General features: G+C 38.0%; 1 protein-coding gene, 1 non-coding gene and 1 pseudogene across 7 annotated transcripts; 2 read left to right on the top strand and 1 right to left on the bottom strand.

The window, feature by feature from the left end:
• Positions 1 to 231,851: 231,851 nt before the first annotated feature.
• WDR72 (WD repeat domain 72) lies at positions 231,852 to 479,550 on the bottom strand. 6 transcript variants are annotated; one of them, XM_063794161.1, is made up of 21 exons: positions 476,277 to 476,381; positions 449,712 to 449,876; positions 439,497 to 439,603; positions 437,452 to 437,560; positions 433,295 to 433,373; positions 431,878 to 432,052; positions 431,119 to 431,195; positions 429,495 to 429,614; positions 428,055 to 428,200; positions 427,576 to 427,672; positions 422,685 to 422,832; positions 421,747 to 421,992; positions 418,890 to 419,110; positions 416,531 to 416,726; positions 382,338 to 382,534; positions 332,167 to 332,984; positions 330,411 to 330,502; positions 326,266 to 326,345; positions 313,736 to 313,931; positions 239,946 to 240,050; positions 234,373 to 234,460 (listed from the first exon to the last, which is right to left on the bottom strand). In XM_063794161.1, exons 4-21 carry the CDS (start codon positions 437,490 to 437,492, stop codon positions 234,405 to 234,407), a joined length of 3,090 nt encoding a protein of 1,029 aa, XP_063650231.1. In that variant the 5' UTR covers positions 437,493 to 437,560; positions 439,497 to 439,603; positions 449,712 to 449,876; positions 476,277 to 476,381; the 3' UTR covers positions 234,373 to 234,404. The 6 variants fall into 6 exon arrangements, with proteins under 6 accessions (XP_003314726.2, XP_063650231.1, XP_063650232.1 ...); XM_063794162.1 differs by having other exon boundaries at positions 421,765 to 421,992; positions 476,277 to 476,379; XM_003314678.5 differs by lacking the exons at positions 437,452 to 437,560; positions 476,277 to 476,381 and adding an exon at positions 479,323 to 479,550 and having other exon boundaries at positions 231,852 to 234,460.
• LOC112205724 (U2 spliceosomal RNA) lies at positions 368,739 to 368,884 on the top strand (annotated as a pseudogene).
• A 1,325-nt stretch (positions 479,551 to 480,875) lies between the features above and the next one.
• Positions 480,876 to 480,982, top strand: LOC112205812 (U6 spliceosomal RNA). Its single transcript, XR_002939895.1, has one exon. It is a non-coding gene; the product is annotated as a U6 spliceosomal RNA (small nuclear RNA).
• Positions 480,983 to 487,587: the final 6,605 nt, after the last annotated feature.

A 487,587-nucleotide genomic window follows, 5' to 3' on the forward strand; every position in this document is an offset into this window, starting at 1 on the left:
ATTAGCCTGCCTGACAATCACCAAAGTTAAAGAGAAAATGGTTCTACAGGAATTATTACACAGCACTGGTGGGAATCAGATATAGTATAACCATTTTGGAAAGCAGTTTGGCATTTTATACTGAAGCTGATTTGTACATGTAACTGAAAAATTCCACTTTTAGGTATATTCTCCAGATAAACTCTTATATTTACATACTAGGAGTCATGTGCACAAATCATACACATACATGTACACACACACAAACATGCATGCACAGCTTTGGGGAATCATTTACTATTTTATTCAACAATTGTCTATTGAGCATCTGCTGTGAATCGAGTTTATTCATAGTTTTTAAATTATAAAATGAACAAATTACAGCTTCTTCCATGAGGAATACACAATATGGTCAATAACATACATGAACAGTACTTGCAGTGCAGCGTGGCAAGTATTTTTACAAAATTATAAGCAAAGTGTTTCGAAAGCCTAGAAGAAGAAAAAAGCAATTGTAGAAGAGAGAACTTTTGAGCAGGGATTTGAATCAAGAAGCGAAGAAATACCTGAGACCCGTGCGGTGGTCCAAATTTCCATTGCAAAGGTAGAATTTGAACTTGGCTTGGAAAGCTGGCTAGGGCCAAGATGGCGGGAAGAAGGATGGGCATTACTCATTTGAGAAGTGGGGGCCAGGAAGGGATGCAGAGAAGGACAGAATCATGAAGCACAAACCTTAAGAGAGAAGAAGCTAGAAATAATGAGTAGTGATAGGACATGTTACATTAAGGAGACCATAGGCCTTGAGAAAGGACTTTTGACTTGATATGATAAAGGACAACATTTTAGGTTTCTGAGCAAAGGGCATAACATAAAGTTTTGTTTTCAGCCCTTTTCTGGTTGCTGGGTTTCCTTCAGAACATCTTCCTGCTCATGAGGTTGGCCAAGCTATGTAAGTGGGAGTCAATCGATAGTGTTTTATTTGGCCACCTGTGGGAGGGGGAATTATGACACGTGTCTTGATTCAGAGCTCAGTCTGGCTCTTTCCCCACAGGGTATGCTAGGTTTGGAGAAGGATTTGCCTAGTTCACAGAAGGCAGAACTGGGTAGAACAAGAACACCAGACGTTCAGGTCCTTGAAAAGAAGAGTCTTTAAACCCTCAAAAATGACCGACCATAAAACAGAGCAGATGAAGGAGAGGTGGAGGAGAACAAAGGCCGTCACTGTGGCAGTAGCTGGATGATAATAATTATAACACTCAACTAATACCTTATACTTGCAGAACACTTTTGGCGCTTTATCATTAAAAAAATGATTTCACGCTGGAGGGTCAATTTCACAGAAGCTGAACCTGATTTTGTTCTGAGATTTGGAATGAAAAGAGGAAAAAGAAGATTGGGTAGGCAATTGATGGAAGGCTTTTTTGAGAAGACAAAAGAGGCCTGATGATTAATTATGAAAGCATGGAGATGAGGAGGTGCCCCAAATTGTTAAGAACTAAACCAGGGCCATGTAATCTAATGAAATGCTCTTTTATTTCATTAAAGAAAGGCTCGCTAGGTCGGGGGTCACTGATTCTAGAACCAAGGAATTTTGGAACATTTGATATTCTCTTCCAAATTCCTCTTATGGCCCTACAATAATTTTTACACTTATATTTCAGTGCGTGTCCATAGAGTATATAGAGCATTGCATTTGCCTTTTAATTCCTTGGAGTATTTTATAAACCTGGGTAATGCAGTCCCGCTTAAAATTGAGAGTTATAGATGGTTTCATCTTTAGACTACGTCTTCGATGACCTCAATTACCGCATTAAAATATTGTAAGCAAATTAAGATTCAAATAGCATTTATTACACAAGATCAAGTTCACTTTATAAGTAATTTACATATTGTCACTGACTCTGTGCCAATTGCTTACAACTTTGACATTGTTTGTGGGAGAGTGCCCAACACTAATGCACAAGACTGAGACATAATTTATTATGAGACTCTTTCTCTGTGCTGTGGGATATTTAGGGAAGTCATGCAACATAACAGAAGTGAGTGCACCTAATCAGTGTGGCTGTTTAGATTATCTTAATTTAGGAAATGGCAATGCAGTAATAGTTCTACTGTTCAGCTTCTAGAACAGGAAAAGTTCAGTACCAAGATGAGTTCAGGGATTTAAGAAAGAAGGGAGGTGGATTTCTTGTTGATAATTCAAACTACTCTCTTAGATCACATTTTACCCCCATCCATCTTTTTAAATTTTGTCTTTCTGTGCAGTACTCCAGATAGCATAGTGAAGAGCAAAGGTATTGAGCAGGATTTTTGAGTTTAAGTCCTTGCTCTGCTACACTTTAGCTGTGTGACCTTGAGCAGCTTACTTAACCTCTCTGTGCCTCAATTTTCTCATATGTAAATGGGAATAGTCATACTCCTTACCTCATAGGGTTGTTGTGAGGATTAAATGAGTTAATAGAGCAGTGCCACACTTACAGTAAGTACCACAAAAGCCTTGGCTTTTTATTATTAGTCTTTTTGTTATGTGTTTCTATATCCCCTTTCACTTGGATTTCTATTACAGCACTAGCATTAGGTCATCATTTTTTTTCTTTTTTTAATATTTCAATTTTTATTGGTGAATAACATGCATACAGAAATATATGCACAAAGCATTAATGCAGAGCTCAATGAATTATTACAAGGCAAATACATTTGTGTAACCATGGCATAGGACCAGCCTTTTTCATGCACTTGACAACCACTTACTCTCTTCTTTCTCTCCAAAGGCAGCCACAATCTTAAGAGCTAATGTTGTAGAAAAACTTTATCTTTTTATACAAGTGTTTTACTACAGAACACTTAAAACCTATACAAAATAAACAAAGTAGTGTAATAGACATGACCCCCAGTCTCAACAACTATTAATCATTTGCCGTTTTTGTTTCATCTATATGTCAACCCATTCCTCACCACCCCCATTTTATTATTCTTTTAAGATATTTTTGTGAGATAAGATGTATATGCATTGAAATGTATAATTTTAACTGTAACTTTTTGATGAATCTATACACCCATGTAATCTTTTCTCCTTTTGAGAATAGAATTACCCCAATTAAAACTCATTAATGTGCATGTGAATCACTTGGAAATATTTAACATCCAGATTTTGATAAAATAGATCTGGGTTTTGCCTGAGAATTTGTATTTTGAACAAAGTACAGAACCATGGAGCACCTGGCAACTACAAGGTAGTTAAACTAAAAGAGTTTATCTAAAGTAAACAAAAGCTTATGAATAAAATGAAAGAAAATTGACCTCACGTGAAAGAGGAAATCAAAACACATGTGCAATATGCTATCTGTAGGAGCATTTGGTTAACAATGACATAAAACAGCCAAACAGTTTTATAATGATTTGAATCCAAAATTAGCAAAATCTCTTTAAGGTTTCCATGGAAATGCTTCTTTAGAATGAAAAATTTTAGTATTATGAGAAGGCTTTGGTTAAAAACAGCAAAGATTTGGAAGTAGATGTCTTATAAGTAAATAGCAGACCCCTTTTCACACCCATAGGTGGTTTTTACAGGCTTAACCAAAATTCAGTCATTTACACACCAAGTACAGATAATTTTCATATCTCTTTATTAAAATTATATTTTAATGCCCTTACAAAATTTAACTCATTTTTCTTATAAAATTAAGTAACAACATTTTTATATGACATTATAAGCTCCATGTATATTAAACTTGAACTGACATAATTTTATTAGGCAGTTTCTGTGTGTCTACCATCCATTATTCTTTGGGGTTCCACCATTTGCACAGTCACCATGGCTGAGAAACATAATGCTCGAGACACAGGATGTTCCCTGCATCTTTTCCTCTCTCGTAGCATCAGTTCATCAGTTAATCAAGTTATATGAGAGTGGAGGCTATGTATTCCCTAGGATAGAGGGTCTTATTCTTGGGCACTCTCATCAGAGGAAGTAGAGACCAGAAGGTCCTCTTAGGGGACACTTCCTGGCACCTGGGCCAAGCCCATTCAGGGGTGAGGGCTCTGATCAGCAGGTACAGGACTCTCAGGAGGGAGAGATGAGGCAGCCATTCTGAACCTGGAGTTCCACCATCCCTTGTCCCATCCCATCAAGACAGTTCTGAGGGGCTGCTCTGGAACATGTCTGGATGGTGGAGGTTGGGGCAGTGTGGGCTTTGATGGGACTCAGGTAAGGTCTGTGGAAGGGAGGCAGGAGGTCCATAATCAGCATATGGGATGGTGTCCTTGTGGGTTAGGTCCAAGTCCGTCTTCACTACAGAGGAAGCTGAAGAGTCTGGGTGGCTCCAGGTTGCATCTCTCACTCTCTTTGAAGGTGGGATCTGAAAGAAGCTAAGTCTCGGTATCTTTAGGAAATTTTGGAAAGTCTGCTTGATAATCTGGGAAGGCCTCTTGCCAGGTTCCTGAATGCTTGATTTGCTATCCTGACCACATATATGTTTGACAGGCAGAGAGCTGGGTTTGCATTCACACCAGTACAACAGTGAGGCAGAGGTCGAAGTGGCCAGGATGAGTGTCTTGGTGACAGGCTAGGGTACATCATGGGAGCAAACTTGAAGCCTCATTGCTTGGCAATGAGGGTTGAGTCCCGGCCCAAGTGCTTGGGTGCAGCATAAGGCCAATCAACAAATCCACCTCCCACCTCCTTTAGCTGTCCATAAGGTGAGAAGGAGCCCAGTTCATGTTTTGATGGGAGGCTCTGCCAGGTACATGGATCACACCTTGGGTTTCTTGACCGCTGGCTGACTTGTCAGAATAGATTCAGGACGAATCTATTCTTGGATGTGCGGACAGGCATTGCTCCTTCAGTTTTGCTGATGCTTCAATTCATGTCTCCTGGGAAGTTTCTGCAGTAGAATCTTACCGTGCAGCTCTCTTGACTGTTTATTGTAAAGGATATTGCAAAGGATATGAATGAAGACACGTGTAGAGCGAAGTATGGGAGAAAGGATGCAGAGCTTCTATGCCCTCCAGGCGAGTGCCGCCCTCCAGGAATTTCCATATGTTTGGCTTTCCAGAAGCACTTTTTAAAAAATTTAACATTCCTGTCAATCTTACTAATTTTAAGCTCTTTGATTCTGTCCCAGCACATATATTGTTCATTTTGGGAATGAGTACAATTCCCAAAATGAGTACAATTTTGGGATTGAGTAGACATTTAGTGCATGTAATTTTCAAAGGGGTTCTTTCTTTTTTTTTCAAATAGAGTTGGTAAAAGAAAGCTTTTGAAAATGATAGAACTCAGTGGTTTGGGGCCCTGAGAATTTCTGTCTTTTGCCCTCTGTCCTGTGACTGCCCCTTGGAGCATCTGGTAGTTGCTCTGGGGTTCTTCATTAAGAATTGTGGGCAAATCTGAAATGATTTCAGTCTTTCCTTGTGTAGACATGGCAGATGAGATAGTACTTCTTTCCTGTATATTCAAACCCTTGGGAGGATGCCTCTGAATATCTAAACTAAGAAATGACAAATGCCTTTTTTTTTTCCCCTACCGAAATTCTCATTATAGCAGATACAGTTACTCAAAAGCAGCAGTTCTTCAACTGTGTCCAAGGACTGGCATCATCAGTATCATCTGGGAGCTTGTTAGAAATGCTAATTCTTGGCCTCACCCTAGACCTAAGGAATCAAACACTACAGCGGTGGAGGCTACCTAGCACTTTGTTTCTTAACAAGCCTTCCAGGGTATTCTGTTTCATGTTGAAGTTTGAGTAACACAGCTCGAAAGGGTCAGCGTTTTCTAGCTGCAGATCATTAGTAGCAACCACTACTCCAGAAACAGTGAAGAAGGCTTAAGCAGCCGTCGTGGTTAAGACCAACCTCAACAAACCATCATGGAGTGAATGATTTGTGCCAGGCACAGTGGCAGGTGCTTTCAGATGTATTAGTTTATTTAGTTTCAACCACAATCTTTTAAAAAGATGGCATTAGCCAGGGTTGCAGGAGGAGGAAACTGAGGCATAAATCTTTACCCAAGGTCACTGAGCAGGTAAGTTACAGTACTGAGAATTGAACCCTGGTCTGGCTGATTCCCCAACTCATACTTCTACTATTCCACTTGTCCAAATCTCTAAAATGCTCACCTTTCTTCTTGGTGCTTGGCTTAAATGATTCTTATTTCAGATAAATATTTTTTCTCTGTTTTTCAGAATGCCATGTATTTGTGTATATTTGTACATAGGTGTTACAGCTAAATTCTGCACTTCGATAATGTTGATATCTATTTTGCTCTTTCATTTCAGCAAACATTTCTTGAGAACCTACTGTGTGCAAAGCATTGCAAACACACATACAGAAGTGCTCATGCTGGTCAAGATCATCCTTGGCCTCAAAGTACTCATTCATATAACTGGCTGGGATCCTAAACTGTTTGGAGAAAAATAGGTTAAAGTTAAATATATAAGGTTTAAGATACTAAGATAGTGAGAAACTTCTCCAAAGGCAATCATAATAGCTAATGTTGAGATTAATTAACATTGCTGACTAATTTTATATTAACTAGCTGCATTCAAGGTCAGAGGCAAGGGAAAAATGAGAGGCAAGTTTAGAATATAGAGTTTCATCCATATCTTTATAATACTATTCGTTCTCTCCACATGTATTAAGGCTTTGCTATGTGTCCTGTACTTTATAAGGTGCTGCATGTAATAAGAAAGAACTAGAAAACGGAGTCCCTGCTTTCAAGGAGCTAGCCAAAGGACTTTGTCCTTTGGCTTGCCTTGCTGTTATCAAGATCAATCACTTGTTTTAAAATAAAATGTTCTACTCTGCTTAAGGGTATTAGTGATCATCCTCACATAAAAATGATTTGATTTCTCACCAGCACCTTTGAATTTCACTTAATGTCCAGGGTTTCCAGTTCAGCTAACCTGTTTTTTATTTTTAATCAAATTTGTAGAAAAAGCATAAAGTCTTACCCTATGTAACAAATACTTGACTTTTATTCATTCTGCAAATTGATGAATGCTGTGGAGCGCAAAGATGAAAAAGAGAGTCCCCACACTCAATGAAATCAGTCAGGCATGCAAACACATTATTATAATGAGGAAAGATACATACTAATACAGGTATGTACAAATAATTAATGGTCATCAAGAGCAGAGCAATAGTTCTGCCTAGAAAATTTTTTCATGTGTGTGGTGGTAATTGAGAAGAATCTCAAAGAATGATTAGACATTTTCTGGGTAGACATAAGGGAAGGGAATTCTAAGCATGGGGAACAGCATTTACAAAGTTATGGACACATGAACAAGCATGACATATTAAGGAAATGATGGTTACAGCTTAGGTGTATTTAAGGAGAAGGAAAAGGAACTTAGGGGAAAGACATGTTTTGGGTAGTATGTTCAAGAACCTGAAGCCTATGTGATGGGCAATGAGGACCTACTGCAAAGTGTTAACGAAGGCCAGATAATCCTTGAGCAAGAGAATTAGAAATTCAGATCTATGCATCGAGAAGTTCTGTATGTCTGCAATGTGAAGAATGACTTGGATTATTATGGAGTTAGAGTAGATATTAAGGAAGAGAAAAATAAAGACTTGGAAGTAAACTTGACAGGACTTAGTAGTTGGATGTATAAGGTAAAGAATATTCAGCCTCTGAATGTACAAATCTGCCTTTTTTTGGTATTTGTTGGTCTGTGTTTTGTTTTGTCTTTATCTGTTAGAAGTTGATACTATTTGCACTAGTTGTGAGTGTGACTACAAAGACTAACTTGTGGTCAGTTGCCCCTTTTGAAGCAAGAATTTGCAAAGACTGTCTTTTGCTTTGGAGGTCCACTCTCCACATGAGTTTTGCAGAGTCTGTTTATAACTCAAACTTTGAGACTGACTCTATAATATTGCTGGAGTCATTATTTCCACATTGATTGATCATGAAGCAATCAATCAAACCCCAAATGATTAATCTAATTCTGAAGTGTTATTGCTCATACAACCTAACTGTTCAGCTACTGCCAGGGTTGAGACAAAAACAGCTCATATGCTCCAGATCAACTTAGTCGTTGATGACATTGAGATGTGGCACTAGACTGCAAACCATCCTTGACTCTCTGCTACCACACCCCTCCCCACACCATGAGGCTTCTCTTCTAATTTCCTGACACTCTCTACTGCTAACTCTCTTTTCACTTCTACCGCTATCTGTATATATGCCTGTATTATAAACTCCACGGAGGTATGATCTTTGTCATACTTCTCTTTATGTTATCAGGAAGGGCACAAATTGGCATATCAGAAGGAATTTAGGGTAAAGCTATAAATGCCCTCAAATGCACCTGTGACCTAATGTGGCTCAATTATCAACTCCTCCTGAAGTATAGTAGGTTCTATATCAGGAATTTTCTGCATCAGAAATATTTGCTGGATATAAGTTACTTGTATGCCATCAACATGAGAAACGTTGAAATGGGAGTTTGGAAACCTTTTCCATATCCCATTCTCACACTGACTAGCTTGGTGAGCTTGTGCAAATCATTTCCCTTTTCTGGGCCTCAGTTTCTTTATTGCATGTAGTGGGCCAAATGATCCTAATTTTTTTTTTTCAATTCTAACTCTGGAACTCTATGATGCTGTGAAAAACCAGTCTACAGATCCCCTAGTGGAACACTGTTCCTGGATGGATAATTTACAAAATCTTCAAATAAAACATCCCAATGATTTTCTTAAACTTTATTTTATAATTTTAAATAAGTGAAAAGTCTATGAATTTAATTAAGTAACATAAATAAACAGAATAAAAGATGACTGAAGAAGACACTAACATTCTGAGACAAGCTTTTTGTTTGATCCTGTTTTACCACACTGGGCTATGTTTCTCTTAAAGCAAGTGGTATGATGTATATTCTAGGACTGGGAATGTATATGGAAAATAATAAAGATTTGAGAAAAGGCAGAAAAAACAGCTATTTGAGGGTTGTGATGGGAAGGGGTAATCCTCAGCTTCTGAGAGTTCTTCCCAGTTTTGGGACAGGTGTAAGTTGAGGTTGCTTTGATGTTCTTGATATAAAGGGAGTATTTCTTTTACATTTTTGTTTTATTCTAAGTGAAACCCACTGGAAACTGGATGTTGGTAAATAACATGGTAAAAACATAGTTCAGGCCCTCAGATTATTCATAGTCTAAACAAGATAAAATAGAGTAAGAAGCAACCGTGATAGTAAGCACATAAAAACTAAAAATATTTTAAGGTTTGACTATATTTAAACATCATAATTTAATAGCATAATGCAAAGCAAAAAAAAAATAGCTTCTGACATACAATGTCTTCCTTTTCTTATTCAAATGATTGATTCAGGCTTTGGATTCCATAGTTAGAACTGAGTGTATGATCAAGAAGAGCAAAAGAGAAATGAGTGAAGTATAATGGGAAAGGCTCAGAACTAAGAAATAACACACATGGATGCTAATGTTGGCTCTACCACTAACTGAATGGCCTTGAGAAAGCCACGTCCCTTCTTCGAGTTTTAGTCTCCTTATATGTGCAGTGAGGAAATTGGGCTTGACCAGTGTTTCTCCATCTTCCAAATGTACCAACCTCTGTGGACATTTTCATAGAGCCCGGGGGTCCCTGGATCCCAGTTTGAGGAATACTGTCTTAAAGTATTGCTCAAGTAGTGCAGTGTGATTATATCAGCCCAAATGCTGATGTGAAACCCTGAGATTGCTGTCTGTTATACGGTGGTCAACGAGATGACTCAAAATTTGCTTATCTTAACTAGTCCATTCAACAAATTTCTACTCTGTGCGTCACTATTCTAGGCATTTTGGATATATCCAAATATATCATGGACAAGATCATTGCTCCAGTGGAGCTTATATTCTAGCATAGAGAAACAAAGTATAAACAATATAGATAATAAATAAGAAAACTAATTTTGGATACAAAATTCAAAACAGATTCACAGGGAATCAAGGACCCCTACAAATACATCTGTGGGTTGCAGCTTGAGAAACACCTGCCAGAATAGCCCTAGAGGTTTGTCACAGATTCAGTGACCTCCCCCCACCACGAGTCACCTTTTTCAGAGTGAGCAGCAAGCAGACAGCGTCTCCATCCAGGAGCCTAAATGAGCAGAAACTGTTTTAATGGAAGTTTCACCATACGCGAGTAGCAACACAGGATTTTTCTTGCTCTTGCTTTGGTTTGTGACTTACCCGGTTCCGAAGCAACATGGAGGTGTTTCTAGGCACAGGGCCAAAACTTCATTGCAGGGCTCTGAGAGAGCACAACTCTGGAGAAAAATCATTAAATTAGGCAAAGATCCAATAGACTTAAATTTTCTGTTTTTGATTGCTTGCTGTGAGGAACACTATGACATGATTTAAAACGATGATTTAATGTAGCAAGAGGAGAGGGACTCTAAAAACCAAATAGTGCAGTCATACAGTTCTAATAAAATTAGTCTATTATGTGCAAATTGATTGCTGGTGCTTAGATTTACATGATGTTTATGATATCAGAATATCTGACAAAAATTGATGTCAATATTTATGCTTCTATAAATTACTCACACAGCACTATTATGATGGCTTCTAATTAAAGTGGAACCAAACTAATTGACCTTTAAATCCAAAGGACTTTGTAACCCAAAACTCGTACATACTGGGATGGCAGATTGCATTTATAGGAGAATAAAGAGAGCTTTCGGGGAGTGTGATGTCTTACTATGAAAAAATAATTATACATTTTTCAAGAGCTGGTTCCACTAACAGACAGATTTTAGATTTGATTCAACCTGCGTTAAACTGCTGCTATGTAAGTTCATGGCAAAATGGGTCTGGAGCTTTAAACCTAGGGTGTTTGAATGATTTAATTTTTTTATTTTTGGCAAGAAATATTTGCTCTTTTGCTTTTGAAGGTCAAATGAGGTAACTGATCAAATCAAAGAATCTCTTTTTTGTTCGTTTTGTTTTAATCTTTTTATTTTGGAATAATTTTATATTTATTGAAAAGTTGTAGACTAGACTGTGTGCTCCTTGAGGGCAGGGATTATATTTTATTTATTTTTTGTAATCTCCTTTAACACCTGGCACAGGGTCTGATGTGAAGAGAGAGTGATAGGATTTTATTTGTTTTCTTGAAGAAGACAAGAAGGATAAAAGAGTGCAGGCTGAGTGTGGTGGCTCGCACCTGTAATTCAAGCACTTTACGAGACCAAGGCAGGCAGATCATGAAGTCAAGAGATTGAGACCATCCTGGCCAGAATGGTGAAACCCCCTTTCTACTAAAAAAAAACAAACAAAAATTAACTGGGCGTGCTGGCATGCACCTGTAGTCCCAGCTACTCGGGAAGATGAGGCAGGAGAATTGCTTGAACCCTGGAGGGGGAGGTCACAGTGAGCTGAGATGGCGCCACTGCACTCCAGCCTGGTGACACAGCGAGACTCCATCTAAAAAAAAAAAAAAAAAAAAAAAGCAAAGCACCTGGTATTTTATAACATAAGATGTTCCTTTGTTAGTCCTGACAAAGTTTGATCTTGGCTTTCCTTGTCCTGTTAGTAGCAAACCAATATGTTTTGACAAATTTGTTTATTTCAAGTAAATTCACATATTATACTTTGAATTCATATTTTTAGAAACACTTATAAAAATAATTAATTTGGGGGATTTAAGTAACAATAGAGGAAGAAACCTGATTGTTCGTCCAGGGTCAGAATATCAGGATTCTTGCTTTGTTTCTGGCACAAACTCGTTACATGTCCTTGAGCAAACTACCTCTGGTTGAGGATCTTGCTTCCTTAATTGTAAAAAAAGAAAGGTGAACTCTGTTCTTCAAGGTTCTTTCCCACTTGAAAGTGCTTTCTTTTCCTCTCTGTGCTCTCCTTGTTTAACACTGCAATTGCGAAGGGGTAAGGGTGATGAGATGCCGTTATTATGCTACTGTGTATTTTGATTAATGTATTTAACTAAAGATTTGTTACATATTTAAAGTTCATCAGTCATGGTTTTCACACTTGTGTGCATTTTCAGTGTTCAATTGCAAATCCTTCTCATCTTTGTACTGAAAAGATATTTCTATCTGCATTTCAGAGAGGGCTTTTCAGTTTTGTTATAAAACCTCATTACTTTTTTATTACAGACTTAGTGGAGCCTTCTCTGTTGAATTGAATCATATGATTCACTATTAGCTGGACATTTAATACTATATCGTCTTTATATTGTTCAGGATTCTTCTCAGTTCTTTTATTTGCACTTTGAAAATGTCTCAGGAGAAGAAATTGAAAGATGATAGTTCTTTCAAATAATTATTTCCTGTCCCAGGAAGATAGTGTTTTAAAGACAATTATTTAAACAAAATATACTACCATTTTCTAATTCTTTTTGATTTAAGCTCCCTACAATAGTGAATGAGAAGAATGAGTAATTAAGCGGTTTAGAAAACAATGTGGTTTTTGGCAAAATCAAAATATTTTTAAAAATCCTTTAAGATCATCAGTGCATACCACATGTTTTGTGAAGCTTTTGTAGAATCTCTGAGGTGTCCACCTCTCTTATTGTACTTATTCACATCTCTTCCACTACTCCTTACGGGAGTGCTCTGCCAATTACTAGACAGCCCATGTTTGTTGAATGAAATAAAAGGCCCCAAAACATCTATGCAATTATCTAACAAAACTCCCGGGAAGTAGATGTGACATGGCTAAACATTATTTTCAGGTTCAAGCTGCTTTTAGAAAGGTCTGTCTTTCCTGCATTAAAGTTTCTGTGCTATTAGAAGTCACTTCCCAATTTCGATGGCCTGGTTCCCTATTGCTGAGTAACAAACTACCCCTACAGTAGGTGGAAACAGTAATCATTCTATTTTGCTTATGATTTTCTGGGTGAGGAATTTAGGAAGGGCTCAATGGGGTGATTCATTTTTGGTCTAGTGGCATTAACCTGGACAGTAGCAGGACCATCCACTTCCAAAATGGCTTCATCACTTGCATGAAGTGGCACTGGTACCTCAGCACTCCTTGGTCTCTCTCTCTCTCTCTCTTCATGTGATGTGCCTTCCTTCAGGGCCTTTCCATGTGGCTTGGGCTTCTATAGCATGGCAGTCTCAAGAACTGGACTACTTACCTGACAGCTTACTTCCTCCAGAGTGATCACTCCAGGAAGAGCAGGGAGAAACTGCAAGGCTTCTTGTGACCTAGCCTCACAGAGTGTTACGTCCATACCATTTTATTAGCAAGTAGGTGGAGAACTTCTTGGTTCTTCTGGCATAGATTCTACCTCTCAAGGAAAGAATGGCATGGGCAGACAGGGAGGGATGGGATACATAGTGACTAACTAGAGACAAGCTACCACAGTAAGAAAAAAATTATATATATATATTTAGTTGAAAAGCCACAGAGATAATATAATTCAACTCCCCTTTTTCTATGGTCAGGCAATAGTCATCAAGCATCTATTGTTCATTTTGATCATTTGCTTTTTGTTTTTTCTCGTGTGTGTTCAAGACAACTAATAATTCTTTATTTTATTTAAATATGTCCTGTGGAGTTGAAGTCTTTTTGTGTCCATACTTCAATAGACAATAGGTTGAACCATATAAATTTGCCACTATTTTGCTTTTTTTGACGAACACAGTGGCATCTCCATGCATTCTACTTAATTGTTTCTGTATTCTCTATTGAGGTAATAAAATGCCCGGTGAATTTTGTAATGGTATGTGGTGACTTTTTTTTTTTTTTTGCGGGTAACGTTGACACATGTCCTCAAATCAATGGCTGTTCACATCCAGACTCATTTGGCAGAAACAATAAGTTTCCATGCCAATTCAGAAAGGGAGAGAGGTTCAGGAAGACAAAAGGGTTGAGAGAGACATTTTACAATATATCAAATATGAGTAATGATATCTCAGTTTGTACTTTAAAAAGCACTGGTGATACTTAATCTTTCAATAACACTTTATAGCTTACAAAGCATGTTCTCATTCATTATCTGATTTAATCCTCAAAATCTTAGAGGGAGATAATTTTATCCTCATTTTACTGTTTCTGAGTGATTGTGATTTACAAGGTCAGGCAGCTAGAAAGTAGAAGAGCTGGGACTTGAACCTGAATTAGCAATCTATATAACAGAAAAAAAATGCTGGCTAATTTGTGAATGAAAAAAAATCTTAATTTTGTAGAAGTGTATGATAGCCAGTAATTGAAGTTTACAGATCTAACAATTTCTAAAGATAATTATTGTCAAAAGTTGGCTCATATTTCTTTTAACTTATACTCAACATTCTCCACAATTATCTATTTTTTTTTAGTTTTTAAAATCAAATGTGTTAAATAGTCTGTGATTGTAAGTTTTATATACACACAACCACATATATGTATGTCTATACATATACCTACACATACACACATACATAGAGTTTTGAATTAGCAAAAGAGAAGAGTCCATTTTTAGGACCAGTGTTTCTGGCAAATGTAAGAATTGATTTGAAATTGAAATGCAATTGAAAATCTATATAGCCGTCTGTGAAGTATGGATTTTCAAAATAACTACTTTCCAAAATGCATATTAATATTCGAGAGAAGTGGAGAGAATCTTTTATTCTTAGAAGTCCTTGAAAGAGATCTACTTTAGGAATTATTTCCTCTCTTTGAATCTAGCAAAGACATCTTTTTAAATAAAATCACAGTTCACGGTAACATAGAGTATGTTATGTAGCTATTGTGGGCAAAGCAATCCTGGGACCCAGACTGAACAATTTGCTTCTTGCCTAGAAAAAGAGGCATTTGTAAACAGTGTGAAGAGCAGAGCCGAATTCCGATGGGGCTTTTCTGTTTGTCCTGTCAGTGGAGTCCCTCTTCACCTGATAAAGAAGATACTGCATTCTTCCTTGTTAGCAATTGAAGAAAAACCCCAATCCTCCTGCCCACTTCACATTTATGAAACGACTATTAGCCAGTTTCCTATTTGTTTGGGATGATGTAAATAGCAAATAATTCACAGCAACCCTTTCTTATAATGCAATTAACAGCATCGCAGATAAGAAGGATTAAAATTACACTGGATTTTTCTGTGTACAATGTCAGTAAGGATCGTACATCCTTAAGGAAATTTTAAAACAAACAAACAAACAAACAAAACAAAACAAAAAACCCTTTCACCCTCCTCTCTTGGTCTCAGAAATATGTTTACTGAAGGAAAATTTTATATTGGAAAATAATTTGTTCCTCTCCTTCCAAAATGGCTCATTCTTTCTTTGTAGCAAACAGATACTCTATTTCAAAATGATCGACATGTGTTGCTCAGTATTTCTTCTAAAACTGTTGGGGGAAATGCCTTTTATAAATCAGCATTTAAAGAAAAAGCATAGAATGTTCTTAGGTCAACAGTAAATGCATATCTATCCACTTAACGATTGTAATTTTGAGTGATCTGCTTAACCTTTGAAATTTTGAAAGCTCCTAATCCATTGTTCTATATGCTAATTTTTATGATGTACAGTTGTCCCTTGCTTTCCATGGGGAATTGGTGCCACGACCCTCTCTAACCCCCACAAATGCCAAAATCCATGGATACTCAAGTCTCTTAAATAAAATGGCATAGTATTTGCATATAACCTAAGGCACATCCTCTTGTACATTTTATATCATCTCTAGATTGCTTATAATACCTAATACAATGTAAATGCTATGTAAAGAGTTGTTATACTGTATTGTTTAGAGAATAATGATAAGAAAATAATCTGTATATGTTCACAGAGATGCAACCATCCTTTTTTTTTTTCAAATATTTTCAATTGGCAGTTGGTTGAATCCACAGATGTAAAACCATGGATATGGAGGACTGACTGTATATTCATTCTTAGGCAGAAAATATCTGTCATTGCGAATGTTCTTTTTTTAAAAAAGATACTCAACAGTGTCCTGGTTTCATAGGTGGCTAAAGCAAACTTAATCTGTGAGCCAGAATGCATTGGACATTGTTTCCAGTAGGTCAATAAAATGACAGATGGATTTCAGCCAAGTTGTAACGGAGGACACACATCCTCTGTTGAAATAGCTGAAAAGGCAAATTAATATTGAAGTGTGGAATACTGAATTGGACTGTCTTTCAGTGCACAGAAATAGACTATAGTAGATTATGAAAATGAGGCATGTGTACTTCAGGCAACTAAAACAGACTTGCTATGCAAACATGAGGTGGTAGATGAAGACTTGAATGTGATGGTTAGAAAAGTGATCATAGTTCAGCCTCCATAATACGCAGTAGAAGGTCACAGAGACACCTTAAATTTTAGGACCTGTGCAAAGACCATTATACACAGATGCTTACTGCTAGATTGGTAGCATGTCTCCGTGGTCCATTTTCCACATCTGCAACTCCATGCTAAAATCCTCTTTGTCATTTTTATTGCACTTTAAGTAGTATGAATTTTTATGGGGCATTTTCCAAAATAATTAGGTTAGGGGGGAAGTATCAGTCTCACTCAATAGTTAGTTATTGCAAGAGAAAATAAAGCACAACAAAATAACACAAAACTTTAAATATTGAGTCAAAATTTTCATAATTCCTATTGAGCACGGGAAAAAATGTTGAAATTCCTTTAATCTAACACTGAAAGTACTTCATGATCAGTATAATTTATTTCCTATAACATTTTTATAGATGAAATTCTGGGAAAAAATTACAACTTAAGTTTCACTCACTTTTAACTGAAGTTTAACATTTTCTTTGATTACAAATGTGGCACAATAGTATTAGCAATAATGTGTCTTTGTCACCAGTAGAAATTGCAGATATTTTCATATCACCTTACAGTTGTTGCAGATCTCTCAAAGTAGATTGTTCATAGCTCATTATTGCTTTGAACTTGTTTGTTATCAGACCCACACACATTATTATTATAATACAACACAAATTATATTTTTGAATATTTTGATAATGATTTTAGTAGATTTGCCTTCCTTTGCAAATCTACATATTTTATTTTATGCATTATAAGCAGATTTGAGAGGTGCTCCCCAGACGTCACCATATTGCCAAAGAGGTCCACAGCACAAGAAAAGTTAATAATCTCTACTTTAGAAAAGCTAACTTGAGGCTGGGCACGGTGGCTCGCGCCTGTAATCCCAGCACTTTGGGAGGCTGACACTGATGGATCACCTGAGGTCAGGAGTTTGAGACCAGCCTGTCCAACATGAAGAAACCCCTGCTAAAAATACAAAAAATTAGCCGGGTGTGGTGGCAGGTGCTTGTAATCCCGGCTACTTGTGGAACTGAGGTAGGAGAATTGCTTGAACCCGGGAGGCAGAGGTTGCAGTGAGCTGAGTTCACGCCACTGCACTCCAGCCTGGGCAATATAGAGAGACTCTGTCTCAAAAAAAAAAAAAAAAAAAAAAAAAAAAGCAAACGCTAACTTAAGGACCATCCGCAAACTGCTGTCATTCCATTCTAATCCCGGGCCTTTGCCGGACAAGCTGTTACTCCCAAGCTTCATCATCCTTGCATTTCAATACAGAGTCTGGATGTTACCACATCCTCTAGGTTGCCCCAGATTCCACTAGTCAGAATCTGCTCATCTTTCTTTATGTTCCCTCACAATGCGTTTCACATTTCTACATGTAGTTATTTCATATTTCATCCTGGCTTTTATTCTAATTAGTTGCTTCTTGCTATGTTTCTGCCTGTAGAGTATAAACTTCTTGGAGGCAGGAATATGGTCCTAATTAGTTATCATTTGATTATAAAATTTAAATCTCATTGTGATTGAAGAATATGTTTCCATACTGATACTTTGGAAGTTATTGAAGCTTGCTTTATGGCTGCTAAATGACCAAATTTTGTAAATGTTCTATTTATGCTTAGAGATGTGGTATAATGTGAAGCAGTTGGGTACAGTTGGGTACAGGCTTGTTAATCATGTGGTTCAAACCTGTATTCTTATGGGATTTTTTTTTACGGCTTGATATGTCATTTAATTACAGAGGTGTCTTAAAGGGTTTTGCTATGAGGAAGATGTATTAATTTCGTCTTTTACTTCTGTCATTTACATATACATATTTTAGATTCGTATTATTAGGTACAAATTTACATCGGTTTTAGCTTCCTTGTAAACTATGCCTTTAATCAATAGTCAATGATCATTTTATCTCTAGTAATGCTTTTTTTACAATAAATTTTTCTGATATGCATATAACTCAGATGTCAGCTGGATGAGAATTTTACTGGTATCTTTTTCCATTCCTTTCAATTTTTCTGTGCCATAGGTTTTGGACATGTCTCGTGAAAGTAACAATGCAGAATTTTGTATTTTAAAAAAATTCTAAAAATCTTTGTCTTTTACGGGAGACTATAGCCAATTTATACTATTTGCATTTGTGTTTATTGATATATTTTGATACATAATATTCTTTTATACTTTATCTTTGGTCTGCCCTTTGTAGACTTTAATTCCTCTTTTTCTTAAAGTTCGTCTGATTAAGTGAAGTATTTTCTTCCTCATTACATTTTTCTCTACTAATTTGAAAGTCTTAATTCTACTTATATTTTTTTGTCATTCTCTAGAAAGTTTAACATTTATTCTGAAAAGTCTAAATTTATTTATGTCTTTACCTTTGTCGCAAATAACATAAGGAATAAAAAAAGTTTAACCTCCTCCTCTCTTGACTATTTATTTGCTATCATTGTCTTTAATGAGACAATAATGAGCAAATAAATTGTTAAATATCTAAAAATTTAGTAACATGTTAATTTTGCCTTTAGAATTTCTTTTACTCACTTTTGTTGGTATAAATTCTCTCAGTTTTTGTTTATCTAAAAATGTTTTAAAATTTTTACTCCTTTCCGCTTTTAAATAGTTTTGCTGGGTGGACTAGTATAGACCGAATGAACTGAATTTGGACTTTTATTTTTACTTAACCAATTGTTAACATTTCATTTTTAGGTAATCTGACACTATTTCTTTTTCCCCAAGATGATTTTCATCTTTGATGTCCCGTAGTGTTATACACTGTGTCTAGGTGTGAATTTTAAAAAAATTTACTCTGCTTTGGATATATTGAGATTCCTAAATTTGAGGATTTGATGTTTTTCACTCTATTTGAAAAACTCTCAGTCATTATCTCATCGAAAACTTTCTTGCCCCTCTCATTCTCATTCTTGTCATTCTCTTTTTCTATGTCTTTTATTAGATATATATTAGACAATCTCTATCTTCCATGCTTTTTATTTTCTCTCTCATATTTTTCATCTCCCTCTTGTACTGAATTATATTCTATCTGGTAATTTATTTATATGTATCTTCCAGTTCATTATTTTTTTATTTAGCTGTGTCTAACACATTTTAAATTTCTGATTTTAGTTACTATACTTTTCACATTTAGAAATTCTGTTTTTTTAAAAAAATCTGCCTGATATATTTTATGTTTTCATTCTTTTGTTGTACTATTAGTTTTCTCTTTTATTTGTTCAAATATGTTAATCTTATTTTATATTCTGCTTTCATTAAACATAATATCTGCTTATTTACAGGTTTGATTTAATGGTATGTTGTTTCTGCATATTCCTTCTCATGATAGTTTATTTCCTTGTGTAGTTGGTTTTTTTTTTTGGAAAAAATTATGAGCTCATATTCCTTGGACTTTGTATTCCTTGGAGTTTCCTGTTGCTTCTGTAACAATCAGATACTTCGTGGCTTAAAACAACATAAATGTATTCTCTTATAGTTTTGAAAGTTGGAAGTCCAAAAAGGGTTTTAATGGACTTAAACCAAACTGTTAGCAAGGTGGCACTCCCTCTGGAGGTCTCAAAAATAGTTCCTTTGCCTTTTCCAGCTTCCAGAGCTGGACTTTTTTTTTGCTCTTCTTAACTTCCTGGTTTCTTTTTCCATTTTCAAGGCTAGAAGTGTAACATCTTCAAATTTCCTCCTACAATGTCTTCACATTACCTTCTGTCTGTGTCAAATATCCCTCGGTCTCCCTATTATTAGGACAATTGTGATTCTATTTAGGGCCGATACAGATAATCTAGGATAATTTTTCCATATTAAAGTTCTTTATTTAATCACAGCTGCAGTCTCTTTTGCTATTTAAGGTAACAATTACAGGTTCTGGGGGTTAGAACATGGACATCTTGAGGGGCCATTATTCAGGCTACATCATAGTCTTTATTCGTGGAAATTATTTGAGGTCTGGTTTTAAAGTTTTTCCTCCATAAAAAACTTGTACATCTCCCAGTTTTGCTGGCATTACCAATCCAGGACTAATTTAAACTAAAATGTTACATTTCTTTCGGTCTAGGTAGTTGGCGTGCATGAATGAAGCCTACAAGGAATTTTTTGTTTTTATTTTCAATTATCTAGAGCCAAGGCTAAGACAAGCATGTATTTCAACTATTTTCCTTTGTTGGGTGATTTTTTTTCCTATTTTTCCCAGTGACAGTATTATCCCTTGAATATCCTGGCTTTAGGTGAGTCTTCAATACAACTTCTTTCTTTACTTGGGCCCTAGGCTGTGTCTCCTGTTTCTGTAGAGGTGTATTAAAACTCTGCTTGTAGACAGCCAAAACTGACATATTTCTCCAGGGCAAATGCTGGTTCCATAACTTCCTCCTGTGGATTAGCACCTTCTCTATTTTCCTTCTGACTGCCAAGAAATTCTCTATCAGCATAGCAAATGCTTTACTTTAAAAATATTTTATTCAGTGTTTTTAATTGTGCCATATTAGCAGGGGATTCTTTGAATGTAGGTTGCAATAATGCCAGAAACAGAAATCAGGTACTAAAAGAGTGTCTAATTTTTCCTTTTCCCAGTGTAGAAAACAATGACATCCAAACTGTGACTAATAAAAGTTAAATAAAGACATAGCAGATTAGAGCTTGAAGGAATATTAAAGTTGAGTAGTTGTGACAGAGACTGCATGGCCCGCGAAGGCTGAAGTATTACCTGGCCTGTTACTGAAAAAGTTTGCTGAGCCCTTATGTAGAGAGTTGTTTTTGACCCCTCCATGAGGCCAGAACAGGGATGGTAACAAGTTCATCTTCAGAATCTCAGTTTGTCCTGGGGAGGGAGGGTGTCTTTCCTTTTGGTTATGGGGAACCACTTAGCCTTAAAAGTGCCTATGAACTTCACGAACTCAGGGCTTACCTACTATGTCTGTTTTCTCTACAACTACTGATGCAGCTAATGTGCAAATGGCAAGAACGTAGAATATCTTTTACTGAGACTATCTCCCTTTCTTTCTGTCAGATTAATTGGCTCATGAGTTGCTGAGCTGATAACTTATGGCTTCATGTTGGCTTGCAGATTTAATATGTTTGGAGGCAAACAAAGAGGCCTCTGGGGTGTCATCTTGTCACCACCGCCATTTAGCCACACAAATGTTGAAAAGCCACGTCAAGTCACTTCCCTCATCTACAGAAAGAAAGGTAAACTCAGTGACCTGCAAGTTCTCTTTATTTCAATGCTCTCTGATTATAAAGTCAGAACAAAAAGTGTTATCATTTTCCCAAGATATATTTCCTTACTTGCTCATGAAGATTACATGAGGAAACACATGTAAAGTCCTGAGAACAGGGCTTGGCACAAAATACGTGCTCAATGAATGTTAGCTATTACATTGTTGTTAATACTACCAAATGCCTCTTAGACCAGATTTAATCTTTTCTTTATGGATAGTAATCCCTCATGTTCACTGTTAAGAATTTGTTTAGTCATTGGCAGCTCTGGAAAGACATTCTGATCTGCATAAGACAGCATCCCAATGTTCTACATGCTTTCAGAGGGATTGATTAACCTCCCCACTGCTTCTGAGTGCATCACCAGCAGGTGAACCACAAGCCACAAAGCATTGAACAAAATCTGCATCTTCAAAAGAAAGAGAGGAATAAAGAAATAACTCTACAACCACAGGCTGGCTAGGTTTCCCTGATGATGCCTACACCCTGAATTGGGAGAAGATAGGGTTATTGTGATGGATATGTTATGACTGTGGCATGCTTATTGCAGAGGTAAAGATGATACATAACCACACTTGCTCTAGCTAGAATTCTGATGCCCGACTTGTGTTCTGTGTCAGTCAGGGTCCTAGAAGGAAATAATTAGCCCCAGATAGTTAAAATGAGAAAATATGAGTATAAGGAAGAGGCAAGGTTAAGGCAAAGTTAAGAAGACCATCAAGGGATGTTGATGCAGCCAGAGACTAGAAGTAGTGGAAACTGTTATTGCCACAAATTCTTTCTGTCTTCCAAATACTGAAGGGGTAAGGGGAGAAAAGAGTGTGATTGGGGCACTGAGAGACCTGGGGCCAAGGAGAAAGGGCTGCCTGGCAAGGGGGAGTCATGGACTGATGCAGCTAGTTTCAGAGAATTAGGAAAGCAGCAAGAATGAGATCCTCCATCTCTTGTGCCTCCCACCCTCTGATTTCTTATGGAGTCTCCCATTAGCTGAATTCAGTTGGAAAGTGGTAAAGTAGCTTTTATTGAGGACTATTCAAATAGGGATATGGACTAATGCAATGGGGTTTTGCAGTAGGGGAGTGAGAGAGGGCTCAACTCCAAATGCAACAAGAAAAATTGAGAATTCATAGCTAAGAGGGAGGGGCTATGGATGAAATATTACTAAGAAGAAACATCAAGTATGGGGGTGGTGATATGATTTAGCTCTGTGTCTCCACCCAAATCTCATGTCTAATTGTAATCCCCACGTGTTGGAGGAGGGGCCTGGTGGGAGGTGATTGAATCATGGGGGTGGACTTCCCCCTTGCTGTTCTCATGTTAGTGAATGAGTTCTCACGAGATTTGGCTGTTTGAAAGTGTGTAGCTTTTCCCTGTTCATGTTGTCTCTCTCCTGCCATCATGTGAAGACGTGCTGCTTCCCCTTCACCCTTCTGCTATGATTGTAAGTTTCCTGAGGCCTCCCCAGGCATGCCTCCTGTATAGTCTGTGGGACTATGAGCCAATTCAACTTCTTTTCTTTATAAATTACCCAGTCTCAGGTAGTTCCTTATAGCAATGTGAGAATAGACTAATGCAGAAGGATTCTGGCTAGTGTGGCCTAACAGGATTCTTGCTGAAGGCAGGCCAGGGTAATCAGACATCATCTGGGGCATGGTAGGGAATAAGGGATTTGGTCAGATATCAAGGGTATGGGATTCTGATTAAACTGACTTATCAGGATTCTTGCTAAACTGGCCCTTTGTGGGCATGTCCAAGAGTAGGGCCTTTCAGAGAAGACTATGTAGCATTTGGTCCAGGAGAGTCTGTGTCAGGTCCCAGTTCTGCCAAAAACATAAGTAACCTTAGGCAAGTCACAATAATGTTTGCCCAGTATGTCTCATTGAAGTTCAAAGATCAAATGGAATGATGGTTAAAAACAAGCTTCCAAAGCAATGTGGGAAGATATGCCCTGATACTAGTGTGGAAACCAACTGGGCTGTTTTTAGTAAGGAATTTGAGATTTGTGGTGCACAAGTGTTAACAGTGGACAGCTGGATGACAATACATAAAATAATGTGGCAGAGATTGCTGGTTATCCACCAGTTCCATTCTTCCCTTCTTCCATAGCATTTGAATCATAATTTGGCATCTGGCTTCCCAGAGACATTCCATTTCCTAGGCTTCCTTTCTGGGCGGGGCACTGTGAACAATTCTCTCTAATGGAAAGTGAGCAGAAGGGATGTGGGCTGCTTTCACCCTTGTCCTTCTTCATGTTTGCTCCCCCATTCTCTTCTCTTTTTCTCCCTGGAAGGGAGACCAGTAGGGTGAGCTAGAAGCTATCTATTGAGGATGGGAGAGCTACCGCCAGTCCTTGAATCAGAATCTCTCTCTGGAGCTGGGGATGATGGTCCACTTTTCCTTGAGGCACCTGGGCTGTATCAGAGAATTCTGAAAATGCTAGGGAAGCTTCCTTGAAAATGTGCAGATAGAAACAGCTAATGTGTTCATGTCAAAATATTCATAAACATTGGCTAACTATGTCACAATTCCCTCCATTAGTGTAGATTACCAATATTATTAATCAATATTTATTGTGTCTATTCTGTGCTGAATGCTGTTCTAGGCACCAAGGTAATAACCAGAACTTGCCTGTGAACAATTTCTCATCTTTAATCTTACCCAAGCACAAATTTTTTTCCCTCTCTCCACTCCTGTTCTTCTGGTGTAGTGCGGGGGATGAGGAAAGGTAGGGTTTCAAGTAATACATACGTAAAGTGGACCATCTAATTCCTAGGGCACCACATCAAATGTAAAGCACTAAAAGTAATATGATCTTTCTCAGTGCAGACTGGGGTCACCTATAAATATTATTTGCTTAAGTTTTCCAAAGGGCTTAAACAATAATATAAAACTTAGTTCTGTTTTTTGAATGTAGTTAGAGGAACATGCAATTTAGATTTTAAAAATCAATTCAAATTAGTCTTAATCTGAATTCACTTCAAGAGAAAGGCAATAGTCCAAGAGACAGTATAATGATTAAGAATCAATTTTTACTGTGTATTTTTTAAAAAAAAGTCTCATATATTTGGCATCTGAGACCAGCTCTATAACAAGGTTAAAAAAAAGTAAAACACCAGTAGATCATGGTGAAGCGGCTTCTGGCTATTCACTTAGGAAGCTTTGAGATTGGGGTTTTGTTTAGGATTTACTGCACAAGGCTAATGGTTGAAATGGAAGTCCACTGGTACAAACAGTAATCTTTGCCCAACTATCTAGGTACGCAAATTAATGAAGGAGCAAGGAGAGAAGATTCAAAAAATTGCTTGTGGTCTACAGTAAGGGTTGTTTGCTCAGAAGCACAGGTCTTGTTTGGGATGTCAGTTTAGATCGCCTCTTCAAACTTGACCTGAGACAATTTGGGTGACAGCATCTTGGCAGTCTTAGAGCTTTTTGTAAAGTGTAAGGTGCAATGCAATCATTCACATTGTGGCTATTCTATTTTACCCTTCCATGTCAGTTTGCTCATCTATCCCTCATTGCTCTTGATATCAATAGCTGGACCAATTTCTTCCAAGAGAAGAAGGCCCCACTCACATGCATGGCCGTTCCAGGACTGAAAGGGGAATATGCGAGTGTCTGTGTGGATGCGTGCATGTGCACTTCTGTCATGGGTCACAGGAATTAGCCATTGATGAAATGAAATATTAAGAATGAAATTACTAGCTACAATTATTGAGAGCCTACCATAAGGCAGGCACCATACAAGGCTTTTTGCATGTGTGATCTTTCATCCTCACAACTGCTCTTGGGGTTACATAGCGTTCCTGGCCTATAGGAAGAAATGGAGCTTGGAGAGGTTCAACAACTTGCCTAAGCTCAAATAGGTGGTGAGCAGCAGAGCTCAGATTCAAGGCTTGGGCACAAAAGCCCAAGCTCTTTCCATGTCACTGAGCCTCTGCTTGCAACAGCTGATGTGTCCCGACATTCTCTGTCTCCTACCAGGTAAGGAGGATATCTGAAAGTAAACTTGTGTTTCTCTAAGCTTTCTTTTGGGATAAAATACTTTTCAGAAATTGAAATAATTTTATTTTGGAAACCTGGGGTGGGGCTGGAACTCTCTCTGTGCAATAAAATTATAATGACAATAGTAGTAGTTACCATTTTTGAGAGATTATCATGTATTACCCTGTGAGGGAGTTAACTATTATCATCCCCATTTCAGTCCACCTCTGAACTGAATCACAGAAAAAATGAGAATTTTGCCCAAGGTCACGTGGATACTAGTGGCAGATCCAGCATGGCCAGCAAGACCATCTGCAGCCACAGCACACGTTGAGCAAGGGGTGGGGGGTCCTGAGGAGCTGAAGTGAACCCCAGCTCTGCAGGTGATCATCCACATTAGCGCAGCTCCACATTAATCTCCTGAGCCTCAGTTGGAGTCTCATCTGTAAAACAGGTGGTCTCTCTCTGACTTTCCCAGGGGATGGGGGAGTACAGAGATTTGCCAAAGCCAGAAGACAGATTCTTCTCCCCTTGCAAACTTGCTTTTGAGGGTAAGATTTGTTCTCCTGGAGCACTTTGGTCTGGAAATGCCCCTGAGTAAAACCCAAAAAAGGGGAAACCAGGAATTCTCTATTTTGGAATCACTCTAGATTTGAAGAAAGAAAAGAGCAAAAAGGATCCTCTTGTTTGCTTCTAGGTTTTGATGAGTCACACATGACTCAACAAACCTGGCACTCATATTTTCAGATCAGAGGTTTCATTGAGGATGGGAGTGGGGTGATTTTTCAAAATTAATTGGCTATTTTAAATTTACAAATAAACATTGTATGTTTATCTTGTACAACATCATGTTCTGAAATACTTAGAAACCATGAAATGGCAAAATCAAGCTAATGAACATATGCATTGGGGTGGGGGGTGGGGCGGTGCATTTTCCCAGAGCAACCACTAGTCTTGTATTTTGGAATCTGTTGTTCTCAAAGCTCCCCACTGGGATGGCTGAGTCAAAACAAGCAAGGACAAGACCATCTTTGCTTTCCGTGCGTCGACTCAGACTTTCAACCAACAAGATCCCCCTGAGTAGCTCCTAGCATGAGCATCTGAGAACGCTCAGGCAGCAGCTGCTCCAGGAACTCACCAGCACTGTTGTAAGCTATGCAGCTTGTGCCAGCTTTTTCTATCCCCAAATGAAAGACCCTCCTATGCCCACAAGGCAAGGAGGTGCAGGTGGCAAAGGACCTGGTGTTCTTTGTAGCTGCACCACTAGGGCCTGGTTCAGGGTCTGCCTCACAATGACAGCTTGTGAATGCTGCTAACTCACTCTGTGGCTTTGGATGCTTGACCTCTCAAAGACATTTTCCCTGCCTAAAAGGTGATCATTTCAAGTACGAAATGAGACCATTCTTATAAACAAGCTTTGTAAACTCCAAAGTATTATATGAATGTAAAGGAAGTAAAAAGAAAAAACACGTTTTTTATAATCACTTCTCAAATATACCCATACAGGCAAACTGGCCTGGCTCCCTGGCAGCAGGGTACAGCATCATGAGGGCTGAGAAGTCCTCCCTCATAGGGCATTTTTGAGGAGTGAATAATACACTGGAAAGTGTAGAGCACTGGTTAAAGAGGACTTTGTACTAGCAGCCCCATAACCCACACAAGCCCCATAATTTCTGCACTGGTTTCTAAACAATTCAAGAAATTTCCTCAGTCAGTGAACCTACTGTGGTTGTCACTTTCACTATTCAACAAATGTTTCCGTCTCCTGCTTTTGGGGCACATGAGATAATTGCATTTCTCTGCCCCTCCTCGAAGTTGAGGTGTCCTTGTGTGCTGGGAATTCTCTGGGCCCCTGAGGTACATTCCCACTCTTCTCCGCTGCCCCATACATGGGAGGCTGATCCTTATAGGCTGCATATTCAAGGCACTTTAAGGATTTTGTCACTGTATCAGGCCATTTTTACACTTCTATAAAGAAATATCTGAGACTGGGTAATTTATAAAAAACATTTAATAGGTTCATAATTTTGCAGACTGTACAGGAAGCATCGTGCTGGCACCTGCTCAGCTTCAGGGGAGGCCCCAGGAAACTTACAATCATGGTGGAAGGTGAAGGGGGAAGAAGCACATCACACGGCCAGAGCAGGAGCAAGAGAGCAAGAGGGGAGATGTCACATACTTTTAAACAACCAGATCTCCAGAGAACTCATTCACCATCATGAGAACAGTTCCAGGGGGATGGTGCTAAACGATTCATGAGAGATCTGCCCCCATGATCTAATCACCTCCCACCAGGCCCCACCTCCAACATCAGGGGTTATATTTCAATATGAAATTTGGATAGAGATACACATCCAAATTCTATCAGTCACCATCTAACCCAGATGTTAGAATGAGCTGTTTCCTCTTTCAAGATTCAGATGAAATTATCTTAGCCCCAGATTTATGAATTGTTTTGCTGTCCTGAATGGGCCATCATTATTTCATATCTTTGTCTCTGAGATATGGAAGTCATCCATTGCATTTATCTATGCCCACTCCACAATCCACAATCATAAGGAAGGCTTTTGGTTTATGTGTAACAGTCTTTACTGTTTGGAGGAGAACCAGACGGTTTACATCACTGATGGACAAGCAGTTTAGAATTGAATATCAGATATTCTTATACTGATTATTGTCCCTCTGTTCTTTCCACCAATTCAGACTTCAGTCCTTCATGAACTTGTACTTGTTCACACTTTTCTTTCCTTTGCTTCTCCTTCCAAAACCAGCTCTGGACCTCCCTCTGTGTAACCAATGATTTGTTAGCACCCCACTAGATGGTGGGGCTTATTCTCTGGGTCTCACTCCTTCTTCCTCTTCTACTTGTTTCCACAGTGGGCAGGAGCTGCACAGTTACATCCACATTGCATGGATTATGTCAGCTTACCCCCACACCTTTCTCTACAGCCCCATCCATCCCTAGTCACTTTCAGAATACAAAAGCAGGCACAGCCAATGTCAGATTTAAATACCTCCCACCCTCCACACACACCCTCCACACACACCCTCCGCACACACCCTCTGCATCCCAGTTTGCATTGCCTTTCTTTGCTTCTTCTCACCGTGGGTATGGAAAAGCTTTGAAGGCACTGACTAAGCAGAAAAAGGGGGCCCAGGAGGCCTGGCTGTAGTGAAGACCATAGGCCATTAGGGCTAAACCAGGGCAATTGCTGACCACAAAGGGGTTTGGGAACTAGACCCCACTTGATACCCAGCTGCTGTCAGCTGCTGGGCTAATTCTCTGAGAAGAAATACCTAGTGCTTCACGTAGGTATTCACAGCTTTGGAAGTTGTACATCTTGGCCATCTCTTCATTCTGTTCTGCAACAAAATACAAACTATCAAAACAAATTCCTCATCATTACTAGCAAATTAATACAAAGCATATGCCACACTTTGCTACCTCTGAATCTCTCCACTTTTCTGTCCTCCCCGCTGGTGCCATATTTCAGCACTCTGGCCAGGACCAGTATGCCTCCTGATGGGCCTGCCTGCCCTCTGCCTCTTCAGGTGCAATTGGGTCTACCTCTCCCTTGTGTTTTAGTTAAAAAAAAAAATACTTTCTTTGTGGACTTTAATAATAGAAGTAGTACTTGCTCACTGTAAAAAATACAGACAATAAATATTTAGAAAGAAAAAGTGGAAGTCCTCCAGACCCATTTCAATCACTCCCTAGAGATAGCCACAGTTAATAGTTATATTGTATCCTTTCATGCATGTTCCTATGTACATATAAACACATACAAAGATATAAATGCATGCACACATACACACACACATGCTCGCTTTGGTACATATTATTCTGCAACTTGATCTTCTTAACAATATATGGAGAGATTGCTCCATGTCGATACAAATCAGCCTACCCTCTATTTTCAAAGGCTGTGAAATAGTTCATTTATTTTATGAATTTACTCATATTTGTTTAGCCAGTCCTATTGATGAACATTTAAATGTTTCACATTTTTGTTGTTACAGACTATGTGCTTCAATGAATAGTCTTTTAGGTATATCTATGTATATGTTCAAACATTTTTAAATGCTTGCTGACCATTGCTTTTAGATCTATAGCAGTTAAAAAGGTAGTGGCTGAGGTGGGAGGATCGCCTGAGCCTAGGAGGTTGAAGGTGCAGTGAGCCGTGATTATGCCACTGCACTCCAGCCTGGGTGACAGAGTGAGACCCTGTCTCAAGAAAAAAATTTCTAAGCAATAAATATACAGCTTTTAAAAAATCAAATAGCACTGTTAGGTTTATGATGAAAAAGCAGTCTCTTGCTCTCCCATGCCACATCCTCAGTTTTGTCTCTTCACATGGAACTTCTTTCAATTCTGTTACCTGTAGTGTGATCTCATTTTTTTCCTGTACAATTTATTATTTTCTCTGGAATTGTTGTGTTATTTGTTCATTTTCTTGATTTTCCATGTATATTTCACTTTTTCACCCTAAACTTATCAATAGAAATAAAAATCTTTTTATACTTTCAAACTCTTTGGTCATATCAACATTTCTTTTTCTTTTTCTCTTGGAGATATCTTCTATAGATTTTTGTCCTGTCTTTTTTTTTTTTTTTTTTTTTGAGATGGAATCTTGCTCTGTCGCCTAGGCTGGAGTGCACTGGCATGATCTCAGCTCACTGCAACCTCCGCCTCCCGGGTTCTAGTGATTCTCCTACCTCAGCCTCCTGAGTAGCTGGGATTACAGATGCACGCCACCATGCCCAGCTAATTTTTGTATTTTTAGTAGAGACAGGGTTTTGTCATGTTGGCCAGGGTGGTCTTGAACTCCTGACCTTAGGTGATCCACCCACCTCGGCCTCCCCAAGTTCTGGGATTACAGGCGTGAGCCACTGTGCCCGGCCTTGTCCTGTCTTTCTAATCAGGAATCCTTTTTTTTCCCTTAGTATTGCCACATAATTGTCAGTTGTCATCTCGGAACTTCCATTCATATCAACCCGGGTATTCTCTTTGCCTCTCTCCTGTGTTGAATTTTCTGTTTCTTTAGTTTTATGTCTTTCTTTCTTCGTATTTACTGCCATACAAAGCACCTGGCACAATATCTTTACAGAACAGCAGTGTATGCACTCAAGTATTTGTTGACTGACAGAATGAATAAACGTGTAATTGAATTAACATCTTACTGCTAGGCTAGACCATTGGTTGAGCCTCCAACAAAATAGCATATCTGCATATTGGCTAAGAATTCTGTGAAATCTTCAGAGTGTAAACTTGAGACCCTGACAGCAATTAAGCACCTAGGTGTGAGCTGCATGGTCTGGCTTAGTGGTGGAATCCATGGCCGTGGAAATGTATAAAGCTAGCTGGCAAACGTATAAAGCTAGCTGGCTTTTGCAGAAAGTCAGCCTCCTGCCCTTGGCCTCATTAACTCACTGCTCCATCCAACAGAGCCAACTAGCCATAGGCAAGCAGCTCCTGAAATAGCCTGGTAAGCTGACCTGCATATCACAGCCCCTGGCTTTTGGCCCTAATGAGGATTGCTATTGTCCTTGAATTTAGCTCGATTCTTCTCAGCAGGCTGCCCTTTCAGGACGTGTCTTATCAGCAGTCACTGCCCCAACAAGGTGAGGAGGGTTTTCTCTTCTCATAATGACTCTCTATGTGTTTTGTCCCGACCAATTTACTACTGCAACCCACCTTCACTCAGTGGAGCTTTGCTCTAAGCTCCAAAGGTTAAGGTCAAGCTTTCTTCAAAAGTCTTTCTTCCAAAACCTTAAATCATTTATTTGTTTGCCTTCCACTGCACCTTTTCAAGCTCAGTCAGCATTACCCTTTCTTTGCCCACAGTTCAGAATTATAGGGACCTCAAAGAACACAGGTTGTTGATGCCTTCTATTCCTTCTTTGACTCAGATTTTTACCAGAGCCAGCAGCCCTAAGTAAAAGCCACTCTGTTCTGGCTGCCACTGTGTATTTCATATATTTCAGAATTCCTGGTTGTAATGTGGGGATGGCTGCTGTTTTCATGGGATTACACAGTCGTGGAAACTCTTCAGTGGGTGGGGAAAGTGAGAGGGACCTTTAATAAGGGGATGAAAGGGCAGGCGGGGAGGCAGGAAGCTGCTCAGAGTGGGGGCTGCTTGAGGTACTTTTCTCTGCCATTTTCCAGGGTGGGAGATTTTCCCCTTAAAAATAACATGGGCTCATCCTTATCCAAGACCTACTTTGTGCCGATTCTACACGTATATGACCTCACTGAATTTCTACTATTAACCCACAAGATGGGAAACTGGGGCTTCCGAAGTTGGCCTTGCCCAAGGTTGCATAACTAGTGATTGGCCCACCTAGGATTTAAATTCATGCCTATCTCCAAAGGCCATGCTTATTGTCAAACACAGCGGCAGGACAACCAGAGACAAGAGGAAAAAAAAGGAAGAGAGCTAGGTCCTTCGCGTCCTACAACATCCTACCTCCCTGTGGTGGAACCAGGGATGCAGCACTCAGACCTCCCTTCTGGCAAGGGCTGGCTGTTCAGTTTCTGTAATGGGGTAAGCAGACAGCTTCTACCCGCAGCTCCTTCAAGTCAGCCTCGGTGTCAAAATATGAACCTCAATGAGACACAAAGCCCAATATGAGACAGGTGCTAGGGCAACCAGTTGTCCTGCTTTGCCCAGGATGACAGGACGTACAGAATATGAGATCTTCAGTGCTAAAACAAGGAAAATCTGGCAACCCAGGAGAAGTTGGTCAATATATGACAACACTGATGGGCTATATTTACTTCACAACTTCCCACTGGGTTGGTAAGTCTTTGTCTGACCTCTTACCCTCACCACAGTCCTGTTTCTTCTCTGTCTTATCTTGTTTTTTTCCCCTCCCTTCCATAGGTATCAACCCCTGATAAATACCATGCACATTAGATTCCAACTTTTCCTTCCAAGACAACTCCTGAAAACGTCCACAACCATAGAACTTCAATGTCCTGGAAGAATGCAGAAGAACCCCAACAATCAAGAACCCTAGGCAGAAAGGGCTATGGTATGTGGGAGAGAATAAGGGCAGAGAATCTGACATTTTCACTCTCAGACACAGAGACTATTCAACTGTAAAAGTCAACTGGTACACAGAGCCACGCTGATGATATTTTGACTTGTTAACGGAGAGAAGAGGAAATAGATTACAGGTAACCACAGACACCCGGAAGAGTGCAAGGAGTGATGGGCAACACCAAGTTGTGCAAACATTTATGCAAATATTTTCTCTTTTCTTGGCAGGGATGTTTTTGTCACCTTCTGGCCTCAGCTGCCTGGCTAGGCTCTTCCTACCTAGGCTTTTCTTTGTGGCTGCAATTTGATGAGAATAATATATAACTGATGGAAGGGCTCTCTAGGTGCAGTTTTCTTAGATTAAATATGGATTTTGGTGAAGATGTGCTTTTTCAGTTAAAAAAAAAATCCTATTCCTAGAAATAAGCTTTGTCCTTAACTATAGGTCAGAGGTGATCCACCCCCTCTAGGAAAATCCAACTCCACATTTCAATGTGGTCCATATATGCCCATCCTACTCAGGTGTGCATCAAGATGGAGCACACCACTTTACCACTTCTTGAAGTTTCCAAGGGAGAATGGTTTGGGACAGGTGTTTGTACAGGAAGATAGAAGGTAGTTGGAGAGTCATCTTCTCTGATAGTCATAGTCCTCTCTATGTGACAGCTCTGCCACATCCACGTCGCATACTTCTTTACACTTCATCACACCTGTTCACACATAGGAGAATTGACGAATCAATTAACAGCATCCTGCTGGTGCTCACACATCACTTTGCATCAAATCAGCAATTCTTTTGACAGGGGCTGACGTTTACCATCCTTGTTGGAAACTTTCCAAGGCATGAATTAAAATACAACCAAACTTAACTATGAAATCATTGAGAGGATTGGTAAAGGCCACAAACATTTAAAGTTTCAAGTGGGAATGAAATCTGCTTGCTTATTTTAATGTGACATGATGTTGCACTGTGTGGAGTGCTAACTGCCACTTGCTAGGCATTTGGGTTTGGGAAAAAAGGATTCCCTCTGAATTGAGTTTCATTAGAAACTCATTAGAAAAATTATCCACATTAGAAAAATGTGGATAATATTCTATCACAATTTTTACCTGTAGGGTTGTTTAGGATCAAATGATATACTGTGTGTGAAAGCACTCTTGTCAAACAGCAAAGAGCCATGTCATACAATGTATTTTAGCATATTGCAATAATAATTAATAATAATAATACAAAACAGATAATCCAACAATAATAGATTGATGAAGAAACTCATTACAAAAACTGATGAATTTTTAAAAAACAGTAGTAATTGGCCATTATGGGTAGCACAGTCAGATAGAACTAAGTCTTAGGAAGATTTTTTTTGGTAGAGGATGTTTCTTACCTAGATTTCAGATACCAAAAGCTTGACTGAAATAGTTATGTAGGAACCTGTTCTTAAAGACTGATGGCATGCTAGTGCTTCAAAATCCTTAGAGGAGTTTTCTTTTAACCCTTTGATTATGAAAAATTTCAAACACTCAAAGATAAAAGTTTATAGTAAGCATCCATATACTCACCACCTAGATTTTGCCATTAATATTTTACTATAGTTTGTTGACCACATCCATCATATTTATCCGTTTTTTTTTTGTTTGTTTGTTTGTTTTTTGAGATGGAGTCATGCTCCGTTGCCCAGGCTGGAGTGCAATGGCATGATCTCGGCTCACTGCAAGCTCTGCCTCCAGGGTTCAAGCGATTCTCCTACCTCAGCCTCCTGAGTAGCTGGGATTACAGGTGCGCACCACAGCAGAGACGGGGTTTCACCATGTTCATCAGGCTGGTCTTGAACTCCTGACCTTGAGATCCGCCCGCCTTGGCCTCCCAAAGTGCTGGGATTACAGGTGTGAGCCATCGTGCCTGGCCCATTTATCTCTTTTTTATCCACCAATCCATCTTAATTTTTTATGCATTCCACAATAAGTTTCAGTAATCAGTATATTTCTTCCCAGAATAGAGAATCTAGAAATAGACCCATGTACATCTGAGAAAATGATGTGTGACAAAGGCACAAAGCCCTTTTTCATTTATTAGGTTGGTGCAAAAGTGAAAGTAGAGAAAGGAAACTTTTCAACAGTGATGCTGGAACATTGGATATCTATATGCAAAAAAAAAAGCACTTCAATCTATAGATTGAAGTAAATATTTTAAGTAAAAATATTAACTTAAAATGAACCATTGCCCAACATGTAAAACCTAAAACTAAAAATCTCCTAAAGGAAAACAGGAGAAAGTCTTTGTGAACTTGGGTTAAGCAAAGATTTCTTAAACATGACAACAAAAGCACCACCTGTAAAATAACAAATTGATAAATAGGACTTCATAAAAATCAAAAACTTCTGCTGTTTGAAAGACACCACTAGAGAATAAAAAGACAAGCCACAGATTTGAAATAAATTTGCAAGCCACATATATCATAAAGGACTTCTATTCAGGAAATAAAAAGAACTCTTAAAACTCAGCAATAAAATAACAAACAACACCCCCCAAAAAACAGGGCAAAAGATCTGAACAAATACCTCACCACAGAAGATGTATAGATGGCAAATAAGTATAAGAAAAGATGCTCGGCTGGACGCAGTGGCTCACGCCTGTAATCCCTGCACTTTGGGAGGCCGAGGTGGGCAGATCACAAGGTCAGGAGATTGAGACCATCCTGGCTAACACGGTGAAACCTGTCTCTACTAAAAATACAAAAAAAGTAGCCAGGTGTGGTGGTGGGCATGGTGGCAGGCACCTGTAGTCCCAGCTGCTAGGGAAGCTGAGGCAGGAGAATGGAGTGAACTCAGGAGGCAGAGCTTGCAGTAAGCCAAGATTGCGCCACTGCACTCCAGCCTGGGCGACAAAGCGAGACTCCATCTCAAAAAAAAAAAGAAAAAAAAAAAAAGAGAAAAGATGCTCAACTTTGTTTGTCATCAGGGAAATAGAAATTAAAACAACAATGAGATACTACTATATACCTAACAGAAAGGCTAAAGCCAAAAAAAAAAAACAGAAGAAAAAGAGAAAAAAAAGAAATCTGACCATCCCACGTACTGATGAGAATTTGGAACAATAAGGACTCTCGTTAATTGCTAGTGGGAATGCAAAATAGTATAGCCACTTTGGAAGACATGTGGCAGTTTCTTATAAAGTTAAACGCAGATTCATCATATGACCTAACAGTGTACTCCTAGGTATTTACCCAACTAAAGAAACTTATGTCCATACAAAAACTTGCACATGAATGTTTTTAGAAGATTTATCCATAATTGCCAAAAACTGAAAGTAACAAAGATATCCTTCAATAAGTGAATGGCTAAACAAATCATAGTATATCCATACAACAGAATGTTTTTTGATAATAAAAAGGAGTGAGCTATCACACAACATCGATGAATTCTATTAGGTTAGGTTGCTGCAAAGGTAATTGCAGTTTTGGCTATTACTTTTACTTTTGCACCAACTTGATAAATTCATTTTGCTAAGGTGGAAGAAGCCAGATTCAAAAGGTTACTGTATTAGTTGGGTTCTCCAGAGGAACAGAACCAATAGGATATAGGTATCCTGTATACGTATATGAGGAGATTTATTTTGGGAATTGGCACATATGATTATAGAGGTGGAGAATTCCTACAATATGCCATCTGCAAGCTGGAGAGCCAGGAAAGCCAGTGGTGTAATTCAGTTTGAGTCCAAAAGCCTGAAAACCAGGAAGGCCAATGGTGTAACTCCCATTCCCAGGCTAAAGGCTGGGGTGCAGGAGCGGGGCATTGGTATAAGTCCTCAAGTTCAAAGAGATATCCAAATGTAGGAGAAGATGAATGTCCCGGCTCAAGGAAAGAGTGTGAATTCACCCTTACTCTAAGTTTTTTATTTGTCTGAGTCCTCAATGGATTGGACGATGCCTGCTCACACTGCTAAGGGCAGATCTTCTTTACTTGGTCTACTGATTCAAATGCTAATGTCTTCCAGAAACACCTCACAGACATACCCAGAAATAATATTTTACCAGTTCTCTGAGCATCTCTTAGCCTAATGAAGTCAACACATGAACTCAACCATCACAGCTACATATTGTGTTATACCATTCATTTGACACTTTGGAAAAGGTCCAGAGAGGTTATGTAACTTGTTTGCAGTCACACAGCTAGTAAGTGTTGGAGTTGGGATTCAGTCCAGGAAGTCTGTCTCAAAATCCATTCATGTAATATTCACCATACTGCATCTACAGGAGAGGAGGAGAGGAGAGGAGGTGAAAGTAAGTTGGGTTATTGACAAGCCAGAGCCTGTGGGGCAGGAGAAAAATGCAGAAAATGCACCGTGATACTCAGTTCTGAGCACTGACAGGGAGCTATGGGGAAGGGGGGACCAAGGAAGCTGCCAGTCCATATTGGCAGGCAGCAGAGTGGAGAGGTGTGGCTTATTTTTAGCAAGAGAAGCCCAGCAGCAGCATAGACAGCCTGAGATATGCATAAGTTGCTCTTCAGAAACAAGACCTACATGTGGCTGGTGAAGTGACACACTGAAAAAATGGGTGTCTGAAAGCAAGAGGCCACTGGGCAAACTTCAGATTTTTAAGAGGCAGCTTCGCATCCATGAAAGAACAGCAATGCATTGCCAAGCAGAAGACATGAGCAAACTTGTCCTGGCATTCTCATGTAAAATCCTAAGACTTTCTAGAGACCTCTGAGATCTCTGAGGCCTGCCCTTAGTCTCACCAAGCCAAATGTGTGCTGCAAAGACCAGAGAGAATAAGAGCCACTAGTGTGTAGAATCCAAGTCACCCCATTGCCAATAAAATATCTCCCCCAGGTAGCCACACAAGAAGAGAAGCCTCCTCCTATATTCAATCATGCCTTAATTGAGTCTATCCTTTGCCTAAATTTGAGAGAATCATGCAAATAGATCCTTTATTTTGCTGCCTACTCTGGAGTTTCCTTGCCTGCCTTTTTCTCCCCACTAGGAAACTGACATGATAGTTGGGTTGTAGACCCAACTCTAACATTCTATCCCAAGAAGGAATTTCTGGGGTAGGGAAGGTTTCCCATCTATCAACATAAAGACTTACGCTGCTCCTGAATTAGGGATTGTGCAAGGCCCCATGGGGCAGGCATTTGCTCAGCTTTCCAACATCCTGCAATCACACCACAAAGGGGTCCCCGTTCTACCTGGTGGGTGGAGTTTTGAACACTTGGATGAACTACCGTAGTCTTTTCCCTTTTGTTCACCATTAACCTACTCATTCCTTAATACCTGTACTTTGCCTCTATAGAGCCAAAGGAAGAGATCTCCTCAAGGTCATTGGTGACCTCAGAATCCTTTGATCTCCCTTTAGTTCTTATGCTTTGTAGTGTCTATGCTATATTCAACATGGTTTCTCACCATCTCCTTCTTAAATCTGTCGTCTCCCCTGGCTTTCTTGATTCCATTTGGCTTGGGTTCTTCTCTTAACTCTTCAGCTGTGGCTGCTCTAGCTCCTTTGTGGACTTTTCCTTTCCATCATTGGGTCCTATGCACAAGGCTTAGTTCTCAACTTAGCATTGGATTCTACCATGAAGAGGGAAGCAAAGCAGAATACTTCAGGGAGGGTTTCTGGGGGTCTCGGACAGCTTAGAGAACTAGGGTAAGTACTTCCAAATCAGAATTATAGGAAGGAACATGCAGAATAATCTGGCCTCTGGCACAGTTTTACCTTTACTTGGAGGATTAGGCTTATTAAAGAGCAATTTTATTTTTGCTTATTTTTCAAAAAAAGGAAACTATACATTCTGACTTTGATATTTCAGTATCGTGGCTGAAATTGCTGATTTATCTTGTCTCAAGAACAGATCTGGCAGCTGAAGTTCTATGATGCATATTTTTGTAAATATAAATATATCATAGCTAAGCCTCTTTAAAGAACTGGTATCAAGGGACAGAAAAGGCTCCATTCTAATTGGGTGAGCATTTTACATGAAGTTATGTTTTAAGAGATGGCACTGCCCTATGGTAAATCTGAATCAACATAATAGCAAGGGCATGCTCTAACACTGTTCAGCTAGATAATAAAATATTCTATGTTTGGTTTAAGATACACCAGGGTGATTTTAAGCATCATTTTCTTCATGAATGCAGTTAATGTTAACTATTACAATCCCTCTCTGTCTCTCCAATGAGGTTTCCCATGGTTGCATTAAGAAGGAAAGCAAATGAAATTTGTGTTAAGACTCAATAACATTTTAATTCACCGAATTAAGGATTTCCCAATTAGAGGCAAAAGGCAGATCCAGGAAAAGAAATGTGTGAGTATTTACTTTCTGTTTAAAGACTTTTTGGATTAAAAGATATTGGAACAGATAATACCACAAAATTAGTTTTTGCTGTGATGGCAAGGTTACGACTTCTGCTGTTGCTAGGATATACCGCCCTATCACAGCTGATCTTGACGGTGAAAATTGGTGCCTTAATTTCCCAGTGGTCCGTGCTACTTCTGACTTCGGCCTCATTCTGGCTAATCACACTGTCATTCTCACTGCAGATTGCCTTTTGACATCTTCATCTGCAAAAGGATCCTGCAGCCAAGATTCAGTATGTGGAGTCAATTCAACATCTCTTCAGTAGTCAAGACCTCCTTACTAGTCTCTGGGACGTGGTGCTGATGGGGGAGGAAAGGAGCTTAGGAAGGATGTGTGTCACAGCTGGCAGAGAGGTTGGAAGGAAAACAATATTTCTCTTTGTGCACATGGGGCTATGACTGCAAGCTATATGCAAATGCAATTATGGAGAGGATCTTAATGTGCAAAGTTAAAGTCTGCAATAATTAGAGCCAGTGAGGTAAGGGGAAAAATCTATTACTTACATTTTTTAATCCAAGGAAGATAGAAAAATCAGGTGTATTGTGTTTGAAAATCTAGCTTTCATCAACCCCATATTTTATATCTGCAGCCAGTGACAAAGATTCTTTGCTTGATCAAACTTTAGTCAGGCTCCTGAACCTTCTCCTGGGCCCATCTGTGCATTTCCTTGTAAAATCCAGTTTTAGTAAGAACCCTGCTAAGTCACCTTAGCAAATACCTCCCACTCTCCATATCTGATCAGGTTTCTTAACCTCCAGTATCCCTCGGGTAATGTGTGATTACCTTGGACTGTCTTCAGCAAGAATTGTGATAGTTCAGTTTAGCCAGAATTCCCCCTGCCCCTGATATTTTCTCTTGGTAATTTTCTGTCCACTGACTTCTGCCCTGCTTCTTAGCCATAAATTCCCACTTGCCCATGCTGTATTCAGAGTTGTGGCTTATATCTCTCTCACACTGCAAAATTCTATTGCAGTTGTTCCTATACCTATATCGATGGTCCTGAATAAAGTCTTCCTTAATGTGCTTTAAAAGTATTACTGAATAAATTTTTTTTTTGAGATGGAGTTTTGCTCTTGTTGCCCAGGCTGGAGTGCAGTGGTGCAATCTCGGCTCACTGCAACCTCCGCCCCCTGGGTTTAAGATATTCTCCTGCCTCAACCTCCTGAGTAGCTGGGATTACAGGCGCGTGCCACTGCACCTGGCTAATTTTTTGTATTTTTAGTCGAGACAGGATTTCATCATGTTGGCCAGGCTGGTCTCAATCTCCTGACCTCAGGTGAGCCACCCGTCTTGGCTTCCAAAGTGCTGGGATTACAGGCATGAGCCACTGCGCCTGGCCTGCTGAATAATTTTTTATTATTCAGTGAATAATGTGTGAATAAATGTCCCCAGTATTTTCACTGGATATAAAAACAATAAGGATCACCATGAGAAAACCCAGGGAATTCCAGAGCTACAATCTGGCCAAAGGGTAAAATGCACAGACCTGAGTGAAGAACTCAAGCTTGAGTTTTAAGGGAGAGTTCTAATAAGATCTTAGAAGATCCCTCAAACGAAGAGCTTTAGACTTTATATATCTTTCCCCTAGGGTATTTGAATATTACTGTTATTGCTGGAAAGACCATTTCATTCCTTCTTAATATTGATATACTCTTTTATAAAGAGTTCTGGGAAATTACCTAGGTGGAATGAAAGAAAAATATGGCTCAACCCATTAACTCAACATGTGACCCTGAGCAAGTCACTTAACCTTTTTCAGGGCTTCTACAAAATGAGTGGATGAAGCTGTGGGTGTTCTAGGGTTCCATCCCAATCAAGAGTTATATGATCAACACATGAGATTTGAAGTGGTGATGTTTAGTATCTCCCCATATTGGCATGTCATATATATCATCTCCTTAGGACTAGGGAAGACTCACAGTTAAGGAAAAGTCTCCACCTCAAAGAAATTATAAATATACCAGTATGGGAGAACAGCTTCAGAGGGCTTTATGGGTTCTCAAAGAGTTGCCTATTTCCTCTCCTCAAACCTGTAGTATTTCAGTTTTCATGCAATACTAACAGAATTGACATTTTTGAGCACTTGCTATAGGCATTATATGAATTACTTTAATACACATTATCTTAGGTCATTATATTCTGTAAGGTAGGTATTGTTATCATTCCAATTGCACAGATGAGGAAACTAAAGTCCAGAGAAGCACAGTAGCTGTACAAGTGGACAGAGCTGATAAGAGGTAAAGTCTAGATTTGAACCCCAGTCTGTCTCACTGCTGGTCTGGGACTTTCCCCTTTATAGCACTGCCTCTTAATAGATGGCAAATGTACAACAGGTCTGATTTCAATAACTCCAAATGTTAAACAGATGTGTACATTTATTCTACAGAGGCCAGCAGTGAAAATATTCACTGTGATCATCTTGTTCTGTGTAATAGAGGGCTAATTTTCAATAACAAACCTCTCTGGAATGCTAATGAGTCATGCCTCCGGGATAGAGTGCACAAGGCAAGGGGCCCTGGCTGTGAATAGACCTCACCATGCAGTGGGTCCCTCCCAGCTACTTGTCCTCCTTCCTTATTGCCCTATTGATTGGCCTCTTTCATTTACAAAGAATGCAGCACTTGAAGAAGAAGATAAATGGCTGTGAGTGTCTGCCCTGATCCCCTTCCTTCCTTCCTGCTATTGACTGAAGAAACCTGAAGTACTGGGTTAGGGGGCCAGTGGGTAGACACGTCTTCCAATGCGCAAAAACTGGGAGTCCAAACCAACAAAGAAGCAAAAGCAAATCCAAGCCAGCCACTGACTTTTCCTTCCTTTGCCTGCAGTTGAGGAAACACCTCCTTATGGCCTTGTCCTTTTTATAGACTAGATGGATTTCTTAGTTATAGTTGAGGTAGACAGCTAAGATGCTTGTTCAACTTTCTTTTTAAAATTAGCGTATTGGGAAGTCCAAGAAAGTACTACAGGGCATATTCTTTTCTGAATGAAAGAAAATATTCTCCAAATCAGATTATCCCTTCATTTTTTATTAACCTTCTGTTTCTGAAATGTCTGTTGGGTCCTCAGAACTTATAAGGGGCTTGACCCCTTTCTTCCATAGGGCCCAGTCAGTGCAGCTTTAGCATGTGCGGCTCAGAGATCATTGTTAACTCATCTGTAATAACTCCCCAAATAGCATGCACAGTGTGCCGACGAGGGTTGGCATATAGCGAGAAGAGATCATTTTAGAAGATAATGAGAATTGGTCCCTTCACAAACAGCATGTGGGGCAGAAACAGCTGAGATCATTAAGGAAATTTCAGAAGAGGATGCACGCTAGCCCTCATCCCAGGTGGTCAATTCTCTTTCCTTTGTGTGTTGAGTTTGTCTTCGCTTTGGCACCGTGACTAAACAACCCACCCAAAATGAATCTGTTTTTCACTGACACAAATTTTGTAACCTAGATTCAGTCCTTTTGGCTCTGGCAAATTTCAAGAGCTGCTTCCAGCTAACCATGTGTTTCCACGGTCAGTGCAGTCAGGTGGACAGAATTCGTTTTTCCAGTACATCCCACCCGTGTGCGCTGCAGTTTTTAATCCATGAATCGCCACAGCACAAGTCCTTTAACTGTTTACAAGCCACACACTCAGAATAGATGTAAAAATCAGCATTGATTTTTACTTTAAGCTTAGAAAGGTTCACTTACTTTTTCTGTAGCGGATGCTGCCAATAATTGCACTTGTGGCAGAGCTGTGCCAAGTGTTCCGGATCAGCCAAGGCATCTGAAATAGGAGGAATCATCTGGGTTAGAAATTGCAGTTTATTTCTCCTCCCTTCAGTGTAGGCTTCAACATTTATCATTCACTTTGCTACACCTCCATAGTAATAATGTAAGAGTTACGTAGCGCAAGAGTTATTTCTGTACTTTTCTTTTAAAAATAATGATAGCAATGACCTCCTACGTAGCACTTTTCAGCAAATAATGTATACATTTACTTTAATATACAAAGAGACTACACAGAATTTTTAAACAACCCTGTGAGGTAGAATTATTCTCTTCTCTCTACTTACAGAAGAGAAAACTGAGGCTCAGAGAGGTTGAGTAATTTACACAAAATCACACAGCTAGTAAAGGGCAGACCTGAAACACAGGGCAGGCCATTTAATGTCAGAGTCAAGGCTCTTTCCATTATTCTATGCTGCCTTCTAATAACGCTTTCAAAGAGCAAGTTTTTGCCTCTAAAACCTAGTAATAGCCTTTTCAACATGCTGAAGTCCAAGTCAGAGGATCGGGGGCATATACCATCCAGGCCATATTCACAAAGAGTAGACAGCCACAGAGAAAGACAAAGCGTACAAATGGCTACTTTGAAGCCCAGCTATTAATATGGATTACTGCACAGCTGATGGCATCCGAGGAGAGCCACGTCAATTTAGCAACAAGCAGTGATGATCAGCGTGAGCTCTGCTGTCATCCATTCTGCACATGCCTAAAGGTGGGCAAACTTGCCATCTGAAAAATAGTGGGGTGCACAGCTTAGGTACCTCCCTGGTAGTGCACAAAAGCCTCTGATCTGGCCTTCTGCACAGTTGCAGAGTGTTCAGAAAGCTTGGAATGGCTCTTTGAGAGGGTCTGGACAAGGTTTGGATCATTTGGGAAGGAATGTGGCTTGCAGAATGGGCTCAGCAAGGGCTGGCCTCTCCTGGGGAGTCCTGCACCATTCCTGCACTCTCTATCCTCTGCCTCCCCATCCCCCACAGCTGCCACGGAGCTGACAATAAAAAACGATGCCCTAGGCTGTCCTGTTTTTATTATTAGTTATATGGCATCATAAATGTACATCGAGATGTTCAGTAAATGAAATTGTGCCAAACACCAAACAGGGCCACTGCCCCAAAGATCTTTTGGCTTTAGGGCAATGGCAGAACAATATAAGAGAAACAAAGGGGACTGAGAGCCAGATGAGGTGAGGTTTTAGTACTGTTTGACCTTTCAGAGGAGGAGGATCTGGCAGCCCAGGAAACTGAGAGGTACAGCATAGGAAATGCCTGACAGCTCAAATGGGCTTTGAGGCCAGCAGTTCAGGGTCCCAGGGATGGATAGGAGATGATTTTGGAAAGTCAAGGAAATTTGGCCCTTATGTTATTTAATAAGATAAATGCAAAAGGGTGGAGGTAGGTGAGACTATTTGCTCCTAATCATGAGCAATCTGACTTAGATAGTAGGGGCATAAGCAGAAGATTCGCCCTCTTTGTGTCCCTTTAGCTTCCACGTAGTATTAAATTGCACAGACTTCTCCAGCAGATGCAATGTGTAAATATAGGACAATCACTGGAAATTTATGAGGTTAAATACTGAGGAATTGCTGAGTAGTAAAATGAAGAGACATAAATTACAGGAAATGCTGCCCTTCGATGAATACATTATGCATAATAATGAAACCTTTAAAAGGCAATAGTAACCAAATATCAGAAGAGGGTCTAAAAGGAGAAAAGCCACACAAAGAACTGGGACTAGGACAGTCCAAAGACAGAGCTACTTTGTCACTATTAAGTAGTCATATCCGTTCTCTTAGATTTCTGTGGCTCTTAAGGGAGGACGGAGTGGAATACTTATTTGAAAGAGGTTATCTGGTGTGTAAAGAGTGTAGGGAGTATGGTCTGAAGAGCCACTGTGCTTCACGGCCCATGTAGCTTGGCTTTATGAACCTGTTATTCCATCTACAAAATGGTTTTAATAAACCCATTTCATGGAATTGTAAACATTGAAAAGTACAAAATGTGAAACACATAGCCCAGCATATAGGAATTTTTTTTAAAAAATGAGTTCCCTGTAAGACTGATACCAAATGTTAATAAAGGTTTAGCAAAATACAGATGAGAAAGATGGGTCTGGCTAGAGAGATTAGGAAGGATTTAGGCAGGGAAGCGTTTGAAAACTGGTTAGGTATTGATGAAGAGACGGGAAAAGTATGAATCAAGGCAAGGAAGAGAGAGAGGACAAGGAGTTTTCTGGAACTAAAAGGCAGGGGAAATAGATGACAGTAAGGAAAAGGATCTTGGGGCCCAAATCCTGTAGGGTCTTGACTGGAATGCCAAGTCATCTGGCCTTTTTTCTCTAGGCACTGGGCAGGCATCAGAGTTATAGGAACAGGGGGTCATATGGTCAGAGAGGTATTTATGGAAGATTATTCTGGCACAGTGCAAAACCATATTGGCATTGGGAAGGACTAGAAGCAGGGAAGCCAAATAGGGGACTGCAGCAGGGATATAGGGAAGGAAGCACGAATGAGAGTTGGAGCTAGGACAGAGGCAGAGGGGGTAGAAAAGAGGAGACAAATGTGGGACATGGAGGATGCTGATCTGGCAGCATTTGGCTATTAATGGATTATGGAATAATGGAAAGCAAGGAGTATAAGATGGCTCTGAAATTTGAAATCTAGGAGACCAAGGATCTGGTGATGTCATTAATAAAAATGAAGAGGATGGGAAGAAGATAAAAGAAAATTTTAGATCTATCAAGTCTGGGGTACCCATAGCATTTCCAAGAACTGTTGAAGAGGCCACTGGAAATGTAGTCCTGGGGCTTGAGCCTGAACTGGCACCCATGTCATTGACATCTCAGTCCTAGTTGAACCATGGCACTGAGTGGGACATCCGTTGGAGAGAGAATGGGGTGGGGATGAAAGAAAGTAGAAACAAGGGGAAGAGGGAACTAGGGCAAATGGCAGGAACTGTGTCTGCCTCAGGCAGGACAAGGAGAGAGCAAAGAAAGTAGAGACAGAGCATGACAGAGATGGAACAAGGAGGGTGTTTCCATGTGACAGCCAGCAGCAGCATCAAAACTTAGAGAAGGGCAGAGGTGGGTGCGAGCTGAGAAGGAACCACGGGACTCAGTGACTTTGATAACAAGTAGTTATTTCTTGCCCTTTCCCAAAACGTATTTGAAGATACTTAAAAGATTATAACACACATTAAGTAGGAGAACTGAAATAAACATTTTAAGAAGACAGCTCAATAATGAACTAGAAGGTGGCACTAGAAGTGAGTTAAGTGCTGCAGCTGAGCACTAGATTTAGCACTGAGTTTCTTGGCAGGTAGGAGATTTAGAAGTCACGGTATGCCTTTAAGGGTTGAGTTTCATCGGGGGTAAGAAACACACAACTTACACGACTTAGGATAGAAAGGGATGTAGGGTAGGGGGTGAGAAAGGAAGTGGAAGAGCAAGTCCAGACAAAACTTAAGAGTGGTTTTGTGGTGTAGAGAAGGAGAAAGGAGGACAATATCAGTGTCTGGGATAGGACGTAGATTGTAGTGACAAAGGTAGAAAAAGAATAAACAGATACACTGTGCCAAGCACATGAGATAGACAAAAACAGTTTCTCGTATACTCTTTCTATAAGAATATGCTCATTAAGAGGTATAGGAAATCAGAAAGACCAGTGTGAGAAAACGTTACACAGAAGACAGCCTCTCACTTAGACATAGGTCAAGATGTGGGGAAATAACATTTTGCTAGGAATGAGGGCTGGGGTACAGCCAGAGGAAAGGTGCTGATGTATGACAAAGCATGGTGCCTCTTGAGTGGCAAAGAGTCTGTTTCTTATAACACATTCAATGGTCTCCCTCTGGGGTTCCACTCAACACAAAGGTTTTCTAACTCCATGGATGATGAACAGTTGAGCAAAGACATTTCTCTGGTGCATCACTGGGAGAACTTGTCCAAGGTCCTGAAGATAGAGGATCCCAGCAACTATGACTTGAAAGTGAGGTGGCTGGGGAAATCCAGTGCAAGGGAAGTATTGGGGCTTCCCCCTAGTCAAGGTGTGCAAATTCTCTACAGGCCTTGGGCCTCCTTCTCTCCTCTCTCCCACAGTTTCGTGTCCATAGGCTTGAGGATTGGGGGACCCTGAGGGACATAAGAACACCTCCTCCCTGGGCTTCCAGCTCCATTTTCCTATTCCTTGAAGCCTTGTCTGGTGGTTTTAGGAATCTTTTATGAATCACAGAACAGTTTCAGCTTTTCTTCTGACTCCATATGACATGATCTAAAAGTACTGTCACCATTATTGTTATTTTTTTAAATTTGGAAATTAAATGATAAAAAAGAAGTGAAGTTATTCACATTTAATGTATCAGCAATAGCCATTTGTTGGAATATTTGAAAAGTCTTTGATGTTATTTTATTGGATGCTTTTGTTTAAATGTTTGAAACTCTGGTAAAATATTTTAAGGTGGAAATTCAAATAGTTACTGTTACATCTTTTTTTCAGTTGGAGCCCCTGATCATTTTATGGATGAGATTATTTGAGTTTGAGGTTCAAAGAGGTTAAGTGACTCACCTCACACTCAATGGTAGGGTCAGAAGTTGCCTCCAGGAACTTCTGACTTAAACATCTGTTTTCTTTCCACTATGTCACACTGACTCCTGTAGCAGAGACAGTCAGGGATGGAGCCATGAATTGGGCTGCTTCTCCCTTAAGTTCTCAGAATGGTTGACTGTGACTCTGAGCACCTGTGCTATGCTTATGTGGCAAATAAAGTGCATGTGTGCATCCCCGATGGGTATTTTTGCCACCCCCAAAAGTGTTATATAGAAATGGGGTTAGATTTGTTCCATAATTTCTAACAGGTAGACCTTGGACTAGTGGGACCAATTTTAGCTTAATATAAGAAAGAGCTTTCTAACAGAGTAGCCCATTGTATGTGAAAGTGCAAAGGAAGAATCACAAGTAGGGACATACAGTGTATCCAGAAATGAGGTAAATAATAATAGGTACTATTATACCCCCATCATACAGATGAGGAAATTGAGCTATGATACCATCAGGCAACTTGGCCAAGCTGGGGCTGAAATTTTTCCCAGTTTGGCCTAAATCTCCTTTCAGGCAAAGAAAGTAGGGCCAGTGAGAAGGGGCTAAGGTGCTGTTACGTATCACAGTTTATTTTTTCCCATTCCATACCTGAATTCTAATATACAAACAAAATTGTAGACTGGGATGCAGCGATGAATGAGCAAAGTCAACTTTGTCCTTTCTTTCTTTCTTTCTTTTTCTTTCTTTCTTTCCTTCCTTCCTTCCTTCCTTCCTTCCTTCCTTCCTTCCTTCCTTCCTTCTTTCTTTCTTTCTTTCTTTCTTTCTTTCTTTCTTTCTTTCTTTTTCTTTTCTTTCTTTTTCTTTCTTTTTTTTTTTTGAGACAGCATCTCCCCCTGTTGCCCAGGCTGGAGTGCAATGGCACCATCTCGACTCACTGCAACCTCCGCCTCCTGGATTCAAGCAATTCTCCTGCCTCAGCCTCCTGAGTAGCTGGGATTACAGGTGCCCGCCACCACACTTGGCTAAGTTTTTGTATTTTTAGTAGAGATGGGGTTTCACCCTATCTGGCTGGTCTCAAACTCCTGACCTCAGGTGATCCACCTGCCTTGGCTACCCAAAGTTCTGAGGTTACAGGCTTGAGCCACCGTGCCTGGCCTCTCTATTCTTTCATAGCAGTCCTTTCACCAAGACATTGCATGGAGTACCTCTGAATCACGACCCAACTAATTTGCCCGGCTGTTTCTTCACAATTATTCATTTATCTAATTATTCATCTCACAAGCATTTATTGAGCATCCCTCATTCTAAATATGATGCTAAACCCTGGAGATGCAGTGATGACTAGGACATGGTTTCTACCCTTGAAGGGCTTCCAGTTATCACAAGAAGTAGTTAGATAAGCCCACAAGAAATGATCACATTCAGACTATGATGAAATACCTTACGAGAGGCAGGCACAAGCAAAATGCTATGAGATTTGAAGATGGAAATAGGAAATAATTTTTAATGGAGGTGGAGGATCCGAAAAGACTTCATGAAAAAAAAAAATTGTGTTTTGAAAAAATGTACCAGATTTCGGGAGAGACAGGAAGAAATGATCTGAGCCATGGTCTTGATAAATAAACAAATGGCGTGCTGGGAAACTGACAGTAAAGGACATGTGAGTGGGAATTGAGGAAGGTAAGGTTGCAACGTCATGCTGGGTCTGAAATGTGAGCCATCTTGAATATTGTGGACATTTAACTTGACTTGGAGGATGAAAGGAGGTATCTTCAAGTGAGATCCCAAAGCCAGACAGATTTATAGACTTTTAAACAGCAAACAGATGCTAGACCTGACAGTCAGGAGGCCACCGTTCTGTGCAGTGGCTATTCACACATGCCTGGGAGTCAGCCAGACCCACTTGGAATCCTGACCCGTTCCCTGCTAGCTCTGCAGCAAGTTATTTTCTCTTTGGACCTCAATTTCCTTATCTGTAACATGGGAAAAATAACGTCTACTTTGTAAGTTTGTTGGGCGGATTTATACAGAAATGTCTTGGCAGATAATAAGCCCCCCATAAATGGTAGCAAAACCTGAATTAGGACTGGCTCACTGAATAATTGGGTCTCACCTGCTCATCAGCTTCTCTGGAGAACCTGTTAACTACCTTGTGCCGGGGTTTTTATCATCTCTCCCATGTTTGGTGTACTCTGAATAAAAACATCATCAGATTAGAAGATTTTGCTTCCTTTTTCCCGTGGCAAGCTCGAGGCTACTGGCATATTTCCCCTGTGATAGGTTTTCTCTGTGGGCTGCACCCATACCACACAGCCAGGATGATTACACAGGACTGACCTCAAGGCTTCGCCTGGGGACCAAAATGAACTCTAGGGGGAGGGGAAAAAGCAATTAACTGCTCTGTGTTTAAGACAAAAATAATGGTAAGAAAGCCATCTCAAGTGACTGTTCATGAATTGGCCTTAAGACACACTGACCAAGGTGTCATGCTTTCAAGAGAGAGACAGTGACACCTCTGAGGTTCATATCTTTTCCAGATTTGATGTGGCTCATAAATGCACAGCAGAGCCTATCACCTGTGCTTTCCTTCATATGCTGTGATTATGTGTTCAGTAAATTGCATCAAGACTGTAAAGACTTTGTTGTGAAATCAAGCAACATTAACTCATTAAGTCAATAATTCATGGACTCTTTTATCTAAAGTGGCAACATCACACCATCAATTCACAAAACAGCCACTTCTCTGAAGTGTATGTGATGATAATAATGGATTTTCTAACAATACCCTCTCAAAGCAAGGTCACTGTGCCCAGATGCTGTGGACATGCCGATCTGACCTAGGTCAGCAAAACAAGCTTTATTATTGAACCTAATTATGAACTATCAAGATAATGGTTTAGACTAAACTGTTTCCTAGGGGATTATTTAGAAACTAGTGAGCCATTTTAGTTTTAAATCTACTGTACTTGGCAGTACCTGTGATGATGCAGGAAATGTTTTTGCTACATAGAATGAACTACAATTGACACAAATATTTTGGAATCTTAGAAATAGTAGCAATATTGTACAATGTTATACTTGTACATAATTTTCAGATTGCTATCTGTTATATACAATCTTACTTACAAATACCTATGTAGGTATAGTTCCAATAATCAAAACTTACAATGAAGAAACCAATTCCAAGTGTTTATCATTTCTGTAATGTGACACACAGGGATACACGGTTTGCTGTAGCAGCTTTCGTGTCTTAACTTGGGAGCTCCTTGTAAAGATTTATATGTATTTATTTTTTCTAGAACAGGATCTTGTTCTGGCACCCAGGCTAGAGTGTAGTGGTGCTATCACTGCTCACTGCAGCCTCGAACTCTTGGGCTCAAGCGATCCTCCCACCTCAGCCTCCAGAGTAGCTGGGACTACAGGCACATGCCACCACCCCCAGCTAACTTTCATTTTTTGTAGAGGCAAGATCTCATTATGTTGCCTGGGCTGATCTCAAATTCCTGGCAGCAGGAAATCCTGCCTTGGCCTCCCAAAGCACTGGGATTACAGGCAGGATCCACCGTGCCTGGCCCAAGATGTTTATTTCTAATATTTATTGAGAGGTTTTCTCCTACCGTCAGATTGGTGATTAATGTATTTCATGGGCAGACTGTGCTTCCTGGTTGCCTGACACGAGGTAATGCAGCCATGCTGGCTGACCTGGTCATGAGTGTTCACAGTGAGAATGGGGCTCTGGGAGGAGGAGGAGCCAATGAACACAGTATTCCCTGGATTGTAAACTGCACTGAAGGTTTATAAAAACTTTTGGAGAAAACCTTGACTAAAGGTAAGCAGTGATTATAAGGTAAGCCACTATATCAGATATGTGAAACTGAGAAAAAATACATCTTAGAGTAATAAAATAATAAATGTTCTATTTGGCAAAATGCATAAAACTATGCATTTTGTATGAATGAAGAATTGCGTTTTCAGGTATAAAAATAATATGATGACCAATGAAACCATTGCTTGGAGATTTCAGCCCAGCATCTTCATCTCTTTGCCATGAGTAAAACATTTTGAGGTCATTCCAAGTCACCTTTGGTGACATGAAATCAGATATAGGAGAGGTATTTAAGCCTTCTTGCTTTTTTGGCATCTTAAATGCAAATCTCAAAAGTTACCTGAAAGTTTTCACATATTACTATGACTAAAAGCAGTATTAACTTACAGAGTTTCTGCTTTCTAATTTTTGCATGAAATTTTACAGTAATTTGCAATCATTATAGAATCTCTGAAACTAGAAGAGAGATAATTAGTGTGGTAGCTAATAATATGATCTCCGTAATACCATAGTGAGTTTGTATGCTGACTTTACTACTTTTTAGAAATGGACAACTTGCTTTAGCTTTTCTATAAAGGCTCAATACTCTCAACCCTAAAATGGTGAGAATTGTAGTCCCCTACATTATAGACTGTTTGGGAAGATAAAGTAACATAAAGTGCCTGCCAATTAGTAAGTGCTCACTGTATATAAATCATCATTCTTTAATATACATTGCCAGAAATTAGCATTAATAGGACTTTTTTCCTTTTGTTGTCTCCAAGTTTTTCTCTCTTTATCTAGATCAAAGACCAGGGTTTCTACTATGGTTATCCTTTCCTTTCAGTCTTACCAGCTTAAATTTTATGAAGCTGGACTTTGATTGGATTGCAATGATTTGTTTTTCCTTGTTCTTTCTTGTTTCTCTGTATTTCTAAGATCTTAAAACAATAACATGTTATTGAATCACTGAGTGGTAGTGTTAGAAAACAAAACTGTCTGTTTTCATGTGTATACATATACACACACAAATACACAGAGAAGGCCAAAATTTAGAACCATTTCAATAACAATGGTTCTGCAGACTTTTGTGGGTGTATTTGTTTGTTTTTTAAATATGTATTTTTTTGAGACAGGGTGTCATTCGGTTGCCCAGGCCGGAGGGCAGTGGTGCGATCTCGGCTCACTGCAGCCTCTAACTTTCAGGCTTAAGTGACCCTACCCTCTCAGCTTCCCAAGTAGCTGAGACTACAGGTGCACTACTATGCCCAGCTAATTTTGTTTTATTTTTTGCAGAGATGAAGTCTCGCTATGTTGTCCAGGCTGGCCTTGAACTCCTGGGCTAAGCAATCTTCCCACCGCAGTCTCCCCAAGTGCTGAGATTACAGGTATGAACCACTGTGCCCAGTCTCTTCAGAATTTGGTCAGTAAATCTGCCGAAAATAAATAGACTAAAAACTGATCAGTGTAAATATGTGGAAATAGACTTTGTTAAAATATTGCTTGCAGAGCATATGATTTTTTCCTATCACGTGATGCTTGTTTCCTCATTTCTTTTGATTTTTAAGTGTGACAGCAGTAAATTTGGTATAGGAAAGAAACGTTAATGGAACTTTCACAAGAACTTAAATAATGACTCCAGCTAAAGTCATCACCACTATTCAGGTCATAATGAAATGGTTTTACATAATCTGTACATTTACTATAGCTGTTACCAGCCACACAGTTAGTTAAATTATTATATTAAATGTGTTGAGAGAGGAAAAATCAAATTTAAGTGAAATTATCTCATTTACATTCTATTCTAATTCAAAAAGAATAAAATTAATGTCTGAAACTGTCAGTGACACTATGCCTTTCTATTTATAATGTAAAAGAATTTTGCTGTACTCTTTTAATTTCCTGTATCTGAGTTTTCAGGAATAATAAATAATACAAATAATAATTGCTATTGAAAAATGTCACACTGCTTAATTGTTTGGAATTCTTCATTTAACTTCACATAATTTTCTCATGACCTAATTCAAATAAAAGGACCTAAAATCAAGATAGAATTCTTCACTTATGGGCTTCCCCAGAATAAACTGATGTTTTTATGTTAAGGACTAATCAAACCCTCAGGAGTCCATCAGCAAATTCCAAAATAGTGCCCAGGTCATAATTAACAACTAGTTTGTCTTACAAGCAGTGGTCCTGGTGGGGGTGCAGGGTTTAATTAGCACCACTTCACTCGGAAGGCAGCTTCCAGGCTGCACTTAAGCAACTAATCTGCAACATCGCCCTTGGCTTTGGTGGCAGCTGCCCACATATAAGGGCTTCAGGATGGAGAAGATTAATTACTCAAACACGTAGTTCACAAGGGCCTAGGCCCCTGAAGCCTTGGTAACACGGCTGAGATTGATTGACTTGTGGTGGCTCTGGAGTGAAGTTTGGACTTGTGTAGTGCCAACATGAAAATAGCATAATGAGATGAAGCAAAAGAGAGTTTGAAACCACATTGACATAGAAGACTATGGGCCCCAAATCACAGCTTCCCTTATTGAGATTCACTCAGTTCTCAATTCTGGTGCTTCTGGCACTGAGTTTTTATTCTTCTATGATTTGCAAGTTACATCAGGAGTTCACATTTTTCATTGGCCAAAGTAGGCAGAGACTGGTTAGAATATTAATAAAAATAATCCCTTGTAATTGGTGCTTAAGCACACTGAGGAGGAATGCATAAACAAGTGAATGAACCATGAATGGATTAAATGCATAGAGTGCTTCACAATATGTTCTTACTTATACGATCTCAATTGAGCCTTTAAACCAGTGTGTTGGTATCAGTGTCTTCACTTTGCAGGTGAGAAACTGAGATTTCAACCAGTGAAATGAACTTGCTCAGACACATGTAGATTGGATGTAGCAAAGCCACAGCCAGAATGCAGAAATTCTAAGCACTAATCTGGTGCTCTTTCTACCCTACCAGGCCAGGAAGACTGGGCAGAGAAGATCTGGAGTAGGGGACAGCAAAGGAGATTAAGATCAAGAAAATTAAGAAAGGCAGAGGAAAATGAGATAAAGAAAAATGGCCAAAGTAAGTGGCTTATTATCCTGCTTGGGTCTGTACAGAATATCTAATGACAATGTATTAGGATGTATTTACCAAACACCAGGACATCCTGTAAATGTGTGGGTTTCCCTTCAGGGTGGTCACCCTGGGAGAGAAGCAGATCATGGTGGAACCTGTATTTCAGAGAAAGAAGGGAGCTAAATCAGATATGGGGGAGACTCAAAGTATGGTTCATCCTGGGGCAAATTCCTCTCCAGCTGTGAACCTGTGAAAGCAGACAAATTATGGGCTTCCAAATTACACTGGCAGGATAGGCATAGAAGAGACGTTGCCATTCCAAAAGGAAGAAATAGGAAAGAAGGAAGGAGTGATGGGTCCCAAGCAAGTCCAAAACCTTGCAAGGCAAATTCCATTAGATCATTAGTCTTGAGAATAATCCTCTTTGATTCAATGTTTTGCCCTCTAGGCCCACTGGGGTGGCAGTGCCACCCTTGTAGAGCTGTGCCCCCAACCTTGAGGCCCTCAGTGGAGTCATTCTGGCCCACTGAAACGAAGGGAAGACTAAAGTAGAACCAACCCTGTCCCCTGGGCTTGTGGCAGCCCTGATGATTTCAGAATCACGCTTAGGGTCATTCTTCCGTCTTATTGAAAGATAAGATATGTTATAGCCTGATAAGTTTATTCTGTCCTGTAGAATCTTAGAACTACAATAGCTTTACTACATTTGCTTCATTTTGTTGCATTACTGTCCCCTTCAATTTAAAGTGGCAGCATTTCTGCCATAACAGCCACACCCTTATTATCTTCCAAACACAATTTCTACATGGGAAAGCGTTCATTTGCTGGACACTTTCTAATTTTTTGCAATATAGACAGGCTGAGAATTTTCCAAATCTTTAAGTTCTGGTTCCTTTTTGCTTAATAATTTCTTCTTCATTCACCTCCTTTAGCAATTTACTATAACCAGTCAGGGGTACCCTGGCTGCACCTTAAACATTTTATTTAGAAGTATCCTCAGCTAAATGTACAATTTCATGCCTCATAAATTTCATCTTCCACAAAACAGCAGAACACAATTCAGGGAATTTCTTGTCCAGCTTATAAGAATGATCCCTTGTCCTCCAGTTTTCAATAACTTGTTCCTTATTGCCAACTGAGAACTCAGCAGAATGGCCTTTAACACCCATATTTCTACCAAGTCTGTGCATGGCAATCTAGACTTTTTCTAGTAAGCACCTCGAAACTCCTACTACTTCTACCATTACCCAGTCCCCAAACTGCTGCATCATCCATAGGTGTTTTTTACATGAATGACCCACTTTTTTGATACCGAAGTCTGTATCAGTCTGTTGAGGCTGTTATAAGAAAATACTATAGACTGGGTGGCTTAAACAACAGAAATTTATTTTCTCACAGTTCTGGAGGCTGGAATTCTGAAATCAGAGTGCCTGTATGACCAGTTTATGGTGTGGGCTCTCTTTCTGACTTGTCAATGGTCACCTTCTCGTTGGGTCTTCACATGACCTCTTTGTGTACACAGAAAGAAAGATCTCTTTGTTTTCCTCTTGTTAGAAGGCCCCCAATCCTATAAGATTAGGACCCAACCCTTATGACCTTATTTAACTGTAATTACCTCCTTATAGACTCTATCTTCATATGCAGTCATATGGGAGGTTAGGGGTTCAACGTGCAAATTTGTGGGAATACAATTCAGTCCATAGCAGTAGCCCCTACTCTCTGGAGGGAGCTGGCTGTGAAGACCATGACTTCCACTCTACTGTGACTTCAAAGGGACTGCTGAGCTGCTGGAGGGAGTCTCCATAGGAATGAGAGCCACTAAGGCATTTTGTCATTTTTATGATATAGCTAAAATAATTATTTCTGTGTTAGAGATATACATTGTCATCAGAATATTCCTGATCGGAAATATCATTTCTATGAAATGCTACTTCTCTTTATGCTTCAGTAGTCCTGTGAAGTATATATGATTTTTATTCCAACTTTATATGCAATAAAATAGAAGTTCAGAGAAGTTAAATTACTTGTCCAAGATCACACAGCTAATATGAGACAGGGTGATGGCATGATTAATCCTTTCGTTCAATAAATAAATACGTATGTAGTCCAGGCTCTATTTTAGGGGATAGAGTGGTGAACAAGACAAACAAAGCCCCTGCCCTTGTGGAGCTTACATTTCAAGCTTGTGTTTATAAACCTGGAGTTGTTTTCATGAGCCATAATTGCCTGAGTTCTAGGACTTCATTCCAGGGCATAAATTCCCTCTGATGTGTCTTTCTCCAGGCATGGTCTCTCTATCCTTCTTACCCCTGGAAGGAAGGCTTTCTTCTATCTGCATTCTTGGGATATGGGGAATGCTTCTATCCCTCCAGGAATGGTTTCTGACCAATGATTTAGCAACTGGCCGTGTAGCAGTGCTGAATATATAGATCAACACATTTACTCCTTACTATAATCTTCTGAGGCAGGCATTGCATTTTCTACTTGAGATATCTGAGTTGCCAAATACCTAGACCAAGTCACAGAGTCAGACTGACAACCAGTTATCTGTGACTTCTGAGCTGGGGCTTGACCATCACGCTCTGCAGTGTGGAACTGACACATCCCCAGACCTCTTTGCTCCCCAGCTGGCTTTGCTGAAGTGGTTTCCCTATGACTGACTTGCCTGTTGAGTTAGATGAGGAGCTGCAGTGTTCTACAAACTATTGCCAATGATTATTCTTTAAAGTAGTTTTGTGACATACAAGTTTTCTAAGTAATCTTCCAGTACAATGAAGATCTGGGTGTTTAATTTAAAAAAGCAGATTACACAATTTCCATGCAGCGGATAATTTGCATTGTCTTCTGTATTACACGTCTTGTTGACATAGAACTATGGGTTCCCTGAGCACATCATTTCCTTGGCAAGCAAGAAGATATTGAGCATAGGGTAATAGAGGGTCAAAGCAAATTTGTAGAGAATTTTATTATAACGATGTTCATTTGCTGGGCAAGAAAAATAAATTACTCATTTGGGGGCCAGTGAAAAATCTTTCAGTGACGTAGTTTATTGAAATGTTCTGGGTATTCGGTGACAATATTTCTTCAGTTCCTTTTCAAAGAATTATAATTGCAGGACAGAACAATATGCTTGCAAAAATTATAACTTTTCTTGAATGTTTTTCCTTTAATAGAATATGTGTTATTATGTAATTCAATTCCCCAAGGAATTTTGTGGAATTTTGCATAATGTGTACCATTTCAGGCAATAGCATCATGTATACCAATCTTGCTGAAGTATGCACAAGGATGCATGAAAGCAAAAGTTACATGACCTGTGTATATTTTAATTGGTTTTGTGTGTATGTAGGCATGAAGGGAACTAATGGCATCACCTAGTTATTTAACTCTCACTTGGTATGGATAAATAGATACATTTGAACCAATCATACTAATTGGATCTCTGATCTAGCTTACCTCATATGATCTGCCCTACCAGGTATACCATTTTGGTTTCCTACCTAGAAATAGGGGGAAAATCCACAAGAAACTTTTAGCACTTCTTTTATCAACAAGACAATTATCATTTTCTGACAACAGAGAAAAGTGAGATTTTTTTTTCTGTTGTTAAGAAAAACTACCTTTCAACCTTCTCCTCTTTTCATGTTAGTATTTTAACCATCACCTCTAGGTGTTTACATGATAAAGTCCCTAAAGGCATGGGATCTGTAGAAGGAAAAGGCTTGAGGGGTGTGAGACTATCAATCACAAGAAAGCAGAAATCAAACCTCCAAGCCAGAAGGTTTGAGAATGAGGTGAGCACATCTGTATAGCTGTGGCATCCATGCCTAGGTGCTCACCTGAACCTCTGCTCCCAAATATTGCCAGACAGAGGAGGCTTGAGAGGGATTTGCTGTGTTGTGTGTGCTTCCAGAACTTAACGAGTATTGCTTTCCACTCCTGGTACCCACCCAGTGTAGACTAAATAGTTGATTTGGATCTGGTACTTCTATAACAATAACAATGGTAGTACATATTGAGCACTCACTGTGTCTCAGTTACTTTACATGGATTGTGTCACTTGTTCCTCATAACAATCCTTCGAGGTAAATTCTTTTTTTTATTATTATTTTATTATAGTTTAAGTTCTGGGATACATGTGCAGAACGTGCAGGGTGTTACATAGGTATACACGTGCCTTGGTGGTTTGCTGCACCCATCAACCTGTCATCTACATTAGGTATTTCTCCTAATGCTATCCCTACCCTAGTTCCCCACCCCCTGAGAGGCCTTGATGTGTGATGTTCCCCACCCTGAGTTCTCATTGTTCAACTCCCACTTATGAGTGAGAACATGCAGTGTTTGGTTTTCTGTTCCTGTGTTAGCTTGCTGAGAATGATGGTTTCTAGCTTCATCCATGTCTCTGCAAAGAACATGAACTCATCATTTTTTGTGGCTGCATAGTATTCTGTGGTATATATGTGCCACATTTTCTTTATCCAGTCTATAATTGATGGACATTTGGGTTGGTTCCAAGCCTTTGCTATTGTGAACAGTGCTGCAATAAACATACATGTGCATGTGTCTTTATAGTAGAATGATTTATAATCCTTTGGGTATATACCCAGTAATGGGATTGCTGGGTCAAATGGTATTTCTGGTTCCAGATTCTTGAGGAATCGCCACACTGTCTTCCACTATGGTTGAACTAATTTAAACTCCCACCAACAGTGTAAAAGCATTCCTATTTCTCCACATCCTCTCCAGCATCTGTTGTTTCCTGACTTTTTAATGATTGTCATTCTAACTGGCATGAGATGGTATCTCATTGTGGTTTTGATTTGCATTTCTTTAATGACTAGTGGTAATGAGTTTTTTTCATGTTTGTTGGCTGCATAAATGTCTTCTTTTGAGAAGTGTCTGTTCATATCCTTTGCCCACTTTTTGATGGGGTTGTTTGTTTTTTTCTTGTAAATTTGTTTAAGTTCCTTTTAGATTCTGGATATTACCCTTTGTCAGATAGATAAATTGAAAAAACTGTCATCATATTTCTTTAGATAAAACTGAAGCACAGAAAGGTTAGTTTGCTCACTATCATACAAAGAGGAAATAATCAGCCCAGGATTCAAACCCAGACATACTAATGCATAAATCTGGACTTCTAACCACTCTACTACTCTATAGACCTACACAAGATCTTATCTGAATGAAGTTTTAAAATGTGACTTTAGGAACAAAGATGTTATTTGGAAGAAACTCAGAGCTGCCAAGGATAAACATTAATCAGGGTTTCCTAGATTATTTTGGTGAACAATTCTGTTAATAACAGCTTTGTAATGTAACTTGCATTCTGTGGTTCATGAATTTTGCATTGTATTCATTGTTAATCAATTCTTTCTCACTAGAAATTTATATTTATAGTTTTCTAATCACATGTGTAGCTCTATTTCTGTTCCTTGGTATATAAATTTACTGTTTACTTCTATTTACTTCTTTATTCAGTATATGTATATATACACACACACACACACATATAATTTAAATATGTATACTTCATATATTATATATGTATAAGCATATATGTATATATTTTGTACATGTATACCTTATATATATAGAAAGTATAGAGTCTGTATTATGTATGTATACTTTATGTATATATACTATATATAATAGTATGTATACTATATTTTCTCTCTATATAAAGTATACATATATACTTTTTATACAGTAAATAAAGTATACATATATACTACATATACTATACAATGTATGTATACTTTATGTATATGTACTATGCTTTCTCTATATATAAAGTATACATATATACTTTATATATGGTATACTGTATATAGTGTATATATAAAGTATACATATATACTTTAGTATATAAAAGTTGGGACTATACTATATATACTTTATATGTAGTATATATAAAGCTGGGACCATACTATATATACTTTAATATAGTATATATGCATACTTTATGTATAGAGAAAGCATAGTATGTGTATATATGTATACACACACATACACAAAGAGGTTTACAGATTCTGTCTGCATTTTCTTAACACTCCATCATGATATTTCTAGATCTTTACTGCCATAGCTGTAATACCCTGAGATCTTTTCCACTGTGGCTGTTTGATTATTTTTCTTCTCTGTTCTCTTTTGTTCTTTGAATTCAAGCTCTCAGTGCATAAAGTGCATAATGTCACTCTGTGTTCTTCTTTATTTTTTTATTATTATTATTTTTTTGAGATGGAGTCTCGCTCTGTTGCCCAGGCTGGAGTGCAGTGGCGTGATCTTGGCTCACTGCAAGCTCTGCCTCCCGGGTTCACGCCATTCTCCTGTCTCAGTCCTCAGCCCCCCGAGTAGCTGGGTCTACAGGCGCCCGCCACCACGCCCGGCTAATTTTTTGTATTTTTAGTAGAGACGGGATTTCACTGTGTTAGCCAGGATGGTCTCGATCTCTTGACCTCGTGATCCGCCCGCCTCAGCCTCCCAAAGTGCTGGAATTACAGGCGTGAGCCACTGCGCCCTGCCCAGGCAGACCTTTTTATGTGATCCTCTCTCAGGCTGAGTTGTCTGCTTATCTGCCCTCAAGGTTTCTCTTTTTCTGGCCACTTATCTTCTGAATCAATCAGCTAAGAATGTAATTGTTACAAGTATTAATAATAGAAAACCTAACTACCAAAAGCTTAAAAGACGGCTGAGGGTGTTTTTTCTCACTTCCACAAGTCTAGAAGTAGTAGTTGTTAGTATAAGTCTAGCAGTTCACTGATGTCAGGACAGATATTTGTGTTATTCTCTTGACTTTTCCTCATGGGCACAGTTAAACAGCTGTAGCTCTAACCATCACATCTGCATTCCAGGGAAGCAGAATTAGGAAGGACACAATACCAGCTGTATCTATCCTCCTTTAGTAGTAAAGCAAAGGGTTTATCTAAAACCTCCAGTCGATTTCTGCTTTTATTCTCACTGTCCGTGTCTGTGTCACACAGCATGTCCTAACTTCACAGCAATGGAGGCTGAAAAATGAGCAATTAGCTAGGCACATTCCTCGCTTAAACAATATTGGGCTTCTATTAACTAGAACAAAGGAGGCCTGGAGAATGGGCAAACGACTATGGTAGATTGCAAGTGGTTCCACCATATCTGTTCTTGCTTTCTACTATAGTAATAGAATATTAGCTGAGCAGATGGCTAACTAAAGTCTACATTTCCCAGACTTCCTTGCTGTTATATGTGGCCATGTGGCTACGTTCTGGCTGATGGCATTTGGGCAGATATGATGTGTATGTCTTTCAGGTCTTTCCCATAAAATGATCAGTTGTATATTTACCAAGCTTTTTGTCCTCTTCCAGTTAGCTGGGGAATAGCAAGAACTTAGGGAGCTGCCTTGGATCCAGTGTTGAGAATGGCAGAAATGACCACTAGCTTTGAAGGGCCTTCCCACCCTTGGACTATTACAGAGAGAGAAATAGATCATTCCTCATTTTTGGTGGGTCACAGTATTTTTAAGCTTTGTTATAGCAGCTTAGCTTGTCTCCTAACCATCACAGCAACTAATAATACCTGCCATCTCATCTACACCATATTTAGTCCATCACATGCCCTAAGAAACTCTGTCTGGCCACTGACCATGACACAGTGATCTCCCTGGTCATGCTGCTCACCATGGCTATGGTAGTGTAGCCAAATGCAGGCTTGGCTGCTCACTGCTTGCAAAACCAATAACGAGAATGAGGTGCAGTGGAAGGAAAGTGGTTTTATTTCAGAGCTAGTCATCGGGAAATGACCAAGGCTTGTGCCATAAAGAAACCGTTTCAGCTTTTTGGGTTGAGGGTATTGATTTAAAAAGGGGAGTTGTGTATGATGGGCATGCAGGAGCGATGAGGAGGTGCCAGTCTACATGACTTGTTCCAATGAGTATCCTGAGCTGTTGCCCCGTCTGGTGAATGGGCTGGCACTATCTCAGGTACAGCCGGGTTGTAAATTAACCAAAGCCTTGAAGATCTCCAGGTAGGGGAGAATCCCACAGTGGCTTGAATTGTTTCAATAGTTAGTGTCGGAACTTCTAAACAAACACATAATTAGATAAGGAAAACATTTTTCAAGGGGGTGCCTGGTAGAAAGAAAGTGAGCAAAGACTTGTATCTCATTACTAAAGGCAAGAAAAGAAATGGGCAGGAGAAAGAAAAAAAGCTTTTAAAAACAGAACACTCAGAGTAGCTTTGATTGTGCTAAACCCAGCAGATGACTAGATCTCTCTATTCTTATTTACTTTCAGGTTTCCCAGAGTCTGTTCAGTCTGGTCAGTATAAGAGAAGGGAAAATGTACTTTCTTGGTTTGGGGAAAGGAAAAACAGTGGCTAGGAGCCATTGCTTCCCCTCCCTAACCCAAGCCCAGGAAACAAAGAGTCAGTCCTTCTAAGAATTTTCCTTTTTCCCACTTTAAAAACTATCCCATTCTGAGAACAAAGAGATACAGAACAAAAGGTAGTGCTTCAAAAGCTACCAACTCGAGTCAAAGGGCTATCATCCTGATGGAAAAATCTTTTGACACTTGTAACCTTCAAACTCTTTCCTTCTGGTCATCTCAAGCCACTTTTGTCTTTCTTAGTCCCAAATTTTATTAGGCTTTATCTTTTGGTTTGATATTTGCTTTTTTCCCCTTTGAACTATACCAAACAGAATTTTAGGAGAAAATGATATGATTTGATATAAGTGAATGATGTAAATTTTAAAAATGTGATTTGCATCCACCTTTTCCATACCTACACTCTACAAAATTCATTTATGGGCAGTGTTGATCTTGTAAAACTGAGGAGTCAATAAACTTTGTCTCCTATCTTTTTATTTTCTTGCATTTTTTCTGCCCTTTCAAATTTCTCGCATCCCCTTTTATTCTACAAGATTTGCCATTTCATTTTGCTTCCTTGATCCCTCTTGCTATTGAAAACAGCTTCCTCAAAATTATCAAGGTCATCAAAAACAAGCAAATTCTGAGAAACTGTCACAGACCAGAGGAGGCTGAAGAGACACAATGACTAAATGTAAAATGGTACCTCGCATGGAATACAGAAAAGGGGCAATTAGGGTAAAACTATTAAAAGTCCAAATAACAGGTTGGATGTATGGATAGTAATGTACTGATGTTGATTTCTTAGTTGTGATAAATATATAACAGTAATGTGAGATGTTAAAAACATGGGGAACTGCGTGATGTTAAGAGAATTCTGTATTACCTTTGCAACACTTTTGTAAATCTAAAACTATGCTACTATGAACATTTTATTTAAAAATATATTAACTTTTTTTTAAACTAAAAAACATGTGTGTGGGGAAAGTACTTAGCAAATTCTTTCACAGTAGGACTTTGGGGGCCCAATGTGAAGCCATCTGTCATGCATTTCCCTAAGGCAGCATTCCCCCAAAGTGTAGCTCTCAGAATACAGTCCATTAGATGTTTTGTGATAAAATGTTCATTGGTAAAATGATTGGTAATACTATTCCTCCCTTAGAAATTCCTAATAAGTATATATAAAACATAGCACATAATATAAGTGCTAGACATATAGGAGCAGCTAAAGGGCTTTTGTATGACTTCCAGTGGAATATGAAGTATGGTGAAATCAAGAGACCTCTTTATCTAACATGGGGTTTTACACATATATTTGACCATGTGAACTTTTTTCTCAAATAATATATAACATCTTGTGGAAATTATGTTCTTCAAATACACCCCAGGAAAACTGGCCCAGAGAAAGCAATCCTTAGTTTAGACCCTTGACTAGTCAAGTTTAGGGATGGCATTAAACCTCTGGGGGCAAAAAGTTCATGGTTCTGCTCATGTGAGCCCACACACCATTCCACCTAGCCACAAATGTGATTCCTCAGAGAATGATCATCCTACAGGAAAATCACTAAGGTTTTATTATAGATACAAAGGATTCAAATTATACTTAGAAACACACAATGTCAGTCTCCTGACTCTGCTAATTGACTCCAACTTTAATGGTGCTAGGCTCATTATTCCCCTTTTAGCAGTGTCCGACCTCAGCATTTGGGAGCCTTTGAAACCATATGCATCTTGAATAGGTTGCAGTTTGATCATTTAAAGCAGGAAAGATCAATTGTCCAGGCTCTAGCTAGATGGGGCTGGCAAATCAGACTGCAGGATGGCTGATCCTCTTACTCCACGGCCTTCCAATTGATACCGATTGCTGCATCCACATCAATCACTCAGTGATCCACATCAATTAAAGCCGCTCAAAGGCATAGGGAGAAGTCGCTTTATCCAACTTCACTTCAGATATATAGGAGCAGCTAAAGGGGAAAAGGATTTTGTGTGACTTTCAACAGGATATGAAGTATGCTGATCTGTTGTCCATCGATACGTCAACTGCAAGGAGGATTCTAATGAGCCACCTTCTGGCTTTCAGGGAAAGCAGTAGATTTGTGCCGCTTGGTCTGTATTCTCCCACTTTTCCCCCCTGGGTTGCATTATAGTCAATCTGGGGTATCTTTGCAGGGGTAAGCCGGTGGCTACACCTAATTATACCTCATTTGACCATGAATTAGTTAATTAAGCAATATTTGATTTAAATAAATATTGATTAAGTACTTACTCTATGTCATGCACCATGCTATGATATATCATTGAACAAGATATGCTCTTTGCCCTCAAGGAACTCCCAGGTTGTTAAGAAAGGCAGACAAGAAAACAGGCAATTATAATACAACATGATATGAATTTTGATAAGGGAAGGTTCCAGGTGCTTTGGAAACATGAGGTTCTGAGGAGGAACTTGTATCCTGCCTTGGAAAGGGGAAGGCATAGAGGGGATTTCAGGGAAGGGTTAGCAGTGGGCTCTTAGGAAGGATACTGAGAGAGGTGGTATCTAAGCTAACAAAATGAAATGTGTTCTGTTCCATGACCGTGCTGATCATCAAAATATGGAGACATGCTATTTTACAATGAGGCCATCTGCTGAACCATGGACTTCTTACATAAAACAAAAGTTAAGCACCATGGGGGAGATGCTTTTATAATGTTTTGATGTCGAGTGGTCTTTAGTCTCTTTGGCAAACATTTGTACGTCATCTAGACCAAGAATCTCACATGTGTGAAACAAGTATTTTCAACATGCACAACTCTGGAGGTAACCAAAATATAACTTCACGTCTTTCTTTCTGCTATGCTTTAAATACATTTTATTTAATGTGAGTTACTTGTCTCTGCCCCCAAAAGAAACTGGAACGAGTTCCTGACTTTATGGCTCACTCTAAAGCAGCAGACTCAGAGTCTATTTAAATCACACAGTCTCAAATCAGAAAGCAGAATGTCCAAGAACATATAATAATAAAATCTCCAAATGCAAGTTACTGTCCCCTCTTCATGGGTGAGCCTTGGCCTGAATGCCCAAAGTGGACAAGGAAAGGGAAGGTCCTCCTCCCTGCCCACTTCTTTCTCAGCAATAGTCAGTGCTATTTTGCTCCCCGTGTGTAAGCATGAAGGAGTTAGAGGGAGAAGTATAGGGGTGGAGTGGCATGGGGGCAGCCACCAGCTAGGTGGCATCTCACTTTCTGGGCCAGGGAGATGGTTGAAGCTTATTCTCTCTTTGGAAATAGCAATGGCAGGCTCTTTGGAGGCCCCCTATTGACCCCCTTTCTCCCAGTCTCCTGACCCTGGTAGATACAGCTCTATTCCAGGCTGGTGGCGCCTTCCTAAGCCACTGTAAGTCTGGTGCTATTTTCTAGCCTTTTGTTGTTTTTGTTAAGGCCAACTTATCTTCCCTAGGTGACTCTTTGAGAGAGCTCTAGGTCACCCTAAATCTGCACCCCACTTGCCTTGCCCTGCGGAACTCAGGCAGAGCAGCCCCACCTTGATGCAATAGCACTCTTTGCTCTGCTTCGGCCCTGCCAACCTTTTTCAAATTCTCTGAATTTGGGGGTGGACGTCACACCCCAGATGACAGGCCCTCAGCTTTCTCAATGAAGTCCTCTTAAGAAGACTTTTCAAATTTCTTTACGTATTCCATGAAATTTTCTTCATTAGGTAAGAGAGGAAAGGACATGTGTGCACACACACACACGCGTGCACACACACACACATACACATACACACCACACACACACACAATCACTCAGATGGGGGTAGGGGAGATAGGTCTTGCAGCTCTGTTTTCTCTGAAGATAGGCCCCTCATAAAATTCTCCTCTCTCTCTCTCTCCCATGTCTCTCTTTCTCTTTTCACACTGTAACGTTCAAAAAAATCATTCATCTCTTGAGGAATCCTAGAGTCTCAAAACTGTTTTTTGAAATTTTGTTTAAAAATATGCATTTGAGATCTAACTTCACATCTAAGTGACACTGTGTCTAGATCGTGTTAAAAAAAATTAACCAGCTTGTCAAATGTATCTCCTGAATATGTCATTAACCTTTCTATTTGAATTCATTCCAGTTACTATGGCTATACTCTCGGCCTTAATCATAAGTGTCCTGGTCTTCCAGGCTACATCCCTGTCCTTCTCCAATTCATCCTCTTCCTAATGGCCAGAAGAGAGAGATCTACATAAGATGCAGATTTGTACCTGTTACTGCAATCCTTGTAACTTTTCGCTGATGTCCTAATAGCTAGAGGATTAATGCCCAAATTTCTTCTAGCAAACGCTTGCTCTTGCTTTTGCTTCTAGGTATCACTCTGGCCTCAACTCATCATCATCCTTTATACTCCAACAATACAAAATGAGATAAAGCACACCATGCATATGGTTGTTTCATACCTCCACGCCATTTCTGCCCCAAACATTCTTTTTCCTCTTTTCAATCAGTGATGCCTACAGTCATTTCTGCTCTTCCATGACATGTGTGTCCCTAAAAATCACTGTTCTATGCAAATAGGTACAATAACCCCCACAATGGGGTTAGAAGCACAGCATTCAAAAAATCTCTGATGCATATAAAAATAAGATAGGATCCTAACAAAACCAGTAGCATTGCTTGACATATGTTAAATGGTTCAGAAAAACACAAATGCTGCAACAAATATGTCACTTCACCTTGAAAAAGACTTTAAGCTTGCTGGTGGACATGGGCAGCAGAAGGGCTGCAGCCTAGGGGTGATTGTGAAGTGGCAGGAGAAAGGTTAGGTCAAATCACATGGAAAACTGCAGCACCTGGTGTGGGTGGGTGTGGCTCCTCACACCCCCAGGGAACTGGGGTAGCTGTCAGATATTTGTGGTGTGTGCATGTGCTGGTGTTATTATCCTTATGCAGCTCATTCCAGCAAGCAGCAGTTTTCTGCATTCACCACAGTGTTTCTTGTTTATAAGCAAATGCTAAATTGGTGTCATGCTCGAATTATTCCCTAATATATCAATCATGCTGGAACAAATTCATGTCTTTAAAGCAAGCCTTGTAGCAAAACTGACTATGCCTATCTTTCAAAAGATGGAGGAAGGACAGGAAATAAGCAAAATGAACTTGGAGCAAAATAAGCAAAGTGATCTTGGAGTGCCAGTCGGTAAAAAAGTGCTCAAAACAACACAAAACAGGAAAGGAACAGAAAAAAGGAAAAGGCCCACAATGATGAGGGCCTGTCACAGAGATATAGGAGCCAACTGAAAGAGCTCCCAATGGCCAAAGCTGGAACAATTTGAGCAATAAAATAAAGTAGTGTTGGATTAAAACTCAAAGTATAAAATAAATACCCATGAGTTCATACTAATATAAATAAGTGGTGGAATAAATAAAGAAGTGGGAGAGAAGAAACAATCCTACTATGCAGAAGAATTCTAAATAATTTGTGTAGGTATTCCTCCCTCAAGGAAAGGGAGCATCACTTTTTATTCCCCACTCCTTATGTGTGAGCTGTGCATAGTGAATTCCTTCCAAAGAGTGCAGCATGAAAAGCGGGGGGCGGGGTACTGGGGGGTCAGCTTTACAGTGAGAAACCTCACAGATAGTACCTCAACCAGGTGTTCAAGGTCAAGATTAACACAGAAATGAGTCATGTCAATTGTATGTATCCTTGATTCTATGTGATGAAAATGGCTTTTTGTTCTTGCGATAGTTTACTGAGAATGATGGTTTCCAATTTCATCCATGTCCCTACAAAGGACATGAACTCATCATTTTTTATGGCTGCATAGTATTCCATGGTGTATATGTGCCACATTTTCTTAATCCAGTCTATCATTGTTGGACATTTGGGTTGGTTCCAAGTCTTTGCTATTGTGAATAATGCCGCAATAAACATACGTGTGCATGTGTCTTTATAGCAGCATGATTTATAGTCATTTGGGTGTATACCCAGTAATGGGATGGCTGGGTCAAATGGCATTTCTAGTTCTAGATCCCTGAGGAATCGCCACACTGACTTCCACAATGGTTGAACTAGTTTACAGTCCTACCAACAGTGTAAAAGTGTTCCTATTTCTCCACATCCTCTCCAGCACCTGTTGTTTCCTGACTTTTTAATGATTGCCATTCTAACTGGTGTGAGATGATATCTCATAGTGGTTTTGATTTGCATTTCTCTGATGGCCAGTGATGATGAGCATTTTTTCATGTGTTTTTTTGCTGCATAAATGTCTTCTTTTGAGAAGTGTCTGTTCATGTCCCTCGCCCACTTTTTGATGGGGTTGTTCGTTTTTTTCTTGTAAATTTGTTTGAGTTCATTGTAGATTCTGGATATTAGCCCTTTGTCAGATGAGTAGGTTGTGAAAATTTTCTCCCATTTTGTAGGTTGCCTGTTCACTCTGATGGTAGTTTCTTTTCCTGTGCAGAAGCTCTTTAGTTTAATTAGATCCCATTTGTCAATTTTGGCTTTGGTTGCCATGGCTTTTGTTGTTTTGGACATGAAGTCCTTGCCCACGCCTATGTCCTGAATGGTAATGCCTAGGTTTTCTTCCAGGGTTTTTATGGTTTTAGGTCTAACGTTTAAATCTTTAATCCATCTTGAATTGATTTTTGTATAAGGTGTAAGGAAGGGATCCAGTTTCAGCTTTCTACATATGGCTAGCCAATTTTCCCAGCACCATTTATTAAATAGGGAATCCTTTCCCCACTGCTTGTTTTTCTCAGGTTTGTCAAAGATCAGATAGTTGTAGGTATGCGGCGTTATTTCTGAGGGCTCTGTTCTGTATTCTCACTCATAGGTGGGAAATGAACAATGAGATCACATGGACACAGGAAGGGGAATATCACACTATGGGGACTGTGGTGGGGAGGGGGGAGTGGGGAGGGATAGCAGTGGGAGATATACCTAATGCTGGATGATGAGTTAGTGGGTGCAGCGCACCAGCATGGCACATGTATACATATGTAACTAACCTGCACAATGTGCACATGTACCCTAAAACTTAAAGTATAATAAAAAATAAAAAATAAAAAAAAAAAAGAAAATGGCATTTTTACCTTTCTGCCCAAAACCCCTTAACCAAGCCCAATCAAATCATAAAGAAAACACCAGACAAATCCCAGTAAGAGACATTTTATGAAATACTTCATCAGTACACCTGAAAACTTTCGAGGCCATCAACAGTAAGAAAAGCCTGAGAAACTGTCAGATGCAAGAGGAGACTAAGGAGACGTGACAACTCCATGTAATGCTATCTTAGACAGGATCCTGGAATAGAGAACATTCAGTACAAACTAAGAAAACCTCAATAAATGGTGGACTTTGGTTACTGATCATGTATCAATATTATTTTATTAATTGTAACAAATATACCACATATTAGTATAAGATATTAATAATATGGGAAGTGGGTACAGGACATATGAGAACTCTCTGTATTATTGCTACTTTTTTTTTTCTACAAATCTAAAATTGTTCTAAAAAAAAATGTTTTTTGCTGGGCATGGTGGCTCATGCCTGTAATCCCAGCACTTTGGGAGGCCGAGGCGGGTGGATGATGAGGTCAGGAGTTGGAGACCAGCCTGGCCAACATGGTGAAACCCCATCTCTACTAAAGACATAAAAAATTAGCCTGGTGTGGTGGTGCGTGCCTGTAGTCCCAGCTACTCGGGAGGCTGAGGCAGGGGAATCACTTGAACCCAGGAGGCAGAGGTTGCAGTGAGCTGAGATCGCACCATTGCACTCCAGCCTGGGTGACAGGACAAGACTCCATCTCGAAAAAAAAAAAAAAAGAAAAAAAAGAAAAGTTTTTTACAGAGATGGTGGAGAAAGCAATGCATCTTCCACAAACTCTCTTCCCAGATCCCATCCAAACTAAGTCAGGTAGCTTCTGAGTTTGCAGATCACCTTTGTCTTGATCCTATTCTCTCATATATTCCATCATGGTTTAATCCTGTTCCTCCCTGATGAGATCATCAACTCCTTAAGGAAAGGAATCCGGCTATATTTATTTTTGTATCTCCAGTACTTGTCTCATGTTAGTTAATAACAGTGGCCAAATATGTATGTACGAAATGGAAACACACTGTCAAATAGTAGTCCATGTGTCTGCTTTGTGCAACTTCAATTTCCCTTGTCCGATATTAGTATGCCAAAGAGTTGGATATATGTTAAGTATGGCTGAATCCTATTTTTGACTCTTCAAAGTGCTTTCTTTAGTTGGGACCTAAGAGAAAAAAGATAGTAAGCGAATGAGTCATGTTTCCCTATCCTAAAACCTTCTGTCTGATTATTTTTTTCCCACTGAGCAGTGCGTTTCTGATTTTGACACTTTCATCTCCCTTTTCATGTGCATTGGCTTCTCTCTGTTCTAACAGAACGTCAATCTAACAAATCAAAGTGATTCTAAATAATCCATATGTCCAACATCTAAGTACTTCTTCCTTGAGCTGTTCTGCTCCATTTCCACTGTCTTTTACTTAGGTGAGCCTACAGACTGGGAGTTCTAGGAGGTGCTGTTCAAATGAGCACTTTAGTGTCTCCCTGGGCACAAGACTCTTCTGCTAGTTAATCTGTGTTGTTTATCCTCAAATCAAACTTCCCTCAAGACCTAATGAGCTGACCAGACTGCCTGATTGATGGGGGTCAGTGCTGATTCAAACATCCGCACTGACTTTCCCATCAAAAGCAGTTAATTTCATGAAGAAAATATTGGCAGTAGGACACTTTTAATTTTAGAACAGCTACCAAACCCAAAAAACTATAACAGGTAGCTCAAAAGACTGTTGTTCCTCTGTCATCTGACTGAATATTCAGAAACTTTATGGTGAGATTACCATTTTAAAACAGCAATTAATTTTACAGGGAAGTTATGTCTTTGTTGAATTTCATGTATATGAGAAATATCAAATCATAATGATGTTTACTTTTAAGTATGCATAAATAAATAATCTCCAACTCTCCTCAGAGGCTGACATGACACAGAGGACTCAAGCATAAGGTGAGAAGTTGGACTAAATGGTCTTTAAATTAGGTCCCTTCCAACAAGAGGAGACCTGATTCTAAGATTCTGCATAATCTATAGTCTAGATATCATATAGTATATGTACAGTCAGGGTTCTTTAGAAAAGCAGAACCAATAGGCCATATATATGTATATACGTATATATATATACATATATATACGTATATACATATATACATATATACATATATACATATATACATATATATACACATATATATACATATATACATATATATACATATATATACATATATACATATATATATACACACATATATATATATGTAAATAGAGAGAGAGAGAGGGAGAGAGAGATTTATTGTGGGAATTATGGGAATTATCTCATGAAATTATAGAGGCCAAGAAGTCCTGCAACATGCCATCTGCAAGCTGTAGAACTGGAAAAGCCGGTGGTGTACTTCAGTCCCAGTCTGAAGGGCTGAGAATCAGGGAGGCTGATGGTGTAACTCCCACTCCAAGGCTGAAGTCCTGAGAACTAGGGTGGGGGAAGTAAGGGGTTTGAAAGGTGAGGGTTGGGGCCATGGTGTAAGTCTAGTAGTCTGAAGGCTGCAGAAACAAGGGCTCTGATGTCCAAGGGCAGGAGAAGATGGATGTCCCAGCTCAAGAAGAGAGATCAAATTTCCCCTTCCTCTGCCTTTTTGAACTATTTGGGCCCGTGGTGGATTGGATGATGCCTATACACATTGGTGAAAGCAGATCTTCTTTACTCAGTCTATTGATTCAAATGTAAATCTCTTCTGGAAACACCCTCACAGGCACACCCCGAAATTATGTTTTGCCCACTGAGCATCCCTTAGTCCAGTCAAGGTGGCACATAAATAAAATTGAGCATCATGGTAGATCTGAGTTGAAATTTGAGGCAAGTTCAGGAAAAGGTAATATTTTGACATTGAAATTGGTGAAAATAGAGCACATAGATAAGAATGTCAGGGGTCAGCAGAGGTGACCTTTATTGGAAGACAATTTGTAGATGGGACCAGAAACCAGTGTGTATCCCATTCTATTGCCCAGAAACTTATAAAATAAATGTAAATGTGTCTTCTGGTCAATAGACAGGTGTGTTTTTAGGTAGACTATACTGTGAATAAACTAAAACAGCTTTAATTAACTGAGGATTCATTGACATTGAACAAGGCACTGTAGGGATAAGAACGTATAGAATGCCTTGATGCCATTTGATGATCCTTGCTCTGATTCCAAAATAAAGAAACAAACTTCAAGTTAATTATTCTGCAAGTAAGATACCCTAATACAGAAAATGGGAAACTATGGAGAACTGGCACAGGGTTTTGGCCACTGAGAAGCTGTCCTACATTAGAAGCAATTTTGGTTTATAAATTACATACTTGTGAGTTTGGTTAACACGAGTCAGACACTAAGATATGGTCATTCTTGGTGGAAGAGACTAGAACAAATTTTTGAACCTGAAAAGCTGAGGTGAGATCTTGGACTCATGTTGACCACATTAAAGGTATAGGCACATTGAAGCTCACCTTGGGGTGGTAAACTAACCTTACTCTTTAATGTCACTGTACAACATAATAATAGTAATAATAATGATAGCTTCATCTTCAGTAGTGTCATTAAGCCCAAAAAGTTATCTCTCTCCATTACATCTGTATTTGACTTTGGAATATATTAACATTCTGGGGAGTAGATTTTGTCATAGTTGAAACTTTTTTTATTTTATTTTTAATTTCTGTGGGTAGTCTATATACTCGTGAGGTACATGAGTTATTTTGATGTAGGTATACAATGCATAATAATCACATCAGAGTAAATGGTATATCCGTCACCTCAAGCATTTATCCTTTGTGTTACAAACAATCTAGTTATACGATTTTAGTTATTTTAAAATGTACAGTGAAATTAATTTTACGGCAGTAACCCTGTTGTGCTAGCAAATACTATATTATTCAGTCTTTCTAACTAGTTTTTGTATCCATTAACCCTCTTCACTTCCCCCCCAACCCCCCACTACCTTTCCCATCCTCTGGTAACCATCCTTCTACTCTATCTCCATGAGTTCAACTGCTTTAATTTTGAGCTCCCACATGTAAGTGAGGACCATGTGAAGTTTGTCATTCTGCCCTTGTCTTATTTCACTTAACCTAATGACCTCCAGTTCCATCCATATTTTTGCAAATGACTAGATCTCATTCTTTTTATGGCTTAAAAGTACTCCATTGTGTACATGTACAACATTTTATTTATTCATCTGTTGACAGACACTTAGGTTGCTTCCAAATCTTGGCTATTGTGAATCATGCTGCAATAACATGGGAGTACAGATATCTCTTTAATATCCTGATTTCCTTTATTTTGTTTATATACCCAGTAGTGGGATTGCTGGGTCATATGGTAGCTCTATTTTTAGTTTTTTGAGGAACGGTTAAACTGTTCTCTGTAGTGGTTGTAGTAATTTACATTCCCAATAAGAATGTATAAGGGTTTGCTTGTCTCCACATCCTCGCCAGCATTCGCTGTTGCCTGCCTTTTGGATAAAAGCCATTTTAACTTGGAGAGAAACATGGCTTAAATTTATAATGAAATTATTTTTCCATAATGACTATTATTCATTATTAATCAAAAGAGAACGAAGAAACAAGACAGGAAGTGATGGGATCAGGGGACATTGGATTGAAATAAAAATTAATCCCAGATAATTCACAAACCTGGTAACACTCAGAAAGAGGGCCAGTGAGTATATTCATTCGTCTATCTATCCATCATTGGTCTATCTATCTATCTATCTGTGTGTGTATCTTATTTCTTTTAGACTTCATGGACTTCAAATTATAGTTCAGAGATTCTGCTACATTAATTAAAAAAGCAGAAGATTCAAGAGGCAGATATCGTTTGGATAAAGGGAGGTACATGGCTTTTAGATCTGAGCCTGGGACTCTGATTTCCTAACCTCATGACAATGTTCAACATTCTACAGAGAAAAATAATAAATCCTAAACCTGTGTGACATCACACTTTCAGACAGTCTCTTTATCTTTCTGTGCCTACATCATTTATCAAGAAAGAGGCTCTCTGAGGAGTTGATGCAAGTTTTTTGTGATGATCTGGACACTGGTTCAGGAAAGAAAAAGAATTTCCTTGTTGATTCAATCAAGGATGGATGAGTCACTTTGAAATATGTTTGTCTCTTACCACTAGTCATTTTCTTCAAAGATCCCCACCATCAATAAGAATTATGACCTCTGAAATGCTTTTTCCTAATGAAAAAGTATTTTCATTTTGATAATGTAGCCTGTGATTAGTAAGACTCTTTAATTGACTTACTTTCTGGAGGTTTTAAAATTTTTCTCAGAGAGGAGCGTTTCATTCATCAGAATACAAGCAGAGGCTACCCTTCCTGTGTAGGTTCAAACAGTTAAGCCAGGCACCAAGGGCCTCCCTTTGTTGTTCTTTTGGGTAGAGCCTCCGTGGATGGCTGCCCTAAAAACTGCAAGGGAGGTTGTATTGCAGACTGCAGGCAATTATTATATTAGCTCCCAATCCCTGAGTATTTATTATGCTCCAGGCATTTTGTAAGTACTTCATATGTATTATCTACCTCAGTCCTCGCAGTAACCCTAAGAACATCATCCCCATTTTAGGGAGATGAAACTGGGTCTCAGAGAGGCTCAATGATTTGTCCAAAGCTTCATAGCTAACATTAGAGTCAAGATTTGAATGAAGGTTAATTAGAATCCAAAACATGTACTCTTAGCCAATACGCTGTACCTACTTCCAGTATAGTGCAAAGTGATCGCATTTAGAGACCTGGAAAATCTGTTCTGCTTCCCTAAGAATTTTCATTACTCAATCTTTGACCCTGCTCACTTCCCCTCTGGAGCTGAGCAAATCAGGAGGCTACAGTTTTCTAAAATTTGAACCCTTCCTAAAATACCAAGTGTGTCTTGGCAAAGACAAGTACCTAACAAGCAGGGGCTAGTGAATTACCATATTTCATCAAACTAAAATGCATTGATTGTGAGATGTATCATTAGTTTATATATGCTACGAAAAAGAAAAGGGATGCCAAATTAAATTGACACAGTGTTTTCCTATCACATAGATTTTTTATTTTAAACATCTTGGAAAAGCTTTGACTCCATGAAACAATTTTTATAGTTTATCATTCACATATATACATTAAAACATTTCCTTAAGTGAATATATTTCTAAAATTTCCTCAAATTTGGAGCCTCACTCTTGTGAGTTTCTTCCTTTCTCACAGTCAGCTCTGACTATGCTTTTCCATACAATATTATCCCCTGACATCAAGTGTGTGGAAGATGCAGAAGTTCTTGCAGAAATCCATAAATAAATGAAAAATCCTTTGTTTTGGCCTCCTAGGCTGGCTTTGCAGTCACGTAGAGGTAGCCTAGCTTTGGAAATGTTGCTAAACATGTCTGGTTTACCCTCTTTCTTACTCCTTTCCCACAATCATTTGGTTTCTCGAGGTTAAAAGAATGCATTGTTATTGACCCTTAGATTTTCTTCCAAGCCCGAAATGAGTTGGTAGACTAAGTAAGGCCAATTGTGCTCCCTGTGTGGATGGGTATCCTCTGATACCTTGAGGGGCTGAATACAGCAAAAGGTGGAGGCAGGTTGAATTCATTCTTGGCCTGACTGCTTGAGCTGGAACATCAGTCTTCTCTTCCCTCAGCACTCCTGGTTCTCAGGCCTTCAAACTCAGACTGGAATCTACACCATTGGCTCTCCTTGGAACTACACAAAAAGCTTTCCTGGGTCTCCAGCTTGCAGATGCAGGTTGTGGGACTTCTCAGCCTCCATAATCATGTAAGCCAATACTTTAAAACAAATCTTTCTCTCTCTGCACACACACACACACACACACACACACACACACACACCGTGGTTCTGTTTCTCTGAAGAATCCTAATACTCCCATTCTGCAAGTATAATTTTAGTGCTTTTATGTTCTTTCAAGCATGCAATCCAGTAGTTCTAAAACTTGAGTGTGTATCAGAATCACTTGGTGGGCTTGTTAAAACACAAACTGCTGAATCTGATCTTCTGCTTTGCTATGTCTGGGATTAGACCCGTGACTCTGTACTTTTAACAGATTCCTAGATGGTGCAGATGCTGCTGGTGGGGGAGAAGCACAAACCTTTAGGATCATTGGTATAAGCAATCTCAACCAAACCACTGCCAGGCTCCCAGCGCTTGCAAGACTTCACTGATTTTAAGAGGCAGTCAGAGATTTTAAAGTTTGAAAATAACACACAACTTTGAATTGGTGAAGTATGATAAATTCCATTTTCCTTTACCTTAAGCTATGGTATCATTTTCATTCCTTCTTTTTTTTAATTTTTTATTTATTTATTATTATTATACTTTAAGTTTTAGGGTACATGTGCACAATGTGCAGGTTAGTTACATATGTATACATGTACCATGCTGGTGTGCTGTACCCACTAACTCGTCATCTAGCATTAGGTATATCTCCCAATGCTATCCCTCCCCCTTCACCCCACCCCACAACAGTCCCCAGAGTGTGATGTTCCCCTTCCTGTGTCCATGTGTTCTCATCGTTCAATTCCCACCTATGAGTGAGAATATGCGGTGTTTGGTTTTTTGTTCTTGCGATAGTTTACTGAGAATGATGATTTCCAATTTCATCCATGTCCCTACAAAGGACATGAACTCATCATTTTTTTGGCTGCATAGTATTCCATGGTGTATATGTGCCACATTTTCTTAATCCAGTCTATCATTGTTGGACATTTGGGTTGGTTCCAAGTCTTTGCTATTGTGAATAATGCCGCAATAAACATACATGTGCATGTGTCTTTATAGCAGCATGATTTATAGTCCTTTGGGTATACACCCAGTAATGGATGGCTGGGTCAAATGGTATTTCTAGTTCTAGATCCCTGAGGAATCACCACACTGACTTCCACAATGGTTGAACTAGTTTACAGTCCCATTGTCACTTGACTTACATTTAATCTATTCATTCACTGATTTATAATAAGAATATTATTACTTGTTCCAAAGATGACTTAAAATGGTTTCTACAATTTTAGCTAAAGTTTCTATCTCCTATTATTTTAGGCAAGAAATGGTCTGTAAATATATGTATATGACTATGTATATATATATTATATATAAAATATATATTTTATATATATATATATATATATATCTCTGACTGACTATATGTACACACATAGAGGGACTTTCTCTATATATCAAACTCCTGCAGGCTGACATGCACTGCCTCTGATAGGGAACTCATTGCTTTGAGATACAGCCCTCTTGGCTCCTGATTTCTAGAATGTGCTTCTTTATATCACCTGAAGGAACAAGTAACCTACCAACATTATAAGATGATCTAACAAAGAGCCCCATGAGATACATGACCGCACCTCCACATCACATACACCTCTCATTCTGAGAACACCCATGAGAAATATTCCTATCTGGTCATAGCTGGGAACAGTTGTGTTTTTCCTAAGTAACTTTTTTGTGATCATTATGTGTAAATGTTTAATTGATCATGTTTCTCTTTTTGGCTTTATTCTCCAGTAGCTTAGACTCAAGTTTCTTGCCAGCTTTTAGCAACTAACTGGACTGTGCTCTCCCTCCACTCCTGGACCCCTGTGACCACTGAGATCTTGTCTCTCTGGCTTCTTTATTCCCAGGCCGGGCTACTCACCACTGTGAAGATGTCAGTTCCCTTGAGTGAGGCTGAGGCTTTCTCGCTGGGATTCACTCAATCAGTCAGAATCCTGGAAGAAAGCCTGAAGTCACTCTCTCCATCTGAGCCTGAGACCTTCTTAGAGTGCAATATTTACAAGCCATATATGCCTCCTGGGATGCCTGGGTTCCCTGCTGTCCACCAAAGGAGTAGTGGGTGCATTCTCTTGGCAACTTTGGGCTGGCTGCACCCACCATATTCCCATCCCTGAATGCCAGTTGGCTACCATGAACACAGGTCTTCCAGCCACTGGTTTTCCTCAGTACCTTCCATGTTTCTTCACCCAATCTTCCTCTGTCCCAATCTTTACAGTCTGACCTCGGGAACCTTGTTCTCTCATTAACAAGCTCCTATGACTTCTTCACTGAACATTTCTTTTACTTCCTTTCCCATAAAAAATCTTAGCTTCTCCTAGAAGAGTTCACTCCCCATTCAGCCTCTCAATGGGCAGTAGCTTTTTTCACACCCTAAGTGCCTCAAATCAGGAGGCAGGGCCAGCACTCTCCTGATAAAAATCCCTGCTCACTGATAAGTGTGTCATTCAGCTTAACCACTCTTTATACCTCCCCTTTACTATCACCTGCTGTCTTAGTCTGTTTGGGCTGCTGTAATAAAATACCATAAACTAGGTAGCTTACAGATCACAAATTTTTTTTCCCTCGCAGTTGCAGGCTGAGAAGTTCAAGATCAAGGCAGAGACAGATTCAGTGTCTGGTGAGGGCCCTCTTCCTGGTTTCCAGAAGGCTATGTTCTTACCATATTCTCAAATGGCAGGAAAAGAGAGAAGGAGAGCTCTCTGGGGTCTCTTTGACAAGGCATTAATCCCAATCATGAGGGCTTCACCCTCATGACCTAATTATCTCCCAAAGGCCCCACTTCTGATACCATCATATTGGGGGTTAGGATTTCAACATATGAATTTGGGGGCACACACTCAGTCCACAACAGCATCTCAGTGAAGGGCTTACTATATCCCACCTTTTCCTTCCTCTCTACACTCACAACCAGTTGATTAGAAGTTCTGTTAATTTGACCTTCCATTCTGTCTCTTACTTTACTTACTTTTCTCTATCCCCACTGCCATTATCCTAGCTTAGATCACCATCACCTATCTCCTGGATCACCCTACCCTCCACAGCCATCCATCTGGTTTTCTTACCTCCATCTTCCCCCATTTCCAATCCGGCCTGGCTTCTGAAAACTATAGATTAGGGTCTCAGGGCTTGCTTTTGAGTATTGTTTGTCAATTCCCCTGATATCACTGGCTTTGAGACCTCATAGTTTCCATTTATACAAGTGGGAATTGGAAGACTATAATCCCCCAGGAACATCAATTATGCTAATTGTAATAAAATTATAATACTTCCTTTCTGTAGAACTCTGGGCTTTAGAATGCATTGTCACATATATAATGAGTCCTCAAAGATGTTTTTCACTTGTATTTCATAAATCAGGGAACTGAGGCTCAGAGTACTTGAGTCATATTTAAGGTTCATGAAGTAGTAACTAATCAGGAATTTAAATTCCATTTCCCAAACCTATGCTCATTCCTATGCTCCAGGCTACATTAAAAATGCCAATGACTCAATTCTTAAATGGAGAAAACTGTCGCAGTCATCAGAAGCCTGTCCTGTACAAAGACGCCCATATGTCCGTTTAAATGAATGGAGTAGAGGAGCCTTTCTCAGATGGACTGGCCACTTAGATAAAGGTAATGAGAGCATTAATACAGTGACAGGTAGGAAGCTCCACACATGGGGAGGCCAGGGCATCCAGTTAGGCCTATCAAAACATTTAGAAAAAAAAAACACAATAGTGGTCATCCTTGCTTCTTAGCAATTTTTACTCATTTTTTTATTGTTAAAGGAAAAAATCGGCTGGGCTTATCTCATTTGTCCATTTGTTTGAGAGACAACTTGTTTTATTTTCAAAGTTACAATCGATAATCTTGAAAACAGAAACAATACTATAGTAACTGGCCAACACATTTTTTTATAGAGGTAAAGAAATCCAACGAATGCATTCAAAATTTAGTTCAGGAGCAGCGAGGAGTGATGTTTACTTGTCCCTTTGCTTGAGAGACCTGGGGTTTCTCCCACCACCCAGGGTGCATTATGCACCCAGGTGCATTATTATGAGTGGGAGGACCGTCTGTATTTAATTGAGGAAGGAATAGTAACCTATTGCCTGATCTGCTATTGGTGACATTTGCCCTGTTCACTAGGGAACAGCTCTTTAAAGGGTTTCAAGAAATAGCTACCAACAGCCTTAATTTAACAGCTGTGCTGAACTATTGTGGAACATCCAGATGTGGAGCTGTCTGTGGGAAATACAATCCATCCAAAGGAGGAGATAATGGTTCCCCTTATGGGCCCAGCCTTCCCGAGCTTTCGAGAACTTAGTGTCTACCCTGTCTTTGTTTAAGGCAGTTATCAGCCTAATTACTCATACGCAAGCCAACAGCTGTTTTCCCAGTTGAGAGTCATTTTATACTATATTGCCTCCTTTACACTTATTTGTCATATTAGGAAAAGTATTGAGAGGCAGAAGTGTTTGCAGCTGTACATTTAAAACATCTCATGTAGCACTAAAGTTTGATAATGAGATGAACTGAACTTCATTTCATTATAGTGACTTTTTCTTTCTCTTTTTTCTTCCTCACTTTAGCTGTCACCTTCACTATGGTGTCAGTCCTTGGGTTCTACTTATGGAGACTCATATTATTTTGCCAGAAAGCCTAAGAACGAGTTTAGCTATTAAAAGTAACTCTACTTCTGAAGTCATATTTTATTCCCCTGCAATAGTTTCAATACCAGGGCAAGTAAACAGTGATTAAACAAAAAATGGCGGCAATTATCTTTGCGGGCTTTGCTGTACACATAAAATCTCAAAGAAGGACTGAATTCTTTGACCAATTGAAATGATCCCCAAATTTGAAGAGAAGCCATTTATTTCCTGGTGTACTTTAGACTTCATCTTCAGAACTGCCGTTTTTATTAATTGTCCAATTCAGAATTCAAAGATAGTACTGTTCTGCTTAGGAATTCAAAGCAAACTCAAGAAGTAACTCAGCAAAATATGCATTGAATTTTGTGCCTAAAGTCACAAACGTTTTAAAGTGTTTTTTCTGCAGCCACATAGAAGACTGAAACTCTCATTCCAGAAAGGAAGCAAATTTTTAGAGATACTTCCTCATTTGCTGGTGTGGATCAGATTCACTCATACTTACTTAACAGCCATAACAGACCATAACATGATTACTCCAATCCACATTTACTTTCTACAAGTAAGTTGTTAGACTTACAAATAAGTTGTTAGTATCAATTATACTTCACTAAAGCTGAAAAATCAATGAAACACATGAAAAAGTGATTGCATAAAATTTTAGGGACTGTAAACTCAGGATTAAAAACTTCCATCATCTTCTCTTGTCTACGAATAAGTTGTTATTCTTGGGAGAAATAGAATAGCAAGATAAATGCAGCCATGGAATGGGGGGCAAGTGTAGAGACTCAGGGAGCCCGGAGATCTACATTCCAGTCCTACCTCTGCCATTTACTTCCAGGCGGTTCAGCTGGCCTTGGTTTCTCCATTTGCAAAATGAGGGGCTTGGACCAGATGAGCAATCAAATCCTACTGGCTCTAACATTCTACATTTCTGTGGGAGAAGAGCAATCCTATAAAAGCAGAGAAGGTGTACAACTTGAGCATTCCCTCAAACACAAAAGTTCATCCTCATGAAACAGGGAAAGCAAGTAACTGCAAACCCAGAGAGGTGACAGAGGCCTCGGGAAGGGGCCATTTTAGGAGACAGACAGCAGGACTCTAGGAAATTATCACTAACTTCAGAAAAGCAATGGAATTCTGGGGAAGAGATCCCATTGAAAGAGGCAGCACAGGCAGCTTGTGAGCAAGTCAGGGCCAAAGAAGCAGGAGGTCTGTGCAAGGGAAATATTGCCCCCTGCCCCTGCCCCCCGCCCCCACATCCACACACAGACATGCAGAGCAAGATTTTGGACAGGCTCTATTTTACATAGCTCAGGCTTAGAAATCAAACCTATTGTTCTCCCAGAACAGATTTATTTTTCTACCCTCAATAATTAGAAAAGCAGTTTGCTAGTCTATACTGTTTATTGCTTTACTTCCAATGTTCACGCTCCTTACAGCCTGAAATTATTAAATAGCACTTATGACTGGCAAGGAATCACACTCTGAGTTTCTAATTAGCACAGACAAGCCCTTGTTGGGCTAGAGGGGAAACATTTAATGAAGAATTACACAATAAGGTCCCATATTCGTACTAACCTGTTCTCTTCTATGGCGTGGCTCACTGGTGAATCATTTTCACCTGCTCATATCAAATCATGCACAATTATTTGTCCCAACCTCTCTTCCTCTACTTTTGCTGAAAGCTTATCCACAATGTTTTCTTGAAGATTTCTTCTCCACCTGTGTATATCCAGGAACATTTCTTAAATTTTTGTTTTTGAAACAGCAATGAGAGTTACCAGTTTTTTTTTTCTTTGTCAGGAGCTTTATGTACAAGTGATCATGCAAGTTTGTCCTTACAAAAGTCAGGATAAATTCAACAGTCAAATACTTGCTTCTATTGGATCTGTACAGCGAGGGAGGTGGTCAGCAGTCCTAGCTGCCTCTCTCATCCCTTCCTGAATTCCCTTTTTTTCCTCCCTGTGTTTTCTCTAGCCTCCCACCCCTCAAGTTTAATCTTCTGTTTCTTAAACAGGCACTTCACAAACACAGGTATCCATATGGCTAATTCACAAACAAAAATGGATCAATAATTAGAAAAATTAATTAGTAAATTACTATTATTAAGAAGTTATTAATTACTCCATTATTCACAAGAGAACTACAAACTAAAACCACAATGAAATAGCTGTATCACCCATTAGAATGGCCAAAATAAAAAGAATTGACAGTAACAAGGGTTACCACACTAGCAAGTTAATGGTGAAAAATGGAACCCTCATACACCACTGCTGGGGGGCAGTCCTCATACACTGCTGGAGAAGGTGTAAAGTGGTAAAAAATTACTTTGAAAAACTGGTAGTCTTCACTAATGTATATAAAAAATATTCATGGGAAACACCCATAACCCATGACCCAGAAATTTCTACCCCTGAATATATCACAGGTGAATATTTTCACCAAAATACATGTACAAGAATGTTGATTGCAGCTTTACTTATAACAGCACCCAAATGGAAGTAATGAAAGTAGTCATCAATAGTGGAAGAGATTTGTTAAAAGAGTGGATCTTAAGTATGCTCACCATACACACACACAAAAGATAACTATGTCAGGTTATATATATATATATATATATATATATATATATATATATATATATGTAAATAGCTTGGTTGTGCTCTTCATTTCACAATGTATATGTATATCAAAGTATCTCATTGTCACCTTTAACATATATAATTTTAATTTGTCAATTATACTTCATTAAAGCTAAAAAATCAATGAGACACGTGAAAACATGATTGCATAAAATTTTAGGGACTGTACACTCAAGATTAAAAACTTCTATCATCTTCTCTTGTACACTGTTAATAAGAATGCAAACTGGTAAAAAGCCAATGGAAGAAAATTTGGTATTATTTACTGAAATTATAAATGCACACATCCTGTGAAGCAGTATCTCTGCTTTTAGGAAGTTATCTTACAAATATATTTTTATATGGGGGAAATGATGTTTGTATAAAGATATTAACTACAGTATTTTTATTATAGAAAGATTAGAAACAGCTAAATGGTCATCAATAAGGGATTGCTCAAATAAATTTTAGTATGCTTATAAAAATATTAGAAGATAGAACATTTTGGTATATTCGTTAATGAAGTATTACACAGCAGTGAGAAAGAATTAATGTCAGCTACACACAGCAACATGAATGAAACTTGCAGACATAATGTTAAATGAAAGAAGCCAGAAACAAAAGAGTGCATACTGTTAATTCATGTCTAGGGAAAGATAAAACTAGTCTTTGGTGATATGCATTAGAATAGTGGTTTTATTTGTGGGAGGTTGGCTCTTAACGGCGAAAGAACACAAAGGGGACTTCTGCAGTGTTGGAAATATTCTCCATGTTGATCTGGGTTATGGTTACATGAGTGTATACATATGTAAAAATTCATCCATTTACACAATTAATCGTGGACTTTATTTATTGTCATATAATACACCAATAGTAGAGAAAAGCAAAAAAATTGATATGTCCCAGGCAGTGAATGCAGCAGACCCTGATCATTTTACTTGTATTATGTACCCAGCTGACATAACAGCAACTGTTTTTAATGTACTAGATGTTCCCTTCCAGTGACTCTACTACTTCTGATGTCTTATGGGTCTTGTTTGCAAGACCCATAAGACACTGCAAAGAACATCTAGAAAGAGCTGCTCTGTACGTTAAGTCATGCTTATAGCTTGAGTACGCAAATATAGGTACCTGAGAGTATCTTTCCGAATGATTCTACAGTAGGCTGGCTAGTTCCGCTTACACATGAAAGAACAATTACTAAAAGGAAGAACATTAGAGAGTGAGCATTATTCAATCAAATTAAATATTTACTGCTACATTAGATAGCACTGTAGGAGCTGAGGTGATTCAAAGATGAGCAGGACACATACAGTCCTGTTCTCAACATGCTTCTGCTTGTTGGTTGTGGCATGCAGGTATAGGTGGAGCTAAGTATCTTTAAGTAAGAGAAGGTAGGAGCTAAGAGAGAGGCATAAAATAGCGCAGGGACATAAATGAGAAAATGGGGAAGCCTTACTGGATGGGTAGCATTCTCTGAGCCATGAAGCTTGGTTAGAGATTTCACAGACTAAGTAGGAAAATGAAAAAGAAGAAGGACACATTGTTATGAAAGAAAAATAAAGCCAAGTTTGATAAGACAACTCTCCAGCCACTCTCAGTTTGAAAGTCCCCATCTCATGCAATGGCTCTTTTGTGCTGACAAGTATTCCAGTCTGAACCTAGTGACTGCCTTTTCATCAGAAGCATCTGACCTCACTGCTTCTCCTCCAGATGTTGATATATGAGAGTTTGTGGCACAGGCAGGGATGGGTGCTGTGTAATGTCACTTCAAGACCTACAACAGATTAGTGAAAGGAGACCTTTGAACATGGACCTCCAGCACCTCTGCAGTACTTACAAGCCCTAACTCTTCTGACTTGGAGATAACTTACCAAAAGGCCAAGCATGGGATTAATTTATTGCCAAACTGGTTTAAAAGTGAGATCAAAAACAGACTTTAGCATTTCTTTTTTCTAATTTACCATGAGGTTGAAGTCCATCGTTTGCAATAAGAAATCACTCGTATGGACAACTGGGGTGAGAATCTCACCCTGTGTTACATTTTATGGGCTCAAAATCATGAGAGTAAGTTTTTCACCTTATCTTATTTGACCAAAAAGACATTTGCTCTTCTATCCATCTCATAGCAAAGACTCTCAAATTTTTTATTTTCCTTTTTTCAAAAGAGATTATGAAATGTCACATAAATAGACTACCTCAAGTTACAGATTGGGTGATCGCTTAATTTATGCCCCAAACAGTGGTACTTTTTATAAAGTATTAGGTGTTCAGTTTGGATGAGATGTCAGGACATAGTCATAAAGTGAGACTTTCCTGAGCAAACCAGGATATATGGGTACTCTAATCATTATAGAGAGAAACACATTGAGGAAACAAAGTAAATTTTCAAACTGGGTTAAAATGAAAAGTACCATCATATTTGGAAAGCATCGCTGGGAATCATACTGTTAGGCATGGTACTTCTGCAATTATTGAAGAAGAGGGAGCAATTTTCATCATCCACATTATATTTCATTGAGGAGTTGGAATCTAATTTTCTATCCTTGGCATATTTTAGTATCCTTGTGACAATGAAATATAGGTGAAGCTTTGAAATTTTGATTTCTGGTGCTTTCCCTTCGCTCCCTGAAAGAGAGTTCTTATCAATTAACATGCCTCCCATTGCCATGAGGTCTGGTGGGAGGTGAAAAATGCAGCACATTACTCACATGGATTTTTCTAATACCAAATCCATCATTCAGATTACATTCAGATTATTGGAATTGTGAATGTTTGACTAAGTTTAATGTTATCTATTGTCATATCGTAACAATGTTTTCTATGCTTTATTTATGCTCTTCTTATTTTTTTAAAATTGTGCTTTTACTGTGGATGCCTCCACCAGCTCACAACACAAACTAGCTACTACACACATACACACACACACACACACACACACACACACATTGTTGGTTGTGGCAAGCAGGTGGATCACTATACATCCACAGTGATATGGACCTGAGCCCAGACTCCATAGATCATCTGACCTCCATAAGCCCCTACTTTAATAAGTATCCCATAGACTGGCATTTTGGGTCTCCAGGAATTAGTGTCACTCCAGAGCCATTGTCCAGTAATCCCCTTCCTCAATGCACAGTCACCCTGTTAAATGGCCGCAGCCCCCTTGCAGAAGACTGAAGGGCACAATGCACAGTATAAATTGGTGTAATAGGGCCTTTCTTCAAAGGGATCCAGCCTCCACCTTCATTCAAGGGTTTTGGGTTGCAAACTGTCCCAGTACTGGGAATGTACAACTCTCTATTGTGGTAATTCAAGTCTGACTTCCTGTTACCAAACCTAGAGCTTTTTCATTTACACCAATCAAGTAAGGCTTTAGTTGTCTCCTATCTCTTTCAGTTCTAGAGATATCATGATCAGCTACACAACACTAATCTCTGTGGGTCAAACTATTCTGATTGCTGTTTTGGCTCTGTTGCTCTTTCTACTAACCATGCTCACCATCATCTCCATAGTATCCAGAGATTCTAGTTTGATGGCAGCACTTCCTACTACCCTCTGAGCTACAGAGAATAGCACAACGAAACACTTTGGAAGATGCTGGGGCTTCTTTCATAAATGTAGTTCTCACAGGCTTGGTAAAGGGAGTATAGTCTGGAACTTCCCAGGGGGCATAGTGAGAGGGCAAGTGAAGTTCTTAGGTAATAAATACGCTTGAGCATTCCAATCTCCCTAAGACTTTGGGCACCTTCTAAACTCAATGACCCAAAGTCATACCATAAGAATCTAAATGAAGATGAGCAAAAAACCAAGGTAAGTAAAAGTAAGGAAATAAAAAATAATAAATATTTAAATGTAATAATAAATAATAAAATAACAAATATTTGAATAAATAATAAATAAAATTGGGAAGAAACAATTGAGAAATTTAACAAATGAGTAATATTTAACTGTAAAAATGAATGCAGACTATCATTACAGATGCTCGTTATCTTATAATAGTTATATCCAGATAAACCTAATGTAAATCAACTTATGGTAGCTTATCTAGATGTAAGTGTAATGAATGTGTATTGCTTTTGCAACATCGTAAAGTTAAACTAGCATCAGTTCAACCATCTAAGTTGGAACTGGCCGTATATACTACTATGGAACAATCTTTAGGATATAGTTATATGTAAAAGAAATCAAGGTAAAAATGTGTGTATACTATGCCACTATTTAAGGAAGAAGGGCTTACAAAAATACACATGCACTTTATTAAATTTATTTAAAAAACAATGGAAGGGCAAGCCATTAAACATGGGGAAAGAACAGAATAAGCTAGAATTGACAGGAATAGGGGGATTTTTCTTGAGGAATTTTACTTTAGAATCTGCTAAACTGTTTACATAAATATTAAAACATAACTAAGTTATAAGAAAAGTCTTTTAAAAGACCTTAAACTGGTTTCCATAATCATTTCTATTGATAGTTTCAGCTTTTTTAATTATCTGTTTTATATGGTATATATATTTGCTAAAACAAATGAGTAATTATCCGAGTGTCACTGAGAACTGTGGCTTTTGACATGGGATAAAGGAGATACATATGTAAGATCAGTGAGGTTAAGTAAAAGTACTGTATTCCTGAATTTGAATTAGAAGTATCAGTATGGATTTGTGATGATTCCAGCTTTATTAAAATATATGTATTTCTTAATGACTTCCACTAATGATAGATTCTCTTTCCAGGAACCAATCTTCTTATCAATAACAACTAGAAAAGTTAGACAAAATATTGAGAACATCCATTCAAAGAGAACACATCAGACAGCTTTCAAAGGTGCCAGGACTTAAGAAGAAAAAATTTCAGAGTAGGAAAGCCCACAAAGTGAAATATTCTACAGTATTGTGCCTTTTGAGGAATTTGCTGATTTTTAAGGGATTTGGGAGCGAGAGAAAAGCAGAGCAAAAAGTGATAGTTCGGTGGCTAGGAAGCTGAGATACAGTTTTTTCAGTATTGTGGTGCTGGGGAAACACAAATTGGAGGTCAGGGTGGGATAAGTAGGAAGAGTGCTGTTATTAATTCTAGACTTTCAGTTAAGAATCCTTAAAAAGCTATATTTTAGTATATTTTAGTAATAGACTGGCACACAGAAAAGAGCACGACCAAACTTCAAACAAGCTCTGTCAGTCCCACTCATGGAATAAGGCAATCTGTTCTTATTTACCAGCACTTTAAAAGTAAAAAGCTTCTCTGGGAAAAGATAACAGCAACCAGAGCTTTGTTATCACTATAATTTTGTATATGTCTGGTATTCAATAAAAAAATTAACAGGCATAGAAGAATACAGGATCAAATGACCAAAAAACGAAGAGAAAACAGAAGTAGATCAATAGGCAATAGAGATATCAGATAATTCAGACACCGACATTAAAGTAACTGTGATTCATAACTCAAGAAAAGAAATGACAAGATAGAGGAATTCTTCAAAGAGTTTGAACCTATTAAAAATGACAATTCTAGAATTAAAATATAATATATATAATTGTAGTAATATAATTGAAATTATGGACTGAATAGGTGGGTTTAACAGGAGATTAGACACAGAAGAAGACAGATTTGTAAAATCAGAAGGTAAATCAATATAAAATATCCATACTTAAGGACAAAGAGGGAAAAAATTTTAGTACAGAGAAACTAACAAGAGTATTAAGAAATGCCACAGTATCTATGTCTAACAAATGTATAATTGGAGCCTTAGAATGAGAGAAAAAAATGGTGCAGAAGCAATATTGGTAGACACACTAGCTATAAATTTTCAAAAAACTGAAAAACATCAATTCTCAGATTTAAGAAGCTCTACAAACTCCAAGCTGTTTAACAAGAAAAGCATACCAAAATAGACTTAATAGTTAAATTGCTAAAAAGCAATGAAAAGAAAAAAATAATTAAAGCTGACAGAGAAAAAGAAAATGTCATTACTTTCAAAGGAGCAACAATAAAACTGATACTTGACTTTTCAAAATAAATCATGGAAGCAAGAAAAAAGTTTATAGTTCTGAAGGTAACTGCCAACCTAAAATTATATAGCCAATGAAAATATCCTTCAAACGTAAATGTGAATAAAGATGTTTTTGCAAAACAAAAAATTGAGAGCATTTATCATTTTGAAAAAACACGCTTAAACTTTGTAAAAGTTTACTGCATAACATTATGTATCAATAACTCTAATTAAAAAGAAAAAGAAACTATTAAAGGGAATTCTTTTGGTAGAAGAAAAATGGTCCCAGAGGAAAACATGAATATATGGGAAAAACTGAAGAACACTAAAAAGGATAAACCTGTGGGTAAATCTAAATGAATACTGATTGTACAAAATAGTAATTTTAATATCTTATATGGATATTTAATATCTTATATGGATATATATATATCTTCTATGGTAACCACTATGAGCAGATTATAAAAACATAGAATAAGCTAACATTTTAAAATAAAATACTATTATATATTCTAACAGTTTGGAAATCTTTCATTATATTTATTCTTAGGTACCCTTTTTGTTGCTATTATAAATTATATATGTATATTGTTGCTAGTATATGAACATATAATTGTTTCATGTAGTAATTTATGTCTACCCAACTAGTTAAACTCTCTTCTTCATAATAACAATTTTTGTGGAATTTTTGGAGCTTCTATATTGGCAATTATATTATCTGTGCATAATGAGAGTTTTTTCTCTCTTGTTTTTATTTCCTATTTATTTCTCTTGTTTTATCATGTTTGCTAGGATCTCGAAGACAATGGTGAATGGAAGCAGGGTCTCTGGACATATGTCTTATTTCTGATATTCAAGAGAATTCTTAGGATAATATTTGTAGTTTTCTGTTAGTGAGGTTAACAGAGTTCCTTTGTATTTCTAATTTACTAAAAATAATTTTATCATGAATCTTATAAAATGTTTATGCATCTACTCAAATCATTTATTCTTACTTATCTATTAATATAGTGAATTACACTAATCGATTTTTCTAAAGTTAAACCAATCTTGAATTACTGAAACAAACTCAACTTGGTAATGATCTATTATATTTTTAATATATTGCTAAATTCCGTTTCCCAATATTTTGTTTTTGATTCTTGCATCTATGTTTTATAAATGAAATTGGCCTGTAACCATTCTCTCTTGTAATGTCCTTGACAAGTTTTGACATTAAGACTATATCATTTTCACAAAAGAAGATGAGGGGTTAATTTTCACTCTATTTTCTAATTTCTGGAGGCATTTGCATATAGCTGCAAGAATCTGTTTATTAAAAGTTTTTAAAGCTTATTTGTAATATGTTTTGGGCCTAGAGTTTGTTTAATGGGAATGTCAATATTAATTTTTTAAATTTCTTTTTCAGTACATTTTGTTAAGTATATTTTTCTAGAAGTGTTTTTTTGTGTTTTCAAATTGTACACATTTTAAATTTGTTGAAGTGAAGCTGTTTATTTTATTCTGGAATTCCTATTGAAGTTTTATCTTTGAAATCTTATTTTCTTGTGAAGATGAGATTCCTTGTTGGCTCACTTTGCCCACACAGATTTTTGTTTAGCCATCATCATGAATCTGCAGCACCTTCAAGTGTATTAGCTTTATATGGAATTTTAAGGTTTAGCTCCTACTTTGCACAAGTCTAAGTCTTTCATTTCATATACTATCATTTATTCCCAACTTCTAGGATTTGGTCAATGGCATTTCCCGTGAGGGTAATCCCTATGTCTCTGTTCTTAATGCTCTAGTTTGAACTGTCTTTTAGAAATTTCTCTTGCTTTGTAGTGAGCACCACGATGCATAAGTAAATGTGTTGTGCTTCATACGTCATCTGCGTTTATACATTTGCAGAGGAAAGGCTTTTCAAAATTTTCAGTCTAACATATTTCTAGAAGTTGAAGCCTTATCTGTTTTATATCAACCTTAGGTAAATCACATCACCTCTCTGAGCCTTACTTTCCTAATTTTTAAAATGGTATACCCATATCTATAACTTACTGATATGGTTCGGCTTTGTGTCCCCACCCAAATCTCATCTTGAATTGTAATCCCCACGTGTCAAGGGAGGGGCCTGGTGGGAGGTGATTGGATCTGGGTGTGGTTTCCCCCATGCTGTTCTCATGACAGTAAATGAGTTCTCATGAGATATGATGGTTTAAACGTGTTTGGCAGTTCCCCCCGACCCCATCTCTCTTTCTTTCTTGCTTCCATGTAAGATGCGCCTTGCCTCCCTGTTGCCTTCTGCCATGATTGTAAGTTTCCTGAGACCTCCCTGGCCATGTGAAACTGAGTCAATTAAACGTCTTTTCTTTGTAAATTATCCGGTCGCAGGTAGTTTTGTATAGCAGTGTGAAAATGGACTAATACACTTACCTCTTGAACTGGATGAAAGGATCAAATGAATGTCACATAGTGAGCATTGAATAAAGGCTAGTCCTATAGGGTTACCTATAATAAAAAAACTATATGTAGTTTTCCCACGTGGTTATATACAATCTCTTCCATGATGCCTTATTTCTAAGTTCTTAGGCTTTGGGTTCATATTTTCTCAGACTTTAGGTGAGAAATCTGGATTGATTTCTATAGGAGATCATGTTCCTTTTTAGTACACCCTGCAAAATGCAGGCATTCTGGTTCTCTAGCCTGAAAGTCTCTGTCCATGCATGTTGTCTGCTGAGTTCTCTCAAACATAGCCAGCAGTCTTTCACATAGCATTACGATTGAAAAGAGCATTTTAAAATCTTTTAGGCTAAAGGACTTTCTGCTTGAGTCTATGCTGAAGATGCACTATCCACCGTGGGGCAGCATCATGACAATTCTTACTTAATCTTCAGCATGCCTGTGAGATACACAGGGAAGTATTATTACCCCTACATTACAGATGTGAAAGTTGAGGTGCAGAAAAGTTAAATTGTGTATCTTGGGCCATTAGATTTGAAGAGCTTCACATTATTCTGACCCTTATTTTGTGGTTGAGACAGTATCTCCAGTCAAGTCAGGGCATTCCCTTTTCTCCTTCGGTTTCCAGCCCTATACTTTTGTCCTGCAACTATGATGGATTTGTAAAAAATTGGATGACTGCTAAGGAGAGGGATTTGGAGAGTAGATGAGATGTATGCAAATCTCTAAGTGCACAAATGATGATTGATAGAAGTTCTAATATGTGAATTAGCTGTAAAAGTATTTTTGTGATTCAATTTGGGTTGGACGCTCTAACCTTAGAGGGTCTAAGTAATGAGGCATTAACTTCACTGCTATTTCTTCAAACCACCACAAAACATAACTACATGTCAAAAAAATAATGAGATAATGATAGCTGTTTTATGGGTGGTATTTTTAATATCATTATTGCCATTGCAAACCCAAGCAAAATGAATATGATCATTTCAGCAAAATCCCTGGTGAGTAATAGTGTCCATTCAGAGGCAAAGCTCACATCTTAGAATGTCTGTCTGTCCATGGCTGTTTTAAAAGGGGCTTATGGCTGTGTAAGTTATGTTTCGCAGATTGAGGAGGGCTTTTCTGAGTTAAAATGTCTGATTTGGCCATTCAGGGTTAACTGGTAAATGAAAATGAAGCTGAAAAACTTGGTTTGAGGATCCAAAGTGTTCCTCTACCTTTTTCTCTAAGAGAGTTGTCAGCTCTGCCTATTATTTTATTATCTGTCTTGTTTGGCCTCATTTCTGGGTGCTCTCACTCTCTCTCTAGCCATATATAAACTTGTGACCTGATTTCACACTATCTTCCTAGTTCTGACCTTGAACTCCAATAGAATCTTGGTCCCAGTAAGAACTCCCTGAAACCTCCCATGAAAACCCTAGACAACAGGCTGCACAAACAGGACCCCAGCTCATCAACTTTGCTTTGGACAGGTGCACATAAGCTCCAACCTCCATCTGTTAGGGTAAGAGGAGCAGACTAGAAGGGTCCTTTTCTTCTCCCTGGCTTAGTATTTAACCAGTGCTTACTTTCTTCCTTCCCTCGTGCATGCGTGCTGCTATCAGAACTGCCCTTATCTCTCTGGTACACATGACTGATAATTCTACATGGTGGCTCTTAACCTTTTTAACCACCAAGGACCCTATTTATTATTTACTCTCCATAAATGTAATGTTTTGAGATTTTTCTCTACCAAGCTTTATTATTAATCCATTTTTAGATTTCTTCATTCATCAAATACATACACAAATGCCTATCAGGTTTTATCAGTACAAGATAACCGCACTTACCACACTGACTTGATGTCATCATTGCAGCCAAAAGCAAAGAAACTGAAATTATAGTCTGCTTTTGTAGCCTTATCAATATTTTCCATTCAGCTTTTTTATACTGGAATCTTTCCTCATAAGTTGCGACTACTGACTTGTTTCTCCTCTCAGAGGGAGTTCATGTGAACAGAAGAGAAAAGCTTCAAGCAAGAGAGAGAAAACTCAAAAGGGGAAAGATAGCAGTTGCTAGGGAAAGATCTCTTGGAACATTGGGAACTTCTTGGGCATCTAAAAGAATTTCTATAAAGCTGTAAAGTTAGACCTTCAATTAGCCTGTGAGCTAACAAAAAGCACCTAAGAAAAATCAAATAGGACAAATTTCATGATCACTGGACATTGTAAATGTTGCTAATCACATCTCTGACATGGTCACAGTTAATAGTGAGATGACAACCAGGTCAACAAGACAGTGATTAAAGAGGAGGATGGTAGTGAATTGGGGTTCTATTTTAATTGACAGGGGGCTGGGAGAGTAATGCATCAGGTGATTCTGTTATGCAACTAGGGTTGAATATCACTGCATATAATTGGTCTTTAGGCCACTGGTTCTCAAACGTTAATGTGCATCAGAATCACCTGGAGGGCTTGTTAAACTATAAATTATTGGGACCCTGTTCCAGAGTTTCTGACTCAGCAGGAGTGGGATAGGAGCTAATCTTGCCCTTCCAACAGGCTCTCTGGTAGTGTTAGTGCTGCTGGTCTAGGGGCTACATGTTGAGACCTAAGGTAGTTATTTACATGTCTATTTCCTACTAGACTGCAAGAGCCATGAAAGACAACTGGTCTTCTTCAATTAGTAGCGCAATGCCTGACACATACTGAACACTTAAAAGATGTCATTGTACTACAGTATATTCAATTTCAGTACTATATGAGTTTGGGGATCACAAATAGAAGTTCCAGAGCTCAATTCTTCCCATGATGGCCTCCACCTGAACTTTCTGGACATGCAAGGCTATTATAAGACCAGATCTTGGCCGGGCATGGTGGCTCACACCTGCAATCCCAGCACTTTGGGAGGCTAAGGTGGGTGGATCACCTGAGGTTGGGAGTTCAAGACCAGCCTGATCAACATGGAGAAACCCTGTCTCTACTAAAAATACAAAAAAGTTAGCTGGGCATGGTGGCTCATGCCTGTAATCCCAGCTACTCAGGAGGCTGAGGCAGGAGAATCACTTGAACCCAGGAGGCGGAGGTTGCGGTGAGCCAAGATTGTGCCGTTGCCCTTCTGCCTGGGCAACAAGACTGAAACTGCATCTCAAAAAAACAAAGAAACAAACAAACAAAAACAGATCTTGAGTTGTCATCATCCCCATCAAGGTTTTCAGGCTGAATTTCATTGTTCAAGAGACTCAGCCTGAAAACCGAACAGCTCAACTGTTTTCATCAACTGCACTGTACTCTCCGTTTTAAAGACATCAGATATATATCTATCAGCACTATTTTTTTTTTGCTAATCACTTATTGCAGGCAAATTATTTATATCTTGGATTTTTATTATTTAGTTGGACAATGAGGTTTTGGACAGGTGGATGGAAAAAATTTGTCCTGATTTTAAAAATAAATTACACAGCCTAACAGATACCATAAACATTCTTGCTTTCTTCTCTACTAGGTTCAATAAGCATGTTTTTAGGAGTTAACCAGAACCTTCCTCATTTAGCAAAGCATTACCGACCATGCAGTATCTGTGTTCAATCCATGAAGCATTAAGTCAGGGAATACATGGATAAGCAAGAGCCAGCCCTGGTCCCCCAGAGCCCACAGGTCGCCTAAGCTTGGTAGGGGCTGAAAGTGGTTTTCAATCACCTGTGCTGTTTAGAGCAGTGTGAGGGGAGGCCAGGAAAAAGGTGGGGCAACAGGTGGGGACAGAAGAGGTCCCACCATAGAAAGTAGACAGTTTTACTCCTCACTGAATGAATGCTTGTAAGGATGCTTTTAATAAAGAAAAATGAAAAGGGGGCTTCTTAGGATCCAAATGATGAGAAAGTCCCATTTAAGAAACACAAGGAACCAATATATTTCCTTCATAAAACTTAGCTGTTGTTTCGTGAGGCTGAAAAGTGAGACTCTGGGATCCTCGGGATTTTTGTTGGTTGGTCTGTGCCTGTATCCCCCAACCCTAAATACCACACAAACCACCCAACTTCCCTCCACATATATGCATCACACACCCATCGAGTTCCCTCCTGGAATTTTTTCAAGTGGATCCTTTGTTTGCTCTGCTGTGCACCCCAGTGTCAGTGTCACTTACTTACCTGCAGATATTAAGGAAAAGGAAGTAATTACAGTCTGGAAAAAGCACATTTATAGGCACTTTACATGTACATTCAAACCCTTCCCCCAGCAAGTCTTGCCTTTGGCTGCCTCTAGATAGGGAAGCCAGTTTAAAGCCATTGTGTGCGTGTGTGTGTGTGTTCAATTGTAGCTTCAGAATATACTTACACATTTAGAATCCTTTCTTAGCTTTGCCTTCTGTTAAAACAAACAACAATTGTGATACTCTGATCTTTAAATGTGGGGTATTACTTTTGAAAAAAGATTTATCAAGCCTCGCAAATAAAACTCCTTGGGTTTTTATGGCTTGCAAATGATACATTCTCTTGTAAAACAAGTTTTTTTTTTTTTTTCTAAAAAAAATACCCTCATTGATTTTTAGATGGGCTTGTGGTTAGGGTACACACATTGATTTCTATTCAGGAATACCTCTGGAGCTCTCTTTAGATGGGCCAGTGTGCTTGTCTTACTAATAGAGCTACGGTGAGATAATTTAAATCTAAACAGGATATTTTTACTTTATTATCGAGCATGTTTTAGATTATATTTTTCTGAATCATTCTTAATCTTAAATGAAAGGAAGATGTGCATTTCTGCTCTTTTCTTGATTTCCAAGCTGAATATTTTGCACGTCTTTTTCTTATCAGAAATTATATTCTATAAAAAGCACATCTTTTCCTTTCTTCACTGTGTCTGTGGAAATTTCCTATTTTTCTGCACATCTGTGTTATCTTTGTAGGTGCCTGATGAGGGGTTGACTTTCATCCTAAAAAGCATTTCATTTTAAAATAGTTATTTATTTACCCTCTGAACAGAAACATGGAAGAGCGATTCACGTAGCTTAAATGTTAATTCAATGCGAGAACAAGATGTGAGGAGAGACGGAAACACAAGACGAACAAAGACATTATCTCACGAATTTTGTTTGGAGCAGTGCAGTATAGAAGGATAATTGTATCTCTGTCCAAGGGTCGTTGTGAGCATTAAATTAATTAATATACATAAAGCAATTCTAAGAGTGCTGGACCCTGTGAGTGCTCAATCATTGTTAGCTGGCGTTACTCTTATCTGAAAAAATAAAAGAACTTAAAATAGCATTGACACCCACTATTTTGTGGGAGGAATCTGGTGAAGGATTATAAATACCTGATTTCAAGTTGATTTTAAATGCTCCACTCCCTTGCTTTTTAACCCTCCATTATTCTAGATAGAAGTCAATATATTTTTCCTGCTCAGTTGCTGTCCACATGGGAAACAAAACAGCCTCTCCCCCTCCCCACTGCCCACCCTATTAAGGAGACGGTGGCCTCTAAGGCAGACACAAAACAAATAATGATAATAAAAAAATCCTTTCTTGAGGCCATCCTTTCACAAGTCCGGGTTTGTTGTTGACTGGTCAGTAGTTCATCAGTCGGAGGGTCCTAGGTTTGGGGCTACATAAGCAACCCTCTCTCCAGCAGTATGACTCTCTGTTAATTGGAATGAGAAGTTAATCTCTCTCATACTGAACCCAGCTGAGTCTCTGAGAGCAATGATGTATTTAAAAGATCTCTGGCAGTCCAGGGCATGTGGCACTAACCGGATTTAGCTCATTAGCAAATCCGCAAGGCCCTGCTGACACTGCACCCAGAATAAAATACATGAGGCCAGCCCATACCCTGTGGGCACCTACAGCATGACTACATAATAAAAAAGCGTTTATTAATAATCTCATTGGTCACACAATACAAAGGAAGGCTACAAGAAGTCAAATGCTGTCATTTGTCGTGACTAGAAAGGCATAATTAAAATAAGTGCCATGTGATTAACCTCTGAAAAATTAATCTGGTATAAAAAAAAGGCACAAAAACAAGGAACATAGGCTCTTAAAGTGAATTTAATACAATAGGCAGCTGTTGTATGCACTTGGATCAAATTCCATGTGCTTGTGAAACGTTAACATCACTGACAGCAAAGAGCAATTAGCGAAGTTAGGAGGCAGGTTGTCTATTATTAAAGATAACAGCAGGGCACAGAGAGGCAGCATTCATAGTGGGAACAAGCATAGGGTTTTGGTGTCATCCATCTTGGGTTTGAGTTCAGATTCCTCTGCCTATTGCCTATGTGTCCTTGGGCAATTTTCTTAACCTTTTAGTAATTCAGTTTCTGGACCTATAAAATGGGGATATTACTGCATCTCATGCTATTCTTATAATAATTAAATAATACCATATATGTAAAGCTTTCAGCACAGAGTTAGGCATGTTGTAAGCACTCAAAAAATCTTAGGGATAATAAAAGTAGCTTAAGTCCTTAATATGAAAAAAATAACACTTTTGCTTGGCATGAACAACATGTTACATGCACCCTCAGTACTGCAGTTTATGATGGTTCAATGCTGGTCAATGGTGTTTTCCCTAGGGTCTTTCTGGCAGTGAGCTTATCTTCTGATTTAATGTCAAGGGTGGCACACTGGTAATCCTGAAAGAATGTTACAGGCTATGGCTGAACAAGTTTTATGAAGGCTAGAGATGAACATTTATACATTCTCCACCTGGTCTAGCCCCAGAATGCTCAATTCAAATGCCTACAGGGACCAGGTAACTGAACTGAGAGGGAGCCAGGGGGCTTCAGAGAATAGGAGGGCACTCACCCCCCACCCCCGCCATTGGAGGCAGCTGCCATTGACAGGAAGCCATAGTTGAGGTTTGCCCTGTGGAAATACAAATCCAATATTGCCAGGTATTGTGATTTTTACAAGGGATGCCAGAAATACTGATTTTCATGGGAAATGTCCTACTTTTAAGAACACTCCTGTGGCCACATTTAGCCTTTCCTTCACCCAGGATGGGGATTAGGGTGAGGTAAGTGAGGTGCTCATCTCAGGTGTAAAATTTAAGGGAGCACCAAACATTTAGCAATCAAAATAAATAATATCTTAATGCAATACTTTAAAATCAAAATTAAAGCAAAAACTTCATTTTGAAAAAAAATCAAAATCTTAAAATGAAGATGGAATCAGTATTAGCATTACTTTCTTTTGTCTCAGGCTCCAGTATGGCTCTACCCAGCGCTGCGTTCAGCCTCCAGTTTGCAACCTCTGATCTGGAACACACAGCAGCCACTCTACTGTCACAATGAACCAGCTTTGCATTGGATCAATTCAAGGCACAATCAGGATATGGCCTAAAATAAAATAGTTGGGTAAATTGTCAATTATTGTTAAGGATATACTAAACTCTATCTTTGTAGAATACAACTTTATTAACATCAACTAAGAAGGAATTAATTAAAAGTCAGACTTAATCTATTTGTAAATAAAAATGGGTGTTGCTTTCCAATACACAGCTATCCAGAAAACATAAGATTAACAAAATGATTTGTGCTGGATGATGATTTTTTATGAACAGAAAGGGAGAAGTTTATAAATTGGCAGTAGTGCAAGGTTTCTTTAGTTGGAAAACCTCTGGAAATCATGCAACATTATGAGTGTGTTCTGTTTCTCACCTTTTATTAGATTCTTGTAAGGGTCCGGGACCTGCAGAAGATCAGAAATTTCTGCAATGCAGCATCCAGAGGAGAAAATGGGCTTTGGAGCCAGCCATACCTGGGTCTGAATCCTTGATGAAGGACCTTGGATAAGTCAATTAATCTCTTCCTTAGTTTTCTTATCTATAAAATTGGACTACCTTACAGGCTTTTTGTAGAGACCAAAGTTGATGATACACTACGTTATCTCTTATTCTTGCTTTGGAACAGACACTTGGTATATGGCAGTTATTATTATTATGCAGCATATTCATTGCAAACCATCCCCTGCCAACATTTAAAAAAATATATGGTTATATTTAAATAACTTAAATATGTCATTTATTTATGCTATTAATTTGCTTAGTTCATCATTTCTTTTTTTTTCCTTTTATTATTATACTTTAAGTTTTAGGGTACATGTGCACATTGTGCAGGTTAGTTACATATGTATACATGTGCCATGCTGGTGCGCTGCACCCACTAACTCGTCATCTAGCATTCAGTATATCTCCCAATGCTATCCCTCCCCCCTCCCCCCACCCCACAACAGTCCCCAGAGTGTGATGTTCCCCTTCCTGTGCCCATGTGATCTCATTGTTCAATTCCCACCTATGAGTGAGAATATGCGGTGTTTGGTTTTTTGTTCTTGCGATAGTTTACTGAGAATGATGATTTCCAATTTCATCCATGTCCCTACAAAGGACATGAACTCATCATTTTTTATGGCTGCATAGTATTCCATGGTGTATATGTGCCACATTTTCTTAATCCAGTCTATCATTGTTGGACATTTGGGTTGGTTCCAAGTCTCTGCTATTGTGAATAGTGCTGCAATAAACATACGTGTGCATGTGTCTTTATAGCAGCATGATTTATAGTCCTTTGGGTATATACCCACTAATGGGATGGCTGGGTCAAATGGCATTTCTAGTTCTAGATCCCTGAGGAATCGCCACACTGACTTCCACAATGGTTGAACTAGTTTACAGTCCCACCAACAGTGTAAAAGTGTTCCTATTTCTCCACATCCTCTCCAGCACCTGTTGTTTCCTGACTTTTTAATGATTGCCATTCTAGCTGGTGTGAGATGGTGTCTCATTGTGGTTTTGATTTGCATTTCTCTGATGGCATTTTTTCATGTGTTTTTTGGCTGCATAAATGTCTTCTTTTGAGAAGTGTCTGTTCATGTCCTTCGCCCACTTTTTGATGGGGTTGTTTGCTTTTTTCTTGTAAATTTGTTTGAGTTCATTGTAGCTTCTGGATATTAGCCCTTTGTCAGATGAGTATGTTGCGAAAATTTTCTCCCATTTTGTAGGTTGCCTGTTCACTCTGATGGTAGTTTCTTTTGCTGTACAGAAGCTCTTTAGTTTAATTAGATCCCATTTGTCAATTTTGTCTTTTGTTGCCATTGCTTTTGGTGTTTTAGACATGAAGTCCTTGCCCATGCCTATGTCCTGAATGGTAATGCCTAGGTTTTCTTCTAGGGTTTTTATGATTTTAGGTCTAACGTTTAAGTCTTTAATCCATCTTGAATTAATTTTTGTATAAGGTGTAAGGAAGGGATCCAGTTTCAGCTTTCTACATATGGCTAGCCAGTTTTCCCAGCACCATTTATTAAATAGGGAATCCTTTCCCCATTGCTTGTTTTTCTCAGGTTTGTCAAGGATCAGATAGTTGTAGATATGCGGCATTACTTCTGAGGGCTCTGTTCTGTTCCATTGATCTATATCTCTGTTTCGGTACCAGTACCATGCTGTTTTGGTTACTGTAGCCTTGTAGTATAGTTGGAAGTCAGGTAGCGTGATGCCTCCAGCTTTGTTCTTTTGGCTTAGGATTGAGTTGGCGATGCGGGCTCTTTTTTGGTTCCATATGAACTTTAAAGTAGTTTTTTCCAATTCTGTGAAGAAAGGCATTGGTAGCTTGATGGGGATGGCATTGAATCTGTAAATTACCTTGGACAGTATGGCCATTTTCACGATATTGATTCTTCCTACCCATGAGCATGGAATGTTCTTCCATTTGTTTGTATCCTCTTTTATTTCCTTGAGCAGTGGTTTGTAGTTAAAAACAATACAAAACTTCTGTTTGGGTACAATTACCACAAGTCCTGAATTTAATGGGGCCCAAATTAGAAAAATTTAACTATATAACAAGGTTTCCTTTTAAAATTTCTTTTTAAACTAAAAAGAAACAAAACATAGCATTAAAGCAAAAAAAAAAAAAAAACTGCATAAATAAATGACTGCAGCCTTATTGCACATCTGCGAGGAGAATGACAATGATCAGTTAATAGTACAATACATGACCAGGGTGCTGTGAGATATGGTCCAGCAGAATTAGCAGTAGGGTTCAACTGTAGCAGCCAGGTTTTCCAGTGCAATCGTGTTCCCGATGTCCCTGTATATTGTGGATGTTTCTAAGTTGGGCAAAAGCATCGTAACTCAGTAGCTCTGGGTTCAAATCTTATTCCCACTACAAATCTGTAGAGTGACTCAGGGCAAGTTCAATTAACTTGTCTGAGCCTTGGTTTCACCCACTGTAAATTATTTCCCAGGGGGCTTTCTACTGGAGCCCTGTCATGTGCATGTAAGAAAAATGTGAAACTTGCATAGCTCTGCTATCCTCTGCAATACATCTTTATTTTATGTTCCTTTTCCTCCCAACTATTCTTCTAAGAAGCAGCTAGAATTTCTCTTTTAATGAGGAAGCCATTTTTTATCATCAATGAAAGTGTAAAAACTCTATCAGTTAGAACTGTATATTTATGGCAGGTTCATCTGATTGGAACTTACCTCTATTTCATTAATACAGAGAAATGTCCCCCTTTTCACTAATGAAATGCATCCATAATAGAGCTGTATTTTCAAAGGTATATTATCAGAAATAGCCATATGCAAAATGCCCTTCAGAGTGCACGCAAGTTCCTCACTAGCAGGCTCTCTGTTCTCTCTTGTATGCATCCTTGACATAAGTGAAAATTCCTATTTACTGGAGAAGGCAATGTTTCAATATAGAGAAAAACAATTTCCAATACTTCTCCATCTGAGAAAAATTTCTTGTATTAGTTTCTCACCTTGGTCCGTCCTAAGGGTGTCATAAAATATTTAATTAAAACACTCAATGCATATGCTAGTCTGTTCTTGCATTGTTATGGAGAAATATCTGAGATGAGTTAATTTATAAAGAAAAGACAATTAACTGGCTCATGGTTCTACAGACTGTGCAGGAAGCATGGTGCCAGCATCTGCTTCTGGTGAGGCCTCAGGAAACGTACAATCATGGCAGAAGGCAAAGAGGAGCCAGCATCTCACATGGTGAAAGCAGAAGCAAGAGAGAGAGGAGGGGGAAGCCCTAAACAACCAGATGTGACGTGAACTAACTTAGGAAGGAAGGACTCGCTCATCACCAAGGGGATGGTGCTAAAGCATTCAAGAGGGATCTGCTCTCATGATCTAATCACCTCCTGCCAGGTGCTACCTACAACATTGGGAATCACATTTCCACATGAGATTTGGAGAGGAAAAACATACAAACCACATCAGTGCCACAAATGACAATCTTGTTACACCTTGGAGAAGAGCAAAGGGTCTGTAAAAGCACTGGAAGCCAGTTCATTTTGAGGCTTCCTGGCCCCCACTGGCAGTGTTCTTTGCCATAAGCAAAACGGCAAAGAACTCTGCCATGTTACCAGGCCTGTGATTTGGAGGCATGCAAGGAAATGGTTTTTCAAATATCACACTGTCTGCTGAGGAAGACCCTTCCCTTCTTCCTCTTGGCCACATCTGCAAGAAGACTTTGCAGAGACAAACTGTAGAGTGTTAAAAAGAAACCACTGAGCAGATCATGTCCCTGGGGCTGCTGTCTTAGCTTTACAACATAGAGCCAGCCGGTTTAGCAAGGCAGCGCCAGACCATGAGCACTGAGGCAGAAGACTCCATGGGAGAAGTTGGTTTCTTCATCTTCCCTTCTCTTCTTTCTCTCCCTCTCTCTGTCCCTTCTTTCCTCTCTTCAACCTCCCTCTCCCCTTACTCCCTTACTTCGTTACCTTCTTTTTTCACCCATCTCTTATTTTATTCAAAAAACATTTATTTAGGATTCAATATTGCCAAGTATACCATTAGGCTCTGGGAATACAGAAGTGAAAGCCTGCAGGGAGCCTCCAGTTTAGTGACAACAGGTCTTCACGTACTAAACAGCCACAGCAATGGGATTCTCTATAAGGGGCACTTTGCTGGCTCCGAGGTGGAGGTAATCACATCTGCTTACACGGCTCAGGGAAGGAGGTGACTTTGAAGTGGCTTGTGAAGGAGCATTTATGGGCTTCCCAGGCTGATGTGGAGGAGAGGATATTAAAGATAGAGGAGGTGGTAGGACCACGGCATGGCAGCCTGGCAGCCTAGCAGCCTGCAGGTGGCGCTGTGCAGTTGGGCCACTCTAAGAGGGTGGTATAGGGGGAACCTGAGCATGGAAACAGGAGAGGTTAAAGCTGGACAGGTAAGCCAGAGGGAATGCTGGGGCCACATCAGGGAAGAGTACCCAAACAGATGGGACAGATGGGTTAGAGGCCTCACTATGGGTCATACTGTTCTTGGTGCTCAGGATACTGTCCATACTCTCATGAAGCTCATATTATTTGGTGAAAAGATAGACAATAAAGAAGTAAACAAATATTCTAATCTGTCAGATCCTGATACATGGTATTAAGGAACCAAAACAAAGAAATAACACTGAATAAAATAGAGGGCATCGGTGACACTCTCCTTCAGATGGAACAGGCAGGGAAGACTTCTCTAAGGAAGTGACGTGCAAAAGAATATATGCTTTTCAGATTAATTGCTTTTGAAGTGAGACCTAGACATACGTGCTTTTAAAAAGCATCCCGAGGTTCTGATGAGCAGGTGGGTGAAGTGGCCTTACCTGAGGCAGTGGGGTAAGAATGTTCACTGGAACATTCAGCATGGGGCAGGGTGACCTGGCTGGGTGCATGTCCTGGAGAGTTAGTACATAAAGAGGCATGCAGGAAGCTGCATGGGATGCAACTTGGAGGCTTTAGACTGGAGGCAGAGAGGCCGTTAGGAGACGGTGGTGGAGTACTGGCAGGTGGAATCACATCTGTGAGCTTCTGCCTGCAGAGTTGCAAAAGACTGGGAATGAACTGGCATCAAAGGAACTCACAAATTAGGAAGAAAAGATGTGAAGATAAGGACGACAACCGGCTGTGGCCACAAACTCTAAGCCAACCAGCCACGACCTTGGACAAGTTTCACAGAATTCCCTTACACGGGAGGTAGAATCCATTTTGGCTCTGCGTAAAGCTGCAATGGTCTAATACAAGTTCCACAAACATCTTCTGTAAAAGGCCAGATAGAAAATATTTTAGATTTCGCAGGTTACACAGTCTCTGTCACAACTGCTCAACACCACCATTGTAGCTCAAGAGCAACCATAGACAATATATCAGCAAGTCGGCATGACTGTGTTCCAAGAAGACTTTACTTACAAAAATAGGCAGCTGGCTGGTTTGGCTTATGGACGGTAGTTTGTCAACCCTCACTTTAATGTGTCAAGAGGTTCTTTAGATGGTGGCCCTAGGCTCTAATGGAAGGAAGCCAAGGAGTATCTACCTGGGTATGGATACACATTATACAAAATTTTACTTTCTTATTTTTACTAAGCAGCAAGTTTAGACTATTTGTTTCCAGCTCTGTGGGTCCTGGTTTTGTGCTTTGTTGGCTGGCAGAATTGTGGTAGGTTATATTCACACAGGACAATAGAGAAGTATGAGAGTCCCCCTGTGGGGATCAGAATGTCTGCCTTTAAAGTTCTGCCCCTTCCTATGTGGCTTTACCTCTCAGAGCCTCAGTTTCCTCTTTAATAAATAAAAAGTGTTGGACTAGATGAATTTCAAGGCCCTGCCTGGTACTAATATTCCAGTTCTCTGTGCTCTGTACATTTGCTAGACGGGTAGTGAAATTTGATGAATAGAGGCCCAAAGAGAAAAAGGGAAGAGGCAGAAGTCAACCAGATGAGACGTAATCTGGGTCTAGATGAGGGGTTTGGCAGTGTGGTTGGAGATGACAGCACACAGATGGTAGGGGTTCATCATATGATGTTAAGCACACTGTTAAAATTAAATGAATTAGCAAGAATGTCTACGTAAATGGCAATCAGATAGATGCGGCTACCGTGGGATAAGAAACAGTAGAAGATGATATTGAAATCTCAAGTCTGAAAGACAGAGGCCATTGCCATGTTCAGCTTGGATGAAGGGAGGGGAGTAGATACATGCAGACCCCCGAGTGGTAGCTTGGAAGTAAATTGTAAAGTCAGGGATGAAGGAGTCTGGCTGGGGATCTTTTAAATATGGCCACATTTACTACCTCAGGTTGGCCTCTACCACCCCCACCCAATTCCATCTTATGTATGGCTTTCAGATAAATAGTCTCCAACACATAGCTTTCACCCTGTGTTAGACAGCCCAGGAAACTGTGCCCCCATCACCTAACTCCTTGCAGCAGCATTCTAGATCGGTGATTATTTGGCCCACCTGAAATTTTAGGTCCTGTGCTTGCCTTAAATCTCTGCAAAGAAGGCTCTTGACGTTGCTGAGTGCTCGTCATTTTGCAATATAAGGCTAGAGATGTCTTCTTGGACACAGGGAGGGCTTCTAACATGCTGTAAGGCTAGCACTTCACCCCTCTTCCCACAGTTCTCCATCTCGTCCCTTGGTCTTAACCTTGGAAGTATTGGAAGCTTTCTTGGTCCTTCTTACCATTCCTCAGATAGAGTCAGACCAAACCAAAGTTAGGTCACATGTCCTGGTTTCAGATAACAGAGGTGTCAGGATGGCAAGCGCTACTATTTGTGAGACAACTCAGTGTGTTAAGGGAGAAGCAGGCTGGGTATGTGAAATGGGGACCTGATAGCCACAGGTTGGAGGCAGCCAGTGCATTGCCGTGTCTAGGTCTTCAGTGGGAAGCTCTGCCCTTGTTCTCCTAAGCCTGGTAAGTCTGGCTTTTCTAAACAGGCAGTCAGGCTTTTCTAGACAGGCAACCACAGACCCTCAGCAAGGCACCACACCAAACTCACTGCTTGTCCCAGACCATGAGAAACATTAACTTCCATGAGTCGAGACGAAAATGTCATAAAATATGTGCTTTGAAAACATTAAATGTGCTAAAATGTATACTAATAAAAACCTCTTTGAGCGCCTATTTAGTTCTTGGCAATGCAAAGAGAATATGAAAGAGTCCAAGCAATATAATAAAAATTTGGTTAAATGCTCTCATTATTTGGCACAAAATGATTTTAATTGAAACGTTTAGCAGCATTAAATGTTAACAACAACAAAAACATATCAGTTTGCATGTTTAGAATTTTCCACAGCATTAGCAGTTTTGTTTTGGGTTTTTTGTTTTGGTTTGTTTTTGCGTTGATGTATGATGAGGTTTTATTGTGAGGTCTTCATTGGATTGATGCATGCTGAGTTTTTTATTTTTTATTTATTGTACATAACATTTGCTATTTTAATCATTTTAAGTGTGTAGTTCACTGTGCATGAGACAGATATGTTTATCCCTTTTATGTTTTGTGCATTATCTTGCCTACGTTATCCTTGGTAATTTTTATTTATTTTGAATAGGTATTCAAAGATATTCAAATATTCAGATGTTTGAATGTCATAAAGATACCCATCATTAATTAAACTCCTAAAAGTGCACCAGTTACTGTGGTAAGTGTTCGATATGTCTCATCTCATTTATTCCTTACAGCATTCTGGTAAGGAAAACACCATTTACTTATCCCATTTTATAGATGAGGAAACTGAGGGTCAGAGAGGTTTCATTTTGCTGATTCAAAGTCACACTGCTACCAAGAGGAGATACCTGGAGGAAGTTGGTATGCTGAAGAATCTGCGTGTTAAAACAACAATATCCACTGACCCACTGGGCCTGTATGCCACAGACCAGTCCGCTTTGCTGAAGACACAGGCAATGCATATCCTAAATCTGTGCTTGTGCCTCTCAATTTGGCTGCTGTAAAAAAGCCTGAACAAATAGAACAGAGCCTGGCTGGATTTTACAATTTGTATTCTGTCTCCCCAAAGATGCTGAGGAACTGTCACAAACTCAATAAACCCAGTGATGAAATAGAACCATCCTTACTTATTCCAAAAATGGAAACATGCATTTCCTATTTGTATAGAAAGAGAGGTATGAGCATTCATTCATTATTGTGTGGCATTGCAGCTGGAACCCAGGCCGTGTAATGATACTGACCAAATGAAAATCCTGGCTCACATTCTTCTAGCTACTATTTAGCCTCTTGGGCCTCAATTTTCTAATCTGTACAATGGAGGTAAGGGTAGTATATAGCTCTTCAGATGACTGTGATGATTAACTTAACTGCTTGGTACACTGCTGAATTCGAAATAGTGACTAGTCATGTATTCAGCAAATATTTATTGAGTTTGTCCTGTATACCAGGCATAGGGCTGACTTGGCATAGATGATTAAAGTACAGTCTTAGTCCTTTGTACTTTCAAAAGGGTAGACATAGATGAACAACAAATTCTATTAAGGAAGCTATTATAATGGTGTCTATGAAGTGTCATGGAAGAACAAAGGAGAGGAGAGGGAGTAGGTGGGGACAGGGGGCAGAGAAGGCTTCAAAGGAGGTGGTGTCTTGCTCTTGGCTAATGGCTACTGCATTTCTATGCTAGGAAAAACAACCGTGCTGAATATTGTGTCCAATGTCTTTTATTCTCCTTAACTAAATTGTACACAAACAGAACTTTCCTCCAGAAAAAGAGAGTAAACAAAGCCTTTTGAAGACCAGGAACTGAGGTTAAACAGAATCCCCCCCGCATTTGGTGGTGTTCCTGTACTGCAGGGAACTCATGGTTCTCTTTGGGGCCTAGAGAGCGGTGGGCTATGAACTTCATCTGACATTCTGAGCTAGTTTCCTGTCAATATTCCCATTGAGTGGAAGCCATTGATCAACCAAGTGAAGCTGCTAAAAATGGATTCCAGCCTGGGAAAAATTCCCTGGGGAGGCTGTACATGTCCCGGCCTGGCCTGGCAAGGCTGGGTCCTTTGTGACTCAACTGGGTGAGAGCTGAGGGCTGTTCCACCAGTCAAAACCCCAGCCACAATAACCTGGCTCTCGGGTCTCAGATACCTAGCACCTACTGCAGGCTGAGGAGAGAGTGGAAGGAAGAAGCAGGTCCCCCTAGTGTGGACTGGGCTGAGATCGGGTCATCTGCTGAACTCAGCAGCCACACACACCCTAGCTAATTCCAGCGTCTCCAGAAGCATGAGCGTAATGAGGGGCTGGTGGTGGTCTTGCCGCGTCTCTGCCCTCCTTTCTTGCTTAGTGGCTCATCACACTTTGATGGAGATGAACAATGAGGGGAGGGGCTAGGGGGCCAGTGGGTTAGACAAAGAAGGAAACTGTGCCTTGGCCAGATCCACGCCAATTATGTCTGAATAAACGCATCCACAGTGCGAGCTAAAGAGGCTTCCTTCCCTCACCCCACTCCGTTTTATTTATTTTTATCTTGGTCTGGAAAGTTGGACACATTTCCTGTACCATCCTGGTACCCAGATGGCCTGTTTGAGTAAGCAGTGGGGAAGAAGGTCAATAATACATCAGCATGCAGAGTCTCCGCTAAGGTCAGTCCTGCATAAAATATGCCATGACAACCTGAGGGCAAGTTTAAAATGGTGCTCCACAGTGGGAGTGGGGGTGGGAGTGGTGGGGGGATGTACAGATGCTGCCTTTGAGCAATTGCTGCAAAAATGACTTCTGCCCCCCAACATCAACCCCCGCCCTGCAAAAGTGTAATGTACTGGGTTTGTATAGTGGGGACGTAGGAAAAGTTTTCTTCAACACAGAAGAGCTCAGGATCCAAAGGAAGAGGTTTTTAAGAGAGTCCATCTTTACATATAAATGCCTGTTGTGTTAGGGACTTTTTCAAAAAGAGTCAAATCCAATTGCCCCAAACAGGAACACAATGGCTGGCTACTGGAGTATCTCATATTCCAATCAATTGAATTTCTTTTTGTCTCCAGATATGTTTGAATAGGATTTGAGCACTGAGCTAGGCAGTACCTATGAATGTTTAGCTGTTTTACCATTCCTATTCTTAAGAGGCCTTTCTCAATTATATTTGGCTTATGCCCATTTAACTAATAAGGATAAACACAGATAAATATGCCTAGTGTCACTGGAAATTTTATAAAGGTTCTGCTTTTCTCATCCTTTTTTAAGATTGAGGGAAAACTCAGCAGCACCCTTTTAATGTAAAAATAGAAGAAAAGTCCATTTCAATTTGGGAATTTGTGAATAGTGACACAAATATTCTTGAAGATTGATCCAGTTTGAAGCATGTTGTGCATGGGTTTACTGTTCAACTTGCAAGTAATTTGTAAAGCCAGAGTCAGTCTTGACTATGAAACATTGTATCACTGTGATTGGAATCAATAGTTCTTGCACTGTCATTTGTCACATATTTACAAGCTTGAAAAATAGTTCATTTTGTCCTCATCCCATAACTCAAAAGATTGAATCAGAGCCCTGGAGGGATCTGCCAACAGGACACATTCATTACTGATCACCCGCCTTGCTGAGGCTATAATCACAACCACACCAAAAATAGAATATAAATAAAAATTAAAGCACTAGTCATTTGGTACACCCTTAAATATTTTCAGTTTCAAGTATTTAAAAGTCTGCTGGGAGACTTCAATCACCTTCATGACCTACCTCAGTGACCACAAAGAGAAAATTCACTGAAGCTGATTTTCCCATCATACTATTAAAACATTCAAAGGTATCATTTTTTTAAATGAAGAAAAATAAAAATCTATAGTTAATGGTCCAAAGACTTCATAAAGTATACTTCGTCCAGTCACCTCACATATAGTGCATAAATGACCTTCTATTCCCATGAAAGATTTGTAGAACACGTTTAAAGTAAATGCTTTCAATTTTAAGATAAAAGATTTATGAATGATAGAACTTGTGTCTATGAAATCGCTAATACCAACTCTCTAATATTTCACATGAAAATCTCCATAAAACGAAAAGGCTGCCCATAAAGTTGGACTACCCCTGCTGTCAGAGACAATCAGTAACGGAATTGCAAAGCGAATATTGAAACGGATGTGAGACGTGCATTTTGGGTTACAGTAACATGTTTTAAGTCCTCTCTATTCCACCGCTGTATTGATAAAGTATTAATGGTTAATGTGCTAGAGGCCAATTCAGTGTCTTTATATACATCTCCAGATATTAACAGATGACCACGTTGTTCATCAAATTTAGTTGCTAAAATAACCCCAAATCCTAGCTTGGTAGCTAGACTTTTTTCAAGCATTTTCCTTGCAGAATTCAACCTATGAGAGATCAATTCATTTATCAAGTCTCAGGCTGAGCCAAACTAAAAACTCCAAACTGTTCTCCAAGTGGTCAGTTGAGTGGCTCTGTATAGATTATGGCCTGAAATTCCTTTTTTCAGAACAAGGCTGAAACTAATGTCATGTAACAGTCATTGCCTCTCAAACAATCTCTTTAATTTGTACCTTTACATTTAGGTTCTATGACTACCATTTATTATATGAAGTGACCCCATTTCCTCTATCAACATCCTCACTGCGAATGGCTGAAATTTAATTAGAAGTCAGGCTGAGGTCGAGGACCTAATCTCTCTTTGTGCTTTGGAAAAGAGATGGGAAGGCAAACCTCATGAAGACAGAGACCTGAGATTGAATATATGAGCATTTAACAGAGTTCTTGATATCTGCTCATCAGCATATCTCCTTTTAGAAAGAGTAGGTGGTGAACGAGGAGATCTGCATCCCTCCCCCTGCAATGCGTTGGACTAGGGGTACCTCTAACCTAGAGATGCCCATCCATAAACTAGTCAGCGACCTAGGACTGTATGTCCCGTCTTGAAAAGATGAGCTGGCTCAATCAGATTTTCTTTCATAAATAGAATGAAAAGTTGCCAGTTGTGGGGGTGGGAGGTTGCTAGAGGTAAAAGCTTTTATAGGAATCTGTCTGGGGCAACAATTACTGGCTATGTGCAAGATAAGGCAGCTTATCATCAGAAAAAGAAGAAAGTGTAGCAACCAGGGAGGAGATGTTATAAGAGAAAGAGAGAAAAGCTGGTTGTGTGAGCAGCCCCAGCTCTGTGCCTTCCGGAAGCACAGTTGTACAGCTTTACTGAGTCCCATGAAACCTCTCTGAAAATGCATAAATCTCCCCTTTGTTTGGAAGTGGTTTGAGTGAACTTTTGCTTTTTGGAAACTCAAAAAACAGAATGAGACGTATTTAATGTTGTGTCCAAGTCAGAGCTAACCTCTCAAGTTTAGGGGACACTGTGCCATTCATCCCATGCATTACTGACATGGTTCTTTGAGGATCAATGTGTGCTGGAGGTTAGTTATGGTGCATATCTTTATAACTCTTAGCTCTAATAGAGAAAACAGGATATTCAAGCACAAACAGTAGAAAAATACCTGCAAAATGAATCAGTAGATGAGCGGAGATAGGCTAAGAATTATACTAATAACCTAAAAAAGTAATTGGAAGCCTCAAAGATTATACTGATAGAAATACCTTACTTATGTTTTGGGGACAGGCGTGTGGGAAGATGGCCAAAAGGAACATGCATTTTGGGCGGATTCTAGAAAAAGAAAACTTTGTCCTTTTGGGAAAAAAAGTATAAGGTAGAGTCAATAAAATATGGGTTTGAATTTTGACTCTGCCATGTACTGGCTGCGTGACCTTGAACAAGTTACTTGATGTCTGTGAGTCTTAATTATATTTGTGAAATTACAATAATTATAACTTTCCTTACAGACTAGTAAGGATTAAATAAGATAATTTGTGCAACAAGGGCATGGAATAAATGAATACTTTTGTCCTTTACTGAGACTGAAGGAAAGGGCTTAGTGTCTTCGTAATTGATGCTTGTTTTGCTGTCAAAAATCTATCAAGAAGCTGACCACATGTGCTACTTAAATAGTGTTTTTATAATACAAGGAAACTCAAAGAATTTTGTAAGAGTCCTCTCTGGCTGATTTCTGAGAGCTGATTTGGTGACAAATGTTAATACATCCATTTTCCTGGTGAGGAAGCAGTTTCTCGAGATAAATAAAACTCAAAACTCAAATAACAGTGTCATATTGGAAAATGAGACTATAGAGAATTTGAGGCAAAATGCCAGACTTCCTTAACTTTATTGGAAGGGCCTGTGATTGTTGCAATAACAACTGATAGACTATTTAATAGTGTGACTGTGAGATCTGATAAAGTATTTGTTCTTTTTGTTTTAGCAGTAAGTTCAAATGTTCAAGCAACAAACTTCCTATAAGGATATCCATAAATGGCCTTTATTATGCAACTTCAAAACTGTATTTGTGCTTATCTACTTAAAAAGGTATTAGGCTGTGATAATTAATAACACTGTAAGCTTATTATGTCCATTTCTGATATTAATCTATGAATGTGTTAATTCCTCATCTGCCACTCTTGGCAATTCATTTGTGAAGACAGGTGGAAGATAATTGCTGAATATGTATTTCTTTGTCCTCTGTATCCTAAATTTCATTGTCATGCTTCAAGATCCCAATTTCCCTTGACATTCATCTCTGTGCACAAGAAAACATTTTTATTAATAGTTGAAATAATATATATGAGGGGAGACTCATTATTTATTTTGCCTGCTGCCTTTCTAATTTTCTTCATTCTCCTTCTATAATCTGACTAACTTTTCCTGGTACAAGAAGTCATGGGGCATTAAGAAGAACAAATTCAAATAAATACAAACTAAAGAAGGAAATAAAGGAGGGCACTCAGCAATAACATATTTATTATTGCCAGATGTGTTTTGATTTGTGGCAGTTATGTGGAGAAACTTAAGAATACTTCCCCAAAGTATGAAGGCAATGTGACATTGTGAGGCATCAACATATAATAAATGGGGTCAGCTATGCATGGAGATAAGCAACCCTACAAAATAATTGGAAAAAAACTGAACGATAAAGAATTGAGTTTAGTCCAAGGAACTATGTTCATCTCAAGAAGGCCAAACCAGAATGTGATTGAATAAACAAAGGTAGAAAGAGATCAGCTGAGTGTTACTGGGTCTGAAGAAAAGAATGTGTGATTTGAATGAAGGTAGATCACCTGTCTGTACCTAAGAGAGGAGAACCCAGGAATGAAGATCTTGTAGAATGCTTTCAGCATGGTACCCTGGCCAGAGAATGCTCTGAATGGATTCTCCTTCTTAAATTCATTCACCAAAAGAGATTGAGACTTTCTCTGGACCATATAGTGTGCTAGGCCCGGAGTGAGTATGGGAGAAGATGGATGAGCTCCCTGACCAGTCCTTTTCCTTGGTTTGTATAAGTGAAGCCTTATTCTCCTGGGCATCTGATATTATCTAACATACCATTTGGTTTATGTTTTACTTTTTTGATTCTCTGTCTTCCCCCGCAGCATAATGCAAGTGTTGTGAAGATAGGGATTGTTATCCAGTGCTGTCAGTCTACCATTGTATGTCAAGGGTCTAGAACAGTATCTAGTATGCGGTAGGTACTCAGTAAATTTGGTGAATAAATGAATCAGAAGTAAACAAACAAGGAACCAAACCTGTACAAGAAAGAAAGCTACAAAGAAGAGAAAGAAAAAATTCATAGAACCTCCCTCTGCCCATACAAGCCACTTATGACTATGCTCATTTTGGTGGATATTCTTTCACTCACAAAAATTTACAAGTCTGTTATCCAACGCCTTCTATTTCACAAACAGCTTTTTTCTTTTTTACTTAACAATACATTGCATATCCATTCCATAATATAGCTTTATATTTATGGTTACATAGCCAACTATTGTTTGGCTTATACCATAAATTATTTAAGCAATTCTTATTGATAAACAGTTAAGTTGTTTGCATTGTTTTGTACTACAGACAGTGTTATGTTGAGCCCTTGTATACAAGTGTCTTTACATATGTATCTGATTTTATCTTGGGAATTAATTTTTAAAGATAAACTCACTAGGTTAAACAGTATGTACATTTATATTTTGATAAATATTTTCAAATCACCTCCAGGAGCAAACAATTTGTACTAACACCAGAGAAAGAAAAATATGCACTTCCTCCTACACCTACCGACTCTTAGCATTATCATTCTTTCTTACGTTTGCCAATATGATAAGGAAAAATTTGCATTTCATCATTGTCTTGATACATGTTTCTTTGATTTCTATTAAGGTTAGACATCATTGTAGGTACACATCAGTGATTTGTATTTTGTGTGTGTATATGTGAACTGCTTGTTCTTGTCTTTTGCTCATTTTTCTACTGTGGTGGAATAATATTTTTAAACATTTATTATGAAATCTACAGTTTCCCACATTGGCCCATATTGAAAAATTCAATATAGAAGGCATAAAAATGTAGAGTATTTATTCCCAGAAATGAAAATACACATTTACCCAGTAAAACAGCATTATATTAGTCATTTGATAGTAGCAGTATATTGTCCAAGAATTATTGCATTCTAACTTCACAATCTACTTCAGTTCAGCCTTTTATGTTTAGCACAATCTCCACGATTCTAAGACTTGATGGCAAGGTCATAGCAGCACTGAAACAGCAGGGAGATGACACCAGTGCTATTTGGAGTGAGATTAAATAGTTCCTGTAAATGGGAGCAGCTGGGATACCATTTCTTCAAGGATGCTGTACTCAAGACACTGAGCCATCACACTCCTGCATTCTGGATGTGCTTGGGAGTTTGAGTGTTGCCAGATATGTCTGTTGACTGCCAGGGAGGAAAAGGCTCAATCTCTCTCGAACTGCAGCTTTTTGCCAGTTTGGGAGCAGTGGCGGGGAAACTCATTTATGCTAGTCTCATGTGGCTCTGTGTCTGGTATAGATTGTTCAAATCTCTCGGTCCCACCAGAAAACCTATAAGCCTGATGCTAAGTTGTCTCCTGTGTGTCATTTTGGCTCATATGACTTTGCTCAGCCTGTCATCCTTCCTTTTCTGTCCTTAGAGGAACATATGAAAAGGCCCTCTTGAAGGACAAACACAATCCCTAAATATCCCAGCAACATCAAAACCCTGCCATAAAAAGCGTCATCCTTTATCCATATACCTCCTCTGCAACTAGAGTGAAAAGATGGGCAATAAACTATGCCTGGAAGCTCACAAGTTTCTATTTTATCAAAAACATAAGGGAAGAAAATTTTGGAACTGAAATTATCCTCCTTTTATCTCCTGCTACTGTATTTCTTCCCTTCCATGTGTGTCGCATCCATCCTAGGTCCAAAGTCCTGTTTCTAAATGGGCACTTGCCCCGCATCTGTACAGCAAACACTCCCTGGGATATGGCAGTAGAGGTTACTATCACCTTCTGGAAATGACAGGCATCCATTCCTCTAAACGCACATTTCCAGATATGACTAGATTTGTTTGTAGATTTTCCATACAGAAACTGACTTAAACACACTGAAAATCTTAAAATACTGACAACAGATGACTAACAGGATTTTTTTGGTGTCCTTAAGCAACTGGATCTGAGAAATGTTTTTAAAAATATGAGCCAAGGAGCTACATGTCACACAATTTTGTCCCAGAACTTAAAAAGCAAAGTAATGTTTGGTTGCACATTTTATCATATATGTATTAAAAGTACAGACGTATTAGGGTAAGTATTATAAATATAAGGTTTTTTCAAAATTAGTTATAAATTACAAAATTAGATATAAATTACAAAATATATGTAAGAGATAGATAATGGGATAAAAAGTACATATGTATTTATTTAATGTTTAATTTTTTTTAACAAGATAACAAAGCCAACACAAAAGTAGGCATCTCAAGTTCTTATTCTATGTGTCTAAGGTTTGTCTTCCCCAGTTTTGACTCTACATTCCCTGAGACAATAAAGCTTTTTTGGGTTTCACTTGTCATCATTTCAAGACCACAGAGGCATCTATTCCAAAGCTATTATTAAAATTGCTGAAGATGTCCTTTAGCATCCTCTTGCAGATTCAGAGAATCATTTCCCTTTCCGTAGACTCGTGTTCCTTATTTGGAAGCACTCAATAATAAACAAAGCAGGAAGTGGCCAGTGCAGGGCCCCTCTGAAATGGCTGAGCAGTATTCAATCTGGTGGCAAAAAAATAAATAAATAAATAAAATTATGCTGGTGATGAGACATCACTTACATCTATACTCAGGAAGCAGAGAAAGGCCATCCACTCTGGGACCTTATAACAAGGCACATATTAATGTCTCTTTCTGTCTAAAAGGAACGGCTAGCTCTGCTTAGTAAGCAGCCATGCAACAGGGAGGTGTGGGCTGAAGAACGCCATTCGCAGCTCCTACATGAAGGTTGGATGCCTTCATGGTGGCTAGGATAGGGGATGAGGCTCAAAACATTCTTCCTGAGACTCACAGCCAGTGTCTGTGACTTCCCTGTGTGTCTCTTTCATCTTAGGCCCAAATTCTGTCACTAAATGGGCACTTGCCCCGCATCTGTATAGCTAACATTCCCTGGGATACGGCAGGAGAGGTTACTCTCACCTTCTGGAAATGACAGGCATCCTTTCCTCTAAATGCACATTTCCATACATGACTAAATTTGTTTGTAGATTTTCCAAATAGAAACTGACTTAAACACACTGAAAATTTTAAAATACTGCTGGCAGAAGATGACTAATGGGATTTTTGTTTTTTTAATGCCCTTTCTTCATCTCTGTCGCTGGATGTGAGCTCACTCTCTCTCTCCTCTTCCCAAAATGTCCTCTTGCTGCTTCTCTGACACTTCTGGCCCAGTTTAAGTCTCCATCCTTCACAAAGCCCTCCCTGGAGGCAGCATGCTATTGAAAGAGTGTGGGATTTAGAGCCAGAGCGAACTGCCACATCGTAGATCTGTGGCCTCAGGCAAGTAACCCAAAGTCCTCAAACCTGTCTAGCAGGGGTAAGAATGACATCTACCTCTCAGAGTTATTGTACAGTTTATAAGGCAATATTGAATGGTCATTGTTTCAAATGATTCATGAGGACCTGGGTTCCTTGTACTAGTCTTTCTGTTTTTGTGTGTGCTTGGGTATTTCCACAATAAAAATCTTTTCATAAAATATATGGTCTATAAAGCACCTAGCACATAGTAGAGAATACCCTTCTCCCCTTACTTTCCCTCTGTACCAATTTTCACTCTCTTCCTCCTCCTCAGAGTGCATCTGGTATTCATTCCTGCCCTTCAGTTAAGTGTGTCACAGACAGGGAGTATTTGAAGGCTCACTGGGAGCCAACAACGTCTGCCTCCACCCTCAGCTACTTCTTGTTGAGGCTCCCAGGGGAGATCCAGCAATGTGAATGCCATCAGGCAAAGGAGGCCTTGTTTCTTGAGCCTCAAAGTCCAGACCCCAGGGTAGGGACCCCGTGAGCTCAGCCCCACTATAGGATCTATAGGGCTCCTTTGTCCAAGGTGAGAGACCCTGATTTTTTCTTTGGATCCATATCCTAATTTTGCATTTGTAGATACTTTGATTCTTGTAATGAGAAAAAGTAAATGGAAGGGAAAGAGGTAACATTTCCTCAGAGCCTAAGACAGAGCTAGTCTCACCTACTCACTCCAGGATGCCACAGAGATGTCGATGTCCCCTCTCCCTCAAAAGGGAAAGGTGCCTGGCTCTTATTAGGGACCAGGCCTCTTAAGGAAGAAGCCAGAAAATGGCAGAGCGTGGGAGCCACAAAGAGGAAAACAGAGAACTCTTCAAAAGGTTTAGTCTCCCCTTTCCTCACTCCTCTTCGTTATGGTCTAAGAAATTCTTGACACCCTCTTCCTGGGAAGAAGCAGAACACAAGCCGTGGGAGTGGGGTGGGGGGATGGAGGGGAGAAGAGGGAATTGGGGGTGTTGGATAGAGGCATGAATTCATTCCAGAAAAACTGAAACGTAGGGTAAAACCATAGATTTGCTTTCTGTCAGGAGGCAGGGAGGGAAGATACTGGGTAGGTTAAAAGGAGCAGTGATATAGAAACTGTGTTATTGTAATAAGGAGTGTGCCTCCATTTCTTGATGATTGACAGATAACCCTGTTTAAGCCTCACCCCTCTCTCTGCCCCTTCTGCTGCAGCCCTGGTATATTAGTCCATTCTCATGCTGCTAATAAAGACATACCTGAGACTGGGTAATTTACAAAGGAAAGAGGTTTAATTAACCCACAGTTTAGCATGTGTGGGGAGGCCTCAGGAAACCTACAATCATGGCGGAAGAGGAGGTGAACACATCCTTCTTCACATGGCGACAGCAAGAAGAATGAGAACCAAGTGAAGGGGGATGCCTCTTATAAAACCATCTGATCTCAGGAGAACTTACTCACTATCATGAGAACGGCTAGAGGGTAACCACTCCTGTGATTAAATTATCTCCCACCCATGAGACCTGGGATTATGGAAACTACAATTCAAGATGAGATGTGGGTGGGGACACAGCCAAACCATATATCTGGGAAGCTGATGAGAAAACCAGGGTGCTGCCTCCTTTGGCAATAGTGTAAGATTCAAACCATATAAGCCTCTGCCCTCAGGCAGAAGCTCTCACTCTGCCCCACATGCTAACCCTCCTAACAGCCCCAGGTCAGTCTCCTTTCCTGGCTCTTACAAGACATCCGAATACCAGTTTGGGAGGCCTTTCTGGCTCTTCCCAGAAAAACCTTGACGATGTAATAAGAAACTTTTTATACTCTGTTGGCGTGTGTGTAACATCATAAGTCTCAACATATGAACTAAATTTGGGATGAAGGTCCTGTTTCTAAAGAGTTACTTCCATAGGAATAAAAACGAGGAATGGGTAATATTAGCATTTATGATTTCTGAGCAATGAGATTATGAGATATTGATTTTTTCTTTTACATGTCAGTTTACTCTAATGCAAACGTCAGCAAACTTTTTCTGGAGAGTACCATATAGTATATGTTTTAGGCTTTCTGTGCTGTATGGTTTCAACAACTCAACACTCGACTCGGTGTGAAAGCAGCCAGAGAAAACACATAAACAAATGTATTTTATTTGTTTATTTGGAATAAAACAAATTTTATTCCAATAAAATTTTGTTTTAAAAATTAGACAAAGGGCTAGATTTGGCCTGCAGGTAACAGTTTGCCAACTCCTGATCTAATGTTTCTATATCAAAGTCTATTATTTGCACGATTAAGAAATATAAACGTTTATAATAGTTAAAAAAATTGGGACACGTAATCTTAATTAAGATTAAAACCTAATGGTTGGCTAACTAACACTAATGTTTGACTCTTTGGGGGATGATAAAAGGATATGATGAGAACTGTCTTTCTTCTTAGCTATGGTTTCCTATGTATGTCCTACTTACTTACAGAGGGGAAGTCTTTGAGTCCTAGATTGTCCTGCCCATCCACCATGAGATGTTGTGACATTGGCCCTCTGACCTTGCCAAAATTAATAACTGCTACAGTATCACAACTTGTAATCTAGAATAAGAGTGTGCATCCTAAAAAAATCAATTGATCCCAGCCCTCTAGTAGTCAGAGAATAAATCTGAATATCTTAGAGGAAGCTTCTGATAAATTCAATATGGTGTCACTGAATGACCATGACATGGTTTTCCTTTTCCTTAGATTTAGGTTTTCCTGATTTGTTTCTGCTCACAGGGCTGGGACCTTGTAGGAGAGTGAGATGGGCTGAGCAGCTCCAGAGGAGTCTACCCTTTGCCCAGTCACTCTGGGGAATTGTCACTGCAGTTTGTATTTCATCAAGGGAAAATGCCGACCAGACTTCCAAAATGCTGCTTTGGTCCAGGCCTCATTCACAGGCCCCTAGTCATCTCTTAAAGTGTGCTTCTCTAATCAGCTGGCTTGCTATGAAGGAAACACCAAGTGTGGCAGAAATTGTCTTCCTATTGGGAGAACAGTGGTAGAGCAGGTGCTTGAATGTGGGAATGTCAGAGCTCAGAGTGAAGGCAATTATTCTCCCCCATGTAGCTCAGCAGGGAAGAGAAATTAGCAAGGAAAAGGCAGGCAGCTGCTCTTCCCCGGGTGTCACAGCAGCTGTGATGAGAGGGCACCACACACACCTGGGCACACGCAGCCCGTGCTGGCCCCTGTAGGTCTCGTGGGCCAGTGCCCAGAATTCTGGCATGTGCTGCAGAGGCCTGTGCCACAAAGGATCTGGAAGGAGGATGATCACTTCTGGACTCTGTGCAGGGGCTGGAGGTGAAAGCAGTAGGATGATGCTTATGCATCTTCCCAAGTAGGGACACTTTTCCGAATCAAAATTAGTGCAGAGGAATAATATTCTCTCCCCGCCATCTCTAGATGCTCATCCATCCAGGCTCAATTTTTATCCAAATCAAGTGACAAATCTAATGGTGGCTATTCTACTTTCTATTAGATAATCCAAATGATGGGGAACCAAACCCACTAATCTGGTGAGAATGGAATGACTCACACCCAGCTTTCTCTCAGTGAGGGGCAGTCCCTTCAGATTTCTCAGGAGCATGCATTACCAACCCCAGCTGGACCCTGGTGATCAGGAAGGCTCCAGTTGTTCTTGGAGATTTCCTGTGTGAGGATTCCTGGTTCTTCTCTGCCCTTTGAACTGTGTAGCATGGAAGGGATTAAAGATTTTCACAGAGGCCTGAGAGAAGGAGCACTATATTGGCCTAGAGGAAATAGAAATTTCTCATGTAAGCACCTGTCATTTCTGTGTGGCTAGACAGTCTTATGCTGCATTTTAAATTTCCAGAATTCTTTTGTTTCAAGGTAAAAAATAAGCACTCCATTGGGGCCTACAAGTGTTCAATTCCTGTGTTAGTGACTATATTGGCTCAGCGCTGTAACAAACAAACCTCCAAGCCACAGTGGCTTATCACAATATATATACATTTTTCTCATGCATGTGGAAGTCCAATGCAGATGTTTCTGACTGGCAGGTGGCTTTCCTCCACATGGTCATTCAGGGACCCAGGCCCCTTCTACTTTGTGGCTCTTGCCTCTTTTGGAGCCACAGAGTCCTCTCCAGTTACTGAAAGACAGGGAACAAAGTAAGGAGAAGGCACATCTGCTTTTTATTCACTCAGACCCAGAGGGGACACAGATCACTTCTGGCTATGTTTCATTCATGAAAATTAGTTTGCATGGCCACACCTAGATGACAGGTGACTGTGACATGCAGTCCCTGGCTGGGCAGCCACTTCTCAGCAACAAACTGACACTATGAGGAGGGAACATGGATCTGGGGTGATCAGCTGGCTGTCAGCACACTCACAGCCCTTTCACACGCACCCCCAGAGCGGCCCGCTGATGCTGCCGCTCACATCCAGGATGACGGTGCCTGAGATACTGCTGCATTTTGCCCTGTCCTTCATTCTCACAGGTCATCAGGTAGCACTTTTGCTCATGCTTCATTCTAAGGTAAAGGCAGGTGAGGAGCTGGGGTGAATTCATAGTAGGAAGGCCGGCCTGACTGTTTTAACAGAAGTCAATAATGTCTCCTGTAGGGCTGGGCTTCCTTGGGGTCTGAGGACGTGAGAGGGCAGAGTTAATGGTCACCTGTGTGAGAGGTGCGGCTGCAAACCTGAGGGATGAGACTGTCTTGGGAGGCAGAGCAAGATGGCCTGTGAGTAGAACTCTTCTGAGACCACTGACGTTTCAGTTCCTTCACACCAAGCGTGAGTAATAAACATTTAAACAAACAAATCCATGGCTGGGCATGGTGGCTCACACCTGTAATCCCAGCACTTTGGCAGGCTAAGGCCAGCGGATTGCTTTGAGCTCAGGAGTTCCAGACCATCCTGGGCAACATGGCAAAACCCCGTCTCTATAAAATATAGAAAAATTAGCTGGGCGCTGGTGACACGTGCCTGTAGTCTCAGCTACACAGAAGGCTGAGGCTGCAGAATGGCTTGAGTCCGGGAAGTGGAGCTTGCAGTGAGCTGAGATTGTGCCACTGCACTACAGCCTGGGTGACAGAGTGAGACCATGTCTCCAAAAAAAGCAAAAAGAAACAAACCCCTGTAACAATCTCATTCCAGATTTGAATTTCACTACATATATTTTACAAAGCCCAGGCCAGCTGTGGAATTTCCAGTTCCTTCTGATCCATTTTAACACAATTCCTATAAGTTTATCTTTCACACTTTTCTTTTTCAAGGTCTGACCCAGGAAATTTACATTTCTAGGACATTAAAAAAAAAAAGACAACAACAACAACAAAAAACTGTTTCAAGTCTTTTTGGATCTATTCTCTCCTTGTTCCTCAGAAAATTCCCGTGGGCTAGAAAGTTCACAGAGCGTGAATGACACAGGGTATCCGATGTCACATGGCTGACTCAGAACAGCAGTAGGACCCAGATTCCCTAATGTCCCAAATGTTCCCAGTTGCCCTAAATGTCCTGACTCTCAGGATCTAAATTTAACTGGACCATGCTACCTTTCTCATCTCTCCCAATCCATCTCATCCAAGAAATTCCTGTTCAAAGGACCTTGTAAACACTGAGCAATGAACCATTTTGACATAATAAGAAATATATATTTGGTCTTCGTCTCCAGTTCCTTAAACAGAGCTTCTAAAACCCTTGGAATTTCTTGAGTGGCAGGAGGGATAGAAGCATCTTTTATTATTTGCAGCAATGAGCTTTCAACCATAACTGAGTTTATGCTAATGAAGTGATTCTTGGTGGGCCCTAGATAGCCTCAAGAAGGGGGCTGGTTGCCAGAGGAACCAACCATGTGATTAGAGGGTTGGAACTTTCAGTCCCATCCCCTGACTTCCTAGGAGGGGAGAGAGGCTGGAGATGGATTTTGATCAACTAGAAACTGCTCATAGTAAATAAAACGCTTTCCTGAGTTCTGTGAGCCATTCTAGTAAATTATTGAACCTGAGGACAAGGTTGATGGGAATCCCCCCAACTTTATAGCTGGTCCATCAGAAGTACAGTTGAACAAGACTTGCCGGTGGCATCTGACGTGAGAGTTGTCTTAGTGTTGCAGGACTGAGCCTTTGATTTGTGAGAGCTGCACTCACTTCAGGTAATTAGTGTCAGAATTGAATTGAATTGTAGGATACTCAGTTGGTGCCAGAGAGTTGAAGAATGTGTTGGTATGAGGAAGAAATTCACAAAAAACAAGACCAACCATCCACCAGTCTTCTTCTCTGTACTCTGCCTACAAACCCTTCAACAGCGATAGGTCAGAAACGTTTTCTTCAAACCTGTGTGATTAGAAATACAGCTTACCTGGGCAAATTTTCATCAATGTGGAAAAAGGATCTTCACACATCATCATACCCAGTCTCCAGCTCCAAAACCTTATAAGTCAAGATGCTTCAGCACCTCGTTATGGCTGATGGATGGGGCAGTGAGCACATGCTGCAGAGGACCATGTCCATTAGCAGAAAAGAATCCCTGTTCTTTAAAAATCACGCACGTCCAAAAGGTTAAGCTCATCTCCATGCTCTCTTTGGGGAAAGAGGACGGGTTTCCACTCCTAATGTGCTGCCTGAATGGACCTTGTTGTTCTGCTCCTCTAGACTCAGGAGGATGAGAGGCAGCAGAACAGAATGTGTGAGTGTGGACCCTGAAGCCCATTAATGCATGTTCAAAACTTGGTCTTGCACATAATAGCTGTGTGGTCTTGGAGAAAGTACCTTACTCTCTGTGCCTCAATTTCCTATCTGTAAAATGCAGGTGATAACCTGCTTTGTAGGTTATCATCTGCATTTTAAAATAGGATTAAACGTATTGGCAATATAAGACACCCTGAACTGTTCCTGCCACATAATTAGTACTGCAGAAGCTTTTGCTACTTTGTAATGCACATAATTTGCCAGGTCTGGCTTATCAATGAATGTTGGGAAATCAGCCAGACTGTCAGGAAACTCCTTCTCAGCCTTGCATGCTTTCTGAAATCCATATCCTTGGTTGGGCTCACCTAGCTTTAGTTCTCCCCAGGGAAACACAAATAACAGAGAGTAGAATCTGTGCTACCCAGTAACCTCTGCACCTGGTGAATGGCTGGCTTGCTCTACTCCTGCTGCTTTGGTTCTCCTATAATTTATTGTGCAAATCCAGGCAACATTTGAGAGTCCAATAGTATTAAACTGAGTGGGACACTCAACAGTATTCCTAAGTCTAAGTACTAAACTGAATGGGACTCTCTCCCAACAGTATTACTAAGTGCATGTCCTAGTTTGTCTAGGGCATTCCTAAGCTAGGAATTGTCACCCTAATTACTGCTGATTTGATGTGTGACTATTTGACTTGCTGCAGCCCCAAGGTAATAATTATAATATTTAATTCAACAACACCTCACAGTCTATCAGGTGCTTATATATGCTGTTGACTTCTTTCATCATACCTATGAAATAGATTTTATTATTTCCCCATCTTACAGATGAGGCAATGGAGGTATATTGATTTGCTAAAAGTATACAAATAGTAAACAGACACACTCTTTCTATTTTACCGTATTATGGTTGCCTCTATTCCCAGAGACCTCCCAGTTGCTGAAAACTTTCAACAACTTTGGACAATCATTTAACTGAACTGTCTGCTCCATGTGTTTTCAAGATTCCCTCATCTTGTCTCTGACCAGCGATAGATCCAGATTTTATATTCATTCATTAAACTAATTTTAAAAGTTATTTAAATAGATGTGTTTGTTATTTATCTTTTTCTAGGCCATAATATAGGGAAAATGATTTGGGGAGGAGAAAGTTTTAATTTGGCTCTACCGACCATTAGCTGTGGGATCTGGCTTAAGGCTTTTACATTCGTTATACCACGGTTCTCATGCCTGTATATGCTCCTGCAATTGTGAGCATTTCCTTATCTGTAAAATGGGAATAATAGCATTTATCTAGTTGTAAGAATTAAATGAGATGTTATAGGGACAGCACTTAGCAAATAGTAAGTGCTAAAAACAGCAATAAATGATGATTATTTTAATTACTACCCATAGACCCAGAAGAACCATTGATGAATTAATGCATGAACAAATAATCAGCAACCAAGAGGTCCTAAAAGAAAATGTTTCATACTCTTCTGTTTAAAAATGTATCCTACATTTGCATCAATATGCAAAGATATATATGCAGGGATGTTTATCTATTTGTAACTATTTATAAACACAGAAAACAAGATATCTTTGACTTTGGCTAATTGATGATGGTGTCTGTCATACTGAACTAGATGAACAGTCTCCTTACTTTGTGTGAATGGAAGCATTCTGTGTTTAGTGACCAGAAGCCTCATTGAATCACCACAATAGAGAGTTATGAACCTACCAAGCCCCAGACCTGAGCCAGAGGAAGAACCAGAGCCCTTGGAATGAAGTGGAGTTCGAGTCCCTTCAAGGAAGGATCTTGCTACACTGTCAAAAATGTACACTCCCTCCTAGATTCCTCTGGATGAAAGTCAGTGGGAACTAATGGCCACCACATACAGGACTGCTAATGGCCCAGACACTTCAGAAATAAAGATTTAGGTTACCCCACCAGCCAAGGAACGCCTCTAGGCAATATACTTGCAAAGGGTAAAGGAGTATGGAATGGGTAATAGAAGAAGTTAGTTATAAATACCACATATAATTATGTGACAAGTTGCAGAAATAAAGACTGTAATACTTATCAGCATTTCTTCCATATTTTGACCTAAATAATTTACATATATATCAGCCAATTCTGTCTTCCTCTTTCCCATTCCATAATGTAAGATGTGTTAATAGTTGTTAGACCTAAAGCTCAGTATGCAAATTGCGAGCTATCCAAAATGGAGTATGACTTAAAAACAAAAATCACATCAGCCCAATATGTGTAAAATGATGTTGTGTTGTCTTTTGTGGAGAGGGATAGTGTATTTTGATTGGATGGAGGATTGATGCATTATGTTTGTTGTAAATGAGATTTTACTTTTGTCTTTATTCGGAAGTTAAGTATGGTTAAAAGAAGTGCATATGGAAGCCATGTGACCTGGGTGGGTTGCGATGGCTTTGTATTTTGTCAACTTTGCTAAGCTGGAACTGTGTTTCCCAGAATTCCCTTTCCCGTATGACTCTTGACTGGGTTTGGCCACAAAAGATATTTGTATAAGACTTGGGAAATGGGAGTTAAGCACCAGCCTTTTCCTGCTCTGAAGGTGGCTGTGGGCACTGTGAGAGGGGATGCACATTGTTGCTGAGCTGCTGGCTTGCCTGTGAGAGTGAGGCAGCACCATCTCCCATTAGATCCTCTTCATCTTCCTGGGCCAGGTGTAAGTGCAGTCCCATGGCGGAAGGTGTCAGCTTTTGCAGGTCTCCTGCATCATCATGCTAAGAGTAATTGAGAGACAGTCATAGATTCCAATCTGCTATGGTCTCTCTAACTTCAAGTTTGGTTTTCTTTTCCAACAGTTTACACATCTGATGTAGAGTGGCTTCAGCCCAACATCAGGTTCAACAGCCTTGCAGGCACTTCTTCACCATATCCCACAATTGTGAAAAGTCTATTCCTATTAATGATCCTTTATTCTATACCACTGATAATGATTCTGCTTCTCTGATTAAATGCTCCCTAATACACTATGATTTCATTTTTTATTTAAAATCGTATTCTAGTTCATAGCATGATGGAACAAATTATGCTTTTCACAAGCTTTGGAGCTGGAAAAGACTTGAGATAATACCCAGTTGAATGGGTTTCAAACTCTCCTTCACTGTCTTCTAGGTTTTCCTGAGATTCTTCTGGGCTCAGAGGTGGGACTGGGGATCACAGCAGGTAAGACTCCTCCTCTCCGTTCAACCAGAGAAACCTCATGTTTACCTGTTTCATTTTGTGTTTCTGTTTAGCTTTCTTTTGCTGTAAAAGAGGAACCTTGTCTAACCCCCTTATTTCAGTTAAGGGACTTAAGGGACAAAGAGTCCCAAAGTTAACAGCTAACTGCTGAGTGAGCCGCAGTGAGATCTCAGGACTCCAGGTTTCCATCCAAGGATTCAGCCCATTCACCCACTGCACTAAAAGGCAATTGTGTTTGTTCTGCCAAGAGAACTCAGATTACAGCCCAAGGCCAGTGGGATGTGGGTAGATGGGCTTCAGAGCCAACCCTAAAGGGGCTTCCTAGGATGCTGCTCATTTTCTCCGAGATATGCAAGGGACACTTAAAACCCTTATTATTAGTCCTTCCAGGTCTCTGTAGCAGGACCTGAATGAAAAAGAAATAGAGCAACATTCAGGAGTTATTTATTTCCCTATTTAACTGAGGTAGTTTATTTTCTTTCTTAAAGAAGAGGCATCTTGTTCCCTTTAAATCCACTTAGACAAAAACTAGATGTTATTGACAGAAGGCCTGTGATATGCATCTCAGGTTTTATATGGGGATTTTCATTTTGTCACATCCAGTTTAAGCCACCAGCCTAATTTAATTACAATTAATGAATCACCATTTACCCTGAGGCAAAACCAGGTTTTCTTGCTGAAGAGGTGTTCAGTGCATAGCATTCAAATTCATGACCTAGACCTCAAATTAACGGGCTGTCCATTAAGAATGGATGAGTGGCTTTGAAGACTGCATTTATCGGTTGTCGACAGTGGTCTCTTGCAGTCCCCAGTGGTCCCTTTGGAAGAGACTATCAGAACAGGAAGACGCTGCAAGGGGAATGTCCAGGGCTACCTAGTGCCAAGTGGGGTTTCAGTAAAGAACAGCTTTGTGCTTGTGGGGATGGATTGTATGAAGTAATATTTAGTTTTGCCTGCCCTGGTTATGAGAAGAGGCTCTGTCTCAGCTGCAAGATTTTCCGTACCCAGAAAGAAATCAGCCTGCTGAGAAATTGGATCCTTCCCACAGTAGGGGAAACTTCCATCCTGTATCCAACCTCTAGGGTCTTATTGTTGGGAAAAAGCTAATGGGATATAAGAGACAGAGTGCATTGGATGACAAGGTCACCTTTTGTGATCAATGGAACCCTGGGAAACCGAAATTCTGGGCACAAAGACTTCCCTGACTTTTAAATTAAAACAAAAGGGTTTTAATTTATTCAGTAAGAATTTGATGAGCACCTACTTTGTGCCCAAATCTTGAGATATTTAGATAGCAATGCCAAGGAGTGTAGTATTAAGTGTAACTATGAGGGGTGCAGACACCCTTGGCCTGGGCTGGGAAGACGGTTCATCTTGTTGAGTTCTTCATCATGCCATGTTTACCAGAGTTGATTATTCAGCTGGTATCATTGACTGGCTTCTTGGCCCTTTCTTCCTTCCATTGCTCCCTTGGTCAAAGAGGTGCCATTCCATGATAGAAAAGGGACACTCCTAAGAAGAGGTTATGGGAGTTGTGCTTCCCTGCTGGAACTCCAATGGTGCAGGACTTAGGTTTTTAAGACACCTGCTTGGCACATCAGGGAAGTCTCTCAAGTGATGTAAGCTTGACCTCAAAAGGCGAGAAGGCCTGAGGGCAGGGAGGCATTCCTGGTACTGACTTCAGGAAGTACAAAGGCTGCAGCAGCAGGGCCCACAGAGAAGCAGGACACTGCTTTGCTTGGAGAGATAGGATCCTGTTGGCAGTGAGCAGGAATAATTGCTTGGCAAGCCTTCCCATTTGCAGTGTTCATCAAGTGTATGTGCAGCTGTGGTTGCTTTTAGTGCAGCACTGCTCTTCCACTGTCAGTCCTAAACTTGGTTGCCACACGTTTTGCCCTTTCCTCTCTGCTCAGTGTGGTGATGACTCCCCACAACTGTGTGCCCTTAAGTCTCCACTCATAGAGTCCACATTGGCCTTCCCCAGACTGATTCCCTGAGCTCTCATCATTCCTGATCCCTGGCCCGTCCTCACTTCTCCCAAGAAGTTTCAAATTAGATTGCAACATATTTATATTCTCTTCCAATATCTACCTCTGTTTCTCTCCTGCAATCAAATCCTGATTTGAACAATTTCCCTCTTCGGGGTGGCAAATTACCCTACTGCCTCTCTTTCAAATTATTTGTGGAAGTCCAAACTGGTGCTTGGTGCTCAAAAGTGGGAGTGATGAGCTGTATAGCTAGGGAGAAATGCAGTAACACTGTGAAATAAAATTCATGAAGATTTAGCTCAACCTCCTTGCAGAAACCCTCTTTTATTACCTCCAACCAGTCCCTCTTCTAACAGCCCATGGCATACATTATGAGCTAAGTCTGAATGTCATATTTTAACATTTGATACATACTCTTTCATTTAACAGGACAGAACAGGGCTTGCAAGATTATATGGAAGTTAATAACCTGGTTCTTGCCCTCAAAGAGCTTATGATCTTATTTGGGAGATGTCATCATCATCATCAGTGTCATCATCAATGCCACCACCACCACCCCCAAACACACACTCAATTATATAGCAAGATGATGATGCAAAAGTTGCTGCAGGACAAGATACCATAAATGCCAAATGAGCGCTCTCAGCTCTAAGTGTGGGATGAGCAGGGTGGAGTGAGAGTCTGCAGGCTGGGTGGTCAGGACACACTTTGCAAGAGTGATTGAAGCTTGTCCTAAGAGGAGAGTAAGAATTAGATACGATTCAAGTTTGCCATGATGTTACAACATCACATTCTCTACTTATCGAATGTGTGTCAAGGTTATCTCCTCAGCTAGACTTCAACTTTTTGAACATGGAAACCCTGTCTCAAGTTCTTTTTGAATCAACATCTTCTTGGGGTGTATGCCCTCTGGCACGCACTGAATTGATTCAAATTGAATTGAATTAAGTCACACCCTGAGGCATTTGTGCTGGGCTTGTCCACATAGGAGAGAATTTGAGGTCTGAGGTCAGCTCGAGTAAAATGCCATCTTTGGGCAGCAAAAGACACCCAGCCTCTCACAGGAAATGCAAACTTTCCTTTCTCTAAGCAGCTACAGCATGGTCAGAAATTGTCCCTTCTAGCCCACACCTATCTAGTAAGACCAAAAGGGTCTGTGCTAATTATTCTTACAATAAGTATTATCTGATTATCACTTTCCCAGAGATAGAATTGCCACGAAGCTTAAAGTGGATGGACTCTCACTTGTCTGGACAGCTTCTAAGACCTTCTACCTAATAATTTTAAGTTCCTCTTTTTAAAAGAGGGCCCTTCTATTTGTATTGGCTTCATTCCCCCTGCCCCCAAATTTGGATCTTTTCCTAAATGCTTTTTTCATGGAAACTTCATAATAGTATTACGAGGTAAATTCTACATAATTTAGACTTTATCAAGAGTCCTAGAGAGGTTAACTGACTTGCTCAAGGTCACACAGCAAGTTAATAAAGATACAACTTCTATAAATGAATTTCGAAGCAGAGATGAGATATTCTTATAAATTATCCAAGATTATACATTGGAGCCTTTTCATTTCTTCTCCAGACAGTGAATATGAGAACACACCACTGAGTAATATCATGTCCTTTCAAAGCTACCTTCTGCCTGTAAGGTAAGAAGCCTGGGGTTGCTGTCCTAAGTTAGCAGGGCTGGAGGCAGAGCAGACACCAAATGGAATCATGTGGCTATTTTGCTGATGCTTAAAATCTACTGCATTCTCCAAATCAAACTGCAGCATCAAAGCGTTGGAGAAACTGACTTAATTCAAAAACATGTCTAGGGCATCTAAACTTACTGTCTCTGAGTTTCACTTTGTTTTTTGTCTTTTTTGTTCCTGGGAAGTCAATTATGTCTCATGGGTTGGGACTTTGAACAGGAAAGTGGTGTGTCAGCGTGCAGTCATTTGTGAATACTTACTCGCCCACTCATCAAACACTTAGTGAGCATCTCCTTTCGGATATGCCCTGTGGATTCTGCATCCTGTCCCCCATGGGGACTTTGCTAGGGGCTGCCACACAGAGTCTCTTTAGGCAACTATATCTGTTTCCGCAAATCTTTAGGCCATCAGAGGGCCAGGAACAGGGGTGGAGGGACTCCTTGAGAAGGCCATGTGGTCAAGGCCTTTAAATGTAGATTTCTAACTTTATCTTAAAATAAGATTTTAGAGATATCGTAATATTGAGATTGAGCAAAGACATTTACAATCTATCTTGAAACATGTGTCCCGTTACCAGACCACGCAACCTATAGTGCAGTATGCATTAACCAACTTTTAAAAATAAATCTTTCTATTATTTTGTAAATAGCACCTTTACATATCATTGTAATCTTAGGGTGACAAAAGAGTTAATTTGTGAAAGGTAAATATTTGCAGTTTATCATGACTTATAACCCTATTCTGACATGTCATCATTGTGAAATGTCCTAAGAGCACAGGCCTCTATAGATCTCAAAGAAGTCCTGCCCTTAGAGTCTATTCATCAGAAATCCCTGCCTATCCCTCCAATTTCCTTCCATATCACACGTCTTTTGCTCACCCCATCCTCACTCTGGTCTCTGCGAAGTTCCTCTAATACAACACATTCTTTCTGGTCCCTGAGCTATTGCTGCTACTTCTGCCACCTGGGAGGCTTCTGTGGGCCTGGCTCTGTCTCAGCCTTCACATCGTGACTCACGTGTCACCTCCTTAGGGGCTTTTCCTTCACTTCTTGCCATGTCAGCTATTTTCCTACTTTGATCACTGTGATATTTAAAGAATTAATTGCATGAAACTCATTTATGGGGTTAGAATCCATCTTGGTTCAGGAAAACCTAGCTAAACTTGGGCTAACCCCTAATTGCTCCCTTCCTCTTCTTGTGCCCTTTGCCTCTCTGTTCCCAGGCTGGGGTGTGCAGTCAAGATTCTGCATTCTGTCCCCCAGTATCTCATAACCTAGATGTAAAGATGTAAGCTGCTTCTTCTCTGGTTGCCATCAAAAGAAAATCCGTTTGCCCGCAGATAGTTCCTATGTCTAGAACCTCATTAAAGATCTGAGCATCTCATGGAAGACAGAAGATGTCTAATGGCTCCCTGGTGCCACCCTATCATCTCTCTTCCTCCATTCCTGCCACTCGAGTTTACAGTTAATGTCTTCCCTTTTGTGGGGGCAGACGAGATGGCAAATGGTCCTGCCAACATTCAGGTTCATTTAGTTTATACAATATACCTCTGGCAGGCAGGCATGCTATTAACTTCCTCTTGAAAAAACACAGCACTGTCTCTAAAGGGTTTGTGATATGCAATCATCTCCACCTATTTCATGGTTAGCTAATGCCTGTCTCCCCCACTTGCAGGTAAGCTCCCGGAGAGTAGGCAGTGTGACAGTCTTGTTTACCACTAAACCTCTAGTTATTGTCAGACATAAAGCATGAGCACTCATTAAAATATTTGTTGAATGAGTGAATGGATGAAATTGTAATCCCTAAGGGTGAAAAACACGTAACATGAAAGACCATGCAATCAGCTGTTATGTTAGATGCTTTACACCTAGCACTTTATTTCTTAACAAATCTATGGCTTGGACAAATAACTCTACTGTTATCTCCATTTTACAGAGGAGAAAATTGAGGCCTAGTGATTTTTTTCTATAAATATTACATTATTTGTCTGTGCTAGAGCCAGCATTCAAACCCATGACTGTTTGACCTCATAGCTTGAGCCTTAACCACTTTGCTCTTTTGCTTCACTGTATTCTGGCATAGAAAACAACAACAACAACAGTAGTAATAATAATGACTATTCTTACTGAATACTATGCTCTTATTGCTGTGCTAACCACCTATAAAAATTATCTTGTTTATTTCTACCAAAAACCTGTGAAACAAGTACTACTGTCGTCTCTATCTTACATATGGGGAAACTGAAGCTTAGAGGGAATCAACTAACCACTCATGAGCTGTTTGGATAATGTTGAATACAAACCAAAATGTGGTCACACGAAATCCATATAACTTAGTTTTCGTTTGCCATATTTAAATTATAATGAACACAAATCTTTCTAATAATGTTAAGGGAAGCAATTTCACACCAGAAATTCCCTCAGAGGCTGGTGTCTCACAAATGAGAGCCCTTCTGTTTCTGGAGGCTTTCATGTTATTTCCAACAATTATTTTTCATTTCCCTCTGCTGAGCAAGCCAATAATTGGTGACTTCTCATCTGGTCACTTCCCTGGATGACAAATCACATTACTCTGAATTCCCCCATTGCTTTCTAACTCTCTCCAAGGCTGGTGGTCGAAAGCAACAAATGAAACTTTGATCACCTGTGTTCACAACAGGGAAACTGGGCTTCCAAAGGCCCCTGGTTGCCTGGTGACAAGGCCCCATGGCCTCTGAAGTCCTGTGCTGCCTGGAGCTGCTGCAGTGACTCAGATCAGGCAGGTACCGACCTTGAAGGTTTGGGGCTGTATTAGTTTTCTGTGGCTCTCAAAACAAATTGCCACAGACTTAGTAGCTTAAAGCAATAGAAGTTTGTTCTTTAAACCTGGTGCATGGTCATTCATGTTGTGTGTTATTCACCTTTGGAGATTAAATTTCATTCATTCATTCAACAAATATTTGAATGAATGCTTATGTTTTATGTCGGTTCTGGAGGCTAGAAGTCCAAAATCAAGGTGTTAGGAGGACTGTGCTCCCTCCGGAGGCTCTAGGGGAGAACCTGCCTTGCCTCTTTTGACTTCTGGCAGCTCCGTGTCTTCCTTGGTTTGTGACTGCATAACTCCAATCTCTGCCACTGTCTTCACGTGGCCTTCTCTTCCACCTTTTACAAGGACATTGGTTATTGGATTTCGAGCCCACCCGGTTAGTCCGGGATGATCTCATCTTGATATTCTTAATTATATTTACAAAGACTCTTTTTCTTTTCTTTTTTGGTGTTTTTTCTTTGTTTGTTTGTTTTTTGTTGTTGTTGATGGAGTCTCGCTTTGTCGCCCAGTCTGAGTGCAGTGGCGCTATCTCGGCTCACTGCAACCTCCGCCTCCCGGGTTCAAGCAATTCCTTGCCTCAGCCTCCCGAGTAGCTGGGATTACAGGTGCCTGCCACTACACCCAGCTAATTTTTGTATTTTTAGTAGACATGGGGTTTCACCATCTTGGCCAGGCTGGTCTTGAACCTCGTGATCCACCTGCCTCGGCCTCCCAAAGTGCTGGGATTACAGACGTGAGCCACCGCGCCCGGCCTTCTTTTTTTCTTTCTTTCTCTTTCTTTCTTTCTTTCTTTCTTTCTTTCTTTCTTTCTTTCTTTCTCCTTTCCTTCTCTCTCTCTTTCTTCCTTTCTTTCTTTCTTTTTTTTTTTTTTTTGACAGAGTCTCGCTCCTGTGGCCCAGGCTGGATACAGTGCAATGGTGCAATCTTGGCTCACTACAACCTCTGCCCTCCCAGGTTCAAGCGATTCTGCTGCCTCAGCCTCCCAAGTAGCTGGGATTACAGGTGCCTGCCACCATGCCTGGCTAATTTTTTGTATTTTTAGTGGAGACGGGGTTTCACCATTTTGGGCAGGCTGGTCTCGAACTCCTGACCTCAGGTGATCTGCCTGCCTTGGCCTCCCAAAATGGTGGGATTATAGGCATGAGCCACCATGTCCAGCCAAAGACTCCTTTTCTCTTTTTTTTTTTTTTTTTTTTTTTTGAGACAGAGTCTTGCTCTGTCGCCCAGCTGGAGTGCAGTGGTGCCATCTTGGCTCACTGCAAGCTCCACCTCCTGGGTTCACGCCATTCTCCTGCCTCAGCCTCCCGAGTAGCTGGGACTACAGGCGCTCGCCACCACGCCTGGCTAATTTTTTTGTATTTTTAGTAGAGACGGGGTTTCACCGTGTTAGCCAGGATGGTCTCGATCTTCTGACTTCGTGGTCCGCCCACCTCAGCCTCCCAAAGTGCTGGGATTACAGGTGTGAGCCACCGCGCCTGGCCCAAAGACTGTTTTTTTAAATAAGAATACATTCACAGGTACTGGAGTCAGGACTTGGACATATCTTTTTGGGGACCACCATTTGGCCCACCACAGTGTGCACTCAAAGTTCTCTCTGCTAACTCCAGCTTTTAGCATAGGAATGGCAGGAGGCTAAGGGATATTATTAAAGGTGCACAGATGCTGCTACAGTCTAAATGCTTGTGTTCTCCCAGAATCTATATGTTAAAACCTCATGCTGAAGGTGATGGTATTTGGAGGTGGGGAGTTTGGGAGGTGATTAGGCATGAGGTCAGGACATTCATGATTGGGATTAGAGCCTTTATAAAAAGAGATCCCAGGAAGTTATTATAGCTCTCCCTTTCCACCATGTGAAGACACAGTAAGAAGGTGCCCTCTATGAAACAGGAAATGGGACCTCACCAGACACTGAATCTGCAGGTGCCTTGATCTTGGACTTCCCAGTCTCCAGAACTGAGAAAAATAAATTTCTGTCACTTATCAGTTGCCTAGTTTATGGCATTTTGGTATAGCAGTTAAATGGACTAAGACAGATACCCAGCTTTTGAATAACTTGACTGATAACCTGGCTCTTACTTTATAGACAATTACTGAGCATATACTGTGCTAGGCACTGGGATTTCAGAGCTAACCAAAGCTCCAACCCTAATCTCCACATTCTCAGAATCTAATCAGACAGACTGACAAGGGCACAAATACTAATGATCCGGTGTGGCATGTTCTCTGAGAGAAGTATGTACAAAGATATTGTGTAATGTGTACAGTGAACACGTGAAGACAGCAGGGCAGGCAGTCCATATTCTCTTTCACTAGCAAGGAATCAGAAGCCTAGTGGGGCCGAATGGTCTAAGACCTCACAGCTTGAACTTTACAGAACTAAGACTTACACTCAGAGCTTCTGACAATCATTTAGATGCCATATGCTTCTGTCAGCTGAAAACAAAGAAAACAAAGAGTTTGTCCTCTCAGAGTGCAGATCCTCATGCTCTTGGTGACTTTCCTTTGAATTCTGGACACTTTTATTATACCTGTAGGGCAACTGGTAGGTAAAATTTACAGACTGGGAATAACCTACGTTTTTGCTTTGTGTATCATTGATCTTTTCTTTTCTTCTTTTTTTCTTTACCTCTTCCTTTTCTGTTTTTGAGTTAGGAAATGCTAGAGATGAAACCCCAAACTATCTCTTGACAAGATGTTTTCAAACAGCAATGCAATAGGAGAGCAAGATTCTAGGCCAAGAAACATGATAAAATTTAAATTCACTATAAGCGTGCTGCAAACTGACTTCCTTCTCAGCCCTTCTCACTTAGAAAACCTCCATGAAGCCTTTGAGGTGAGCCTTGCTTCAGGCTGCCCCTGTTCCCACCCTCACCTGTTTAAGTCCCTCTATCTGATGCTGAGGCCCATCTAAGTCTACTGTTAGTAAATCATCGTCCTTCTCTTGCTTCACGGCTGGGGATTTATGTCTCACATTTTCCTTCAATGTTGTGTTTTTAATGTTCGCTTTTTTGCTGGGTTTGACTCTGACACCTCTGTGAAAATCTCTGACAGGTGTCCTCTGATCTGGAAATCAGTTTTGTCGCAAAACTGGGGAATCTTCTCAGTTTGGTTTAGGAAAGTAGTAGGGGTCCTTTTCCATTTGCCTGAATTTTATCAAGGCTTTCCCAGTCGTAAAGTATTGGTAAAGTTTTTATTCATTCATATATTTATTCATCTGTTTCTGCTTTAATTCACTCCACAAAACTGTTGAATGTCCCAAGCACAGTGCTAGGTACTGAAACTGCTCACGTGAATCGTATATAGACATGGACCTCATGGAGAATTTGGTCTAGAACACTGTTTCTTCAAATGTGTTCCTCACAACCTAATCTTATAGGGGTTTCTTTAAAAAAATGCATTGGAAAGTGAAGCACTATGTATTAATTATCCCTTTTAAAGATTCTCATTGTACATTAGTTGTAAAGGTTTCAAAAAGTCTGATAGAAATATCTCTTTGTTTAAGCCAGTCTTTGCCAAATGTATTTAGCCAAGAGAGACCCCGTCCCACCCCCTTTTTTAGTAGTTCATATTAAAATCCTTCAGACTCAAGTTCTGGGGAAAAATTAAGAACATAGATACAGTGAATGATTTTCCTTTGAGACCCTTCCTGGGAGAGGGCCCCCAGGGATTCTGCATCTCTGGGCACTTTCTCCCTGTTCAATTGTGGATCCCAGCACTGGCCCGATGGAGCTTCATTTACTATCCCTATTCAAATAATATAACTGAATCATTAAAAAAATGATGTGGTGACCACAGGATTAGGCCTTTTCATGTAGTGGGCAGTGTGGCAACTGCCTTACATACATCATCTCCTTTGACCTTCAACCAGTCTTCTGAGATAGATTTTAGTATTTCCATTTTACAGGTGAGAAACCTAGAGATTACGGTGGTTAAGTAAATTTTCAAGGACACTCAACTAATAAATTGTGGAGACAAATACCGAACTCAGTCCTGTCTCATTCCAAAGCCCAAGCCCATTGTCATTAAGCCACGGTTTCCCAAAGTGAGCTACTTAAGCTGACTTTAATAGAATAATGAACATTTTAAACATATGTTCATTATAGTGAATATTAGAAACAAGTACACTTAACTTGTAATAAGACATTTTCTTTTGAAATAAAATTTGTTTCAGTAATAAAAATCAGTAGATTTAAATAATAATAATAATAAAGGTCTGTTGATACATGTATTAGTCCATTCTCATGATGCTAATAAGACATCCCCAAGACTGGGTAATTTATAAAAGAAAGAGGTTTAATTGACTCACAGTTCAGCATGGCTGGGGAGGCCTCAGGAAACTTATGATCACGGCAGAAGGGGAAGCAAACAAGTCCTTCTTCACATGGCAGCAGGAGAGGGAAGCATGAGAGCCAGGCAAAGGGAGAAATCCCTTATAAAACCATCAGATCTTGGGAGAACTTACTCACTGTAATAGTCTGTTCTCACGCTGTTAATAAGACATCCTCAAGACTGAGTAATTTATAAAGGAAAGAGGTTTGATCAACTCACAGTTCCACATGGCTGGGGAGGCCTCACAATCACGGCAGAAGGTGAAGGAAAACCAAAGGCACATCTTACATGGCAGCAGGCAAGAAGAACGATAGCCAAATGAAAGGGGAAACCCCTTATAAAAACATCAGATCTCATGAGACTTATTCACTACTATGAGAACAGTATGGGGGAACTGCCCCCACGATTCAGTTATCTTCCACTGGGTCCTTCCCACAATAGGGGGAATTATGGGAGCTACAATTCAAGATGAAATTTGGGTGGGGACACAGCCAAACCATATCAATACAACAAAGACTGTGAAGGTGATGCTACAAAATAAAGGGGAGAAAGAGGTGTTACTTGACTGAATGCATTTGGAAAAGGCTGCGTTAAACAAAGATAAATATTTTTATAGGCCAGACTTTTAAGTTGTGAACACATTTGAAGGAACAGTGTTCTATACCAAATTCTCCATGAGGCCAAAGTCTATGATACATATGATTCACTTCAGCAGTTTCAGAACCTAACACAGCACTTGGCAGAAGTTTGGGAAGCACTAACCTAAGTCTAATTTCTTCCTAATAGTCTTGTTCTTGCTGTTCCTGATATAATCTTAAGAGTCTACAGACCCAGGTCCTCTGCTGACTTCACTTCCGGGTAGTTCTCCTGGAGCTGGGGATGAAGGATGCTAAAGTCCATATTCATGGTTCCTCTCACATTGGGTTAAGGGCCCTTGGGAGTCCACAGATGAGGTCCCTCAGGGCCAGACAGTTCTCCTCACACTGTGGGGTAAGGGCCCCCAGGAGTCATAAAGACAAGCCCAGGGATTCCATAACATTTTCTTAATTTTGTATATTCATTTTCAATACAATACTTAAAAGTATTTTTGTGTATTATAAATTATTTCATTTATATTACAAATAAAAATCTGTCTTTTGCATTGGTAATTATCATTCAAAAGATTTTTTAATTGTTTTCATTTCTTTAGTCTCTCTTTAATTGATATTTCCCTTTATTAAACTTTAAAAGTGGAGACAATGTATAATGTACTATGTAGATATATTATTGTGAGTCATTATTCATTAAAATACAAAGATGGTAAGATATTTTTTTCTCCAAGGATGAAGATAAAGGAAAGAATAACTATAATATAAGTTCCCTTTAGGGGAGAACTTGAAGAGGTACAAAATGGTAAGAAAGTATAGGAGAGAGAGAAAACTCAAATAAGAGTCATTTGAAAAGCTCTGTTGAGTAGACACATTCCAACTTCTCTGTGATCTCTAAAGTGCAGTGTGAGGGAATTCCCTAGTGTAACCAATTTCAGTAGCGAGTAAAGAGGAACCTTGAGATTGGAGTCAGCTGAGGTTCCCAAGAGGTAAATTAGTTTACTTGAACCACGGTGAGCTCATTGAGATGGTCCAATCTGAGACATCCTGTGTTGTAGAGAGTCAGAACCCACAGGGGTTAAGATCATGGTGGAGGTTTTGAGAGGATACACACCCAGGAATGAGGGGATAACTCGACATTGAGTTTCAGACTTAACTATCTAACTGTCAAATTGACTCCTCTGTTGGGTATTAATAGGCATCCTTGTAGGAATGACAGCAGAAGGGCAGAAACCACCCACGTGAGGAAGCACAGTAAGTGTATTGGTCTAATTCTAGCCACAATAAAGGGGAAAGAGTTGATCATTTGTGTGACAAACTGCAGTGGAAGCCAGAAACAGATCTGGATGAAATGAGAGCCAGAGCCTAAATTAAAACGCTTACTGCTGAACTCCATAGCAGGAGGGAAACTCAAAGTCCAGGGTAGGCAGGAAAGCAGTTATTTGTGTATTCAAATAGCATAGCCTCTTTTTCATTAGTGCTTTGATTGTTCTAGCCTTTTCGTCTCTGGTCAAGGGGCTGTGACACACTTAGTGCCTGTTGAAGAACAACAGAAACAGATGCACAGCTGAAATATGGGCCAGCCCCTCTTTTTACATCACTTAGTAGCTACAGAGCAAAACTATAATTTAATAAAAGGACACTGGACTCTAGCTTGAGCTCTGACATAGTTTCATACGGGGATTCAGGTAGAGGTGTATTTGTGAGCTTCTGACACCTTCCAGAAGGTCAAATCACACAATTAAAATATTCTATTGCAAATGATGCATGGGTTTCAAAACTATTAATATATTTGCAAGACAAAACAAGGTTGCAAGTAATTACTTCTGTACTCTTTAATTTGTTGCATCCTACCTCCTCCTAAAAGCATTTACAGAAGCTTCCTTCTCTGCAGCTTGGCCCTCAGTCCTCTTCTCCATCTTCCCCACTTTTCTCCATAGGTGCTGCATTTACTTATTGCTCTAACTATCACCTATATGCCAATGACATCCACATTTGTATCTCTAGCCCAGACATTTCTACTATGCTCTAGACTTGTATGTTCAACAGCCTAGCTGATTTCTCCACTTGGATAGCCAGCAAACATTTCAACCTTTAAAATATGGTCGAATAGAATTCTTAACTTTCCCTCCCAAGCCTGGTTTGTTGTTCTGCCTTGAATCTTCTCATTTCCATGAATGGCACTACCATACACTCACCTCCTCAAGTTGAATACCTTTTTTCCTTTACTTATACATTGAATTTATCAGCAAATCCTGTCCAACTACAAAATATATCTCAAGTCTGTCCAATTTCTTTATTTTCACTGCCACCACACTTGTCCTAGACTGCACCATCTCGCATCTCTGGGTAACTACAGTGGCCTTCAACAATGACCTGCTTCTCGCTTTTGCTCCCCTTTGGTGCTTTCTCCATACAGCAGCCAGAGGGATCTTTTAAAACTGTAAGTCCATGTCACATTTAAAATCTTCCAGTGCCTCCCCATCTCATATAAGCCAGTAAGAAAAGGCTACATTCTACACGATCCCATATGATTCCAACTCTATGACAGGGGTCCTCAAGCCCTGAGCCAGGGACCGGTACCGGTCTGTGGCCTGTTAGGAACTGGGCCACACAGCAGAAGGTGAGTGGTGGATGAGCCAGCATTACCGCCTGAGCTCCACCTCCTGTCAGATCAGGGGCAGCATTAGATTCTCTTGGAGCATGAACCCTATTGTGAACTGTGCATTTGAGGGGTCTGGGTTGCATGTTCCTTATGAGAATCTAATGCTTGATGGTCTGAGGTGGAACAGTTTCATCCCCCCACACCCCCATCCATGGAAAAATTGTTTTCCACAAAACTGGCCCCTGGTGCCAAAAAGGTAGGCAAACCTGTGGAGACAGTAAAAAGATAAGTGGTTTCTAGGCATTAGGGAGAAGGGAAGGAGGGATGAATAGGCGGGACACAGAGGACTTTTTGGGCAGTGACTCTGTGTGATACCATAATTGTAGATATATGTCATCATACCGCTGTCAACATCCACAGAATGTGCAACACACAGAGTGAATCCTCATGTAAACAAACAACTTTCATTTAATCGTAATGTATGTATATTGGTTCATCAGTTGCAATGAATGCATGACATTAATGCAAGATGTTCATCACGGGGAGACTGTGTGTGGGGAGAGAGGGGGTATATGAGAGCTCTGTACTTTCTGTTCAATTTTTCTGTAAACTTAAAACTGCTCTAAAAATAAAGTGTGTTAAGTAGAAATCTGCCTTCCTAACCATGTCCTGAGAAACTCGAAGTGCTCTGACCTCTGGCTTCTTCTTTGACTTCCCCTGTCACCTGCTCTTGCTTGCTCATACTGACTGTTGGTATCTCACAGGCTCCATGCTCTTTTCCAGCTCAGGGCCTCGGCACTTACTGTGCCCTCTGCCTGGAACGTTCTGCCCCCAGATGCTTACCGAGCACCTCTCTCTTCCTGTGGCTCAGGTCTCTGTTTTGTGTCACCTCCACCCCGATGACCATTCACACCAGTGTCCCTTGCTGCCTGCCCTGCCACTGCCATTGCTTCATCCCGTCTTGCTGCCTTCTCAGCATGCATTATTGTTCAAAAGTATCTTGTTTATTTATCTTTGCTTCATCTCTGGCACAGATTCTGGCATATCATAGCTTCTTCATATGAGATGTTGAACTCGGGGCATTGGAAATAAAATAAAATTTTAGATATGATTTTTTGTAGGTAATCATGAAAATGGCACAGGTACATGTACTATTTATGTCTGTATTTCTGTCACATCAAATGACTCTGATCCACGTCACTGTGAGGGTAGAGACCAAACTGGTATCATCCATTCAGAATAAATCCCTGGTGTCCAGCATTACGCTTGGTGCATTATAGGTGTTCAGTAATTATCTGATGAAAGAATAAATGAAAAATAAATGAATGAAAGGCATACAAAACAATATTATCTCTTCTCACCCATGATTTCACTAAAGTCAGTTTTTAAATGTCAAATTTCAGAAAAGGTGAAGGCAACTTAGTTGTATTTTTAAACACTTATTTGATTCAATAGAAGCACACTCAAGACATTTTATAATTAATAGTACAGACACGTTTCTCTCCATTGTACCCCCACCCAGTCAGTCACCCAGTCTGGTAGATCTTGCCCCCTTAATGTATCTGTGCACAGCCCTCTACTTAAATCTCTGCCTTAGCTCAAATACTTAGGACTTCTGTCGGGATGATTGGTAGACACAAAGGTGCACTGGTGTGAAAACGGTAGCCTGCTTCCTTGTATAACTATGATACACATACACATGTTTCCTTATATAGAGACGTTCATTTCCAATATCTAGGACTAAGTGTGAGTGGCCTGGCACATATCCAAATGCCTCCTCATCCTGAGTAGTCTGACAGCATTCTGGGGATGGCAGCTATAGTGTATCCTGTCTCTTTTGACTTACGTAGTTCAATACCTATCTCTGTCCCTACCAGGTGCTTCTGCGGTAGGACAAAGCTTGGACCTGGGCATTTAGCAAAATTTCTTCCACTAACTTGGATTGATATGCTTCATTGATGTGCTTCATTGCTGTAAGAGAGTGAAAGACCATTCTCTCTTTTGACTACCATGCCACCAAAAGAGTATGAAAATGCCCATGAATTTAACTAATTTAGCCCTAGTTAGCCAATCAATGAATGCTTTTGAGTGTGTATTCACTCTCTTACTTGAATCTCTGTGCTTCAGCCTCTTGTTGTGGCCATAATCCCTCTAGGCCAGTTGCTGATTCAAAGGGCCAATCATCTTAGACGGTTCCACAGTAAAGACTTTAAGTTTTTCTACAAGACCAGACTGAAAGAGCTCTTTTCCAGCTGACTTGGTTTTATTAGCCACAATAACAGCCAGTCAATGAGCTATCTATGAACACGCATGCATGGTTGATCCAATTCAGTTGTTAAGGTGCCTGCAATAACATCAATCCCATTGATTGCTTTGCCATTAATGGCAATCAGCACTTATGATGACTGGCCAAAAAAAACCTATCTGATTAGGAAATTATCAATAGAATCATAATCATGCCTTATAGATATGTCCTAGTGGGTATTAGGGGACCTTTCCTTTCCTTAACTCCAAAAAATGAGTCTTCTTGATCAAATTATGATCAGAATTCGAATCTTGATTCAAATTATAATCAGAATTCGAATCTTGATTCGAATTATAATCAGAATTCGAATCTTGATTTGAATTATAGTCAGAAAATGGCACGTGTGATTTTCTGAAGGGGGAAGAGGGTGTTGTGACTTTAGTACCAACAATTCTTTTCTTAGTGAGCATATGTGACGCTCCTTCTTTGATCATAGCCAAAAGGGCTCTCCCTAGTTTTAATCCTTATAATTGCTGTGAACTCACTATAGTCACTTCATTCTTCACAGAGACCTGTTCTCCCAAATTCAGAGATGGTGGCAACGGCACTTGGGCTATTCCATAGTTTTAACAACTACACTAAATTGGACACACATAAGCTGATTAATGCAAGCTAATTGTCCACAATTTGTTTTTTCTTTATTTTGCTTCAAGTAGCAATTTTGTAGTTATCTGTCTGTTTAACCATCCATCCATCCATCTATTCATCCATCCATAAACACACACACACACACACACAGACACACACACATATATACACATAGGTATTCAAAATATCTGTGTGTTTTGTATTCTTTGTATTTATCTGGTTGCATTAATTAATTTCTTGTTTGAGTAGAAATGAGCAAATATGGTCCACTACCCAATCAGAGAGGCGGAAAGTATTTTATACCAGAAGTTCCAAAATATACTTCATATTATTTTTGGAAATAATATTTGGGAACTAAATTATACATTTTTTAAGAACAAAAGGGTTTCAAAATCTGAAATTACATTGCAACATCAAATTCACAGAAAAATATAGGAGAAAGCCATACAAAAAGCAATTTGTATGAAAAAGAAAATTTTTATATAATGAGAGTTACAGACTAAGTACAGAAAGCATGAAAATGAAAACGTGAAGTAAAAACATTTAAAAGCATTGAAGTACAAATACATAAATGATTTCCTTACTTGAAAAACAAAAACTAATGTATTACATCAGTAATATACATATTTTCAGATAATATATTTTTCCAATTTGGGTTTTGCGGTTATAGAGAATTTTAATCAGATTATGTAGAGTGAAGAAAGCAAAGGAGCCCATGTAAATTGTACTTAGTCTTTTTCATTAGAGGATGTGTCATTGACAAATCCAGGTTCAGAGCACAGCTATTCCCATCCCTGGTGGGCTCTGTGCATTTCTCTTGATCCTCTGCAAGGAAGATTATTTCTATATGAGGGTTTTGATTTCTGCTTAACTAGCAGAGGTGCAGGACTTCATTTCATTGACAGCTGTTCAAGTGTGCTTCATCTTTTGGCCAGGACTGAGAAACGTTTTTTAAAAATTCTTCCCTGTTGTATTTTCTAAGACTAGATTATATAGTATCAAGTAAACTCAACAAAACTGAAGAGCAACTGTGATGCCATGAACATAATCTGATCAAACTTAATGACTAAAATTACATGACAACTTCTTAATGAACCAGCTGAGTTAAAGTTGGCCACAGAGATGCAATTCAGATGCTTGATGAAATGCTAAACATCTTATGTCATTGTGGGGGTGACAAACACTGGTGCTGTCATCAGATAACATTTATATGGGGAAAAAATAACTCGTTTGACTAGACCCCTTTTTCTTTTGAAAAGTCAAATAACATTTAAGTGGCAACTGATATTTATAGTCTTCAGAATATAGAATGTTGGTTAAGTAAAAGAAGGGCTCCATTGTACTCTGTAATTGTGAATAGCAACAGGCTCTGGAACACTTAGGCAAAAATTAAGATGGCCATGCCATTGTTGCAATAGCTTTGCTTTTGCTCCAGCTAAAACCAACATCTGAACTCCTCTATCCTTTTATCTTCTTTCCATTTGGTCTTAAATTTTTGCTTACTGACTCCATGATCCTGGGCTTAACAATTTACTTCCTGTGGAACTCAGTTTTCTCATCTGGATAACAAAAATTTGAGGCTTGCTCAGTGAATGCTCTCTAATTTAAATAAATTTTTAAAGTAAACGTTACCCAACTTTGGTATCATATTTTAATTAACAACTTGCTTCATACATTCCTTATGCCTGTTTAGAAGACACCAGTGTTTTGTGTCTATAATAAGAAAATGCAGTGTCCCAGCAATGAAAATTAATAAATTGCTGTTACAAGTAATGGATCTCACAAACATAGTACTGCAAAAGAAACAGATCCAAAAGAATAAATATGGCATGATTCCATTCATATAAAATTGAAAAACAGGCAAAATTGATATACCATGGAAGAAATTTGATTAGTAGCTCCATTTGTTGGGGGAATTATGACTGGGAGGGATGCAAGAAGGGTTTCTGGGGTTCTGGTACAGTTCTGTTTCTTTATCTGGGTGGAGACTTTCATGAGCGTCCGTGTGAAGAGACCACCAAACAGGCTTTGTGTGAGCATCATGGCTGTTTATTTCACCTGGGTGCAGGCGGGCTGAGTCCGAAAAGAGAGTCAGCGAAGGGAGATAGGGGTGGGGCTGTTTTATAGCATTTAGGAAGGTAATGGAAAATTACAGTCAAAGGGGGTTGTTCTCTGGTGGGCGGGGGCGGGGGTCACAAAGGTGCTCAGTGGGGGACCTTCTGAGCCAGGAGAAGGAAATTCACAGGGTTAATCCCTCAGTTAAGGTGGGGCAGGAACAAATCACAATGGTGGAATGTCATCAGTTAAGGCGGGGCAGGGCTTTTTCACTTCTTTTGTGGATCTTCAGTTACTTCAGGCCATCTGGATGTATACATGCAAGTCACAGGGGATGCGATGGCTTGGCTTGGGCTCAGAGGCCTGACATTCCTGCCTTCTTAAAAAGAAAAATAAAACAAAATAGTGTTGAAGTCTTGGGGCGGCGAAAATTTTTGGGGGTGGTATGGAGAGAGAATGGGTGATGTTTCTCAGGGCTGCTTCAAGCGGGATTAGGGGCGGTGTGGGAACCTAGAGTGGGAGAGATTAAGCTGAAGAAAGATCTTGTGGTAAGGGGTGATATTGTGGGGTTGTTAGAAGAAACATTTGTCATATAGAATGATTGGTGATGGCCTGGATACGGTTTTGTTTGAATTGAAAAACTAAATGGAATAAGAGAAGGAGAAAAACAGGTATAAAAGGTCTTAAGAATTGGGAGGACCTAGGACATCTGATTAGAGAATGCCTAAGGAAATTCAGCATAGTCCTGCCAGCAAAGATTATTTATTTACTTCAAGAGTTTAGAGTGGCAGTTTGGGGATAGCACCAGGAGATATCAGCTGTGATGGCTTGGAGAAACAGTGTAAACCGGCAGTGTAAACAAGAGCAGGGCATGTATGAGTAGTTGAGAACGGCGAATAGGAGTATGACTAGACAAAAGATAGTAGGGATGACAAGTTTTTTTGGGGCACAGTCTAAGTTGGTCTGGTGTCTGGAATGAGACTGGGGCCTAATAAAAAGGAGCGTCTATACAGGAGCTTAAATGGGCTGTACCTTGGAGCATTCTGAGGACAGGCCTGAATTCTGAGAAGCAAAACTGGTAAAAGTATTGTCCAGTCCTTTTTACGTTGGTGGCTGAGCTTGGTGAGGTGTGTTTTTAAAAGACCTTTAGTCCGTTCCACTTTTCTTGAAGATGGAGGACCATAAAGGATATAAAGGTTTCACTGAATACTAAGAGCCTGAAAAACTGCTTGGCTGATTTGACTAATAAAGGCTGTTCTGTTATCAGACTGTATAGAGGTGGGAAGGCTAAACTGATGAATTATGTCTGACAGAATGGAAGAAATGACTGTGGTGGCCTTCTCAGACCCTATAGGAAAGGCCTCTACCTACCCAGTGAAAGTGTCTACCTAGACTAAGAAGTATTTTAGTTATTTGACTCGGCACATGTTGAGTAAAGCTAATTTGCCAGTCCTGGGTGGGGGCAAATCCTCGAGCTTGATGTGTAGGGAAGGGAGGGGGCCTGAATAATCCCTGAGGAGTAGTAGAATAGCAGATGGAACACTGAGAAGTTATTTCCTTGAGGATAGATTTCCATGATGGAAAGGAAATGAGAGGTTCTGAGAGGCGGGCTAGTGGCTTGTACTATAGCATAGCCTGCCTTTGCTGGTGTGTGGCGATTAGGCCTGGTGGAACTGCCATCAATAAATCAAGCGTGATCAGGGTGAGGAACAGAAAAGAAGGAAATATGGGGAAATGGGGTGAATATCAGGTGGATCAGAAAGATAAAGTCATGGGGGTCAGGTGTGGTATCAGGAATAATGTGGGAGGCCAGATTGAAGTCTGGGCCAGGAACAATGGTAATTGTGGGACTTAAAGAGTGAGTACAGCTGAAGGAGCTGGGGAGCTGAAAGTATATGCATCAGGTATGAGGAAGAAAATAGATTTTGGAAGTTATGAGAAATGTAGAGAGTGAGTTGAGCATAGTTTGTGATTTTTAGGGCCTCTAACAGTATTAAAGCAGCAGCAGCCGCTGCACGCAGACATGAGGGCTTGGCTAAAACAGTAAAGTCAAGTTGTTTGGACAGAAAGGCTACACGGTATGGTCCTGGCTCTTGTGTAAGAATTCTGACAGCACTAACCATGCCTAGGAAGGAAAGGAGTTGTTCTTTTGTAAGGGATTGAGGTTTGGGAGATTAATCGGACACGATCAGCAGGGAGAGCATGTGTGTTTTTATGAGAATTATGCCGAGATAGGTAACAGATGAGGATGAAATTTGGGCTTGACTGAAGTAATGGGGGCTGTCTGTGAAGCCTTGCGGCAGTACAGCCTAGGTAATTTGCTGAGCCTAATGGGTGTCAGGGTCAGTCTAAGTGAAGACAAAGAGAGGCTGGGATGAAGGGTGCAAAGGAATAGTAAAGAAAGCATGTTTGAGATCCAGAACAGAATAATGGGTAGTAGAGGGAGGTATTGAGGATAGGAGAGTATATGGGTTTGGCACCATGGGGTGGATAGACAAAACAATTTGGTTGATAAGGCGCAGATCCTGAACTAACTTGGAAGCCTTGTCTGGTTTTAGGACAGGTAAAATGGGGGAATGGTAAGGAGAGTTTATAGGTTTTAGAAGCCCAAGCTGTAGCAGGTGAGTGATAACAGGTTTTAATCCTTTTAAAGCTTGCTGTTGGATGGGATATTGGCGTTGAGCCAGGTAGGGGTGATTAGGTTTTAATGAGATGGTAAGTGGTGCGTGATTGGTCGCCAAGGAGGGAGTAGAGGTATCTTATACTTGTGGGTTAAGGTGGGGGAATACAGGAGGAGGAAGCAAAGGAGGCTTTTGGATTGGGAAGAAGGGCAGCAATGAGATGCGGCTATAGTCCAGGAATAGTCAGGGAAGCAGATAATTTGGTTAAAATATCTCAGCCTAATAAGGGAACTGGGCAGGTGGGGATAACTAAAAAAGAGTGCATAAAAGAGTATTGTCTAAGTTGGCACCAGAGTTGGGGAGTTTTAAGAGGTTTAGAAGCCTGGCTGTCAATACCCACAACAGTTATGGAGGCAAGGGAAACAGGCCCTTGAAAAGAAGGTAATGTGGAGTGGGTAGCCTCCGTATTGATTAAGAAGGGGACGGACTTACCCACCACTGTGAGAGTTACCTAAAGCTCGGCGTCCGTGATGGTCTACAGGGCTTCCGAGGCGATCAGGCAGCATCAGTCTTCAGCCACAAAGCAAAGAAGGAGTCAGTCAGAGAGCCTTGGGCCAGAGTTCCAGGGGCTCTGGGAGTGGCTGCCAGGTGAGTTGAACAGTCCGATTTCCAGTGTGGTCCCGCACAGATGGGACATGGCTTAGGAGGAATCCTGGGCTGCAGGCATTCCTTGGCCTGGTGGTCAGATTTCTGGCTCTTGTAGCAAGCTCCTGGGGGAGTTGGTTCTGGAGGAATGCCTGGCCGCTGCGGTTCGGGCATTTGGAAGTTCTTGTGTGCTGGAGATGTGGCTGGGGTTTGTCTCACAGTGGAGGCAAGGAATTGCAACTTTTTTTTTTATTATTGTACACCTTGAAGGTGAGGTTAATTAAGTCCTGTTGCGGGGTTTGAGGGCCAGATTCTAATTTTTGGAGTTTTATTTAATGTCGGGAGCAGATTGGGTAATAAAATGTATATTGAGAATAAGATGGCCTTTTGACCTTTTAGAGTCTAGGGCTGTAAAGCGTCTCAGGGTTGCTGCCAAATAAGCCATGAACTGGGCTGGGTTTTTATATTTGATAAAAAAAAAGAGCCTAAAAGCTTCTGATTTGGGATAAAGAAAAAGGAGCATTAACCTTGACTATGCCTTTGGCTCCAGCCACCTTTTTAAGAGTAAATTGCTGGGCAAGTGGGGGAGGGCTAGTCACGAACAAAACTGTAAGCCAGACCAGATGTGAGGAGGGGAGGCGATAAAAAGATTACAGGGTGGAGGAGCGGAGGCTGAGGAAGAATTGGGACCTAGCTTGGCCTGGCGAGGAAGGGAGAAGTCAGATGGGTCTGTAGAAAAGGAAGATTAAAAAGACTCAGCGACGCTTGGGGTTGGGACTGAGGGGACAGACGGGAGGGAAAGAAGGAAGATTTGGGATGAGTTGCACTGGGCACAGAGACTAGGAAGGGACTGATGTGTAAAAGAAAGCCTGAACGTCAGGCACCTCAGACCATTTGCCCATTTTATGACAAGAATTATTTAGATCTTGTAGGATGGAAAAATTGAAAGTGCCATTTTCCGGCTATTTGGAACTACTGTTGAGTTTGTATTGGGGTCGAGCGGCATTGCAGAAGAAAATAAGACGCTTAGATTTTAGGTCAGGTGAGAGTTGAAGAGGTTTTAAGTTTTTGAGAACACAGGCTATGGGAGAAGAAGGAGGAATGGAAGGTGGAAGCTTGCCTATAGTGAAGGAGGCAAGCCCAGAGAAAAGAGTAGAGACACGGTGAAGGGGTAGGGGTTTCTTGCCCTCCAGAAAAGCAGAGAAAGGGTTGGGGCATGGAAATAAGGAATTGGGGCACAGAGATAAGAGGTTAGGGTGTGGAAATAAGGGATTGGGTGTTCTTGCTCCCTAGAAAAGGGGGACTTGCCACTAAGGGTGAAGGAGAGGGGGTTGAGGGGTACTTGCCCCTCCCCCAGAAAAGCAGAGAAGGGGTAGAGACAAGGAGAGAAGCGGGACTTGTGGCTAAGGGTGAAGGACCAAGGCAGGTGTCCCTGCGTGGTCTGACACCTTTGAAACCTGGATTAATAATCAGAGAGGCTTCCCTGCAATGATTAAACACCAAGGGAAGGCTGCCTTCCCAGTCCGTGACCGGCGCCGGAGTTTTGGGTCCACGGATAAAACGTGTCTCCTTTGTCTCTACCAGAAAATGAAAGGAATTGAAATTAAGAGAAGGGAGAGATTGAAGTGTGGTGCCAAGATTGAGAGGAGAAAGAGGTTGAGGGATAGTGAGGGAAGCTGGAGAAGAGAGTAAAAAGAGGCCTCTTACCGGATTTGAAATTGGTGAGGTGTTTCTTGGGCTGGTCGGTCTGAGGACCTGAGGTCGTAGGTGGATCTTTCTCATGGAGCAAAGAGCAGGAGGACAGGGGATTTATCTCCCAAGGGAGGTCCCCCGATCCGAGTCACGGCACCAAATTTCATGCGCATCCATGGGAAGAGACCACCAAACAGGCTTTGTGTGAGCAACATGGCTGTTTATTTCACCTGGGTGCAGGTGGGCTGAGTCCGAAAAGAGAGTCAGCGAAGGGAGATAGGGGTGGGGCCGTTTTATAGCATTTAGGAAGGTAATGGAAAATTACAGTCAAAGGGGGTTGTTCTCTGGTGGGCGGGGGCGGGGGTCACAAAGGTGCTCAGTGGGGGACCTTCTGAGCCAGGAGAAGGAAATTCACAGGGTTAATCCCTCAGTTAAGGTGGGGCAGGAACAAATCACAATGGTGGAATGTCATCAGTTAAGGCAGGGCAGGGCCTTTTCACTTCTTTTGTGGATCTTCAGTTACTTCAGGCCATCTGGATGTATACATGCAAGTCACAGGGGATGCGATGGCTTGGCTTGGGCTCAGAGGCCTGACAGAGACCATGTGGTTTTTTTCACTTTGGGAAAATTTATCACACTATACACTTATGATCTGAATACTTTGCTGTATGGTTGTGTTTACTTAAAATGGACACATAAATAAAAGGTATGCTGGGCTGGATGCTCTCACAGGGAAAGGCAACACAGAATAACAATGTTATCTGTTGAGTGTTTACCATGTACCAGGCTCTGATAGAAGATTTGTGGATACATTATCTCATTTAATTCTCACAACGTTATTAGAATCCTCTTATTATCCCCAGTTTACTGATGAAAAAACTGTAATACAGTCAGCTAAATTAACTTTTCCAAGGTCCATGCAGGTAGTAAGTGATAGAGACAGGTCACAAAACACAGACTTTCGAATACACAGCACGTGCTCTCTACCACTGAGCTACAGAAAATGACGTGTTCTGTCTGGACTAGTGTGTCTGAGGGTGAGTTCTTTGTTTTCCTGGAGCCTCAGTGTCCTCTCTGCTTCTTTCAGCTCTCACATTATAGTTTAATCTGAATTGACTAACAGGTTCATGCATCTCTTTATTTCTCTTCCTCCCTGTGGCCTTCCCCTCAAAAAAGGACTCTTGTTATAGCCGAGTGAGATGTTAGCATACAAATAGAACTTTAGTCTGAAGTCCAATTGCAGAACCATTTTTTGTTCTTCCTTTCCAGATTGGTGGAGTACTACCTGTGCAGGGCTGTCTGAATCTGTTCTAGGGCTACCTTGCAGTTGCTATTGTTTAATACAATCCCATCAACCTTGAAGTCATCACTGGTGCAGGTCCCACCCATACAGGAGCTAGTTTCTCTAAAAGAGGCACTCCTGTGCTGCAGCCCTGCTCATTTGAATGAGATTTTACCTGGATAATGCAAAAGGCATTTTGAGGAATGCATCCCAGCATTTGAGGCAACTCCCAGCAGAACAACCTGCCATTTGTGATGCCTTCTTCAGGTTAAACATTTTAGATTAATCAATAAGTAAATGGCAAATAAATGGCATGAGCCCCATGTTCAATATAAATGAGATCAACTGAAGAAGCAGAAAAGGGCACTTTTGGCACCATCCAACACGACTTAGGAAGTGCTGCCTTCTCTGCCTACTTGGGGTGAATATCCAGAGATGTTTTAGAACGTCAGAGTGTCTGGCGCCTTTTATTTTAACACATGGATTTTATTTTGGGGTGCTATTGTCCTGAATCTCTGTCACCCAGTAGAAAGGTCATGACTCTGGCAAAACGTTCTCCTTCCTCCAATATAAATCGAAGCAACCAGCCCCAGAATAATACAGTGGCACAAAAATGCCGAGACCAGAGCAGGAGCATCGCTGCCTTGGAGAATTTGCCAACACTACCCCAAATATGCTTTTCATAAGGAATCCCATTTATTTCTCCCAATACTTTCTGCTAATTTACTTCAGTTACACTTTTCAGGTGTGTAATATCTCATTTTTGAGAAAAATATGTTGCAGCCAAAAGAGCTGACCTTGGTGCGTTTTCAGACTATCTGCTGTGTACCTGACAAATGAGGCACCAAGGCCCTTCCATATTCTGTTTGGGGGGCTATTGGCTGAGGAATCCTTGGTCATCCCACCTGCCTGGCATCTAGGATCATGATGAATTGTCTCCAACTCTAGCCTCAGATTGTTTTTTAACATTTAATTTAGTTTCTTCCTGTGCTTGGATGAACATGGCCATGTTATGGATTTCTGCTCTAATGTACACCAGCAGGCTGGAAGAACAAGCCTCAGCAAGCTGTGGAAATTAGAGAGACTGGATCAATAGGCAAGGTCACGACCCCCCAGCTCTGATTCTGTACACTGTCCTGAAATTCTCTCCCCTGGAAATCCTCCTGCTGCTTCGAATGTGAATCCGTGTGCATTCCCAGAGAGGAATTCATGTGAACAAGCCTACCCCAACCCCTCACATCTCAGAGAGCAACACCCATAATCACAAACACTAAAAAAATTTGTATAAACCACAACCTAGGAATATAAACATCTAGGCATTTGCTTTAGGTGCAGTTTGTGAACTCCATTGTTTAAAAGGCCCTTTCAGAGGGAGGAAAAATAGCTGAGGACAAAGAGACAGACGACCTGCCAATTCCAAAGTACACCTCTAAGAAATAATCCTGTGTCACACACACACCTCAAACAAAAGGATAGACTCTTCTGTCCCTATGTCTTGAAATTTTTATGAGACACAAAATTGGTAAAATCAACCTGATTTAAACTCTAAGAAATACCTCTGGGCTCAATAAGACAGATTAAGGAGAACACATTTGAAAATATTTTAAAAGACAGCAGGTGACTTTTAGATCTTGTCAATACGAAGAACCTACATTTCCAAACACAGAACAATATCCTTAACAAACCAGTTTTCTATCTGGAGATGTACAAGTTGATGTTGTTCAGAGTTATAATTTTCCTGGGTGGAAATAACTAATGCATCAAAACTTCAAACCCGCTAAAGCAAACCTGCTAGTGGTAATTTATCATGTTCACTAATCACTGGTTCCAAAATGACCTGACATCAAAATGATCAATTTAGGGGGGAAAAAAGGCATCTTAAAGATCTGTCTTTGGGAAGAAGGTTAAGGGTGTGCAAAAAAATGGGAGAAAATGAAAGGAGATTTGGGTCGAGGGGAGGAGGAGGAGGCCCCAAGAGCCCCTTTTCATCTGGAATCTGGGTGCCACCTTCATGTGTAAATCTGAAGCCACGTGGCCCAGGAAAGTGGGATTTCTTTTATTCGAAAAGTAAGTTCAGTATATGATAATCCACATCTTTATCTAAACCCCTTATTCAGGAACAACAGCGAAAGAACTTTCTAGAGTCCAGTATTTCTATGACATTTGATAGTTTTGCTCTATAATTTAGATCACTGGGCTATATTTGAGGATGTAGGGGGTGATTCTCTGTTGCATTTTTGACAAACCACTTAGCCAATCCCTTGTCTTTGTATTACTGCATATCAGAAATTTTAAGTGAAACAACATCACACTTTAAATCTCCAGATGGAAAATTGGTTTGTTAAGAATACTGCTTTGTGCTTGGAAGAAGGTTGTTACTGGCAAAGGATATTATTTGCAAGAATTCTGGGCTGGGCGTGATGGCTCATGCCTGTAATCCCAGCACTTTGGGAGGCTGAGGCGGGGTGGATCATGAGATCAGGAGCTCAAGACCAGCCTGGCCAATATGGTAAAACTCCATCTCTATAAAGATACAAAAAAAAAAAAAAAAAAAAAAATTAGCCGGGTGTGGTGGCTTGCACCTGTAATCCTAGCTACTCAGGAGGCTGAGGCAGGAGAATTGCTTGAGCCCCGGAGGTGGAGGTTGCAGTGAGCCAAGATCGCACCATTGCACTCCAGCCTGGGTGACAGGGCAAGACTCTGTCTGAAAAAAAAAAAAAAAAAAAAAAAAGAATTCTGGAAAGTTAGGGTGCTTTTTGGCAGCCCAGAAAGTAATTGCAAAGAAGAAGTGTAAATCTTGTGCTTTGACAGTACTTTATTTTGACAGGAAAATACACACACAACCCCCTATTTTGTTTGTAGGTACTGCAAGAATCACATTTGCTCTGGTCCTACAGAAATAGCCGCAGTGAAAGATCTAGATATGAACAGGGATTGGTGAGGATTGATGAGGGTGTGATTTAGAAGATATAAAAAGGCAAGTGATAAAGATTTTTCTCCTGCTGAGTGAAGGCTTTCAGTTTGGAAATACACCCCACTTTTGATCACAATGGCAAGTCACAATGAGTATCTGGATGCATAAATGGCTGTTCAGAATCATAAAGTCTAGAGCAGGAGCTAACCTATTATCCAGTGTTTTCCTCTAGATGAATAAGGTTATGATCTCAGTTTTTCAGCACCTAAGATCCTGAGACATTTACACACCCTGTCCAAGGCCTACCTACCAGGAATACACAATTGACTGGAGCTCTGCATTGCTGTCTATTGATACAGGGCTTTACCTTCATATAAGACTGTGTCCTCATTACAGGGTTCTCCTATAATACCGACCTCCAACCCCTGATGCAGGGCTCTATCCCTCATACAGAGTTTTACCACAATGAAGGGTTCTGCTCCAATACAGGGCTTTATTCTAATACAATAGGGCTCTGTTCCTACTGTGGGGGCTCTGATCTCCCATGCAGGAATTTATTTCTGCTCTTGTGATTTAATGTCGCATAACAAGTTGCCCCGAAAATTAGTGGCTTAAAACACTAACAGCATGTATTTGTTCATAAATTACAGTTTGGACTAAGCTTCAGGTAGATAGCTTATCTCTGCACCATGTGGCATCAGCAGGGGCATCTTGAATCATCTGGAGGCTGCTTTATTCACAGATCTGGTGGCTGATGCAAGACATTGGCTGAGGCCTCGGTTCCTCTCCGTAGGGGCCTCTCCATGTGTTCTCTCCACCTGGTGATTCAGACTTCCTCACAACATGATGGCAGGCTTTCTTGGAGTACAGCAAGCATCCCAAAAACGTCTAGCCTTGGAAGTCACATAGCATCCCTTTTGCCTTAATCTATCAGTCGATTCACAGGCCGCTGCCCAGATTCAAGGGGAGAGAACACAGACCTCACCTCTCAGTGGGAGGAGCCTCTATTTCACATTGTAGGATGAGCAAATGGAAAAGGAGATGTTGTTGCATTCAAGACAATACAATCTGCTATAATTTGCCTTCTGGCCACAGCAATTCAAATGCCTCCTATGTGCTAAAGATATTCATGCCCCTGCTTCAAGTCCTCAAGTCTCATTCCCCTGAACCATCAGCTTAAAGTCCAGCATCTCATCATCTAAATCAGGTCCTGATGACGTGGAGGACCCTTGGCTTCAGATCCTGGAGCACTGGTCTTTTTGATATGAAGCCCCGTGAACTAAATAGACAAGGATCCACATGGATAGATCATGTCTGCTCCACTTGGTATCAGATAGGGTAGCTCCCAGGCTGGGGGCTGGAAGCATCTGGAGTATCCCTTACTCGCACATCTATAGCTGGTGCTGGATCTTGGCTAGGAGCCCCAGTTTTTCTCTAGGTGGACCCTTCCATATGTTCTCTTTGTGTAGTAAATTTGGGCTTCCTTACAGCACACTGGCTGGCTTCCCTAGAACATACATTCTAAAGAGTGACCCAGCTGGACGCTGTGGTCTTTTTATGAACTGGCTTCAGAAGATACACAGCATCACTCTGCTGCACTCCATTGGTTAAAGGCTTCCTAAGCTCTGTCAAGATACAAGTGGAGAAGCCCTAAGCTTTACTCTCAATGAGAAAGTCTCAAAGTCACATTGTAAGAAGAGCAAGTGGGATGGAAAAATATTGTAGTCATTTAGGAAAATGTAATCTGCTAGAATGGGCTGCCTTGCAAAACAGTGAACTCCTTTCTACTGGGGTCATTCACAGTGAGGCTGAATGACTAGCAGTCAGGAATGCTGCAGAGGGGATTCCTAATATGAACAGAAATTTTGACTAAATGACTTCCGAGGTCTCTTGCATCTCTCAGATTCTATGAGGCTATAGAAAGGACAATGGAACCCAGGTACTCTGAAGATTTTAGGGAGCTAAATTGTATAGGCCTGTGGCATATAAGAAAAAGCCCAGGCAAAAAAGGACATATGGATAAATTGAAGGTGCTAAGGATGCAGCCCTAGGATAGCCTGTGTCTGAACACTATGACCTTGTCTGCTAACAAGAGCAGATGGCCATGACCCTGGACAGCTCAGGCTGGCAAGAAAGGTGGCAGCTCATATAGTTTATATTGACTTAAAACCAGAGTGAACCTGCTGCCCAAGAAGAAAAGGGGTTGTTTCCTCTGCTGAGCCAGAATGTAGACAGATACAAAAATCCATGAACTTTTGGGCCAATAAGAGGGAGGTGGGACTGTGTGCATGTGTGAGGGCTTTATAAGCCGCGAAGTGATGTGTCAATGTTGTTTATTGTGTCAGGACTTCCATTCATGTAGCAGAGACTTTTGTAAACAAAGCTGAACCCTCTCTTGTGCTCTGTCCCATACGTGGATTTCTTACATGTGGTCAAATCATCTTTCCATGAAGGGGCTTGTCTGTGTCCATTTCCTGTGAGACTCTTGCTTAACATTCTGAGTCAATCAATCAATTTGGTTACGATATTGGCCTCGGACCAGTGACAGGGGCTGTGTTGGTGGACACAGCCTCAGAGTGTGCCTCTCTAAACCTGCTGGCCATCTCTTACCATGTCTTCTTGTCATCAGTTTTTCAAAACCAGGCACTTTTTCTGCTGCCCTCCACCGGGCTGGCTTCCAACAGTACCTTGCTCTGGGGCAGAATTGTACTGGCAAATGCATAATTCAGTGGTTTGTACTTTGCATCTATTAACCATGGCACCAAATGCAGGAATGACACAATGGTGAGGCTTTTGCTTAGACAGTGTTTTTCCTGAGTGAAGCTTAACATTCAAACCAATTTATAATTCCTTTGCATAGTAGATAAGTATCATAATAGTCTTTTAATAGATGACTCGACGGAAACACATATATTATAAGGTCAATGTCACTGCAAATTATTACAAGAGGTACAATTCAAGGGTCCTAACTGTTCGTATCTAACATTTACTTCTAGATTATGCATAGTACATAGTAGGTTTTTAAAAATATCCATTGAGCTTTATTGTATTATCAATAGTCAATTAAATAAAATGCAGCTTCAAGGCTTTTTTTAAAACCAAAGACTGACTTAAGATAGACACATTCAACTGGTTTGAAAATCTCTAGCTGAAAAATAACCATTATGTTTCTACTAGATAAATGATGGCAGCCGGATTAAGTCTCAACTAACTAAATATCATATTTACTTGCCTTTATGCAAGTCTTGAAAGCAGAAATAGAGCTGTGGTGGTAACTTTTTATTTATTTTCCCTATCTTATACTTACATATCTTTCACAAAGTCCAAATATTCATAATTCTATTCATTCACAGAATGTCTAGGAGAATCTCTTAGTACAGATACTGTTATTCCTGTTTCAAAGACAGAAGTCAAAAGGTTAGAAGTGATTTATTTATTTTTGCTATGCTTTTTTTTTTTTAAGTTCCAGAATACATGTGCAGAACCTGTAGATTTGTTATATAGGTATACATGAGCCATGGTGGTTTGCTGCACCTATCTACCCATAACCTAGGTTTTAAGCCCCACATGCATTAGCTATTTGTCCTGATGCTCTCTCTTCCCTCACCCCCCCACCCCATGACAGGTCGCCATATGTGTTGTTGCCCTCCCTGTGTCCATGTGTTCTCATTGCTCAACTCCCACTTATGAGTGAGAACATGCAGTGTTTGGTTTTCTGTTCCTGTGTTAATTTGCTAAAGATGATGGTTTCCAGATTCATCTGTGTCCCCACAAAGGACATGATCTCATTCCTTTTTGTACCTGCATAGTATTCCATGGTGTATATGGACTACATTTTCTTTATCCAGTCTATCATTGATGGGCATTGGGTTGGTTCCATGTCTTTGCTATCATTAATAGTGCTGCAATGAACATACGTGTGCATGTATCTTTATAGTAGAATGACTTATATTTTGGTATATACCCAGTAATGGGATTGCTGGATCAAATGGTATTTCTGGTTCTAGATCCTTGAGGAATAGCCACACTGTCTTCCACAATGGTTGAACTAATTTATAGTCCCACCAACAGTGTAAAAGCGTTCCTGTTTCTCCACAGCCTCACCAGTGTCTGTTGTTTCTTGACATTTTAATAATCACCATTCTGACTGGCATGAGATGGTATCTCATTGTGGTTTTGGTTTGCATTTCTCTAATGATCAGTGATGTTGAGCTATTTTTCATATATTTGTTGGCCACATAAATGTCTTCTTTTGAAAAGTGTCTGTTCATATCCTTTGCCCACTTTTCGACGGAGTTGTTTTTTTCTTGTAATTTGTTTAAGTTGGTTATAAATTCTGGATATTAGACCTTTGTCAGATGGGTAGACTGCAAAAATTTTCTCCCATTCTGTAGGTTGCCTGTTAGCTCTGATGATAGTTTCTTTTGCTGTGCAGAAACTCTTTAGTTTAATTAGATCCCATTTGTCAATTTTAGCTTTTGTTGCAATTGCTTTTGGCGATTTCGTCATAAAATCTTTGCCCATGCCTATGTCCTGAATGTTATTGCCTAGGTTTTCCTCTAGGGTTTTTATGATTTGGGGAGTGATTTATTTTAAAATAGAGCATACATTCACCCATTCTCTGGTTCAATTTTCTTTCTATTGCATTGTGATATTAGCTAATAAATGATTCTCATTATAACAAATAATTAGCCAGTAAAATTATTATTATTATTTATTGAACAACAATTGTATTCTATGCCCTGTGCTAAGTACTTTACCTACATTATTTCATTTAATTCTCACAACCACTTTTGAAGGAGACACTATTACTACTGTCATTTGATAGATGAATCACCTTAGGCTTACAGAGCTTGAGTAACTTGTGTCAATGTGATAAAACCTTTTTTAAGAAAAAAAAAGATGGACTCTGAAACCATGCAAAAGTGCTTAACCACAATGCAGTACTGCTTCTTATGGCAGATATCATGGAGAAAGCTGAAGATGATGGGAAAGAGAATGGGTGAAAGAAATAGGTATGTATGGACATTATTTTTTTTCCAAAGTAACAATTTACATTTCAAAAATTATGATTTCACCATTGTATGAAAGCAACCCTTGCTCCTGTAAAATTAAAGCTTTCCCCTCCTCCCCATTGCATTGTTACAGACTGGTTGGTGTTCAAGTAGGAAGGAACGTGTTCTGGAGTGGATTTATATTTTATAAGATGGAATAGGCCATTTTCATGCCCCATTCACTCAGTACTGTTCTCTGTCTGTATCCTGGTAACACCTAAGTGTTTGTCCATTCAAGGATATCATCCAACTTGGGCAGGCCAACCTGTGTAAACCACACTTTCCAGCTGCCTGGTTATCATTACTAATGTATCAAAATCTTTCCTGGGAGCTTCTGTGCATCTTTCCACCCAGTGAACCATGATTTTCTTATTCAAAGTCTCATCTGCCCGGAAATCAGGCTTCTCAGTTAATATGACTGTTCTCCTCTGCCTTGTACTAGCCCTGCAGGCTTCACATCAGCCCTGCTCACTGATGCCAAAGACAGTTATGGGACTTGTGATTCAGAAAGTTTCCTTAATATCTCTTTCATGCTCATCTTCTTTAACAAGCAAAAATTGGGGGAAACATCAAATGAGACCAGGAACTTAACTCATTCTGACCCGGACATGTCAGATTATAAGTAAAATTTCTTGATCCAAATGTCAAATTGAGCAGAGCAAAACCAGGTTTCTGAGTTTCACCATTATGACACTCATCCCCCTGAACCTCCTAGCACAGCGCTAAGGATGGTATGATGAGTGATTTCCTAAGAGGCTAAATATTATATTGGAATCAACATTGCTGCTCGTTTGCACAACAAACCGATGGCCAAAATATCCTTCTACATTTCCTCTCAAGTTAAAACCATAACCTAGGTCTAGATGCTTCCATTTGTTTTCTTCTTTCTTATATTTAAAATTTGTCTCCTCTTCAAGCTATTAGGCTTTTTGACTAATGAGAAGACAGGCTGAAAATTCTCCTTGTAGCTCACCTAGACTGGAAGGTCCATGGCTTCTAACCACTTGCTTTATCATATGAACAGCTTTAAGAGTGTGGACTATGGGAAACTAATGCCACCATCTTCAAGAAAACTAAAGTTTTGTATTGCCTATGATCCTTAATTATGTGCCATAGCAATTTTCGTCAAGGTTTGTAATGACCTCCTTCTGGCTAAATCCAGTCATTTGGCCTTCAGTCTCTGTCTCCTCTCTTTGTAGCTCTTAATGCTGAAGACCATTCATTTGAATCTTTTGATGAAACTTTCCCCAATAAATAATTGATTCCCCCATGTTTCTCTCTCCTGGTTCTCCCCGATTTCTTCGATTCTTTTCCTTCATCTAGGTCCTCAGTCCTTGAATATCAGCTCTTATTTCTCCAAAATCTCACTATATGGGTATTTAGCCTGTCATGGGTTTCAATACTATCATTATAAGGATGACTTTCAATTCTAACTCACCAGCTCAGTCCTGTATCCCTTATTCTGCCTTTTTTAAAGGTTAGCATATACTAAATCTAACCCATCATTTTCCCCTGAAATACATTTTTCTGTTTTTTTAAGGCGTAAAGTATAGATGGATGTGGACTAATGTGGTAGCAGGCAAAACAAGGAGAAATTAATGTACTTGCAAGAACTTCTCAACGAATAAATACGGGATTTAATGGTTGGCAAGATGTAAGGGATGATTCAAAGATACACTGTCATTAGCCTAAGCAGGCTCCAGATCACTTCTGACTCCATTCTTTTTTCCTGCCTTATCCTCTTTCCCCAACTAGCCAAAGTGTTTTAACTGCTCTTATTTTTGTCCTCAAGGCCATCGTAGCTATAGACTAAATAAAGATTTGTTAAAAGAATGAATGAATGAGACGCATGAATCCCATTTTTACTGTTTTCTAAGGAGATTGATGTGACCTCCCAGTGGCTACTAGCAGCTTTGAATCTTCATTGTCTCAGTTCTCTCCTGATAACTTTTGAAGGCCTTTGTTCTTAACTGATTGGTAGTGAGAATCTAAAATCTGCATGACACTTTCATCCAGTCTGCATCAGAACTCTCCTGGAAGCACAATTATTCCAGGATGTGGTCAATTTTGCTGCCACTTCCAGCTATACTCTCTCTCCTACCAGGACATTTTGTTGCCCCTGTGGTAGGCAGAGTAATGATCCCCAAAAGATATTCATATCCTCATCCCATAGTCTGTGAATGTGCTAGATTATATGGCAAAAGGACTTCATGGATGTAAGTTAAAAGTGTTGAGATGGGAGACTATCCCAGATTAACCAGCTGGGGCCAATGTAGTAAGCACAGGTGTCTTTATAAAGGAAAGTGGGAGGCAAGAAGGTCAGAGAAGGAGATGTGATGATGGAAGCAGAATTTGGAGTGATGCATTGTCAGAAGGGGGCTACAAATCCCAAAATGAGGGCAGCCTCTAGAATCTGGAAAAGGCATGAAGCTGACTGTCCCCTAGAGCTTTCAGGAAAAAGATGCAGTCCTCTCAGCACATTGATGTTAGCCTCCTAAGTCCCAGTTTTGGACTTCTGACCTCTAGAACTGTAAGATAATAAATTTGTGCTGTTTTAAGCCTGTAGGTTTGTGGTGATTTGTTACAGCAGCTGTATGAATCTAAAAATCCCCTAAATCAACAATTTCTCACCCCTCATTGCCTAAAATTCACTCTCTTCATCAAGCTCCCCCTAGACTCTCACCCCTGGGCTGCTCTCTGCTCCCTCTGTTGCACTAAACTCCCACTGATCCTCTTCTCTCCAAAACTTCCCACTGAGCGTTCTAGGCTTTCTCTTAAGTTGCACACAAACTCCCCTGTGTTCTCAAACTCTCCACCAAATGCTTCTCCTAACTGCTGGCTTTAGCTGTAATATGCTCTTTCCTGAGAACACCTTGAATATCCTTGAAAGTCCCTCAAGAAGATGCCTTTATTTTTCTTACATCCCAAGTATCTGACTTATAAAAATGTACTGCTTCCAAAACATCACACTTCACCCCTTGTGGGTCCTTGTAGACCACTCATGATATGTGGCCATATCACTCTGGATTTCTTGTCACTCTCATAGCCTTATGGTAACTCCCCTCTTATTTATTGAGGATTTTAAACCTGGATCACTTAATTGGATCCCTGTACCAAGCTCTGCTGTCATATTGGGAGATTTGAGAATTCTTAAGAACGCTTTGTCCTAGTCATTGCATTTCTTGATCTCTTACACTGCAGTAACCTTTGCCTCCTCTCCACTCCAACCATTAATTCCCAAGGGCACACTCAGGGCTATTTTAACACTTAGAATTTCTCTACCTCTGAAAAATCCTACATTCAAATATTCTAGAAATGGTTGGGTTAAAACATTAAAGACAGAAATAACCAGATTGCATTGTCTAACTTCACCATATCCCATCTCAAAGGAAACACCTCTTCTTCCTTTCCTGATGCCCAGCTCAGTAAATGACAGTACCGCCCAAAAAATGTGCCCAAGGCAGAGACCTGGACACTGTCTTTAACCTTACCTCTGCCTCTCAATTTATCATCCAAACAATTGCTATGTCCTCCTGAGTTTACCTTCTAACTATCTGTAAAATCTGTCCATTTCTCTCCAGTCCCACCATTCCCAGATTAAATGATCTTTCCTCTGGATTACTGATGATCTCTAACTGTTCTGTCTCCAGTGAGTCCTCTCATACCCACCAAACCCAATTCTTATCAGGTTTGGGTTGATCATTAGAAAGACATGGTGATCGTGTTGCTTCTCTAATTAAAACCCTTCAAGAGTTTGTAACAAAGTTCATATTGACATATCCTTAATGACTGGCTGCTGCTTCCCCAGTAAGCTTCACCTGGCATACCTGCCATATGCTATCCCCTTTCCCTCACCACGCAAAACACAGAGCAGCCAAGGGAGTAGGAGGTTCAAGAGCACCACCTTCCACTGGTTATTGAAGGCATTATGTATTCATCCTCAAGTGGAAGCTGAAGCTGAATAGATGTGCATGATACTCTGAATGATTTTGAGATGTGGTCACCCATGCAAATCACATACTCACTGAACCAAATTCAGGACATTGCAGCAATCCCGAAAAATCCATTTGACCTCCCAAGTTACAGTTTAGTTGCAAATCTTTCTGTCCTGAAGACATAACCATGCTCTGCAATTTCTCAGATGCTGACCCTTAAGAGGTGCAATTCACAAGGAGGCTGATTCTATAGCAGCAAAGAGCAGCACTGCTATTCTAAGGATGGGTATTTTCAGTGTGGCATGGGGAATTTCCTGAACAAACACCCACATCTTCCTTGATATTCCAGCATGCGCTAATCCACTGTGTTTGCCAGAATAATTGCAAAGGGACTCAGTCATGTTCCAGGTTCAGCCTAGGCACACTCAGTATCCAACACAGGCTGGAGATGAAATAAGGAAACTCTTTGGGCATAGCTGTAAGGTCAACAAATTGGAAAAAGCCACAATTCACCCTTGGGAAGGATTAAATATGCCGACATCCTCCAAATTGATTTACCTAGATCAGACCACATGTTAATGAGGCAGGCAAGTTACTCTAATTCATCGTTACTATTCTAAATGCAGGGACCTTTTCACATTGAAAAGGCGGGGCAATGGATTCAAATGAGCATCACTCACTTACGGCTTGTCACTCACCCTTGCTAGGCCAAAGCCATTTATAATTGCTGTCATCTAAACTGCACTGAAATGAACTGGACGTTCAAAGAGCGCAGCTCCCAAGAAACAAAGTGAGTTTTCTTCCCCTATTACCTGCACTGCTTCATAAATGCTCTTAGCTGGCAAAATGTGAGCACTTAGATTTCTTCTGGGCACAGACATTTTTCTAAGTGCTTTAAAAATTTCTATTATTTGAAGGGTCTCCTTGAAAATGCCTCACTTTTCAAGACTGATTCTTCAGTGACACTGAAACACTATTTGTACCACAGGTATAAGAGCTACATTTCAACTTCATCCAAATTGTGAGTAGGAAAAGCAAGATATTTTCTGATGACGTTACACCTACCAATAAACTTTATTCATGTCAGAAGGTAAAGTTCATGCCTATATGAAAGTGAAATGTATCGGTGTGTTTATGTGATAACTCATCCACACAAAGTGATGTGGCATAATCATCTAACAAGCTACTTCTGTAGGTAAAGGAAAACATAAGTTAATGACCAAATAGTAAATACTTTAGGCTTTGTGGCCCATATGGTCTGTTGCAGCTACTCAACTCTGCCATTATTGTATCAAAGCAGCCATAGGCAATATGTAAATTAACGTGTGCAACTGTATTCCAATCAATTTTTGCTATGGACTGCACTGCAATTTGATTTTCATATAATTTTTACCTGTCACAAAACAATATTATTCTTTTGATTTTTTTTCTGTGATTTAAAAATGTTAAAAACATTTTTCACTGGCAGGGTCATACTGAAACAGGTGGCAGCAGGATTTGGCCCATTGCCCACAGTTTACTGACTCCTGCTTTAACCTGTACTTGTGAAAATAAGACATATAACCTCTTTGCTTACATTTCATTTTTGAGTACTTTATCAACATGAACTCATGAAGATCAGTGGAAACATGAAAACACAAAAAACAGCTGCTGCAGTGTGTAAATACTAGTAATTTCAGATTTTACTTTGGTAGAGTTAGAAGGAGACTATTCAAGAAGAAAAAAAAAGCAAGAAGCATCCAGACTATTTTCCTTAGATTGCTGTGTTTTTTCTTGTAATTTCAGTACTCTTGGAGTTAAATTTTTCCCAGGAGAATGTACTTCCAGATTCCTAATGGATTGTAACTTTTCCTTTCTAACAAATGAATATTCATTATTCATATTCATAAATAATCCTAACAAAATTACTTTTTCTAATTACAAAAGTTGTATTTGTTTATTTTAGACTACCTGAAAAATGTATAAGATCGCAGATTACTTTTAGCTCAGGGAAAATTACTATTTAAAAAGCAAGAGATCGTTTTATCTTCTCTCATGCATCTGTAGTTGCAACTGCAGTCATGATGTAAAAATATTTCCATTGGTGAATCAAATGTTAATAAAACACTCGGCTATTTGGCTAGAAAACTTGGTTTAACCTTGCGTGTGGATTCAGGGTGAATCAAAGGTCTCTAATTCTAAATATTTGTTGGTAAATGTTGCTCCATCAGCTACTTGGAAATCAGTTTCCATCAGATTGGGTAAAGCCTGCTAACTAAACAAAGCAGCAATTAGGCCTCAGAAAACAGCCTCTGTTTTTATTCTTCTTGTACTTAAACAAAGTCAGTTTGTCCCTGGCCTCAGTCCTCCTACCTCCTTCTTTGGTATGAAATGTCTTTGGCTTGCAAAGCAACATCTGTGAGGTTATCAATGCATTTTGTGGCAGGCTCCCTATGAACTGAAGGCCTGCACAGGTGTTCATTCTTTGAGAAGGCTCAATCCATGTGACTGTGGCTTTTTTTTTAGCACTCTTGCTTGTAGGCAGGTAAGCTCAAAGCAGCACCCTGTAGCTTCCGTTTAGTGGGAATATGAACACTTAGAGTGAAGCTGTGGACTTACATAGCTTTCTTAAAGCAAATTCAGCTCTTTAAAGAAAAATAACAACTATTCTTTGCCTTCAAACCTCTCTCCTCTGCCCCCAACCCACACCCCCAAATCAGACAGGCCAGATGTTTGTGAAAACTGCCGTTTCCACAGTCAAAAGTACAGCATTTACCATAGTTTTTATCAAAGATTTCAATTCCCCTTATCTTAAGGAAAATGACCCTTTTATTTTGTTGTGGACATAAAATTATGGCCCTGGGAAAATTGGAAGCATTTCTGTTGAGGGAAATCAATTTTCTCACTGCCATATATGATCAACATGTCACAGCCATCACCCAGATAATAATAGTAAAGTACAAGTAAAACGGCTGGTAATACTGGCTTTAAAGGTAGAAAAAGATAGAAGCAAGATAACACCCCCCATCCCCCCGCCCCCCCTTTAAAGCATGTTTGCAAAAAGAAGAAAAGGAAAGAAAAATCTCTAAGGGTTATTTTTGTTCTTTAATTTTCTTCCTTCCACCTCACTTTCTTCCCTTTGCTAGTGCTTTCTAGAGTGTAAGTATTTTATTTTCTTGTGTGGACTAATCGGCCAAAGCATTAATGAAACTGTAGCGATATGTGTTCTTCCTGGAAAAGAGTAAGCACTTTATGTGTAAACCACTCTGGCTCCTTTTCAATCACCCTGTTAATGGGTGGCTAATTGTCAAAAGATGTGACCAGACTGAGATGACCCAAGAGTGTGTTTAGGGGGGAGGCAACAGGGAAAGTACAGAAGCAGCTTCTTAATTTGGATCCTGCAAACAAAAGGAAACATCAGATCTGACCTCGCTGCTGGAGTGTTAATGGCTTTCTCCCCGTCTCCCCCCTGCCACTTAGCATCTTTTGTGCCCCACCCTGGGAAGCTTCCCGGCAGAAGTGTGCATTAGCAGAACTCTACAGTTACAAAATGCTGCTTACTACAGACAAGGGAAAAAAACCTTCAGAGTGATTAAATGTTTTTTGGACAAACACATCCATAGCCATAAAAGTGCCATTTTTATTTCAGGCAGGCCTTTCAGTGATGTCCCTGCTGGGGCCACCAGCACAAAGGAGTGTTGTACCTATAATGTCATGGGAGCCCTTGAAGGAAGATCTAAGCACTGTCTTTGTCTTTATAGGAAAGTTGGCCCCCACATGTAAATGTGCGAAACCAAAACTGCCTTTCATTTAGGCCAAGGTCATTACTGAGGAAACAGCAGACAGAATTTTGGCAGAATATCAAATATTTTCAATAATTCAACCATTTGAAAAAGAATACTGCTTGTTTCGGAATATAAATGAGAGTGAGTAGTAGAAATAAGAAATCCAAGCTAGGGACCAAAGAAAACTAAGCTAAGGACTCTCACAGATATGATAAATGGGCATGCACAAAGATGTTCATAGAAGTATTATTAAGAACTGGAAATAACCTATCTAGCAATAATGAATTTAAAAAGATAAACTGTGGCATATACATATTATGAAGCTATTAAAGACAATAGTTTTAGAAAAGAGAAATAAAACTAAAGATACAGAAAAAACCTTTGCAGATTTAAGTAAAATAATAATAATAAAGTTATAGCTAAGGAAAAATGCATTCTCAGGAAAATACACTAAAAAGAAATGCACCAGAATGTTATGGTTGTGATAGGACAGCAGTATTATGGGCGAAATATGTTTTCTCTTTTATTCCGATTGGTAGAGAATTGGATATTGTATTGATTTAGAAACAAACAAAAAGTAGGCAGAAATAAGCCCTAAGAAGCCCTTTTTGGTGCATGAGAACATCATTCAAAAAGAAGTTGTACAATTTCTCCCCAGATTTTTATTAGAACTTAACATCACAGTTCTCCAATATTTAGGTGGTAAATTGGGAATAAAAAGGCCCGGTGGGCTATTTCTAGCCCAAAGGAGGTACTCTGCTCCCAGCAGCAATGTCCCAGCGCCTTTTCCCACTCACCTTCAAAACATCGTGTGCCTGTTTGCTGCAATTTCCACAGAGAACGTGACATAAAATTTGGAGACTCTAGACAATGCCTGATGCTCAATGACATCAAAAACATCTGGACTCAAAGAGAAAAAATAGTTGATTTTTCTGCCTTTATTTTATAACTTTTCTTTCCTCCCAAAAACCTACTTTCTCTTGTACACTGGATATATGCATAGTTCATCTGCAGGTTTACTCCTAGTTAGTTTTCTCTTTTTTTGAAGACCAAGAGTTGTCCAAGGTATCCATATCCCAGCTCATAGTCCCAAACTGAAAGGTTATATCAGGTCAGGATGTAAGTCGCACATCAGGAAAATGTCACATCTGAATTGAGGAGACCTGGGTGGCTGTTGGCTCACTTAGCACTGTGGCTGGAGAGGCTCTCAGCCCTCTAGACAGCATCATGGACCATGTGTTAGAAATGATCAAACTCAGTGGCTTATTGGAGTGGAATGGTAGGAAGAGAGGTGTTCAAAGAACACTTCCTATCAGTTAGTAAAAGCACATCAATAAAAATAAATCAATGCCCACTTGTTTTCTAGGAATCTGCTTCATATTCAGCAAAGACTCCCATTATGCTGCATTTCTGATAGACTAGCATAGAAAAGATGTGGTTTCAGCTAGAATAAAGTATCTTGAATAAAAGCATTACTCTGTCATTGGAATCTTCCACTGTGAACCAAAATGTGAAGCAAAGATAAACTCAGATATAAAATTTAAAAATAAGTAATGAGTAAGAGATAACACATAATAGACATTTGTAAAAAAAAAATGAGCGATACAGAGGAATGGAAAAAATTCTGGAATAAAAGAAATAATTAGAAGCAAAACTTTGAGTTAGAATGTGGCTTTTGAAAGAAGGGGAAGACATTCCTTAATAAATGCCATAAATAAAAATGTTCTGTGGTTTATTAAGAAGTGGATTGTGAACAAACTGCATTGGGTTGGAGAACTTGAGTTTGATTCTTCACTTATTTATTGAACTGTGTTGCTTTGAGTAAGTTTTCCCCTCCTAGAGCCTTGACTTTAACAATAGTAAAATCAAATAATTGAACCAGGTCAGACACACAACCCACATGTCATTTCTGCCACTCTTGTAACAGACATTGCTAATCAATGGTGGCCCTTACCTGTGAAGCCTGGCTGAAGGCTCAGAATCCTTCATTTGACAGTGTTCCTGGCAGCCATTATTAAATGATAAGTTTTAGATGTAATGGATAAAACTTTTCCATTACAGTCCAAAATGAATTCCTAGGTTTCTGACCCACCATGACCCTAGAAGCTCTTTTCCAACCCTCAGTAGAACAGAATTAATATGTTTTCCATTAGCTTTGTGAACACCCAGCTCCAATGACACTCCATAGGCTCCAGATCAACTTTCCTCCAAATGTACACCCAAGAAGTTCTGTGTTTCAAGAGTTACTGTGCTGAAAGTACCAGCTTATCCAAATGCTGCTTCCTTTTTTAGTAGCCAATTTGTAGAAATGGAAGATAGCAAATGTTTCTTTGGCTGGCTTGAGACACCTGGCAATCTCCACCACAACCATCTATAAATCACAGTAAGAGGGCACGCATTATCAATTCTTTATTAATTTCATTAATTCATAATTTAGAGTTTTAGTAGTTGTCATACAATTATATATGTAATTTTATTTTCTTCCCAAATCCATAATAAAATAGAACAATACTGACCTCTTCTATAGATCCAACTGGCCTATGTTCCAGAATCCAACTGAACCGCTGCATTCTGTGATCAAACTATGAAAACACATGCCACATCCCTCCTCCGAAACCTGCAGTAGCTCCACTGTCCCATCGGCCCCAGACTCATTGCCTTGTGCTTTACAACCCATTATTCGTTGGATTTGTCACGTGCTCTCATGTCTCATTATTTATATTCACATTGTTACTCCGTTGGAGAGACCCGTTTGCTGTCTTTTCATCCCAGGTCCAGGACGAGGTTAAGGCAAGTGAGAAGACAAGGGTGGAAGTCAAAAGAGGCATACTCTAGAACCCTTTGTTACGTGTCTCCTTAAATGCTGTACCCTATGTGGCTCACTTGTCCTATACTGGCTTTGGCCATTCCTTGTACCATAAACTAAATGCAACAAAAACTTATTTGTACATATGATCTGATTGTATTCTCTTAGCTCTCATAAAAAAACAGTTATTATTTTTCCCATTTTATGGAATGAGAAAATCTAAAAATCTTGAGAAAAATTAAAAAGTTAGGGAGCATCAGTTAGAACTGAATATCAGCTCTTCTGAACCTGAGCAGAATTTCCAATCCATGAGTCTATAACTCTATTTTATGGGCTCTGTGGCAAGGCATGCCTTTTTCTTCCTCCAAAATCCAAATTTTAACTAAACTTTTCAGTTCTAATTGTTTGATTTATTCCAAGTTTTCCCCATATCCATGTATTACTCCTCATTTGTTTTATAAATGTTTATTATGTGTTATTATCTCTTACTTTTTCTTTCTTTTGGGGGGAGATTCTGTTTCCTTAACAGATGGGATACACATTGAGGTGAGATATACAATAAAAGAAATTTTATGTTGTTGTAAAGCCTGAACTTGTCAGTGAACTTTACGAAGGATTGGGAGGTTTGCATTGTAACCAACTTTTATAGATAAGGAAATTTAATGACAAGGAATAATGACAGCTGCATTTACTAGGGACTTCAGTGTTGTATGAACTAAGCTAAGCAGTTAGCATGCAACATCTCCATGAATTTCATAACAACGCAGTGAGGAAGTCATTATTATTCACACATTAAATATGAGAAAACTGAAGCTTTAGGAAATACAGAAAATTGCATAAGGTAATTGCAGCACTTGTAAATGTCAGGGCCGGAAATCAAACTCAGGTCCGACTCCAAAACACATGCCTTTGAGTGATTAGTCCAGAGGTGCAGAACTGGTGAAGGGTCAAGTTGGAACCTGGGCCTAATAATCCTGATTTCAATCTAGTTCCCTTTTTATTGTCCTAGTATATTCCCACTTTCACAAAATAGCCATTTAATAAGTGGTTTTAAGTGAGGTGAAATTATACTAAGAATAATTTTAGTCCATGTTTGCTCTAGCCATTTAGATGTCTCCTTACTTGGAATTAGAGCCTAAATAGAAATATTACCAACGTCCAAACCTGCTGCTTGGTAATAGAGTAGATATGGTATCTTTAGAGAGTGCAAATATGAAGAAGGCTTAGTAGAATGTGGTATTCATGTGTGTGCCTTGCATATTGGGAAGCATAACAAGGCTTGTGATAATTAAGTCCTGGTTGATCCCCAGGGGTCAAAGGGCAGTGGGTTTTAGGAGCAGTATAGCACAGGGATGGCAAATAAGCGTCATGGCTAATTTATCCCAGGCTTCTTTCGCATGGGGCTCTGCAGTGGCTTCTGATCCATTTCAGCACAGAACTCCAGGCAGCCACTGCCCACTGCCCAGGGCTGACTCTAGAGAAGAAAGCTATTCAGCATCCTCAGTAGAGTGAGAAGTGCATAGGTTATAGGTTTAGTTCCCAACCCTGGTGGTTCCACTTATTAGCTGAGCAGCCCTAGGCAAGTTACTTAACCTTACAGGTCTTCAGTTCAGTTGCATTATCATCATCCAGAAAATAATAATGTAGAAGATGCCAGTATCCCCCACCTTTTTTTTTTTACTGAGTCCTGAATTTAATCAGAATAATCCTGACATTTCACAGATTTTTTTTCTTTTAAAATATGTGATGCCATCAGTTCATGGGATTTGGAGTCAGCCATACAGACCTAGATTTGAGCTGCAATTCTGTCACTTAACTTTGTAACCAAGAATAAATTGCTTAACTGCTTTGTTCAGTCTCCTTATCTATGAAAAGAGAATAACATCACCTCTACCACAGTTATTGTAAGATTAAAAAAAAAAAAGCACATGACAAAGTACATAAGCTGTCATTTACTTGATAAATATTGTAATCATTCCTGCAAGGCAGGTCTCTAAGAGGCCCCTATGTCCATTCCGTTGGAAGGAGACATTTGGCCATGACACTGCACTTTGAGCTTGTCCTGTTTAGCACAGCCATTGTGCTAGCCGCTGTTTACTTAACTGATGAAGTTACCTGGTTTTTGTCCTTGGCTGCTTGCTAGCCCTTGTGCAATAGCTCCTGATTGGAGGCCGGATCCCTGCAGATCATGTAACCTGGTCACAGCAGAAGTGGTTTGTTCTCTCTGTCTCCCTTTTGTGCCCAGTGTTACAAACTGTCAAGTAGAAAGAAACTGAAGGGACTTGGGGGTCAGAGTTGGGGACTATCAGGACTCTTGTACTACCTGATCTTTTGCATCTTATTCAATAATTATTGATTACCTACCATAGGCCAGCTTCCTAGGGCACAAACATGACATGACCCCTGCCTCAGGGAGCTCAGAGCCTGGTGCTGCCATGAGAACAAGTTTTCACTTGTAAGAATAATTACTCAAAAACTAAGTTGGACATGCTAGAGATTTCTTGAAGAAATATATGTAGGTGTGTACATACCAAGTTCAAGGAAAATACAAATGTATTTCCTCAAAAGATGCCTTTGAACTTAAAGAGAATGCATCTTTTTAAAAAGTAAAGTAAGACTAAACAAGGACATATGTAGACTTTTGATATGTGTGTGTGCATAACTTTTATTAAATGTATATGAAAATTGAAAGTGAACACTTATCAAATATATATATGTATATATAAATAAATAAAATAACTAGAGTTTCAGAAACCTTCACAAACCAGACACACTCATGTAAGCAGTACATGGATTAAGAAACAAAACATTATGTGTACCTTCCAAATCCCTCCATCACACCTCTTGTAGTCACTGCCCGTTAGGGTGACCAACATCTTGTATTGTATTAGCATAAAATAAATTTATATTTTGTATAAATAGCATCATATAGTATGCAGATTTAAAACTATTTTCCTATCAAATTTCAGAGTATTTTTTGATGCTTTGTTCATTAAACTAAACCAGTGAAGGTTGCTCCACTGTGTAGCATATGCTCGAAGTGAAGGATTCTCAAGCTTGCGTAAAAATCGCTGACTCTTTCTGCACGGGACGATGCCTTTGTACCTGGATGTCCTGATCTTGGAGGTTACACTTCAGAATGTGAACTCATTCATTAGAAAATGCTTTATTTGATTGAAGGCCAGGTACTTGCTTCCCAGCAACACAGCTTAAGTAAATGCCCAACTCAGACAGTCAACATTACTGTCTCAAAAATCTTTCATTCTGACATATTATCACACATTTGTCATTAGGGAACTGCATACTCACATATGTCCATAAATATTTGGTCTTGGTAGACCCAGGTTGACCTGCTTGAGAAACAGCAGGAAAAAAATATCTTATCTCTGTCCTTGGACAACGTACAATTAAATGAAGGGAAAGTTTGAATGTGGCCTCTGAGGGACTTTGTTTCCCTGAAAACAAAATCATTTTGCTCTAGTCAATCAATAACTTTACATGGTAAATGCGAGTCTTAGGCTCAGAAAGAGGTTATCGGCCATAACATTTCTTAACACTTTCATAATGTTATCAGGAATTAAAAAGTAACATTTATCAAATATTTACAAGTTGCGTGGGACAGAGCACTGTGTAAACGTATGAATCTGATAATAGCCAAGCTGCGTTTTAAAACAGATGCAGAAACATCTCAAAAATGTTTGCTTTTCAGTGATGCATTCTCCATCATGTAAAAATTTAACTATTGAGATGCTCTGGTGACACGTGGAATGGGTCACACAAGGAGGAATGTATCTCATGTGAAAGGTCAATATCAACACAGATGAAAGAGATTGCATTAGGCAGGTTATGCCACTCAAGGAAGGACACACATTTTCTAAATGAACATTGAAAAAAAAACCTATTATATAATGGAAAATGTGAGACAAATATTATTTACTTCAGTTGATTACATATGAAAAGTGTGTACTAAGGCACACACAAAAGCAATAGTCCCTTCTTCTTGCTGTCAACTCCTTTCTCCTTTTGTTGTCAGTGGTGGCACTTCTCTAGGTTCTAAAGGGGCAGAAATTCATTTATCTTTCTTCCTCCACAGTCCCCTGGGCACTTTGCCTCTGTATAGGGCTTATACAGTCAAGAGCCCCCATAGCTACCTTCATCATAGTAGATCCTGTATTCTATTAATTAGAGGTCAAGAAAAAGAAAGATGAGGAGGAAGAGGGGGAGGGGGAAACATAAAGTGATAGGTGACAATCTTAAAGAAGAAAAAAGAAGAGTATTAGCTGAAAAAGGGAGCCACTCAGCCCTAACAATCTCCACATTTTCCCTTTATCTGATGAATTTAATGGTCCTAACCCTGCAATTTCCACATTTTCCCTTTATCTGGTGAATTAAATGGTCCAAGAGATGGCTGCTGAGTCCTAACCTGGCCTCTGCATGCTGCTATCTTCCCTGTCCCTCTCTTCTGGGCCACATGTGAGGGCCAGGTCTTAGTCAAAACTAGAAAGTGTCTAGTGTGGTCTGAGAGGCTTAGAACAATGGAATGGCACTTTCGAATAAAAAAAAAATGTTTTAAAGTAGATTCTGTTGGTAGGGCATTTTTTATTTGTTTCAACAGTTGAAAATGTGTGTGTGTGTATATATATATATGCTTGACAAAAATGTTTACTTTCAATTTTCATATACATTTAATAAAGGTTATTGCTAATTTCTTAGCCCTTTAATCTGAGAGCTGTATTTAATTTTACATTGATGTGGATGGCTGCTGCCAATTCAAGGCTGCAAGGGTAATTGGTAATAAGGCCCAGATGCTCTTACAGAAACAGAACAAAAAATATTTCCTCTTAAAACATAATATATACATGTTTTTTATTAACTATAAGAAGAGAAATTGTGGGGTAAACAGACCCAGACCTTAAATGTCGTAAGACATACAGGTGTATGCATTTTGTTTTCTTAATTTCAGCATTCTGATGTGTGTTAAATATTGCAAGTTGTAAAATGTATTTGTTTATTTTTATTATGACAAATTAATATAGACTATCATAAGCTTTTAAAATAAGGCTATACAATATAAGTCAGTTACTTTATTAAATTGTAGTGTTAATGGATGTTCGCCCTGTATAAATATGGGTGTGAAAAAGGAGAGTCCTATAACTAATTGACTCCCTGCCCCAGGCACCCAAACCTCTTTCTGCAACTCTGGATTTGTCCCTCCAGGATACTACTGCCAAAATGATCAACACAAGGTCCCAAAATAACAATTTATTCTGCCCAAAGGACGTTGTGCCCTCAGTCTCCTGGCCAGATGAATTGGCACAATTACATCCTTCTCTCTTGCTTTCCCCCTCAGGATATCCTAGGTGTCAGAGCTTTACATGTTGTGATGATTCAGAGAAAAAAATCTGCTAAGAGAGAAGGCAGTGCTACAAGCGTCTTCTTAGATTCTTAGGTCCAAACTGATGAAATGAAACGCAATTCCTCCGTTGGTCTGTTTCCTTCAAAACTTCACTGCCCCTCAGGCACATCCACAGATCAAGTAGAGGGCTAAATCCTTTCCTGACTCTTGACATAAATATATCGGCGTTAACCAACAATGACCCCAAATTGGCCAATTTCAAGTCTTCTCTTCCACCTGCCCCCTGTTCCCCCAGCAAGAATTAGTGACTTAAAGACCATGGTGCAAATGCCAGCTTAATCTACCGAACTGTATTTCTCTCTCTGAAGCAATCTGCTACAGAGGAAAATAGACATTCATTTCTGCTTCAGGAAATTAAACTGTTCAACATGGTTTCTTGATGATGACTTCTTATTTGTTTTACCTCTTTTGCCTTAAAACTCTATTCTCTCAGTACTTGCCTTTTCACAGAGCTGGTTTTCAGAAAACTTCTTTTTATTCATTTTTCTTTCTGACTCAGAGGCAGTGAGCTCTGTATGAACAAACCCTTTCATCAAGAAACCCCACAGCTAGCCCTGGGGATGTGCAGGAGCAGGTGTATATTTGCTTCAGAAGCTGTTCTCAGTGTAAATAAGCTCAAGGTGGGGCTCTTAGCAAAAGGCTGAGGAGGTGAAAGAGGAAGGTGGCTATTTATATAGACAGAACTCTGCATCCTGTCCCCTCTAAGGGACAGTGCCCATGGATGGGTTAGGATGAGAGACTCTAGCTCGCACACCAGGCACTTAACTAGGGCTTCTGACCATCAAAAGCCTCGTCCTGGGGAGTTACTCACCACTAGCATTGAACTGCCTTTTAAAAAGATAATGTGGTGTAAGGAGTGGAGAGGAAAAAAAGGCAGGGAAGATCTTTCCCAATGAAAAGGAAAAGAAGAAGCATTTACATAAGAACTCCTCAGTTGTTCTTTAAGACTAAAATCTTGCTCACAACATTTTGCAACAAAACATATGTTAAGGAAAATTTAAGGAAGGTCGTTCATTGGAGTAAGCTCCTGTAGTAGGCCCCAACAGAACAACCCAAAATGGAGTCACATGTGTCAAAGTTCCACAACACCAAACTGAAAACTAAATTGTTCACTTAAAAGATCTGACCTTCCCAGAAATCAGGAGATGATAGCCAAATTCCCAAACAGGCCAATTTTCCAAAAACAAAAAACAAAAACAACACAGTAGATTCATAGCACCCAATCAAAAGGAGCCCAGTCGACTTGAGCTGGCATGACAAAGAAGCCCCCTCTGCTTTCACCTATACAAGGAAAGTAACCTGAAGCAACCTGAGGTCAACTAATCCACTTTCTGTACTGTGCTGCTTCCTTGCTCCTGGTCAAGCTGCCTCACAAAAGCCAACTGTTCTGCCACATTCGATGGAACTCCTGTCTATTGCATACAATGAGTGATGCCTGGTTCATAAATTGCTAACAAAAGCCAATGTGATATTTAACAGGCAGTGTGTTGAAATTTTATTCTTAGAAACACAGAAATAGGCCATATCTACTCACTGTCCATTTCATCTGTGGGACACTTGACGTGAGGGACATAGCTTTGCACTGAAGTTTAAATATAAATGAGGACTAATTAGTTTGAAGAATCACCTTCATTTTTCCATTTGCTGATTTGTTCAGCCAATATTAATTATTGAGAGCCAACTGTATACCGGGTGTGGCAATAGGTACTGGGAACACAATAGTGAGCCAAACAAGGCATCTCTATCTCTCCTGGGACATAAGGAAAGATTCATTTATCAACTAATCACACAAATAAATATAAAATTACTAAGCCCTCCAACAAGAAAGGCATGGGACTAGGCAAATAAAAGCATTGTTTGGCCTAGTCAGGAAGATCAGAGGTCAAGAACACTTACCTGAGGAAGAGTTGCTTGAACTTGGATGTAAAGGGAGAATAGTACTTAAAACCAGATGGAGGAAGAACATTCGAGCAGCAAGAATACAATGGACAATGGCTCTGCAGGCAGGCATGGTGCACCTAACGAACTGAAGGTATGGCTGGATTGGAGAGAGCTAGGATGACTGGGAGTTAAGATGAGGCAGAAACAGACCATTAGGGACTGGGTCACAGAAGCCATCATTTAGACATGAGAAACTGTGGGCTTTGTCCTAAGAGCAATGGAAGACCACTGAAGAGTTTTACACAAGAGAATGACGTGATGTGATATGATATGATATGATATGATACAATATGATATGATATATGATGTGATCAGGTGGGATTTCTCTGGCTGCAGCATGTTGGTTATGGCAAGAACAGAAGAGTAGGCAAGCTATCAAGAGGCTGAAAGAGACCAGAGATAGAGGTTATTCCATACATTAATTAAATAAGCTTGATACATATGAGGTTAACCGGATCCTGGTTTTTGTCTGACACATCACATACTTTTTCTTAGTGGCGCTTATTTACCTTTTCCCTCTCCCTTCCTAATAGCCCTTTCCCTCCATTTATTTAATAGAGAATTTGATTTTGTCACTTGTAAGCCAAAATCACTTAGCCAACCTGTCTGAGAATCTTTATTTGTAAAAGGACTAATTATAATCTCCCAGCTCTCCTCATGGGGTTAGTTATCATGAATATAATCTGAAGTAATAGGTGCGAAAGTGCCTTGTACACTAGAATATATGAGATCAATGTAGGTTGGCATTACTGCAGTGTTTCTAATTATGCACAACGTTCACCTTCTCTGGAAGTTAAGAGAGTATTGATATGAATATTTTGGTAGAAAAAATTTCAGATGCTTTAATTAGGATACTCATCAAATCCCTAGCCAAGGCAATAATTAGTGCAGAAATAGAAGGGCAAAACAGGCAGAGATAAGAGGGAATTGGTTGACTGTGTAGCCACAGCTTCAGGTCTCTGATGCTATGAGAGTGCACTCCAATCCACTCACCATGGTAAAAAGCCATGTGCATCAGCAGCAGCTAGGACTTGTGCTCTCAGGATGTATACATTTATGATTGTGAGGAACTATAAAGACTCTAGGAACTGAGAGATGGTGCCATTGTTCCCCTTCCCCTTGGGGAACACTGTCAAGGGAAAAGCTTCTAGTCTCTCCGGAAAAGCAAACACAGCCAGAAAAACAAACAGCTGCACTTACCCTCCAACTCATTTGTGAAAGTACAGTCAGGATTTGATCAAACAAATGTATTTTTATAGGGAAGGGACTGCCTCAGGGATGGAGGGTAGGAAGCATCTTCTGACTGGAGAGAGAAGAACATGGAAATATATAAAACTCATAAAGGGCTTTCCATCCAAATTCTGTGGGAGACCAAGTTACTTCAGGGATCAGAGGCTCTCAGACACATTTTCTGCCCTCTTACCCCTTCCTTACCAAATCTTGACATACTATCTAATGACTTTGTGGGTGGAAAAGCCCTACTTATTTTCCAGAGTGGGGATAGGCAGTCAAGAGTTCATTTACACAAGGGTGTGGGGAGAAAAGCAGGACGTTTTCAAGAGCATTCTCTTCATCTGTAAGCATTGCTTCCACCACATCGAGAATCAGTCCTCACCTTATATCACTCCAGCAGGTGTCTTCTCTGGTCATTTCAAATGGTATTGGAAAAGTTCCCTCCAAACTGAAGGAGAGTGAATTCTAATGTGTGATAATTCTGTCTAGATAATCGCTATTCCCTCTCAGTCAGGTAGTACTCCCTGGAGAAATTTTGAGGAGGTACTCAATAAATCCAAACCACCCTTATAAGATGTTCCACTTTCAGTATGGAGAGGACTCTAAGAGTCTGAGATGGGAGAACCATGAGAATTTTACTTCCTATCTCTCAAAGAACCTTTGGGATTGTGTGTCTTAGTACTCTCTCTCTCACTCTGTGTGTGTGTGTGTGTGTGTGCATGTATGTGGTGCACAGTCACCTTTGTTAAGAGATGGCATTTATGAAGGGGAGCTAAGGAAACTTCCAGAAGTACAAGAAATAGCTGGAGCCAAAAAAAAAAAAAAAAAAAGGCAAGACTTGCAACAACAACAATAAAAATCCAGCCAGTTGTATGACTGGTACCTACATTCCTGAGCTGGTTGTAGAGGAAAAAGAAGACTGGAAAGATTGGGCATAGTCAAATTATAGAGGGGTTGGAAAGCCAGTCAGAAATGGTGGGAGGACTAATTATTCAACCATTGCAGAAACAGAGAGTGTGACTATGTGCTGGACATAGTTCTAGGTGCTTGGGATATATCCAAAAGAGATCAACATTTCTCTTATAAAATTTGTGGTCTAGGTATGACAACCCACTATTATCTGCCATTGGTGCTTAATGTTCATGAACTAATTTAATATTTAAAACAACCCCATGAGATAAGCGCTATTTTTAGACTGCTTTGACAGAATAGGAAATTTGAGGCATAGGGAGGAGAAACATATTGCCCAAGATCACACATTTGGTAAATGTCTAGAGTTGTTTTAACCACTGCATACCACTAGTTGAAAGAGCTGAAGGATGGGAATTTCAAGGAGTGTGTTTTGGTCAAGGGGAGTTAGTGAGGGGCAATTGTAAGACTGCAGAGAGCAGTCGTCTAAGTCAAATCAGGCTGCCATGACACAATACCATAGACTGGATGGCTTAAACAGCAAAGATTAATTTCTCACAGTCCAAAGTCAGGATGCCAGCATGGTTCGGTCTTGGTGAGGGCTGTCTTCCTGGTTTGCAGACAGCTGCCTTCTTGCTGTGTACTCATATGGCCTTTTTCAGGCACTTCTTATAAGGCCACTAATCCTATTGGATTAGGACCCCACCCTATGATCTCATTTAACCTTAGTTACCTTCCAATAGCTCTATCTGCAAATACAGTCACATTAGGGGTTAATTTCAATATATGAATTTTGGAGAGACGCAGTTTAGTCCATAGCACCAGGTGATATTAAGATTTTAAAAATTAGTGATTATCCATGCTTGCTACCTTCACGTATTTTTAAATGTAATCCTATCCAAAGCCTTAGGAGGCAGACAATAATCTATTTTACAGACTGTAGAACATGAAGTTGCAAGAATTTAAAGAAGGTTTTATAGTACTACTACATATGTTTATGACCCCTGAATTAAAACCCCAGGTCCATCTACTCTGTCCTGCACCACACTACCCCACTGCTGTTGCTGCCTCAGCCTTCATGCCTGACTGAGGCCTTTATGACCTTGGAGAAGGGCCCTTTCAGCCTGCAGAGGAATTGGCAGAACTTCTTGGGTGCTAGGAAACAACACCTACCTGGGGAATATAGTTGGGAGAAGAGATGTAGAGAAGGAAGATTTTGGTGGAGAATATATCTAAGTCAGTTTAAGAAAGATGATTTTTTAAAGTTTTCTTTTTAAAGACTTTTTCAAAAGAATCTTCAGGGGGAAAAATGGTAGAGAATTTCCTGGGGTAGACTCAGCCATTTGGGGAAATTAAAATGTGTTGTCAACATAGGGAAATCTGAACCTCCTTTCTTCATAGCTACCATTCATAGGCTCACTTTCTTAAAATGCCTTCATTCTCTCATTCATTTCTTCATGGTCTGCTGTGAGCATGGCTCTGTGTAGACACAGTGAGTGCTGAGGTGCTGAGGAAAATGTATTTGAAATTGCTGTGACAAGCTTCTGGAAAGTGTCATGAAAAAGGAGTCTGTGGTTAAAATTATGAGAATGCATGAGTTGAATGGTTCATTAATTTAAGTACACTTTCCTTTTTCCACCCCATTGACTTGGTCTTTTAGATAGAGCTGCACAGAGTTTGAATGCCTAGAAACTTGCCCCTCAGGTGACAAGAGGAAGTGAGCATGAGGAGCGTTCTCTCACTCAGATCTTGTGTACAGCAGCTTGGTGGGAAAGGTAAATCAAAGCCAGAGCTACATTCAACAGCTTATATTTGAACAAGTTAATGTGTTTTCTCTTAAACTCATAATAAGTAACACAGGAACATGGGTTTGATAACAGACATTGAGATATCTATGATTAGTGAGCTAATATTTGTCTGCTGAAACTCTAATGGCTCATCTTTGTGTTCCGACACTCTCAGATCCTACACTTAATTGAGTTGTTCTCTGCACTTGGAGAATCACATACATGACGTAATTTAATCTTCATAATGACATACTAAAGTGTGGCTATTTCCATGTTACAAATGAGGAAACTGGTGCTCAGAGAAATGAATGATGAATGGGTTCAGGCTCCAGTAAATGTATGGAGGACTATGCCTACATATGTTCATCATCTTCCCAGGGCTCAGCAAAGTACCCATTACACTACAGATGCTCAGTATTGCCTGTGAATTTACTAAAAGGTAACAGAGCCAGGTCTCAGACTCAGGTTTTTGGCTCTTTTGGCAGCACTTTTTTTAGCATATCGGGATGACTTCTTATTCAGTCATAATAGAGAATTATTTTCCTCCATTGGACACTAATACTGAAGCATTATATACACCTTTTGAAATATCCATTTGGATTTTTCTTTTTAATAACAGAAGATATATATGTTTACTGCATAAAAATAAGGTGTAAAATGGAACAAGAACAAATACAACAAATGTATTTAAATCATTTGAAATCAGGCCAACCAGAAATTCCTGCCTCTGTTCTGCAACATCCTTTGCTATAATAAAATTTATATTCTGTTTCCCCAAAAAAGGGATGCCCTTCCAATTCACCTTCCTGAGGCTCAATAAATACTCCTTCTTAGAGTCAAAAATAAGACAAGATCTCTCTTTATGATCATCCAACAGGATCCAATAAGGCCATTCTTTGAACTATGAACCATAAATACAGTGCTGGGGATGGCAAGTCTCCCAATTCATACATTTTAATCCAAGTGTTATTAGGTAAAAACAAGCATCAAGTTCAGCCTGTAAACAGAAACAAATTTTTCCATCAACCATATGTTCTTTAGTGGAAAGAACAAGTTTGTGTGATTTGATTCTAACCAGCAGTGTCACCTTTTAGTGCCTCAGTTAACTCACTGTAAAAGTGGAGGTGCTCACACAGATGGTGACTAGGGTTAATTCTAGTCTGAGAATGCTATGTCTCAGTCTAAGACGTTAAAAAAAAGGAACATGTATAAAAGAGAGAAATTCACTTGTCAGCTTCTTCCATGACTAGTGAGAATTGGAGGGGTGTGGGCTGGGTGTAGCTAGGTATGTAAACAACTCCCATTCTCATTGCTAGTTGCTTTATGAACACAATACCAGTTGCTTTCCAGATGCCAATCATTGCCTCATTGGCTTTGGAGGCTGACGGCATGCACTCCAAAGAAGTCTCCACCAAAATACAAAATCCCAGAGTGCTTCTCTCCTTAAAATCACGTCAAGCCCTGCCTTTGACTGATGGAAAAGAGAGTGTTCTGTTTTCCACTAAAGAACCTCAAGGAAACTAGAGGGTGAATTTCTGGTCACTGAAGATGAGAACCGGAGCTGTAATGGTCATTCTATCCCCCAGGTCCTGGCTGGTGACCTACCTGCAAGAACAGGCCATTTGGTTTTCCAAGGTCTCTTTTCTCCTACAAGATAGGACTTAGACATACTGCATTATAATTACTTGACCAAAATATATTCTTGTTCTCTGACTTCATTTGACAGAGTGATAGTTAAGAGATATTGGAGAAGAAGCTGCCCACTCCAGTAAAATCCATTGAGCACAGTAAAATAGTGGTCTACCACTTCCTTTGTTTTGCCATCAACTCTTGTCTCTCCATGGTTTTCTAAAGTCCCTGTGACATTGTGCTTAGCCTAAATGTGTCCCATGCCCCTCTTTCCTGATAGCAATGAATGGATTGTTCTTGAGGGAGTTCTTTGCCAAAGTTACTACCATCACCTTTACTCCACAAGAGCCTTAATTTATTAGTTATTCCTTTATAATTATTTTAAAGAGCTCTGGCTTGATTTTTGTGAGAAAGGTGGGTGAAGATTGGCAAATATTGAGGAGAGAGAAAGAGTAACATGATATTATCTTCTGTAGAGAAATGCGTTTTGGGTGTTAGGAACTGACAGGGGAAAAACACGCAGACATTCATGGCAAGAGACTTGATGAAAGCTTAGGGGACTAATCCTGACGCTCACTTTATTTTCTTTTTAATGGGATGTCAGTTCTGAAGAATAAACAGTCTTTCCTGAATCCAGAGTTATAAGCACTTATTTGTCTAGATAAAGTACAGAAAAGAAATATTGTGTGCTGCAGCCCATAAGTCATCTTCACGGCCTTTCAGGTAAACTACCAAGGATTTTTACTGTTCAACTCAGTGGAACACAAATTGGTAAACTGAGAGCTAACTGATCACGGCCATTGAAGCAGTCCAAAACTGACACCCAAAATTTCATCTTAATCTGAAATGCCAACATCAATTACCTACAAAAGTGCCACAGCAGGGGATACCCACAGAAAGGGCAATGTGCATCAGAGGCTTCAAGGAAGGCAACATTCCAGGGACTTATTCTCAATCATTCAAAGGGTTTTCCTTTTTTAAAATTTTACCTGCTATTAAAATTGAAAGCAGCAATTAAGGTAACTTTAAGTTCCAGAGTCCAGAAAATCTGAAGAATGATATTCAGAACCAAATGTATATATGGACATGAGTATATATTTTTGAGCTATTTCATCAGCATCATCTGGAAAGCAGAAACACACTTTGGCTAGACTGTTAGATGTTTCTAGACTCTGTTCCCATTAATTTCTTAATGAATTTTTTTTCTGTTTTAGTGACCATTATGTACCGAGCATTGTGTCCAAGGGCTAAGACCATAGAGATGATGCAGACAGTCTCTCCCCACATGAAGCTCAATGTCTAGTGGAAAGATAACATAAATTTAACTATGACACAGTAGACTAACGCCATGTTGTCAACTGGATTACAATCTCCATGTAACTGAATTCTTGATGAGTGTGTCCTCAACCCTGATTGTAGAAATGGGAAAAGGTTCTCGAACTCTGTGTCATCACCCAAATGCTCTACTTTCTCAAGGTTTTCCTCAGCCCCGCATACCCCTGACAATAGTAGAAATAGAGGCCCGTGTTCCATAGTCTAAGTCTTTAAAAATTATAAATCGAGCTAACAGAATGAGAAATAAATCATATTTCATCTCCATAGATTGACAAATAGAACTTAGTCTCCACCTGGAAGGCCAAGTTCAAAAGTTTTAGGAGTTCATGTGATGTCATGGAGTGAGTAGGCCCCAGCTCCTGGCTCCTTCCTTTTAGCCAATCCACCTTCCAGTCCCACTCTGGCTCCATCCTGCATTGTGAAGGGTCTCTGTGTTCACAGAACACTGAAGACTGGTCAGTCCTTCAGAGGATGGACTGGGGAAGAGCCCACACAGGCCCAGGGATCTGGCTCAGAGATGTTTCAGCAGGAAATTCTGTGGCCTTGATACCTATAGCGTGCTCTAGAAGGGGTGTGCTGTCTTCAAGTGAGTACAACTCCATGATCCCACCTGCCCATCTCTTCGTGTGCTGCGGTGCAGGCAGTGAAACACAAGAGCAGAGTCCTCTGCTGTGTGGTCCAGGACAGCAGCTTTGCTTGTGCAGGCATGAGAGAGGTACCCACTCTTTCCTTCCTGATCTTGCTTCCCTGAGGAAACTGCTCCCCAGAGCCCTCTCAGAAGGCACTTGTTTTCTATCTTGCACTTCTTGAGGATGGGCTGAGTGTCTTCCTTGCTCCTCATTGCCACTTCTAGAAAGTACCGTCCCTCGGCCATCTTCAAAGCTTAAGCCCTGGGTCTATATTCCCTGATGGTTCTCTTTGTGACTTCCATCTACAAGCCCATAGTCTACTTACCTTCATTTCTTAAGGACTTTTTAGCATCTGCATCACTGCCACTCCCTCCAACACACAATCTATATGAAATTTTTGGTGATGTCAATTTTCACCTCAGTGTTCCCTCTAAGTTCGTTAACCTCTTGTCTTTCAATAATCTTGTCTTTCACCTTACTTCAGTCACTCATTCTCATGGTTAAATCCTAGATTTGTTATTTCCAACAACTGCACCCCTTCATAATGTCTATTTCAAGCAGTTCCCTTACTTTTTCCAAGTAATTCTCTCTAAACTCTCATTCCCGCAGTTCTTCAACTACCTCACGACTTCCAATCCATTGATCCCATCACCCTTACTTTTACCCTGTCCTTTACCCATCTCATCTTGTTATTCCCTCCTTACCCAACTTAAATTCCATGGCCAATCCTTAATAATGTCTCTTACTGTCACCCCAATTTCCCTTGTTCAACTCTCCTTTTTTCATGCTCCCTTAGAAATCCCTAGCTCTGGTTAACTCCAATCTTCTTTTTACTTTGTGGCTGAATGCATAAAATTGAAAGTTTTGTGAAACACATTCACACTGCCTGATTTCACTTTCAATTCACAGCTTCTAACTTTATGTAGACCCTTGGTGCTGCCCACCAATTCTTCTACACTTTCCTTATACATTCTTTCTCTCCTACATGACAGCTTCATACCTTTTCTTCATTCTCAAAGCTTCCAGTCTTCTTCCCTGCACACTCTGATGTAACCTGGCTTCCTGTTTTAACTGAGGAGGCAGAAACAACCAGAATAGAGCTTTCACACATTACCCCTCCACATCTACCCGTGTGCTTGCGTTTGAATCCATATTCTTCATATTCTTGCCTGTTACTCTGTTTAAACTGTCTTTGTTTCTTGTTAAGGCAAAAATCCTCCACTCATGCGTGGCATCTTTTCCTCTCCTGCCTATACAAAGACCTCAATCCAACAATTACCCCAAATTATTCTATTTCAGCCAACCTATTGAATAATTCCCATCAGCAAATAAACATGCCATTTTTCTCATCTTAAAAACTAAAAAAAAATTACACTTTCTTGGTTTCTTGCCACAAACTCTCTCCACTGTTACATAGTTTTCCCACCGCCGTTTACTTGGTGCCTTTTTGTTTGTGTGTTTGTTTGTTTTGAGACGGAGTCTCGCTGTCTCCCAGGCTGGAGTGCAGTGGCGCGATCTCAGCTCACTGCAAGTTCCGCCTCCCGGGTTCACGCCATTCTCCTGCCTCAGCCTCCCGAGTAGCCACCACACCCGGCTAATTTTTTGTAATTTTAGTAGAGACGGGGTTTCATCGTATTAGCCAGGATGGTCTCGATCTCCTGACCTTGTGATCCGCCCACCTCGGCCTCCCAAAGTGCTGGGATTACAGGCGTGAGCCACCGCGCCCAGCCTACTTGATGCCTTTTATTCCTGTCCTCCCATTATTTCTTGCACATGCTCCATTCAAACTTTGACATAACTGCTTGAGTGTTACAGGACCACTTATGACCTCTATGTGGCCAAATCCAATGGTTAATTCTCTACCATATTATTGACCTATCAGGGGCTTTCACAGATTTTCTGCAAAGATGGCCACCAAGAATCCTTCTAATCCATAATACTTAACGTCACTCTTTCCATCAAAAGGCAAAGCATATTTCTCTGGTGGAGCTTGCAACATGCTTTGACCAATTAAATACATTGGAAGGGATGCTGTGACAATTGCCAACCTAGGAATGTGTTATCTCAGTCGCTCTCTCTCTTCCCCTCTCTCTTGCTCTCTTGCTCTCTTGCTCTCTCTGTTTGCCCTCTCAATAGATAGATAATCTTTGAAATGCCTGGTCCCTTGCACTTAATACGTTGCAGGGTATGCTCAATAAATAACTACTAATAAATCACAGATGGCAGAATTTTGAGGGGGCCTTGAATAAAAAATTAGAAATCAGGAGGAAAGAAAATGAGAGGAAAGCAAAGGCAGAGAGGCATTAAAATTCATGAAATGTTTGGGATGCCAAGTGGCTCTTTGCATGTCAAATATTAGGATGGGAAGAAAGCAATGATGAAGGTTGAGGCAGATTGTGAACAGTCATGCATTTTGTGTCATCTATTCAAGTTTAGATGTTATCCTCTATTGACTACAGCTTATGTAAGTATAGCTTCCAGATGGAAGTTTTTTATTTATTTATTTATTTATTTATTTTTTAATTATACTTTAAGTTTTAGGGTACATGTGCACAATGTGCAGGTTAGTTACATATGTATACGTGTGCCATGCTGGTGCGCTGCACCCACTAACTCGTCATCTAGCATTAGGTATATCTCCCAATGCTATCCCTCCCCCAACCCCACCACAGTCCCCAGAGTGTTATATTCCCCTTCCTGTGTCCATGTGATCTCATTGTTCAATTCCCACCTATGAGTGAGAATATGCGGTGTTTGGTTTTTTGTTCTTGCGATAGTTTACTGAGAATGATGATTTCCAATTTCATCCATGTCCCTACAAAGGACATGAACTCATCATTTTTTATGGCTGCATAGTATTCCATGGTGTATATGTGCCACATTTTCTTAATCTATTCTATCATTGTTGGACATTTGGGTTGGTTCCAAGTCTTTGCTATTGTGAATAATGTTCGAACTTTTAAGTGCAGGTCTTATGTTGTTTCATTGCTCCAGGACCTACAATGGCTCCTCCCTATTTTCCACCCCTTTTAGTCCTTATCTTTCCTTTCTGACTTTCTTTCCACAGTTTATTTACAACTCCCAATTTGTCACCTAGCCAGGAGATACTGTTCACTGGAGCATGTGTTCTTCCCATGCACTCTTTATTGGTGCTGTTCTCCCACTTCTAATATCCTTACTGTTCTCATCCCTTTATAAATTCGATGTACTTTTCAAGATCTTGCATTGCCCCTTGAGGGTTCAAGAATCATTTTGCAATCATTTTAGCCCACAGAATTTTCTCCATTTTCTAAATCCCTCTTTTATTATGGTTAATACAAAAATATGGTGTGACATTTGATTGTTGTCCATATATGTTATATGTGTTTAGTCCTAAAATCCAAGTATAGGATAAACTTCTTGAGGGAAAGATTTATGTCTTATGATACATTTCCACATTCTTTGCAGTTTTAATGTAGCTGGGAGGACAGTGGTTGTGAGCTAGTTATATAGGGCAAACCCAGGGCATCTACTGTCAAAGGTTGGGGTTGGGAAGGGCAGCACAGGAGGATTCTGCTGGTATCAGTGGTGCCAATGACTTATATACAGGAAAGTAGCTATTTTATTCTAAGATCTGTTCTAAATGTCCCCTTCTAAAAGGGCAGAGTATTGTCTTCCCTTACCTGCAGCATTCCATAGAGTAGCAAATATACAGAAACACAGCTCACAAAATGCAAAGGAGGAAACTAAAATTGTAACACTGGAACAACAGATGAATAAGGTTACTAGAGTGGGTATTTTTAAAAGCCCAGGTTTCTGTTCTGGTATCATAGATTGTGGAAGTAGAAACACCAGCAGTCAGAGCTGTGGAACAGCCAAAAATCAATTTAAAATCTGAGCCCAGCACAATTGCTAAGGAAAAGCTGTGAATTCTCTACAATTGATATGAAAAGCCAATGATAAGAGGAAGCTGTGAGCACAGTTCAGCGTGGCATGAAACAAAATCAAAGGACACAGAGCAGGCACACAATGTGAAACCTTAATAACAAAAGAAAATTTAAACTAGATTCCCCAGTCTTTTACTGATAAGAGTTGAAAAGCTAATACCAGAATTATACTGTCCATCATAATATTATAATAGATATAATTACAATGGAGATTCTTTTCTTGAGCAAAACACATATTGCTCAAGTTTGAATAATGCTGGTATACTGGAAAACATTTTGAACCGAAGGTCAGGAAACTTGACCTTGGACCTACTCATGCCTATTGCTATCTGCTCATTTATTCTTTCATGTATTCATTCAATCATTCCAACAAAATGTTTAGATGTTGTTGGAATGATTGAATGAATACGTAAGTGAGCTTAAGCAAATGTCTCAGACTTCTGGAATTCAGATTACTCATTTGTAAAATAGAGATAATAATCCTTATACTGGCAACCTTATAAGGTCTACAAAGAATCTGATGAGATAGTGTGAAAAGCAATTAAACTACAAATACAACTGACATAAGTTTGTTCAACTTATTTAAATCTGGCCCAAGTAATGTAGTAATTATCTTGGCACTACATCTGCAGAAAGCATCTTTTGATCTTCTAAGCCACTATTGAAACTATGAACAGTGCTCAATCATCTATTCTATGTGATTTCAGCACACTCCATATGTGGTTCAATGTTACTTGAAAACTGTCAAATATTGATTGGGATTCATCTGATTCCATTGATCTTTTTACTCATCTAAATAGAAATATCAGATTCAAAATTTATCACATGGAAAAAAATGAAGAAGAAGAAAAAGAAAAAGCTTCTGTTGCTCGTAAACATATCCAGATGGTGGTAGAGAAGGCTGTGGTGGACTGCTTTTTTGTGCAGATACTACCTCTGTCTTCCAGAAAGCCCCGTCTTCTCTATTTGTGTCCAGGTGGATTCAAGTACACCTTTCCCAGGTGCCAACATTCAACATGCTTTATAAGGATGCCTACCAGTTCTTTCCCTTTCTGTAAAAGGGCCTGTTTTTAAGAAAACATTGCTTGGCAGTTGTGAACTCAATGGTTAGAATAGCCAGCATATAAGCACAAGTATATTTCTAGCCCAAAGATGGAAGAAGATAGGTTCTCTTACTTCTTCACTCTTTGGTGGTTTCTCAAAGAATGGGAGAATTCAGATGGTTAACCATCTTTCCTTCTTTGTTTGGCTTAGTTTTTCATCAGTGACCAATCTCCTTCCTGCATGTAAATGGGCTATTTTGGAGGCAGAAAAAAATTCCATAATTATGTGGAATAATTTTTAACCCCATTACAGTAAGTCTTCTACATCCTACCATCAATAGGTTCTTGGAAACTGCAACTTTTAAGTGAAACAATGTATAAGAAAACCAACTTTATTTCTCATCAATGTTATAACAAAAGGATGTTATTTGAGGACTTGTTCTGGGTCATTTTGCTTAAAGTCACAGTTTCTAACAGTCTGTCAATGTCGAGTGAGGACTTACTGTACTGTTTTTAGTGTATACATAAAGTCAAAGAAACATACCTCTCTCAGGACCTGGACAAAGTAATGGCCAGAAATATCATCACATAAATAAAGGAGTTCTCCCCTGATCCAATGCTCTCCCCTCACATGTGACATGCTTGTCTGTACTGAGCTTTAGAGTTTATGGAACATTGTCTCTGGAACACTCTCATTTCATAATCACAATAACTATGTGAGGTCTGTTATCCCCAGTTTATATGGGATAATTCCAAAGGATGAATTGATTCTCAGGGGCTCAGTCAGTTGTATTGGAATTCAGGTGTTTTGACTCCCAGGACTTTGCTGGTGACTTTCCAAACGATCTCGTATGGCCAGGAAGGTGAACCTAGCACTGGGTGATAGACATATTGCCACCTTGGTGCTCTATGTGAGTCATCTTATCACCAATTTCATTTATGGAAATTCATGAAAAAATTCCGAAATTTCACAACTTATTTATTACTGTCCTTATCATGTGGGTACTTTGTCTATCTTGACAGGGTGGACTGCATATCTTGACATATTGTGAAACTTCTTCTAAGTTCTCTTAACCCATCATATGAAAAACCATACCTTCCCAATCCCTGGGCATATAACAATGTGATGGGGCTGTTCTACAAGGAGTGCACTCTGAGTTCCAGTTGATAGAAATACAGTGTTTGGAATGTAGAAGAGGACGGTGCTAGTCTATGCTGGTTAGATCACACCTCAAACACAACTTTTACTTCAGGACATTGATAAAATAAAATAGTGTCTGTGTTCAGAGGATTGTGTCTCCACCATTAGGAACTAGGGATTTGGGCTTAGGGAGAATATGATTGCTGCCTTCACATTGGGAAAGGCTGTCAGAGGGAAGACAGATTAGACTCACTGTTTGCTGCCCTCCAGAGCCAAACTAGGGTCAGTGGGTGGAAGCTACAGGGAGGTGGACTGGGACTCTGTGGAAAGCAGAGCTTTCCACATTATGAGATCAGTTCATGCTGGAGTGAGCTGCCCCGGGAGGTAGGAAACTCCCAGGTACCAGAAATGTGCAAGCAAAGACTGAGCCACGCTTTGGCAGAGCTGTCACTGCAAGAATTCAAGCACCAGAAGGAGACAGAAGGAAATAATGTCTCAGATCCCTTTTATTCCAGATGTTCTCAAAATGTTCTCCCAAAATTCATGGCAGAACAACCTGCCTAGAGGCGTCTCTTATTTTTAGATCTTTTAAACCAGCTTACTTAAACACCTCCACCGACAAGAAAACAGGAATTTGTTGTTTGGGGATATTTCTTTGGGTTTGTTCTCAATTTTTTTTATTTCCTCCCTTTTAAGAGGAAAAAGTGTATTCCACAGTGGAAATGTAGATATCCTCAAATTGCTTGTAAACTCCTTAAATTTAAGGGAAGTTTTCCATTTTTCTTTTTATAGAAAACAGTATCACCCTGGTGGGGGATATTGGGAAAGATTATGAATGTGTCGGGGTAGAAAGTATATGAGAAATCTCTGTACCTTCCACTCAATTGTACTGCGAACCTAAAACTGCTCTTAAAAAAAAAAGTCTACCAAACAAACAAACATAGTTTGTGCAAAAGGACCTTGACCCTGCCACATTTCTGAGAAGGGGATTGCGCTGCTTTTTCATGAGTTTTTCTGATATTTTTTATCAGCAGGCAAGAAATGGTATATCAAACTTCATAACTGAACTGAGTGTAACACAGGAAATGCTTTCGAAGATATGAACAGGGTTTAGGAAAATAAATTGTGCAGAACCCAGGGTCTCATAGTAGTGGATGCAATTACCACCCTATTCCTGAAGAAGTAAAGGAAGGAGCGGTTTTCAAGATCCACTGAGGGTCCTTGTATGGAAAGGAGGACTGTCTGGAGTGGGGTCATTGGTAGAGGAACCCAGCCAGCCCACTATGATCTTGCAGGGAAGGAACTGAGGAAAACGTTTCTTCATTTTCCTCCCAGCCTCTGTCACTTACTAGCACCTCCTATGGGCAGAGTCAACTGGAAGCCAGCAGGCAAGGGCACCTATTGGTGCTGTCCACATGCCCTGGCACACACAGAGCATGGGATAGGGTGGAGAGTAAATATGGAGAGGCAAGTGGAAAGTATCCAGCACTGTCCTTTCCCATAGCACAAATCCAGGTACCCATTTATTATCTGTTATACCTGTAGCCTGGAATGGACCTCTCTGCAGAGTCTCTGTAATTGACTAAGTCTTGTAGTTGATTCTAAAATAGGATTAAAAGCAGTCATTGTTTTCAAAGAAGTTTTATCTTCTGATTATAGAAACCAAAAAAAAAATATCAACAATAAATATTTTCATGGCAATCATATTTGGGTCCATTTGAGAAAGGGTTTTATAACGGAAGATTTTCTGATACTCCTGTTTCCCAAAAAGCTTTACCAGAATTGAATGGCTCCTTCTCCCAAAGAAGCCACAAGCTTCTTATTGTCTCTTTCTCCCACAGCCATGTTGTATTGTCTTTCATGTGAAATCTGTGCTATACTTTCTAATTTTATTATAAATGCTCATATTTGATAAAACATTGCATTGCTTTTAAAATAAAAACATTTCATTTTATTAGATAGGATTGCATGTAAGGAAGACAGTTTCAGTATTGGTGGCAGAGCCTATAACAAGTTGCCAATAGAAAATGCGTACTCTCTTTATGGGATGTGAAATACCACAGTGTTGGGGCAATCAATGTGGCTATGCCTGCATATAGGGGGATGGGCTCAATGGGTATCCCAGATTCGGTGTACATATTTCCTCCTCCTCACCCAGAGGAATTATCAGAAAACTAGTGAGTCTGGCATTTAAACATAAATTCTTCTGTAATTTGGTGCTCTTCAATGGAGGTTTTCAGAGCTCAATTTCAGTTTCATCTCAAAGTGGAATTTCAGAGTTACTTGACAATAACAGGTTTGCTCTTGAAAAATGAAAATGGAAAGTGAAGTCTGGATTCCCCCAGCCCCACCCCCATCCCTTTTACCCTGCTGAGGACTTTCAGCCTCTTCCAGAGTAAAGAACATGCTCAGCATTGATGGAAACGCAGTGAGCTACCTTGTGGAAACGCTTTAGTGCAGTTAAATGTTTACTGTAGCAGAAATGTCCAAATCACCCAGAGAAATTCACAGCACTAAAAGCATTAAAGCTTGCATACTCTTGTGGATTCATATATTCAACCTTCTGAAAGATCTAACATGCATTTGAACTCAAATGCAATATATACAAATAGGCCATGAGGTAGTCTCATATTTTGAACCTGGATTTTCTCGCACTGCATATAGGAGGGTTTTCTTTTTCATCCATCTGGCTAGAGGATCTGGATAAGATAATCAGAAACAGACAATGCATGGTGGCTGATGCCTATAATCCCAGCACTTTGGGAGGCCGAGGCAGGCGGATCACCTGAGGTCAGGAGTTTGAGACCAGCCTGGCCAATATGGAGAAACCCTATCTCTACTAAAAATACAAAAATTAGCCAGGCGTGGTGGCGGGTGCCTGTAATCCCAGCTACTTTGGAGGCTGAGGCAGGAGAATCGCTTGAACCCAGGAAATGGAGGTTGCAGTGAGTTGAAATTATGCCACTGCACTCCAGCCTGGGTGACAGAACAAGACTCCGTCCCCCCCACCCCCCCAAAAAAGATAATCAGAAACAAAAGTGTATTGTGATATTCCAAAAAAACTATCTAGATAATCTCTTAAAAAGAAATTTCATAAGTCCTTGACTTTGGGGACTAGGTTGGAAGACATTGGTAGAGCTGGGGACTATTTAGATTCTGATGGGGTAAGTAGAGATATTATGGATTTCTAAAGTGTAAAAGCTGTTTGTAGCTAATAAAAATCTAACTAAAAATCAAATCTTCTGTTTAATACTTTGGAATTCAATGTCATTTAAGTTAGTAGAATTCTTTAAAAAAAATGAAGATAAAAGGTGAAACCAATAAAAATATAATTCGTTGCCAGGAATTAGATAGACAGGTAGTAGAATATTTATTATTTTATGGTCTTAGTTTAAACAAATGGTTTTTCAGATAGCACTTCTCAATTACTCTATGCTAGTTACATTTTAAGGCTAGAAAAAGATTCAGTTTAGATCATAATATATGAACCTCTTGTGATTTACTTTTTGATAAATATTGCCCAGTGAAATTTTTTTTCAGATGCAACATATTGGCTTTTTGCAGAAAATACTCGAAGCAGATGCCTTTCCTAAGTAAAGCTGAAATATGTACAAATTTATCAAAAGGACATTCTCAGTTCAAATAATGAAAAGCTACCCATTGGTCAAATAATTGAAGGTTGGGCAGAGGGAGAATCCAGAATATATTGCACGTTACACCAGTCCTTGCACAAATATATCTTGGGAGACAGCCTGCTCGGTTCTTTTGCAATAGAGTTGGTCTGGAAAGTGACATAAAACCTTCACTATATCATGTGCATTTTGTACACTTTACAGTGTTTTGGTAATAAAAATATGGAAAGGGTTTGTCAGTGTGAAAATGACAAATGATTACATATAAATTTTTTCTTATGTTTCAGGTGGGAATAGAAGGCAGAGGAATTGTGTGCAACGGTCACACTTTTCTTAAATTCTTGTTACCATTTAACCAATAAGATCAGTAATTACCCTGTTGGGTCTCTGTTTGTCCAAAGCTGTCCCTCAGTGGAAGAAAAAATAAAAACCATAATATAGGTAGCAATTTGTAAGGAACAGGAAGCAGTTTCTGTGTTTAGGCCAATGGTAAAATGCAGCTCCTTTCAGAATCTTACAGAAGTACACAGGGCAGGGATTGGATAATCACTGGACATTCTTAGTTCCCAGGGTCATATTTCTCACATGGATGGCCCTGGGCAAAACGCAAAAACCTCATTATATGTCATGGCGTTCACTGCTTTAAAATTCCTCAGTAGTACTCCATCATTTGAATATGATATCCTTATCATTCTGAGTGGCATGCAAGACACTTCATAGCCTGGCCCTTGCTCTGTCTCTCCAGTCTCATATCCTGACACCCACATGTCCGCCAATCACCATAGGTGTATCACCATCAATTACTGTAGCTCCTAAGTGAACTATGTCCCCAAGTCTTCCTTCCTTTCTTTAACTCATTCATTACATATTTCCTGGGTACCTGCTACGTGCCAGATAAGACCAAATGATGAGCAAGTCAACATGATCCAAAGGCTTGTGCAATTTATGGCCTGGTGGGGCTAACAAAGAAAAATAACAACCCCCATCTCTGCCAAAACAAAAAATAAACATGAATAAAATAATTACAAATTGTGACAGCTGCTTGGACGGAAAAAACTGGAGTGTTTACATAGAGACTATCAGGGAGGAGAGGAAGGTGGTGACATTCAGGGGGTACCAGGTGAAAATCCATGGCAAAGACTTCCAGACAGAGGAAACAGCATGTGCAAGTCCTAATGTGAAAAGGGCTTTTTCAGGCTCACAGAATTGAATAAAGGCTAATGCAGCTGGAGTGTGGTAGGTGTGGGGGACACAGTACTAGGTGAGGATGAAGCGAGAGCCAGGCATCAGATCATGCAGGGCCTTGTAGCTCATAGCAAGGGGCTTTATTCCAAGTGCAATAGAAGTCATGGGTTGGATTTGAGCAAAGGGGTAATGTGATTTAATTTACATTTTTAAACAATTGCTCTGGCTGCTGTATGATAAATGAATCAACAGAAAATAGGGGGAGCCTTTATTTAGAAGGCTATTCTGGAAGACAAGAAAAGGGATGATAGTGGATGGATTCAAGAGATATATGGAAGTGGAATTAACAATGCAATTGAGGTTTCGTCTTTCTGACTAATTCCTACTTCCTTGAAGGCTCAGTCCAAGCATCACCTCCCCTACAAAGCTATTTTGAAGGCCCCCCGGTCCTCAAAGGGTTGGAGGCTCTCTTCTGTTTTCTAAGCAGCCTGTACCAGGCCTCCACACGTGACACACCATAATATTGACTTGCTTGTCTGCCTTCTATAAGACTGTGAACTTTGTTAGCACAGAGACTATGTCTCGTCCTTGTCTGCATCTCCAGCCTGAGCACAGAGCCGGTGCATAAGAGGAGCTCAATGGCTGGCAGGCGCATGGGTGAATTGTGCCCTCTGGCCTGCTGGAGAGCTCTTCACATGACACGAACCCCTGAGTGGGAGCCAGACCCAGGCTTTGGGATTGATTCTGATATTGAAAGACCTGTGGAAGAGCTACTGCATACCAAGGACACCTATGTCCGTGAAAAGTGACCAAGAAATCTCAGACAGGAAGGCAAATTGATTTTTCCAAGCCATTTCAGAGGAAGGAGTTCTTGACTGAGGTGGACTCTCTTGCAAGTACTTCGAGTTCCATTTCTAACTCTGCTGCGACAATTACATTTCAGAAACACTTGCTTGGAACGTACAGCTCAGCAGACACTGTCATTTTTGACAAGGGTTTGCATTTATCAGTTGTGTTTCTGGGAGCTGTTGGACAGAAATCATAACCAACCTGTCACTACAGCCTCCCATTACCTTCAAACAGATTCCTTTTAATTCACCTCCATGTAGATTTAAGCGTCTAACAAGCATCAGGTGCCTGGCTGTTGGAGTAGGGATGAATGTCAGGATATTTATAAAGGGTCTCTGTTCCTGAGAACCCACAGTTCTCTAAACAACTAAATAAGCACTTGTAATTGAGGATAGATATATGTATATGTATTTATACATGTATAGTCATGCACCAGTCAACAAACGACCACATATATGATGGTGGCCCCATAAGATTATAACGGAGCTGAAAAATCTCCATTACCTAATGATGTAGTTGTCATAACATCTTAGTGCAACATATTACATTTTATGTATTTAGGTACACAGATACTTACCACTGTGTTACAACTGCCTACAGTATTCAGTACAGTGACATGCTGTACAGGTTTGTAGCCTGGAGCAATAGTACACCATTATAGCGTAGGTGTTTTGTGGGCTATACTACCTAGGTTTGTTGATGTTTGCACAGTGACAAAATTGTCTAACACTGCATTTCTCAGAATGCATCCTTGTTGTTAAGCAATGTGTGACTGTATATGTGTGTGTGTATATATGTGTGTGTGTGTGTATAACGCTATGTATGTATACACACACACACACACCTGGTGGGAGAAAAAAATAATGGGATAATTTATTCATTCTTCTGGGAGCAAGAAAAAAGTGTGTATTTGGTCAGGGAGAAGCTTAACTTGACTCGGGTTAGTAGGAGTTTGTTATCAGTCTCTCTCTGTTAACTTCCCAGAGGCAGGAAAGCCCAAGGTTTAAGGTCTTTAGCACCAGAGCTAGATAGCCTGGGTTCAAATCTTCTAGTTATTTAACTACTCTTCACTTCAGTTTACTCAACTGTAAAATGGGATAATAATAAAGCATATCACAGAGTGTTGCAGTGAGAATTAAATACGTTAGTACCTATGCGCATGGAAAGGTCATTCCAGAGGGAATAGTATGCACAGAGGTGATGGATGTCCCTGGAATGTCAAAGAAGAGCAAACCTCTGGTGTGAACAAAATACAGGGTGTGTTTGCATAGGAAGATTAGAGGGGTGATTGGAAACACAGTTTGTGGCCCAGGTCCTGAAGGGTTTTGTAAGTCATACTAAGAAATTGGATTCTAGGCCATAGGCAATGAGAACTATCAATGATTTCAAACAAGGGAATGGTATGATCAAGTCTATGTTTTAGAACAATCCTTCTAGAATAAATAGAAAGTTTGGACCAGAGGAAGAAAGAAATGAGAGGCAGAGTCCAACCAGATGGTTACAGCAATAATCCATGTCAAATGATTTAAAATCTGGAATAGGATGGTAGTAATTGGGAAGGCTAAGCTGCTAAATTTAAGGTTTTCCAAACATTTTGATTATGAGACTCTTCCTTCCTTATATAATTTCCAAAAATTCTTCAGGACTCAGTTTGGGAAATGCTGGCTCAAAATTTACTCATTTTGTGGATGTTTTGTTTCCTTACAGCCTTCTGCATCTTAGATTATTCCTGTAACCTAGCAGGAATCGTGATCACAAATGAAGGAACTTGTAAATTATCTGATGATGGACAGTTTGACAGATCAATAAGTGAGCCAGTCTTCCATAGAAACCAAGCTTATTCTGAAATCTCTGGATTTTCATATCAGCCAGCCTTCTGCCATAATGCTCTCTTCTCTTGGCTGCTCAAGAAATTTTGTGGGGAGAGTAGTGTGATAAAAGTTGTATTTGAAGAATATTAATCTGTTGTCACTCATTTTAGATTGGAGGGAGAAAAACATAGTGCTCTGGAGGCTTAGCATTTCTTTTCATTGCATTTTATGCAGTTCTTTCTGAAGACAAAAAGAATAATAAATCCTTAGACTGTGCCAGGCATAAATCTAAGTGCTACACACACACACACACACACACACACACACACACACACACAATTTAATCTTTACAATAACCTTATAAAGCAGACACTGTTGTTAGCCCTATTTTGTAAATGAGCAAACTGAGCTACAGAAAAAGCCAAAGTCACATAGCTAACAAAGAGTAAAACCAGGAGAGTAAATAGCAGTAGCTGGGTTTAATAAATGTGGAATGAACGTGTGGGTGAAAGCGTTGAGGAGTTAACAGAATGAATTCTGATAAGAGACTGTGATAAGAGTTAGAAAAGTGAGAAGAAATTACACATTTAGGTTAAGGACAACATCAGGAGTCAAAATGGGAAAGGAGTCCTCTCGTTAACCTGGACAGTATTCCAAAGAAATTACTCTTCAAATGAGAGAGTTTGAAGTAGAGGTAGTAAAGCAAGTGAAATTTACTCAAAATTACAGAAAATATGGCACATTGGGAAAGTTAACACATTTCTCTGCTGTTAAGATCAAGCCCCTGTATTATTATCTGCTCTTATAAGTGGCGTTTGAAACAGATGCCATTTCAACTGCAAGGAGTTTACTGAGTGAGGCCCAAGAAATGTTTTCAATTTGCTGGATGTTGTGACTTTGAGAATAGGAATGGCATCTGTATATGTAGAAAGGGTGCAGAATGTGTGGTGCCAAAGCCTCAGTGACACAGTTCTAAACAAGACATCAGCCCGTATCTGAGTCTATCGGTACGCACTTACCTAGCTTCTAGGTACCTAGCCCTCTGTGTTAGGTGCTAATGCCTAAATACCATTAATCAAAAATAGTACTAGAGCATATGCTAGTGCTAAGTATTAGGAACCCAAAATGAATAAAATATAATCTCTAATCTCAAAGATCTTCTAATCAAGTTGGAGGAAACTAACATAAACTTAACTTATACCCAGTATAGGATGATGATAATATGTGAATTGTGTGATAAAAACCAACATAAATTTGTTTTACAAATGTACAAAATAAGATTAAGAATGACTCAATAGGGATTTAGGACCGGGGGAGGAATTTTAGGTGGCTGTAGATAGATAGGTAAACAGTAGATGATGAGGAGACAAGCATTTCAAAAAGGAGGGGAAGCAACAGTACCAAATGCTGATAAAAAATCTGGGACACCGTGAAACAAACAAACAAAAAAGACTTTGAGTTTCCCCACTTAAAAAAGATTGTACTGACCTGGATTTATGAAACTAATTACCCACAGCATATAATGATAATTACAAATGTATTTCTTCTGAAAGCAGAGTCTACTCTTCGCTCTTCATGATTTAACTCCCCTAGTCTTACTACTTTGGGATTCTTTGGTCTTCTGAGTTTTAGAAACCTCTTAGGCTTCCGGTTCTTTTATTCCCAAGGTTGGCATCAAGAAGCATTCTCAGTCATTTGTTCAGACAACACAGAGACTCTGCCTCCTTACTAGCTTAGAATTCTGGCCCTCTCTGACCTGTCTTTGACCTCAAATAAGGAAGGTGCCAGTGTCTATCCAATTAGGTTCATCCCTGTGCTAAAGAGGTAGGCCCGGGCCAGCATCGTCTTTGCGCTGTATTTTTATCTGAGTACATAGCTCATGTATCGCAGCAGGCAAGCTGGTGCTGACATACAGCACACCCTGATTGCCATCAGTCTGCTCCCAGAATCATCTACCCAACCATCACAAGATATCACTTTGGGGCTGACATCTTTGGGGCCAAGTCCCAGCCAGGAGATGTATGTCACCCAGGGATGACAGTCTGATCAAAATGCATGATGGATAGGGCATAACCATCATCCCATCACTCATGAGCAAGGAGGCAAAAATTGTCAAGTTAGTAGTGTCAAGAGTGGGGAAGGTAATTTCTGACAGGTGATTAATGCCAAGGAGCCAGCAATCATCCAGGTACTGCCGAGAGAAATGGGCAGTTATATATATATATATTTTTCTATGACAGTGCCTCTCTTCCCCCAGTCTTGACCTCTGGTTTTACAATATGTTACATAAAATCTTCACAGATGACTTTTTCTTCACCAAATTCTAAATATTTTTGCCCGCAAATTCTAAAGCCTATATTACATACACTCTGTACACACACATTCACACAAAATGTAATTCTAACGAGATCCCATAGTCCCATCATCTTTTGCAAAACAACGGAAATAATCCCCAGTTAATGTTACTCTGATAGGTCAGTCTGTCTGGAGCCAAATCTGGGCTATAATGATGACCTAGAGCAAATGATTGTATCTCTGTGTTTAAGCTTCCTCGTCTGTGAAATGAGATTGTTTTGAGGATTAAAGGAGGATCTCACCTTTGTGGTTTACAGTCAATGCTTAACAAGTGTTTGTTAGGTAATATTATTATTGTACTTCTGCTATGCTTGTTACATATGAGGGAAAATTTTCAAAACTGCAAAGATTTTGTGTAACAAAGGACAGTGGGAGGAGGCAGATATGATGAGCTAGAGCAAAGGATACTTGGACACTTGAATGGGCCTGGGTCCTTTGCGTTGGAACATGGAGCAAAATAATAGCAGGAAGCAGGGAGCCAAAGCCACCCTTAAAACTGCTGGAAGCTGGTCCTCCTTTTTACGCAGGCCCATGTAGAGACCCCATTAGCTTATTCAGTTCATGGAGGACTTAGCAGAGGCAACAGAAATCCTGAAGGATGACCACAGGACTCGTTTGTGTGGCCCACAGTCATGTGTAGACTCCCAGTGAAAACGTGTGGATATTCTGAGCATGCAGCACCCGGCAGGCAGCAGTGTGTCTCAGAATTCTGGCTTTCTCTGACCTGTCTTGGCTTTAGGCAAGAGATAGAAGTCACATTGGTTATTTCAACAGAGAGAATTGAATACAAAGAATCGTTAACTTTGCTTTGAAGAATTAAAAAGGCAAGAAAGAAATCCAAGGTACTACAGAAGTAGCAACCAAGTCCCTGTGGACTTGGGAACAAGGGGAAGCAGAGGTTACAATTATTCAAACTTAGGCCTCTGGGGTGGAGCACCCCTCAGCTGGTGCTGAGATTTTTGACTAGGTGTGATGTGGCTGCTTTTCAAATGTTGGAAAAATTGATGGCAAATGGGATTCAGCTGCTGCTTCTAGACGAACACTTACTGGGGTGAAGAAATGAGGCTGGGGTGCTGCTGACAAGAGACAGTAAGGAGCAAGTCCCTTCTCCATCCCAGAGCCTCACAGGCTCTGTCTGGTGCATCTTATTGGATGCATTTTACAAGGGCCTGTGGCCAAGCAGTAACAAAGTTTACATGGTCTCAGCTCCTGGCTCATACAAAGCAGGATATAGAAGGCTGGGTGTGGAACTGAGAGGAAGCAGCTGAATTGAATCTACTCCTTCACCTCCCCAATAAACGCTGACTACCTACTGTGTGTCAAACATTGAAGGCTAAGAAGCACTACTTTGTCCTCTAGGGACTCAGGGAAGGAGAAGGAGAGTAAAGGAAACAGAAAGTGTGACTTGGACTGTGACTGAGAAATATAGAACCTAAAGTAGAGCACCTCATTCAGCCCGAGGAGGAAGGATGGATGGGGAGAGAACAGCCCAGAGCTGGAAGTTAAAAATGAGTGGGGACTGTAATCCCAGCACTTTGGGAGGCCGAGGCGGGCGGATCACAAGGTCAGGAGATCGAGATCATCCTGGCTAACACGGTGAAACCCCTTCTCTACTAAAAATACCAAAAAAATTAGCCGGGCGGGGTGGCGGGCGCCTATAGTCCCAGCTACTCGGGAGGCTGACGCAGGAGAATGGCATGACCCTGGAAGGCAGAGCTTGCAGTGAGCCGAGATTGCGCCACTGCACTCCAGCCTGTGCGACAGAGCGAGACTCTGTCTCAAAAAAAAAAAAAAAAAAAAAAAAAGAATAGGGCCAGGCGCAGTGGCTCACGCCCGTAATCCCAGCACTTTGGGAGGCCGAGGCAGGCGGATCACTTGAGGTCAGGAGTTTGAGACCAGCCTGGGCAACATGGTGAAACCCCGTCTCTACAAATACAAAAGTTAGCCTGGCGTGGTGGTGCGTTCCTATAGTCCCAGCTACTCGGGAGACTCAGGCAGGAGAATCGCTTGAATGCAGGAGGCGGAGGTTGCAGTGAGCCAAGATCATGCCACTGCACTCCAGACTGGGCGACAGACCCAGACTCCATCTCGAAAAAAAAAAGAGTAGGGATCCGCTATCAGGGGTGTCCAAGGGAGAGAACATAGTCATGGGTTCTTAGTTTCTGTTTCTGGTTGGGCCGGTAAAGCCCCTTCCTCATCCCTCTTTTCTTCTTATCACTAGAGACAGAAACTAAAAGCCATGGCTTTAGGCTGCTAAAAGCCTAAAACAAAACAAAACAGAACAATAACAACAACAATAAGATAAGGCAGATTATCTTGACATGGACAAGTTTGCACTAGATGAAGGAGGAGAGGAAAGTCTGTAGATCCTGATACACCGAACAAGTCAGGAGGAGCCTTATATGCCAAATATGGAATTGGGATTTTTCTCCGGAAGGCAATGAGAAAATACCAAGAATTTTAACCTGACATAATCAGATTCGTGTTTTGATAAAAACATTTTGAACATGGTTAGAATGGCATCTGAATGGCCATTGGGAAAACACTGCTATAGGCTAGAATTGTTAAATTTAGTTTGCGTAATTAATATATGTACAAAAGAAAGATAATAATAAAAAGTAGACAGTGAGAAATCTCACTCTCCTGCCTCCTAGCAATAACCATTTTTATTTTCTTCATGCTTTCCTTGTTGCTTTATTTCAACACAAGTAAATATGAGCATTTATTTTTATTTTCCACCCCTTTTTGCACAGTCTTTTCTTATTTGAAACAATGCTAGAGGAAAGAGGCTCCAAAGTGGGATTTCCGGGTCAATGGATAAATGCTTCAGTAATCTTGGTAGATGTTTCCAGATTTGGTGGCTATTTTTTTCTTTTTAGATGTTGTACCATTTTGTACACACACCAGCGTTATGGGTCAGTGCCGCTACCCACAGCCTGGCCAACAAAGCATGCTGTAAAAACTTTGGGATTTTTTTGCCGCTCGATAGTTGAGAAAATGGAATGTCAATGTAGTCTTTAATTATGAGTGAAATTGTGCTTTTGTTTCAGGTATTTAAGGGCCATTTACATTTCATTTTCTTTGGTCTATTAATGTTTTTAAAGCGTTTTTCTATTCGGTTGTTCCTCATTTATTTTCTTATTCCTAAGACTCAAATATTTTTTCCCAGTTAGTTGTACCTTTTTGAAGGTTTTGGTTTTTGTTTCGTTTGCCATATGAGTCATAGTTTTATACTGTCAGGTTATTAAACAATTCATACACGTTTTCTATAAATACATTTCTAATTTCATTTTTACATTTAAAACTTTGATGCATTTGGAGTTTGTACTGGTATAAATACAATGTTTCCCTTTCCAAATGGCTATCCAGTGATCCTAACACCTTTTATTAAAATGTCGATCTTTACCTCACCGGTTTAATGTTTCACTATTATCATATTATATGTCATTATTAATTATTATATTATAAATTTTATATTATCATATTATAAATTTCCCTATATATTTGGGTTTCCTTTAGGAAATGTGTTTATTAATCTGTTTATCTATTCCTGAGTCAATAAGTTTTACTTATCCATGCTTTATATAATATTTTAATATCAAATGTTAATTGTACTACTAATTACTATTCTTTTTTTAAGAATTTCAGGTATGACTTGTTCTCAGCGAACCAATTTCTTCTGTAAGGTTTAGCGTCATAAATGCCAAAATGTCTCTTTTACATATTTTTCTGAAATGGTTTACATATTACCCTAGTTTTTGAATAGAAATTATTATATAATATATATATTTCATAATGACTCAGAGTCTTTATTATGAACATTAACTCACAATTTATTAAACAAAATAAAACTTTCAGACATAAAGGTCTATTTGACTCTATGTTAAGTGGCCCCAGATTGCAAATTTGCAGAAGCTGTGTACAGCTCTATCTCCTCCCTTGCTCCTGGTTGCTATTAGGAGACCTGCCCGGAGCCTCTCTGCCCTCTTCTAACTGCGATCTAAGTGGATGGCTAAAGAATTCTCTGATGAAGAAAGTTGACGAGCTCCTGAGTGCTCATTCATACATACCCTGTTTGGGTTCTAGCTCTGTAGCAACTCAACAAACCCTGACCTGTCTTTATCTTCTCTTTAGATAGATTTATCAGGACAATCATTGTATCTGTCCAGATTTGGGTACCTTTATGCTACATTGATGATGTCTCTCTTTCCTGAATTTCCTTCTTTTCAGGTTCCAGTTTACGAATTCAGGTGCCATTCAGGTTGTACTTACTAACCTGTTGCCACCACCAGCACTGTATCCCATCCCACTGTATACCTGACTCTAATCTCCCTAAATACTAAGACCTGTATCAGCTCATAGCAGAGGCTCAATATTTCCTACATTTGAACAGTTTTATGGAATATAAATATGAAAACTAACTATAATCAAACCTGCTGAGTCTGACTACCAATTGTTCCAGATGCACAAAAGTGGGTAAGAAGTCTCAAGACAGGGATATTTAGAAGTGTCTCAGTCCTGCTGTCTCAGACAGTTAGTTGGAATGACCCTTCCTCTTCTATGTGCATTGTAACTGCACTTAGGAACTTCCTTTACATTTACCCAATATCCCTGTATTATTACTAGGGTTCAGGGCCCTGTCTACAAAAGGCCTTCAAAAGGGGTCACTTTAACTTCTGCCAACACTCCTCACCCTGGCTGGTTCCTTGTCTCTTCTGCAATTTTCTTTGCTGCAGTTTCATAAAACACAATCCACTGACGCTGTCTCCTCCCTGTGCATTTACTCCTTTCCAGCTTAGACACCACCATGTTCCCTTTGGCTCTCAGCTGTTTCTTTGGGGCTGCCTGCCCTCCCAAGACCAGACACTTGGCTCCCAGTCCTCTCACAGTCTCTTTACCTACTATCTGCCCCATGGGAGACTGATTGTACTGTTATGTCTTTCTCTTTCTCACTCTCTATATCATAAAAGAGTTATTTACTTGAATAGGAGGCCCATTGCCCCAGGAGACAGACCAGACATCCTTTCTATGGTACTTCAAGTTTTCTCATTTTTCGTTTAGTAAAACAGCAGGATCCTGAGGCTGGTTTTTAAACATGTTACTCTCCAGATGAGTTTCTTTGGCCTTAGTGGCCTCTGTTTGGACTGCTTTTCTTTATTTTCTTTTATTATCTCTTCAATGACAGAGTTGCAAGTATCACTAAATTGTACTTTCCCACAGCAATGCCCTGGTTTCTGTGTCTAATGCCTCAATAATAATGGGCTTCAATACTTGATCACCAACAGTACCAAGGGTTTTCCTGGATCCCATATTCTCTTCTCAAATTCTAGGCTTCACATTTGCTCCAGACTTCGCTTTAGAGACATAGCTTGCTTTTTGATTCTCAGGTAACCTAATAGCAATTAAATCAGTTTAGCTGATTCAAAACTGATTTTGATTGATAGATGACGGATGGGTGGATAGATGACAGATAGATAGCCAGACAGATAGATAAGTTTCTCTAAATTAGGGTTTCTCAACATTAGAACTATTGATATTTTGGACGGGATAACTATTTGTTGTGAGAGGTTGTTCTGTTTATTGCAGGATGTTTAAGAGCATCTCTGGCTCCTCTCTACCTACTAGAGAGTAGTATTTGCCCTATCAAGTTAGACAGCTGAAAATGTCTTCAGGTATTGCCATATGTTACCGGGTGGCAAAATCACTCCCACTTAAGAATCACTGCTCTAAATCCATTAGACTCCCAGTTATTAGTAAATAATCATGACAAAATCGTTAATATCTTTAAAGCTAATGTAATTAAGTGAATACTGTAGGCCAGGCCCTTTGGAAAGTACTTTTATACATAAACTTGTTCCAAGCTTAAAACAAGTCTATGAATTAAGTATGAGGAAAAAAGGATTTTAAAGTCACAAAGCTAGCAAATGGTGGAGCTCTTTTGTTTAAACCATTAATCAATTCCAAAGCTCGTGCTGTTTACAATTATCTTATACATTTTACACCTTGTCTTCTATGACATAGCTATTTCTATCGATATGGACATTTGGCTTAGAAGATGAAGGGTTTTTTTTTTTTTAATCATTTTTTCAAGTTCATGAGTACTGAGAGTGAGCATGGTGCTTTGCCCATAGTAGACATCGAGGAACGTTTGTTGAACTGAGTACTTTTTAATTTGTTCTGAAAATGAAACATTCCTATTGTTGTGCTTTGCACACAGTAGGTTCTTAATAACTATTTTCCAAATGAATATACTATAATCCAGAAAAAACAGATGGCTCACCCTCTATTTGTTTTCTGTATTCTTCTGAACTTTTATAATGGGGGGTAGGGGAGTGATGGGATTCATCTTTAGATAGTATTTGTATTCCTTTTTATCTGTTGACTTTGACCATTCTGAATATTTTTCTTGTATTTATTATTTTCTTTCCAATCCAGTCTTGATCAACAATCATAACCAGAGTAATGTTGCATTACTCGGCACCATATTCTGTGGAAGTAGAGCCATATTACAGATACTATTTAATTTATCCTCTAATTCTTTAGTGAGGAGAGTAGGGGATATTATTTTTTCCTTTTAGTAGACAGGGTTAATTGGAGACATCAAATAACTGACACACCCAAAGATTATTAAATCAAATCCTTGACTCCTAATCCATAGAATTGCCATTACTAAAGTAAACTTCTCTGTTAAGAAACAATAGAACTCCACTCTCAAACCCCTCCCACCATCCAATTTAATCAATGAACACAGACTGTTTCCTATAGACATACCCTGTGGAAGTGGAGGAAAGCACATTTATTTTGTGCCTGTGTGATCCTGACTACTCTGCCCGTCACTTTAAATTTAAGTTTGTAAGCCTACTCGGAAGTAGGTATTAAATGTATCTCCATTTTTAAATATGGGGCTTAAAAATTTTAAGAAACCTGCCCCAAATCTACAGCTAGAAAGTAGCAGTACCAGGTATTAAAAATGGCTGTGGTTTCAAAGGAAATTCTACTGTTGCTATTTTTAATTTAACTCACACAAACTGATATGGTTTGGGTGTGTCCCCACCCAAATCTCACCTTGAATTGTAGCTCCCATAATTTCCATGTGTCATGGGAGGGACACAGTGGGAGATAATTGAATCATGGGAGCAGGTCTTTGCTATGCTGTTCTTATGATAAAGACTAAGTCTCACAAGATCTGATGGTTTTATAAAGGTGAGTTTCCCTGTACACACTCTCTTGCCTGCTGCCATATAAGACATGACTTTGCTCTCCACCATGATTGTGAGGTCTCTGCAGCCATGTGGAACTATGAGTCAATTAAACCTCTTTCTTTGATAAATTACCCAGGCTTGGGTATGTCTTTATTAGCAATGTGAGAACAGACTAATACACAAACCCTTCTCTAAATAAAAAGCAGTCAAAATAAATCAGTGCTTAAATAAGATTTCTCAATTCCCCACTGTTGTTTAAGAACCAGCCCTCCCATTGAAGCACAAAGAGAGGTAGGAGAGTTTATCTTTAGGGTCCACATGTTGAACCTAGGAAAGGAGAGCATAAACTAAGCAGGCTCGGGAGGGCTATAAGATGGACACATACTTCCTCTTGCCTTCTCCCCAAGAATACCAAGAATTGTGGACTGTTACAACCCTGTATGGAAGGGTTGCCACCTTGAACTCCAGAGGCTGTTATACTTTTTAGTGGAGAAGTGATCCCAGGAGGCTGCACATGGTGCTTTGGGATTCTTAGAGATGAAAAGTACTATATACATGTCAGATATTATTACACAGCACTTATAAAAAATGTTTCCACTTATTGGTGTGGACTCACTGTTGAACAGTTTAGAGTTGATAGTTATTGCTAGTAATAGCAGTATAAATGGCCCTTTTTGCTGTACTTTGCTCCATATTTTACTGTTTTTTTTTTTTTCCTCTACAATCCAGGGTGGCCTAGAACAAGAGGGAAAAAATATTTGCTGACAAGGTTTAAAAATAGAAAAATGACTGCTTTTTTATTGTGGTCAAGATCAACAGCAAGGGAGGAATTTACATGAGTGTATCATAAACAAATTTAGGCTACAGGAAGTTTTTAAAAAATTATAAGAATATGATATTTTTACTTTTAAAATTCATATTATAATGTAAATGCTACCATCTTTTTACAGTGTGACCTTTGTAATTGGAAACATGCACCTTTTTTTTAGCAGATAATGCCATAATAGGAGGCTGGTATGTTTTTAATCTAACTTTAAACTCTTTAAAGACAATTGTCTGGTCCCTGAATTATTTGGTTTGGTCAATTGTGCTAACCACCAATGCCCATTGGCCCTCCTATTTATTCTTCTGGCTTCTGTAGGAAGCCACTTGAGAGACATGCCCATCACCTTATCTTCATGTCATTGAATTCTTCACAATCAACTCCTGCTCAGCCAAGCAAATAGTGCTACCTCAAGCAGCAAAATATCCCTATTCTTCTCACTTTGGTTTGGCTACAGCCTGGATTTTTTGCTCTAATGTTATGAAAACCTCAATATAGCAAAGAAATGAGATTTTCCTCTCTTCTCTGAGACTTGACAAAAGCTATTCTTCCTGCTCGTATATACTGGCCACCACTTTTCAATTACAAACTACTGTCATCTACATAAGCTTATATAATTCTCAAAATTTCTTGAATTAAACATGATTTCTACTTTTCAGAGAGGGAAACTGAATTCTGAGAGGTTAAATACAATGCCCCAAGTATACATAACCATTACATCAAGTCAGAACTTGATTTCAAATTCAGGCCTCTTGATTTCAAATTCTAGGAGCTTTCCTTTATGTGAGGAGTTGGAACACTTTCACACTGTCTGTAAAGAACTAGATAGTAAATATTTTCAGCTTTGCAGCCCATAGGGTTTCTGTTGCAACTACTCAACTCTGCCCTTCAGAGAGAAAGCAGTCATAAACAATATGTAAACAAATGTCTGTGTTCTGATAAAACTTTATTTAAAAACCAGGCAGCTGCTGGGTTACAGTTTGCCAGCCTCTGCTGTATATGGCGCTTTCTCTGTAACTCTATTCCATTTGGGATTTAGTTATGGACTCCCTCTTCTCGCTAAATTTTTACATAGTTTATTTACAAAGATTAGAAAGGAAGAGAAAATAACTCTATGCGGCCCCCTAACCTAAGCTACTAGCTGACAACATTTTCCAGTATAATAGTCAATTTACGGAGCAGAAATAGTACTGGACTTAGAGTAAAAAACTTGGATTTGAAATTGGGATCTATACATTAATAACTTCAGAGCTGTGTGAATTTGAGGACACCACTAACTTCTCTGAGACCCAGGCTAATGGAGAAATGATTTGAAAAGTTATTTCATGGGTGCTTATAAGGATGAAATGTGGTGTATGTGGCAGTGATGAAATCAGTACCTGCTACAGAGTAGGCTCTTATTTTAGCCAGTTCAGGCTCCTATAAAAAACATCATAAACCGGTTATTTTATAAACATCAGAAATTTATTTCCTACAGTTCTGAAGGCTGGAAAGTCCAAGATCAAGGCATCAGCCTATTCAGTGTCTGGTGAGGTCCTGCTTCCTGGTTCATAGATGGCAAAAGAGCTCTGTGGGGTTTCTTTTATAAAGGGACTAATGTCATTAATGGTGTATCTGCCCCCATAATCTAATAATCTTTCAAAGGCCCAACCTCCAAATACACTCACAATGGGGATCAGGTTTCAACATATGAGTTTTGGGGGACACAAACATTTAGTCTCTAATAGTCTTCAATAAAAGACTATTGAATCTCTGTATTAACATAATGGGAGCTTTCTGTTTTAAGATTCCACGGTTTAGATAAAGAAATATGAAGATGATATTGGTTAGGTCATTTCATGTATGTTTGTGAAGTCATTAGTTTATTAAATCCAAATAGAATTAGGGGCAAATAAAAGATTGCTGTTTATAGAGTTTGGTGGTTATATATTACTATATTCCCACTACACATGGTGTTTCAGCTATTGATTTTAATCAGAGGTGTGGTAGCCTTTGTGGTTGTTTTTTTCCAGCTTTCATTCTACTCTGAGATAATTAATCTAAGAGAATCCTGTAATCCTATTTGTCTTGCCAGTGATTGGTTTAAGGATAAGCAGAACTCCATTTCTGGTCATTAAGATAAAAGAAGGATTCTACTGTTGAGGGCTTCTGGAAAAAGTTTTCTCTCTCTTAAGAAAAAGGCATGTAAAGAGACTGCTCTTTTCTTCTTCCATACATCCTTCTTGCTGGAGGTTTTTTTCCAGGATAGAAACAGCCATCTTGCAACCAGGAAGGGGCCAACTGAGGGCAAAGCTGACACACAGAGGATGGCAGAGCAGGATGGAAAGAACTGGAACTTTTGATGACCCTATTGAGATTCTGAAGCAACCAACATGGGAATCTTGTTATGTTAGGTGTCAAGATCATCCAAGGTATTGTTTAAGCCCATTTGATTGGATATTTGATTTTTTCCCATCCTAACAGGATTGTTGTCTTTATTCTCCCACTCTGATTAACTGAATGATTTCCAGAGAATCATCTAACTTTGCTAATTTTTAGTATTTCTATTCATATAATGAGGGAGCCAGATAGAAAAATTAAACCTTAAATATATTTCCCTCTTTTAATAATCTGTAGACTTATGATAATGCACAGAAATGTCTTTTTAATTCTTTTTCACAACACGTTTTAGTCTAGATCTGTTCTGTACAATATGTTAGCTATTAGCCACATGTAGCTAGTCCATGTTGAGTTGTTCTATAAGTGGAAAATATGTACAGGGTTTTGAAGACTTAGCATGCACAAAGGTAGTGTAAAATATCTCATGAATCATTTTTATATTGCTTATATATTGAAATGATAAAGTTTTGGTTACATAGGGTAAAGTAAAATATATTATTAAATTGATTTCACCTATTTTTAAAAACTTTTTAATGTGACTATTAGAAGATTTATAATTGCATTTGTGTTCACATTACTATATTTTAGTTGGGTAGTACTGGTCTAGGTTGTACTGTGTGTACTACAGCTCAGCAAAAGCACTCTCACAGAGGTCAAACTAGATTGAATCTTAACAAATAATTTATTAATACAAAAACCTACAGAATTTGCTCCTACACCTTATTTCAAGGACAAGAGATAACTATTCTTTCTTTTATTGCAATTAATCTTCTCATTCTAGCAAAAGAAGTTTGTGAAATCTCAACCTAGGAGCAGGTTGAATATGGCATTTGGCATAAGTAGAATAGAAACCTGAAAGAAAATTCTCTTAAATGTTGAAATACTGAGAAACTGCAGGTAGATGCAAGTTTGTCTTATCTTCTCATCAGTGGGAGACATTCAGGTTCTGATCATGAGGATGCTCTCTCAGTACAAAGAAACAAATGGTGGAGGAGCAGTTTCCAGGGAATGTGCACCTACAGCAAGCTCTGTTCAGGTCAGGCACTGTCAACTTTGTGTCCTGGTGCCCATCATGCTCAGACCACTGACGTGGCTTCAGGATCTACCTTCCCCTTTTTGGCCTATACCATGTAGTAGATGACCACCTACTCAGCCTTACACACAATGTCTATGAATATAAGCAGCTGCAGGCTGCTGACTTTCTACTTAGCTACTGAATTTCCACATTTTGTACTTTTACTCTAGATCAGGATTTAGCAAACTATAGCCTAAAGGTCAAATCTGGTGCATCACTTGGGCCTGGAAGCCTAATATATTTACTGTCTGGACCTTTGTAGAGAAAGCTTGCTGACCTGTGTTCTAGATATCTTTAAATGAAAATGACAGGGGGAGAGAGAGAGAGGAGAAGAAGAGAGAGAGAGAGACAGAGAGAGAGAGAGAGGCAGAGAGAGAGAGAGAAGCAAGAGAGAAAGAAAGAAAAAGAAAAGAAAAGGAAAAGAAAAGAAAGGAAGGAAGGAAAAGAAAGAAAGAGACAGAATCGATTTTATGAGCAAAGAAGATACAACCAGGTTACTAGAGAGTACTAGATAGTTAGCTGCTACTGTATTTAAGTTCATGCTTAAGACAATGTGCTATAGAACTTTTCACCTCACCCTGGACCAGACCAGTGCCAGAATAGGGTTACAGTTGGTATCCCTGATATCATTCAAGACTTAAATAGCAACTTACTTATCTCAGTAACTCTGTATCTTTTATTGGTTGATTTAAGTTTTATACTTTTTATTTACTTCTTTTTTCTTTTTTAAAGATATCTTTGTTTTTTAACTGCTTGAATTGAAGGACTACTTTATTTACTTTATTTTAAAAATTACTTCATGTTATTAACAGTACAATTTTGACTGCATTTTGCAAGTTTTTATATATAGTATTTTGCTGTCACTTTCTAAATATGCTATGCTGCAGCTCTAAATTTTTCTTTGACCCAAAAATTATTTATGAGAGTGTTTTAATATTGCCGAATAGATTAGATAATTTACAAACTTACCAATTGCTTATAAACATGGTATATGCTTTTCAAACACCTACCTTTTTAATCATATAATCTTTCTCCATTAAGTTACTAATGTGATTAATATATTTCAATGGGAAAAATCCTTACATTCCTGTTAGATTTAATTTACATTTACTTATTTATTAATTAATTTACATTTAACAAGTTCCTATATTGGACTTAACGTATTCCAGACACTGTTGTTGTTTTTTTTTGCTTGAGAATATTTGCATAGTTCTAAACATTTGATAAATATAAACTCAACACATATTTCATTTAGAATTTTTGCCTCAATATAAATAATTGAGTTTGCTTTGAAGTGGCAAGTATATGTTATATATGCATGTGCTATTGTTATTAGGCTCAGTAACAACACTATTGAAGATGTAGAGAATTAATGAGAAAGTTTTTGTTTTTGTATTTAAATTGCACACAACTTAGCTGCTTCTGGAAGTTTCTGTACAATTCTGGAAGGGTTGGTAGAATTCTAGACAGTTTGGTAGACTTGGTGTTTTATGAAGAGGAACTATTTTTCTGGTAACTTTTAAGAATTGTTCTTGCCTGGGCAACATAGTGCGACCCCATCTCTAAAACAAACAAAACGCACACAAATTAGCTGGGCATGGGGGGCAGATGCCTGTAGTCCCAGCCACTTAGGAGACAGGCAGGGGGATCACTTGAGCCTGGGAGGTTGAGGCTGCAGTGAGCCATGATCATACCACTGCACTCTAGCCTAGGTGACAGTGAGACTCCATCTCCAAAAAAAAAAAAAGAAAGAAAGAAAATATTGTTCTATGATTATTTGCTTATTCAAGTTTTTATTTCTTCTTCAGTTAACTATAAATACTTACATTTTATTTTCTATAAAACTATCAAATTATAAGTAGATTTACACACACACCCAAACACATACACATAGACACAAAGATTCTGATAGAAATTCACTGAAATTTGTTAAGGATAATTAATATCTTTATAATTTTGATTTGTCCCATCCAGCAATGTGGCATGCATTTCTCATCATTTTTTCATTCATCTTTTACATTATTTAGTAACATTTTACAGGTTTCTGTCAAATAGCTTACAAACACGCGGTATTAAGTTGTATTTATCCTAGTTTCCTTGTAAGCGTTAGTAATGTGAATGAGGTCTTTTTTTTTCAGTTTTCTGGTTGGTTATTCTCAATGTACAGGAAAGCTGTTGTTTTGTTTTTTTTACCTTACATTTGGCCATATTATCACACTTTGATTTCAGTTCGTTCTCTTGGAATTGACTTGTATAATTTCTAGATTTTGTTAAGGTGTTCTTCCTTTTCAATATTTATAGTCCTTTGTTATTTTGTTCTTTCGCATTTGCTGGAACTCCAGAATCATTTGGAGGAATGATAGTGACAGCTGACCACAGCCTATTTGTTTCTGGTTTAAATTGGATGCCTTGAGTGTGTGTGTGTTAGTTTGTTCTCACGCTGCTAATGAAAACATACCTGAGACTGGATAATTTGTAAAGAAAAAGAGGTTTAATGGATTCACAGTTCCACATGGCTGGTGAGGCCTCACAATCACAGTGGAAGGCAAAGGAGGAGCAAAACCACGTCTTACATGGCGGCAGGCAAGAGAGTGTGTGCAGGGGACCTGCCCTTCATAAAACCATCAGATCTTGTAAGACTTATTCACTATCACGAGAAGAGCACAGGAAACACCCAGCGCCATGATTCAATTACCTCCCACTGGGTCCATCCCATGACAAGTGGGGATTACGGGAGCTACAATTCAAGATGAGATTTGAGTGGGGACACAGCCAAACAACATCACTGTTGTTAGGATGAAATTTGCTATATATTTCTAAGTTTTATTTATTTATATTGAGAAATTATTGTTCTTTCTGGTTAATTAAAAGGTTTTGTTCTTTATTGTTGTTATATTTGCTGTTATAGTTTTAAAATTTTATATCAGGAATGGCTGTTGGATTTTATTAAGTGCTTTCTGTCATCTATATTAAGAGCAGTCACTTGGTTTCTGTTTTCTAAATTATTAGCGAGGAAAATAATTTCCCTGTCTCATTAATGTTATGGAATTCTCACTATGTGCTGTTTGGGTAAGAAAGAATCTAGCCCTTTCTAATGTTGCAGTCTTGAGAATTCCTTCTTCTTTGGGAAGCCTCCATCTTTGCTCTTAGGGCCTTCAAATTGTTAGATAAGGCTCACTCACATTATGGATAGTAATCAACTTTACTCAAAGTCTATTGATTTAAATGTTAGTCACATTTTTTTGTTATCATTTCAATAGTTTTTGGGGAACAGGTGGTGTTTTGTTACATGGATAAGTTATTTAGTGGTGATTTCTGAGATTTTTGGTGCATTCATCACCCAAGCAGTGTATACTGCACCTAATGTGAAGTCTTTTACCCCTCATCCCCCTCCCAGACTTCCCCCAAGTCCCCAGAGAACATTACGTCATTCTTATGCTTTTGCATCCTCATAGCTCAGCTCCCATTTATAAGTGAGAACATATGATGTTTAGTTTTCCATTCCTGAGTTACTTAACTTAGAATAATGGTCTCCAACTCCATCCAGGTTGCTGTGAATGCCATAATTTCGTTTCATTCCTTTTTATGGCTAAGTAGTAATCCATGGAGATTATATATATATCTCCATATATATATCTCTCTCTCCATATGTATAATCTCCATGGATTTATATATATATATATGTATATATCTCCATGGGTATATATATATATATATAACTTTTTCTTTATCCACATGTTGGTTGATGGGCATTTAGGCTGGTTCCATAAGTTCACAATTGCAAATTGTGCTGCTATAAATATGTGTGTGCAAGTGTCTTTTTAATATAATGACTTCTTTTCCTCTGGGTAGATATCCAGTAGTGGGATTGCTGGATCAAATGGCAGTTCTATTTTTCATTCTTTAAGGAATCTCCACACTGTTTCCACAGTGGTTGTACTAGTTTGTATTCCCACCAGCAGTGTAAAAGTGTTCCTTTTTTCACCACATCCATGCTAACATCTATTATTTTTTGATTTTTAATTATGCCCATTCTTGCAGGAGTAAGGTGGTATTGAATTGTGATTTTGATTTGCATTTCCCTGATCATTAATGATGTTGAGCATTTTTTCATATGTTTGTTGGCCATTTGTATATCTTTTTTTGAGTATTGGCTATTCATGTCCTTAGCCCACTTTTTGATGAGATTTGTTTTTTTCTTGCTGATTTGTTTGAGTTCCTTGTAGATTCAGGATATTAGTTCTTGGTCAGATGCATGGTTTGTGAAGATTTTTCACCTGTTTTGTGGGTTGTCTGTTTATTCTGCTGATTATTTATTTTGCTGTGCAGAAGCTTCTTAGTTTCATTAAGTCCCATCTATTTATCTTCATTTTTGTTGCATTTGCTTTTGGATTCTTGGTCATGAAGGTTTTGCCTAAGCCAATGTCTAGAAGGGTTTTTTCAATGTTATCTTCTAGGATCTTTATGATTTCAGGCCTTAGATTTAAGTCTTTGATCCATCTTGAGTTGATTTTTGCATAAGGTGAGAGATGAGGATCCAGTTTCATTCTTTTACATGTAGCTTGCCAATTATCCCAGTACCATTTGTTAAATAAGGTGTCATTTTCCACTTTGTGTTTTTGTTTGCTTTGTCAAAGATCAGTTGGCTGTAAGTATTTGGCTTTATTTCCGGGTTCTCTATTCTGTTCCATTGGTATACGTGCCTGTTTTTATACCAGTACCATGCTGTTTTTCAGTGACTATAGCCTTGTTAGCACAGTTTGAAGTTGGATAAGGTGATGCCTCCAGATTTGTTCCTTTTGTTTAGTCTTGCTTTGGCTATGTGGGCTCTTTTTTAGCTCCCCATGAATTTTAGGATTTTTTTTTCTAGTTATTTGAAGAATGATGATGGTATTTTAATGGGAATTGCATTGAATTTATAGATTGTTTTTGGTAGTATGATCATTTTTACAATATTGATTCTACCTATCCATGAGCATGGATTGTGTTTCCATTTGTCTGTGTCGTCTATGATTTCTTTCAGCGGTGTTTTGTAGTTTTCCTTGTAGAGATCTTTCACCTCTTTGGTTAGGTATATTCCTAAGTATTTTTTTTTGCAGCTGTTTTAAAAGGGGTTGAGTTATTGATTTGATTCTCAGTTTGGTCACTTTTGGTGTATAGCAGTGTTACTGATTTGTGCACATAGATTTTGTATACTGAAACTTTACTGAATTCACTTATCAGGTCTAGGAGCTTTTTGGATGAGTCTTTAGGGTTTTCTAGGTATACAGTCATATCATTGGTGAACAGCAACAGTCTTACTTCCTCTTTACCAATTTGGATGCCCTTTATTTCTTTCTCTTGTCTGATTACTCTGGCTAGAACTTTAACTACTACGTTGAATAGATGTGGTGAAAGTGGGCAGCCTTGTATTGTTCCATTTCTCAGGGGAAATACTTTCAACTTTTCCCTGTTCAGTATAGTGTTGGCTATGGGTTTGTCATAAATGGCTTTTATTACCTTAAGGTATGTCCGTTCTATCCCTTAATCAAATTTTTAAAATATCTTCACAGCAACCTCTAGACTGGTGTTTGACCAAACAACTTGGCACCATAGCCTAGCTGAGTTGACATATAAAGTTACCATTGCAACTGACATACTCATTTTTTTCTACTCTAGAATATATTTGCATTCAGTAGATGAAAACATTTAATGTTGTTATGCTTATCAAACATTTGACTTGTATTACTCCCTGTAGTTTCTTATATCTTTTGCCTTCCCCCATTATTGTCAGCAGCATTTAGTGTCTCAGGGGAGCTAGAACAAGATACACAAGCAAAGAAATCACCTTTGGGTTTCAATTAGAGTTTTTCATTTTAAAATCTATAATACTAGGGTATGCTATTTATGTCACAAACAACAAATCTTAGAAAAAAGACAAAGCAGGCTGCCTTGTTACAGAAGAGGTAAATATTACATAGGGAAAGCAAAAAGAAGAAGAAAAATAACTTTGTCTTTAGGAATCCATGCAGGTGGATTACTGAAAAGCAATTCTGTATCTCACCCGAAGTCTATTTCCTAGTTAGGTGTGGGGTGTGGAATAGAAACCAGAGATAGAGTTCAGAATCCAAGAGCAGTGGTGAGCTCTATTTGGGGTTTTGAGGGGGAAGTCAAGACAGTTGCAAGGCCCACAGAATGTTTCTGCATCTATCATGACACAAAAGTGGTTCAGCAACCCAAATGCCTATCAATGATAGACTGGATAAAGAAAATGTGGCACATATATACCATGGAATACCATGCAGCCATAAAAAAGAATGAGTTCATGTCCTTTGCAGGAACATGGATGAAGCTGGAAGCCATCATCCTCAGCAAACTAACACAGGAACAGAAAGCCAAACACTGCATGTTCTCACTCAAAAGTGGGAGTTGAACAATGAGAACACATGGCATAGCGAGGGGAACGTCACACACGGGGGCCTGTTGCAGGGTGCGGGGCATGGGGAGGGAGAGCATTAGGATAAATACCTAATGTATGCGGGGCTTAAAACCTAGATGACGGGTTGATAGGTGCAGCAAACCACCATGGCACATGTATATCTGTGTAACAAACCTGCACGTTCAGCAAATGTATCCCAGAACTTAAAAATAAATAAATAAAGATAAATAAATAAATAATAAATTGGTTCAGTAGGCATGTCTGAGATAGCCATGTTCCATCTCTGTGAAGAGCAGGAGATTCCATTTTTTTTCTGTCCATCTCAGTGGAGCTTGGAGGGAATGGGGAGCAAGCTAGATCAGAGATGAATGTAAGTGAGGAAGCAGCGGAGACATATAACCAAAGATGACCACAGATGAGTGAAGACCAGATACAAATGAGGCAGAACATTTCCCTCTCTGGACTCTAATGTACCTGTGTATAATATTGTCTATCCATCTAGCACAGACATACTGATGACTGATTATCCTCAAAGACCCGCACCCTTATGTTACTGGACTAACATATATCACTGTGTTCCTAGGAAAGCCCTGATTTATGCCAGTTGCCTCAAGCCTAATTGTTAAACAGCAGTACTTCTCACTCTAGAAAGTGTCATGGTTTGCACTAAAAACTCTATCGTGACTTCACTAAGGTCTCAGAACTGAGATGCAACACAGGAGGAAAGCGTTGAATCAGTTGGTTAAGATTTTTCTACCTGGAAAAATAAGAAGTTAAATCTAAAATGGAAATTAAATTCATTAATATAGAAAATAAGTATGTTTTTGGTACTCCTGATAGTGTGTGCTGACATTTCAAATCTTTCCTAATTTAAAAAGCACTCAAACCTCAGAAGTTTACACACTCAAGTCCATCTCACTAAGATTACTTCAATATAATAGGATATATAAAGTTTTAATATTTTATGTACTTAATTTGTCCCTCAACTTTTTAGAGTGCCTTTATTCTATCAGCAAATATAGTATTCACTAATTTATTATTATAATATGGTGGAGAGCAAGGGATGCTTTACAAAAGGCTTCACAAGCCCTGCTAAGGGAATTTGGATGGTGTTCAAGGAAGTCAAATAATAGGTTTGTGTTGTAGAGTTGGCTTGAGCAGCAGTGTGGAGGATGGACTGGAGGCAGTCAGGAGGCCGCTGCTGCAGTGCAGATGGGAAATGAGTCTGAACTGAGGATGTAACCAGGGGGAGGCCAAGAGGACAGACTCAAGAGCCATTTAGGAAATCAAATAAAAAGTATTTGGAAACAAATTTTATGCTGGGAGTGAGGAAAGAAGAGATTTGTTGAGTCAGAGAATGAGTTCAGTGTGGAACACGGGGCTGAGGTTCCTGGGGGATGATCAGGAGAAGATGGTGGTTATGCAGGTGAATATGTGAGCTTGGAGCTTGAGGTGAAGCTGTGCATGAGGGGGTCTGTGCTTTGGAAGCATCTGGTTTTAAGAAAACAGGAGGCATTGAAACAAGAGGAAAAAATATAGTGATTACTATACTTTCTTTTAATCTTACAGTAAATGTAAAAATTGCCAAAATGAGCTTTATATTGAAGTCAGGCTAGAGGACAGTATTCTGAAATAAATAAAACTCAATATAACACTTTATGAACTTTTTCATTGGAATTTATGTTGGAATTTACTTTACACCAGTGTTTTTTCAACTGGGTGCAATTTTGTCCCTCCAGGAGACATTTGACAGTGTCTGGAGACATTTTTCTGCTTGTCCTAACAGTAGGGGGCAGGCAGTTACTGGCATGTAGTGGTGGAGGCCAAGGATGCTGCTAAATATCCTGCAACTTAAAGGACAGTCCCCACCAAACTAAGGACTCCCTGGCCCAAGATGTCAATAGTGCTGAGGTTGAGAAACCCCTGCCTTAGACAATCGAGCTTAGACAATTTTAGAAAAAGAGTTCAAATCATCCTTAAATTGTTTTCCTGATCAAGAAACACCAGAGAAGGACTTTTGCTGTAATGCATCAAAGAACCTTGATATTCTGGCTGGGAAGTCCATTCCATTAGCCTTTCAACTCAAAAGGATGTTTCCCTGGTTAAGAGCCCTTATGTGCATAGGAGTACTCTGTGACCGCACAACATTGAGGGCTCCAAGAATGTATGGTATATTCACTCAGGGAACCCCACAATGTAGGCTAGCAATCAATGCAAAGATAACAAGTTCAATACCATGGGAATAGATGGGAATGTACATACCACCAAAGACATCTAAAACATGAAGCTTGAAAATGGCCATTAAATCTGACTATTGCATTGTTAAATATGAGGACAGAAAGATGTGAGTGGTCAGCAATATAACATAATGGTGAAGGCCACACGTTGCTGAATCTGACATTGCAAGACTCCTGGTCCATGTGATTTGGTGCCTAGCTGGTAGAGAGTGTTATCAATGGAGCAAAAGAACACCTAGATCCAGCCCACTGTTTCCAAAGTGACCCTCCACTAAGGGCTTCCAGGAAATTGATACAAATACATTGATAGTATTAATGCCAGGAATATAACACCTATAGGTTTTTTAATCAAATCAATAATTTGTTGATCAATATTTGTTAAAAGTGATGACATTGATTCTACTGGTTTCTGTCATAATGAATGAGAGTAGATGAAACGGATTCATGATTTTTAAAATGCAGTCCTAATACCCCTTATGAAAAACTGGGAACCATAGATAAGAAAGGCAGTTATAAAAGACTGAATGATTCCAAAGAGTCAGAAAGCAAAGGCTGCATGCTTAGAAACTATGCTGTAATGTTTAATTCCTTTTCCCACTGTTTACTAGCTGTGTGGTCTTCAGCAAATTACTCAACCTGTCTGTGTTTCTGTTTCCTTTTATACCTAATAAGGATAAAATCTATCCTATAAAATAGCTGTGAAGATTAAGAAACTATATGTAAAGTACTAGGCACAGCACAGCCATAAAATGTTCAGTAAATGTTAGCTGTTAGAAGAGTATGTATTTAACAAACACAAATGTATATGAACGCAAAATTTAAATGAATTTTAAAAGATAAACTACAAGATGAGAAAAAATTTCACAGCTCCAGTGTTCTACTTTGGAGCTACTTTTGTATACTATTATGCTTTTCTTCTGACAACACTTTGGAATAACTTTTTGAGAGGCAAAGAAGTAGGTGGCCTTCTAGGTCCCTAGATAGCTATGCAGGCATAGAATATTTTTCACCAATATTTTTAGCTGATATCCAAAAGTGACCTTCTGAACAGCCAGATACTCAATATTATATTCAGCTGTTTAATGTTTCATCATCCCACTCATTAATCACACATAACACTCATTAATCAAGTTACAAAGGAGGATCATTACCAACCGGGGCCATAGTGCAGGAAAATTCCTGCCTGCAAGCCACATCAGTAGGCTTTGCATTACTCCAAAGACCGGGTAGTGGCCAACTGGGGTAGAACAGCATCAACTGGGTGACATTTCTGTGGAGTTCAGAGGAACCGTAAGACCTGGGTAGTTTCTTAAGTTACAGCCCTAAACAATCAGAGAAATGCAACTACAGGGCCATACACAAAGAAGGCTAATAGAGATGAAATACTAAAAGATTACAGATAACTCTTTTTTGTAAATAAATTAAATATGCCGACATTTGCTATAACAAAATTTGTAAAGTGGGAATTTACCCATTATTTCAGATGAATTAAAGTTCCTAATTTTAGTGCTTTTTTAAAAATTATATTTATAGCATGATCTCGGCTCACTGCAGCCTCTGCCTTCTGGGTTCAAGAAATTTTCCTGCCTCAGCCTCCCGACTAGCTGGGGTTACAGGTGCCTGCCACCATGCCCGGCTAATATTTTGTATTTTTAATAGAGACAGAGTTTTGCCATGTTGGCCAGGTTGGTCTCAAATTCCTGGCCTCAGGTGATCCACCTGCCTCAGCCTCCCAAAGTGCTGGGATTATAGGCGTGAGCCACCGTGCCCGGCCCACGTTATTGATTTATAGAGAATAAGGATGTAGCTTTCCTTTCTCCCATCCATTCCCTTCACACAATTCCCTCATCCTCCTGATAGTTTCATTATATCTTTTTGTTAGAGTAATAATTATTTGGTAATAATTAGTACTAGAATTACTACAGTTGGGTCATGTAATACACTATGATTACATTTCTTCTATTTCTCCTTTTTATTCATTTAGTTTTCTGTCATATACAATACTTCACTACTTCATGACCCAAGCCCATTGACAGAACTCTAACATTACTCTCAGTAGAGTCAGACTTACTGAGTAATCTCTCAGTTCCGTTGTTGTCCTGGAGACGTCCCTATGGGAATCCTCTACTTTCTGCTAAAATCTAGACCAGCTGCTTTCTAGGCTTGAGCACAGCAGTAGACATGCCATCTGCTTTCCCTGTCCTCTGTGGACATTTCTTCATTCCCATGTTGCATATGCTAAACTTTTCTGGTTTACTCCATTTTGTAGGTGGATCATATCCTCCAGCAATTTCATGAGAAAGGGTGCATGGAAGAAATAGATTGCCTAAGTGTAATTCTAGTAAGGTGATGGTTTTCATCAGGATATTTAAGTCATTGCCACATTTTCTTCTGGCACCCAGAATTGCAATTAAGAGCTCTAATGCCATACTGATTCCTAATTATTTGTATTGAGCAAAAGTTATCCTTCCTTTTCTAATGTTGAGAACATTTCTTTTGCTCTAATATTCTGAAGTTTCACTAAAATGTACCTTGATATGGGTCACTTTTATGAATTTTGCTGAGCACACCATAGGTTCTTTCAATCTGAAATTTGGTTTCATCAGTTCTGGAAAGTTTGCTTGATTTTGTTTTACATAATTTTCTTCCCCCTGATTTCTCTGTTTATTCTTTGTAGAGCTCTCATTAATATTATTTTTCACACAAGACCCCCTCTAATTGAATTAGTCTTAAAATTTTCTACTGCCTCTCCTAATTTTTCCACTTTGTGAGACATTTCTTCAATTGTAATTTTTTTTTGAAACGGAGTCTTGCTCATTGCCCAGGCTGGAGTGCAATGGTGCAATCTCTGCCTCCCAGGTTCAAGCGATTCTCCTGCCTCACCCCCCTGAGCAGCTGGGATTACAGGCATGTGCCACCACACTCGGCTAATTTTATATTTTTAGTAGAGACGGGGGTTTCACCACGTTGGCCAGGCTGGTCTCGTACTCCTGACCTCAGGTGATCCACCTGCTTTGGCCTCCCAAAGTGCTGGGATTACAGGCATGAGCCACCGCGCCTGGCCCTCAATTGTATTTTTTAAACTCTTTTTGGAAAAAAATGCTAGCCTTGGAATGTGTGTGTGTGTTTTGTTTACTGTGGAATTCTCAATGGCTAGAACAGTGCCTAGTACATTAGAAACGAAAAAAAAAAAATGTTGGACTGAAAAAGTAAATGCTATCACATATATTTAACTTTTGGAATGTCTTCTTTCATGCTGTAAAACCAAAACTACCCATTAAACAATCACTCTCCATTCTTCCCTCCCTCCTGTCCTGGCAACCACCATTCTACTTTCTGTCTCTATGATTTGACTGCTCTATGTTCCTCATAGAAGTAGAATCATACAGTATGTGTGTTTTTTGTAACTGGCGTATTCCACTTAGCATAATATTCTCAACGTTCATCCATATTGTAGCATGTGTCTGAATTTCCTTCCTGTTTAATGATGAGTACTGTTTCATCGTATGACTACAGCACATTTTGTCTATCTATTCATCCATCAATAGACACTTGGGTTGCCTCCACCTTTTGGCTATTATAAATAGTGCTGCTATGAACAACGACATAAAATATCTTTTTGAGATCCTACTTTCAGTTATTTTGGATATATACCCAGAAATGGAATTACTGGATGATACATTTTACATTCCCACCAACTAGTACACAATAGTTCCATTTTTTCCACCTCCTTACCATTTTTTCCGCCTCAATAGTGGCCCATCCTAGTGGGTAGGAGATGGTATCTCATTGTGGTTTTAATTTGCATTTCCCTGGTGATTAGTGATATTGAGCATCTTTTCATGTGTTTATTGGCCTCAGGCTTGCTGTTTTTTCATAAAAGAATCATCTGTCTTTTCTTCAGGGCTAATAAGAGCAGTTACCAGCATTTTTGGAACAAAGCAGACGGAAGCTGGGGTAAGTGTGTGGCCATCAGTGTACAGATTTTCACCCATCCCTCCTCTTTCAGGATGATGCACCTGCTCTTGGCTGGCCTAGTGTCCCTAAGTCCAGAATCCTCTTGTTCAACCTGTTCAGAGAGGGAACATCTAGGTGTCCGCTGGGTAAGGGGAAGAGTAACTGCTTGTATGCCAAATGGGAATGGGATTCAAGGAAGTTAACTGTTTCTTTCAAACAATTTTCCTGTTTCAGCCACACTTGTACCCCCACTTTTAGAGGTCACAGTTGACCCATTTCCTAAACCTTTAAGGAGCTCTGCAATACCAGCAGGCTCATTTCTTGGCATTGTCCCCTATGGCATTTGTCTGCTTTCAGTTTTTAAATTTTTGCTGTTATTATTTCTTTTCTTCTTCTCTATTTTTCTCCTGGGTTTATGTTTTTTGTCCCATCATCTCAATGAGGCTTCAGGAGAGCATGGAGATGAATGTCTTTAATTTACCATTTTAATTGAAAATCCCCATAGTTATTTTATTATTATTATTCCTAATAGTATTTTTATTTTCACTTAAAGATAGGAGGAAAGAAGAGGACAGAAGCAGAGACAGAGTTCTAATGAGACATTTCACCAAGATTTATGAAGGTAAGAATAGGGATGGTCTTCCCTTTCCAGGTACATTCTGTTGGTATTTGATGCCCCGACGACACAGTCAGGTCTCCGTTTTAACTCTTCATTGATTAATATTTTCTGCTCAGTTTATCCATTTTCAGATTCTTGTCTGGTGAGAAAACATTGTGAATACAAACCATTCTCAGTGCAAAGGTAGAATCTGACATACATATTTGCTTTACAGAAAACCTTTCAGCAATGCATTGACTTTCTGTTTTAGGACACCTCTTTAGAAGTACTTAGGTGTTTTGGATTGGTTTCTTTCTTTCTTCTTTCTTTTTCTTTCTCTCTCTCTCTCCCTCTCTCTTTCCTTCCTTCCTTCGTTCCTTCCTTCCTTCTTTTTTTCAGAGTCTCACTTTGTTACCCAGGCTGGAGTGCAGTGGTGCGATCTCATTGCAATCTCCGCCTCCGGGGTTCAAGTGATTCTTGTGCCTCAGCCTCTGGAGTAGCTGGGATTACAGGTGTGCACCACTGCACCCAGCTAATTTTTGTATTTTTAGTAGAGACAGGGTTTCACCATTTTGGCCAGTCTGGTCCCGAACTCCTGGCCTCAAGTGATCCACCCTCCTCGGCCTCCCAGAGTGCTGGGATTACACGTGTGAGCCACTGCACCCGGCCCTGGTTTGGTTTCTTTCATCACACTCACCTAAGGCTACAGAAATATCCTTTGTAGTGTCATTTGATTGTATACATACTGGCAGAAGTCAAGAGGGAAGCTACTTGTTTTTTTGTACAACCCTGATGGACTATGGCCTATCCTACTCTGACATAAAACATTGGCAGAAGATTATCTTCTGGGACCCAGAAAAATACCTACTTGCTATTTATTATTACCCACTGTGCTGAGGAAAGCCCTGACATCTAAAGAAATTACCAAAAACTCTGAAAGTAATCCTTGATTTTGGGAATGCTCAAAACTCAATTAACATGAAACATTTTAAAAGCATAAACTTTTATGCAAATAACCAATTTAGCTTGTTTATGCCAAACTGCTTTATCCAGTCTGCGTAAAAAGCCTGCTTAAGCACTGGAATGCCATTATGGTTGGGCATAATTAAGATTCTAACCAGGTATTTTTTGTATGTATAGTAATTTCAGTATTTGTAATACTATATTAAATAATACATGTGTATGATGCTTGCAAAATTGGAATTATTAGACTCAATGTATATATGAGGAAACTGAGGTTCAGAATATTATACGAAAGTTCTTTCTAATCTCAAACAGCAAGTAAGAAAGTGAAGAAGCTGGGACACAATATCAGTTCTCTGACTCCATATTCAATGCATGGGTCTATTTCTCAAAAGATTTGTACTGAACTACATAGATGCGGGAAGAAAGATCAAGGATGTAGAAGGACACAAGAAATGAGGGGGAATATAAACTAAGATGTAAGACAGTAGATGCAGAAACCTCTCTTCACCTTCCCCAAACCACTTAATGGCCTCTTCCTAGCCTGGAAATGTAACTGCTGTCTGTTTCACCTGGGCCTGGAATTGTGTATGTTTGCTTGGTGTTTTCGACATGTTGACTGACCCTATGTAACAAGAGCACTCTGAAGATGTTTGCAGAAAGGCTGCCTGTATTTGCTATAACATGTACTAGTTCTAGGAAAACACCAGGAATTGAGGAAAAGCCTATTGCCCATCAGTTTCCAGTATTAATGAAAAACAAACTTATTTCTCTAAGGGGGTTGGGGGACATCCTGGTTTCATTTCCACCCAGGCACAGGAGTAAACAGCTTTCTCAAGGCAGTGACCCTCATCCACACAATGGCAACACTCTCAGCTTTAACCCACATGTCTTGTGTCCAGGTCTTCCGCCTTCACTCTCAGGCACCCTGAGCCTCTCTGCTCTTACAGAGCCCTCATTTGATTTGCACACAGAACCGAGTTGAATGCACTCACTTCTAGTTAGGACAATCAGAGAACATGGCTGCATTTTGAAGACTAAGAGAAAACTCTCAACATATACTCAATCCTCTGAATTCTTAGATGTTTACAAAGAAAAAGGGGACAGCCTTGTATTATTTTCCCAAAAAACATAGGTGATAGGAGACTAAAGCAGATTTCTTCCTTTTTCTTAAGAGAACGGCTTTAGTCTGAGAAAGGGTAAAGAAGTAACATCCCAGTAAATAAAAAAAAACAGCAACCTACTACTACGAACATGTATGAGAGCAGACTATGACTTCTGTATTAAGGGGAATGATGAATGTTTTCACATTATGGGAACCATTTTAAGCACAACCTTAAAATAGTGCTTTAGAGATAGGTGAAGACATCGAGTAATTTGTCTCTACACTTTAAACCTTTTCTCTCCCACAAGGATTTTTTAGTAAGAATATGTTTGTACTAGAGCTAAGAGAATGTGAAAGAAAATTTCTAGCCTTGAGTGTTGCTGCCACCTACATGGCGGGAAGACTACAAACAAAATCTAACACCTTTCAGACAGGCATCAGCTGCAGTATGCTTTCCATGAAAATGTACTTTAGAAATCCCCAAATTTGTTTATTTACTTCACTATCCTGAAGGCATGTTAGTATTTGTTAGTTTCGCCTCATTTTCTATCTCAAATTCTTGCAGACATTGGAGTAAATGGTTTTCCTTAGACTGGTGTGAATACACTGATTATTTGAAATAGAAGCCGATTCAAAGAATTCTTCCTTATTATAAAAAAATCCCAAGTGCAACTTGATCCCCATAGTTATGTCTTAGGGAAAGGATGAAGGTTCTTAATCTCACTGTACTAGAGGTCCTCCCTCTTTCCTACCCTAGCAGATTCTAAAATACAAAAAAAAAAAAAAGGAAAATGAAATGAAACATTGTTTCCTCAATTGATTATATAGTGACTATAAATTGATGCTAACGGGGATAACATAGATGTCACAATTCTTTTGATATAGATCAGAGAGGTTATTTCTGATAGGAAATGTAGTTGACAGTACAGAATTAACCAGAAACCTCTTTAAAAGCCTAAAGGAAACCTGTGATATGTCAAGAACATCACGGGCTGTCTTTTTATCTTGGAAGGCATCATCCAAGGCCACGATGCTGTTACTGAGGCTGTGTGAAAACACCTTCTCCCTAGAAAATATACATGCAAGATCGAAAACCTGATTGATGACTTTACAGATAATTGCAATTAAAATGATTGCTAAGTGAATAAATGATGAGTTTTGGAAGCATGTGCCAACTAATTATTCCTATTACACAATGTTATGAATATTGGCGTTTTTCTGGCATGCACTTTGTAGATTTAGGCATAGTGTACTATGGACTAAATATGGACTAATTATCTTTAGTGTTAAAAGCTTTGTATCCTTGAATAAAAATCATTGCTATTTTTCCAATAGCAGGATGCTGAAGACAAAAAAAAATGACCCTGAAATTGATGTTAGGAAAATATGCTCTGTGCAATGAAAAATAGGCATTTGGAGGAACAATGTCAACGGAAGAATAAAATATGCTCCCGCTTCACCTCCACCCTTGAACTCCTCCTGGTTTTGTCCCTGCCAAGAGGGGAACCATTCACGTGGTCTCTTGACTGGCCTCCCCACACCCCTTGTGGGGCTGGAGGCGGAGGCTGGGGTGCTGGTCTGAACTACTCTGTGTGAGAAGCCTTGCATATAACGGGTGCCTAATTTCCCCCAGTATACCTCTAGAAGTAGGCCATTTCGGATATCTTCATTGGTTTATGGTTTTAGTTTTCACATAGTATTACAATAACTATTATTTCTTACCATTCATCTCATTATAATCATGCTTGTAATGATGCAATTGTCACAGTCCATTTACCTGCAGTGTGCTTTCTGGGGTAAAGGTGAATTTATCTTAGACTTAACAAGCAGAATCCAACAGTAGGTGCTGGCAAAACACAACAAAACAAACAAAAAACAGTAATCAAGATAAATATATTTTAATACAATATTTATAAAAATTAAATTACTGCAAAAACTCCATAACATCAACATTTTACATAAAGATGGTATCTGAGAAGGTCAAGATGAAGGTGAAAAGAGTAAAGGAGTTGTACTAGGACAGGCCTCCCATTAGACACATGCTGTCTTCCAGGGGTCCCAAATTGGATGGGTGTTTCCAGTGGCATGCTCTTACAGACAGACCTGTTAATTTCCAGTTTACCTTCTCCTACCTGCCATCTGTAGGCTCCTTCTTGAGCAAACTACAATGCGAGGTGATCTGGGGACTATTGTACATGAAGCCATGCAGCTTTGTCTGAAAGATACCTACTCAAGTAAGTTTTAATTTTGCAACTCTTTTGGTTAAGCTAATTTTTTAAAATTACAAAAAACACTAAGTATTATGCAAATGTTTACAAAGCAATGACTTTCTTAGGAAATTAAACACAACTTTTGGCACTTTACATATAAGACAACATTTTGTGGAGAATAAAGGAGTCTATAACACCGCTTTTATATAACTGAGCAATCAAAATGTATGAATATAAAATTTAAAAAATTGAATGAGTCCACTCTGTGAAAATAAGGCTTTAAAATCAATTGGAATTAATGTAACCTGAACTTTCATTTTAAACATATGGCATAAAATTTAATTTTAAAATACTCAATTATTATAATGTGCCCTCTAAGGATGGAAGAGAAATAGTATCTTTTCTAAAGTGTTCATTATAATAATTATGAAAGGATTTTAAAAATACAGAACACTGGAAAAAATGTATAAGAAATAAAAGTCACCAACTGCTATCATCTAAAGATAGAATATTAATATTTAACAAACTGTATTCTACCATTTTTCTAATACCATCATGTTCAAAGCAGCCTTAATTTAGTTTCTAAAATAGTAACAGAATGTTTGATACCTGGGGCTACTTTTTAACTGTGTGTTTCTAACATTATACATTTTTCCTTATATTTGAAGTGTTTAATAGTGCTCACATTGCTTTCTAGCACCTCTGGATGAGCCCTGTGAGAAAGCTCTCCAACACAGGGGAGAGAATGAGGCTCTGACAAGCACAGCAAGCACACACGGCCTGGACACACTGCCGAGGAGCCTCTGCTTTTAACCCTCCAGGCTTTTCCAGGTACTTTTTCTTGCAATATACAATGGAGCCAATGTGAAACTCAACAGCAAGTCAAAGAATCAAGGCTTGCAAATGAAAATATGATATTCCTTTGGGGGATATGCCATATATATATATATATATATATACACACACACACATATATGTGTATATATATGTATGTATGCACACACACACATATATACATTCATAAATATCACCAAGATGATTACCAAAAAAGAAACACAAGACAAAATTTTTAAATAAATTTTTTATTACAATGACAGGAAGACTCTGGATACAAACACATTTGCTAATATAATCGCTCCACTGGTTACCTAGGGCTAGACGTACAAAAGGACACCCATATCTCATCAGGAGAAAGACAATTTTGAGTTTCTGGGTGTAGTACCAAGTGGTTATGATCACCACGTACGTGGTCTATCCAGTTAACTGTGTGGCAATTTGCTATTTCAAGTCGTCTCAAAACAGAAATTACTGAAATATGTGGAACACCAGTCAATATAAAGAATTCATTTTTAAACAGACTAGTGAATTTGTGTTATAAACACATGCGTATGGATATTAGGAGAGCATTGCTTGAATATCTCTAAAACTATTTTTAGGAATTAAAAGCTTTCATAGTTAATGGTATGATATTGGCCTTCAGAATTCATATTGATAAAAGCAAACATTAGTCATTTAACAGGAATGTTTAAATTTTAGAGATTCTAACATGCGATGCCGAAAAATCCTAACATTTCCATTTAGTAATGTCAGGGTTGTGCCAGTTCTAATTTCCCATAGCTAGTAACATCAGAAAATATTTATCAGAGAGAGATTCAGTATTGGTTTCATTAGACCTGATAAATGCTAAGTATGGCAACTATTGAAACCTATTGTTATTCTTGTTTCTAAAAGGGAATAATAATAGGATGTAGCTATAAAAATAATGAAGCTTATTTTTCATAAACATATCGTAACCTGAGCGTCCAAATAGGTTTTAACAATTAAAAATGCCTCATTTGAGAGGACATACACTTATTTGATATTGCCATCCTTCAAAATGCTTTTGGGAGTCCTTATAATGTCCTTGACAACTGGTATACAACAAGCAAGAAAATATAATCCATCGCCTAACTTGCTACCTTCCTTTATTTTGAAACTTGTTTGAAGTGGCTTTTGACTGTTTCTAAAGGAGGGGGAATATATTTATCAGTTTTCAAAGGATAATAATTTTCCATGATTATTCATATTAACGCTATGTTAGTTTCTAAAGTTCAACTCAAATGTAATTAATTTCAAGCAGTAAAATCATATTTTAGGAAACAAACAATGCACACTTTAATCTACTTTAAGGGAGTCACACTCATTTGACATCTTTATCCTGGTATGTTTATTCAGATCATCATTAATTATAAGTTCCTTAAGGGTGCAGCCCATGTCATTTCAATTACACAGTTCTCTTTTCTAATTTCCCCATCTCCTGTCTACTGCATCCCAGCATAAGACCTGAGGCTGGTCCCATGCTCAGAAATGTTTCTTTAATTGAAGTGACTTGAACTTCTCTGTTAGATACATACATAGATATAGCTATATATCATATATTTAATGCTTTATATCCCTTTTTCAATTATATAGTTCTCTTTTCTAATTTCCCCCTCTCCTGTCCACTGCATCCCACCATAGGACCTGAGGCTGCTCCTATGCTCAGAGATATGTTTCTTCAATTGAAGTGACTTGAACTTCCCTATTAGATACATAGATAGATAGATATAGCTATATATCACACATTTAATACTTTATATCCTTTTTTCTATGGATTAGGCAATATTTATATACATAAGATATGTAGATTAATAATTTTGATGATTTTCTGTAAATTGAGGAACTGTACAATATAAATCATAGTAAATAGATCACCAAAGGCTTTAATAGAAGAGCACTTTATGTCTATTCCTATTTATGCTGTTTGTTTGATATATTTCAGTTTTAGAATTCCTGCTAGTCAAGCTTCTTTCTGGGAAAAGACCTACAAGAGTTTATACTTAATAAGGATCAATTGTGATATGCTGTAAGTTGATTCCCCTTCCCTAGTTCACATCTATATGGCCAACAAGATCAACCTTGAGCTAAAGACATTAGCCTCAATGTCATTAGAAGTTCAAATTAACTCAACTCAACAGTACAAGGTTGGTCACTGTTACACTTTGTATCACTTATTTGGGCTAATTGATAACTAAATGGAACTGGGTATTTGTTGACAACATTTCATGCTTAGGGATGAGATTTACTGCAGTAATTGATCCGAATTAAAGCATATCCACTAAAACAAAATATCCTAACCAGACAAATCAAAGTTGGTAAAATTTTAGATTAAATACCTTGAAGCAATATTAAATTCATAAGTATTGTGTACTACATTGGGTTTAACATTGTTTATCATATAATTCAGGGACTAAAAGGATAGGAGAAAATTTAAAGCAGTATTAAATTTGTGTCTGTGGACTGGCATTCCCTGTTGGAAATATTAACAGAAAAAGTAAGAAACAGGAATAGAGAATGATCTAGGCAATATTTTTCTAAAATTAGATGAATATGAATATTTTCAATCAATCAGTATGTATTGCATTTTAATCAGCATGTATTAAAATCACTTTAATACATGTTGGCTAAAGTATTAGCAAATCCACTACAGCCTAATAACTTGACCAATAACAACAATGCTTTTATACAGTAATAAAAAAATGGCATCTTTTGGAGTTCTTAGTTTGTCCAAATTCAGCTCCTACTGATGAGATTCCATTTAAGACACCTTGCAGGGGCAGACCTTTGCTATCCATGAATGATGCCTTGGCTCACCTAGGAAAAAAGCAGATATCTTGGGTTATATGGTGAAATCTAAAAAGAGAAAAAAGAGAAAGACCAAGAGGAGGGGAGGGAGAGAGGAAATGAAGAATAGATACAGAAAGGAAGAAGGGAGAGAATGAGGAAAAAAAGAAAGAAAGGAAGAAAGGTATTGCTTATAATTTCTACATGTCTTTTCCATCCTAAAATAAGACAAGTTAATATAATAAAAATATACTTGTCTTATAAAGTAGGTAAATACACTTTAATTGCACACATTATTAATAGCTTGGGGATTTTTTTTTAACTGCCAAGGAAGATGGAAGTTTTCTATAAGAAAAATTTAGTTTGAAATTAGTAAATTTCCATAAATTTCAAACAGCTTAATTGTTCTTAGAAAAATCCACAACTGCAGTTTTAGGGTCAAAATTTATTAGTTGAAATACTGTTTGAGTTAGAGAATCAAACAAGTATTTATTTCTCAGATTACTGGGATGATTGCCTTTGTAGGCCAAAAAAAGCCACTCATTTAAAATCAAATTGACTACCAAACTAATTGGAACATTGTTCCTTAATAACTATTTTAAAACACATTTATATTAATGACATGTCTATGAATAGTAACTTTCACTCCTACTGGCAAAAACTATGCTACTGGCAAAAACTATGGTTTAGTTAAACCAGTACTGTATACTAACTGTGTGTGTGTGTGTGTATTAATGTATAATTTTGCATTCTTTAAAAATTATGTTGATGCTTGAATTTTGCTTTTGGGTAAATGTTAAGAATGTCATATTGTTAAAAACAACTCGAAGAAAGTGCTTATATCTTCCTACTGGAATTGCTCTTAATTCTTCTAGATTTTTTTTAGCACTAACCATAAGAAGTGTGTTCTCAATGGCCATGATTGATCAGCTGCTCACACATTCCACATTTTTTCTGCTTCATGCATCATCATCAGCCATCTCCAACACTCCAGTCCTGAATCTGTCCTACTTTCTGTTACCTGATTTTTGCTGGTGATTCATGAGCCAGAATAGAAAAAGAAAAAAAAAAAACTCCACCTTGGCTTTTCACAATATAGTATCCCCTGGAAACTCTGTGAGAAATCTAGTTTTGGTCATCAGACTCATGCAAATGTAATATTGATTGACAATGATGTATATAGATCTACACAGATAACCTGCCTTATAAAAACCACAAAAATGTTCTATTAATGGCAGAATGCATACTGATTATAAACTACTTCAGAATGATGTGGAAACACTTACGTAAATGCATTTTGTTGGACTTCTAATTCTCGCTTGTCACTATTATTTTCAGCTGAAGCTACTTTGGAGTGCACTGTTTCTAGTGCACTAAAAAGAAAAATTATTAATTTTCCAAGCCAATATGGTGACAAAGGCTTAAGGTTTCTCATCAACACTGTCATAAAAATTGTGAATGCCACACTAAATTTTCTATCATCGAATGAGTTTAAAGATGAGGAGCTAGAAATCCTTAAAAAATTATTCTGAAGAATGAAAAACAAGCTTTAATCACTGTAAAAGAAACACTAAGAAGTTAACCAGCAAAAGGCTCCACTGAACTATTTTTGTGATAACATCTTTCAGATTCAGAAGCAACCAGGCCTTAAAGAGCCAAAGAAAGAAAGCCTAATGGCCCTAAAAAATCTCAAAAGAGGGAGCTGAAAGTGCATGATACTGTCTCAGTGCTTCTATTACTAGACATCAAAGTTATTCCCACATGTTTCAGGAAGGTATAAATGCCAGTGAAGGAGCAAGTAGACTTCACAGAGTCTAAGCTGGAAACTTCAATCTGGGATTCACCTGTGAGTCAAAACTCTTGGCTAATGAATTATTCCGAAGAAAAGACACTGCTCAGAGACACTTTTCCCTATCAGACAAGACCTCCAGGTTCACTAGCAGGGTCAAAGTAATAGGAATGCTCTGGTCTAAAGGTGCTTTGCCTACCTTAATGGACTCCAGGCACTCACCTGGGTATACAGCTTGAACCCATAAAGAGATCACAATGGCATGATGAATAAGGTAGAGTGCTCTAGAGACGAGGTGAACAACCACTCCACAAGCCATCTAAATTGTGACCTATATGCAGACTGCAGCCCATTTACAAATGGGTCATCCTAGTCAATTCAGTGCTGGAGAAGGAGTGATGCCAATATAAAAATAAACAATCCACATACTGAGTTCAAGCCCATTGTATTCAGAGGAATACACGAAGTGGTTATTTCTATTTTATATAAATTCAAGCAACTTGGCTTTGTTAATGACATTTTAAAACTCTATCAACATCTAAATATCAACTTCACTTTTTCCAAAAACTTTTTCTGCGCTTCAATGTCCCTTTTGCTTTCTGCCTATGAAAATACGTTCGTATTCACAATATAAAACCAGAAGAGTTTAAAGTAAAATGATGTTTACAAGGTTTGCAAAGAAGAGAGTTTATGTGGAATGAACAATATACAAAGCAATATACTTGAACTGTGCTTGCATGGAAAATACTTTTTTTCATTTTCTATATGCTGTTCAAACAACTGAGCTATTCATTAAAATGATGTAATAATTATATTAGTCATTTAGCATTGCATAGATAAAACCATGTAAGTTCAATATCCATTAAAGTTAGAAGATTGACCACATTCAGCTTTGTAACTGGGGGATTTTGCAGGTACATAAAAATGTTAAAAGGAATTTTAAATGAGTGAAAACGTTCCAGTTGAAAATGGTAAGAATGTGCATTCAGAATTAAATGCACTCTTTTCCATACAATGACTAAGGAATACACTAATGCAATTGTAAGTTTAGCTACTGAAGCACCTCTTCTGGTTCGAGGACATTTTTCCCAAATCTCACCACCTAAAAACCCCAAATTTGTTTCTTCTTCTGACTGAGGTAGTTAATATTTTCCAGAGAAACACCACTCACATGTGGTAAATAGAGGTAACTGAACCACTAGAGTAATGCTTATGGTTTTGGAACCCCTACATTTTGAAAGACTTGATATTTTGAAGTTAATGTTTGGGCTTTGAAAAGTGAAAAGTCATATTTTTATAGTTCAAGAACGTCCCTCTCTGCCACCAAATTCACACGAGAAACATAAAACTTATTTTCCTCCATGTTCAATTTTAAGAATTTTGCCCATCGAATACTCATGCTTCAAGGAAACACACTCTCTCATCAAAATCTTTCTTACTAAACAAGCACCTCTGTCAGAAGTGTCTTAATTTCTTATCACAGAATTTTATCCACACAAGGAGCAATAAATAATTCATGTCACTGCCTCTTTGTTGTGTGTCCCTGAACTGCACGCACAGAGCTGGAAGGCTGACAGCTGTGTCAGGACAAGCACCAAAGATCTGACATGACAAGTGACTAACAAGTTTCTTTCAGTTCACAGCGAAAGAAGACAATGGCCCAAAGTGCAGAAAGAAATCCTAAAACAAAATAAAACTGCTTCTTTCTTTTTAGCTAAGTGTTTGCTATGAGCTTATTTCCAACCCACAAGCCCTGGTCATTTTATAGGACTGCCCAGCCCCCTTTATTCCTCACACTGGCTTGGCCATTTACTCCTGGCCACGGATCAATATGAGCAATTCTTGGAGAAATACGATGTCTCCATGACAACCAAGCCACAAATTCTCAGTGGAAGGCAGTGAGACCAGTAGTGAACTCTCCAGAGGTTTCTAGGCCTATAAGGCAAGATGTCTTAAAATGCAGGAAGGGACAGAGGAAAAAGCCAGAGTAATTCATTCTTTCTTTATTACCAGCATAATGATGTCCGATGTATAGAACGGTACTCACTTTTTGAGTTAAGATTCTTTATCAGCACCTATATTTTCTAATCTTTCCTTCTTGATAAACACGTTTGTGTGTATCAATCAGATAGAGAATGTTATATTTGAATCTCGCTCCCATTCCATTCATATTAAGGGATGATGGAAATTTATTCTACTTTTGAAATGATATAAAGCTGATCTATTCTTATCAAAAACAATGGACATTTAGGTAAAAACTTGATTCACAGATTTACCTGTCTGACAAAATGAGTAATAGAAAACTGTATTAAGACACTTTTAAAACCTAATAAAAATTTGGCAACATTAGTCAAAACTAAAAGTAATGGATAAATACTTTTTATTATAGAAATTTAACACTATCATTTATTTACCCTCTCCCTTTTAGAGTGAGACTCATCTACATTTTTCTTTTGGCTATTATGGCAAGGGGCGGGGTTAATTTGCTCATTAAACATTTCTGTCATTGCTAAAGATGGCATTTCTCAGTTCCATGAGATCTGAAAGCAGAAGTGTGGTTGAGAACAGGCACACGGCAGCAGTCCATCTTCAGAGGAATCTTGGTGGAGTGAAGAGGACTGATATACAATGCCATCGCCACTGCGCCTACTGGGGTTCCGAGATGACTTAGGGGACCTGACATAGATTGCAGGCTGCACCTTTCACTGAAAATTAAATCTCAGTAACTCTCCTTGGGGAAGGATCAGGGGACTGTTTGCAGCTGCCCCCTGTCAACGAAGGCTACAAGATTTGGAAATCTCTTAACTAAGCTGACAGGCCACAGAGAGGATGAATCAAAAATATGATACATGGATCAGTACACAAAGATGTGAGAGGGTAGAGGGTACACAGGAGCCAGATAAAACAGGAATCACAAATATTAAGTGGAGGAGATATTTAACTCTTTCATTCATGATAATAAGGTACCTTCTAGCACCTTATAACTTTGTATTTATCCAGGAATGTTCATTCAACTTTTACAAGATTTTTTGATTCTAATTAATTAGTTAAGGCTAGGCGTGCTTCAAAATGAAACAAAAATAGAAACAGAAATCCTTGTATAAGTGTTTCTAGCTGTATCCTTCTAGTACATTTCTCTTTTATTTCTATAAAGGATATATACAAATATGTAACTTTGACAAAGAAAAGCTTTTATTGCATGAGAGAAGGGTTACTATTTTCTAGACTTTATTTTCCCTAAACATTTGACAGTATTCATTACCATCATGCTAAAATCCTGTCATCCCAGTTACAGTCCTGTTTGTTTCTAGAAAGGTAAATAGAATTGTAATGATGACAGTTTCTCTTTTCACCCCCGTCTGTCCACTTCCGCTCCCCTCTTGTTAGATTCCATTATTTGAAATATTTAAAATGTTGCCATTTCTCTATAGTTTCCAATCTCTGGCTCTATTAACCATTTAGCCTAAAATTGATGATAATGAACTAATAGTGTCAGCTTCCCTTCTCAGTCATAAAGCCTTTGTACTTCCTCCAACTGAATTCTTGATGAAAGAGGAAAAGATAACAGCTCCACACTGTGACCCCTGGAGGTGACCATTAATTTGACAGTGCAGCTGCTAAGAGAAAACAGCATTACAATGTCCTCTCCCCTCACCCCCTTCCAAGGACCCCAAAGCTGTGTCAAATTTATCATTTTATACTTGACTATTTTTAAATGGCTTTCACCTGGACTCTCAGACGCTTCCAAGGCACATCTGTCAGGCATGTCCTCCACGTCTTGGAAGTTTGCCGAGTTTGAGTTGCTGTCATGCTTGACCGGACTGACTGGAGCTATTAAGAGAGAGAGAGAGAGAGAGAGAGAGACAGAAGAGAGAGGATGAAAAAGTAGTAGCAAACACCATTAAAACATTTCCTTTCAGTTCCACAGATATTTTCAGGGACACACTATGTAAACACAAATAATAAATTGAAATAAAATGTATCCTCTAAGTATTTATTGGCAGACATGTAATTAGTTGAAAAATCTATAGATGTGACTTTATCTTAGAAGAAAAATAAGTTCACGGCATCAGCTTAAAAGCTACAAAGTAACAAAGTGATCTCTTCGAAGTAGAAATCGTATTTTTAATGCATAAATCTAAAACAATATAGTCAATTAACGGCAATAGAACACAGAGAGAAGAACATCAGGCTAGTCAATTAGAAAGACCAGCTCTGTACTGGTGGCAATGTTTCCTCTCACTGCACTAATCACAGCTAATGAACATTTTGTGTGCATTTTGGCTCTCTTTCATTAAATTAAAAACGATGGTACCAAACACCAAAAAAACTAATACTATAAAAAGTAAATTTTAAAATGTAGCATGAATATACACTGAAAGTTATAATAAGAAGGGCTGTTGTTTCAAATGGTAGGTCTCCAGACAACCTATCATGAGATATTGTAGAATTATGACCAGAAATGGAAACTAGTACAGAAGTCTAAAATTTTCTATAAACCCATGGTACCCACTAATTCTGTTTGAGAAACAGACTGAAGTTTCCACTTTTTCCACAAGTTGTAATACTTGCTCTATGTTGTCTCCAGGAAGTAACATATTTCCATATTACATTTGTTCTAGAAAATATTTGTCAGAAAAAGTGGGCCTTGTCTTCATGAAGAAGCTCAGTGAAAAAATAAAGCAAAACAAGCCTGCAATAGCATAAATTAGGTCACAATTAAGCCAAATGTTCTAAATATATGGATACTGTTGAGTACAATGGAATTTTATTTATTACAAGTTGCTGCAGTAAACACGACTACTGATTTGATAACACATGCAATGTATTTATAAACCATAAATGCAATAAACAAAATATATATTTACAAATCATACATAAGATATGTTTGTTGGCACAGGGGAGTGGGCCTAGACACTGTTTCTAAACCTCTGTTACCAGACAAGAAAGCAATGCAGAGGCTGAGACTGTGCTACTTCACACATTTGGTACGTGACACAACGGTGTCCCACCCAAGGTCTAGGCAGCATTAGTAGTGTTCAGACCTGGCACACTCCTCCACTTATTTTAATGGAGTGTGCATAGCACTGATGTTTGTAACCTGAAGACCACATGGACAAACTTTACAGAAGACTAGTAACATGATTCTGGTTTAAATATTCCTTCTAGATTGTTTCACCAACTCTCTCAGGACACAGATATGACTTCAATGTTCTATCAAAGTGCCAGCATAGTTAGAATTTACTACTTTTCTAAAACCTTTTTTGGGAACAAAATAAAAGCATGAAATTGCTATTTTCAATAATAAATCTGATCTTTTCATTTTCATCCATATGTTTCTGTGGACTTCATATGCAACAGTGTCTAGGCCATAGAAGGTATTCTTGAAGGATCTGTGAAATGAATGAATGAACACATGAATGATGCAGAGGTACCATGCTAAATGTCCTTCTGATCCAAGAGGATATGTGCTTTCAATTATCTTTTCAATGGATCTGTTCAATTTCCTTGTTAGGCCAACTTGAGACCAAGGATGCATGTTTGCAAAATGGTGATGTGGGTTAGTTTGTGACACGGAAGGAGAGGATGTGTGGCCTAAGTAGTTATTGATGTAGCTGAGTTTAATTTTCTTAATTTTCTTCAGTTTAGGTCATACTTACAGATTATTTTTGAATCCATAGATTTTTTGTGAAATGTTTAAGTGGTATAGTTAAATGTATCAGTTTCATTCAGAATACTATTATGTTGGTCAAGATTTCCTGGCCTACTTTAATGATTTTTATCTCTATATATCTTACTTGATAATTTTCTGACATATTTACATTGGTATTTATAAAAGGAAATCATATAGCTAAATCTATTACTAAAAGCCAATGAGGTGGCACCTCTATTGATTTAGGCAAATGCGTTGCACTTGCCATCCAACACACTATTCTTTCATAATTTAAAAAATTCCTCCATTCATTCATTTATTCATTCCTTCAAAAAATATTTATCAAGCACCAAATAAATATTCAGAAGATACTGTTCTAAACCAGGGACCTCACAGAGGAAGAGGACATGGTATTAGACAAAGTACATGTCTGCAACCATTCTTTGTGGCAATAAAGTGGTCCCAGAATGAACTGATATCCCAAACCCCTCAAAAAGGCCAGAAAGTTAGCTGTAGTTTTAGCTGCATGATCTTCATTAAACTCACACTAGTAGGTACCATGCTACTACTTTGCTTCCACCTCTGATTTTGGAGGGTGTGACTTGTGTGGGGGAGGGGAAATAAAGATGGTTATTCTTCAGATATTGAACTTGGTTACAGATTAGTTTCCAAATTTAAAATGATACAAGATTTGTCATTTTTACTGGATAGTTCCTAGGGCATCCAATTAAATTTACTGTAGAAGAAATAGCTACATTCTGCCAGTTGGGAATAGAAGGCACTGGAGAGGTTAATTACTGCCATTCTACTTTTTCTTTGTTTGTTTGATAGGCTAATCCTTGCAATTGTTCTTTTGGGTGTTTCCTGTGATGTTTCATCACTGAACTCTGACATGATGTGTGACCAAGGCTTCTCTAATGAATCACTTCAATAATGATGAATCAACAAATATTGCTCTAGTGTTTATTAGGGGTAGAGCTCTGTGCTGGACTGTGAGGGGTAAAGACATGAAGGCACTTTTAATGTGCCCTCATACAACTTGTGCTCTAATTGAAGTATGATGAAAAGTAACTAGTAGGAACACTGGAGAAGACATTCTAAGAGGGACATGGTTTTTAGTAGTGCAGAGGAGAATTCCTCTACAATAGAGTAGTCTGAAGGTAAAATTTGAATTAGACCTCCTTGGGTAGAAATGTGGAAAACCCAAAGGGAGCTCATTCAAGGAAAAAGAAAAGGGTGTGAACCTAGGCATGACCAAAGATACACATTAGCCTAGTGCCACAGATATATTTGTTAAAGCTGCTGTCTACTTTGGTATGTATTTTTAATGAATTCTCTTTACATGTCTCTTTGAGCTTTTTCTAAATTGCTGCTGTTAGCTAATTCTTCTCACCTGTGAAAGTTAGCTATAGACAGGTTTTTCCTTGCTTTAGATAGTCAATAATTTGATCTTTACTGATGGTGGGCCCATTTATCACAGTAAGTTGTCCTTTTACTATACATATTGACTTTTATTTATCAATACCAAAGTCCATTTGTAGCTCATCACTAAAGTTCTTGGATATTTTCAGTAGTTTTTGAAGGTGCATTTCAGAGCTTGGCAGAGAGATACTTTTGACATCAATATAATGCAAATGGTTGCTAGACTTATCTTTAGCTTAAAATCAACTGTTTATTTCCTCTGTAATGGATTCTGAAATAGTCCACATTTGGAGGTAAGGGGCAAAAAAGGCAAACTCTTCTTAACAGTTCTGCCACTGAAAGATGTAAGGCTATTCCATTTACTCATCACATGCCTCAAAATATTGACGACTGAAGGGCCAGTGTTCTAAATATCTTTGCAATATCTTTGGTAGCTAGAGAAGAGAGGAATCTATGAACTTCGTATGGATGTGTTTCACTATGGTGCATTTAACTATTAATGTAATTCTTCTAGATCCTAAAGAAATGAATTGTTTGGCCAAAGACAAGATGAAACCAATAGTTTTTAAATCACATTCAAGAACACTGTAAGAGGAAATTCAGGAGATAGTATGAGGAAGACTCTATAGCAGGATTTGTTGTTAAAATTAGAAAAGTGGTAGCAGGGCCATCGGTGGTAATACTCCTCCACCTGCTCTGTTCTCTATTTTGGTTTCAGTCATTCTCTAAAAATTCCCTTCTTCCTTTTCTCATCACTTGCAGAAAGATGGTATTAGCTGTTAAAGGCGGCTAGGCCTAGGCAGCGAACAACTCCCCCCAGAAACATTTCCACATCCCCAGCAAGAGAGTGGCCACTGGAAAAAAGTCTCCATCCACATCCACAAACAGTGGCTGGATCTTCCAAGCTAGGCAACTGCTGTTGGACAGATGGAGCCCATTGAAAAAACCCTATAATTTACAGTGTGAATAAAATCTGCAGTCCTAAATAACATTTTCAATACAATAACTTATGAATGATTTAAAAATAGATCTCATTCGTCATCTGTATAGGCTTTTTGGAAGTAATGAGGATATTTATAGGAAAATCATTAATAAAAAGATAGAGCAGTTTGAAATATTGGGCAACTGAATAGAATAAACCACTGTAGTACCAGACCAAAGCCAAACAAAAATCTTAATTACACATTAATCAGGGGCACAAAAATAATGTACAGGATGCAGAGGTCAGGAAAGACTAAAAGATAGCTCAGGCCTGTGAAATAAGCAGTGAAAAAGAACTCAAAGATTTGAATTCAAAGTTACTAGCTCAATATGGTAGCCAAGAGTTGAATGCCATCCTGCTTTATAATTCAGATCTCTCTCCAGTTTTAAAGAGTCACTATAAAATAAACTAAAAGATAGCATTCTAGAAGTATGGAAGTGAGAAAAGCTACATAAAATTCAGGTAGAAGAAAATATTAATGCAATACTGGCAGATCTCAAAAGACTGCAAGATATTTTAAATCAGAGGGAGGCATAATCTATGAAAAGATGTTAAGTGGTAACACTAAATTTGTAAACAAAGATGATGTCATTTGAACAGACTCCAAATTCAGTTTACAAGTGGCATCTCTCTGGACAGATGTCTTATCAGGAAAACTTATCTGGCTAAAGAGCTGTGTACACATCACCCTTACTTTAAGAGTATCTATTCAGATAATCAAGTGCTAGGACTTCCTGATTATATTTGAATAGCAATAGTTACATATTGCATTAGACTTTAGGCTTACTTTGTCTTCAGTGTGAACTGGAAATTGGGGAAGAATCATGTAGAAATGCCCCCAATTAAATTAGGTATCTAACGCTTCTTTATAACTAATAACTATTTTACAGACAGGTTTAGCAAGATGAGTTAAGGTTAGACTTATGTGTTTTGCCATCTTCCTGCAGTTGTAATCTAATATGGAATATTATTTTGTGGGTAGCATTTTCTAGAATGAATCGCTTTAAAGAGGATCTATTTTTCAACTAATAAAAAATGAATTTTCTGAAATGTTGTGAAGAGTAACTATTATTTTTGTATTATTACCTAGATGTAGAGAATTTAAGTTATTATTTCATTTAAATACACACAGAGAGGATTAAATTATTGACTATTTAGGCTTAGGGGAAAAAATCTGTCTATAGCAAACTTCCACAGGTGAGAAGTATGGCTAGACCCCCAGCCAAGTTTGGGGAAGATAAATGAGAAAGAGGTATCAATTGCTTACGGAATCTGTTTAAACATTGCTGTATTCCTCTCAAATTGTTCTGTTATTCAGGACTTTGAGCAATGGGCTGCCTCAGTAAGGCTGATAAGCAAGCAGATACTGCACTTCCAGCCTAATGCAAGGCACAATAAAAACTTTTTAAAAATCAATGATTAATTTCACTTGCAGTTTTAAGGGAAAATCTCAAGGTCTAGTTAGGGTTTACAGCTCAAGCTTAATCAAAAATGTCCAAAAACTTCTTATTAATGCCAACAGGAAGTCTGCATAAAGAAGGAAACCCTGTCTGACTTATTTTTGGATGGAAAATAATATTCCACACTGTTTAGCCCATATATATATATATATATATATATATATTTTTTTTTTTTTATTTAAAAAATAATATAAAAAATTTCATTAAAGAGGTGAACTTATGAGTTCCCAGAGAGGGAATGTGTTGTATTGTTAAAAACAAAAAACAAAACAAAACAAATCCTTAAACCAGGTTTCAATCTTACCTCTGCTCCTAATAGTGTAACCTTGGGCATGCCGTTTCACTTCCCTAAACTCAGGTTCTTTCCTTTATAAAATGAGGGAGTTGAAGTACACAGCCTCTTTGATACCTTCCAGCTTTGAGACTCAAATATTCTGCCAGCTAAGAATCCAAGACCAACCAACTACTGAGTATACAATTGAACAGGATACTAAGAGGGTAAATGGCCACTACACTAGTGTTGGAACTAATGAGGACTTCTGAGGCCCTTTCTGAATTAAGGAAGATTGGCATTTTCCTAAAAGAGAAAGTGTTCCTTCTTGGTTTCAGTTTCTCAGCGATAAGGAGGTTCTCAATGATTGTTGAACGAATAGACAAGGTTATGGAGCAGTGTGTGTTCCTGTGGACTCATACTCTCCTCAATCCAAAGGGAGAATCAGTATACTCCCAACTCTTTCTATTCCTTTTATATGTAAGGATGGGGTCCATGAAGTCATTTTGTCTTAGTCAAGCCAGGCATGAAAGCCAACTCAAATCAAATTATCTAAACTCTCAGAATCTGAAACAGATTATAAGGATATAGGATGGAGGGAGTATTACAAAGAGAAAACGTGTAGGTTGGGAAGTAGAAAAGGAGAGTAACAGGGAATGGTACAACTGCATTCCTTCCTCCTGCTACATTTCCTCACTCCCAACCAGGTAATTCTAAGAGTTCCCACTGGGAGGTTTGCCTAGATTTCTTTATGTTCTCCTTTGGAAAACCATTTTTTGTGGCAAGCAGTGTTCTAAGGAGACAGCTGGTGAGTAGATGAGCAGACACTTAAAGGAAATTTCAATAATTTCCATGACTTTGGTCTCTGAATATTACTGAGTAAATCTCTTCTTTACCAAATTGTAGATAAATACACAAAATAAGAAACATTACTTCTTATTTTGTATATTTATCTACAATTTGGTAAAGAAGAGAATTTCTATATACAAGAAGTTAATTGGTCATATCAGTAAGCTCAATTCCAGTTTTTATACCATACAGATAATGGAGAAAAAGAGATTCAGAAACATCTGAAAGGATCTGTTCATCACTAAAAGAAGTATGGTGGTGAATGATTTCTAAGAATGTATAGAAACTAATTCGCACTCTTTATGCAATTTAGTTTCTGCAAAGTCATTTGTTTTCTTTTTAAGGACCAAATCCTATGGTAAATACAGAAATGTATTAATTTTACTTACTGTTCACAAGTTCAAGAAAATACTAAGTTGAAAGCAGGAATACATTCCAAAGAAGAAAATAAATAGATACCCACATATTGATAAATTGAAGAACAGTCAGTAAAGGGAAAATTCTAGGAAGAATTTATAGTAAACTTCCCAGCTTGTATTTGAAAATTTAGAAGGAGGCCAGGAAAACAAGAGACCCTTCAATCAAAAGAGCATCATGCTAGCATTTGAGACTAGAGATAAACATGATTTATATATGAACTTAAGATAAGGATTCACATCACAGGGCAATTTAAACCAAGGAAAAGCACCAAAAAACATTCCCCTCTTGAATCAGTAGGAGAAAAAACTGTTAAATGGCACTAGCACTGGAATTTGTAAGAGCAGCAACCTTTCCACAGACTGAAGCTAAGACAACACCATCAGTGTGGGGAGAATAGTTGGCAGGCAGTCTCAAATTCCCAGCTGACAGCCATCTCTATCTCAAGGGAAAGCGTTTGTCTCAGATGGTTAGTCAAGTGTCAGAGCTCTTTCATCTCCCAGATAGGAAATGGAAAATAAGAAAATCACATTATCTAGACTACGTCTCCATTTTCTAGTTCTTTGTCAACATTAAGAAGGATGCAAGGAAGAACATGTCTGAGTTACCATATTTCGTATCATTAGGCTGAGTTACTCTGAATGTGACTTATTTTTATTTGAATGACATCAAAGTGGTATGTTAGCTACTTAAAAACATATTGAGATTGAATGAAAGACATGCTTGGATGCTAACAAGTATTTTACAACTATATGATAATGCAATCAGTAGTGAGTATCACTTTCTCACACCCCCACACCCTCCATATGCATTTACACAAGACATAGAAAGCATAGGTGGTCTGTTGGCATCAGCTGGTTCTTACTGTCACACATCTCAATGTAGGCACTCATTTAAAAGTATTAGTTTTATTGAGAGATAAATAACAGAAAGATGCCTTCTCAAATCCTCAAGCTGTCTCACTGCATAACACTGAGTATTTGGACTAATATCTCCAAGAGATGGTTGCTGAAAATATGGAAGTGACCTTGATAAGTAGTAGAGTTTCATTTGATATTACATAAGCTACTGACATCTATAAATAAAGGATAGGAGAAACACACCTAAAGAAAGCCAAGTTTTAAAGAGCAAACATGCATGTGGATAAAGGGAAACTAGTAAATATAATCTAACGATACTTCCAGAAAGCTAGGTTCCATACAAAAGAGATGTTATCATATTGGAGAGCTAAGAAATAGGAAACAAAAGGTAAGAGATGAATAGATATTTCTAGATAAGACAGTTTCCTAGATTAGTGTAAAAATCTCTCTCTCAATATAGTTTTACACATTGTTTGGAATAATGCATGGTAAATCTCCAAGACACTAAGGGTTCCTGAGTTGTGAAATGTTAGACCAATTAGATTAGTTATAGAAAACAATCGTAAGGCAGAATGAACGAGAATAAATGTCGCATACACATTTGAGTAAAGTTTGGGAAACATTTAGAGGAAACATAACCCAAAGTATATGTAATACACTAATCGTTAGAGAAATGCAAATTAAACTACAATGAGACATCATCTCACTCTAGTCAAAATGGCTTTTAGACAAAAGACAGGCAATAATGAATGCTGTCAAGGATGTGGAGAAAGGAGAACCCTCATACACTGTTGGTGGGAATGTAAATTAGTACAGCTACCATGGAGAACAGTATGGAGGTTTCTCAAAAACTAAAAATAGAACTACCATATAATCCAGCAGTTCCACTGTGGGGTACATGTCCAAAACAAAGGAAATCAGTATGTCAAAGGGATATCTGTATTCCCATGTTTATTGTAGCACTATTCATGAAAGTCAAGATGTGGAATCAACCCAACTGTTCATCAGTGGATGAATAGATAAAGAAAATCTGGTACTATACAAAATGGAATATTATTCAGTCATAAAAAGAATGAACTTCTGTCATTTGCAACCATATGAATGGAACTGGAGGGACATTATGTTAAGTGAAATAAGTCAGGTACAGAAAAACAAATATCACATGTTCTCACTAATATATGACAGCTAAGAAAATACTGAACTCTTAGAGATAGAGAGTAGAATGATGGTAACTAAAAGAAGGTTAGTGGGAAGCGGGGGATAAGAAGGGATGGTTAATGAGTACAAAAATACAGTAAGATAGAAGGAATAAGATCTAGTGTTTGGTAGACTATAGTTAACAATAACTTATTGTACATTTCAAAATAACAAAAAGAGTGGAATTGGAATGTTCCTAACACAAAGAAATAATAAGTGAGTGAAGTGATGGAAACCCAGTTACCCTGATTTCATCATTATACATGTATACGTATGTCAAAATATCACATGTAACCCAAAAATATGTATAAGTAGTATGTATTCACAATAATTACAAATAAAAAATTTAAAATAACCCTAAGTATACGTAATAAGAACATGGCACTGAGCTATCATTTGTTATGACTCAAGGACATTGTGTCAATGTAAAAATGTAGGCAAATGGCTAACAGAAGGCTGGTGCTTTCGGAAGGAGACGAGCAACACAATCAACCAACCACAAGGAAACCAAGTAAGCCCATGAGGACTCCACACTTGGAACACTGTGTGTGTCTCCAGTTACTGTTGCCCATGCAGAAGACAATGGAATTGAAGAGGCCATCCAAAGGTCTGGGAGGAAGTAATGGGGAGGAGAGTTTATTTATATAAGAATATCTCAAGAAGAGATTAAGAAGACAAAGACACTAGTCTGAAAGTAAATCTGAAGAAGAGTATATTTGTAAAATTGCTAAAAAGTTATATATACCTATGACTGTCATTTTCTCATTTCCCATTCCTTCAACCCATTAAGATGATTATACTCTCCTTCTGTTTGACATTACCAGAATCACTCCTCTATTTTAATTATCCAATAATAGGTATCTTTCCCTCCAGCCATTCTTTAAATTAAGACAAGTCATACCCCTAAAACCAAGGTCTGATCATGTATTTCCTAAGTAGAAAACCCACAAGGACCTTTGTTCACTCAGCAATGAAAGATTCTGGAGCCATGGATTTCACAGCCTTTTGCAATATAATTTCAACTCGCATTTAGCGATTTCTCACTAGATGCTACCCCTCTCTTTATCCTTCCAATCTCAGCCTCTGATATCATCACTATAGTTAGAGGAGACTGCTCACTGTCCCCTGGATATGCCATTTATTTACTGCATTTGTGCCCCTGCACAGATGCCCAGTTTGAGATATCCCCTCTAACATCAATCTTCAAATCTCTGCTATCTCAAATACTTTTATTGAAGACTTAGCTGAAATTTCACCTTTCTGTGAAATCTTCATCAATCTGTCAGTTAACATTATTTTTTCTCCTCTTTCCTGTATTCCTTAGCACTTTATTTGGCCTGTGTTATACTTATAATCCCATTCTTTGGGTCTCATTTCTGACTACCCCACTGGGGTAGGGAAGCAAGACATTTTAGACACATTTTGAGACTTTGAGGCTGATGTTATGAGGATAACTTTGCCTCTCTACAATGGAACCTCTGGTGCTGAAATCAGAAGACTGAGCTAGAAAAATCAGAGGCCTGACCCAGTGTGTCAGTTTCTGTCATCTTTAGCTTATCTCAGACACCTGGAAATTTATAGATTATATGTTTGCTCCACTAACATGATGAGTCTAATGCTCATGGGACAGCTAACTTCCAGGTAGTGATGACTGAAGAAGTCTACTTTATTTGCACTGAATGTTTATGTAGCATTGGGTGGATCATATATGCAATATCTCTAGGCCAAAGCATCATTTTCCCAACACTCACTTTCCTAACTTTTAGATAACTTTATAAAATAATATGAGTCATGCATTGCAAAAGATTACACCTTCTCCCTACAACAGAAGGGGAAATTCACTGATTTCCACTCCCTTTTCCTTATTCTCATAAATCATAAACTTAAATTTACCCTAGGGATTTTATTTCTTTGAACTCAATGTACAAGCATAAAACAAATTTTGTTCTCACAGGACATCCCATTTTTGTTTCATTAGTTCAAGGAAAGGGTCACTCAATTTTTAAAGCATTTGGTTTGATCTTTGCTATGATTCATGCTACCTAACATCCACAGACACACTCTATATACTGAAATGTATCTTATATATAAAATGTGTCTCCATGGACCCTATAATGGTGGTACTCTCACGTAAAGTACTCAAAAGCTGTATTATGGATACATGAGTCTAGGCAGGGTAACCAGAAGTAGAAAATAAATTAATTTTGTTGAATATTTAAATAATCGTTGTTTTGCCCAAGTTCCTATTACACGACAGATTTCTGTTTCTTCTTATGAAAGGTAAAATACTTCCCTGGGGCTACGGGAGGAAACGCTTTAAAAAATTTCACCAACTATAAGGCCTAGATTATACTAGTTCTATTTTATACATTTTTATTCTATGTTCAGCCATCTCACTGATATTTCATTCCACAGAGAGGGAGGTGATAAAATATTTTTATTAATGTAATAAAGGAAAAAAGAAATAAAGAGGATTTGTCATAATTTAACTAGATAAAAATAATTCTTGTGATCTTAATGTAAGAATAGACTATGATCTCTAAAAGAATACTGAATTATGGAAACATGATTTTTACATAATAGAACCATTTACACATAGAATTTAATCCTATTAAACAATAATTCTTAAGGCTCTATTGGCTTATATACATTTTTGTCTCTAAATCCTTTCCAGGGCACCGTTAAGTTATTTTAAAATATTTCCTCATTGTATTGCCATGGAAGAGATTCTCCCTTACCTCTTCTCATGACCAAAATTCTATTTCCCATGCTGGGTATCAGGGAACCATGATCATCAACCTTTGCAGAGAACTTCTCTTCATGAGTTTAAGATCACAGAAATTTATTTGCAAAAACAAATAGGGAGAGAGATTCAGCCTAAAATTTTTTGCCAGATTATGGCCATTATTTAGTCTTAAAACCCTAAAGGTCTTAGATAGGGGGGTCAAACCTAGTACAGCACTGTTGGAGCCTGCAAATGGCAGCTGAACCTGGGAGGAACCAGTTATTTCCAGGGCATTTCTCTCCTATTTCCCACAGTAAAAAAGTTGTCCAATTTAGAGGCATTTGGTATAGCTAGAGTAAGGAGGTAAACAAACATGCTTTAGAATTCCATTTCATTGACAAATCTGAAACACAGATCAAATTGGCCTTATTCCAAGACTAAACAGCCCCCAAAATCTTCTCATTTTGTACAGCAGAATCTCAGAGCTTCCAACCCACCTATGGCACAAGATCCTGGCCTCCAGTCAGCCAGCTAGTTATCCATGGAAGTGGCTCAAGGCTGACACTCAGATTGACTGGTTCACACTAATTTACTTCACACAGATTCCATTTATCTCCTAGAAGATCCCCTGGCAGCAGCTTATAATGGCATATCCTAGGATGCCTGCCTGCATGCGTGTTTAAAGCAACAGCGCTTGATGAATCTGAGTCCAGAAAACAGTTCACAGATTGAGGAGTAGGTGCAATCAGAAAACATCAAGAGGCACAGCTGGGACTTGGTGGCTTGCTTGACTGGTCAGAGCAGCTGAGCATTAAGTGTGTCTGCTTTTCTGCTGGCTGCTCACCATCACCAGGACAAATCAGAGAGCCACCCCCTTTTTACCAGTCACCCTCCAAAGGAAAAGAGAAAAGAAAGTATGTCACCATCCCAGTAGCATGTGCAGCTGTAGAGAAAGCTAATTTGATCATTTACCTTTACTTCTTAAATACTTCGATACTATTCTCAGTAGAACTACAGCTGGTAGTTCTAAGGTTAAGTTGTTGAATGGTTGGATTGGCAAGATGTAGTTAGAAAAAGTGGAAGAGAACTTCAACTTATTTTTTTTACTTTCAACAACGAGTCCCAAAGAGCTGTCTGAAACGCTATGATCATGGGGCTCGTCGGTCGACCTCCAAAGAAAGGAAGGCTGCCTTTCTGGTTACTCTCCTACATCTACAAGAGAGCTTGGGGAAATATACAAAAAAGCTGGATATTTATCTAATGAGTAAATGGGTGGATGAATGTATGAACAAACAAGTCACTGTTCTCCAGTTGACGTTTTAGAAGTGTGGTGAACCATTGCACAGTAACATGGTCAGCCTCCAAAGGTGGAGAGAATTGAGATCTTTTAACGGCATTGAAGCTAAAAGTTTTAAACAATGACAATTCACTGAGAAATCTACCAAAGCAGTGACATAGCACATTTAGTACTTATAAGGTTAAACACTGGGCTGCAGTAGCTGCTTGACGGTAAAAAGTAGGATTAAGGCTTTTGCATGAGCCTTGACATGATCCTGTTGTCTGTCTGCTGCCTTAAGCTTTGAAAAACAGCTGGGATCATCTTCTTATAAGCTCCAGCTCAAAGATGTTTAAGCAGTCCCCAATCCAATTAAACAGAGGTAAATAGAAGGAAGAATTGTACTGAGCACCATCATCACGTTTTTTCTTAATGAAAAACAGTGTAATTGCGGGTTACACAGCTCCTTAATCTCACATTAAATCTAACAGATTGCTGACTTATACTGAGCATGACAGTCCCAGCTTTCTATATTGGTGTGCTTAATTTTAGGTCATTATCCTTTATTATGTGACTTGTAATCCTTAAAGCCCATGATTGTGTCTGGATATTTGGCAAGGATTGTATTTGGTAATACAAGGATTCTGCTTCTAAGAGTGATGGTTTAATTGAATGACATTGTATAATTATTAGATGTTCAGAGAATTACATATATTGCTTTCCTTTTTTAATTGGCTGGTTTCTTATAAGTGTTTCCTTCAACAAACATTGTTCAAGATTATTACTGAGTTTTAGGGGCTCTTCTGAAAAGGACAGCTTTCACAAATGAAAGACAAGTAGTTTATTGATATGGAAATGTATCTAAATGCTATTAAAATGCCCAGTTCAAATACAATCCTGGCTCATCTACAAACTGGGTGACCTTGGTCATGTTACTTTACCTTTCTGTCTCTGTTTCTTCATTTATAAAATAGCAATAGTGATGGTGCCTACCAGGGGCAAGAAACTGTTGTTACAATTATATGAGTTAAAACATGTAAAGTGCTCAGCCTAATGGCTCACATGTAGACAGTCTAAGTAAATTCAGTATTATTACTATTTGTATGTCTTTGTCTAGAAATATGCATAAATGTAAATAAGATGTCCAGCCTTAAGGTCAAGACATTTTATTTTATTTTACTAGCAATGTAGTAATATCTAAAATTTCTCTAACCTAGTAATAGAAGAAATATTTTAAATAGCTATATTATCTTGATCTTCATTGAAGACTGTAGAAATCTACAAGTTATTTTTAGTGGCCCCCTTTTATTTTACCAGTTTAAAGAGGCATGTCCATTTGTATCTATTAACTAAATAAAAACCTGTCCAAAGTCATCTGTAATTCTCTTTTTTCTTATCAAGAGTGCTGAATATGGAAGGAAGTAAAAGTGATTTCTGACAATGCTGACCAGATAACACAGAACCTCATTGGAAAGTTATTCTAAATAGCTTTTTTTATTTTTTGCTGATAAATTAAACAAAAATTAAATGGAATGGAAATGATGATATGGTGATATACTTTACATATATATTAGCCTTTTAAAGAACTGATTTGGGTTTGGAAATTTAAATTATTGTATGTGCACAATCAAATTTCAGCTTATGGATATGATTAGATCATAACATTTTAAATGAGCAACTATAATCTTTTATATTTCAAAGTAAGAACAGGTCTTGCACCATCACTTGTGCATGGTTCTTGATTGCTGCTTTTTTCCTGGTTTCCATTCACACATTAAGATTTAAGAAATGCTAGTATTGAAACTGAAAGTCTAATGAAGCTCAGCTCCATCAATGGCAAACACATTAGTGGAGGAGATCATTTGACGGCGTATACATCTAACACACAGAAATAGTGGTTTACTTGTTATTAACATTCTTCTTTTTCATTTCTAGGGTAGAAAGCACCATAAAACCTCATATAAAATAACATCAAAAATTCTCTTTTTCTTGAACACCAGGTTAACATTGGGTGATGTGGAATGCATTATTATATCCATTTTAGTTAATTTTAAAGGTGAAAAAATAGACATATTTTGGTTTATTATAAAAAGTTTTTTGCTGTGTTTTTATCTTGTTTGACCCAATATTTATACGGCTACCCGCCCTGGCTCACCCACCCCTAGACACGCAGCAGATCACAGAATGAATCAGATCACTGCATGGTTCTGATCCTTCTATAAAAGCAGCTGAAATAACTGGATCAGAGACTTCATGACTGGTCTCAGTAAGTACATTTAGATATAAGTAGTGCCTTGCTTTTGTATACTCCATGAAACTCATTAATTTGAACTTATAGATAATAGCAATATTCTATATTTGAGCAAATTTCAAAATAGTGATAGAAAAATAAGTGGGTCAAGTTACTCATAAGGGAAAAAAATAAAATTGTCAAAAGATTCTGATGACAACACTTTACCCCAGAAAATAAAGTAACATACTTAAAAATTTAAGAGAAAGAAAAAATTGAACTAAGATTTTCTATCCAGCAAAATTGACTTTTAACTAGAAAGGCTGCAAGCTAATATAAGCATGCAATAACTTAAGAAATATTGTTTAAATATGCCTTTCCTGGGTGACCTACTAAAAATGAGCTTTAGATAACTAGAATAATTGAAAAGCCATCAGCATCAGAATAAGAGGTAAGCACTAAATATACATTTACCTGTAGAACTAAAATCAAATGATGGTTATAGAAATATGGCTGTATTCTCTGACAATTCATAGAACAACTATGAAAAATGCAGGTGATCAGAGGCATATGGAGAGTGCATAAAAAGCAGGATAAGCTGAGTAATTACATAGTAATACATATACTTAGTAGTATATGTATTACCTGAGAGTAAAAGAGTATCATTTCAAATTAGATGCTGGAAGAGAGAAAGTAAAAATGTTAGTAGCAAATTATTTCATTATTGCTAATAGTTGAGGGCTAACTGGCAATGAGAAGAAAGGTAATATGTAAAGGTTTTAGCATAAAGGTAAACATTAGGAAAAAAAAAAACTACCAAATACTCCCTCAATACCTACATACAGAAAGAGAGAGAGAAAGAGAGATTTTGAGGAAAATAAAATGAAATAGATGACACAGTAAAAGAACATATATAGTTTCATATATTTGTGTCTATGTACAAACTTACCAACTTTATCAATAAATGTTAATGGACTTAATTCACCTATTAGAATAAAAGAGATTAAGATTGACTAACAAGGTAAAATCTAACACTATGTTGTTTTTAAAAAGATACATCAAAAACAAAGAGTTAAGCAAGATTAAAGATAAAAGGATAGACAGGATATAAATAAATTTTTAAAAAGCAGTGGTCACAATATTATGGAGCATGGTGGAATGCAAACCAAAGAGCAATAAATAAAGACACAGAGAAGAGTATTTCATAATACTAAAGACTGCAATTCACAATGGAGGTATTTCAATGACTAATATATGTGTAAGTAATAACACAGCTACTTTAATAAAGCAGAGGCTAAAGAGAATGGAAACTAACGATAGATAATGTTAGCACATATCTCTGAATATAAGACACATAATGGAGACGAAATATTGACAAGAATATAGAAAACCTACAGAACTAAGTCAATAAAGTAGATGTAATAATCAAACTCTAATGCCAATAGTAGACAGTACACCTTGTATTTAAGTGCACATGAAACATTTACCAAAACTGGCCACATCTTAATTTCCGGAGTGACCCCTCCAACATTCCAGGAATGGAACTAGCACAGAAAACTTCTCTGATCACAACGCAATAAGGCTAGAAATTAGATCGTTCCACCTGGAAATTTCAAAACACATTACTAAATAATTCAGCTCAAAAGGGAAATTCAATACAAAACTGCAGAACTTAAAAAAATTGTAATACCGAAGACATAACAATACAGCAAACCAAAGGAAGAAAGAAAGAAAAAAAAAACATGAGGAAAGAAAGACAATGAGTTAGAAAGCAGTAAAAAGAAGAACAGGAGGAGCCAAGATGGCCGAATAGGAACAGCTCCTGTCTACAGCTCCCAGCGTGAGCGACGCAGAAGACGGCTGATTTCTGCATTTCCATCTGAGGTACCGGGTTCATCTCACTAGGGAGTGCCAGACAGTGGGCGCAGGTCAGTGGGTGCGCGCACCGTGCGCGAGCCGAAGCAGGGCGAGGCATTGCCTCACTTGGGAAGCCCAAGGGTCAGGGAGTTCCCTTTCCTAGTCAAAGAAAGGGGTGACAGACGCACCTGGAAAATCGGGTCACTCCCACCCGAATATTGAGCTTTTCGGACCGGCTTAAAAAACGGCGCACCACGAGATTGTATCCCGCACCTGGCTCGGAGGGTCCTACGCCCACGGAGTCTCGCTGATTGCTAGCACAGCAGTCTGAGATCAAACTGCAAGGCGGCAGCGAGGCTGGGGGAGGGGCGCCCGCCATTGCCCAGGCTTGATTAGGTAAACAAAGCAGCCTGGAAGCTCAAACTGGGTGGAGCCCACCACAGCTCAAGGAGGCCTGCCTGCCTCTGTAGGCTCCACCTCTGGGGGCAGGGCACAGACAAACAAAAAGACAGCAGTAACCTCTGCAGACTTAAATGGCCCTATCTGACAACTTTGAAGAGAGCAGTGGTTCTCCCAGCACGCAGCTGGAGATCTGAGAACGGGCAGACTGCCTCCTCAAGTGGGTCCCTGACCCCTGACCCCCGAGCAGCCTAACTGGGAGGCACCCCCCAGCAGGGGCACACTGACACCTCACAAGGCAGGGTATTCCAACAGACCTGCAGCTGAGGGTCCTGTCTGTTAGAAGGAAAACTAACAAACAGAAAGGACATCCACACCAAACACCCATCTGTACATCACCATCATCAAAGACCAAAAGTAGATAAAACCACAAAGATGGGGAAAAAACAGAACAGAAAAACTGGAAACTCTAAAACGCAGAGCGCCTCTCCTCCTCCAAAGGAATGCAGTTCCTCACCAGCAACGGAACAAAGCTGGATGGAGAATGACTTTGACTAGCTGAGAGAAGAAGGCTTCAGATGATCAAATTACTCTGAGCTACGGGAGGACATTCAAATCAAAGGCAAAGAAGTTGAAAACTTGAAAAAAATTTAGAAGAATGTATAACTAGAATAACCAATACAGAGAAGTGCTTAAAGGAGCTGATGGAACTGAAAACCAAGGCTCGAGAACTACATGAAGAATGCAGAAGCCTCAGGAGCCGATGCGATCAACTGGAAGAAAGGGTATCAGTAATGGAAGATGAAATGAATGAAATGAAGTGAGAAGGGAAGTTTAGAGAAAAAAGAATAAAAAGAAATGAGCAAAGCCTCCAAGAAATATGGGACTATGTGAAAAGACCAAATCTACATCTGACTGGCGTACCTGAAAGTGATGGGGAGAATGGAACCAAGTTGGAAAACACTCTGCAGGATATTATCCAGGAGAACTTCCCCAATCTAGCAAGGCAGGCCAACGTTCAGATTCAGGAAATACAGAGAACGCCACAAAGATACTCCTCGAGAAGAGCAACTCCAAGACACATAATTGTCAGATTCACCAAAGTTGAAATGAAGGAAAAAATGTTAAGGGCAGCCAGAGAGAAAGGTTGGGTTACCCTCAAAGGGAAGCCCATCAGACTAACAGCGGATCTCTTGGCAGAAACCCTACAAGCCAGAAGAGAGTGGGGGCCAATATTCAACATTCTTAAAGAAAAGAATTTTCAACCCAGAATTTCATATCCAGCCAAACTAAGCTTCATAAGTGAAGGAGAAATAAAATACTTTACAGACAAGCAAATGCTGAGAGATTTTGTCACCACCAGGCCTGCCTTACAAGAGCTCCTGAAGGAAGCGCTAAACATGGAAAGGAACAACCGGTACCAGCCGCTGCAAAATCATGCCAAAATGTAAAGACCATCGAGACTAGGAAGAAACTGCATCAACTAACGAGCAAAATCACCAGCTAACATCATAATGACAGGATCAAATTCACACATAACAATATTAACTTTAAATGTAAATGGACTAAATGCTCCAATTTAAAGACACAGACTGGCAAATTGGATAAAGAGTCAAGACCCATCAGTGTGCTGTATTCAGAAGACCCATCTCAAGTGCAGAGACACACATAGGCTCAAAATAAAAGGATGGAGGAAGATCTACCAAGCAAATGGAAAACAAAAAAAGGCAGGGGTTGCAATCCTAGTCTCTGATAAAACAGACTTTAAACCAACAAAGATCAAAAGAGACAAAGAAGGCCATTACATAATGGTAAAGGGATCAATTCAACAAGAAGAGCTAACTATCCTAAATATATATGCACCCAATACAGGAGCACCAAGATTCCTAAAGCAAGTCCTGAGTGACCTACAAAGAGACTTAGACTCCCACACATTAATAATGGGAGACTTTAACAGCCCACTGTCAACATTAGACAGATCAACGAGACAGAAAGTCAACAAGGATACCCAGGAATTGAACTCAGCTCTGCACCAAGCGGACCTAATAGACATCTACAGAACTCTCCACCCCAAATCAACAGAATATACATTTTTTTCAGCACCACATCACACCTATTCCAAAATTGACCACATACTTGGAAGTAAAGCACTCCTCAGCAAATGTAAAAGAACAGAAATTATAACAAACTATCTCTCAGACCACAGTGCAATCAAACTAGAACTCAGGATTAAGAATCTCACTCAAAACCGCTCAACTACATGGAAACTGAACAACCTGCTCCTGAATGACTACTGGGTACATAAGAAAATGAAGGCAGAAATGAAGATGTTCTTTGAAACTAACGAGAACAAAGACACAACATACCAGAATCTCTGGGACGCATTCAAAGCAGTGTGTAGAGGGAAATTTATAGCACTAAATGCCCACAAGAGAAAGCAGGAAAGATCCAAAATTGACACCCTAACATCACAATTAAAAGAACTAGAAAAGCAAGAGCAAACACATTCAAAAGCTAGCAGAAGGCAAGAAATAACTAAAATCAGAGCAGAACTGAAGGAAATAGAGACATAAAAAACTGTTCAAAAAATTAATGAATCCAGGAGCTGGTTTTTTGAAAAGATCAACAAAATTGATAGACCGCTAGCAAGACTAATAAAGAAAAAAAGAGAGAAGAATCTAATAGACACAATAAAAAATGATAAAGGGGATATCCCCACCGATCCCACAGAAATACAAACTACCATCAGAGAATACTACAAACACCTCTACGCAAATAAACTAGAAAATCTAGAAGAAATGGATAAATTCCTCGACACATACACTCTCCCAAGACTGAACCAGGAAGAAGTTGAATCTCTAAATAGACCAATAACAGGAGCTGAAATTGTGGCAATAATCAATAGTTTACCAACCAAAAAGAGTCCAGGACCAGATGGATTCACAGCCGAATTCTACCAGAGGTACAAGGAGGAACTGGTACCATTCCTTCTGAAACTATTCCAATCAATAGAAAAAGAGGGAATCCTCCCTAACTCATTTTATGAGGCCAGCATCATTCTGATACCAAAGCCAGGCAGAGACACAACCAAAAAAGAGAATTTTAGACCAATATCCTTGATGAACATTGATGCAAAAATCCTCAATAAAATACTGGCAAAACGAATCCAGCAGCACATCAAAAAGCTTATCCACCATGATCAAGTGGGCTTCATCCCTGGGATGCAAGGCTGGTTCAATATACGCAAATCAATAAATGTAATCCAGCATATAAACAGAGCCAAAGACAAAAACCACATGATTATCTCAATAGATGCAGAAAAAGCCTTTGACAAAATTCAACAACCCTTCATGCTAAAAACTCTCAATAAATTAGGTATTGATGGGACGTATTTCAAAATAATAAGAGCTATCTATGACAAACCCACAGCCAATATCATACTGAATGGGCAAAAACTGGAAGCATTCCCTTTGAAAAGTGGCACAAGACAGGGATGCCCTCTCTCACCACTCCTATTCAACATAGTGTTGGAAGTTCTGGCCAGGGCAATCAGGCAGGAGAAGGAAATAAAGGGTATTCAATTAGGAAAAGAGGAAGTCAAATTGTCCCTGTTTGCAGACAACATGATTGTATATCTAGAAAACCCCATTGTCTCAGCCCAAAATCTCCTTAAGCTGATAAGCAACTTCAGCAAAGTCTCAGGATACAAAATCAATGTACAAAAATCACAAACATTCTTATACACCAACAACAGACAGAGAGCCAAATCATGAGTGAACTCCCATTCACAACTGCTTCAAAGAGAATAAAATACCTAGGAATCCAACTTGCAAGGGATGTGAAGGACCTCTTCAAGGAGAACTACAAACCACTGCTCAATGAAATAAAAGAGGATACAAACAAATGGAAGAACATTCCATGCTCATGGGTAGGAAGAATCAATATCGTGAAAATGGCCATACTGCCCAAGGTAATTTACAGATTCAATGCCATCCCCATAAAGCTACCAACGACTTTCTTCACAGAATTGGAAAAAACTATTTTAATGTTCATGTGGAACCAAAAAAGAGCCCGCATCGCCAAGTCAATCCTAAGCCAAAAGAACAAAGCTGGAGGCATCACACTACCTGACTTCAAACTATACTACAAGGCTACAGTAACCAAACAGCATGGTACTGGTACCGAAAGAGAGATATAGATCAATGGAACAGAACAGAGCCCTCAGAAATAACGCCGCATATCTACAACTATCTGATCTTTGACAAACCTGAGAAAAACAAGCAATGGGGAAAGGATTCCCTATTTAATAAATGGTGCTGGGATAACTGGCTAGCCATATGTAGAAAGCTGAAACTGGATCCCTTCCTTACACCTTATACAAAAATCAATTCAAGATGGATTAAAGACTTAAACGTTAGACCTAAAACCATAAAAACCCTAGAAGCAAACCTAGGCATTACCATTCAGGACATAGGCATGGGGAAGGATTTCATGTCCAAAACACCAAAAGCAATGGCAACAAAAGCCAAAATTGACAAATGGGATCTAATTAAACTAAAGAGCTTCTGCACAGCAAAAGAAACTACCATCAGAGTGAGCAGGCAACCTACAAAATGGGAGAAAATTTTTGCAACCTACTCATCTGACAAAGGGCTAATATCCAGAATCTACAATGAACTCAAACAAATTTACAAGAAAAAAACAACCCCATCAAAAAGTGGGCGAAGGACATGAACAGACACTTCTCAAAAGAAGACATTTATGCAGCCAAAAGACACATGAAAAAATGCTCATCATCACTGGCCATCAGAGAAATGCAAATCAAAACCACAATGAGATACCATCTCACACCAGTTAGAATGGCAATCATTAAAAAGTCAGGAAACAGGTGCTGGAGAGGATGTGGAGAAATAGGAACACTTTTACACTGTTGGTGGGACTGTAAACTAGTTCAACCATTGTGGAAGTCAGTGTGGCGATTCCTCAGGGATCTAGAACTAGAAATACCATTTGACCCAGCCATCCCATTACTGGGTATATACCCAAAGGACTATAAATCATGCTGCTATAAAGACACATGCACACGTATGTTTATTGCGGCATTATTCACAATAGCAAAGACTTGGAACCAACCCAGATGTCCAACAGTGATAGACTGGATTAAGAAAATGTGGCACATATACAGCATGGAATACTATGCAGCCATAAAAAATGATGAGTTCATGTCCTTTGTAGGGACATGGATGAAATTGGAAATCATCATTCTCAGTAAACTATTGCAAGAACAAAAAACCAAACACCGCATATTCTCACTCATAGGTGGGAATTGAACAATGAGATCACATGGACACAGGAAGGGGAATATCACACTCTGGGGACTGTGGTGGGGTGGGGGAAGGGGGGAGGGATAGCACTGGGAGATATACCTAATGCTAGATGACGAGTCAGTGGGTGCAGCGCACCAGCATGGCACATGTATACATATGTAACTAACCTGCACAATGTGCACACGTACCCTAAAACATAAAGTATAATAATAATAAAAAAAAGAACAAAGAAAGAAATGCAAAAGATACTTTTAACAAAATAATCAATAAAACAAACAAACCACTAACAAATCTAATCAAGAAGCAAAGGGAAAATTCACAAATACACAAAATCAAAAATGAAAGGGGAAGGAAAATGACTGTCAATAGAGAGGAAATTTAAGAAGTCTTAAGCGATTATAATGCTCAGTCTATACAAATTAGTTTGAAAATCTAGATTAAACAAGTAATTCTCTGGAAAACTTGGCAGTGATAGAAAGAGTAAGTAGAGAATTATAGTAGAAATAGGGAAAGAAAAGCCATTAGACAAAATTAAATGTCCATTTATGTAAAAATACTTAATAAAATAGGATTGCTGGATATTTCTTTGATATGACAAAATACATAAGCCTTGGCTCCAAAGCCAACAACCTACTTAATTCAGAAACATCAGTGATTTCCCATCAAAATAAGGAAAACAACAAGGATGCCCACTGTTTCCAACAACTATTTAACATTGAGTTGAACATATTTACCAATGCAATTAAGCCAAATGGAAACACCAAGTCCTGGGTTTAAGCGATTCTCCTGCCTCAGCCTCCCGAGTTGCCAGGATTACAGGCATGTGCCACCACGCCTGGCTAATTTTGTATTTTTGGTAGAGACGGGGCTTCTCCACGTTGGTCAGGCTGGTCTCGAACTCCCAACCTCAGGTGATCCACCTGCCTCGGCCTCCCAAAGTGCTAGAATTACAAGCGTGAGCCACCGCGCCTGGCCTGTTACTATTATAATATCATTCATTCTATAAACAATGAGTGCTACTGGGTGACAGAGCATGTGGGAGGTGCTGGGTATAGAGCAGTGATCAATAATCTTTGTATTCATCAGGTCTCAGTGGTTGTAAGAGCTAAATATTTACACAAAGGACGCTCACCACAGGGTAACAGGAACAGGGAACTTCTAAAATTTATTTGTAGGAAGAACTACACCAGCCTTTTTTGGTTGCCACACCTGGAACAAAAGGATTTCATCCACTTGTTCTGCCTTTGCTTCTTCATTCAGCTTTAAGTTCAGGACCTCAGAAGAGATTAATTGGTTGAGCTAAAGAAACCTGCCCATCCCATGGCCATACTGTGGTAATGATAGAGGAATTGATCTGGTGGTAGGCGCTTCAAGCATGCTTAGGGCATCTGAAGGAAGAGGACAAATTAATTCATTGTTTCTGCAGGAATGCACAGAAGAAAACTAGGGTGCTCTCATGGTAGCAGTAGATGCCGGACAGCAAAAAAAGAAAAGAAAAAAAAGAAATGTTGCTGATCTCCAAAGGTTGATGACTTCTTTGTAATTGACCACTTGAATGACTTCTTTGTACTTGACCACTTGGATTTGTCTGCCATATAAGTCTATGCTGAATGTGAGGCCACCTTATCTGGTGAAAAATAACCAGTATAAAATCTATCATAAAGTGGTCACCAACTCTGCTTACTCCCTATAGTAGTTTAGAGCTATGCTCTGATCATCTTCTACCTAAATCATCTTTTCTTTCAATAAAGTAGTGTGTGGTAGCACTGAACCATATACCTGTTTTCCTTCTAAATGCACCCGTGGTAAGGTATCTTTTATAGGTAAGACTTCTTAAGTAGAAGAGAAATAGCCAGTGCCACCATGCTCCTACAGAATAAACAGGGCAGGCCTGATGGGAGGGCTCGGGCTCTCAGATGCAGCAGGGTTAGTTTCTGCCACGCACTGGGATTGGAATTCCTGTTGTGCATCCGGATCATGTACAGAATTTCGGCTGACTTCAAAGAGAGTGATTTTGAGAAGAGAGAGTTAGTTGCCAAAAGGAGAAAGCAAGGCATTAATCTTTGATAAGCTCCATTTACTAATTTATAAAGGCAATGGGAATTGGGGTGAGGTTAAAAAGTAAAAGCTGAGGGAACTATCTGTAGTGAATGCTAATGATTTTCTGACCATGTCATGAACTGTGCTTTTTTTTTTTTTTGGTGGGGGTTGAGGTGGGGAACTATAGCATGATTATAAAACGTTACATACTATTTAGTAGTTTATAAGTGTTTGTAAGATTTTTTTAAAAACTAGTTCTGACCCCTTAAAATGGAAGAGCTATTTGCTAGAAGGGGCTTGTAAATCACAGCAGTTACAGGAGACATGTTTAGAATTCAGAGTCAACAGAGAGAGATTAGCATAGACAGCAATGCAAACAGTGTTTCCATTTTTTGTTCATCTTCTTTATATCAACACAGAGAAGACTGGGAATGAAAGGCAAGAAGCTCCAGAAAGAATCTGGAGAAATTTACAGAAGAAAGAGAACCAATAACCATGCCCCAGGTATAAAGAACACAAACATCTAGGTAGGAACTATTTCAAACAGTTAAGTATGGATGACGTTTATTTATTCTTAAGGATTTTTATTTCTTTTAGCATGTTATTCTTTCAGTCATAGGCATATTTGGGGGACCCAGTACGTCACGTACTGTCCAAGGTGCTGGGGAGAGGAAACAACAATAAAAGATAGGCATGGTTTGTGCCCTAACAGATCTTATGGTCTGACAGGCAAGAGACATTGAACAAGTAATTACAGTCACATGTGATGAATGTCAAGCTGGGCTGATACACAGTTCTTTTGGAACAAGCAGCTAGGGGACACTGGACCATTTTGTTTCTTGACAGAACTAGAGTGTAGCTGATAGACTCTGTTCAAAAATTGTCTATTCAATTTTCAGGTTTGGATGTTGACATATATATACTTTACACATCTTGCATCTTTTAATCCTCAAAACGACCCTGCCGAATAGATGCGTGTTTTCCCATTTATCGACCAGAAAATTTAAACTCAAGGTAGCTAAATTAACACGCCCTTTTCACACACATAATAAAAGCTAAGGCTGTAAAAATGGAACTGCTTCAAAAACAAGCTGATTTTAGGATTTTTTTTTAAAAGATGAGTAACAGACTGACAAAGGAAGATCACTAAAGGAACATTTCAATGGTTAATTACACCAATATAAAGGTGAAGGGTTATACCTAAGGTCACGTAGGCTTTGGTTTTGGTTTTATAGTTAAATTAACATAAAAATGAAGTCTTACTCTTAGGCTAACTTAGGCTTTGGTTTTACAATAGATCAAAGGTGATCTGTTGCCCAGACTTTGGCCTTATTTTTGTGCCCAACTCTATAATACATATCCAAATTCAAGTGCCTAAACCGAAGGCCCCAGATCTAGGTCCCAGGGTTTCCCAGAGTTATTTTGCCCATCTGTGCTTATTTGCTTTCTCTTTCATTCATGCAGATACTTTCCTGAGTGAACTTTTGGTGTCCCCTTTCATAATATAAGCTCCAGAAAACGGAAGTTCAATTAAACCAGAAAAACCTGTTTAATTGAAGCCAACCATTGTTTATTCAACACTGATTGGTGGAAAGCACTGTGATAAGTGTTGAGGAAACAAGCTTGGTAAGACACAGTCTGTGCCTTATGTTTGCTTCCCACTCTCATCAGTCTTGACCAGGGATTGGCAAATGTTTTCTTAAAGGTTCAGATAGTAAATATTTTAGACTTGTGGGCCATATAGTCTCTATCAAAACTATTCAACTCTGCAGCTGAAGCATGAAAGTAACCAAAAACAATACATGAATGGATGGGTGTGGTTGTGTTCCAATAAAACTTTTTTTACCAAAAACAGATAGCAGGCTGAATTCAGCTTATGGTTTGCAGACCTCTCGTCTTGACCATTTCTGGTTAGTGCATCAAGCCACCAGCTGAGCTTCAGTTTTTATATAACAGTGATAGTCATGATATGAATTGGGAGCTTATCAGAATCTCTGAGCATAAGATTATAACATAAACATCTCTCCATCCTTTTATTTATTATGCATTAAACAAAAAACTTTCTCTGCCTACCCCTTTAAAGACTCATTCAACCACCACTCTGCTCCAGCAGAGAAAAAGATGTGTGTTTTGGTTTCCTCCACAAGGAATGATTAGGGAAATGGTTAGAGACTTGCTGTATAACATTAGAGACTTGCTCAGATAAATACGCCTTCACTTTAACAGTGGTATAAATGAAGCAGCCGAGAGAATGACAGCATCATTAATTCAAGGAATATTTATTGAGCACCTACTATGTGAAAGGTCCTGGAATACAGGTATTAGAGAAGTGGTAAACAAAAGACAGGCTCTCCATCTCTTATAAAGCTTAGAATCTGACTAGGAGACATGCAATCTGTACATAAACACAAAAGATATAAATGATTATTAATTAAAAAAGAAAATGAGTAATATGAAAGAAATTCACAGTTTGTCATGAGAATAAATATGGAGTGAACCTAATGAAGCTTGGAGGTCAAGGAGGATCTATTTAAGGAAATGACCTTTAAACTAAGACCTGAAAAATGGGCAGAAATTAGGTGAAGAGTAGGCAATGGGAAAGATTACAGGTTAAATGGGTGTCACTTGAAAAGATTTGTGAAGGTTCTGAGGCAAGAAGGAGCTTGGCCTGGTCTGGGGAATGGAGGATGGCCAGTGAGACTGGAGGTCAGAATACAGGGAGGTGAATGGCAAAAATGAAGCTGGAGAGGAGAGAGGTCAAACCACAAGCCTAAGAGCACTTGTTAAGCATTTTGTATTGTATCCTAAATGCAATGAGAAGATGTTGAAATAATTCACGCAGAATTGGCATGTTTAGATTTACATATGTAAAGATCGTACTGACTGCTGTAAGAAATATGTCTTGGAAAGGAAATTTGATCAAACCCACTCTCAGCCTTTCTCTTTCCAGCACCTTCTCTGGGCAAAACACCCTTGGCAACTGCACCCAGAACCAGGAGATGCGTAAAGGGAGAAAGTCATATCTCCCTTCCGTAGATTTATTACCTGTCCATAAATAACCTGGAGACATTTATCACCAGGAATTTGGTTCCTTATGCAAACATACAATTCTTATGCTATGTAAAAATTAAACACAAAAGTCAGTCCTATGTATAAATCACAGAATCACTATATAAAACAATTACTTTAAGAGTCAGACATAAGATGGTCTAGATAAAGAAAGCAGGGATCCAGAGGTGGAAAACTCCCTTGAAGAAGATTCTGCTAAACCCAATAAAAGGTATCAATGAAAGAGGTGGTAAAATTAGATGTAGGATACCAATTCAGATATGGAAGACAACTTAGAATACACAGACACACACACACACACACACACACACACACACACACACACACACACACGCGCACATGCAATATGCTAGGCAGGAAACTTCTGATCCTGTCTGGCAGTTGGTCTCTATTTAGTATAATAGTCTTTTGAGATCAGAGTGGGAAAGGGAGGAATTGAAGTGACCATTCAGCCATCTGCTGCTGAGCATTTTCAGGGAAAAGACAGAAAATTCGTTGTTTGGAATGCCTTGCAAGTGTCACCTGACACTGACATTTTTAGACTATCCTCAACTGAATTATTCTATACCTATCGTGTGTGTGTGTGTGTGTGTGTGTGTGCATGTATGTACTAGTATGTATAAATACTCAAAGACACAGAGTCAATATCAGTTAATTTCATAGTGGTGACAAAGCTATATATCCAAGTTCAGAGTTGTAACTTTAACTGTTTAGTGTATTAATGCCTCACTGGGATCATGGATGCTACATATTCTCCACTACTTGTTTAATAGCTTGTCAAAATTATTCAATATATGCAGTGTCACAAAGCACACGGTCACATCTCATATGTCTGCTTCAAGGGCAGGACCAACGTGACCTTTGACTTTTTCTTTTACACGGGATAAAATCATTCTTTAGGAACAATGTCTATTTGCACAGCTACCCAATCTGCTATTGAAGCAGTCTCAATTTTCTTCAATATTGCTTGTTAAATGTTTATAGCTAATTTTATAGTAAAGGGCTAGATGTCTGAATATTTTCAAATGCATTCTCTATTGGAGTGGGTTTTAACTGTTCTTCTTTCACTATGTTTTGTAAGATCGAAAATAGACACATAGAAAATGATGAAGTGGCTTAAAAAATTCTTGGATAATGAAAAAACTGTATCATATAGAAGAATAGAAGACTGCTTCCAAACATCCTCTGACTTGGAAGATAGTTACACATTTGTCTGTTACGTATTTCTCATCCAGAAGCAAATATTAACCAGTCAACATCGAATGCCATTTGATTCCATCCCCTTTGGCTTGGGAAACCTATGACTACCCACACTCAGGGGCCATCGGCATGGAAAGTATTAGTTTCTGTGCAGCCCAGGGGCTCTATAGGAAGCGGTGGAATCCCAAAGGTGGGTTGAAAGGTTCAAATCATAGCCAAGAAAAATAACTTCAGTCACTGTCAACGGTCAATATCATCTAAATCTCTAGAAATCTTATGAAAAAAAAAGATAAAAGTTAAAAATAATGGCTTTCTTTAGGGTCCTTCCCACAGCAATGATTCAGAATACTACATTTTTAGACAGGAGAGGAGAAAATCATAATGCCCGGTAGAAGGGAGATGTAATTTTATTATCTGGCAAGATAGCGGCTTCATCATTAAAAAATTCAACCAACTAGAATACAGCGTCCTTTGACCTAGAAGATAAAAGGTCAGACAGCAATTTTGAATAATAAATGAGACCTGTTGACCTGATGACCCAAATCTGACAGTGTGAGTGTTTCCTCTTTCACAGATGCAGACACACACACCAAGACAGCTCAGCTAATGAGCTGCCTCAACCCAGGTTGTGGGTGCTGCAGTGTTTTCGTGTTATGTAGCACGGGGAGAACAAATTTCTGAAGCTGTTGTGTCGTGTAAAGTGATATTTATAGAAATATTTCTATTGTGGCTTTTAAGGAGACTCTTTCCTGAGTTCCCAATGTTTCTATTTAGTTGTTGAATTGAGTAGAAACCTAAACATTGGTCAAGGTATTTCTTCCACCTCTGATTTCCTTTATTATTTTAGCACTGGCAAAGAAGAAAGGAAATGCTATATGCATTTCACTTATATTAACAGCAAGGTGATTTTATGAGAATTTTCTAAAAATGGGAATGAACCTAATTATCTTTAAAAATGTGACTCTTTCACTTCATTTTGGTGCAAATAGTCCTTGTATTTAGATAACAGATGTAGATGTACAAGGTATTAAGCTATATGGATATTTGTGATATAGTAATTAGTTTAAATGTTTAACTTTATTTGAGTAACATAGTGATGTAATTTGAAACCTTAAAAATTTCCAACTAAAATGAAAACAGAAATATGGCTTTAAACTAAACTATCCATCCCTACAATTTTAATCCTTAAAATTTTCATTATTGCTTTTGGAAAATAACAGCTGTTACAAAGTAAACTTGGTAAATGTTTACATTCTTTTTGATAAATATCCTATAATATGTCTAATTTTGACACTTTTGCTTAATAACATGTATAGTGCCTTTAATTTGTGTTTACTTGGTATTCTTTTCAATAAAAGATTTCAGGAGCCTGGCCAAATTCCAGTTTAGCTAATTATATTTCTCTTGCTAGGTCCGCTTTTAGCTTTCAACTGACTATGATAGTCTTCTTCACTCTTCATGTTAAACTCTTGCCAATTTTTGAATTGCAGAAGAGCCATTTGGTAAAATAACATTGTCTCTACTTGTAGTAATATCACACAGATGAGTAAAAATTGTTTTGAACCAATTTTTTGTTATTTACCATAAATTGGAAAAAAAAACTTAACAATGAAGGATTTAGAGAAACCCTCACCATATATTTATCACAATTTCCCATTATCTTCCCAAAACAGAAAGACAAAATGGCAGCCAAAGCTGGTTCAGTTGGTTTCAAGCCTGTTCAATTTGCTGTAACTGAATAAATGCATATAGAAGACTTTTGGTGTGCAGAGCCCTAGTAAGCATCATTGTGTTGTGTTGCAAAAATTTTGCTTTGTGCATATTGAACTTTTCCAGAAAGTCACAACTTTTCCAAAGTAAAGGCACTTGACCTAGATTTATGGGTGAGGTCCCATTCTAATTAGTAACATGGAATACTACTGCTACATAGATATACATCAGCTGAACTGTGATACAGGAGAAGAAAGGAAGTGAGTTTACAGGGAGTGAGGAAAAATGACACCTTATGTATGTGTTTTGTGGAGCACTTCTTTGTCCTGTCTACACACTTCACATTTATTTTTACATAACCTCACTACAAACTCACGTAGAATATATGTAGTTTTGTGTTGGTAAATGTTTAATAAAAGCAAACAAACAAAAACCCCGATTTGTACTATTTGTCAATTTTTATGGTACAAATACTCCCACCATAACTAATTTCAAGCTACCAAAATGATGTCACTATGTACAAAGCTGAGGAGAGATGCATACAACTGGCTGTCAGGAGCTGGTGCTAGCTGGCTCCATCACACCACTGAGTATAGAGGGGCTAATGGTATCTTCATTTTGGAGTCAAGGAAACTGATATGGAGAGATTTAATGATTCATCTGAGATGGAGAAGCAAAGAATAGCAGGGCTAGTACTTAGACATCTTTTATTACCAGGTTCTGAGTTTTTCTCCACTTTCTACAATGTGAAGCCATTTAAGATAAAAAAAAAAAAAAAGGCAGGAAGTGTAAGTGCCGGAAGGGTAAGGAAACTGTGCACCAACTCAGGAAGTGCACGTGCACTTCACGGAGGACAGAGGCAGGGCAGACCCATGAAAGACTTCAGAGCAGAGGCAGACACAAAGGAAAGAAACACTGGGAGACAAAGATGCAGACAAAGAAGAAAGAAATAGATCTGGGGGAAACCGGGAAATGTAGGGGGAGAGAGATAAAGAGACAGAGAACATGTGCAAGTAAGCATTTTGGATAAAGAATACTCAACTTTTATATCAGTTTTCTCCTTCTGGCTCATTTGCCTCTTTCCCACTTTTATCTCTCCTCCTTAATGTTGTAATAAATATATTTTTTTGTTTGTGGTATTCTTTGTAGTTTTGTTAATATAGCAAACCAGCCAATGTTTTATATTTCACTCGACTCTCCTACTATTTCACCCTATCACCCATAATTCAATTAAATTAAAATGAAGTTTGATTTATTTGTTTTACATTCAGACCACTTATTTGATTATTTTGCTGGGTCAATGGTTTGCCATTTTAAAAAATATATATTTCTCAGCCCTTTACTGTAGTATTACCTTGCAAAGACAAAGGGTTTCACATCCATTACCTAAAAAGTCTTATAGCACTCCTTCAGAAGGGCTATTAATTTTATTTTACAAAATAAAGAAAGACAAAAGGAATGAAGTAATTGTTTAACAAATAGCAAAATGAACTGAGGCTTGAATCTGTGTTTCTACATTATTATTCTCTAATATGTAGCTACATTACACTGTTTCAAAATCAAAATATACAGTAAAATCTTTAAACACATTTTCTTTGAAAATAAATGTTTGGATGAGAATGTATTCCATCATTTATCTATGGAGAAAACAAATAATAATGCTCTATTTTAATTGCCAGTGTAAAAGTTTAAGGCATAATAAAGAGGTAAATATATAAATGAGGCAATACAATGTCCATCCTTGGAGAAAATATTTTACCAACAGTTAAATAATGAGATTGAGTAATTGAGTATCAGGATATAAATTATAATGATGAAAACCATTTAAACTTATCAGCATAAGAACAAATCGTTAAGTTAGAGTATTGTTAGAACTAAAGCTTTGTGTTCCTTTCTTCATTTTAGTTTTCATTCTGCTGCAAATAAGTCACTTTTTCCCTAATCTATTACTTCAAAGAATTCACATAAGTGTTTCTAGCAGATTGCCTATAGTAGGGTCTGGAAATCAGCAGGGTGACATTCAGCAGTGTTCCTGTACATGGATGGATGGAACTGACTTATCAACTGTCACCCATATCACCCAAATCATCCATGTGAAGAAGGCTGACTTGGCACTGAGCTGGCAATTATCTGGTGAACCCAGCCTAGTAAACTGCCCAAACTGATAAAAGTTCAAAGAATAAATATAATTGCATTGGGAAATCATGGAGAATCCTTTTTGATGATTCAAAATGCAGTATCTTCAATGGATTCAATCCACGATAGCATGCTCATCAAGTCATCTAAGAAAAAAAATACAGACTGCTATTATAGGCTTTCTACAACATGGTTCAAAACCTTGCATAAACCTGGTCTTTACAGAAATGTAAATTATGAGTGTAGCGCATGCTGAGTACATGTGGAAAGGTTACACACTCACTAATGTTATATAATCCATGTTACATGTATAATACATATATATACATATAGTACACATACACATACAATAACTTGAATAATTAACTCAGGTTATTAGAGCAATGATAGAAAGGAGTTTCACTCTGAACAGATAAAAAAGGAAAGATGAATACAAGAATTTACTGAAAGAAATTTGACTTCAACAATTAAACAATAGTACTGCCAAGGTTGACTCGGCCAGAATAAGAAACTTCACTTTAAAGGTAATTTGCTTTATTAGTTCTCAGTATATCAGGCTGTCCAAAAAGCTTGGAGGCCAACCAGCAGTGCCATAGCAGTCAGAGCAAAATGAACAATTACAGTGTCATTATACTTAGCTTTCTAAGGTTAGGAAGTTCTTGCCTGTTTTCTAAGTGAAGGGAGCTGTGTTGTGTTCAGCATTTATTAAATTTCCCTGAACTTTCAGATTATCTTGGAGAAAAAAACTGACTGCTGCCTTTAGCATGATAATATGAAAATCCAAAGTGAGGAGCACCAAATGTTGACTTATTTTGTGTGAGCTTAAGGGTCTCTCAGACATTAAAATGGCTAAGAATTTCATCTCAAACACCACATTCAAAAAGATTATAGAGTGATTGCTTGGAAGGTGATGTTCAGAAGATTTCTAATGTTGTATCTGGATCTGGCAAGAAACAATGCCTTGATCTATGAGCAATGTATGCCAGAAGGTAGGAATGGAGAAGCAACAGCTTACATGGCACCTTTTGAGTTCTTGTGTAATGAAATCTGGCTGAGGTCAAGAGAGATCAGCCCGTGAGCCTGGAAAAGTGACCACCGACCATCCTGAGGCTCAGTTAAATGAAGGAGGTGTTCCTAGATAATCTCCAAGGCTCTCATTAGCCTTAGAATGATTTAATAGCATCTAAGCTTTCTATAATAATATTACAGTTCAAAAAATGTTTTACATATATTAATTTCTTATATTATTATTACTAGGTTTTAGAAAAAAACTAAAGCTCAAAGTGGCTAGCCAGGATGACACAGATTGAGGAGGTGAGATTCAAATGTTAGCTTCCACCCAATGTATTTGGCATGTCCGTAGAAGTGTACATTGGTATGGTTATTGTAGTGAATAATGGGTAGAAGTGACCTCTTCCCTCGTTGATGCTGAAACAGGGGCACTGGTGGAATCTGGAGCAGTGGGTTCCCTGAGTAGAGGACTCAGAGCAAAGGCCCAGGTTACTATCTTTCCACAGACACTGACTGACACAGCTCCACTTCTACTATAAATGTGTCCTAGAATCTATTGCTCATTCTATAGTAGGAATTTATAGACTCCAATATTAATTTTAACATTTTATCCAGTCTTAATGGCAATTATCCTTAATAATTATCCTTAGTTGTCAACATTAAAAACATTATCCATGACATCTTTAATTCCGGATTGCCTCGTCCTATCACCTGGCAGATTTTTGGCCTTGATCCAGAAGACTCCAACCATTCAAGCCAAACATATTTACAACTGTGGTGTAAGAAAGTAGCCCTGATGTTTACAAACAAAAACGAATTCTGAAAAATGTGCTCTAAAGTTAATGCTATGTATCACATTAGACATTTGAAACTTCATTAAATATTACTCCATAGATACTATCCCCCATCTTTCATCTTTATGGAAATGGCTTAGGGGTGGAGTGAAGGAGAAGCAAAGATTATTTGATTATGTCACAAAATGATGATTTAGCAATTCAACATCCCATTAAAGTATGTTTAATGGGATGCTGAATTGATTTCTTAATTTATAAACTCAAAAAGTTAAAGTCCACTCACTAGGTTGCTGTATAAGAAAGAAACCTGTAATGTATTCCAAAACCTTATGTAGATGATTTCTTGATATTATGTGTAACTTTTTTCTTCCAATGGAGCCAATTACTGAGGCTGGCCTATTCTGATGCATAGCAGTAAATGGCACCTGCCTTTTGATTTCATTTGTTTGACGGGATTTTCAGTGAGGCAAGAAATGACTTCAGAATAAAAGTCTCTTAATGAAACTTAATTTTTTAGCCTTTAAAAATGGGACATTCTATTTCTTAGCTTATTCCAGGTGCATACTTAAAATGTGCATGATTTTTATTAAAATCCACATTCTTGGAGAGTTAGAATCTCAGGCATACCTTGAAGCATCTCTTCAGTTTATCAATGTATGATTCAAACTCAAGCTTTTAGTTCACAGAAATATAGCCCAAAAGCAACACCAACGTTAAATGGTTATTTACTTATAACTTGCTAATGTACTTTTCTCCCTGAGTATTGGCATTTTTTTTTTTTTATTTTAGGATTGGGACACATGGATTTTGCTACTGCCATAGTAGCCTTGGTTTCTTTTAGCCATGGACTAGAAAGAAGAAAGAGTCCTCATTCGCAATTCACACAAACTGTAATGATGATACACATGTGGATTTTTTTTAAAGTACAATGAAAGTTTAAGAAAAAACATGCAGGTTTTCTAAAAATGTTTTGTAAAGATTAGGTGAAGATCAGTCTCCCCAACAGACTCTTATTTTTCCTTACAGTATCTGTAGGAAAAAGCTCATTTGCAGACAGCTGCAATATGAGCTTCCTTTCCTTGCCCTGTCATTGACCTCCAACCTGATCTGAAAGAACCACCTTCTTTCAAAGTGAGAAGTTATTCATTTACCATAATAGCTCTATTCGGGGCCTCCTTAGCAGAAACTAGCAATTGTGCCCAAACAAGAAGGTTTTGTGATCCTGACTACCGTTCTTACGCAGGAGGACAAAACCAATAGGAAATTTCCATTCCGACAGCCACAGTAGGCGGCCATAAAGTTGGTGTTTAAAACTATGGCTTATGTGTGGTGATCACAAAAAGAGAAAGAAAAATCATTAGGAGTTTGCACTTGCTCTGGTTATGTACTGGGGTTTGCCAATTATGTTCTCTTAACTCGACAGCTTATTCATTGAGCAAGAGCTGCTATATTAGAGGTTAGCTGACAGTCTGCAGTGTGCAACTTAAAATAAAACCACTTTATGAAGAGGAGTGAGAAATATAAATGATAAGCCTATTGGATAATCATTAGAAATAAATAAAAAGCCTTTGATACATGCAATTAGTCACATGCATTACAAGTTGAAATGCAGTCCAGTGTTAAAGAGACAGTTTAGAAGCACATGGCACATTTATCACAACTCCACAGACAAGTTATTGAGCTGTCTGTGAAAAAACAGAGCCAAACAGGAAAGCTTTCAGCAGTGAGCAGAGGTTGAGGTCCTTGATTGATATAGCTAGATGATGCAAAGCTGTCCGATGGCTTTCTGCAAAATAAAGTGAAGGAACTCAAGGTCTTTCATGGTGCTCTCTGACCAGAGATGAACAGCTACTTTATTATGGCCCAGATTGAGGTTGTGCCTTACTTCATATTCTGCTACTTTCTGATGCACACGGTAGGGGTTTGACATCTTCACATTAAAAAACAACAACAAAACAAAACAAGTTCACTATAAAGGACAGAATACCACACTGGTTAGAAGCTCAGATTCTTTACTTGTCCTTACGGGCAACTCTTTTAACTGTAGAGATGTAAAAGATGAGAATAAGTATTATCCTCGAGATCCCATGGCGACACACCCCTTCCTTCCTGTGTGGTTTCACTCCAAAGTGTCCCAACCAGGATATTCACTGCCATGACCCCGATACACCAGGTTATTTTTTTCCCAAGAATTAAGCTGCAGTACTTATTTTTATTTTGTGCTCTAAAATAGAGAATGGCCTTTAGATAAGACATAAATAACTTTGTAAGTCTAGTTTAAGTTTTTTAGTTGCTTTGAGTAGTTTCAATGACTGGAATTTATTTTGCTAAGGAGTTTAACAGCAAATAATACAATGGTATGACCCTTGTCTTTAGCTTGATTCTTGTCAACTAAAATTATTAACCTTAAAATAACCACACTGCATTCTTCTCATTATATTCATTTGTGTCCTCCCAGCCCCGGCCCCCCAAAAAAAGCACAGGGAGAGAATGAATGAGGAGAAAAACGAGAGACTTGCTCTAGAATCATTTTAAAAACATTATATTCTTCCACACTCTCTCTTCTTATCTAATTCCCAGACTTCACTCTCCCTAAAGATATTATTACCACAGTCCTTTGTTTGAGATTAGAACTTCATAAATCTTCAGTTCTACTCTTTTATTGGCATTTTAGAGTTGTATTATTTGATTTTGAGTATCACAAACTGCATTGTTCAGAACACCTGGAATTTTTACCTTTAATAAATGAGACAACTAGTGTAGCACATTCAACCAAAAGGACTTCATTTGAAATTAATTCTGGTAAGGATATAGCTATTTCTAAAACTTAAATGCACTACTAAGACCTAGTATTAGTTCTCCTCTCTCTCCAAAAATATTAGAAATTTTACTCTATTTTTAAACTTCCTGAGGAAAAAAGCAAACATATTGAAAGCTTTTATTCTGTCCAGAACCCAAATTCATATCCCAAATATAAATATATAAATCAAAGTAATTTAAAAAATCAAAATTTAACATAGTTTTACTTTGCTTAAAGCTGTCAGCAAAGAGGGTATTCCTCTACATAAAATAAGTGCATACTTTGCTGCATTCTGGTTCTATTTCCTCATACAAATAAAGGAGGAAAATGATTAATTTCTCCCTAGAAACTCACATATTTCCAAAACCTCAATTTCTTGTTATCCAAAGTGCCTGTTACCTGGGGAATTCTTAGAGAATCTCAGACCTCACCCCAAAAGAGTAAGAACTAGCATTTTAACAAGTTCCCTGGGTGATTCATATGCCTACTCAAGTTTCAAAAGCCCTGCTTTAATGCAGTACTTCTAAACTCTGTCTGCATTTTAGATTCACCTGAGGACCTCTTAGAAAATACAGATGCCAGCACCCTACTATAGACCAATTAAATCAAAATTTTTGACAGTAGGGCTCAACCACTGATATTTTTTAAAAGCTCCCCAGGTAATTCAAGTGTGCATCCAGAGATGGGGACCACCACTGTAATCAAAGCTATATAACCTGTTTTGTTTATCTTTTAATGGTAGCCACTAGAAAGCTCAAGAGGTTAACATGAATCTTTTTAGGTAATTTATTATTAATTGAGTTATATTAAGAACAAGAAACAAGATAACATTAATACATTTTTATCTCATGCTAGTCATTGCACTAAGCTCTTTTTAAATAAATTTTCTCATTTAATGCTCAAAGCAATGTCACTCTTCCTATTTTACATACAAGCAAACTGAGAACAGGAGGGGTTGAAAAAATTAAGGTGAGATAGTCCTTTAGTAGTAGAACATCCAGAACTTAAAACCAGTTATTTTTGACTACAGAGTTTACATTCTTAAATCCTTGTTACTACTTTGCATATTCAATTCTTGCAGCTTTTTTCCAACCTGTGGCCTAGTTTTCTCTTAATTGCCCCCCACCCCAATTATTTCTTAATTCCTGGCTTTGGTTTGTACTCTAGAATGAAAAGTGGACCTCAAAGTTTAGTGTAAATTAGAAGCAACTGAGAGTTTGTTAAAACACAAGGTGCTGATTCAGTAGGTCTTGGATACAACCCCTAAATTTGTAATTCCAAAGAATTCCCAGGTGATGCTGATGCTGCTGGTCCAGGGACAAAACCAAGTTTTAAGAATCAGTGGGCTAGATTAATTGTGATGGCTCTTACTATGTTGCCTGCCTTCATTACAAATTTCCTCAAATCATTTATGTAAATAGAAAAGTTATGAATAAGTAAAAACAGGAAAGAAGAGAGGGATGATGATATATAAATGATGTTAATAAGAATGGATAAAAATAAAACTTCAAGTAAGAAGTGATTTCCTATCCCCTACTGCAAACCCTTCCCAAGAGATAAATGGACTTCAGCATTCTTTTCTCCACGAAGTTATAATTAGACTTGGTATATGATGGCAGGCAATGCAGGTATTCTAAAAGTCAAATAAACTTATATTATGACATTGTTTAGAAAATAAATGAGCAATGATGAACAATTTTAAGGTCTTCTATGCCTTGTGTTCTCTAAGTTACTTAAATCATACCAAGATACATTTAATTATTCGATGAAATGTTTTGCTTGAGGTTATAAATTGCAGTGTCTGAAACAATAAAAGCGAGGGAATTTTAAAAAATTTATCTCAGTGATTTATGCTCTTAGTGCAAAGCTGACAATTTAAAATATACACTTGGTTTTTCTTCATCACTTTCGGAAAGAAATTTTCCACGTAACAAAATAGTAGCTAGAAAAATGGTCCTAATTATTTGTGTTGGATATTGGTAAGATGTGATTGAGAGAATAGTGTTTACATGAATCAGTTTCAGCAAAGACACATCCTTAGAACTTTATGATTTAAAGTTAACAAGCAGACTAATTTACTAAATTGGAAATTAGGTATATAATATAAAATTATTTTAAGTCTCTCTACCTGGACTGAGTAAAATTTAAAAGAAACTAATTTCATCTTTCACTTACGACTTCAGTGACATGTACTTCATTTGAGCTGTTAAAATAAAGGAAAGCAAGATCTGCCTGTTATAAAATAGATATTTTTATTTATTTATTTTTTAACTTTTATTTTAGGATTGGGGGTACATGTGAAGGTTTGGTACATAGGTAAACACATGTCATGGGGGTTTGTTGTACATATTATTTCATCACCCAGGTATTAAGCCCATTTAAAGATGTTTATTAATACCCCCAAACTAGGTTTGAGGTGAAGCTGTTTGCTAAATGATTAATCTAGTAATAGGAATGTCAGATGGAACACAATTTTTAAGATTTTTTTTTAATCTGAAATACTGTTCTTGCAGAATGTTGGTTGGATGACATAAAGAGCACAGGCTTGCCTATCACACTGATTACTTGATGTAATAGTAAGCAAGCTTAAGTGAACTGTGTGTCTTCAATCTTTCCAATCACTTAGGGATGGGCATCGGAGCTCGTCATCCATCATCCCTGGTCTGAAACATACAGTGCATCAGCAATCTTGGGCTGACCTAAATGATAGTAAAAGCCGCTATGCTGTTCACAATAAGAAATTGTTGTCCGCTGAATTACAGGTTTGTGATTAGATTGCTAACATGGCCAACTTGATGTATAAGTGAAGTGTCCAGGGAAGATATTCTTCAGGATCTTCTGAAGATTAATTTATACCCTTGAAATGCAGACCAATCACAGAGTCAAAAAATACGTCAAGGTGTTTTTCTTGTAACCAAGAAAGCCCAGCTGTTTTAACAGTCATTAATTCATTTCTGGCACCTTTATCTGCAAAAGAATTTAATAAACAAGGGGTCTAATGGCTATCATCCTGGCATGGCTAGAATTGCTCAATCTGATAATTGATTTTTTTGGAGCCAAATTTATATGAGGAATAGTTATATACTGTTAAGAATATAAACCTGAAATGTCAACTGTTTCTCATAATTTAAATTTTTACATTTAAACAATTTTAAATTTGCTAAAATGCCTATCTAAAATTCCTGGCTGTGTGTTATGTTCTCATATCCTAGGACAGCATCTAAAGATAGAAGACAAATTACCTGGTAAACATGCCATGTATTATTATTTTTATTTCCTTTCCTAAGATTAAAATAACTTGAATTTAAAATTAAACTTTAAAGAAACTATCTCCAGGTCAACTGCATAGCCCTAAGAGAATATTAGCACAGGAACCAGGAGGCCCACCTTGGACTTCAGGTTCTGTGTCTAAATTTTCTGTATGGCCTTCGATAAACCATTTGGCTGCTCTAACCATTAGCATCCACATTTGGTCTTATAGGAATGGTATTTTCTGACCTATCAAAGGTCTTATTCAGTAGGATGACATTTATTGCTTCCATGTCTACTGAAAATCCTTCCTTTCCAGTCACGTGGGTAAGCATAAAATGATGAAGGTGCTAGTCCTGCTGACAGCAGGCAAGAAAATAGGCAAGTATGATAATAAGCTTAGTGTGCAGAAAAACCACCCAAAAATGAAAATGCTGGGGCCAAAAGCCCAGAATCTGAGTTGACAGATTCAGTGCTGAGCTCTGATATACACCTTTCTAATATGTCCTCCAGATAATTCTAATGCAGATAGTCCATGAGCTACAAGAAAATTTCCTAAGTGAAAGGAATTAGAGCTGGATGCTTTGAGGTATACAGGAAAAAAACACTTGATTCAATCCTAAAAGCCTGGGAAAGGTTTTGGGGAAAGGTGCTGGAGAAATAAAAATTTCATGAGCATATTCTGGGTACAATAAGTGTAAGACTGGGGAAAGTGTTCCCAGCAAGGGAACCTCATGAGAAAGGGAGCCCTTGGGGACTTGAGGCAGGTGAATTTAGAAAGTTCAAGAGGCAAAAACAAGAGATGCAGTTTAAGAAGTTGAAAGGAAACTATCACGTAGGACTTTTTTTCTTTTCAATAAATTACTTTTTGAACACATGTGTACAGAAAAAAAAATGTGTAAAAAGAATAAACAATGAAAAGTTTTCCTTCTGTCCTCTCCCCAGCCACCCATTTCTTTTTTGGAAGGAAAACACCATTAACAGCTTCTTGCGTGTCTTTCCAGAGATGTTAAATGCATATGCAAGAATGTGCCAAGACCTATTCTCCACACTCCTGTTCCAGTAAATTAAACAGTAAGGTATACTATGCACAGTTCAGCATCTTGCTTTTTTGACCTAATGTATTTTGGATATTGAGCACATTTCCTACTTCTTTGTAAACACTGCATGGTACTCTACTATACACACACTATGATTTATTTTACCAGTTACATGCTGATGGACAATTAAGTTATTTTCAATCTCTTGCTCTTACAAGCAAAAATATAAAGAATTAGCTTGTACCTAAGTCATTTCAAACATGTGCACATACGTTGAATTAAAAAAAAAACAGAATTTTTGAGTCAAAGGGTATGAGCATTTAGCATGTTGGTAGATTCTGAAAAAATGCTCTCCATGGAGGCTGTAATAATTTGCAATGTCATTTGCAAAGTATAAGAATGACTGTTTCCTTACTCTCAAAAAAGCAGTTAGACTTTATCTTTGGAACACTAGAGCATAAATCAAGAGTTTTAAGAGAAGGAACGCTCTGATTAGGGTTACATTTTATAAAGCTATATTCTACAGCAGTGTGGAAAATGGATGGATTAGAGATAACCCGGTGTTGATTATGTGGGAGAGCAAGGATTTTTACTGAGCATATATTACATGTCAGATTTTCTGCTAAGCATTTACGCTGCATTATCACATTTATTACCTATAACCACACTAACTGTTATTACTGGTTTCAGACAAAGACAAAATGAAACAGAGGCTCATAGTTAATTACTTGTCCAAGTACATGCCGGTAGTAGTACATGGCAAAACCGGGATTCAAATCCAAGTAAGTATTACTATTAGCTCAGAGCAAGTGGTTTTAGCCACTACAATACCATTTGGGATGCAGAGAAGTTGATACATTTGAGATATGTCAGAGGTAGAACTGACAGAATTTGGTAACTGAATGCAGGCAGAGCATAAAGAAAAGGAACAGATCAGCATTATCTGTCGAGACTGGGAATCTAAGATTTACAGCTGGAAAGCAAGGAGTCGGGGGGTGACTTTTGAGTTTGAGGTGACAGTGGGAGATATCTACTGCCTGGGAGGTAGGAGAGCAGTCTAGTCTGGGGAATATATGGGACTTCACCAGTGTACAGACACTGCGCTTGGGAAGTCACCAGCATGGATGGGCTCATCTAGGGAGCAACATTTAAGGAACAGGTCAAGGATGAGGAGAACATGAAAGAGGTGAGGAACAAACAAAGAGATAAGAAGACAGGAAGGAAAACCCAAAGAAAATGTTATCTCCAAACCATATTTTTAAAAAATCACTTTGAACTACTTTACAAATAAATTATTAATACCCACTTTTTTATTTATAAGGACTCTCATATACTGTAAAAGTAATATTCATGAAATAGTCCCCAAACACAGGAAAGAATAGGTTACTGGAACATATCCACCAACACTGTCTTGCACAGGTGATAGTCCAGGGGCAAATAGCTTTCTCTAAGCTGGCTGAGAGTCTTGATACATTTCTTTAAACTCTAATAACCATGCAGAAAAGTGTCAAATTGAGGATTTAAAGGCAACGGTTGCAGTCCCAGGAGAGTGTCTGGGAGTGATTCCTATGTACCTGACATAACTCAGAAGCAGGAGAGCCGCACTCAATGGCAGGGAGAATTCTCCCACACCACCTCGTATAAATCTACAGAGGGCTACGCAAAGGTTTATGTGAGCTGTGTGTCCAACATGTGTTGGAAAATCAGTCTTGTTATATTTTCCCTGTAAATCCTTCCAGGAGTCCTCTAGGTTTAAGGAGGACCTTCACATTTGGAATCGAGAAATGAGTATAGATTTTCTGAAACCGCCTAGACTGTGTAATATGTAGTTCATACGATATATTTGAGGAGAAGAATATGTAGGCACTGTCAGTCAATTGATGGGTTCAGTCTCAAGAAGCTCCAACAGGCCCACCACTCTCCCCAACTCCCTCATAAGGAAAAAAAAAAAGCCCAAAAAACAAACAAACAAAAAACCCTGTTTTTCAAAGGGACTAAGTTCTTTAAATGTGGCTGACCAATCTCTGTTGCATATCCATGCAGGATACCTGCATATCCGGGAGAGATGAGACTGATCTTATTTTGTTTATATAACCAGTTTTATAAATAAAAGACAATATCTTTTATGTTAGCATACCAAATTCCACTTCTGAATACACCAAAACTAAAAACTAGGACTGGACCAAACTACAGAATCTAAACACCTTTTTTATGTGTTTAAACTGATCTTTATAGGAACAAAAGCCTTGAAAATTATATACATAAAATGGTAACATTACTAAAATATTCTGAAAACAATGAAAAATCTAGTGTGTACCAGATTTTTAAGTCAAATTAATAACTAATTTTAAAATAGTTTTAATTATTAAACCTAATTTTTTATTTTATCAATAGATAAAAAACAAATAATCATTTCTAAGCTTTATTAGAAATGTCTTAAATTCAATATTCCTCCGTTTCATCAAGTTTTATCTCAAACATTAATTGCATATTATCCTGATCATAACAAACAGTTGCCTTAAATAAAGACTATTGATTATCTAGGATGCTCCAAATCAAGATTTGATTCTAGGCATTTTTTGTCTTGTTTTTTTTTTTATTTTTTTAAGTAAATTCTACTAATTTCTAAGTATTCGTCAATGAATATCTGATTTTTAAAAATAGGTAAATTAAAAAAAATTACATCAAATACAAAATAATTTTTTACCATTTAATATGGGGATCGTATGTGGGGATCACATACAAGTGCATGCATGATCCACAGTACAACTTTACTGAGCAGCTTTTCAAAGTACATAAGCTTTTGTTTTTTACAGACCCTTAAGAAGTTCAGAATAGTGAAATCGGTTTTTATGAAGTAGAAAATAGGGATTTTCTAACCAATCTAATACTCAAAACAGTAACTCTAACTTTGTGACAGACACTATTTGAACAACAGTGACAGGGAGCTCACCACTTAATGAGGCAGCCTGTTCATTCAACAGGCTTAAGGGTGTAAACATTTTCCTTAACTATTATACAAAAATCTGCTTCCCTGTACATCTAGCAATGTTGTTCACTCCGGCTTCTGTAACGATCCCAACTTGCTCCCCATTGTCACTAAGGTGGTCACTATTGATGTCTTCCATGCTAAGAATTTATTTTTTTTTTAAGTAAAACAATTCCATTTCCTCCAGTCACTCTTCCACATCATGGTTTGAAAAGTTCCTCATCAATTCCTGCTCCAAAAGGACCACTGATCATCTCTAGCAGGCCTATAGACCATTTCATTCAACTATAACATAGCTCTATGTGTAGGGTTATCATTTCTCATGAGTTAAAAACTCAGCTGCTATCAATGTAAACATACATTATAAGTATATATACCTTGAACACATCATTGATACATACAAATTTGTTTCCTTTTGAAGTTTACCACAAAGAATGGTACGATATATACTATATATATGACATAAATTTTAATTATGATATATTTAGCTTGTAAAATAATGTTTAATTTACCAGTTTTTCTTAGAGTAATTGGGAGAAATGGAAGAATGCAAAGTATTTAGGTGTGGTAGGGAGTTTACTGAAAACATAATACTAACCTAAAGTTTTCTTTCCTTTTCACAGGACTTATGGTCTGTTTCTTTCTGCACATGAGATCATTCTCTTTCTCTGAAGACCAGTCTTCTGTGATTTGAAATACAGGTAGCCAGCCTATCCCTGCCTTTATGTGGTCATTCTTGTCTACATCAAGTACTATGTTGAGCCTCTACACTCCCAGCTTCCAAGACCTGGGACACACTATTTCATTTTATCCTAGGTCTCCACCCATCACAGGTAATATTAGAGATGACAAGGATTGCATAACTAGCAGCTCATGCGTATGCACTGTAGGTACAAGTTCTCCAAAATGGTGTGGACAAGATTATGGGAGAAAAATGCATCAGCCACACGGGCAACCTGAGAGGTGTCATATTTTTGAAGCACGTGTCTATCGGCTAAAATACAGTATTGAATACAGAGATAAGATTGAAACCATCATAGAATGGCTACACTCTGAACCACCCATTCAAGTCAGGAGAATTCCACATATAAGAAGTCCTTCTAATATCTATACATCAGCTTATGAGGCATTTATTTGCATTCACAAGACCAAATGTTGAATGTGGTACCAGAAGATATGAAGCATGTGGATATCTTTAAAGAAGTATAGTTGCTGTACTTCTAATTAAGTCTTCTCAGAGTACTGAGGTTTGCTGTCATGAGAGTAATGATTTTCTTTATCATGCCCCCCTAGAATGTCAGTATGGGAGGGAGAAAGTATAATTTGCATTATTTCATGTGTCATTACTTTTATTTTGCTTATTTATCTTTACATAAACAATGAATCATAAAAACAATGAACTATGAAAACAATGAACATTTGACATAGGTGGCCTTTGTGGTCTTCAGTGAAATGTATGTAACGGTGATTCACACTTAACGACTCAGTAGGAGTGAGGTCATAGTCCATTAAATGCATTCCCTTTTGTCCACATCCTTACCAACACTTGTTATCCTTCACCTTTTTATAATAGCCATTCTAACAGGTGAGAATGTATCTCATGCTTTTGCAGGAATACACTCCCCCTTTTTTTTCAGTACATACTTTTTAAAAAGCTAAATTTTTTATTTTAAGTGACAAATAAAAATTCTATATATTTACTGGGCACAACATGATGTTTTGAAATACGTATGCATTGTGGAATGGCTAGATTGAGCCAATTAACATATGTATTACCTCATATACCAATTTTTTTTTTTTTGTGGTGAGAACACTTAGAATCTAACCTCTTCACAATTTTCAAGAATACAATACATTGTTCTTAGCTATAGTCACCATGCTGTACAATAGGTACCCTGAGAACTAAACAGATCAAGGAAAAAAATGAATAACACCATTCAAAAGTGGGCAAAGGACATGAACAGACACTTCTCAAAAGAAGACATACAGGTGGCCAATAAACATGAAAAAATGCTCAACATTACTAACCATCAGAGAGATGCAAATCAAAGCCACAGTGAGATACTGTCTCATACCAGTCAGAGTGGGTATTATTAAAATGTCAAAAAATAACAGATGTTGCCAGGTTGTGGAGAAAAAGGAATGCTTATACACTGTTGGTGGGAATGCAAATTAGTTCACTCCTGTGGAAAGCAGTTTGGAGGTCTCTCAAAGAACTAAAAATAGAATTATCATTCGATCCATCAAACCATTACTGGATATTTACCCAAAGGAAAATAAACTGTTCTACCAAAAAGACACCTGCACTCATGTTTATCACAGCACTATTCACAATGGCAAAGACATGGGATGAACCCAGGTGCCCATCAATGGTGAATTGGATAAAGAAAATGTGGTACATACATACTAGGGAATACTATGCAACCATAAAAAAGAATGAAATCTTGTCCTTTGCAGCAACATGGATGCAGCTGGAGGCTATTATCCAAAGCAATTAACACAAACAGAAAACCAAATACCGAATATTATCACTTATAAATGGAGCCGAATACTACAAATTAACTCAAACAGCCAAATACTGCATGTTCTCACTTGTAAGTGGAACCTAGACAGTAAGTACACAGGGACACAAAAATGGAAACAATAGACACTGGGGATTCCAAAATGGGTGGTGGGGGAAAGAGGGGAGAAAGTGTTGAACTATTGGGTACTATGTTTATTACTTGTGTGATAGGATCATTAGAAGCCAAACTTAGTATCAAGCACTATAACCATGTAAAAAATCTGCATATTTATCTGCAGAATTTAAAAACAAAAAACAAACAAAACATACTTTGAATTTATTTCTCTTATTGAATTGAAATTTTGTATCCTTTGACCAATGTCTCTTCAATGCCCAACCCCTGCCTCCAGCTCCTGGAACTACTATCCTATTCTCTATTTCTGTGAGTTTAACTTTTTAAAATTTCACATAAAAGTGAGATCATGTGGTATTTGTCTTTCTGTACCTGTCCTATTTCACTCAACATAATGTCTTCCAGGTTCACTGATGTTGTTGCAAATAATAGGATTTCTTTCTTTTTAAAGGCCGAACAGTATTTGATTATATATGTCACATTTTCCTTATTTATTCATCCATTGATGGACACTTAGGTTGATCCCATATCTTGGCTATTGTGAACAATGCTGCAGTAAACAGGGGAGTGCAGAGATCTCTTTGACGTGTTGATTTCATTTCCTTGGTACTAATCCCAGCAGTGTGATTGCTGAATCAACAGCAGTTCTATTTTTCTTTTTTTTTTTTTTATAGGAATCTTCATACTGCTTTCCATAATGGTTGTACTAATATACATTCTCACCAACAGTGTGCAAGTGTTCCCTTTTGTCCACATCCTTACCAACACTTATCTTTCATCTTTTTATAATAGCCATTCTAATAGGTGAGAATGATATCTCACTGTAGTTTTGACTTGCAATTCCCTGATGATCAGTGATGTTGAACATTTTTTCATATACCTGTTGGCCATTTCTGTCTTCTTTAGAGAAATTTGTATTCGGGTCCTGTGTCCATTTTTAAATTGGATTATTTGTTCTCTTGTTATTGAGTTGTTTGAATTCCTTATATATTTTGAATATTAACTCCTTACCACATGTATAATTTGCAAATATTTTCTCCCATTCTGTAGGTTGTCTTCACTCTGTTGATTGTTTTCTTTTCTGTGAAGAAGCTTTTCAGTTTGATGTAATCCTACTTGTTTATTTTTGCTTTTTTTGACTGTGCTTTTGGGGTTGTATTAACAAACAAACAAAACACTGTCCAGACCAGTAACATGCAGCTTTCCCTCTGTTTTCTTCCAGCAGTTTTAGAGTTTCAGGTCTTGTGTTTAAGTCTTTAATCCAATCTGAGTTGATTTTTTGTATATGGTGTGAGATATATATATTTTTTGCCCTACCTATGATATTTTCCCCTCACATGGAAAGCTTATGTTTTCGAAGAGCTCATTAAAATAAGAAAATAGAGGAAAATACTTGGGATCTAGGGCTAGGCAAAAGTTTGTTAGAATTGACTCGAAAAGCACAATCCATGAAAGAAAAAAATTGATAAATTGGACTTCATTCAAACGAAAAAAAAATTTCTTTGTGGGAGATAATGGGATCCTTGATGCAAGAAATTCTTAACCTTTCTCTGAAGAATTTCCTAAACAGACAGGAGCCAACTTGACTAGAGATGCCTGGGAAATGGCGAGAACTGCAGCCTATGGCTGACTGATACTTGGATTTAAAAAGCCCTGTCTTTGTTGCAATACATGTTGTGCTCCAGTTACTACCCTCTGGGAATGCTCCCGAACCTTACAGAAAGTCAGCATTCAGTAGCAATTAGAGTTCTCCTTTCTAGAGAACCACATTTTTCTATCCTTTCATCATGAATATAAGTTTTCCATAGGGATTGGGTTTTACATTAATTGGATAACAAAATCAATGGAAGCAGTAGAATGTTGCTTTATTGAATACCGGCGTCCTTATAGTTGGGTTGGGAGGAGGTAGAGGTATCAGTATTTCAGTCACAAGACTTCATTTCATGGTCATGGATTCCAAACAGTGCCATTCAACTCTGATAGCAAATATTGTGTTAAAAACAACTGTTTATTTGATTTTTGTCACATTCAAACTTCTAGTGATTTAACTTTGTTCCTCTAAGCTAAGTATCTCATTTTGTCCAAATGACCTCCCTAAATGTGCATGTGACTGTGTGTCTATTTCCTTCATTCCATGATATTATGAATAACTCTAAGGTGTGTTAACAGTCATCACACAGATGGAAATTCCACATTAATTGTTCATATGTTGCATCAATTCACAATAGCATATGCTTACTCATATTATACATGTGCCTTTCTTTTCTAATATCTTAATAATCTTGGAGTCTAATTCTGTATGTATTCAAAGGCTAAAATTTTTCTGATTCATTTTGGTCATGGCTATTCCATAAATGTCATTTGATGATGTGTTTTTTATGATTCTTGCTTGTAATTTTAACTCCTTTATCCATTTTAACACCAACTGCTTCTTTTCTTTTTTTTTTTTTTTTTTTTGGAGACGGAGTCTCGCTCTGTCACCCAGGCTGGAGTGCAGTGGCACAATCTCAGCTCACTGCAACCTCCACCTCCCGTGTTCAAGCGATTCTCCTGCCTCAGCCTCCTGAGTAGTTGGGACTATAGGCGTGCACCACCACACCTAGCTAATTTTTGTATTTTTAGCAGAGATGGGATTTCGCCATGTTGGCCAGGCTGGTCTTGAACTCCTGACCTCAAGTGATCCACTGGCCTTGGCCTCCCAAAGTGCTGGGATTACAGGCATGAGCCACGGCGCCCAGCCAACATCAACTGTTTCATTTGCATTTTTTAATTTGTTAATTTCCTAGTTTTGTATTTGTTTTTATTTCTTTAATTGATTCACATATCTCAGGATATTAAACATATCCTCTGGAAAGTCAGCCGGAAACTTCTTAGTCCTTTCTAACGTTTGAGTATGTTATAGAAATACACCCAGATTGAAAATGTGACGATCTCTTATAAAAGATTTGTCCATTTCTGCTGTCTTTAACTGTATCTCTTGATGTATGACAGGGAATCTTCTATTTTTAAGGTGGTATTTGTTTCAATTCTATTACAATATAATCCTTCCAAAGACATTTTAAGTGACAATTAAAAATCCAAACTTAATTTAAAATTTAGCAGTAGGCATTGCTATTAACGCTAATAATTTCAGCCGAAGTGAAAACTGATTGAAGAGATGCCTTCTATACATGCCTAAGTTCCCACATAGACAATGACAGCCACTCTTTGGGTGCTCAAAACTATCTTTTAACTTAGATTCATGCATTTATTCAACAAATATTATTTACAGCCTAATAATGACAGGCATTGACCTAGGTATTGAGAAAATTGGGTGACTATAATAGATAAAATATTCACCATCATTGAACTTATGTTCTTCAATTATAAGAGGCACTCAGATTTCGGAAATGATAAAATGTGGAGAAATACGTGAAATATGTATCTCAGAACAAAGAAAGATATGATGTAGCTTTAGGGTTCTTTCATACTTTTGAAATTCAGCTATTTCTAATGCAATTAATTTTATTCAAACTTATCCTAAAGAGACTATTTTAGTATTTGCTTATGTTTCTTGAAATAATTTTTTCATTATATTATTTCTAATGCAAAGGAAATACTTCAGTTTTATGTAACAAATGACATCAGACTTTCTTTTCTTCCTCCATTTTTTCCCTCTATAAAATAAATTAACAGAGGCTTTTCATAGGATAGTCTATTTATTTTCTCTGTGCTCATGTATGAAGAAATATATATGGGTGGGGTGAGATAGGAGGAGTGTACACATGTATTTATAATGATGGACCTTGAAAGGGTTAAAACAACTCCTGTACCAAGCCCTCACTTCCAAGTGAGGAAATCCTCCAACAAGCATTGCCCTAGAATACATTTAAAGAGGCTAATGAAAATCAAACACAACACACACACACACACATATATTTAAAATGTATGTATACACATACATGTAATACATAATTTATATGCATATATTATGTGTTTTGATACATATATATTCCAAAAAGCAATGTAGTAAATTAGTAGCTTATTTTTCATATGAGTACTACCATATCATATGTTCCGAACTCAACATAAGGGTCACTACTAATGGCATTTGAAAACTGTCAAGTCAGAAAACTTTCATGTGTAAATGTAGACTTAATCTCTGATGTTCATGGGAAGTGATTCATGGCTAGTTTTTACATTACACCAAGGAGATGCTTTATAACTGGATGCTGACACTTTATATATTAGGCTATAATCAATATTATTTGCTACATGCTCTGTCACTGAAATAAAACCATGATTGTTCTGCAAATAAAGTTTTAATTAATAACACAAACATCCCTGTTTCGAAATGTGGTAACCCTGTATATCCCATAACACAACTTTACTACCAGGTATAAAGATGAACTGAAGGTTTAAAAGTCTAAAACACTGATATCTCAATGGTATAACCTGAGTCTGTGTATTGTTTTCTTAGGCAAACAGGTCATATATTGTAGAAGGGAAACTGAACTCAGTTTTCTTATCTGTAAAATGGAAATAACAGTATCTAGCCCACAGAGTTATTAGAAAGATTAGATCATGTGTGTAAAGCACACAGAATTTTTGGGCTCCTCCTAGATTTGGAGAATGGTAATCTGAGGTTGAGTATTGATGTCCATAATTGAATTAGTGTTAACCTGTGCATTTTAACAGCTGCTGTCAATGCCCATAACACAGAGACATTTAATTGCTAATCCAAGTCTATGCAATCACTTAGCTCATTCCACTATCTAACAGGGTAGAACTGGCAGTCAACTTCTGCAGGATTGAAAAGAAGACATCACTGGAGCACACTGAGACCACTGGTCTCCCTGCTTATAGGCCCTTTGATCTTTGATTCATCTACCAAACTGAGAAACACCCAAATTATAAATCTGAAAACTTTCTAGTACCTACAATATGGCATACAAAACCATTCACAAACTGGCCCCACCCCAACTTTAAGCCTGCCCCATCACCTCACTTACATGATTGTATTCTAATTACACCCCTAAAATAGCTCTTATGACATTGTGTTATAGTTAATCAGGTGTCTAATCCCCATCTAGCCCTTTTTAGGGCTGTACCTCAAAGTATGTGTTTGCCTAGGGGCAGTTTAACCAGTGTATGCCTCTTCATATCTTCCAAGATAATCACACTTGAAAGGAGTTTCAGCTGTTAGCATCTTTCACAGACCCCTCAGACTGTCAGCAGTAAGATGAACATTCTGAAATTAAGTTTTAAGGATGTTCAGAAACGAGAAGTAAGGTATACAGCCTCCAGTTCCTCCAAAACTCTCCATAAGCAGGTGTGTCCAGGACAGCCACTCTCATTGCACTAAAGCAAATGACACATCTTATTGTACTCCTTGTGTCTTATTCCTTTTTGTATGCTTGGTAACTTGTATAGTGCCCTTTACTTATTAGGTGAAACTTAGATTAAATAATTCCTTTCCTTCTCTCTTCTTCCCCCACCCCTAAAAATACACAAATACAGAATTTTCAAGTTAAAGCTACCTCTCTGTGACAGTAACCAAGTGAAAAACTCAGATTCCTATGGGAACCTAGGGAAAATTGAACAAGACAGGCTTGGTGGATACTGAGATGACTTGGAGAACACACACATATGCAAAAAAGGTTATTATCTCACTAGCTGCTATCAGCTCCAGCCTACTGTTGTTGCATGAAAATGGCAATTTAGTGTGGCTTCTCTTCCTATCTGCCATGAGAAGTCAGATATCCAGAATATTTTGTGAAATCTGGTTTTTATATGTTGGAAATTCGGTGGTTGTTTGTTTGGTTTGTTCTCTGTAAAGCACTGTGTAAGTCAAACAGAATGTACTTGTAAGGGATCAGTTTGAACCTTTGCTTTAGAGCTCCAAGACTGGGCAGTCTCTAGAAATCACTACTGTGCATTTTAGCTTGAAAAGATCCATTGTTCTTCCAAAAGACTAGGATGCTGTTAGGACACAGCCAGGCTGTTCATGGGTGTGCTATCTGTTCTTATGAAAGAAGCTTGGTCAGTATCTGCCTCACAAAATTATGACTTTCATTTTATCAGCAAGGAAGAACTTCTGCACTGTAAAAGCTTATTAAGGGAATTTGATTGCAAATTGAATGTGGTCCAGCACCTCTCCAAAGCTCATTTAAGATATTTGATATTTTAGAGAAAAAGCCTAAATGGGCATGTTAACTATCCATTTACCTGCACTATTCTAGGTTCTATCATTGAAGTCTCAGACCATCAGAAAATAATGTCTTGGACCCCATTATCTTAGTCAATCAAAGACAAGACTTCTGAGAGATGACTCAATACCATGTCATTTGATCTTACAGAAGGCTAATATAAAAAAACTGTCATGTTTAAGAGCATAGTTTGAACCTTTTAGAAAACTGGCTGGAGACACATTCTACCTTGTGTCTTAGCACTGCTTTATAATGGATATATAAAGCAGTGTAATAAATTCCAAGAAAATAGTTCCAGGAAAGAATGTTTATCCTTACGGATGCATCTATATATGATGCCTTAATGGGAAATAATTTCTTTTCCTTAGTTGCCAGGACAAACTTAAAAAGCTACATTAAGTGAGAATAAGAATCCGAGGTTTGTTTCAGAACGTTTGAAGTCCTTACTAATCCTTCCCCTTTATTTGTTTATTAAAGTTAACATTGGCTTTAGGTTTTAGATAACTAGGAATAACCCAATTATAATAGTTTGTTTTTATTCTAGTGATATGATTCTGGGTAATCACAATTTTTAAAATGTATTTGCTCCATTTTCTATAATATTGTTTTGCTTTGTTACAAATACAATTTTTAAAAATGAAGAGAATTCTATCCATATCATAGATTTCAGTGGGTATCTGCTTTCAAAATATCTTCACCATCATATACCAGGACTTTAAATTTTAATTTTAGAAGTATGTTATTTGTATTTTAAATGCATATTGCAATTCAAGAATTCCCTGCCATCTATTTGTTTATCATATGTTTATCAAGTATGTGCTGGGTACCCAGCACCGACCTAGGCACTGGAGATATAATAGTGAGCAAGTTAGACATATCCCCCTCCCTTCAGGAGCTCACAGTCTCATTGCAGCAGAAAAGAAACCAGGCGATGAAAACACAGGGCGGTCAGTGGTGTGACAGAAGTACAGGTTAGGCCACTTAACATATACTGGGCAACAGAGAGGGCTTTCCAGAGGTTGCCCATGACATGAAGATCTCAGGCAATAGTGGGAAAGGGGAAAAACCTTTAGGCAGGAGGCTGCAGACTCTCCACGGCTGCCCTTCTCATTGTATCCTTGGGGCCTTGCTCAGTGCTTGGCTCATGGAAGGTACTGAAAACATTTAAAATAAATAAATAAATGAATGATGGGACAGCATATGCAGAGGTTGAGAGCCATGGGCAGTAATCGGTCCTTTGGAGGAACCGAAAAGGGTATGGTTTGGCTGAGTTGTAGAGTTTGAGGTAGGTAGAAAGAGGCAAAATAAGGCTAGAGAGACAGTCAAAGCTCAGTTGTAAATGAGCCTTATGAATCATCTAAATAATGTGCACTTTATTCTAAGAGAAAAGAGAAGCCATATGTGCTTAAATAAATAAAACTTCAAACAAACAAACGAACAAAATCCAAGTCCCCTTTTCTCTTTCAGCAACTTGACCTTTGGTTAACTACCTGGATTCCCTTGGTAATTTGATAAAGACAGAATGTCAACTAAGTCTCAAGGTGACATTGCTGATAGCAAAAATGACCCCTCATTGGTAAAATGCATCTGGACTAGGAGAGACTATAAATGAACCATAAAAACCCGATTTCATAGCGTTGGGCTTCCCTGTGAGCAGGGAAGAAATCGTTGCAAGAGATATAAGGCTGTTAGCAAGATGACTTCCATAGATGAACTGCTGGACTGTTGCATGGACTCCTGATGAGGAAGGCCTGCTGCTGTGGTGAGCTATGGTTGCTGATCTCTGCCCTTTAGAGTAGACAAGTGCCAGGTGTGGTGTATGGTCACCTTGTAAAACTGCATGTTTAGGTGAGCCTAACAAGAACCCCTGACAGGCACTGCATCATTGAAGGGTTTTAAGTAGAGAGTTAATACAAATAGACTTTTAGGGGATTTCTTTAGCTATTGAAGGCAATTGCCCCAGGACAAGTTACTGAAATAATACATTAACCAGAATTATTAATAGACTTGCTGGAATAAAATGGAAACCTACAAAGAAGGGAGGAAAAAGCATCCTCCTTTTAAGTTTTACCTAAACCTAAATGTTCTAAGCCCATCAAGTGGGACTTACAGGAATGCAAACTGCTTTCCCTATCTTTTGGTGTGTGGTTCATCTGCCACTTAATGGAGAAAACATTAATCTGGACTGGCAAATAAGAACCACCAGAGGGAATGGGCGAAATACTAAATAAAGACCACCAAGCCATTTTCAGAAAGCAGCAACTATTGAAAAGAGTCAGGTGTGAAATACTATCTCACCCCTTAACTAGCTGTGTGACTTTAAACAAGTCATTAGGCTTCTCTGAGCCTCAGTTTTCTTGGCAGAAAGAACAAACGGCTCAGACTCAATGGCCTGCAAATGATTCTGACTCAAAGACTCTTATGAGTCCTGTAATCTGAGTACCACTCATATGCCAAGTACTAGGCTAAGTTCTAACACCCCTCCTGTCCCCTATAAAAAAAAATGTTCAAAATCAGGTAAATTTCAAATGCCTGTAATAGAAAGATCAAGGGCTGGGGCCAACAGCTGGAGTAAGTCTAGTTCAGGGTTGAAGTAAGGACTTCATTATGTCTCTGCACCCAAATGTCAGCCTGTTTAACATGATAATTGCATCTATCACTGAAACTTTATCATATGCTTTGGACCCCTCACGTGGCTGATACTACGGTAGGCTCTGCTAGGTGATTACCTATCAGAAATTACCCAAGATAGCTGCCCACATGTCTGGAGTACTTATTGCAACATTTGCCCACCATAAACTCTTAGTGATTGCAGCTGATTGACAGAATTAATAGAGATAATAAATATTTTAGGACTCCCATATTCTTCAACTACCTTGAAGACATAAAAATCCAGCATAATTTAAGCCTAAAATCTAAAACAAAATAATGCAAAGTGAAAATAATAATTTCATTTAAAAAAGCTTGTCTCCAAGAACATTAAGCATTTTCATATCTTCAGGGGACACTAAAATGTATTGATTGAGAATGCAGGAGAAAACCTCTGTTTTTACAAAAAGTTTTGAAGTAGGAAATTTTAGTGAAAAGAATTGCGTGTACTTCTAGGAAATCTCATCATGATCTCAGTGTAATAGCCATTTGCAAAAGAGCCCTGAACTGAGTCCATGCCAGGGAGCATTATTGGAAAATGGCCCACTCCAGCTACTTCCTGGAATTCCTCTTCGTGCTTCAGCAGCTAGCTTGGTAGGCACTGGGCACCAAACAGAGGCACAGCATCTTACAGAGCATGGGGAAACTCATTCCAGGATGACACAGTTTGTGATTTGTGACTTGAGCCTTGAAACAGGCAGAAGACAACAGCTCACGTTACCCAAATCATGAGATAAGCCTTAAAAAAAAAAGTACAACTAAAAGTGGCCATGGAAAAAATAAGATTGAGGTAATTATGGCAAGTATTTATTCCAAACAGCCACAGTTTTATAGTGGGAGTTCAGGGATGTATAGAAAAACTAATACAGCCTCTGTTCTCATGAGCCTGCCCAGCACTTTCCAACCTGCATTCCATGGCATTGTAGTATTTCTGAGGGAATGACATAATTGCCTGATTCAAATTTTCTTTTTAAAAGATAGTTATAATTAATTATTTGTTTTAAGCAATTGTTTAGCTACTGTTAAATAATTGTGATTAAAATGCAAATCTTGTGTATTAAATTTAATAAACTTGGAAACCATAAACACATTGACTGACTTATGCTCTCAAACAACAGTTTTTGTGCAGATTCAAGATTAATCTCTGTGCTTATATTTATGAATGTATCATTGATTAGAGAGCGAGAGTGTGTGTGTGTTTAATGTTAGTACTTAGCAATTTTGCTCATGTAAAATTCTGTATGCAAGTGCTATTGAAATACTCTTTCTGCTTTCTTCTCAATCAAAATATTTTCACTACAATGTAACCAAAGCAATATGCTAAAATGAAGTAGATCTTGAGACCAAAAGTTTATATGACTGTCATCCATCTACCTTAATTTCAAATCTCATAATTCATCAAAATATTTACTATGTAAATTATTGGAAAATTAAACAATTAAGGTAAGAGTTTTCTCTGTTTTGCCAGTTGTTTCATTTTTACAAAATGTTCAGATGCTTATGAAAGTTTTAAAACAGCAATTTGGATTCTTTCTTAAACAATAAAATGAATCTAGTCATTGGTAAAAATTAGAAAGTTCTGTGCTTTACATAGGAGATGGAAGATGGAAGTTACTGATGAACCTTAGCATTAATTTTCTGACATTTTGCAAATTTTCAATTATTGCTGTGTAGAAGATCCCATATGAAGATGAAAAAATCCTAACTCACTTCGCAGAGCAGAAATTATTTTGAAATACATTTCTGCTATTATGCAACAACATGTATGGAGACAGCACACAGCTCTTACCTCTGGCAGTAAGAAATGGAAAATTTTGGAGCTTGTGATCTAAAATTGTACTTTATATTAGAAAAATTCCATAAAGATTTACTTGACTTTTTCCATGTCTAGATTTGAGAAAAGGAATTAATAATTTTGAATTACTGCTATACATTAAAATAATAGATTAAAACATTTAAAATTTTATAATTATGGCTTCTGAATTTGAGAAGACGAGGATTGGGCAAGGAGGACAGGGAAAGTGAGACTATATTCAATGCAACTCTGAAGGGAAACCTGCCAATTGTAATGTATAAAATGACTTATGATGCCTTCACCCTCTTCATACAGTTGTTATAACTGGAGCATCTAAGTGCTTTGTACCATTAGTCACTCCTGTATTGCAGTTTCATTCTTACATTTTGTAGTACCTTTTATACTTGTGATTTATGCCTACAGAATAACTACGAAAACCATATATGTTTTACATACAGATTCCAGAAAGAGACAACTCGGCTAAGTAAAGTTATTTTTTAAATCCAGTTCTGTAATGGTGTTACAGGACACGTGGTTTTCCCGTAAAACCTACTCCTGTAGTTCCACTTTCCCTGCATAGACTTCTTCCAGGGCTGTACTGCTTTCTTAAGCTATATCATGGTGGAATCTTATCCTTCATAATGTTTTGGAGAAGGCTGAGGGTGGCGCCTGCACAATTTGATTTGGTGTAAAAATACACACCAAATCTGATTTCTGTTACATTAAGGCATTCTCTGACAAAATACACAGAACAAGAAATGAAGTGAATTGTGTTTTAGAAAAATCTTATGAGCTTGTTTCCCCGAATACCTGACCACTAATTTAAAAAAATGAATCAAAAACCCACTTTAATTGAATATTTAATAGATGATTTAATGGTCAAGTTAAGATACATTTTAACTGCTAAATATAAAAATGATTTGTGTTTGCTTACTGGAAATATTTGTAATATAAGCTAACATATATAATAAACTAATATTTAAAGCAAATTTACCATGAAGAAATGAAATGACTATTTTCAATTTATAAACATCGTACATTCATCAAACTATATTTTTGACTAATAGTTGGCTTTTATAATATGAATATCGTAACAGTGGATTGCCATTAACAGTAGAAATAGTTTAACTCATTTTTAAAATGGGCAATATATTTTACTTTAAAATGAACCATTGGAAATATAAAAATGGTAATATTCTCCTATGGAAAGGCCCAAATGTAGCTAGAGTAAGATATATCATTTTTTATAAATAAATGAGTTTACTCTCTTGTAAATTCCATCCTCTACATAATGCCTCATGAAATAGGGTGATTTACAGAAAAGAACCTGGGATTGGCAAATAGGATGGGGCATGTAATCCAGTCTAGTGCCATTCTCCAACAAGTTGTAACATCATAGTAAAGCTATGCAAGTGTACTGTACCTTAGTGTTCCTCTCAATAAAGTGGGCCAAGAATTAATTCATTTGATATATGAAAAAAGAAAAAAAGATATGCTAAAATTTTTTGAAAAGTAACCTGTTGTATACGTAGAAAAGGCATGCTAATCATTTGAAAATAACTAATCTAATTTGTTTTAGTATCTAAAAATAATGGTAAAATAGATATTCCAGGGTCCTGAAATTGCTGTTTCTTCACAGTACATTTTGAATAAACTTTAGTTCATTTGGAAAACTTGAAATATGAAGTCCCTGAGGAAATTCTGAAAACTCCTTTGCATTCCTCAGCATTAAACACAAACCACTATGGTGTCTGATGTTACCACCTGGAGACCCCCTGATATTTTTACCACAGGGAAAAAAAGTGTATCAAAACATTTCTTTTTCTTCTAGCATTATAGGAATCCCAGACACAGGGCAATAAATATGTTACTGATACCCACAGGTGAGCAGGCAATTCTGCCCTGTGTTACAGGTACTTTGTCATCACCTTCTGAAACACTGTTTCACAGTGCAGGGTATGTTATATAAAAAATAAATGATGCTGCCAAATTTCAGCAGTTTGAAAGAAACATAAGTCAATGGCATAAGGGAAGTAGGTGATGTAATGACTCTAGAATTAAGTAGATGGCTTGAAGAGATGGATCATGAAGTTTAACCTTTGAAATTATTCACTGAATATTAATACAAACACAAGGAAAAGCACACTTCTAAGTTGCTTTGTTAAAATTCTATTGATTAAATCAAATTGTTTTAAATGACAGAGAGATAATATATCCTATTCCTGGAAAATGTCTAAGAACAAACACCTAATAATCTGGTCTTACTTAATGTTTCAGTTAAGGGTGTTTGTAGAGAAGGAGGTTAATAATGTCTACAGAATTACACAAAAAAGGAAAGGGAAAAATTGACAATGAAACCCAAACTTGTCAATAAATGGTAAACGATTACAGATGAATCAAAGGAGATGACAAATCAGACCAAATATTAACTTATACAAATTGGAAAAGATTTAAAAACTGATTCAAAAAGGATGGGTGATTGAGATAATGACCAAACATAAAGAAAGAGAAATAACCTCAAATGGGCATGAAGAACCACAGCAACTCAGAAGGTGTTACTGAGATTTGAAATTTGATGATCCTAATGGGCATTTGGTGTTGTTTGGTCTAAAAGCAAGGAGGTAAGCTTTCCCTCCCCTATGTAATGTCAACAAAATTTCTTACTCCATGTAGGACATGGAGCACTAATGGTTCATCTAAACAAGCTACATTTATGAAGGCAGAAAAAAAATTATAAAGCAATTTAAAAAATTAAGAAAAAATACTGCTCTCCAAATAAAACACTAAATAGATACTCGGACAAAATTTGGACACAGGGTTTCTTTGCACCTCCTGCTTTTGTCAGTTTCTGCTTTGCACTGAAAGTGTCTTGCATCTCTTAAAATAATTTTAATGGTCTCTCTCTGTCAGAAAAAAGCTCCACAGCAGAACCTTTTCATTCCAGGTATCTCACCTTCTGAACCCAGCTTGGAGTATCCCCATTCCCATGTCCTGCCCACACCTAAATCATCCCATCTCCTGACCATGCCATACTGCCCTGCCCTGGTATCTGTCCCCATGTTATTCCCTTTGCCTCAAATGCCCTTCTTGCATCAAGCCCTTTCCAACTAGTGTCAGTTGGGTCTCACCAGAAGCAGATGTTAGATGAAATTAGAAATGCAAATGTTTATTGGGAAGTAACACCCGTGAAAGAAAAAGGGCAAAAGCAGGGTTGCGTAAATTGTGAACTTTAATATCTCATTCACCTCCCCTAAAAATCATTTACTCTTCCTCTAAAAGTGCCTACATCCCCCACTTCTCTCACCCCTATGAATAAGGATATATAAGTTTTTAAATATCATTGGGTGTATTAGTCCATTTTCACACTGCTATAAAGAAATACCCGAGACTGGGTAATTTATAAAGGAAAGAGGTTTAATTGACTCATAGTTCTGCAAGGCTGGGGAGGCCTCAGGAAACTCACAAACATGGCAGAAAGTGAAGGGGAAGCAGGCACCTTCTTTACAAGGCGGCAGGAGAGAGAAGTGCAAGCAGGGGAAATGCCAGATGCTTACAAAACCATCAGATCTCATGACAACTCCCTCACTATCATGAGAACAGCATGGAGGAAACAGCCCCTGTGATCCAATCACCTCCCTCTCTTGACACGTGGGAATTACAGATCCCTCCCTCAACACGTGGGGATTACAGTTAGAGATGAGATTTGGGTGGGGACACAGAGCCAAACCATATAATTGGGCTATTGGGTATGCACTTTCCTGTGATGCCCCCAGGCATATAATAAATTGGTATGCCTTTTCTCCTGTTAATTTGTCTACCATCTGTCTATTTCAGCAGACTCACTTATCACAGCTCCAAAGGGTACAGAGAAGTTTCTCTTACCCCTTCAGGCTCTATCAGCCTAACAGAAACTCTAAAGCAAAGAATGCCTGTGAAAGGAGGTCAATATGGGCCAGAAATGGTGAGGCCCTGGTATCACCATCTTGCTCAGCCATCGTCCCAAGAAGAGTGTGATCTCTGCTCCAACGCTGGGTCAGATATTAAAGGCACTAACAACTGGAAGCTGTCAGATAGCCATATTCCTCACATCTGGGAAAGGAGTCCTCTCTTGAAGAGGGATTTTAGCAGTACGTCTCTTCATGTCTGCCACAAAATTATTCTCCAACACACAAGTGAATGTCTATTCCTATGTGAAGCCTCTAAAATTCATTCCCAGGCAGTTGGTGGCTCTCTATGCCTTCAAAGAAATGTGAATGTTAATTTCTCATACCACACTGTGTCCTCACTATTTTTACAACCTTTTGGAAGGTAGAAACCACATCATATTCTTCTCAGATTTCAAGTACATAGCTTGGGAAACAGAGCACCTAATAAAATATATTCAAAAGAGGTAGAGTGATTTGATGGCTGGACTTACCAGCTGGACAACAGACCAGACTGGTTATTGTCTATTCTGGTCCAGAGATACTAAGAGATATACCTCATGTATGTGAAAGTGAAAGGGTATTAAGAGTTCTCAAAAACTAATTTCAATGTACTTTCAATACTAATGGACTATTGGACTTTAAGGATAACATGTATCAACAATTAGCATGTTATAAGCCAAAGTTTTGAAATTATGTTCCCAATCATAAATCTAATCACCATCATAAGTAGATTACATGAACCTATCTGTGTATCTCTTTCCAACCATTATTCTCACTTCTAGTTTTCTCTTTCAATTTACAGATTGGGTAACAGTCCATCTAATTTTAAAATTCTAAGATGTACTGTGTTTATTCTGTACTGTAAAATAATTTAATTTCAGTTGTAAATTTTAGAGTTTTCTTTGATGACCTTTTTAGGCAAGGCTTAGTAGTTCAGTAACATATACTCTTCATTTAATCAGCCAGCAATATTTACTCTCTGCTAAGCCCAAAGCTAAGCTGTGAGGACATAAAGATGAAAGTGAATGAATAGGATAAGAAGCCCCTTTTCTAATGGTGGAGACAGAATGGCCGATGATTTACTACCTGGACTGGGAAGTGCTATAATACCTAAAGGGTACACAAGGGAAAAAGCAAACATGGGAGAGAAAGAAAAGGAACTTCTTGAGTTAGTGTGACTTTCTCTTTTGGTTTCATCTCCTTCTGAACTTTTAAAGGGGAGCGGGACAGAAACAAAGTCCTTAAGAATGTCTAGAATCCCTTTGTCTAAGGCAGTTCTCGGTAGGGTTGGTACTGCCCCCTAGGGGGAGGCTTTGGAAACTGCCCAAGTGAGGGACTGGGTTTCTCAATGATTGTAGAGACACTTTATTGGCATTTAGCGGTCAGGCACCACAGATGCCAGATGGCCTGCAATGCTTAGGGACGGCTTTCACAGTGAATAACTGTCCTGCTTGGTTTTCAAATATTCCACTGGTCATTCATGAAAAGAAAAGCTTTGTGTGTAATTTCCCAAGTCCAGAACATAACTTTGTTTTACATATAACTATGGAGGAATCTTTCAAGGCTTTTAACATACTTTGAATTTTCTAAGAAGGCCACTACCCTGTATATTAAGGAATGGCCACATTTTGCTACTACTGTCCAGTGCCAAGAAAATCCATTTTAGATACCCGCATCACTGACAGAATCACCACACACACAGATATCTGCATCAATAGCAGTGGTCTTATGTATACCACAGCATGTCATATAACAGTATGTTACTATATCTTTCAGTGTAGTCATGCCCAGGATTTTGCACATAATACTTTACTATAAGTTACTTACCATTTATTTTTTCCTTTAAATGTTATATAAATGATGTATGTAGGTAGGTTATAATGCTTATGAATTTCATTTTAAGATTTTCAAGGGAGCATTACAAAATATTGGCTAGGATTGAGAGCATTGAGATCCACTACAATTACTTTTTTTAAAATTTCAAGACTGACCTCATTCTAATGAGAAGAAACACGTGAGGCTGGAAGTTTATATAGACCATGTTCTTAGGCATATTCAGTTACCAAAGAGTGTTTTTACATTGTCCCTAGATTGGAAGGGCTGCCTGGCTGGAGGACAGATATTCTGCACAAATATACATAAAGGGCCCATGCTCATCTGTAGCAGGTAAAAGAAAGAACTAACAACTCTCCTTTGAATTGTCTTCATTTCTTGTAGCTTATTCTCAGGGGGTTGAAAATGAAGTACTCTGCCTTGGTTTTGCCTTCAAATACTTGTCAGCATTAATTTTTCCTGGTGGTTCTCTAGACAGATATATTGCTCTTGAACAAAGTAGATAAATTTGAAGCAATGCCCCTGGATTAACACTTTAGAAGAAAACCATCATCCTTATAATCACCATTTCCATTCTCTTTCTAGTACAGACAATTAACATATTATTTAGCATTTCTTTCATTCTGCCTTGGACCAGAGTTCTTTGATAGATGTCTGTCATTGTCATTTATTACACATCCACTCACTCAGGCAACAAACATTTAATGAGCACCCATCATGCGCCATGTGGTCCATTGGCTGCTAGGAGCACAAGATTAATAAGTTCCAACTTTTGCCCTCAAGGAGTTCACAGAGTTGGGAAAGAAAGGCAAATAAATAAGCAATTAGAGTGCCAGGTAATATACAGTATTTTAGAAGGTTATAAAACGAGTGTAGAAAGTAATATAAATGAAAATGTCAGCACCTAACATTGAACCTTAGACATAGTAAGTGCTTAATAAGAAATGTTTCGAGTTATTCAAATTGTTCCAAGGCTGAAAACTGGGCAGATAAATTGAAGAGTTAAAATAGAAGGATAAGGCTCCAGCTAGCAAGATGATTGACATTCTGATGGGAATGGGATTCCAAGGGCACTGGGACAAATGGATAATTTTTCCTTCAGCCACCATTTCTCTAGCAATTGCCACATACTAGACACTGTGCTATCTGCTGAGAAGACAAAGCTCTCTAAATCAGTTGTTTCTCTCTAAAGGAATTTAGTCCCTCTATTTACCAAAATTGTTTTTAGAACTATGAATACATATCCATATTGGCTGACAGAATTGCATTTGATGGAGGAACTAATGTCACACAAATTCCCAGGCTCAGAAGTAGAATGAATCATTAGTGGAGGCTGACCCAAGCCAGCCATGTTGCAAAGAGGGCTCTGTGTCAGCAGCATGGGGGCTACTGTAAGAGACCAGGAATGAGCCAGAAGTCCATAGGGAGGTGATGAGTCAGAACACAATATATGAATCCAAATACTGAGGAAACAATGTTTGAGGCAGTGGCTCCTTAGAAACTTCTGTGGATAAACTGTAACTGAATAAGGAGTGAGGTAAGTTTCAGGCAAGGCTCAGGCCTCTAAAAATATCAAACTGAAATCAGATCATGACAAAGTGAGCAGTCAAGAGTGAAATAACTATCACTAACAGAGTCTTCTGGGGGGTTACAAACTAGATTCATTCATATGACTATTTTTAATTTTCTGTGAGCTTGCTGTGTGTACATCTCATGGTCCTAGGATGGTGACTCTCAGATAACACAAATTTCAGTTTGTATTCAAGACTTTGTTTGGATGCTAAAGAACAGCAATCGGCTGGTTTCCCTCCACTACTCCTTCTCTTACTAATTAGGAATTGGCTGAATCTTTAGTACAAACTATCTCACTTTCCATCCATTCACCCATCCACTCAATAAACACTTATTAACAGCTTCTAAGTAAGAGACCATTTTAGGTGATGGGAGGAAAAAAGATAAACAGACCTGATCCCTGTCCTTGAAGGGTCAGTGTCGGCAGGCCAGTCTCAGCTTCGGAGAACAATAGTGCAAAACACATTGACTTCAGTGACAGAATCTAGATCACTTTTTGTCAATAATTTAAATGGGTATGCAGACAATCATCGATAAAGTGGTGCCTGCACGACTGTTACCAAAGAAATATTTAACTCAATTCCTCGATCAGACCATCTCTGGGCAGAGCCAGGCTGGCATTCTGACTGCTCATGAGGAAAAAAGATGATGAAATATTCCAGTTTTTCATATGCCAAGATGAAAATCATCAATCTCAATCTCCGTGAAAGATAAAACTACTTTTAGAAAAGAGCAGTGAACTCTTATCAGTCTTTCTAAGGTGATGCAATCTTTAAGATGATACAGAGAGGGCAGAAACAGTAAAGAAGTTTAGAAGAATGTATATGGGCAAAAGGGAAATGATGAAATTTCTCTCTCAATTTTATAAGGAGCTAAAAATAAGATGGGATATATTTTAAACCCAAATGACTACAATGCTTTTTGAAAAGTAGGTAATGTATTCTAGGTGCTAAATTATTTATTTGCTTATCATATACATATTTGTCTTTAACACATGAATACCTTGATATTTAAATGAGATTGTCTATTAGATAATTAAAATTAATCTACAAAAATGAAGTTTTAAATTTCTTCCACTTTTTCCCCTGTACCCCCAACCCTTATTCCTTTCAACTCATATGTGTATGCCAAATCTTGTACATTTTTAGCATTTACCAGATGGCTTTTTCAGTTCCCAAAAGGAAACTTTTAAATTTTTAAGCAATAAAACTTATATTTCTGTTAATTCATATTCCAAATAAAAGTCTTCAATATTAATTACATCTTTATTGGAATAACTTACAATGCTACACCCCAGCTTTGTAGAGACTGCATATTCAATATCTGTTAATTGATTTCTTCTAGAGAATCTTTTTTTTCTGTTGTTATGACAAAAGGTTTTGCTGTCTTGTAATCCTCAACTGGGTAACACATTTTTCTGTAACTGTCATACAGAAGGCACTTGGTAAATATTTGCTGAATTAAGAAATCCAAAAGGAGAATTGTAGGTAATTGGGAAGCAATGTAATACGGTGATGAAGATCTCAGATTTCAAAGCCAGCCTGCCTGAGTTTGATTCCTCGCTCTGCCACTTGTTGGAAATAAGACATTGGACAAATTACTTAACTTCTCTGCATCTGTTTTCTCATCAGTAAAGTGGACATAACAATATTATCTGTTCCTATAGCATTGCTGTGTGGATTAAATAAATATTAGGTCATATCAGTGTTAACTGTAACTATGTTAATCATTACTGTTGTTATTCCAGAAGGCTAAGGGTTAGGAAAAGAAGGCATTTGCAAGATGAGATTAAAAGAGAACACTAGTGTTCTAAAGAGAAGAAATTAAAGATGCATGGGTTTCTTGCTAATGTCCAGGTTTCTCATTCATGCATTTCTTAGTCAGATGATCTTGAGAGGAAGAAAAGGGCATAAGTGGCTTCAGTGGTCTTAGTAAACAGCTACCTTTCCCCACTCCAACTTTTTGCTTGGCTAAATCCTGTTCATCCTTCAGCTCCCAGTTTAGGCAACTTTTCTTGGAAGAAGCCTTCTTGAGCCCCAAAGACTATGTTAGGCACCTCTTTGATGTGCTTCCCTAGTCTCTGCTCTGGCATCTGACACACTTTTATGGTTAATGATTCTAGTTTGTATCCTCAGCTAAAGAATTTCAGTTTGTTAGTTTGTTCTTGGCGATATCCTTAGCTCTTGAGTCAGTGCATAGAAGCAGAGAGGAAGTGGCATAAAGAAGTGATGCATAAAGATGTATTTAAAGTTTTGGAGATAGGCACTGTACAAAATAGTATATCAAATTGCCAACACTCCATAACCAAAAGTCAATCATATCTGCCTAATTGTAGCTTCCTAGCTCAATCCACCCAAAAGTTTTAAGTGAGACGTTTTCTTGTAGAAAGTAACAAAGAGGAGCTCTGAAATACGCATCAACAATATATGTATGTTTGCTTATAAATGCCTGTACACGCTATTAGCGTATCAACATTATGTCCATTATAAAATACACACAAAAATAGAAATTCCAAAATGAGGAAATTAACACACGCACACATATATACATACAACACACACACAACACACACACACACACACACACACACACACAGATATATACCTTCTGATGTAGCATAAGTTAAGTTTGGCAATGCCATTTACAACTTGTTTTCTCAAGCTTGCATTATTCTTATTGTCTTGAAACCATGGTTTCTTGAGAGAGAACTGTTAAGTGTCTTGTCTATTTTCTGGTGATTAGTTTAGTTAAAAACTATAAAATAAAATCTATAGGTCACCTAAACAGGTACACTTGAAACTGAACACACCAAGGATGCCTTTTGTGGAGTCGACCTTCCACTATATCTTCAGCACACCTGGAATACCACATGTAACAATGTACCACCCAACATACGGGCCAAGTCATGACACCACAGTCAGTCATTATCACTGTGCTCTGCCCCTAAACCAAAGGTAATGTGATCCCATTACACTTTGTGCCACTAGTGTGCTTAAAAGATTTCCCATACCACACTAGAGAGAAAGCCCCAGACCTCACTACCACATACGAGGCCTTCTATGATGTGTCCTCCATTACTTCTCTGCTCCTTGATCACACGTACCACACAGGCCTTTCCTAAGTGACTTCTGTGGCCATAAAGAAGAACTCACTTACTCCTGGAGATCTTAGAGTAAATGAAAAAAAGATGCACTTACTACAAATAATGGCAGTCAGGGAAGAGTTTCCCTGTAGGGTAGTCACAAAGCCTTTCCACAAGTAGATATCCTTCTGGAAAACTCAGCAGGCCAAGAAAGCCTGCCCTGGGCCCGTACTTCTGCAGGGCAGGATCACCAAAATGTTTCTGTTGAATGGATTTTTATTTTCTTGATTTATAATAAATGCATGGTTTTATTTAAACAAAAACCACATTTTTATTATTTAATTTTCTAGATAAGTCTTTGAAGATGATGCATGCAATAAAGATTATTTGCAATACCCATATTTGATGTATCATTTTCACAACCACATGGTTTAGCATGAAATTTAAATTCAGCCAATAATTCCAAGGTGACAGTTTTATCTACAAAGCCTCCATTTCTAGTTCAACCAATTTATTTAATGGAACAATTTAGAGCACTTGTTTAAACTGATCCAAATAACATTCAAAAGAAAGTAAAGGGAAATAACTTTCAAATGCAATTTAATAATAGAAACTATTGCTGTTTTTAAAGCAATGAATCTAAGCCTCAAATGTAAGTGTTAATTGTACAAGTTCTTATTAAAGAGATTCAAGGAAGATAGCAAAGTAATCATTATAAAAACGTAAACTTAGATAAAATCACCACTTTCCCATAAAACACAGATACACAAATATTAAGACCCCAAATAAAATACATGCTGTGAAGTGTAATAGGAGAAAACACTGAAAAATAAGACAAAATTACAGGTTAAATATACATTATGCCTTAACTCTCACTTTATTGGATTTCCATTGCTTTCTAGACACATCCCTACAAATAGTTCCAGACACCTGGTGATTTTCTTTATTATGAGGGTTGAGATGGCAATAATTAAATATTCTGCATTTCCTTTAGTAAGAGAAGCATGATTTATGAGAAAAGAATAAAAATCTAAGAAAATCACTTAGCAAATTATTCGATTTTTAGATCAAACTGATTTAGGGCAAATTTCTTCCATGTTGCAAGTATGGAAAACGTAGCTTACTGGATAACAGCACAGTATTTAGGAGAATATCTGGGTTTGCTTCCCTGTTTTTAGTAATTTTGTGTCTGTAGGCAAGACACATAACCTCTCTTAAGTCTTAGTTTATTCATTTTGAAAACGGGGTAGTATAGGAAGTATGTCTCAAAGAGTAAGATGTATACCACTGGTGGCATTTAAGATAGCTGGTTTGGCAAGGTGGCCAGATTGCTGGAGCTCAGGAGTTTGAGACCAGCCTGGGTAACATGGTGAAACCCCATCTCTACAAAAAATACAAAAATTAGCCAGGTGTGGTGGTACACATCTGTAGTCCCAGCTACTTAGGAAGCAGAGGTGGGAAGATCACCTGAGCCAGGAAGACTGAGGCTGCAGTGAGCCAAGATCACACCATTGCACTCTAGCCTGGGTGACAGAGTGAGGCACTGTGTTGAAAAGAAAAAAAAAAGAAAGCTGGTGTGGTGATAAACTCATATTTAAAAGTGTATTTCAACACTATTTTAATGAGTATGATAAAAAATATAAAATTAGTATGTAAAATAAAAAAATAAGTAATTTCTCAGGACAAACCTAGCTAGCATGATGGGAATCTCTTTCTTAGAGTATAGTTCTTTTCAGTTGTACTTTGAAATTTCACTTCAATGAACATGAACATTTTAAAAATGGTAAAGTCCTTTACACAAAGAACTAAATGTCAGAAGAAGGGTCTTAGGGTTCATGTGGATTGTGTCAGAATTAAAGGAAATGGTGAGCTAAATTTCATAAGATACTTAGCAAAGCATTGGAATATATTAAAAACTCAATAATTATTATTTTTCCTTGTGACATTGTTGCCATATTGCTATAATCCTAATAAATCAAATATACTCCATTTAGCATAAAAGAAGTTTGAGTATCTGTGTATAGCAAAACCATCATCTTTTACTTTCCAAATGATTTATAAATAATATGTACCACCAAGAAACCAAGAAAGAAAAAAAGAAATTAAGAAACAAGGGGAGGGACAGGAGCTCACAGAGGACAAATAAGCAGAGTTGATGAAATTAAACAACATATACAATTTGCCATAAGAATATTTTGCAAAATGACATATGTTGCAATGATTAGGCTAAGTAAATCTGCCTATGAAATTTGAGGAATTACTACAGCCAGTGAATAGCACCTCTATAATCATATTACATTTTGTCTTAGGACATTAGAAATAAAGATAACAGTTTTCTGGTTATGTATTCTAAAAATTCTATCAACCAGCCTGGGCAACATGTTGACATCCCATCTGTACTAAAAATAAAAATTAAAAAAAAAAAACTAGCTTATAATGGTGGTGCTTGCCTATAGTCCCAGCTACTCAAGAAGCTGACGCAGGAGGATCATTTTAGCCCAGGAGGTGGAAGTGGCAGTGAGCTATGATCATGCCACTGCACTCCAGACTGGTCGACAGAGCCTGCACCCCGCCCCGCCCCCCAAAAAAAAATCCCATCAAGTAAGGCACTACATGCCACTGTAATGAAAGTCTAAAAACATTTCCTGTAATTTTACTAAGTTCTTGTGAATAGCCTTTTTTAAAATAAGCATTTTCTCAAAAAGAAAAGGGCAATATTAATATGAAATATAATACTACTTGGGTAGTTCTCTCTTCGATGTATTTTATGTGTCTCCCATTTAATTGCAATTGTAGTTAATATTTTCCTGCATGTAATATTTCTGAAAATAATATACGCCCAGTATTTTGTGAATATGTTCTTGTTCTTTTAAATAAAGTATTCTAAATTTCCTCCACCAACATATAAAGTAGATGTAATATTCTGGTGTTCTAATTCTTATCACAGATTAACCACAAATTTTCTTTTACCATAGGCAAAAAAAGGACTATTCAATAATTAATCAAAAGAGAGTTAATACCACACTTTAATCCAAATGTCTTTAGTCATAGTAAGACTAAATTCTATACTATCAACAGTTCTTTCTTTAAAGATGCATTCTGGCCATCTTGCCCAGGCTGGACTCTAACTCCTAGGCTCAAACCATCCTCCCAACTCAGCCTCCCAAGTAGCTGGGACTGCAGGAACCTGGCTAGTATCCTTATGCCTAAGAATGTACTGGGGACAGAATTGGGCACAATCTGGTGAAACCTCAAATACGAGTAAGCCAAATGACAGAAAAATTCATCTAAAGTTTCACTTTGATAGCTGACCAATAATTTCTTACCCAGAAAATGGGGCTCTGGGCCAATGAACAAGGTAGGCTCTCAAAATTAGGGAGAAAATTCAGAAATGACATCTACTGAGAGTTAACAAACGATGAACAAGTAACACTAGCTGTCTTGGGAGAGATGGAAGAAACCTATCAATGACACTATGGGCGGCCCTCCATATGTGTCAAAAATGCAAATGTAGTCACTCAAAATTAATTAAAAAGCAATTTTTCTGCTTCTTGCTTAAAATATGTAATACAACTATAATTACGTGATATGATGAAACAGGAGCTTTTTCACAGAGGTGAATTTACCAGATCATTAAAGCTAATTTTTGGAAAATAAACATGCATATGACTTAAAATAACCATCTAGCTTTATCAAATTATTAATTGAATTTACCATAATCAGCAACTGTCCTGGCATTAAAACATATTCTACCTGTTTTGATCTCTGGCCTTCACTAAATATGCCTTTTCATTTATCTCTACCTCACACTCTCCAATCAGTAATCTCATAAAAACAATGAGAAGAAATCATTAAGTATTTCCAAGAATGACTCCTGTTTTAAGATTTAACATTTCATATATAGTAACATTGCTCCTAGTCCTGAATAAACTAAAAGAAAACCCTTTTTGAGAGATAAAAGAAGTACTTAACAATTTAACCACCTGTAATATGTAAATTTATAACGTTTTCCTGACAAAAACACATATTTAATCACATGATAAATTAATGTATTCATGAAAAGCTTACAATAAAGTTGAAAATTAAAGTTGTACTTTTTTTACAGTTTTTAATTTTTTTAAGTATCAGCTAACAGTACGATAAAAATCATAGAACATTTTACAACATAAATTTAGACTCACTTGTTGGCCCTAAACCATAAACATTATCATTAGGAAGTGACAGTGATGAAGTTTGTTATAAAATCAAATGATCTAACCATAAAAATAGTTTAATTTTTATATGATACTTCTGTTGCCCAGAAAAGGAAAACTGGCACATGACTTTTATCATGGTACAAAGTAAAAGCAAATTTACCCATTATGATTAGGGTATTCCTGTAATATATATCCCATTAAGCTACTGCTGTTAATTCTGCTTTCCCTTTTAATTGCTTAACTTCAAAACATTGTTATAAATAATACAAGCTGTTCTTCTAGCAAATATTTATGATTATAATAGGATCTAGAAGTCCTTCAAACATGTGACAATTATAAGAGGAAATTGATAGCAGAATAGGTTAGAAACAGGGCACTTGGCTCAGCTCTTGCAGAGATGATATACTGTGAACTTACATTTTCAACACTCTCTAAGTAGCGATGCTCCTCAAGTTATGGTGGTGTTACTTCTGGATAAACCTATCCTATGACCTTTTCAACTTACAGTGGGTTTAGCCAGATATAACCCCATCATAAGTCAAGGAGACTAGTGAATGTCTATCACTTGTGCACCATAATATAATCGAAAATCGTTCAGTTGCACCACCATAAGTTGGAGACTATCTATAGTAGAAAAGTTCTGTTGAAAGAGTATACCAATAAATTTTGTACTTACTTTGCAGAGGCAAAGTGTTTCTAACACACTGTAACTCTAGTTCTTCTGTCCATTCCAGCTTTGGCAGCATCTGCTTCATCTCACAGTTACCATTCTCTGCCATGGACACTGGTTGACTATTGACGGGTATCTTTCCCAAACTCTTCATGTGTTGTTGAACTTCGGCCAAGAGAACAGCTTGTATTGCTTCAGTTACCTGTAAGGTATTTTTTTAAGTGAATTATTTTTAGTATCATTACAAATGCTTGGGTATGTTGCAAAAAATCCAAAGCCCAGAATTTAAATTTGAACAGGTTTCCATAAACGATAACTTTTCATTCTTCTAGAATTAGCATCCACAACAACTGAAATGTGGGTAGCAACAACTGGCACCCAGACTTTCACACTGTTTTTTTGCAATGCAAGAGATTCTAAAAGGATACTTGAGGGGCATTTTTAAAAAGTCCAGAAAGCCAAACATTACACTATGGGACAAAGAGGAGTTTTTAATTATTTTTCCTATTTTCATTTCCACCAGAAGAAAAAGAAAATTCATTTGAATTTATCCTATGGCTCTTAAAGACAAGGTTAGATCCTCAAACTATGTCTAGCTCCAAAGCATTATTTAAATAAACACTGCATTTAAACTATGCTTTACACAGAAAATTAAAGAAATGACTTCAATAATAAATCTCACTAAATTTTGTGTATACCTATGTGGTTTTACATAGATTAAAGTATTGCAAGGCACGTCTTCCAATTGCTGTGTGTGCCCAGTCAAGGACCTATGGTTCGAAGGAGGGGGAAAGGGACACTTGCCACAGAACATCCAACTAAATTCTTCATTTTTAAAATGAAGAATCTGGGTCATGACACCTCAAGCTTACACAGACTTGGTGGACAGACCTTCTGATCCCTGATTCTATGTCTTTAGAAGTACATGTCCACTCAAGATTCTATATCCTCTGCCCTCAGTGCAAAGCTAGTGACAGTTTCCTAGACCTCTTCCTGGTAAAAGATAAGGCAAGGTCTAGCAGTTAGGTACAGCCCAAGGAAGGCCAGGAGCTGAATTAGGGAGAGAAAAGAATGGACACTGCTGATATAGACAAACTAGGGACACCTTCTCATCACTCTTCTCCAGCCAACAGTTAAACCTTTCATATAGCTACATCCCAGTGCCTTTCATATAGCTACATCCCAGTGCCTTTAATATAGCCACATCCCAGTGCCTTTCATATAGCTACATCCCAGTGCCTTTCATATAGCCACATCCCAGTGCCATAGCATATATATTTTCCCCTCAGAAGTCTGTCCTCTGTCAAGCTGACTCATGTTCCACAATTCGCCACTGGACCCCTCCATTACTCCCAGTCTACCCATAAGCATGTCTAGAGCTAGGGATATGGGACAACACCGAGAATGGTGACCTAGAGATGCTTTGGCCAAAAACTGAATGTGTATTTATGTAAACAAATTACATTCATTCTCTTTTGTATGTGATGGTAGCATGTGAGACCTTCAGGTCCCAGGGACATCCAACGAGCTTATTATGATGGCAGATACTTGCTGAAATCCTGGGGCAGAAAAGCTGGCCTCTGACTTTTAAATATAGGAAGCTTCCTGAGAATACTGGAGCAGCTTCCTGATTGCTGATTATCTCCCTGCCCTTGTCTAGCCCACACTCAAATGTTTAAGGAGTGAAAAAAGGCTAAGGAATAGTAGAATATCACTATTGCACACCATGCATACTAACATGAGGTACTTCCTAATCGCAATGCAAGTGAATGGTGCTTACTCATGAATATCATGTAATGAGATATTTAACATCAGAGTATCAATTATGTGCCATTAACCTAAGATATACTTCTGCATATCATGATGCTGGTGAATAGTGCCTATTAATATCTACCATATGAGACCAGCCTGGTTGACACGGTGAAACCCCGTCTGTACAAAAAATGCAAAAATTAGCCTGGCTTGGTGGTGTGCACCTGTAGTCGCGGCTACTCAGGAGGCTGAGACAGGATGATTGCTTGAACCCAGGAGGCAAAGGATGCAGTGAGCCCAGATTGCACCCCTGCACTCCGGCCTGGATGACAAATATGGTGTGTGTGTGTATGTATATATATATATATATATATATATATATATATATATATATATATACACCACTTCTGAGATATATATATATATAAAGTATTATATATGTTTCTTACTAACATATACTGCTATATATATATCACAATATTGGTAAACCATGCTGATTTATGTATCTCACATGATGAGATATATTGTATTACTTATTCATGATGAACAATTTTATAACACTGAAGCTATTTCATTTTAACTTTGTCATACATGTTATTTGATAGCACTGGTTCCATGATGTGGATGATGTGGTAGAAAGAACTCGGGATTATAAGTGAAAAGGTTTGCATTTCCTATTCCACTATGACAGTTACCACAAATCCAACCTTTGACAAGTCACAAACTTCTCTGAAACTTCATGTTCTCACTTACAAAACAGTCTGTGATACTGACAGAAATTAGGATAAGAGCTTTCAGTAACAGAATAGTGCATGGAAATTGCTCTTTCTATACTCATAAATTAAGGATATTGGAGGATATCCTAAGACCCACAATGTGTCCAGACTATATTATACCCCTCAGAATGGGTAGTTTGGCCATATGCCTTCACTGGGCTTATGGCTGGCCTCTCACCCTGGGATGCTTATCACCCCAGAGGCATGCCCACAATTGTGATCTAAAATGTCATCTCTCCCACTGAATATAATATCCTATACAACTTGGATAATCATTCCTTCTTAAAAATATACAGGAATTTATGTATTTTAATTTAATATTTTTAATTATTTGATTTACATGTCATGACTTCACTTTAACTGTTGATTTTTTACATAGTTGTCACCACAAATGCATATTATAAGAATAATGATACGAATATCATCAAAAACAAGGGGAACAGAAATAACTATAGAATAAAATAGATTAACCATGATGAGTAGGGCACTCAGAGCCACAACAGTTAAAAGTGAATACTGAATGGCATCCAATTGGAAAGAAACTCAAAATATATATTTAAACTCAGTGTGAGATGAGAGAAAGGCTGTATCTTCTAAACATGTAATAATGTTATTATAGTATCTGGAATAGAATGGGCACTACATAAATACCAGTGGAATTGAAATAGATTCTGCAGACTTTCAAAAATAAACTATGGAAAGTATAATTTATTGACAGTTTATAACTATCAGTACTTGAGTCTCTCTCTATAAATGTAGTAGATAGATTTTACAGGTAGTCAATAGAAATAGAATTTACTCCAACAAAATATAAAATGTTTATATGGCATTTTATATAACTTTGTAATTTTAATAATGAGCTAGTATTGAGCATTATGGCTATAAAGCTGTCTTCCCGATGTATATAAAGAAATTTCTTCCAAAAGGTAGATATCAAAGAATCATATTCTTTTATGAGGCAATGTGCACAGATTAAAAATAAAGTTTACAAACTCATTGACTGGAAAGAGTCAGCTACAAATCTGGGACATATGCTTATTAACTAAAGGTATTACTGAGTCTTAGGCAAGCTAAAAAGTTTAGTGGTATTCCATAAACACCTTGGAAGAGCAAAATACTGTAAAATAGCATAGAGCATCATGAAGATGCATAAGAACCCCTGTGTCCTGGTTGTTGTTCCAGTGTCTAGTTTTTTTGTCATAAAACATTTTTCCCAACACTCTGCTCATGCTGGCCTTTCATGTCTTTAGGGTGTCTCCTGGAAAAGCAACGTTTCTAGCTGGAGGCCTACATTTCATGATGTGTACCCAGTGGTGTTAGATTATAAAATCCAAAGAAATTTAGTGCAGTACTGGAAACATGCAAATTAGCAATCCCCAAACTTTTCTGTTTCTTTGCTAGCATTTATTTTTATGTTGAGTGTTTAATGTGTGAGAAGCAAAAGAGACAATCTCTAGACAAACTTATTCATCAGCAAAATTAATTCATTCTTCCCCCAACCTTAAAGGCAAACATTCAACTTCTAGAGCTAATTTTGCTCTGTTTTACAAAAGTATTCCATTTAACTAGGGTTAAAATGAAAGAAAAATTGTTAAGGACAGCTAGAGAGAAAGGCCAGGTCACCTACAAAGGGAAGCCCATTAGACTAACAGTGGGCCTCTTAGTGGAAACCCTACATGCCAGAAGAGATTGGGGGACAATATTCAAAATTCTTAAATAAAAGGAATTGCAACCCAGAATTTCATATCTAGCCTAACTAAGCTTCATAAGTAAAGGCGAAAAAAGATCCTTCTCAGACAAGCAAATACTAAGGAAATTCGTTACCACCGGACCTGTCTTACAAGAGCTCCTGAAGAAAGCACTAAATATAGAAAGGAGGGACTGTTACCAGCCATTACAAAAACACACTGATGTACACAGACCAGTGACACTGTAAGGCAACCACATAAACACACCTGCAAAATAACCAGCTAACATCATGATGACAGGATGAAATCCACACATATCAATACTAACCTTAAATGTAAATGGACTAAATGCTGCAATTAAATGACACAGAGTGGTAAGCTAGATAAAGAACCAAAACTATCGGTATGTCGTCTTCAAGATAACATGTCAACCCTCAAAATAAAGGGTTGGAGGAAAATCTACCAAGCAAGTGGAAAAAAGGAAAAAAGCAGGGGTTGCAATCCTAGTTTCTGACAAAACAGACTTTAAACCAACAAAGATCAAAAAAGACAAAGAAAGACATTATTACATAAGGGTAAAGGGTTCAATTCAACAGGAAGAGCTAACTATCCTAAATATAAATACAACCAACACAGGAGCACACAGGTTCATAAAGCAAGTTCTTAGAGACCTACAAAGAGACTTAGATCCCCACACAACAATCATGGGAGACTTTAACACCCCACTGACAATATTATACAAATAACTGAGACAGAACATTAACAAAGATATTCAGGACCTGAACTCAGCACTGGATCAAATGGACCTGATGTCTATAGAACTCTCCACCCAAAAACAACAGAATATACATTTCTCTCATCACCACAGGACACCTATTCTAAAATTGATCATAATTGGAAGTAAAACACTCCTTAGCAAATGCAAAATAACTGAAATCATAACAAACAGTCACCAGGACCACAGCACAATCAAATTAGAACTCAAGACTAAGAAATTCACTCAAAACCATACAATTACATGGAAATTGAATAACCTACTCCTGAATGACTTTTGGGTAAATGACATTAAGGCAGAAACGAAAAAGATCTTTGAAACTACCAAGAACAAAGATACAATATACCAGAATCTCTGGGACAAAGCTAAGGCAGGGTTAAGAGAGTAATTTATGGCACTAAATGCCCAGATCAAAAAACTAGAAAGATCTCTTGTTAACAGCCTAACATCACAACTAAAAGAACTAGAGAATCAAGAGCAAAAAAATCCCAAAGCCAGCAGAAGACCAGAAATAACCAAAATCAGAGCTGAACCAAAGGAGATAACTCACAAAAAAATCTATTCAAGAGATCAACAAACCCAAGAGCTGGTTTTTAGAAAAAAATAATAAAATAGATCACTCGCTAGACTAATAAAGAAGAAAAGAGAGAAGATTCAAATAACACAATCAGAGATGATAACGGGGATATTACCACTGACCCAACAGAAAAGCAATCCTCGGAGAATATTATAAACTAGTAATATATACACGTGACCTAGAAAATCTGGAAGAAACAGATAAATTCCTGGACACATGCACCCTCAAAGACTGAACCAGGAAGAAACTGAATCCCTGAACAGACTAATAATGAGTTCTGAAACTGAGGCAGTTAAATAAACAGCTTACCAACCGAAAAAAGCCCAGGACCAGACAGATTGACAGATGAATTATATGAGATATACAAAGAAGAGCTGTTATCATTCCAACTGAAACTATTTCAAAAAATAGAAAAGGAAAGGACTCCTCCCTAACTTATTCTATGAGGCCAGCATCATCCTGATACAAAAACCTGGCAGAAATATGACAAAAAAAGAAAACTTCCTGTCAGTATTCCTGATGAACATCAATGAAAATATCCTCAACAAAATACTGGCAAACCAAATCCAGCAGCATATCAGAAAGCTTACCCACCATGATCGAGTATGCTTGATCCCTGGGATGCAAGTTTGGTTCAACATATGCAAATCAATAAATACGATTCATCACATAAACAGAACTAAAGACAAAAACCACATGATTATCTCAATAGAAGCAGAAAAGGCTCTCAATAGAATTCAACATCCCTTCATGTTAAAAACTCTCAATAAAGAAGATATTGAGGGAACATACCTCGAAATAATAAGAGACATATATGAAAAAACCACAGCCAACATCATACTAAATAGGCAAAAGCTAGAACCATTCTCCCTTGAAAATCAGCACAAGACAAGGATGCCCTCTCTTACTACTCCTATTCAACATAGTATTGGAATTTCTGGCCAGGGCAATTCCACAAGGGAAATCAATAAAGGTCATTCAAGTAGGAAAAGAGGAAGTCAAACCACCCTTTTCGAAGATGTCATGATCCTCTATCTAGAAAAGCCCATCATCTCAGCCCAAAAACTTCTTAAGCTGTTAAGCAACTTCAGCGAAGTCTCAGGATACAAAATCAATGTGCAAAAATCATTAGCATTCCTATAAACAACAGTCAAGCTGAGAGCCAAATCACGAATGAACTCTCATTCACAATTGCAACAAAAAGAATAAAATACCTAGGAATACAGCCAACTAGAAAGGCGAAGGATCTCTACAAGGAGAACAACAAACCATGGCTCAAATAAATCAGAGATGACACAAACAAATGGAAAAACATTCCATGCTCATGAATAGGAAGAATCAATATCATTAAAATGGCCATACTGCCTAGCAATTCACAGTTTCATTGCTATCCATATCAAGCTATCAATGTCATTTTTCACATAACTAGAAAAAACTATCTTAAAATTCATATGGAACCAAAAAAGAGCCCGAATGGCCAGGGCAATCCTAAGCAAAAAGAACAAAGTTGGAGGCATCACGTTACCTGATTTCAAACTATACTACAGGGCTGCAGTAACCAAAACAGCAAGGTACTGGTACAAGAACAGACACATAGACCAATGGAACAGAATAGAGAACCCAGAAATAAGATCACACACCTAAAACTATCTGATCTTTGGCGAACCTGACAAAAACAAGCAATAGGGAAAGGATTCCTTTACTTAATAAATGTTGCTGGGATAACTGGTTAGCCACATGCAGAAGATTAAAACTGGACCCCTTCCTTACACCATATACAAAAATTAACTCAAGATGGATTAAAGACTTGAATGTAAAACACAAAATTATAAAAACCCTGGAAGACAACCTAAGCAATACCATTCAGGATATAGGCATAGGCAAAGGTTTAATGGCAAAGATGCCAAAAGCAACTGCAACAAAAGCAAACATTGGCAAATGGGATCTAATTAAACTAAAGAGCTTCTGCACAGCGAAAGAAACTATCAATAGAGCAAACAGGCAACCTACAGAATGGGAGAAAATTTTTGCAAACTATGCATCTTACAAAAGTCTAACATCCAGAGTCTACAAAGAACTTAAACAAATTTACAAGAAAAAAAACTCTATTAAAACATGGGCAAAGGAAATGAACAGACACTTTTCAAAGGAAGACATATATGTGGCCAAAAATCATATGAAAAAAAACTTAACATCACTAATCATTGGAGAAATGCAAATCAAAACCACAACGAGATAATACCTCACACTAGTCAGAATGTTGAAGTCAAAAAATTATAGATTAGAAAATCAAAAATAACAGATGCTGGAGAGACTGTGGAGAAAAGGAATGCTTATACATTGTTGGTGGGAATGTAAATTAGTTCAGCCATTGTGGAAGACAGTGTGGTGATTCCTCAAAGACCTAAAGACAGAAATACCACTCAACCCAACAATCCCATTAGTGGATATATACCCAAAGGAATATAAATCATTCTATTATAAAGACACATGAACATGTATGTTCATTGCAGATCTATTCACAATAACAAAGACATGGAATAAACCTAAATGTCAATCAATGGTAGACTGGATAAAGAAAATGTGGCTCATATACACCATGGAATACTATGCAGCCATAAAAGAGAACAAGATCACGTGCTTTGTACTGACATGGATAGAGTCGGAGGCCATTATCCTCCAGTAAACTGACACAGGAACAGAAAACCAAATACTGCATGTTCTCACTTATAAGTGGGAGCTAAATGATGGGAACACTTGAACACATAGAGGGGAACAACCTACACTGCAACCTACTGAAGAGCAGAAGGTGGGAGGAGAGAGAGGATCAGGAAGAACTACTAATGAGTACTAGGCTTAATGCCTGAGTGATGAAATAATCTGTACTGCAAACCCCCATACACAAGTTTATCTATGAAACAAACCTGCACTTATACCCCTCAACTTAAAATAAAAGTTTTAAAAAAGTAAAATCAAGCTAACATAATTCAACTAACTGCTTAAATGAATGGCTTCATAAGTAATTTGAGGATAGCTGGGCGTGGTGGTTCACACCTGTAATCCCAGCACTTTGGGAGGCCAAGGCGGGGGGATCATTTGAGGTCAGGAGTTTGAGACCAGCCTGACCTACATGGTGAGACTCTGTCTCTACTAAAAATACAAAAATTAGCTGGGCATGGTGGTTCATGCCTGTAATCCCAGCTACTTGGGAGGATGAGGCAGAAGAGTCGCTTGAACCTGGGAGACGGAGGCTTCAGTGAGCCGAGATCATGCCACTGCACTCCAGCCTGGGTGACAGAAAAAAAAAAAAGATAATAATAATTTGAGGATCGGTTATTGAAGCAGTAGAATGGATACTTGCAAGAGTCTCTATTCTTCTTGAAGGGCCAGCAATACTCATTTCCATTTTACAAATGAGGAAGACAAATAATAAAGAAGTTTAAACTATCTCACAGAGTCATGCATCAGGCCAGTAGCAGAGATGAGAAGAGAACCTTGAAGTCTGGACTTCCTGTAGAGTGGGTAAATTCTCTGGTAGTCTTTGTCCACAGCCAGCATTTCACATACCGTCACAGAATCATAGAACCTTAAAGGTCTGTTAGTCCAAACATGCCCAAATCACATTAAAGTTTATTTGAAGGTCAAATGAACAACTATCAAACATCTTCAAGTGAGAGCAATTTAAGAGAAATGTTCTGTTGAATCCTTCTTTTTAATAATTTTTTCCCCATTTAGGAATTTTTTGGCCACTGGGGAAAAAATCTCACTTTTAATAGATAAACCTTTTTAGGGTGACTGCTAATGTGCTGATAAAGTTGCCTGTACTTGTGTTTATTCCAATTATTACAGAGGTTGCCTGCATAGCTACTCATTCACTCATTAAATATGTATTGACTGCCTACTGTCACTTCTGCTTTTCTGGGCATTGGTAAGAGAGGGGCAAATGAGACAAACAAGGTCACTGCTCTCAGCAAGCTTATATAACAGTGAGAAGACAAAATAAGCAAGCAAAACAGCAAATAATAAAATTTTCATTAAAAGTAATCACAGCAAAAAAACTAGGTAATGTGATGATGACTAGATGACTGGGGTTGGGTAGAATGTGGCAGCAATATTAGTTGGAGTTATAAGAGAAGACTTCTTTAAGGAGATCGATTTTTTAAGCAAAGACCTAAATGATTAATGAAGAAATGAGAATTCTAGCCCAAGAGAACAGTAAGATCCTGAGTTCAAATGAGCTTTACCTCTCCTGGAAATAAAAAGAAAGCCAGTTGGGGCTAAATGATGACAGATGTGGTCAGGCTGGGGAAAAAATCACATGCATATTTGCAGGCCATGATAACAAGTTTTTATAGCCATTCCAACTGTGTATATTTAGTATTATAGCATCAGCCCCTATAGTATATTACGAGTTAACTTTGTTTCCCTATAACCAAGAATAATCATTTGTAATTGGAGTTATTGCTATTTTAATCTTGCAAATATGATATGTAATGTATCAAGCTCATAAAAAAGAATAAACTTCTAGTAAACATTCATCGAATCAATGCACAACTATTTATTGTACAATTCACAAAGGTACTGCTAAAATTTTGAGACCAAAAGTAGCCTTAAAGGAGAAAGAAGGATTTAAACTGGACATTGAAGAACCAGTCCTCTAAGTCAACTCACAGATGAGGTACTCTCAGAATTAAAAAAAAAAGACTTATTAAATTACAAAACTATAGTAACCAAAACAGCACAGTACTGGCTCAAAAGTAGACATATGGACCAATGGAAGAGAACAGAGAACCTAGAAACAAATCCATACACCTACAGTGAACTCATTTTCGACAAAAGGGCCAAGAACATATATTGGGGAAAAGACAGTCTCTTCAATAAATGGTGCTGGGAAATCCTTATGCAGAAGAATGAAACTAGACCCCTATCTCTTACCGTATACAAAAGTCAAATCGAAATGGATTGAAGACTTAAATCTAAGCCATTAAACTATCAAACTACTACACGAAAACATTGGGGGAGATCTCCAGGACATTGGTTTGGGCAAAAATTTCCTGAGTAAGCACAGGCAACCAATGCAAAAATGGACAAATGGAATCACATCAAATTTAAAAGCTTCTGCATAGCAAAGGAAACAATCAACAAAAACAAGAGACGATCCACAGAATGAGAGAAAATATTTGCAAACTACCCATCTGACAAGGGATTAATACCCAGAGTATACAAGGAGCTCAAACAACTCTATAGGAAAAATCTAACAATCCAATAAAAAAATGGCCAAAATAATTGAATAGACATTTCTCAAAAGAAGACATACAAAGAATAAACAGGCATATGCAAAGGTACTCAACATCACTTATCATCAGAGAAATGCAAATCAAAGCAACAATGCAATATCATGTCACCCCAGTTAAAATGGCTTATATCCAAAATACAGGCAATATCAAAAGCTGGTGAGGATGTGGAGAAAAGAAAATCCACTGCTGGTGGAAATGTAAACTAGTACAACCATTATGGAGAACAGTTTGGAGGTTCCTCAAAAAACTAAAAATAGATCTACCATATGATACAGCAATCCCACTGCTCAGTATAACCCCAAAGAAAGCAAACCAGTATATCAAAGAGAAATCTGCACTCCTATGTTTGTTGCAGAACTGTTCACAACAGCCAAGATTTGGAAGCAACCTAAGTATTTGGAAGCAATTAAGTATCCATCAACAGATAAATGGATAAAGAAAACATGGTACACATACACAATACAGCACTATTCAGTTATAAAAAAAATGAGATCCTGTCATTTGCAACATCACGGATAAACTGGAGATCATTATGTTAAGTGAAATAAGCCAGGCACAGATACACTAATATTGCATGTTTTCACTTATGTGTGGAATCTCGCAATCAAAACAGGTCAGGTGAGATGGCACACACTTGTAATCCTAGCACTTTGGAAGGCTGAGGTGGGAGGATCGCTTGAGCCCAGGAATTTGAGACCAGCCTGGGCAACATGGCAAAACTCCATCTCTTTAAAAATACAAAAAAATTAGCCAGGTGTGGTGTGCATGCCTGTAGTTCCAGTTACTCAGGAGGCTGAGGTGGGAGGATCACTTGAGCCTGGGAGAATGAGGCTGCAGTGAGCTGTTACTGTACCACTGCACTCCAGACTGGGCGACAGAGCGAGATCCTTTCTCAAAAATAAATAAATAAATAAATAAATAAATAAATAAATAAATAAATAAAAATAAAAATAAAAACAATTGAACTCATGGACATAGAGAGTAGAAGAATGGTTAGCAGAGCCTGGGAAGGGTAGTGTGGGATAGAGGTAGGTGGGGATGATTAATAGGTGCCAAAAAATGTTAGAAAGAATGAATAATACCTACTATTTGATAGCACAACAGGGTGATTATAGTCAATAATAATTTAATTTTACTTTTTAAGATAACTAAAAGAGTATAAATGGATTATTTCTAACACAAAGGACAAATGCTTGAGGTTATGGATACCCCATTCTCTGTGATGTGATAATTAGGCATTGCATGCCTGTATTAAAATATTTCATATACCCCATAAATATATATGACCACTATGTGCCCACAAAAATCAAAAATCAAAAAAAAATCTAATTTCACATAATCAAATTCCCACACATAGGTACTTTAATGTATGGCATATTTTGAAATCAAATAATGGACAATCCTGCTTCAAACTGAAGCTTCAACAAGCAAGAAATTACCTGTGATAGCAAGAACCTCCCTCCCTCAGCCCCGGGCATTCACGCTCCCCTAGTGAATGGTGTACCCTTGCTTATGTTATGGTCCGTGTTTTCCCTCATCTCTATGTCTGTTCAAAGGCCATTTTATGAGGACAAGAGTAACTACTTGTATTTTCAGATAGAGGGGGGTATCCATGAACCACAGCAGCAAGGAACTCTTCTAATAACCTCATGAATGTGAATTATATCATACCTGCACAGACTGGTCTCTCCAACAGGAAATTAGCTTCAAAAGTGAAAGGTCAGCCTCAGGTACATGGGATTCATTCTTACCTAGAAATACACAGAACACACTTGTATCTTTAGAGTATTAAAAATGGATAATGGCTCTTAAGATGGGCTGCATATTAGAATCACCTGGGAAGCTTTGTTTTTTATAAACACCAATGCCCAGGTTCAATCTTCCAGAGATTTTTATTTTACAGATCCTGTGGTAGAGGTGGGACAGGCATTAATGCTTTGTAAAAGTGCCACAGATGATTTACATATACAGCCAGGGTTAACATCCATTTGTGTACATTTATATACACACACACACACACACAATTTATATGTAATTCTAACAATTATACTAACACATATTCACATCAAAACAAATTCATTTTTACAGCTTCAACACATTTTTGTTCTTTTTGCTGACCCAAGACAGATCACCAAATCTTACAATTCCTTCCTTATACAAATTCTGAAATTCTACTCTGCCATGAATTAGTCTCTATCACATGTAAAATCAAATCAAAGACTTCCTTTGATTTGTCCTTACCCAGCTATACCACTCTGATCAATAGGTAGAGCACTACTGTTTTAATTTAACTCATTCTGTTATGTATTATTTCTTCTCTGTTTGCCCTCTCCAGTGTCCTTTCTATTTGCCTTAATGTTCAGTGTGAAATTTTAAGAATGAGTGAGTGCTTGGTCTATGTAAACTGGTTCATAGAGTGTCCAGCAGTTTCCTACACAAAAAAGTACTTAATAAGTGCCTTTTCATTAATTGAAAATGTACATATAATCATAATGAACAATCGATGAATTAAGGCTTTCTGATGGCTACAGTCTATTATCTAGGTGCCAGATCCTGAGAGATAGGGAAGACTGGTAAGGGCTTGTGCAAGCGGAAAAGTTGTTACTATAATTGTCTACTTAAATTAATATATTGATATATGTTTGACATTGTGGTATCAACTATTTAAATTAGCATTTGTCTGATACACTTTTCATCAAATCCCTATTTTTATATTAACATATGAGGTATATATATATATGAATATATATATACCACATTAGCAGTCAAGGAAAATGTAATAAAGATATTGTATACAATGCAATTTGAGAACATAAAAGTAATACATAAGAAACTTCTGACCAATTATTGATATTATTTTTTCCTGATAGAGCATTTAATATAAATGTAAAATGACCAAGAACACTATATAAAACATGTAAGTATGGTAGGAGATTATAATTTTGACATGTTTTCCATTTCTTCATGAACACAGCAGGTAAGAGAACATTTTCTTTTGATCTCTGTTTTTCCTCCCTCTCCCACTTTGTTGACCTTGTGATTCAGCCATCAAAGCTAAGTATTGGTCTCAACTGTAACTACTTCCTAGCATCATGGGGTACTTCACAGCACAATTTAATGTGATGTTAAAATTTTAATATGTGATAGAAATGAGAGCCAACTTATCTTGGCAATGTCAGTGAGTTAAAGAATTAATTGCAACTTTAGGGGGAAAGATAAAAGAAAGTATCCCAGGCTTACCAACATTATTCAGTCAATTCCTGCTGACAGAAGTGAATACTGGTTCCTATCAACGTTTTAGATGAGCACCTCGGAGTATTATTTTATTCTTTAGGATTTGGCTTCATAAAATTAATACCATGAAGTCAATACTTCCTTTCTTTAACCTTCCATCTTCCTATTATTTTTTTGAAAAACATGTTTCCCTACTCCTTAGCTGAATTTCAAATGCTATAAGTGCCAACCTAAATTCCAGAGAGATGATTCTATAGTAACAGTAGCTGCGAAGGCTTTTTGCTGGGGCACCCACAGGAAAAGCAGGGGCCTCCTTGATTCTGGTTAGCAATCCCCTGTCTTTGCAGAAACACTTATATTAAATCTTAAATTCCAATCCCCTTCCCAGTTACGATTGCTAAAAAACAAACAAACAAAAACAACAACAACAACAAAACATTGGATAACTAACCCTAATAAGAGTAACTATCTGAGGAGATAGGAGGCAACCCAGACTGGGGCTATTTAGAGGGAACATTATCTGTAATCATAAATGTGAGAAGTGGCCTGACACAGTGGACAGGAAATGGGGTTAGGAATCAGATTTGGATTGGAATGCAGGCCCCTCTACTGACTAGCTGTTTGCCTATGAGTCATCTAACTTCCTTGAGTCCCATTTTTCTTTTAATGGTAAAACAGAGATGCTGCCTCCTACTGTGCAGGGTTGTTTTTACATTAAATGAGATAATATATCTAAAACCATTAACATAATTCTTGGAACATACTAAGCACGAGTTAATTGGAAGCTAATAATAAACTCTCACTTGAAAATACTCTTTTCAACAGTCCTGTGAGGGCCACTGTGTACTGTCATTCAGGTCACCCCATCCTATGGATCATATACTGCACAGCTTTGGAGGCAACATGTGCATTGTATCTGGGATCACATTCCCATTTTACAAATGTAGTAATTAGGGCTTTTAAAAAGTAAAAGACATGCCCAATAGAACACAAATAGTGAATGGCAGAGCTGGATCTTGAATCTCAGCCATCTATCTTATTTATCTCCAAAACCACTGTTCTAGTCATTATTTATCCTTTAATTTTATTTGTCCATTAATTTAACTCATCCACTAATTCAAAAGTTATTTGCTAATTCCTTCTAGATATTGTTCTAGGAACCAGGGACACAGCAATGAATAAAACTGTCACAAAAATATAACTTCCATGGAGCTTACAACTTAGTAGCAGGAGGCAGATGAGATTTTTTAAAGTTAACAGATGTCAGATAGATAGTGAAGAGGCTTATGGAGAACAGTACAACAGCGAAAGGGGTAGGGAGTGCTGCTGCAGTGATAAAGTGGCATTGGAGCAAGACTTGATGGATGGTAGCGGGTGGAGGGTGAGCAGGTTGAGCTATATGAAGGTCTAGGGAAAGAACACCACAGGCAAGGGTACAGCTAATGCAAAGGTCCTCAGACCTGCTTGCCATGCTTGGGTAAGAGTAAAAAGGCTAGGGTAGCTGGAATGAGTTAAGCAGGGGGTGAGCACTAAGAGAGAAGGTTGGATGGGGGTGTGTATGTGATGACATAGGTAGAGCAGCCAGATCCTATAGGGCTTTCTGTGCTATAGTAAGGACAATGGCTTTTATTCTGAGCGAAACAGAAGCCACCAGAAGGTTATACATAGAAGAGTGAGGTTCTGACTTAGTTCTGAATAAATCATTCTGGCTGCTTGGGTGGGAACAGAGTGCAGGAGTCAAGAATAGGAACAGAGAGATGATCAGGAGCCTGCTATGGTCATCCAGGCAAGACAGGATGAACGCTCACAGGGGTGAGGGTGAGGGAAAGGAAGGTTGAGGGGGGTGGAGTTGCTGGTGTAGAGGGTGAGAAGCAGTCAGATTCTGGGATACATTCTGAAGGTAGAACTGACACAATTACTAACAGATTGGATGTGGGGTATGTGAGAAAGGGAAAGTAAAAAAGAATCACAAAGTTCTTGGCTTGAGCAATTGGTGATTGGAAGGATAGAACTGTCATTTACTGAGATGTCCCAAACTTGGAAAAGCAGGTTTGGGAGATACATTTGCCATATGGCATCAAGAGGAAATCTAAACACTGAAGTTGAGAATATAACCTTTTAAAATTGCAAGAAAATTATCTAATATAATAATCATTTATTTGGTAATAAAGATGATGCAATAAACTTTCCAATAAAACACAATAATAAAATACTTAACATATAAGTATTTCCTTTGCTGAAAAGTTTCAAATTTTTAGGCATTTCAAAGATCATTTGAAATCTATGTTTTATAAATGTTCAAATGTTATGTCTATGTTTTAAAATTATAAAATGTTCAATCTATGTTTTTAAATGTTTTATAAATGTCACCCACCTTATTTTCTAAATGAAGAAAATAAGGCCCAGAAAAGCTAAATGACTAGCCTAAAGCCACACAGCTAGTGTAATCAGAAACATAGGTAAAATCTATGTTTTATATATGTTATTTATTTTGACATTGCTAACCAGTTATAGAAAGACTAGTTATGTCCTTTCACAGAAAAAAAAAAATCAGATCATATCTGTGCCAGTAACTCTCTTACCATTTCGTAAGCAACTGTAGAAGCTTGACATATTTAAAATGTCATTCCCAGCACTTCTCACCTTATTATGTACACATTCCATTCTGAAAGAACTGTTAGAAAAAAGATTGACAGCATATTACTAAAAAGCATGAAAAATTATTTGAGGAAATAAATCAAAGATATGGGTACATGACCACTTTAGCAAATTTGGAAATTGAATACAGATTATTTTTAGCAATATCTTTCACATCAATTTCTCTTGTGAATCTGATTTCCTCACTTTGCTCCCACCTAAAATCTTATTTATTTATTTATTTTTTTAGGCTCCCACCTAAAATCTTAATCCCAATTGACCTGCACATCTTAGTTTGCCAGAATTATCTGTGACCTATGTTTACAAGACAGGCTTTGCTATTTTAGGTTACATGACTACTGACTAATGCAACAAATTAAAAAAACCCAACATGTTGACATCTGTCAAAGAATTATCCTCAGGTATCATTGGAGCCTTATGAAGGCAGGTTTTACCCTAGGCCAGCGTTCTAATCACAGGAATCTTCCAAAACTGCCAGGGATGTTCTGATAAGTAGGCAGGTGTTGCCTTAAAATTCAGTTAAATTATGTGCCCAGCTGTTAAGCACACAAGGATTTCTCAACCTTCACAACCACAGTAAAATCTTTGTGAAATGGTCACATTTGTTGGAAGGATTTGGTGTGACAAATCCAATATACATGATTTTGATTTCTCAAAAAATAATATCTGGGCTCTGACAGCAGATCAAATCTGGAGTGGCTGCAGTAGAGAAGCAGTCTCTAATCCTGACACCTTCATTCTATAATTTGTTTCAATGAAGAATTCTTTAAAGAGTCAACTAATGTGTGACAACATTTGAAAAGCTATTTAATGAAAGGCATTCCAAAAGTCCATAAGCTTCCCTAAAGTGCACTAGACATCAGACACATCATTTCCATCCTGTAATCTGTACCAGGAATAAACTTAGAATGAAAACCTCTGGCAAACAACTAAGTCCCTCATCTGCTCTGTGGGATCATGATTAGACCGATAAATCAAATTGGTTAGCAGCCGAAGCTTTTAAGAATTTGACAATCACCTACACCACCCACCTCATTTTGTAAATGAGGAAAGTAAGGCCCAGAAAAGCAAAGTGACTAGCCCAAAGCCACACAGCTAGTGTAATCTCAACACTCAAAAGCAACAGTTATTACTAAACTGTACTATGTATAAATGAATCACTAAATAGCCTCTTCTATTTTATTCTATTTTAATATGCCAAAATATAAAATAAATGGTAAAATTTGAGGAATGAAATTTTCAAAGTTTTCCTTCTCTGATGATATAAAAATATATCATCATAAGCATTTACTTAAATGTTTTTGCTCATACTTGATTCACACCATGTAAAATGGATTTCAAGACGTATATGTGTCTATGTATGTATATGTGTATGTATGTATGTATCTATCAACTCATTCAACATCCCACACTATGTCTTTCCTGGCACATATTATGAGAACATTGAATATTTGTTGAGTTAATGAATTTTAAATCATATAGATTTATTGCCAAATTATACTCTAATCCCAAACAACTAAAAGGGAGATTTTCTTAAATGTTTTTTAAACCAGAAATTGTTGCATACTTACCCCCCACTGGAAAGAAGGAAGGAATGTTAAAGAGCTAAATATAGCAAATAACGATATATATTTTTAATGTCATAATCTAGTATAGTCAAAATCTCTAGGTATGTCTTACCTGCCAACTCTACATGCCAATTCTAAAGGCATGTTAACTAATTTATTAACTAAAAATAGTCTGTTCAACAAATAAACTATAGTATCTGACTCTCGCAAAGAATCACAATTATTTTCCAATCCTCTTGGAATTCCAACCTGATTTGGAAGAGTGGCTGTGTATTTATCTGACAAGTCCAAAACTTTCCTGGAAAATAAATTTACTCCTGAATAGTCTTTTATCATTCCACTATTGCATAAATCCCAACCTGGCAACATCAGTGAGAAATTATCTTCATTCAAAGCAAATCCCAAAGAAATAGGACCCTGAAGCTTTAAAATATTGAGGTGCTTAATGCAAAGATAATCTAAATCTTTATCCACTCCCCATGGCAAAAGGCAAGACAGAAACAATTTTGCTGTGTCTATTGTGAGACTGGCATCTACTTTTCTTGATGGCTTAGGCTGCATTTTTTTGGAGATCTTCATTTTCTTCTGCCTTTTAATGCCATCATTTTCTTCTGAGAATTTGATGGTATTATCTCCTTGGGCCAGGCTTTCAGTAATAGGCTTGGCTAGTGCCTCTGCTGAAAGAGGACCACAGGCAGTTTTACTTTTTCTCAGTGTCAGTGTCTTCTTCTCCACTGTGCTCTTGGCTCCTCTCAGGACCTCACCACCATAGAATGAACTGGAAGAGTCAACATCACTGAGTGGAGTTGGTAGCAAAAGTTCAACAAGGTTTTCCAGATCAAATAGAAGAATATGAAAGCCCACGTTACTCCATTTTGTCTTCACAGGCAAGACATTAAAAGGTCTTGGGCAAAATTTGGCATCAGTAACCTAAGGGAACAAAAAATATTTGTGTCAAAGTTCTTGCTTATTATTTTATTAAAGATTCCATGATGTGAAAGTGGCATTTTTAAAAAGTATTACATTGCAGAGCAGCTAAAGGCAAGTCATTTCAATTTTTTTTGTCTTAGCTATAAAAATTCATTTCTAAATTAAATATTCTATATTCTAACATTCTTTGAAAACTTCTTTTCTTTTTTGCTAAGTTTTATTTTTCCTCTAAATAAATATGAATTATGTCTCTGGAGTAAGATGGCACTAGATTAACATCCTTTAATATAGACTCTCACATCTTTCTACTATTATTGTCATAAAGACATACAAGGACAAGGTAGGTTTGAAAACTGAGGAGAACAAATGTAAGAACGCATGCAAAAATTTATTAAATATTTTAACAAAAATGGTGCTTCCAAATTTGTTAAAATTGGAAGTAATTTAAATGTTAACCAATGTCATATTGCTCTAAGAAAAACCCAAAAAACTCATCTTGTTGACTTGCATTTGATTTTGCCCCAAACGCTGGCACAGTGGGTTCCCATACTTAAATTATGTTCTTGCTAATTTATGAGGCATTCCTTGAATACTCTATTCCCTCATATCAACCCATTACTCTCTATACTCTTCCTTGCTTTTTTTCTTCTTTCTAGGACTTAGGATTTCCTTACAGAATATGAAAAATTTATTTCTTTATTGTATGTTTCCTCCACTAGCATTCAAGCCACACCTTTGCAGGAATTTTGTATGTTAGTTGCTTCCAGTGCCTACAAAACAATGCTTCTATACAGCATTATCCAGAGACTCAATTAATGTTTGTTGAATTAATAATTAGCAAATTTATACAATGGAACACCATTTAAATAATTTAAAATGGTGGTGTAAATTATATCAATCGGTGAAAAACATGTTATTAGGCAGACAAAATAATTCTCCTTTTGTAAAATTTTACGTACAAATATATAGATATTTAAAAATTTGACACATTATCTACATTTGTATATATAAATATACATATATAGGGAACATGTAAATACAAATAAATGAATAAAGTCACAAAGGATATGAACCAAAATGTTAACAATAGTTAACATTTAATTGGGAAGAAGGAATTAATTGGGAAGCAGAAATTAAAATGATCTTTATTTATACTATGGTGTGTTGTGTTTTTGGTTTGGTTTTCTGAAATTTTTTTACAGTGATGATATATTTAATTTCCAATAATAAAAAAGGAAAGTTTAAAAAGAAAACCATTACAAAGTATAAATGGTAAAAAATGAAATGGAGAACAAATTATAAGAGCAAATTTGTCAATATAAGGGTTAATATAATTATTAATAAATAATTTTTGCAAATCAATAATAAGAAGAGGCTCTTACAGATGGATGAATGGGCAAAGATAATAATTCACAAAACAAATATTCAAAAGTTACAATATGAAAAATTTTTACAAGTAGTAACCAGAAATATGAAATTAAAATAATACCATTCATTGGCCTATTAATTTCACCATTATTTTCATCAAAGAAGCCAGACATAAAAGAATTAACTGTATGTAATTCCATCCCCATTATTTTCAAAAGACAGGAGAAAACAAAACAATAGGGTTTAAGGATACCTTCATAAACAATAAATCTACAAAGATAGTGGCTACCTTTTGAAGACTGGGAGGTATAGTTTCTGGGGTGCTCACATGTTTTATTTCTGGATCTATGTGGTGATTATGAAGGTGTGTGCTTTATGACAATTCATTGAGCTGTACATTTTTGTGCTGTGTTGTTTACTTTTTTCTATACGTGTTATACATTTCATGGTAAATAAATAATGTAAACGAACTGTTTAAGGAATATTAACAAAGTGCCTCCATTTGGACTAAAAAGTAGAATATGCCCTGATTTTTTTTACCCCTGCATACTGTCAGAAAGTAACCAATATTTGAATTTCATGCTTATAATTTCTTTGCTTTCGTTTAGTGTCTTAACCTTAAATATGTATTCCTATTTGACCTATTTAATTTTGCATGTTTTCGCATGTTTGCCAAATTCCAGATTACATCTCCCACTTATTTAGACCATGTTTAATTTCTTTTGATAGTTTTATAATCACTCAAAAATATGTTTATATTACTTGCCTATCAGTTATTTAGCTCTGCAGTACCTATAACTATGGGCCTCTTAAAATTTATTACTTTTATTGCCTCTGTTTTTTCCTGCTAGAATTTTGTCAATTTTGATACTCTTTTTAAAGCATCAACTTTTGACTTTGGTTATCCTCTCAATGGAATAATGTTTTTCTCAAAAGGTAGTCTTGTGTTAGCTTGACTTATTTTCTCCCAGTATTCGTGAAGAAGGGATTATTCTGCAGTCTCTGGCTTCCTCTGATGCAGTTGAGAAGTCAGCTGCTAGTCTGTCACACCATCTGTCTTTTCTCTCTGCTGTTTGATGAGATCCTTTTGGCTTTAATATTCCACTGCCTCGCTGTGATTCTTCTAGGTGTGGATGTTTTCCCCCAGTCCTCCACTGTATCTGAGCCTCCCCATCTTTCATTAACTTTGTGAAGTTGTTGGGCTTATCCCTTTGAATATTTTCTCTTACCATCCCATTATCCCCTTATGGGACTCTGATCAGGTATTTGCCAGAGGCTCTATCCCCTTACATGTTTTTCAACTCTTTTGTCTTTCTGTACCTCATGTGGGGCAATCCCTTCAAAATTTTTCTTTTAGTTTGCCAATTGTCCTCTCACCTGTGTTTAATATGTCCCTTAAATTGCCCATTGAGTTCCTAATTTTGATTTTTACATTTTTCATTGCCAGACGTTCTATTTGGTTCTTCTAAAAAAACAAAATGGTCATTTTCATAGACAGCTATTTCTTACTCATATTTTAAAATAATTCTTATATTTTTAAACATACTTATTATACTCTGCATCTGTAATTAAAGTTTCTAAAATCTTTGTGGATATGGCTCTGCTTTTTTATTTTGCCAACATTTTCCTGTTTCCTTGTATGCTTTATAATTGTGTGTGTGTGTGTGTGTGTGTGTGTGTGTATGAAATGTGATCAGTGAGAATCCTTTGAGATATATGTGACAGTGCACTCTTTAAGAGAGGATTTTAGTTTGTGAATACCAGGTATCCAGGGGTACTACCAAATAGGGCCCTCTTTAAACAAAATTTTCAGCTTCAAAAGTTTTCATTCCTTGCAGGTGGTGTGAATTCTGACTCAAGATTATGGTTATTAATACTTAAGCAAAAGTACTTTCCCCCCTCCATCTAGGGCTGAGACCAACAAAGACAAATATTTTTATTCTCTTCTTGTGTGAAAAATATTGCTCACCTTGGTTGGCTTTCTCACTGAATACGCATCTCTTAGAGGACAATGAACTTATGCTGTGGTATCCCATCCGACTTCCTGTCACTGCACTGGACCTGGAAATTCTCTCTTTTAACCTTTATAGTGGTTTAAACTAAAGCTAAACGTACCCGAGGATTAGCAAATGCTCTTTCAGCCTTCTCCAACCTGTCTGGAATTGTGCTCTCGTTTTGCTTTTTACCTCTAAGAATTTCTGTAAATTTCTTGTTAATTCTAATATGCATTATTTTCAAAGATAAATTTTAAAATAGCTTACTCTTTATTTGTAGAGAAATGAACAGGACTGATGTTCAGACTATTAGCCAACAAACAGATAAACATTGGATTTGCAAGTACCATTAAAAATTGAATATTCAGTTTTGATAATGGAGGGAGTTAATGGGCATTCTTATACACTGCAAGATTAGTGTAAGTTGGCACTTATTTTATGGAAGGCAATTTGGCAACATGTATCAATAATCTTAAAATGTTACAAACTCTTTAATGCAGAAATTATTTTAAAAATAATTCCTAAAGGTATGATTATAAATATGCACAAAATCATATAAAAAATGGTCATTGAGGATTCTGCTGTTTCAATAAGCTGAAAATAACTTAAATGTCCTATACAATAGATTTGGCTGAATATATTATGGCATATATATATGCAAAATACATTATGACATACATACATATGCCAAAAATTCATATATATTGTCAATGGAAAATATTTAAATTTTTAAAAATATAATCCCATTTTCTATAAAATTGCAGATTTCTTAAAATATTTTGATCATATTTATTTTTTAAATTTCTAGAAAAACTTATATTTTACCATACCAAACAAAAAGCTCTTCTAAAAATAGTAATCAAAATGGCCAACCCAGAAATAAACCTAAATACTTACAGCCAACTGATCTTCAACAAAGCAAACAAAAACATAAAGTGGGGAAAGGACACCCTATGCAACAAATGGTGCTGGGATAACTGGCAAGCCACATGAAGGTGAATGAAACTGGATCCTCATCTCTCACCTTAAACAAAAATCAACCCATGATGGATCAAGGACTTCAATCTCAGACCTGAAAATATAAAAATTCTAGAAGATAACATTGGAAAAACTCTTCTAGACATCAGCCTAGGCAAGGATTTCATGACCAAGAACCCAAAAGCAAATGCAATAAAAACAAAGATTAAACAGCTGGGACTTAATTAAACTAAAGAGCTTTTGCATGGCAAAAGGAACAGTCAGCAGAGTAAACAGATAACCCATAGAGTGGGAGAAAATCTTTACAATCTATATGTCTAACAAAGGACTGATATCCAGAATCTACAATGAACTCAAACAAATTAGCAAGAAAAATACAAACAATTCCATCAAAAAGTGGGATAAGAACATGAATAGAAAATTATCAAAAGAAGATATAAAAATTGCCAACAAGCATATAAAAAATGCTCAACATCACTAATGATCAGGATAATTCAAATCAAAACCACAATGCAATACCACCTTACTCTTGCAAGAATGGCCATAATAAAAAAATAAAAAAATAATAGATGTTGACTTGGATGTGGTAAACAGGGAGTGCTTCTACACTGCTGGTGGGAATGTAAACTAGCACAACCACTGTGGAAAACAGTGTGGAGAATTCCTTAAAGAACTAAAAGTAGAACTACTATTTGATCCAGCAATCCCACTACTGGGTATGCACCCAGAGGAAAATAAGTCATTATATGAAAAAAATACTTGCACAACTATGTTTATAGCAGTACAATTCTCAATTGCAAAAACGTGGAACCAACCCAAATGCCCATCCATCAATGAGTGGATAAAGAAACTGTGATATATATATATATATGAATGATAGAGTACTACTCAGCTGTAAAAAGGAATATGACCTGGATGAGACTGGAGACTATTATTCTAAGTGAAGTATCTCAGGAATGGAAAATCAAGCATCGTATGTTTTCACTTATAAATGGGAGTTAAGCTGTGAGAATGCAAAGGCATAAGAATGACACAATAAACTTTGGGGACACAGGGGGAAAAGGTGGGAAGGGGATGACGATTAAAAGACTACAAGTGTGTGCAGCGTATAGCTCTTGGGTGATGGGTGCAACAGAATCTCACAAATCACCACTAAAGCATTTAATCATGTCATCAAATACCACCTGTTCCCCAATAACCTATGGAAATAAACATTTTTTAAAAAAAGAAACTATCATCAGCGTGAAGAGACAACCTATAGAATGGGAGAAAGTTTTTGCAATCTATGCATCTGACAAAAGCCCTAGTATCCAGAATCTACAAGGAACTTACACAAATTTACAAGAAAAAAACAAACAACCCCATTAAAATGTGGGCAAAAGAACAAGAACAGACATTTCTCAACAGAAGACATTCGTGTGGTCAACAAACGTATGAAAAAAGCTCATAATCACTGATCATTAGAGAAATGCAAATCAAAACAGCAATGAGATACCATCTCATGCCATTCAGAATGGTGATTATTAAAAAGTCAAGAAACAACAGATAATAGCAGGGCGTTAGAAAAATAGGAACAGCTTTTACACTATTGGTGGACATGTAAATTAGTTCAACCACTGAGGAAGATAGCGTAGCGATTCCTCGAAGACCTAGAACCAGAAATACTATTCGACCCAGCAATCCCATTACTGGGTATATACCCATAGGAATATAAATCATTCTATTATAAAGATACATGCAAGTGTTATGTTCATTGCAGCACTAGTCACAATAGCAAAGATATGGAATCAACCCAAATGCCCATCAATGATAGACTGGATAAGGAGAAAATGGTACATATATACCATGGAATACTACACAGCCATAAAAAAGAATGAGATGTGTCTTTTACAGGAACAATGGATGGAGCTGCAAGCCATTATCCTCAGCAAACTAACGGGAAAGAAAAAACAAACACCCCATGTCCTAATTTATAAGTGGGAGCTGAACAATGAGAACACATGGACACAGGAGGGGAAAACACACACAGTGGGGGCAGTCTGAGGAGGGAGCAGGGGGAGGGAGAGCATCAGGATAAATAGTTAATGCATGCTGGCCTTAATACCTAGGTGATGGGTTTCTACAGGCACAGCAAATCACCATGGCACACGTTTACCTATGTAACAAACCTGTACATCCTGCATATGTATCCCAGAACTAAACTAAACTAAACTAAACTAAACTAAACTAAACTAAACTAAAGGGCCCTAGGGGAAAAAAGAAAATGTCAACAATAGATATGACTAGCCAAATATTTTTAACATGTACTACCCTCCCCGCAAAACAGGTGCATTGATCAAATTAAACTTAAAAGCATAAGAACAAAATTCACAAGATCAATAATCAAAGGCTAATATTTTAGGCATATAAAGAACTCACATAAATTAATTTGTAAAATACTCATACCATCACAAGAGATAAAGAGATAAAAATATTGTAGAGAGAAATAGTTTGTAAATCATTAGTCTCAAAAAAGTGTAAAATATTGTATACTATATGGGTTTTGATTTCTTAATTAACTAACTCTTTTTTTTCAACTTTTATTTTAGATTCAGGGGCTACATCTGCAGATTTGTGGTTTGGGATATGATTGATCCCAACACCCAGGTACTGAGCATAGTACCCAATAGTTGGTTTTTCAACCCACAGTCCTCTTCTTTCCTTTTCCATTTAGTAGTCCCCAGTGGCTATTGTTGTCATCTTTATGTTCATGAGTACTCATTGTTTAGCTTCCATTGATAAGTGAGAACATGCAGTATTTGACTTTCTGTTCCTGTGTTAATTAACTTAGGATAATGACCTCCAGCTGCATCCATGTTTCTACTAAGAACATGATTTCATTCTCTTTTATGGCTAAGTAGCATTATATTATATATATATACACACACACACACATACACATACACACACACACACACACACGCACACATATATCACACTTTCTCTATCCAATCCATTGTTGATGCGCACCTAGGTTGATTCCATATCTTTGCTATTGTGAATAGTGCTGCAATGAACATACAAGATCACGTGTCTTTTTGGTAGAACTTTATTTTCTTTCCCAGTAATGGGATTGCTGGGTCAAATGGTAGTTCTTATTTAAATTCTTTGAGAAATCTCCACACTGCCTTCCACAGTAGGTGAACTAATTTACATTCCCACCAAGTATAAGTATACACCGTATACATTCCCACTTACAAATATACACTGTATAAGTATTCCCTGTTCTCTGTGGCCTCACCAGCATCCATTGTTTTTTGATGTTTAATCATAGCCATTCTGACTGGCATGAGATGGTAACTCATTGTGGTTTAGAGTTGCATTTCTATGATAACTAGTGATGTTGAGCATCTTTTCATATGTTTCTTGGCCACTTGTATGTCTTCTTTTGAGAAGTGTATGCTCATGTCTTTTCCCATTTTTAATGGAGTTATTTATTTTTTGCTTGTTCAATTAAGTTCCCTATAGATTCTGGCTATTAGACATTTGTTGGGTGCATTGCAAATATGAGAAGACCTCTGAAGTGATGGCTAGAAGAAGGGTAAGAAGGTATGCATATAGCGTGAACTGAGAAAATTTCAGAATGGCTGAAAGGTAGAATACGAGAAGGTAGAGAATGAGCTACACAGAAGAGATGAGGGCCAGATTACATAGATCTGTATAAACTCTACTGACTACTAAATGCATTCTAAGAATAGCTATAACTCTTCAAGGGGTATTTAAGAAAAGAAGTCATCTACTCACAAACTATAGCTGTGGTTTCTTCTGGATTACTGGTTAATCAAGCTGGCTGAAGGCAGAGTTCTGCCCTCCTATGCACTTCCACTTCCTCAAAGCTATAATCTCTGTCTCAGCACCTAGATCTCCTCAACTTCTGGGCCAATCAAAATCACAGCCATGATTCGAGCAATATTTCTTGTTCTCCTCTTATTATTTTGTGGTCCACACAGCCACAATAGGCCTAGTGCACTGCCATAAGCAAAAATCCTAAATTTGTGTTCCTAAATATGGTCACCTTATCAAAGAAGCAACTGAATATTTTACATTATTTTAAAATCATAAATGTTATTCCAAATTTAATTAACATACAACAGAGTTGGCTTCCATTTGAAAACAAGTCCATTAGATTATAAGTATAAATTGTTGCTATGTTTTAATGTATTAAAATTATTAAACATAATTCCAGCTAGTCATCACTGTTTGAAACTTCAGGAAGTATATGTTAAAAGTCTTATTAACAAAGGGCCTTGAAAACATAATGACTATCATTTTGGATATAAGTAACACAGAAAAATGACAGTAAATGCCCATAATATATATTTTCTGAGTTTTCACATTTTATAGATTGGGCAGACACAATATTCAGTAATGTTTAGCAAAGGCTATAGTTAATATTAACTTTATTTTTATGTTACCTATATGCAATATATTTCACAGACAAAAAGTCTATTAAAAGTAGCATGCTAAATGCAAAAATACAAATATAATTATGTTAATTTTAGGATGATAAAATATATCTAAAACATCATTCTAATGGAAGTGTTTTGGTAACATTCATTAATCTGATTGCAATTTTTAAAAGTCTAGAACAAGTAATTAAATGCAAGAAGTATTTTATCCCATCTATGCCACTGCAAAAATGTGAGGAGTAAATACAAATTTTAAGTGATTGGTTTACATGTTGTTTATAAAACACTATCTGATTGCCTGACAGATAATTCCCCAACATGTGATTTCCAGGTATTGCATCATAGACAAGGTCCTGGTATTTTCCTCAAAAATCATCACTTTTACTACTACTCTCTGAAATCCCAGGTTGAGGAAAGAGAGAAGGTATTGTTCACAATTGGTAAAGCAAGAGGGTGGCACTAAAGAACAATCCATTCCAACCTCTGAACTTTGGAGAGTTTGGGAGTAAAATAATGCTGATACATCTACATGTGAATGCTATAAACAGCAGGTGGGGAGTAGGCAAAGGCACACAGGGTTGAATTCTTTGTCTGGAGTAGAAAGACTTTGGGAAAAGATACTGAGTCTGAAAGTCTGCAAGTAGAATCCCAGATGGCTGGCAGGCCAAAATTATTCCTCTACTACCCACAAGAGCCCAGAATAATTAAAACCAACGCCAATGACATGAAATGCAAACTGTAAGCAATCCAAAGTACATATAAAAAGGAAAAACAGAAAGGACCAACTGTTCAGACAAAAAAAAATGTAATAGGTGTGAAAGTACAAGTCTAACACTTTTATCTGAAAAACAAATAAGTGTATTGATTTATTTTCTTTTTCCTTCAGCCTACTATGTTCTTCTTCCTTTTCTCCCTGATTCAGAAAGACGAAATGCTTAAACAAGACTGGTTTTACTCCTGGCTTTTGAAGGTAGAAACGTATTTTCTAGCAACATGTTCTGATAACTTCTTTCTCAAAACATTTTGGATTCCCCACTGAGTTTGTTATGAAAAAATTTGACCTGCCCAAGCTACTGTTACTGGCGGTCCTTGCTACCAGAGCTCCCAAGATGGTGGTGGGCGGCTTCCAAAATGGCCGGCAGGCCACTTCCAAGATGGTGGCAAGCCTCGTGTTCTCTGACCTGGGGTTCTAGGCCTTACGGATTACAAGGAATGGAATCTTGGGCCACGCGATGAGTGTTATAGCTCTATTAGAAGCTGTGGGTCACAGAAGAGAACCGTGGGACCCAGTGACTAGTGTTCAGCTCAATCAGGACGAACCAGGCACTTAGCCAGGCAGGAAAAATGACAAGCCTTTAGCCTGACTGGGAGCAGCAATGGGTGCCTTGCTGGATCAGGAGCACAGCGGACACCCTGCTGGATCCAAGGGATGGAAGTCAGCGGCAGGTCTGCGAGGCGGCAAAGAACAGTGGTGGACGGCGAGCAAAAGCTCAGCTCCAGCCATAACAAACACGGACCAGAAGAGTGCAGCTGCAAGATTTAATAGAGTGAAAACAAAGCTCCCATACAAAGGGAGAGGACCCAAAGGGGGTTGCCGTTGCCAGGCTCAAATGCCTGGGTTTCTATCCCGATCTTTGTCCCTCCCACTGTGCTCTCAGGCAACAGATGATTGGCTATTTCTTTACCTCCTGTTGTTGCCTAATTAGCATTTTAATGAGCTCTCCTTACTATCTGATTGGTCCGGTGTGAGCTAAGTTGCAAGCCCCATGTTTAAAGGTGGAAGTGGTCACCATCCCAGCTAGGCTTAGGGATTCTTAGTTGGCCTAGGAAATCCAGCTAGTCCCATCTCTCACTACTACAACCATAAAATAGATTGGGTAACACTGATGCTTAAATCTGCCCTCATCTTCTCACTTTTGTCACTTCGTACAGTAACACTTAATATAAATATTTAAATACAAAGTTAGGAAATATAGGCAGCAGCTGCTAAAACATTTTAGATATTTCCTTATATTCCTGAATGAAGAATTTAGAAATTGTCTGATTTGACTCTTTCTCCTCACACTAAGGAAAAATGAGAGAGAGAAGGGAAATGACTTGTTCTAAGTTACCCATCTGGCAAATAGCCCAACCAAGATTCCCAAGTCTGCTTCTCCTAAGATGACATTATCCACTTAGATTCTTCAAAGAATGAAATAATATTTTTTATTTATTATTTTTAAAAGATACAAGGGTCTTCATTAGCTAAACATTCATTTTACAATACACCACAGTCACTGAGCTGTATAAGGAAGGAAAAGTCATCATCATGTGAAAATATTCACTAATGAACTAGTCACATATAAAATTAGTACCTAAACACTCCTTGCCTTATAACATAAAGACCTAGCCCCATCTATTAGACTTGGACTGGTTATCTGATGATGCAATTCAATTGTAGAGTAGATAGCAAATACAGTTAAAGATGCAGGATTACACTAACAGTAACAGCAGAACTCTGAGTCATAACCAATGCCATTGACAAAAAACGATGTAGCAGAGAAAACCAGATAACTTGAGAAAACTAACTCAGAAGCTTCAAATGAAAAATGTTTTAATGTAAAGTGTATAAGTTAGGCCTGTGGAAAGCTTGATTATATTTTAAATTCTTTTCTAGAACAAAACTCCTTAATATTCTTATTGAAATTCAAACATGAAATAAAAGATGACATATTGTGAACCATACTAAAAACATTTAATTAGAAAAAAACACACAAAACTCACTTGATTCATTATATAGTCACTAAAAAAATTAGTGCCTAATTGCAATCATAAATCTATGTTTTTCTCAATATAAATAAGCTATATTATTTACATGTTTAATTTCATTTTAAAGTTAAAAATAAAATACTTTTTAAAATCCCCTTAATAGTTCTCCACTCAGCTAACTCATCAGATTAATCTATGCTCTCCAATCTCTCTGACCACCAGTATACCACTTTCTACTTTCTGCCTTCTACTCATAGCAACTGAGATATTTACTTTCCGGTAATTTTAATTCTCTTTGTTCTCAACCTTCTTTTCCCAGTTGTGCTTATCACATTAATTACATATTTTAATAAGCTATGTACAATTGAAGAATTCTGTGTATATAATTTAGTTCCAAAGAAAACAAAGTTTAGTAATCTGAAAGACCCTATGGAATCTGCATTCTAGTTAATCTTCAAGTTTCTAAATTACTTCTACATTTTAAGTAAATAAAAACTATAAGTCACAGCTGAAGCATCAGAAGTGTAGTTAATGCAAAGAAAAAAATTATGAAATTTAAACTATGAATCTATACTCAAGGGAAAGTATCTCCATCAAAAGGTTTATAACAATGGAAGTTTTTCAAGTGAGAGACGGCACAGATGATATTAAAAAAAAGTTGACACCCATGTATTGAATACTATATTACTGAGAAATTATTTAATGATTAGCCTACATCATAAGTTTGACATGAAAAGATAGTGTGATTTCTTGATGTGGAAAATTTTCTGAGAAACAAGTCTACAATGTAGATAAATTTATAACCTAACTTATAAGAAGTTAACTTTAAAACTTATGCCATAAAAAGGTAGAGAATATGGTACTTAGATACAAAAAGAAATTACAGTAGATGCTTACATCTTTGCTGTTAAAAATTTCAAATAACTAAATTTGTGTTATGTCAAATTAACAAATTCTAAATATTTTGAAAATACGAGTTGATTTCTAGTCAAGATGGCAAAGTTTAGACTTTGAAGTAAACTAAATTTTTTAAATTCATACCAACAATAGATTTTTTTTTAATTAAAAAAAACCTTAAAATGTTTAGCTAAGCTCAAAAACAAAATAAACAGCTTGGAAGACCACAAACGGAAAGAAACACAAAGTGCTAAGTGAAGTTAAAGTCACAGGCCTGCTTACCAACAAGTCTATAAGCAGATAATAAGGCTTTAGAGTCAACTTCTGAGGCTAAATGTCAGGCCATTGGTGGGTGGACAACCTAGAAAACTCCTAATCTAACTTTTAACTCAATCAACCCATAAGCTAGTTCACTGATTAGACAGACATACACCGAATATTAATGCAGTCCAGGTACCATTCTAGACTAAAGGCCTTGACAAGGTATGCAGACACCTACCTAAAACCAACAGACAATATCAGCTGAGGAGAGAGAGACAGCGAGAGAGAGAGAGAGAGAGAGAGAGAGAGAGAGACATAAAATACAGCAAAACAAAAAACCCAAGAGAAAAAATTTTTCTCTAGAAATGAGCTTGCAAACCAAACTTCTATAACACAGGGAAACTAATACTCAGAAAGACAGCTACAAATATAAAAGCTGAAACATATATTAACTCCAGATAAAATCAGTGCCACAGAAGGGACTGAAAATGTATTATTTATGACTATCAAAGAGAAATCAGAGGAATGACATTCATAAAAATGACCACGAAGTTATGGAAGAAAAAAAAAGTAAAAATAAAATGAATAAAAGAAAAAGAAAGTTTTTTAGAAATATTAGGAAAAGTATAATAATTATATTAAAAAATATAGCAGGGGCAGAACTTCTAGGTTAATTAAGTTAGGTCCACTGAAAATATGCTCCTTCAAAAAGGCAAAAGATCTCGAGAAATAACCAAAGGTTTGTGACAAGGATCTTTTCTTCCCTAGTAAAATGGCTGGATGTCAGTAAAAACAGTGAGTGTCCTAGCATTTTAATTTGCCTTATTCTCATTGCCCCTCTCTAGCTCCACAGTCTTGAAAATCAGCAGTTTGGCAATCATGGTAGCTATGAAAACCAGCAGCCTACCTGCCACTGGATGAGGCATATATGTTTGGAGACCCTCAAAAATCCGCACCCCCACAAAATTGGCAATATTTCACCTGCCTCCCAGCTCCCTGAGGAGTCCCATTTACCAACCTTATCATTATTTGGGAAATTTACAAATATGTGCAAATTAAACAATACACTCCTAAATAATTAGTGGGGAAAAATCAAAGTAATGAAAGAGGGGTATCATCACTGATCTTACAAAAGTTTTTAAAAAGATCTCAGAGAAATACTATGAATAGCTATCTGCCAGCAAATTAGGAAATCAAGATGAAATGGACAAATTTTTTAAAAGACATAAACTACCAAAACTGGCATAAGAAGAAATAGAAAGCGGAACAGACCTATACCAAGTAAAGAAATTGAATTAGTAGTTAAACATCCTTCTATATAGAAAAGACCAGGTCCAGATGATTCCACTGTTAATTTCTACCAAACATTTAAAGCAGAGTTAATACCAGTTCTTGACAAATATGTCCAAAAAAATAGAAGTGGTGTGAGAACACTTCCCAAATCTCTCTAAGAGGCCAGTATTACCCTAATACTGAAACCAGACGGAGATATCACAAGATAAGAAAAGTACAGACCAATAACCCTTATAACTATAGACACAAAAATCCTCAAGAAAATATTCACAAAGCAAATCTACCAAAACCTAAAAATAATTTTACACCATGAACAACTAGAATTTATCCTACATATAGAGTTGACTTAATACACAAAAATCCATTAACATAATGTATCGTATTAATAGAATAAAAAACAAAACACGATTATCCTAATAGATGCACAAAAAGCATTTGAAAAAATCAAACACAATTTCATAATAAAAAACACCCAAGAAACTAGGAATAGAAAAGAACTTCTGCAATCCGATAGAGGTTATCTGTGGAAAATCCACACCTAACATAATACTTATGGTGAAAAACCAAATGCTTTCCTCCTAAGGTCAGGAACAGGACAAGTATGTCCTTTCTTGTTAGTTCTATTTAACATTGTACTAGACGTCCTGGATGGGGTGATTAAGAAAGAAAAATAAGTAAGAGGCATCCAGATTAGAAAGAAGGAAGTAAAACTGTCTATATTTGCAGATTACATAATATTGTATATAGAAAACACTAAGGTATCCACAAAAAAAACCTATTTGAACTAATAAATGAGTTTAGCAAGGTTGTAGTACACAATATCAATATAGAAAATTGATATTTTTTGGATCTGTGTTCCTGCCCAAATCTGATGTTGAAGTATAATCCCCAATGCTGGAGGTGGTGCCTGGTGAGAGCTGATTGGATCACGGAGGCAGTTTCTAATAGTTTAGCACCCCCCCCCCCCCCCGCTTGGTACTACATAGTGATTGAGTTCTCATGAGATCTGGTCATATAAAAAGTATGTGGCATTCCCCCTCCCTTGCTCCTTCTCCAGCCACATGTAAAGCAGTCCTGATTTCCCTTTGCCTTCTACCATAATTGTAAGTTTCCTGAGGCCTATTCAGAAGCAGAAGCCACTATGCTTCCTGTAGAGCCTGCAGAACTATAAACCAATTAAACCTCCTTTCTTTATAAATTACCCAGTCTCAGGTGTTTCTTTATAGAAGTGCAAGAACTAACACAGAAAATTGTCACTGAGGAGTGGAGCATTGCTGCAAAGATACCTGAAAATGTGAAAGCAGCTTTGGAATTGGGTAATGGGCAGAGGTTGAAAGAGTATGGAGGCCTCAGAAGAAGACAGGAAGATGAGGGAAAATTTAGAATTTCCCAGAAATTGTTAAATGTTTGCGACCAAAATGCTGACAGTGATATGGACGGTGAAGGCCAGGCTAAGGAGGTTTCAAATGGAAATGGGGAACTTATTGGGAACTGGAGTAAAGGTCACTTTGTTATGCTTTAGCAGAGGGTGGCTGTATTGTGGGTTTGCTCTAGGGATCTGTGGGACTTTGAACTTGAGAGTGATGATTTACAGTATCTGGTGGAAGAAAGTTCTAAGGATTGAAGCACTGAAGATGTGACTTGGCTGCTTCTAAAAGCCTATCTCATATGAGCAAAGAGAAGTAGAGAAAAGAAATGACCTGAAATTGGAACTTATATGTAAAAGAGAAGTAGAGCATATAAGTGTGGAAAATCTGCAGCCCGGCCATGTGGTAGAAATGAAAGGCCCATTTTTCAGGGGAAGAATTCAAGCAGGCTGCACAAATTTGCATAAGTAAAGAGGAGGCAAGTACTAATAACCAAGACAATGAGGAGAAGTCTTCTAAGACATTTTAGGAAGCTTCATGGCAACCTCTTCTCATCACAAGCCCAGATGCCTGTAAGGACTAAATGGTTTCCTGGGCCAGGACCAGGGCCCACTGTCCTGAGTAGCCTCAGGACACTGCTCCTTGCATCCCTGCTACTCCAGCACCAGTTGTGGCTCAAAGGCACCAAGATATAGCTTGGGCCACTGCTTCAGAGAGTGCAAGTGGTAAGCCTTGGCAGTTTCCATGTGGTAATAAGCCTGAAGATGTGCAGAATGCAAGAGTTGAGGCTTAGGAGCCTCTGCCTAGATCTCAGAGGCCATATGGAAACACCTGGATGCCCAAGCAGAAGTCTGCTGCAGGAGTGGAGCCCTCATGAAGAACCTCTACTAGAGCACTGCAGAGGGGAAATGGGGGGTTGAAGCCCCTACATCTAGTCCCCACATAAGGCACTGCTTAGTGGAGCTATGAGAAGAGGGCCATCATCCTCCTCCAGTCCCCAGAATGGTAGATTCACCAGTAGCTTGCATCCTCAGCCTGGAAAAGCTGCAGGCATTCAACAACAGCCCATGAGAGCAGCTGTGGGGGCTGAACCCTGGGAAGCCACAGGGGTGAAGCGGCCCATGGTCTTCAGAGCCCACCCCTTGCACCGGTGTGCCCTGGATGTGAGACATGGAGTCAAAGGAGATTATTTTCGAGCTTTAAGATTTAATGACTGCCTTGCTGGGTTTCAGACTTGCATGGGACCCGTAGTCCCTTTCTTCTGACCAATTTTTCCCCTTAGGAATGGGAGTATTTACCCAATGTTTGTACCCCCATTGTATCTTGGAAGTAACTAACATGTTTTTGATATTACAGGCTCATAGGTGAAAGGGAAGAGCCTTGTCTCAGATGAGGCTTTGGCCTTTGGACTTTTGAGTTTATGCTGAAACAAGTTAAGACTTTGGGATACTGTTGGGAAGGTGTGATTCTATTTTACAATGTGAGAAGGAGATGATATTTGGGAGGGGCCAGAGGTGGAATGATATGGTTTGAATATATGTCCCTACTTAAATCTGATGTTGAAATGTAATCCCCAATGCTGGAGGTTGGGCCTAGTGGAAACTGATTGGATCAAGGGGGTGGTTTCTAATAGTTTAGCACCATGCCCCCTTGGTACTGTACAGTGAGTGTGTTCTCATGAGATACGGTTGTTTAAGAAGTGTGTGGCATCTCCCCATAACTCTTTCTGCTTCAGCCATGTAAGACGTGCCTACTTCCCCTTCACCTTCTGCCATGATTAAGTTTTCTGAGGCCTCCCCAGAAGCAGCAGCCACTATGCTTCTTGTACAGCCTGCAGAACTGTGAGCCAATTAAATCTTTTCTCTTTATAAATTATCCAGTCTCAGTTATTCCTTTACAGCAGTGAAAAACCAACTAATACAAAAATTCTATTGTAATTTTGGCAATAAACAAACCAAAAATAAAATTAACAAAACAATTCTTCTCTCAATAGCACCACAAAAAAGAAAATGTACCAAGAAATCATGAATATTTATGTATCTAACAGCATAGTCTCTGGATATAATTATAAAGATAAATTGACAAAATTGCAGTCATTGTACTGATTTTAGCACAAGTCTATCTATCAGAAACAGATAACTCAAGGGGATAAAATATTCTATATTAAAAATATGAAATAAAACAGAATTAATAACTTTGGTAAAGCATGTATGTGTAAAAATACTAAAACAACATTACCTGCGTTTATGAACTAGAAAGAATACATTATTTTCAAGTTGCTACAGACCCTTGTGTGTACACAAACACAAACGCACAATATGAACATATGTACCAGTGATATAAAGAATATACATTCCTTATGGCATACATTGAACTTTTTTTAAAGGAACATAAAAATCCTCAATAAATTTAAAAGAAAAAGTATCTGCTAAAATCTTCACTCTTATCCATACTGCAATTTAATTTAGAAATCAGTAATAAAAAGTTAAGTTTTGAAAATGATAATGTGCCCTCCTGAGTAATTCATAGTTTAAAAATACATCACAATGTAAGTTATAAAATATTTAAAACTGAGGTCCTCCCTCTTACAATTAAAATACCCTGGACATCAACAACAAACATAGTAAGTCTCTGGAAGGTAGACAGAAGCCTGCTTAACTAGGAACCTCAGGACCTGAGGAACAAACAACACTACAGTGAATTCCCTGGGTTTTCACCTTGCCTCCCATATATCCCAGAAGAGGTTATGGTGAAACCAGTGACCTCAAACTGCCCGAAGGCATAGACATGAAAGATCCCAAGAAAAGCCTGTCCCCTCTAACCCAGTGGTGTCAAATCTTTTGGCTTCCCTGGATCACATTGGAAGAAAAATAATTGTCTTGGGCCACACATAAAATATACTAACACTAATGATAGTTGATTAGCTAAAAAAAAATGCAAAAAACTTACAACATTTTAAGAAAGTCTACAAATTTGTTTTGGGCCCCATTCAAAGCTGTCCTGGGCCGCATGCAGCCCACAGGCTGCAGGTTGGACAACTTGATCTAACCAAAGGACTAGGAAAAGGGGGCCCTAGCAGAACAGAAAGTCCTTTAGACAATATTCACCCTACTCCAGTCAGTGCCAAAGGAAAAACTGCTCTTCCCTTACCCTGGTGTTAGTGAGGCCAAGCAGGAGCTCAACTTCTTGTCTCACCAAGGAACAATAAAGCAAAGTAAGTTGACCTTCCACTTTCACAACCAAGGTGGTGCCAGTAGGGCTGAATGGGTAGGGGGACTGAATGGTGGGTAGCTGACTTCCACCCTTAACAGGCAGCAAAGGTAGTAGTGCAAGACAGCGCTATTTGCATTCCACTTTTCCTGTCAGGGAGGTCCAGAGTGGACCTTCTGCTCTCACACAGCAGCAATGAGCCAGAGCAAGGTGGTGTAAGTTGACACTCTGCTTTTGCAGGTATAGAAGCTCTGCTTTTTCCTTCCTCAACTGTGTCATTAAAGTGACTTGAGAAACTGCAGAGGGTGACGATCTTTCAGAAATAATGCTGACTTTAACTTCTTTCCTCCCTACCCTCTGCAAACCAGTGAGAAGCACCTAGGGTAGATCAGTAAGTAGGCCTCATTCAAAGAGATACACGTTTATCACCATACCATCCTCCCTGGTGTAGCTCTGATGCCATTTTAACTGAAAAAAGACAAACGTATGTAGAGAACTTAACAGCTTTTGAAACACAGCTTTTGCCTATATGACTATTGTTTTAATTTAGAAAAACTCAGCTTATGGAGCAAATTGAGGTAGATCCCTTCACTTATGAAAATGATAAATTAATTCAGAATTGGGGCCATTTTTGCCTTGCCATCTATAGCCCTACACACATGTGGATAGAAAAGCTTTGGGAATTCCTATTCTCCTTGGGTGGGAGCTTAAAATTTATTTTCTTAAAAAATCACTACAAGAGTGACTTAGTGGAGTTTCAAATGCTGCTGTTAAGTGGAAACCATTATCTTAAGGAAATTAAAGCTGCAATAGAAAACCAAATACCACATGTCCTCACTTATAAGAGGGAGCTAAACACTGAGCACTCGTGGACATAAAGATGGAAACAACAGACACTGTGGACTACTGGGGGGGATGGAGGGAGATGGGGAAGGGTTGAAAAACTAGCTGTTGGGTACAATTCTCAGTACCTGGGTGACAGGCTCATTTATACCCCAAACCTTAGCATCATGCAATATACCCAGGTAGCAAACCTGTGTGTGTACCCCCAAAATCTAAAATAAAAGTTGAAAAATAAAAACAAAATGCTGCTGTTAATAAGACATGCCATTACACCACGAGTTAAAGGGACTTTAGTGAGACAGCCTAGAAACCAAGTACCCTTTATACAATTGTTTCTTAAGGAAAATAACAATCAAAGCTCCAAGCAACCCATTTGCAAGCTGGGAATACAATTCATCCTCATGTTGGGGCTGCTTGCTAATTTTTCTTTTATTGCTTCAGTGCATCCACTGATGCTGCTTGGTTTTATGCTATACTATTTCTTATTCTGTATAAAATTTTAATTAAAGTCTCAAATGCAGTGGTACATATTTCAAATTTTAATGTCTTTGTCAATAAAGGTAAATTTTTTTCTATGCCCATGTCCCAATTAAGTCTGTTTCACAATCAAGATCGAGTTCCAGAAACTGAGCTGAAAATGTCTGAATATCCTAACCTGAGATTTCAGGTTTCCTTTGTCAATCCTAACCTGATCTGCTATGCTAAAACACAATTAATTACAGTATAAGTGGTTGTAAAGACAAAATAAACTTTTAAATTCAACTTTTAAATAAATCTTTAAAATGAATACCCAAACTACAAACTAACTTCACTGAAACTTTTTAAAAATTAAATTAAATTAAATCGGGAGGAACAGATTCTCCCAATTAGATCTGTTACCATATTTTATATAGGTCATACATCACATATACTATCAATAATATTACAAACTATATAAGAAATGTAGCTTTGAGATAAGATAGTTTTAAGTCAACTGTCTATTCTTCATTAGATAATTATACATTTAGAATCTACTATGTAAGAACTCACTATGTCTAAGACTAAGTGCAAGGCAAATTTAGTCATTAATCTTTAGAAAATTCCAATGGAGTACGTCTTGTGGGTTCCAAGATAGGAGGCTATAGACTTAGATAATTCTGTGTACTTGTCCACAATCACACAGGTAACGACTGGAAGAGGCAACTTTTAAACCCAGGTCATTCTAATTCCAAGCCCATGTTTTAATGATTTATTTCTTTTCTTAACAACTTTATGGTCATTTGCATAGTATATAATTAATCCATTGTGTTTAATTAAATGATTTTTAGTGCATTTACAGAGTTGTGCAGCCCTCACCATAATTAATTTCTAGAACATTTCTTTCACCACAAAAAGATCCCTTGCTGTCATTTCCCATTGCCACTCCCACCATTAACCTACTTTCTATGGCTACAGATTTTCCTTTTTTGGACATTTCATTATAATAAAATCACTCAATATGTGGACCTTTTTATTTGGCTTCTTTCACTTAATATGTTTTTGCGATTCATTCATGTTGTGGCATGCATGTATCAATATTACATTATTTTTTATTGTTGCATCTCTATTAGCTTTATACTGCACAAATAATCTTATAATTGAAGAGAAATAAAAATATATTAACATTAGGATCTGAGATCTTCTTACACTAGTGAAAAATCCTTATTTTGCACAACATTTCTCTCCTTCCGCATCTTCATCATCTGAGTCTGGGGACCTTTTATCATTTAATGTGGCTTTCCCCAGAACATTTTTACTTGTTGTCTGCTTCAAACCTAGGCTGCACAACACCACTGGAGTAATACAGTATATTTTAAAAAGTGCTTTGAGCATGTTACTTTTAGATTCTCAATAGCTCCCAAGTGTCTGTAGAATTAAGTTCAAATTCATTGAGTTGGCATATCCAGGCTTCCAGTCAAGTTCTTTTTTCCTTTCCTGTCTAACTTTGCATCCCTCTTCCTTCATGTGGTCAGATTTCTCTGACTGATGCCCTGCATGTTTAACTCATTTCCAAGTGTGTGCTTTTCCCTGTGCCTGTTACCCAAATGGCAATCCTTCCCCTCTTCTCAGCTTCTATCCCAAATCCTACCTCCTTTAATGCTTCATTCTTGTCTTCCCCAGCCCCATATTCTCTCTCCCTTCAACTCTTTAGCAATGACTTTCCGTATCATATTTTTAGCCTTAGGCATTCACAGAAACTGTTCATGCGTGAAAGTGTGAGTGAGACTCCTTCAAACTAGGAAATATATTTTCTGGTGTGAACTATTTGAGGGCAGGTTTCATGTCTGATTCCTTCAATGGGGGGTGGGGAGTGGAGAGGGGTTACTTCCCATATCAATATTTTGCAATTAGTAGTACTCAAGAAAATTCATTGAATGAAAAATTTGTATTCCTTTACACAACCAGGAAAATGAATGCATGAAATAGTACTGACCAATGAAAGCAGCATTTTTTTCCTTTTAACTGTAAGGAATGAGGTGAACAAACATAAACTTCAACTTTACTATCAACACTTCAACAACAAAAGAGCTAAGAATAATTCCCAAGAAATGTGTGTCCAACCTCTTAGCTATAACATTAGACAAACTCTTTTTTCAAGGGTGAAATGAAAAATGTTCAACACCACAATGGGGCTGTCTAAGGGCAGCTCCATCACTGCCAGATATTCCAGTGCCTTAGCAAAGTAAGAGATGCTCAGGTCCAATATCCAATCTAGCAGGGCTTTCATTTCCTTCCAATCATAAAACAGAGGGCTACCCTGGAATAGAAAAACGACACAAGAAAGAACAATGACAGATTTCTACTCCATGGCAACATGCCAAAGGCTTGTTTAAACATGGTCCTGGAAGTCAGGAAAAGTGACATTTTGTTATTGGTACTTTAACATATAAAATATCCTTCTAGATTTGTAATCAAGATTTTATATTTTCTCCTAATCACATTCTTTTTTTTTTTTTTTTTTGGTACAGAGTGGCCTTGCACCAAATTACAGAGAAACATACTGAAAAATCAGAAAATTTTTCTAACTTTAAAATACCAAGAAGGTATTATTTGTGCTCTGATACGTTTATTAAGCCATGGTTAGCTGGGTGCAGTGGCTCATGCCTCTAATCCCAGCACTTTCGGAGGACAATGCGAGCAGATCACCTGAGGTCAGGAGTTCGAGACAGCCTGACCAACATGGCAAAACCCCGTCTCTACTAAAAATACAAAAATTAGCCAGGCATGATGGCGGGTACCTGTAATCCCAGCTACATGGGAGGCAGAGGCAGGAGAATTGCTTGAACCCGGGAGGGTTGCAGTGAGCTGAGATTGAGCCATTGCACTCCAGCCTGGGCATCTCAAGAAAAAAAAAGAACCATGGTCACTGCAACACCAAATTTCTCACTAAGGAAGTCTACTCCATCTCCTGACATCTTTGTTTCTTGTAATGGCAACATTCTACCAGTTCACCAAGCTTATATCTAGATATTACCTTTTCTTTCCCTTCTCTGAATCCCCTCTCTTTCTTCAACGCCTTTCCTACCACATCCTTTCCTTCATAGTTTGTTAACCATTAATTAATCCCTCTACGCATCAAAAGTATCTCCTATGTGCTGGGTGATGTGCTATATGTGGACGACTCAACAGCGAGCAGAACAGACAGCCGCAGTCCCTGGAGCAGAGCTTGCAGCCTAATTCATCTCACTTAAATTCTTTTCTGTCCAGGTGTGGTTGCTCATGCCTGTAATTCCAGCATTTTGGGAGGCTGAGTGCAAGAGTTCGAGACCAGCCTGGGCAACATAGCAAGACCTCGTCTCTACAGGTAATTAAAAATTATATAAAATAAAATTTTATATAATTTTATTTATTACATATAATTATATATAATAAATTACATATAATTATATATAATAAAAATTATATATAATTTTATAAATTAAAAATTATATAAAATAAAAAAATTCTTTTCTTGCCTCATCTCCTAACTGCAGTGTGTGCCTGGCACTGCTGCCTGATTCTTCTGCTATTAATAGTTAATCTTGGCCTTATGATCTTTGTGATTGCCCTGCCTTTGTGTCTCTTTTCATGCGGAAAATGCCCTAACACCCATCTACAGAAATTGTAGTCCTGAAGAAAGCTCATTTCCCTCAAGAGACCACCTTCCCTAAACCTTTAATAATCTGCCCTTCCAGTTGCAATCTTGCCTTCCTTGGAGTTCCCATGACATTCTAATATCTTAGAGTTCATAAAACATGAGGTATTTTATAGAAGACTTCATTGAGCCTAAAAATACCAGATGAAATTGAATCATATAATCATGGAGTACAACATATTAAATTTCATAACATTCTCCTTCTAGTAACTATGCAATGCTGAAATATAATGGTTGAAGATGTTATTCCAGGTCTTTTAAAAAATAATAAAAACTAGCACACTTTTAAAAATTAAGTATGCTTTTGTGTATGGTAACATGGGATATAGCCTTTGGGTGTGAGTCCTGCACATTTCAGTTAGCCCATCTCTAACCTCTGTGTGACCAGAGAAATTCACTTAAGAAACTGTCGCCTAAGTGAAAAATAAATGTCTTACAACACTAGCCCATTTAAGCACCTAATTACAAGGTCAGTGAAAAGTCAACTTGTTCTATAACAGATTGCTTTCATCAGTGGCTTCTTGTCTACCCAGAGCTTCAGTTAGGATGCCTCCACTCTTGGGTCCTGGTATGCTTGGATGCCATAGCCCTAACTTTGTACTAAGTCTCCTAAAAATCTTATTGATGTAGAATTTGGGGTAATTTGGAAAAGGACATAAGTTACCCTTACATAAGCCATTTCTCCACAGATTACAAATGAAAAGTAGCATTTTTCCATTCTTTTTCTAAAAATACAATCATTGAACACTTTCTGGTTCTTTTAAAAATTCTTTAAAATGAAATTTCAGGGTAAAAAGCTATGTTATCTTTAAAGTATTGGCTAAACTGTGAGGCTGCTCCAGCAAGTCTGTTTCAAAACACACTTCAACAAATGTGGACATATGTAAGTTATTCTTTTGTCATGCTGTCAAAAAATTTAGTACTTCTTTTAATATTTATTAATAATAGGAAATGTGCATTGTGGGCTTTTAGTGAGAAAAGCTTAAAGACTAGTTGTATTTTTCTGTGGCTTATGTATCAATCTTTGCCCAATTTCTTCATTTACTATTTACCTTTTCCTTTTCCATTTGTGAGTCCCTTTATATATAAGGATATTAATACGTTATTGAATATTACAAAGATTTTTTTCAAGTCCGTTATAAGGTTTTAAGTTGACTTGTACGTTTTTGAGGTTTTTACAATTTTTTAAGTAGTAAAAATATTCATTTCTTTCATTTTTTTCTGAAATTTTGCCTCTTAGACCTTTTGTAACATGATTACTAAAAATATTATCAAGTATTTTCCTTTAGTAATTTATCTCTCTACATTTAAAATTTTTATTCATCTGAAGTTTATTTTTGTGAAAGGTAGAGAGTTGGGATATAATTTTATATTTTATACAAAAATCACTCAGTTATACAAAAGCCTTTTATTAACTTTCCTCTTTGACTTTAAGTGCCATCTTTAACAAAGAGTAGGTTATGACATGCTCATTCCTGGACCATCTTTTTTTCCCCATTTATCTCCTTCTCTGTTCTTGAACTTGTACCAAGTGCTACTATTTTACTGTGTGTGTATTTGTGTGTGTATGTGTGTATGGAGATAAATATGTAGACAGAGAGATAATATGTTTGACATCTGAGAAGGAAGAAGGAAGGCTCCAGCCATCATTCTGCTATCTTAGCTCAATTCACATATTTGTTTTTCAAGAAGAATTTTATAATCAACTCATTGGTTCCTGGAAACCCACTAAGGAGATTTTGAAATGGATTGTTATTAAATATATAGAGTTGTGAGTATGGAAACCTTTAAAATAGTGTGCTTGCCCTCTGGGACTATACCATTTTGTTAAATTAAGGCATTTCTGTGTCTTTTAGTAATTTTTAAAATATGGTTTCATATGGCTCTTGCATATTTCTTATGAAATCTATTCCTATTTATTTTCTTTTTAATGACTATTATGAATGGAATTTTAATTCCATTGTACATTCTAATTGGTGTTTTTTTATATAAGCACTTAAGTTTTGTTTTTAGCCAACGACCATGCTGAACATTATTTTTTGTTTTATTAGGTTTTCTGATCTATTAATATTTTATATGCAGAGTGTCCACTATTACTCTATTTGAATAAAGGTAATGCTTTTCTTTCTTTCCATTTTTTTTTCTGTTTCTTATATTTTGGCATTTGCTTAAGCTGTCAGAAAAATATGTTAAATAATAGCAGAAATTGTAGATTACTGTAATTTTACTTGGTATGATTACTGTTGCTATTTTAAAAACTCATTTGATTCATATATTTTCTTGATGTTGAATAAGTTAAATGGTTTTTCTAGGTCCATTTATGTGAGTAACCACCCTTCTTTAATCCCTGTAATTCAAAGTTGATATATGCAGTAGTATTAAGTAAATGAAAGAAGAGTGACATTATAATAGCATAAACTAGTAATAATTGTATATTAGCATATAGTCCCAAATTGCTTCCCCATCAAAGATTTTCCAAAAGTAAAACTAAAATAGTATGTATCGGAAGCTTAGTTAAAAATCTAACCAGGGTAGATCTTTATGTACTCATACTGAAAGATGTCTGCCAAATATTTTTGACTTGACAAAGCAACTTGCAGAATAGCTCTATAGTATCTCATTTCTATGTAAAAACAATATATACACGCACACACCAATGTGTACACATATGTTTTACTTCATATCTAGAAAGGGGCACATCAACAGCATCATAATAATAGAGCCTAACACAGGGCTGTGTTTTGAAGGGTGAGAGAAGTTTCTTTATTATCCATAAATGTCAGGTTCCTCTCTGTACTGTCAAGCATTCACTTCCTAAAATTCAGCCTTAATCCATTAGTGATACACTGATACTGCTACACAGTATTTTGGAAAGTCTTAAATTACAACATAAACCATACCTGAAAACTCAAGTTACTCTATATATTACTGGCATAATATCCAGGAAAAGAAAATGCTTTCAAATTTTGCCCCTTCAAATACATCAAGACATGCCATCTACTTTAACTGATTGAATACCCATAACCACATAAAAATTGCATGGGAAGTACAATGTAAATGCTATTTTCCTTATCTACCTTCTTGTCTCTGAGGGCTGTTTACCATTGGGATCCAACTTATTCTGGGAACTGTGCTACCTCCCTTAAAACACATATTTCCATTAGTGATGGAGAGTCCTATATTGGTTTACCTCTTCTTTGTCCTCTTTCCTAAAGCTAGTCATTTTCCTTATCTATAAGCTTCTCCTTTGCCACTGCCTTGTCCATTTGAAGATTCTAAAGTAGAAAATACCAGTTAGAAAAAAAAGCGAAAGAATTCTTCATAAATGTAATGATAAATTAATATTTATCCAGTGCTAAAATTATTTCATCCTATTTTTACCTTAGAACTATTTAGCCTAAATAATAGAACTGAAAACTGATACAGATATTGACTTAAGAATTCCTTGGTTTATGAAGATTTATGACATAAGGCATAATGACTGCCTAGTCTCCATTCCAGCAGCAAATTAATTAATTAGTCAGTTAATTAATGTTGTAATAACGGTTTGTTGAGAATACTTTTATTAAGGAAGTTAAACCGTCAGTCACAGTACACAGACATGCTATGAGGAATTTTTTTTCTGAAATGTCTCTCCTTCTGTCCTTGAAAAGATGGTAAAGCTTAATTCTCACCTAAAACGTTAAAGTCCCTAGTTGTTTTGAAGTCCAAAGCACCATGGTTTCTAAAACAGATGGGAGCTGGCTTGAGACATGTTCCTCATCAAACTTTCTTTGGGGTAACCAAATACAATGCTAAGAACCTGGCCACAATAAAAGCAGCTGCTGAAGGAGAGCCTGAATCTGGTCTTTTCTAACTCCTCACATACCTAGGGCTAGTCTCAGAATAATCCCAGATATTGTTTGCTTAAGTTAAAAACTGAAACGTGCGTGTATGTGTGTATGTGTGTGTGTGTGTGTGTGCGTGTGTGTGTGTGTGTAGAAAGATAAAGAAAATAACACACTTTTCAACAACTTACCATTTCCATGATTTAACCTAGAGTACCCTGTCTCAAAAAAAAAGAAAGAATATACATTTTCAAAGAATCACAATATCATCTAATTTAATTTAACATATGCAAACAAAATGTACAAAAGACTATTTTATCCATGAAAAATGTGTACAGTAACATACTTTTTATACCCTGTTTGAGCCCTCAGTTAGAAAATCCAAATCAAGTTTAAGTTTAGTGTTTAATTGTAAATGCCAAGCTAATATTGTTTTCTATTGTAATTACTTCAGGAATAAATTTCTATTGTGATTTGATGAAAACAGTGTATCCATCAGCCTTGAAATCAAGTGATCCTTGAGTAAATTTAAATATTTGAGAGGGTATCCATATTTTAGATAAGCACAAACAAACACAAACCAAAAACACAAACTACACCTCCCATATACGACCAGAAATGTGAAATAAGATTTATTTTACTGCATCTGTGCTTGCAATTAGGAAAGTCTCTGCTTTAGTCTATCTTTTCTTGGTGGTACATAGTATTTCTTAAGATGTTTAAGGAAAAAAATCGAGACATTGAAGAGCTCATTCATATTTCCCCATGGGAATTTTATCTTCATTGACAGAAACCAGTAACTATTTTTTAAAGGATTTTTTAAGCTGATTAACTAAATAAAAAATACTTACAAAGAGCTGTGCTCATACTGCACCAAATATACGTCAACATTTGTAACAAATAATTTAATTTCATAGGGAGCCATAAGCATATAGGTGTATACTAGTTATGAGAAGTATGTATCTTGCAAAGACATGAAAAATCTGGAAACCATTGGTGGAATAATAGGAACAAAAAAATATCCCAACAACGTGTAAATCAAACAGCAAGGTGTAAATGAAAATGCCAACCATTCATTTTCAGATTCTCTGAGCCCTAGGTTTCTGAAGATCGTTGTTGGCAGTAAAACTGTCTCCTTCCAATGGGTCGGGTGGAGAGCAGCATGATTGGCAGGGCAAATAGAAGACAAAGGAGAAAGCCTTCAATCTGCAGCTGATGCACAGGAAGAACATGGGGAGCTGAGCTTACAATAGAGACAACATTACCAAGCTAATGGCACGGGCAATCATGGGGCCACTACGCATCTTGGGTATCAGCAGGGCATCCATTTTCAGCTAAGTGTTAGAGTACCTTTTTGCTTTCTCTCACCACTGCAGGGGTAAAACAACTTAGCGCGTGAAACCCACTGACTGGTAATAAATTACTATATTGGATACTTTTTGTTTTCTTTCAGCAATGACTTTACTGTGTATTCTTGCTATCACTACCAATTAAAGTGGAGCCTGCTTTAGCGAACTGTATCTAACTATATATCAGCCCTGATGCTCCAATTGCTTTGGCAAGTATCACAGGGTCAAGAGGCTCCTTTGACCTTTATCATCTAAGTCTTTCTGACCACTCACTATTTGAAGCAATCTCAGCTGAACAGATGGACACTTTCTGCGACATTATAAAGCTTAGAATATAAAGATAAATGAAATTGTGTTTCAGGCTTCAAACTGGTTTATGCCTGTAAAATATTATTAGTGTGTTTACAAAACCTACAGATTTAAAGTGTATAATCTGACTCTGGCTAATGGACAAATTGCTCATTTCTTTTTTAATTATAGGTTTTGTGTTTTAAGTGTGAAGAATAGCAGAATTTTGTAAAGCAGTTCTCAGGGTTATCCGGTTACATTTTTAATGCATATATCAATAAACCATTATAAAATGAAGGGTGTCATTTACTGTGCAACGAACCTTTTGCATGTTGGTTTTTAAAATGACGTACTAAGAAAGATATGCCAAACACAGAAAAACTAAAACTGTAAATGTTCGATGAAGTAAAAATTAAGATTTTTATTTGCCTTAGGCATGATTTTTCTCTTAAACTATATCATTTTAACTGCTAGGAGATTCTAGTATTTTTGCATATCTAAATATAAAAGGAAAATGATTAAGCATCAGCTTTATATTCTTTAACCCATTTGTGTTAGTATGTCATACATGGTTATTTGAATATTTTGAAATTGCTAGATTAACCTTATGTAGGACATATATATTTTTTGCTAGTCTCCTTTAAATAAAGTGATCATATAATTTATTGTTCAAACCAGGCTACTTTTTAGAGTGAAATGGTGCATTATTAACAATTACCTTTAAACAAGAGGCATGAGCCAAAACTGTCCCAGGGAACCTGGATGTATGATGACCCTATCTTACAGGAATAAGGTGATGATTTGGCTTATTAAAAAGCATCAATGTTTCTGTAACACTTAAAATGTGACTACTGTTCTGTAAATCATAACCATATCTCTGTATGTCTATTTTTTAATGACTGCAAAGAAATTAATTTTGCAGTCATTTTCTTTTTACACTCTCAGATAGTTTATTTCTACTTCTCAAAAAACTTCTGATGTATACAACAAAGGAAAAACAACCAAAGTCCTAATTATAAAAATATTGCTGGATTGTTTGAAATTTTTATTTTTATATCTTGTGCTTATAAAACCCCCGTAACTCATATTCTCTTATCATATTTCCCAAATAATCTCTCAGCAATCAACTAAATTTCTGTGGTGCAGATTCAGTTGCAGGTAAGTGAGAAATAATACAAATAATGGATTTAGAGGTAAACAAACTGCTCATCATTTTTGAAAAATGTTGTAAGAACAAGGTAAAGGAGGGAGTGAGGGATAGAAAAAGAAAAGAAAGAAGGTAAACAAAATTACCAAAGGCCAGGAGACTGTTTCAGGTCACCTTGTATTGAGGACTGGTTAACAAACAAGAGACAAAAGCTAGGGACCAATGTATTCTCCCCAACAAAAAGAACCACAACCACAAGTGTGTCCCCAGCTTCTGGAAAGGGACTGAAACCAAGTGCCAGCTTTAAACTTTCATGGTTTTGTAAATAATTCTGAGAAACAAATGTACAACAAAATATCCTCTCTAGGAACTGAAATACTGAAATAATACAAAACATCAAATAAAAGCTCTGGGACAGTTAAAAAAAATGGCAAGGAAAGTAAGGTATGGCCAAATAGGTGTAATAAAAAGGAAGTCTCATAACCAAAAATAAAAAAGGGAATAATTAAGGGTCTTTGTTGATAAATTACTGAAGTCAAAATATTCCCCCAAATTGTAGGGTATTGCCTGTACTAGAGACAATATACAAAGGATTATCCTTTCTTGGTACAATGCAAAGGTAAGGACATCATTAGTCCTATGGCAGAGACTCCAGTAGAAAGCTTAGTAAGTCTGACCAGATCTCAAGAATAAAATGTGAAAAATCAGAATTATTTTTGTGCACAAACAGATTAGAAAATCATATAACTCCATGTGAAAAATGGAAAAGATGTGTTCAATTGTTATGAAATCACAATAGTACAGAACATGAAATACTCAGACACCAAATTCTGAATTATAGAAGAAACTAAAGGTATTTATATACATTCATAAATTTTAAAAAAGTAAGATAAGCAAAGGACATTTGAAAGAGATTCATTACTTAAAAATAGCTTTTGCTATATTATTTTTGCCTTTAATAAACAATACTAATACTGTTTACAAAGAATTCAATAATAAAGATAATCAAAAGCAAATTAGATCATCCATAATTATAACACCTAGGGAGATCCTTAACTTCCTGAAGCAGGAATCTAAAGAGAAACCACACTTTTCCACAGAATTTCATATAATTTTATATAGAGCCCTACAAATTATCTGTGCAATCATTAGTATTTTTTTCCTCTCTCATGCTCCCTCTCCTCAGTCATCGGTATTTTTACCAAATGCTTACAGTTCTCCACCTTTTCCCAGCATACGGCTTCTGCTTCATTAGCTTTGTCTCTGTGTAACAATCAAGAGCAGAGACCCCTTCTGACCCCAGGTTGGTACACTGAGTGAATAAGAAATAATAAACTTGAGTTGTTTTAGCCAATTAGATTTGGGACATTGTTTGTTACTAGAACATAATACAGCCTATTCTGATCTAGATATTTTCCAAATTGATATCAATATATACATGGATAGACAGGTGGAAACAAGAGAGGCCTGGTGACTGATTCAATGTCATATAGCCACTCATTTAATCAATGCAACTACTGAAATGCCAAAGTTGAAATTAAAACCCAGATTGACTACTCCTAGTCCAGTGCTCCTTCCACTACATGAAATGTGATTTCTCATGCTTACGTGCATTATACTTTCCCTGGAAACTACTAGAAGACACAGAAACAAATTCCCCCTAACTTCCCCACCTCTGACAGATGGCACGTCTGTTTGAATAGACACGTCATAATCCAATTTTGGTCTATTCTGCATCCTATAAAAATTCAATGTCACTAATAGAATAAAAGTTCTCAATATCAAATCCAAAAAATTCATTAATAAGCCAAATTTTACGTAGCAGGAAAGATACTTGTCTCATGTGTTCTTTAAATAGCAATTATTTCCTTCCATTTGTTTTCACCTCTTTCTCTATATGTTTTTGTCAATTAAGATAACAAGTATGTGTTACTAAATTACTCTGTACTCACCCTCTAGAGATGAAAACTAATTAAAAGAGATGTGGTATGCACATGTAATTTTACTTACTCCAAACACCTTTGCTTCCCAAACTATGACACTGAAATCAGCAGTATCAAGTTGATGCTTTCTAAACATCATACTAACAAGCTTATAATTGGCCAAGAGGTCAGGAAAGGTATAGGTCTGAAGGAAAAACAACTTAGCCAGAACTGGCTCACCATTAAGTAGACCAAAGGACAAATTTTTTTTTAAATAGTGTTTCTCCTCTTTTGAGTGATTTGCATGTGTATTCACATAACGAATAACCAACCACAAACACTTATTTTGGGTATATATTTGTGTGGCCACCAGATATTTCAGTCAATTCAATTCAACACATACTTATTAAATTGAAATCAATACCCAGAGAGTATGCTCACTGAAAAAAAAAGTATATAAAATTTATGAAATGTCTCAGAACATGAGTTCTTTCAAACAACCATGCCACAATAACTTCTCACATGTCTAGCAACTGATTGACAAGATCAAGCTTGTAGACTACCTTAAAAAAGTAAGAAGCAGAAGAAACAAGACAAAAATCTCTGAAAACCCAAAAGAGAGTTTACAAACCAGGGCTCCCAAACTGAGCAAAACCAGTTATAATTTTCAGCAAATAGGGAGCTTTACAAGAAAATCTGTTAATGACAATAATAAAATATAGTTCTTTCCAGTGGAAAGCTACCACACTCCTCTTCTTGTGGCCTATTATAGTCAATTATAACACAATCTAATCACAGCACTGCCTATTGCAGAGGTCAAGAAACAATGACCTGTAGGTCAAATCCTGCCTACCACTTCTCTTTGCAAAGAAACTATTACTGGAACACAGAAACACTCATTTACTGATGCGTTGGCTATGGTTGTTTTTGCATTACCAACGCAGAGTTGAGTAGGTGTACCAGAGACTGTATGGCCCACAAAACCAAAAAGTATTTGAAATCTGATCCTTTAGAGAAAAAAATTGCCAACCCCTGGCTTATTCTAAATTAATGGGAATTTTAAATGTATGCAAAATATTTTTTCTGGGCAAAAATGCAATATAAATATAAAGAAAGCAATTTTATGTGTTAAATCCCCTTAATTCAGTTGTTACACTTTAAAAGAGGACCCTATCTTAAGTCTGTATTGGTTGTTTTTGTTACTCATGAGATTTTCCACCACAAATATAAATTGCTCCCAAAAGTCCAAGTCCAGGAATTCTTACAACTCTATAGCAAAAAACCCTAATAATAAAAAAACCAAGCCAAGGGTTTGAATAGACATTTTTCCAAAAAAGATATACAAATGGTCAAGAAATACATGCAAAATGCTCAATATCATTAATTATCAAAGAAATGCAAATCAAAACCACAATGAGATACCACCCAATACCTTTCAGGATGGCTATGATTAAATGAAAACAAAAACAAAACAAACAAAAGTCAGGTGTTTGTGAGGATGTAGAGAAATTGGAATCCTAGCACACTGTGGGTAGAAATGCAATGGTGTAGCTGCTATGAAAAACAGCATGGAGGTTCCTCAAAAAATTAAAAACAGAACTACCATATGGTCCAGCAATCGACTTCTGGGTATTTATCCAAAAGAATTAAAATCAGGATCCTGAAGAAGTATTAGCATGTCTATGTTTATTGCAGCATCACAATAAACAAGACGTGGAAATCATCTCAAAGTTCATTAGCAGATGAATGGATAGAGACATTTTGATATATACATACAATGGAATAACATTTGGCCTTTCAAGAAAGGAAATTCTGCAATATGTGATAACATGATGAACCTTGAGGACATATGCTAAGTGAAATAAGCAGTCACAGAAAGACAAATATTGCCTGATTACACCAATATGCAATATCTGAAATAGTCAAATTCATAGAATCGAAGAGTGGAATTGTGCTTGCTAGGGGCTTAAGTTATTAATCAATGGGCATAAAGTTTCAGCCCAGTAAAATTAGTAAGCTATAGAGATCTGCTGTACAACATTGTACCTAGAGTCAGCAATAACCTATTATACACTTAAAAATTTGTTAAGAGGGCAGATGTCATGTTAAGTGTTCTTACCAAAATAAAATAAGAAGTTGAAGTCCAGGTTCAAAGACTTCCTTTTATTTTCCTCAGGGGTACAAGTCATAGTTAACCTTCCACTGTGTCTCACTTTATATTCCATCTCCAGTCATATCAACTTCTCATTAACCTCCTACTTCTTCCCCGTCTTCATATTCTGGGCTTTTGGACCTGCTGTTCCTTATGGCAAAATCTTATTCATCCATCAAGATTTAGTCCTAATATGACTTCCTGCATACCACAGACAGGGTTAGCCTCACCATCTAAAGCGGTTCCTCCCACTGGCACTTTGGGATATAGGTCAACTAGAGCACATATGTCACACCATGGTTTTTGCCAACTTGATGTTAAAGCAAACAACAAAACAAAACAAAACAAACACCAGCTAACAATTTCTTTCTCTTGCTTCAACTAAGCAATGGACTCCTCTTCCAGACACACTCTCTCCTCTAATTCAGTTTTTTTTTTTTTTTTTTTTTTTTTACATAGCAAACAAAACGACCTTTTCAAAACATAAATCAAATCATGTTACTCCTTTTGAGTAAAATCATGAAAAGACTCCCTTTAATACTTGGAAGTCAAGCTTCTTACTTTGGATTATTACACCCAACATATTCTGTCCGTCCCTCACTTTTCAATTTTGACTCTTAATGCTCCCTCCCCCATACTCCTCTTGAGTCACACTGGCCTTTTTGACTTCGTTGTCTACATCAAGCTCATTCCTACTTTAGGCCTTCTGTTGTAGCTGTTTGCTTTCCTTAGAATATTCTCCCCTCTGAAAGGCGGGAGAATCTCTGGTTCTTTCTTGCAATTCAAACTGTATAAATCCTACCTCCTTCTCTGATATTCTCTGACCACCCAGGCTATAGTAAACCCCTAGGACTGTCTATCAAACTGCCCAACATTAATTCCCTGCAGAGCCTTTATCATTATCTGACAGTCTTGTTTTGTTTTGTTTACGATGTATCCACTCTCACTAGAAATGTAAGTGCCGTGGGCACCATGATCTTGTATCAAGAAGAGTGCCTGGTACATAGTAGATGTTCAGTGAATATTTGCTGAATGAATAAAGTATTCTGTTTTGCATTCCATGCTACAAAACTTACATAACATGCAGACACAGTAATTCTTTGTTTTCAAGGAGCTTTAGGCCTAACTGAGAAAATAAGACAAATAAATAGTGGCAAAATAATTAGACAATCTATAGTTTTTGTTTGTTTGTTTGTTTGTTTTGAGACAGAACCTTGCTCTATTGCTCAGGCTGGAGTGCAGTGGCGAGATCTCGGCTCACTGCAACGCCTGCCTCCCAGGTTCAAGCAATTCTCCTGTCTCAGCCTCCCGAGTAGCTGGGACTAAAGGTGCGCGACACCATGCCGGCTAATTTTTTGTATTTTTAGTAGAGATGGTGTTTCACCATGTTGGTCAGGCTGGTCTCAAACTCCAGACCTCAGGTGATCTGCCCACCTCTGCCTCCCAAAATGCTGGGTTTGCAGGAGTGAGCCACTGCGCCCAGTCCATAGTTAATTTATAAATTGTTTAATCACTTCTTGGCCTTCTGGCTAAGATCAAATGTAGCATCTGTTTTTATCAGTTTAATATAAATTGTTTAACTAGCATGTTCATGGTAAATTGTACATGCACATGCTGTAGTCTAGGTAGGATTTGACTAGGTAAAGAGAACATCTCTGGTACATGAGATTGGGCAGGAAATGTGGAGAATAGAGTCACCAAAACCACCCATGTGGAAGAGCACTAGTGTACCAGAAATTATGGAAGAGCCTTGTCATGGGAATCTAAATGGGGTCTTCAGAGACAAGGAAGAAGAACAAATCCTATGAAGCTCAGTTTCTCCTGGGGCTGCTAATCCAGTATGCCACCCTACCTTCCCACAATGAGCTACCTAAAAGCATTTAATGTCATACATGTTGAAACGTAATCAGCCCTCTCTTCTCTTTAACCTCTGATGAGAGGGTGAGTTAAGCAATTTTCAAATGATGTACAAAAGCAGGAAGCAATGTTTGCTACTTGGGGGATACAAAATTGTACTAGTCTTTGCATCTGGGAAATGAAACATAAATCAGGCCTCTTCATATTTATTACACTTAAATTTCTGAAGGTTATTACAAACCTGTTGATTAGATTGTTGCTGGCTTCAGGGGTTTTGTATTGAGGGGAGGGCTTAGTAAAGTAATTATTTCAGGGAAGTAGAGGCTCCTGATATACAACGCAATCCTCAGGCTATTTTTGAGTGCTTATTTTAGACAACTTTGTTATTAGAAAAAGAAGTCTAAGATTTAAGGGCAAGTAAATGGGGTAATAATATGCACTGTGTTGGTATAACAAGCCATTTTAACCACATTGCCTCTTAATCTTCCTTTCTGAGTCTTTATCAGCTCTGTTCTATGCCCACCTTACCCAAAGTGAATCATTTCTCCCTAATATGCTGGGCATACTAAGTTTTATCACCACTATTTAATACACTTTTTCTTACAAACTTTTGTAATTGAGACTGGTGTCTAAATATCAGTGGAGGCTGCTGCTGTGTTTCAACAGCCTCTTTGCTATTATTGACTATTTTTTGCTAGGTCACTATCCTCTGTACAACCAAGTCACATGTAAACCTGATTTGGACTTAAAGCAATTGGGTGGCGAAATAAATACACTTTTTTTCTGTCAGTCATTTATATCTTTTTCTCTTACAATTCAAAAAAGGAAGCATTCTTTACTTTCTTACCATCTATTCTTCATGTTTTAGACTTCAGTAGTTTTCAGTTCATGAGTTTATTCCACAAATATTTCTGAATGCCTTCCACGTGCCAGATATGCCAGGTGATGAGAATTTCATGATAAAGTTATAAAATAGGTTTATCATAACTGTAACTGTCCCCTTTGCACTTACACTGTAGTAGAGGGTAGAGAAGATACAAAATGAAATAAAAAGGATGCTGAGAAAGAGAGTAACAGAAAGTGGGCTGCTACCTACATAATGGTAAACTGACATCGAAGTTAGACTTGAAGGTGTAGAATTGAGGTGAAAATATTCTGGCAAAAGACTAACATCAGTGGAAATATGAGTTTCTTTAATGAGGCCAAATAGTTGGGGATTAAATATCTGGGTCATGGGACTGAACCTGTAGTTGACGTTTTTCATCTTTTTTAATGTATGATTTTTGATTTGCGTTTTTATCACAAGAATGAATGCAACTCAGATTAATAATAATGGAATGCTCATTCTTAGTTTCTTTTCCTTCTGTCATGCTTGTGGAAGCTGAAAATAATATTTCATAAACAGTTACATGAGTTCAATAGACTGGAAATTGTTATGGCTGAAGAATATGTGTAAACCTTACAGGACATCCCCTGCCCCACATGATAAGTGTCAAAATCAAATTTATAACTCCAAAGATACTCTTGCTAAGAAAATAATAGATAGAGTTCCTAGTTTAGGAGATATAATATATTTTAAAATAATAGTACTAAATAGAAATTTGAATTTTATGAACATTCTGAAATATTAAAGAGGATATTTCCTAGGTTTTGATTATGCATAAATATATCCAGTCTGGATATCAACACAAAATTACCAGCGGATAGTAAAAGTCAATTAGAGTTCTTTCCCAAGTATCACTCATGAACTACTGACAAAACCTGCTCTAATTCTCAAGTGAAGAAACTTTTAATTATAATATGATGTATGTGTTCATGCTGAATGAAATTCAGTATATCCTGAAAACAAGAATCAAAAGCAACCATACTAAATGATTTATCAAGAAGACATCAGGTAACCACAAGAGGGCTGCAAAAGATTTAAGAGATATGATGTATCATTCATACATAACGAGACTTTTGTAGATTATATTACTTAGTCCCATTATACTTCATGATTTGTCTGTGAATTAAATACCCATTTATTATACCCTTTATACAGATAGAGAAGTAAGGGCCCAAATCCTTAGATTTTATTCATTAGTGAAAGATAAACAGATTTTGATAATTATTTCCTGTTACAAAACTGAAGTCTGATAAAATATAATAACTCAATGTTTTAAAATACAAGAACTTGGTCCTAGAATTAATGGATGTAGAACATTAGATGAAGGCAAAAAAACATCAAGTTGTGGCCCCATAGCTGGGCCTTTGTGGTAGGTGCACAAGAACAGTGAAGCAAACCATCATCTGAGGTACTGTGTGTTATATGGGCACTTCCTCACCATGCAGCTCATTGAATTTTCTGTATCTAATCTCAGTAGCTATCTTGATTAAGATAGAAGGGTAGACCATTTAAATCAGATGTATATTGAGGGCATAATTTGTCATGATTAATTGAATTATCATAAAAAGTGAAAATTTTGACAAAATACACTCAGAACTGTTAGTTTTCTGCTTCTATCTGACTAATTCCATCCTTGTTAACACCAGAAATTTAATTACTAAAAATATGCCTCAAGATATTTTAAGCTGATCATTAGCATACATAAATGTTAAAGTCATAAAAGAAAGATACACTTAAGAGATCTTGGCCAGGTGCAGTGGCTCACGCCTGTAATCCCAGCATTTTGGGAGGCCGAGGCGGGTGGATCACTTGAGGTCAGGAGTTCAAGACCAGCTTGGCCAAAATGGTGAAACCCCATCACTACTAAAGATACAAAAATGAGCTGAGCGTAGTGGTGCACACCTGTAATCCCAACTACCCAGGAGGCTGAGGCAGGAGAATCGCTGGAACCTGGGAGGCAGAGGCTGCAATGAGCAAGGATCGCACCACTTCACTCCAGCCTGGGTGACAGAGCAAGATGCCATCTCAAAAAAAAAAAAAAAAAAAAAAAAAAGAGAGATTTTAAAGACAATTTGTTACCATCTATCAGCCTGACTTTATAATTGATCTGGTTTAATAAAAGATAGGTCCTTGGTAATTAACAATTTTGGACTGACAATCATATAATAAAAACTTTGTGCAAGTTCAAGATTCAGGTATCCTCTTAGATTTGGGGAGATGTCAACTGTCAAATAATTTTCTCATTTGAGCCTCAAGATAATCACACATGAAGAGAAAGGACCCATACTATTCTTTCCATATTTTGCCATCTGATTACATGATGAATGTCATGCTATGGTTGTTGTAAAACAGAGATTGGCCTGAGAGACAAGAAAAAGGAAAACAAAACACCTGCTACCAGAGAATCAATGGAGAAGGCCACGTTTTATATAACGACAAGAGACCTCTAGTGGGAGCTCGGAAGAAAGTAATGAAGGTGAGTGGGACTTTGCATTTTGTAAGTTTTTTTTTTTTTTTTTTGAGATGGAGTCTTGCTCTGTGGGCCAGGCTGTGGCACAAGCTTGGCTCACTGCAACTTCTGCCTCCCAGGTTCAAGCAATTCTCCTGCTTCAGCCTCCTGAGTAGCTGGGATTACAGGCATATGCCACCACGCCTGACTAATTTTTGTATTTTTAGTAGAGATGGGGTTTCACCATGTTGGTCAGGCTGGTCTTGAACTCCTGACCTTGTGATCCGCCCGCCTCGGCCTCCCAAAGTGCTGGGATTACAGGCGTGAGCCACGGTGCCCAGCTTTGTAAGCTTTCTTAATGGCTTTCTAAAAGTCATCAGGTTTTGGGCAATATGCGAAGACATAGAACAACTACAATTTTCAGTCCCATTTGATTGTGCATGGAGTTAAATATGTGCATAAGAAAGCCCCTGCTGCTCACAGCAGCTTGTTAGGATCATTTTTATATCTGACAGGAATAATCACACTTGAACCAAAAGATTATGCAGGATATTTTAATTTAGGATTAAAGCTGTTTGTAGAATTATATGAGCTATATAGTATGAAAAAAATTACAAATAAATAAACGTCATTTGGAGATGCAGAGAACTGGTGGTGCCTTCAGGGCATCACTATTAAAACAGAATTCAGAAAAATGGACAAGAAATGTTAGCTGGATGTATTTTTTTAATAAGTTCATGCTCTTAGTTTCAATAAATAAAGTCTTAATACATTTTGTTTTTAATAGTATAGGGGAAATATTCCATGAAAATAAATGCTTTCTTTTTTGAGAATTGCTTCCTGTTAGTTTTTTGCATTTGCTGCTCTCTTAGGGCCAGTTTCAACATAAGTCATTGGTACAGAAGTAGTGCTCCTGTTGGGATTGCTTTAAATGGGTCCAGATGGTACTCTCAGTCAATAAGTGATATTATCAGCTTTCAACAAGAAAGATTTTATTCTCCTCCATTTCTTTCCAGTTATAAGCAACTAATACTTTGAGTTAACATTTGAATTCTACAAACATCATTTTTTTTCCAGAAAATACCATCCAGTGCATTAGTCATTAAAAAAACAGAATAGAAACACATTTTAAAGAGGTAACATTTATAATCATTTTAATCAGAACCAACAAGTTGCTCAACAACAGAGCATCCAAATCCACTGGAGTGAATTTGGACCCCAATAAATAATAACCTCTTTAAGTAGGTGGAATAGGGTCATCTTTTGGGTACTACAAGAAGCAGGATCTTAACAAATTTTGAGAGGCTACATGTTTTTAAAAAGGAAAAACAGGCCTCGCACGGTGGCTCATGCCTGTAATCCCAGCACTTTGGGAGGCCAAGGCGGGCAGATCACAAGGTCAAGAGATCGAGACTATCCTGGCTAACACAGTGAAACCCCGTCTCTACTAAAAATACAAAAAATTAGCCGGTTGTGGTGGCATGCGCTTGTAGTCCCAGCTACTCGGGAGGCTGAGGCAGGAGAATCACTTGAACCTGGGAGGCACAGGCTGCAGTGAGCCGAGATAATGTCACTGCACTCCAGCCTGGGCAAAAGAGCGAGACTCCATCTCAAAAAAAAAAAAAAAAAAAAAAAAAAGAAGAAAGAAGGAAAAAAGAAATAAGGAAGAAAAAAGTCTAAATAAGCTAAATAGTTTTGGATGCATAATATATGAGCATGATTACAGAATTCATAGGTTCTAAAATATCTATAACATTATTAATGTAAATGAAGGCAAATGTAAAGATGTGCTTTAATAAATTATGCTAACACAGTCCCTAGATCAAGCTAAACACAAAATTAAAATGCCTAAAATGTTTAACTTTTCTCCATGTTCTATGTTAGAACTTCCCCCTTCAAATTAACTGATAACTACAAACGGAGTATTTAATCCAAGAAGAAAGTTATAATCTTAGATTTCTATGTCTCTTATAGGGTTAATGAAATATTGTAGGGGGAGAGAAACTGAAATAAATCTAAAGCTAAGTTTAGTACTAAATAAATGATATAAATATTTATTCAGTGAAAAATCTTACTTTAGAAATAATGGAAGAGAGAACATTTTTTGAAACCAGCTAAACCCAAAGCAGAACCAACCTTTTCTCTGGTAGAAATCACGGTTGCCTATCAGCAATTATAAAAACAACAACACCGACCTTGAATGAGCCTTAAAGGTCTTCGCTCACAATTATATTATCAGCTTTATGAATTTTCAATTGCTATCTCAGCCATAAATTCAATAAATGCAGAGTTGATTAGTAATAGGAAGATAGCTATTTTAACAGCTGACTTCATTGAAAAAGGCATTTGAGAAAGTACACATTATACTGGCATTTTCCATGTTAAAAAATGCAGCTTTTTCAAATCCTGCTCAGTACACTTTAGATGAGGACTTATGTCCTCTCAGGAACAGCAATAAAAACTAAAAATCAAACTCAGCCAAAACTAGAAATGATTTAAATAAATTATATCTGTAGTCCTGGGAAAGCAATAGTCAGCTAAAAGGTTTTTATACCTGGAAATTTTTTTACATTTCAAGACTTTACCTTGGAGCATTTTTTTTTTCTCATCTTAAATATATAACTTCACTTCCTCTCTGTATCTTGAACATAACAGCTCGCAATGGTAGAGAAACCCAATCAAAAAATAGCCCTGTGTGTAGTTATTGTAATTAACAGATTCAATATCTATTACCGCCAGTCAGGTATCATAGCAACCTTGTAGTGCTGAAAATTGCTTAGAAAATTCTTCAAAACCAGCAAGACTCTGCTTTAGGAAAACAACACTGGGGACATGACTGGCTGTCAACATCTGTGGGTGTTGCTATGGGCACAGCCACAAAGAACTCTGCCATCTATACAAAAAGGTATACACACAGAGAAGAGGGGAGGGACACAGAAGATAAATTGATAAGGAAAATCAAAAAGAAGAAATAATTGGGCTGGCAATATACAATAGGCACACAATTTTGTGTCCATGTTTTACACAAATTCTTTTCTATTGAAGCTAGAGAATCCAAATTAAACTTAACTGTAATTGTGACTAAACATGAGCCAGGGTTTGGAAATAATATCTGAAAACTCTCCATTTGTACCCTTTATCACAAGTCTTAATTTGAAACTTAAAGTGAATTACAGTTAAAATAATATTTAAACTTCCACTTATAAACCCTTAATAGTCGTTTATAAATCTACAGAAGAGAAAAGAACAGGTTACTATGAACAAGAACCCAATATTGATTTTTCAGCAGTGCAGTAAGGCATCTCCATTCTATTTGGCTGCTGTCAAAGCCACTCTTTAACAGCTGGAGTCAAATTGCACTATTTACAGCAAGAGCCCTTGTCAAGTGGACCATAAGTATCCTAACAATACACTATTCAAATGGCACTTTGCCACACAAATTGCTGACTTGATGAATAACCTATGTCAATGACTAAGGCCAATATAAAAGTTTCATTTTTATGAGAGGTTTTACATTCACACATTAAGTAAGCTTTCTTTGAAGAACTATTAGGCTATATATTTCAGGCCTGTGGACGCTGAAAATAATTAAAATCTGTTTAAATACATCGAGGGAACTTGACAACATTAATATGGATCCGGTGTTAACTACATTTGTCACACGAGTCAGAACAGAGTCCTTCTGTTGCTGGCACTCCCCACCGGCACGTGCTGCACAAAGCCAGACTTAAGCTAGCCTCGCACCATGAAATAGGAGCATTCTCCTTTTGTGCCTCTGATTTACATGGCCAACGAATGTTTAGATACAAGCCAGGCTTTGAAGTCCTGTGAGGAAATTCGGAGTTGCTTCTGGGTGCGAGGTGGACAGCTGGAGTCATTTAATGGTGCATTTTCTACTTTTCATAGTCACTCAGACCTTCTAAATTAGTTTTGAAACAAAGCTGTGACATATTCCTCATAGTTTTCTTCGTGATTGAGGTAATATTTTAAAAACAAAAAAAGTTTAAACTCATGCCACAAAATGAGAAAAGGGAAATTCTTCATAAGGCAGTTATAAAAAAAAAGGATTAGATATTACAGAAATTTTTATTTAACTTACAGTACATAAAATTATCTATAAAACTCTTATGGTAAACAGTTATACACTGTCAAAAGCTTGCATCACTTTATGTGTTCAAAAAGCAAATGACCTTGTAAATTTCTCCCCTAACGTTTATTTCTTTATTCCATCTTCCTAGGCTGGATATTATCATTTAGGTACTACAGTTTTAAGTTGAGATTCACCAAATCAAAATACTTAAGACAGAAATCTTAATCCAGTGTTTACAGAGGAAAATGACTGTTCATCAAGTGTTTGAAATGTAAAATAAAAATCTATTTATTTTCTTTTAAAATTATAAAAAATTGATATAAAATATTTTCCACACTAGAAAAATAGTTCTATGCTGCTTATTTTATTAAAAAGAATAAATCAAAAATTTACTAATCAAAAAGGGAAAATTTTCATTCTATATGGATGATTTAGCCCTATATAATGCAATTTATTGTTTTAAAATAAATATTTGTTCTTTTTTTATAGTTATACAAGTTTAATATTAAAATAAAGATAGTTTAATAAAAACCATGGTAACATGTAGTATTGCCATGATGAATTATTATTTAATACTTTTACAAGTATATTTTCAGATGATATTTTCCAGTCTCACAATTTAGAAACTATACTAATTCTATTTTGGTTATTTTTTGTGTCATAAAATATAAAAGAACTAACTTTCATTCTGATAAGGTGATAGGTAGTAGTGGGATCAAATTTGCAATTAGTGGTCTACCAATACACCAGCTGTTTTTTACAAGAGGTATCAGAATAAAACTCTAATAAAAATTTTCAGCAAATGGTACCAGAGACACATCACCATAAGGTCAGCTAAAGGTTAAAAATATATATAACCATATGTCTAGAAAGCTCAACTAAAATGTAAATAATGCAGTGCAGTCTTTATTTATAATCAATTTTATATGCTTAGATAAAGATGCACATATAAGTGCGTTATTTAAAGAAAATTCCATTAAAAAAAATTCCAACTAAGTTGGGAGCCATTACTTACAAATTTGTTTCTCTACAAAGGGTGGTTTTCCAAACACATATGAGTTCCCGGTTTCTGTCACAGGTTAGACTTGATATAAGCTCTTTTGGATTACATTCCACACAGTGCAGAGGTTGGGATAAGTTGTTTCATGTAAAATACAGATATGGAGGGAAAAGGGAGGTGTTGACTATTTTGCCAATTTCTCCTCAGACCTCATGATCTCCAAGTCCAGTAGACTGTCTAGATCATAAATTGGGAAACGACAACCAGTGCATCACCTCTAGTCCACTGCCTGTTTTTGTAAATAATGTTTTTATTGGAATACAACCACCCTTGTTGAAGAATTGTCTATGGTCGCTTCTGTGCTCCTAAAGCAGAGTTGAGTACCCATAGCAGCAAAATTCTGGCCTGCAAAGCCAAAAATATGTACTATCTGGTCCTTTCTAAGCCTATGTTTTCTGTTGCTATAAAGGAATACCTGATGCTGAGTAATATATAAGGAAAAGAGTTTTATTTGGCTCCTGATTCTGCTGGCTGGAAGACAGGACATCTGGTGAAGGCCTCAGTCTTCTTCCACTCATGGCAGAAGGTGAACCAGAGCCATGTGTGCAGAGATCACATGGTGAAAAGGGAAACAAGAGAGACAGGAGAGGGAGGAGCTCTTATTAGCATCCAATGCTCCTGGAAACTGATAGAGCTCATGTACTCCCACCCTTACATTAATCTATTCAGGAAGGATATGCCCCATGACCTAAAGACCTCTCCTTAGGTCCCTTCTTCAACACTGAGGAACAAATTTCAACGTAAGGTTGGAGAGGTTAAATATCCAAATCATAGCAGGTCCTTTACAAAAAAGAAAAATACTTACCCCTGGTCTAGTTCGTCATTGTCTAATACAAATAGAATGAAAACCACATTTGTAATTTTAAATTGCCTAGTAGATACATTAAAAAAAGGAGAAAGAAATGGGTGAGATTAATTTTAATAATATATTTCATTTAATTCTACATAACCAAAATACAATTTAACATGTAGTACCTAACCACACTTCAAATACTCAGTAGCTACAAATGTTTAATGGCTACCATTTTAGACAGTGAAGCTCTAGAAAAGCAAACCACAAGGAGCTGCTGGGAGACCTATTCTACAGAAAATCAGTTTTAAAGAAAAGACATTTCCAGGATACTACAATGGGCCCCAAATAATAATCCACTTTACCCTTTTATTCATTTTACAGACAAGAAATGCAGAAAAAGAATTTAAAAGCAACTAACCAACCAACAAACAAAATAGGTGTTTTTCCCTTAAAATATCATGAAGCTACAAAGATTTCTGCAATATATAGATGATTTTAGGGTGGTTGTTTTTTCCCTACTTTGATGCCAAATTCCTTCCATTGCAATTTAAACAGGTTCTATCTTGTCTTATCCTTAGATAAATCTAAGAAAAGCAGTTCCCCATCATGAATATGATATTGTATTCCTTTAAATCCTTTATGACTCTGGCCTTCCTTTCCTATACCAGAGATATTGTTTGTCTAGCAGCACAAATTCAACTCCTCTAGCATTTCAAATTGGAATTATTTTCAAAATGTTTTGTTGTATTTGTTTTTCTCTTGTAAACTTTTCCCCAGATCTATATGCACTTGCTTCAAATACAACAAGGAAAAAGAAATACAGCATTCTAATAAAGTCCAAATGTTGCCAAACACAAAAAGCTCCGCTGCTAGTCTCCTGTTTAAACAGTTCATTCTATTGTTGGAGAATATTTCACCTGTGTCTTACTAAAATCCACACACAAAAAAATCCTGAAATACAAAGTAACCTTTAACAGTTTTAAATTTCACAGGCATACTGTCCCTCATTTTTTCCACATATAAAATGAGTATGATTCAAACTTGGTTTCTTAAAATTAATTTTTTTCTTAAGAAAACTCATGAAGCATTTTACCGTATTAGTAACAAGGAGAATGGGAAACTTATAAGCACCCATAACATTTCATACTTATCAAATTTGTAAATTAAAGAAGACTAAGATAAAGCAACCTTGGCAGGTACAGTGGCTCACACCTCTCACCCCAGAGACTCAGGAGGCTGAGGCAGGAGGATCACCTAAGGCAAGGAGTCTGAGACCAGCCTGGGCAACAAAATGAGATCTTGCCTGTAAAAGAAAAACTTTTTAAATTTAGCCAGGTATGGTGTTGTGCACCTGTAGTCCCAACTACTTGGAAGGCTGAGCTGAGAGAACTGCTTGAGCCCAGGAGTTCAAATCTGTAGTGGGCTATGATCGTGCCACTGCACTGTGATTGTGCTGGAGTGCAGTGGCACCATCTCTAAAAATAAGACCCTGCCTCTAAAAATAAATAAATAAATAAAACAATCTCAACAGCCTAACTCTATCAGGATGAAATGCTAAGAGAAAAAGTGTATAATAGACATTGAAGATACCCAGAACATAAATTAAAAAGATATAACTTAGGAGAAGCACAAATAAATATTGTTCTAATTAGCACTAAATTCAATAATAAGAGAAGTATAGTATGTAGGACAAAGAAGGTGATAGTCCTGTCCAATTCAGTTTATGTCCGAATGCAAAGAATGAAAGTTTGAAATTGTAGTCATCTAAGGCAAGGGGCAAAAGCAAGAAAATAAAGTTGACATCAGCCTATAAGTAGGAAAACAAGACTCTGGCATTTTATTGCTTCTTGAAGTCAAGGAAGAAACAAAATTATATAAAGAAAATGAAATCTATATATATTATTACCACTACCTAAAGAGTAGCTATGAAGCTCTTCAAGAGAGTGAAATAAATATCGGTCAGTTTACCTTCTGGGAGTTAAATTAGTAAAAATGACACTTGATGAATGAGATTTGCTCCTGCAAACCCCAGACATCTGAAACTCATAGGTCAAGAGACATTCCCCCGGTTCTCAGCTACTACTCTAACATATAATTTCCACTATAAGATGCTAACTCTGTTATGAATAGTGAGCAACAAAGACACATCAAGATGGGGGTGCTTGGCAGCTGGCTCAGCTCACTCACTGGGCTTTATTCACTATAGCCTTATGATACCTAAGACTGTCAGTGTGATTCAATTTCCCACCTTATGTTCAGCTGTGAATGTTGAAGTTTCAATGCATCTCTATAACTGTCCTTAGAAAAATGACCTTTTCAAGTTAAGAATAGGGAAAATAGGTTTTAAAAACCTAAAGACAATGGATTAAATGAGAAAAGAAAAAAAGCTGTCACCTAATCACCGGCTTCAATATCTGAAGGAGGAAAGTACAAACAAAAGCAGGTGTTCTAAATGGAGTCTTAAGAAGAGAAATACAAAATTCAGAAATGTTTCCATGCATTATTAGCTTTGACCAAGGGAGATGGTACTCTGCTGGGCTGAAAGCATTGGCTACATTCAACTCTCAGAGCTCAGTGAATGAATATCCTCTGGGCTCTGACTCCATTCCCATCAAGGGACCCTGTATTACAATTTCCCCTGGCCTCAGATTTGCTACAGTGAGAATGTACCAAACGATAACCAGAATGCCAATTAAAGAATTGTCATTCTAGTTTATATATTCATTTTTTAGGTATTTAGTTAGTGTGACTCAGTTCTCACAAGGTTGACAAATCCTAGACTCACTTGCGAAATCTAAATCAGTCCTCTAAACCTAAAAAGCTAAAGATTACATGCTAGCACCCCTGCCCCAACTCTACTGCTTTGAGGCATGGCTTTAATGGCCCATTGGCCTTTCTTGATGATGACACATTCTTTTGCCTAACTATATACATACACCTGAGATAAAATAAGGTCTTATTCTAAGTCCTTATTAATAGTATATTACTAGCCTTCAAAATACCATTAAAATAACAGAAAAGATGAACAATATGTAATTAAAAATCAGCAAAACCTTGATTTAGCAATCCCACTTCCAAAAATATATCCTTTAAATAATCTACATGAAAAAAGTTTTAGGTTCATAGATGTGTTATTTTTAAAAGTGAAACATAAAAACCAAGCCATATATCAAGACATAGAGAAACAATTTATACCAGCAATGATAGACACACCACATAGAGCATAATGCAGCCATTAATAATAAAAGTTACATATTAATACGATGAAAATATGTTTATATGAAAAAATACATTTGATATGTACATATAAACGGCATAGTTACAACAGTATGTTGAGGGGATAATTTGGAGGTGAAAATACAAAAAGATGGAAAATAATCCCTTAAAGAAATCAGATTAAATTACTATATCATATTTAGAAGTAAAAAACAATAAAGCTAGTCCAAATTTCTGCTAAGCTGGTTGAGTTGGTTTATGAGAATAAATGCCAACTCCATCACTGTGTATTCACTGAGGCTTGGAATCCTAGAGAGTTAGTGATCCTACAGATACTGGTTATATCAAAAGAATTATCCATACTGTGATCTAGTTTTTCTGATTTTTTTTTTTTGTTTATTTTCAATCAGCATTTTAAAGAGGTCAGATACTCTCAAGTGAAAAATAAAAATATATCCAAACTACAGAATATAAATGTTTTCCCTTCCTTATGTTAAATCACCTAGGATTCAAGGGTTAATATAAAATTGACTCAATTTTGATAAGCCAGAACCTATTTTGTCAAAAATCATGCCATAGTAAGTATAATAGTCACTCAAAAAGTTATACTGATTCACCCAAGATTACTTGGTAGATGCAGCAGTCTCTTACTTCTTGTTTTCGTGCTGATACTTAAGTGCCATGTATTTATGAATGCATATAACTTCTTATTCGGTTGATAATGTTCTTTGTGAACAACAGCTTGATTTGAACTTACCTTACATGAAGACTCCACCTGCAGACCAGGGCAAGGTAATGGCCCAAGCTGGTAGGGGCTGGAGGATCTTTGTTCTATACTTTTGTGCTTAAGTGTCTCTGAGGCAATGGGAAGTACAGACTTCACAAGCTGTGAATCATCACAACAATTAAGAATAATTCGTGCTCTTTCTCCTGTCTCATGTCTTTCCAAAGTGCCTGGAAAACAAGATTAGAGGTAAAAATGTCAGGAAAATATTTACCCCAACAGAATAAGACAGAACAAACACTTTTTAGCAGAAGAATCACAATCCTTTAAGTTATCGTGCCTTAGTATCTTGCAGCTGAAAAATAGCCTGGGAGCTTTTCCTAAATTATTCAAAACACTTGCTCATAAAGGCTGAACTTATGGATTTGAAAAGTTCATCTTCCTCTTTGCGCTTCTTCATCCACTGAAATCAACAGGAGATTCGATAGTCTTTAATAGTAAAATCTCTTACTTATTATACAGTTGCAAGTGATCAATAACACATAACTATGGAATATTTTAGTGCTGTCCCCTAGTGTTCCAACTCACAAGCAACAGAGAACCCACAGTGCTTTGCCTGGGTTTCCAGGCTTGAAATGTTTCTATTGGTAACACATAATTTAAATGAATGGAGCAAGTAAGAACACGGATGCTTTGTGTACTGCCTCCCTCACCGAAGTGTCCCCACAGGGCTTTGCTGTTTTATTGTTGGTATTGTTGTGATTATATCCTTTGGCTTTTATTTCTTATGTTATTAGAAGGGGAAAAAAATCCTTTGCCTCTGTCATTCTTCCAGTTTCAGAATTTAGGAGTGCTGTCAAGTTCAACTTAAAGTTAAAAAAAAAGTATAAAATAGACCAAAAGTATCAGAAACCAATTCACAAATAATTCAATGCTTTTATAAAATACAATGCCATACACTCAGTGAAATATCAATAAATACGAATTAATCATGTTCCGTCTCTTATGAGTTTATTTGTATTATTCATACTATATTAAATATATAGGTTATCTCCTACTGAATAAAAAGACACCAAGGAATACTAATTTAATAAACAATACCTAAATACAGACTTCATTGCATATTCTTTTCTACCAATGAGAAAGAAGTAGATGTACTATTTATATTGTTAAGAAAATATCAACTTAATTACAATAAGAAAATAGAAATAATAATTGTAGGCCACTATGTCTTTAGATAAAAAGATTGGTAGATATATTTGAAGATTATGACTATTCTATCCTTCCTCATTTCTCTCCCACTCTTCTATAGCCTTCTTTTATTACAACTAAACTACCATTAGTTGGCACTGTGGATTCTGAATCAGTAACAGTTACTGTGCTCAAATAACAGGCAGAACTTCAGTCTCGAGTCCCTTAACAATATACTTTTATTATAACATTTCTACATTCATAAATAAACATCCTTATCATACAAGCTTATAAACATGTTGTTCTTCTAAGCTTTCTTTTTCCACCAAGATTGATCTATCTGGCTGGGTGTGGTGGCTCATGCCTGTAATCCCAGCACTTTTGGAGCCTGAGGTGGGCAGATTGCCTGAGTCCAGGAGTTTGAAACCAGCCTGGGCAACATGGTAAAACGCCATCTCTACAAAAAAACACAAAAATTAGCCAGGCATGGTGGCAAGCACCTACAGTCCCAGCTACTAGGTAGGGCTAAGGCAGGAGGATCTCTTGAGCCCAGAAGGTCGAGGCTACAGTGAGCCAGGATCACGCCACTGCACTCCAGCCTGGATGACAGAACGAGACCCTGTCTCAAAAAAGAATAAACACAAAGTCTGTCACAATGGTATGCAACAGCTAGATATTCTGGGATTTTAATTTTTATAAATTAGGAAAAAAAATATTGATATATCTTCTGAAGGATACACCTCAGGGAGAAAATAATGATTTATAGATCAACAAATGAAGCTGACAGCAACATCAAGAAAACCCTTCCTCTCAAGACTGACAATAGGAAAAGCTTCACAAACCAAAGATAAGAGTTATTACTGCTTCCTGAAAACTACTGCATTCCAGAACTTGGAACCGTGTTATGTGGTAAAACTCACTGTCTTTCTGAGAAGTCTCTCTTTGAATATGGTATCATCCTGGATATTTTCTTCTCACAGGTTCTCTGTGGCTCCTCAAACTATGATATTGTTTACATATTTTGAGAATTATTGGGAAAGAACTTATTGCATTTTAATACATTTGTTATGTGCCTTATGCAAAATGTATACATTTTATATATGCACGTTTTATTGTATACCTAATGTCTTAGCAAAATACAACACTTCTTGTATTTTTTTAGTGAGGAAAACAGTTTATCTACAAATTTAGGTAGTTGTAATCCATTTTCATTCATGCACAGATAATTAATCTGTCTGAGCATCTACTATGCTACCATGTACCATCTACCATGCCAGATGATGACAATGTATAGTATTTAAGAATGACTCAGTCCAGGTCCCCAAGAGCTTCCTTAAAACCTAATGGTAGTGCAGAGGCAAGAAACATCTGAAAACTGATAAGCTGCAATATTTAAAGTAACACCTAAGCTATTTCCACCCAAAACTAAAAATCTCTCATTCTAAAAATGTTAGACACTCGGTTTTGTGTACAAGAGTTTCTATCAGGATTAGTTATAAAATAGTTAAAAAAAAATGAATATTTTGTTTTGAAGAACTGATTAAGGCATACACATGACATAAGGAGTGGGTAGAGTCAATCAATTTCTGTAAAAGATATACACAGACAGATAAATAAACTACATGTTCAAAGCAGTAAGTTAATTTTGTAATAAGTTCAGGATGGCAGCTTTTGAAAGACCTTGGTTAAAATTCTGACAGTGGATGGATATTCCCACATGTGCTAGTTATCAATTTATTACCTCTTAGATTCAAATTCACCCTTCACTGCTTGCTTTGTGAAAATGAATTTGGGCTTGATAAATATTTTCTCATTCATCAGCTGGTGAAATGTTAACCTCTGTGGACAGAGGGTGCTGGAAACACCTAGTAGAAGAAAGGGTTAAGGCCAGGTATAATAGCTCATCCCATCCTAACTGTAATCTTAGCACTTTGGGAGGGCGAGATGGGTGGATCAGCTGAGTCCAGGAGTTCAAGACCAGCCTGGGCAACATTGGAGAAATTCCATCTTTACAAAAAAATACAAAAATTAGCCGGACATGGTGGCACGTGCTTGTAGTCACAGCTACTTGGGGGGTGAGGTGGGAGGATCACTTGAGCCAGAAAGTCGAGGCTGCAGTGAGCTGTGATCATACCACTGTATTATAGCCTCAGTGACAAGGTGAGGCCTCATCTCAAAAAAAAAAAAAAAAAAGAGGAAGAAGAAGGAGAAGGAGGAGAAGGAGGAGGAGGAGGAGAAGGAGGAGGAGAAGGAGGAGGAGGAGGAGAAGGAGGAGGAGAAAAGAAGAAGGGAAGAAGGGAAAGAAGAAGGGGAAGGGGAGGGGAAGGGGAAGAAGAAAAGGCTTTCTTTTCTTGGTTCTGGTGTACTTTTCTTGGAGTAGTATTACTGGCTTCCCCAGTACAGGTGTCTGTAGTACATGACGGCCGGGCTAGAAGCACTTTGCATCCAACCACTTTCTTTGGCATACTCTTTGGGCAGTTTTGTAACAGCGCCTCCAGCAAGACATCTCCCTATGGACAGCTTTCTCTGGCACCCGCGAGGGAATATTTCTGGAAAGCTCCACCAGCACTACACCATAGCAGCTTCTTTGCCATTCAATACATATAACCATACCCTCTCTAGCAAGGTCAGGAACTTAGCCCTAGGGGGTGGAGGGGGGTCTTTCTTGGTTTCTTGGTCAAGCTATCTCAAGTTCTAGGGCTAGGAGTCATCCTTCACACCTGCTATTCCTATATTCTTTAGAGTTCTCTTCTTACTAGTCAGTCTCTCATATTCAAATTCTTTATGATAGTTAACAATTATTTATACTAAATTTTCTGTTTAAGTTACTGCATCATTTTTTTCCTGATTAGACCCTGATTAATACACTGTGACAAATCACTTATGATGCAGAATGTTTCCTTAAATATGTCTCCAAAGTTATGAAATTTACAGAACTTCAGAGATATATTTAAACTATTAGAGAACATCTATAGCAAAAAAATAACCAAAAAGGGAGGTATGACTACAAGGAAGATTTCCAACAAGGGATGCCTTTGCAACTCTAATATACTGCCTTGGGCAAGATACAGAATAGCTACTGTTTCCAGATATTAAAGAAATATAAGAAACTGAAGGTTTACAAAATTGCTTAATTCAACTTCCAATTTCAGGAGTACTTTTGCTTTCCAAAGTAAACTTAATGATAATTAGAATTTTATTTCATTATAGTACATCAAGAATAGGAGTTAATTCATATTTATTATTCATTTGAATCAATCTGAACATGACAAGGAAAGGTGCAGAGACATAGGTGAGTTAAGCATTACTGAAAGTTACACTACATTTCCTCCTTCAAAGTAGGTGTCCAAAAATATTCTATAAAATCTATTGTAAGTAAAATCTTTATGGTATAAAATGCTTTCCAGTAAATATTTTGTATTTTTCTATTATTTATTTAATATGAATTTTTATATAATTTGTTTTAATCTTAAACTATATAATAGTGCATTAGAGACCAGAGCTAATCATAAGAAAAGATAGCTTAAAGCAATTAACATCTTGATAAGAAATGAAGGAAAGATCAGTTTCCAAAGTTGCGTAGTTTCCAAAAAGTCAGCACACAGAAATATAAGAAACAGCCAAGATAATCTCTGCAGATCCCTAGAACCATATTGACAGGATTTTCACTTGTACACACTGCTTTCCCTGTCAATTCAGCATAACCCACAGCATACCTAATCAACTACATTTAAAACCAGAGCTATCTCTATGACCCCATGCGCAACCCTGCCCATGTTCTTTCTATCTGTCCAGGGGGACAACAAGGACACATCATCACAGCATGGTGTTTAGGGGCAGACTCTGGCATCAGACTGTCCTGTAGTTAAATCCTTGTTTTACCTTTGATGGCTGTGTGGCCTTGGACAAGTTACTTTACATCTCTGTGCCTGAATATCTTCATCTGTACAATGGGGATAATAATAATCCCTACATCATGGAGTTACTTGAGGATTAAATTGAGTAGATATAACAAGTGCTTAGAGGTTTCGGCACACAGTGAATGCTGTGCTATATGACAGCCCTCTTTGTCACATGAGAGAGGTCCTCACTCAGCTGCTTGTGAGCTGATTAACAAACCTCTTTGGCCCCCAAGCACTAGAGTCTGCCTGACACCTAGGCCTGAGGTCACTGGGCATATGGCCAGCTTGGGCCCCCAGGGCTTCCTACCTGAGACTTGAACCTCCTCAATCAGCCTTTCCTCACAGGCTACACTACAATCAAACTCAGAGTAGGATTATATATTTGACTTATTTTTTAATCCTCTTCAGTACACCAGAATGGGGTCTGGCATAAATTAAAGGCTAGATAATACTTCTTAATAGATTATATGACATCAACAACCTGCTCGTGATTTTTTTTTTAACTGGCGCTGCACTTGGGATTAAATCTAAACTCCCTGACCAAGAAGTCATAGTCTCACCCCCGCTCTGCTTTCTCCCATGTCAGCCTCCCCTTATTCACAAATTAGATTTTCTTTTTCTTTTGTTGAAAACAAACAAATTTTTTCCTGCTAGCTCTAGCACATCCTTCAGGTATTAGCTTAAAATCTCACCTCTCCTCAGAGAAGCCTTTCTAAAATAGATTCCCCTATCTTGTACTGTTTTCTCTCTCAGCTTCTTCACTTTATAGCACTTACCACATTTGTATTTGGTGTCCTTTATTTGCTTGCTTCCCCAACAGATACTAAACTCTTTTTGGCAAGTATGTGTTCCATGAGCTTGGTACAAAGCAGGTCTTTCTAAATATTCACCGAAGAAATTGAAGAATTTTATCCTTTCCCTGAGGCAGTGAAAAGAGGTGGCTATAAAGCATCAGAGCATACGAGGGTCTCCGTGTGACAAGATTTAATGCCAGAAATATGCACTATAAACTTAGACCCTAGAGCCCAGGAGAGGCCAACACTGCGAAAAGTGCCATTCACAAGCCTGAAGCCTGTCCCAGCTTTCAGCAATGTTGCCAGGTCACTCCTGATGGCACAAGAACTTGTAATTGGAGACAGCGAGTCAGTTTCTGAATGTGACGTGTTGTCTTGACCTGTGAACTAGCCATTTCTTGCTTCGTGGACTACAGAACAGAAGATGCTAGTCTAAAGATGAGATGGAAATAAGAAAATGCACACAGAGAGACAGAAATGGAGAAGGAAGAAAGGGGAAGAGAAAAGAGAGAAAAAAAGGGAAGAGGGAGAGGAGAGACGGGGAGAAGGGGAAAGAGGGAGGGAGAGAGCGAGAGAGAGAGAGAGGGCACTTACAACTTTCTAGTTTTGTTTCTAGATCCTTCCTAAGGAATAGTACCCCTAAAGTGTCTGAAATACACACCTGAATCCTTATAATAAACACCACTTTCTGATAAAATTAACTTTACTTCTACTGCTTCCTACCTAATAGGGGCCCTAATAAGAATGGGGCAGAGATGTTTCTATTACGGTAAAGGCCAAGTTTAAGGATGCCCAAATAGATAGCACGTGGAGTTCCAGGTAGAGATCAGAGCAGAGACACAAAGCCTTAAGCATTAGCAGCAGATAGGTGAGGATTAAATGCCAATAAAAAAAAAAAAATGCCACTCCAAGTGAATTTGGAGTAAGCTGTTTCAGGAGACGAGCATAAACCCCTGTTAGCAGTTTCTGCACAAGAAAGAAGGAAGATTCTGAAACTGCTGTAAATCAGTATGTTGCTAAAATACAGCCCTGTTGTAAACCCATTAGGATTGTCAAATTTATAGGCATCTACAGTTTTTTGTTTTGTTCTTAAATAGAGCAAATAATCACTTTGTGATGTACCGCTTATGAGATCTGATCTTGCAATATCAGGCTGTCTTAAAGCATGACATGTAGAGTGAAGGATGCGGCCTTCAACTGCAGTAGAAGAGCAAGGCACAGAGTAAAGAGCACACTTCTATACATCTGCCCAAATGATGGAAAAGATCTAAACATCTACCTAAAGAAGGAGAAGAAGGAGCCATAACATTCTACACTTCAATTCCCTTCCAAACAGCCAGAAGTTGTTTCCTTGATTTTATTTTCCTTGAAATTTGTGCACGATTTTATTATTTGCTGTCTTCTACTTAAATATTTTATTTTGGCTGGGAGTGGTGGCTCACTCCTGTAATCCCATCACTTTGGGAGACTCAGGCGGGCTAATCCCTTGGGCTCAGGAGTTCAAGACCAGCTTGGACAGGGTGGCGAAACCCCGTTTCTACAAAAAATAGCTGGGTATGGTGGTGTACGCCTGTAGTCCCTGCTACTCAGGAGGCTGAGGTGGGAGGATTGCTTGAGCCTGGGATGTCAAGGCTGTAGTGAGACATGATCATGCCACTGCACTCCAGCCAGCCTGGGTGACAGAATAAGACTGTCTCAAAAAAAGAAAAGAAAAGAAAAGAAACTTGTTTTCAACTCCCATTGACATTTACTTTCCAAAATTAACAAAAGTATCCTAGACTAACATCAATGTATGAATAGCTTTAAATTACATACTTCCTCCTACAAATTAACTAGGTCCACTAAGTCTATGAAAAAAAAGAATAGCTATTATGCTCAAAGGGAGAGAAATAATTTAAAAAGAAATCATAGTCATTTGATGAATCCATCTGCAAATGATCAAGAGGAAATTAAGACTAAACAACATCACCCAGATGGATTAACACTTTATCAAGTTGTACAGAAACATTTTCTTTATGTTAAAATTATACATAAATACATTTGAGACTAATTGACTTACTATAACTCATGGTGCCTTTCCAAAGAAGAACATTGTAGAAACACCATTTCTATAGAAACATAAAATTCTCCCAGACCATCCAAAGCACATATATTGTAAACCAATGAATCTCAAACAAATTTGTTTCATAGAAAAGGAAAACATTTTAAATTAAATATTCTGCTTAATATTGGATTGTGGAAAAAGCATATATATTTCATTGTGAAAAAAGCATATAGGGCCGGGTGCAGTGGCTCACACCTGTAATCCCAGCACTTTGGGAGGCCGAGGTGGGTGGATCACCTGAGGTCAGGAGTTCAAGACCAGCCTGGCCAACATGGCGAAACCCCGTCTCTGCTAAAACTACAAAAAATTAGCCGGGCGTGGTGGTGCACACCTGTAATCCCAGCTAGTCAGGAGGCTGAGGCAGGAGAATCCCTTGAACCCGGGAGGCGGAGGTTTCAGTGACCTGAGATCGCGCCATTGCACTCCAGCTTGGGCAACAAGAGTGAAACTCCATCTCAAGAAAAAAAAAAAAGCATATATATTCATCACTAATCACATAATAGGATAGGAATTATTTAGCAAATAATTGTATTTAAATGAACAGAGCTTAATAGCAAGAACATGTGAGTGGACATATTATAGAATTAGGTCTTTTCCATATTGGGTAGGCATTTTCTAACTGAATCCATTATGATATTGGGCAAGTGATTAAGAGGACAATATTTCAAAATGACTCTCTCTGAAACAGAGTAAGTTTTAAAAAATGACCTCACTACCAAATTTGATAATCAAATTCATAAAAATCAGGTTTCAACAAAACCACTGACTGACAGTTATAATCAAATTCCACAAATCAAAAAATTTGACCATTGGGTCTGTTATACAATTTATCATTTATTTTCAGTTACTCGTGAAGTTCATTGCCTTGCTCAGAAACACGTATGGAGATCGACCTAGTGCCCCCTTTCTATCAAAACCATTTCACAGTTACTGCATCTTACTCCAGGAAATGTATAACTGATGGGGGTTCCCACCACAAACAGGGGCCCTGGAGGTATCAAATTTAGCTAACTAGAAAATAATGGAAGGGTGGGGAAAGGGAATGAGTCTTAAAACATTAAATTAGGGATAAAGGCACTTACCTTCATTCCTAAATGTAGTTGATATAATAAATTCAGCTATAAAATAGAATGTCAAAGACCTGGCTTATTTTGTACTATATAGAGGCCCTAATATGATAACAAACTTAGATTGGCGTGACATCAACCTTCTGTACCTTAAGGGTATATAGGATACATTTTTAAAAAGTCTCTAACCACCATGACCTTAACCCCAGCTCTGCCACAGCCTCCAGCACATTCACAGCAATGCTGGGATTTATCAGCTGGGCCACATTCAACCCTCACGTCTAATTCTGACCACTGACCTCCAGAAAAACGGAATAAAGAGGTGTGGTAGGGGACAATTGAAAGAAGAAAAAAGGAATGAAACACATGGAGGTTTAAAGTTGCTGAGATGTGTAAAGATAGGAAAGAATGCATTAATTTTCAACACATTTTAAACTAGGGTTTTCTTGATAAGGTATCTATTTATTAAAAATTCCCTCTTCTTAAACACACGCTAGCAGCGTAACATCTACTATGACTTTGGGAGGCCGAAGCAGGCGGATCACGAGGTCAGGAGATTGAGACCATCCTGGCCAACATGGTGAAACCCCATCTCTACTAAAATACACAAAATTAGCCGGGCGTGGTGGCACATGCCTGTAGTCCCAGCTACTCGGGAGGCTGAGGCAGAAGAATCGCTTGAACCTGGAAGGCGGAGGTTGCAGTGAGCTGAGATTGCACCACTGCACTCCAGCCTGGCGACAGAGTGAGACTCTGTCTCAAAAAAAAAAAAAAAAAATCTACTATGACTAATTTTTAATTTTTAACCTCACTCTAAGACTAAATACAATTTACAATCAATTTAAGAGGTAGATATTCACAGCCAAGTGTTTCTTAAGTATAACGTAAAGAATACATTTAATTAATTGTACAATTATCTATTATATACAAAACTATAAAATTATACTGCTTCTGAGTATTTCAAAATTTCATTCATCACGTCGCATTATTTAAATTTATGACACCAGGCATGTTATTTTTAAATTTTAAAATATTTCAAAAGTAGATTTTGTCCCTCATGCTTTTAATTGTAGGTTAAGTTACTTATTGGATATAATATCCTTGAAGAGATTTGAGTCTGTCATTTATATGCTTCTGGTGTCAATTAATTTAATCAGATCAATATCTTGCTGAGTTGATCTGGAATTTTTCCTGGGAAGAGGAAGAGTATTGGGAAAGGATAAATTGGGGTATGGTCTCCTGAATAAAGTGCTGGGTGAGAGGTGAAGTCCTATGAGAGTTATTTTGGTTATTTTTTTGGAGAGGAAGGATATAGTAGAGATGAGAGTACCAAAACATTTTAACTGCCATCAATTTTCCCTTAGGACATGACGGTGATTTGCCTTAGGCAAATAATGGGTGACTAATGCTCCAGCAGGCATGTCAGGATTTGTTTTGAAACCACCAAGGCTCAGGGTACCCTCACTATAGTCCTAGGTCCCCAGTGCCACTTGTAAAATTCAATACCATATTACCACACCCAGTGACCTCAAAAAGCTCTCTCATCTCTTCACAATTCCTTTCTATAGACTCACTCACCAGTGAGGACCTCCAGAAAGGTAGGACTGTCCTACCTGACCACCAATGTAATAGGAAGACTTCTACTAATAATCCCCAATGACAGTCATCCTTATGTGATTCCCTCCCCTTTGAATATGATGGGATGCCCTCCAGTGATTATTAAAGGGCAAAAGGAACTTTGCACATGTAATTAAGGTTTCTACTCAGTTGTCCTTATAATAAGATTATTCAAATAGACCAGGCCTAATTTGATGAGCGCTTTGAATGCAGAAAGTTCTCTCCATCCACTCAAACAAGAGGAAGTCGAGATTTAAAACATTGGAAGTATTTGATGTGCCATTGCTAGCTTGGAAGTGGCAGAAGGCCATGAATAAAGGTCAGGGAGTGGACTTTAGGAGCTGAAAGCAACACCTGGCCACAGCCAGCAAGGCCCTCAGACCTACAAGTGAACAGAACTAAATTCTGCCAAGGACCTGAATTAGTTTGAAAGTGAATTGGTCCCCAGAGCCTCTAGATGACAGCCCAGTTGGCTGACATATTTATTTTGCCTCATGAGATCCTAAATAGAGAACCTGGTTGAGTTTGCCTGGACTTCTAATTTACAGAACTGTGAGACAATAAATAGGTGTTGTTGTGAGCTGCTAAGTTTGTGTTAATTTGTTATACACAATAGGAAATTAATATAACCGGGACTTGTGGCAGTACTTTTACTCAGAACAACAGATTTAGATTTCAAATATTTTAGTCATTCTTTACTATTTTATACGTGAAATTCTTGCTTTTTTTTTTTTTTTTTGACAGAGTCTCACTTGGTCGCCCAGGCTGGAGTGCAGTGGCACCATCTCGGCTCACTGCAAGCTCTGCCTCCTGGGTCCACGACATTCTCCTGCCTCAGCCTCCCAAGTAGCTGGGACTACAGGCACCCTCCCGCACGCCCAGCTAATTTTTTGTATTTTTAGTAGAGACGGGGTTTCACCGTGTTAGCCAGGATGGTCTCAATCTCCTGACCTCATGATCCACCCGCCTTGGCCTCCCAAAGTGCTGGGATTACAGACGTGAGCCACCGTGCCCAGCCAATTCTTGCTTCTTAAACATAATATATAACTAAATGCATAAACACATAAAAATAAGTAAGTGTGATGGCTAGTTAGACATTTCATACTTTTTTATAACTCCTTCTCCTTTCTTACACCCTAAGTACTATAAGCCATTCAGATATTCTCTAAATAGCTGGTGATTCCACAATCATATGCCACATCAAAAAATTCCTTTTAAAGCATTCTATTTCCAAAGGAAGCTGATATGGTTTGGCTCTATTCCCACTCAAATCTCGAATTTTAGCTCTCATAATTCCCACGTGTCTTGGGAGGGACCCGGTGGGAGGTAATTAAATCATGGGGTCAGGTCTTTCCTGTGCTGTTCTCATGATAGTGAGTAGTCTGGTGGTTTTATAAAGGGGAGCTCCCCTGCACACACTCTCTTTTGCCTGCTGCCATGGAGGACATGACTTTGCTCCCCTTTTTCCTTCCACCATGATTGTGAGGTCTCCCCAGACACGTGGAACTGTGAGTCAAGTAAACCTCTTTTCTTTGTAAATTACCCAGTCTCAGGTGTGAGAACAGACTAATACAGAAGCACATGTAAGAGATAAAATATTGTTTTCTCATCCTCTTCTTTGATTATCATCATCATCATCAAAATAACCATTATCTACCACTAATTGAGTATTTTTAAGTGCCATTTAATTCTTAAAACAATCCTGTTAACTGCAAAGAAATGGAAGATCAGGAAGAATAAGTGACAGGGTATTAGTGTTTCCTGTGGTTGGGAGGGTGATTAGGGCAAGTATTTTAACTAAAAAGACAGGCAAGGCCATAATGCTATGTGGTAGAGTTACATTTCCACCAGAGATTATGGGGACTGGCAGGTTTAGGGATAGATTTAAAGTAGGGAATGTTTGGTTGGCAATACAGAGAAGAGAACTGAACAAAGAACTTTACTGGCAAGACAATCAGGAAATTTTTCAATAGTTCATATAAAAGATTAGGAAGATCCCAATCCATCTGCCCTTAAAACATTTTATTTTTTAATGTTTTTGCCACCTCTGAAAATGTATAATTCTATCTTTTACTGAAGGCTTACAAAATAAATGTAGCAAAAGTTTATCTTTCAAATAATCCAACTTCATCACTAGACATTATTGATAGTATTGGGGCTAAGAAACAGGTACTGATTAGGACTTCCATGGAATGGCTACACAGGTTCCCTATATAGCCAGTAGTCTTTGGTGGGCTCTTAACTCTATAGAACCATTTCCTTTTCCTTCTTCTTTTCCCGGAGCATTCTACCCTATCCCTTCTTACTATCATCCTTATTTCTGTAGTTTATAATCTCTGCTGCCACTTCCTCTAGGTGTTTTGTATACAGGTGCATATACTTTATCTCTACTATAGAGGGAGTCTTACAGAACAGAGACTTTCTGGCATCAGCCTTTGTCCTACCCAATTCTGAATTAGAGAACAACTTGCTCTTCCTCCCTTTTGTGGTCCCCTGTCTGGTAAAGACCCCAGTATGCGTGGCTGCGTATCCTATGCCACAAGGTTCTATCCCCCACCTCTCATAATGTATAGATCATGGTCTAAAGCACCTGTGTTGACTTCTGGGTATATACCAAAATTGACTGAAAACAACGACATGAATAGATATTTGTATACCCATGTTCACAGCAGCATTATTCACAAGAGCCAAAAGATGGAAGCAACCCAAGTGTCCATCAAATAATGAATGGATGAATAAAATGTTGTATACACCTAAAATGGAGTATCAGTCAGCCTTAAAAAAGGAAATTCTGACACATGCTATAAAATGGATGAAACTTGAAGTCCTCATGCTAAGTGAAATAAGCCAGTCACAAAAGAACAAATATTGCATGATTCCACTTATATGATATACCCAACCCAGAATAGGTAAATTCATAGAAACAGAAAGTAGAATAGCAGTTGCCAGGGGATTTGGGAAAGGACAAATGGGGCATTACTGTTCAGTGGGTATGGATTTTCATTTAAAGAAGTTGAAAAAGTTGTGGAGATGGATGATGGTGATGGTTGCACAACAATGTGAGCATACTTAATGCCACTGAACTGTACCCTTCAAAAAGCTTAAAATGGTAAATTCTATGTTACGTAAAGATCCCACATCTTTGTTTATATTTTACCGCAATCATCATAATAAAAAAGCATCTGTGTTAATAAGACAGACAGCCCAAAGAAGATACAAGGAAAAGAAAACTTTGAGAATAAACCCAAAGAATAATATACAGAAAGCATGTAGAAGTAGGGCAGTCTGAGAAAGAGGGACCATTGGCCATCAGGAGAAGGCAGTGTCATATGAGGCTGAGGATGGAGAGAGAGAGGTAGGAAAGAAGGACATTGATGGCAGAGTGATTGCAGACAAGTCAAGTACCTGTGACCCAGAGCATGGGAACTCAACTTGGCAGTGAGGTATAGGAAGAAGAGTTCCAATGGAAAAAGTGTAGCAAAAGCCAGATTAAACTGTATTAAATCAATGGGAGGCAAAGATATAGAGTGGAGATGGCATTTTGTAGGAAACCACCAGTTACTTTGGGAAGAATCTCAGAGAAAAATAATAGAAGCCCACAATTCCTTATCCAAAACATTTGAGACCATAGGAATTTAGAATTCATGATTTTTCAGATTTTGGAGAGATAAAATAATGCACATATGCATATTATATAATAACTGGAGCAAGGTCTAACAGAGCAGACAGTAATCAAACATGCTATATAACTGCAGCAAAAAAAAAAAAGAAAGAAAAGGAAGAATACTTATACTTAGTGAAATAAATAACCTTATGCAATTTAAATTTTGGTTATGTTGCTTTACTACAAACTATTAAAAACTTTTATTTTCAGAGATTTTTAGATTTATAAATTTTGGCTAAGAGAATGTAGGCCTATACTCCAAATAACTGGTAGCAAGGTGGCCAGAACTAACCAGAAATATTCTCTGAGATAAGATGCGTTAATAGAATGCTCAGTTTCCTGCAATATAGGATATTAACTCATGCATTTAGCTCCTATTTATATCTATACAAGTATGCTTAGTCATGCAATTCCAACCCCAAGCTTGGCTGATTGTTTTGTCTATGCCTTCTATGATTAGATCATAATGTACTAACAATTCTGTTAAATTCAATGTTTAAAAGAAGCACAAGTTTCTTTACACAATTATTGATGGGAGACAACTTTGCTAACAGACCAAGCTTAAGAAAACTATCATGGTTGTAAGATATGGAGAGAATTTCTATTTTTAAATGATAGACCTCTAATAAGGAACATGTAACTGTAATTTTCAAACTTGACTTATGGTTGATACTTCCAGAAGTAAGAAAAATGTGGTGACCAAAGAAAGTTAACCTGCGGGGTAAATCATGGGTTAAAGCCAATTGTTTTTATCAAATCTTCTTATCTTAGTTATCTTCCTAGAACCTTAACCCCATAAATTTTCTAATTTTTTTATTAGCAGAAAGTACAATTCATTTACTAAATTTACAAAAACAGCTTGCTATCTGCTCAACTGATGAACTGTAAGATGGCATCATGTGCCCTTCAGTGGAGTGTTGGGTACTCAGATGCTCCAAGGGCTGAAGCAGGTCCTTTGTCTTCTCAGCATATGGGTCTCAGTGGAATGGAACCTGCTTTCCCCATATGTGAAAAGGACTGGGGAAAGTGGTGGGCCAATCTATTGCCTGGGATGCACTGACAAGGCTGAGATCAGCAGGCAACATTATTTGCAGCACAGAAGATAAAATCTGACATTCCCTCAGTCGAATTCTCTGCTCACCACTCCCAAGCCAAGGACTTGATCTTTGAATTTGTTTTCATCTAGTTCATCCCTAGAAACCAAAAGACCTTTCCCATCAAATCTTAACAGGTAAGCAAATGGTAGGAGTTGGATATTATTGATACAGTCAGATGAATCAAGTGCATCCAGTATCCTTTATCTCTCAGCCAAATCAGAGAACCTCCTTTCCCAGAGAATAACAATCATTACAGTCCACTGAGTCTTGCGTTTCCAATTGTTTCTGTGGCAGCTGGCTACTGGGAAGTTGCTAGGGAATTGAAAGAAGGCAGCGTGGGGAGGGCAGATGGCTCCTTTGGGTTTATTTCCACTAAACGTTGCAGCTGTGAAACCCACTAACGTTCCAAGTGTCATATAAAATGCTTGAAGAAAGGGCCTAGTTAAGGAGGAGCCAAAGAGCAGCCATCCTGATGTGTTTCTTTTTCTACTGTTGTAGGTGAAGCCCCCGTAAACATTAAATGCAAATACCAGATACATAACAAACTACTCAGCCAGAACTCAATCCAAAAGTGTAATCAGACCACAGGAATCGCTAAAACTGATTACAGCCAGTATTTTCTTTACTAAAGGAAAACCCAGGAAGATAGCAACTGCCAAAGGAAACAATAAAGGCAGCTAAGGGTGGGACTTAATTGGTGAAAGTAATTTTAAGAGCAGACAATATTTATTTTTATCATTAGAATGAGATTGTATTGATTTTCGTATTTGTTTCTGAGCATACAAAATGTTCTGAAGACATCCTGCAAATACCACAATAATATGCCTAATATATATTAAGATGCCAGGAGAACCAAAAAAAGGTGGAGTTGAATAATATCTCAATTAAAATGCACACACACACACATCCACAAATACCTGTGTGTGTGTCACTCGAAAAAAAAGTGAATCAAATGATGTAGAATTTTTAAAATAAGTCATGGATACCTAAAAACAATATAGAAATGTTTATATAAAGTATAATCCTGTAATAAAATGTAGGTAATTCTTCCAATGTTTATAACTAATAAAGATTGACAAAAACTCTAAATTTGGGGGAAAAATTACATGTGCCTGTTTTGTTGACAGCCTTTCAATGTGATACCTGAATTTTACAATGCACACCAGAAACCACTTCATGCAGACCATTTTACTACTTCATCCTTGGAATGTCCTTACTTTGAAAAGTTTGTAAAACTATAAGATCAAGTTAACAATTACATAATTTCACCAAAGTGGAGATCCATGTTCACCAGATGGAACTAAAGACGATGACTGTGGTGGGCCTGTGGGGTGCGAGCATGCACTCATGTGTCTGTTTGCATGCACATGCATGTAAAGATGTACACTGGGTCTTGTCTCTACATTGAAATAAAATATATATATACAACGAGACTTACATGCCTCTCTTCAGTGATGCAGTATTAATTGTTTATTTAATTTGGTTCAAAGTAAGGTCAAACTCTTTCTTATTACTGTATTTTTGCTCTGATTTTTTTTCCCACCATCTCTTCATGGATGCGTAAAACCGAATGTTTTCAGAATAATCCAGGTCACCTCTTGAATGCTTTGTTGCTTAAAAACTTATTCCACCAGATACCCTAAATCATCTCTCTCAAATTTAAAGTCCCACATATCTCTAGGGCAGGGGCAAAATACGGCCAGACTCTTTGCTAAAGCACAACAAGAGTCACCTTTATTCCAGTTCCCAACATATTCTTCCTGTCTTCTTCTGAGCCCTGTAAACAGTTCCAACCTCCGCTTGTTATTCAGTTCCAAAGTTGCTTCCATATTTTCAGGTTATCTTTATAGCAGTATTCCACTCTACTTATACCAGTTCTCTGTATTAGTCTGTTTTCACACTGCTATAAAGAAATAACAGAGACTGGATAATCTATGGAAGAAAGAGGCTTAATTGACTCACATTTCTTTATGACTGTGGAAGCCTCAGGAAACTTACAGTTATGGCAAAAGGTTAAGGGGAAACAAGGGATGCCTTACACAGTGGTAGGAGAGAAGTGTAAAGGGGCAACTTCCAAGTACTTTTAAAACCATTAGCTCTTGTGAGAACTCCCTCACTATCATGAGAACAGTATGGAGGAAATTGCCCACATGATCCAATCACCTTCCAACAGGTCCCTCCCTTCCCTGGACACACAGAGATTACAATCTCAGATGAGATTTGGGTGGGGACACAGAGCCAAACCGGATCAGGGTACATACACATACTTAGAAGGCGTAAGTTCTGATGTTTGGCATCAGAATAGGGTGACTAGAATTAACTGCAATGTATTATACATTTCATAGTAGCTAAAAGAGAGAACCTGATTGTTCCCAACACATAGAAATGATAAATACTCAAGGTGATGGAAACCCCAAATACCCTAACCTGATCATTACATATACTGGCATATAAGAAAGCATCACATGTACCCCAGGAATATGTAAAATCTTATGTATCCATAAAAAATTTTTAAAAATAAGGATAGTATCTTCCCTACATAAAATTTACTTTCATTTTTATACTAACTGAATCCTATGAAACAACTGTCTTTGGCTACTATAAATTGCTCTTTCTCTTTCTTACATTATGTATTTTACATGTACCTATTTCCCCATAGAAAATAGATTTTAAAAACACACACACAGAATATACTGAATATTAAGTATATTAATTTATAATTACTTGGGTAAGAACCACACAGGAGAGAGAGAAAGAGGAAGAAGAGACCTAATCAATGATACATCTATAAATATCATATATATATATGGCCTGATTTTTTTAAAAGTATATGGATGGCAAATACAGACAGCCTGGCAAATAAAATAGCAGATTTTCACTTATACTTCCCACCTGTACTGCTACCATTGAGTAATTCAAAATCTCTTAGACTAACAGGAATTCTTAACCTTTTTTACACCATGAACCCCTTCAATAATCTGGGGATGTCAATGAACGCTTTTTTTCCAATAATAATTTAACATTTGTAAATAAAATACATATGATAATAAAGGATATCAATTAATTTTTAAAATCAGCAAAATCTTAAAATCACAATATGAAAATAAATGAGCATATCTTTGTATACATTAATATATAAAAGAAAGAAAACATTGCAGGTATAATAGACCAACCTTTAACAATGATTTTCTGCAAATGTTGAGATTCTACTGTTTTTAAGAATTGCCGGAGAAGCCAAGATGGCCGAATAGGAACAGCTCCGGTCTACAGCTCCCAGCGTGAGCGACGCAGAGACAGGTGATTTCTGCATTTCCATCTGAGGTACCGGGTTCATCTCACTAGGGAGTGCCAGACAGTGGGCGCAGGTCAGTGGGTGCGCGCACAGTGCGCAAGCCAAAGCAGGGCGAGGCATTGCCTCACTCGGGAAGCGCAAGGGGTCAGGGAGTTCCCTTTCCTAGTCAAAGAAAGGGGTGACAGACGGCACCTGGAAAATCGGGTCCCTCCCACCCGAATACTGCGCTTTTCCGACGGGCTTAAAAAGCGGCGCACCACGAGATTACATCCCGCACCTGGCTCGGAGGGTCCTACGCCCACAGAGTCTCGCTGATTGCTAGCACAGCAGTCTGAGATCAAACTGCAAGGCGGCAGTAAGGCTGGGGGAGGGGCGCCCGCCATTGCCCAGGCTTGCTTAGGTAAACAAAGCAGCCTGGAAGCTCCAACTGGGTGGAGCCCACCACAGCTCAAGGAGGCCTGCCTGCCTCTGTAGGCTCCACCTCTGGGGGCAGGGCACAGACAAACAAAAAGACAGCAGTAACCTCTGCAGACTTAAATATCCCTGTCTGACAGCTTTGAAGAGAGCAGTGGTTCTCCCAGCACGCAGCTGGAGATCTGAGAACGGGCAGACTGCCTCCTCAAGTGGGTGCCTGACCCCTGACCCCGAGCAGCCTAACTGGGAGGCACCCCCCAACAGGGGCACATTGACACCTCACACGGCAGGGTATTCCAACAGACCTGCAGCTGAGGGTCCTGTCTGTTAGAAGGAAAACTAACAAACAGAAAGGACATCCACACTAAACACCCATCTGTACATCACCATCAAAGACCAAAAGTAGATAAAACCACAAAGATGGGGAAAAAACAGAACAGAAAAACTGGAAACTCTAAAAAGCAGAGTGCCTCTCCTCCTCCAAAGGAACGCAGTTCCTCAACAGCAACGGAACAAAGCTGGATGGAGAATGACTTTGACGAGCTGAGAGAAGAAGGCTTCAGACGATCAAATTACTCTGAGCTACGGGAGGACATTCAAACCAAAGGCAAAGAAGTTGAAAACTTTGAAAAAAATTTAGAAGAATGTATAACTAGAATAACCAATACAGAAAAGTGCTTAAAGGAGCTGATGGAGCTGAAAACCAAGGCTCCAGAACTACATGAAGAATGCAGAAGCCTCAGGAGCCGATACAATCAACTGGAAGAAAGGATATCAGCAATGGAAGATGAAATGAATGAAATGAAGTGAGAAGGGAAGTTTAGAGAAAAAAGAATAAAAAGAAATGAGCAAAGCCTCCAAGAAATATGGGACTATGTGAAAAGACCAAATCTACGTCTGACTGGTGTACCTGAAAGTGATGGGGAGAATGGAACCAAGTTGGAAAACACTCTGCAGGATATTATCCAGGAGAACTTCCCCAATCTAGCAAGGCAGGCCAACATTCAGATTCAGGAAATACAGAGAACTCCACAAAGATACTCCTCGAGAAGAGCAACTCCAAGACACATAATTGTCAGATTCACCAAAGTTGAAATGCAGGAAAAAATGTTAAGGGCAGCCAGAGAGAAAGGTTGGGTTACCCTCAAAGGGAAGCCCATCAGACTAACAGCAGATCTCTCGGCAGAAACCCTACAAGCCAGAAGAGAGTGGGGGCCAATATTCAACATTCTTAAAGAAAAGAATTTTCAACCCAGAATTTCATATCCAGCCAAACTAAGCTTCATAAGTGAAGGAGAAATAAAATACTTTACAGACAAGCAAATGCTGAGAGATTTTGTCACCACCAGGCCTGCCCTAAAAGAGCTCCTGAAGGAAGCACTAAACATGGAAAGGAACAACCGGTACCAGCCGCTGCAAAATCATGCCAAAATGTAAAGACCATCGAGACTAGGAAGAAACTGCATCAACTAACGAGCAAAATAACCAGCTAACATCATAATGACAGGATCAAATTCACATATAACAATATTAACTTTAAATGTAAATGGACTAAATGCTCCCATTAAAAGACACAGACTGGCAAATTGGATAAAGAGTCAAGACCCATCAGTGTGCTGTATTCAGGAAACCCATCTCACGTGCAGAGACACACATAGGCTCAAAATAAAAGGATGGAGGAAAATCTACCAAGCAAATGGAAAACAAAAAAAGGCAGGGGTTGCAATCCTAGTCTCTGATAAAACAGACTTTAAACCAACAAAGATCAAAAGAGACAAAGAAGGCCATTACATAATGGTAAAGGGATCAATTCAACAAGAAGAGCTAACTATCCTAAATATATATGCACCCAACACAGGAGCACCCAGATTCCTAAAGCAAGTCCTGAGTGACCTACAAAGAGACTTAGACTCCCACACATTAATAATGGGAGACTTTAACACCCCACTGTCAACATTAGACAGATCAATGAGACAGAAAGTCAACAAGGATACCCAGGAATTGAACTCAGCTCTGCACCAAGCAGACCTAACAGACATCTACAGAACTCTCCACCCCAAATCAACAGAACGTACATTCTTCTCAGCACCACATTGCACTTATTCCAAAATTGACCACATAGTTGGAAGTAAAGCTCTCCTCAGCAAATGTAAAAGAACAGAAATTATAACAAACTGTCTCTCAGACCACAGTGCAATCAAACTAGAGCTCAGGATTAAGAATCTCACTCAAAACCACTCAACTACATGGAAACTGAACAACCTGCTCCTGAATGACTACTGGGTACATAACGAAATGAAGGCAGAAATAAACATGTTCTTTGAAACCAACGAGAACAAAGACACAACATACCAGAATCTGTGGGACGCATTAAAAGCAGTGTGTAGAGGGAAATTTATAGCACTAAATGCCCACAAGAGAAAGCAGGAAAGATCCAAAATTGACACCCTAACATCACAATTAAAAGAACTAGAAAAGCAAGAGCAAACACATTCAAAAGCTAGCAGAAGGCAAGAAATAACTAAAATCAGAGCAGAACTGAAGGAAATAGAGACACAAAAAACCCTTCAAAAAATTAATGAATCCAGGAGCTGGTTTTTTGAAAGGATCAACAAAATTGATAGACCGCTAGCAAGACTAATAAAGAAAAAAAGAGAGAAGAATCAAATAGATGCAATAAAAAATGATAAAGGGGATATCCCCACTGATCCCACAGAAATACAAACTACCATCAGAGAATACTACGAACACCTCTACGCAAATAAACTAGAAAAGCTAGAAGAAATGGATAAATTCCTCGACACATACACTCTCCCAAGACTAAACCAGGAAGAAGTTGAATCTCTGAATAGACCAATAACAGGATCTGAAATTGTGGCAATAATCAATAGCTTACCAACAAAAAAGAGTCCAGGACCAGATGGATTCACAGCCGAATTCTACCAGAGGTACAAGGAGGAACTGGTACCATTCCTTCTGAAACTATTCCAATCAATAGAAAAAGAGGGAATCCTCCCTAACTCATTTTATGAGGCCAGCATCATTCTGATACCAAAGCCGGGCAGAGACACAACCAAAAAAGAGAATTTTAGACCAATATCCTTGATGAACATTGATGCAAAAATCCTCAATAAAATACTGGCAAAACGAATCCAGCAGCACATCAAAAAGCTTATCCACCATGATCAAGTGGGCTTCATCCCTGGGATGCAAGGCTGGTTCAATATACGCAAATCAATAAATGTAATCCAGCATATAAACAGAGCCAAAGACAAAAACCACATGATTATCTCAACAGATGCAGAAAAGGCCTTTGACAAAATTCAACAACCTTCATGCTAAAAACTCTCAATAAATTAGGTATTGATGGGACGTATTTCAAAATAATAAGAGCTATCTATGACAAACCCACAGCCAATATCATACTGAATGGGCAAAAACTGGAAGCATTCCCTTTGAAAACTGGCACAAGACAGGGATGCCCTCTCTCACCACTCCTATTCAACATAGTGTTGGAAGTTCTGGCCAGGGCAATCAGGCAGGAGAAGGAAATAAAGGGTATTCAATTAGGAAAAGGGGAAGTCAAATTGTCCCTGTTTGCAGATGACATGATTGTATATCTAGAAAACCCCAATGTCTCAGCCCAAAATCTCCTTAAGCTGATAAGCAACTTCAGCAAAGTCTCAGGATACAAAATCAATGTACAAAAATCACAAGCATTCTTATACACCAACAACAGACAAACAGAGAGCCAAATCATGAGTGAACTCCCATTCACAATTGCTTCAAAGAGAATAAAATACCTAGGAATCCAACTTACAAGGGATGGGAAGGACCTTACAAGGGATGGGAAGAACCTCTTCAAGGAGAACTACAAACCACTGCTCAAGGAAATAAAAGAGGATACAAACAAATGGAAGAACATTCCATGCTCATGGGTAGGAAGAATCAATATCGTGAAAATGGCCATACTGCCCAAGGTAATTTACAGATTCAATGCCATCCCCATAAAGCTACCAATGCCTTTCTTCACAGAACTGGAAAAAAATACTTTAAAGTTCATATAGAACCAAAAAAGAGCCCACATCGCCAAGGTAATCCTAAACCAAAAGAACAAAGCTGGAGGCATCACACTACCTGACTTCAAACTATACTACAAGGCTACAGTAACCAAAACAGCATGGTACTGGTACCAAAACAGAGATATAGATCAATGGAACAGAACAGAGCCCTCAGAAATAACGCCGCATATCTACAGCTATCTGATCTTTGACAAACCTGAGAAAAACAAGCAATGGGGAAAGGATTCCCTATTTAATAAATGGTGCTGGGAAAATTGGCTAGCCATATGTAGAAAGCTGAAACTGGATCCCTTCCTTACACCTTAAACAAAAATCAATTCAAGATGGATTAAAGACTTAAACGTTAGACCTAAAACTATAAAAATCCTAGAAGAAAACCTAGGCATTACCATTCAGGACATAGGCATGGGCCAGGACTTCACATCTAAAACACCAAAAGCAATGGCAACAAAAGCCAAAATTGACAAATGGGATCTAATTAAACTAAAGAGCTTCTGCACAGCAAAAGAAACTACCATCAGAGTGAACAGGCAACCTACAAAATGGGAGAAAATTTTCGCAACCTACTCATCTGACAAAGGGCTAATATCCAGAATCTACAATGAACTCAAACAAATTTACAAGAAAAAAACAAACAACTCCATCAAAAAGTGGGCGAAGGACATGAACAGACACTTCTCAAAAGAAGACATTTATGCAGCCAAAAAACACATGAAAAAATGCTCATCATCACTGGCCATCAGAAAAATGCAAATCAAAACCACAATGAGATACCATCTCACACCAGTTAGAATGGCAATCATTAAAAAGTCACGAAACAACAGGTGCCGGAGAGGATGTGGAGAAATAGGAACACTTTTACACTGTTGGTGGGACTGTAAACTAGTTCAACCATTGTGGAAGTCAGTGTGGCGATTCCTCAGGGATCTAGAACTAGAAATACCATTTGACCCAGCCATCCCATTACTGGGTATATACCCAAAGGACTATAAATCATGCTGCTATAAAGACACATGCACACGTATGTTTATTGCGGCATTATTCACAATAGCAAAGACTTGGAACCAACCCAGATGTCCAACAGTGATAGACTGGATTAAGAAAATGTGGCACATATACAGCATGGAATACTATGCAGCCATAAAAAATGATGAGTTCATGTCCTTTGTAGGGACATGGATGAAATTGGAAATCATCATTCTCAGTAAACTATCGCAAGAACAAAAAAACAAACACCGCATATTCTCACTCATAGGTGGGAATTGAACAATGAGATCACATGGACACAGGAAGGGGAACATCACACTCTGGGGACTGTTGTGGGGTGGGGGGAGGGGGGAGGGATAGCATTGGGAGATATACCTAATGCTAGATGACAAGTTAGTGGGTGCAGCACACCAGCATGGCACATGTATACATATGTAACTAACCTGCACAATGTGCACATGTACCCTAAAACTTAAAGTATAATAATGAAAGAAAAAAAACTTAAAAAAAATTGCCTTTATACTTACTGTATGTTGTTTTTATTTAAATTGATGTAACATTGACATAATATACATTAACTACACAATTCAGTGGCATTTAGTGCATTGACAATGTTGTATAACCACCAACTCTCTCTAGTTTCAAAACATTTTCATCTTCCCAAAAGAATCCCCCATACCATTAAGTAATCATTCCCCATTCTCCACCCTCCCACAACCGCATCTCCTGACAACCACCGATCTGCTTTCTGGTTTTATGGATTTGCCTTTTTTGGATATGTCATATAAAAAAGAATCATACAATATGCGCATTTTTGTGTATGTCTGACTTCTTTCACTTAGCATGTTTTCAAGGTTCATCCAAGTTGTATCATGACAACTTGCTACATTTTGAGGGTGGAGTAACACTTCATTGTATGTATATATTATGATTTGTTAGACTAACAGGAGATTAGTCTATGGAGATTCCTCCATTGATGGACATTTAGGTTGTTTCTGTACTTTGGCCATTATGAATAATTCTACTGTAAACATTTATGTAGAAGTTTCTGTGTGGGTATGTTTTTATTTCCTTTAGGTATATACCTAGGAGTGGAATTGCTGGGTCATTTCATAATTCTATTTTTAACTTTTTGAGGAAATTTCATACAGTTTCTACAGTGGTGGTACCATTTTATATTCCCACCAGCAATGTACAAGGGTTCCTATTTTCTCCATTTTTGCTAATACTCTTTGTTTTCCACTTTTTAAATTATAAGTATCCTATTGAATATGAAATGGTATTTCATTATAGCTTTGATTTGCATTTCCCTGAAGAATAATGATGTTGATAACCTTTATAGGGTCTCATTCTGTCACCCAGGCTGGAGCACAGTGGCACGATTACAGCTCACTGCAGCCTCAACCTCCCCAGCTCAAGTGATCCTCCCATCTCCGCCTCCAGAATAGCTGGGACTACTGGCACATACCACTGTGCCTGGCTAATTTTTTAAATTTTTTATAGAGATGGGATCACGCTATGATGCCCAGTCTTGTCTCAAACTCCTGGACTCAAGTGATCCTCCCACCTTATCCTCCCAAAGTGCTGAAATTACAGGCATGAGCCACCTTGTCCAGCCCTATGTCCTCTGCAGAATTGAGTGGCTCGTCTTTTGTTGCTGTGCCGTAAGAGTTCCTTATACATTCTGGGTATTAGACCATTAACAGATGTATAATTTGCAAATTACTTTTCCCATTCTGTAGATTGTCTTTTCACATTCTTGATAATGACCTTTGATACACAAAAGTTTTTAAATTTTGTAAACTTCATCTATTTTTTTCTTTCGTTGCTCAGGTTTCTTTTTTATTACAGCAAACATGTAAAATGATAGATAGATTGATAGATAGATAGATAGATAGATAGATAGATAGATAGATAGATGTTTAACAAAAATAAAGCCAGTATTCCACATACAGTAACTTCATACATCTTTTCTGCAAACACTGTGTGTTAAGTATCTTCATTATTACCATGAAGAAACTAGGGCTCTGGTCAATTTAGGGATTTGCCAAAGACTGCACATGTTAACAGTGGAAAAATCTTCTGTCTTTGAACACTAGGCAATAGAATTAGTTTGTCCGATTAAAGGTGAATAATTAATCATGTGGCATTACTTGTGCTCATGGAAGCTAAATATTTTTTCATTCAATAAATATTTGTTGAGTTCTTCCTATGTGGCAGGTGCCATATCAGCTTCTAGAAATAGAACAGTGAACCACACAGGCAGAATTCTTGCCCTCAAGATGTTTTCAGATTAGTGAGAAAGACAGATGTTAACCCCAGAAATGTAATTATGAGAGGGGAAGTGCATTGTGCTATGGGAACAAGTCATAAAACTCTCCCCACAGGAATACTTATCAGTACACTTGGACACTTTAGTATATTCCATATGCCACTTTCTTATATGTTGCTTTATATTTTTTCAAATTGTTTCAAAGGTACAAGTTTTCCCTGATTACACTGAAAGCTCTTTAAGGAGAGAAACCATATGTTGATAATTCTAGTGTCCTTCACAGTGGTATGCATTTCACCAGAACAGGAAATAATTATTGAGCACAATTAGAATGGAGAGAAGAAGTTAAGGAGTCAGGAATAATGAATCCTTAGTACACACTAGTACAGTAATTCATGAAGGATTTATAATAAATAATAGTTAATGTTTATTCAGCCCTCGCTGCCATTAAGAGATGGTGTTTTGAGGAGTTCAAACTTGATTTATGTAATATAGAATAAAAAGAGTGGAACAAGAATTCAAACCTAGGCAAGCTGACTCCCAGGGCTCATGTACATAACTCCTCTGGACATTGTCACCTACTTAAGAGATCAAATTTTGACAATTGTGTAAATATTTCATAGCTAAACTGCAAAGTTCATATACAAAAGCATGTGCATACACATGCAAACATGCGCACATGCACAATATTGCATGAATCAAAATCACAAATTGCAGTGGAACTGTGATAACTAGGGCAAAGGAGACAGAAACAAAGATTCAAAAAATGGTCAGTAAACTAAAAATATATGTCGAGTAATAACATCAGTAATTATTATAATAAGAAAGAGGTCTGGAAAAGGTGACATAGGAAAAATCCCACCCTATACTTTAATGTATCCTATTTTTTCTTTTCTAAAACCAATCATCCCAAGAGGGTTCCATCTGTAATCTACCACAACAAAATAACGTGGCTTCAAGAAAATGACATACTAGAGAGACTATTACCTGCAGGATGCGGCATACCCCAAACCTACCTTTAACATACCTATAATGAAAATCGTATACTGGTTATGCTCACAAGACTGTCAACACAACATAACTTTGACCTGATATCTACAAAGCGGTGACCTTGAGGAGAAAACCAAGCAATATTGTTTCTCAGAATGGTATAGTTGGTCACTAGTGTAATTTTTAATGTTATTTTATATGTATGGGAATACTAGATGTTGTCTACCATAAAAGAAGGTGACCAAGTAAAACCTGAGGACTGGCAAATTACTTCTCCATGTAGTAAACTTGCATAATATTTTGGTGTGGCAAAGTAGGAATTTAACCACACAATTCTAGTCTATTGAGGCAAATACAGCTATATTTCTGAAAAACTGTGTCTTGCACATATTCTACATACCCCTCACTGTAAACTATTAAAGCAAACTCAAATCTATACGACAAGATTAAACACTGAATATTTTTGAAAAACATGAGCTATTAGCTGTTGGTTGACAAAACTCATTTCTTTATATTTTTATCTTTTCCTTTTTTCTTCTAAAAGCTTTTTTAAATTAGTTATTTCAAAGCCTATGCACTTTGAAAACATGGAAGAACAAGTGCTCCACTTTGCAGTATTGTGGATTGAATAATTTTCCAGCTAACTACTACTATTTCTAATAAGAAAAAGAAATTAAAAGGTGGAAGTTTTGACTTCTTACTGGCAAGGCAAAAAAGAAAGAAAATTTAACACCTGTGGTGAAAATAACTCTGAAATGTATCTTCTTTCTTACTTCCTTAATTTCTTATGAATAGGTTTTGTTTCAATGCTCTGTACAAAAAATGTTTGTTTTAAAACTTGGAGTTTGTTTTAAAACTTGGAGTGTGTTTTCCTACAGAAACCATGTCATAATCAGAGGCTGGGTGCTCATGCTATGCTATAATCATGAGGCTTTCTGCTCAGTGTTACAAAGTCCACATTACCTGAGCAGGAACTAGAAGAAATGAACAAAAACAGACTCCCATGGACCCTGATTTCTACCTACTAATTGGTCAAAGACTTCAGTCCCCTAAACCCAAGCCCCAAGCTGCTTCTGAGATGTCCTTAGGTCTGGAATCCACCATGGATACAATACTTTTAAATATTCCTCCTGGAGCCCAGCAGTACCTGGGAAGAAGCCAGCCTAGTTCTCCAACAGGAGTCATGGGATGTGGACTGGCAGCTTTCCATGGTCCGTGCAGAGATCTGTAGGAGCTTGCTGAGTAAGGGAAGCAATTTCAGCATTTTTATATTTTGGCACCTATCTTCCTATAAGCACAAGAAAGACAGCCCTGAGCAGTGATACATAGCTTTTGCTTCTCCTCCCTTCCCATCAGCTGTCGCTTCTGCTATCAGAGTGCCAGCCACGAACAGCCTCCCCACTTGTAATTTGCTGCGGCTAATCTGTCATCTGAGAAATCAGATGACCAGAGCCGTTAGAACTATGTGTAAATTTAGAGCCAAGCTCTGAAAGACAGCCAGAGACCCTCTCCTTTAGGAGATCTTGTAGCAGGCTTCCTGGCAGCCATCTCCTTTCTTTTCAAAGCTGTTCTTATCTAATTCCCTGCTTGACAGTCTCAAAAGGCTGACCTCCATCTGCAAGAGGTGTTCGCATTGCACGATAAGTGAAGAACACACCAGAATGGAAGAAGGAGACATATAATCTAGTGCCTGTGCCAACACCTACTCTGGGGACCTTCAACTCACAACACCTCTCTGTGTTCTATTTCCTCACGGTAAAATGGGTATAACTATACCTGTCCTGCTTAACAGTGAGGTATAATGGATCAAACATTTTCTACTGCTTTAAGAATGAGTTATTATGAAATCAGTGTCTTTAAAAAGAACCGTCATAATTCTCAGGGGTCTGTAAACTATAGATGCAGGCCAAATCAGGCCTGCTGCCTGTTGTTGTAAGTAAAGTTTTATTGGAACACAGCCTCACCCTCTCCTTTATGTAGTGTCTATGGCTTCACTTATGCTACAATAGGAGAGTTCAGTAGTTGTAACAAAGATCACATGGACCACAAAGCAGAAAACATTTACTATCCAGCCCTCTACAGAAAAAAGTGTTTCTGATCCATCTTAAGATATTTTTAAAAAGTATTATTTTTAAGCAAACAAGGTTTCATTGTCCCACACAAAAAAGTGCAATGACTTAATATGGCATATTTCCCAACATAGTTTGTACACTTAACAGAAGACCTTCAATAGAAAGTTACATTAATAACACACAAGAAATTCATGACACAAATTATCTGCTATGTAAATCCACTACTGTGAAAAGAGTAGTACTCAGAATTATTTTAAATTCAATTCTTAAAAGAATAATTAGCTCAGAGCTAAGATTTATTTCTGGTATGTAATTTAGGGAAAATAAAATCAGTAATACATTTTTACGCCTATTGTGTCTCACAGCAATGAGGGCGACCAAGCCGCCCAGAGTTGTCAGTGCCAAATACACTGTGGGAGCTCAAATATTAATCAAAATGACATCTGCAATATTTTCCTTTCCTAATCAGGCCTAAACATCATGGGACATCTGGCAAATCAATAAGCAAAACTAGATGCCCTCATCACTCCTAACCTGGCAGCACCACATTTTTAGCCAGAGGACGAGGGCCCTCAGTGTCACATAAACATTTCTTTACCTCAGTTGTTTGCCACTCCCAAGAGTGTGTCCACCCATGACCCCAAAATTTACCCTGTCATCCATCTCACTGTGCCACCTATCACAGAAAGGAACACCCTTATCAGTCCAAGATAAAATAGGCACAGTGGTACACGACTCTAGAATATGCTTACGTATTCTGCCAAAGAGACTCGTAAGTAAAGTGAGAATAGGCTCTTATAAAGTATTTGTGAAAAACGCAAGAGGCCTCACAACCTTTCCTCTATAATCAAGGAAGGGTGGCACAGGGACTTATGCTATACCCCATACTTCCCAAGCTCCCACCAAGGCAGACTTTTGGCAAGTTGAGAATTAATTACTTTTGGCTTCAAGCCCCTTTTCCTGCCTTTTCTTTCTAGGCCCCTTTCCTCAAAACTCTTATCCCACTAACACCTCCTATTTTCTCTCTGTGGGCTCTGGAGTTGCTCTAGTGCTGAAAGATCTGATAAATACCTTTATGTCAATTTATTCCTCCTTCACGTAGTTAGAGGAGGCAGAGTGCTGGAGAAATGAAAGTAGGAATAGGTCTGTCCACACATGGAACTAAGTGTGAACCCTATGGAGAGAATAGCAAAACTAAAAGGCCAAGGCTCAGGAAAAATTCACTGGAGTAGGAAATACACAGACCTTCACCTGAGGAGGTGAAATATGCCCTGTGAACTCCAAAACCCTAGGGAAGACTTGAAGCAGAAAGCTAAGGACCTGCTTACAGTTGGGCAGTCAGGATCTAAGAGCCATAACTGGCCAATGTTAAGGTGAATTAATTCATACTCAATCTACTGAGGTAAGAGCACTTGGATTAATTAGTTCACTCATTCATTTATCATTCGTGTGCCAGGCACATCCATGAGCAAGTATATTCCACACCTTCAAATAGCTCTTTTCAGCCTGTTTTGGCTTTAGTTGGTATTTTCCCCCCTAGCTTTATGAAAATATAAATGGAAACACTTCCTGATCTCAGACCATTCAACCTTTGTAAGTAAAGAATAAAACAGAAATCAAGTACAGTAAACATGATGGAAGCATCTTAGCCAGCTGAAATCTGGCTTGGAAAAGAAAACATAATTCACTAAATTGTAACCAAAATTAAAATTGCAGAGATTAAAGGCAAAACACAACAAAGGCAATACCCAACACGAGAATAAAGGAACAGCATAAACTTATTCAAAAGGAATGAATGTGATATAGAAAGTTGGGCCACCAGCCACCTTCACAGGGTGTTGTAAGGCTCAAATGAGGTGGTCAATGGGATTGTGTCTAAAGAAGTGAAGAGGCACGTCACAAATGTGAAGGTCTGGGTAGAATCATTAATACTATCATCACCAATTATAAGCTCATCTTAAGATGAGTTGAGATTGTTTTTAAACTATTAATATAGACAACCAAAAGATGAACAACTTATATTCTCTAGGTTACTTTGGCACTAAACCTATGCATACTGTTTGATACGGAAATTCTAAAACAAACTTTTTATAGAAAATAGTATAGATAACCAATTATAGGAGATTCCTCATTAAAGCCTAGTATGTCCATAATGACAACTCTATCGATTATTGTCCATGTGACAACCCACTCCGTCCTTTCCTACCCTTCTGTGTCCTTCCTTTTTTGTGCACAGGGAGGCTGATGCCCAGAACTGAATGCCCTTCCTCTCTCACTTTCAGTGGATTAAATTAATGGAGGTGACTGCAGAAGAAGAAATAATTTCTTCCACCCCTCCCCTCTCTATGTGAGTCCTCCATCTCTGGCAGGAGCTGCTTCTTTTCTATGACTTCATGGGGTGACCATTCCTCCTGAGCTTCAACTCTCACTGGGTTCCAACAACAATGTTTTCTCCTCTTTTGCTTCAGTCCTAGAGGTGGCCAGAGCTTCCTGATGCTGCCAGTGCCTGGGTGCTGGAGGCCCTCACCATCCATTCCTTGTCTGGTCCCTAATCCCTGCCCACACCTCTATAAATAGTCCTTTCATTCAAGTTTCTTCATTTGACCCATCTGGGTTGACTTCAGTTTCCTGCCAGAACTGTGACTGAAATACAATACAGACTAAAATACAGTAAATATCTATTTATTGACATAGAAAAATGTCTAACAGAAAGTAGATCAAAATATTAATAGCACTTCTTATTATTATTTTTTTGTTTGAGACAGAGACTCGCTCTGTCGCCCAGGCTGGAATGTAGTGGCGCGATCTCGGCTCACTGCAAGCTCTGCCTCCCGGGTTCACGCCATTCTCCTGCCTCAGCCTCCCGAGTAGCTGGGACTACAGGTGCCCGCCACCATGTCTGGCTAATTTTTTTATATTTTTAGTAGATAAGAGCACTTATTAAGTAGTAGGATAGGATTATTTGTTTTTCTTTATATTTATTTTTCAAACGTTCTTCAACATTTGGTTATGTATTTGAGGGAGTATAAAAAAGAAATAACAAAATTAAAATACAGAATGGGAATAAATATAATCTCAAGAAGTACTAATGGTTTGGCTTTGCTTTACTTCCCACTCTAGCAAAGAAATACATAAATAAAAAGTTACATAGCCTAAGGGTATCCCGATGGCAAAAGGGGACCATAAACACTCGTGAGTGCCCAGATATTTATTTATTCTTGCTGGATTCTATCACCTATGAAAAATATGTTTAGTTACCAAGTGTTCACAACTGAAAATGCAATTGGGCACATTAATAAGCATATGTGATTTACAGGCTTATATTTTATAAGCAGAAGTCAAGACTTTGCTGCATTCATTGATAATAACAATAGTCAACTATTACTAAGGGCTAACAACCTGCAGGTACTGTTTATAAGCATTGTAGGTATTAGCTCATTTAATCCTGATAGGAAGGCAGTATTATTACCCCATTTCATAGATGAGGAGATTGACAAGCAAAGAAGCAATGTAATATGATCCGAGGTCCTATTAACAGGTTCTGGAGGCAAGCCCAGGCTTTAGGGCCTATTTTATCTATTATAATTAACTGTTGCTCAAATCAAGAATTCTAAAACTCCTCTAATTTTGTGTATATTGTGCAAAGAACAAGCAAGACCCTCAAACTGGTTCACCACTTATTAGTTGTACAGTCTTGTACATTTATGTATCACATCTGCAAATTCCTCATCAATAAAATGGTGAATAATACTTCTCTGACCTACCTCAGAAGTTGTGAGAATCTGATGGGAAAATGAGCAGGAAAGCCCATCAAAGCTATAAAACAATTTACAAATGTAAGGCAGTATTAGGTTGCACCCTCTAAACACTAGTACACTAGTCATCATCACTTACACATGACAGTAAAATGCAAAGAAAATAGCAATTATTTTGGTGAAGTATGGCTCTAAACTATAATATTATAAACTATCCAGTCTGTTAATAACACCTAACATAAAACCACCACTGATTAATCAATAAAAATCATGCTACAGTTTCAGTGAAATGTACTCTCAAACGAACTCCCCTGACTCACGTTCATTAATTACCTCACCTTATTTGATATGTTCCAGCATTTTCTGGAATGTATTACTCTCAATCTTTAGTTATTTAGTAATTGTTTTTTAATTTTAAAAAGTTCAAACTCTACATTCTCTATGATATGATATCAAAAGTTCAATTGAGCCACTCAGTTTTCAGTTTCCCTGACTCAACTTTTTGGAGTTTTATAATTAATTATATTCCATTATTACTGATCATCAATTAGCTCAAAATGTTGCTGAGATGGTGAGCATGCTGAAGAAAGCAGAATTTAATGATAATTTGAGACCAGTAGGACACTAAATTTCTCTCTTGTTAATAATTAAAGTAGATAACTTATGTTTTTATTTATAGCTTCCAGAAATATCCAGCTCATTCCTGTGCACTGCCCTGTCAGCTAATCATCAGTTGGTCAGGATCTGACTTAGGCCGTTGTGTTTTATTTTGCACACATGCCTTTAACTGAAGCCATTAAATGCAGCCCAAACAAAGGTTAAAGCAAGTGAGGTCATTACCATGTCTTCTCTGAAACTTTCCATCTGGTCAAATGCTTGTACATCATAAATATATAAAGAATGAAAGGGATAAAATTTCAACTTACCTGTTTCAATTTCCCAGATATAAACTGAGTCATCTGCACATCCAACAATTAAAAAATTCTCAACCGGGTGCCATTTTATCATCCTCACAGGAAAAAGGTGCTTCCGGGCATGCAGGAGGCAACTCTTTCCCTCAAGGTGAAGGAGAGCCACGGAATGGTCACCGCACACACAGCAAATTATCTGCTCACCCCTTAGCTGTGAAAAAACAATATGCTTATGTAAGTAAATAGTCAAATGCTTTCTTTATGAGTAAGTCAGGTTTTTTTCTCCCAGTAACATAAAAAAGTTTTGTTTTACAAAAATGATATTTCTGCTTTCTACAGCACCTTTCCATGTAACCCTCTACAGAGGAGCTTTAAACACAGAGTGGAGTCTAAGCTCAACAACTTCTCAGGAAGGTCAAAAGATGAATCCAGGACAGATCTACTTATAAGATAAATGAAGGACTTGACCATCACTCAGCAAATTCAGGCAGCAAGGCAGACATCGGAAATAATGCAGAATAAAATAAACCCCAGAACTAATTTGTTGCCACAAAAAGAAGCTATTTGTAGACACAAGCTTAGGCCCAAGGGTATCATGAGCTGATATTTTCCACTTAAAGCCTCAAAATGTGATTTGGTGCTGTTCCCAGAACTATACAGGTTCTAATCCAAACAGGAAACTCAGTGTAGACACAGTCTAAAAGAGGTAAGCATTAGATAGCTCCAACTGAATGTACAGCCTCAAAGACATAAGGACCAAAAATAGGCTCCCAGGACAACAATCCTTAAGATACTTTTTAAGAAGTCAGCATGTGGTTACCTTGAACAGGTTACGACAATTACTATCCAAGGTGGATTCTAATGATCTAGCCAGAAATTTGGCTGTTTTGTTTAAAGCATCAGTTTGGAGACCTTGAGACACCCATTACTCATCATTAACCTCTCTGGAGGCGGGGATGCAGGGAGGATTGGGATACATGTTTTCTTTCCTAATTCTTTATTAAGTGCACTCCAGAAATCGTAAGGAAAAAAAAAAATCACAAAATGGCAGGTGTGATAGATCTGGAGCCTAGACTTGCAGAATGGATCATATGTCATTTTTCCCTAACCATTCTATCTCCTGGAGAACCTGCCCATCCCACGGCTTCTAGAACAGGCACCCCAACGTGCTCCAGGAAACTTACATACATACACACACATACTGTGTGAACACAAATCTTATGGTCAGGAATAGACTATGGAGAAATAATGTTTATAAGCCAATTAACTGACTTAAAAAATCATTTTACCTGTGTTACCATGTCCTTTTACTACAGAGGAAACTCAAAAGTTGGTTGTTCATGGTTTTTTTTTTTAAAGTCAACTTTACAAAAGCTGAATTTAAGTTGACATTTCATGAGAAAATTCTACCTAAAGCGATTTCATTTTGCCCATAACAAGGTAGATGCTCACAAACTTATTAAAGCTCATTCTCTGTTAAATAAATGAATAAGCAAATAAAAACCCATTTAAGAAGAAAATGTGCTGGGCACAATAGCTGACGCCTGTAATCCCAGCACTTTGGGAGGCAGAGGTGGGAAGATTCCTTGCACCCAGAAGTTGGAGACCAGCCTGGGCAACAAAGGAAGATCCTGTCTCTACAAAAACAAAAATAAAAAACAGTAGCTGGACTACATGCCTGTAGTCCCAGCTACTTGGGAGGCTGAGGCAGGAGGATCCCTGGAGCCCAGGAGGTTGAGGTTGCAGTGAGCCATGATCACACCACTGTACTCCAGCCTGGATGACAAAGTGAGACCCTTTCTCTCTCTCTCACACACACACACACACACACACACACACAGAAGACAAATGTAACTATCAATATTATTATAAAAAGAAATTCTTGACAAGGTCTTGCTCTGTTGCCCAGGCTGGAATGCAGTAGCATGATCTCAGCTCATTGCAAAATGGAAGTTATTGAAGGCAAAAGTTAATTTCTAATTTATAGATTCCTATATTGTTTGACTTGTTTTTGCCTTGAGTATCTACTTTTTTAAAAAAAAGATAATTCCATTAAAAATGAAGATATAGAATGAGAGGAAAAAAATAGATGTAAGTACTTGAAGAGAATTAAGTGGTTGTTGTAAAGCTAAGCATTGACTAAATCTTTGCTTTAGAGCCAAATTATCTGTATAATGTAAGTTATAATAATACTACAATTCATATAGAAAGATTAGAAATAAATATATATAAATCATCCAGTTGTATTATAAGTACATATAACTCATGTTTTTCTTTTCTTTGGAAATATGGGTCATTTTTACTTGTCTCATTAAGTATTCTATAATTTATATAATTTTCAAATTTAGGTGTTATATTTTACTCTTCGTCTTACTTTAAACTTCTCTGGTGACATCAAAAGACTTGTTACTGGACCAGCTTCCAAAAAGAATTTATGCAACATTTCTTCAGTAAAGATATCCCACAAGATCACACATGAGTCCAGGTCCCCAGACAACATCCAACTTTGGTCTAATTTCGAAGAGAGACCATGTGGGTAGAGTAATGAAGTGACACTTTGGTGGTGGCCTTTAAGAACTTTATGAGGGGGAGAATCTGAAAAACAATGAAACACCAAATAATGCAGATGTTATTTTTGTTCAGAAAATCATCCCAAGATTCTCTTCTATAAAATTTTAACATAAGGAAATTACATATAATTAAAGCATGCACTTGGCTAAGAAAACTAGTGAACATCCTTAGATGATCTTGAAAAACAAGTGCCTCACCAGAAGCCAGAGTATGCTTTTGATGAAGCACTACAGTTAGTTGTTCAAAGTCTATTAATTCTAGGCCAGGCATGGTGGCTCATGCCTGTAGTATCAGCAGTTTGGGAGGCCAGGATGGGCAGATCGCTTGAGGTCAGGGGTTCAAGACCAGCCTGGCCAACATGGTGAAACCCCATCTCTACTAAAAATACAAAAATTAGCTAGGTGTGGTGGCTCGCACCTATAGTCCCAGCTACAAAGTCTATTAATTCTTAAGGACATTAGTAACTTACCAATTCCAGCGTCACTGAATAGTAAACACTGCTCTAAAAGAGCGAATACTTCGTACATTTACCTCCGCAAAAATAAATTCAGAATATTACTTATTTTCATTCTTTTTTTTTTTTGAGACAGGGTCTCACTCTGTTGACCAGGCTAGAGTACAGTGGTACAATCATGGCACCATAAGACAAAACTTCTATTCCTCAAGTTCCCTGGGCTCGGATGATCCTTCCACCTCAGCTTCCCTAGTAGCTGGGTCCACAGGTGAGCGCCACCATGCCCAGCTAATTTTTGTATTTTTTGCAGGGACAGGGTGTCACCATGATGCTCACACTGGTCTCAAACTCCTTGGCTCAAGGGATCCACTCGCTTCAGCCTTCCAAAGTGCTGGGATTACAGGCGGTAGCCACCGCGCCCAGCCCGTCATTCTTTAAATTAGAATGACTAAGTCTAGTATACAAGAAAATAAAAGTTTCAGGAAATATTTTTGCTTTGAAAGATGTTAGACATTACCTAATTCTACCTCTTGGCTTTACAGATAAAGCATCTGAGGCTCAGAGAGGTTAAGTGACTTGCATCCAAGTGTGAAAAAGCAAAGCAAAATGTTTAAGAGTACAGCATTGCTGTTAAATTAATCTGCCTTTTTTCCCTGGGTCTATCACTTACTAGATATGTCACCATATCTAGTTGCCTTTTCCCTCTTAACCACAGATGTTACATCGAAAATTTAGGATAATAATATTCCTTACTTCGGACAAGACTGTTGTGTGGAATAAATAAGATAATGTCTATAATTTCGTAGCACTCTGCTTGGCACTTGGTAGGCATATGGGCATTTCAAATCACAGCTGTATGAGAGCACAGGACTACTGACACACTACTGTGCTAGGGGGTTACTCTTCCCACTAACCACACTGCTTCTTCCTTCATCATTAGCTAAACTCCCCCAAATTGGAAAGAACCATAAACCACAAACTCTCTTTATTCAAAATGAAAATAAACATCAAATTATTATTATACTTCAGAAACTTCTATTCCTTCAGGCACATCCTCACTTTATATCTCCTAACCCACCTGGATGAATGTTCATTGAGGTGCTACAAGTCAAATATGGCTTTTTCTTCCTTTCTGGATATTAGGGTAAATCAGCCTAGATAAAAACTGCTAGGTCTTCGCTTTTTCACTAACTTTTAATGGCAGCCATTTAGCTGTATACCAGTACATTACCTCTCTTTGGTTCATTGCCATTTACTCCTCCACTTCAGTCAATCACTGAAGCACAAGTCAGTAACATTTAGTAAGTGGCCAAAGATATATACTCACATATCTGTACAGATATGCTCACATATATGTACCATAATAATCAATTCTGCATTGTCCATAGCTAAAAACTAGAAAACCTACATGTCAATTAATAGGCAATTAAATTAAAGTTCAATTATTACTAATTATTTAAAGTCAGCTCATAAAGAATGAACTCCACAATATTTTAATTAGATTTGTTTAAGGACATTTGAGTAAAGCATGTAGAATACATTTTTATTTGTGCAATATAATTAAAAGACTGTATGTTGTTATGCTGATATGTGCTTGTACACACATAGAAAATTTCAAGAAGAGTATAAATAAACTGTTATTAGCAGTTGCCTTTGGAGAAAGAACTGGAAGATCAAGTAAGGAGAAAAACTCATTTCTTATTGTATAGCCTTCTGCTTGAGTTTTTTTTGTTTTTGTTTTTGTTTTTTTTTTGAGATGGAGTGGAGTCTTGCCCTGTTGCCCAGGCTGGAGTGCAGTGGCGTGATCTCGGCTCACTGCAAGCTCTGCTCCCAGGTTCACGCCATTCTCCTGCCTCAGCCTCCCAAGTAGCTGGGACTACAGGTGCCCGCCACCATGCCCAGCTTTTTTTTTTTTTTTTTTGTATTTTTAGTAGAAATGGGGTTTCACCGTGTTAGCCAGGATGGTCTCGATCTCCTGACCTCGTGATCCGCCCGCCTTGGCCTCCCAAAGTGCTAGGATTACAGGAAGTTTTTTTTTTAAAAAAAAAAAACCTATATGTATGTTTTACTTTAACATTAAAATATGTACATATTTATCAGCAAATGCCAGCGAATTATTTAGGCCTCTAAATCTTGTTTAGTGCAGTCTGTTGAAATTGCAGCTTTAGATAAATCAAATAAATAGGGTCAAATAAAATTCAAGGACCTTTTACTAAAGAACCACCTTCTAGAAGTCTTGCTTTGGCAGCATTCAAAGCCTGGGTAATGATAATTGTCCCATCTTCACAGCCACATATTAGTTTATCAAGACTTGGAATATACTCTGATGAAGTGACTACAGCAGTTCCTGCCCCATCTTTAAGCCCAGAGAAATAGTCAATAATACTTTGTGACACAGTATCATGCTTATCAAAATTATCTTGAAGAGTCCAGGTGGCAGTTACTGGTATCTCTAAAAAGAAAACAAACATAAAAAGAAAATTTGGTTTCTCAGTACATCATAGACATGGAAAATATCAAGGCACCCTCCCTTCAAAAATATGAACACAGTGTTACAGCCTATCCCAGATTCATATTGCCAGCATTCATCTCTTGGGAAGTTCAATTGATGTTAACATGAATTATATTGGTTATATTAGTATATAAGATCCATAACCTTTGTGTGTGTGTGTTTTTAATTAAAAAAAATTTTTTTTTTGAGACCAAGTCTCACTGTGTCACCCAAGCTGGAGTGCAGTGGCGTGATCTCGGCTCACTGCAACCTCCACCTCCTGGGTTTAAGCAATTCACCATCCTCAGCCTCCTGAGTAGCTGGGATTACAGGCGCATGCTGCCATGCCTGGCTAATTTTTTGTATTTTAGTAGAGACAGGGTTTCACCGTGTTGCCCAGGCTGGTCTCGAAGTCCTTCGCTCAGGCAATCCACCCACCTCAGCTTCCCAAAGTGCTAGGATTACAGGCATGAGCCACTGTGCCCCGCCTAAGCTTTGTGTTTATACCTGCTTTCATGTTGTCATTTAATACGTAGTAGTACACAATAAATTTTTCTTGTTTGTGGTCCCATGTTGCTCAACTTAGAAGAACAATGAATTAATTACAAATTCATTCTCAGAAGACATGTTACTAGAAAAGGAAACTGACTTACCTCTAGGAGAACCATCAAACTTGGATACAGGAACATCAGGGATGTGCCACAAAGTAATTCTTCCTGAGACTTCTCCAGAGAAAAGTACCTTGTAAAAAGGCTCTTTCCTTTCATTCATGTAGCCCATAACAAAGGGACGGCTCTGTTCCTAAACAAAAAGTGAGCTTTTATGTAGGAAATATTCTAACTATAGAGAGATGGCCACTGTTTTTAAATGGAGAAACAAGACTTAATAACTGAAGTAAATCTTTTCAATTTATTTCCCACTCTTTTGACATTTTCAAGTAAATTAAATGAAATAATCTGTGATCTAGGACTAAAGAGGCTTTATAAAACAAGAAGCAAAGTCATAGACCTCAGAAAGTCAATAAAAGTATCTAACATTTACTGACCATGTTATATGTGCCTGTGTGTGTGTATATATATATATGGCTATGTGTACACATTACTGCAAGGGGCTTTCTACATATTCAGTTAAATAATCCTCACAATAACCCTATAAAATTGGTACTATCATTGTTTTCATTTTACAGACAAGAAAACTTGGAATGAAGAGATTGATTTGTCTAAGGCGATTAGAAGAAGCAATGGGCTTTGAGTCCAGTCATTCTGATTCAGCAACCCATGTCTTGATGCTAAAGATGTCCACTGAGAAGGCTTAATTTCTTTACAGTTCCTTTATAGTTCTAATTGTCAGTTAAAACAGCAACAACTAATATTTGTATAGTAATTTTTTTATTAATATGTTTTCTCCATTTTGTTGACTATTTTCAGATTGAACATACTTGATTTCTGATTTCTCAAGTGGCCACAAAGGAAAATGATTCCATAATTTATAATGGTGTGTATATACATATATAATGTTACACATTATATAAATTATGTATAATATTGTACATTGTATCTAAATTATATATAACTTATGATCTTGCTGAAGCAGAATATGAATATTGGGCACCAGCGTTCTTAAAGCTATGCCTTCACTCGTGAATGCATTTAGAGCATCCCTAGTCCTTCTCAGGGCAGTATAGCTGTTCTTCGGGCAGGTTTGTATATAGAGATTATGCATAAGGGATCAAAATCATTTAAGCGATTACAAAAACAAAACCCAAACTCTCTTTGGCACAGAAATAAAAGTCATCCTAAAAAGAAAGCCAACTGCTGGTGCTAGAATTAAAGAAGTTCAGGAAAGTGATGCTTCCTAGTCAGAAAATACATGCTTTAAGGTCTGGATTTAGACACATTAGTGAAAAATTCTATTCATTAGTGATTATTAAAGGCCAAGATATTGCTACATTTAATCTTCACAACAAAGCTATGTAGTAAGTAAACATTGCTATTATCCTGATATGAAAATAGGGAAACTATCACAGAAAATAAGAAACCAATCCAAGGTCATCCAACCAAGACGTATAATTAATTTCCTATAGTCCCAAGAAATAAGAGCATCACAGAAAATGGTTCCAATAAAGTCAGTTTCTAAATAATTTTTTTTTTTTGAGACGGAGTCTCGCTCTGTTGCCCAGGCTGGAGTGCAGTGGCATGATCTCGGCTCACTGCAAGCTCTGCCTCCAGGGTTCACACCATTCTTCTGCCTCAGCCTCCCGAGTAGCTGGGACTACAGGTGCCCGCCACCACGCCCGGCTAATTTTTTGTATTTTTAGTAGAGATGGGGTTTCACCGTGTTAGCCAGGATGGTCTCAATCTCCTGACCTCCTGATCCACCCACCTCGGCCTCCCAAAGTGCTGGGATTACAGGCATGAGCCACTGCACCCGGCCAATAAATTTTTTTAAGACTCAGAGGGCACTTTGGTGTCTTACAGCCATGATTTTTATAGCTATTTGAAATGGTGTTGATAACATTTGGTTAAATTGGCTACTCAAACTCTCCCACCCTTGTATGCACTTAGAACTGATTGTTCCAACTCCCTGGTTATTCTGATTTGAAAAGGAAGCTCCAAGAGGCTGCTGGGTTACTCGAGTTGGTGGCAGCACAACTCCTCCCAGCTGGTGCTTTGCCTCTGGCAGCTGAAGTTCCCTGTTGCTCTCATCCCCTCTGCCTTCACCTTCCACATTGCTGCTTCTCACTTGCTCACACCCACCGCTTGGTCCCTCGCTCCTCCTCCTCCCAAACAGTTCCCTCTAGTTCTGCTATTCACCTGAAAACTTCTTCATAGTCCCTTACCATGTGAATTCCGATTTTTCATCACTGTGTCCATCATGAGAGTCTCCACCACCCAGGAGGTAATAAAACATAGCCATTAGCACTGAAATCCCTGGGGCTAACTGCCTGGATTTAAATCCTGGCTTTACCACATCCTAGCTCTATTGAAAGAGCAAGTTGGTTACTGTAGGCAATTTAGTGCACCTCACTGTCTCATTTTCCCTAACTGTGAAATAAGACTAATAAAAGCACCCGCTATATGGGATTGGTGTGAGGATTAATGAGTAGATAAAGATAAGGTGCACAGGATGGTCCCTGACATTTAGTCCCTATTCAATTAATTTTAACAATTCTGGTAATTCTTTTCTCAGAACAATTAAGAAACTCACTCCAAAACCCATTACTGGATTTGGGCTAAACCACTTGAGTTCAAATCCTGGGAATTCACCTCTCTGAACATCAGTTTCAACATGGGATCTTGGTGGCAACTAAAGTAAATGAGGTTGTTTGTATGTTTGACAATAATAAGGACTCAAATGAAGTTTTTGTCATCATCATCATCACCATCATCATCATCACCATTACTCTTAGTTCATGCACACACATTTTTTATTTGCAATTCTTAGGCTGTTTCTATCCCAGCTATTCCCACTTCAGCACAGCAGTCTTACTCTGTGGCTGAGACCCTGGGAAAACCAGTTCCTTGTCTCAATAGCCAGGACCCCTGCACCACAGGCCTCAGCAATTACCAGCTGTGATTTGAAGCTAGGGAGATCCTCATGCAGCTGCTGGAAGGAAAGACGAATCCTCATTCTTACCACTGTAACTCCATCAGCAGATATGTACATGGGCATTACAAACAATAACTGAGAACCTGTTACTGTCAAACCTGGAGATTTAATTCTATGGTATTACTCCAAAAAATGAGTTCAGACAATAGTACCTGCTTACAGAGCAGTCTTTTCTAAGCTCACTGAATGTATCAAATTCATCTCTTCATCCTACCACAATGCCTTCATTACTTGGTAACTGCAAGAGAGACTAAGGACTCTTACATTTAGTGAACACTAGTGATGTTTGAATAAGGGGAAGAAAGTCTGACTTTATGCCCTGGATAAAAGGCAAGTAAGGACAGGCAGACCAGCTTTTTCCAGTTTCCAATTATTCTATTCATATTTCACTGGATTCTAGGCATTTCTCGCTTTTAAGATACAGAAACATCCATGGCTGTTTAAACAAGAATTACTGGTAAAAGACTTATAAGCTTACGTCTTCACATTTTGAGAAACAAAGCAAGGTAACTTCCCATGAGATTAGTTATTTTTTAATTGTTGTACTCTTTCCTCATGGTTATACATAACATTGAAATTTTCAGGAACAAGAAGCCCCTAAAGGGCACAACTGATCATTGGCTTTCAGGGCAAACTGTGCTTTGTAAAAATGCATTCAAAGCTAAGGAGGAAAGACCAGATCCTTTAAAAAATAACTAAATATGCTTTTCTGAGTAAGCCCCAATACTGTTTTTGTGATCAACAGCAAAACAGGAACCTATTACTGCCCACAAATAATTTTAGAAATAGTCGTTGATGCATGCCGTAATTATAAAGTTTGCTTGTGTCCCAGTGGCACTTGGGGTTCTAATTTTTGGCTGACAGTTTCTTAATCAAGTTTTCACAACAAAACCTCACAGATATGTTAAAGGGACAATCACTGAACTATAGGATTTCCAACAGCTATGCTGCCTAATTAAGCAAACCATCATTCTTTTAAAAGTAGCATGCTTCCTTGGTTGACACATCAATAATTCAAAACTCTTCCACTCTCCATGAAATAACGTTTATGGATAATTAACTGATGACAAAGTCCAAAGGCTCAGGGAAAAGAAACACTTTGGATAACACTACTGAAAGAAAACAACTGCTTAAATTTTCAGGCTTCCTAGAGTGTCAGAGGTATGATTCAGTCAAGTAATAAGCTCACATTTATATTCTCAACTCTCTGCCAAAAGCATAATTATATTTGTTTTAACAAGAAAATTTATTCGTAAGAATAGCTAAATACATCTGAAAATGATATCAATATATGATTAAAGAAACAGAACATAAAACATTTCATAAAGTTTAAAAATTGGAGTAGATACATAAAAATGTTAACAATGTTTTGTCACACCATTTATCACAAGGGTCAGTGAAAAAATGTGTGATGTGTGTGTATGTGTTTGTACATATACACACACACGCACACAAATGCAGAGAGAGAGAGAATGAGAAAGAAAGTAAATATAGCAAAATGTTAGCAACTGGTGAATCTAAGTAAAACGTATATGAATTACTGCACTACTCTTGAAACTTTTCCAATTATTTGAAAATTTTCCAATCAAAATAGGTAAATACATACAACAAAGTAAAAAAAAATCTCAGTGAATATTTACTGCGGTGAAATTAGGAATTTTAATTTCTCCTTTCTTTTCAACATTTATAATTTTCCTATAATAAATACATATTGTTTCATTATAAACTTAAAATACAGACTTAAACATAGCAGATTTTTAAAGACAAAGTTTCTCTTTGGTAGCCATTGACAATTAAACTTGATTTTCTCATTAACAACTTGATGGGATGCTTCAATTCAATTTTTTCAGGCCTGATTCTGTGACAGACAAAGCAATACTTATCCAAGAAACTGAGTGAAACAGCTTTGAGGCAGTCACTCTTTTCTTGCATTACCTTATTTTCCTGCACAGAAGTAGAGCACAGTAAATGAGGATAAATGGTCTCTTTAAGCACTCTTCCATCAGCAGGGTATATGCTTTTTGAAAGCCCACTGCGTGGCAAAAATAAAAAGCAAAGTTTAGAACTTTGAGGTTCTTTATTCGTTTTTTTTCCCCCTCCCACTTTCAAAAGCCGGATGGTACCGTTCAAGTTTCTAAACTCTAGTTAGAAATTGTTGGGTTAATAATTACAAGTGACTTTTTGAAAACCCAGCACCAGCTGTACAAGTTATACATGGTTAATCTCATTCCTCCATCCCCTGCTGTTTTGTACAAAGGCTGAAGCCTACCAAGCCCAGAGTAAATCTTCTAGTGCCAAAGTTGTTTTGTTCTGGTTTTTGATCATGGGCAGCATGCAGGGATTTTTCCATAATAAACCTCCCAAAGTTCATTTTCTACCTGAATGTTTTGTATGCCGCTCCCATCTGAGCCCACCTGTTCAGCAGCTGATAGATGTAACTGTGACCATCTTCTGTCCAGATGAGGATTCTGTGAGCAGCAATCACTTCTCCACCAGCAAAGAACTGCCCATTGCTACTAACTTCAGTCAGCAGAAGGGAAAAATCACAATAATCATAAACCTAAAATATGAAGTTGATGCACATTATCAAAGGCTTAAATCTAGTCTGCCAATAAGATGAATATAAATTATGATACTAATAATATAACAACATAGTAAGCGTTAATAATAGACCATACTGTACTCTCATATTAAGATGATATTTTACCATGACTTATTGACTTATATTTATCTTAGGGTAGGTTTCAGGGGATACAGTTCATCTGGTTATATCATTCCAGAGTGTGTACACTAAACATAGAAACCCCAAATCCCAAAATTTCTAAGTAATTTTATTCTTTCCATAATGAGTACTCCAAGTTTTACATTTGAAAATGTATTATGCACATAAAAAATATATATCACGTAAATCTTTTGCTAGACCATATACTTTTAAATCTTTGTTCAAAAATACATTATCACCACACAAGTAAGACTGTATAGTTTTGTTAACTGAGCCAGTTATAAAAAACTTTAAAGAAAAATAAATGTTATGAAATGATGGCAACTTAGCTTTTCTTTCTTCTTGGAAATGTCAGCGAACATATTCACAAGAAAATAACGTTTGTCCCTCTTAAAACAAATGTAGTGACAAAGTAGAAAAAGTAAAACATCTAAAAATATAATCAAACTATGTAGGCGAAAAGTATATTTTTAGTTCTGAAATGTAGACACCAAATTTTGAAAATAATTTAGAGCTAAATATTCATTGTTATTATGGTTTGTTACTAAAATTAGGATATACTACTACATATATAATATCTTGGGATACAAAACTGTTGCATATAACATGATATTAAATATGTAGTAGTATATCCTAATTTTATTAATTAGAGAGTTAAAAACTGATATGTCAGGCCGTGTCCAGTGGCTCACGCCTGTAATCCCAGCACTTTGGGAGTCTGAGGTGGGCAGATCACGAGGTCAGGAGTTTGAGATCGGCCTGACCAACATGGTGAAACCCGGTCTCTCCTAAAAATACAAAACTTAGCCGGGCGTGGTGGCATGCGCCTATAATCCCAGCTACTCCGGAGGCTGAGGCAGGAGAACTGCTTGAACCTGGGAGGTGGAGGTTGCAGTGAGCTGAGATCGTGCCGCTGCACTCCAGCCTGGGCAACAGAGTGAGACTCTGTCAACCACCACCCCCCCCAAAAAAAAAAACTGTTACGTCAGTCATAAAAGACACATCATTCCATGTTCTGGTAATACTATTACAGAGAATTTGTACCATATTTAAATCATATTCTTATTTTTGTACAAAACAAAAAAAATTACACTTGTACATCACTGGTATTTATTATGTTACTTTATAATACCTTCCAACATTTAGAAAATACCACCAATAGAAGTCTCTCAGTATATGTGCAAAATCGAATTGTCTGGCAGTTCAAGGACTCAAGAAACTTGGATTCTTTTTCACAGACATCTTGCTTTTCCTTCAAAAGGAAAGAAAATCTTTTAGTACTAGTTCCAGGTAATTCATACACAGCCATGAGAAGACCTGCTTCCCGTACATCTCAAGTAGATCACACCATTATAAAACGAAAAGTATCTGAGTTACCTTTTGAGTGTTTGAACTAAGAAGTTACTTGGCAATAGAAGCTGTCTGTGTACCTGGGTGATGAAATAATCTGTACACCCAACCCCCACAACACTTAATTTACCTGTATAACAAACCTGCGTATGTACTCCTGAAAATTTAAAAAAAAATTAAAAAATATAGGATGTATTTCTTGAAAAAAAAAAAAGCTGTGATCAGGAAATCCACTTAGATTCAAGGGCTCATTACATGCAACCATTCAACAAACATTCTTTGGGGAACTACGGCTGGATGCTGAGAATGTCAAGATGAGAATAAGCTACAGACTGTTAGATATGGCAGAAAGGTCAAACAAAAAAATCTAAAATGATGACTAAAAAAACCTACAGTATTTTATTTTATTTTATTTTATTTTATTTTATTTTGCCCTTGAGACACAGTCTTGCTGTGTCGCCAAGGATGGAGTGCAGTGGCAGGAGCTCGGCTCGCTGCAACCCCCGCCTCCCGGGTTCAAACGATTCTCCTCCCTCAGCCTCCTGAGTAGCTAGGATTACAGGTGCACTCCACCACTCCCTGCTAAATTTTTTTTTTTTTGTATTTTTAGTAGAGATGAGGTTTCACCATGTTGGAGAGGCTAGTCTTGAACTCCTGACCTCTGGTGATCCGCTCGCCTTAGCCTCCCAAAGTGCTGGGATTACAGGCGTGAGCCACTGTGCATGGCCTAGTATTTTGATTGCTTAAACAGAAAAAAAATGAACAAAGTGCCAACACACAGCACATAGAATAGTACATTCTCAATAAGTTTGTGAAAATGCTGGATGTGTATTTCTTAAGCTCAGCATACCATCACAATTCCTAGGCTTCCTCAACCAATAAATTCCTGAAAAGACCTCAGAACTCCTTGGGGAAGCCTAAATAATTTTGTCATCAACACACATAGTATGGCTGTTCTTTTGTCCATCATCTCAACTTGTAGCCTGATGCCAGTGAATAGGTGAATATACTGGACTTCCCAGGGACATGCCCCTCAAGTTTTTAGGGTCATTTGCTTGCCACTGTTCACATATACTCAGAAAAAAGGGGGATTTCCTCTGTAACGAACACAGAGATGTTCTATTTTTTAAAAGATTAAAAATGTAATCTTTCTCTGTGTGTGTGTGTGTGTGTGTGTAAATGAAAACATTTGCATATACATGGAGAAAAGATTGGAAGGATACAAGCCAAGTGTACCAAGGCTCACCCCTGGGAAGATGGATGGGGGAAATATATGGAAGTAGAATTTACACACTCCTATGTTATTTGAACTTTTGACAATAAACATGTAATAGCCTTAAAATTTATACATTTTAATGAATATGCTTGAAATTGTAAGGAAAAGAGAGTAGGGTTCCCAAGCCAACCTGAATGCTGTTGATAGATGAGGAAAGATCCCATACTTTGAGCTCACCAGCTACTGATACCACCAAGAGAGAATCTTCTGTGAAAATAATAAAAGTCACATATAAGCTTACCATGGATATAATTGGGTAGGCAAAAATCATTTCACAGTCATTTAAGAATTATGCAGGGCTGTGTAGATAGAAAATTTTCAGCTTTGGAGTTACTTTTTAACTAGAAAAAATAAACATTTTACATCGTGCTCCAAATCTGTTTTAAAATTTCAAAGTGATTCCTAGGTATAAGAAGAGCACCACTAGAAGCAGAACCACATTGCAGATCATCATAAAATGAAGCCTTCCTATTTCGGAAGTAAGTGAGGCGCCAACTTCCACTTCCCTTTGCAGTCACTCATTACAGAAACAGAATTATCAATACTACATCTAGAAGATACAGCAGGGCAAAATTCCAGGAGTCCTGCTAATCCACAACAAAACCTGCTTGTCACTCTTAAAATGTAACAAGCAGAACTTGGTTATAAAAACACAGATTCTCCTCTTTCCCCCTCATCTTAACCTTTTGCTGACTTTCCAATGTTTTGAACCACTGGCATGGGTGTTCTTAGTTTTTCTTGATCAGGTGTATTACAGACATATCCTCATTAATAGGTAAACATAAAGAAGCATTCTTTCTGAATTTCTGCCCAATAATTTGACAAATAATTCAAAAGTAGATATTTTTATATGCAATCTCTCTACTGTCAGATAATATCCAACTATTACCTTGAATTCTCATGGAGTGAACAATGCACATGCAGTTGATCCAGTCAGGAAACTGAGATGATCTAAAACTGTGAACAACAGCCAAAGTTTTGGCGTCAATTATAAGGACATCTTGATATTCTCCACAACAAAGAAGCCAGCCTTCTCCTGTCATCCGGAATGAGCAGTGGTAATACTACGTATATGGAAAGCAAAGCAAACATTTAATTATCACTAGAAATTAACATAATTTGGCTACAGTGAAGATTTCTCTAGACTTTAGTTTTAGCATATGATCAATTAAGGTATTGAACTGAATAGCAACTAAAATTTCTCTTAGTTCAGTTATTCCAAACTCCTATTGGCACTTTAGTCTCATTTGCATCTCATGATTTTTCTAGGGAAAGAGAGATCCCTTGGAAGAAGTAATTTTATTCTAAATCATGGAAAGCTCACAATTATATTATTTCTGGAGTGCAACTTGGAACTAAACAGCAACAACAGGGCCAGGCACAGTGGTTCATGCCTATAATCCCAGTGCTTTGAGAGGAGGCTATGGTGGGAAGACCACTTGAGGCCAGGAATTTGAGGTTGCCGTTAGCACCACTGCACTTCAGCCTGGGTGACAGAGCAAGACCCTGTCTCCTAAAGAGAAAAAATTAATAGCAACAACAAAACCCAGGTTCCTTGCCATAGCAACAATGCTGTATGTTAAAAAGAAATAAAGTGTTTGAAGGGCATTTGAGGATTATTATGCCAAATAAGTTTTGGAAATCTTTTATTAAAGATCAAGTAATGCATTCTACTTTTAACCAGCTCTCTCTGTGCAGGGTTTTATTTCCAAAAAAAAAATAGAAGAGAGTTCATGAATGTTACAATGCACATCATCAACACTAAGAGTGTAAAATATTTTAAAACACGGTCAGCACCATTGGAATCATGCAACCACACTACATATGCTTGGAAACCATCTACTAAAAGCCAAAATTTGCTTTAAAGATTGGGAAGTGATTATAAAAGTTATATACAGAGAAATTAAGAACCTATCCACCAAAACATAGGGTTTAAAATTGGAAATGAGGGAGAAAAAAACTGTGTGTGCTTTATAGGACAGCACATCATTAAAACTGAATTTTTACACATGTACAAGTATGTGTATGTTTTGTAGCACCAAGGCAATATATGGAAATTGTCTTTCAAATCTGTTAGAAAGATACAAAAATGAAAGAATCAGGGGGAAAATCTGCTTGAATAATACTTTTTGGGAAAGCAAAATGCCAAAACAGCAGACAATTACTGGTGATATTTGACCCTCATGACAAAATAAAAATTCAAGCAAAGAATATTCTCCAAAGATGTTTCTTTAGAAGTGTATTTGCAAATGCCCTAAACAAGTTGCAGAATCTAGAAATGCCCTGAAGGAAGTGAGCGTACTTACACAGATTGCAGTGTGCCTGTAAGGAAGTGTAGCCTTCTCCACGCACTGTCCATTGGTGACATTCCAAACACACATCTCCCTAGCAGAGATAACTTTGTATTATTCTCTGTCATTTCCACTCAATTGGCTGGAATAATTTTTGTGCCACCAAGTTTTTCTTTAGTGCTGCACTTAAGTGCAGCCTGATCATTTATGTGGCTTTTTGTTACAGATTACTGGGCAAGAAAATGTTGTGGTCATTAGCAGGGATGACATACTGTATCTGTATCGTTTTGTTTGGGTAATTACACCCTGCTGCCAGCCTGCAAACCTTACTTTAGAGACAACCCGGCCTACAACAAATTGTGGGGATACAGCTATCACAGCCTGTTAGTGACAGTACAACAATCTTTCAGTGGAAACTGTATCCTCTTGAAAATGCTTTATTTCACTGAACTTAAAGTACATATTCTGAAAATCACAATGCATCAAGCACTGCATCTTCTGAGGCCAATGTATCATTTTTGTAAAAACAAACAGTGCCACCAAGAGGCTACATTTGGTCTATCATTGATAACAGTTTATCTCTGCTTCCCCTGATTTGAAATCCTAAAATCATCCTTGCCACTTAATATTTAGAAAAATATTATTATTTTGAAAACTCTTACTTTGTTTATGTATTACAAAGACATAGTTTTAAAATACAGTTACAAAGTACACCCAGCATAGGGTAGTTTATATGACTTCACAAAAATCAGAATGGCTGTTTCAGAATTGTTTGGTAATATTCTTCAGTCTTGAGAGTTTTAACACATAAGCAAAATTTTCCATGCAAGAAAAACAAAAGTTTTATAGGCCTTAAAGGAGATACTGCCATTATACTAAGAAACAAAATATATAGACTAATAATGTCAACAACTGTATGCATTTGGTGATTTGCAGGCTTTTTTGTTTTTCTAACCAAACATGGGAACTCAATCTTCTACATGAGTAGTTCTTAAAATGGGGCAATTTTGCTACCCCTTATTCCCCCTACATTCTAAGGACACTTGGTAATATTTGGAGATATTTTTGGTTGTTGGAACTAGGAACACACTAGTGGCATCTAGTGGGGAGAGGCAAGGGATGCTGCCATATATCCTACAATGCATAGAACAGTACCCCACAACAAAGAATTATCTGTTCCTAAATGCCATTAGTACTGAGGTTGAGAAATGATATTCTAGAAATAGACACAAAATATTCATAGTATTTTCCCTCTGTTTATATCCAGCCTCATTCCAAAAAGATTTAAGGTAACCTGAAAAGACATATAATTCTATAAAATAGGAGGAAAAAATCTCTGTGTGTGTGTCTGTGTGTATGTACTAAAAAATAAGATTGGGAGGAAGGTAGATATTGAAATAATATATCTCAAAGGGAAACAAACTAATAATGCATCTATAAAATAAAGAAATATATTGCAAAGGTAAAGTAATTGAACCTTACGCAGTCAACATTATAAAATTTTAGCTCCTTAAGGGATTTGAGCTTATTAACAAGGTTTTTGACTCTAGCTATGCATCAACAACCACCTGATACTATTCCAAATATTATCTCCAGAGATTCTAATTCCATGACTCCTGGCATGTGTGGTTGGGATCCTGGCATGTGTGGTTTTGAAAAGCACCTGGTCAGTTGACTTGTTTCTAGCCCATTTCTAAACCAGTAGCTCTAAATTCTAGCTATACATTAGACTTATTTGAGAACTTTTAAAAAATACTGATGGCTGACCATGCAGATATCAAATCAGGCCAATTAATTCACATTTTCCAGGATTGGAACCTGGACACCAGTAAAAGTTCCTTTAAAAATATTAATGTATTTAAACCATCTTGGATCCCATTGCTTTCCCTATTTGTTTGCTTATCATTTTATTTTCTATATTAAATCTGAAAATAAAATGAAAATATATCACAAAGCAAAAATTTGCTCTTTGCCTATCAATTTTGTTTAATAAAAGAAAGCAAATTTGTGGTGTATGAAATGGAACACTGACATCTTACCTGGAACCATATAAGTTACATAGGTAAAAATCAGACATGAAATTGAACTAGTAAAAAACATAATCTTTTCATTTTCTGAAGCTGTCACCTAAGTTTGTACATAGCTAAAATCACATTCTGTTATAAAAAAATTAAATTTAAGAATTTTTAAAACCTTAATAAATTTTAAGAATTTTAAAAATCTTAAGAATTTTTAAAAATTTTAAAAACCTTAAGATTTTTAAAAATTTTAAAAATCTTAAGAATTTTTAAAAGCTTAAAAATTCTTAAATTTTTATTTCAATGAAAAGAAAACAGCAGATGAAAGTGTCTACGACATATAACATTAGAAAATTGTTATATTCTCACTACAAATTCCTTGAAAAGGGGAATTTTTTGGTCTTATTCAACTTTACATCCCCACCTCAGCACCTCAATAAAAATTTATTCCATGGATAAATACATCAGCCACCATTCTTCCATACACTTTCTATCTTTTGGAAATATATTATTTTCTCTTGACCTCATTCTTAGTTTTCATATTTGTGTGCTTATAACACTATAGTTTTGTTCAAACTTTAATGAAGTGTCTGGAAGGAGAGGAGATAAACATGAATGCTTGCTTTGCCATCTTGCATTGGAAGTCTATTACATTTTTCAAACTCTTTTCCCTTGTCTTTTATTATACTTTCATTTTTTCTTTGGCATTCTCAGCCTCCTCTTCTTCCTCTGTCTGCTTCTTAAGTGCTGGTTTTCCCTAGATATTTGTCTTATACTTTCTTACATCCTTATATTTCACTCTCTTCCTGGGTAAGTTATCTACTCCCCTGGCTTCAGGTACTGTTATTATGCTATTGGAAGCCCAGAGCGGTTTACTTCAGCTCTATATTTCTATAGGCAACTAGCTTTTAGACATCTCCACCTGTGTGACTTTCAGGAGATCACACACTTTCATGTTCAAAATGAAGCATAGCATCTTCTCTCTTTGGTTCATTATCTCAATGAATGATATCGTTACTAATAAATTTCCCGTAACTCTTGACCCAACATTTTCTCTCACTCTCCCAAATGTGGGTACTTGCTACTTCAAATATGGGCTCTGGGCCAGCAGTACCCGCATAGTCTAGGAATGCTTTGGAAATGCAAGTTACTAGACCCTAGCCCAGACCTACTACATCTGTATTTTCGGTAGTGGGGCCCAGAAATCTCTAATTAAACAAACTCTGCAGGTGATTCTGGTGCATGCTCAGGATTGAGAAGCACTCACCTAGCGGCTTCCAAGTCCTGGTGCCCTACTTCTCTGGGCTCATCTCTTGCCAGTAACTAAACTTTTATTAATAAGTTATAAACCTTTCTATTGGGGCCAAGGCTTTTTGCCTTAAAATTTTATTAACTATACATATATAAAAATAATATAGTCATACCAACCTTATTTTGATTAGTATACATATGATAATGCATAATTGGAATGACTATTTTATTCAGATTTATTCTACTAATTTATTTTGTGCTATTTGTCCCATTTTTTTAAAAAAATTGTTTTCTTTGAATTAAACATTTTTTTAATTAAAAGTTACATACTCTTTATTTTTTATTTCTTTTGTCTATTGTTTCTGTAGCTACTAAACAATACTTGAAATGTAAACATATAAATATAGCTTAAGGTCTAAAGTCAATCAACATCTTTACCCACCTCTAGAACACCAGAATGTGTGGGATCTTATTACTACATTATTATATGCTATTGTTGACCAGAATCGCATATGTGTGAATGAGTGTATATAAATATCATTATGTCTTATAAAGTTTCTGCAGCTTTGCTGGGTTTTGTTCAATATTCCTTCTTCCATCTCAAATCTTCCTTCTGAAATCATTGTTCTTCTTACTAAAGAATATCATTTAGAAATGTGTTATTATACTTATCGAGAGTCTGTTGGTACAGTGAGCACCTTTAGTTTTTGTTTGTCTGAAGGTTTATTATTTTGCCGCAATTTTTCAAAAGTGTTTTTGTTGGATATACAATTCCAAGCTGACAGATATTTTCTGTCCACTTTTTGAAGGGATTTCACTGCTGTCATTATAGTTGGGAAGTCAGCTCTCTGCTTAATTAACACTCCTTGGTAAATAAACTGCTTTTTCTCACTGTCTACCTACAGGATCTTCTCTTTTTCTTTGGCATTCTGTTGTTTTAACATCAGGTCTCCAATGGTTTATTTTCATTATCCTAGAATTTTCTGTGATTGCTGAATCTGAGGATGCATGCCTACAAATAAAATAATAATTTGAGAAAAATATTAAACACTGAGCCATAAAGCAACTCTGGGTCCCCTCTGGTCACCATAAAGGCAAAAATGCTAAGTCCATAGCCAATATCTGGGACTTCTCAAATCTAAATATGCATTGTTGTTTGGAAAATAATGGGGCAAGCCTAGTAGGAGTAATAATTTCCAGTGAATAAAGTTAAGACTTGCTAAGAACACAGTAGCTGAAGCATAGGTACTACCTAAAAAGTATCTTATAGATACAGCATAAGTTTTAGAAACCTCAAAAGCACAAAGTTCTAGAAAATTCAAATCAACTTGGTGAAGGAGGACAGCTAGGTAGACTGGAACTAGACTCCCAGGCTCTTTAACAATATTTACAGGGCTCATACAGCAGAATTCATCTTTCATCAAAAATATATCCATTAACCCCTAGTTTCTCTTTTGGAGTTAGATCACTATGGGCAAAGATCTGAAGCTGAAACTCAGTAACTTTTCAGACCTTTTTCTCAGTTAGCTATTATGTATTTCTCAATTTTTTCATGTAGCCCCAGAAAAAAATTCACCATCCCCAAAATTCTCTAGATTGGGAATAAATATCTCAGCATGTGTAGCAGACTTTGTGGCAGCCCTGGTGAATGAAAGCTACAAGCAAAGGTTAAAAAAGGAATGTAAAAGTTCAATCCCTCTAAATATTACAATTAATGATTTACTATAAGCTATGGAAATAGGTGTCTCTTTGATACCTGTTCAACTAGCCAGCATATTAAACTATTCTGTTTATACAAGCTGGACCTTGATTCCTCACTATTCTTTTGGTTTTCAGAATTCAGAAGCGTATAATTTCTCTTTGTATTAAAAACAAAAGAGAGGCTTATCTTGTTTCAACTAGAAACCCAATCCCTTATTCATAAATGCATATTGAATTGATATGACATTCCTGAGTATATTTTGGCAAATAACTCATCAGGAGCTTAGTTCATAGTATTTCTTCCATCAGTGGCGCTTTTTCCTACAGGTAAGTCCTATTTCATGAGGGCAAGCTTTGCTCCCATGAAACTGCACCCAAATCACTGGCTATGTTCCTTTTCCATCTCTCTGCCACCATTCTACTGATAATTGAGTCCTCTCCTCTGTGAGATTTATTTATTTATTTATTTTTATTTTTTATTTTTATTTATTTATTTATTTATTTATTTTGAGACTGTCGCCCAGGCTGGAGTGCAGTGGCGCCATCTTAGCTCACTGCAACCTCTGCCTCCTGGGTTCAAGTAATTCTCCCTCCTCAGCCTCCCGAGTAGCTGGGATTACAGGCATGCATCACCAAGCCCAGGCCAATTTTTCTATTTTTAATAGAGTCAGGGTTTCGTCACGTCGGCCAGGCTGGTCTCAAACTCCTGACCTCAGGTGATCCGCCTGACTCAGCCTCCGAAAGTGCTGGGATTACAGGCATGAGCCACCGTGCCTGGCCTGTTAGTTTTATAGTAGCATCAGACAAGGGTACAACATGAAGACTGTAACTATTAAATTGTTTTGTAAAACTATGAAAGCTTGGATGGGTTTGCTTAAGAGCTCAAAGTGTGTTACTACATGAGAAAAGACAAACACCTAGACTTTTTCATTGCTGATTCTACAATACTAGGCATTGGTCACTGAACCTCACCCAGTAAGAGTGCTACAAGTTCTGATACACATGTTGAGATGCTTAACTTGGTCCCAATCCAGCAACAAGAGTATTGAGTGAGGGTTCATAATACTGATTACATTCCTTGGGATCATCACACAAGTTATTCAAACTTTCTATATCTAAATGTTCCTATATGTGAGAGGCACATGTTGATCACAAAGGTTTCCTTCAGCCCTAAAATTGTATTCCATTGTAGTTTTTAAAAAGGGAAGGAAATGGCGAAGGGGACAAAGTTTACATACCATACCTACCCATTTTCAGCAGCACTAACAATGTAGGGCTGTTTAGAGAAGTCCCTTGCTCTTGCCAAACATGTTACTGAAGCTGAATGACCAAATAGGAGTTCTTTCGCTGAAATCTGAAAATAATGAGAGTGAGCTTTTAAATAATTGTAAACTGTTTGAAGAATAAAAACACCACAATATAGTATTCATAACTCTGATTAGGAAATTCTGTTGTTTCTGTTGTATACAAGTTTCAAGAAAACTGATATATGTAGTATCAACATCCACAGACTAATAAACTTCTAGGTAGAGGAATTGTGCTGTAGACAGGTTTTGTTTGTTTTGGTTTGGTGTCCATCATGAAACCTCCATGACTGCCAGCCTGTCTTACAACAGCTAGGTTGTGAATACAAATAAGTTCGTGTTGATGCTTCCTCTGAACAAAATGTCCCCTCAATAATAGTAGTACATTAATGTTCAGAGTTCAGAATTCAAACTAACTTCACAAAATAATACAAGAGAAAATATTACCCTTTTTGAAACCACCATAACACCCTATATGGTGATAGGAATGTAAATTGGTACAGCTATTTTTAAAAACAGTATAGAGGTTCCTCAATAAAAATAAAAATAGAACTTACACATGGCTCAGGATTCCCACTTCTAGGTATATACCCAAAGGGAATGAAACCAGTATCTCAGAGAGGTATCTGTACCCCCATGTTCATTGTAGCATTATTCACAGCAGCCAAAATATGGAAACAATCTAAGTGTCCATTAACGGATGCAGAGATAAATAAAATGTGTCACATACAGTCTTCCCTCATTATCCATGGGGGACTGGTTCCAGGACACTGCTGCCCCACACCCCATGCCCCATCACTTAAGTACCTAAATGCCAGGATGCTCAAGTCTGCAATATAAAAGTATTGGCATATAGCCTATGAACATCTTTCATATCCTTTAAATCAGCTCTAGATTACTTATAATACCTAATACAATATAAATGCTATGTAAATTGCTTTTATACTATATTTTTTAGGGAATAATGACAAGGGAAAAAGTCAGTACATGTTTAGTACAGATGTAATCCTCTTTTCTTTTTCCAAGTTTTCAATCCACAGTTGGTTGAATCCATGGATGCAGAAGCCATGGACATGAAGGGCCGACTGTATACACAATGGAATAGTATACAGCCAAATAAATAAAAAAGAAAGAAATCCTGCCATTTGTGACAACATGGATGGACATAGAGGATATTATGCTAAATAAAATAATCCAGACACAGAAAGACAAATACTATATGATCTCACTTCTATGCAGAACCTAAAAGGCCAAACTCATAGAAACAGAATTAGTGGTTGCCAATGGCTGGGGGTGAGGGAAGAATGAAGTAATGTTGCTCAAAGGGTACAAACACTGAATTACACATAAGTTTTGGGATCTAATGTACACATGGTGACTATAGTTACTACTATATGGTATACTTCAAATTTCCTGAGAGAGTAGGTCTTAAGAGTTCTTGCCACACACACACAAAATGATTATGTGAGGTGATAGATGTGTTAATTAATTTGATTGTTGTATTAGTCCATTCTCACACTGCTATAAAGAACTACCTGAGACCAAGTAATTCATGAAGAAAAGAGGTTTAACTGACTCACAGTTCCACAGGCTTAACAGGAAGCATGACTGGGAGGCCTCAGGAAACTTACAATCACGGTGGAAGGTGAAGGAGAAGGAAGCACATCTAATCATGGCAGAGCAGGAGACAGAGAGTGACCGGGGATGTGCCACAAACTTTTAAACCATAGGATCTCACGAGAACTCACTCACTATCACAAGAACAGCATGAGAAAATCACCCCCATGATCCAATCACCTCCCACGGGGTCCCTCCCACAACACGTGGGGATTACAATTCAACATGAGATATGCGTGGGGACACAGAGCCAAAACATATCATTTGTGGTAATCATTTCACAATGTATTCATATATCAAATCATCACTCTGTACACCTTAAACCTATATAATTTTACTAGTTAATTACAGCTGAATAAAGTTAATATAAAAACGACTAAAATTCCATTAGTCATAGACTAAATATCAGACCAGTTACCATGGAGGAAATTTTAGGCATCAAGTTACACTTCTAAATTATCTATATTACCTAAAATTTCTAAAATTAAAACATCTTTCTTATTTATATAAAAAATAAGAAAAGATCAAGAAAATAAGAAAACAAGCCACAGATTGAGAGAAATATTTTCAAAAGTCATACCTGATAAAGGACTATTATCCAAAATACACAAAGAACTCTTAAAATTCAACAATAAGAAAGTTAAAAACCTAATTAAAATATAGTCAAAAGATCTGAGCAGACACCTCACCAAAGAAAACATACAGATGGCAAGTGAACATATAAAAAGGTGCTCCATATCGTATGTCATAAGAGAAGTGCAAATTAAAAAACAATGAGAAACCACAGCACACCTATTAAAATGGCCAAAATCCAGAACATTGGCAACATCAAATGCTGGCCGGGATGTGGAGCAACAGGAATTCCCACTCACTGCTAGTGAGAATGCAAAATAGGACAGCCACTTTGGAAAAGAGTTCAGTAGTTTCATATAAAACTAAACATATTCTTACCATACAACACAGCAATCATGCTCATTGATATTTAACCCAAATAAGTTGAAAAGCTGTGTCCACACAAAAATATGTACACAAATGTTTACAGTAGCTTTATCCATAATTGCCAAAATGTGATAGCAACCAAGATATCCTTCAAGTGGTGAACAGATAAATTATGGTACATATATACAATGAAATATTAATCAGCGCTAAAAAGAAATCAGCTATCAAGCCATGAAAACACACGGAAAAACCATTGATGTGTATTACCATATGAAAGAAGCCAATCTGTAAAGGTTTTATGATTCCAACTATACGACATTGTGGAAAAGGCAAAACTTAGCAGACAATAAAAACATTAGTGGTTGTCAGGGGTTTGTGGGGAGCAGGAGATAAATAGATGGGGCACAGAGAATTTTTAGGGCAGTGAAACTATTCGGTATGATGCTATAATAATGGATACACCAACCTGGCTAACAGGACGAACCTCATATCTATTAAAAATATAAAAATTAGCCAGGAGTGGTAGTATGTGCCTTAATCCCAGCTACTTGGGAGGCTGAGGCAGTAGATTTGCTTGAATCTGGGAGGTGGAGGTTGCAGTGAGCCAAGATTGCACCACTGCACTACAGCCTGGGTGACAGAATGAGAGTTCATCTCAAGAAAAAAAAAAAGATACGTGTCATTATACATTTGTCAAATCCCATAAAACGTACAATACCAAGAGTGAACCAATGCTTGATGATATGTAAGTTAATTGGTTGTAATATATATATATGTGTGTGTGTGTGTATATATATGTATGTGTGTATATATATGTATGTGTGTATATATATGTATGTGTATATATATATATATATATATATATATATACACACTGCTCTAGTGTGGGATGTTAATGGTGAGGGAGACTGTGTGTACATGTGTGTTGGGAGCGGGGCGGGGCTGATCAGGTATTTCTGAAACTCCCTGTACCTTCCAGTCAGTTTTGCTTTAAACCTAAAACTGCTTTCAAAAATAGTCTATTGAAATACTTTTTAAAAATATCTTATTTATCTTCCTGCCTCAGAAATACTAAAATTAACCTTCCTACATTAAAAACAAAATTTTAACTAAATGATTCTTTAAAATATCGATGCTGGCCAAGCATGGTGGTTCATGTTTATAATCCCAGCACTTTGGCAGGCAGAGGCAAGAGGATCACTTGAATCCAGAAATTCAAGACCAGCCTGGGCAACGTAGTGAGACCTCATCTCTACAAATAATTTTTAAAAATTAGCTGGGCATGGTGGCGCACATCTGTGATCCCAGCTACTCAGGAGGCTAGGGTGGAAGAATCGCTTGAGCTCTAACAGACAAAGCTGCAGCAAGCTGAGCTCATGCCACTGCACTACAGCCTGGGTGACAGAGTGAGATCCCATCTCAAGAAAAAACAAACACCCAGTGCTTTCCTCCTACATGACAATTTTAAAAATATGACACTAAGGGCTAATTCCCCTACTATCTCATGTGTGAAAGAAGTAAATTCCTCATTATTTTGTAAAACAAGATGATGAAAATTAAATTACAAAACAGAAAACATGTAAGATCTCCTCAGATGGAGAAAGAGTTGTCAATAATAAACCAAACATTGCCCCGGCGCGGTCGGTGGCTCATGCCTGTAATCCCAGCACTTTGGGAGGCTGAGGCGGGTGGATCACTTGAGGTCAGATATTCGAGACCAGCCTAGCCAACATAGTGAAACCCCATGTCTATTAAAAATACAAAAATTAGCTGGGTGTAGTGGATCTCATCACTGCACTCCAGCCTGGGTGACAGAGTGAGACTCTGTCTTAAAAAAAAAAAAAAAAAAAAAAAAAAAGACCAAAAATTGAATTTGAATGGCTAGCAAATGTCTTGTGGGTAATAAAAATCTATTTTCCAAATGAATTAATATCTATTATGTTTTTTCCGAACTATACGAACATATGTAGATGGTAACTCAGCCATATTAATGAGGATAAATTATTTCATGACATAATTGTTCTCTGCCTTTGTATCATTTCTATCATAATCAGAAATATTTCCTTCTTAAAAGAGCTGTTGTCAGACTAACTTTTTAGTGCTACAAGAAGTGTTTTGTCCTGCACAATTCAAGTTCGCTCTACCTTTTTCCTGAGAAGTACAGAAGGTTCCATCTCAGAGAACAACATACTATCTTTCCCTGTCATCACACTCAGGGGTGCATATCCCTGTGCATTTAATCCCTTTCCAGTCTATTAAAAGCCAAATTAAGCAATCAATGAGGGAACATCAAGGATATTCCCTCCTCCAGAGAAAATCTACCATGGACAAAATATCAGAACAGAACATCATGGTCTTTCATATGAAGTCCTCATTCTACTACTAAATCCCCACATATAGTTGAATAAGCTGTGACAGTTCACTAAAATTTCCTCATTTACCATATTGTAGAACTGCTGTGAAGAATAACAAAATTCAAAAATTCTACAATCACACTTAGTCATTGTCATGATGAAATCTGCAAGACCTTTCCTGTTGTCCATTAGCTCTACTTTTATGAAGCATTGTTTCCTCCTGACCACCACCATCACCTCCAGGTACTTCCAACAGCACAATGGGAGACTGAAAAGAACACACAACTTGATGAATGTATTAGTCTGTTTTCACACCGCTGATAAAGACATAACTGAGACTGGGCAATTTATAAAATAAAGAAGTTTAATGGACTTACAGTTCCACATGGCTGGGGAGGCCTCCCAATCATGGTGGAAGGCAAGGAGGAGCAAGTCACATCTTACCTGGATGGCAGCAGGCAAAGAGAGATATTGGGCAAGGAAACTCTCCTTTTTAAAACGATCAGATCTTGTGAGACTAACTCACTTTCACGAGAATAGCATGGGAAAGACCAGGCTTATGATTCAATTATGTACCCTTGGGTTTTTTCCAAAACATGTGGGAATTGTGGGAGATACAATTCAAGATGAAACATGGATGGGGACAGAGCCAAACCACATCAATGAACATCTACCATATTCCAGACAAAAACACAATCACAGAGTAGTGTTTAAATCCCCATTTCACAGGTGAGGAAATTGAAGCTCAAAGAACATAAGTCATTTGCCCAGTATCACAGAGTTGGTAAATATCAGGGCTGGCACTTGACTAAGATCTCCATTCTTTGTCTCCACACATTGCTCTTCTTCATTTTATTGTGTTTCCTTCTGAGTATTAGACAGGCGGAAGAGCAGAACATAGCAATACTAAGGGAATCTATCTGACAGAATATTCACCACACCTTTCTCTATGCTTTTAAGAAAACAAGCAATCAATGCCAGAAAACCCAAGTAAAGAATTTGCTGCCACAGGATTTGGAGAAGCTCCTCACTGGTAGACTTCACAAAATTCTGGGGAAACTAGAGGGCTATGGGAGTCAGACTTTGAACTCAAAGGCAGCATGTATAATCTAGGCATGCAGTGAGAAGCCCAAGACAGGGAGACACTTATTCTCTAGCTCCCCTATGCCCTGCCATCCCACTGCACATGGTCAAGGAAAGACTGAGGCACATCTTCAAACCCCTATTGAATACTTGGGCACTCTGAGACGTGCAGAACTTACACCACCTTTTTTCCTTCCCTATTCCTATTCTCTAATCACCTTTATTCCTTATGCAAATGAATAATACCATCATTCTACCAGTCCCACCCAGCTCCCAAACCCCAAATCTGGGAAAGATCCTTGGCTGTTCCTGCTCCCTTACCCTACATCCAATCAGTTTCTCAGTTCTGTCCATTCTCTCTTCTTAATGTCTTTTCAGTTTTCATCTCCTCTTCATCCTCACTGCCATTCATTTGGTTTATCCTCAAAACCTTTCTTGAGTAAATTACAGTAGAAGTCTGCTAGCCATAGTCCCTGTCCCTGATGTCAGCTCCCCCTTTCTCCAATATGCCCTTCACATTGCTAGCAAGTGATCTTCTAAAACCCAAATACAATTGAATAGTATTATGTCATCTTCTCACATAAAATATCCTCTAAAGCCCTTAAAATCACCATTGCTTTTAATCATTATGTGCTATTAGCTCTATCTAGTGAAAAAAAAAAACAAAACAAAACTTATAAACCCCTCAGCCTGTGGGATTCCATGCTGGACCCATCCTGTCCTTTCCAGATGAGCCTGTCACTTCTAATTCACCATGTATGCTCCAGGTCTACTCAACTACTTTTACCAGTTCCCTTAAGGCAAAATGCTCATGTCTTTCACACACACTTGTCATTCCCTGTGTCTACAAACTCACCTTCAATTCCTGTGCATTCTTTAGAACTCAGCTCAAGCATCACTCTCAGAAAGGCTTTCCATTCAAAAACATAACAGGATACCACTTAACACCCATTAGAACGGCTATTTCAAAAAAAAAAAAAAAAAGTAACTAGCACTGGTGAGGATACAGGGAAATTGGTTGCCCTGTGTACTGCAGGTGGGAATGCAAAGTGTGCAGCCACCATAGGAGTGCCTCAAAAAATTTACAATAGAATTAACACTCCATAAATATGTACAAAATTATGTGTCAATTAAAAATAATTTCAAAAATAGAATTACTACATGAACCAGCAATTCCACTTCTCAGTATGTACCCAAAAGAGTTGAAAGCAAGGATACCAACAGTTATGTGTGCACCCATGTGTATAGCAGCATCATTCACAATAGCCAAAAGGTGGAAGCAACCCATGTATGTATCCATAGATGAACAGATAAACAAAATGTGGTATATATATACAGTGGAATATTATTCAAACTTAAGAAGAAAGGAAATACTGTCATATGCTCCAGCATGAATGAACCTTGAAGACATTATACTAAATAAAATAAGCCAATCACAGACAAATACTGTATGATTCCACTTACAGGAGATATGTAGAATAGTCAACTTCATAGAGATGGAAAGTATCTCAGTGCCTTACAAATTCCTATTTACAAGTCTGTCTCCCGTACTGGACTCCGAGAAACCTGGAGGAGGGATTTGTGCCTAGAACAAAAAGTACCTGTGTAGTTTGCCTAATGAAAGCGTAAATAAGTGTCCCTGGTTTGTTTTTCCATTTTGCGTGGTGGCAAGCGAGTGTTTAAGACCACAGAACCTGATGTATTCTCTTACCTACATACTTTTGGAGGGGGAAAGAACTTTCCAAACTTAGTATGAAGAGAAAATAAATGGCTCCCTGTTCACTTTACAACCTCCCATGCCCGACTTCCTTCTCTTCTTCCTACCATCCTCTCCCTGAGACGCTGCCCTACAGTGACTCAGTCACCCATGTAGTTACATCCTTTTTTACAGTCTCTTCTGTCCTCAAGGACTCCTTTTTTTCTACCCCTACCCAAATTATTCCTTTATATACACATTTTTTAAACAAAAATAAAATTAAACCACTAAGTATTAACCCATTAATCTACTCACTTGACCACTTTATGGATAACAAGAGGATTTGTTGAGAACTGAAAAGTGCCCTTGATTTTTTTCATTCTGGAGTTTTCCCTACTAATAGTTGATTAGTTGCAATGTGGGGGGCAAGATTCATGGGAAAATAAGAGATGCTATTTATTCAGTCTGGCTCTATGGTTAGCCATAGAAAATGTTCGGGAAAATCTTTACATGGAGTATCTCACATTCATACGAATCAATAACTTTGTGTAATTAACTTTTGCACAATGTCCTCACAGTGAATTTGAAAAACACAAAGCTGATCCCGTCCCCAACTTAAATCTCCTCTATAGTTCTCGAGAATTCAATATAAATTCCTTCACTTGTCATCTCAACTTCTCCACGCCTAGGCCCCTGTCTTCCCCTCTGGCCTTACCTCTCTTTGATCCTTTTTCACACCTAGGTTAAGGCAACAAACAGCTCCTCCCTTTCCTCCAAGCACAGGCAGTCTCCTTAATGTAGAATAACTTTGCTTCTTCCACTCTCACCAATCTAATTCCTATTCCCAGCCCATATCTCTATCCCTGGATTTCTCTGTATCAGCACTCTGGGCATTTGGAATGGAAAAATTATTTATTGTGAGGAGCTGTCATGTGCACTATATGACCTTTGTAGTATCTCTGGCTCCACCCACTACATGCCACCTTGTCCTTCAATTGTGACAACCAAAATGTCTGTAGATAGTAACAGATGTCTCTTGGGAGGAAAATTGCTCCCTGTAAGAACCACTACTCTGAATCCAAGCAGAAGACTTGCTCCTAAGAGACCCATGGCATAACTTCTCCACTGAATATGGAGTGCAGACCATTCCCTGCTTAGAGTGCCTTACATCATAACTGTGCCACAGTAGCCAGTTTTTTTCTGTACTACACTGTAACCTCCTGGGCAGCCAGCACCAGGTCTTATCATTCACATTTGAATTTACAAATGAGTACCCACCATACCACACAACTTATAGCATGCACTCAACAAATGTATGCTAAACAAAAGTTGAATAAATATTAGCAATGCCTTTATAAATATGAAGATGCTAGAATTCCAGATTTCTTAAGCTTATAGTGACCTACATATTATTACACAACTATTCTAGCCAGAAAATAATACACTTAAACATTACAAATAAGTAAGATATTTTAGTCACTTAGAAATCTGTGTTTAAACTATAATAGAAAATTAATGTTTTAATTTTCAAAGGGAGCCACTATTTTTAAAGCACAACTGTTGCAATAATACCCATCCTTCCTTCAAGAACGTTCATTAACATTGAGCTGAGCTGGTCTGCAATGCAGTTCTTGGCAGTCCTGTAGTAGAACTGTTCAGTGATGGGAGATGTTAATTAATTACACTATAAAATAGAATTACAATTAATTGTTAATTTAGGTTTTAAAGTGACAAACTTTAAAGGCTAAAAATAAGTCTTTGATCTTTAAAAGGCTTCTTAATGAGGGCAGTATACTTTAACTACATCATTAGTTTAACTGTTCAAATTGGGTCTAGAGACTGCTAGAGTTAAGCAAATATCTATTCCGATATGTTAAATGTTTATGACTTGAGACAGGGACAATTAATTGCTAATCAATGGGCCAAATCCTAGGTGAGGTCAGGTTCTGAAATAGAAGGACGAAAATAGTAAATTGGATTTAGAGCATTTTGATGTGATCTGTAAAAATCACAGGCAGGCAGAGACTAAAAGAATAGCAAGAAGGCCAAATGAGCAGAAACATCCACATAATTAAGATATTACTCATTTAGTTAATCGTGGCTTTCAAGGGTGCCCTTTGTTTAGATTAATGAGCCATAATTTTTAAAATTATACTTACATGCCTGTAGTTCAGTTACTTAAACATATAATTCAGGATATAAAATAGTAAAACTCAGCATAGCTTAAAGGATGGTAACACTTAGCTGTAGCTAAGATTAGCAATATTCATAATATAATTTTCAAATATGATCTTGATCGATCATATAATACTTTATTTTCTCAAAATTCAGAAGTAAAATCAATTTATTACTTTAATGAACATCTTTTTAACAATCATGCAAACCTTCCACTGTCATTGCAGATAGAAAATGCAAGTTGTCCGTATTTTGTGAGTGGTGTCTGTTCCAATATCAGTAGCTTTCACTAACCTTTAGTTCATGTGAGAGATTCCAGAGGCAGAGCTGACCCTCTTGACTTCCAGTCACAATCGTTCGCTGGTCATCAGTGATCATGATGGCAGTGATGCTGTGGGGAGGGGCCTTCTGTCCCCAGAGTGCCACTGCCTGCAGGGAAGTCCTCATTTTGGACGAATCCTGACATACAAAGAAGGGAAGAAGCATACATGGTAATCTTTTTGAAATTTGAGGAAACCGATAATATTATAAGCAGATTTATGATGACCAAACTTCAATGATGTGTTCTCCTGGGGCTATGGAAAAGGGTGTTTCCCCGTCAATTAGAAGAGAAAGTAGTCATCAGAAACTGAAATTACCATGCACACTACTAATTCATCAAACAAGAATGACTTATCTTCAAATTCCTTATTATTGATGAAGAGAAAGAAAGGAATGGTCTATTCACTTCACACCCAGCTCTTCCTGTGGCTACATCCAACTTGCTGCAAAGTCCTGCTGGGCCTCTCAAGAAGCATAGAGCTGTCTACATGGTATAATTTGAAGCCAGCTTTGCAGACTCTCTCTCCCTAGAAATGTTACCTCATCTAGGTAATAAATACCTGAAATTGGTGAATTTGCTATTAAAAAAATAAATCTTTTCCATAAAAACAGTGTTTCCTAGTCTTCAAGATTCATGTATGACTGTCATGATTTCTGCCATATTCTATTTTTAATAATAATTTTTATTTTACCTATTTTTATGTTTGGTATCTTCCTAAACAATAATCTTTATGAAATTACTACATTCATATGTTAGTTACAAGGGTTAAAATGAATACATAAGTATCAAAAAATGTTATCTATGACCACCCAAAGTATCACTCAGTGATGTGTGCATTATATTTTGTGAAACACTGAGTTAAATATTCTCCCCAAATTGTCATTCCTTCCTGAAACACAAACAATTTTGGGAGACAATTTAGCATTATATATTTAATCCCATTAAAAATGTCCAAAAGAGAGGAGAAAGGGGCCAAGCATACTTCCCACATTGCTTTGAGAAAGTCAAGAAAATGAAAACCTTCTGTCCTGCAGGATTTCTGTTGCTAAACCACCAAAAAGGTAAATACCAATATAAATTTTTAAAACTTATGATACATGTTATTTCTAATGTTCAATTATATATGTCTACACACACACAAATATATACATAAACATGGGTATGCACTGACACTATGAACACAAATTTTCCTTGTAGTTCCATTGTCTGGAATTCAGTATCTAGTTCCCCATTTTCACTTCTTAGGTCAATATGTTAGTCTATCTAGTCTATAATACACTTGCATTATTCTAACTGCCATGTCCAAACACCATGAAGCCAAAGTTTCTACAGGAAATGTTCTGAGCATTGCAATTCTGAATACCAGGATTATACATATTAATCATACTACAAAGCTACCCAGAGAGTTCTGATTTCAATAATACTGTAACCAGAACACAGACCTTCTTCTGCTTCAAACACAGAGAAAAATGCATTATACCTATTTTCAAGTTGTTGCTTCCTGACCAAGCTTATCAATAAGTCTGGAAAATCCCAAGCAGTGAAAAACTAAGAGAAACCAGAAAACCAGTACAATAAGTATTGGAACTAAATTAGTATGTGGCTTTTTGGCTAGGAGTTTGCATATTAATCCCTATGTAAGGATAGGAAGCAAAACTCTCAGAAGTGGCCTTGCTCAATGAAAGAGGAATAGAAAAACTACCCCAGGAAGATAAGAAAGAGTATTTCCAAATCTCCCAAGAAAAATCTGTCAAGCCTGAAGTACAAATGGGTTGGGACTAAAAAAAAAAAAAAAAAAATTTAATATTATATATAATTCCGGAATGAATTTCTTCACATGGGGATTCTGGAATTATGTATAATACTTTTATGATAATTATATATAAAAAATTGTTTCCAGGTCAATGATACTATTGGGAGGCTTGTCAGAAACACTACAGACCTATTTGAATATCTAAATTTTTTTAAAAGACCATGACAAGTGTTAATGGCTAGGCGCAGTGTCTCAGGCCTGTAATCACAGCACTTTGGGAGGCCGAGGTAGGTGGAGCACTTGAACCCAGCAGTTCGGGACCAGCCTGACCAACATGGTGAAACTCCCTCTCTACTAAAAATACAAAAATTAGCCAGGCATGGTGGCACACACTGGTAATCCTACCTCGGGAGGCTGAGGCGGGGAAATCACTTGAACCCAGGAGGTAGAGGTTGCAGTGAGCTGAGATTGTGCCACTGCACTCCAGCCTGGGCTACAGAGCAAGACAGGGGGAAAAAAAAAGACCATGACAAGTATTAAGAAGAATGTACAGCAACTGGAACTCATACACTGACAGGGGGAATGTACAATGGAAAACAGTTTGGCAGAAAGAGGTCAGTGATTGCTCAAGGAAAGAAAAAACAGAACAGTGACATTACAATGGGGAGTAAGAAAATTTTTGAAGGTGGTAGATAAGTTCATTATTTTAATTATGGTAATGGTTTCATGAGGGTATACATATGTCAAAACTTAAATTTATACTTTAAATGTATTTATGTATACACGCAAATATTATGTGTGTCAATTATACTTCAATAAAGTTGTTTAATGTTTTACTTAAGGCATTCTGAAAGACACCCTCACTATCAAGAGTGAACGGGATTTCTGTAAAACAATTAGCCCCAGTAGCAAATAATCTTACAATAAAAAATTATAAAACATTCAAGATAAACCATGAGCAAACAGAAAGATTAGTACCCCAGGAACTAACAATAAGTGAACAATCTAAAACATATTTCAAAAGAAGAACAAATATAATAAATTATTATAAATCAATAAATAGACAAAAGATGAAATTAAAAACCCAAAGAAAAAACCTAAAAAAGGTAGACTTTTAAAAGAAACAAATATTACTTCTAGAAATAAAACATAATCGTTAAAATATAACAAATCTCAAAAGGACAAATCAGAATAGACCCAAGTGAAGGGAGAATAATTAACTTAAATACAATTTTCAGGAAATTTCCCAGAATACAGCAAGAAGTCATTAAAAAAAAATGAAAATGTTGAGTAAAAAGAATTCAGAGACATTAAGATAAATCACAGATGTTAAGAGATACAGATGCTAAGTGAAAAGACCCAATATTTATCTAATATAAGCTCCAAAAATGATAGAACCCTTTCCCTTCTTTGCTAATTCAGTCCTAAAGCCATGGAGTATTAATAGAACAGAGCAAGAGTGGAGTGTTGGAGTTCAAATAGTATGAGGAGGGCATCAGGATAGGAAGACAGTGGAGTAGAGCCCAGGGATGGTGAGTGAGGTGTCCAAATGTGGGGGCAGCTGCATGTGAGGTGCAGCCGCATGGAAGCTGCAGCCTCCAAGCAGGGTGAAGAGGAGTAATGTATACAGGGCTGTCTGGCACTGGGTATTGGAGCAGGAACAAGTGAGAAAGGAGCTCACATAATGAGGTTCCTCAACAAGGAGTGTCATGAGCCTAACAGGGGTGAGGACAGTGAAGGAAGTGGCCCTGCTGTGAGGGGCCAGAGCTTGGGCAGGGTGAGGAGGACATCAACTTACAAGGATGGTCTGGCACAAAGTGTTGAAGCCCAAGGAGGATAGGAAGGCATGCACACTGAGGGGTGTTGAGCATCCTGAGAGCACTGGTAGGATGAGAAAAGTTGCTGCCTGAAAATGTAATCAGATGTAGTAAAGGAATACAGGGACAAGCAGGATATTCACATATTAGGCAGTGGACAGGTCCACAAGAAGTGTTAAAGCCAGAAAATGATCAGGAGGGCATCCACACAGAGGACAGGGTAGCACGTTTACAGGAAATTGGTTACATAACAGACTGATGGCCAATAATTAGTATATTGCTTATTTATAACAGGAATCAGATTTCTTACTGTTAGAAAAAAAGAGTTAGAAATATGGAAAGGAAAAAACTTGAATGATCCCTGTGGTACTGGAGTCGAATTAGAGGAACTGGTGTAAAACAAAGGTAGATGTAAAACACACACACACACACACACACAGACTTGCCATCTCTGTTAGCTGGAGTCTTGGGAGAAGCAACACTCCAATAGCAATGGGCTTACATAGCATCTCTAAATACTATTCTCTACTAAAAAGGAATCAGGTTTTATTGGGAAACTGGTTGACTCCAGGCCTGGAGCAGGGAAACACAAGATGCTACTGGACTAAATTGCTGTTAAAACAAGGAAGTGCTCAAACAGTGAGGATATATCAAAGGAACACAGAAGTCTGCTTGAAGGACCTCCCACAGGCCAAACCATGGACAATTTGAGCATCGGAATAAATAATGTTAGCAACAGAATGAATAAATGGATTAAACTTGCTAGTTAAAAGACAAAAATTATCAATTAGAATATATCCTACTATATCTTACTTACAAAAGATTCCTAAAATATTAACGTAGAAAGGTTGAAAATAAAGAGGTGAATAATAATGTACCAGGCAAATAGTAATAAAAGAAAACTGAGGTAATACTGGACAAAATGGGCTTTAAAGCAAAACCACTGTTCGGGGGGGTGGTGGTCACTATACAATGATTAAATAAGTCATTCACCAGAAAAGGATAATAGTCTCTAGATACTCAACAGCAGAGTCTCAAAATACATAAAACACAATATAGCATAATTACTAAGAAAAGTTGGTAAATTAACTATGACACAGAGAGATTTTACATGTTTCAATTAGTAATAAACAGATCAAGCAGACAACAAAAATTTAAGGATATTAAATACTTGAACCACATAATTTGTATTAGTAACAGCACAAAAATATATAGATTCCTGCATCTAGGAATTAAATAAAAATACATTTCAATGAGACCACGCATACAACATTTATAAAACTGTGACCCTCCTGGACCACAAAACAGGTCCCAAAACATCTAAAAGGATTAATACCATTTAGGAAACATTATCTGACCACAATCGATAAAAATCTGAAACTGCCTCCTTCCCCACTCCTGTAACATATGCATAACACAAAAGTTTAAAATATTCCCTGTCTGAATGTTTGGAAACTAAAACAAATTCTAAATGATCCCTGGGCTACCAAGAAAACATAATATAAATTCGATGTAGTTAAGACTCAAAAGTATGAAAACGTTGTATAATAAAACTTGCCAAATGTAGGTTTTGTATTAAAAAAATTACAGCCTTAAACACGTAAATACATTAGTAAGAAAAAAGACAGCAAATTAATAAGTAAATAACAGCCAAATTAAAATCTTATATAAAAGAAGAGCAGGGTAAATACAAAGAATGCAAAAGGAAACAATGCAGACAAAACCGTATATATTATAAAAACAACAACATAAAAGAAATAATCTACAAATGAAACCCAGGTTTTGAAAAGAGAAATAACGTGAGGAAATCTATGGCAAGTTTGATAAGGACGGCCCTAAAAACATCAAAATTAATATATAGAGAAAATGAGTAAACTCAGATATCTTAAATGAGAATATTATTAACTTAATATTAAAAATTTGGAAAGGTAAGTGAAATAATTTTTAGAGAAAATATAGATCACAAGCCTTTTTTTTGTTTTTTTTTTGTTTGTTTGTTTGTTTTTTTGAGATGGAGTCTCGTTCTTGTCGCCCAGGCTGAAGTGCAATGGTGTGATCTCGGCTCACTGCAACCTCCACTCCCAGGTTCAAGTGATTCTCCTGCCCCTGCCCCTGCCTCAGCCTCCTGAGTACTGGGATTACAGGCACCCACCACCATGCCTAGCTAATTTTTTTATTTTTAGTAGTGACGGCATTTCACCTTGTTGGCGAAGCTGGTCTTGAACTCCTGACCTCAGGTGATCTGCCCACCATGGCCTCCCAAAGTGCTGGGATTACAGGTGTGAGCCACTGTACCCAGCCAGAAAACACAGATTATTAAATCTGAATGAATAAGAAATAGAAACACAAATACTTGTAACCATTAAAATAGAATAAAATATGTAAAATTATGCACACACACATTTATTTTAGCAAAAACTTCATATTGGGTGTAATCTTGGGGAATTAACAGATACATTCTTACATATGAAAGCACATAGGACAAACCTACATAAATTCTCCTAAGTAAAGCAAAATGACAGCTCATTTAACAGCTCATTTATATCAAAATCAACAGATGAGAGACGGAAGGAGAATGAAGTGAAGAAAGTAGGAACATAATGATTTTCAACTGAAGTACGCACCAAAAAAAAAAGGGAATCGGCAAAGAGAAAGGAGATCAAAAAGCCCACAAAATCTGCCATTAAAGCCGCAGAATCTGGCAGTCCTGGGACCCTTAGTGTAAGAGCAAATTGGCCTACATCTCTATCACTCCTGAGCGCTCCGCAGTCCTCTAGCCCCGGACAATTACTGCCTCTGATGGCAACCACCTGTCTGAATAAAAGATGCTGCGATGTCCAATATACTCTACTATAAGAAGAGGGGGAAGTAGAAACTAGCAATTTTAACTATTTCTAAGACAAGAGTTAAATAGATAGTAAGTTTCATTGACAAGGAAAATTCACCTTTGGGGAAAAGCTCACTCTCATGAATACCAGATAAATTGGATACAAGTGAAGATTGCAAAGCAGGTAGTGAGAAGGACACACATGGGCGTGTTTTAACATTCTGCTCCTAAGAAATACTACTCCTGACTTCGTATTGCTCTTTTCACCACAGCTTTTAGTACTGAGACAACGAAAATCACCATACAAAAATCATTTGACCTTCACTCTTGGCTTGGCTAACGTGTGCTTAGCCAAGAATTAAATAGCGGTACACAAGGGAAAGCTCCTGGGTCACACTGCTCCAAAGGAAACTGGGCATTTTTTTACGGGCAATGTGCACTTTGGCTCTTGTCCAAGGACTTGTGTCATTTTTTAAACTTTACCTAGGAAACTAGTCAAAGAAATTCATCCACCCTGCTGAGAAGAACAGTAGGAGAAGGAAATTCCGAGGAACATTTGCCAGTGAATTAATATATTTGTAATGATTAACATTACACTAAGGGATAAATAACTCTTGAGGTGCAGTATTTATATTCCTATTGCTCTGGAAAATTAGCTTCTCTTACTTGAATCTTTGCAACACTGTCTACCCAGTAACTGGTCACCTGTATTCCGGTTTTGTATCTCCCTGAAAATTATCCGCTCTGCATTGATGTCTCCCTTAATGAAGTGATACACTTCCCCCAAGGATAGAGATCAGTCCTTACGTAGCATATTGCCTATCCGTTGGCAGAAAATATTCTTTTCTACTGAAAAAAATTGATTCAACTAATTTTTTTTTTTTTTTGAGACGGAGTCTCGCTCTGTCGCCCAGGATGGAGTGCAGTGGCGCGATCTCAGCTCACTGTAAGCTCCGTCTCCCGGGTTCACGCCATTCTCTTGCCTCAGTCTCCCGAGTAGCTGGGACTACAGGCGCCCACCACCGCGCCCGGCTAATTTTTTGTATTTTTAGTAGAGAACGGGGTTTCATCGTGGTCTCGATCTCCTGACCTCGTGATCCGCCCGCCTCCGCCTCCCAAAGTGCTGGGATTACAGGCATGAGCCATGATTCAACTAATTTTGATGCTTCTTCCTTCTACATTCCTTCTGAAATATGGGAATCATTTCTTAATCACTCATCTATTCCCTACAATGCCTGAAGAACAGTGCTTTGAAGATAGGGACAAAATAAATATTGGTTGAATAAATTCCTCTTTTCATTATTTTTAAGCTCTGTATACCAAAAGAGAGAGAGTGGATTAAGAGTGTAAACTTGAATCAGGCTAGACTTAAATTTGAGCCATTTTGTCCCTCTGAGCCTCAGTTTCCTCATCTATAATATGTGAACAATAAAGATACCTTACAGGGTTGTTGTGAGAATGAAATGAGATCATGCACACAATGTGGAGCAGACAGTAATATTAATAACTTACTACTATTATTTTTATTTTGGCTCTCATACTTCTGGATAATCCATATGTCAAACTTTTTCACCATAACACTTTTGCTTTATCCTTATTCAAATTAAACTCACTTCAACTTCACTTTCAGTAGATCGCAAATTTTCTGAGGGCAGAGACTTCTATCTCATTTGTCTATTGCTATAATCGCAGGGCCCAGAGCAGTTTCACAGGATATAGTTCTAAAGACTCATGCATGATGAAACATCCCCACATTCAAATATTTACAAATGTTATTGTATTGTTAAAAGACAAGGAATTTGGAGTTTAGGGAGGTGAAAGTAAATCAAAGCATTTCACAGGTTAAAAACCTTTATAGCCACGGGATTCCTAACACAACCAAATTAGAAAACAAAATGGACCAAGGCCAAAGCCACAAGAAATCAGATCCCTAGAATCGATCTTGAACAATCCAGATTTGCTATGTGTAGTGCAACACACCTGAAATTCAGAGACGTACTTCCAGGGCTGCTTTTACCATTTATAACCGTTATTACCACATTGTAAATACCGTAATTAGTAAAATTAGGTTACTATCACCTGAGCTGCCTACATTTCACTATTCTTATGAGGAACAAATACAATGATGTAAACAAAAGCATATGGGTATAAATATACATATTATGCTATCATTATATTACCTTGCATATTTTACTCATAAACTCCCATAGGATTTAGAGCAAGTGGCCTTGGATCATTAATGTAATCCCCCCCTCACTTATAAGAAAGCTGATGATGAGAAATGTGATCCAGATTTTTTTTTTTTTTGGATTAAGAGTCTTGCTCTGTCACTCACGCTGGAGTGGTGGCACGATCTCTGCTCACTGCAAACTCTGCCTCCCAAGTTCAAGCGATTCTCCTGTCTCAGCCTCCCGAGTAGCTGGGACTACAGGCACCTGCCACCACACCTAGCTAACTTTTGTATTTTTAGTACAGATGGGGTTTCACCATGTTGGCCAGGATGGTCTCAAACTCCTGACCTCAAGTGATCTGCCAGCCTTGGCCTCCCAAAGTGCTGGGATTACAGGCATGAGCCACTGCATCTGGCTTGATCTAGATAATTCTTACGATCACTTCTAATTCTGAGATTCTGAGAAAGACCAAATGAATTGTACAGTGAGGAGAAAGAACTGATTAAAAGCTTGCACATATCAGAAGTCACTTTCTTCAGACTCTTTATCTTTCCCCAGCAAAATTTAAAAAGTAACCCCAGAAACGTAGTGCCTTGCTATCAATAGGATAGAAAGTAAATCCATGTCTTCTGATATCCCTAATAATTCCCTAGGAATCTCTAAGTGAAAATAAACCTCAAAGGAAAGAACCATTTTATTAAAAATTCTCTATAGAATCTCTGTGGTGCGGAGGAGAAAGTTATGTTCCTGACAGAAGTACACCTGTTGTGTTTCAAATGATTATGTGTCTAGACAAGTTTTAAAGAAGTCTTTGGAAAAAGATTACAAACCTCTATCATAGCCCTCAATTTATAATTATTGTATACCAAATTTGAGTACCTGAATGATATTTTGGGTGTCTAAAGCAAGCTGGTAGGATTTTGTAGGATAATTTTTAAATCTCATCTATTTAAAGGCAATTCAGAATAAATACTTTCACTGGAGAAAATAAGTGAACACTGAGAAAGAAATATAGCATTACTTCTTGGCCTTTTGGCTAAGAAAAAAAAATAGGCATCATAGCCACAGATAGGGATAAAGTTAGAGCCTATATTATAGAGGTCAAATGAATTTCTCTCACGGGGATCTCTAGTCACAGGACAAACTACAACACTGTAGTACATTACGCTTTGTACGTAAATACTTGGTAAATACAAATAGTAAATAAATGTACTTAGTACATCTTAGTACTAAGTATATTTTGATATTGCATTTTGTAACATATAAGCAATGTAATCAACATTTTATCATATAATCAATACAGCTATGGAAATAATTATATAAACAACCAAACATACAGACATAAAACTTCTCTTAAGTAACTCTCAAATAATTCCTACACAAATTCTGGACTGCAGCCTACTCAGATACCACACTGGATTCTCAGGATGAAAGGATGAATGGGCTTCAGGAAGCTCACAGCCAGTAGGTAAAAAAACAATGTAAATGAATTACTTGCTAGTTATGTAGTTGCATTTATGTATATCCTACCATTTTCACATTATATATGTATACAATTTTGTCATTTCTTGGTGGCATAATGAAAAAAATAATTTTAAGAAAAAATTTATTTTAGGTGTAATAATTATGAAAGTGTTAAAAAGCTGATTTTTATAGAGTTTAATTTATAGAGTTTAATTATATATAGATCACTGCAATTTATACATAACTATGAAATAAAAGCATAATATTAAATTTAAGCATGTTATTTTAGTATTACATATTTAATATAGATTGAAATTTAGGTATACATCAAATAAGACCAAAACAGCATTTGTGATATATTTTGGGACTTCCTACCTTTTATAGTTAATAAAGTAAAACTGTTCATGTTTATAATTTCCACATTTGTTTCTAAATAAGAGATGTTTCAAATCGTTACTTGGAAATGATTTTTAGCCATTCGAAATATAGGAAGTTCGTGAATATTTTTACTTTCTAGAAAAAGCCATATGCAATGTTCCAAATCATTAGGATTTCCGGTTTTAATATTGATTTTTAAAGTACTAGTGATAGCTTGATATTCCACATAAAAATCTTTATCAGGCCAGGCGCAGTGGCTCACGCCTGTAATCCCAGCACTTTGGGAGGCCGAGATGGGTGGATCACAAGGTCAGGAGATCAAGACCATCCTGGTTAACACGGTGAAACCCCATCTCTACTAAAAATACAAAAACTTAGCCGGGCGTGGTGGCGGGCGCCTGTAGTCCCAGCTACTTGGGAGGCTGAGGCAGGAGAATGGTGTGAACATGGGAGGCGGAGCTTGCAGTGAGCCGAGATCGCGCCACTGCAGCCCGGCCTGGGCGACACAGCGAGACTCGTCTCAAAAAAAAAAACTCTATCAAATGAATCTTCTCTTCAGATCAAAGGAATACCTTCTTGTAGTAAATCTGCAGTAACGTTTCTGTTTTCATTCTCATTGACACAGGATTTCAGTAACGGAGTTCCCTGTGCTCCTTTCTATAACCAACACTCTATTGTGATACAAATCAGCTAAATCAGGGCCTCCCATCAGCATGCCATCGTACATAATGAGCTATGAAGAGTTTATAGGGGTGAGAGGAACTGAAACTTTCAACCTGGTGTATACGAAAATAATCATTTTCTATGTTTATGCTTTGATATGAAGAAGGATGAGAAGCATTGAATTACATAAAACTTGTCTAGAAATATAAATAATTTAAAGCCGTAGAGGGCTCAAACCATTATAGAGCTCACAAAACTATATCCACGTCTAAGAAATAAACCTCCCAGTAATGCAGTCCTGCTGATAGCCACTGACTGTTGCACACTCACAGGATGACCTGCCAGCTCCCAAACTGTTCTGCTTTAAAGTGAAAATTTCTTTAAATAATATATTTTGAAATAGAAATAGCAATAGGCTACCTACTCTAGCAACATTAACTTCCCAATCACCTCCTAAATCATAGGGACTCTCAAATCACCAGCGTGGGGACACTTTGCAAAACTGTACATTACAGCTAGAAAAAGGTGGGTATGTATGTCTTTTCATTGTTTGATCCCTAGTCCCTGGCACACTGCCTAACACATAGGTGACATTCAGTAATATTTCTTATATGATGTGTTTGACCTGGATACTGAAGCAAGAGTTCACTAGAAATTGGAAGAGATGTGAAGAATGTAAAGCTGAACTCTTATTCTGCTGATGAGGAAGTGGAGGAAAGGTGGTGTGACCTTCCTAGGACCAAAGCATAGTCTTGCTCTGGAAGAAGTATATTCTGGGGAATGTAACCACCCCAGTTCCTCTCTTCATGTTCTACCAAAATACACAGAAATATAAAGTTTCTGATTCTGGGTTCATCATTAGGTTGTATCCAGCATGCCACTATTTGTATTATTTTAAAATTCAAACTCTACTTTATTGTAAAAAAAAAAAAGGGCAAGAAAATATTAATAGAATGAGTCAGATAAAGTTTTGCCTTCCTTTCCCACACCTTAGTAACTTGCAAATATTCTTTGAGCCTCGGTTTTCTTATCTATAAAATGGAAAAAAAATAATTACCTTGGAGAACTGATGGGGGTATAGGTGATTCTGTGTAGATAACTTTTATCATTATTCCTTGTTCATAATCAGCACTCAGTATATGGAATGAATTGACTGGATGAGGCAATGAATCACTATAATTTTGTACTGAGGATAGAGATTTTGACTATCACTTTCTAGCAATACCTTTGAGGGTGTGAGATTTCCTTCCTTTACTTTTACAGTATTGACACTACAATTTCTTTTCTTGAAAATACTGTGGCTATATGCTGGAATATTTGGCCATGAAAATATACAATTTGTTATTATTACTTCTAAACTCTATGATGATCTTTAAATCAATGACTCCAAGCCAAATTAGGATTGCCAGATTTAGCAAATAAAGATACAAAATGCCTAGTAAAATTTGAATTTCAGATGAACAACAAGTAAGTTTTGTATAGTATACACTATGTAATATTTGGGACATGATTACACTAAAAATTATTGTTTATTGTATGAGACATGCTTATAGAAAATATGTATTTTTCATCTGAAATTCAAATATAACTGGGACCTGTAGGCATAGTAGGGTCTCTGGTATCTCTAAGCTGAAGACAAAAAGGAGCCTTGTAGATCACAATTACCGCTCTTTCCTTCTATAGATGAGTAAATGAAGGCCCAGGGAAGTTGGTTACTTGGCCAAAGTAATCAAAGAAATGAGTGGCCGAGACAGAAACTGAACCAGGTTTACTAACAGCCCATCCAGAACTTGCTCCTTGCACACGATTGCAAAGATGCCCCTGTCTTGCCCATCAGAAATTCTTAGGGATTTGCGATGTGAAATTCCTTTGTTATTTTGGTTGTTCTAAAAAAGAAAAAAATCAAGCAAAACAAGAGCAATAAACCTCTTATTCATCCAGGCTCCAACATGGCCTTCATTGCCTTCCTGATCCTCCCTCCATAAATACAATACCTGGCAAGAACAAGGAAGGACAACACGCCATTACAGCTCCCATCCTCCAGCCCACCTTCATCTTCTTCCCTGTAACAATTTGTTTTTATCTTTCTGACTTGTCTGAGGGTAGCAGAATAATGAGTATGATGCAAATGTGGTTTTGTGGGTGGTGTCTACTGGACACTGGAATTGTTTACCTTGTCATAAATAGCTGTCTTCAGGGACACACCCAGACACTGAGTCTGCTTTACCAACCTCACAAACATAGACAAATCTCAAACCCCTTGACTGAAGACAGCCCACTAGAAACACAAAGGATAAAGTTCCTGGTTACAATGCATGACTTTTGACAATAACATCCTAACCAGAATAAACACTAAGAGGAAAGTAAATATAGTACAGCAGTGAATAATATGAGCTTTGAGATAAAATAGGCCTGGGTTTGAATCTCAGATCTGCCACTTATAGTTATGTGACGTCTGTGAATCCCATCTCTTAAATGGAGAAGAATCCCACCTACTTTCTTCAGAACTCATAGGTACTGTGAGGGGCAAAGATGAATTACTTAAAGATTTTTTTTTTTTTCCAGAAAACATACCTTGGTCATCTTTATCCCAGGAGGGATTTTTGCTTTTAAAAGTTTGAGTTTAGGTGGAGATAAAAAGAGCTTTGGTGTGAAAACTGTACACTCAATTTGGAATTGTGCACTTTAAAAGTATGCAGTTTATTAAATGTATTATAAATTTACCCTAATAAACTTGATGAAACAAATGGATAGATTGGAGAGCAGAGTAAAGTGGCTTGGCCAGTGTCACACAGCTAGCTAGTAAGTGGAAACAGTTTGGGAAAGGGCAAAGTTGAGCTTTAGGAAGGAACAAAGAACTCAGGGAAACTGAGGAAAGCTGGAGAAAGTAACTGGGTGTTCTGGTAGGCCAGAATGAGATCCACTTTAACCGTAGAAGACTATGAACCAAGCAGCCTCTGCAGTCCATAGGGCCTGACTTCAGTCCATGAGAACATACCAGTCCAAGCTGGCATGGGTCAGCAGAAGCCCTGTCCACCAAAAATCTATTTGAACATGCTCCTGAAGCCAAAGTTATTATTTTATCAACAGATTGTAATTAGATCACTCCTTAGAAAAGGTAAAAAAATATATTTTATGAGGTCAAAGAGTGTCCAAGGCATATTTAAATAACACATAACATTCTGTCTGGTCAACCCACTGGAACATGACTATTTCGGAATTAACCCCTAACCAACATCAACGCCAAGCTCCTCCAAAAATGTTGTTACTGAGTAATTAACTTCTACTTAGTAAACTCTAGAAAATAATGTGTTTTAGATAGAGAATATCTTAGCAGGTAAAGTCAAAGCTGAAACAGCCCAGAGATCAAAGGAGGAATTAAACAGATGTGCAAATTAATCTCTGAATTCCAAACACTCATGACCTGGAACACGTATAAAGCAAAACAGCCAAGAAATCACATCTCTTTCATTACATGGATGAGGTTTCCATCACAGCTCACAGCTCTTCCAGACTTGTGAGTCAAAGATTTTCACAGAGTATTGCCTTCAAACTTCACCTCCTCGCTCAACAAGCTGTAGTGCAACAGAGCTGACACATTCAAAGAAAGGCCAAGGGTGTCTAATTCTAGTCATTGTCAAGGAGATGAGCATTAGATGTGGTAAGAGAAGTATGAGAGAACAATTCAATTCTTTCTGGGTAGTAACCTCACTTTTATTTATATTCAATTAGTGAACAAACAAACTGAAGAAACTACAATCCCCTTGTATAAAGCTCAAAGTTCAGGCTTTAAGAAGTGGATATGTATTTAGCTTATACCACATTTAACCCTCTATTTACAGTGAAAATCTTTTTTTTTTTTTTACTTAGATGTGGCTAACATAAACAAAAAATACCATTGTCCTAGGCTATTCTTAAGTAAATTCAACAAATATCTATTGAGAACTAAATATAGCCAGGTGGTGGGTTGGGCTGCAGAGAACACAAAGAACAGAAAAACAGCATCCTTGCCCTCAAAATATTTACCGTGGAGTCATCTTTTGATTAATTTTAACTAAGTATTCATGCTACTAGACAAAACAATTGTTTTGCGTGTGTATAAATTCTGCAAACCTATTTCTGGTCTTGACTCATGTTTTTCTTTCCCATATCCAAAAACAATCTGGAAAACTGTTTGCCTAATATCTCTCTTTAAATTAACTTGCCTTAAGTATTAATTAAACTTAGGTAAGAAGAAATTAAGCTACATAAGTATATTTGTTTTGGAATCGTCTTAATCATAAGTGTCCACAAAATCATGAGGTTTAATGTACAGGTTATATTTTTTAAATACACATTAAAAGAAATACTTGTCTATTAACATAAATACTTGGTATGTACTACCTAAAATCACATTGGGAAACGCGGCTTTAATCCTCTGTCATAGTCAAATCCTTTCCTCTACCTTTCAAAACTCCACCCTAACTGAGGTAATTCCTCATATCCCAGCACTCTTAGTTGATGATCCTTTCTTTCAATTAACCAAGAAAATCAAGTCTCTCATACATGAGCTTCCTCATTACTTCAACATTCCATCAATTTTTCTTATTTTTAAGATTATTTTCTTCTGAGATATCCATACTAGTCTCCTCTGATAACATTTTTACCTTTATTCCAGATTTCATCTTCTATCAACTCAATTACTTCCTTTATTAATATTTATTTTGTCTTCAACTGATTTCTCTTCTTTGGTCCCTTTTCCTTTGTTTACATATATTTAGTTTAAAAATATTTATTATCTGCCACATGTCAGAGACTGTGCAAGGATTCTAGGGATGTGGACAAGAAAGACAAAGAAAGTCACAGACCTCAAGGAGCTTACTGGTGTCTAAGGAGACAGGCCTGCCCTGAATCATCCCATAGTGTGATAGGTGCTATGTTAATGTAAATGCAAGAGTGTCCAGTGAGGGAGCACAATTAGAGCTCGAAGCCAAAATTGGGAAGGATTTCCCCCAGGGGAGGGAATAAAACTTCGTTTTATTATACTTCTCAGATAATTGTGTTTTTTTTTTACAAATTCAAGGTTTGTGGCAAACCTGCCTTGAGCAAATCTATAGGCACCATTTTTTCCAACAGTATGTGCTCACTTCATGTCTCCGTATCACATTTTGGTAATTCTCATAATATTTCAAACTTTGTCATTTTTATTATATCTGTTGTGGTGGTCTGTGATTGTAAATATCACTATTGTAATTGTTTTGGGGTGCCATAAATTATGCCCATATAAGATGGCAAACTTAATTGGTAAATTAAGTTTTTGTTCTGACTGTTCCACCAACTGGCCATTCCCCTATCTCCTCTCTCCCTCTCCTCAGTCTTCTCTGTTCCCTGAAACAAAACACTACTAAAATTAGGTCAATTAATAATCCTATAATGGCCTCTAAGTGTTCAAGTGAAAGGAAGAGTTGCACTTTTCTCACTTTAAATCAAAGCCAAAAATGATTAAGTTTAGTGAGGAAGACATGTTGAAAGTCAAGACAGGTCTAAAGCTAGGCCTTTTGCACCAAACCATTAGCTAAATTGTGAATGCAAAGGAAAAGTTCTTGATGGAAACTGAAAGTGCTACTACAGTGAATACATGAATGATCAGAGACCGAAACAATTGCTGATATGGAGAAAGTTTTAATGATCAGGAAAGATGATCAAACCATCCACAACATTCCCTTAAGTCAAACACTAATCCGGAGCAGCACTCTAACTCTCCTCAATTTTATGAAGGTTAAAAGAAGTGAGGAAGCTGCAGTGGAAAAGCTGGAAGCTAGCTGAGTTCATGAGATTGAAGGAAAGAAGCCTCCTCCATAACATGAAAGTGCAAGATGAAGCAGCAAGTGCTGCTGGAGAAGCTACAGAAAGTTATCTAGAAGCTCTAAACTCAGATAATTAATGAAGGTGGCTACACTAAACAACAGATTTTCAAAGTAGATGAAACACCTTTTTATTGGAAGAAGATGCCATCTAGGACTTTGCTAGCTAGAATGGAGAAGTCAATGGGTGGCTTCAAAGCTTCAAAGGACAAGTTGACTGTCTTGTTAGGGGCTAATGCAGCTGGTGACTTTAAGTTGAGACCAATGCTCATTTATCATTCTAACAATTCTAGGGCCCTTAAGAATAATGCCTGTGCTCTGTATATGGAACCAGAAAGCCTGGATGACAAAACATCTATTTACAGAATAGTTTACTGAGTACTTTATGCTTATTGTTGAGATCTACTGCTCAGAAAAAAAAAAAAATCCTTTCAAAACAATACTGTTCATTGACAATGCACCGAGTCAACCAAGAGCTCTGAGATGCACAAGAGATTAATGCTGTTTTCATGCTTGCTAACATAATATCCATTCTACAGCCCATGGACCAAACAGTAATTTTGACTTTCAACTCTTACTATTTAAGCTATACATTTTGTGAGGCTATAGCTGCCATAGGTAGAGATTCCTCTGATATACCTGGACAAAGTCAATTGAAAACTTTCTGGAAAAGGTTCACCACTTTAGGTGCCTTGAGAACATTTGTGATTCATAGCAGGAGGTCAAAATGTCAACATTAACAGGAGTTGAGAAGAAGTTGATTCCAACCCTCATAGATGACTTGGAGAGATTCAAAATTCCAGTGGAGGAAGTAACTGCACACGTGGTGGAAATAGCAAGAGAACTAGAATTAAAAGTAGTCTGAAGAGGGACTGAATTGCTACAAGCTCTTGATAAAATGTAAATGGATGAGAAGCTGCTTCTTATGAATGAGCAAAGAAAGTGGTTTCTTGAGATGGAATCTACTCCTGGTGAAGATGCTATGAACATAGCTGAAATGAAAACAAAACATTCAGAATATTACATAAACTTAGTTGGTAAAGTAGCAGGGTTTAAAAGGATTGACTCCAATTTTGGAAAAAGTTCTACTGTGGGTAAAAGGCCATCAGACAGCATCACATGCTACAGAGTAATCTTTCACAAAAGGTCTGAGCACAGTGACATATGCCTGTAATCCCAGCTACTTGAGAGGCTGAGTGGTGTGAGGATCACCCGAGGCCAGGATTTTGAGACCAGCCTGGGCAACATAGTGAGACTACTTTAAAAAAAAAAAAGCTTTCACAAAAGGAAGAGTCAATCAATGCAGCAAACTTCATTATTGTCATATTTTAAGAAATTGCCAGAACCACCCCCAAACTCCAGCAAACCACCACCCTAATCAATTAGCAGCCATCAACATGGAGGCAAGACCCTCCTCCAGCAAAAAGTACAACTTGCAGAAGGCTCAGATGATCATTTGCACTTTTTAGCAAAAAAGTACTTTTAATCACAGTATGCACATTGTTACTTTAGATATTACATTATCGTATACTTAATAGGCTTTGATATGCACTGGGAATCCAAAATAAATTGTGTGACTTGCTTTACTGCAATATTCACTTTATTAGAGAGGCTTGGAATCAAACCTACAATAGAACCCACAATATCTCCAAGATATGTCTGTAACGCCTAAGTTTAAATCACAAATCTTATACATTTGCTGGTTTTGTGACCCAACGAGCTTATTTTGTCATCCATGAAAGGGGATCAATTATCTATTGCACCCGGCCGTAATGAGTAAGGAGACAGCATGTACCGGTGGGTCAGGCCCTCCAGTCAGTAAGCCTGGATTCAAATGCCAACTCTACCAATCTATGTCCTTGGGAAGGTTATTTTACAACTCTGTGTTGGATTTTTATCAATAAAATGAGGATAAATAATAATATCAATCTAATAAGGTTGATGTGAGTAAATAATCCTTGGAAATCATTAATTAGTAAGCATTCAATAAATATTAGACTCTATTATCAGAAGGTTTTTCAAATCTCAAAATCTGTATATAAATCCTACTAAGTAAACAATATTATGATAAATGAAATTCTTGTCATTTATAATTCTTCATTCTATCATTCATAACTTACAGTAGATCCCATCTATTAAGTGAATTAAGTAGGAGAGATAAAGATAAAACTTCAAAAGTATCAAATTGGCAAAGTAAAGTAATTTAAATTTAAAAAACAATTTGATTTTTTCAAAAATCTGCCACATTCTCATCTAATATGAGTTGAACTGAGCCTATCCAAAATTTATATGTTGAAGCCCCAACTCGGAGTACCTCCACGTATGACCTTATTTGGACATGGGCTCATTGTGGCTATAATTAATTAAGTGAGGATGAGGTAATACTGGATTGGGGTGAGCTCCTAATCCAATCTGACTGGTAGTCATATAAAACAAGGAAATGTGCAGACAGACATACACACAGAGAAAGTCAGGTAAAGGTGAAGGCAGACGTTGGGGTGACTTCTACAGGCCAAGGAACACCAAAGATTGACAGCAAACCACGAGAAGCTAAGTGAGACATGGGACAGAACCTTCGTCTCACCCTCAGAAGGAACCAACCCTGCTGACACTGTGATTTCAGACCTCCAGCCTCCAGAACTGTGAGACAACACATTTCTGTTGTGTAAGTCACCCAGTGGGTGGTACTTTGTTATACATTCCTAGAAAAGTAATACAGCATTTGACAGACTTTGTTTCTTTCGAGTCAGAATGTAGATCTCAGTAACACATGTATCAATTCCTGAAACATATATTTAAATTTTAGTCTGAATCACACAATTGGTCATATACCAAAATCTATTCTCTACCTCTTTGTGTAATAAATCTCCTTTCCATCTACATTATCGGCTCCTTGAGAAAAGAATATATTCATTTATTAATTCAATAATTAGTATCTAGTAAAGCCCTACTAAATGAAAGATGAAAAAACACAAGTTCCTGCCCTCTAGGAATTCACAACCTGTAAGTCAAATCCTAAGTATGTAAAGAATCAACGTAAAGTAGGTTGGTAGAAGCATTTCTGAGGCACAACAGCAAACCAAGTTTCATTCCCATGGTTGTCAACGGGTCATCCCTTACACTTTGGCTTCTTGTGTAAAAATCCTGTGTTCTTCCAAGGACTAGTTATCTTCTTCCTTGGCCCTGACATCTACTTCCCTTCTTTCAGTTTCAGCACAAGTTGACATTGGAAGTCAGTCCACTGTAATTATAACAATCCATTTTTCCTCCTAGAATAAGCAAATGGCAGGCACTCCCACAGGCAGAAATACAGGCCTATATGGACAAGGCCTATTTGGAGAAGCCTCCCTAATGCCCACGATTCTAGTGTTTTCTGACTCTGTCCTACCAATCAGGGATACCTGCCAGGGAAGACTTTAAACTCACCTTTTGCACTAAAGGATTCTAGCAGAAGCTAGGCCAAAACAGACTTTCATCAGCAAGGCTATGAATGCAGAATCCCAAGGTGGTTTGGAAAAAGTGGTAGAGGAAGTACAGGATTTGAGGCTCATAATCTGAAGGAACCATAGCCTTTGTAGCCTTTGTGAACATCTTTGTGGATTTTCTGTCATGAGCCAAGATAAGCCCCACCTCTGTTTCATAGTCCCTATCTCACCACTTGATTATTCAAAATTTTCTCTAGTCCTGGCTCTTCCTACTTTCCCTTATTCCTAAACACATCCCACCTTCTGTCTTCACTATCCTTGCCTCTTTTCTCAGTGTTAAGGCACAGTGTTGTATACTCAAATCAGCAAGTGTTCACTGAACGCCAACTGTGTTCCAGACCTTGTGCTGGTGGCTTTCCTATGCATTTTCTCAAGTAATCCACACACCTACCATTACTGTTATTAGGAAAAGAAGGCTCGGTAAATCTAAATCCCCTGGCTACGACTACATACCTAGGGATTACATCCCTAGATCTGTATGATCTCAAAGCCCATACCACTTCTTAAAGGCCTTGAAAGTGAGAATTCATAATGATGACATCATCATCTGTTTACAGTTCCATACAGACAAGCCAGTCCACCTATTTCTTTAAAGAAAATGAAACAAAACAAAACAAACACAGCTTAAATTCAACCACAGGGGTGATTAGGATGCCAAATCACTCTTAGACTAAAGACTGTTTAGTCTAAGAGTCTGAATCTATAAAACCTATTCATTATATATGTGGAAGTGTATGCATGGGCCAGAATGTTTTCAAAGCATCAGAACTTAATACAAAAACACTAAAAAGCTCATCGTAACACTAGTGTCATGGAAAAAGACTCATAATACACAATGTGAGATTTCCACATTGGGGTGACTGCAATGCAGTTTATGACATAAGAGGTAGCAGAGGGAGACACGAAAGGGCTTGCCTGAACCTACAGGCCAACAAAAACCAGGCAATATGTGGCACTATGGCACTTTCTAAAACATCCTGGCCTCTGCTTATTCTAAGAAAAAAAAAATCCGTGGCAAAGGGGATCCCTCTTCTCTGCTTGATTTCTACTGACCAAAGAAGTCACTGTCCAGTGATATAAAGAAATTCTGTCCCTAGGGCATAAATAAATATCCAACACCTATAGTTCATGGGTGTATAAGAGCCTGAGAGGCCTGGAATCGATCCAACCCATTTTAACTAGCAAGAAACTACCTGGTAATACCTTGTTTGTATTTCTTGGAGGAGGGACACAAGAAACACTTATTTCATTCCACACAATAATTCACCACAATCAGAGAGAGCACAGCAAGGGCAACACCATCTCCCAGCTGCTGATTACATCAAAGGCTTGCAGCACAAATTCAATTTTATGATGTTAATCTCAGCCTGCCACTCAGAAATTTTCTCTGAGGGATATGATTTTTCTCTGGATTTCATTTTAAGAATGATTTTCTTCATCCACAATCAATAAAGATATGTTTTCATCAAAAGACTCTATCTTGGCAGAATTCAATTGGCTATTTCAACCCCTTTTGGTGACACAATATTAATTAAAATAGTTTATGTTGCACCTCAACTGGAAAAAGAGGCAGTGAAAATAGGAGCTACTCAGAACACATGTTCTATATACATCAACATGAAAGGCAGAAAATAATTTTCTCCTTCCCCAGGCGACAGCTATTAGCTATTCAAGAGAGTTGCTCTAACTTGGTTTATCTCTGTGATCTCACTGGAAAAAAGAATGAAGTCCTTCCTGTTTATATTTTTTTGTTCAATAGGAAATCAAAATGCATATAAAGAAGATACTTTAAATGCTTACATCCCAGTTCCTCAACAAGAGGAGAAATAATTATCTGTGCTCCTATGTGGCATAACGGGTTATTAGGCATCACATTCATTATTTCCCTTAACTAAAAATTGATGATGCTATTACAAATTCTTTTTATTTTCAATTTTAAATAATAATTACAGCTAAATACATTGTATTTCTCAAAAGCAGGCATATAGATTCTCAAAAGCGGGCATATAGAATTAGCAGTGGGTTTTGCACATTTAAGAAAGAGAAGAAAACTATGCAATGCATTACAGAAAATAAAGCAATTTTGTTTTAACAGTGGTTTGGGAAGTGGCAGTTAATTAATTTAACAAAGATTTATAAAGCACCTACTGTGTTCTTGACTCTGTTCTCCTCTTGAGAATGAGATGAAGGCCCCACTTCCTGTCCCATGATGCTGACAGATCATGGGGCCTCCATTACCGCAGAAAGAGAAGGGCTAGGCCTGGTTCCCACAAAGCAGGTAGAGAGCGTAGCAGAGGCTGCACTTAACCGTGCTGGGAGGAGATCAAGAAGAGTTTCTCCAAGGAAGTCCAATTACTGAAACATTCAGCTGGTAATTTACATATCCAGTCTAAAAAAGTGGGGGGCATAGCTCAGTCTCTAATAGAAAAGGTAGTCTCTATCAACCACACCTTCTCACTCCCCCATTCTGAAATTCATTATTCCTCTTAACATAAGAAAGTGGTAACAAAGAAAGTAGGAGTACTGATACCCTAAAGAGAATAAGGATTTCACAGGACTTTGTGTTCTAATTTATACTAAAGCAATCTAAAAATCATATCAGCTTTCTGGGCTAATATGGTTTGGCTTCATCCCCACCCAAATCTCATCTTGTAGTTCCCATAATCCCCACATGTGGTGGGAGGGACCCAGTGGGAGGTCATTGAATCATGAGGATGGTTTCCCCCATGCTGTTCTCGTGATAGTAAGGTCTCCCGAGATCTGATGGTTTCATAAGGGGCTTTCCCCCCTTTGCTCCACACTCATTCTCTCTCCTGCAACCCTGTGAAGAGGTGACTTCCGCCATGATTGTAAGTTTCCTGAGGCCTCCCCAGCCACGTGGAAATGTGAGTCAGTTAAACCTCTTTTCTTTATAAATTGCCCAGTCTTAGAGCAGTGTCCTTAGAGCAGTATGAGAAAGGACTAATACATGGGCCCTCACAACTCACTGCCAACTCACAAGCAACAAAATGTCAATTAACCAAAAGGTTGATTGGTTCAGTAAATTACATCTCCCTCATCCTGTACTTGCTTACTGTGTAGGGCTTTACATTTCTCCCAGTTGAATTTCAACTTGTTAAAAAAAAAAAGAGAGACAGAGAGGGAGAGGAAAAGTCAGTGTCAAAGTAAACAATTGCTACCACTTACTGACTATATGTTAAGTTGTAGACACTGTGCTGCTTAGATTATGTTCACTGCTTCATGCGGTCCTCATAATATCAATATGCATTATTATCACTATTCCAAACATGAAGAAAATGAGTCTTGGAGAACATAAGTAACTTGCCTAAGGTCAGAGATAGGAAACAAACAGATCCATCAGTCTATGAAAAACTCAATTCTTAATCACTGCACTATGCTGGTTAGGTGGGGCAGAGGTGGTGGTCAGCATGTGAGGACAGCCTCTGGAAATGAGAGCAAATTCTGGAATCAGTGTTCCCCTACAGCAATGATATCTAGCTCTGTAAATGAAAATTTGCATTATTTAGAAAAGTTCAAAGGGGCCCAAATGTCTTTTCAGACCAAAGATATCACTCTCATTTTGAAGATAAACGTGACACATGTAAATTAAGAAACTCCTGGGTCCCCAAAGCTGATTAGGAACAGGTCTTGCAAGGACTTCAAAGCTGACCTAGGCCTAGACCTCGGTGCACAGATAGATACTTTTAGTCCAGGTCTCCACCACATCTGCCTGCTTCCAATTCAGCCTAGAGAAGAACTGAATCTACAAAGCTTAACAACTGGGAAAAAATAACCATAAATACAGAAAAGGCCTCCAGAAAGGTACCTTTTATGATGTAGTGATAGAATTATTCCTAAATGGCCAGGCACGGTGGCTCATGCCTGTAATCCCAACACTTTGGGAGGCCGAGGCAGGTGGATCACTAGAGGTCAGGAGTTCGAGACCAGCCTGGTCAACATAGTGGAACCCCACCTCTACTAAAAATACAAAAATTAGCCAGGCATGGTGGCAGGCACCTGTAATCCCAGCTACTGGAGAGGCTGAGGCAGGAGAATCACTTGAGCCCAGGGACCAGAGGGTGCAGTGAGCCGAGATAGTACCACTGCACTCCTACCTGGGAGACAGAGTGCGACTCCATCTCAACAACAACAACAACAAAAAATTAAAAATTAAAAAAAAAGAATTATTCATAAAGGACGTCCCCTATTGTGAGCAACATTATTACTAACATTATTATTAAATAACAGAAATTTCGAGTATATGAGCTGTCAAGCTACAAAGATATCTGAATGCAACAAACTTGAAATCTTAAAATCTTACTGATACCATTATTTTCAAGGTTCCTTTAAGTTATTTCACAAGTCAAATGCACTCTTCCATTCCAGTAGGCATGTATAAACTAGAAGGTCAGATTTCTAAAGCATTCAGTTCATTGGGTAGAGACCGTTAATGGAAGATTCCACACACAGGGAGAAACTTAAGAGTTTATTTTCTCTCTCTCTCTTTCTCTTTTGAGACAGGGTCTTTCTCCGTCACCCAGCCTGGAGTACAGTGAAGCATGCAATCATGGCTCACTGCAATCTCGACCTCTCAGGCTCAAGTCATCCTACTCCCTCAGGCTTCCTAGTAGCTGGGATTACGGACTGACGCACACTACCACACCCAGCTGATTTTTGTAGAGATGAAGTTTTGCTATGTTGCCCAGGCTGGTCTGGAACTCCTGAGCTCAAGCGATCCACCTACCTTGGCCTCCCAAAGTGTTTGAATTACAGGCATGAGCCACAGCGCCCAGCCTAGTTAATATTTTCTTGACAAAATACTTATAATTTTAAAATATCTTTTCCAAAAGAAGTGAAAGCATTGGAACTCAATATAAAATATTAATTTTTAGGTTAAAAAAATCACTTTACTAGACACCTTCAAGGGCAGTTTCCCTTTCTCCTACAGCCTTTTACATTCTTTACAGAAGACTCTATTGGCACATTTTAATATTGAAGGAATTAAAAAAAGACAAAGGAACAAGTGATGTTTACAAAAAAAAAAAGCTGCACAAGACCAACTTAACCACAAGTACTTGCGTGACAGAAGTGGCCGCTTTCCTTTTCACTGGTTTGTAAGTGGTGAGAGCTGAACAGGGAAGAAAGGAATGGCGCTTTGGCAGTGACAATGGGAAGGGTTGGAGGAAAACACTTCAGGTAAAAAGATCCCCAACAGGTGACCTAGTCTCCAATCGTTGACCTTGAACTCATTTAGCACAAAAGTGCGGGGTGGGGGGGCGGGGGGCTGTGCGGGCGGGGGAAGACAAACGTACCATACACCTACGTTTTGTTTAACAGAACGTCGTTAACTGTATTGAAATGGATACAAAAATGCTATAATAAGTGAGGAAGATGGTATAAGGAAGCACCAGTTTCCAAAAGGAAGTATTCCCAGTGCATCACCTTTTCCAGATTTTGTCAGCACAGACAGTCCCCCCTTTATCTTCCTGCCTCTCATCCAGCCTTACAAGTGGCAAAAGTCTCGTCCCCGCAGTCTTTATTGCCGACTCAGCCCAAGTGGCAGAGCAAGTAAAGTTTCGCCAGCCCCCGTCCCCACAGCCCCAAGCTGTCACACCCCAGCAGGCTTAGGCCCACCCGGTCGTTTTCCCTGCCCTTGAACTCAGCTTTAAAATTAATTCGACCTAAAATTAAAGTTTTAAAATAATAATAAATAAATAAAATTAATTCAATCGATTCCGTTCCATAGAAGTCCAATTCCCAAGTTCCAAGAAATTATCCTAATAGGGAAAGGCAGGTCCCTAAACGTATCTGGGGTAGACTCCTCCCAGGAGCATAGGTAGGGATACTGCGAGATGAGCGGCTTTGTTCACTCCTGATGCCACATCTGGAAAAGAGTTTGAAGAGGGACTTTTCCAATTTCCAAGTGCAAGAACTTAGAGCAAAAGGAAGGGGTTAGAGATAGCGCTGCGCACGCCCACCCTCTTTCCCCGCCCAGCTGTATCCAAGCGCGGGCCGTCCCCTCCTGCGCCGGGCTCTGAAGGCGGGAAGGCGTGCGGCTGCACCAGCCAGGGGCAGACGAAGACCACCAGCCTGGGACCCGGCAGCCCGACCTGAGCTCTGGGGGTGCCTGCCTTACCTGAACCGTGGGGCGGAGGAGCGGCAGAGGCCAGGAAGGCTGGCGCTGGGCGGCGGGCCGGCAGGCTGGCGGGTCTCGCCCTTAGGGTCACGGGTTACGGGTCCCGGCCCCGCCCCGCCCCGCCCCGCCCCGGTCCTGCCCCAGCAGCGCGCCGACCCGGCTCGCTCTGGCTCTAGCCGCCCGCGGGCCGGGTGCACCCGCTCTCCCTTCCTGCAGCCTGGACCCGCTGCCTCCCTCCCTCCCTCCCTCCCTCCTCTCACTTGCGGTGGCGGCTGGAAAAGGCCCGCCAGCAGCCTGCGGTTGCCTGTCCTCTCAGGGCTGGAGAGAATTAGTTAGGGGGGGTTAGATCAAAAGAGCCCAGGTGATGTGAACTCTTGACCCTAAGCACTGGCAGAGACGAGACCTCAACCTTTTTTTTTTTTTTAAGTTTTTGGGGATACACAGTAGGTGTATATATTTATGGGGTATATGCCGTATTTTGATACAGACAAACAATGCGTAATAATTACATCAGGGTAAATGAGGTTTCCATCACCTCAGCATTTATCCTTTGTGTTACAAACAATCCAATTATACTCTTTTAGTTATTTTTAACTGCACAATTTTATTATTATTGACTATATTCACCCTGTTGTGCCACCAAATAGTAGGTCTTATTCATTCTTTCTGTTTTTTCTACCCATTTACCATTTCCACCTCCCCCCGACTCCCCCACCCCCCACTACCCTTCACAGCCTTTGATAACCATCCTCCTACTCTCTATCTTCATAAGTTGAATTGTTTTAATTTTTAGCTCCCACAGATAAGTGGGAACATGTGAAGTTTGTTTTTCGGTGCCTGGCTTATTTCACTTAACATAATGATCTCCAGTTCCATCCATGTTGTTGCAAATGACAGAATCTCTTTCTTTATATGGCTGAATAGTACTCCACCGTGTATATGTACCACATTTTTCTTATCCATTTATCAGTTGATGGACAACTTAGGTTGATTCAAAATGTTGGCTATTGTGAACAGTGCTGCAATAAACACAGGAGTGCGGATATTTCTTTGATATACTGATTTTCTTTCTTTTGGATGTATACCTAGCAATCGGATTGCTGGATCATATGGTAGTTCTAGTTTTAGTTTTTTGAGAAAGCTCCAAATTATTCTCCGTAGTGGTTGTACTAAAGAGCTTAAACAACTCAATAGGAAAAAATATAATAATTCAGTTTAAAAATGGGCAAAAGGCCAGACACAATGGCTCACGTTTGTAATTCCAGCACTTTGGGAGGGCGAGGTGGGCAAATCACTTGAAGTCAGGAGTTCGAGACCAGCCTGGCCAGCATGATGAAAACCTGTCTCTACTAAAAATGCAAAAATTAGCTGCGCAGGGTGGTGTGTGCCTGTAGTCGATGCTACTCCAGAGACTGAGGCAGGAGAATCGCTTGAACCCGAGAGGTGGAGGCTGCAGTGAGCTGAGATCACACCACTGCACTCCAACCTGGGTGTCAGAGTTGGACTCCATCTCTAAATAAATAAATAAATATAAAAATAGGCAAAAGACCCAAAAAGACATTTTTCGAAAGAAGGCATACAAATGACAAACAGGCATATGAAAAGGTGCTCAACATCACTGATCATCAGAGAAATGCAAATCAAAACTACAATGGGATATCATCTTACCCAAATTCAAACGGCTCATATCCAAAAGACAGGCAATAACAAATGCTGGCAAGGATGTGGAGAGAAGGGAACCCTCATACATTGTTGGTGGCAATATAAATAAGTACAACCACTATGGAGAACAGTTCCTCAAAAAAATAAAAATAAAACTACCATATGATCCAGCAATTCCTCTGCTGGGTATATACACAAAAGAAAAGAAATCAATATATCCAAGATCTTTTGGTAGGGATGGAAGGACATTTTCCTCAAGACTGCATGGGCATAGTGGCTCATGCCTGTAATCCCAGCGCTTTAGGAGGCTGAGGTGAATAGATTGCTTGCTCCCAAGAGTTTGAGACCAGCCTGGACAATAGGAGGAGACCCCCATCTCCACAAAAAATACAAAAATTAGCCAGGCATGGTGGCTGTGCACCTATAGTACCAGTTCCTCTGGAGGTTGAGTGAGGAAGGTCACTTGAGTCTGTGAGTTCAAGGCTGCATCTAGCCCTGATTGTACCACTGCACTCCAGCCTGAGAAACAGAGCATGACTCTGTCAAAAACAAAAACAAAAACAAACAAAAAACCAAAGCAGAAAACCTACAAAACAAAAAATGCAGCCTCTGAATAGGGAAAAGCCATTAAAAGTATCAAGAGTGGGTGAAAAATTCAACATTGAAACCAGCATCCTAGCCTGTTGTGAATAGACTAAGTACCTAAACTGAATGACTGGGTGGTTTAGTAAAATGTGGGGTGGGGAGACACTGCTTTTTTTTTAAGGTTTCTCAGTTACATGACTTTACCCTCCAAATCCTATTGGCTCCTTAGTCTTGGATTCTAATACTCCTGGAAGCAGGTTGGGAGAGATTTTAACTCCTCATTTTTTTCACTGATATCTGGCTTCCCAAATATTAAGGATATTTGGCCAGGCCCAAGTAAGATCACAGGTTTTCCATCTCTTAAACTTCACATATCCTGGGTCTTCCTGCATGCAGTGTTTCCTACTAGAGCACTCCTCTTGCCTTCTGCATCCTTTGGGACTGGTTCGTTTCTATTCTGGATTCTCACTTCCCTCCTGCAGGTTAGGTGTGCTTGTTACTCACTCCTAATTACCTTGCTTCCTCTGTCATTACACTTGTCACAACTGACTACCATTGCTTGTGCATTGGCCTCCCCTGCTTGACTGTAAGCTCTGTAAAGGCAGGGACACCAAGCATGTAGGAGATACAGAATAAATATTGTTGAATGATGTGCCTGTGACAGTCAACTGTTAAGGCATTCCCAGCCATCAACTCTTTAATGAATTTCCCTCACCAATTCTTTCCTTCTAAGTCTGCAGGTTCTTATATCAAAGTTAATATCCCCACACATCCCCTCATCCCCAAGCCTTCATCCTACCTCTTGAGCAGAGCCTTCTCCATAGTCTTCGTAGTCGCAAATGTAGAAAGAGGTCTAGACCTAGTTGCTCTTGTCTGAGCTCTGCTGTAGCTAGCTTAGTGGTCTTAGAGACCCTCAGCCTCTCTGTGTCTCAGATCAGGGCTGGCTTATCCATTAGGGATGGTGCCCAGGATCCATAATAATTTGGGGGCCCACAAAATGGGGGCAGAGAGAAAAGAACAAAAGAACATTTAAGTCAAAGAAAGTCTTGTAATATATTATTTTAATGTGTTGGTCTTTGTACCAATGTAGTCACTGACCATGTTGAATTTTACCCAAGTCCTGTGATCTTGGAAAACATGAAGGGTTAAAGGAACCCTCCCACTCTTTAGTGTTCTAGAAAACAGCTTATACAAGGAAAGATCCTCCCCCATGTGACTTAGTTAAGACTTGCTGATGCCAACCTTGTTTTTTTAATGACAAAGCTGAACATAGACGCTCCACCATTCCGTTCTTTGCATCATTAATGATTAGCTGAACTGTTTCACCCACTGACCAATGTGGACAGAATATCTGCTACCTTGACTTGACCCAATTTTAGTTAGAATTCTCTCTTTCTCCTGGCCCCTGAGCTTTGACCTGCCCTTTGCCTGAGCCATGATACAACCCCTCCTTAAGAGCCCCTCCTGAAAATCGGGTGATCATAGGGTAGAATTTTCTCTTTTCTACAGTAAGATTATTCACCCTAACTCATTCCACTTTTCGACATCCTGTTATTTCCAGTATTGTTTATTCCTTCCTAGAAAAGAAAAGACCTTTTCTGCCTAACCTTTGAGAGGTTTGTATATCTCAGGATCAAAGTTTTCTCCTAATTGCAATAGTCCCACTCCTCCTACTGCAAGTCACTTTCTCTCCACTGCAATACTCCTTTAGAATAAAAGTCTTTCCTTACCCAAGTCTACATTTTTAATTTGACATTGTAAGATATAATTTTTAATATTGTTTATAAATGAAGAGGCCTCCCCAAAGCAAAAATGCACACTAAAATCATAATGTGAACCTGCCTCAGATTCCTCACTGTTAAATGGAGAAGCTGAATTAGGTAGACCAAGATACCTTTTGCCAAAATTAATGAATTCAGAAGCAGAATTATCTGCTCTTGGTTAGTCAGTAGGAAGCAACTGACAGAATGACATGCCCACCTCATTTATTACACATCTTATTCATTGCTACTTCTTTGACTGGACTCAGGGCTGTTCCTGCGCCTGACTTATGGGATAAAATAGAGGTCTCCAAGGCTTCATTTCTGAAAGTTCCGGCACACAAATAAGACCTTTGATTGTGTACCAATCTATATGTATTTCTTGGGTCCTGACACAGTGGGTATTGGTTATAGCAACAGTTTATCCCTTCCTCCCTTTATTTCTTGTTTTCTTATTCATGTAGCATATGACATTATAACTGAAAAAGCTCCATAAGTTCTAAAGTAAAAATAACATGATATGCAATTTGATATCTCACCCATTCAGATGAAATTTCATAATTTCTCCACTTCTTTAAGAAGAGTTCATTTTGTGCTTGCTTCGACAGCACATACAGTAAAAATGGAATGATACAGAGAAGACTAGCATCTTCCCTGCACAAGGATGACATCCAAATGTATGAAGCATTCCATTTTTCAAAGTGAAATAAATCATAATTTTTTAAAAAACAAGAGGATTGGACTTTTAGTATAATTTGTTTTCCAAGATTAAATAAATATACATTAAAATAAATATATAGAAGAGGAAGATAAAAAATATATATCTCAAACAATAGCAATCTAAAAGAACCTTTAGTATCTTTTTTTCAGTGTATTTCTTTCTTGCCTCTCTGAAAAAGTACTTGTTTATGTATTTGTAATGTTATACAGGTACAGTTTATATCCTTTCCCTTAAACATTACATTATAAGAAGTTTACCTTGTTGCTACATTGTCTTCATAATTATCCTTTTTAATAGCTGCATAATAGACCATCAAATAGATGCTTTGTAATATGCCTGCTTCCCATGCTTCCCACTTGCTGGGTGTTTGTTTCTAAATTTTAACTAAATTATGCTGTGTTGAATATTTTGTTAGGACAGATTTCCAGAAGCAGAATTATTAAGTCAAAATGTATCCCTATTTTTTATGCCTCTCCATACATCTTTCCAAGTTGATTTTTAATAGTTGGAGCAAATGCTTCCATCAGTGTGTGAGAGCCAATTTCTCCACCAAGGAAATATTTAACTGGGGATTAAATATACATATTCTCAGTGTTTGCAAATTTGATGTACTAGATTGACTATTAACTCCATGAGGGGCTATGTCTGTTTGTTCACCATCTCCTTGCTCAATAATTATTTGGTGAATAGTGAATAGAAGACTGAATGAAGGAAAAGTTGTATCTTATCACACTGTTGAACGAACTGCATTTTGGAATGCAATGAACTAACATAGTTTATAAGTGCCATAAAATATCCTTATTTTTCTTTGGTCTTAATCCTTGGACTGAGAAGTGGTCATTAAAAACTCGTCTCGAATTGGCATTCAAGGCAGGGTTGAATAAAATTGGAGGTTCTAAAGCAATGTTTTGAAAGGGCCTTTTCTCCTTTGAATAAAGAAAAATTAATAGTACACTGAATATCTCAAACCCAAACATTGATGTTATCGCCTAAACCACAAAGAATTTTTGGGAAGTATTGTGCCTATTTGGCCTTGTTTCCAGTGTATGAATTTCTATATTGTCGAGGCACAGGTAGCCTCAACACAGCATGATCAAAACCGGGCTAATAATAAACCCGGAATGACAGCCTATTTAAAGAAACACGGTGCCCCTAACACATGCCCCTAGAGGGGATGCATATGAGACCAACTGCCTTGGACAGCAAGAGTGTGTTCAGTGTAACAGATGGGAGAGGATGAAGAGAGCATGCCCTCTGTCTCTCTCTGTAGATGATGGAAGGGGACGTGCAGTTAATCCTTAGTTTAGGATATAAGGGAGAACAAAAAGAAAGGAACCACAAGGATTCCCTTAGCTTGCTCGTTCCTTACATCTTTATTTTTCCCAAAAAGAAAAGCAAGTTAGAGCTTAGACATCAGCAGGAAGAGCAAGCTGGCAGGTGAAAGCCAAACTGGACGCTGGAAGTTGATCTGTTTGGTTGGCTTGGTATTGGTGCTGTTATTTTTAACTGGCATTTGAATGTTGTAGGCCTCGCCACTCCCTGTAGTCTTCACCCATCTATACTACCTGCTTGGCCTCTGAAGACACTCAACTTTGTGTTCCTAGAATACTTTGTGGTTCTCAGAAAAATGTCCTGATTTAAAAAACTACCTCCTACCTTTCCTCCCATCACATCAATAAGGCTAGCCAGACAATGATGACTTACTTTATAATCTGTTAATCTCTATACTGCAGGATTCAGGTGTTTGAACAAAAGGACAAATATTTCATTTATAGTTGAAATGTGTTTCTTTGCTGATAAGATGCTATGCGGTGTGAACCCCTCTTCCTTTTAAGCACTGAAAGATTTTTGCCAGATACAATAAATATCTTTGGAGAAGGTGTGGTAATTTCCAATCAGAAAGATCCTCTGACATATTATAGTACAAAAAATGACTAGAAATAATGCCTAAGTAAATTAGTTTGGTCAATCTGTGAAATGATAAAAATAACTCGTGATGGTTTAGTATATGCCCAGAAATTATTTGAAACTCCTCCCTCTGGTGAAGCCTTAATTCTCTCTGTGGGCAATACTTAGTGACTACCTTCCAACAAGAAGAACACGGTAGATATGATGGAGAACAACTGTGAAATGTAGATTGTAAAATGACAGTGTAACTTCCACCTTGTTCTTTCTGCTGCTTGGGTCATTCTCTCTGGGGGGAAGCCACTCCAGCAGCTCTATGGAAAGACCCATGTGTTCAGGAACAGAGGTCTATTTCCAGCAGCCGTCAAGAAACCGAGGCCTCCTCCTGTGAATGCGCCAGCTTGTAGACAAATCCTCTAGCTTCAGTCAGACTGACAGTCCCAGCTGGTATCTTGACTGCAACTTTATGAGAAACACTGTACCAGAACCACACATCTCAACCGCTCCTGAATCCCTGTCACATAGATACTCTGCAATAATAAAGGCCTTTTCATTATTACATATACCCCACTGAGTTTTGAGGGTAATTTGTTACACATTAATAAATAACTAATACAGAATTTATTCAGGAACCTTCCTTGATGAGGATGTGCTAAGGATGACAATAACAATAATAATATCTGGCATTTTCAAAGTTTTCTGTATTATAATGTCATGTATCTTCTAAAAACCTTTTGGTTGCCTAAATTATGTGGGCATTGGTCATTCTTGTTGATGATTCAGTTTTTGCCCCTGTTTTCCATGGTTGGAAACCCACTTCCTTCTTTAGGAGTCAGAGCCTGTATTTTTCCTGGAGGAGTTGTAAACAGTTCATTGCTTACTCTTCAGTGTTCCATTATACACAGGGCACGAACACATGTTCTAGCTTCTGCCAATCAGACCCACAGCTCTAGACAAAACACATTCTTGTGAGGGAGATGGCAGCACCACAGCCACACCTGATTTTCAAAGGCAGTGGTGCAGTGTCTAGTGGCTGCATCCGAGGACACTAGCAGAGTGTCAATGGTGCAGGATCCACTGTCTATGCCCAGCTGGTGGCAGTGATGATGGTACAAGTTCCGCAGTATGATTTTCGATTTTGTCAGGATTGCATAACATTCAAACTTAGTTTTCTATTTCCTGGGAGAGATCCAACGCCCTTTCATAAAATCCTTTTCTATTTAGATTCGCATGTCGCTTTATTTTGCACACAACTAAAAACCATGACTGATACAGGCAGCTCCATTTTACAGATGGGATAATTGAGAACCAAAGATGTTAAATGATGTGTTGTTAGATACAAGTAGCAAGTGATAGAATTGAAATACATTAACTAGTACAGATTGAACTAAGCAAATAAAGTAATATTCAAATTTAGAATTAAAATGCAAAGGCTTTAGATACTTTAAAAAAACCATATTAATTGTTTTTCTTTAAACTAGATAAAGTGCTAGTTCCCTGTTCTAATCCATATATTAATTGTCAGCATTATGGCATTGAAGCCCTTGCTGCTTCAGAAATGGACCCTGCTTTTCCACGCTTTCTTGATTTTACACAGATACCTCTTCATGGAAATGCTTTTATCTGTCCATCTCTGCCTCCCACTCATTAATCAGTTTGCCTGGAGGTTACTTCGAAACCCAGACGTTGTGATGATTATTCTTTGAAGCCTCTTCTGAGCCCTCAGGAAAGGGTATTTATTCTCATCCACCTCTAATGCTTTCCCAGAGTTCTGTTTCTATCCATGATAAAATGCTTAAGTTTGTTTACCTGTCTGCCCGACTTCACCCCATCTCACCAACAAAAGGAATGGAAAGACCCCAGACTCTGCCCAACCAATAGAGGGACATTAGGACAAAGTCTACATATGGAACAGGGATCCCAAGGCTGGAATGACAGCTGTAAGAATGCTGACAGCTAGGCAGATAACCCCTGTACAGGATACTGGAGACATTTTCTCAAAAGAAATTGAATGATTCCAGAAAAAGTCCTCAAAAGCATGACATTTGCAAGTTTCTCAAGCAAATGGGTGAGTATACATATGATTCTGAGGATTTGCCAATCCACACCTTACAGGAAGAATGCCAACTCAGATTGTAGTACTTTAAATTTACATTATAATAAAAAACAAAGGATCATCAGAATTATGTAGAAAACTTCCAATAAGAAAGAGATCAAAACACATCAATTAGAAATGGAAAAAGGAAGAGGAGACAGAGCAAGATGCTCAAGTAGAAAAGGAAAAGGGAAGAAATAATTTAGGGAGCGGGAAAAAATTTTAATCAACATAATGAAGAGACAATCTACCAAATGGGAGAAAATATTTGCAAACTATACATCTGATAAGGGGTTAATATTCAAACTATTTAAGGAACTCAAACAACTTCATAACAATTAAAAAAATAAAAAATGGACAAAAATCTGAATACACGTTTCTCAAAAGAAGACAGGCAAATGGCCAAGAAGTATCTGAAAAAATGCTTATCATTAGTAATCATCAGGGAAATGCAAATCAAAACCACAATGAGATCTCACCTCACTCCTGTTAGTATGGCTATTATCAAAAAACCAGACATAAGTGTTGGTGAGAATGTGAAGGAAGGGGAACATTTTCACTCTGCTGATAAGTCTGAAAATTCGTATAGCCATTAAAGAAAATGGTATGGAGTTTCCTCAAATTAGAAATAAAATTACCATATCATCCAGCAATGCCACTATTGGATACATAGCCAAAGAAAATGAAATCAGTATGTCAAAGAGGTATCTGAAATACCATATTCATTGCTGCAGTATTCACAATAGCCAAGATGTGTAATCCTCCTATGTGTCTATCAGCAGATGAATGTATAAAGAAAATATGATAGACATACATAATGGAATACTATTCATCCATAAAAAAATAAGGAAATCCTGTCATTTGCAAAAACATGGAAGAATCTGGAGGACATTATGTGAAGTAAAATAAGTCAAGCACAAAAAGACAAAAATACCACATCATCTCACTCATATGTGGAATCTAAAAAAGCTGATATCTTAGAAGTAGAAAGTAGAACAGTGTTTACTACAGGCTGCAGTGGTTAGAGTGGAGCCAGCTCAGGGAGATGTTAGCCGAAGTGTTACGAGAAAGGGGTCCCCATCCAGACCCCAAGAGAGGGTTCTTGGACCTTGCATGAGAAAGAATGTGGGGCAAGTCCATAAAGTGAAAGCAAGTTTATTAAGAAAGTAAAGGAATAAAGAATGGCTACTCCACAGGTATAGCAGCCCCAGGGCAACTGGTTGGTATTTTTATGATTATTTCTTGATTATATGCTAAACAAGAGGTGGACTATTCATGAGTTTTCTGGGAAAGGGGTCAGCAATTCCCAGAACTGAGGGTCCCTTCCCCTTTTAGACCATATAGGGTAACTTCCAGACGTTGCCATGGCATTTGTATACCGTCATGGCACTAGTGGGCACGTCTTTTAGCATACTAATGTGTTATGATTAGCATATAATGAGCAGTGAGGATGATCAGAGGTCACTGTCATCACCATCTTGGTTTTGGTGGGTTTTAGCCAACTTCTTTACCACAACCTGTTTTATAGGCAAGGCCTTTATGACCTGTACCTTGGGCTGACCTCCTATCTCATCCTGTGACTTAGAATGCCTTCACCTCCTGGGAATGCAGCCCAGTAGGTCTCTGCCTTATTTTACCCAGCCCATATTCAAGTTGGAGTTGCTCTGGTTCAAATACCTCTGACAAAAGGAGATGTAATTACAATTAGAAAAGAGGAGAAAGTACAGGACATATGTTATACAGCACAATGATTATCGTTAATGATGATATATTCTTGAAAAATGTAGAGTGGATGTTAAATGTTCTCACCACAAGAATGATAACTATGTGAGGTAATACATTTGTTAATTAGCAAGATTTAACCATTCCACAATATTTATGGATTTCAAAACATCATGCACATGCTAAATGCTTATAATTTCATCTATCAATTAAAAAATAATAGTATCAAAGAAATTGACAGACATTCTAAAATTATAAGAAAAGGCAAAGAACTGGAATAGTCAGCAATTTTGAAAAAGAGTAATTCTGGAGAACTCACATTCTCTGATATCAAGGCGTACTATCAAGCTACAGTAATCAGGACACTCCAGTGGTGGTAAAAGCCCAGACATATACATCAGTGAAGCAAAACAGCATCCTGAAACAGGCTCAAATGTGTAGAGTTAACTGATTAAAAAAAATTTTTTTTATTATTATTATACTTTAAGTTTTAGGGTACATGTGCACAATGTGCAGGTTTGTTAAAGTTGCTAAAGTAATTGTATGGAGAAAGGATAGTCTTTTCAACAAATGATGCTAGAACTATTGTCATCCATACACTAAATGAATTAATGAATGAATACATTTTAACCTACACCTTGCACCTTAAAATTAACTCAAAATGGATCATAGCTCTAAATGTAAAACATAAACCTGTAAATCTTCTGTAAGAAAACATAGAAGAGATTTCTTGTTACTTTGAGTTAGGCAAAAAGCAATATCCATAAAATAAAAAAATTGAAAAATAGTACTTTATCAAAGAACTTCTGGTTTATGAAGAACACTATTAAGGGAAAGAAAAGAAAAGCCACAGATCGGGAG

The sequence above is a fragment of the Pan troglodytes genome, chromosome 16, assembly GCF_028858775.2.
Source record: "Pan troglodytes isolate AG18354 chromosome 16, NHGRI_mPanTro3-v2.0_pri, whole genome shotgun sequence".
Taxonomy (NCBI): domain Eukaryota; kingdom Metazoa; phylum Chordata; class Mammalia; order Primates; family Hominidae; genus Pan; species Pan troglodytes.

Excerpts from the sequence above, each read along its gene's own strand:
- WDR72 (XM_003314678.5), bottom strand. The coding sequence starts at position 449,864 with ATGAGGACTTCCCTGCAGGCAGTGGCACTCTGGGGACAGAAGGCCCCT. Across the intron at positions 419,111-421,746 it reads AGGTGGTTCTTTAGTAAAAG|ATTCTCCCCCTCATAAAGTT; the intron begins GTCCTTGAATTT and ends ATTGTTTTTCAG. Across the intron at positions 313,932-326,265 it reads GGAGAGACCAGTCTGTGCAG|GTAACTGAAGCAATACAAGC; the intron begins GTATGATATAAT and ends AATACCTTACAG.